General features: G+C 36.1%; 2 protein-coding genes and 4 pseudogenes across 15 annotated transcripts in view; 3 read left to right on the top strand and 3 right to left on the bottom strand.

Annotated features, from left to right (window-relative positions):
* Positions 1 to 4036, top strand: part of LOC125107801 (mucin-19-like) — a 103113-nt gene extending 99077 nt beyond the window's left edge. For all 12 annotated transcript variants that reach the window (XM_047743229.1, XM_047743225.1, XM_047743224.1 and 9 more), the window contains 4 exons: positions 938 to 1048; positions 2018 to 2057; positions 2707 to 2815; positions 3674 to 4036. In XM_047743229.1, coding sequence (XP_047599185.1) covers positions 938 to 1048; positions 2018 to 2057; positions 2707 to 2815; positions 3674 to 3857 — 444 coding nt within the window. In that variant the 3' untranslated portion in view covers positions 3858 to 4036. The remainder of the gene's footprint in view (positions 1 to 937; positions 1049 to 2017; positions 2058 to 2706; positions 2816 to 3673) is intronic.
* Positions 4037 to 97683: 93647 nt separating this feature from the next.
* On the top strand, positions 97684 to 97888 carry LOC125108012 (uncharacterized; annotated as a pseudogene).
* An 11585-nt stretch (positions 97889 to 109473) lies between these two features.
* CNTN1 (contactin 1) lies at positions 109474 to 485429 on the top strand. 3 transcript variants are annotated; one of them, XM_047742600.1, is made up of 26 exons: positions 109476 to 109636; positions 203100 to 203147; positions 239145 to 239243; positions 306632 to 306763; positions 308289 to 308321; positions 318530 to 318662; positions 325794 to 325966; positions 328123 to 328218; positions 336481 to 336687; positions 339860 to 339959; positions 340114 to 340295; positions 344964 to 345088; positions 345758 to 345875; positions 352146 to 352296; positions 357132 to 357259; positions 357576 to 357751; positions 377362 to 377482; positions 404049 to 404207; positions 416790 to 416939; positions 425949 to 426019; positions 430916 to 431150; positions 434008 to 434111; positions 440798 to 440984; positions 443688 to 443800; positions 444814 to 444970; positions 483125 to 485429. In XM_047742600.1, the coding sequence occupies exons 4-26, from the start codon at positions 306703 to 306705 to the stop codon at positions 483199 to 483201; spliced, it is 3057 nt and encodes a 1018-aa protein (XP_047598556.1). In that variant the 5' UTR covers positions 109476 to 109636; positions 203100 to 203147; positions 239145 to 239243; positions 306632 to 306702; the 3' UTR covers positions 483202 to 485429. The 3 variants fall into 3 exon arrangements, with proteins under 3 accessions (XP_047598557.1, XP_047598556.1, XP_047598555.1); XM_047742599.1 differs by lacking the exon at positions 239145 to 239243; XM_047742601.1 differs by lacking the exons at positions 239145 to 239243; positions 404049 to 404207; positions 416790 to 416939; ... (5 more) ...; positions 444814 to 444970; positions 483125 to 485429 and adding an exon at positions 395496 to 396704 and having other exon boundaries at positions 109474 to 109636.
* LOC125108032 (uncharacterized) lies at positions 161067 to 161155 on the bottom strand (annotated as a pseudogene).
* LOC125106929 (elongation factor 1-alpha 1-like) lies at positions 170660 to 174628 on the bottom strand (annotated as a pseudogene).
* Positions 287674 to 287938, bottom strand: LOC125107472 (non-histone chromosomal protein HMG-17-like; annotated as a pseudogene).
* Positions 485430 to 576716: the final 91287 nt, after the last annotated feature.

Here is a 576716-nt window from a genome sequence, read left to right as displayed (position 1 = left end):
ATTTTGATGTCTGATTTGGCATTCTGGAAAGTAATTTAACTTTTTAGAAAAAGTACCAAGAAGTCATAAAACCCAGATAGTTCTCAAATTGATAATACATTTGAACTGGTGATACTAAATATTTAAAAAGTTTAAAATAAAATCTATGAAGTATGTTAAGAAATATATAAAACAGAGCCAATGAGAGTTTTAGCTCAATAACTTATCACACTCAAATTCTTCTCTGGGTTGCTTAATTTTTATTTTCCAAAGATGATAGTGACTTGAGAATCTATGCCAGTTTTTAAACATAAAATATGATGATGTTTAAAGAACAAAAGGAAAGTTTTACCTCTAAACATTTATATGCAAAATAGTTTAAATAATAAAATTCCAGTTTACCAGAAAGTTGATTTTGCCATTTGAAATACAGTTTCCCAAACTGGAGTTTGAATTTTGAACATAAATTATTTTTAAAGCAATCCAGAGAACTTTAAAAATACAGGAACACAAGCAGAAGTAGGAACACAAGCTGAGGCAGAAGTAGGATGTCTTGTGGGATTGTCATTTGTGATAATCTGATAAAACTATTTTGTACAATTTTTTTCTACTTAGATTTCTTGTTTTCCCTCAAACTTGTAGCATAATAATTGGTTAACTGCTCACCATGAAATAACCTTTCTTGAAAATATTTGAAAAATAGGGTAACTGGGTAGATGTGGATCTTCATTTAGGGATCGAGAATCCTGACACCTTCTGTGCTCTCAAGGAGGCACACTGGTTTATTCATGGAAGTTGGAGTCTTTCAATCCACTTTTTCTTAGATATTAATTAATGACCGAAAGTGTCTCTGGAAATTCATTAAACATGAATTTTTTTTAACAGATTTTATTTTCAACCTCAAAAAGAAATCCAGTTGAATAATCACTTTGTTCTCTATTTCCTCCCTGCTTCCCAGATTGGTGCTTCATTTGATGATCCCAGCAACCCATGCATCTCCTACTCCTGCCACAACACTGGTTTTGTTGCAGTGGTCCAAGACTGCCCAAAGCAGACTTGGTGTCCAGAAGTAAGTCATCCTCTTAAGTAATGATCAACAACATCCACTTCTTATAAACACAAGCTGTCTTCTTTCTCATTTGGAAAAGTACGTGTCTGGCCAACAGACATAAATTCCTTGTGGATTCCATTCCAGCTATGTTTCGCACCTTTTATTGCCAAGTATATTTTTCATATCAAAGTTATATTTGCAGGCTCTATAAAACTTAATTTAGTGCTATTCTAGAAGTAAGTTGCTTTGGAAAGCATTTTACCATTTTTAAACAAACCAAAAAAAAAAATCTTTGTTTTTTTCAGGCTTATGGATTCTGGTTAATCATTATCTATAAAAATGTAAATTTGTCATAAAATCACATGTAAATTTACTGTTCAGAACTTTCTTTGTGACACAGTCTTCATTTTTACCTTCCCCTTAATATGCTAAGTTTTAATATTAAATTTTAAATTAATTAATCAGTTAATAATAAATGCTCCCAATTTATGGTTCAATCTTAGCTAATTTTTCTTTCTAAAGATATAATTGATAATATAGCTTAAAGTTTGATTTCAGCTTAAATCCAACACTGGATTTATTGAGTTTTTACTTTGAGATATTGATAGGTATAAGAGTATAATGATGTGTAAGATAAAAGTCCTGCCTATGAGAAACTTACAGTGTTCAGTAGTAATATCATTATTAAGGTATTATTCAATTAAAATAAGGGAGGGAAATTTTTTTTACCCTTTGCATGTTATTTTGAAGAAGAATTTAAATGCTTTTTTCCCTTTCTACTCACTATTATAAAATTTCAGGGTAAATATTCAGACTCATTTTTATTACTATGCTCTTTCATCTATGCTTCCTGGATCTGAGATCATCATGTTTATCTGTTCCCTTTTCCCCTTTGTAATGTCATTCCACTAAGTTAAGAAATGTTATATTATTCATACAAAAATACAGACTTTTTAAGTCTTTTTTCTATTTCTCTTGCCCCTATAGGAAGACCGAGTCTATGATTCAAAAAAATGTTGCTATACATGTAAGTAGCTTTAAGCTCCACATTTAGAGGAAATGTCAACTGTTGACAAAAATTTAGTGTTTGTTTAAAACAAAATGGCAGATCATTAATAGAAAGTCTCCTGTGTTTTTAACATAACAGGTAATCTAACCTATATGTTTAAACTAATAATTGATACTTGTACATAATGTAGTTTCTTTTTCATGTTGGTTGAAACATTCTTCCCAGTTAAAAACAATGATGCTTATAAGAGAGAAATTTAATTTTCAGGAAAAAAATGTAGTTTGCTCTCCTAATATCACCAGGTTGTGTTGTAAATTGATATATTAGATCATAAGGATAATCAAAAAGTAGAAATGGATGTCAAAAACAATCCATTCCCTTCATCTTCCCTTCCCTCCCTCCTCTTTCCTCCTCCTTTCTCCTTGTCCCCTCCCTCCTCCTTCTTCTATGATCGTAATGATAACAATAATAAAAAGATAACATTTATTAAAGACAATTGTTGAATATTAGCCAGGTACCTTGGGCTAGGTTCTGAGGAAGTTAATCCCTTCAACAATGCTGTGAAGTATTTTTTGTTGTTATTCTCTACTTAAGGTTAAGAAAACTGAGACTTAGCAATTGTTAATGTTAAACCTCATTTGTGATTCTGTTGTCCATTTTGTTTTAGGTAAGACTAATTGTAGATCTTCACCTGTGAATGTGACTATTAAGTACAATGGTTGCCAGAAAAGAGTCGAGATGGCAAGGTGTGTAGGGGAATGCAAGAAGACTGTCTGGTAAGTTTTTATCTGAATGCGTACTGTGCATTAATTTTGTAACATTATGGAGGAAATTAAGCTTTTAATTTTACATTTTTTAACATTTAATTTTACATTAAATTAAATTTTACATTAAATTAAATTAAATTTAATTTTATTTATTAATTAATTTTATTTATTATTTATTATTATTTATTTTATTTATTAATTAATTTTATTTATTAATTAAATTAAATTTAAATTTTACATTAAATTAAATTAAAATTACATTTAATTTTAACATTTTTTACATGACAGCTAATGATCAAGACCTGATAAAACAAATATCTGAAACATTAAGATCTGAGAAATAAACATTTTCAATAGCGATGAATTATTTTAAGGCAGTTTTCTAAATAAATCAAATATAATATGTTCATGGCAAATGTATTTATTTTTACACAGTGATTACTCAAAGTACTTGAGCAAGTACTCTTGTTTGAAAATGTGTTTCTAAACCATCACTTGCATGTTAGACATAATATATATATATATTTTTTTTTCCTTCATGGATACTTTCATGTACAGGTTAATATATAGAGAATAATAATTTGGCATGAAGTATATTTAAAAATCTGTTTATATATCTGCACCATAATACTCTAATTATGACCTTATACATTTCCATTTTGGATTTATTTCTTTTGGTCTTACATGCTAATATCACTGATTCACATCAGAAGTTCATTGTGAGGGGGAAATGCAAGATATAGGAAAAGAATAAATTGGTTGGAAGGATTATTAAATCACTTCGACAATTATAATTTGAGCATTGCTGTCAATTTGCCTCAGAAGATATCCCCAAAATACTTATTGCCGAATTTTCTTTTTCTTTAGGTACAATTATACACTCTTTAAGTTGACAAATTCATGCCTTTGCTGCCGAGAAGATAACTATGAGTTCCGAGAAGTTGTTCTTAGCTGTCCTGATGGCAGTACAATACCTTACAGATACAGGCATGTCACAACCTGTTCTTGCTCAGACATATGCCAACAATCTGTAACTCAAGCGGTCAGTTAACACTATTATAACATTTCTGGGTAGAACAGGCTAGGTATTTATTTTATAAATGAACAAAAATGATCAACTGAATAATATAACTAAACATTTGTATCTCACTCAAAAAGTGAATTCTCATTATGAGGCATTTTGTTCTCTTGTTGACTGGATCTGAAAAATAAATACAACTTTGCAAGCAATTATTGAGCATATGTTTTTATTGATAGCCATAAGAATACTATACCTCAAGGGGAAACTGAGTCACATCATGGCTTTCCAATATATTCTTCTCTTCATCTTGTGAGGACATTACCCTGTTTCATCCTTTCCCTTAACAGCCAAGCTTATTGAAACTAAGTTTTTGTTCTCTTTCTTCCCTTTTCTATGCCAGTTACATGATCCCTTTCATTCTATGAAACTTCTCTTCTTAAAACACCAGTGGCCTTATAATTCTTGAAGTAGGGTCTGATGCCATTTTCACTCTTTCTTTCTTGAAACATTTTTCTTGCTGTTTCTGTGACATCATTTTTACTAGTGCTCCTACATTTGTGGACACCTTCACCATTCTTGACATCTCAGTTCTCCAAAGTTACATCCCATTCATCTCATATTGCTCAGGATTCTTGGATGATTTTATACACAAGTAGATGTATTATACACTGAGAATTTCCAATCTGTGTCTCCAACTCCAAGCTCTTCTATGAGTTACAGACACATTGATATAACTCTGAATTTATACCTCTAACCGGATGTTCTATGGATAACACAAAATCGGTAAGACTAAAAGTGAATTAAAGGTTACTCCCCTGAGCCCACTTCTCTCCTTATATTTTATATACATTGAGGGAGTTAGCAAAAATGAGAAGTTGAGGTTCAAAAACACCATGACTGTCATCTTCAATATATTCTACCACTTTGCTGCCACACACATATCTTTCTTCCTATACATATATTTCTGAACATGCCTTGTACAAAATTATTTATATAAATAAAACTGTACAATTATTAACACTTTCCCAACCTAATTTATCATCACCCTTTTATGTACTACTCACCTTTCTATGTAACTTAGACTAGTGGTAAATTTAACATTCATTAAACACTATGCCCAGTGGTAGGGAAAGAAAATTGGCGTGTGAGTATATTGGTAATACCAACAAAAGATGAATAATAGATAAACACAGGTATGTATTACAGGTATCACTCCTATAGTTGGTCCCAAAGCTCTTGACTTTCCTCCATGTCTATCACTTCATTTGAGCTTTTTTTCCTCTCAGAATGTACCAGAGTTTGTCAGTTGGAAAACTTATGAGGGATTTGAGCCCTTGAAAATCCATTCAGATGAGGCTGTAGGAGGTTTTCAATACCTTTTTCTTCAGGGAATGATAAAACACAGAGTCAACATCACACTTACATCTCAGCACTTACTCTGTGACACGACCTCTATTTTCTCTTGATAGTCAGAATTGATCATCCCAGACAATATGATGATAGCCTTTTCTGCTTAGGAAAGCTGCTCTAGAGTCATGAAAGACTCAAAATGGCTAGCAAAGAGTTTCAGCAAATGGAAGAGAATGTAAATGTTGACTTATGGTTCAGCTAATATCACCTCCTGCAATCAGCGCACTAAACTTGCTGGAAAGTTGTGTGGGGGGGGTAGTATCCCTCAGCTGGTGTCAGAGTGGAATTCTCAATAGGCCAATCCTTTAAGACTTACTATCTATGAATAATGAGGAATTACAAAATAATTCATGCAATATGTACCTATTGCCTCTGTTTGCTTTTTTATTTTGAAACAAATTCCTTGGTTGGAAGAAATGCTGTGTAGCATTTCATGGTAGTGAATGAATATTCAATAAGCCTATCTCCACTTTCTGAGACATATTGAACATAAAAGGAAAATAAAAACCAATAGCAGGTTATATCAGAAAAAAAAAAAAGTATTGTCCTCTCCCCAAAAGAAAAGATCAAAGTTACTCACTTGTTGCCAAGCTGCATGACTGGCAGCCATGTTGATGCCATAAGGCATATCACTTTTTTTTCAGCATAGTGGTATTCATATTGGCTTCAGGAAATCAAATTAGGCTTTTGAGCCCATAAATGTCCTCCAACCTGCCTTAACTGCTACCTTATTCGTGAACCTCATTTAGCAACTACTAGGTAGGATGGGAAAGATTTACTGACAACCACAGTTTAAACATACTGTTAATTACCCAATTCTCCCATGGAAGTTTCTGGTAGGGAACCTCTGGTAAGCACACACTTATTTACTTTCAGACATGGACCTATTCTGGGTGATCACATTTTATTCTCATGCTGACTGAATCTTAAAAATAAACTTTGCAAGCAATTTGTGAGCATATATGTTTATTTGATAGCAATAAGAGTTCCACATGTCAAGGAGAAACTGAATATCATGGGTTTCCAATATACTCTTCTATTCTTCATCTCATGAGGTCATTATCTTGTTTTGTTTCTTCCCTTGGTCATATATACAAATTATTTGCTACTTCTCAGGAATTAGTGTAAATCTTGACTTCAAGTCAACATTCTACCAAGCACAATAGCCAATCAGAAATTCCTTTCCCAGTTATGTTGTTGTTGCTGTTTTTTGATCATGTGTGAGAAAAACTATAATACCACACAGCTCACTTCACTGATACTGGGGCTATTGGTAATCTGACCTCAGGGCCATTGATAATCCAGCCTAGAGTCTTATCCTTTGTGTCAGCTGGTCATAAGAAAGTTCCCCCTTCAAGCAAAGGCATAAATTTAAAAAAGATATGGTAGTCAAGCATTAACAATCTGTTGATCTGACTTTTACCTTTGAGACCTTAATGGGGGCAAGGATTCCATTCTGTATATATCACTTGAAATGGTAGTAGATCGCTGCTGGAAATGTCTAACTTTATGGCTATATAAACAAGATAATGCCCAGTCCAGAATGAGTAGCTTTGGTACATGTTACCTGTTATTACCAGAAGACAGTAACAAGCTAGTTTTTGTTGAAAATAAAACAGTTGCTCCAAAAGTGGGTGTGGCCTTGCACCAAAAGCCTCCCGTGTTCATTGCAGCATTATTCCCAAAAGCCTAGATTTGGAAACAACCTAAATGCCTATTGACAGATGAATGGATAAAGAAAATGTGGTATATGTATAGAATAAAATACAAAATATGATTCAGCCTTTAGAAAGAAGAAATCCTGCCCTTTGTGGCAACACTGATAAAACTGGAAGGCATAATGCTAAGATAACTTAGTCAGACAAAGAAATATAATGCATGGTATCACTTGTATATAGAATCTGGAAAAAAAAAAAGGTGGAACTTATCGAAACAGTAGAAAATGGCTGTCAGGTATGGGTAATTAGGGAAATAGAGAGAGGTTGGCAAATGGGTTCAAACTTTTCAGTTATGAGATGAGTAAGATCTGAAGAGTTAATGTATAGCTTGGAGGCAATAGTTGATAACACTGTATTGTGTTATTGAAATATATTAAATGATCAGAACTGAAACGCCTCACCAAAAAGAAAAAAACAGTTAAATTGTAAATATGTAGGTGATTGATGTGTTAATTAACTTGATTGGGGGGATCCTTTCATAATGTATACATATACAAAATCATTGTGTAGACTTTAAATATCTTACGATTTTGTCAATATACCTCCATAAAGCTGAAAATTTTTCAATGTACATATTTAATGTATACAAATCAATGAATTTGGGGGAAAAGTATACACCTATGAATCCATCATACCATGAAGGCAATAAATATATCCATTTTCTTTCTTTTTTTTTTAAGATTTTATTTATTTATTTGACAGAGAGAGATCACAAGTAGGCAGAGAGGCAGGCAGAGAGAGGGAAGCAGGCTCCCTGCTGAGCAGAGAGCCCGATGCGGGGCTCCATCCCAGGACCCTGAGATCATACCTGAGCCAAAGCAGAGGCTTTAACCCACTGAGCCACCCAGGTGCCCCAATATATCCATTTTCAAAGTTTCCTCCTGCCTCCTTTATTATTATCTTATATTTTTGTGTGTGTGTGGTAAGAACACTTAACATAAGGTTTACCCTCTTACTAAATTATTATAGTATATTATTAGTATATTGTTGTTAGCTTAGTTATTAGTTATTTTTAGTATATTGGCAACAGCAGTGAGAAGAGGTCAGATTCTGGATATATTTTGAAGACAGAGCCAAGATTTGTGATGGGTTGGATGTGAGGTGTGAAAGAGGACTCAACAAGAGGAAGTTAATAGGTACTGAATAGTTTTAAAGATTTTATTTATTTATTTCTCAGAGAGAAAGAGAGTACACAAGCAGGCAGAGGCAGAAAGAGAAGCAGGCTCCCTGCTGAGCAAGGAGCCTGATGCGGGACTTGATCCTAGGATCCTGGGATCATGACCTAAGCCAAAGGCAGCAGCTTAACCGACTGAGCCATCCAGGTATCCCAGTACTGAATAGTTTTATCTGCAATGAAATATATATCTTCCAGGTTCTTGCCTGTGGTTATAATTAATTATAACTGATTAATACCAAAAGCTCTGTTTTGAGAAAACTATTCATAGAAGTCTTCAGCCTGGCCTTTCCATGTGCACTAAATTATATCCCTGGGGCAAGCACATGACAAATAAAAGGATAACACCTAGTATATTTCTTCTTATCAGAGATAGAGAAAATAAAACTATTAAATATGCAGGCTCTAGAGCTAGACTTCCTTGGTTCAAATATTGGCTTACCCTGTTCCAATTTTGTAATACATAAATTCTTAATCTCATTTTTTTAAAGATTTTATTTATTTATTTGACAGAGATCACAAGTAGGCAGAGAGGGAGGCAGAGAGAGAGAGAGAGAAGCAGGCTCCCCGCTGAGCAGAAAGCCCGATGTGGGGCTTGATCCCAGGACGCTGGGATCACGACCCGAGCCAAAGGCAGAGGCTTAACCCACTGAGCCACCCAGGCGCCCCGTCTTAATCTCATTTTTAAATAACAGCTTTATTTAGGTACAACTCATATACCATAAAATTCACCCTTTTAAATTTTACAACTTGGCAATTTTTAGTGTATTCACAAAGTCACACACCTATCACCTACACAATTCCAGAACATTTTCATCACTCCGAAAAGAAAGTCTATGTCATTAGCAGCTACTCCCCATTCCCTCCAGCCCCTGGAAGCCACTAACTAATCTGCATTCTATTTCTATTGATTTGCCAATTCGGAACATCTTATATAAATGGAGTCAAACAATATGTGGTCTTTTTTAAAAAATTAAATTCAATTTAGTTAATGTATAGTGTATTAGTTTCAGGGGTAGAATTTAGTGATTCACCAATTGCATATAACAACCAGTGCTCATCAGGTCACATGCCCTCCTTAAAGCCCATCACCAAATACCCCATTCTCCCCCTCCCCCGCCTCCCCTCCAGCAACCCTCAGTTTCTTCCCTAGAGTTAAGAGTCTCTTATGAATATGGTTTGCTTTGTGTCTGCCTTCTTTTATTAGCATAATTTTCCCAATTCATCTAGATTGTAGCGTAGGTCAGTATTTCATTCTTTTTTATGGCTGAATTATATTTATTATTAAGCTATCTGACTTTCAGTTTATCCATTCATTTGGGTTGTTATTTTGGACTGATTTTTTGTTTACTATGAGTAATGCTGCTGTGAACACTCATGCGCAAGTTTTTTCTTTTTTTTTTTAAAGATTTTATTTAGGGGGGAGGAGTCAAGATGGCGGAGAAGTAGCAGGCTCAGACTACTTCAGGTAGCGGGAGATAGCTAGATAGCTTATCTAAAGGTTGCAAACACCTACAAATTCAATGGGAGATCGAAGAGAAGAAGAACAGCAACTCTAGAAACAGAAAATCAACCACTTTCTGAAAGGTAGGACTGGCGGAGAAGTGAATTCAAAGCGACGGGAAGATAGACCACGGGGGGAGGGGCGGGCTCCCGGCAAGCGGCGGAGCAATGGAGCACAAAATCGGGACTTTTAAAAGTCTGTTCCACTGAGGGACATCGCTCCAGAGGCTTAACTGGGGTGAAGCCCACGCAGGGTCAGCGTGGCCTCAGGTCCCGCAGGGTCACAGAAGGATCAGGAGTGTCTGAGTGTCGCAGAGCTTACAGGTATTAGAACGGGGAAGCCGGCTACAGAGACAGAGCCGAGGAGTGAGCTCTAAGCTCGGGGTTACCTTGAACCGGTTGCAGGCTTGGTCAGCTCAGAGCACGGCTGGAGGCCAGGGTGGCGGGAGTAATTGGGCACTGTTCTCTGAGGGCGCACTGAGGAGTGGGGTCCTGGGCTCTCAGCTCCTCCGGGCCGGAGACTGGGAGGCCGCCATCTTCATTCCTGTCCTCCAGAACTGTACGGAAAGCGATCAGGGAACAAAAGCTCCCGAAAGCAAACCCGATTGGATTACTCAGCCCGGCCCCGGGTAAGGGCGGTGCAACTCCGCCTGGGGCAAAGACACTTGAGAATCACTACAACAGGCTCCTCCCCCAGAAGATCAACAAGAAACCCAGCCAGGACCAAGTTCACCTACCAAGGAGTGTAGTTTCAATACCAAGGAGAGCAGTGGAATTCCAGAGGAGGAGAAAGCAAAGCACGGAACTCATGGCTTTCTCCCCATGATTCTTTAGCCTTGCAGTTAATTTAATTTTTTTTTCTTTTTCAATTTTTTTTCTTCTGCTGCTAAATTTTTTTAACTTTTACCCTCTTCTTTTTTAACGTTTTTTAACTAGTTTATCTAATATATATATATATATTTTTCCTTTTTATATTTTTTCTTTATTGGTTTTCTTTGGTTTTTTTTTTTTCTTACTGAACCTCTTTTTTTTTTTTTTTAAAGATTTTATTTATTTATTTGTCAGAGAGAGAGAGAGAGAGAGAGCGAGCACAGGCAGACAGAGTGGCAGGCAGAGGCAGAGAGAGAAGCAGGCTCCCCACAGAACAAGGAGCCTGATGTGGGACTCGATCCCAGGACGCTGGGATCATGACCTGAGCCGAAGGCAGCGGCTTAACCAACTGAGCCACCAGGCGTCCCATTTCTGAACCTCTTTTTATCCCCTTTCTCCCCCCTCACGATTTGGGATCTCTTCTGATTTGGCTAAAGCATATTTTCCTGGGGTTGTTGCCACCCTTTTAGTATTTTACTTGCTCCTTCATATACTCTTATCTGGACAAAATGACAAGGCAGAAAAATTGTCCACAAAAAAAAGAACAAGAGGCAGTACCAAAGGCTAGGGACCTAATCAATACAGACATTGGTAATATGTCAGATCTAGAGTTCAGAATGACGATTCTCAAGGTTCTAGCCGGGCTCGAAAAAGGCATGAAAGATATTAGAGAAACCCTCTCGGGAGATATAAAAGCCCTTTCTGGAGAAATAAAAGAACTAAAATCTAACCAAGTTGAAATTAAAAAAAAAGCTATTAATGAGGTGCAATAAATAATGGAGGCTCTCACTGCTAGGATAAATAAGGCAGAAGAAAGAATTATTGATGTAGAAGACCAAATGACAGAGAATAAAGAAGCTGAGCAAAAGAGGGACAAACAGCTACTGGACCACGAGGGGAGAATTCGAGAGATAAGTGACACCATAAGACGAAACAACATTAGAATAATTGGGATTCCAGAAGAAGAGGAAACAGAGAGGGGGGCAGAAGGTATATTGGAGAGAATTATTGGAGAGAATTTCCCTAAAATGGCAAAGGGAACAAGCATCAAAATCCAGGAGGTTCAGAGAACCCCCCTCAAAATCAATAAGAATAGGTCCACACCCCGTCACCTAATAGTAAAATTTACAAGTCTTAGTGACAAAGAGAAGATCCTGAAAGCAGCCCGGGAAAAGAAGTCTGTAACGTACAATGGTAAATATATTAGATTGGCAGCAGACTTATCCACAGAGACCTGGCAGGCCAGAAAGAGCTGGCATGATATATTCAGAGTACTAAACGAGAAAAACATGCAGCCAAGAATACTATATCCAACTAGGATATCATTGAAAATAGAAGGAGAGATTAAAAGCTTCCAGGACAAACAAAAACTGAAAGAATTTGCAAATACCAAACCAGTTCTACAGGAAATATTGAAAGGGGTCCTCTAAGCAAAGAGAGACCCTAAAAGCAGTAGATCAGAAAGAAACAGAGACAATATACAATAACAGTCACCTTACAGGCAATACAATGGCACTAAATTCATATCTCTCAAGACTACCCTGAATGTTAATGGGCTAAATGCCCAAATCAAAAGACACAGGGTATCAGAATGGATAAAAAAACAAAACCCATCTATATGTTGCCTACAAGAAACTCATCTTAAACCCGAAGACACCTCCAGATTTAAAGTGAGGGGGTGGAAAAGAATTTACCATGCTAATGGACATCAGAAGAAAGCAGGAGTGGCAATCCTTATATCAGATCAATTAGATTTTAAGCCAAAGACTATAATAAGAGATGAGGAAGGACACTATATCATACTCAAAGGAACAGTCCAACAAGAAGATCTAACAATTTTAAATATCTATGCCCCTAAGGTGGGAGCAGCCAACTATATAAAGCAATTAATAACAAAATCAAAGAAACACATTGACAATAATACAATAATAGTAGGGGACTTTAACACTCCCTTCACGGAAATGGACAGATCATCCAAGCAAAAGATCAACAAGGAAATAAAGGCCTTAAATGACACACTGGACCAGATGGACATCACAGATATATTCAGAACATTTCATCCCAAAGCAACAGAATACACATTCTTCTCTAGTGCACATGGAACATTCTCCAGAATAGATCACATCCTCGGTCCTAAATCAGGTCTCAACCATTATCAAAAGATTGGAATCATTCCCTGCATATTTTCAGACCACAATGGTCTGAAGCTAGAAATCAATAACAAGAGGAAATTTGGAAAGAACCCAAATACATGGAGACTGAACAGCATCCTTCTAAAGAATGAATGGGTCAACCAGGAAATTAAAGAAGAATTGAAAAAATTCATGGAAACAAATGATAATGAAAACACAATGGTTCAAAATCTGTTGGCCACAACAAAGGCAGTCCTGAGAGGAAAATATATAGCGGTACAAGCCTTTCTCAAGAAACAAGAAAGGAGGGGCGCCCGGGTGGCTCAGTTGGTTAAGCGGCTGCCTTCGGCTCGGGTCATGATTCCAGGGTCCTGGGATCGAGCCCTGCATTGGGCTCCCTGCTCAGTGGAGAGCCTGCTTCTCTCTCTCCCCCTCTCCCTGCTGCTCTGCTTACTTGTGCTCTCTCTCTAGCTCTCTGTCAAATAAATAAGAAAAAAAAAAAAAAAGAAACAAGAAAGGTCTCAGGTACACAACCTAACCCTACACCTAAAGGAGCTGGAGAAAGAACAAGAAAGAAACCCTAAACCCAGCAGGAGATGAGAAATCATAAAGATCAGAGCAGAAATCAATGAAATAGAAACCAAAAAAACAATAGAACAAATCAACGAAACGAGGAGCTGGTTCTTTGAAAGATTTAATAAGATTGATAAACCCCTGGCCAGACTTATCAAAAAGAAAAGAGAAAGGACCCAAATAAATAAAATCATGAATGAAGGAGGAGAGAACACCAAAGAAATACAGACAATTATAAGAACATACTATGAGCAACTCTACGCCAACAAATTTGACAATCTGGAAGAAATGGATGCATTCCTAGAGACATATAAACTACCACAACTGAACCAGGAAGAAATAGAAAGCCTCAACAGACCCATAACCAGTAAGGAGATTGAAACAGTCATCAAAAATCTCCAAACAAACAAAAGCCCAGGGCCAGACGGCTTCCCGGGGGAATTCTACCAAACATTTAAAGAAGAACTAATTCCTATTCTCCTGAAACTGTTCCAAAAAATAGGAATGGAAGGAAAACTTCCAAACTCATTTTATGAGGCCAGCATCACCTTGATCCCAAAACCAGACAAGGATCCCATCAAAAAAGAGAACTACAGACCAATATCCTTGATGAACACAGATGCAAAAATTCTCGCCAAAATACTAGCCAATAGGATTCAACAGTACATTAAAAGGATTATTCACCACAACCAAGTGGGATTTATTCCAGGGCTGCAAGGCTGGTTCAACATCTGCAAATCAATCAATTTGATAGAACACATTAATAAAAGAAAGAACAAGAACCATATGATACTCTCCATAGAGGCTGAAAAAGCATTTGACAAAGTACAGCATCCCTTCCTGATCAAAACTCTTCAAAGTGTAGGGATAGACGGCACATACCTCAATATTATCAAAGCCATCTATGAAAAACCCACCGCAAATATCATTCTCAATGGAGAAAAACTGAAAGCTTTTCCGCTAAGGTCAGGAACACGGCAGGAATGTCCGTTATCACCACTGCTATTCAACATAGTACTAGAAGTCCTAGCCTCAGCAATCAGACAACAAAAGGAAATTAAAGGCATCCAAATCGACAAGGAAGAAGTCAAACTATCACTCTTTGCAGATGATATGATACTATATGTGGAAAACCCAAAAGACTCCACTCCAAAACTGCTAGAACTTGTACAGGAATTCAGTAAAGTGTCACGATATAAAATCAATGCACAGAAATCAGTTGCATTTCTCTACACCAACAACAAGACAGAAGAAAGAGAAATTAAGGAGTCCATCCCATTTACAATTGCACCCAAAACTATAAGATACCTAGGAATAACCTAACCAAAGAGACTAAGAATCTATACACAGAAAACTATAAAGTACTCATGAAAGAAATTGAGGAAGACACAAAGAAATGGAAAAATGTTCCATGCTCCTGGATTGGAAGAATAATATTGTGAAAATGTCTATGCTACCTAAAGCAATCTACACATTTAATGCAATTCCTATTAAAGTACCATCCATTTTTTTTTTTCAAAGAAATGGAACAAATAATCCTAAAATTCATATGGAACCAGAAAAGGCCTCGAATAGCCAAAGCAATATTGAAAAAGAAAGCCAGAGTTGGTGGCATCACAATTCCGGACTTCAAGCTCTATTACAAAGCTGTCATCATCAAGACAGCATGGTACTGGCACAAAAACAGACACATAGATCAATGGAACAGAATAGAGAGCCCAGAAATAGACCCTCAACTCTATGGTCAACTCATCTTCGACAAAGCAGGAAAGAATGTCCAATGGAAAAAAGACAGCCTCTTCAATAAATGGTTTTTGGAAAATTGGACAGCCACATGCAGGAAAATGAAATTGGATCATTTCCTTACACCACACACGAAAATAGACTCAAAATGGTTGAAGGATCTCAATGTGAGAAAGGAATCCATCAAAATCCTTGAAGAGAACACAGGCAGCAACCTCTTCGACCTCAGCCGCAGCAACATCTACCTAGGAACATCGCCAAAGGCAACGGAAGCAATGGAAAAAATGAACTCTTGGGATTTTATCAAGATCAAAAGCTTTTTGTCAAATAAATAGAATCTTTAAAAAAAAAAAAGATCAAAGCTTTTGCACAGCAAAGGAAACAGTGAACAAAACCAAAAGACAACTGACAGAATGGGAGAAGATATTTGCAAATGACATATCAGATAAAGGGCTAGTGTCCAAAATCTATAAAGAACTTAGCAAACTCAACACCCAAAGAACAAATAATCCAATCAAGAAATGGGCAGAGGACATGAACAGACATTTCTGCAAAGAAGACATCCAGATGGCCAACAGACACATGAAAAAGTGCTCCACATCACTCGGCATCAGGGAAATACAAATCAAAACCACAATGAGATATTACCTCACACCAGTCAGAATGGCTAAAATGAACAAGTCAGGAAATGACAGATGCTGGCAAGGACTGCAGAGGAAGGGGAACCCTCCTACACTGTTGGTGGGAATGCAAGCTGGTGCAACCACTCTGGAAAACAGCATGGAGGTTCCTCAAAATGTTGAAAATAGAACTACCCTATGACCCAGCAATTGCACTGCTGGGTATTTACCCTAAAGATACAAACGTAGTGATCTGAAGGGGCACGTGCACCCGAATGTTTATAGCAGCAATGTCTACAATAGCCAAACTATGGAAAGAACCTAGATGTCCATCTACAGACGAATGGATAAAGAAGAAGTGGTATATATACACAATGGAATACTATGCAGCCATCAAAAGAAATGAATCTTGCCATTTGCGACGACGTGGATGGAACTAGAGGGTATCATGCTTAGCGAAATAAGTCAATCGGAGAAAGACAACTATCATATGATCTCCCTGATATGAGGGAGAGGAGATCCAACATGGGGGGTTAAGGGAGTAGGAGAAGAGTAAATGAAACAAGATGGGATTGGGAGGGAGACAAACCATAAGTGACTCTTAATCTCACAAAACAAACTGAGGGTTGATGGGGGGAAGGGGGGTTGGGAGGGGGGTTGGGATTATGGACATTGGGGAGGGTATGTGCTATGGTGAGTGCTGTGAAGTGTGTAATCCTGGCGATTCACAGACCTGTACCCCTGGGGATAAAAATATATGTTTATAAAAAATAAAATTAAAAAAAAAGATTTTATTTATTTATTTGACAGAGAGAGAGACAGTGAAACAGGAACACAAGCAGGGAGAGTGGGGGAGGGAGAAACAGACTTCCCGCCAAGCAGGGAGCTTGTCATGGAGCTCCATTTGAGTACCCTGGGATGATGACCTGAGCCCAAGGCAGATGCTCAACAACTGAGCCCCCCAGGTGACTCAATGTGCAAGTTTTATGTGGGTATTTATTTTGAGTTTTCTTAGGTATATATCTAGGTAATATGGTAGATCTATGTTTAATCTTTTGAGGAACTGCATCAAAGTCACCAAAGTGACTGCACCATTCTACATTCCCACCAGCAATGTTTCTCTACATCTTTGTTAATATTTGTCATTATCTTTTTAAATTATTACTATTACCATTAACCACCATCCTGGTGGGTTATTTACCTTCTTTTTAAGCCCCAGGTTTCTCATTTGCAAAACAGGGCTTATAAAAATATCTACTTCATAGTTTAGTTTAAGGCTGGAATGAGAAACATGTGTAATATATAAACATCTGCTATCACATTGCCTAGCAAAATATTGTTTTCAATCAGTGCTATTATTCTCTTTCCTCAATACTGCAAAGCAATCTTATGATAGTTCTTGGAACTGACTTACGTACTACTTATTTTATTTCAACTTACAAATAGAAAAATTGAGAAAACAGAAATGGGAATGACATTTCTAAGTATTTAAGACAAAATTATTTATTATCTCTCATTTATATTTTGACAGGAAAATCCGTACCATATGGCAAAATTAAGAGAGAAGAAGTTAAGAGATATGTGATATAAATCAAATAAGCAAAAACCTTATTATATTTTTTTCATTTTAATTGGAAGCATCAGTTTTATGAACTGAATGTATGTTTTCATTCTAAAAATATGTATATTTCTTATTATTGTCCACTTCATTGTCTACAAGCGAATACTAACTAGTAGAAATGGCACCCCAGTGCCATTTTAATCTTCAAACACCATTTTCCACTAAAAGGAACTAGGTCTCCTTACAAAAATGGCTCTTCTTCCTCTGGGCAGTAAATGTGTAAGATGAATCTGAGATATCTTGTCATCTCTGAAATAAAGGAAACTCTATAAAACTCTAAAAAACTTGAGACTGTCAAAAAGACACAGAAGACAACATGAAAGTTCTTACACTTGGCATAGATAAATTACTTCAAGCATCAAAATAGTAATTATTAAAATACATTGAAGCATACCAAACAAATAAAGAAAACATGGGTTTATAATGGTACTTAAAAAACAAAACTCTTTAACCACCTTAGCATAATTGCTAAATATCAATTGTGTTTTCTAAAAATTAATAAAGCAGAAGAATCAAATATTTAGCCAGTTTTGTATGTATATATAAAATAACTGAATAGTTGATGAGCGAAATTTCCTTTTTATACAAACTAATACATGTAGGAAGAAGAAGAGAATTCAAGGCTAGCATGTTGCAACTCCTAACGAAATAACAAATCTAGGCAATGATTATCAGTGACTGCTTAAAACATTATGTAAAAGATTAGGATTGTTTTACAAAAGCTAAAACCCCCCGGTCCACTTTTTGTAATATTAATATTATTAACAACAGAGCAGTCAGACATTATGTTTGCTGCTGCAATGGCCAAAAGCAGCACTAGTTATCAGCTATTCTAGCTGAAAATACTGTCAAAAATTCAGAAATCATGAAATTAAAGTCACCCACTCAATAGATAGTATTTAGTGAAAGTTTATTGTGCATATAAGAACAGGTCACAAACTAGAGCTTTCAGATTGAAAACTGATAAAAAGCTAAAGGAATGATGTTACAAGGATGGCTGATAAAGTGAAAATGGAGAAGTTAACAGTGATTTACAATGATTGGGTTATTACAGGGATGTTTCCAGATGGCAGAGTGGTTAAAAGTGATAATCTCATTCTATTTCTGGAAGAAGACTTAAGTTTCTTTAATGATTATCAGATTCAGTTATAAGAAATCGCCTCAGTTTCACTTATGTTCATGAAATATGCTAGATTTAGTTTTGTTTACTTGACTTAAATAGTTTTGTCTGCTCAGGGAATTTTCAAGTCTGGCCTCCCTTTTGTATTTAACAGTATTGAATGTGAATCCAATCAAGCTTCTAAATCTAAGTACCAGTTATAGAAACATGTTCAATGATACTGTGAAGATATACTGTCAAAACAAGGAATAATGACCCAGTTCTTTTCAGCAAATAGAAGTATAAAGGAGAAAGAAATGTTTTATTAGAAAGGACTTAGGAGGGGCGCCTGGGTGGCTCAGTGGGTTAAAGCCTCTGCCTTTGGCTCAGGTCATGATCCCAGGGTCCTGGGATCAAGCCCCCCATCGGGCTCTCTGCTCTGCGGGGAGCCTGCTTCCCTCTCTCTGCCTGCCTCTCTGCCTACTTGTGATCTCTCTCTCTGTCAAATAAATAAATAAAATCTTAAAAAAAAAAAAGAAAGGACTTATGAATCACATGAATTAGATGCAATGCATGGATATGGTTTGGGTCCTGATTTGAACAAATCAATAATAACAAGACATTTTTGAGACAGGGAAAACAGCACAGATTGTGTAGTAAGTGATATGAAAAAACGGGCATTAATTTCATTGGTTGTGATGATGGTATTATGATTGTATTTTCTACTTTCCTTTTTAATCCTTCTTTTACATATACATGCCTCATTATTTACTTGGTGGACTTATAGGACATCTCAGATTTGCTTTAAAATTTCCATGAGGGGATGTGGGGGGTGGACATTGGGTGTTTCCTATGTCACATGTTGGATGGACTTTGGCAAAAAGGATTCTCTAGAGACAATGAAGCACAAAAGGGATAATGTCAGGCTTTATCGACACAAAGGTTTGAAATAAAATTTGTATTTCAGAGAAATACCCAGACTGTGGTTTCTTCTTTTTAAAGGAAAGTTATACTGAATTCTCAATATTTTATTTCACACTTTTAAATATTACAATTGCTATTTGCAAACTTGAAGGGATGAAAAGACCCACAGTGACATGAAAGAAGTCCACAGCATTTACAGAACATTGACTCTCACAGTGTGACAGCAGCCCACAGTGTGTGTGGCACATCAGCTTGTCATGCCATGGCCTTGATCGTTCTTCAGCACTGTCTGCTGTGGTTAAGTGCCCTGTCTCCCTGTCTGTGCCCTCTTCTACACCCGCATGTCAAAAGTTCTTGCATATTTTAATAAAAATGAGATCTATTTTTAGAGCCAGCTTGAAAATTTCACTGTCTGACATTGCCATCCTAATGTGCATGTTCTATTAACTTACACAGAACAAAAATGTGCAGGCTCCTTATAGGGTTTGAGGCATACAGTTTGAGCACTCAAGTGTGCAACTGTTTTGGTAGATATCCCCAATAATAAAGCTACTTACATATCTTTTTGATTCCCTCCTCCCCAAAATACTGAAAGGGAATGAGCCCCGTGACATGGTTCAAGTTCAAACAATTCCTTTGGAATAGTTACTAGGCTAATTTTAAACATTCATAATACATTGAAGTTAATCTATGGTACAACATAATAGTAGTATAAGCACTTTATGTAGAGGGGTTGGTTTTCTTTGTTTTAATCATACTAAATTAATAGTTTTTTTGGTCAACATGGTCAAATTACTATAATTCCACGTATTTAAACATACCTATTATGTCAGAGAAACTTATTTCTCTATTACTCTAGAATTTTTTGAAGAGAAGCCTAAATTACTGTTATGTACCTGAAGCCTTTAGTAAATAATTCTTTTTTATAAAACATCAATATTATCTCTATTTTTTTTACAATAAAATTATTTGCAAGAACATCCAGTAAAAGGGTAAACACTTACTTATATTGTGGTTTGGACAGCCCTGGTAGATGTGGGAAAGAAAAAAACACTTGGGGTCAGATCCCAATTTTAGGAGTACCCAACTGGAAGTCGAAAACACATGGTTACACTGAGGGTCTGACAGTGGGAGAATCCAATTAAGAGTCAAAGCTAGAGTTTGGGAGGTCAAGATCCCTGCCACACTCACTGTAATCTTTAAAAAGCCATACCGAGGGTCTGGTGTGATATTGTGATTTATAATAAAATGTACATATTTGGGTTTGGACCCCATTCCTGGCACAGAGCTCCCCCAAATTTGGAATTTCCTAAGTGATGAGAGCTATGAAGTTTTCTGTTGTCAGTTTAATGAGCTGACTTTTGGAAAACACTTAAAGTGGGGGTTGGTGGCTAGGAGAAACAATCATGTGATAAGAGAGCTGGAACTTTCATCTTTAAATCAGTAATCCAGCTGGTGGTCATAATTTAACCAGACATAATCAATCTGGACTAGACATGACCTATGTCATGGAAAAATGTGGAAGAAGGGCAGTAGGGCATAAAAGCTGATGTCCTCTGCCAAGGACAGATTATTATACATGTCTATAAGTAAAAATAAAATAGTTTAGATTTCCCAATCTTGTATTTGTGTAGGCTATTTTATTTTCTGACTTTGACCAATTATAATACAAATATGCTGACAAAAGTGTTTAATATCTTACACTGATGAGTGTGCCAAGAATTCATTTTCTGATTTAGATTCACTTGGAAAGGCAGAAAATGTTTGCATAATAAAAGCAATTAAAATAATCAAAGCTCAGGAACATTTTGCTAAGGAGGCTGGATTTCAAGGGCTAAGTGAATACAGTAATAACCTAGACTCCTATCTAAAATAGGATCCAAGTTCATCCTAGATCTCAATCTTGAGTGATTAGTAATCAAATTTGATGTACACAGTCAAAACATGACTGAGGAATTAATTCGCTTGTAAAAAATAATACAACAGTTACTCCCCAGTGTTTTAACTTGAATTTATACTATTTTCAAACTTCAAATAGAGACATTTAAAAGAATTAAAATCAGCTATTGGCAAATAGGTCCTGCCTTTCTGACATTCAGTTTTATAAAAGGACAGGACACCAGCAAATGTACCTTTGAAGGACTTTAGAAACAGTTTTATCTACTGCCCAGACAACCTAAACAATTCTCTGGAGCAAGAGAGTAGCAGGTTTATTTATATCCCATTGACCAAGAAACCAATGTATGTGGTACTACTGAAACCTTAGCCCATTGCAGGGCTAAGAAAAAGGCATTCTTCCGTGGTTCGCACCTTCAGAGCTTTTTCAACATTTTCTAAAATATTTGGTGTGTATTTCTGCAGGGATCTCCCTTCTCATTACCAAAAACTTACTTTGTTTCTTTAAAAACTAACAAAACAAAGACACAAATAGCAATTTAGCAAAGAGCAGTGGTAATTTATAATCCAGGGGTCAAATTTAGTCATAATAGTTGTATAGAAAGAAAAAGCCTAACACTGCACTGAGCACTTTAATGAGTGGAATCAACAGGTAGTTCCCAGAAATCACTTGCAAATAACTGAAGATAGTACAGGATGTATAAATGATTTTACCCTCAATGTTCTGTTTTACATCTTCTATTTTTTTGGTGCAAATTCATTGGCTTACTTCTTTTGGTGTCTGTCCTTTCATGAAGGGATACGCGGGGCTAGATATTCTTCTCTAGTCACAATATGTGAAGGGTTATACCGATACTTTCTTCTTCAGTCTTGTTCTTCCTATTTCCTAGTTACCCGAAATATTTAAACAACCTCTGTTATAAATAATTATGTGAAGTGTTTACATTTTCTTGAACGTACTCTTCCATGTCATCTCTGTCATTTATTTTTTTTTCTTTCCTACTTACCCATGTGGTAAATACCATCTCACCTAGCATTGTCTGTCTGTTCACAAGCTCTTCTCATGAGAATATATAACTTCTGGAAAAGAAAATTTCTATACATCTAAAGATCCTGCTCTATCTGAGCACAATTGACTTAACAAGATGGGTGATTGAAACAACCAGGGGTAATCAGATTCTCTTTCCCAGGAATTTGGATTTGGGACCCTGAGGTTCTGAAAACAGATACTGGGAGAGACAAAACCAGTGATGGTCATGGAAATGGAAAGATCATGAAAAAGTGAGCGTAAGTGACACCAGCAAGCCACACCCACATGCAAACTGAAATAATGATGGAGCATGAACTAAGTCTTAAAGAAGAGAAAAGAGTGGAAAGAAAAAGAATTGAGAAACCTGTTTTCCTGGAGAAAGAGTCAGAGAGAGAACAAATCCATAAATGTGACATTCTTAAGAGGCCAAGCTGTTTGCTTCTGCAGAGAGAGGGATTAATTTCCTTCCATACCTTTTTTATTGAATTCCTTTTCAACTTGAGCTCGTTGGAGTGGGTTTTTATGCTTCTTTTTTTTAGTATTTCTTTTAAAATATTGTATGTATGTATCTGAGAAAGCATGGAGGGAGAGGGAGAAGCAGGCTTCCTGCCAAGCAGGGAGCCTGATACAGGGCTCCATCCCAGTACCCTGAGATCATGACCTTAGTGGAAGGCAGACATTTAACTGACTGAGCCACCCAGGTGCCCCAGGTTTCTGTACTTCTCAACCAAAATCTGTTTTGGGGTTTGTTTGTTTGTTTTTTAGTAAACTGCATTTATTCATTACAAATTAGTTAATGTTAAGATCTAACTTATCTTTCTTTTTTCTTTCTTTTTTTAATTAACATATAATGTATTATTTACTTCAGAGGTACAGGTCTGTGAATCATCAGTCTTATACAATTCACAGCACCCACCATAGCACATACCCTCCTGACGTCCATAACCCAGCCATCCTATCCCTACTCTCCCCACCCCCAGAAACCCTGTTTCTTTCCTGAGATTAAGAGTCACTTACGGTTTTTCTCCCTCCCCAGTCCTTTCTTGTTTCATTTTTTCCCTCTCTACCCCTGACAACCCCCCACCCTGCCTCTCGAATTCCTCATATCAGAGAGATCATATGATAATTGTCATTCTCTGATTGACTTACTTCTATGTCATTGCAAATGGCAGGATTTGGGGTTTCTTGATGGCTGCATAGTATGCTTCTGTATGCATATCACATCTTCTTTAACCATGTACGTCACATCTTCTTTAACCATTCATCTGTTGATGGACATCTGGGCTCTTTCCATAGTTTGACTATTGTGACATTGCTGCTATAAACATTCAGGTGCATGTGCCCCTTTGGATCGCTACATTTGTATCTTTAGGGTAAATACCCAGTAGTGCAATTGCTGGGTCATAGGGTAGAGCTCTATTTTCAACTTTTTGAGGAACCTCCATGCTGTTTTCCAGAGTGGCTGCACCAATTTGCATTCCCACCAACAATATAAGAGAGTTTTCCTTTCTCCACATCCTCACCAACAGCTGTCATTTCCTGACTGGTTAATTTTTGCCATTCTGACTGGTGTGAGGTGATATCTCACTGTGGTTTTGATTTGTATTTCCCAGATGCTGAATGATGTTGAGCATTTTTTCATGTGTCTGTTGGCCATCTAGATGTCTTCTTTGCAGAAATGTCTGTTCATGTCTTCTGCCCATTTCTTGTTTGGATTATTTGTTCTTGAAAAGTTGATTATAGATTTTGGATACTAGCTCTTTATCGGATATGTCATTTGCAAATATCTTCTCCCATTCTGTCTGTTGTCTTTTGGTTTTGTTGACTGTTTCCTCTGCTGTGCAAAAGCTTTTGATCTTGATGAAGTCCCAATAGTTCATTTTTGCCCTTGCTTCTCTTGCCTTTGATGATGTTTCTAAAAAGAAGTTGCTGCAGCTGAGGTCAAAGAGGTTGCTGCCTGTGTTCTCTTCAAGGATTTTGATGGATTCCTGTCTCACATTGAGGCCATTCATCCATTTTGAGTCCATTTTTGTGTGTGGTCTAAGGAAATGGTCCAGTTTCATTCTTCTCCATGTGGCTGTCCAGTGTTCCCAACACCATTTGTCTGTTCTTTTGGTTTTTTTCCATTGGATAATCTTTCTTGCTTTGTCAAAGATTAGTTGATCATAGCATTGGGGATCCATTTCTGGGTTCTCTATTCTGTTCCATTGATCTATGTGTCTGTTTTTGTGCCAATACCATACTACCTTGATGATTACAGCTTTGTAATAGAGCTTGAAGTCTGGAATTCTGACACCACCAGCTTTGGTTTTCTTTTTCAACATTCCTGTGGCTATTTGGGGTCTTTTCTGGTGCCATATAAATTTTAGGATTATTTGTTCCAGTTCTATGAAAAAAATTGATAGTATTTTGACAGGTATTACATTAAATGTATAGATTGCTTTAGGTAGCATAAACATTTTCACAATATTTGTTCTTCCAATCCACGAGCGTGGAAAGTTTTTCCATTTCTTTTTGTCTTCCTCAATTTCTTTTATGAGTACTTTATAGTTTTCTGAGTACAGATTCTTTACCTCTTTGGCTAGGCTTATTCCTAGGTATCTTATGGTTTGGGGTGCAGTTGTAAATGGGATCAACTCCTTAATTTCTCTTACTCCTGTCTTGCTGTTGGTGTATAGAAATGCAACTTATTTCTGTGCATTGATTTTATATCCTGACACTTGACTGAATTCCTGTATGAGTTGTAGCAGTTTGGGAGTGGAGTCTTTGGGGTTTTCCACATAAAGTAATATATCATCTGCAAAAAGTGAGAGTTTGACTTCTTTGCCAAATCAGATGCCTTTTATGAATGAGAGAACAAAATACTAAAAGGGTAGCAATGACCCAGAAAAATATACACTAACCAAATTGGAAGAGACCCAAAACCAGGGTGGGGGAAGAAAGGAGGGGAAAAAAATGATTAGACTGGTGAATAGAACAGAGACACACACTTGATTTGGGGTATATTTTGGTCTGTCAGAAGAAACTTCTTCCTAAAATTTTAAAGAAAGAAGAATATATATATATATATATATATATATATATATATATATATACACATACATACACACACACACACACAGAAAAGGGTAAACACAATGAAGGGATAGAATATGACTGTAAAAATGAAAATTAAATAAGATTCTTAAAAGGAATTGATAAGATAAGAAGTTAGTTGAAAAAAGAAAAAAAAAGAGGAAAGAATGATCAGGCTGGAGTCTAGAACAAAGCCATGTGCTAGAGTTAGGGTATATTTTGATCTATTAGAATAAATTGTATACCAAAATGTCAAAGAAATAAAAACCTATATGTATACAAAAAATACATATAGGTTTACAATGCATGTAGGTTAAATACAATGAAAGGATAGAATATGGCTATAACAATGAAAATTTTAAAAGATTTTTTAAAGGTATTGATAAGATAAAATAGTTTTAAAATGTTAAAATAAGAAACAGGAAAATTTTTTTAAAATAGAATAAGAAAAAATAAATTTTAAAAATTTAACTTTGAAAGACTAAAGAATCATGGGAAAAAAGCCAAGAATTCTATGTGCTGTATTCCTGTAGGTCTGAAGTTTTGCAGTTCTCATTGATCAGTAAACTTGGTCTTGGCTGGGCGTTCCTGCTGATCTTCGAGGGGAGGGGCCTCCTGCAGTGATTCTCAAATGTCTTTGCCCAACGCAGAATTGCACCGCCCTTGCCAGGGGCCAGGCTAAGGAATCTGCTCAGGTTCACTCTTGGGAGCTTTTGTTCCTTGAATGCTTTCCCTACCGGTTTGGAGGACGGGAATGAAAATGGAAGCCTCCCAATCTCTAACCCCATAGGAGCCGAGAGCTCAGGCCCTTCTCCTCAGTGCACCCTCAGAGGAAAGCAGTCAATCCCTCCCATCTCCCTGGTATCTGGCTGCACTCCGTGCTCACCTGGCCTGTGACCAAGAGTTTCTATCTCTGACACATGGTCCTGTTTGGAGTCCCCAAACCCAGCAGATTTCTGCTGAGCACTCCCATGCCACTCCTTCTGTAGGAGGAAGGTGGGGGGGGTCTCCCCAGATCTGCCACTTGTGGGGTCCCTGCTCGAGGAAGATAGTGGCCTGACTATGCCTTGGATCATGGTTTAAGGTAACCCCAAGCTGAGAACCCACTCCTTGGCTCTGTCTTTGCCAGGTTCCCTGCTCTGATACCTGGGAGCTCTGCTGCACTCAGGTATCCCCAGTCTTTCTGTGATCCCACAGGTCCTGAGAACACACTATCCCCGTGAGGGCTCCACCCCCCACTTAGCTTCTGGAGTGATGTCCTTCAGTGGAGCAGACTTCTAAAAGTTCCGATTTTGTGCTCCACTGCCCTACTGCTTGCTGGGAGCCGGCCCTTCCCCCTCAGTCTATCTGCCCATATAACACCTCGAATTCACTTCTCTGCATGTCTTAACTTCCAGAAAGTGGTTTCTTTTCTGTTCCTAAAATTGCTGCTCTTCTTCTCTTCAGTCTCCTGTTGAGTTTGTAGGTGTTCAGAATGGTTTGATAACTATCAAGCTGAACTCCTGGGACCCAATGATATTTAGGTCTCCCAGTCCTCCACCATCTTGCTCCTTCTCCAAAAGCTGATTTTCTAAAAAATATATATATATATGTATATGTGTGTATGTATATATATATGTGTATATGCATATATGTATGTATATATATATACATATATATGTGTATACATACACACATATATACATATATATTTTTTATTGTGGTAAGAACACTTAACATGAGATCTACCCTCTTAAATTTTTAAGTTTACAATACAGTATTGTTGACTATGGATATAATATTGTACAGCAGATCTCTAGAACTTATTCATCTTGTTTAACTAAAACTTTATCCCCATTGATTAGTTTTAATTAGAACACCATCTTTCTACCTTTAGCTCATTTCTATCCTTCTAGTCCACAGCCACCCCTCTCCTAGAATGCCGCTTTGTTCCTTTCCTTTCCCAGTAGGAAGGGTCTCCTCTGTTCAGATGCCTCATATATCCTGTGCAAACTTCTTTTATAACACTCCATAAAACTTTCCTGTATGTACTGTGTCTGTATCCCCCATGTTGGATGGCAAGCTTCTAGACTTGGAGTCTTTCTTTTTTTTTTTTTCCTGAGATATATCTCTGGCACCTAGTACTGTACCAAGTACATAATTGGGTGCTTAACAAATGTTTATGGAATAAGTAAATAAAAGAGTGGATGTATGAGAAAATAAAATGAAAAGTATTAACTGTATGTTTCCTTAAAGCTATTTTCTTATCATTCCCTTTCTTCCTTCTTAAAGTTCTAAACTATGCTAGTTTTTCTAAACTTGAGTCCACAATAGGTACTTTCTTGGTGTCTAATAATAAAACCGTTAAAAATTCAGATTTAGTGGGATTGAGGTTGAGGTAGTACATTTATATTTTTAAGCATGTTTGGGAACTCATGGTTTCAGATAATATGACTTTAGACTGCTTCTGCTTTTCCCCAAATTAACTAACTTCCCATGGCCAAATACCACGAATCCTTTCTACACCCCACTTTGTGGGTGTTACTTTCAACAACTGTCACTGTTACTTCCTCCCATTTAAGAGTTTCTCTGTTTCAGAGCTTTTGGAGGCACATCTACTTTAATGTTCATCTTAGCTTTCTAATTCCCTGTAGTCTTGAGCTTTGGCTTCTCTCCTTAAACGTCAAATGAATATGCCTCAAAAATGGTTCCGCAAAGCAGAGGATACTGGGGGAAAAAGATGCAAAAGACAAAATAGCCCAAGACATAGAATGTTTCAGTCTCAGGCTGTGGGAGGGGAGTTGGATGGTGGTGAGGAAGCTGGAATGGTATCACACTGACCTTGCAGGGCCTTCTGCTCCACTCTTTCTCACTCACTCAGAGTTTGATGGATCTCATGTGGTCATTTACTCCAACCTTCTAGTTTAAATATAAGGAAATAGAACCCTGAGAGGATGGATGACTTGCCCAGTCACAGAGTTGGTGGCAGAGCCAGGCCTGACACAAAGTACATCCCAGTACTCATTCTGAGAAGTCATAACTTTTTCTCTTATTTTACATTTTTACTTCCCCCCTTTATTATTAAAATAATACATGAATATGATAATTTTGGAAAGCTGCTTGGCAGTATCCTCTAGAGCTGAGCACCTGCAACCCTAGGGCCCAGAAATTCCACTCCTCACTACATACCCAATGGAAATGTGCACATATATTTTCAATAGTAGCACCATCATAATTTCATAGCAGTACCAATTCTAAGAGCCCCCAAGTGGAATTTCAAATACCAATCAACATTAAAATGGACAAACTATATTCAGTGACAAAATGGAATACAACAGAGGGCAATGAGATAAAAAGGAAGAAAAAAATCGCAACTACAACACAAATACAAATTTTACACAAAATAATATTAAAGCAAATAACCTGTACACAAAAGAATATATACTTTATCATTCCGTTTTTTTTGAAAAGTGAAAAAAAGGCAAAACATCTATGATGAAAACAGAGAGTAGTCACCCTCAGGTGGTAGTGTTGGGGAATGGGGGAATGACAAGTAGGAGCACATGGGAGTTTCTGGGCTTAAAGGATTATTTTGTTCCTTGATGTGGATGTTAGTTACACAAAGTGTTCACGTTATAAAAATTCACTAAGTTGTAATGTGGGAGGCCACGGTAAGGCTTGAGACAAGGACCAAACCAGGCCCTTACTTGTGCCTCCTGTAAAGTCCGAATAACCTAACAAAAGGTTTAGGATGGAAAAAGTTGAGTAGCACTGAGAAAGGGTCTGTGCTATGTGTTGTGTGCTCGCCTACGTGACTTCCCACACGCTTGCTAAACAAATGAGAACAATTCGGTTGGGGTCATAAGTTCATGGCTGGTCCTTGCTGCCCTAGTACAGCCCATAAATTACTTTCAGGTGTGCTGTATCAATACAGAACAATTGTACTGACATCAGCCATTTGGCATCACGAGGTCTGCTTATAGTTAAGTGTGAAACTTATTATGGGAACTCGTGGTTGTTTAACTAGTCACAGATGTATTGCTTCTCCTATTGTAACATCACTATATATATATATGGCCTTAATGCTTTGAATAAACTTAGCACTGTTGGACACCTCTTCAGTGCTCCTCCTGCCCCCATCTCTTTACTTCTCGAGTTCTTTTCTTCATCCTCTTACCCTCACATTCCTGGTCGATTTGTCGCGCCAGACGTGACATTATAAATTTTCCTGTGGAGGTCACATTTTCATAAATTTTATTGAAATAAAGACAGGATAGCTAATATCTGTAGAAAATTGGGAATGCACAGAAAATATTAAATAAGCTTAAATCATTTATTAATATTTTTGCATTTCCTGTTATATTTTATGCATACACATACTGTCTGCACGTTTATAATCCCAAAAGTACCAAAATCAAGTTTTTTTCATAACTCACATGGCAACAGAATCCTGACCTAAGCTGAACTTATTTAGTAATGAAACTTGACCTCAGCTGACATGAGGTTATTTATAGTCTTAATTTTTCCCAGTTGGAGTAAATATTCATACATTTCCTGCAGAAAGATTAATGTGCTTGAACATGTGATAATGCTTCAGATATCACTGAACCTTTGTAATCTTTGTAATTACCTTTTAAATTGTAACACTTCTGAATTACAAAATACATCTGGTCTTACGGATTTAATATGTGGCTTTATGTACTTTTTTCTAAATATTTCAAAGCTTTTATTCTGACTTTCAGATAATTCAAAGGAGATATATAGATGGAATCTGAAAAAGCATCTAGATTTATTGTGGCTCTGTGTGGTAAAAATAAAGATGCCTTCCCCCATCCCAACCAAAGATGTCTATACCCTAATCCCTAGAACCTGTGGATATGTTAGGTTATGTGGCTAAGGAGAATTAAGGTTGTAGAAAGATTAAGGTTGCTAATCAGCTGACCTTGATATGGAAAGATTATGTTGAAGTTTTTGAGAGGGCCAATGTGATCACAATTGATTCCACTTATAAGAGAAATAATGGAGTCTGGATAGAAAGAAACAGATTGTGGTGAGAGGATTCAACCAAACATTGCTGAATGTCAAGTGGAGGACAAGGACTAAGAGCCAAGGAAAACAAGAAGCCACTTGAAGCTGGAAAAAGCAAGAAAACCAATTCCCTCCTACAAGGACATCCCAGGGAGACTCATTTTGTTCTTCTGACCTCAAGAAATGTAAGATCATGAATTTGTGTTGTTTTAAGCCACTGTTTATGGTAATTTGTAGCAATATGAAATCACACAAGTATGTGTTTATATGTATGTATACACATATGTGTGTATGGTATGTACATGCCATACATTTATACAAAGATACACATATATATGTAGGCATACATGCACCCATATGTGTAGTTGATATATATGCTTTGATGCATTTTTAACCAATATTCAAATCACACAATACCTGGCAGAGCAGAAACTCAATAAGAATTTTAAATATATGGATGACTGAATGAATGATACAAAGGAATTGAGAGTAGAGAAGAGTCAGTGCTTGGCCTATATAACAAATTCAAAACTTCTGTGGCGAGTAACAATGAATGTAGTTGCTAGCTCACAAATTGTAGGTCAGCTAGAGTAACTTTGTTTCACACTGCATGTCAGAAAGGCAGCTTTGCTCTATGTGGCTTTCAGCTTCCTGTTGTGGTGAAGGCAGATGCATAAGTGGTGGTGTGCCCAACCACCCTAGCACATAAGCTACATCAAGTCTGCTAACTCACTAACCAAAGTAGATTGCATGGCCAAGTCCAAACTCAAGAGGTAAGAAGTATATTTACCTTTTGTGAGAAAAATTTTGAAGTTACATCAAAAAGACATGAATATGGGGCACATGGGTGGCTTGGTCCATTAAGTCTTGGACTCTTGGTTTTGGCTAGGATTGTGATCTCAGGGTCATGAGATCAAGCTCTGCATCAAGCCTGTATTGGGTTCTACACTCAGCATGGAGTCTGCTTGATGTTCTCTCCCTCCCACCTCTGCCCTTCACCCCACTTTCTCTCTCTCTCTCTCTCTCTCTCTCTCTCTCTCGAAAAGAAATAAATAAATAAAATCTTATTTTTTTAAGACACAAAAGGGGAGATGAAGAATTGAGACCTAAGATTTAATTTATTATAACTTCTCTTGTTGTTTGTCAAAAAATACTTCTGAAGGCAAATATAAACATTGGGGTATACCAAACTAAATAATACCTTCAAGGACCCAAGAGGGAAAACTATGCACTGTCATGGAAAAGAGAACATTAATGGGATGTGATTATCAAGGAAAGAGGATTTCATCTGATTATTAAGGAATTAGCTAGGATTGAGGATTGTTTTAAACAAGAATTTATAAATATCAGGAAAACATTCCTTTGTTTCTCTATTAAACATATTTTATTTTTTAGAGCAGTTTTAAATCCACAGCAAAATTGAACAGAAAGAACAGAGCATTCCAATATACCTCCTAATTGCCCTGCTCCCTACACCCCACCTCTCTCACTATCAGCATTCTATACCACAATTGTATATTTGTGAAATTGATTGCCATATATTGACATATTATTATCATCCTAAGTCCATAATTTATATTTGGTTTTCTCTTGGTGTTGTACATTCTCTAAGCTTGGACAAATGTATAATGACACATATCCTTCATTATGGTACCTACAGAATAGTTTCACTGCTCTAAAATTCTTCTAGGACCCACTGATTTATTCCCCCCTCCCCAATAGCCCTTAACAACCACATTTTTTTAATTGTCTCCACAGTTTTGCCTTTTCTGGAATGTCATTTAGTTGGAATCATACACTCTTTAACCTTGTCACATTGGCTTCTTTCACTTAGTAGTATGCATTTAAGGTCCTTCTAGGTCTTTGAATGGTTTGATCATTCAGTTCTTTTTAGTACTGGATAATATTCATTGTCTCCATGTACCACAGTTTATTTACTCATTCTCCTACTGAAGGGCATCTTGGTTGCTTCTGGGTTTGGGCAGTTATGAATAAAACTGCTTTAAACATCTATGTTCAGGTTTTTGTGTACACATGTGGTTTCAATTCCTTGGCTAAATACCAAGAAGAATGACTGCTGCATTGTTTGGCAAGAGTATCCTTACTCTTGTGGGAAACTGCCAAACTCTTCCAAAGTGGCTATATCATTTTGCATTCCATTCAACGGTGAAAGAAAGTTCCTATTGCTCCATATCCTCAACAGCATTTGGTGTTGCCAGTCAATCAGTATTAGCTATTTTAATAGGTGTGTAATGGTATCTTGTGTTTTTTGTTTTGTTTTGTTTTTAAGTAGGCTCCACAGCACAGGGCTTAAATTCACCTCCCTGAAATCAAGATCTGAGCTAAAATCAAGAATCAAATGCTTAGCCCATTGAGCCACCCAAGTGCCCCTGTCATTGTTTTTAATTTGCCTTTCTTTCCCTGATGACATGAGATATGGAGCATTCTTACATATGCTTATTTGCCATCTGTATGTCCTCTTTGATGAGGTGTCTGTTTTAGTTCTTTTGCTCATTTTTAATTGGTTTGTTTTATCTTTAAGAATTCTTTGTATATTTTGGATGAATGCTTTATTAGATGTGTCTTTTGCAAATATTTTCTCCCAGCCAGTGGCCTGTCTTCTCATTCTCTTAACATTATCTTTCATAGAACATAAGCTTTTAATTTTAATGAGGTCCAGTACATCAATTATTTTCTTTCATAGATTATGTCTTCAGTATTTTATCTAAAGGTCATCATCTTGCCCAAGGTCATCTAGATTTTCTGTTATCTTCTAGGAATTTTATAGTTTGCATTCTACATTTAGTTCCATCATATACTTTAATTAATTTTTGTCAAGGGCATAAGGTCTGTGTCTCTAATTTTTGCATGTGGATATCCACTTTTCTAGCACCTTTTGTTGAAAAGACTATCTTTTCTCAATTGTATTGCCTTTTATCCTTTCTCAAAGATCAGTCAACTATATTTATGTGGTTCTATTTCTGGGTTTTCTATTCTCTCCAACTGATCTACTTATTCTTTCACCAATATCACACTATCTTAATTACTGTAGCTTTACGGTAATTCTCCATGTTGAGTAGTGACGGTCTTCTAACTTTGTTCTTTTCCTTCAATATTGTGTTGGCTATTATAGCCTTTTGCTTCTCCATATAAACATTAAAATCAGGGGCGCCTGGGTGGCTCAGTGGGTTAAAGCCTCTGCCTTTGGCTCAGGTCATGATCCCAGGGTCTGGGATCGAGCCCCACATTGGGCTCTCTGCTCAGCGGGGAGCCTGCTTCCTCCTCTCTCTCTGCCTGCCTCTCTGCCTACTTGTGATCTCTGTCTGTTAAATAAATAAATAAAATCTTTAAACATTAAAATCTGTTTGTGGCTACTCATAACTTGCCTTGCTGAGATCTGGACTTAGATTATGTTGAATCCATAGATCTAGTTGGGAAGAAGTAATGTCTGGACAATGTAAGTGTTCCCATCCATTAACATGAAATAGCTTTCCTTTTGTTTGCCACTTCTTTAATTTTTTTTCACCAGAATTTTATTATTCTCATATAAATCTTACACATGTTTTGTTAGATTTATCCCTAAATATTTCATTTCTGGGTATGCTACCATAAATGATATTGTGCTTTAAATTTCAAATCCCACTCATTTATTGCTGGTATATAGGAAAGCTATTGACTTGCTTGATGACAACGTGCAACCTTGTTATTGTTGCTTATTGGTTCCAAGAGGGTTTTGTTGTTGTGATTCTTTAGGGCTTTCTACACAGATAATCATGTCATCTGCAAACAAAGTCAGTTTTGTTTCTTCCTTCCTTATCCATACACTGCTTATTTCCCTTTCTTTTTTTATTTTATTACTAAAACTTCTAGTATGATGTTGACAAGGAGTGTGAGGAGGGGCATTCATGTTCTTGTTTTTGTTTTTGGTCTTAGTAGGAAAGCTTTGAGTTCTCCACTGTTAAATATGATGTTAGCTACAGGTGTTTTGTAGATTTTTCTTATCCAACTGAGGACAAAAGGCTTTCTCTTTTTTTTTTTTTTTGCAAGTTTTTATTTAAATTGTAAAGTGTAATATTGGTTTCAGGAGTAGAATTTAGTGATTCATCACTTACATGTAATACCCAGTACCCATCACACTCAGCTGGGTTCTTCATGTGATAGAGTCAAAAGATACACTATGCTTTTAGCTAATGGGATAGAAATTATCAACTTATTCTCATTAACCAAATTTCATGAGATTAACTGTCTCTTAACATGAGCAGTTTTCATGAGAAACCATAATCCCACCACCACTTGGGGAAGATCGTACCAAAATAATGAGTAGAGGTATCCTGAAATATCCTGAAATCCATAAAATACCCCTGCCAGTGCAACTGTGAAACTTGAAAACACTGGCCAAGATTCTGCCTCTGAAAAGTACCTGCTTTAGCTATTTACTAATTTCTTTCTTATATGCTATATACATGTGTACATGATTTGTCTTGTCAGCTTCTCCCTTTGGATATATTACATATGCCAAAAGTGAGATTTCAAATACATATCTTAATTAGAACTTATTTGCTCAGAAGACTTATTAATAAAATATGTTCCTGATGTCTCATAGGCAAGATGGTTTTGGACAGTTCATGTTATCTGTTATATGCTGATGTTATTAGATTAGAAGTTTGGGTTTTGAGGATCCTCACTGATTCCCTCAACAAATACTTATTGAGTGTTCACTATGGCACTATGGTGCCATATTGGTGAAATACCATTACATTTTTTAAAGAAGATTGTAGAGCTTGTATTATGGTGGAATAGACTGCCTTTACTTAAGCAAGCAAACAATTATAATGTAATATGAGCAATAAAGAAAAAGCAGGATATGGACAGAGTTGAGACGGGGTGGAAAAGAAGCTATTTCAGATTGGGCTTTGAAAGAAAGCTCTCTTAGAAATCGATTAATGAATCTAGGCATAAAAAGAATAAGCAAGTATGTTTTATAAATACATAAATGCAGAAAAAATTATGGCTGAAAAATATTCTAGGCAATGAAAACTTGAGTTCTAGGCAGTGAGTTGGGAATGTGGCTGATGTTTAAATTTTAAAGGGGCAATGGTGTCTAAGAGAGCAAATGAAAAAATGGCAGAGAATCAGATTATAAAGGACTTTGACTGCCGTGGGGAGGAGGTGGGATTTTTTTTTTTTTCTAAGTATTATGGAAAACTAAAAGAGGTTAGAAAGCAGGAGACTGACATGACCAGATTTAATTTTTTTAAGTATTTTATTTATTTAAGAGACAGTGTGGGCACATGTACACGAGCAGGAGGGATGGGCAGAGGCAGAGGGAGAGAGAGAATCTCAAGAGACTCCACACTGAGCATGGAGCCAAACAGGGGGCTCAATCTCAGGACTGAGATCATGACCTGAGCCAAAATCAAGAGTCAGGGGTGCCTGGGTGGCTCAGTGCGTTTAAGCCTCTGCCTTTGGCTGGGGTCATGATCTCAGGGTCCTGGGATCGAGCCCCACATTGGGCTCTCTGCTCAACGGGGAGCCTGCTTACTCCTCTCTCTCTGTCTGCCTCTCTGCCTACTTGTGATTTCTGTCTGTCAAACAAATAAAATCTTAAAAAAAAAATCAAGAGTCAATGCTCAACTGACTGAGCCACCCAGACACACACCGCGTCCCCCTGGATTTAAATTTTTTTAAAAAGATTTTATTTATTTATTTGACACAGAGAGAGAGATCACAAGCAGGCAGAGAACCAGGCAGAGAGAGAGGGAAGCAGGCTCCCTGCTGAGCAGAGAGCCCAATGCGGGGCTCAATCCCAGGACCCTGAGATCATGACCCCAGCCAAAGGCAAAGTCTTAACCCACTGAGCCACCCAGGCACCCTCAGATTTAAATTTTAAAAGATTACTAGTGGAGCTTCTGGATGGCTCAGTCGGGTATCTGAGCCTAATTATCAGGGCATGGTTTATATTGGACATGCATGTGGAAATATGTACCATTCAAGTACTACAGATAATCTTTGCAACTATAGTACTGACAGGATCACGTACAGATTGACTCTAGCTAGAGAAATTTTGAGGTTGGATCCTTGGGTCACTCCCACAAGCAAAGGGGGCCCAGATGAAGTGGTTCATGAGAGAGGAGGAAAGCCTGAGTTTTTACCATGTATCTTTACACCATTCACCCTGAGCTTTACTAATCCAATCACTGGAATGTGACTTAATCACTATTTCTCTAAATATTTCTACATTAGGAACCAACATTTACACCAATGGTTATTAATACAATATTGGCAATGAAAGGAAGTTTGAGACATCACCTCAACCATTTCCCTCTTCCACAGAATAACTAACAAATACATAATAAATCTGACTCCTTATAGGTACTCCCCACTAAATTCTAAATCTAAATTGAATAAAAGAGCACATATATTAAATATGTACCTCACTCACTTAGGAGTAAACATAACAAATCACAGATATTCTAAATAAGGTTTATGATTAGTGTGGAAATTCTCTCATGGACACACAGTAATGGGTGCTTAGTGTACATACATATATGCCTGACATGCTACATATTGTAGGGCAGTCAGATACTGTGTTCTGGTAATCTAGAAACATCCTAAACAAAGTATCCAAAAAGGTGGATAACTCAATTATGGGTAATCCCAATTTCATTTCATATCTTGTTTGCTCTTTGTTTTTCTTCTTTCATCATTGCTCATCAATGCTCTTAACAGCATTGGATGTTATTAGAAGCAAACATATAAAATATGGTAAAAACTGAAAAAAAATTAGAAGGTTAAATATATACTAAAAATTGAGGCTAATTGTTTTTTAAGATGTATAATTTTGTCAAATCCCCTTGAAGAAATTAAGAAATAACTTTAATTCAGCCCACTAGAGGAAACTGATATTTTTTAATAGAAGGAAATTTCCAAGAAAGGAATTAATTAGTCATAAGGGCCATTAAATCCCCTAAAATGAACAAAGGATTCTACTGGAAACTATATAAATATTCATAAAAATATTACTTTTACTGACAAGATGTCATTTGCTTTATTAAAATCACCTAATTTGAGTAAAGCATCCTCAGAGATATATGAGAATACAGGGCAGTAGGAATATTAAATATGATAAATTTTTAACACTTCAATCCTCCTCTTTATACTTCTTATTTTTCTTTTTTGTAGCAAACGAGTTTAATGAGTTGCCTTAAAACTTGGAAATTACTGTAATGTGCCCCATCATAGCCTTTGAGGCAATGGCTTATTGGTAATCATCAGTTACATCTGACTGATAGAAAAAGGCTATACTATCTAGGAAACAGCTTGACAAACATAGGATGACAAATTAGCATCCCTAAGTTCTACTTCTAAGTCATTCAAGGAGTTATGAAGCAGAGTACGTAAAACGAGGTTTGGTCTATCTGTCCTGCATGATCTTACATAGACAGTTGGATTTTTAGTCATGGAACCTCAAACTGTCTTGTTGCATTCTGGGTGTAGCGATTATTCGTAGTAGAGTTGCATGGGTAATATGGTATTTTCTTAATTAAAAATAGATGGTCTAAAAATCATCTCAGCTGTGTGAATAAATATTCTCCACAATTAATTTATGTTTCTCAAGAAAAATTTTAGGCACAACATATCCTAAAAATCAACCCTAAGGATATGTCAAAGTTAACATAAAAATCAACATATCCTAAAAATCAACCCTAAGGATATGTCAAAAATTGCATAAAGAAATTTAAAAAAATGTTTCTTCTGAAAATACATCTTTCACTTTAATTACTAGTCTCTGGTACAGTATTTTTCTACTTTTGGAAGTGAGTACTCAGACATTTGAATATCATTAGAATTGATCTACTTTGTTGAAAGATGTATTACTGCAGAGGACCCAAAATCTGTTTCACATACGTCTCCAAAGCAGATATAACTATTCTTAAGATATTGGCAGTTTTCACTGGGCTCAAATAGTGCTGACCTTTTAAATCACACCCAACTAATATTTTGAAATTTCATATTATGTCCTGTTCCTATTTCCAGTGTTTCTGTTAGTTTGGAATGGTATAAGAAAAATACCATACACTGGGTGGCTTCAGCAACAAACATTTATTTCTCAGTTCCGGAGGCTAGGAAGTCCAAGATCAGGCTATTATCCAATTTGATGCATAATGAGGACACTCTTCCTGGTTTGCAGACATTGACCTTTTTGCTGTATCTTCACAAGGCATGGAGTGTGAAGGCTTTGATTTCTTCCTCTTCTTACAAAGGCACTAATCCAATCATTTGGGCTCCACCCTCATAATCTCATCTAAATCTAATTCCTTCCCAAAGGCCCCATCTTCAAATACCATTACCTTAGGGGTTAGAGCATGAATATATAAACTTTGTGGAGGGTGGGGAGGTCACAAACATTCAGTCCATAGCAATCTCTTTTTAAGGACTTAAACCAAAAATAATGCCAACAATAACACCTTTTATTTGTGGAGCACTTGCTCTGAGTCAAGCAATGTTCTAAGGATATTAGATAAGATATTTTATACATAAAAGCTTATCTAATCCTCACATAAACTCTGTGAGGTAGGATACAACTATCACTTCCATTTTATAGATGGAGAAACTGAAGAAAAGTGATATTAAGTAGCTTGCTTGAGATCATTTAGCTGGGAAGTAGAGTTAGTATTAAAATTTGTCTGATTTCAGAGCCTACTCTCTTAACCAGCATGCTACATAGAATTTATTTACATCTTTGTTTTTGTTTAGATTAGCAACTTAAAAAGAAGAGTGCAGGGGCACCTGGGTGGCTCAGTGGGTTAAGCCTCTGCCTTCAGCTCAGGTCATGATCTCAGGGTCCTGGGATCAAGCCCTGCATCGGGATCTCTTCAAGGCGGGGAGCCTGCTTCCCCCTCTCTCTCTGTCCGCCTCTCTGCCTACTTGTGATCGCTCTCTCTCTCTGTCAAATAAATACATAAAACCTTTAAAAAAAAAAAAGAGTGCAGTACATAATACTAGGGAAAGTAATCTCTAATTCTTGCTTAATAACTGATCACTAGCTCTAATAATTTTTTTTTAAAGATTTTATGTATTTATTTGACAGAGACCGTGAGAGAAAGAACACAGGCAGGGGGAGTGGAAGAGGGAGAAGCAAGCTTCCTACTAAGCAGGGTCCGGGGTGTGGGGCTTGATCCCAGGGCTGGATCCCAGGACCCTGGGATCATGACCCGAGCCAAGGCCGATGCCCAATGACTGAGCCACCCAGGTGCCCCAGCGCTAGTAATTCTATCTATTTATTTATTTATTTATTTATTTATTTATTTATTTATTTATTTATTTTCAGTGTAACAGAATTCACTGTTTATGTACCACACCCAGTGCTCCATGGAGCTCTAGTAATTCTTAAACATATAACTACTTCAACAACCAGGGCCCTTGTGCAAATCAGTGACTGTGTTTCAGGGCTCTATGCAGTTACTGATTTCTTTGATTACTGCAAAGTTGGGATAACATGATCATCTTTGTGCACAGCACACAGATAAGTAAATATAAGATACATGTCTAATCTAGATTGGACAATTAAGAACATGGTGGACACCACATTAGAGATGAAGCCCGTGTAGGCCAAATTTCTCTCTAAATTTGAGGAATATTCTGACTAGCATTTCTGACTTAATTCGGGAATTTTTTTTTAAAAGATTTTATTTATTTATTTGACAGACAGATCACAAGTAGGCAGAGAGGCAGGCAGAGAGAGAGGAGGAAGCAGGCTCCCCGCCGAGCAGAGAGCCCGATGCGGGGCTCAATCCCAGGACCCTGAGATCATGACCCGAGCTGAAGGCAGAGGCTTTAACCCGCTGAGCCACCCAGGTGCCCCTAATTCAGGAATTTTTTAACCTTGAAACTCAATTAGGGAGTTTCTATCATGTATTCAGGGTAGTTTATATAATTATGAATTTCCCTGAATAGCCCACCAGCATGTTAGTAGTGACAATTTCATTAAAATTGCCCATATTAAAACAAGAAATAAAGCATATTTGTATGTTTCTTTTATGTCCTTTTTTTAATTTCAAAACCATTGTGATTATTCAGCCTTGGATATTTTAGAGAAATGTCTAAGAAGATCCTCTATACTATTAATTTTCAGTTGCCCATAATAGCGTTCCTTGCTGATTGTCAAAGAGCTTTTCAACAAAATGTTATTATGTTAAAGAAAGTGGCAGTCATCACCAACTGTATCATACAATCACTCCTGAGGCACGGACGTATAATGGTCTTGTGTGATATTACAAAACAAATTAGTTTCAGAGCTAGACTGCTGATCTAATCTGTATCCATGGCATAATCTGATTTTAAAAAGTTAAAATTCTTGTGAAATAAAAATAACATCATGAGAGTATCAGTCATAGGGCACAGAATTTAAGTACATATAAATGTGCAGTTATAGAATTTTTCATCTTAAAGGGAACTTAGGGAACAATCTTGTCAAATTTCCTGGTAATTTACAGGTAAAAATGGATTAACTGATTTACCCAAAAAACAGTTTTCCCCTAATGGTGAAACTACTAGAATTTCATTTTATGTTCATCCTACAGTTACTGAGAGGCTACTATATGTCAGTTTTCTGCTCTGTGGCAGGGGTTCAAAGATGACTAATGTACTAGTGTTGCACTAGTAGGAGAAAAGGAAGGTAAAAGAGTAATTGTATTATGGCATGATTGTTCTATGAGAGCAGACTTCACGCCTATCCCTAATACTGCCCTGCCACCATACTACTGCCTCCTTATCTTCTAAGTCAGGGAAACAGATATACCATTGTTCAAATAACTAATTTTTTACTTGAGTATAATTGACACACAATATTATATTAGTTTCAGGTATACAACATAGTGATTCAACTTTTCTATATAATAAGTGTATTCACCACAACTATAGATGCCATCTATCACCAAAGCACACCATTGTAATATCTAATTCCCTATGCTATGTCTTTTATTCCCATGGTATATGTTTTTTTAAACTTTTTTAAAATTTAAGCTCAATTAATTAACATATAATGTATTATTTGTTTCAGGGGGTACAAGTCTGTGACTCATCAGTCTTATGTACTACCATCACTGCTCATTATAACACATACCCTTCCCAATGTCCATCACCCAGCCACCCCATTCCTCCCATCTCCTCCACTCCAGCAACCCTCGGTTTGTTTCCTGAGATTAAGCATCTCTTATAGTTTGTCTCCCTCTCTGGTTTCATCTTGTTTCATTTTTTTCCTCTCTTCCCCTATGGTCCTCTGCCTTGTTTCTCAAATTCCTCATATCAGTGAGATCATATGATAACTTTATTTCTATGATTGGCTTATTTCAGTTAGCATAATGCCCTCTAGTTCCACCCATGTCATTGCAAATGGAAAGATTTCTATTTTTGATGGCTGCATAATATTCCTCTGTATGTATATCACATCTTCTTTAACTATTCATCTGTTGATGGATATCTGGGCTCTTTCCATAGTTTGGTTATTGTGGATATTGCTGCTATAAACATTGGGGTGCAGGTGGCCCTTTGGATCACTACATTTGTATCTTTGGGGTAAATACCCAGTAGTGCAATTGCTGGGTCATAGGGTAGCTCTATTTTCAACTTTTTAAGGAACCTCCATACTGTTTTCCAGAGTGGCTGTACCCACCAACAGTGTGGAAGGTTCCTCTTTCTCTGTATCCTTGCCAACATTTATTGTTTCCTGACTGGTTAATTTTTGCCATTCTGACTGCTGTGAGGTAGTATCTCACTGTGGTTTTGATTTGTATTTCCCTAATGCCGAGTGGTGTGGAGCAGTTTTTCATGTCTGTTGGCCATTTGTTTAACTTCTTTGGAGAAATATCTGTTCATGTCTTCTGCCCATTTCTTGACTGGATTATTTGTTCTTTGGGTGTTGAGTTTGAAAAGTTCATTATAGATTTTGGATACTAGTCCTTTATCAGGGCTATTTATATGTCATTTGCAAATATCTTCTCCCATTCTGTTGGTTGTATTTTGGTTTTGTCCACGGATTCCTTTGCTGTGCAGAAGCTTTTTATCTTGATGAAATCCCAATAGTTCATTGTTTGCCCTTGTTTCCCTTGCCTTTGGAGACCTGTCTAGCAAGAATTTGAAGAGTCAAGTTCAAAAAGGTTGCTGCCTTTGTTATCCTCTAGGATTTTGATGGATTCCTGTCTCCCATTTAGGTCTTTCATCCATTTGAATCTATTTTTGTGTGTGGTGTAAGGAAATGGCCTAGTTTCATTCTTCTGCACGTGGCTGTCCAATTTTCCCAACACCACTTGTTAAAGAGACTGTCTTTTCTCCATGGTATCTTTCCTGCTTTGTTGAAGATTAGTTAACCATAGAGTTGAGGGTCCTCTTCTGGGTTCTCTATTCTGTTCCATTGACCTATGTGTCTGTTTCTGTGCCATACTATACTGTCTTGATGATTACAGCTTTGTAATAGAGCTTGAAGTCTGGAATTGTGGTGCTTCCAGCTTTGGTTTTCTTTTTCAACATTCCTTTGGCTATTTGGTGTCTTTTCTTGTTCCATACAAATTTTAGGATCATTTGTTTTAGTTCTGTGAGAAAAAGTTGATGGTATTTTGATAGGGATTGCATTGAATGTGTAGATTGCTCTGCATGCCATAGACATTTTAACAATATTTATTCTTCCATCCATGAGCTGGAAGTACAGAATTGTGATACCATCAGCTTTGGTCTTCCTTTTCAACATTCCTCTAGCTGTTCGGGGTCTTCTCTGGCTCCATACAAATTTTAGGATTATTTATTCCAGTTCTGTGAAAAAAATTGATGGTATTTTGAAAGGGAATGCATTGAGCATAGTGTAGATATCTCTAGTAGCATAGATATTTTAACAATATTTGCTCTTCTGTTCCAGCCAAAAACAAACAAAAAACAAAAAGCACTAAATACATGAGGAAGTTCAATAGTTAATTCAAATGTTTAATTTTAATTTGGGGCTTTGGGAGTGCTTGTGGGTTTTGTAGTAGGGGAGGTCTAGCAGGAAAATGATGAAATGGAAAAAAAAAATCTATCACTCAAATTCACCGTGAGGATTCTTGGAGGAACTGTGGCAGCAGTGAGAACTGGTACAATCAAAACACGCTTAATCATGAAAGGAGTATAAATTCGATCAGGTGCCTTAAATAGTAGAAGCATCTGGTGTACATTAACAGTTCCTCTTATAGTCTGTTACTAATGATTTTTATATCTGCATATTCCCTTAGTACACACCACTCTTTAAAATTCAAACAAGTTCATACTTCTAAGGGTAAGATAATAGCTTGGAATCTTCTATAATCCCACATTGTATTTTACATAATTGCTTCCCTTTGAGCACATTATTACCAGTTCTTAATATCTGATCATCAGCTGCCCAAGCCCAAGCATACCAAAGATTGCATATCATTTCCCACAAATGTTAAGTTTATAAAATTAGTTTTGCCAGAAACATCTCTAATGTGAAAGAAATATTTCTCACAGAAAGGGTTGCCACTGGCTTTCTATCTGCCTCAGGCATGTCACTGAACTTCTCCACAGTCAATGTATTTTTCTCTTTTTGGACATATTTCTTAAGTATGAAAAAAATCTCAGGGCTTCTAGAAAAAGTCATTCTGAGAGAGAAGAGCCGTACCCTGGGGAGGATTCTCTTAACGCCCTGATGTCACTGAGAGAAGTTTGATAAAATGTAGTAGAGTATAGAGTATGAAGAAAACTAGAGGAGAAAGTGGACCCCAAGTGATGAAGGGGAATCACCGAGTCATTCAGGATGTAATTTTCTGCTTGTTGTTTATCCTTATAATACCCCTTTGTCTGCATTGTTTCAATCTTAATATTTCTAGGTAGACATATATCCCGAACTCATTTTTTATACTAATAGGTGATATTACACACAAAAAGATGTTAAACTCTCAAAAGGGAAGTCTCAGGAGTAAATGTTTTGATTAATAAGATCAATGTGATTTTAAAAAGGTAAGCAAGGCTATTTTTCATAGAAAGGACTATTTTCAGTTAACAAGATTTAAATCAACATGTAATTTATTAAAGTTAAAAATAAAATAACCTAATTTTCCATTTGCCTTGAAGTTCACTTACAAATCTCATTACGATATCTATGAAGCTAGTAAAATGAGAATAATTTCTTTCAGTTTTTCTTGGATTAGTTTTTGATTAGTAAATTAGAATACAAACCAAAAAATCAGACTCTTAAGTACAGAGAAACCAGTGTTTGCCAGAGAGAAGGTGAATAAGGAAACTGAGTGACACAGATAAAGGAGATTAAGAAGTACAAACTTCCAATTATAAAATAAATAGGATAGATGAAAAATACAGCATAAGGAATACAATCAGTAATAATGTACTAACATTGTATGGTGACTACTTATTGTGGTGAGCACTGAGTAATGTATGAAATTGTTGAATCAATATCTTGTGTACCTGAAACTATAGAAATATTATATAAATAATATAAAATTGCACATTAATTATATTTCAGTTAAAAAATTAAACAGAATTTCCTTAAGCAAGTAATTTCATTAACTAATATTTTTTAGAGATTTTATTTACTTATTTGACAGACAGAGATCACAAGTAGGCAGAGAGGCAGGCATGGCAGGGGAGGGAAGCAGGCTCCCTCCTGAGCAGAGAGCCCAATGTGGGACTTGATCCCAGGATCCTGAGATCATGACTTGAGCCAAAGGCAGAGGCTTAACCCACTGAGCCACTCAGGCATACCTCATTAACTAACTTAATTAATTAAATTTCCTGGCATATACTACCTGCTTTTATGAATAAACCTTATTTAAACTATAAAACATTGCTGAAAGAAACTACAAAACACCACTGAAAGATATTAAAGAATATATAAATAAATTGAGATAGTTCCACATTCATGGATCAGAAGACTAATATTGTGAAGATAGCAAATCTTCCCAAGTTGATCTACAAATACAGGAAAGCTTAGCAAAAATCCAACTGACTCTTTTTGTTAAAATTTAGAAGCCAATTCTAAAATTTATATGGAAGGGCAAAAAATTCCTGAAAAAGAACAGAGTTGGAAGACTTACACTACCCAATTTCAAAAGCAATTACAAAGCTGCAGTAGTTAAGACAATGTGGTAAAGACAAATAAATCAATGAAAGATAATCAAGAGTCCAGAAATGAACATTTACATATATCTGAGTTCAGATACAGGTAGTAAGGCAATTCAATGGGGAAAGAAACTCTTTTCACCAGAGAATGCTGACAAAACTGATTTTTCATATGTAAATTGTGAATTTAGACCCTCACATCATATGTTACACAAAAATTAATTCAAAATGGGCCACAGACCTAACTTTACCAGCTAAAACTCTAAACTCTTAGAAGAAAACATCAAAGTAAATCTTCATTATCTTGGGTTAGGCCAAAATTTCTTAAGAGTGGTACCAAGCACAAGTGATTAAAAAATACAAAACATTTAAAACTTTGTGCTTGAAAAGATACCATTTTAAAAATGAAAACACACAGAAGGAATAAATATTTATAAATCATATATTTGGCAAATGACATATATCCAAAATACATAAATTATTTTTATAATTCAATAAGAAGAGAAATGGCCCAAATTTTAAAATGATGAAAAGATTTGAATGGTTATTTTACCAGAGAAAATTTATGGATAAGCACACAGAAAGATGCTTTCCCAAGTAATCATTAGGGAAATGCAAATTAAAACCACATTGAGGTATCACTTCACACCCACTATGATGATCATCATCAAAAAGAAAGACAATAACAAGTATTAGTGAAGATACAGAGAACCTAGAAGCCTCTTTCATGGCTGGTAGACATGTAAAATGGTAGAGTCTCTTTAGAAAACATCTTTGGCAGTTTCTTTAAAAAGTTAAATATAGATTTACCATATAACTCAACAATTCTACTTCTAGGTGATCATCCAACCAAAATGAAAGCATATGTCCACACAAAGGCTTCTATGTAAATGATCATAGCAACATGTTCATGAAAGTAAGGATGTGGAAACAACCCAAGTATTTATCAACCAGGGAGTGGGTAAACAAAATGTGGTAGATCCATACAATGGAATACTATACAGCAAGAAAAAAGAGAGATGTTCTAGCATAGATGACCCCCAGAACATTATGTAAGTGAAAGTATATAAATGCAAAGATCACATATATCTTTGATTTGACAAATATTATTTGATTCCACTTATACAAAATGTTCAGAGAAAGCAAATCCACAGAAATAGAAAATAGATTAATGGTTGCATGTGGTGTATGATAGGAAATGTATTTGAATAATTCCTCCCAAGATGTCCATGTCTCAATACTCAAAGTCTGTGAATGTGTCACCTTACATGGCAAAAAGAATTTTGCATAGGTCAGTAAGTTAACAATCTTGAGATGGGGAGATTATTCTGGATATCTGGATGGGCCCAATGTGATCACAAGAGTATCTATAAGAGGAAACAGGAATGTCAGAGTTATAGAGATTTGAAGATGTTGTGTTTCTGGACTTGAAAATGGAGAAAGGTCAATAGCAAGGGAATGCTGACAGTCTCTAGAAACTAGAGAAATGATAGATATGGGATTATTCCTGGCAGAAGCTAATAGCCAGGAAACAGATTCTCCCTTCAAGCTTCCAGAAGGGATGCAACCTTGTCAACATCTTGATTTTAGTCTTGCAAGATGCATTTTGAACTTCTGACCTCTAGATCTATAAGATAATAAATTTGTGTTTCTTTAAACCACTAAGTTTGTAGTTATAGTAATTGTTAGTATAGTTAGTATAGTATAGTAATTGTTACAATAATAATAGAAAATAGGGCTCAAGACTCGAGGGGAAAATCTGTTTCTTTGACTTTTCTTGATTCTAGAGGCTGCCTGCATACTTTGGCTCATGGTCCCATATCACTGACTTCTGCTTCTGTGTGCACAGCCTTTTTTCTGATTATATTCCCTCTTTTATCTATAAAAACCCTTGTGAATACATTGGACACACAATAATTTTCTCATCTCAAAATTCTTAAATTTATTACACTTGTGAAGTGTCTTTTACCATGTAAGATAATATATTTCTAGGTCCCAAGATGGAGATATCTTTGAAGGTTATTATTCTGCCTACCACACATAATAAGATGCTAAAAAATGCATACTTGATGCCTATTTCAGATTTTCAAATGCTCTGTAAAGCAAATTAAAAATCCTAAGAAGAATACTTAGATCTTATAAAACTAAAATGAAAGTTAAACTTACAAATACATCAAATCAAGTTTTTGTAATGATTTCAATTGTTCATAAAATCAAATTTATACCTTTCTGCTTGAAATCATTAAAATTAATAAAATTCAAATTTCCCCATATTCAACATTAAAATGTTTGTATTGTAAGTTTTATTTATTTCATCATTTCTAAATTTAAATATAAATCCTCCCAGGGTTGAAAAGATAGCCAACCAACTTGGTTGAACATTCTTTCAGTCTCAGGAAAACTAAAGTTATAGATATAGTTGCTTATCCTTCTGAGAATAAAGATAAAGATATATGAATGGGGGCCATTATGTACAGGAGTTAATGAGCTTTTTTTTAATGGTTCTTTGATATGAAGGTTTATGTTTCTAGGCTTTAGATATACTAGTTTGCAAATATGTGTCCACCATGTTCAAGTGGCCATTTGTCTAATTCTTCCATACATCAACCATTGTTTCCACCTAATATTATTAAGTTTATCTATTAACTGTTTGATTGAAGCCTGCATTATTTTTTTTCTTCCCATTTAATTCACTATTACTCTAAAGTCATTCTAATGGCATCTCTTTAGAATGCTTTCCTGTCCCTTTTTGTTCCTCCTATTATAACAAAAGCCTGCATGCTAGTGGAAACTTGGAGGTTGTGTTGAAGCTTTGCAAATAATACTTCTCTAAACTAGTTCATACCTCTTCTTACTTTGTGAACACAGTCTATCAAACAGAATACAACTTTTTTATTGAAAATATATTATCATATTTAAAAGTGGTTCTGTGCTATTGATATTGATAAGTTGTTCTGGCCTAAACTTCATAGGATATGTGCCAAAATGGTTTTTTTTTTTAAATCTATTATCTCTACTGGAGTATTGTTATTTTTTATTTATTTACTTCAGAGATAGAGAGGACAAGTGGGGAAGGGACAGAGGGAGTGAGAAAGAGAGAGAATCTCAAGTGGACTCCATGCTGAGCTCAACATGGAGCTCAATCCCATAATTCTAAGATCATGATCTGAGCCAAAACCAAGAATCAGACACTCAATCAACTGAATCACCCAGTAACCCCTCTATTGGATTATCTTTATTAAAAGGAATAGAAAATATCCTTGAGAAGTATGATAGTCTTTTCAGCAAGATTAATTGTTATATTAAGCACTGAGGGTTTCTGTGGTTATAGTGTATATGTACAATATATACACATATGTATGATGTATTGTATCACATATATAATATATATGTGATAAAATTATCAATTATATTTGTTTTATCACAACTACTGAATTGTTTACAACTCATAAACAAAAAAAACCCCAAACTTTCTATGTCATTAGAGGACCAAGAACTCCTCCTTGTAAGTTTCAATAGCTTATTTTCTGTTCAACTTAAGGAGAGACCTTAGTATTTTGTACAGATACCTGATAACATCCTAAATTAAGGGTATAGTCTTCCCATATAGAAAGGAGTCTAGTCAGTAGTCCTTGCTTGGTGGGCTGACTGGAAGGCCCTAGGGTCCCTTTAGCTTTCTGCTTTCCTTTCCTTAATATGAAACTCATCCTCATTCTCATGAGTATCCATGACCATACAAAAGCATATATTAGAGTTGTTAATTGTCTAAGAATTGTTAGTGGCAGAAGAAAGTGATTACAATATTATTTTAGTCCCTTTGGTTTGCTGAAACAAAATCATAGAAGCTGGATAGTTTATAAGCAATAGAAATTTATTTCTCACAGTATTGGAGCTAGGGAAGTCTAAGATCAAGGTGCCTGCAAGTTCAGTGTCTGGTAAGAGTCTACTTCAGCATAAATGGCTCATGTGGAGGGAGAGACAAGCTTGCTTTTTTGTTCTCTTTTATAAAAGGACTAATCCTGGGGCACCTGGGTGGCTCAGTGGGTTAAAGCCTCTGCCTTCATCTCAGGTCATGATCCCAGGGTCCTGGAATCGAGCCCCACATCAGGCTCTCTGCTCAGCAGGAAGCCTGCTTCCCTCTCTCCCTTTGCCTGCCTCTCTGCCTATTTGTGATCTCTGTCTGTCAAATAAATAAATAAAATCCTTAAAAGGACTAATCCCAATTACAAGGGGTCCACCTCATGACTTAATCCTTTCCCAAAGTCCCCATTTCCTAATATCATCACAGTGGTGGTTAAAATTCCAATATATGAATGTTGGGGAACATAAACATTCAGACCACAAATATATTAACTAAAAAGACAATAACCTAGAAGTATATACACTTTACACTCTTTAAGATAAAATTATTTTAAAAGAGTCTATACATGTTTGTACAAAGCACTAACATTATATATCAAGAACCACCAATGATTATCTGTATAATTTAAACTATAGACACATTTATTTTCCCACATCTTTATTTTCTATAACACTGCACTATTTTCATAATGCAGATATAAAATAGAAAGCACTTTAAAGGAGGAAATTTTGCTTTTCCCAAAACCTTAACAAAATATACTTCCATTTATATAACCTTGGCCTGAATGGGCTTGTCTGGTCTTGTCTAACTACCCCAAAAAACACAGAGAGGTAATTATTTCTGCCCTAAATTAAGTTGGCGTTTTGATAGTAAATAAGAAGCAGGGGGAGACTGTGTACTAAGTAAAGAAATGCCACTGTCCACCATAGATGCAATGTATGCTTACCTTTGTATTTAATGATTACTCAACTGTAATGTGCCTAAAAGGTTAATTTGTAAATTGGTATATATACCTAGTGGTTACACATTAGTTTATGCATAAACAAGATCAGAGAGTTATGATATAGGAGAAAAAGCATGATTGAATTCAGCCTTAGATTCTAATCGCATCCCCACACATTTTTTTTTATATTGAAAAGAGTAAAACTAATCCCTGTTTTTTGGTGATGCTTTAAAACAACATAGCTATGAAATATGATATATATAAAGAGAGAAAATCAAGGTTTGAATTTGCCAATAACGTCATATGTTTTAGCATCTACAGGGAGCTGATTCTAATTCTCATTACATGGCGTTAGGCATGTTAGAGTTCCAGAGGTAGGAAACTCACACTTCTTACAGAATTAATTCTATTTCTAGAAATGTCTATCAGAAAGCTATTTCCGTTATTGACTCAAATCTCTCTTCTATTTTAGAGCCAACATTCTTAAAAAGTTAAAAACATCTCTTGGGATTTAGGGATGCCTGGGTGGCTCAGTCAGTTAAGTGTCTGCCTTCAGCTCAGGTCAAGATCCCAGGGTTATGGGATCGAGCCCCACATCCAGCTTCACACCAGGCTCCCTGCTTAGCTAGAAACCTGCTTCTCCTTCTCCTTCTGCTGCGCCCCCTGCTTGTGCTCTATCTCTCTGTGTCTCTGTGAAATAAATAAATAAAATGTTTTTTAAAAGAACATCTCTTGGAATTTAAATACACTGTATGAGAAATAGATACTTTTCTATTCATGGTGTTGGATTTGGAGTTGTTATTGTTAAGGTAATTTTTGTTTGTTTCAAAGGCAAATATTTCTTCATATGTTTTCCATTGCAGTTATATTTCTCTTCAACATTTGTTGCCAGTGTGCTTCCAACAAATAACTGCCTTTATAAATTAACTTTGATATTAACTAATTAATGAATATGAATGTGTCCAGTTTTTCCATTTCCTTTCAGGGAAAGCACATCTGGTACTCAGAGGCATTGCTGCAATCTCACACAAAGAGGGTTAGTTGATGAAGCTTCTTGAATATCCCAAGTGCCAGTGAAAGCAACTTGGCTTCCTCTGAATACTCTATTTCATGCCCCAAATACTGTGTGAGTGTCTAAAACTGCACATGCCTTTATGATAGTTTTTTGCTTTCCTGATACACAGGCCAATCTCAAAGCCATTCCTCTATCTTCTTGGTGCATTAACTGGATCCCAGGGTATCTTCCAAGCCTGATGTTTTCATGGAACTAAAAGTCAATAGGCTCATCTGCCCCACCGGAAGTAGCTTTGTCATCTGGCTTTAGGAAATTGGGTCATGTCTTGCTGGTTTAAAGTGAATTGGTAGTAAATCTTTCTTATGTTGCAGCACAAAACACAATCATGAAAAGACTGCCTTTGTAAGGTAGAGAGACACATCTTTGGATTGATCCTTGGCTCATTTTACCCCCATATGCCACCCAGGAAGTTGTCAGTCTAACACCATTTATGGAACATCTATTATATACCAGATGTTTTATATTCATTATCTTTAATACTCACAAGAACCACATGCAAGTTTCTTTCCCCACTTAACAGATGTACTCCTAGGCTTAGAGAGATTCATTGAGATGCCCAAGGATGTGTAGCCCAGCAGAAGTGTGTCTTGGTTCTAAACCTGTGTGGGTTCGTGGCCATACATACCTGGTTTCCATGACCTAACATCAGATTCCAGTTTCTATTCCATTCACTTACACTGTGGTCAAGGAACTTAGTGGTTTTTTTTTAAATTTGCATTTATTATTTGTAGGATTTTTCCCCTGAAATCATAAATAAGCTTTGAATTGGAACAAAACAAAACAGTGCTTGTACTCTAACATTTCCCAAAGCCAGAAAAGAAGAGTCCTTGAAAGGCTTCCTTGGGTTTTCTTTTAGTACATGTTAGCCATTCTGACTTTCAGCTCTTCCTCAATTGCAAAGATTTGTTTACTTACTAGAAAACAGAATGTTTTAAGCCAACTTATCAGTATTCATTTAGGTAGAAGGGAAACTTAACTAACATGCAAATGTGATTTAAAAGAAAAAATTATAATCTGGTTAATATTGCTTAATCATTTCCAGTGATTAAGCTCAGTCAGAAAAGAAAGAAGGCTAAGGCAAGATGTGCCAACACCCAGCTAGTAAAGAAAGGGGTCCAGAAGAGAATTGCTCTTTTGTATAAAATCATGATCTATTACAATTTTTATGGACAGTAAACTCAATGGATATTTGAATCTGACCCTCTCATCTTTATTGCTGTTGGGAGTGCAATAGGAAAACAATTCCTTCACAATTTCCAATAGCAATTCTTCAGTTAAAAGTGTCAAATGAATGTTTTAGAATGCTTAGAATATGAATTTGAGAAGTCATTTTCTGTGGCAAATTGTATGCAAGAAAAAATATTTTTTTCCATGCGGACTCCAGAACAAAGAGCTTTCTTTCTATCCCTTTTTAAATTCATTCTAGTGATAAGATGTAGAAATTGCATGCACTTGGGGTGCGTGGATGGCTCAGTCATTAAGCTTCTGCCTTCAGCTAGGGTCATGATCCCAAGTCCTGGGATCAAGCCCGCATTGGGCTCCCTATTCGGTAGGGAGCCTGCTTTTCCCTCTCCCACTCCACCTGCTTGTGTCTCTCTCTGTCAAATAAATCAATAAAATCTTTAAAAACAAAACAAAACAAAACAAATTACATGCGCTTTCAGAGTAAGTGATATATTAATTTTCAGAGAAGATATATGTGTATTTATACCAACATAGTAAAATGACATGAATTAGAGCAATAAAATAAAGATCAGAAATCACTAATTCCATGCAGGTATTTTCTTTTACTAGCAAATTTCTACTTTCCAAGAAGAGCATATTTCTGAGGATAGAACCTGAGAAACTTTGTCATGAAGATTTTTCATAATACTCTTCCTGTGTAAAAATCTTCAGGTCACCAATCTACCGGAGTAGACTTCAGTTCTGCTTGTCCGGGCCAAAGGCCAGTTCTGCTGTCCACCAAAGTGGACAGTTATCCAGATTCAAGACTGCAAAAGTAAGCAGGAACTGGGCCCACAGATGGAAAATCTAATCCACCTGCAGTGGCTACTGATCAGTCCTTAGACAGAAGCAGACTGGAGGTCAGACCTAGAAGATGGGGAGAGATTACAGATTTTTACAGAGCTGGAGACTTTAAAAAAAAAATGGTTTGGATTCTATACAATCATAGTGGGTTGAGAAAAAAGAAAACAAGTGTGAAGGACATATAACAGGATGTGATTCCTATAGTCCTACTTTTCTCTTGTCCTCTTTCATTAAGTATCTTCCTCCCTTGATGGTATTTTCAGTTATCAGGGACTAAAATAACATCTTTATCTTATGCTTGCTTCATTGGATTCAGAATAAAACCCAAAGTCTTTTCAGTGGTCTAAAGATCCTTCATTGTCTGGGCCTAGCTTCATCTTTCATTACTCTTCCCACCTCACCATACCTCTTGAATATCCTCTATGTACTGATTTTCCAAGTTCTGTCTTATCTCATGCCTTTTACATGTGTCATTCATTGTGTCTAGAATGCACTTATTCCAAATTTCTACATGACTATCTCATTCTCTTCCTTTAGGTCTCAACTTCACTGTTACTATCCTTCCTGATCACTTTTCATAATGCAGGTTCTCGTCTGATATTCCACTAGACCCTTGTTTCCTCTAAAACTGTAATTAAAATTTTCAACTGTTAATTTGTCTATTTCCTTTTTTCCTTGTTACCCTTACTACAATGTAAGCTCCATGTCTTCGTTGTTGACCAACATATCTCAACCTTTGTTAAATGAATGAATTGACCAATGCTCAAAAGCCTTGAGAAGGTACCATTTGAGAAGATGGAATAAGAGAGGCTTCTCTGGTTGGGGCAGTTTCCAAAGGGTTCTGGGTTTCCCATGTTCAGGAAGAGGAGCTCCTCCAGGATTCCTTGTAAGTCCTGCCTTGTCTCAAAGGAATCTGTTTCATCCCTTATATTAGTTTCACATTTTACCTGCTAATTGTTAAAGAAGAAATGGAACCATTGAACATTTCAAGAACTACGAAGGTCAGAGAAGCCTTATGCCAGTTGAAACAAATCCTCTTGGGTCCTCATCAGACCATTTATTGGTTAAGCTGACCTATTATCTTCACAGGGGCTTGAAGTAGAACCAGAAGAGACAGTCCAGTGGCAAAATGGGCTGCCATAGGTGGCAGCAAAGAGTTGTTTCTTCTTGCATTTAAAGATACTAACTTTGTCCCCGTTTAAAGGTATTGGATTGGATATGATTGTTTTCTAGATATATTTAAAGCATTAATGAATTTCCTCACTTGGCAGTTATATCTATTTACTTCAAACACCATCAGTTTGTAGAATCAATGGGGACATTCCATGGCATAAAAGAATATCTCTAGAAAAGAAAAAAATCTTAAATTTGGAAATTTATTGAATTCAAACGATAGGTTTCCTCTTCATAGAAAATTATTTTTTTCTCTAAGGACCTTAGAATAAACACAGACTATATATGAGATAACTGTTATGATATAAATGCTTTCTATTTGAAGATGAATTAATTCACTTGACGCCAATTTTAGTCAAAGAACGTAAGAAGAAGTATGTGTGTTCTATCAGGAGCTCTCAATAGTAATATGCTAACATCTGTGTAATTTTATTAATTGTTTTGATCATTTTTCTCTCCTGTTAGAACAGAACTACTTTGGATCACATAAAAGCTTTTAACATTCTGAACCTGAATTAGCTTTACCAACAGTAGCTATAATCATTTCCCTCTCTCTTCATCACCTAGTCTAGTCACAGAGATCTCACCAAGCCCCAAACACTTCATTCACTTCAGTGCTAGTCTCAGTTCTGGGAATAATCCACCAGTTCTTTCTAACTGACAAGCCCAACTTATTTTTCAAGACTCATAGCAAACCTCACTTCCTATGAAAGCTTTTCTCCCTTTCATTTTCCTTCAGGTAAAAAGACTCTCCATTTTTTAGAGTCTATATATAGTATGGCATTTCATTCAATCATTCATCTAGTAAATAATTATTATTTAATTAGCCATGAACTATACTGGGTGCCAAGAAATACAATGATCATGTCACTGCTGTCATACATACTAGCAAAGTAAGGAGACATTATATAAACAATTAATAGTATGATGAAGGGTATGAAAACATAGGAAAATATGTCTTTTACATATAATAGAGGTGTTCTTGGAGACTGAATCTAAAAATGAGAAGTTAGCCAGCCAAAGAGACAAGCATTCCGGGCATAGGAAAGAACACATGCAAACCCCCTCAGTTAAAAGATGGTATTTGTTAGTTTGAGGAACCAGGAGAAGCCCCATGTGCTAGCGCAGCTCCCTCCCTTTATTTTCCTGTTCCTAGTAAGGTTCACACCCTTCTGTGTTTTGCATGCATAATACCTTAAAGATTAAAATAGAATCTCCAAGTTGCAGAGATTCTAATTGAACATTTTAATAACTTCTTTTTTGTGTGTGTTAATCAACTTTCTGAAGTGTGAGCTATTTTTAGCACCAGTTATACTTGTACCTTTGGGTCCAATTCTAATTCTCTTCACATCCCAGACGATCTCTCTGCAGCAGTCTCTTTGAAATCAATCAGTGCTTTCAGGAGAGAAAGTTATGCAGTGAAGGATAGAACTGGGTCATGGCGAGCATTCTTCCTCACATAATGCTGAATTCTTTTACTTCCAGGTGCAGAGACAGGGTTAGATGATTACTATTTAGAGAGAACAAAAGGGACCATTAGAGTAGACCAAAGAAAGAAAAAAAAAAAAAAAGGCTTACCTCAGAAAGGTTATTTCAGACTGGCTGTGTTGTTGTTTCCAGAATTTTAACTTCACCAACAAATTACACTGAATAAAATTGCTATTAAAAAAAAAATCCCTAGTCTTAAAAATGGCAAGTAGTATCTCATGCAGCCTCATCACACTCACATTTCCCAAGTACAATCGAGAAGGCCAACAGACAACCTACTGCATGACAGATCATCGATGTCCAGGGACTTCAGAAATTTCCATTAATTTTAAGTTTAGTGGCTTTTGTTTGTTTGTTTGTTGTTTAATTTTATTTATTTATTTGAGAGAGAGAGCATGAGAGGGAGGAGGGTCAGAGAGAGAAGCAGACTCCCTGTTGAGCAGGACTACAGGATCATGACCTGAGCTGAAGGCAGACGCTTAACTATCTGAGCCACCCAGGTTGGCAGTTTAATGGGTTTTGGAGTGAGAAATATATAGCGATTTGCCCACTTTTCTTTTTTAAGGAAAAGAAAGCAAACCTACCCATCTGAAAGAAGGTTGCAAGACCTTTCATCCTCCCCCTACTGTCTATCTTTTCATTAGTAGTTTGAGTTCTATATCAGCCAAAAAAAAAAGAAGAAGAAGAAGAAGAAGAAGAAGAAGAAGAAGAAGAAGAAGAAGAAGAAGTAGAAGAAAGAAGAAAAAAAGAAAGAAAGAAATAATTCCTTTGCATATTCATCTTGATTTTGAATTGGTTGGAAGGCTGTTCTTCTGCACTTTTCTTCCTACCCTATCATTCAAATAAAGTGAAGCAGGTTAGGTTGGGATAAACAGGGGTCCTAAGAATCCTAAGAGTCCTGAAGGTTTTAACTGCATGTACTATATTAATTCATTTTAGAAAACCAGTCAGGGGATACAAGAGAATATTTCCACTTCATAAGAAAGTCTGTGAAAGGAACATTTGAGGAATGGTATGAGATTTTGACCTGTAGCTTCTCATTTTTCACAAAGATGTAACATCTTATTCATGCACCTACCAACTCATTGTAGCAATTGCTCTTTATTGCTTCCAGTGCCTTTCTATTGCCTCTGAAAAGGGAGGACACCAAACATTTCAGGGAAAAAATAAATTTCAGAATGATTTTTTAAGTAACAACATACCAGGAAGAATGGTCTCAAAATACAAGAAAAAGAAAAAAATAATTTTAATTTCCAAAGTAAATGCATAAATATAAAAATAGAAGCTTTGAGTATCCTGAGATAAAACTTAAAGAAATGTAATGTTGGACTGGAGAGAAAGTAGAGGTGAGGTCAGTTTCTGATTCTCTTCATTGTACACATCTTCCCCTTTCAAGGCACAGCAGATAGATAATAAAAGCCCTTTAACAACTAAGGCAAAGAGGTTGAAATTGGGGAAAGCAAAATCCTTCCCATGTAGGCATCTGGGAAATGTGTCTTGCCTTTATCCTTTTCAAGGCCAAAGTCTGGGTTGGACTTGATATCTAACTTCAGATGGATTTGACAATTGGAAATCAGGGACGTCCTGTGCTCTACTTCTTATCTGACTTGTTAGGAGAAGAACATTAACACAGAGCACCCGAGTCATAATGGGGTAGGAATGGATGCATGGCTGTTCTAGAAAGGTGAGGCTATTATCCATTTCCTCCTGCTCTCCATGGGCCAAGAGCAGTACAAAAAAGCATCTGAATGATTTCTCTGTCCCCTCGAAAATGATGCAGAGGAAGGCTGAGAAAGTACAGATGGCACTGCAGATGCCTTGGAGTTCGGATAAGAAATATGTAGGGTGAGCTATATTGTCCTATCAAGTGGGGAGCAAGGCAGTATCACAGGTGTCAGCAGCAGATGGCAGAGAGAATGAATGCTGGTCATTCTAGAAAAATATGGATTATACATCTTGGTGAAGGTAAACTAGGGAAGAAAATGGCAATGGATAGATAGTAACTATTCCTTGCAGTCTTAGTCATATGTTAGTACTTTCTCCCCTGGGGAAGGAAAGGGAAAGAGTGAATAAATATTCTTGAATAAACAGAATTAAATTTCTGTTTTAAATTCAATACAGACTGAGTTTAATGAGAACTGGCAAATTACAATGTGTCTTTAGTAAAAACAAAATGGAGTCTTGAAGGCTAAGTTAGTTCAGTTAAGGAAAATCAAAAGAAAGTTCAGTTTTTGCACATCTGAATTTTGTGATTCTGAAGACCCCTTAGATGCAAAAGACATGTAATATCCAGCGTGGAGCAGACCTTCTGAGAATGTATTGCTACAATATTCCAATGGATGATGTTCTTGCCAAAAATGGTCTGTATATTCTGTTTTGACACCAGTGGGTCTCTGCAGTTTTGACCATATTTATTGTTGAAAAGTTCAACGGAAAAAAGACCCTCAATATGGGATTTCTTAGGAGATTAGGAAAACAAGCATTACCCTGAAGAGAAAGAACCCCCCCAAAAGCAAAAAAAACAAAAACAAAAACAAAAACAAAAACAAAGAGATTCTAAGAAACTAGTAATTATAAAAAAACATTGTGGCATCCTGAGTAGCATGAAGGAAACACATAGCCATAATAAAATATGTTGACTCCAGGAGATAAACAATGGATTAAAAAAAAAAATGAAGAGTGTTTGCAAACAAAACAAAATAATGTCCCCCAAATTGCAGTCATTGAATGAATTAAAATATATTTTGCTAGGAGGTAAGGTACCAAATTGGCTCCCAGGAATTGAGAAAACCACTGATACTGGGTATATACTAGAATGGGTATATACTAGAATAGTACTCACTGAATACAGAGAAAAGAACAAGGAACTAAAAGAAAGGCTAGGAGTTGATGGATGTAGAGGATAGAGAGAAGAAAATCAAAGAACCAGGGTTATTCTTCTTTAAAAAAAATTTATTGAGAGATAGAGTGGGGGGAGGGGCAGAGAGAGAATCTAAGCAGACTCCCTGCTGAGCATGGAGCCCAATCCCATGACCCTGAGATCATGACCTGAGCCTAAATCAAGAGTCGGATGCTTAAACAATTGAGCCATCCAGATGCTCCAGAATCAAGGTTATTCTCAAGGACAATATAAGCCAAATACAATAGAAGGGATTGTTAGAGGCAAAATTGAAGATAAAAATTCTGATTCTCATCCTCCCCCTCCCGACCCCAGCAGAGGAGATAAAATGATTTTATAAGTGCCTCGTTCTCTTTAGGTATTTGATTTTTTGTGCTTTAAATAGCTAGAGTGTAAATCGGTTCTTGTTTCCTCCATCTGAATCCTGAAAACAGCACATGCAGCACCATATGCAGGAAATGATTACAGTCAATGGATCCTCATGGTTGGAAATCTGGAGTGGAGTGGATCAAGTTTGGGTTTAAAAGTGAGGAAGAACCAGTAACCACTAGAAAATGGGGCACTGATAACACATGGTATGTAGTGACAAAGTAGCTTTTGAAATGATCACTTTTGGTCTGGAATGAAGTGTCTTACTAAAGGCAAAACTTCAAGGACAAAGTGTCTACTTTTATAGAAATACTGAGTATACTAAAAATCATGAATTTATACTTTAAAAGAGTAAATTTTATGGCATATCAATTATACATCAATTAAGTTGTTATTAAGAAAAATAAATTGGGGTCCCTGGGTAGTTCAGTAGGTTAAACGTCTGCCTTCAACTCAGTCATGATCCCAGGATCCTGGGATCGAGCCCCATGAAGGGCTCCCCACTTGGCAGGAAGTTTTCTTCTCCTTCTCCCTCTGCCTGCCACTCCCCCTGCTTTCTCTGACTCTCTGTAAAATAAAGAAATAAAATCTTAAAAAAAAAAAAGAATGAATGAAAAGAAACTTGGCTCTTGCTACCACAGAATTCAATTTAGTAAAAGAAGCTTTTACTAAATCATAGTAAGAGAAATCCTAATAATGTCATAATTAGTATTTAATTACAGAGTAACAGAGTCAATAAATTGGAAACAAGTTTTTGTGTATCAACAAATTGTGTAGCATTTATCAACACTGGCTCAGAGGCAGAGCCTTAACCATACCTCCCTGAGCTATTTTGTAACCTGCTGAGGGAAACAAAACAAAAAAACAAGAGTTTGCAATAAAGTGTGTGATACGTGCTTAGTATTAAAGTAATGACTTAAAGCACTATGTTTAAAATTCAGACAGAAATGGGGAAGTAGGGCTGCCTGAGTGGCTCAGTGGGTTAAGCCTCTGCCTTCGGCTTAGGTCATGGTCCCAGGGTCCTGGGATCAGACCCCGCACTGGGCTCTCTGCTCAGCAGGGAGCCTGCTTCCTCCTCTCTCTCTCTCTGCCTGCCTCTCTGCCTACTTGTGATCTCTGTCTGTCAAATAAATAAATAAAATCTTTAAAAAAAGAGAAATAGGGAAGTAGATTGTTAACCTCAGAATGATTTTTTTTTTTTTGAGAGAGAGACAGAGTGGGGGAGGGACGAGAGATGAAAGAGGGAGAGAGAGAATCTAAAGTAGGCTCTACACCTAACTTGGAGCCCAACCTGGGGCTCAGTGTCAGAACCCTGAGATGAAGACCTGAGCTGAAATCAAGAGTCAGACACTCAACCAACTGACACTCAGGGGTTCCTAGAATAAAAATATTAATGCTGAAAAGTCTACATTCTGGAGACGTACAAATGAAAAGATCAAACTCTTTACCTTCGAAGCCCAGGAAAGGGGTGTTATGATTTGTGAACTGTCTGAAGAGCTACACTATAAACAGTGTAGTTTATATTTACTACAGAGTTTCTAGTGAAGCAGCTCTTCAGATGGGAGATTTTTTCTCTCTCTCTTTCATTAGCCTGATTCAAATGTCTGAGAAACAGAATCTCCTTTGTCTTCTAAACTGTAGTGGAACCGCTATCTCAGGGGTTTGGCATCTCCCTTCCTTTATAAAACATGCTCAGCAAATGTACCAATTAACTACAGATCGGTAAATTGGTATTACAATTGTGACATCTGTAATGCTTTGTAAGTCAACTGGTTTAATAAAATCCCAAATGTGAGAACTTAAAAATAATTGCATGGGTAAGATTTATACATGTCCCTCAGCCTCTCCTCCAGGCAGTCTAATGCTTATTCTTGGGGCTCAGGGACAAATCGGCCATGGTGGCATTTATGTACAAAACTGATTTGGCTAACCGTGCTGTTAAATGTCCCACTTGCCAAAAGAGAGAACAATACTGTGTATAATATGCTGGCTTATGCCATTGGTATTAGAAAACCTCTGAGGACAGGTTGATCACTCTCAACAACATCGTAGTGATTTATTCCCTCCAGAATAGACACTTATCTACAGACAGACTGAATGCCTCATTCACAATTTCAATATTCCTTATAATGTTGTTTCAAAACAATGGACTTGTTTTCTAGCTGGAAAGGTGGGACAATGTCCTGAAGCCTGGGGAATTTCCTGTTGGTACTATGTCTCCTATTATCTCAAAGAAGATATCCTTTCAAAATAATGAGATAGCAGGGGTGTCTGGGTGGCTCAGTGGGTTAAAACCTCTGCCTTTGGCTCCGGTCATGATCCCAGGGTCCTAGGATCGAGCCCCACATTGGGGTCTCTGCTCAGCAGGGAGCCTGCTTCCTCCTCCTGCCTTCTGCCTACTTGTGATCTCTGTCTGCCAAATAAATAAATAAAATCTTTAAAAAAAAGTAATGAGATAGCATATTGAAGACTCAATTTCAGCACTTTCTGGAAGACAGTACCTTGTGAGGTTAAGGGGCTCTTTTGGAGAATGCATTAGATGATCTTAAGCAGTGATTCATGCCCTAATTGGCCTTGATTTTAAGGAGCATCATTATTTTAAGTACTGTTAAGAAAGAAAATAAAATGTTAACAAGTAAACTATGATTTGCAATCATTGCAAGAATCAGGCCAATGTCAGAGACACAAAACTCTAAAATAGAACAAAAAAGACTTAAAATAGAAAAAGTATAATAAATGGTACTCTCATCCCCACCTCTTCCATAGCCATAATATAAAATTGAGGAACCAAGGAGTGGAAATGAAAGTGATGTGCTAACCTACAGTAGCAATGTCACCTTCAAAAAAAAAAAAAAAAAAAACAACTCTGCCATTTCTTTAAAACCTATTTTGACAGAGATGCCTGAGTGATCAGTAGTTGATCATCTGCCTTTGGCTCAGGTCATGATCCCAGGGTCCCCATTGTGGGGAGAGTCCTTGCTCGGCGGGGAACCTGCTTCTCCCTCCACCTGCCACTCCCTCTGCTATGCTCTCTCTCTCTCTCTAACAAACAAATAAATGAATAATCTTAAAAAAATAAAAACCCATTCTGACAATATAATTATGTAGACTTGTCAAAACTTCATTTCAAGGTTGTTCAAGGAAAGAGACCTAAGCAAACCAATTCAAAGGTTTCTGTCTTACCAGTGCCATTTACAGAAAAGTGTGGTTAGATAAATCAAGCAAAGCCTTTCTGATTATAGATCATTAAACTTCTGACAGCAACAGTTAAATAGTAGATGAGTGAGTAGTTTTCCAGAACAGATCTTAGGCTTATTAAAGCTCATCAGGCAATATGCAATGGTGCCTAAGCACCATTATTAGAAATGCCATTTTTTTCCTCAGAAGGAGGTTAGGAAATGCATACCAGACCAGGTTTAGGCAATATTTTCTTTAAGTTACTGAAGGAAGAAATACTTCTACAAGGAACATAGTGTGGTTGCATTTTAGACTCTTCTTGCAACAAGCAAAACAAAACAAAATTAAGCAACATCAACTGGGGTGGGATTAGAATAACCATGTTTTCCAGTGACTTATCTAATTGTCAAAGGGAAATATGGCTATAGCGTTTTACAATGGAAACAAAGAGGAAAGTGTCTGGGGTCAAGTGATCTCTGAGCTGCCTCTTATATTGGCCAATCTATTAGTAAAACTTAACAGATTATATTGACCAAATCATCATTCAGGCAAGACCATGAAGGAACCAGATATCTCAGAAGAAAGGACTTGAATCAACCTACAGACCAAACAAACCAACCATCCAACAAAACCAACAAACAAAAGTAACCAGCTAAGTGTTGCATGGAAGCAAAAGGGTATGACACAGGTCTTATGACTACTCATAGAAATGACTACTAGTAGAAATACATAATTTCTTTTTGTCTATGTTAGGTATATGTCCAACCTACTAATTAATTTTTTTCTCCTTTTCTCCTCTGTTACTTTTTTTATATGAAATATATCATTGATGTTCAACCTTTAATTGAATTTTTAGGTCTATGCGTAAAAGAACAATCTAAGCTGCTATAGTAATGGGGTCTAAAATAGAGTGGCTTGGGGTTCCTGGGTGGCTCAGTGGGTTAAAGCCTCTGCCTTCGGCTCAGGTCATGGTCCCAGGGTCCTGGGATCAAGCCCCACATCAGGCTCTCTGCTCAGTGGAGAGCCTGCTTCCTCCTCTCTCTGCCTGCCTCTCTGCCTACTTGTGATCTCTGTCTGTCAAATAAATAAATAAAATCTTTTTAAAAAATTTTATTAAAATAGAGTGGCTTAAGAGTTATTTCTCTCTCATATTTTAGTCCAGGTTGTGGTCTAAGGCTGGATGGTAGTTTGAGCCATTGCCATGGGTTGGAACTCCTTTCATTGCTGATTGCCCCTTTCCTAAATGTTGTCCCTACCCATCATGTCAAAAATAGCTCAACATCACATCCATATTCAGCCTGGAGGAAAGAGGAATGAAAACATCATGGGACAACATGTTTAGGATGGCCTTTTGGTATTTTGGCTCAACAGAAGAGGAATGAGTATCACCTAGAGATGAAGATAGTCTTTGATGACACTGATTCTACTCTCCTAGGAAGAGGGTGAATGCATTTATATTTGTATGGCAATGGATATTTTAGTTTGCCTTTGCTGTTAAAGTTTTAAGTACAAGGAGAAATGTTACTCTTCAAAAAGACTGGATTTTGTGGATGTTGTAAAATGCACTCACATTCGTTCCAACTTTCTCCTAATGTACCCTGTTGGAAAATAGAAACTCCATTTTTAAAACTCCTTGAAGCTGAGGTTGAGGGTAAGAATGAGGTTGTGTCTTATTAGATGCGACTGCTTATGATAGGGAAGGCAGAAATGTCCCGTTTTTTTGGGTGTTGTTTCCAGTAGACACAATCAGATACTTGTGGTTTGTTTTTCTTTTGTTTTTTGTTTTTGTTTGTTGTTTGTTTTTTCCCTAAAACAGCATTCCAACCACAGCATTCTAGAGAAGAGGTTGGCATCACTTTCCTTTAAAGGGCCAGACAGTATACCTGATACATTCTGTAGAACAAGAGGCCATACACAAGCACTGTCACAACTACTCAACTCTGCGGTGATGGTGTAGGAAGCCATAGACAAACTGTTAACAGAGGAGTGTGGCTGTATTTGCTGACTGGACTTGGCCTGAGTAAAGTAGTCAGCCAAATTCCTTTCTAGAGCATAGTTTACAGAGGCAGGTAAAGGAGTGTCTGTGGTCCAACTCAGCATTTTGTTCTCTGGTCACTTACTTCCTGGCTGTCATGAGGTAGGTGGGGAAGTAGTGGTTTCTGATTCTCTGGATCACAGCTGTTCTTTGGATCACGGTTTCAGAGATGCCCTCCTTGTGTCTCATATCTCCTACTTTTGCTAAGAACTGTAGTTCCTGGTTTGGTCAGTTCAATGGTATCGATCTGGTAGTCATTATGCCTGCTTTTCCTTCAGTGACTTTTGTAAGCACACAATGCCCTATATTTTAAAGCAATGTCTTCTTAAAACATATTGAGAGTGTGATGTTTCCTGCAACTGACAGCTGTCTGATTCTAGCTTATCTCTACGTATCATTTAGAGACCATAAATCCCAACAGGGAGCATATAACGAGAGAGGTGCGAAGGCTAAGTGCATTCTGGGATTTTGGTTGCCAAAGAATTTTTTTTTTTTCTTAGTAGAAAGCAGGAATAACACTGTGAATAGCATCTGTTGGTAATTAGTCTGAAATCTTGGTGAGGAAAGCATAAGAACTGATGTTAGACTCCTCAAAAATCACACCTGATTATGATTAGGTATCACCAATTTGGCCCATCAAGCTTCCTTTCCATTTGTACTGAAAATCAACCAAGACCCATGTGGGCAATAAGTGGTACAAGAGATATTCCATTTTAGCAGATGGTAGGCCTGAATTGGTGGTTCACTATTCCAAACTAGTAAAGAGATAATAATTGACAGATGTGTTTAAAAATGCTAATGACTAAGAGGTATAGTTGTGAACATTCATTTCCATTAGAAATGGTACATTAGAAATTGTTAGAAGGCATCTGATTGAAGCGGATATGAAATAGGAAAAGCCTGCAGGTAGGAAGTAAAGGCAAGGAAACAAAGGATGATGGCAGAAGTGGAAAGGTATGGGGTATGATAGAAATATCAAGAGCAGTCACAAATTAAAAATCAGCCTTGAAGACAAGAACATAATAAGCTCGCAGAACATAAAATCAGTGAACTATAATAAAAAGACTTCAGTGTTTCTTCAGCAAGCAGAGGAAAAAGACATAGTTGAAAAGTAAGGGAAAAATGTTTTCTAGGAGGAGAGAAAAACAGAGACCCAACCTAAGAAATATTCTGAAGGAAGCTGGACAGAATGAGCAATGACTTCATAGAATCCTCTTCTGCACTGAAGAAGAATCTGGATTTATTGGACAGCATGGGCTCACCAAATTCCAGGTAATAGTAAGGGGAAAAAAACCAACAACAAAGAGAAGACCTATCAAAATTTGCATTTCAAAAGAAAAAAAAGTTAAACATAGACCGAAAAAAAAAAATCATTTCCCTACTCGTTGTCAGTGACACTTCTGTCATATACTACTGTCATATACTACTTCTGTCATATACTACATTGATTGTATGGATGTGCTTACTTCTGGATTCTCTGTTCTATTTCATTGGTCTACTTGTGCAACACAACATTGTCGTATTACTGTAGCTTTATAATAAGTCATGATAACTGGAATTGTAAGTTCTTTATATTCTTCAAGATTTGTGTCTGTGTGTATATTTAAGAGAGGGGCCGGGAAAGGGGAAGGGGATGGGAAGCATGCAGAAGGAGAGTAAGAGAGAGAATCTTTTTTTTTTTTAAGATTTTATTTATTTACTTTAGAGAGAGAAAGAGAGAGAGCATGAGAGGGGAGAGGGTCAGAGGGAGAAGCAGACTCCCGATGCAGGACTCCATCCCAGGACTCCAGTATCATGACCTGAGCTGGAATCCAGCTTGACTCCAGGATCATGATTGAGCTGAAGGCGGTTGCTTAACCAACTGAGCCACCCAGAAGCCCGAGAGAGAGAATCTTAAGCAGGCTCCACACCCAGTACAAAGCATGATGCAGGGCTCAATCTCAGAACCCTGAGCTGAAATCAAGAGTCAGAGGCTTAACCGACTGAGCCACCCAACCCCTGTTTGTGGGTGGGGTTTTAACTTCTTTTTCATTTCATATAAATTTTAGAATTAATTTGTCAACTTCCACATATCTGATGAGAATTTAATTATGATAATACTAGATCTATAAATCAATTTAGGGAGAATTGAAACAATCTATACCATTTACAAATCAACAATGGTGATTCTCCTGAAATATTGTAATTGGGATAGTTACAGTGGCTTAGAGAAATAAGGACTAATTTTAAAAGTGTCTTTTGCAGATTTTTTTTAGCTTGGAAAAAGCTAAAAGCTATATCCTGGGCTCTTAAAAATCAAAAACAGTAACTTTTATCTGACGGAAATAAACATAACAATGCAGTGAAAATATTGCCTGATAAACTATTCTTTTTCTTCAAAAGAACCTGGGACTAGTAGCATTCTAAATAATTATACTGATTTATGGCTGCTACTACTAGCAAATGCTTACACGGAGCTTTGTACTTTAACTATAGTTTTATAAGTGTAAATTTCTGCTACAGTTGCTGAGCTTCCCACAGTGGTATTAATGGAAGTTATTTAAGTACAATTTACAACAAAATAAACAATGTCAAACAAAGGTTATTTTCTCTTGACTGAGAAGTTAAGATAAAATGTAAATACTCATGTGCAAGGACACAAACAAGGTTTTTAAGCAAAATATCCTAGCCACTGGGTAAGGTGATGAGTGGAAGAAGAAATATACTTTAAATATTTAAAAAAATAATGAGGGGACCTGGCTGGCCCAGTCGGTAGAAGATGTGACTCTTGATCTGGGGGTATAAGTTTGAGCCCCATGTTGGGTGTAGAGATTACCTAAAAATAAAATCTTTAAAAAAAGAAAAAGAATTAAACTCTTATAAATGCCCTGATTAAAATGAAATAATATTAGAGATTGTTTATTTCAACTTGACTCCATCTCCCATTCTGCATTGGACAGATGCTGATGGAAACTGTCAAGTTGGAGAATATTACTTGCTAACTTTTTTACTTCAGTAGACACCTAATTTGACTATCATTTCAAATTCCTTAGTGATATTTTGCACACAGTCTGTAGACAGGTTGCTAAATAGGTAGTGATTTATCTTCACTTCTGTCCTTTCAATAGGCTTTCCTACCTCCCCTCCTCTCTCCCACCTCCCATACCTACAGAGTTTTGCATACTGTCACTGTCAGTCTATTTGCCGATGCTTCCTAGAGATTCTAGTAGTTTCCAATAACCGTATTTGCTTCTTTTTTTTTTTAAAGATTTTATTTATTTATTTGACAGAGATCACAAGTAGGCAGAGAGGCAGACAGAGAGAAGAAGGGGGAAGCAGGCTCCCTGCCAAGCAGAGAGCCCAAGGCGAGGCCCGATCCCAGGACCCTGGAATCATGACTGGAGCGAAAGGCCAAGGCTTTAAACCACTGAGCCACCCAGGCGCCCTCTGTATTTGCTTCTACTTCCCACTGTCACTGCTGCATTACATGGTCCAGCCCCTTTCACAGGTATGGCAATGAGGCTGAGTTCAATTATATACAACATTTGTAAGCCTCACCCATAAAATCTCTTTCAGGGTCCCCTTTCTCTTGCTCCTCCCTTCTCTGTGAGCCAGATATGGAAGCCCTCTTGACAGAGTGATTTGATAGAAGGAATCTGGGTGCCTGGAAGACCATGTCAGGCAGGTCAATCTACTTCCCACTGGCTCCACACCAACAAACCTCCACGTTGGACCTAGTTGGGAGTTAACAGTAATTTATTTTGTTAAGTCATGGGATTCAGGATTTGTTTATAGCACAAGTTAGAGTATTTTGAGAAATATGGTGCTATCTTTAAAGACCATTTGTCCATTCCGAACTTACCCTTTAGGGAGGAGTTTGGGAATCTACAGACTGTTGATCGAATCTCCCCATGGCCTGTTTTTATACAGCCTGCCATCTAAAAATGTATTTAATTAAAAAAAAAGAGTTTACTTAAAAAGGGAAAAGGAAGAGGAGGAGGGGGAAGATGAGGAGAAGGAGGACAAGAAGGAGGATGGTGGGAAAAGGGGACACAATGTGACAGAGATAGCATGTGGTATGAAAACCAAAAATATTTACCATCTGGTCTCTTACAGAAAAAGTTTGCCAACCTTTGCTCTAAAATATTGACAGTCCTAAATCCTTTGTAGAAACCTCAGTGTGCCAGGATTGTCCATCATAAGATCACCAGTTTCCATGCCAAGAATGCTGACTCTGCATGCTGCCACAGCTTTCAGCATCCCGGTATCCGAACAGTGCAGGGCTCCCTGCAGAGACAAGCTCAGCGTGGAAGGGGTTGGGGGTGTCCCAATGTAGCCCTGAGCCTTACTTTTCCACCTAGGATGCCAAGGTAGCTCTCTTTGTGTTCAGAGTCTCACAACTCCCCTAGGTAGGGCTAGAAGCTTTGGTCTTAACTCTCCATGGGCTGAAAACCAGTCTCAAATACCTGGGGAAAGAAAGTTCTCACTGTCCCTCTCACGGTTTTAATGTTCTAATTTAAGTTCCCAATGTCTTTTCTCTATCAGAGTAAACCTTGCCCCCACAAAATCTTTCATGAACATAAAGGCAAGAATGGAGAATACTGATACCAGCTATGTATGTAGGGAGTGTGTATCTGACCGTGTGTGTGTGTGTGTGTGTGTGTGTGTGTGTGTGTGGTATGCATAAGGTGTTGTCTATGCTAGCAAGCAGCTGGTTAAAAACATTGTAATATATTTGTATTTATGTAGGGCTCATCATCTAATAAAAAATATTTAAGATTTCAGCTGGCCAGTAAAGAAGATATCTATGCCAGGCATTGCATTTTGGCAGCATGAGCTTCCTGTCCCTGAAACTATAAAAAAAATTGATAATTACTCAGTCAAACATATTTAAGACCATCCTGAAAAGTGACAACTGAGGTACTGGGGATAGGGATACCAAATACCTTGGTTTCTCTTGGCCAAGAAAATTCATGTGTATCTCAGTAGATGGTGGGAGAAATAGTCTTAGTATGTAAAGTGTAGGGATAAACTTTACAATGGCAGAATCTAACCCAGATTGTCCTATGAAACATTATCAGAGTGCCTGGGCAGCTCAGTTGGTTAAGCATCTGCCTTTGGCTCAGGTCATGATCCTGGGGTCCCTGGGATGGAGTCCTGATTGAGCAGGGAGCCTGCATTTCCCGCTCCTTCCCCCTGCTTGTGCTCTCTCTTTTGATGTACTATACAATGGCTAACTAAACATAATAAAATTTTAAAAAGGGAACATTACCAAATCTGGCAACTGAACTATCATAGAATATAAAACACAATTTACAATCAATGAAGAACTTTAAAATCTCTTGGCATTTAAACTAATGTTGGACTAAACCATAGTTTCATTAAAATAAATTTAAAGGAAAAAATTTAGTATAAATAAATGGTTGATTGCCCAAACTATTCCAGACTTCATGACACCTGCTGACCATGCATTTGTTTGGTCTTTGTAGTGTTTGGTTGAAAAATAAAGCTTATCCCTGATATGTAATGATATCCAAGCAATCATGAACTTGTAATGAGGTCTGTTGGGAAAAGTTTTAAGAAGAATTAAGTTTTAAACCCTGAGTTTCAGAGAACATTCAGAACAGGCCAAGTGTTATGTTTTACAGATATTTTAAGATCACATACAAGGACTAGAATAAATCACCTATTTCTCCAAAGTGAATGGACCACCAAATGTGATGGCTACTCTCTCTTCCATGTCTGAGAGAAATATTGCACAGCCAAGGAGACTTTGTGTATTGAAGAACACATGGATGAAAGAAATCCTGTTGCCAAGCTCCCTCCACTGACTTCCAGGGAATTAACACTGACAGGTTTCCTGATGTCAGTCCATCTCCTCCCCTAGGCTTCTTATCCATTTTAATTCCCTGATGGATTGACTGGATAAACAAATCCACACTATGTTGGCATCAGAAACTAATATTTTATGTGCCTTCAACAAATTTAATAACTTTGGCTTTTTGACAAGGTTTGCTTTCTTAGAGAATAGAATGTCAAAACCTTTTGTAAAATCCTACAATTATTCTTACTTGTTTAAGGTTATTTTAAACAGAATGCTTAAAGGTAGAAAAATTGGCACAAACTGTCAGCTTTTAAAAAAGTTATTGATTTAAATGGGAAGCAATGTGGCATACAAGAGCTTTCTCTTTCTGGGGATAATGGTGATGTTTCCTAGCAGGTAAGTTTTAGATTTTATAAAAGAGATTTTTTTTTTAAATTTAATCTTTTCCCAAAGGAAAAGCACTATTTTTTTGGTAGAAAACATATTTTAACATCCTTAAACAGATTTTAATCATTCCTAGAATGGCTGGTTAATTTAAACTTCAGTTCAGAAAAAAAACTAAGGATGAAAGTCTAAAAAAGACTGGCAACAGAGACTAAGCCTTGGACAGGGCTAATATTTCTTGTACATGATCAAAATCTAAAGCCAGCCATATGGCTTCTATAGGAGGGCAGTTTGCCTGAATGAGCATGTCTGTACTCTTGGAATGACACACCATCAGCAGCTTATAAGCCATTGCCATCTTTGTCATAAAGAAAGTGGGAGAAATTTTCCTCTGGTATTTCATTCCCTTGTTTTCCAATCGCTTTCTTTTCCTTCTCTTCAACAACAGAGCCCTCGAATTGAGGTCTCTAGGAAACAGCAATACTTCTGCCAACTCCTGACCCTTATCTTAAAATTCTATAGCTTTGGATCTCATATTTTCTAGTGCTAATTCTGATTTGATCTTAAAACAATATTCCCTAAAATTAAGGTTAATTTCTCTTCCTCCTGTAGTTTATATTATCTACAGATTTTTAGAACTATATTATAAAATCTCATTTATCACTATTTGATATTGCATTTTATTTTTTCCTGTTACTTCATATTATTTGAATAATTGATGGCTTCTCATAAAATTAAGTACAGATCTTTGAGTTTTTAATGTCTGTTTTCTTTTCTGCATATATTTAATGTATAAATTTTGATGAGTTTGGACATATGTGTACACTTGGGACACCATCAGCACAGTGAAGGTACTAAACATGTCCATTGCCTCCAAAAATCTCCTTGTGTTCTTGTTTGTGTGTGTGAGGGGTGTGTTTTGTGGTATGAACACTGAATATGAGACTTATCCTCAATTTTTAAAGTGCACAATAGCGTATTGTTAACTATGGTCACTATTTTGTATAGCAGCCAGATCTCTAGAATGTACTCATCTTGTATAACTAAACTATAAACCTGATAGATCAATAGCTCCTCATTTCCCCCTCCGATTACCTGTTTTTTTTAAAGAGTCTCAATATTCTCCATATTTCCATTCCATGGCTACACGGCTATAAAAACCAACTCCTTGTAGAAGAATTATTTACAAAAATCATTTTGATAAAATGTTAATGTAATACAATTTTATATTTTTACGTATAGTTTAATTTTGTATTCTCCCTGTAAAACAGCAATGCATGATTTCTTAGGAATAGCTATGAAATTACAAGGCTGTATTTTACTCATTGCCTTGAAGAAGGCAAAAGTCACCTACAATATTTTGTTTCACATTTTTTAATTAAAATAACTAAACTGCCTAAACCATGTGTAAGAATATTATAAAATACTTCATTAAGTTTGAGATGGTTCATAATCTTGAATAAAATTATTTGCATCAAGCTAAGTACAGACAATTTGTAGATAATCAGCAAGGAGAATTTGACAATTTATATGAGAGTCAACAACAGAAGCCATTCATCATCTTGTTGCAAGAGGTAATTTCACAACCTTGAGATGTTTCTGAGATGATGGAAGGCCAGGTGGATGAGAAATCTGATGTGGCTGTTAAGAGTTCAAGAATTTTTTGTTCAAGCAAAAATAATATGTGTCTTGTAGATGGGAAGAGAAGACTGAGTCTACTTTCAGAGTAGTTGCCTAAAGGCAGCTAGCTATTTTTTTTCCAGACTTGAGATATTTTGGGATACTTAAAATCTTACATTTATAAAACAATATACAAAAATGTAATAACCATATTACCCCAAAAAGCTCCTGTTATTTCAAAAGAAAGTACCTGATATATTGAGGAAATTCATTCTGACTCCACCCAATTCATGATAATACTTAAAAAAAAAACAGGGTCAATGGGGGACTTTCTGGGATGTCATACTAAATCTCAGGGGCAGAGAGACTATAAAATATGCGTAGTTAAGGAATTTCAAATGCAAGTCAGAATTAAAGCAGTGGGATTCTGTGACAAATAGTAGACTTGTGTTTTCCATAAGTGCATGAATTTATCACACTTTCTACTGATACATGGGAGAAAGGAAAAAACTGTATATTGAAATAAAATGTTCCTTGTCAACGCCTCATGGTAATCAGGTTTAGTGCCTGAAAAAGGAAAGAGAGAAAAGGAGGAAAAGGAGAGAATGGTTTAAGAATGAGGAAAGGAGAGAGGGAGGAAGATGAGAAAAGGAAAGGGGAAAGCAAAGAAAATGAACCATTTTCCGAGGGCTTACTATTCTTAGGCACATGATTTGTGCTTTCAGATATGTCATTTGATCTAATCTTTAAAATAATTTTCTTGATAAATATTATTATCCCATTTATATAGATGTAGAAACTGAGACCCATGAAAAATTAAACTGAAGCCGGGATTCAAATTCATTTTGACTGTTAAGCTCATTCATTTTCCATGCTCTCATAATTCATCCTTTCGAAATCATAAAGATTAATCTTCTTGCATTTAAATGACTAATCATTGCTCAGTGAAGTGGATTTAAGTCCTAGAGATGCTCATTTTCCATTCAAAGCTTAAATCTCCAAAGGGACCTTGGTGTTTTGGCTCCAAACCACGTAGAGTGTGCTTTAACTGTGGAATCCACAATGTGGGAATCAGGGCAGGCAATTCAAGGAGCCTTTGGCATCCATCAAATTGTTAGAATGTACCGATGGAGAAATCCTTCTTTGATGGCTGCTGTTTCCTGAATCACTTTTAAGATACAGAATACTGTTGCTTCTAAGAGGGAAGAATGTCATTGTGGAGAAATACTTTCCTTTATAATTAACCTCTACATTCCTGGACCAGATATAACTAGCTTTGCACCCCAGGATTTCATTGTCTCTTATCTTGCTTTCTTTTTTATTTTGTTCCCTATGTGCAGTTGTATTCCCTCATAAACTCTACTCTCAGTTACTAACCAGACTCTCTTCCTGCCCCACATCCTATATTGAAGGTCATTTTGGTTCCTGCTCTGTCTCTTGCACCTTTCCATTGTGGATGCCACCTTGGCTACTCATCTGGATTTGCCTTTTGCCCCATTTTTACCTCATGCCCCATGTTTTCTGGTTTAAACCACACTGCCCATCCCCCCCACCTTGCAAAAAACCTCCTTGGAAGCAAGGTCTAATATTTTATGTTATTTCTTTCTGCATTTCTGCTAAATTTCTGGGGTCCTCACTAAAGTTGGGATAGTATGAACAATATGTACCTCATGACAGTGCTGGAATATATTGATTTAACCATTCTCTTGCATACTCTTGCCCCCTTTTTCTTCTGCTAACTTTATATTCATTCTCAAGAGAAACCTCATTGTTACCCACTATGTTTCCTTAGTACATTCACTTATTGGCTGCCATATGTGACCATTTCATGTCTTCATTTCTTTATTTCTCTCCTCCAATCATCGGTATCCCCTTTTTTCTTTCCAATCTCAACTGTTGGCTTTTCTTCCTCCACAGAAAATAGAAGAAATCACATGGAAAAATTTCACATCCTTTGCAAACCATCCCTAGAAACCTACTGGTAAATTGCCTTTCTCTCATCACTATGGATGAAATACACACTATCCTATCTAAAGTCAAACCCTTCATTTGGATACTGGATCCCAACATTTCATGCCAATGCTAGTACATTAATTCACCCAATCTCCTCTCTATGGCATCATCAATTTTCCCTTTTAACTGGATCTTTCCCAACATCATACCATTATGCTAAAAAAATCCCTAATCTATGACTTTTTCACTTCGGTCTCATTTTGCAATCCCCTTTCCAATGAAACTTTTTGAAAATGTTGTCTATATTTGTTGTCTCTATTCTTCTCTTTTAATCTTTTTCTGAATCCATGCTAATTAGACTTTCAATTCACTGAAACAATGTTTTTCAAGGTCCCAATGACTTTTCATTTTCAAGTACAATGGTCAATTCTCTGTTCTCATCTCATATTTAATGGAGTTATTCTCATCTAATATTTAATGAAATTAAACATTTCCTCATTCTCACTTTCTTTATGTGGCTTCTGGAATCAATCAATCCCTCTTTCTATCTCCTCCCATGCCCCCATCTCTCTCTCTTTCTTTGTCTCTCCCTTCACCTCCTCACTTTTCTTCATTAGCTATTCCCTCACAATTTCCTTTGCCAGTTCCTACTCATCTCTCCTAACTCCAAATTGGAGGGCTCCATCACTCAGTACTTGGACATCGTCCAACACCCCTTAGGTGATCTCAGATTCATGGCTTTCAACATGTTGTCAGTTTCAAATTTGTATCTCTACCTCAGGTGTCTGGTATCTTCAGATCATATACCCAACTGTTTATTGCTCAGGACAAAACATTACAATTTCTTTTCTCTTCTACCATATTCAATGTATTAATTAATCCTACTTTATGTACATGCAAAATATATCTACAATCTCACTACTTCTTATCCATTCTCCCATTATCACCATTGTCCAAGCCACTGTAATCTTACTTGCTTTGTAATAATAATAATAATAATAAGCTATTAACTAGTCTTTCTATTTCCACACCTGCTTCAGTATTCAGTCTAATTACTCTATAGCAACTAGAATGACCTTTTCAGAAATGTAAGGTCAGGTCCTGTTAACATTACTGATCAACCATCGTATGACTTCCCAACTCAGAGTAACAAACAAAGTATTATAGTGGTTACAGAGCGCTCCTTCCTCTACCCAACATTTCAACTTGTCTCTATCTCTTCTCCCTCACTGTTTACTCTGCTCTAGCCATACCAGATTTGTGACTACTCCTGTAAAAAGCAGTGTCACAAATTCTGCACATAGTTTCTTCCATCTGGAATGCTCTTCTATTAATCGTTTCATGGCTTTATTTATTTACTTATTTATTTTACTTTCTTCAGGTCACTACACTCATGTAACCTCCATCAGAAAAGCCTCCTTGATCCAGTGTTAAAAAGCATCCACACCTCACAAGCATCCCCTTCACTCCTTGCTTAATCACACTGTTCTTTCTTCATGTGTTTTGTTTATTTTTTGTTATTAGCTATCTCCTTTCCCTAGACTGTAAACTCCATGATGGCAGAAGATTGCCCTGTTGCTTGATATGTCCCACATGCCTAGAATAATATCATCTCAGAGAAAATTTCAATAAATATTGTTGCATGAAGAAAGGAACATCACAATAAGATTAACTAATCTGACCTGTTTAGTAAGGAGGTACTTTCTTACAATGAACAATATGCTGTAAATATTAAAATCTTTAAGCAAAAAAAAAAAAAATCACATCTAAGGTGGGTGGGCAACTTACTTAGCTTGTTACAAAATAAAACCTTGTGTTATATGTTGTTGTTTATTTTGGGTTTTTTTTTTCTTTCTTTTTTATCTAAGAGTCAACAGAAATTCAATGAGTTTAGTCTCAGTTATTCTGTTTTTTGAGGAATACTGTCATCCCTCCAAACACAGCTAGAGTTGTTCATGATCTGCCATTATCTGCTGTGGGCCAGGGCTTGGCTTTGGAGCCAGAATAGTCCATTAAATCAAGCAGGTATCCTGTGTAGGTCCACCAAAGGGAAGATGGCATGGGGCAAAATTAAACAGGTAGGTAGTCTAGGAAAGCAAGTCTCACTGGGATGGGGGTATTAAGTAGCAGTATTCTGGCCATGGATGGTACACAGAGAATGCAATTTAGGAATCAGTTTATTAGGAGTTTTTCCAGTGTTAATGACAGGAACCCAACTAAAAATAGCTTTCTCACTAAAGGGAATACATTGGTTCATGTATCAAAAAGTTTGAAAGCACAGAAGTTTCAGTCACAACTAGACACAGGGCCTTAAGTGAAGATATTTGTACTCTGCCTTGCTCTTCATCTCCTGAACATGTTTCATGGTAGGTCAGATGGCTTGACATAAACCCACTTTATATCCCAGAGCCTATCAATCCAAATCAATCCAAATGGGATAGTTTTCTTCTGATAGAAGAAGAAACATTCCAGAGAAGATTCTGCATGGATGGGCTCAAGTCTTGTACTTGTTCCTGAACCCATCAGAATGTCCAGGAAAATGGGGGAGCTTCACCAAGCATGGATCATATTACCGTCCCCATGATTCGTGGCACCAGACTCATATGACCACATAAGATGGATTCCATAAAAGAAAGAGGAACTATTAACAGACTAAGGAGGGAAAGCCATATGGATAACAACAATACACAACAACTACATACATAGGCAATAAAAATTTAGTAATCAGTCAGGTATTTGACATGAAGGAAGCTTTTTTTATGTGAGGGAAGAAAAATGAATTCTTTATACGTGTTAGGAATGCCCAGAGATGATAAAGATATTAGTGAAGAATGGACAGTATGCCACTGTAATATTTATTTTTCCCTAGAGTATGTATCAGTAAAAAGCAATAATTGAAAAACATCAGACTAAAGATAAAAGATAAATTCTCAAAAAACAGATGAATTGTCTACCACTTTTTTTTTTGTCTTTTACATGAATGGCAGGTAAAATATGCTCCCCCAACATGAAATATTAATTTAAAACTAGTCAAACTTAAGATGTCAGAGAAATGTCATAATTATGGATTTTCAGTATAGTTAGTGAAAATATATTTTACAGCTTAAAAATGAAAATAAAATACAGATGCTCTCAGTTATTAATAATGATTTACCATTTACCTACAGCCCAATTTTTAAATGATAATTATAGAACTATCTTCTATATTTCCTGTATAATTCATTATAGTTTATATTTTCTTTGCCTCCTTCTATTTTTACATATTGCCTCTTACAGTTAATTAAGGCATATTTCTCTTCCAGTGTAGGAGACAAAGACATCTGTAGTAGGAAAAGAGAGAGATCAGGTTTGGGGTTATTCACTGGTCGTGTACGCTTTCCTTTGAACTATTGTTTCTATCTAACAGGGAGGGAAAACACATATTGCATGTAGCGTTAATTAGATATGGTTCAGTTTTGGAAGCCAAACTGAATTTCTCTAAATAATGAGGAGCTACTGAAAATAAACATTAATGATAAAGTGTTACTGACCACGAATTCTTATACTTTGTGAATCATTTTGCTTATGTCTTATTCTTTTAAGAATTTAATGTCCCTAAATTCTGCAGTCTTCTGTGTCACTCCTCTCTTTAAAACCAAAATAGTAGACGTTTGCATCTCTCTCTCTTGTTTGATAATTAGGAAATAGTGTCTTTTATTAAGTCTCCTTCCTCAAATATTTCTTGGTAACTTTCAGGAACATTTTCTTGGTCCACAATTGTTTCCTGTATGTCACTTGGCATCTTCCATTCAAGCTGCTTCTCTTAGTTTCTATAGAGATCACTGCCCGTCAGGTTAATATTATTCCTCCAGGACTCTGGAACTTTCTTAACTGTGAGAAAACACCCATCCAATAATTTCTTAAAGTTTACTGCTTCACAAAGTTTTACTCAAAGGCCTGAGAATAGAAAAAGTTACAATGTAGACTGGGGAAAGGAGGCATGGAAATCCACCATTCCGCTTATACCAGATAGTAGACATAATTGTTGCTAGAATCCATGTGCCGTACTCCTCTTCCAGAGATCTGCCATCACTGTCCTGGGCCCCAGACTTGCCATTCAGTTGCAGGGATCAATTTCTCTTCCATGACCATGTTCCTTTCCATTAGGACTTTCTTACTCAGAGTCTGCACACAGAACCTCAAGCAGTATCATGCAGACCATTTAGCACTTCAATACACAAAAATTCCTTTCTAGAATAGGATTGACTTTACAGTTTCACATCTTAAAGGCCTCGTTTAAAAGTCTCTCAGTCCACACTAAGTCACATATGTGATCTTCCTGAAGGGATCAATTGTGCTTCTGTATCAAAAGCAACATGCTTTTGTAGTAGTTTGTCCTGAAAACACTATTTAAGAGGAGAAGTCAGTAAACATACTTTAAGATGATGAATTGCATTTTGGAAATGAAAATATAAAACTTAAACCTCTCTGGGGATGCAGGAGAGTGGAAAGTACTCTCTCATTTTCATGAATACACTTTTGTTCTCTCTAAGAATGATCCTGACTTTCAAATATGCAAATGTATCGCTGTGAGTGTAAGGAGCAAATGACTGCCACAATTGGATCTCCAATCCTTTCTGTGGGCCATTTCTAAAATCGCCATGAATTGGAAGTCTGTGGAGCAGAAACTGAATTACCAGAGTCTATGTTTTCAAAGTGTCTATTTTGCCATAGTTCCACATTGATATAATTATGAAAATATGTGACAATAATGCTTCCTTTCCTGAGAGCTGGAGTAGTCACACTGAATTGAAAGAACAGCATAGTCGAGATGCAACGTCAGAAGATGGCGCTACTCTCCAAGAGAGAGGGGATTCTTCCCCACCCCACCCCACTCCCGCCCTCCCGCCCCGCCCCCAATCATAGTTTGTGTAATTTTGGCTGACCTATATGCAAAAAGCAACAGGTGGCAAGACAACTGATGTGTGCATGAAACTGTGAGATTGAAAAATCTTAATGTCTAACCAGAACGGTGGTTTTACAAAGAAATATTATCATTTACTTTTTTTATTCGATGCACATTTTTGAGTACTTGCCATTTGTAACGTTCTGAATTATGGAGGATATAGACAGGAAATCATGCCTGCAGAAAGCTAACAGTTTATCCACATTGTGCACATACACATACCCATGCATGCACGCAGGACTGTTAAATATGCTAACATGTGGGGCACCTGGGTGGCTCAGTGGGTTAAAGCCTCTGCCTTCAGCTCAGGTCATGATTCCAGCGTCCTGGGATCCAGCCCCACGTTGGGCTCTCTGCTCAGCAGGGAGCCTGCTTCCCTCTCTCTCTCTGCCTGCCTCTCTGCCTACTTGTGATCTCTGTCTGTCAAATAAATAAATAAAATCTTTTAAAAAAAAAGAAAAATAAATAAATAAATATGCTAACATGTGATACGTTCAATAAGGAAAGGCAGAAAATGATTAGGCTGTTCAGAAGACAGCCACTCTGGGCAGAGAATAAAGACAGAGTTAGGAATAGTCAGGGAAACAACTGGACTGGGAAAATGGCACATGCAAGTGTAAGGTGGGGAATGAGACTGGTAAGATGTGTTGAGCTGAACTTGGAGTCCTCTGAGTAACACACGGCCGTGCTCATACATTATTTCAGAATAATGAGGTTCTACCAAAGGCTTTTGAGCCAGGAAGTGAGCGATCAGAGCTGTGCTTCGGAAGTCAACCTGTTTGGTGGTGTGGAGAAGGTAAGGTTGGGACAGAGGAAGATGATGAAAAAAGTCGGGGCAGGGGGCGGAATTGACATGCTAACAGCTGGCTCTTGAAATTGGTCGTACAGCTATTATTAATGCATTTTACATGAGGAAAATAGTTTGACCTTTAAGAGCCTGCATGTAATGTTTATCCGGGCTTATGTAAGTTATTAAGGCAAAACTATTCCAGATGTTTCGCAATGTTTACTACATGAAAGTTTCCTGCTGGTATTTGCAAGTATATTGCAATAATGTGATAAAAGCTTAGAAGTGAGAGAAAAAAGGAATCTGCCCTTTATCTCTCTTGTGTCACACATACGCTTAGTGGTTGCAGGGGGCTGCGTCTAGAGCATCCCTTGGAACCTGCAGAGCCCACCACATTTGGGCAGTGGTCGAGAATGAGGAAGGCATTTATACAGTTTCTTGGGAACATATTTGGTATTATTTCTTTTCTCTCCAAACCCTTTCCATGTTGAATGTTTAACTGATCTTGCCTTTGGAAAATTAAGAGAGTGTAGGGATGGAATTGAAAAGCTGCCTCTGAGAGTTCTTGTAAAAAACAACAATAATGTGGGGCACCTGGGTGGCTCAGTGGGTTAAAGCCTCTGCCTTCGGCTCAGGTCATGATCCCAGGGTCCTGGGATCGAGCCCCACATCGGGCTCTCTGCTCGGCAGGGAGCCTGCTTCCTCCTCTCTCTCTCTCTCTCTCTCTCTCTGCCTGCCTCTCTGCCTACTTGTGATCTCTGTCTGTCAAATAAATAAATAAAATCTTTAAAAAAAAAACAATAATGTTAAAGCTGAGGTTTTTTGTTGTACCAACAAAAGTATGGTAACCTGTCTGGTAAGACATGTTGTGAGCATTAATGCTAATAGGATTAGAAAAAGTTCATCATTCTCCAGCAATTACTCTTCTTTATCCATTCCCCCATTCATCTAATGGAAATTTATGAGTACCAGGCATGCATTAGCGTGCTATGGTCTGAAGAGGTTGTCAAGGACTCCAGCTTAGGGCACAATTGGCAACACAACAGCTAAGGGGACATGGGGACATGAAGGACTATGGTGTGTTCAGGAATGCAAAGTGATTGAGACTGATTAGAAGGCAGAGCCCAAATCATGATATGCTTTGCAAAAATTATTTAAAAACCTGGGATTTACCCTGAGCAAGTGTGATTCTTTTTGATGGCCATTTCATATATTCAAAACCTGAAATATATAAACAACATACTTACAAACAAAATCTACTCTGGTTGGGGTCCTTTTGATCCTCTTCTGAATTTGGGCATGACTCACTCAATATTGACACAATAAAAAAAAAAGACAGTTGCTAGTGCTAGAACTATCTGCTCTGCCAGATTTCCGGGTGGCTGGTTTCAGTTCTAAATGGGAAGTTGGACAAATTGAAGTACTTTACAGTGGAGGACATCTTCTGGTCAGAGCAGCAACATCTGAGAGTGAAATGTGATTGTAAAATACTCAGTGGAAGGAGAGCTAAGAATGTTTCCTTAATTTGCTTCTGTAGAAGAGTTTAACTCCCATAAAGTACTTATAACAGTATTTGGCCCACAGCACTCAACAAACAGTAGCTACTAATATTAATTGTATGAATTAATTTTTAAAGGAAAATTAGAATAGGAAGAAATAAAGAAGATGATAAACATGGACTACTATTTGGAATGCTTGTTAATATAGCTTGAAGGTACCCCAACTGATACGTTCACGACCAACGCTTATGTCATGGGTATATCCTCTGTGCCAGGCATGGAACAGGCTGTGAGGACACGGCAGGGATCAAAGGAGACAAAAAGCCCGCCTTTGAGGAGGTAAAACTCTGGGTGTTTGGCTTAGGCTTTGGAGACTGGAGATAGGGTTCTGTGATCAAACTCCCAATCTGTGGATACCACTGTGGCACTTTTCACTTCCTCCTGCAAGTCTGCTGAAGAGGATTCTGGTGAGGGTCAAGATAATGGTTAGAAGGGACGGCAATAACCGAATGGCTCTCACGGGAATGCAGGAGTCATTACTCTTGGGGCTGCTGCTTCTGGATCAGCACTCATCCTACCCCACAATCCCACGGACTTCTCCCTGTGCCGAGCAGTGTTTCTTTTAGGGTATGCGATTCCGTTTGTGTGACGATGCTGTTCCTGCTTCGTGGTGGGTCCCAGTATAGCTGAGTTCAATTTTGAACTGAATGCTAATCAATTATCAGGTCAATTATGACTTAGAAGCTTTGGAAGCGGTTTTTCAAAGCAGTCTGACCCAATCGGTCATTGCCAAACTGATACTTCCCTGAAGAGAAAAAAAAATCTGTTTTGTCTTTTGTTTAGAATATGTATTAAAAATAAGAGTAGATGATGTTGAGAATGAAGAGTTTCACAGTCTAAAATTATCTTAATTATTGTTTAAACCATATTTTTCCTGTGTAAAACTAAAACTTTACTTTGAAAACTTCTAAAAATTTCACACATACATCTGTGAAAGCTGTTAAATTGATTCTATTTAGCAATGATTCTTTTAACTTTGGTCTTTATTGGTGTCAAAAACTTGCTGTAATGCTGTTTGCTCTACAGAGATTTTCAGTGCATACTTCAACAGTCCATGCACCTAAAAGAACTCTTTTTGTATCTTTTTACCCACAGGAATGTGGGCTCAATTATATTATTGATTCTGAAGTAGTTCTTCTTCTTCTTTTTTTTTTTTTTCTTTTCCCAGGGAGAGAAGGAATGGGAGCAGAGTGGGGAAGGGCAGAGGGAGAGAGAATCTTAAGCAGAATCCCAGCACTGAGTGTAGTAGACCCAAAATCGAGGGTCAAACACAGCCAACTGAGCCACCCAGGCTCCCCACCCTGATGTAGTTCTTAAAGCAGGAGGTATACTCAGGCTTTCTAGATTGAAGTGTGGTGTTTGAAATGGTGTGAATAGATTCAAATAACTCATATATATGCAAGCAGACACACACACACGCTGTCTTCCGCTAATAATTAGGCTAAAGTAAGAATTCCAGCAAAAGAACAGGGAATTCAGAACAATTGGTTTGTGATAACTTAGAATGAAAGTGTTATTTACTTAGAAAATGGCTTCACTAAGTGTAAATTAACCTAAATTAGGCTCTTTTCAGGGAGTTTGTATAAATAGATTGCTATGTCAGTAAAATTATATGTATTACTGTGTACCACTTTCATCAAAATTTTTAACAAAATGTCTCAAGTTATTGTTGATGACTATCCCTAGAGCAATGTGTATTGGATGACAATACAGATAGGAAAATTTTAAAAATAGATGAACAATTGTTTCCAAATATATTCTAGTAAGATATACCTTAAGGGATTTTCTTCTATTTAACACTGTATCATGAACATAGTGACACAAGTTATCTTGCCAAATCTGTTAATTAAACAAAACTGGAAGAGAAAGGTAATACAATCGAGATTATAATACAATTAAGATTCCAGGGAATTGTCCAAGAACTCAGCAGTCCAAAGGGACTGCAACTAACAATTACAATTAAGGAAGATTAAAGTTTAGCATTTGAATAAAATGGTTTTTAATTAAAAAAAAATAAAATATAAGGTGGGAGGTACCTGGTTTCATAGACGTATATGTGAAAAAAATGTCAAGAGAGTTTTAATTAGCTAGCAGTGTAAATATCTCATGACTCTTAAAAATATCATATAGATCAAGAAAGGCAATATAATTTTCATCTTCAGTGGTCATGATACATCTGGGGTATTATGTTTAGTACAGATGGTCCACAACTTACAATGTTTCCTCTTAAACAGTTATTTAAATTTACGATGATGTGAAGGTAATATGCATTCTGTAAAAACTGTACTTGGAATTTTGAATTTAGATCTTTTCCTGGGCTGGTGATAATCAGTACAATACTCTTGTATGATTTGGCCAGTGGCAGTGGGCCACAGCTCCCCGTCAGCGGTGTTTATATGTGCATATGTGCGTATCATGAGGGGAAACAATTGATATCACCACTCTGTACCCATACAACTGTTCTGTTTTTCACTTTCAGCTCAGTATTCAAAAAAATCATGTGAGATATTCAACACTTTACTATAGAATAGAGTTTGTGTTATCTAATTTTGTCCAACTATAGGCTAATGTAAGTGTTCTTCTTCTTCTTTTTTTTTTTTTTTAGATTTTATTTATTTATTACACAGAGAGATAGCAAGAGAGGGAATACAAGCACAGGGGAGCTGGAGAGGGAGAAGCTCCCGCTGAGCAAGGAGCCTGATATGGGGCTCAATCCCAGGACTCTGGGATCACAATTCAAGCTGAAGGCAGACACCCAACAACTGAGCCACACAGGTACCTCCCTAATGTAAGTGTTCTAAGAACATTCAGGGTAGGCTAGGGTAAGATATGATATTCAATATTTAGTAGGTTAGGTGTGTTAAATGCATTTTCAACTTACAATCTTTTCAATTAAATTGTGGGTTTGTTGGGATATAACCCTGTCGTAATTTGAGGAAGATCTGTAGTTGATGTAATACTGTAATGGAAACATTTGCAAACGATGGTATCTCCAAAGGAATGAAAGTGATCCAGAAGGAAGAATGGAAACCATCCAATGTGCGGAAGCATCAAAAGATCTGGGAATTTTATTTATTTTTTTATTTTTAAAGATTTTATTTATTTATTTGACAGAAAGAGAGACAGAGAGAGAGGGAACACAAGCAAGCGGAGTGGGAGAGGGTGAAGCAGGCTTCCGGCTGAACATGGAGTCCGATGCGGGATCGACCCCAGGACCCCGGGATCATGACCTGAGCCAAAGGTAGAGGTTTAACAACTGAGCCACCCAGGTGCCCCAGATCTGGGCATTTTAGATTGTGGAAGAGAGCAAGTGCAAAAGAAATGCCAGTTGTAATAAAATATTACAACATTAGGTCAATGAAAACTTAGATTTATTCTACACTGAAGACAAATCTAGAATCAATAAGTGAAAACTTAAAAAGGTAGTTGACTCAATGTAAAGACTTCTCCATTTATCAGAATTGTAATGGAAGATATCTTAAGGTGAAAAGTCCTTTGTCATGGGAACTTTTCAACTGGAAATTAGATGACCATGTGTTCAAAGCTGTAAAAGAAAGTATTCCTATACCAGGCAGAGATTTGCTTCTTGAACTAGTTGGACTCTTAGGGACACTCCAGATATATTTAAATTTCTAAAATTGTTCAACTAATATTTTAATTTCCAAATTTTGATATATAGTTCTCTGGAAAGATCTCCTTTAGTTAAAAAATATTTATTTTTCATTGGAGGATAATTGACTTTTAAAATCATTTTAAAACTTTAAAACATTAAGCCCACGGAAAATGTAAATACAAAATGGAGGCCAGTACTCTTTGCAACTCTTTCAATGACAGCAAAGTAAATTTTTTCTTTCTTTTTCGTCTTGCAATGGACAAACAAGCTTACATCGAAATTATGAAAAGATTAAGTTATTTCCAAATAAACCCACCAGTTTTTCTTTAACCAACCCTCTGAAGATGCCTTAATTTCAGTCATATGTACATTAAAGTTTCTGATCTCTTCTTGGAAATACCCTCTTTATTTTTTCTTTTCTCTCTTTTTGGAAACTACTTTTTTCTCTCTTATTCTTAGAGAATCAGATTGACGATCAAAACTGCAGCCCTAATTTCTCCCATAGGCCTGTTTCCTGGGAAGATGACTACCCCTATGCCTGGTCATGTGCATCTCTTCTTTACGTTCACTGAGAGAGAGGCTGAAGCCAGATAACTTAAGGTCTTTCAAGCCATGGGGGAAAAAATTAGTTTTTCATTCTGAGAGCTAGAAAGTTATTAGAGAGTTTTTGAGAATAGGGATGGCATGATATGAAAGTATCATTCTGTCCACTGCTGAGTGGTGATATGATGGCAGAGGGCCAACAAGAGGCAGGCAGCCAAGGACAGTTATCAAGCCAGAACCCACTAGCTGTGGCTGAAGTAGTAGTGAGGAGTAGGGGTGGTAAGAAATGCTAGGATTGAGGATATGCTGTATTTTAAAATATATGTCTCATAAAGCATGAAACTGGCAAGAGAGCATCTTTTGCTACATAAAAACTGGAATTTGGTCTTTGAAATTATTATTTTATGGCCCCTCTGATTTGGTAATTACTAACACAAGGGAAAACTTCAAAGGGCAGTGTATTGTACTAGTGAGCATTTCTGCAATAGGCTTGAGAACAGTTGTTAGTCATCAGTTGAGCTTTTCTTCCTCTCTTTCTCTGAGGAAAAGAAAGAAAATGGACTCCTTAACACTAAAGAAGTTACAGAGGCAGATGAAGTTACAAGGGCGTGGTTTTTACATGCCTTTATGTACATGTTTTTGTCTTTATTTTCCCTAGATCATACACGTAAAAAGAATTATCTGCATTAGCCATCTTGTTGGATAAATGACTTGAGAGACTTGTGAATTTTCTTTTTTTTTTGAGACTTGTGAATTTTCTGAAAATGTAAGCACTTTAGCATATAAATGGAAAACCATTAATGAAACAGGATGACATCTCTACCATAAGTCTTTAGATATTATACATAATTACTTGGCAGCAAATCAATATAGCTCCCCTCTTGAGTTGTGGCAAATTTGGCAGTTTTGAATTCCCCCCAATATAATAAGTATACAGTATATAATTTTTTGGTCTAAATCCCTCATTAGAGTTAAAAATTAATGTTCCCAACAGAATAGCGATAACCTCAATTCTTCAAGTACCCGTTTTGTCCAAATATCCCAACCTTTTATTGAGGGTGTTTGGTTGGATCAGTTAGAGGGAGGGTGAGTGCATCTATTAAAGTAACATTTTTCTTGCCTCGAAACCAGTGGCCACACAGAAACTTGGAGTCTACCTGGAGAAACACCTATGTACTAACAATTTGACAGATACCTTTTAAAATATTTAATTTTTTGAGAGGGAAGTGAATATTTGTCTTTAGTTTTCAGGGTTTGGGAAATTATGCAAAATTTATGTAACTGGGATGTTTAGAATAAAGTGGGAAATTACTTGGCTACCATTGGGAATAGTTATAAATAAGAGTTTGTATGTGTGTGCTTACTTACTAGAATGAATGCACAAAGGTTTTCTTTTTTGTTTGGTTTTGGATTTTTTTTTTTTTTTTTTTTTTAAGTATAAGCTGCAAGATTTCACTTGGCACAGCTCCTAGAATGTAAGGGAAATTTAGAAGCAGCCAGAGTTGCCCTCCTTTTCACTTTTGTTGAGATTGATGCCTGAGGCTGGATAGAATACAAATTCGTGCTATTCCATCTTGTAAGTGGGAACATCCTGTTTACTTAGGCACAATGCACATGTTATTGTGTTGATTTGATTCTTTGCATAAATGATGAGAGCAGGAAAGTCAGCATAACAAAAGAGGAAAGAGAAAGCAATTGTTGACTTGCTGAACTTGAGCACTGCTGAACTTGAGTAAGCTGTAGGAAAGCAACATGAAACAATTCAGGTGGAATCCGGAGGCAAATATCTGGATTTGAATCACAACATGGATGCTCATTCGGTTTATGGCCTTGGGTGAGCTATTTGCTCTCTCTGAGTTTCGGCGTTCTCATTCATAAAAATGAGGGTAATGATGCCCATCTTAAAGATTTGTGTTGAAATACTGCCTCAGAAGGAATGAGCACATAGGGCTTGTTCAAAAAAAAGTAGTTGAATCTGAGAACTCTTTGTTCCTTTATTCCAAGTTGCCTGGCTTTGCTGTACTTTCTTATTTTTGAATGTTTGGCTTAAATATTCAGCAATATGCTTCAAAGTAATTTTGAGACAAGACAAAAGAAAGTATATGGAATGAGCTGTAGATTTATTTTTCTCTCTCTTCTTTTCCTAGAGGGCTCTCCTAAAGATTTGGACAGTATACATACTGTTTTATTCCTTTGGTGGTGGCCTATACATTGAAAAATTTCAATTGATTTTATTTAATGATCAATGTTTATTTATTTATTTAAAAGATTTTATTTACTTATTTGACAGACAGAGATCACAAGTAGGCAGAGAAGCAGGCAGAGAGAGAGAGGAGGAAGCAGGCTCCCTGCTAAGCAGAGAGCTCGATGCGGGATTCAATCCCAGGACTCTGGGACCATGACTTGAGCCAAAGGCAGAGGCTTTAACCCACTGAGGCACCCAGGTGCCCCTAATGATCAATGTTTAAAGCTGTTGACTTCGGCTACTTTTGTTCCTATTACCACCTGATGCCTGTTTTAGATACCTTTGTGTTCACTGTCAGATATTTTATAACAGGTTTTTCCCCAGCTTTAAAAAATTTGTTACACAGATATATTTTTGAGGAACATCAAATGTCTGCTGTCTTTTTGAAATAAGTGGAATACTATGATTAAGAACAAATAAAAATAATTATAAAATTGAAGATTTTTTTTCAAATTATTATTATATGTTGATACTTAAAATTTCTAGGGTTTCTAATATTCTGTCCATAAGGTGATGCTGGAGGAGGTCATCAAGAGCATTTGACCACCTGTTGACCCCCCAACCTGGACTTGAACAATCAGAAGCTCCTCACCCTGTTTCCTTTCCTTGGAAAGTGCATTTTGCTCACCATTCCCACAGTAGGGTCAGTTTTAAGTAAAAGAGCACTTCAACTCCCTCCATTTTGACCTTAAACTTTCGAATTGATTATATTGCTTCTTAACTCAAGCAAGGGACACTGTGGGCAAAGCATCCCTTAATGGGAACCAAAATGACCCCTCAAGCAATGAGGAATGCCCTGAACCCACAAGACCCCATGACTCTAGGACAATGATCGATTTGACCTTCACTTCACACTGGCATATGACCACCTACTTTTGTCCTACATTTTCCCTTTACAAACCTGAAGTATTTTTGGTGCTTTGGAGACAGTCTTTGGACCTTAGTCCACTGTCTTCCTGGTGTTGGCCTCATTGAATAAATTCTATTCTTGTTTCACCACCAACAGTCTCTCAGCCTTTGGATTTTGTCAGTGGCAAGTAGCCAGAAACAGTCTGTTCGAGACCCCCCGGGGCCAGATGGAGAAAACTGGACAGCTACAAGCAAAAAAAATGAAACTAGGTTATCATCTTACACCATACACAAAACTCAACTTAAAGACTTGAATGACCGGAAGCCATAAAACTCCTAGATAAAAACGTAAGTGAAAAATATTTTGACTTCAGTCTCAGCAATGATTTTTTGGACCTAACTACAAAAAACAAAAATAAACAAATGAGATTACATCAAACTAAAAAGCTTTTGCTAAGCAAAGGACACCATCAACAAAATGAAAAGACAACCACTGAATGAGAGAAAATATTTGTAAATTATGTATCCAATGAAAGGTTAATATCCAAAATATATAAAGGATACATAGAACTCAATAGCAAAAAAACCATACAATCAAACAATGGGTAGAAGACCTGAATAGATATTTTTCCAAAGAAGATGTACAGTTGGCCAACAGGCACAGGAAAAGATGCTCAACATCTCTAATCATCAGAGGAATGTGAATCAAACCACAATAAGATAACCACTTCATTTTTATTACAATAGTTACTATCCAAAAAAAGAAAAAAAAAAAAAAAAGAAGTGTTGGGAAGGATGTGGGGGAATGGGAACTTTAATGCACTGTTGGTGGGAATGTAAATTGGTGCAACCACTAGAGAAAACAGTATGGAGTTTCCTAAAAAATTTAAAAATGACATGATCCAGTGATTCTAGCACTAGATAGTTATCTGAAGAAACAAAACTCTAATTTGAAAAGATATATGCACTTCCATGCATTATTTATAACCAAGATATGGAAATGACTTAAATAACCACCAATGAATGAATGGATTAAGAAAATGTGGTATATATATCTATAAAATGGAATACTATTCAGCCTTAAATAAAGAATAAAATCTTACCATTTTTAATAACATAGATGGATCTTGATCCTTATGCTAATAAGGCAGAAAAAGAAAGACAAGTACTATACAATTTCAATGACATGTGGAACCAAAAAAACAAGCACACAAAACAAAGTAAAACCCATAGATGCAAAGAACAGAACAGTGGTTGCTAGCAGAGAAGGAGTTTGGGGATGAGTGAAATGGGTTAAGAGGTACAAATTTCCAATTATAAAATAAATAATTCACCGTGATACTCTATACAGCATGGTGGCTGTGGTCAGTAATATTGTAGTACATACTTGATAGTTGCCAAAAGAGTAATTCTAAAAGTTTTCATCACAAGAAAAAAAATTATAATTTTGTATGGTGACAGATGGTAATCAGACTTATTATGGTGATCATGTGCTGTGTATATAAATATAGAGTCATTATATTATACATCAGAAACTACTATAATGCTATATGCCAGTTATACCTCAATAAAACCAAAACCGAAACAAACAGAAATAATTGATACAGTTATGAGTAATATATTTACTAAAATGCCTGTAAGATTTGATTTGATTTCTTTTTCTTTTTTAATGGATTGTGGATATGTAGTCAAGGTATTCTTTTAAAAGTTACTTGGGTTAGGTCTCCCTATACCACTGTCTGATTAAGTAATTCTTCAGGGTTCATTTGTTTTTGATTGCCTAAGGTTTTAATTTTTTCCTTTCATTTTAGTATTTTAATATGGAGAACATTAATATGTTTCTAAAATCAAACTACACAAAAATGTAAACCAGACATGTATCACTCTCAGTGGCATATATTTTCTGGCTCCTGCTCCCCTGTACCCTTGCCAGTAACCACTTGCATTGTTTTTTGGCATCTTTCTTATTTACTTTTGCAAAAGTAAGCACACACATATACACACACAACACATACGCCACTCACAGGAAGTATATCATATACTGATATGCACTGTGCCTTTCTTACAAATATATCCTAAAAATCACCCCATATCTATTTATAGAAGTCTTCCTCATTCTTTTTATAACTTGGTAGTGTGCCACTATGTGGGTGTAGTTTAATAGACCAAGCCTTCAATTTGGGCACTTAGGTAATTTGCAATATTTTGTCATCACAAATAATGTGCAACATATATTTTCATACTGTTCCAAATATACCTTCCTAGAGATGGGATTTCTGATACAGAATGTAAATGCATATATAATTTTGTTAGATATTGCCAAATTCTCCAGAAGAGTTGTACCATTTTGCATTCCCACAGCAATGTATGAGAGTGCCTCTTTCTCCACAGCCTTACCAGCAGAGTGCATTATTAAGTTTTTGAATTTCTACCAATCTATAGTGAGAAATGGTAACTTAGTGAGATTCTAATTTAAATCTCCTTTTTTTTTAATATTTTTTTTAAAGATTTTATTTATTTATTTGACAGAGAGAAATCACAAGTAGGCAGAGAGGCAGGCAGAGAGAGAGGAGGAAGCAGGCTCCCTGCTGAGCAGAAAGCCCGATGTGGGGCTTGAACCCAGGACCTGGGATCATGACCTGAGCCGAAGGCAGCGGCTTAACCCACTGAGCCACCCAGGCGCCCTTAAATCTCCTTTATTATAAATAACTTTGAATGCCATTTCATGTGTTTAAAGATCACATGCTCTTTGTGATTTTATCTATATTCATGTCTTTTGTCACTTTTTCTATAGAGTGTTGAATTTTTTTCTTTACTTAGATTAAAAAAATACTTCTTTATATACTAGGTATAGTATCCCTTTGTCTGTTGATATATGTTGCAAAAAAATTTCTCCTTATTGTTTTAGTTTTTTTTATTTGATATTTCACTTTATCTTTTACAGAAATTATTCTATTGTCCACCAGACAGTTTTGACAAATTTTATTTTTCTAATGAATTATTATTATTGATTTTATCTATCTTTTCATTTTTTATGCAGGTCTGCAAAATTTATTTCTAATTATCTTGTATTACATATATAATATAGTATAGATTTCTCCCTCTGTATCAATAGTTATTTCTTCCATGTACTACTTCTCCTTTTTAATTTTTTTATTTTTTTTTAAGATTTTATTTATTTATTTGACAGACAGAGAGCACAGGTAGGCAGAGGCAGGCAGAGAGAGAGGAAGGGAAGCGGGCTCCCTGCTGAGCAGAGAGCCAGATGTGGGGCTCCATCCCAGCACCCTGGGATCAAGACCTGAGCTGAAGGCAGAGGCTTAAACCCACTGAGCCACCCAGGCACCCCTTCTTTCCCTTTAAAAAAAAAAAAAAAATATTCGTTTAGCTAGCATTTTGTCTACTTTTTTACCCTTTTTAAGATTACAATGTTTTGTTTTGTTTTGTTTTTTTAAAGATTTTATTTATTTATTTGACAGACAGAAATCACAAGCAGGCAGAGAGAGAGGAGGAAGCAGGCTCCCCGCTGAGCAGACAGCCCGATGCGGGGCTCGATCCCAGGACCCTGGGATCATGACCCGAGCCGAAGGCAGAGGCCTCAACCCACTGAGCCACCCAGGTTGATTTAATTAATAATTAATTAATTTAAGACTTTATTTACTTATTTGAGAGAGAGAGTGAGTGAGACAGCAGAGAACACAAGCCAGGAGTGGGCCAGAGGAAGACAGAGGAGAGACTCTTCAAAGAGCAGGGAGCTGGACACAGGACTCCATCCCAGGACCCTGGGATCATGATCTGAGCTGAAGGCAGGTGCTTAAGCAACTGAGCCACCCAGGTGCCCTAAAATTTTGATTTAATATACTAGACTATTTTCTTTTCCCTACCTAATTAATCTCTGTGTTTATCTCTGTTATTTTCTTCATTGTGCTTATTTTGGCTTACTTGTTTTCTACTTTTTAAGTTGAGGATTTATTTAATGTTTATCTATCTCTCTATTGCTATGGAGTGAGAAGCAGCAAATATTTTTTTGTAAAGGGCTTATAAATAGTATCAATTTTAGGTTTTGTGAGCCATATAATCTCTGTCACAGCTCACCAACTCTGCGGTTGCAGTGCAAAAGCAGCCATAAGACATACGTAAATAAATAAGTTGGACTGGGTTTGCAGGTCATACAAAATGGGCATTGAGCTGGGTTTGCCCCAGGGACTAGTTTTCTGACCCCTGATATAGATGTTTAAATTTGAAATTTCCCCGATCATTACTTTAAATATACCCCACAGATTCTATTGTTTTAGTTATCTTTCTTTTTTCAGAAGTTTTGTAACTTGTGATTATATTTCCTCTTCCACTTTAATTTCCACATGAAATTTCTTTTTTAATTTTCAGTTGTTTTGAATTGTGATCAGAGTGTTGCTGTAGTTGCTTCTAATATGGAAATTGCAGATCCTTTCTTTGTGACCTAATATAAGATTAATCTGGGGGGAATATTCTATGTGCATTTGAGAAGAAAACGTATTCCCCATACTGCTGTATAGTGTTTGATATATCCCTCCACATTGTATATTGCTTATTATGTTATTTAGATCTTCTCTAGCCCGAATTTTAAAATTTTGTCTTGAGCTGAAAATAATGCTTCAAAATCTCCTATTTTTAATGTTACTATTGCATTTTATATCTCTTATGGTTTGTTTTTAATAAATAGTTACAGTATTATTTGGTGCATAGAAATAACTTTTATTTCTTCCTTGTGAATTATGGCTTCTAGCATTTTAAAATGCCCTTTTTGTTCTCATTTAATGTTTCTTGGCTTGAATTTTACTTTGATATCAGAAGCACAAGCCCTGCTTCCTTAATGTTCCCAGTTGCCTAGTATGTCTTTGCCCTTGCTTTTATGTTTCAAACTTTTGAGTTACTGTTTTAAGTGTGTCTCTTATACACAGCAGAGCTGAGTTTGCTCTAGGAGCCAATCTGAAAATATTTTCCTCTCGTATGTAAGTGAAGCCTGTTCATATTTATTTTTATGACTGATATGTTGCTTTTGTAATGTTATTTTATAATTACTGTATCTAGTGTATTATATTTACTGTACCCCTTTCTGTATTTACCTCGTTCTGTATTTATTAAGCCTCCTTTCCTTTATTTAACATTTCTTTTGATATTGAAGGAGTTTTGTCTTATGTTTTATTCATGTATACTTATTCATGTATACCTTTTATAGTGCCTTTAATCACCTTATTTCCTACTTAATGTTTCATTCTTCCCACCTATTATATTTACAACAATGCTCTTATTCCATTTTTTCCCATTTTCTCCTTCCATTAGTTGTATTATTTTTTTGACAAAATATATGATGTTTACATACTATTTCCCTTCATACATCAAAACCCACCCTGTATTAGTTCTACAGTTAAGGATGTGAAATGTTCATCTTTGGTCCTTTTGTAGAAGCTTCCCAGTTGTTCTTTGTTTTCCACTGTGCTCATCTTACAGTAGAAGGTTCATGAAGAGCTCCTGGTTACAGTGTATCTTGAGTTGCTTCTCATTCAAAGTTGTTCATTTTTATAGGCTTGACACTTGTTGAATATAAAATCCTTGGCTCAGACTTTTCTTAGATTTTTTGAATGCTGCTACTCTTTGGTCTTGCTCTTGAAAAGTCTGGCAGCAGTGTAATTTTTTAAATTTTTATAATTTAATGTTTTTGTCCAGGAATCCTGATGATCTTGTTTTTGTCTTTAAAGACTAATAGTTTTACTAAGATTTTGAGAATTTATTGTTCTGGGTCAGCTTTCCAGGGTACACAAGGGGCCTTTTCAGTATGTAAATTTAGCTGTGTTTTGAAAGCTTTGTTAGATTACAGTTTTAAATATTACTGCTATTAGACTGTTTTGTTTTTCTTTGGAATCTCTAATTATATGCACACTGGGCATTCCTGGCTTGCCTTCTGTTTCATTTACCATCTCTTCAATCATTTTTATTTCTTTATCTCATTTTATTTTCTTGATTGTTTTTCTTCTTCAATGGCCTCATTAAATTTTCACTTGGATTTATTATACCTTGAGCATTTTGTAATTTATTCTTTTTTAAAAATAGTTTATATCTTTGTTTATATATTTTTTAGCTAACTAAACTCTTATTGCTCTCTTCCTATGAGAGTTTTGTTGTTGTTGTTTTGGGGACCATTTCTATTATTAATTTTTATTTATTTATTTTTGTTAAAGGATTTTATTTATTTATTTGAGAGAGAGATAAGCGGGAGTGGGGGGCGGGGCAGAGAGGGAGAAGCAGATTCCCAGATGAGCAGAGAGCTAGATGCAGCACTAGATCCCAGGACCCTGGGATCATGACCTGAGCCAAAGGCAGGCAGGCAGGCTGAGCCACCCAGGCATTCCTGATTCTTACTTAACAAAAACAAACAAACAAACAAACAAAAAAACAAACAAAAAACAAACCTTTAAATTCTCAATTGAGGATTTAAAATTCTAATTCAAGTGTGGTGTTACAGTTCTCTGCAGGTGTGTGTGTGTGTGTGTGTGTGTGTGTGTGTGTGTGTGTGTGCGCAAGTGTGGTTGAGGAGAATTTTCTCAGCTGGTATCTTTGATTCAGTTTGTGTTTTCTTCTTTCAATAGCAATATATGAAATTTGACTTTTTTTCTATTTCAGAACATCTGATGGACAAGATTCCTTGTTTGAGAGTGACCTCTTTCAGTTTGTCAAACTATAGTCTAATTAAAGGATACTATTGTTTCTTTTGGTGATGGTAGTGGGGCCAAGTTGTTTTAGTTCTTTGTTTCTGTAAGATTGTTACTTCTCTCCCACATCTTTTTACTCTTTTTTTTCCCTTCTTTACTACTACATATTCCCAAGAGGCACTAATTTTCTCTGTTTACCTTTCTCTCCCAGCAATAATTCTCTAATCCTACCACCTTCTCATTTTCAAGTACCTTCCAGATGCTTGGTGCTGTGAATTTCTAGATTCAGACCACTATTTGGATTTTGGTGCTGAATTCTTCTTTTCCTAGGGTGCTTTTCCTGTTTCTCATCTGTGTACTGTTCCCCAAGGAATCTTTTAGCCTCCCTTTGCTTACTCTTCAGACACAACACAGGCAGGCAGCAGCAGTGAGAACTATGGAATTTGGTATTTATTTATTTCTTAAAAGTAATATGAATTTGATATTTTCTCTCTTCTAGCAATGCTGAAGATTTGGGTCACATGTGGCTTTATTTATCTTCCTTATTGTTCTTATGTTCTGGGAGGTAAGGGTTGAAGAGATTTACATTTTGGTAGTCATTATTATCCTCTATACATGAAGTTTTATCTGTAGAGGTGTTTTGAAACTGAAACTGTATTAAAAAAACACATGGCAGGGCGCCTGGGTGGCTCAGTGGGTTAAGCCGCTGCCTTCGGCTCAGGTCATGATCTCAGGGTCCTGGGATCGAGTCCCACATCAGGCTCTCTGCTCAGCAAGAAGCCTGCTTCCCTCTCTCTCTGTCTCTGCCTTCCTCTCCATCTACTTGTGATCTCTATCTGTCAAATAAATAAATAAAATCTTTAAAAAAAAATAAATATCATATTCCTTTAAAAAAAAAATTAAAAAAAAAAAAAAAAACACATGGCAAAGTCTCCATGTGTGCTGTCCTAGCAAGACAAGCCTCTCACTATGCAGGTTTATATTCTGGAAATTTCCATTCCTTTGTAGTGTAGCAATATCATTTTATTCTCCTAGGAATGAATCTTTCTCTGAAAAAGTAGGTTTCAAGGAATGTTTTTCATAAATTTATAACAGAAATAAATTAGAGTTAGAATCTCTGGACTCAGTCTTATGATTGACTGCCTTGTAGGTCTATTTATGGTTTAATAGAGTAGATTTCCAGCTCTTCCTTTCTTCCCTTTGGTATAAAGCTTATGTTTACTCCAAGTTTTGGGAAATTTAGTCTATGTAGGGGGAGTGAAAGTTGGGGGGATATAATCAGAAATTATGAGGCAATTTCAATTATTTGAAGGAATGAGGAAAGACCACCACCGGTAAATAAGACACCAGGTTGTTTGATGTAAAAATGTCAGAAAGCTTCTCTTAGATGTACTGTAGCAATGGAGTACTAAGTCTCTGGAGCCCATGGACTGCTCTAAGTCACAAAACCAAGCAGCCTGCTCTGGAAAGTCCGGATGGACAACCCTACAGGACAGTCCGTCCAGAGGGAATTGTCAGTCTAGACTGTGTGAGTGCTCACCAGCAGTGTTCACAGATCATTATATGGCCTGCCATGGATATTGAAGAAGAGGAAGAAGAAGAAGAAGAAGAAGAAGAAGAAGAAGAAGAAGAAGAAGAAGAAGAAGAAGAAGAAGAAGAAGAAGAAGAAGAAGAAGAAGAAGAAGAAGAAGAAAGAGGAGGAGAAGGAGGAGAAGGAGAAGAAGAGGAGGAGGAAAAAGAAGAGGAGGAGGAGGAGGAGGAAGAAGAAAAAGGAGAAGGAGAAGAAGAAGAGGAAGGAGGGGGAGGAGGAGGAGGATGAAGAGGAGGAATGAGGAAGGGGTGGGGAGGAGGAGGAGAAGGAGGGGAAGAAGAAGAAGAAGAAGTAGTAGTAGAAGGAGAAGAAGAAGAAAGAAGAACTCATCTGCCATAATTGTTGTTTAGTTTTTCTAAAATATTTGTTGAAATGTTTATTGACCAGTACGATGTGCCATGTGCTATTCTAGCAGTGAGGAGATAATAGTTAATAAGACAGACCAGGTCCTTGTCCTCATGGAGCCTACATTCTATAGAGAAAAAAAAAAGATATTCAGACAAACATCTAAATGACAAATATTATGTTTCACAGTGAAGTGCTCTGAAGTAAAAGCAATATTGTGATATGATAGAGAATCTGAGTTGGGGGAAATAGGTTAGGAGTGTTGTCACAGGAATCTTCTCTGAGAGGTAACACTTAAGATTAAAAGCCACAGAAAGCCAATCATATGAAGAGCCAGAAGAGTTTTAGAAAAAAGGAACAGCAAAAACCATGCTTTCAGGGATCATGTCTATGGTTTGTTACTGGAGAAGTTTCTCTGAATGTAGAATCCCTGAAACCATGAGGAGGAGGCGCAGGGCTTTCTCCTCAGCGTGAAGCTGGCTCTCGGTGGTGCTTCCACAACCGTCTATTGCCACTGATGATCCCTCTTCTCCTCCTTCCGAAAGTAAGAGGACATAGTCTGAGTGGAAGAAAAAAAAAGAAAGAAAAAAGGAACAACAGACTGAGTTTGGCACATTTGAAAAACAGAATCAAGGCCAGAGTGTCTGGAAACTTAGTATACAAAGAGTTAAGTGGCTTGAGATGAGGTCAGAGAGGTGGGGAGGAGACAGACTATTTGTAGTGGAAAAACTGGACATTCAAACTGTAATGCAAAGTCTTTGTAAAGTATTTGATGGGTGAGTGATCTAAACTGATTCCTGTTCTTAAATGATTGATTTAACAGTGGGTGATTTAACAAATAGTTAGGAACGAAAGGAAGGAGACCAAGGATCAGGTTATTACCAAAGGTAATGGTAGCTTTGATCATAATGGCAGGACTGTGATACATTAGAATGTGATCTGGAGGATGGTTAATATAAATGATTAATAGATCAAATTACTGAGTGAGGGAAAGGGAAGAATGGAGGATGACATCTACATTTTGGAATTGAGCATCTAGTTGAATGTTGGGAAAATAATCCAAACAAATTGGTATTTATTGTTGCCGATACACCATAGCATGATCACAAAAGGAGGAAGGAGGAATGAAAAAAAAAACTAAACAGGGGACTGGTAGGAAGTTTCTATTTTCTTTTGTTGCACCTGATTGAATTTATGGTTTAATTTCAGAGAGTTGTCAGGATTCAGCTGATGGCTCAAGAGTAGTTGTTCCTACTGTAATATGCCCAGTCATGTCATCACCAAGTCTTCTGTGAGAGGTAGTGGGTAAGATTAGACTTGAAAAATCTTAGAAGTATAATTATAAAAGAGCCAGGAAAAGAGCCCTCTAGAAAAAAGAAACAGCACTGGGGCGCCTGGGTGGCTCAGTCATTAGGCATCTGCCTTTGGCTCAGGTCATGATCCCAGGCTCCCTGCTTGGTGGGAAGCCTGGTTCTCCCTCTCCCACTCCCCCTGCTTGTGTTCCTTCTCTGGCCCTCTCTGTCAAATAAATAAGTAAAATCTTAAATACAAAACCAAAAAAAAAAAAAAAAAGAAGAAGAAGAAGAAGAAGAAGAAGAAGAAGAAGAAGAAGAAGAAGAAGAAGAAGAAGGAGAAGGAGAAGGAGAAGGAGAAGGAGAAGGAGAAGGAGAAGGAGAAGAAGGGGAAGAAAGAAAAGAAAAGAGAAAAGAAAAGGAAGAAAGAAAGAAAGGAAGAAAGAAAGAAAGAAAAAAAAGGGAACAGTGCTGAATTTGGCATTCAAGGTTCAGAATTGAGGCTAATTGTGGCTGAAGCACAGTGAGTGGGGAGCTGAGTGGTTTGAGGTAAGGTTGGAGAAGTAGATAGGAGCCAGATCACTTATAATGGAAAGCGTTGGACATTCAAACTATAATGCAAGGCCATTGGAGAATTTTATTTTATTTCAAGATTGATTTATTTATTTGAGGTGGGGTAGGGGCAGAGGGAGAGAGAGAATCTCAAGCAGACTCCATGGTGAGCATGGAGCTCCACTTAGGGTTCCACATAGGCAGGGCTCGATCCCAGAACCCTGAGATCATGACATGAGCCAAAATCAAGAGTCAGACACTTAATCGACTTAGTCACCTAGGTATCCCTAATAGAGAATTTTAAATTGGGGGGAGATTTAAACAGGAGGAGTTTAAATTGGGGGGAGATTTAAACAGGAGGAGTTTCAGATTTATTTTCAGAGTGGGAGACCATCCCAGAATGGAATAATCCTTGTGTCAACAGCTTTGTATTTCCTATCAATCCTGTTGACTTCTGCAAATATCCTCTCCAAAGAATTGTGCAACACATGAGAAACTCCAGGCTTTCATATCATTTTCAAGCTTACAACCCAAATGAACCACTGCAGTCTTTTTTTCCTTTTGTAACTGACCTGGCCCATGTCCTATTTCTTTGCATTCACATGGGGAATTTGCTACTCAACAAAAGAATTCTTGATAGTATAAGAAATACCCACTTAAGCTAGAAATACCCACTTAAGCTAGAATGACTAATAAAGTTGTAACAGCAATAGCAACACAGAAAAAAATCAGGCATTCAGCTAAACTGAAAAGGTAGGATAAACAGTTTCTAGTCATGTATACCTGATTGACATATATATAAAAAATATATGTATAAACTTTCTTCAGGTGGACAAGGAGCTGAGAGGAATCCAGGTTTTGAGCCAATTTTATTGCAATGTCAAATTGTACAGATTTGTTTTAAATGAATGACTATGCCCATCTAAAGGTTAAAATAAATTTTCTTTTATATATTGCTTCTAATCTGATAATTGGATGGCAGCATCAAGCTCAGATTTACTGTAAGTAGGTAATGCTTTCTTCTTAAACTGTGCTTTGTGTATTCCTTATGTACTGAGGTATTTGTGCTGCATGTTCCTCTGAGTACTGAATACTCAAAGGAAAGGCAATGAGACTATGGGATGGCACTTCTGACCTCCTTTGCTTCAGAAACAAGCAAGATCTCAGAGTCTCCAAATTTGAATTTTACATATCTCTACTTCTTCCGGTAGATTTATAATTTTCCATGGTTTTACCAGCAAGTTTTCATATTTCTCATAATGAACCTTCAACTTAAGACCTCATTAAGGTAAAAAGTGATAGATATTCTTTCCATAGTAACTGGTTAACCTGATCCTCACAAATCTATGCTTTCCCTTTCAAATATGAGTAAACTTAAAAAGTCATGTAATTTCTAACTCTCATGAATGAAACTATATCTATGCTATCCCTTACCCTTTTTCTAGTTAAATTTATTTGTTTTTAAAGATCTAAATCACATGTCACCTTCTCTGAACACTTTTAAGATAACATGTAATAAGAAGGAGAGGGCAGTAACAGATTTTTTAGTTCTCACCAGAATTCCCAACCAACAAAATATAATCCTTGTCTTCAAGGAACTTTTTATTTGTAACAAAGAAAGATATACCAAGGGGTACCTGGGTGGCTTAGATGGTTAAGCATCTGCCTTCGGCTCAGGTCAGGATCCCATGGGCCTGAGATCTACGCCAGTATCAGGCTCCCTGCTCAGTGTAGAGCCTGCTTCTCCCTCTCCCTCCACTTGTCATTCATTCCCTCCACTTGTGCCCTCTGGCTCAGTCTATCTCTCTGTCAAATAAATAAATAAAACTTTTTTTTAAAGAGAAAGATAAACCAAAAAATGCATATAATAAAATGTAACAGTAGAATAATAAATTTGTGTTAAATATAGTACAGAAGTAGTGATGACTATCTGGGTGTGGGTGTGAGAGGAGAGTTTGAGTGTCACAAAAGAAATACCAGCTAGTACTATTTTAGAGGATAAACAAGAGTTTACCTGGTTGAAAACAGTCTGGGTAAGGCAGAGGAGTGAATAGACCCCAGGTTCAGAGAACAGCACATGAAGTCAGAGTCAAGCAAAAGGCATGGCATTATGAGTACTCTGTGTTGTTTGGGTTCCTAACTCTTCAATCCTTTCTTTTTCACAGTCAACAAATATTTAGTGAGTACTTACTGTGCCCCCATGGACTATTTGTTTATCAAATAAGCATTCAGAAATGAACACAAGCGAGTCAATTTAAGCCATACTTAACTCAAATCCCAAAGGGAAAAGAAGGTAGTCATTTTCTACAAGATAGTCAATAAATCAAATGAATGCAGAAAGAATGTATTGTTTTGTAGTTGATAAAAAGCACTATGGAGAAATAAGGAGGAAGAAAAGGAAATGAGAATTCTGCATTGGGAGGATGTCAATTTTAAGTGAGATGATCGGGGTGGGCTGATTGAGAAGGTAACATTTTAATAAAAATCTTAAAAAAATATTCACACAGGAATTGAGGGAGAGTATTTCAGGAAGGGAGAACAGCAAGAATAAAAGCCCTATGATTGAGTGTGCCTCAGTTGGGGAATAGCGAAGAAGCCAATGTAGTTTCCAATCTGTTTTTCATTCTCTTTACGTTAATGCTTTAACCATAACCATATCCCAATCTATACCAAAAGCCTTGCTATTTTATGTTATATCTTTCACACTTCGTTCTAATTAGGAATGTTGTCTTAAGTTCTAAATACTGATAATTCTTCCTGTAAGAATATACCTAAACATAATCTCTATTTTCTTTTTGTCTCCCAGATATGTTAAGGCTCTTTTTTTATAATCTTCCTTTGTAACTTGTACCAAGGTGATTATTTCAGTTTTGGACATTTTGAGTTTGATATGATTTTGAATCATCCAAGTACAGAAATGGACTTATGAGTCTGCAGTGCAGTGTAGACCCAAGGTTGGAGATGGAGACTTATTTAAAAAATATAAGAAGTTGGAACTAAAAGAGTTTATAATATACAGGAGAAAATGTAAAGTGATGAGAATTAAGAATCAACATTATTCTAAATAAAATTAACATTGAGAGAGAGAAGGAGAAAGATTCAGAGAAAGAGAATTTGGGGAAGGAACTTTAGAGTTCTTACAGAACTAGAAAGAAACCCAGGAGAGAATTGAAAATTGATAAGGACATGTGAAGGCTACAGTGGAAAATTTTCAGTTCTCAAGGTCTTGTACTATAATTAGAGGAAAATTCAGGATCAGAGCAATTTTCTGTGAGGGAGATTTGAACTACATTTATAATAAGGGCAAGTCTAGAAAAATGGATGTTGAAAATATAGGAGATATAAACAATAATTGCTGAAAAGGAGACAGGAGGAGAAGGGTTTAAAAAACCCAATATATTTGGTTGTTGCTAAAACTAGTCAGCTTTTATTGGAACATCCATGAAAATTCAGAGAAAATTTATAGTTACAAAAGATTAGTAAACTAATAATATCAAACAATAATTTACCAATTTCTGGGTAGATTTCTTTCCATTGTATCTTCTAGTTTTTTTAGTATGTTATATAATGAGCATTATGATTTGTTAAATTGTGTTTAGTAACCCAGGAAACAGATTCTAGGATGAAGATTTGTGTGTTGATTTCCAATTTACTAGGGGAAATATCCCATTGTAGACAAATTTTCCTTTTTGCCCTTGAACACAACTATGATAGCAGTTTTTAAAATCCTTGTCTCCTAACTATCATATCTGCCTTTACTCTTAAGTATGAATCTCGTTTTCTGTTTTTGTTTTTATTTTTATTTTGAGAAGCAGGCAGTAGTTTGGGGAGGCATGTGTGTATAGTAATTTTAGATTATATCCTGGACACTGCAATGATGCATTGTAGCATTTACGGATTCTGTTGTCTTCTTGAAGAGTATGAATATGTTTCATTTGTTCATTTAGAAGGTGGTTAACTTGGATGTACTCAGATTCTAAAGTCCGTCTCCCCTGTGGCTGGAAGCAGTTGAAATCTCTGTTCAATTCTTGTGCTAGTTTCTTATGGCTACTGTAACAGATTATCACCGCAACAAAACAACTAAATTTATCCTCTCACTTAAATCAACAAAAAGTCTTAAAATAATAAAAAAAAAAATTCTCTTACCGTTCTAGTGTCCAGAATGTCCAAATCAGCATCACTGTGCCATAATCAAGGTGGCCCAGCAAGGGCCCTAGGGAGAATCATTTTCTTGCTTCCTCCAGATTCTGGTAGCTGCAGGGGTTCCTTGGCATATGGCTGCATCACTCTAATTTTCGAGACCAGCATCCTCAAATCTCTCCCTGCTCTGTCTTCACATCACCATCTGCTCTGTGTATGGTAAAAGCTCTCTCTGCCTGCCTTTTATAAGAATACATGTGATCTCATTTAGGACCTAGCTGATAATCCAGGATAATCTCCCAATCTCAAGATCTTTAATCACTTCTGCAGAGATTTTGCCATATAAGGTAACATTCACAGGTTCCAGAGAGTAAGGGACCATTATTTATCCTATTACAATTCTTTTAACTTTATCTGTACTGCTTGGAGTCTGTCCTGTGTATATATATAGTTTAGGAGTCAGTTTAAAATTTGGGTGGAGTTTATACTCTGAACTGACAATTCTCCCTTTCTGGATGTCTCCTTCCTGGGACATTCCTCTCTCTCATTTTCTCTCTTTTGTCATCTGTAACTCTATTTTCTGGTTCTTCAAACCAGAAAACCAGAAAGATTCTTTTTTTTTTTTTTTCAGATTTATTCATCATCTTGGGACCCTATGAAAACCTTTCCTCAAGACCAAAGCTGTATAAAATGGGAAACTCGCACTTTGCAATTTCAATTTTTCATTTATAGATGTCTCTTCAGCTTCTGCCTTCTTTTGGTAATAACCAGATAATAATCTAATGTACTCGAATAGTTTGGTGTCTTTTCTTTTTTTTTTTTCCAGGGCTTATAGGAGTGTGGATGCTTCAACAATAGCTACTTCTTTACTACTGGAAGCTGAATTTCCATATTGTTTTTAAGAGTACAGGGAGAAGGGGCGCCTGGGTGGCTCAGTCAGTTGGGCCTCTGCCTTCATCTCAGGTCATGATCTCAGGGTCCTGGGATCAAGCCCCGCATCGGGCTCCTGGCTCAGTGGGGAGCCAGCTTCCCCTCTCTCTCTGCCTGCTACTCTGCCTACTTGTGATCTCTCTCTCTCTCTCTCTGTCAAATAAATAAATAAAATATTAAAAAAAAAAAGAGTACAGGGAGCATTTACCAAAAATGCAAATTTTGAACTGTAAACAAAGCCTCAACATACTGCCAAAAGTTGAATCTTTTTATTTTTTCTGGGAGAAATAAAAGTAAAATTTGAAACAAAAAAATAAGTAGAAAACCCCTAAGTGAGTATAAATTAAATAATGTACTGCTAAATTATCTTTGGATTGAAAAAGAAAAGCAGAGATTAGAAAAATTTTTAAACTGAATGATAATAAAGATAACATATTCAAACTTGTCAGATACACACAAGCTCTGCTTAGAAAAAATATTAAACCTTTAGAGGCAATATTTTAAAAAGATGAAACATCAATGACATTAATTTCCACTTCAAGAACAGAGAAAAAGAACAGATCCAAACTAAGTAAAGTAAGAGGAAGGAAATAATGGAGTTAAGAGAAGAAATCAATAAAATAGAAAACACAAACATATTACAGAAAAATTTTAAAAGTCCACATTGATATTTGAAATGATTAATAAAATTTCTAAACACTGGAAAAGTAGTAAGGGGAAAACCCCACAATTTATCAACATTGAAAATGCTAACTGGATCATAAACACAGATCTAATAGGTATTAAACATACAAAAAAGGAGATTTTATGAATAACTTTAGGCCAATAAACTTGAAAATTTGGGTGAAGTGGAAAATTCTTTCCTCTGTACCTCTCTCTTTGCTTCTTTTGGTTGTTTTGGGGAGAAGGATGTATATTTAGGTAGATGGCCTTTTATAAAGATGCTGGTACTATATTATTAGCAAATAGCTTTGTGTCATTCTGCCCCTCATTTTATGGCATAGGGAACTGAGGAATATAATGCTATCCCTAGCCTCTCCACTATTTACTAGATCGGAATAGAACTAAGTCTTCTAATGTCTCATCTCATGTCCACTCCAGATGTGAGAGTATTCATCATTTCAAGGATGTACTCAGAAAATGAAATTTTCAGTGTTTATAGGTGGCTGTTAGGAAAGGGAAAGGACATGTTAATTAAGGTTGACAATGGAGTTCATTAATGATAACTGACTGCCTACTCTCCATGAATAACAGAGACCAAGCTACAATTTAACAATTGAATTGAGCATTGTTCCTCCCCATGAGTTTCACAGGTTGAATTTGGAGGACATATTGGCTGCCCAAGGAGTAACATGCCTTTTTGTTATATCACACATTGATTCCTATTATGCAAATGGAGTGACATTAAGGAAAAATAGTGGATTCTACTGTGAAACAATGGAATCTGTGTGAAGATATCCTCACAATATCAGTAATATCAGTGGCTTTTCTATAAATCTCCCCTTTTGGTGTAGAGCAGTCACTGACAAAATAAAAAGAATTCTAATCTTACTAATAATCTCCAAAAATATTGCAGTGGCCCCGGGTGAGTAGCAAACTGCTCTTGTCAACTGTAATTCCAGTATTTACTATTTGAAAACTATCTTCCCTGCCTCTTCTACAAGCCACATGGTATGGTGTGTGTGTGTGTGTGTGTGTGTGTGCATGTGCATGCGTGTGTGTGTGTGTATGTATGTGTGTGTGTACATCCCTTTGCAATCATTCCCTATTGGCTATGTAAAAGCTAGGTCAGTGGGCTGATATGATCTTTGAGATGCTGCATATTGGGTTTAGCCTAACTCTCTTCGTACTAGTGGGCAGAGCCTCTGTTGTCTTTCTGCTCTGTTGAGTTTCATTAGAAATTTTGATTGGAAAGTTCCCTTTTTTGTTATTCTCCCCTTTATTTGCCACCAGAGGCTATGCTAGCAACTGTTCTGGCAAGCTTCGGAGTGAGGAAAGGCGGTTGGAGCAGAGGAGAAAGAAAAGGAATGCATACTGTGGCAAGCTGTAAGGCTGCTGTAGTTTCCTTTCCTCTCACCAAGATGTAATCACTGGTTGGAGGAAATTGGAATGATTCAAGAAAGAGGGCCAGTGCAGGGTGGAAGAAGGAGAGGATGGATGGTAGGAGAAATCAATAATAGGGCCAAGGGAAGTTTAGCCATGTAATAATACCCAATAAATTGTGCTGTGGAACTCTGAGAGTGACTAGGGAATTAGAGCCAACCAGAGAACCAGGCAAAGTTTCCCTACTGTTTCTTTTAGAGATTTGCAAACAGGTTCTATACAAGGCTGTCAAATAGTGAGGATCCAGACTACTGTTTCTGCATTTCTCCTCTTTCGGACTTAGGGACAGTAGTCTGCCTAGCTAGCCACCCATTTCCATCAACTTTCTTTATACCTAAACACCAGCCCCAATTACTCTGATCCCCGTATTATGGGGCAAACCCGCAACTGACAAGCAAACTTATCTCAGCTACTGATCACATCCTGCTTAATTGCCAGTTAAAGTGGCATGCTCTCCTATATTTTTAGAGATGCTGGGAAATGAGTACACTGTTGGATTGGTCTTTAAAATTTCAGAAGGCTGGGTGGATCAGGGAGGAAAAAGGGCAAGAACTCCGCTGGAAGAGATACCCAAGTTATTGTTCACTGCGGTGAAAAAATAATGGAGTAGCACTGAGATCTGGATTCCAGACTCACCCTGGCTTCTAAGTAGGTAAATAATCCTGAGAAAATTATAATAATTGATTCTATCCTTCACAGTGGAAACAGAGTTTCTAAAGTTCTTTAAATTCTCACATTTTATAAATCATATATTCACCTTTAAGTACTGAATGTCTCGTATACACCAACCATTATATACATAACTATTTTTAAATTACCTTTAATTTCAAAGGAATAGATTTCTTTGGCTATTTCAATTTCTTCAATTGTGAAATAGAGCTAATAATGACTCTCCTGCTTACTTAAGAAAAAAGGGAGGATTTTATCTGAAAGTGATTTGAAAAATGTAAAATGCACTGTAGCAGATACTTTTGATACACTTATATATATATGTATTCTGAGAACAGATGTGCAGGTTTTGCTCTCTGAGATAATAACTGGAGAGATGGTCTGTTTTATCTGAAAATATGTGAGGTGACTGATGCCCAGATAGAAATTATAATTATCATGATGCTCCTTTCAAATTATGTGTGTATGTATGTGCACACGTAGTCAAGCATGCAGAGCTATAATTATATCAGTAAATATTATATAATTATATATATATATACTATATTATTATATCAGTAACTAAAGTAACATTGTCTGTTTGGAAAACAAATATGCTCCATGAGAGCTTGCCTACCTTATTCATCACTATATTTATAGTAACAATCTTTGCTGAAAAAAGGAATGAAAGAATGAGGATAGCAGACATTTCTTTAGTATTCTTTTCATTTCCAGTTTCAGCTTTTGTGCTAACCTCAATTTCAGTTCCTTTCCTTGTTACTTCACCTTCTCACTCCTTAAATCTAGGGGAGGGTCTGCTAGAGTTCATTGTTACTCAAAATAATTTAAATTTAGGAGTCAAAAGAATGTTAACATTGGAAATACATATTCCTTACTATAATATTTTACTATCTTCATTGCTTCCTGAGTCCCTCTTTAACACGTTCTATGTCTTATTCTTGTTTAGTTCCCTAGCACCTAACACAGGTTGTGGCACAGAGTAAGTGCTCAGTAAATGCATTAAGTAATGTGTGATTTGTCCAGTTCAGTGGAACAATTTGTGTGGGTCCCTGGAGTGGAGATACAAGACTAATGGCACCTTATGTAGAAATATTTCTGGTTTTGAAACTTGTCATAACATTTTTAGTTATTCCCATTCAGTGGTTAAATGAGATTCCAGCATAGAAGCCCTATGTATTGTTCTCTGTAAATTATCTTTAGGGTCCATTCCCACTTCCAAATATATTAATTTGAATCATCTAGTTTTATAAAGAGAACATTTTATGAAGAGCCTGGCCAATAGTCATGACAACCATAAGCACTAAGTTAAGAGCCTACAATTATTTAACATTTAATAACTATGCCATCTCTCCAACAGTCGTCCAGTGAGCTGTGTCATGCTCAGCACTGGTTAAGATGACTACTTAATTTAGGTGGATGAAGAACTTGGCTATTTGCAGAAACGAGGCAGCCTGCAGTGAGAAGATTGTTTCTTTATATGGCACTAAAATAAGATACTTCCCTTCCTCCAATTCTACTGGTAATCTTTCTATCATTTTCCTCCATTTGAGAAGTATCTTCCTGATTCCACCTGGACAAATGGCAGAGTTGAAAGATGGGAACAAAGTTGTTTTACCCTTGGCCCCTTCACCTAAAAAGCAGGCTTGAGATCATCTAGGGATCACCTTGACTTATATATCCTGTGCAGCTTCAGGGTCTGAGCACAAAAGGAATGAGGAACTAATATCAGTAGAAAAGAAACTGATCACCAGGTAGTCTGGTGATGATTATTTAAAGACTTCTACTACCAAATGAACCGGCCAAGGCAAGTCCATTATGCAGTCTGACCTTACTTTCCTTCCTTTACTCTTTCTGGTGAGGTTATTACTGCAAAGCTTTTCCATTTAAGGCACTGTTCCTACCAGGGGATATTTTGGAGTTTCTCCGCAGCACAGAACAAACAGTTCAACATTTACTCCACAGGAAAACTGGCATACTACATTTAGGCAAAAATGGAAACTTGAAACAACCCAAACCGTCATGTCTTTTTTATTTCTTGTGTTTCTTTTTTTCACTTAAGTGTATGTATTTCTGTATCTTCAATGATTCTGTATTGAAGTTCGTGCTTCTCTATCAAGGCACTGCTCCTGATATTTTCTCCTGTCCAATCTCCCAGAACAGATGGTCCCTTCAGGGAAGCTCTGGAAAGTGCTGGTTGTCTGGTTATGCCCGGCCCTTCCCTCCCTCTTGGGGGTCTCAGATGACAAGTCATCAAACCGGTTTCCCTCCTCTTAGGGGTCCCTGATCCAGTGGCAACAGGGTTTGGTGCCAGGAACTGCAGAGACCCTTTGCGGTTAGGTTTAGCAGCAAACCTCAGTCCGCAGCGAGCCCTGGTCTGGGGTGAGAGTGGCATTCCTCCTATCCAATGAGAGACGCGGGTTTCCCTCCGGTACCCGCCCCCTTTCCCCGCGGCCCCAATGACCGCTCTAAAAGGCCCGGCTTCTGCTGTCAAGTAGCAAGGCAGGGCTCCGCCAAGGCTAGGAGGGGCACCGGGTGTGGAGATGCGCTCCCAGGTGTTTGCAGCGGAAGTGGGAAACCTGTAGGTTATGGTCCAGCTGTGCCGCGCCGAAGGGAGCAGGAGCATAAAACAGGTAGGGGGCAGGACTTTTTCTTCTTTGCAGATAGAAAAAAAGCATGCGTATTTTCATGCTACTGTTGCCTCCCTTCCCCCTTCCCCCCAGCCCCGCCCCGCCCTCGTCACCCCCAAATCTGATGTGGTCGCCGCAGCTCTCGTCGCGAAGTGCGGCTGGAAGGGCTGAGATAGAGGTCGTCTGGGTGCTGGGAAGAAGGGGTACGGGAGCCCTGGTGACGGGCGGGGCATGTCGGCAGTGCCCTACGAGAGGGGACCGAGCCTCCATCCATGTCTCGTCAACTTTCCTCTCGGAGGCTTCGGAGGCCGCCGCGGCCGGTGACGCGCCCAAGGAATGCCATGTCCACCCGCAGGGGAGGGTATGCGGGAGCAGACATGTCAGCAGCCGGGAACCCGCAGGTCTTCTTAAACCGGAGGAGCTTCTGCTCCTCCCCACGCCTGTCCGCACCTACTCCTTTACCCTCGTACCTTGCGTCTAGACTAGCAAGCTCATCCCTGCAAAAACTGGGAATGACGGGGCCGGGGCGGGGGGGGGGGGGGGGGGGCGGGGAGGAAGGCACTTGTTTGTTCCCTGGCTCTTCTGTTAAGAACTGGCTCCCTTCAGGAGTGGGGAGTGGGGAAGAAATCCCGCAACTCTAAGGGCATTTACAGATTAATGATGTCTCCATTGAGAAGACCTGGGCCCTTCTGCCCTATCTGCTGCAGACAGAGGAGGGGAGAGGCAGGGAAGGTTTCGCGTTTGCTCTCCTAGCCTGGTGTTGTCTAATGGGAACCACCTTTTCGCCTAGTTTCTAAAAAACGGGTTTATCCTCGGGGATTCCCAGAGAGTCAAGTAATTGTGCCCGGATGGGCTCCCCGCAGCTGCAAGGCAGCCTCCCTGGGTGACCGCATCTGGGTCGTAGGTGTTGGCCCAATGCCGCTTCCTACCGGAGTCACATTGCTGGAAGCAGTAGGCAGAAGAATTGCAGAGAAATTAGAGACTGCATCACTCTAGGGAACCGAAGACACCCGCTTTGGAAATTATTGAAAAATTGGGGTGATGAGGAAAAAGGAAAGGGGGAGGCTGAAACCTTTTCTTATTTGTTCATGCCAAATCCAGCATGGGCATTTGTATGTGTGCTTGTGTGTGCACATCTCCAAGGTGGAGCTATATATAGCTCCTGCACACCCAGCCCTGTTTGCCTGCTGCTGAGCAGGCTGCCTGGGCCTTCTGAAGCAATCTGGAAGCACTGAGTGGGAGGGGCAAAAGGGAATCGAATTCTCCATTGGGGGAAAAGCCAGAGAAGATGTGTTCAGATTGAGGGAACCCTGCATGGAATAATGTCTCTGTAACGCACATGAATATCAGTATTTCTGGATATTGTTTTGAGTACATTCTTAGAGTGCTATTTGATCTTCATCCATTTCCCCGTATTTTTCAGCCTTGCAGTATATGTATGTACCTTCCCAGCCTGAAATGTAACACACATAGCAAATAAATGCATGTCATATTGGGGATATTTTATTAAAGTCATCAGAGAGTAATGGTTTGTGTATGCCCTATCTTCGTTGATGGGTTGTGAATTTATTTGGGTGGTAACTTAAAGCTAGTAAGTAGCATTTGGAGATTTGGCGGGGTGGGTGGGTGGGGAGCAGGGAGATCCACCCACCTTGCAGTCTCTTAAAACTAAGAGACTTTTAGAACCTTTGAAGGTAGTTTTAATCTATTTCTTTGTACAAATTTTACTTGTGGGCCCAATATTTAAATATGTGCTGCTTTTTCATATCATATCTATTTGCATTACATGGACTTTCTTTTATAGATGTATGTGCATTTATTTTTCCCATTGCCTGAAGTTTTTTAATCCAGATGGTAATTTTTTCATTTTCTTAGATGAAAAAAACTAAGATTTAGAGGGTACAAGAAATTTGCTTAAAGCCTTCTAAAATTCCATTATTTCAACCCTAATATTTCAACAAGCTACTATGAATTATATTATGTAGCAGTTTCTCCTCAAATAGAATCCTTCAGCTTTCCAGTGATTTTTGATATTGATAAAATTTGGTCAATGTTACACCAGTAACAATACCAGTTATTCAGTTATTCAGATGCTCAGTCTTATTTCTTTATTTGATATATATAGCAAATATATATAAAATATATCTTATATATATATATATTTTATATATATATCCTGATTTGTCTTCTAAATTAGGCAAAGAAGCACTTTGCAGAAAAAGACCATGACCTATATTTTTGTATAATCCACCACACTGAACACAGTTCCAATAGGCTTTAAGATTCTGTTATCCTCTCCAAGATAACTTCTCCAAGAGGAGTAATAAAAGACATGAGGTGTTTCTGTTTCCTTCCAAAGAATGATTCAATTTTCCAGTAGGGGTTATGGCTTTGTACATGTTATTCTGTATGTCTCTTATATCTGTGCCCCTTGAGACCAACTAGAGACCAAGTTGAAGGATAGACCATTTATACTTTTCTATATAAAACATGCCATGTATATCTTTATTTAAAAAGAAAGCAACAACATCTATCTATTTCCCATCACCATCTATTTCTATATATAAATTGGCCATGGTTTACATCACAAGAAAGAACCCATTCTAAGTCATCAGTAAGTTAAGTTCAATGATTGTTTTTTTTTAATTGATGTATTATTCATTTTTCTTTCCCTTTGAACTACCATTTTCCATATTCTCCATCTCCTCCTTGAGATTTTACTTTTTGATACTGCAATGATCTGATGTTATAATTTTTCTCTTAACTTCTTCTAAACTTCTCTTCTTCGCCTCCCTCTTACCTCCTCTTCCTGCTTCAGGTTTTCAAGTGAATTCCTCCAATTGATTCAATTTATTCTATTGGAAACAAAATTCTCCTTCTTCATGTCTTTCCTAATCTTTCCTCTATTAGCCATTCCAAATTACTAACCTGGTGGCTGAGAGCACAGGCTTTGGAAGGAAGCCTCTGTGTGTTAATATCTATATATCATTATGCATGTAAGCGAATGTCAGTAAGTCAGCTGGGGGTTATAATAGCACTTACCTCAGAGCTTTTTGTGGTTTTTTCTTTTTCTTTTTCTTTTTTTTTTTTAGTATGAAATAAAATAATCCACGTAACATATTTAAATAGGGCTTAGTTGTATTCCTTACTTATAAGTAATAGCTGGAAATAGTAGATAGTAAAATCTCCCCTCTGCCCTAATACTGGCTTTTAGCAAAGGATACAACAGTTTTCCAGGCTTCTGGCTTGTGATTTTTTTTTCCAGACTTCTATCTCCAAGTGCCCATCATCTATTCAGTAATTAAATTATCCATTTTTATTCTGATCTCTAATTTTCATCATATGTTTTCCCCAATACAAGTGTATGTCATTGCATGTCTTGGATTAGTACAGTAGACAGTTTTTCAAATCTCCCAATGTATGTCTTTCTGCTTTAATCTAACATGCTACATACTACTGATATAATACATTTTTAATTTTCTTTATTTATTTAAAATATTTACTGTGATTTACTTCATATTTTCATATCCACAGTGCTAACTTTGGAGCAAGAACACTTGGGTTAAAATCCTGAGAATAGAATTTACTAGTTAGATAACCGGAAATGAAGCAGGAGGAAGATAGGTCATTATTTCATGATGGTTGTATGAATTACCTATTGTATATAATGGCATTCAGAGATATATACATATAATATTATATTTAAATAACATTTTTATAATTATAAGGAAATATGGGATCTTTCAAGAAAAGGTGAAAGTGAAAGAAAATTCCACCACACAGAGAGATCCATTCTCAACCTTCCAATTTTATTTCTATGAATATACATAGGTATTTTAAACATGCAAATTTGAAATTAGAGTGAATATTCATTTTTATATTTCACTTCCCCCCACTTTGATTTGATAATTTTTACCATGCCATAAACATTAGTTTATTATTGCATTTAATATTATTACTAACCATGTATTTTTTTTAACCGCTGCCACCTATTCTCTCATATAGATAGAGTCCTTAGATTGTTTCCTGTTTTTTTCACATTTATGGAAATGAACATGATTATACATTAGTCTTTGCATTTCTGACCATTTCCTTTAATAGCTTCATAGATATTACTGGGTCATACCTTTAAGTATTTTCAGACTCCTAATGCTTATTTCCAAATTGCTCTAGCAAAAAGTTTAGGCACAAATTAATACTCAGTATAAACCACTTGGGCAATAGTCTCAATATTTGATATTGTGGTTTAAAAATTGACTATTTTGATAATAGAAATTATGTATCTGATTATTCTTTTGAATTGTGTTTCTATGAGTTTTTGATGATATTGAAAAATGTTTTCATATTTACTGGCTCTTTGTATTTCTTAATTTGTGGATTTCACTTGAATCTTTATTGAGTTATGGTTTCTTAACTTACTTAATAGAAAAATCCATTGTATACTGTGAAAATTTTCTTCACTTTTTTTGTCTTTTATCTTTTAATTTTTTTTTTTTTGGACATACAGAAATTTGTAACCTTGCTGTAGTTTAACCTATTAAGTCTATTTATAGTAGCATTTTTCATTGCTTTAATGCTCAAAAAACTTTCTTCACCTGACAAAGAATTGAATATAAAAAACACATATTTGAGGATGCAATTGCTGAACTTCTTTTATTCTTTGAAATGGGATTTGGCTTATGTATATCGTGTATATATCACTGTGTGAAATGGCTCCTGGGGACATATAAAATACCCTCTCAGTCTATTAGGATCCCATTATTATTTATGTGGCTTTCCCATGAAGTGAATAGTATCTTAATTCTTTCTGAGCTACTATTGTCCATTTCAAAAGTGCCACAGGGCAAAACGTACTATGGAAGATATTAATGACCAGGTTACTCAGCCAGAGCAATGCACATTGTTTGCACAATTATCTGAATGACTCCTGCACTAAATCTGCTTTGGATGGGATTATCCAGATGGTCCTTAATTCACTGGGTAATTGTTCACCCCTGTACTTGATTTTGATGATGTGGACCTGACTGTTGTTGCTTTTCCTACACAGTTTTATTTGTTACTAGTCTCTAATACTGAGGGTTAGCCACATTCATTTCTTTTATTGGAAGCAATTTCCTTGGTCCTTAAAGAACACATGTGTTAAGAGTTATGCAGAGCTTTGCAGGAAACCCAGCTCACCAGTTACAAACCCTGATATTTGGCAAGTTACCTAATCTCTTTAAGTCTTTGTTTCTCATGTCGGAAATGAGGATATTCAGAGTTAAGAGTCCTTACATCAGTCGCCCTCTCTTACAGTCTTCTTCTCAAGCACATTCTCCACACCGTAATCAAAGTTCTCTCTCTAAAACCAATGTCATCTAGTGTCTCCTCTACTAAAAATAAGATGCCTGGAGTCCTTTGCATTTCACCTAAAGTTCTATATTAAATGGTCCATGATTAATTCTCTGACTCCATTTTTTATTGCTGTAGTCTCTTATATTTCCAGTCTCTCATAATGCCAATCACACAGAATTGTTTGCATTTCTCCTAATATATCACGTTTTCTCTCCTTTTTCCCTGAACTTCACTTCCCCTCCATATTCTCTTCTCTGCCATAAATGACCTTTCTCCTTTCTGCAATATAACTGAGTTTGCCTAATATCTTCAAGGCTCAGGTGAACTGCCACATTCTCTAGGAGGACTTCCCTAAACTTGAAGGCTGAGTTTGGAGTCCTTATTTAGTGCTTCCATAACAATACATAGGTATCCCATCCATAACACTTGCTATACTAAATTGTAACTAATTGTATACTTGTCTGTTACGCCCACTGTAAACCCATCAGGATAGAGACCTTTTTCCTCTTATGTCCAGTGAAGGCTCTGACATAGAGCTGATAATTAATAAATATTTCTGGAAGAAATGAATAAAGAAAGGTTAAAATTAAACTTTTTTTCAAATTTCAAAGAATAAAGGATTTATATCTCTACCTTGGAAACAAGCAAATAAAAACTAGAAGCCATGTCAATTTTCACTTTATTTTTTAAGAATTAACTTCCTGATTCTATTGGTTTATATGAGATTCATAGAAGAGAGTCCGTTAATAAGCAATTTTTAATGAAAATTTATGGCTAAGACATTGAATAATTCCCAATGCTAGACCATTAGGCAACTCCCTTTTAAATATTTCTACATTTCAGAAAGAGTAAGAAGTGTATAGTTTCAGGATAATGTACATATATACATTTAGCTGTGTTGGAATTAATACTGACAAAATTCATCTCTCTTTTCTGGTGTGATCTCCAGAAGTTTACAAAAGTTTACAAAACATGGTTACATGCATAACTGTGTTTGATTCTTTGCAACAATCATAAAAGTTAGATAGAAAGCATGATTATCCACACCTACAGATAAGGAAACAAGCTCAGAGAAATAAGTAGTTTGCCTGAAATCATGTTAGTGGCAAATCTGGATAAGAAGTAAGGTAATCTTACTTATAGTTGCATGTTTGGTGTGTTAGACTTAGGCAAAACATCTCAGTGAGGCATGCCAGTCACCATTCTGTCCAGGTCAAGAACATTGGTCTTGATAATCTATTGAGACTTATGAACAATCCAGTAAAAATTCACTGCACTAATACCTACATGTAATTTTTACTTTGTTTTTTTAATTATCTAAGATGAAACCCAGTGATAGCAATATTGTGTTAAACATATTTTAAAATCTTGCATTTCATTATTTACATTATATATGTGTATATGTGTGTGTGAGTACATGTTATAACCTTTTTTACTTCAGAGTGTATTTTTTTAAATTTCTGGCATTAAGTACAATACTCTTTCACTCATGTTTTTACTAGAATTATTAAAGTACCTTCCAATATTATCTTAAGTAGACAATATTTACCTTTCCAGTTTGGTTTAGTATATTGTCTGTACAGTCTTAAGGGTTTCTGAGGAGTCAAATATTTTTTCAAAAATAATGTTTAAGAAGACAGTTATGAAAAATAGATGGATACTTACCTACAGCACTGATCTGGCCTAGTTTGAATATTAAAAATACTGAAAAAAATATGTTAACTATAATTTCTCCTCTGTATTATATCTATATTCTCAATTATTGACAACAACCATTTATTGAGCATTCACTGTGATTGGGCATTGTTTTAAATGTGTTTGATGTGATATCTCATAATTTAACCAAATCCAGCAAGTGATTTTATTTATTATTTTTTACTATTTTACAGGTGAGAAAAAGTAGAGCTGTTAAAGAGCTAATGATTACAGAAGCTAGAATTTATCTGCAGGTTATCTAACTCGTGAACCTAAGTTATTAGGCTTAATGCCTTTCCATGACGTCCAGTTTTAGTTTTCTGTGAGTCACATTTTAAATTTTCTTCTTTTTGGTGACTGGTATCTATCCCAAATAAACTTAGTATCCACACAAGAGATCAAAACATTTTAAATTTATACATGTTTTATTTATGGATATCTTATAAACGAAGTGGTCTTCTACTACAGTGATTTACATGGGGCAGTTTCCCAAACATGAATTAAACAATTGCAATGTACTATTTAAAAGTTCATTATTTTACCTTGGAATGAGCATCAGAAATTTTTATGCCTTTCTGCCCTAATTTTGCTTCCTGACACCACAAACCATAAATGGTAATTCTATCTTAAGACATCTAATCTTATAGTATTTAATTGTCATGGTTACTGAAAGTACAGATGTGCTGTTAACAGACAAGATTGCCAGCTAAAATATTATAAATAACATTTATAATATTCCAGTTTGGGATTCAACTTATTTAATATAACAGAAATTTATATCAGATAAAAATTGCCATTGTACAATATTTTTATACATTAAATATATTGTATTTTAATTGAAAAAATTTTAAGATTTTATTTATTTATTTGAGAGATAAATCAAGAGACAAAGAACAGAGGGGGAGGGCACGGGAAGAGGGAGAAGCAGACCCACTGCTGAGCAGGGAGCCTGATGTGGGACTGGGTCCCAGGGCTCTGGGGTCATGGCCTGAGCTGAAGGCAGACACTTAACTGGCTAAGTTACCTAGGAGCCCCTTAATTAAAAATCTTTAAAAATACCTACTCTCTGATTGACTGTATTTTTCTTCTTGTCTGCATATATTTAGAGATCATAACAACTCTTTTGGTACTAGAACATTACTGAGTTTTTCCAAAGAAAGTAATTTTTGAATTTTGATTTATGCACAAGTTGAATGGGGATGAAAGTAAGGCCTCTGCTTTTAGTAAAACATTGTACTGCCTTTATTTTTTCTCTTTTTAATTAAAAAGTAACAGAAATCCAGAAAAGTGCTTAGAAAAGTGTCAGTTCATTGAACTTTAACAAAGTACTTATACCCACGGAATCAACACTCAGTACAGGAGAAAGAACTTGTCTGTATCCAAGAATTCCTCTTCCGGCCCCTCCCAATCACTACTACCTTGCTCTTTCCCAAAGGTAGCCACTATTCTGACATTAAGACCATTGAATAGTTTTGCCTGTTTTTGAAATTAATATAAATCGAATCATATATTATGCACTTTTTTTGCATGCAATTTATTTTGCTCAGCCTTTTGGATAGAAATATCTATGTTCTTGCATATAGTAGTTCATTTTTATTCCTCTATAGAATTTTGTATGAATATTCCAAAATATATATATATCTGTTCCACTTGTTGGACATCTAGGTAGTTTCAGTTTTGTTATTACCAATAGTTCTCCTATGAACATTTGTAATTGTCTGTGTCTTTTGTAGTACATGTATGTGTATCCATTTTTGCTAAGATTGAGGTAAGATTAAAATTGCTGAGTTGTAAGTCATAAGCCAATACTTAGTAGGTATTGTTTGCTTTTCCCAAGTGGTTGAGCCAATTTCCAGTCCAGCCCGTAGCGTATGAGATTTCAAGTCGCTGCTTACTTGCCAACTCTTGGTATTAATAGTGTTTTTAACTTAAAACTATCTAGTGGAGATGGATATCTAAGTATGTTTTTAATGTGCACTTTTTTTATTAATTAGAGGTTGAACACCTTTATATGTTTTGGCCATTTGAATATGCTGTTTTGAAGTGTTATTCAGAAGCTTAGTCCATTTTGCTATTGAATTATCTGTCTTTTTCTTCTTGAGTCAGAGGACGTTCCTTATATATTCTGAATTTGAGCCCTTAGAAAATATTTGCCAGTATCTTCTCCCACTCTATGATTTGCTTTGCTATTCTTTTCATGTTATGTTTTATCAACGGATGTTCTCAGCTTTGATGTAGTCTAGAGTTAGTATTTTTTTTTGTCTTGTTTAATAAATCTTTCCTTACTACAAGTTATGGAGATATTTTTTTGTATTGTGTTCGAGACACTATACTGTTTTACATTTCATCTGGAATTGATTTTTGTGTGTGGCTTGAGTTTTGCTTTCTTACTTTTATGGATAAAAAATTCGTCCAGAGACATTTATTGAAAAAGCTCTCCTTTCCCCACTGTTTGGCAGTGCTACCTCTGTCATAAATCAAGTGTTCCATGTATGGGCAGATTTGTTCTTGGACTTTCTATTCTATTCCACTGGGTTATTTGTCTATTATTATGCCCAGAGACACAGTCTTAATTACTGTGGATTTAAAATATGTTTTAATATTTGCTAGAGTAGCTCCTCCATCTTGGTTATTCTTTGAGTAAGTTTGTCTTGACTGCTAATGACTCTTTGCCTTGCTAGATACATCTGCAATCTGCTTGTTATTACTATAAAATCCTTGTTGGATTTGATTAGAATGACAATCTAGAAGTCAATTTGAGTGTAATTGACACATTAAAAAATTGAGCCTTTTCATTTATGATCATGGTCTAAATATGTATCACTTTTTCTAGATCTTTTAAAATTTCTTTAAATGATGCTTAAAGTTTTCAGTGTGAAAATCTTGCACATCTTTTGCTATATTTATTCCAAGTATTTGATTTTTTATGCCATCATAAGCACTCTAATTTCTAAATTTCATTTTCTAACGCTTTGTTAATAATAAAAAGTGTATAGTCCATTTTATGTTGACCTTTTATAGACTTATAAAGCTCACCTACCAGTATTAATTTTTCTGTTGATTCCTTTTAATTTTCTAGACACTCATTTGTATCTAGAGAATAATGAGCTTATTTCTTCTTATCCATACTTTATAACTTATTAAAATTTTACCTTTTTGTGTTGGCTAGGATCTCTAGTGCAATGTTGAGTAAAAGTGGTGATAACTCACATTTTTTTTTCTCATTCTTTGATCTCATAAGAAAATTTCTCCATACTTCACCATTTCATAGATAACTTTCATCAGGTTAAGGAAATGCCCTCCTATTTCTGTTTGTTTCATAAATTAATAACTTTAAACTTATTTGATGACCATATCATTTTTCTCTTATGCTAGATTAATGCAATGGATAACATTGATTGATTCTCAGATGTTAAACCTGGAATAAATTTCTGGAATAAATTTAACTTGCTCATGATCTGCCTATTACTCATTGTGTATATTACTGGGTTGGGGTTGATAATGTTTTATTTAGAATTTTTTTTAAACTATTTTTTTCAACTTTTATAATTTTATTTGGATACATTTTGTTGTTAGGTTTATGTTGGTTAAACTCCTGAAATGATTTGGAATAGATTGACTCTTTTTATTTTGGTAAGAGTCTGGATGGTTATGTTAATTTCATTCTTTTTAAAATTTATTTTATTTTATTTTTAAAATTTATTTATTTGTCAGAGAGAGAGCACAAGCAGGTAGTGTGGCAGGCAGAGGCAGAGGGAGAAGCAGGCTCCCTGCTGAGCAAGGAGCCCGATGTGGGACTTGATCCCAGGACCCTGGGATTATGACCAGAGTGGAAGGCAGCTGCTTAACCAACTGAGCCACCCAAGCATCCCTGTGTTAATTTCTTTCTTAAATATTTTATAGAATCCACCAGTAAAGCCATTTGGTCCTTTTTTTTTTTTTTGTGGCACAATTTTAAATGAAATAATCATCTTATGAATTATGCATTTATTTTTCTTAATTATTACTTAATCTTTTTTGGTGTGTTCTTTTTTCTAGGACTTATTCATCTAAATTTTCAAATATATTCAATAGTATTTTTCAAAATAATCTCATAGTATTTTTAATAGCTATAAAAATTCTAATAACTTTTCATTCATTTAAATTCAACAACAGCTATTACTGACATTTTATATATGTTTTTAAAATATTTTTATGCATAGACTATGGTTTTATTAATTTTGTTTTATTTTATTTATTTATTTTTAAAGATTTTATTTATTTGACAGAGAGAGAGATCACAAGTAGGCAGAGAGGCAGGCAGAGAGAGAGGGGGAAGCAGGTTCCATGTTGAGCAGAGAGCCTGATGTGGGGCTTGATCCCCAGACCCTAAGATCATGACTTGAGCCCAAGGCAAAGGCTTAATCCACAGAGCCTCCCAGGCTCCCCTATTTATTTATTTTATTTTTATTTTTATTTATTTTTTTTTAAGATTTTATTTATTTATTTGACAGAGAGAAATCACAAGTAAGCAGAGAGGCAGGCAGAGAGAGAGGAGGAAGCAGGCTCCCTGCTGAGCAGAAAACCCGATGTGGGGCTCGAACCCAGGACCTGGGATCATGACCCAAGCCGAAAGCAATGGCTTAACCCACTGAGCCACCCAGGCGCCCCTATTTATTTATTTTAAAGATTATTAGTTTACTTGAGAGAGAGAGTGAGTGAGTGAGAGGGAACATGAGGTAGGGGGAAGTGCAGAGAGGAAGAAGCAGACTCCCTGCTGAGTAGGGACCCTGATGTGGGACTTGATCCTGGGACTCCAGGATCATGACCTGAGCCAAAGGCAGGCACTTAATCAACTGAGCCACCCAGGTGCCCAAAGGCTATAGTTTTTTGTTTTTTAAACACAGATTTTTTAAAAAGATTTATTTATTTATTTATTTGAGAGTTGAAAGAGAGAGAGCATGAGAGGGGAGAAGGTCAGAGGGAGAAGTAGAATCCCCATGATGCTGGGAGCCCCACGCAGGACTGAATCCCAGGACTCCAGAATCATGACCTGAGCTGAAGGCAGTTGCTTAACCAACTGAGCCACCCATGTGCTCCCAAAGGCTATAGTTTTAAATTTATTATTACTACTATCAAAATATAGTATGATGTATACTATATGTAATGTTCTGTTACTTTTTTTCAATCTTGGCCAGCTTTTATTTCCACACATTATAGTCCTCACATATTCTTTTAAGCATTTGCCAAGTATCCCTTTGCAATGGAACCTAATTTATTTATGTCCCATCATTGGATCTTTGGGTTATTTCCAATTTTTTTTTAAGAATGCACATCATTAGGATGCCAGGATGGCTCAGTCGGTTAAGCATCTGCCTTCAGCTCAGGTCATGATCTTGGGTCCTGGGACTGAGCCCTGCATTGGGCTCCTTGCTCAGTAGGGAGCCTACTTCTCCCTCTCCCTCTGCTGCTCCCACTGCTTGTGCACGTGCTCTTTCTCTCTCTCTGTCAAAAAAATAAATAAAATCTTAAAAAAAATGCACAACATAATTCTACATGTACTTTTGCACATTTCTGGAAATATTTCTCTAAAATACATTTCTAGAGTGAAATAGCTGGCAAAAGGAACGTCTTTTACAGATTATTGGTGTTTCCAAATGGTTCTTCCAAGAGATTGTAGTAATCTATAATCCTAGTAACATGAATAAGAATATTTGCTTTTAGAGGCACCTGGGTGGCTCAGTTGGTCTAGCATCTGACTTTGGCTTGGGTCATGATCTCAGGGGTGCTGGGATCAAGCCCCGTTTTGGGCTCCCTGCTCCCTCCTCCAAGTGGGGAGTCTTTTTCTCCCTATTCCTCTGTCCCTCCACCACTGTCTCTCTCTCTCTCTCTAATAACTAAAATCTTAAAAAAAAAAAAAGTAAGAAAGTTTACTTTTGCACATTCTCTCCAGTGCTTAATATTGTCAATTTTTCGGGGTGCCTGGGTGGCTCAGTGGGTTAGGCCTCTGCCTTTGACCCAGGTCATGATCCCAGGGTCCTGGGATCGAGCCCCGCATTGGGCTCTCCACTCAGCAGGGAGCCTGCTTCCTCCCTCTCTCTCTGCCTGCCTCTCTGCCTACTTGTGATCTCTGTCTGTCAAATAAATAAATAAAATCTTTAAAAAAATTGTCAATTTTCAAACACTTGAAAGATGTCTTGCCAAATTAAGCTTAAACTTAAGAAATAATATTAATGAAATAGTTATGTGCTGATGACATCATACTTTTTTTCTGTAGATCAAGTTTTGTTATTTAATACATAAAATATTTTAATTATTGTTGAAATTGTAAAACATTTCAGCTAAAATGGATCTTAAGTTGTTTTTTAAAAAGTCAAGCACTAAGAAACTCCTCCGCTATCATTGTCATTTTAGGGTCATAAACATTCAGTATAATATATAACTGTTTGCTCATGCAGGAAAGAGTATAATACTAGCTATTCAATAGACATAGATTTAAATCAATGTTCTGGCACTTAGTAGATATGAATTCTTGGGGAAATCTACTCAACTTCTGTAACTCTGTGTGGCTTCATTTTCTAAAGCAGAGAAAATAGATAGGAAAGTAAGTTTGCTGTATTTTCTGGCTGATTGTTTTCTAGGTTTGACTTAGGTGATTGGCTTAGGCAGGTGCCTCTTCTCTTTCACATAACTATTTATGACCCTCTCAAAGGTACTTGTTATTCAAGGAAAACAAAAACGTCAGTTTTCTTTCTTTCTTTTTTTTTTTTAAAGATTTATTCCACAAAGAGAGAGAGGGAGCACAAGCAGGGAGTGGGAGAGGGAGAAGCAGGCTCCCTATTGAGCAGAGAGCCTGATGTGGGGCTTGATCCCAAGACTCTGGTATCATGATCTGAGCCGAAGGCAGATGCTTAACCAACTGAGCCACCCAGGTGCCCCAAAATTTCAGTTTTCAAATGTGGCAAATGTTCTGTTTCCCATGAATAATCTACAAAGTAGGTCCTGAAAGAAATAATGTGAATAATACTTTTTCTTCACTGTTTGTTGTACATTGTATTTGTAAGGGGAGGGAGGGAAAGAGGGAAGGGTGGAGAGACAGAGAGAGGGCACACAAGAATGCTCAGAAATACAGATCCACTGTGAGGGAGACATTGCATTGGGGCTTAGAAATAGAGTAGCAGTAAAAAAAAGTCAGACTTTTCCCTGCCTTCAGAGGCTTCTAAGCTAAGTGGGAAAAATAGATAAAAAGATAACCCCAAACTGTGATGACTGCTTTAATACAAGGAGAATCAATGTGTTAGGTGAATGTCTATGTCAGGGACATTTAGCAGAGCATGACTGATTCAAATAACTGAAAGAAATCTAATATGAAAGAGTGTAAACTATAAAATAGTACAATATATGGTTGAAGAGGAGAAAATAGTAGATCAAGAAAGTTCTTTTAAAGAAAATTCTTTGTATCTTAGCCTGGGAGCTATGGTTCCAAGTAAGGCAGTGATTTGATATCTTAAAATTTGTTTTGTTTTATTTTCTTAAAGATTTTATTTATTTTTTTGGTAGAGAGAGACACACCGAGAGAGGGAAGAAAAGCAGGGGGAGTGGGAGAGGGAGAAGCAAGCTTCCCACTGAGCAGAAAGCCCAATGTGAGGCTCAATCCCAGGACCCTGGGATCATGACCCAAGCCGAAGGCAGACGCTTAACGACTGAGCCACCCAGGCACCTCTTAAAATGTTTTTTGAGGATTTAGTGAATTAAAAGAAAGGTATTAGTTCTTAGAGGACTTTGTGATTTCAAAAATGTTAAGGAAACTTACTCTAGATTTGAAGCAGCGTATCAATTCTTATTTTTTTTAAAGATTTTATTTATTTATTTATTTGTCAGAGAGAAAGAGAGAGAGAGGGATCACAGGTAGGCAGAGAGGCAGGCAGAGGTGGAGAGAGAAGAAGGCTCCATGCTGAGCCAGGAGCCTGATGCAGGACTCGATCCCAGGACCCTGGGATTATCACCTGAGCCAAAGGTAGCAGCTTAACCGTCTGAGCCACCCAGGCGTCCACAGCATATCAATTCTTAATAAGAAGTCTTGCTCCAAAATTGGCAGGCCTATACTCTCTAAATCATCTCTTTTAATAAGAGATTATTTTAATTATTATTTGTAATAATAATTTCATTTTTGACTTCATCTTATTATTAGAATGTTATAAAAACTCCCTTTGAATAATTAAGGAAGAAATTAAATAAAAGCACTGAGTCATATATTTTCATCTTAATTTTTTGTAGCCTCTTTGAGAGCTAGATTTCCGCTAAGAAATACCTGTGTTTTTAAAAGTCGCAGACGTCCACAGGTGTACAGAACTTTAGATTTCATCCCCAGCCATGACTGAGAACACCAGAACACCACAATGCATAGTTCATAAACACATCAGTTTCTGGTTTGCATACAATTATATTTGTTATATGGGGATATAAAATAGTCATTTATAACATGACTAAATCACTAAAGAAAGATGTCTAGTAGTCATGAGATTTTTAGAGATATTTGAAACAGGTTTTTTTTTTTTTTCCTGTGTTTGATGTCACTAGACTGCAGATTTTTTCCTTATTTATTTTTACTGTGGTAAAGTGGCTAGCTGTAAGGAGGAAAAATTACCATTACTACTGACCTAAATGATTTTATTAGAGTAAAATGTGCTTGAAGAATGACTCCTTGGCACGTGAAAAGCTTATACTTGTAATAAAAATTCTTATGTTTTTGGATAACCTGCTAAAATTTTATACTGAGAAGTCACAACAAATAACTGATGTTTCATAATTGTACATAATTTCTTATTTGTTTCTTTACTCTCTTTCTCCTTTTAATGCTGTTCTTGTTCAGGTAAGAGTTATTCTGGGATATATTGGCAATACTGGGCCCTTTCTGAATGTCCAAAAATTCTCTAATGTACTTTTCAAAGCCAGTTATTGCAAATAAGTTGATTCATTAGAGGATTAAAATTTAAAGAAGCCTTTCCCCAAGAGGATTTTGTTTCATCCAGAGAATACTTTCCTTCACAATTGCTTACAATGGTTCTTTGATTTGATACTGCCATTTGAGTCTTGATTTATTATTTCTGCTTTATTATTGTCATGGCCCTTCTGTTCAACTGTCATATGCTTATCTGTTCATTTATCCTAAACTGGCTTATATTTGAGATGGAACAAGTGCTGTGGATGATGGATAGTAACGGAGAATTATTTCATTTATACCAGATCATACTTTTTTTTCTTTAAGATTTTATTTATTTGACAGACAGAGATCACAAGCAGGCAGAGAAACAGGCAGAGAGAGAGAGGGGGAAGCAGGCTCCCTGCAGAGCAGAGCAGAGAGCCCATTGAGGGGCTCGATTCCAGGACCCTGGGATCATGACCTGAGCCGAAGGTAGAGGCTTTAACCCACTGAGCCACCCAGGCGCCCCGCAGATCATGCTTTTCTTTAACATTTCTTAATAATGGACTTCAGACAGAATTCTGAGTAAAAGCAACATCTATTTTTTTTTTTTTTTAAGTATCTTTGGTGCTGAACCGAGGTAGGCGGTATTTCTTGTGTCTCCATTTTTATCTAGCAAGTCTCCCATTATCTTTCAGATTACTCTATGCCTCCTCATTCAGGCAGCTTCTCCTAACCTAACTTCCCCCAGTTAGATCAGCACCCTTCTTGTTTATGTCTCCAGTGCACCCTTACAGACTTCTGCCAGAGGCCCCTCATTATCCATACTTGTATCCATGTCTGCCTTTCTTTACTAAATTATACACGTCTTCTCAGGTTTGGTTTTGTTTTGAATTTACAGTGACTAGAACAGTGCCTCACATTTAGGGTTACTCTACAGACCATATATGTCTTTTTTATTTTAGTAAACTAATAAAATATTTTAGAAACATTATAATTTTTTAAAGATTTTATTTATTTATTTGACACAGAGAGAGAAAGAATGAGGGAGTGAGCACAAGCAGGGGGAGCTGCAGAGGGAGAGGGAGAAGCAGGCTCCCCACTGAGCAAGGAGCCCCCGAGGACTCGAACCCAGGACCCTGGATCATGGCCTGAGCTGAAAGCAGATGCTTAACTGAATGAGCCACCCAGGGATCCCTGGAAGTCAGCATTTCTTTTTTCTTTTTTTACTTTTTTTTTTAATTTTATTTTTTTATAAACATATATTTTTATCCCCAGGGGTACAGGTCTGTGAATCACCAGGTTTACACACTTCACAGCACTCACCATAGCACATACCCTCCCCAATATCCATAACCCCACCCCCCCCTCCCACCCCCCCCCCCCCTATCAACCCTCAGTTTGTTTTGTGAGATTAAGAGTCACTTATGGTTTGTCTCCCTCCCAATCCCATCTTGTTACATTTATTCTTCTCCTACCCCCTTAACCCCCCATGTTGCATCTCCTCTCCCTCATATCAGGGAGATCATATGATAGTTGTCTTTCTCCGATTGACTTATTTCGCTAAGCATGATACCTTCTAGTTCCATCCACGTCATCGCAAATGGCAAGATTTCATTACTTTTGATGGCTGCATAGTATTCCATTGTGTATATATACCACTTCTTCTTTATCCATTCATCTGTTGATGGACATCTAGGTTCTTTCCATAGTTTGGCTATTGTAGACATTGCTGCTATAAACATTCGGGTGCACGTGCCCCTTCGGATCACTACGTTCGTATCTTTAGGGTAAATACCCAGCAGTGCAATTGCTGGGTCATAGGGTAGTTCTATTTTCAACATTTTGAGGAACCTCCATGCTGTTTTCCAGAGTGGTTGCACCAGCTTGCATTCCCACCAACAGTGTAGGAGGGTTCCCCTTTCTCCGCATCCTCGCCAGCATCTGTCATTTCCTGACTCGTTAATTTTAGCCATTCTGACTGGTGTGAGGTGATATCTCATGGTGGTTTTGATTTGTATTTCCCTAATGCCGAGTGATATGGAGCACTTTTTCATGTGTCTGTTGGCCATCTGGATGTCTTCTTTGCAGAAATGTCTGTTCATGTCCTCTGCCCATTTCTTGATTGGATTATTTGTTCTTTGGGTGTTGAGTTTGCTAAGTTCTTTATAGATTTTGGACACTAGCCCTTTATCTGATATGTCATTTGCAAATATCTTCTCCCATTCTGTCAGTTGTCTTTTGGTTTTGTTAACTGTTTCCTTTGCTGTGCAAAAGCTTTTGATCTTGATAAAATCCCAAAAGTTCATTTTTGCCCTTGCTTCCCTTGCCTTTGGTGATGTTCCTAGGAAGATGTTGCTGCGGCTAACGTCGAAGAGGTTGCTGCCTGTGTTCTCCTCAAGGATTTTGATGGATTCCTTTCTCACATTGAGATCCTTCATCCATTTTGAGTCTATTTTCATGTGTGGTGTAAGGAAATGATCCAATTTCATTTTCCTGCATGTGGCTGTCCAATTTTCCCAACACCATTTATTGAAGAGGCTGTCTTTTTTCCAGTGGACATTCTTTCCTGCTTTGTCGAAGATAAGTTGGCCATAGAGTTGAGGGTCTATTTCTGGGCTCTCTATTCTGTTCCATTGATCTATGTGTCTGTTTTTGTGCCAGTACCATGCTGTCTTGATGATGACAGCTTTGTAATATAGCTTGAAGTCCGGAATTGTGATGCCACCAACTTTGGCTTTCTTTTTAAATATTCCTTTGGCTATTTGAGGTGTTTTCTGGTTCCATGTGAATTTTAGGATTATTTGTTCCATTTCTTTGAAAAAAATGGATGGTACTTTGATAGGAATTGCATTAAATGTGTAGATTGCTTTAGGTAGCATAGACATTTTCACAATATTTATTCTTCCAATCCAGGAGCATGGAACATTTTTCCATTTCTTTGTGTCTTCCTCAATTTCTTTCATGAGTACTTTATAGTTTTCTGTGTATAGATTCTTAGTCTCTTTGGTTAGGTTTATTCCTAGGTATCTTATAGTTTTGGGTGCAATTGTAAATGGGATGGACTCCTTAATTTCTCTTTCTTCTGTCTTGTTGTTGGTGTAGAGAAATGCAACTGATTTCTGTGCATTGATTTTATATCCTGACACTTTACTGAATTCCTGTACAAGTTCTAGCAGTTTTGGAGTGGGGTCTTTTGGGTTTTCCACATATAGTATCATATCATCTGCAAAGAGTGATAGTTTGACTTCTTCTTTGTCGATTTGGATGCCTTTAATTTCCTTTTGTTGTCTGATTGCTGAGGCTAGGATTTCTAGTACTATGTTGAATAGCAGTGGTGATAACGGACATCCCTGCCGTGTTCCTGACCTTAGCGGAAAAGCTTTCAGTTTTTCTCCATTGAGAATGATATTTGCGGTGGGTTTTTCATAGATGGCTTTGATAATATTGAGGTATGTGCCGTCTATCCCTACACTTTGAAGAGTTTTGATCAGGAAGGGATGCTGTACTTTGTCAAATGCTTTTTCAGCATCTATGGAGAGTATCATATGGTTGTTGTTCTTTCTTTTATTAATGTGTTGTATCACATTGATTGATTTGCGGATGTTAAACCAACCTTGCAGCCCTGGAATAAATCCCACTTGGTCGTGGTGAATAATCCTTTTAATGTACTGTTGAATCCTATTGGCTAGTATTTTGGCGAGAATTTTTGCATCTGTGTTCATCAAGGATATTGGTCTGTAGTTCTCTTTTTTGTTGGGATCCTTGTCTGGTTTTGGGATCAAGGTGATGCTGGCCTCATAAAATGAGTTTGGAAGTTTTCCTTCTATTTCTATTTTTTGGAACAGTTTCAGGAGAATAGGAATTAGTTCTTCTTTAAATGTTTGGTAGAATTCCCCCGGGAAGCCGTCTGGCCCTGGGCTTTTGTTTGTTTGGAGATTTTTGATGACTGTTTCAATCTCCTTACTGGTTATGGGTCTGTTCAGGCTTTCTATTTCTTCCTGGTTCAGTTGTGGTAGTTTATATGTCTCTAGGAATGCATCCATTTCTTCCAGATTGTCAAATTTGTTGGCGTAGAGTTGCTCATAGTATGTTCTTATAATTGTCTGTATTTCTTTGGTGTTCGTTGTGATCTCTCCTCTTTCATTCATGATTTTATTTATTTGGGTCCTTTCTCTTTTCTTTTTGATAAGTCTGGCCAGGGGTTTATCAATCTTATTAATTCTTTCAAAGAACCAGCTCCTCGTTTCGTTGATTTGTTCTATTGTTTTTTTGGTTTCTATTTCATTGATTTCTGCTCTATCTTTATGATTTCTCTTCTCCTTCTGGGTTTAGGGTTTCTTTCTTGTTCTTTCTCCAGCTCCTTTAGGTGTAGGGTTAGGTTGTGTACCTGAGACCTTTCTTGTTTCTTGAGAAAGGCTTGTACCGCTATATATTTTCCTCTCAGGACTGCCTTTGTTGTGGTCCACAGATTCTGAACTGTTGTGTTTTCATTATCATTTGTTTCGATAAATGTTTTCAATTCTTCTTTAATTTCCTGATTGACCCATTCATTCTTTAGAAGGATGCTGTTTAGTCTCCATGTATTTGGGTTCTTTCCAAATTTCCTCTTGTGATTGAGTTCTAGCTTTAGAGCATTGTGGTCTGAAAATATGCAGGGAATGATCCCAATCTTTTGAATCCGGTTGAGAATTGATTTAGGACCAAGAATGTGATCTATTCTGGAGAATGTTCCATGTGCGCTAGAGAAGAATGTGTATTCTGTTGCTTTGGGATGAAATGTTCTGAATATATCTGTGATGTCCATCTGGTCCAGTGTGTCATTTAAGGCCTTTATTTCCTTGTTGATCTTTTGCTTGGATGATCTGTCCATTTCAGTGAGGGGAGTGTTAAAATCCCCTACTATTATTGTATTATTGTCGATGTGTTTCTTTGATTTTGTTATTAATTGGTTTATATAGTTGGCTGCTCCCACATTAGGGGCATAGATATTTAAAATTGTTAGATCTTCTTGTTGGACAGTTCCTTTGAGTATGATATAGTGTCCTTCCTCATCTCTTATTATAGTCTTTGGCTTAAAATCTAATTGATCTGCTATAAGGATTGCTACTCCTGCTTTCTCTGATGTCCATTAGCATGGTAAATTCTTTTCCACCCCCTCACTTTAAACCTGGAGGTGTCTTCGGGTTTAAGATGAGTTTCTTGTAGGCAACATAAAGATGGGTTTTGTTTTTCTATCCATTCTGATACCCTGTGTCTTTTGATTGGGGCATTTAGCCCATTAACATTCAGGGTAAGTATTGAGAGATATGAATTTAGTGCCATTGTATTGCCTGTAAGGTGACTGTTTTTGTATATTGTCTCTGTTTCTTTCTGATCTACTACTTTTAGGGTCTTTCTTTGTTTAGAGGACCCCTTTCAATATTTCCTGTAGAGCTGGTTTGGTGTTTGCAAATTCTTTCAGTTTTTGTTTGTCCTGGAAGCTTTTAACCTCTCCGTCTATTTTCAATGATAGCCTAGCTGGATATAGTATTCTTGGATGCATGTTTTTCTCATTTAGTACTCTGAATATATCATGCCAGCTCTTTCTGGCCTGCCAGGTCTCTGTGGATAAGTCTGCTGCCAATCTAATATTTTTACCATTGTACGTTACAGACTTCTTTTCCCGGGCTGCTTTCAGGATCTTTTCTTTGTCACTAAGACTTGTAAATTTTACTATTAGGTGATGGGGTGTGGACCTATTCTTATTGATTTTGAGGGGGGTTCTCTGAACCTCCTGGATTTTGATGCTTATTCCCTTTGCCATATTGGGGAAATTCTCTCCAATAATTCTCTCCAATATACCTTCTGCTCCCCTCTCTGTTTCCTCTTCTTCTGGAATCCCAATTATTCTAATGTTGTTTCGTCTTATGGTGTCACTTATCTCTCGAATTCTCCCCTCGTGGTCCAGTAGCTGTTTGTCCCTCTTTTGCTCAGCTTCTTTTTATTTATTTATTTATTTATTTGTCAGAGAGAGAGAGGAGAGCGAGCGAGCACAGGCAGACAGAATGGCAGGCAGAGGCAGAGGGAGAAGCAGGCTCCCCGCCAAGAAGGAGCCCGATGTGGGACTCGATCCCAGGACGCTGGGATCATGACCTGAGCCGAAGGCAGCTGCTTAACCAACTGAGCCACCCAGGCGTCCCACTCAGCTTCTTTATTCTCTGTCATTTGGTCTTCTATATTGCTAATTCTTTCTTCTGCCTCATTTATCCTAGCAGTGAGAGCCTCCATTTTTGATTGCACCTCATTAATAGCTTTTTTGATTTCAACTTGGTTAGATTTTAGTTCTTTTATTTCTCCAGAAAGGGCTTTTATATCTCCCGAGAGGGTTGCTTTAATATCTTCCATGCCTTTTTCAAGCCCGGCTAAAACCTTGAGAATCATCATTCTGAACTCTATATCTGACATATTACCAATGTCTGTATTGATTAGGTCCCTAGCCTTTGGTACTGCCTCTTGTTCTTTTTTTTGTGGACAATTTTTCTGCCTTGTCATTTTGTCCAGATAAGAGTATATGAAGGAGCAAGTAAAATACTAAAAGGGTGGCAACAACCCCAGGAAAATATGCTTTAGCCAAATCAGAAGAGATCCCAAATCGTGAGGGGGGAGAAAGGGGATAAAAAGGGGTTCAGAAGAAAAAAAAAAGAAAAAAAAAGAAACTATTAAAAAAAAGAAAGCCGATAAAAAATATAAAAAGGAAAAATATATATATATATATTAGATAAACTATTTAAAAAACGTTAAAAAAAGAAAACGGTAAAAGTTAAAAAAATTTAGCAGAAGAAGAGAAAAAAAATTGAAAAAGAGAAAAAAAAGTTAAATTAACTGCAAGGCTAAAGAATCATGGGGAGAAAGCCATGAGTTCCATGCTTTGCTTTCTTCTCCTCTGGAATTCCGCCGCTCTCCTTGGTATTGAAACTGCACTCCTTGGTAGGTGAACTTGGTCCTGGCTGGGTTTCCCGTTGATCTTCTTGGGGAGGGGCCTGTTGTTTTGATTCTCAAGCTTCTTTGCCCCAGGCGGAGTTGCACCGCCCTTACCCGGGGCCGGGCTGAGTAATTCACTCGGGTTTGCTGGGTTTGATTTCGGGAGCTTTTGTTCCCTGAGCGCTTTACGTAGAGTTCCGGAGGATGGGAATTAAGATGGCAGCCTCCCGGTCTCCGGCCCGGAGGAGCCGAGAGCCCGGGGCCCCACTCCTCAGTGCGCCCCCAGAGAACATCGCCCAATGACTCCCGTCACCCTGGCCTCCGGCCGCGCTCCGAGCTGACCGAGCCTGCGACCGGTTCAAGGCAACCCCGAGTTTAGAGCTCACTCCTCGGCTCTGTCTCTGTAGCCAGCTTCCCTGTTCTAATACCGGTAAGCTCTGCGACACTCAGACACCCCCCATCCTTCTGTGACCCTGTGGGACCTGAGGCCGCGCTGACCCCGCCTGGGCTTCACCCCAGTTAAGCTTCTGGAGCGATGTCCCTCAGCGGAACAGACTTTTAAAAGTCCTGATTTTGTGCTCCGTTGCTCCGCCGCTCGCCGGGAGCCGGCCCCTCCCCCCGTGGTCTATCTTCCCATCGCTTTGGATTCACTTCTCCGCCAATCCTACCTTGCAGAAAGTGGTTGATTTTCTGTTTCTGGAATTGCTGTTCTTCTTCTCTTCAATCTCCCGTTGGATTTATAGGTGTTTGCAATCTTTAGATAAGCTATTTAGCTGATCTCCTGCTACCTGATGTAGTCTCAGCCTGCTACTTCTCCGCCATCTTGACTCCTCCGAAGTCAGCATTCTAACAGCATCTCTGGTACTCCTCAGACTCCATTTGAAAAGTGAAAATTTCAGTCGACCTAGATGGAGCCAGTGCTCATATCCCAAAAATGCATACATATAAACACACACACACACACACAGAGAACAGAGCAGCCCAGACTAAATATAAAAGGTTTGCTTTTAAATACCTTAAGGATTAAGGATCCCTTTTTTTTTTTTTTTTTTTTTTTTTTTTTTTTTTTTTTTTTGATGATCAATCATGGGTGATGGGTTTTTTTCCACTTAAAGCAGTGTTTTATTGGAAGAGGAAGAGAAAGAAATATAAAGAAGGAATGATATTTTGGAATCTTCAGTTTCCTGGGTGACCTTTGGAGGGATAGTTTCTGGGTTGCTAAGATTATTACAATAAGATTTTTGTAGCTTGCCAAATTCTCAAGTTGGTTGGGAACCATGAAAAATTTATTTATAAACTCAGAGCAAAGATCACTTGCTCTAATTCTTATATAAATATTAATAAAACTGATGCATTATTTTATAATAACTTTCCCAGTGACTTTTTATTCCTGAGTGCCTTTCTCCAGTGTAAATTATATTATGTAGTAGGATTTTGAGTTTAATTTGAAGTTTATGTTTTTCTTCCATTTCTTTGGTTTCATATTTGATTTTTTAAAATAAGATTTATTTTACATTTATTTGACAGAGAGAGAGAGAGAGACAAAGCAAAAGAGCACAGGCAGAGGGGGAGTGGCAGAGGGAGAACAAGAAGCAGACTCCCTGCTGAGGAAGGAGCTCAATGCAGTATTCTATCCTACCACCCTGGGATCATGACCCAAGCCGAAGGCAAATGCTTAACCAACTGAACCACCCAGGTGCCCCTGGCTTTATATTTGAGAGAAATAATGGCATATTACTTTTGGTTATGCTTTTATTTTATTATTTTTTTAAGATTTTATTTATTTATTTGACAGACAGAGATCACAAGTAGGCAGAGAGGCAGACAGAGAGAGAGACAGAGGGAAGCAGGCTCCCCGCCGAGCAGAGAGCCCGATGCCTGGCTCCATCCCAGGACCCTGAGATTATGACCTGAGCTGAAGGCAGAGGCTTAACCCACTGAGCCACCCAGGACCCCTATGCTTTTATTTTAGAAATCAGAATTATATCACTAAGATTTTCTATTCACATTTTCCATTAATTATTGGTTTCTGATCAATACTAGAAAATTTCCACTGAAAGTTGTCTGATTTAAGGTGGTAGATATGACTATGACTGCTTATCGATAAAACACTTCTTAAAAAGCAACCAAGATGTTACAACAAATGTTACAACAAATCATGTTTATTCATACTGCCTTCTATTTTTGAAAAGAAAACTGAAGAACGAAGGAATTTCTTTTAGGTTTTTGCTAATATGTAGGTAAGGAGACAATCTTGCTGGACTCGGAAACCATTTTATTTATCTTTTTAGGTTTCTTAGTGTAATTCACACATAACCTAGTTATTTCTGTTTTTGAATTTTAAACCCAGCTTTCCTCCACAACTCCTCTGGAATATATTCTGGAAGATGACACTAAAACATATGTTACTAAAAATATCAATGTAAAGTGGAATGCCTTACACTTAACCAACTGAGCCACCCAGGCATCCCCCCAAAATGACAGTTTCTTAACAATAAATCCAAACCACCAAAAGATCTTAACCAAGAAGGAAAATTCAACAGTGTAATTTCTGTTAAAGGGTCAAGTAGGTGATATTTGAAAGGTACCCATAGGATTTAGGAATGAAGAGGTATTTGGGTAACCTTGTGAATTGCGGTTTTACTGAAATGTTTGGTATAAGAAACAGGTTTCAGAGGTTAAAGAATAAATCGAAGGTGAAGAATAGTAAAGTGGACATAGATGAAAGTTCACAGAAATTTGGCTGTGGGAGAGAAAAGGGAAAAATGACTGCAGTAGCTTGTGGGAGGCCCGAGAACCACTGTGGAAGGATTCTGTTTAATTTTGTCTGTATCATTTCTAAGATGAAAGAGAAGTAAACATGCTTAAATGCTGATGCTGGGAAGCCAGCAGAGAAGTCAAGGTTGAAGATCAAGAAAGAAGTAATAATGGATATAATGATGACCCTAAAAAGGTGGGAAGATGTAATCCAGAACCTAAAAAGAAAAAACATGTAGGCAGAAATTGGCTTTCTTGTTACATTACAATGAATTAAAAAATGGAAGGAGAATGTTACTATAGCTTAGGTCATATATTTAGAAACTACAGACTAGTAATTCTAAAGTAAGAAAGAGGAAAAAATGAAAATAAAAACATAGCTAGGAAAGTTAGTAGAAAAATGTAACTGACAAGTTTGAACATGGGAAAAATACGGAGTTGAGAAGGAAAGATTGGAATTTCAAAAGCATATAAAGATGAGAGCAAATTTTTTTCTCATGTTGTGGAAAATTGAGAGCCAGTACTTAATAAGTAGAGATATTGGAATTAGGAAAGAGAAAAGATCACTCTCTCAGAGGTTGAAAGAAGGGTTACAAGGGTGCCTGGGTGGCTCAGTTGATTAAGAGTCTGCCTTTGGCACAGGTCATCCTCGGATGGAGTCAGCAGGAGCCTACTTCTCTCATTCCCTCTGCCTGCTGCTCCTGCTGCTTGTGCTCTCTTTCCCAATCTCTCTGACAAATAAATAAATCTTAAAAAATTTTTTCATTTTTTTTCCCCCATTCCCATTGTTGATAGAGCTTAGGGTCACAAAAGTTGATGTGCTCAATGGGGTGACTTCCTCTGTGCAGTGGAGTAGTAGTGGGTGTGATCTAAGCCGACCTTACGCATCTGTAGTTTGGCTTAGTTATTACACCCTGTAGTCTGCTGTGAGAAGCACAAATGCTGAGAACCTGCTTGTTCTAAGTGGATGTGGAAACATGTGAGCAGACATGGAGTTAATACAAAGCTTGGAGCCAAGTGCAGTCACCCCGCATCCTAAAGCGTCTGGTTCAGTCAAGTTGTGGACCCGTGAGCAAGAAAAAAACATCTCGTTATAATTTTGGAGTGTTTGTTTTGCAGCATTATTGGTCAATAGCTGATTGATGTATCTCAGTTCCTTGGGGTTTCATGAAACCATCAGCTGGTTTTTCTTTTAAGCCTCAGAAACCTTTGTAAACTTTGTAGTCTTTTCTTCCTTTTCCTTGCTTTTAAGCCTCAGAGTCCCTGAGGCTTTTGCCCTAAACCCATTACCTCAATTTAAATACACTTACCATGAGGTATTATATCCAGTGGGTTTTGATTGCTATCTATATGCTAACTTCTAAATCATTAACTTCAATTTAACCTATATATTAGGCAGATCTTGTCAAAAATGCACTGGCTATCTCCACTTTGTGGTTTCATAAGCTCACTAAATTCCATTTCCTGAACACTGCTTCTCCCCATGATCTATTTCATATTCAATTACAGGGAAGAAACAATTTAAAACAGTTCTGTATTATCGGCACCATTTCAAAAATTAGAATGGGGGTTATGACTTATTGCATTTTTGCTTTATGCCTTTAAATGAATTACTTGTCAAAAAAAAAAAAGAATTGCCTGTCTTAATTGTCAAAACATCTCTGTGCTTTACATATTATTATGTAAAGCAGATGAGGGACATGGAAATCAAATAACCTGTGATCAGTGGCTAGGAAGGGGCTGAACTAGATCAAATACTAATCTGTATGACCCAATGTCCACAGACTATGGATGTACCAAAACCACTGATACAGAAATAACCTGTTTGAATATTCTCCACTGACTGGAAAAGCTCTTTAGAAAAATGTGTACTGCATGAACTTAAATAAGTTTCAGCTAATAAGCAAAAAAAAAAAAAAAAAAAAAAAAAGAATGTCAGAATAAAATTATTGTCTGCTTATTTAAATTCCAAATTTAAGGACCAAATTCTCCAAAGATCTTTTCAAGGTAACAGGTATATATGTATGACCTATTCAACAATAATAGTTACTACTCCCTAAAAAGAAACTTCCTTGCTATTCTTTAATAAACCACCCACATTATTGCTTCAGTGTCTTTGTTAATGCTATTTATTATAAATAGTGGTACCTTGTCTCTGTATTTATTCATTTGAAGCTTAAGGCTTCTATAAATGATTCTCGGATTATTTCCAATGACAATGGTTCCTATTAGTTCCTAAATATTTTTTCTCGAATCAGATCGACAAACATTCATTACAAGTTACCTATAAGGCATTGATCTTAATCATATGGAAGTTTTCACACTATATATAATTAGTACCTACCTCATAGGAATTTTCAACATAGTTGGAATTGTGCAAGTAAAATATTACTAAAAGGTAATTCTTGGGTGCCTGGGTGGCTCAATGGGTGAAGCTTCTGCCTTTGGCTCAGGTCATGGTCTCAGGGTCCTGGGATCGAGCCCTACATTGGGCTCTCTGCTCAACAGGGAGCCTGCTTCCCCCTCCCTCTCTGCCTGCCTCTCTCTCTACTTGTGATCTCTCTCTCCATCAAATAAATAAATAAAATCTTTTAAAAAAGGTAATTCTTCTATATTACTTTAATAGCTTAATATTCCAACTTTTTAAGCTATCTCTTAAACACAAATACGGTCTGGTCAGCCTATTTTGTGTTCATTTCAACATCAAGTACACTCATTGAAGAGTTGTTAAATGAACTGAATCTTCTATTTTTAACCCCATATCCTTGTTTTTTCTTTTACTGCTTTCTGAAAAATATCATTGAAGTGATATAATATCTAGAGAAATATCCCTCTCCCTCAAGTCATGAGTTCATATAATTCATGGAAGTCATTATAGGAATGATTTATTTATTTAGCATAAACTTAAATAAACTTGAGGTTAACCAGAATCAAAGCTGCAATCTCAAGAAGCTTATTTGTCAAGGTCTTCATCATACTTGTTTATATGGTACTAAACTAAAGTATGTGGAACAAAAAGTAGAATTGGTTTATTCAGTGATTTCTATTTCCTTATGCTAATAACCTCTTGATTATGCAATATATTTTCATAGACAGATTTTTTAATTTATGAAATGGCATGACACATGTAAATTGTTTAGCATACTTTTTCACAAAAGAAGCATTTGATAAGGGAAGTGGTGGGGAAATCATGCTGTAAATATTATGTTTTTAAAGTCCTTTCATGTAAAAAAAAAAAAAGTGTCATGCAGGCCGAAGAGAAGAAAGTTAGTACTCAGGGACAGTACTGAGCAGTTATGTACATAAAAAAAATAAATGAAAAAGTAAGTTAAATGTCCAACCAGAAACTCTGTGCTTTGTTGCCCGAGAATCACTGGGAAGTAAAGTCATATGTCTTTCCCATATTTAGTGCTTTAGTTTAATGTATTATTTTAAATGGCAGAATACCCCTCCCCCTGATCCCCTTTTTTTCAGATTACACTCTGCTCTATTTCTCACTGCTTAAGAGGAGCTAGAGGAAGTCAAGTGACCTCCCTGGGGGGTAATTAGGATTCTTCTGACCACTCCATGATCTCTTTCTCTTTGACTACCTAAGTGGTAAGAGATGGAATGATTAATTATGGCCTCATTCTATTCTCTTATTAGAATTTGGGTTACTAACTTAAAAAAAAATTAGACAACCACCTACTAATGTAAATTTATAGTCTATTATAAAAATAATATTGTAATCAATATAAGATTTTAAAATTGTAAGTTTTTATCTTGGATTTTCTACATAGTAGGTCTTCTGTAATTATAAGGATAACTGAAAGTTGACTTAAGCATCTCGTTTATTTAAAAATCTCCAACAATAGACACATTAATGATTTTCAGAATTTCAAGAACTAGATGTTCATCTGAAGCATTACTAAACCCAGGAAGTTCATGCAATTTGCATAACTCATGAAAGTGGAGATTTCCAGAGTGGTCGTATGGGATACTTCTGGAATTAATAGGTTAGGAGGTAGCATTATAAAATCTCACTCAAAGGATCCCATATTATTGAAATATATCTCCTACAACTCTTCATTTCAGACATGATTAAAATGTTTATCAATAATGAAGTTATCTTGCCCATCTTCAGTAGAAAGTGAAAAGATAAGTAGCACATTGAATTGCTAAACCTTTATCATTGAGATGCTATCTTCTATTGTATAGTCTCAGAAATAAATGTTGCTGGACAATATTATTTATTCTTTGCTTTAAGAAATGATACTTTGAATTGGCTTTCCTGCAGACTTTCATTTATTCAATTCTGAACTAGTTACCTTATAAGATGTAATTGTTGTCTACAACTCTATATAATATAAATTATTTTATGAACACATATGTAGGCACTCATCACAGAGCAACCAGAATGCAAGATTTTATTTCAGTGAGCTAAAAGTCAGTATACATTAACTCTCTGCAGCTTGTTCAACTTGAGGCTTTATACTATCCAGCTCCTGGTGATTCTGATTTCTTCAGGACCTGCTCGAACAGAATATAAGCTCTCTGCTCTGCATGCAATCCACTCACTAAAAAAAGGACTACAAATGCTTAGTTTCTTACAAAAAGATAAATATTGATCCTTTTAGCCCAGAACCTCACCAAAATTCTCATGGTCATTCCACAGCTGAATGAACTAATTCCCTCTGGGCGAAAATTATTTTGTAAGCATTTTTTGTGTGTATGTGGAGAAAGGAAAAATGGATGAAGAAAGGAATGAGATGAAAATATATAACATGATTAAATTATGAACTGAATTTTATTTGCTTTAGACATCCTCTAAGTCTGCGATTCTCAAGCATGAATATGTGTCAGATATCACTGGGATAGCTTGTTAAAACAGATGCTCTCCAAGATTCTGGTTCAGTAGTCTGGAGTGGGTTTGGCTAATTCGCATTTTCACAAACTCTCAGGTGGTGCTGATGTTGCCTTTCTGAGAACCACCCTTTGAGTAGTACTATTCTTTTTTTTTTTTTTTTTTAAAGATTTTGTTTATTTATTTGACAGACAGAGTTCACAAGTAGGCAGAGAATCAGGCAGAGAGAGAGGGGAAGGGAAGCAGGCTCCCTGCTGAGCACAGAGCCCAATGTGGGGCTCCATCCCAGGACCCTGGGATCATGACCTGAGCCAAAAGCAGAGGCTTTAACCCACTGAGCCACCCAGGCACCCCTGAGTAGTACTGTTCTAATTACCTTTGGTACCAACCCTTTGTTAACTGATAACACTTTTTTTTTTTTTTTTAACAACTGGTAACACTTTCAGAAAATAATGGCCACATCAACAAAATAATAGCCACATTGATGTGGCTATTATTTTCTGAAAGTGTTACCATTCCATTAGCTAATGGAAGAAAACAGCAAAGCAGCTTAACTTATTGTATAATATGATGTGCATTAGCAGGATTCTTTTTCCTTAATTTAATGTTCCTAACACATGTTTTCCTTACTATCAAAAAATAACACAAATAATCTTCCAGGGCCTGAATTTATGACTTGTCTTAAAGAAAAAAATGACATTCCTGTTGCTTTTAAGAAATAAATCTGGTAGAGTCTCAAGTTTTTATTACAATTGAGTCTGGGGGAAAGCAATGGGACACCCCTGATGCTTTCTCATTACCAAGTAATTTCAAGCTTTTTTTAGTCTACCAGTTAGAGAATATGGGTCTGAATGTAATTTGTCATGATAAGTGACTAGTAAATGTACCCCTGAGATTAAGGATTAAATTCCACAGGTATTTCTAATAGTTCGAAAGTCAGGATGATAAGACTATTTTACAACCTATGCTAGATATTAAAGTCACCTGGGTAACCTTAGCAATACTGATGCATGGGCCCCACCATTCAGATATTCAGATTTAATTGATTTGGTTCCTGTCTTGACGTAGGAAGATGGTTAGAGGAAAATGAGGGAAGTGCAGGCAAAAAAGCCAACTACCATTTCTTGGAACCCACTTTCCAGATGTTAAGCATTCCATAAGATATTTTATCAATATTGCCCCCTAAACTTCATATAAACTCAAAAGATAAGTATTAAGTAAAAACCATTTTTTTTAAAGTCTAAGGAAAGAGATTTGAATATAGCAATAAAATAACTTTCCTATGACAAGAGGTTATTTACTAAGTAGGGGGCTGGCCATTAGAACCCATGTTGAGGTGGCTCCAGTGTCATCCTTCTCCATTTCCTTGTAGAGATACTAGATGCCTTTTTCTTTCTTCTTCTTTCTCTTCTTAACCCACTGAGCCACCCAGGCGCCCCTTCTTCTTTCTCTTCTTTATCTCTAGTTCTACTACTACTACAAATCTAAACAGCTTGGAATAAGAGAAAAACTCTAACATAAATGTTGAAAGATTAGAGTGTAACGTGTTGAGCAATGTTTCCTTTGGAATACAGGCTTAGTATATATGATGAGTAAAAGCTTTACCTATAGGACCTTGCTGTTGGATGTGGGCAAATACAACTGTCTGGATATAGAAAATCTGACTGTATTTCCCAAGCATGTCTGGAATTCATAGGCTTAACCTATAGTGAAAAGAGATCGGTAGATAGCCTAAATTCAGAATCTGGCAACAATTATTAGTGTAATCATAGCTGAAAACCAACTGGGTCTCTTCACAGGGTTATAAGGACAATAAAAATCAATGAAGGATATTCAGGAGGCTAAAATAATGTTAAATTCATTAGGTTAAACTAAAATGAATATTGAACTGTTTTTCATGTAAAGAGCTTAGAACAATGTCATTTGGTATGTAATCATACTCTTCATATTATACATACTATTCTTTTACACATTGGCTTTCCAACTTAAAAATAATTCTTGGTTTAAGTACTTAAGTTTCATCTAGTAAGCTAAATTAATATTTAAAATGAGAGAATTTCTGCTTATCAATTGGGTGTCAACATTAGCAAATACCAAATCATCTTCAAATATACTTCATTTCTCTTGTGTCAAGTCAATTCTACTCTTTCCCTGAAGATGTTCTGTAGCTTCATGAGGAAAATGGTTTCACAGCTCTATATGAAAGCATGGCTTATTTTTCTTGCTTTGGTTTAAATTGAAGCCAGCATTATAGTCCCCATTGGATACAATCACTCCTTTAAGCATGGTGCCTAGTAGGTTGGAGGAATCTCTTTTAGTATTTCTCAAGCAATCTAGGGGCCTCTTATAAAGGAATTGTGCCTATGAATTCTTGTAAAATTAGGTTTATCATAACTGGGTCTGAAATTATTCATTCTTTAATGAGCTTTAAAGCTACTAAGTAAACTGGGGATTTCTTTGGCAATGGGTTACATACCTTGTCTTTCAAGAAGAAACTTTCTAAATTTTTCATTGACTGACTTATGAGAGCAGTAGATTGTTTTAATTTTCTTTCTCTGCTTTTTATGTTTTCATGTGAAATCAGGAGTCTATAATATATTTCCTTTATCCCACCTGATGGATATCTCTTTTTAAAGCAATGCGCATTTTCATTTGAAACCAAGAATATACTGGATGGTTTTAAAGATATTCTTGAGGGGGTGCCTGGGTGGCTCAGTGGGTTAAACCCTCTGCCTTCAGCTCAGGTCATGATCTCAGGGTCCTGGGATCAAGCCCCGCATCGGGCTCTCTGCTCAGTGGGGAGCCTGCTTCCCCCTCTCTCTCTGCCTGCCTCTCTGCCTACTTGTGAACTCTGTCTGTCAAATGAATGAATAAAATCTTTAAAAAAAAAAAAGATATTCTTGAGGATTATGAATGTTTGTTAGTGCCTTCTCTAATGAATTACCCAGGAGGCGACCAGTCGACACTCAGAGTTGGTTTTGGTGGATTCAGTCTTGTCTGTAGTGCCCATTAGTCTGCTTCTCTTCCAGTGGGCAAAAAGAGGCCTCCGGGGCAACGGCTGAAGCCCTGTAAGCACCCCACATGCTGGAGCAGTGAAATTGAATAGATTACTTACGTGGCTCTATAGGGCAGAAATTATCCTCTTTTTACAGATGAAGAAACAGAGGCCAAGTGAGGTTATATACTTAGAGTTATAAAGTATAACTAGTTATAGGCTAACATTTGAACTCATACCTGATAGACTTTGTAGGTATCCTTCAAGGTTTTCTCAGGCTCTACCATATATCTTTATTTTAACAGACTGTTTTATGCATTTTGGGCCCTGGCTGTCCATTGATGAAAATTTAGGATTTCTTTCCATCAAAGCATATTCCAAAGATGTCCCTTAGGTAGATAGCTTCATTGAATTTTATTTCCTTTCACCTTAGCTGGTGTGAAGTGTAAAAGCTTTTAAGGGAAGTTATCTGAGATCTCTACTGTCTGATTACCTGCATATTATTAAAGTTCAAGCCTTTTTAAACATTGGATAATTGAAGTTAATTATATAGTTATTTGTGCCTTGAGGACAGAAGTGTTACTCATTCAGTTGGAAATAATGTGCTCAAGATGGAAAAGCTAAGAGTTGCTGATGCATCTTATGGAATAATGCACATTTATGGATTTTTTCTTAGGAGGACACCTAAATCAGTAACATGTGAACACAATGGAAAGATGAAGTAATAGTCACTTTGATTTAAAATTGAGGATAGTTATATTTTCAGAGTATAGTATTTAGGGAGGCTTTGCACATAGATCTTTTTAGTTATCATGATTTTTTTTTTAACCTCAAGAATTTGCTATGTAATTTCTAAGCTATTTTATAAGCAGCTTCTAAATAGCAGTCCTCCTTAACCTGACCATCTGGAATGTAGAATAGAGTAACTAAATATAACGGCCAAAAGAAAGGAAGTATAGTGGCTTTTATTGAAAAAAAAAGCAATAAACCTTGAATCCGGTGCAGAGCCTTGACATTTTTCATATGAAATTGTGGAAATCACCTTATCTCATTGTGCTTCTGTGGTCAATAAAATAAATCATTCTTATTTGCTTAATGTACTCTTGCATGGTTCAGAGGAAGTACATAATATGCTTTGCTACATAACTCTTTGACAACAAAGGAAGTATTTATTAAGTATTTACCTTGTGTCAATACCATGCTTAAGTTAAAAGAGTAGAATATTGTTAAAGATCTATCCTGTTGGCCTAATACTTTAACATTCAACAATGTGGCTTTTTAAAAATTAACCTACTTATGAATTTATTCTATATAATTTTCATTCTAATGTCTCTAAACTATGTCAGAGTCAAAAAAGAAAAGTTTAGGGGTGCCTTGGGTGGCTCAGTTGGTTAACCTTCACACACCTGGTTTGGGCCCAGGTCATGATCTCAGGGTCGTGAGACTGAGCCTCACCTGTGCTCCATACTCAGCACAGAGTTTGCCTGAGATTCTCTCCCTTTCCCTCTCCTTCCCGTTGTCCCCTCCCTCCCCTTTCCCCTATCCCTGCTCCCACAGTGCATGAGTGCTGGCTCTCTCTCTAAAATAAATAAACAAAATCTTTACAAAAAAGATAAGGTTAGAAGATCATGTTCATTTGCAGTTATTTGGTCTTTTAAATTCTAGCTTTTTTCATTGGCTTTTGAAGCTTTAGTTCAGAGTATGCTTTTTTTTAAATTGTTAAACGCTATACATAGATCTCTAAGTAATGGTTACCCATCTTAAAGGATGTATCTGTGTCTCTGCGTGTGTGTGTGTGTACAGGAAAGTAGAGAAGCATAAAAAATGATTAGAACACACAATCAAATAGTGTTTAGTTTATGCAGCTGTTTATTTTGTGTTTTTGGAAATTGAATTTTATTTGAAATGCAAAGGTAATATGGTTGCCAGATAATTGAATCTTGTTTTCAATCTCTGAAAAATTAACTATAACCAAAATATTTCTTTTGTGTAGTTCAACATTTTTCCTAGTTATGGTTGTATAAAATAGAAAGCGAGGAGAATACAATTTTTTTGCCCTTTGAGAGAACAGTTCACTTTATTAGTTGATCCTCTCTCTCCTTTTTCCAAACCCCAAACATCATAGTTCATAAAAAAGTCCTCATTTATCAGAGTTATCTTTCAGACCATGACACTCATATAAAGGATGTGATATTTTGTATATCAGTCCACCTTTATAGTAATCCTGAGTGCTTAGATTGTCACCCTTCCTATCATATCCTCAGCCAAAGAAGTCAATAAAATAAGCTAGATGGATGACTGCCATAAACACACTCAGGACCAGCTCCTGTTTTTTCTTTCATGTTGGATCTTTTGTCTAAGTTTTAAAATTCTCTGCTATATTAAGGACTCTAAAAAAGTTATCTCAGTCTGCCTGGGTGGCTCAGTCAGTTAAGCGTCTGTTTTTGGCTCAGGTCATGATCCCAGGGTCTTGGGATTGAGCCTGCGTGGAGCTCCTTGCTCAGCAGGGAGCCTATGTCTCCCTCTTCCTCTGCCTGCTGCTCCCCCTGCTTGTGCTCTCTCCCTCTTTCTCTGTCAAATAAATAAATAAAATCTTTTAAAAAAATAAAAAATTAAAAAAATTATCTCATTTTTACTGCAGAGTAATGCCCATTTGACTTTGATACTCAATCTCAGAACTTAACTTTCATTTTTTTAAAAAAAAGATTTTATTTATTTATTTGACAGACAGAGATCACAAGTAGACAGAGAGGCAGGCAGAGAGAGAGAGAGGAGGAAGCAGACTCCCTGCTGAGTAGAGAGCCCCATGTGGGGTTCAATCCCAGGACCCTGGGATCATGACCCAAGCCGAAGGCAGAGGCTTTAACCCACTGAGCCACCCAGGTACCCCTTAATGTTAATTTTTATAATTTCTACCAAAGGATGCTGTTTGGTAAATTGGAGCGTATCACATGAATTTGAGCTATAGAGGACGACAAAACTCTCCATTAACGAAGAAGCTGAAAGAGTGACCCATCATGTACCACAGCTACATGGGTACTATGGCTACCCATCATGTATTACAATGTACAGGTCAACATTTCCTTTCTTATAATTCTGGAATTCAAAAAAGCTCTAAACATGCAGTCTTTATAACTCATTGGTGACAAAGCCTCATCTTGACCTAATTTGGTAACAAAATATATTCTGAACTTATTTGAGGCCATTCACCTTTTTTCTGGTATAAATATTCACAATTTTTCCTCAAGAGATGTTAATGTTTTACATTACATATTGCTACTCTAGAAAAGTATATGTCCTTCCAAAATTCCAAAATATATCTCAATCCAAAACTTTTTTAATGCCATAGGTTTTGAGAAAGGGATTGTAAGTTTCTATTAAGTACTGTCTTCCCCTCAAAGAGTTTGTGGTTTGTTGAGGTGTGTAACGGGAAACATTGCCCTCAAACAATCAACAACTAGTTACTGAAAGTCTACTTGTTGGTAGATACGTACATACATGTATATGTATACACATATAATATAAACTCATAATATAGTTTATATTACATAACCATAATTTATGTAGTGTTAACTTGGCGTTATAGGAGAAAAGTAGTGTTAGTTTAGAATAAGTCTAGTGATGTACAAGGTTTCAGAGAGTAGTATGACTTTTCGCTTTTCTTATCCATTTTTCAGTTTGTTTTTTAATTAAAGAAACCACAGTTGGCAAGGGAGCCTCTGTACACTGAAAGAAAAAGCAGAAAGACAGTAAAACTTTAATGCATGAAAACCCTCCAGCAAATGTGTTTCTCTTTCCATGTAATAGAAAGGGGTTTTGAGGATATATCAGTTTGAAAGCTTTTCAGCAAAGAACCAAATAGAATTTAGTTGACTTTTACTTCTTCCCTTACTAGATATGATTTTAGGTAAGTTAGTTAAAATCTTTAAGCCTGCTCTATTATTTGTAAAATATTAATAGTAAAAGTAGGCATCCTACTGGGTTGCTAGAGGATTGCATTAGGCCGTGCATGTATTGGAAGAGGCCTGGAACATAGGAAGCACGTGGTCAATGCTGCCTATTATGAAGTTGTTCTCATCTAGGCCCAGTGGATGAAGACAATCTTGGGCCATGGAATTCTACGTAATTAACTCTTAGCTATTCAAGAGAGTTATTATCATTGCATATTAGATTTCCTTTTGTTAGGATAAATTGTTCCATCCTCTTTTAAGATTTCCTATCTAATCACCAAAGCAATTATTAGGTGAAGAAGCCATCTTCAGAATCTTTAGGCCTTCATGTTTAGTATTGGAGGCCTCTTTTATTTTTGTTTTTTCATTTTTTTAAAGATTTTATTTATTTATTTGACAAAGAGAGACACAGTGAGAGAGGGAGTGCAAGCAGGGGGAGTGAGAGAAGGAGAAGCAGGCTTCCACCTAGCAGGGAGCCCAATGTGGGACTCCATCCCAAGACCCTGGGATCATGACCTGAGCCAAAGGAAGCAGCTCAATGACTGAGCCACCCCAATATTGAGGCCTCTTGGCTGATTCACATGAGACGTTTCGATACAACTTGGAGAATTTTTCTAGGAAGCGAAGGATATAGGAACTGCGAGGTATCTTATGAAACATTTGATGTGTTTTTTATGGGATTACTCCTGGTGACTCCTAGTTTATGGGTATTAAAGAGGGCACAGATTTCATGGAACACTGGGTGTTATATGCAAACAGTGAAGCATAGAACACTGTATCAAGAACTAATGATGTACTGTATGGTGATCTAATGTAACATAATAAAAAGATTAAAAATTTAAAAAAAAAGCTAAATCATTCAATATAAGGTGAGCACACCCTCTCTCCTATAGGAATCTTATGAAATAAACAACTGGGGGAAATAAACTGGGAGGATGGCAATGGATGAAATTCACAACTACACACTCTGCTATGTTTCTGATAGATATAGTGAAGCCATACTAGAATAAAGGAACTATTAATGTGACCATGAATCTCTGTATATATTAAAAAGACTCATCTGAAAAGGAAGTAGAAGAGTCAATAGCAGGGCCACACTGTGATTTTCATAAATCCTAGGCACTTATACTTTTGTGGGCCCCTTCCTCCATAAAAAAAAATTACAAATTATGTTTTACAACTGTCTTCATATAAAGATGAGTATAATCCCAGCTAGATTTATTATTATATATGCACTATTACTATATTTATCCTTATTTTATTTAAAACAAACTAAAAACATTTTTGTGAACACCTGAAAGTAATAGGGATCCTAGGCATTGTGCCTACAGTGCCTAATGGTTAAAACTGACTTTGAATGCCAGTAGAATTTCAATAATCCTTCCTCTTGCAAAGCAAGTTTGAAGAGATGTTAGCATATTTAGGGGAGGAAGGGAGGACAATCAATGCAAATACCTGGATTTCTAGAAGTGCATTTTACAGGCATACAATGGAAGCATGGCCCAGCCAACTACTGGTTCCTCCAACAAAGAAAAAATAAATAAATTAAACTGCTCTTCAACATAGACTGACAGACCATATCCTAACTTCTATCACCACAAACCATTTCAGACTCCTGGAGCTCCTGCTTAGCAAAATGAAAGTAAAATAATTGAAAGCTACTCTCTTCTTTCATTTGCACTTAGAAGATTTGGAAGTAGATTCACAAGGTTTTTGGCAGAATCCTTCCCAATGTTTAATACTGAAAAAAGCACAAACTGTCCTCCATTAGCAGGAGCAAACAAAAGAATACTTACTTGGATTCAAGACAATGATGTTTGAAAAATAGAGTCGAGCACATTCTTATGCATTGGTTACTACAACACAATAGAAAATTTTAGAATATGTTAGTTTGATATAAAAAAGTCAACTTTTGATTTTGATCAAATAAATTAAATCAGACTTTTGTAATTAAGATGAGAGGATGATCTTAAACTAGAAAAATTGCCAGGAGTGAAAAACACAATTGCCAAATTAAGACCCAAATGAAAATCGAGACCACTGATGGAAGTGCACCAAATCAGCAATGTAAATGACAAGTTCAGGAGATTCTGGAAGTCACAAAAAGTATGAAAAAACCCAAATAACAAAAGATTAGTGACATGTAACCAAACCTGCCTTAAAGTTCCCTTCAGCTTGACTAAGGGTCAGGCTTGTTCCTGACTCTAGATCCCAGATATCCCTTTTCTTGAAGGATTTACTTCAGAAAACTTGTGATTGCAATTTCTTTCTCTGCCCCTGTGAAATGTATATGAATCATTCTTCAGCCTCTAGCCAGTTTTAAAATCCAGGAATGTCTTTTTCAGGACCTGGAGCCATCCTTTGAAATGTCATTATCAAGAAAGCTAGCACTCCCAGAGCCTAGTTTCTGTGGGAGGGTAGAAACTTACATATGCAACAATTAGCATACACAGATGGCCTAATCACACTGACCATCCCTGATAATGTCTGTCCGTACTTTTCTACCAGCTCGCCCCAACTCTTAAAACTTCCGCTTTGTATTTTCAGTGAAAAATTCTTTCAATTTCAAAGTTCAATATTCTTTCCTCTATTGTATTTGTTTTGAATAGTCTTCCTTGCTTATTTAAGTTTGTCCAGTGCAATCTCACTTTTTCTAATCAAGAGGAGATCTTTAGAGATTCAACCAGTGTTTAAGAGGCATTCAGTAATAGTAGTTAAAAAAAAAAAAAGACCAGAACAAACAGAAAAAGCAATCATGTATGACAATGGAAGAAAATTTCATGAATTCAAGGAGATCTTGAGTCAGCAAATTAAAATGACTAAAAAAAAGTACAGGAATAACGACTGAAAAGAAAAACAGATACGGTAATGTAAATGTAAGATATCTTCCATTTCAACGATAATAAAAATTGTTATGACAACAATAAGGAGGAGGAAGATGGCAAACAACCTCTGGATTAGAACATAAGTAATTATACTTTATTTTTTATTTATTATTTTTAATTTTTTTTAGAGGAAGAGTGAGTGTGAGTTGGGTGAGAGGAGGGAAGGGGGGGGGGGAGAGATAGAATCTTAACCAGGCTCCCTGCCCAGTGCAGAGCCTAATATGGGGCTTGATCTCATTCATGACCCTGAGATCATGATCAGAGCTGAAATCAAGAGTCAGATGCTTAAGGTACTGAGCACTTCTATTCTTTATTATTATTGATGTGATTGAATAGTAATAAAAATGTCAAAATACCTTGGAAAAGTAAAAATATTAAAACAATGCAATAATCCCACTCTAGATTTGAGATATTATTATATATGCAGAAACTTAGTAAATGAGTTTTACCAAGACAATAGACACTTTTACTTTTGGATTAATAGTACCAAGAAAAGATGTAAAAAGTTAAAATTAAAAAAAAATTCTGTTGGAATAAAAATATATACCTTCAAAACCACTAGACAAACAATAAAGAAAAATAAGTCAAAATAAACACACAAACAAATCCTAACAATAAAAAGGAAAATAAGGAAACACTTATGAGACTGACGTGCTGCCCACTGCACGAAGAACTTGACAAAAGAAGGAAACACTTAAAAGAAAATCTGTGACATATCTTAATTAATGTGAATGGCTAACAATACTTCTGCAAAGATGAAGTTTCAAAATAAGAAAGAAAAGGAAAAAATCAAAAGCTCTAAGATTGGGACAAAAATACAATTCTAACATACGCTATTTAGAAAAGAAGTTTTAAAGTCATATACAAGACATAAAGGTTTAAACTATATTGAAAAATATGTCATGAAAATACAATAACAATTGAAGAGCAAAGTGACAATACTGAAATATTCAACAGAATTCAAAGCAAAGAGCATAAAATGAATAGAGATTGATTTATTGATAACAAGAAAATTTATGTCACAGATAAGACAGATGTCTACCTGAATGAATCAGAAAACACAAGCAGTTTTTTTTTAAAGATGTTATTTATTTATATACCAGAGAGAGACATAGCACAAGCAGGGGGAGCAGCAGACAGAGGGAGAAGCAGGCTCCCTGCTGAGCAGGGAGCCCTATGTAGGACTCCATCCCAGGACCCTGGGATCAGGACCTGAGTCCAGGGCAAAAGCTTAACTGTCTGAGCCATGCAGGTATCCTGACATGCAATTTTTAAAACACAAAAACTGGTATAAATACAAAGGAAGTCAAATCACAAAGAAGTATGAACATACTAGATTTAAATGATATAACTCATAAGATTAATTTATATACCGAATTTGGTAACTTAGAGGAAAAAAACCTCCCCCCCGCCAATTATCCTTGCATCTGAACAAAATCCTTTCTATATTAGGTCATAGAGAAATTATTTAAAATTATTTAAAAATTAAATTTAAAGAAATTATTTAAAATTATTTAAAAATTAAATTTAAAAATTAAAATTAAATTTAAAATTAAATCTCTCTCTAAAAAATTTTAAAAAAAATTAGGGGGAGACTAGATGGTTCAGTTAAGTATCCAACTCTTGATTTTGGCTCAGATCATGATCCCAGGGTCATGAGATCCAGATTAAGATTTCCTCTCTCTCTCTCTCTCTCTCCCTCCCTCCCTCCCTCTCACCCTCTGGCTCTCCTCTCAACTTCCACACACATGTGTGAGTGTGTGCTTGTGTACATGTGTACATGAGCTCTTTCTTAAAATTAATTAATTAATTAAAAATTACAAGAAGCAAAAGGATATATGCCATATCCTTTATTCATAGTTTAATAAAACAAGGTGTTCTTTTAAACAATGACATGAAAATACCCACTGAATCAGATAGAATTTTCTAGACAAAAGTGATTGCTCAATAGAGTGTAAGGTAGAAAAAGGTATAAGAAAGTGGGGGAATTGGAATAGGATGGGAGTGGGGAGGATGAAAATCTAGCCTCAGTCACTCCCAGTAGCAACTGTGGAGTATGACTCCATGGAAGTATCCGACCTTCAGGCAAGAGAAGCCAGGCTTTGGTACTGCCTTATCCCTAAATAGCTCTTCTTAGTCCCAGACAATATTTCAGAGGAAGAGTATAGCTATGAGTTTATTATAGCTGGGGGACATGTGGACTGACCAATAAAGGAGATCTGAGGTGGGGAAACAGACAGCATCTACAGCAGCTGCACTTTCAGTTAAGATGAATTTGGGCTTAAAGAAGGGAAGAAGTCTGATGAAAGTTGGCTTAAGTAAAGCAAAGGCTTTATTTTTCTCATGAAACAAAAAGTCTAGAAGTTCACAGCTTAGATCTATGCACCAACTCCAGGATATCCTTACCTGTCTCTGTTCTTTTCTCCTTCCCACTATATCCTTAGTATGTGGTTTCTCCTCATGTTCATGATAGCTGCTAAATCTCTGCGCATATGACCACATTCCAGGCAGGAACAAGGAGAAAAGCAGAGGACTAAAGGGCCAAGCCAACCAGTATAGCAAGCTCTGTAAGAAAAAAACAAACTCATAGAGCTTTCCCAAACTATGCATTTTTGGAGAACAGGTATTTGGTTTTGGTAATCATGTTGCAGAAGGAGCTCTGCAAATATTTGTTTAATCAATGATTGAAAAATATTTATACTATAAAAAAGAAAATTTTAAATTACAAATGAGGGGAACTAGGGAAATTGCTAATTAAATTATTTGCTTCACCATATGAAATGGTTAAAGAAATCTTAAGTCTATCGTGCTCAACTTAGGCAATTATTTTTCCTTGATGTAATCAGTATGTGTAGTTTCTGATAAGATCACATTATTAGATGTTATGTCAACTTTATGGTTATTATTGAAAATATCCATTAAATTTTATAAAAATAACTTGATGTGGGAAGTAATGAAAACATCAATGATAAATGGAGATGTATAATCTCAAGAGAAAATTTTCTGCCCCAAAGTTCAGAATAAAATGGTAATATAGCATTTAAAAAAATTTTTTTAAAGATTTTTATTTATTTATTGGACACAGAGAGAGTGAGCTAGAGAGAGAGACAGAGAGCAAGCACAAGCGGGAGAATTGCAGGCTGGGGAGAAGCAGGCTCCCTGCCAAGTAAGAAGCCTGATACAGAAGCTCAGTCCCAGGACCCTGGGATTGTGACCTGAACCAAAGGCAGCTGCTTAACTGATTGAGCCACCCACCTGCCCTGTAACATAGTATAGTGATATATGAAGTTTCATATATATGATATATAGTGACATATGAAGTTTCATATATAGTGATAGTGATATATGAAGTCCTTCTCTAATATAAAAGGGCATACAAGGAAACCATTAACTGTGATGGTCTTTATTGCAAAAGAAGATTGAAATCCACATTTGCTCAGAAATCCCATCAGTGCCTCTATTGAGGAAAAGTCAAAGAAAAGTACTGAAATGTTAATGATTTGCCAACAGGTCTTTTGTTTTGTTTTGTTTTGTTTTTGATTCAAATTTTTGGGTAAACTGGCAAGAGTTAATTCCATAAGAATCCTTTCTTTTAAATGATTTTACTGATGTAAATCTCCTAATTCCGTAGCATTTGATAGTTATCTTAAATATAAAAATGCTAATTTTGGGCTACATGGTGTTAATAAATAGGGCCAGGTATTTTGTATCATTCTTTGCCCTTACTCATAGAGTTGATGTATATTTTCATTAGATAGAGTATTTTTACTAGGAATTTATTCTCCAAGTTATGGATGTGCTAACCTGCAGAGAGACTGGGAACACGCTCGTGCAATCTGTTCATAAAAGAGATGTAGCTCCTGGGTATGAACTTGGGGCTTTGAGTGGATACAGGTAGACCAACATGTATATTTATGAATATTATAAGGAGGTGAATTTGGTCATAATATTTTGTGGCTGAGATCATACTGATTTGTGGTTTTTGAAATACAAAATAATAGTGTTCTTGAAATTCAGTGTTGCCTGGTAACAAAGAGCTTATAAACTCAAATGCGGCTCCATTTATTTTCCGGTATTGTTTTTTCTTGCTCATTAAAAAAAAAAAAAAAAAGTTTAAAAACAAAAGCTAGAATATACCTTCAAAATTTGGATGTCTTATATGCCATAAAACTTAGATTTTTTTTCCCCCAGAAATTGAAATATGTATTTAGCAGCAAAATTTGGCAGCAAAACACAAAGTTTATATTTTCCTATCATGATGTCATTTTCAGAAGTGTTCAGGTAAGGAGATCTTTTTCCCCCCTGAGAGGAAGAAGTCCAAGAGATTTTTATCACAAAGAAACTCAATAAGTTTAAAAAGCAGCATGAATGACTTAGGTTGACTGTGAGGATGCTTTATCCCTAATGATATTTGTTCAGTATTGAACTAGGAAGAGATTGCAGAATATTTTCAATTTGATCACAAAGTATATAATAAATTTTAAATATTTTATATTTGATAAAGACACATTTTTTCTTTGTCCTATCTTTCTGCATTCACTCTTAGTACCACACAGTTCCACTTAATTTGGAATGTTTGTACCTGAAAAACAAAGCACAATCTCTCAGTTGATCTGTGTGTTTGTCAAGAGCACTGATGATTGATTTGATTGCAGCTGTAGCAATCAGAGGAGTGTTCATTTCATGACCAAGTAGCTTGAAAACCTTTCTTTAAAATGAATGCTTCTTGGGCGCCTGGGTAGCTCAGTCAGTTAAGCCCCTGCCTTTAGCTCAGGTCATGATCTCAGGGGTCATGGGATCCAGCCCCACATTGGGCTCTCTGCCCAGCAGAAAGCCTGCTTCTCCCTCTTCTTGTGCTGCTCCCCCTACTTATGCTCTTTCTCTCTCTCTCTGTCAAATAAATAAATAAAATCATGAATAAATAAAATCATAAATAAATAAATAAAATGAATGCTTCTTTTATATTTGGTGATTTTTTCAGTGCTCACCAGGGTCTCTCTTGCCTGGGCTTTTCCTGCAGCCCTCCGTTTGACATTTCCATTAAACCGTAAAAAATTAGTGTTGACTGATTAACATCTCACTTTAAGAGTTCTGCTAAAAGCCATATTCATGAATCAAAGTCAATGTGTACCACTGGTAATTAACTTGACAAAATTCAGCTTTCCTGGCTAATCATCTTCTGGCTGCTTTATGTAATGGCTGTCAATTCAGATCTACAAAACAACTGGAGTCCACTAAAAGGGAGGGGGAAGCATCAGAACTAGTGATTAGGCCATGTTCTCTAACTGAGAACATATTCTAATTAGAATTCTGAAGTATAATGAGGAAACAGAAACATTAAAAAATGTTGACCTGAGATCCCTACATTTATAATTGTATAAAAGCAACCTAAATAGATCAAATGGATGGTAGGGGTTAAATAATGATATTCAATGGAATAAATATCCTAGAGTTTACCATATGAAAGCTACTAAAAAGCAGTAGATCACCTGCGGTAGATCAATGCACGGCATTGTGGTTAAGAATGCTGCCTCTTGGGGCGCCTGGGTGGCTCAGTGGGTTAAGCCTCTGCCTTTAGCTCAGGTCATGATCTCAGGGTCGTGGGACTGAGCCCCACATTGGGCTCTCTGCTCGGCAGGGAGTCTGCTTCCCCCTCTCTCTGCCTGCCTCTTTGCCTACTTGTGATATCTCTCTCTCTCTCTCTCTGTCAAATAAATAAATAAAAAATCTTAAAAAAAAAAAAATGCCACCTCTGCAGTGAGACATGTTCAAATACGCACTTTTTCTAGTCGTGTGATTTTGGGAGAACTAAACTTCCTTATGTCCATATTTTCTCATTAAGAAAATAGAAAAACAGTTTTATAAATGCATATATTTAAGGGTTAAAGCAAATAATAACCTTAATCCATTGCCTGGGATTTAGTAGATGCTACATAATTATCACATAATTCTATTATCAATTATGATCTATCATAATTCTATATCTATTTATGATATTCATATCATTCTATAGAAAAAATCAAGTACACAAATTATTATCATATAATAAGCATTTCAAGAAATATACAAATGAATTCCCCTAAGGTTTCAGAAATAAAGAATGAATATCTGGGTTGGAGAACTTGAAGGAAGAGGAGAAATTGATTTTGCAAATGTTCTTCATAAAGACAGTATAATTTATCAACTAAGGTGAGGATATCTATTTCAGTTAAAGAGTATGAGAAAGATCATGTAGCAGGGAAAGAATGAAGTATAATTGAGGAACAGGAAAGCCATCATTTTACTAGATCATAAACTTATGTAATGAAAAGATTATACTGCAAGGAAAGGCTGGATATTGTAGACTGACTATATTGAAATCATCAAGGGATCGTTCAGAGTTTCAAAGGATACTTCGTTCACTTTTGAGGCTAACATATTCCAACATCAGGAATCTAACAGAACCCAGACTCAACCTTCCGATAAAATCAGAGTTAACTTGTAGTTAGTAATTAAAGCCCTTTATAAACTTTTAGAGTTTAAAACTGTAGCTTTTGTGGAAGTCAATTAATACTGTATTGTTAAGAAGTAGTAAGAATCCTAAAAAGGTATAACAACATGGTTAAAAATGTACATTCATTTCTTTTTTGAAATTTATTTATTTATTTATTTATTTATTGTTTTTAAAGATTTTATTTATTTATTTGAGAGAGAGAGAGAAAGCATGAGAGTGGGTAGGGTCAGAGGGAGAAGCAGACTCCGCTGAGCAGGGACCCTGATGCAGGACTCGATCCTAGGACTCCAGGATCGTGACCTGAGCCAAAGACAGTCGCTTAACCAACTGAGCCACCCAGGTGCCCCTGTACATTAGTTTCATATAAAGACAATAAAATTAAGTAGAATCTTTTAAATATTGCTGAAATCTATCATTGTTTAGCTAAGACTATAGGTCTCGCTCCCAATAAGAAACCACCTGTGGACTTCATCAACTTATACAGCTGCTAGACGGACCCTTGAAGATTCTGATTCCATTAGTTTAGAATGCTGCTTAGGCATCAATAATTTTCAAAGGCACAAGAGAATTCCAATTGTAAGAAGGAGGAGAAAAGACATTTCCTTTCTCTACTCTGAAATCACTGAAACAAAAATAGCAAAAAAATATGTAAACCATGTTTTTGACAAAACTAAGAATATCTGTACTCTTGAATCACAGTTTAAGATGAAGCATTGTCAAATGGAATAAATATCCATCCAGATACAAGAAAATACTGACAGAGGACATATGCAGTTACATTGTATCAGACATAGCTAGCTAAACACGAACATTATTGAGACCATTGGAATATTTGAAAGAGAAAAGGCAACAATCCTTGGTTTGAGCCAACAGAAACAACATGTTGGAACTATTTACCTAAGTTTTGAAGACATGCAAAACAATGTTGTTAAATGTTTAAGATCTCATAATGTGTAGCAGTTGAGTTTTGAAATGTTTAAGAATGATTTTAAAAAATTGGGATATTTCTGTATGTGAAGAGGTAGGTTGTCAGATTTAGAAATAAAAATGCATTCGTATTGCCTATTGCATGAGGTATATTAAAAATTGAGTCATTGTTTGTCTAATGTGCAAGTTCAACCAGGAATCCTGAATTTTATATGGCATCCCCACTGCAGAGGGGATCTAGAAAGGTAAACAGAGATACCAATCACATCTGTAATGTTGGATTTCCTTAAGAAAAAATCTGAAGCAAATATAGTCAAATGCTAGAATATGCAGAGGTTGATGTTTAGTTCAGGGGTATTCATTTTCTAATCTTATTTACTATTGTAAAAATATCTTTAAAGAAAACATAATGGCTGGACAGACCACATTGGTAGTAACACAAATGAAAAGCTATCTTGACATAAACTTATCAATAAATCTGAGATCCATATGAAGTACACATACTACACTATTGAGGGTTAGAAAAGAAGATATGCATAGGCAGAAAAATATGCTATATTTTATTTTTGTATAGGAAGACTGATGATGTAAAGAAACCTGTGCTTTTCAGGGGTGCCTGAGTGGCTCAGTGGGTTAAGCCTCTGCCTTTGGCTCAAGTCATGATCTCTGGGTCCTGGAATTGAGCCCTGTAGCGGACTCTCTGCTCAGCTGGGAGCCTGTTTCCCCATCTCTCTGCCTGCCTCTTTGCCTGCTTGTGATTTCTTTCTCTGTCAAATAAATAAATAAATAAAATCTAAAGAAAAAAAGAGCTGCACTTTTCATGTTAATCAATAAATTTAATCAATTTCCCTAAAAAAAACTCAGTATAAATTTTCGTGAACTAGACAATATAATTGATTTTAAAGTCCGTAAGGATAAATAAACTTGCAAGAACTGCCAGATAAATTTGAGAATGATGATTGATAAAGGGGATAACCCAACCTTGTAATAAAATACATTATAAATAAATGTAATTATGATATTACATTTGAGCTGCTGTGTGTCCTGTCTTAACACATTAGATGGTCATACAAGTAAAATTGTGACTGTCATTGCATAATTTGGATTTACCCTCAATCTACTTTTGAGTCTTTACCAGCATGTTCCTCTTTTTTTTTTCATTTTGCCCTAGTTCAGTTCTCCATTTCATCTGGCAATTATAATAGTTCTTTAATTGCTCTTCATACTTGCAGTATTTTTCAAGTCTTTCCTTCTACCTCAGTGAAAATGATCTATGGCAAATACACGTAATGTGTTAGCTTCCTTACATAAAATAGTTCCGTGCCTCTTAACTCCATACTAAGCAAATGTTAATCCCATTAGCAAGGAATGAAGGACACTCTAGGGCTCAGCTCTGCCTACCTTTTCAGCACTGTCTTCAGCACTCTAATAAGTCTGAAAGCTTCTCCCCATCCCCTCCTGCACACCGGGACATTTTTCTCTGTCTGGAATTTCCTTTCAACTTGCTTCACCTGGCCAATTTTTATTCAACCTAAAAAAGTAATTCAGCTACTGTATCTGACCCTTCCTGGTGGGATGGACAAAGTGTACCACCTCCAGATATCTCCCTGTAAGTGTGAATTTTATAGCTTACAAGCGAATCTCACAAGTAAATCTTGCAATTTTTAAGTTATATGCCAGTCTTTCCCATTGTCCAAAAGTTTGGACAGTTACACTCAGTGCACACCTGGGGACAGCGTTTCATTTATCTTTTTGCACTTAGTTCCCAGCATGTTGTATACATAAGCAATGGTTAATAAATATTGAAGTGTCTTGTCAAATGTCAATTGAAGTCCTTTCAGTAAACTATCACAGACATGTTCAGCTGATATCTCACACAAACAAGCAGGCAAATACATTAAAATTCCTAGAATATTTCTAAATGTCAGTAGTATTTCTCATTTTATAGGCTATATCCTTACATCTATTTGTTTACTTCACTTTAAATCAGCTTTAAAAATTTTGACTTCAGTTAAACTTATAAATTAAATAAATAAATCATAATCCACATTTTTAAAAAAAGATTTTATTTATTTGACAGAGGTCACAAGTAGGCAGAGAGGCAGGCAGAGAGAGGAGGAAGCAGGCTCCCCGCTAAGCAGAGAGCCCAATGCAGGGCTTGATCCCAGCATCCCGGGATCATGACGTGAGCCGAAGGCAGAGGCTTTAACCCACTGAGCCACCCAGGCGCCCGCATTTTTAAATTTTCCAAATGTGATTCAAAGAAAGCCCCCAATGAAAGCCCTCTTTTTTATGGTCCATTCTTCTTTCTCTATATATATGCTCTATAACGTATCATATACTTTGCCACAAAAAGATGTAAGAATGATGAACTAAAAAAATGAATCTAATTAGCAGTAATCTGGCCATTTAGCTTTAATTAAAGGCTATTGAGCAATCCCCTCAATGAGAGACTGAGTTTGATTCCTTTACTGCATTTAAATTTCATTTCAATTGACATATATTGATCACCTATTTGTACCAAGTATTATAAATATCAACTGACTACTTGAGACAACCAGTGCAGGGGCACCTGGATGGTTCAGTCGTTCAGCGTCTGCCTTCAGCTCAGGTCATGATCCCAGGGTCCTGGGATCGAATCCCGCATCCGGCTCTCCGCTCCATGGGAAGCCTGCTTCTCCCTCTCCCACTTCCTCTGCTGTGTTCCCTCTCTCGCTGTGTCTCTCTCTGTCAAATAAATAAAAAAAAAATCTTTTAAAAAAAGAAACAACCAGTGCATTTGCATATTATTTTTATTTTACAGATGACGAAATGTGACATTAAGTGGTGAGGTAAATTTTTCAATGTAATGAAATCAACACTCAGAGAAGCAAAGTAGACTCATTGATTTTACTTCAGACTTATTTTCCTTGGTTACAACTATGATCTTGTTTTCATTTATCTTTTGCGTTAGATATTTATAAATAACTATTAGATTAATTGAATTTTAATGGAAAAATTGAAAATTCTAGCAGTGAATTTGTAATATATTATCATTACTAATTAAACACATTTGAACTTGTTACTTTTTAAATTTACTCAGAATGAATTTCTTTTCTTGTTTTCCCATTTATTTAAAAAGGAAAAAAAAATCTAGATTTCTAAACTTTCCAAGTGTTTTATGTATACTCCCAAAAAATGAAGCAAAACTGTCTACTTATGATAATAGGGCTTTCTCTCAAGTTAGACAAACTGGCCCAATAATATCACATTACAGTGGGAGTTTGGCCTAAAATGTTTAAAATATAACCCGTGTAACCTAGCCACAACTGGAGGAAGCCAATAATGTTCTCCTACTGTTCGAAGATAAAGAGAGCTTCAGGAAAGTTTCATTTATCCTGCTCTTTCACTGTGTAGCAAGGTGACTGCCAAGTTGAGTTTTACAATAGCTTAAATGGGCTAAAACTGAAAGCATTTAGTGGAGTGGTATTTCACCATAATAGCTCCACTGGTCAGTAGCTGAACCAAGAGTTTACACAAAGAAGGAGAAAGGAAAATGCTTTGTCTTTGTTGCAGAGAATGCTATCCAAATCAACCTGCATTTGATTATTTAATTTTTCAGAAATGACAAAATTTTCTTCAAAGGAGTGAAATTTTTTTTTTTTTTTTTTTTTTTTTTTTTTACTCCTTTGCTGCTTTAGAACTCTTCTGTCATTTCTATATCTCATCCCCTTTCAATTAGCAATAATCGCGCCTCGGATAAACCTCATTGGCTACGATACTGCCACTGCGCAAAGCTATCTCATCCCCTTTCATGTTCTTTGCCTTTTATCCCTAGAGGTCTTTCAGGCTTTTGTATTAGTTCTCTTATAAGTCTCCTTGATCTTGAAGGCTATCTAATAAGATTTTACCCTTTCCATGAATATCTGCTGTGTATTATGGTGCTCTGATTATTTTCTGCATCCACCACTTATTGAATGGCTACTATGAGCCAAGCATTGAGTTAAGTATTATCATGTGGTAGATATGCAACTATTATAATTGAATGAGAAAATGATACAATCTCTGACTTTTTAGGAGATTATAATTCAGGAAGGAAGATAGACTAGCCAATAACTGAATTCTTTTAACTTACAGTAGAGAATGTGTCAGCTATGTGAATATAGTGTTACGAAATCCAGAGAGCAGAACAAGGTTATTCTGTAATCTGGTGATAGAGGAGAGGCTTCATGGAAGAATAAGGCTTTTTGTCTGGTTGTAAGGTATTTTGCGGGGGAGGGGATTGGGACAGTTTTCTGAGCAGTTGCACAAAATGATGGGGTTGAGAAATGACCCAGCATGTTCTGAGTTTCATTCTGTTCAGTTTGGCAGGAACACATGGTGTGGAGTAGGGAGTGTCGGGAGATAAGTCTGGACAATTACACTTGCTGTAGACTTTCAAGAAGTTTCTTTGAGATGCTAATAAGTTTGAATTGTTATGTGGACAATGACAGGCAAAACAATATTTGAAAAACAATCATTAGAAGGAGTGGCATAAAGATGGGAGATTGTTGCAGTAGTACAAGGTGCCAGCTCTGCCACTCACAAGCCATGCTATCCCATTACTTACTTTTTGTGCATCAGTTTTGTCTGTAAAATGGTGTTAATGTAGATGATTGGTATAAAGATTAAATACAGTGATATGGACCAAGTTTTTGGAATGTGTGTTCGGAAAAGAAAGAAAAGCACACCAGAGATGCATGCATGGGTAAAGTGAGACTTGAGAAGTTGGGTCACATTCAGGAGGCTTCTAGAGTGGAAGAGCCGGTAGCTGGGGACTTGTTATTCATGATGGGAGACATAGAGAAAGAAGTGAAGTTAGCTGTTAAGGTTTCCAACTTGAAAAACAGGTATGATAACATGAAACCATGTGCAGGAGGCCAGAGGTGATAAAAGAAACTCCCAGAGGTGATAAAAGAAAAGATTTTGTACAAAATCTTTAAAGAAAATGTACATTCAATTCCTGTTAAAAAACTTAAGGCAGGAACTTAGAATAGAGGTACTAAGTGGGAGACTTGAGATTTAGTGGAATAAAAGTGATTGTTAAAGCCTTTGAGGGTGAATGTAGGAAGAAGTAGAAAGAACCTCTGAGGCCCCCCAGTTTTAAGAATGGACAGAGAAGAATTCTCTAATGACAGATTCATGGATTTACTGGGAAGGGAGATGTTTGGGGACAGAGACTCTTACATGGAAGCATAACACACATGTAATATTAGTGGGATATATTTGAAAAGTAAAATCACTTTCTTAGAGAACATTAGAGTTTCTTCTTACAGTCACAACCATGGTTATCATTATATATATATTTTTAACCTTTATTTCTTAAACAAACATTTTTTTAAAAGATTTTATTTATTTATTTATTTATTTATTTATTTATTTATTTAAGAGAGAATGAGAGAGAGAGCATGAGAGGGGGGAGGGTCAGAGGGAGAAGCAGACTCCCTGCCGAGCAGGGAGCCCGATGTGGGACTCAATCCCATGACTCCAGGATCATGACCTGAGCCGAAGGCAGTCACTTAACCAACTGAGCCACCCAGACACCCATTGTTCAGGCAAATATCATAAGACTTAAACCTTTTTCTAAATTTTCCATTTTTTCTTAGGTAGTACTCTGCATGAGTCTGAACGCTGATTGCAAAATGCCTACTCAACAGATGTTATTTATGTTTACAAAGAACGACATGTTTAACTTTTCAACAATTATTATTCACATAACTTAGTTATCATTGACATCTTCAGTCCCTTCACTGTTAACAGTCATTTTCAATCAAGGTATGGGTATTGGCATCAGATGCTTCACTTTTTAAAATGTTGGTCAGTCTATCATTACCAAATGATATTTAATTTTATGACATTTTGAATTATTAAAAATACTGTTTCAAATAGTCTTGAATATTCAAAAATTTTTAAAGAAATTAGTTCTTTATTCATTATTAATTAAGGAAGAAACGGTATGAGTTATGTATATGAGTATAAGCTAAATGTTTTGCATAATTGAGGAAATTAACTGAATGATATAGGTTAATATGAAAACCCATTCTGTCTCTGTTATTTAACTTCCAATTGAAAAAATTCCAAATTCCTTTTGTCTCAATGGGTCTATCTTTTACAAGTGAAATGATCATATACTGCATTTCTGTCTCACTTTTTAAAACTGGTTGACAGCAGTACTAATATTATAATAACATTTCGGGGCCAGGTATTTTGTCATGTTCCTTATTGAGGGTTTTTTATATTGTTTTATCTATTTGCTTAAAAATAGAATGAATGAATGATAACTATGTGCCAGGCATTTTGCTTACCTACCCTTGTCTGCCTTTTTAAACTTTTCACTGTAAACTTCAGCATTGAGGGTTGAGTAGAGAGATGGAAAAAACTATTTGCTGAGCAAAACAGTTTGCTGTTAGATTTCAAAAATATTTTGGTGTGAATTATTATGTTCCCTTTGCAGTTTTAAGTCTTTTGGTGTTTTTATTGATTTATGCTACCTATCTATATTATCATAAAGAGAAATTTGGAGACACTAAGAAAAAAACCTTAGAAATCATTGTCCTGATTTTAGGATTGAATTACTCGACTGACCAGAAAGCCTGGAATCAAGGAATTCAATTTATTTAGGGTTTGGAAAGTCTAGTAATTTAGTTTAATTACGAAAGAGGTAAAATTCTGTACAAAATAATTTTGCAGATGATTTTGGGCAATAAATCTCTGTGTAAAGCAGTTTTTCATAGCACATTAAATAAGAAACCAGGTATTTAATAAAAAGGGTAGAAAGATAATTTTATGTTCTGTTTTCTGTTTCACTTTGGAAATTCTACTTTGCATGTAATGCTTAGCGTGCATTTTACTCTAAACTGTCATTCTATTGATTTAAAAAAAAACAAACAAATATTTGAGCACCTATCATATTCAAGCAACTCTACTGAATTCAAGAACATTAGAGCATTCAGACAAATCTCTTTCCTTAAGGAGTTTATATTCTGGTTAAGGAAACAGATTATATGCTTTTTAGCAGGAGGATTAATTTAGCAATTGAACAAATGTTTACCAAGTATTTCCAATATTGTGAATTAGGGATACAGCTTTAAAGAAGATTATCTCTGCTCTGTTGAGTTTACATTCCATCTGAAGAGTTGGGAAGATGATAACATCAGAAATTAATAAATAAATACAGATGATGATAAATTCTAAGAAGACAACAAAGCAAGGGAATGGATAGAGTAATCATGTGTGAGTGTGTATGTGTGTGTTTATGTGTCCGGGCACACACACGTGTGTATGTTTTGGTGAATCTCTTAGAAGAGGTAGTCACAGAAGGTCTTGTCAGAGAAGTAAGCCATGCAAAGATGTATGAGAAGAATTACATAGACAAAAAGGGATAAAAGTGGAGGGTTCCAGGAGCTTAGTGAGCGAGGGCAGAATGATAAATCCCAGAGCAGAAATGAGGAGACAGGGCAGGCAACTACAGAGGGATGCCTGATGCTTTGTCTTTTCTTCTGAGTATAGGAGCCCAGTAGAAGCTCTCGGCAGTGCTGTGATATGATTTCCTATTTTAAAATATCAGTTTGGCTGCTATATGGAGAATGTATTTTGGAGTGCAGAAGAAAAAAAATACCCCAGTTAGGAGGTTATTGCTGTAAAATGATGGCATAAATAACAATACAAAAATTGTTAGGAAAATAGTTCCAATGACCATTAATGGACTTGATTGTGTTTTGTTATTAAGGAAATATCCCATAATAGGAAGGTGTAATACAGAGAAGGGCGAGTCCATTGCAGGCAATGGAGAACTGTTTTGAAAAAGGAGGTTTGAATTCGTATTACTTCTTTCTAGGCAACCAGTAGTACTAGTTGAATGAAATGGAGTATTCATGAAGGAGAAGATTAGGCTATAAAGCTGTGTAGGCAAGACACCCAGATTGTGGATGGCATAAAATACTTAGGAATTTGTACATCGTTCTGTAGGCAGCTGGAGTCATTATAGATAATTGAAGGGGACAGTGGAATGTACAGTTTGGTAGTGGTTTGTAGTACTTTTTGAGGAGCTACTCTTGGGTGTAAGAGGGTCTTCAGGATTAGCAAAGGTGGAATATAAGGTGAGCATCCGGGCAGAGGCCAGGTTTAGTGTTAATTATTAGGTGAGAGACATTGGAAAGTCTTTCCAAAGTTGAAGGAGAAGGAAGAATGAAAAGTAACTCCAAGGTTTACATAAAAGTTATATATCACTCTTAGTCTCTGCAACAAACTGATGAGATAGGTAATATTCTTACTTTACAGATGAAGAAGCTAAAATACTCAGGGCATAGAAGCTTGCAAAATTCTCACAGCTAGTGGGTGTCAGATGGCATTTTAAACCCAGATAAATTGCAGAATGCTGTTCCCAAAGTGTTCTGAAATAATCTAAGGTTTCTAAAGATTGGCTGTGCATGCATATAGTAATCTATTCTTAAGATATTTATTTTCAGGGGCGCCTGGGTGGCTCAGTGGGTTAAGCCGCTGCCTTCGGCTCAGGTCATGATCTCAGGGTCCTGGGATCGAGCCCCGCATCGGGCTCTCTGCTCCGCAGGGAGCCTGCTTCCTCCTCTCTCTCTCTGCCTGCCTCTCTGCCTGCTTGTGATCTCTCTCTGTCAAATAAATGAATAAAAAAATCTTTAAAAAAAAAAAGATATTTATTTTCATATTTGAATAGCTGTTATACTTGAAAATTGTGCTTTTTTATAAATGTTGTACTCAAGATATTTAAAAAACAATACAAAATGAAAACTGTGTAAATAGAATTGTGGCATTTATTGTCAGTTTAATAACAAAAATGACATTAATATATTGGTTTCTAATGTCTTAATTATTAGATGTTTTATTACAAATATTTCATTACTGATTCAATCAGCTACTTATCTATCTACAAGTCTAAGTGGAAACCACCAAGCATAAGAAAAAAGAGTGGGATAAAGTCAGAGGAATCAATGTAAGAAACAACTTAGCAGAAGAGAAAATGCTTTTCTAATAAACAGTAACTTAAAATTATAGGTGCAACATGTAGTTTTAATCTATCTTTTCTTGCCAAGTTAAAATTACAATATGTTAAGCCTGAAAACAGATAAAACACCTCTTAGATTCTTATACTTGGTCTTATAGCATAGCATTCTTGACATTAATGAATTATTTCAATTTTTTCAGTTGTCACAGGAATGACTAACTTGGTGTTCTGATTTATTAGTGCTAATAAAGAGCACCAGTACTTTATTATTTCTGGATTCTATTCCATTTTGTAAGAACAGTTTAAGAACTAAGCTATATGATAGCTGCATAGAGCTGTCCTTTTTTAGGGATTTGAGGTACATTAACATAAATTAATATTTATTGACTTCACACAGTGAACCAGGTATTGTAGCAAAATAGATATACGGTACATGTAAAATAGACAGCCTATATCTCCATTGTCCACCTTTCAGTTTAACCCACTGCAACTCAGTGATATTTTTACTGAAAAAAAATTTCTTTTAATGATTATGCTCAGTCCTATACATGTGAAATTTTTAGTGAGTGCTTAATATGTGCTGGACTTGTTAGAAACACAAGTCCTTGCTGTCATCCAGCCTACATTTCGCAAAAAGTGACTGTGTGTCAGGTAGTAACTGGTACTATGGAGAGCTTCCGTAAAGCTAGCTAAGGGAGAGAGGAGGGGTGGGGAAGAAGGGACATCAAGGTCTGGGAAGTTGTGGACAAGATGTTCCCTCTTTTATATATTTGGTTGGGGAAGTCTTGAGACTCTCAAGAAGGAAGGAGTGCTATACTGTGTCAAATACTCCTACTAGTTTATTTGAAAGAGAATTGAGGATTGGCCATTAATTTGGTGGTGCAGCAGTCATTGGGACCTTGACAAGAGCTATTGCATAGATCTGAGAGAATATAAGCCTAATTGAACTAGTTTGAGAGGATGGGAGGAACAGGCGGTGAAATAGTATTTATATCTCTATTGAGCCTTGGAGTAAATGCGAGCAGAGAAATAAAATAGTGGTTGGGCGCAGATGATGTGGATCAAAAGAGTTCGTTGTCATTTTCTAAGATGGAAAAAATTTTTAAATCTATTTTGCGTGATATTGGGAATCCCTTGGTAGAAAGAAACAATCAGGGAGGCAGGTGGGGTGAGGACAGATTTTTGAGTATTATCTTTGAGTAGCTAAAAAGGTATGGATAGGTTCCAAGTACACAAGGAGGGATTAGCTCTAGGTAGTAGGAGGACAGTTTATGCATATTAACAGACGAAAATATGTGGTTTAGGGACACAGATGAATGCAAGTTGGTGGGTGTGGTATTGGCAATATTTAGAATTTCTCTTTTGGTTGCATCTTTCTTTTCAAAGAAATAGAAAGCGTAGACATCAGCTGAGAACTAGAAAAAGAGAACCATGCTAGGGAGGGAATGGAGGTACAAAAACTCAGTTTGGGGGAAGAGGATTATAAAGAAAAAAGTTTATTTTGGAGATATTATGTTTGAGGTCCTATGGGTCATTCAAGAAGACAGGATGTGCAATCTTTTTGCTCAGTCAGGAGATGAGGTTCACAAACAATTTTGGATAGTAATGGTAGAGTTACGGTAATTTAAAAACCACGATGTAAAAGATATGGCCAGGGAGAACTGGCAAAGTGAGGAGAGGCGGCCAAGGTCATAAGTAAAGAATTTTATTATTTACTTAGGTAAGGGAAACAATGCCAGCAAAGGAGAAATAAACCAGAAAGGGACAGAGAAAACTAAGATTAAATAGGAATAATAGTGATTAGAATAACATTTATAAGAGTCTTCAGTTTGTAAATGAGTTCCAATAGGAAGAAAACTAAAAAGATACCATTACATTTTGATTGTTAGAAAGTTATTGATTACCTCTGAATTGCTTATGAAGAGTGTTAGGTTTGTGAACTGAAGTTTCAAGATATTTGACCATGAGAGCAAAGGGACACTTAAAAGAGCAAAGGGACACTTTAAGTGAAGTATACCAAGGGAACTTTCATATTTTAATAAAAGTTTACTAAGTATCTCCTTTAGATCAGACACTATTCCAGGTAGCCTTTTTTTTTTTTTTTAAAGATTTTATTTATTTATTTGACAGAGAGAAATCACAAGTAGGCAGAGAGGCAGGCAGAGAGAGAGGAGGAAGCAGGCTCCCTGCTGAGCAGAAAGCCCGACGCGGGGCTCGAACCCAGGACCCGGGATCATGACCTGAGCCGAAGGCAGCGGCTTAACCCACTGAGCCACCCAGGCGCCCCCTATTCCAGGTAGCCTTAAACAAAGTGGACATTATGAACAAAATTGACAAAAATCCCAATCCTTAATATTTTATATTCTAGTTTAGGTTGTCTCTTTAAGCTGTTTCTTTTAGCCTAGGAGGACTTGAACCTTCAGAAGTTTTATTGTCAGGAGAAAGTCAAAGGAGAGAGGAAAAGAAAAGGTGTGGTTCTTGGGCATGGCAGAGCCAAGGGAAGAATGTGGTATCACTTGATATCACAAGAGGAATCCATGACAAAATATCAGACAGGCCTCCTTAATTTTCAGTTTATGGCAGACAAGGATTTTGTACAAAACACTATGGTTCAATGAAAAGAACAATATAATAGATTTCAGAAGATTGTGGTTCTATATGTACAACTTGACTAGCTATATCAGCAAAGGAAAGAGCCTTCAGGAGCTGTAGCTTCCTCATGTGTAGATTAAAGGTATCTCTTCTATGCAAGATGTTATTCCATTGAGCAGATGAGATTATATATCCTCTAAAGAGCCTTATGAATCAAAGAACTTTTTATAAGAAAATGACAATGGCTAGGGCACATCTGCAAAATCTTGTGATCCATATTTTGTGGTTCTTAAAATCCAATTATTTTATAATTATTGTTTGGAGTGAAACTACATCTTTTTATTTCACATTTTTATTTTGTATTTGTAAAAATATGTTTATATTTATAAAATCCCTGATTTTTTTTATGAGCAAGTTAACAAAATATAGAACATATAATTTCTTTTGACCACTGTGTGCTAAGACAAGAACAAAGACTTTAGTATGCCCTGTGTGATCACATGTTTATAATAGATGAGCCTTGGCTTACAATGACTGCTTTGTTTGAGGTTTATTAGCCCATGCCTTAGTGCAATTGAACTTGTCCTAAATTCACTGTTTCAGAGCTACAACGTGTGTAGCACATTCATTGTCCTATGAATGATACTCGTTTACTTGAGTCCAGACAGTAACCTTAGAACTTCTCAGGTCCTTTTCCTTATAAAGTCTAGAAGCTTCTGTTGAAATATTGAAATATGTAAAACAATTAAAATATTTCAAATGGTGGACCCTTTATATGATACAATTTTGAAAAATATCTGCTTTATGTTATCTGTATGGGATCAGGCTTGTCTCCCATCCTACATCTAGCTGCTAGCATTAATGACTGAGAGCCAAGTATAGATTTCAATTTGTGGTTATTTTATTTAATTCCAAATAAGACAATTTTATGGTACGTTAATTTGTTCATATTCTAATCTCTGTTGCCAAGAGTTCCCAATAATTTTGAAGACTATTACTTAATATTTTAAAATATCACAAAAGTTAAAGACAAAAAATTTGAAGTGTATAATGTTTTAAACTCTATAGAGTACCATCTGATTTATAAAAACAATAATACTATGTTTTCCCTTATTCTCTTCTGTATTACTAAATCAAACAAATAAGTAATTAAAATACTAAAGTAAAGAGGGTATCTCATTCAATCCATTTTTTTTTTCTCATTAAACTTTTGTTTTAATCTCAAAATTCTGTGACAGATTTTTGGTCAAGTTTTTTCCATTAAAAATTTCCGATTTTAAAAACTAATTTAAAACTGCCCCCAACCGGGACACCTGGGTGGCTCAGTGGGTTAAAGCCTCCGCCTTCCGCTCAGGTCATGATCCCAGGGTCCTGGGATTGAGCCCCGAATCGGGCTCTCTGCTCAGCGGGGAGCCTGCTTCCTCCTCTCTCTCTGCCTGCCTCTCTGCCTACTTGTGATCTCTGTCTGTCAAATAAACAAATAAAATCCTTAAAAAACAAAACAAAACAAAACTGCTCCCCACCAAAAAGAAGCAAATGGTTCACAAAACATTCTCCGTTTCTTTTGAAGGTTTTACGATGCATTAACCAGTCTTTTACTATTAAATTTCAATGGCCAGTTGACTTGAACAGTTCTGAGACTGTTCTTCCACCCCTAATTAAGAGTTGGATGGCAGGTATTGGTGATAATATTCATTTAGCCTTCTGAGCTTTGTGGGCAGAGTTGGTAATCTTGCCAGTTCTAGCTGCTTTCTTGTCCACTGCTTTGATGACACCCGCAGCAACTGTGTGTCTCATAGTTTCATAAACAGCAAAACAGTCCAGAGGAGGATAGTCAGAAAAGCTGTTAACACACCTGAGCTTGCCAGGAACCATATAAATGATGACAGCATTACCAGATTTCACGAACTTGGGACCATCTTCTGCTTTTTTCCAGAATGATGATCAGTCTTCTCCCTCAGCCCAGCAAACTTGCAAGCAATACGAGCTCTGTGACAATCCAGCTCAGGTGCATAGCCAGCACTTATTTGGCCCGGATGGCTCAGAATAATCACCTGAGCCATGAAGCCAGCTGCCTCCATTGGTGGGCCATTTTTGCTGTCATTGGCCACATTGCTGTGATGAACATCTTTGGCAGATACATTCTTGACACTGAAGCCCACATTGCCCCCATGAAGAGCCTTACTCAAAGCTTCATGGTACATTTCATCAGACTTTAGTTCAGTTGTAACACTGAGTGAAGTAAAGGTGACCACCATCCCAGATTTAAGAACACAAGTCTCCACCTGGAGCACAGGGACAGTATCAATACTACAAATTTTGTAGACGTCCTGGAGCAGCAGACACAAGGGCTTGTCAGTTGGATGCGTTGGTGGCAGAATGCAATCCAGAGCTTCAAGCAGTGTGGTTCCACTGGCATTGTCATCTTCACAGGTGACTTTCTGTCCCTGAACCAAGGCATGTTAGCACTTGGCTCCAGGATGCTGTCAGCTTTCCAATCAGAAATTGGCACAAATGCTACTTTGTTGGGGTTGTGGGCAATTTTCTTAATGTAGGTACTGACTTCCTTAATGATTTCCTGGTATCTCTTCTGGCTGTAGGGTGGCTCAGAGGAATCCATTTTGCTAACACTAACAATTAGTTGGTTCATACCCAGTGTGTAAGCCAGAAGGGCACGCTAACGTTCTGCCCATTCTTAGGGATACCATCTTCAAATTCACCAACACCAGCAACAAAAATTAGAACAGCAGCGTCAACCTGAGATGTGTCTGTTATGTTTTTGATAAAGTCTCCATGTCCTGGGGCATCAGTGATGGTCGTCACATAATGCTTGTTGGTCTTAAATTTCCACAGGGAGATTATCAAGGGTGATACCACTTTCACATTCACTTTCAGTTTATCCCAGACTGAGGCATACTTGAGTGAGCCCTTTCCCATCTCAGCCTCCTTCTCAAATTTTTCAGTAGTTCTTTTGTTGATCCTACCACATTTGTAGATCAGATGACCAGTAGTGGTAGACTTGCTCTAATCTATATGTCCAATGATGTCAATGTTGAAATGAATCTATTCCTTTCCCATTTTCGTTCTGGTTTAGTGGTGGTTTTCATGACACCTGTGTTTGTGGTGGCAAACCCATCGTGAAAGTCAGTCCATTTATTTTATAATTAAAACTGAAGTTCAGAAATATTCTCTGACTGCCCAATCTACATGATTGAAATATAAAGTATGGAATCTCCCCATCACTGTATCATTGCCCTCGGTGGTTTTCATAATTAAGTATCTGCAAATACAGTGGTGGTAGTGGTAGTGAAGACCCTACAATGAGGTAATTTTTCTTGCACAAGGGGCCGCAAACCGTATGCCTATCCTGAGGCTCTAGTGATTCTGACCCATTCCCACTAAAAAAAGTGAAGAGAAGAAAACTTTATCCAAACCTTCTGCTTTGCTTTTCATCCTCTTCATCTTCAATATTTGTTTTTTTAAAGATTTTATTAATTTATTTAACAGAGAGATAGATCACAAGTAGGCAGAGAGGCAGGCAGAGAGGGAGGGAAGTAGGTAGGCTCCCCACTGAGCAGAGAGCTTGATGCAGGGCTCGATCCCAGGACCCTGAAATCATTACCTGAGCCAAAGGCAGAGGTTTAACCTACTGAGCCACCCAGGTGCCCCAATATATGTTGCTTTTTTAACTTTCCAAATTTACTGCTATTAAAAAAGTTAGAAAAGGCTGAAGAAAATTGCAATTACCCATAGCTCCATAACTCAGAATAGCTACTCCTAATACTTTGCTATCTTATCATTTTTGGTATGATTATTCATTATTCATGGTATGTTATTTATAATAATATAAATGGTATATTTATTATAAAATTAGACTGAATATACTGGCATATTATTTATAATTGGTATATTATTAGGTATATTATTTATAATTATATTATAATTTATATTATATTTATATATATTTACATTATATTATATTATAAATATAATTGTTTATAACATAATATATTTATAATACAATTAGGTATAATATTTATAATAAATATGACCATGAATATTTTAGAAAAACAAGGTCATTTATTTTACACTGTGTTGTAGGATATAGCAGTATGCCTGGGCCAATGTCAGATATCCTTACACATTCTTCAAGATTATGATTTTTAATTTCCCTATCACATTCTAACATAAGGCTATATTATAATTTATTTAATCTCCTACTGTTGGGGAATCTATATTATTTTTAATTTTTTGCTGTTATAAAATAACCACATTTTTTAGACTTTGGCATTATATTGCTAAGTTACCTTCAGCAAGTTATCAACTGATATCCCAACTAGTATGAGAATACTTACTTTCTTTCATGTTACTCAATACTGGGAACACTACATATACAGATAAGTAGAAATACAGATACACATGTATGTATATAGACACATATGATAAACTTCAATGCACACATTTAAATATAAGCAAGAATACTGTCATATCTTTTGTTTTATATCATTAAATATAAAGTTAAATATTTTTCATATGTTACTAGCTATCTCTACATTTTCTTTTGAATTTCTCAACCATGTGCAGTTTTCATCACATAAGTTTTCACCACATAAATTTCATAATATGTTCTAATATTTTAAGTATAGCCACAGCTTCATCAGTTCTGTAAATTTAAAAAATTGCTTAGTTAGTCTTACCACTTATTCTTCCAGAAAAGATTTTCTATTTCTTATTTGCTTACTCTTCTAAAGAAATTTATCTGGGAAAAGAGAAGTCACAGCAAGTTTGTACATTGGCAGAAATGAACAATGGGTGTAGAAAGAAACTATTGATTCAAGAAGACAAGGGGAGATTTACCAAAGTGATACCAGCGGGCAAGAGGGATGGAATCTGATGTACAAGTGAAGGTTGTGGTTTTGTACAATAACACTTACATGATGTTTATTCAGTAAGGATGGAATGGGGGAGGAAATGTTCACAGTTTAAGGAGAGAAGAGTAAGTATAAAACCGTAATCTAGGTCAGTGGTAGAGTGAATGGTCTGTTTTAACAGCCCTTTTCAGGATACTCTTCATGAATGTAAGACAAAACCATTCAGCATTATTGTATAGTAAGGACAAGTTGGGGATGAATGACAGGAAACAGGTGGTAAATCCAAGGATTGTAGGTCCTGCAGGGATAGGAAAATCATTGCAGTCAGGGTGCTCACAGTGAGTGAACTGGGAAGAAAGGACGTTTAGTTGTCAGGGAGTGTGGTGCTAGAAACTGAGATTATGGAGGGGTTTTCTTATTGATATGACGAGGAGCTGAGGTAGTGTTGATGACAAGATCACCAAATGAGAAGTAGTCAAAGAATCTAGAGGCCAGAGTGTTGAAGGAGTCATGCATATAGATACTGAAACCACCCCAAACTGAGATGAGATTAGTGTTGCAAGTTTTAACAATAAGCAAAGATTTCTGAAAATTGGGTAGGTGACTATAGTAGGAAGAGGTACTCTATGGTGCCATCTAATATAATATTCTAAACTGAGGGTTGATCTAGAGAGCCTGTGCACTAGATGTTCCCTAGGCCTACACTATTTTCCACCAGGCCCCCCAATAGTTTTTCCTTCTCGTTGATTAGTTGTTTACATGTCACTGCCTTCAAGAGGTTTTGCCCCATCATCCAATCTAAAACACTCCCTAAGGCATGGCTCTACTTTGTATTTTACTTGTTTTATATTTAAAGAGTATTTATAACTAACAACATATCTTGTTTATTTACTTGTTTTTATACACTGGTTCTCTTATAGAATGTAAGTATTTTGAAAACAGTGATTTAGCATGTCTTGTTTGTGGCTGATTTCCCGGATTTATGATTAACTGACACATAGTAGGCAGCCAATAACTCATTGTTGAATGAATGAATGAATGAATATTTATAAGATTAATTATTCTCTCCCACTTTCCTGTGACTTCTTCCAAAATCTAAATATACTTTTTAAAGGAATTTCCCAACTCGAAGCATTCATTTTTCTTATAAGAATTGCTATTCACAAACTTCTCCTCAAGAATGGTGAATTAGGGGGCACCTGGGTGGCTCAGTGGGTTAAAGCCTCTGCCTTCGGCTTAGGTCATGATCCCAGGTCCTGGAATCGAGCCCCGAATCGGGCTCTCTGCTCAGTGGGGAGCCTGCTTCCTCCTCTCTCTCTGCCTGCCTCTCTGCCTACTTGTGATCTGTCTGTCAAATAAATAAATAAAAATCTTAAAAAAAAAAAAGAATGGTGAATTAGTAATGCAGTAGGAAAAAGGTATAAAGTTGTTCTGTTTGCCTAATGTAGTTATTAGTTAGGACTCAAAGATGCTGTCACTCATTACTTCAGAAAATTCTCACCAGTAAGATAATGAACTTGAAGTACAGTTATCTCCTGATTAATTGGTTTCAACTATCACTCTCCTGTTATGCTTAGCCAATGGTAAGCTTCTAAATAGAGTAGTACCCCACAAATGTAAACTTGAATCCCCTCTCCATATGCCTATACCCTTTGCTTACTTATTTTGACAGCAGATTAAAGATAAGTTGAAAATCTATTAGTCAGAAAAAAAGTAAAAATAAAATGATTTAGCTGTATTCAGTGTTTTTTTAATATAAAAACAAATCTTTTTATTTTTGTGCTAAATAGAAAGCAGATAAATTTATGTTCTTATATGTTAGCAATAAGTAGAAATGTTACATGACTAGTTAACATGCTATTTAGTTTATATGTTGAAAACTAGATATAGTATTGTATAGTAGCATGAGCCCTTGGTGTTGTCAAGGATTAATTAAGATAACAAATGTAAATTAGTTTCCCCTTTTTTCTAACAGACCAGATATGAGTTATTCATCTTCTTACACACAATAAAACTATACCTTAATTTGATGCCCAAGGCAAGAAATTTTTTCTACATTGTAGATGGTTATTATGTAGTATGATTCTAATAGTTGCTGCTCTATTTTTATGAAGTACCATTCTGTAATCAGATTGGTGATTTAATGTTTCTAATCATTTACATTTTTAAGCTTCTGATACTATGAATATTTTACAGAGTAGTTGATTTATGTCTGCATACTAAGAATATTTCGACTTTAAAACAAAATGTTCTTTTGGTGTTTTGAGAATTTTAAAAGCAACTTAGAAATCTACCATTTTAAATTCCACCATTTATTGAGCATTGCCAAGTGAAAGGCCCTGTATCAGCCAGTTTGGGCTGCCATAACAAAATACCATTAAAGTAGATAGTTTAAACAATAGAAATTTATTTGTCATGGTTCTGTATGCTGGGAAGTCCAAGATCATGGTTGGGTCCTGTTGAGAACTCTCTTCCTACACTGTAGATGGGCGCTTTCTCATTGTGTTCTCACAACGGCAGAGAGAGAAGAGATCAAACTCTCTAGGGTCTCTTACGAAGGCATTAATTCCATTATGAAGACTCCACTCTTAGGACCTCATCTGAAGCTAATTCCCTCCCAAAGGCCCCATCTTCAAATACAATCACTTTGGGAGTTAGGACTTACATTTGAATTTGGAAAGACCCAGTTCAGCCCAAGCTGACTTTGAGCTAAGAAATACATGCAGCTTTTTTGAAGTTAAAATCAGACCATAATTGCAAGAGGTTACCATAATTTTAGATTTTCTTTGGAATGTGGCCCTTTATAGCATCTACAAAATTGTGTTTTATATAGATTATAAAGCGTGTATGGGCACTCTGCATTATAAAATTTTGCATCCAAGTAGACTATGAGACAAGTTTCTTTTTGTTTTATTTTGTGTATATTATGAAAAATTTCTTATATGTACAAAACTAGACTGAAAAGTCTAACGAATTCTTAAATGAACCCACTACCCACTTCCAATAGTTACCAACTCAAGATGAATGTGTTTTTTTCTATAACCCACGCACTGTACATAACTTGCCTCTGGTCTGGAATCACCATTTTTTTTTTTCCAAGTTCTAGGATTCCTTTAGTATTTCACGTCTTTAATTTTGTTGCTAAGATATCTCTTACGGCTACTGGATTGATTACTGGGTTTTTCATTTGTTTTGTTGAAAGTGTAGGAAAATGTTTTTGTTTTGATTTTGAGCAGGCACATTGCTAGTTCATACTGATTTTTATAATTAAAATTCAAGCTTTCAGAAATTTTAGTTAATTCCTTCCATCTTGCATTGCTATCTCTTTTCTCCCTTGCCAAGAATCCTATATCAGGAAAATCAGGAATGATAAAATTATATTATCCCAAAAATCACACATTTATTTCATCCAACATTATACATACAATAATGTATGCAATAAAAACACTACCACCAATATTATTATTACTGATAACAGGTAATTTTTAAAAATTCATTTTGCCCATAGACTAGCTCACTAGGAATCTGTGTCAAATTACTCTGTGTGTGTGTATTTAATTTGTGTGCGTGTGTGGTAAGAACACAAGATTTAAATCTTTGTAATAAGTTTCTATATGCAATACAAAACTGTTAACTATGGGGACAGTGTTGTAATAGCTGCCTCTAGAACTTATTCATCTTGCATAATTGAGACTTTATGCCTGTTGATTAGCAGTTCCTCATTGGTTCCTCTCAGTGTGGTAATGCCACCAATTGGGTTCACATTTAGATTAATTGGTTTTGCTTTACATTTTAATTTTAGGATCTCCTTTTTAAAAATTGGTTCTGTTTTATGATTAACTGAAATATTTACATGGTTCAATGACAAAAATACAAAAGAAATTACATTTTTTAAAAAATTAGTTTGTTGGGGCCCCTGGGTGACTCAGTTAAGTATCTGCCTATGGCTCCAGTCATGATCCTGGGGTTCTGGGATCAAGCCCCACATCAGGGTCCCTGAACATCAGGGAGTCTGCTTCTCCCTCTACCCTCACCCCATTCATGCTTTCTCTCTCTGTGTCTCTCTCTCAAATAAATAATTACATTCTTAAAAAAATCTAGTTTGTAGTTCATGTCCTGCACTCTCTTCTGTTCATCCACTTATTGATTAAAAAATAGTTTAGGCACCTGGCTGGCTCAGGTGGTTGAGTGTCCAACTCTTAGTTTCAGCTCTGGTCATGATCTCGTGAGTCCTGCCATTGAACCAGGTGTCAGGCTCCATGCTCAGCAGGGAGTCTGCTCGAAGATTCTCTTCTCCTCTCATTCCCCCAACTTGCATGTGCATTTTTTCTGTCTCTTTGTCTAGAATGAATGAATAAATCTTAAAAAAAAAAATAGTTTATGCTTACATTGTGTCTTAAAAATATATGTATATTTTAGTAGATGAATGGCATCATAGGTAGGCCATGTATTTCTATATATCTATATTTATATCTATTTATATTTATATATATATGTAATTAAAAGGTGCTATTGAAATGATAGTCTGATTTTCTTTCTCTAATAAGTGACTTGCTATTGTATATGGCTGCCTGAAAGATTTTTAAAATTTTCTTTAAAGTCTGATAATTTTACTAGGATGTGTTTTGCTGTGGGATGGATTATTTTCCAAGGTATGCAGTATGACCTTTCCAAAATATAGGTTCAATTTTTTTTTCCTTTATTCAGGAAATGTTTTTACACTGTAGCTTTTGATACTTGTTCTGTGTTTTGTTTTTATTTTATAAGGATATAAATGAGCTCCAGTTCAAATTATTCAATTAATAATAACTAATGTAAGTTTTACCACATGGGGTCAGTTTTGGTCAAAATGCTCGTCAGTTGTATTAGAGGTATATTACATAGCATTTCCTTTTTGATCTCATAGTTAAAGGCTAGGGATGTGTTCTGTGACTTGGCTTCCCTGCATTCAGGTTTATGCAAACTGTAAGCTCCAGAACACTGAATTGTTTCTTTGGAAAAATAATAACTCTTGTCAAATAAGTTTAGGAAAAAAAATTGGATTAGTCAAATTAAACAGGTTTATTGGAAATATGCATTATAATCTTCAGAGAAAATTACATGCAGCATTTTACAAATGTATTTGATAGCTAACCTTTCTGCAAATAAACACATTAACATCTCTAAGTGAAATACAATTTGGAAGATGTTGACAATACATTTACTATGAAACTATCAACAGATTTATCAAAACACATTCAAATTTTTAATATTTCCCATTTGTATCAATTCCTAGAAAAATATACTCTATATATTAGTGTAGTAACACTTCCTTTTATTTACGCAGCACTTAATTTTCCATAAGATAGTAGAGTCTATCTTTTTAAAGTATCTTTGACTTAGGGAATTGTGAAAAGTTTTGTTCTTTACTCAATACTCACTAGAGTACTTCTATTCTTTACTTTGCAGTTTTCTTTTCTTCCCCTTGTAAAGTTTTAGTAAACTATTTCTAAATTGTATGATTCAGTAATTTTTTGATTACTGGCTCTCAAGTCGCCATTGGAAAAATGACATTAGAGCATATTTTGTGGGTAGCAGTTCTTCTTCTTCTTCTTTTTTTTTTTTTTTTAAAGATTTTTATTTATTTATTTGACAGAGAGATCACAAGTAGGCAGAGAGGCAGGCAGAGAGAGAGGAGGAAGCAGGCTCCCTGCCGAGCAGAGAGCCCGATGCGGGGCTCGATCCCAGGACTCTGAGATCATGACCTGAGCCGAAGGCAGCGGCTTAACCCACTGAGCCACCCAGGCGCCCCAGCAGTTCTTCTTCTTTTTTTTTTTTTTTTAAGATTTTATTTTATTATTTATTTTGACAGAGAGAGATCACAAGTAGACAGAGAGGCAGGCAGGCGGAGAGAGAGAGAGAGAAGCAGGCTCCCTGTCGAGCAGAGAGCCCGATGCGGGACTCGATCCCAGGACCCTGAGATCATGATCATGACCTGAGCCGAAAGCAGCGGCTCAACCCACTGAGCCACCCAGGCGCCCCCAGCAGTTCTTCTTAATCAGAGAGAAATATAGGGACAGAAGTGGATGTCAGAGGGTGGAAGATGTTGAGTTTGTTTTTGAAGGGGCTAAGGGATCCATGGTAAATATTCAGGTATCATGGCCGGTAGATAACTGAAAACAGGACTGTGGCCTTTAGAACAGAACTTGGGAATGGAAATAGATTTGAGAATCATATGTTACTAGTAATGAAAATCCAGAGTGGGTAACATCTCTCAAGAAAAGTTAGTAGAATAAAGAGAAAGGAGAAATTGATCAAGATAAAAAGAAAAAGACTTTTATATGCTTTATTCAAAATTCTTTTGTTGTACAAAATACACCTATGTTTTATAAAGTTATCTTAAGGAAATCCAATGCAACAATTCAAGAAACTATACATTTTTAATATACCCGGTAAGAGTATTTGAAAATTTACAATTTACTCTGGTTATTACTAGTAGTCAAATAGTACTATGAAGTAAAATTTTTACTCTTCAATTATTCCCTTATAATGGAATTGTCTTATTTTTAGTATCCATTATTTTTATGTTACCTAAAAACTACTTGCAAAGTTCTTAAACCAAGGTAATTTACATATACTTTTCTAATTTTTTTCTTTTTTTTTTGTAAGTGAGAATAAATTTTAAAATGTCTTTTTAAAATTAATTGGCTTTCCTAAGTTAATAAAAATTGAAAGAATAATTAATATTTCTTCAGTTTTTGAATTCATGTTTCTAAAAAGGGAAATTCTTTTTTTTTTTTAATTTTGTTTATTTATTTGACAGAGAGAGAGAGAGACACACAGAGAGCAGGAACACAAGCAGGAATAGTGGGAAAGGGAGAAGCAGGGCTCCCACTAAGCAGGGAGCCCCATGCGGGGCTTGATCCCAGGGCCCTGGGTTCATGACCTGAGCTGAAGGCAGACACTTAACCACTGAGACACCCAGTCTCCCCTAAAAGGGAAAATTCTTTATGTAAGAAAGTATTTCATTGTAATATCTCAATTTATTAGCTTTTACTCCCATAGACTGATAGCAGGAATTTAAAAATTAATTTTATTTCCAGTAATAGTAGAGATTGGTTTTACAATCCTAATTTATATTCTTATTATATTTTGTTATCTTTTAAAATCCTTCATGACATTGGTGTAATAGTTCATAATTTATGGATTATTTATAGTTGTCATATTACTTAATTCTTATAACAATTCTGTGACATGGGTTTTATGGAAAAGGATATTTCTAATCATAATTCAGTGTCCTACAGCTAGTAAGGGTGGAAAGGACCCTTGATCAGCTCCTCCTCCTCTATATCCCATGTTCTTTGACCTTACTTGAGCAATTTCAAAATGGTATCAGATTTTTGTACTCTTCTTACAAGTCCGTTGGGAACACATACTAAGTTAGGAAATTATAGTTTATGGAAAATGACTAGGGCATGACTAATTTCACTCCCCATCCTACCCCTCACTTTAAAAAAAAAAAAAACAAACTAGGTACAAGAGTCTCCTATGAAACTGAAACAAATACTACATTTTTGGGGTCATAACAAAGAAAGGTTATTTTCATCTCTAACAGTTCCTGGCTGGTCACAGTGTTCCATGCCACAGAAAAGCCTGAATAATTTCTTTAAAGAAAGCACTGAAGCCAAGAATTAGCATTCTTTCTGGCTGAACTGCAATTGCACACACGTTGGCCTCTTATTTTTGCAACAGTGTTTCATTAGGTCAGCTGAAAGTTTGCCCCCTCTGTTCTAATGCAAAATGGTAAAGGTAGACAAGGAAGGGGAGAGTGGGGGGCTTCAGTAAGAAATTAGCTCTGTGGTACCTGTAATCTACACTTTTCAAATTTTAAATAATTGAAACCTTCATGCTTATTGCAATCAAGGTCTGCTTATTTTTATTTTATTGTACATAAGCACCAATTTTTCTTAATATATAGTTACTCAAACTCTGGTGGTCTTCCCCAAAGCAGTGTGCTGGGATGATCACTGTGAGCCATTCCTCTAGAAGCAGCATTCCCAAAAGGTCTGAAAGCAGATAGTTGTCTTCCAGTTGTAGTTCATTTTTTTTTTGCAATTTTTTAATTGTAAATTACACAGTTACACTATAGTCTTCTGTATGGAAGTATAAAGAATTTATTATTGTTATTTGTATCTGTGGATTCAAATTCTGTTTTAAAAACCTTATTAGGTGGAATAATTCCATCAAGGTGACATTAGTTGTAATAATATCTTTATCTGAAGCACATGAACAATTTAATTATTACTGAGAAGGGAAAAGGATAACATTATATTAAATTAGACCTCCTTAAAATTCTTTTAGAAATAGCAATTGAATATAAAGTGCATCTCATGAGTGTTCATGGCCAACAAGTAAAATTGTAAGTATGGAAAAACAATACAATTATAGATTTAGTGTTTAATGATATTTATACTGCACTTTATGAGTTGAAATGTAATTACTCTACAATTAACTAATGCAAGACAAAACAAATGGTAAGTGTGAGGGCTTATTTAACTGGATATAGTAGGGGCACCTGGGTGGCTCAGTTGGTTATGCAACTGCCTTCGGCTCAGGTCATGATCCTGAAGCCCCAGAATCAAGTCCCACATCAGGCTCCCTACTCAGTGGGGAGTCTGCTACTCCCTCTGACCTCTCCCCTCTCATGCTCCCTGTCTTTCATTCTCTCTCTCTCTCAAATAAATAAATAAAATCTTTTAAAAAAAAACTAGATATAGTATATAATATCTTTTCTTTATTTAAATTTTTAATATTTCATTCACCAGGGTTTTTGCATTAATTTATATATTTTAGAATATTCAATTAAGATATTACTTATCTTGATTAATGAATTTACGGGTTGCACTTAAATTTTGCCTTTCTGTCCAGTGCCTTTTTATTATCATCATGGGCCTGGCCCCACACCATGTTTAGATATTTTTAGGGCAATAATGAATTGCACTATTTGTGGAAATATACCTCTTTTTTTGCCCATTATCTTAAGTAGTTGTAGGGAAACAAAAGAGAGAGAAGTGTATATTGAGGGGAGAAAATACAAGGGCTTCAGGACTACAATGCTGAGATGTGAGAAAAGTGTTCTTCTAGATTGATTTGCACTCTGGTACACTGCTCTTCAGAGGTCAGGAAACAGAGTATAATCCCATCAAGTTTGAAGAAACCACCTTAGTTATGCCAAGCTTTGTATTTCAATAAATATTACCAAATCCTTCTTTTGATGCAATCAGATTGCTTGAGCACCCCAAAGGATGCCAATGTTACCTGGAGAGAAGGTCCTTTATATAACAAATTGGCAGTCCTCAAAATCCGTGTTATTCTGGAAAGGCAGATTGACCAAGTTGACCATCTGGAAAGAGAATAGCTCTCAAGACCAGTGTTTCATTCAGAATATTTTCAGAGGAAGTAATTAAGATCCTGTTAAGCTTTTTCTAAAGAGCCATTTATGTGTCATATTATTTGGAATTGGAAAAAAAACACAACTAGTACTAGAAGAATTAAATTTATACTAAAATGTATATAAAAATGAAAACAAAAATTTTGTTTCAAAATTATTTAAATATTGTCTTCAGATTTTATTGACTATTCATATGTGTTTATTTTAGAGCTTTGGGCATTGAGACCATGAAAATAATGTTTAAAGATTGTCTTTTATAGTTAATAGTAATTTGCATATTAAGGTTCAAATTGGAATTTTAGAAGTTAGATGCTGCCATAAGGAGTGTGGAAGGCTTAAGAGATAACATATAATTAACAAAAATATAACCACAAGAATTTCTCAAATGTGTGAGTAAAGGAGGATGCTCAGAGACCGTACCAAAAAAGACTGAGACTGGCCTGGCTTGGTTAATGCTTTTTCTATTACTTTTTCTAATCTGAAACACATACTATATGTAAAATAATAAATATGAAATATGAAGCAATTAAATTTTACTTGTGACAGTGAAATAAGCAGAGACAGGTATGTTATGAAACTGTGATGTGGAAATGTCCTTATTAGGATTGCAATTTTAATTAATTGTTTTCCAAATCCATGAGTTGGATCTTACTTCGCTTATCAAGCTAGAAGCTTCAGTACCTTTCCATTTGTTGTTAAAGTATTTTGTGTACTTAGTAGAGAAAACTTCTCTAAGGAAAACCTGGGAAAGAAATCCAATAGGGTCTCATGAAACCCATAGATGTATATGTTATTTCAATAGGAAATCACATTAGGAATAAATCTCATTGTACTATATCTTAAAGAAAAAAAAACAAGAATAAAAAGTGACATCTGTGAAAGCTTGTTAACTTATTTAGAATCACAGAACATATTAGAATTTAGATTAAAACCACTTCTCCATGGATTACAAACCAGATGTTTTTCTTCTACACCAGCCTGACTCTCTGTAGTCTTTTCTTGAGCGGTCAGTATGCACATTTTTTCCCCACACTGGCTTGATGGTAATTTACAGAGCAGCTTAATTTTCAACTGAAGTCAATGTCTAGTGTTATTTCTTTTACTATGCTATTCTTGCAAATATTCTGCTAGACATGGGAAACTATATATTTAAGAGGATATGCCCTAGTATAGGTCGTTCAGAATTAGGAAACCTAAGAACATTTAATCTGTGTTGGTGCAGAACATCCTCAGTTTAGGACTAATTAAGATAATATTAATAAATGAGAAAAATTTATATTGCTATTTTTATGAACACTTGAGCTACAGAGTTAACATACATGATGGGCAACTATGGGCTGTGGTTACTTAAAGCATTATCTGAGAGGAGAATGCCCAATTATAAAATCAAAGTTGGCTTGGGGCAAATGGTGGATTTGTAACATAGCTGACTGAAAATAAAATATAGAATCTGTTGTTATTATTTGATAACACCAATTGCTTAATTATACCAATTGTATAAAGATTTTTAGTTGTTGCAAAAACAATTTAAATGTTCCTTATCCCCTCTGTTTGCCCTCTGGCTGATTATGCAGAGGAATGATAGAAGTGTAGAAATGGTGGTGGTGGTTGGTGGAGGGGAGGCTCCTTTTGAGAGTGACCTCTACAGCACCAGGAAAGTTTATGGTAGTAGTAGGAGAGAAAACAATGAAATTCCTTTGGAAAATAACTAAATGTTTCCTTCTTCATTTGAGGCTTTTCTCCTTTATCTTAGACTATATTGTACATATTCTGTTGGTCTTGTCAACACTTTTGCAGTAATGCTGAGGGAGTAGATTGTTTTCTAAATAAGAAAATATGGGACATACACACAATAATTTGGATGGAAACACATCATAAAAGTCAGAGGAAGACTATCACCTAAGTCTTAAAGCCCTCCTGACTCCTTAACTTCCTCAGGAAATCATGTTTATACATTTACATGTTAAAGTAAACTTGCCTGGCAAGAAACATGAATAGCCAGAAATTAGATTGTTAACTTTGGCTTTACCTCTGACTTTCCATGTAAGCATATTTCTCATATTTCTGTTTTATCTGCAAAATAATATAATGTAGATGTTATATAGAACTGTGAATTACTCAAGATATTCTAGTAGGGTTGTTTCTAAATTGTCTTCAAATATCTGGATTTTAAAGACTGAAATGTTAATATGACTTGGTTATTGGATGTGTGAGGTTGAGAGGGAGGGAGAGGCCAGATGGAGCTCAAGGTTTCTTGCTTGAGCAACAGGATGAAACTTAATGCCAACAACTAAACCAGAAAACCTAAAAAGGGGGTTAATTTGGGGAGAGGTAATGATACAGCTATGAATTCAGTTTTAGATGTGTTAAATTTGATATCTCAATGGACCGTCAGTAAAACTGATCAGCAGGGAATCGCAGTTAAATCTGGAATTCAAAAAAGAGACTTGAACTAGCAAATGTCGAGATTTGGGTTTATCAGCCTAGAGTTGGCCATTAAAACCATGGCAGTGAGTAAAATTTTCCATAGGAAATATGCATAAGAAGAAAATAAAACCCAAGACAGATTTCCAGGAGCGTCTTCATTAATGGATGGGTAAAGGAGCTCACAGAGGAAACCCAAGAATGACAAAATATGGAGAGTATGGTGTGGCTTGAATGAAGAAAGCTTTACCAAATAGAAAGAAGGATAAAAGATAATAAAGCTGCATAAAGGCTAAATAAGATCAGAACTAAAAATATATGTTTTTTGAGTTACTTGTCATTAGGCAATCGACCTTAATGAGAAAAGTTTCATGGCTGGGAGGAAAAAGGGAGCTATCTGCAGTCTTAAGGAGTAGAGGGTATGTGAGATCTTGGAGTCCAATAATGTGATGGGGTAGTGAGGCAGGTGGAAGGGGAGAGTAATATAAGACTGAAATAGAAGGCAAAGTTCAAGCTCCTCCTTTCAGAAGCTAGAAATTTATATTATTATAATATATCCTCCAGACTTTATCTAAATTGACTCCTGTTATATGGAGTGACTTAAATGTAGATGAGGGGCAGAATCCTAAACATTATCTGTGTTTTTGGTTTTTCTCTGTTATTCAAAGTTGTGGACAGGATTGAGAAGAAGCATTGTAAGTCATTGTTCTCCCTCATGGTCTTGCCATCAGATAAACCTCGCATTTCCTGCTTCAGTAGTCCTTCCTTTCTTTGATTTTTTTCTCACTTTCCTTATGTTCTTCTTAGTCAAAACAGGCCAGAATATTTTGTCTTTCTCCCACCCAAGATACAAGGTTCTAAAAGTATTCCTCTTGAGGGATTTTGAATCACAGTTTATTCAAGTTAATTATGTAGTTTAAGAAAAACCTTACAGTGCCAAAATAGATATTTTTATGCCTTAAATGATTCCTCTTCCTTAAGAATATATATGTATATATATAATCTGAGTGATATTCAAAATATTTAACAACAAAACAGATCCTGTATCTATACTTTTATCTGAATCTATGTCTATCAATTTGTATATATGTTGTGTATATGTGTGTGTGTGTGTGTGTGTGTGTGTGTTTATATGGTAGCATAAGCTATTGGAAATTGATCTCTATAGGCAAATGTGCATTACACATTACCCTGTGGCAGTATCAACTCTTTTAAAGATTAGTACAATGTAGCCACTGTTAGGTCCCCCAATGATGGGTCTGTGATTAAAGGAGCGAAGGTCAATCAAATAAAGCGAAGGTCAATCAAAGCTTTATTCCGTGCCAAGCATCAAGAATCAGACCGAACGTTTGGGGCTGCGCCTCTTACACAGAGGGCGACCCATCTCTGTTTCACAGACTAGCTTTTAAGGACAAAGGCCATGTGGTTGGGCCTGGCCATGCACAGGTAGCCAATGAGATTGTAACACACAGAGAAAGTTCCACAGTCATGCCAGGGCACACATAAGTGACCAATTGAATTACAATCTACCCTATAGCAGACATTTGACCTAGCCTATCACCTTGGTCAGAATTGGTGCCCAAAAGGCTCCCAAAGGGCAGGGCCCATACTCGTTGGTAACTAGGGAGACAGTATGTGCCCCCCCCCCCCATTGGATGTCTTCACCTGGCCTGACCCACCCTTGTGTTTAGGGCTTTGTTACCTGGGGCTGGTTTCTGGGACTTGTTTTTAAGTAAGTCCCCTGGGGGAAGGGGAGCGGGGACAGTTTACGGGTTAAACAACAAGGTTATTGTTTAATGGATGGAAGCCCTCTGGCTAAATAGGTCCTTACAGCCACCATATCTCTTGACTCTGATATTAATGTTTATATAAAGTAAAAATTTCACTTCATGAAAATTAATACCTGAATTTAAGAAAACTGAATTCCAGACTTACATGAAACAAACTTCTGATAAAACACTATGTAAATCTGTAGCCTATTTCCTTTTGACAGTGACTGACTTGGCACTTGCTATGTGAGGAAAAAATGGTAGTATGGTTAAGTGTGCTTAATTTTTCCTTTTAAATTCATCCCTTGGAACAGTGGTGATTCAGATATTTTTCCATCCTCTCACATGCAGAAAAGCTATATTTGTTTAAAAGATAAGAATAGGGGTGCCTGGCTGGCTCAGTGGGTTAAAGCCTCTGCCTTCAGCTCAGGTCATGATCCCAGGGTCCTGGGATCGAGCCCCACATTGGGCTCTCTGCTCGGTAGGGAGTCTGCTTCCTCCTCTCTCTCTGCCTGCCTCTCTGCCTACTTGTGATCTCTGTCTGTCAAATGAATAAATAAAACCTTTAAAAATAAATAAATAAATAAATAAATAAATAAATAAAAGATAAGAATATATGTTAAACCTAGAAAATAATTTTATTATACACTTTATTGACTTTCAGAAAATTACGTTAGTGATGGGATTTCACTTGAAAGCCTATTGTAGTAACGCAGGTATTAGCACAGGCCAGGTTTTTAGAGGAGGTGGTGACAGGTAGTCAGATTTCAGCTTTGTTTTTGTAGGTAAAACCAGGGCCAGCTTCACAAGTGTGACATCAGTGCAATCACAAAAAGTCATTTGCTCAGAAAAGCCCATGTTTGGTTTTAGGCTCTGCTGTTATCATCTTGAAATTATTATTCCTGTCTTTATTGAGAGACAATTAACATATAACATTGTGTAAGTTTAAGGTGTCCCATGTAACAATTTGATACACATATATATTTGTGAAATAATGTCCATAATAAAGTTAACAACTCCGTCACTTAAAAAAATGTGCTGTTGTGCATAGTGGGAAGCTACAGAGACAAAACTGAAATGAAAATAAAACAAAAGATGGTTGCTTTATGATAGTCCTCTGGACTCTTAATTAAAAAAAAAAAAGTTCTTTCTGACCTCTTCTCTATTGATGTTGCTGTTCTAAGTACTTTGTGGTGTTAGACACAGATCTCTGTTCTTTTTTTTTTTTTTCCCATTTCTTTTTTTCCCCATTTTATTTTATTTTATTTCTTTTCAGTGTTCCAAAATTCATTGTTTATGCACTATACCCAGTGCTCCATGCAATACATGCCCTCCATAATTCCTACCACCAGGCTCACCCATCCCCCCACCTCTCTCCACTCCAAAACCCTCAGTTTGTTTCTCAGAGTCCACAGTCTCTCATGGTTTGTCTCCCCCTCCAATTTCTCAAGAAACAAATTGTGTCCCAAAGAGAGAGAACAATTACAATTTCAAACAAATTCAAATAATTACTTACCAGCAGATTTTAGGTTACATGATTTATATTTTATATGTAATTGTCAGAAGCATGTGCCTAGTATTGGACACTGGACTCCAGATATGGTCCTGATCAAAGGCAATCTTCATAGCACTTATTTTTTTTAAGATTTTATTTATTTATTTGTTTGTTTGTCAGAGAGAGAGAGCAGGCAGAGTGGCACACAGAGGCAGAGAGAGAAGCAGGCTCCCCGCTGAGCAAGGAGCCCGATATAGGACTTCATCCCAGAACCCTGGTATCAAGACTTGAGCAGAAGGCAAATGCTTAACCAACTGAGCCCCCCAGAGCACTTATTTTTATCAGCACATTTCATATCTCCCTTCCCTAAAATTTAAGATCAATGGGAACAAAGATGTGTTTGATGTGTTCTTGTTGGTTATCACTGTATTTGCAATACTCAGAAGTGTCTGGAACATAGAATGAGCTGAATAAACTTCTGTAAATGATTTTTATTATCTGTAACATAAATTCTTATTCTGTCGTTACTGATGACATTTTATTGTGCATTCTCCTTTCACCTCTCTCCTTAGTGTTGACTCATAGTCAACTTGATCAACTGAGATTTGCATATTTTTGTTTTTTCTTTGCTTGATTTTAAAACCATGACCTCCCTATCCTGTATGAATATAATTGGAAACTAGTAGTTGATACTACTTTACAGAAGGTAGCAAGAGTCTCATGAGCAAAACCACAGAATTGCAAACCAGTAGAACTGTAAGATAAATCACTTGACTGATGTAGTTGGGTTGAGTTGATCAGTGAAAAGAGGTGAGTAGAAAACAACTTGGACATGGGATAATTTCCTTCGAAACTATATCTGAAAGTGAGGATTGTTGATGGAAGTGGGATTACATTTGAAAGGGTTGTTCGAAAGAGTCCAAGGTAGTATGGCTTTGTGTGGTTAGAATGGCACTGTGAGAAGGCAGTAATGGTTATTGTGTCAGGAGAATTTCAAAGACCAGAATTCATTTTTGGATGATTAAGGGAAGAAATGGATCTGTCAGTAGTTTTATTGTCCCTGAGAAAATCTGCAATCTCACAGGATAGCATATAGTGGAACAAGTGATTACAGAAAATGCATTTGAGCTAGTAATAGTCTCCTTTCATGAAGGAAAAAACTAATGGTGATTGTCAGCTCTTGTGAATATTTTTTTTTAAAGATTTTATTTATTTATTTGACAGACAGAGATCACAAGTAGGCAGAGAGGCAGGCAGAGAGAGAGAGGAGGAAGCAGGCTCCCCATGAAGCAGAGAGCCCGATGCGGGGCTCGATCCCAGGACCCTGGGATCATGACCTGAGCGGAAGGCAGAGGCTTTAACCCACTGAGCCACCCAGGCGCCCCTCTTGTGAATATTTTTACAGAAACGAAAAGGTGGTAAAGTCAGTGCTTTGAAAAAGTACTTCACCTCTTCCTACCTAGCTTAATTTCATGAATACTTATAGAAATCACACATTTCACTCCAACTCAACATATAATTTAGTTATTATTTAATTTTTTGTTATAGAAACGTTTAAATTAGATTTATACTTTCCTAGTTTTAAGCTTTTCTTTTTAACCTTTCTTTAGCTTTTTAAAAAATCAATGTTTACTAAAATTTATGAGAAACTGGTTAAGGAAAAGTGAGTCTTATATATTTCTTTCTAATATTTAATAAGAAAGTGGTTATTTTTCTTTGTCTACTATATGAACATTGTCTACTATGGACATTGTCTACTATATGAAGGAGAGATTTATTTTAATAACTTTACATATTATATTTGAAAAAGAGCTAATATTCATTCCTTCATTCAAATGAAGGATTCAATTAAATGGTTTTAACAATATGTATTATAGGGGCGCCTGGGTGGCTCAGTGGGTTGGAGCCTCTGCCTTTGGCTCAGGTCATGGTCCCGGGGTCCTGGGATCGAGCCCCGCGTCCGGCTCTCTGCTCAGCGGGGAGCCTGCTTCCTCCTCTCTCTCTCTCTGCCTGCCTCTCTGCCTACTTGTGATCTCTGTCTGTAAAATGAATAAATAAAATCTTTAAAAAAACCAAAAAAACAAAAAAAAAAACAATATGTATTATAATATTTAGTTATAATTTTATATTATAATTATAATAATTTTATAATTACAATATATATTTCTTTAGGTAGGTTTCCTTCTCTAGATCTTAACTTGGGGAAATTTTTGTTTATTTATTTTTTAATTTTTATTAACTTATAATGTATTATTTGCCCCAGGGGTACAGGTCTGGAATCATCAGGTTTACACATTTCATAGTACATACCTTCCCCAATGTCCATAACCAGCCACCCTATCCCTACCCTCCTACCCCTTTAGCAGCCCTCAGTTTGTTTTGTGAGATTAAGAGTCTCTTATGGTTTGTCTCCCTCCCAATCCCATCTTTTTTTTTTTTTTTAGATTTTTTTAATTTATTTGACAGAGAGAGAGATATCACAAGTAGGCAGAGAGGCAGGCAGAGAGAGAGAGGGGAGGAAGCAGGCTCCCTGCGGAGCAGAGAGCCTGACATGAGGCTCGATCCCAGGACCCTGGGATCATGACCTGACTGGAAGGCAGAGGCTTTAACCCACTGAGCCACCCAGGCGCCCCCTCCCAATCCCATCTTGTTTCATTTTTTCCTTCCCTACCTCCTACAACCCCCAACCCTGCCTCTCAAATTCCTCATATCAGAGAGATTATATGATAATTGTCTTTCTCTGATTGTCTTATTTTGCTCAGTGTAATACCCTCTAGTTCCATTCATGTTGTTGCAAATGGCAAGATTTCATTTCTTTTGATGGCTGCATAGTATTCCATTGTATATATATACCACATCTTCTTTATCCATTCATCTGTTGATGGACATCTAGGTTCTTTCCATGGTTTGGCTATCGTGGACATTGCTGCTATAAATATTCAGGTATACGTGCCCCTTCGGATCACTATTACCTTGGGGTAGTTGTTAGGTGGGAGGTATAATTACTTAGAAACTTGGGCGGTTTAGATTTAGCTCTACAATTTTTTTTTCTGTTACATTTTTAATTAAAATAAGTATATATTACATCTCTGTAATCTGGTATCCTGATGAGGGGTAACATATGTAGGTATGTTATGAATGAACCATGGTTAATCTTCATTTATGTACTGTTTACTTTTTACATATTTGAAGAGCCTTTTCTCTCAATTTAGGTAAAACATGAATATGCTGTAAGTCTGGAAATCATTCAGAAACCAAGTGTGCAAATATCTAAATTCATGAATATCACAAAAGACTACAGAAAGAGATAGTTACATGATGTTTGTTATTTGTAGGCAAGTTTTCATAACCCAAGAATGAGGTTAAACACAAAGAACTAACACAATGGCTACTTTAAATGGTATGAAATTGCTTTGGGAAGTATGACCAAAAACAAGCAAGTGAGCAAATTAAAAAAAAAAAATCTTAGAGGTCAATATGAGGCAAAAATGTGCTATAAGTAATATATTGCTACTTAGTTACTTTATGAGTCAATTATGGATCTAGATAGATTCTTAATGTTAATAAAACAAAAGCTTACTTGATTCATAGAATGTGGCCTATTAATTATCTATTGTAAAGGCTACAAAAGCAACTATTTAGGGCATTTGCCTCATTCTGCATGATGAGCTGTAATCTTATTTCAGCTCATCACACTGATGTTTCTCTATTATTTTGTTTTATATTTCTATTCTTTTTTTTAATAAAGATTTTTATTATTTATTTGACAGAGAGAGAAAGCACAAGTAGGCAGAGAGGCAGGCAGAGAACAGAGGGGTAAGCAGGCTCCCTGCTGAGCAGAGAGCCTAATGCCGGGCTTGATTCCAGGACCCTGAGATCATAACCTGAGCCGAAGGCAGAGGCTTAACCCACTAAGCCACCCAGGCACTGCTATATTTCTATTCTTATGATGAGGTTCTGTGTTCTTGCAACACTCTGAGACAGATAAGACTAAGCATTCTTATGATTATGTCAATTACTGGACATGTGAGATCGAAACCTCTGCAAATATACTACAAATGATTGAATTTACACTTTAAATGGGTCAATATTATGGCATATAAACTATATCTCAATAAAGCTGCTTAAAAAAATAGATAGAACCAGGACAGGATTTTACTTGCAACCACTAGTGATTTGTGACTTGGGACTCTTCGGTCTTCTGTAACATACCATGGTGTCACTTATTTATCCCTCACTTTTATATTTCCCAACTTCAAAAATTTCCAATGAGCTTCCATTCTTTAAAAAAGAAAAAATGAAACAAAACAAATCTTTGTCCTTTCTTCCTCCTTTTCTGCTTCCTTCTAGAGTTTAGATTTTTTTAAAAAAATAGTCTATACACTCTATTTCTACATCTTTCTCCCTGACCCTATTCTAGCCCCTTCCTTTACTACAGGGTTGAGACTTACTTTGCAGAATTCACCTGTTACTCTTGAATTGCCAGCTGAAGTGATTTCTGTACAGTTCTTATCTTCCTGGAACTCTTTGAAGTAGGAGACATTCTTTTTTTTTACTTTTAAAATTTTAAAAAATATTTTATTTATTTATTTCACAGAGAGAGAGAGAGAACGAGCACACAAGCAGGGAGAGGGAAGCAGAGGGAGAAGCAGGTTCCCCCCCTGAGCAGGGAGCCCGACTCAGGGCTTGATCCCAGGACCCTGGAATGATGACCTAAACTGAAGACAGGCATTTAACTGCCTGAGCCCCCCAGATACCCCAGAAGTAGGAGACACTCTTATGAAACTCTTCATTAACACATGTTTTATTTGTTTTTGGCTTCAGTGATCCTGTTTTTAACATATCATATCCCTTTTCTGATCACACGTTTTCTATCTTTTAATTTTTTAAATTAAATTTTTAAAATTTCTATCTTTTAATTTTTTGGCTCATCTTGTAGTTTCCACCTCTCCCAGTCCTAGATTCTTCCCACCTGTATGTTCTCTCATTCTCTTGGCTTTAGCTCTTACATCTCCGTGGAAATGACACCCAAATCCCTAACTCTAGCTTTGACCACTCTCTTAGCTTTGGGGACATATTTTCGGCTCCTTTTTGATTTCTTCATCATTTGTATCCTTTGAACCTTAAAAATAAGTAATCTCCCTTCTTCCTCCAGACACTATCTCCCAATCTTAATCAATAATATATTGATACATCTAGTCAATCATGCTCTAATGTTCAGAGTATCTTTAATTTCTATCTCCTTTTTCATTCTCTATATTTATTATCATGGTAATAAACTATTCCCAGGACTTAAAGGCAGGGAAATGGCTAATGTTACATTTGCAGTATAGGAACACAGAGTTCCTCAAGACCTTTGTAATGTTCCAGGTGGCCATCCTGGCACAGAATTCTTTGGTATAATGTAAACGAACAAGGTCTTTAGAGTCAACCCAGGATTGGAGCTTTCATATATGGCACATTATTGTGAATTACAAAAAGTTGCTTCCAAAATATATATCCTTTCATTAAAAAGAGTCATAATGCTGATTTTGTAAGACAAAATTTACTGTTACCTGTGGAAAATTTCTATAATAAACATACAAATCTATACTGTCTATGCCTTTATATGTTCTAAGGGGCACATAAATTGCATAACCATGAATAGTAGCTCTAGATATATGATACAGTGTTCAAATCCTGGCCTTACAGTTTGGTATCTATATAACCTTGGTAATATACTACATCACCTTAAACTTCATATCCGTGACCTATAAAAGGTGATTTATAACACCATCTCTTTCAGAGAGTTTTTAGCAAGGGTAAGTATGGAAAAATATAATTAGAAACTTCAAATTTACCTGCAGTTGTTCTAAGTCTGCTCCTTCAAAGGTTCACATAGTTATAAGATGCCGGATTGTGAAATTCTTTTCACTAAAGAGGAGATGAAAATACTGTTGGTTTTAACAGCTTACTATAAGCCATTTAAAATTTTGTCTTTGAGGGGTGCCTGGGTGGCTCAGTGAGTAAAGCCTCTGCCTTCGGCTCAGGTCATGATCTCTGGGTCCTAGGATCGAGCCCTGCATCAGGCTCTCTACTCAGCAGGGAGCCTGCTTCCCTCTCTCTCTGACTGCCTCTCTGCCTACTTGTGATTTCTGTCTGTCAAATAAATAAATAAATAATTTAAAAAATTTTGTCTTTGAGAATATTTCATTTGAGGATACTCCAAAAGAACTAAAGGAATAGTTGCCCCATTTTCCCAATCTAAAGGTCTAGCCTAGAACCTAATGTTTATATCTGAATGTTGCTGCTAGCTATTTGGTCAAAACAATGAGAAGGCTTTTAATGCACAATGAGAAAATGTCTGGATTTCACTATTTCCATGTTATGATCATATTTTATTATTCTCCTGTTTCAGAGTTAGCAAACTACAGGCCCTGGGCCATGTCCAGTCCCGGTACAGTTTTTGTAAATAAAGTTTTATTGGGACACAGCCATATACACTCATTTATGTACTGTCTAGGCTGCTTTCCCAATCTACCAACTAATGGTAGAATTGTGTAGTTGTCAGACACCTGTTGGTCCACCAAGCATAAGATATTTAGCATCTGGCCCTTTACATATAAAGTTTTCTGACCCCTGCCTTTTCAATCTTTTTAAAATATTAATTCACTTGAACTCCCACTTTGCTCAATTCTATTCATAGAAAAAAAATCAACAAAGATTATATTGATCTGGAGTATGGTGAGTCTTATTTTTTCTTCCAAATAATCTTTTATTAATGAACAATGAACATTTTATTGAAGCTACTTGCCATGTACTGCCTTAAACACATACAGTTCCTTAGGTTTTATTAAAGACAAAACAAGACAAATGAAAAAACCCTAAGGTAAAACAGCCTGTTAATTTTCACCAGATTTTACTGGCATTACCTAGAAAATGTTTCCTTAAGAAATAAGCTTTTAAGAACTGATATTTTCCACTGTGATGGTGGGGAAAATCCCATTTAATAGTTAGAAGAACCATCTACTTGATGACATAGTGACTCAGTTCCTTGTTGAAAACAAATTTGGATTGGAACTTGGGGAATTCTATTCATACCTATTTTCATTAAAGCTAGTGGTTGAAACCATGCCTTTCACATTGGAAAATAATCCCTATTTTGCAAGATTCCTAATGTAATAATGTATGTTAAAAAGTTGGTAAATAAGTGTTTCTCAATTAATAGTAGCTCTCGCTTTTATTATGAAAATTAAGTTCATTAATTAAAATATATCAAATTAATTCAACTTATCCTTCAGAAATTCTACTTATTACTCAATTTCCCACCTGTTTCTTTTAAATTACTTAATTCCTTCTGTGTGTTACTTCTCATTCTTTAAAATAAATAAAAATTTAACCATCCTCACCTTTTTTCACCTGCCACTTAAAAGAATTCTACCAAGGAGATTTACAATTTAAAAGCTAGTTGTCTGGTGGTGTTTGGATATGTAGACATAGGTGAAGGTATAATTATTTATGAAACACAAAAATATATAGCAACGCTTTAGAAATTTATTATTATTTTCTTTGTCAAGGTTTCCGATGTCCTTAATACCAATAGCTATGGATTGGACCTCAATTATAAGTACATTCTCCAAGAAGTTTGCCATCTCTCAAGACATTCTTTGTAATGTGTTTTATTTTTTTTAAAAAGATTTTATTTATTTATTTGTGAGAGAGAATGCACGAGTAGGGTGAATAGCAAGCAGAGGAAGAGGGAGGAAGCAGGCTCCCCGCCAAGCAAGAAGCCTAATGTGGGGCTCCATCCCAGGACTCAGGGATCATGAACCGAGCCGAAGGCAGACACTTAACTGAGTCGCCCTGGTGCCCCTGTAATGTTTTAGAGTCAAGTCATGAAAGTTAAGTTTTTCCATTATTATTAACGGTGAAGCAGTTAAGAAATTCTTTGGGATCCAATACAGTAGATCCCCAAAGTTAAGTGAAAATGGGTGCAGAAGTGAAATCCCTTTTTAAAAGAAGAAATTGATTTTAAAATGTATCATTTCCATTGATATCAAAACAGAGCTACAATCAAAGTACAACAGGATACAAGCATAGTTTAAAGCAATCTAGTTCTGGTTTCTGCCCCTGTCATTGTTATGAGGGCTCATTTTAACTGGAAATCTAAATCTCCCTAAAGTCATTGTAGTTTTGGAGCAAATATAAGAAGTTTAAAGTTAGAGTTTTGTCTGGATTCCTCAAATCTGGATCATATATCTTTCTCTGAAAAGGCTTCAGATGAAAGTGTAGTCTGCATTTTGTATCCTATTGTAGACCCATAATCTTGTGAAGCTTTAAAGTTACCTACTCTGGGGACTATTGTTTATCAGTATAGGGACATGGATATCAGTACAAGAGATGCTCTGTACTCTTATTATACCAGGAGCTCTGCTCACCAAAATGAATATCATATTCAAGTATACCAGAATTTGAAGTAGGGACACCTGGGTGGCTCAGGGGTTGAGTGTCTGCCTCTGCCTTTGGCTCAGGTCATGATCCCAGGATCCTGGGATCAAGTCCCATATCAGTCTCCCTGCTCAGTGGGAAGTCTGCTTCTCCCTCTGCCTGCTGTTCCCCTTGCTTGTTCTCTCTCTCTCAAGTAAATAAATAAAATAAAATCTTTAAAAAAAAGTATCTAGTAGAATCTCAATATATTAAAAAAGAGAAGAAGAAGAATTTGAAGTAATTGGAAGCTAGTGTGGAGTATTTACATAGAGTAAATATGGCCTGATTTGAAAAACATGGTTTGGGAAAAATTATAGGAAGTTAGGGTTGGACAAGATCATGAGGAGCCACTTAACTCACAGTTTGTGTAAGACGGAACTACTGGAAGGATTTGTTGCATGGACATTCAGTTGGGAAAAGTGATAATGAATCAACTGAATAATTAGGCTTTGAAGTTTAAGGCCACTAGGGATTTGAAATGTTTGAGATGAAAATTCTGAAACATTAGCCAAGAATTTATTTAGTTCTCAATTCTGTGGAAAACTACAATATGATTCTAGGATAACCAACATATAAAGTAGAATTTGAGAAGATTTCTCATATTTATCTTTGTCTTATATTTTCATTGAGAGTGGTGTTTTGTTTCATTTTTTGAGAAAAATAATGACCAATCCTCATTTTAAGGTTCATCTCAAAATTCCATGAATTGAAAGAGAAGGGCTGTAAAGAAAATAAGCACTCTTTTCAAGCTTCTTGTTTTGGTTAGAGGTTCAGGACTCATAGACTAGGAATATGTGATCTACTTCCTGGAATGATTGATCAATCACACTAATGGGTAGACTTTTCTTTTTTTCTTAACATTTTAATTTAAATTACAGTTAGTTAACATACAGTTTAATATCAGTTTCAGGTATAGAACGTAGTGATTCAACACTTCAATGTAATACCCTGTGCTCATCACACGTGTACTCCTTAATCCCCATCACCTATTTAACCCCCCATTGACCTTTGCTCTGGTAATTATCAGTTTGTTCTCTATAATTAATAATCTGTTTCTTGGTTTGCCTCTTTCTTTTTTTTCCCCCTTTGCTCATTTGTTTTGTTCCTTAAATTCCACATATGAGTGAAATTTTCTTTTTTAAAGACTTTTATGCCAGAATAATAAAAGTCACTTTTCTTTATGAAGATGGTGTGACTCATTAAGGGATCAAGCTTGATCTTACACTAGAAAACAATCATATGTTCACTAGTAAGGTTATCTCTGTTATTAAGAGCTGGCTTGTTCATAAACAACTAAAGTTAGGAGCCAAATACATGAAAATAAGTTGGATGTGAAACAAATTCAAGATTCTTAAAATGTAAGTGAACAGAAAAACAAATGGTAACTTTGAGATATAAGCAATGACTGTATTAGGCCTCTTAAGCCAGTACATGAGTAAAGTGTTAAGAACAGGTGAATTCACAACCATATCTGGGACAAAAGCCTCAGATGAGACAAAGGGAGGAAAAATTTCACGTAAGCTACCAGAAGACACACTAAAACTATACTCCCACGGTTGGGTCTCTATCCCATTGTACATCTGTCTTAATCATTCAAAACAGAAAATTTAAATCTCAGTCAGACTGAGCCATTGAATATTGCCCCATTACTTTGTTGGCTATGTGTCAGAGATCCTAGATAAACTCTCCTTTCCTTTCCTGAGGGTGCCACTGGAGACAAGTATATCCCCCTATATAGAAATAACAAGGTAGTTTGAATCTTGTTATTTTATATGGGGTAAGGGGAGGGTTGTCATTGTTATTCCTGCCTCCCATAAAATTTGTCACCAAAGTGAAGTACTAGTACAAGAGAACCCAAAAGCAACATCAATGGGTAAATATAGCAGCATAAAAAGTCATAAATTTAATTATCTGTGTGTGCACATTGTCTTCTCAGTTGTACTCTATTATAGTAAAAAATGGATCTTTATTGATTTGTTTAATGCCTACTTACATTTTGGCTTCTTCATCTGATTTCATATTTTTTTTAGAGAAAATAATAAATTTCCCTTAGAATAGTGGTATAAATGGTGTAATAGTATAATATAAATGGTAGAGTAGTGGTACAAATGATTAAAATAAATGAGTTTTGGAAATTGAATGCTGGCTTTTGTGATCTCCTCTTTCTACTATTTTTCATTAATCATCTCATGAGATTAAATATTCTTTAGAATACTACTTAGGTGCAATTTTGCCTTGTCACTTAAGAAATTATTAATCCTTGAAGTTCAATTTTGTGACAAAACATCTTAATTGATTTACTTTTCAAGCTTGCTGCAATTAACAAAATGTGTCTAATTCTTGAGGAAGAGGTTTATAATGCTTTTGCATGAAAATATTGAAAAATAAAAATATGTCTGGAAAACACTTTTTTCTCCCCAGCACATCACATGGTTTTTCCCCCTTAATTAAAAACAAAACAAAAAAAAACAAAAAAAAGAAAGGGGTTCTAAAATGCCAATTCTGCTTTTTTTAATTGACCAGAGGAAAGCCAGTATTCTCCTCTTCCATCTTATTGAATCTGGTGAATGTTCTCCAGTCCTCATCTGATTTGCACTGTACACTCTTAGTCGGTCTCTCTCCTTCTACACAATGCTTCTTCTTGGCTTCTCTAATGTCATACTCTCTTGGACCTTCCTGGTTTCTTTGTCTTCAAAGACAAAGTCTTTGTCTCCCCCGTTGGTTCATTTTCCACAGCCCATTTCTTAAAAGTCTAGGTTCCTCGGGGTTCTGTCATTATTAGTCTCTCTTCTCATTTTCCTACCCCTTTGCCTTCTGCAATTTAGCCCAGACTTTAGCAGCACAGGCTATTTGTTATTAGTTTTCTATCGCTGTGTAACAAATTACCACAAACTTATGGCTTAAGACAATACTCATTAGTATGTTACAGTTCTGTAGGTCAGAAGTCTGGGTGAATTTCATCTGGGTTCTCTGCTCAGGGTCTCAACAGGCTGAGATCAAGCTGTCAGCTAGGACTGAAGTCTCACCTGAGGTTTGAGGTCCTCTTCTAATCTCACTGGTGTTGGCAGAATTCAGTTTGTGGTTGTAGGACTGAATTCCTCATTTTCTTGATGGCTATTGGCCAAGGCCTATTTTCAACTCTTAGAAGCTGCTCTCAATGCTCTACCATATGGGCCTCTGCCTAGGCCTTCTCACACTTTCAGTCTTAATCTCTGATGTCAGGGAGGGCCCAATCTCCATCAAAGGGGTCAACGGATTAGGCCAGGTCCATGAGGATCTCCCTTTTGATTTTGAATAATTCAGTCAGCTTATTAATGACTAAACCATGGGAAATCTTTCCTATCACATTTACAGGTTCCCCCCACAGAAGAGGGATTGTATAAGGTGTGAACACCAGGAGTTAGACATGTTGGAGGCCATCTTAGAATTCTGCCTACCATACCGTAGTTCTGGCACTTACTAGGTGTGTGAGTTTGGGCAAATTATATAATTTCTTTGTGCCTTGGTTTTCTCATCTTTAAAGTGAGATAATAAACAGTACTCTTTATGGGGTTATTGTAAAGATTAACTGGATTGCAACATATAAAGTGCTTAGAACAGTGACTGATACATAGAGTCTGCAAAAATTTAGTTATCATTAAGCTATTTTTCCCCATCTAGTCCCATTGATGTCATGGGAGTAGATATTATATCTACTCCCATGACATCAATGTTATCGATATTTCTATGACTTCCAAATTTGTATCTCTACTCAAGGTCTCTATTCTGAGCTTTAGACCGTTATAATTTCCTAAGTCATATCTCCACTTGTATATCTAATAAGCAATCTAAATACAATTTGTCAAAACTAAACACATGATTTCACTTGCAAACATGATCCTGTCTAGTAATTCTTATCATAGTAAATAGTGCCCCTTCATGAATTTCCTTACACTTACCAATTTCTTCTTTTCCTACCATGCATTCATGAAAAAAACCTTTTTTGGAGTATTTACTGTGTGCAAAGTATTGTGGGAATGACCATTAAAACATGCATTAAAACTCTGCCCTCCTGTAGCTTACCATCAAGTGAGAGAGGCTGATTATAATCTATCTTCCAAAACTTACTAAAACAAACCAACTTTATCAATTTCTTTTGCAAATAACCTAGTCAAAGCAACTATCCTTCCTTCTTGAACTAGAGCAATAGCCCCTGACTGGGTTCCTATATTCTTCCTCTACTTTCTCTTTCCTCACCAGAGCTACTATCAAGGAGATCTAACTACCTCACTGCTCTGCATAAACCTTGCATTAATCTCCCGTAATGTGTAAGATAAAAACTAACCTTCCTTAACCTGCTATGGCCCTGCCTAACCTCACCAGCTTTACACACACCTACACAACATTCCATTTCTGTGTTTTAATTTTAGAGCCTTCTTCCTTCTTCTCAACAGTGCCACACCCCTTCCTGCATCAGCACCTTGCTCTTGCCAGTCCTTCTAAGTGGAAATTCTCTCCTCTACCTGCTCGGTCTTACCCAGTGATTCTCAGCTCAAATTTTATTCCTCTCCTTATTCCCTCAGACTAATTCAGGATCCCCATTGCACTCAAAGTACCATATGAGCCTTCTTCACGACATTTAATATGGTATACAGTTATGTATTGAGTTATTATCTGATTAATATCTGCTGTCATTCTGGGAGAAGTATGTTTGATTCAAAATCTAAAGGACTAGCTTCAGCTATGTGAATAGGTAGGTTTTACAACTGTTTTGTTTATGAGGAAACATGACATAGTCTGTATTTTAACTGGAAAGTCTATTTTCAGAATGTGTATTTGATGGGACAAGCTTTCTATGTAATTACCTCTGTGTCAGTTTAGACCAAGCTTATCCTAACAGTATTTAGGAGTGAACACACTTATGGCTATGAGGGTTATTAAAGACCCAAACAAAAATTAAAAAAAAAAAAGAACAAAAAAAGGAACAACAACAACAAAAGACCTGAACAAGAATGTGAAAAAGTATTCTATAAACTATCAAACTTAACACACAACTTTTGTTGCTATTACTTTTATTAAAATAACCAAAACATCAGTTTATTTAAAACCCAAGCTAGGTTCGATTTAATCCATTTGATTTTACCCAGGTACTTGGCTTCCTCAATGAAATGTTTAGCTATACCTGTTTTTTTCCCTTAAATTTGTGTTTGTATGAGTATTACTGTGCCATCTACCAATATGTATACATATTATGAGAAATACATGTACACACATACACAGTATATGTATGTTGGATATGGTGTATATACAGGCTTCTCTAAAATAAATTCCAGTTTAGTGTTCAGTATAATAAAGTGGGACCAATTCAGCAGTTCTTACTCTGTTTTATTTAAAATGTTAATTTTTAGTTCAGTTCAGTAATGGTGAATAAGAGGATATTTTGGCTATAAACCATCAATAGGCTTTGCAAACAATAACAAAATTTGAATCCCTTTCAGTTAAAAGTGTTTGCTAATTCTATAAACGTATTTTACAAATATGCTAAAACTTGACTGCAATGGTCAAAGCAACAAACAAAAACTTGTAGAGGATTAAAATGCATCTATTTTTTTTGTAAAAAATGTTAAAAATCATATAAGGTAAAAATATCTTTACCTTCAAGCTAATTAACTGTAATTTCATAATTATTGATTTATAGATATCCAACTGGGATAATTTCTGAAGCTGAATTCAGAGCAATCTTAAGGTAAGCTGTTTACTTAGAGAGTGTGTGTGTGTGTGTGTGTTTTAAAGAATAAAAATAATGATATTGATAATGATATTGGTTCTGTTTTAACTTTCTGTAATATTTCTCAATTTTAAAAAATTAAAGAAAAAAAAGAAAAAAGAAAGAGAGGGAGACATACCATAGGAGACTTTTAACTATAGAGACCAAACTGAGGTTGCTGGAGGCAGAGGATGGAATAATGGGTGATGGGTATTAAAGAGGGCAGTTGTGATGAGCCCTGAATGTTATATGTAAGTGATGAATCACTAAGTTCTACTCCTGAAACCAATATTACACTATATATTAACTAACTAGATTTTAAATAAAAAATTAAAAAATATAAAAACATATGATAAATTGCTTGATGACTTAATAAATGTCCTTTCTGCTAATACCCATATGAGTAAATCACTGTGCAAACATACAAAACAATTAGAGAAAAATTAATACCAAATAGTGTAGTGCTCAATGTGGCTGAGTTAACAGATGTTGGAATGAGTTATCAAATGTGAGCTGAGTAATAGGGACTATCATGGAATTAATAATAATAACAACAATAATAATACTGTTTACTTAGCATTATAGTTTAGGCACTCTACTAAACACTTTATGAAATGCTTTATGTCATACAATCCTCACAAATTCTTGAAGCCAAAGTATTATTATTATTGTCATTATTATAAATCTCATTTTATAATGAGAAACCTAAGGCCTATCTAAAGTCATGTGGTAGTGAGTGGCATGGTTACAAGCTGAGGTCTATCCAACACCAAGTTTTGGTTTCCTCCCACTATATAAAATGCCTAGAGAATGTAAGAGTTAAACAGCATTTTGTGAATTTTGGATTGATAGGACAATAAGGGGATTTTTTGCAGTATTGAGACCATTTAACAAAATTGTGAAAGATGATCTAGGTATACACTATGCTCAAGTGACAAGTTGGAATGAAGAGTATTTGAGGAAAATGTAATAAAAATTGTGCAGCCAGAGCAGATGGAGGTTATAGACCTATTTTGGTGGATAATACTAAGTGATTATTCCAGTTTCATCTATATTGTTCTCTAGTTAAAAAATACTAAGCTGGATTTTTACTGTTGTTGTTGAGTACAATAATCCACAATCTAGTCAGAGTAACAAGTTAAAAAAAAACAATTAGCAATAAAATGCTAGAATTAGGAGGAATCATGGAAAATTATGTAGTCCTTTCAAGGCATGAAATGACAACCTAATCCTCATAGAGGCAGTGGAAATAGAGAGGCATGCTATTACCAGAAGACATGAAAGCAAACAAATATGACAGGTCTTTATGATAGGTTAGATAAAAGAATAAAGGGGAAGGAAGAGCAGAGATGGTTTCAAGTTTATTCTTAGAGCAAAAAAGAAAATTGCAAAACTGATGAAAGGGGAGTATTGTTAGAGAACAGAGTGAGTTTGGTTTTTCTTTTTTGTACCTGAAATATCAATGAGGCCCCACATTCATATATCTATGGACATAAAATGTTACATGAAGAAAAAAGTTGAAGATTGGGCTCTAATTTCATTAGATGTATTTTTAAAAAGACTTTAGAGGGGGTGATAACAATGGAAGGATTACTATAAAAATAGAAGCACATAAGGGTGTTTTTTAAAATTTTCTTTTTCTTTTTTTAAGTTTTTAATTTTAATTCCAGTATAGTTAATATATAGCATTATATTAGTTTCAGATATACAATATATGATTCAAGAATTCTATACAGTACTCAGGACTAACCATGATAAATGTACTCTTAATCCCCATCACCTATTTCACCCATTCCCTGCCCTCACACCTGGTAACCCTTAGTTTGTTCTCTATAGTTAAGAATGTTTCTTGTTTTGTTTTGTTTTATTTTCTATTTTTCCCTTTTTTTTCCATTGCTTGTTTGATTTGTTTCTGAAATTCTGCGTGTGAGTGAAATAATGTGGCATTTATCTTTCTCTGACTGACTGACTTCACTTAGCAACTACTCCATCTACTTCCATCCATGTCCTCGCAAATGATAAGATTGCATTCTTTTTTATGGCTGAATAATATTCCATTATAAAAAAATAATATTCCATTATATATCTTCTTTATCCATTCATCCATCGATGGGCACTTGGGCTGCTTCCATAATTTGTGTATTGTAAATAATGTGTAATAAACATAGGGGTGCATGTATCCCTTTGAATTCATGTTTTTGTGTTTTGGGGGTGAAAAACTAGTAGTGCTATTATTGGATCATTGGGTAGTTCTATTTTTAGCTCTTTCAGGAAACTTCATACTGTTTTCCACAGTGGTTGCTCCAGTTTATATTTCTACCAAAGTGAATGAGGGTTCCTTTTTCTCCACAGTCTTTCTAACACTTGTTATGTCTTTTTGATTATTATGTCTTTTTGATTGTTATGTATTTTTTATTTTCGCCATTCTGACAGGTGTGAAGTGACATCTTACTGTAGTTTTGATTTGTGTTTCCCTGATGATGAATGATGTTGAATATCTTTTCACGTGTCTTTTGGCCATCTATATGTCTTCTTTGGAAAAATGTCTGTTCATGTCTTCTGCCGTTTTATTTGGATTATTTGGGGTTTTTTGTTTTTTTTTTTGGTTTTGAGTTGTGTAAGTTCTTTGTATATTTTGGATACTAGTACTTTTCAGATATGTCATTTGCAAATATCTTCTCCCATTCCATAAGTTGCCTTTTAGTTTTGTTGATTGTTTCCTTTGTTGGCAGAAGCTGTTTATTTAGATGTTGTTCCAATAGCTTGATTTAGCTTTTATTTTCCTTGCCTCAGGAGATATCTAGAAAAAAGTTGCTATGGCTGATGTCAGAGAAATTACTGCCTGGGCTCTCTTCTAGGACTGTTTTGGGTTCAAGTCTCATATTTAGGTCTTTAACCCACTTTGAACTTATTTTTGTGTGTGGTGTAAGGAAGTGGTCCAATTTCATTCTTTTGCATGTAGCTGTCCAGTTTTCCCAATAGTACTTGTTGAAGAGACTTTCTCCCATTGAATATTTTTTCCTCTTTTATCAAAAATTAATTGACCATATAATTATGTTTATTTCTGGGTTTTCTATTCTGTTCCACTGACTATGTGTTTGTTTTTGTGTCTGTTTTGCTTACTACAGATTTGTAATATAACTTAAAGTCTGGAATTGTGATGCCTCCAGTTTTGCTTTTCTTTTTCAGGATTGCTTTGACTATTCAGGGTCTTTTGTGGTTCTATACAAATTTTAGGATTGTTTGTTCTAGTTCTGTGAAGAATGCTTTTGGTATTTTGATAGTGATTACATTAAATGTGTAGGTTGCTTTGGGTATCATAGACATTTTAACAATATTTGGTCTTCTAATCCATGAGCATGGAATGTCTTTCTATTTTTTTCTGTCATTTTCAATTTCTTTCATTAGTGTTTCATAGTTTTGAGAGTAGAAATTGGCTAAATTTATTTCTTAGCATTTTATTTTCTTGGTGCAATTTTAAATGCGATTTTCTTAATTTCTCTTTCTGCTGCTTCTGCTATTAATGTATAGGCCTGCAACAGATTTCTGTACATTGATTTTGTAGCCTGAGATTTTACTGAGTTCATTTTACTGATGTTCTAGTAGTTTTTTGGTGGAGTCTTTAGGGTTTTGTAAATACAGTATTGTGTTATTGACAAAGAGTGAAAGTTTTACTTCTCACTTACCAATTTGGTTGCCTTTTAGGGGCTCATATTTGAAACACCATTTTTAGTTGAACATTTTAAAAATAAAATATATTTATGGAAGCCTGAAAAATGTATGTAAGATGGTGCAACCTGAATAATAGTCTCTCTAAACTTCCAAAACTCTCTAAACTCTCAAAGTTTTTGTTTGTTTGGGATTTATTTCTTTGGCAATATAACCTTAATTTTTTTTTTAAGGAAAGTAAATGCAAATTGCTTTAAACTCACCTCTATAAAACATTTATTTTAAATGCTGAAAACATTGATCTTCTTTTACTGGATATTATCTTGTTAACAATGTTTCAGGTAAAATACAATTTAAAATCACTTTTTATTTCAGAATGAAAACTTCATTCCTTGTGTAATAAAACATGTGAATTAGATGACAAACAGGTAGAGAAAGAAAGAAAGGAAACTCTCCAGTTAGTTCATTTGGAGCAATGTCCCACTAAGGCTGGCTTATAATACTATAATATTTTTTATAACACTATAAGAGTTTTGTCTTAGAATTAGTTTAAAAAGTACAAGTTGAAATGATGTGTACCACAGGATTATAAACTTCTTGCATTTTGCTAAACATTTTCACTCAGATTAAATTCGTCAGATATTTATTCAGTACATAATTCAGTGCTAAATTCTGGACCTACCACACTATTTTTAATAGATACAGTTTTTCTTTTCAAGAGGATCATAGTCTAGTTCAAAAAATGTGTAAACAAGTTATAGCATAGTATAATTCCTTGCTGTAGAAGCACAAAGTATAGGATTACTTCTGATTCAGTAGATCAGGACTGCTCATAAATATCAATAAGGGAATATAGATCTTTATAAACCTAAAAGAAGATATACTTTCTAAATTTAGATTTAAGCTTAATCAGTATTTTTGAAAAATATAAAGTTAGTACAAAGACTAACAGTAGGTTTTAGATTTCTTAGAATTTGATTCTCAAAAGATGTGATTTTTTTTTTCTTCATTTTGAGTCTGGAGGAGGGTCTTCACATAATGTGCTATCAATCTATTTTTAGCAAGTAGGAATTCAAAATTTGAAACATATTGACTCTGATTTGCTATTTATCTTTCTTGACATCAGTACCACAAGAATGTCACTTATTGAGGTGCCTGGGTGGCTCAGTTGGTTAGGTGTCTGCCTTCTGCTCAGGTCTTGATCCCAGAGTCCTGAGATTGAGCATCCCCCAACCCATGGGAGCCCGATGGTGGGTTCCTGCTCCGTGGAGAGTCTCCTTCTCTGTACTTCCTCCCTGCCCTCTTTCTCTCCTTCAAATAAATAAATAAAATCTTTAGGGAAAAAAAGAATGTTACTTGTTAAATATATTAAGAAGTTGATTAGAAAAGCTATCACTTTGTTAACAGTTTTACTTAAGGTAATAAAACCTGTGTTATACAGGCAATGAAATGTATTATTTTAATTTATAAAAATAAATTTAGGTGGGTTTTAAAGACTATGGAGAGAGAGTTCCTTTCCTGGCAGTTGTTGAATGAAAAACTAAAAACATGACTATAAAGCAATTCTTTTTAAATGCCTTTCTGAGGGCGCCTGGGTGGCTCAGTCAGTTGGGCGACTGCCTTCGGCTCATGTCATGGTCCCGGAGTCCCGGGATTGAGTCCCACATCCGGCTCCCAGCTCTGCGGAGAGCCTGCTTCTCCCTCTGACCTTCTCCCCTCTCATGCTCTCACTCTCTCTCAAATAAATAAATAAAATCTTAAAAAAAAAATCTTTAAATGCCTTTCTGAGATGGTAGGAAAATAAAGACTCTAAAGAGGATAAAAATGAAGCAAAAGCAGCAAACCTGAGAAGTAACAAAGGCCAAAGCTGGAGACAGAAGGCGAAGCCTAGGGCTAGCCCAAGTCTAATAGGAGGATGTCTCAGAAAACCAGGATCCTTAAGGACAAAACTCTAAGAGTAAGGGTGTCCAAGAAATAAACCTGCCACTACGAAGGTGTATCAGAAAGCATGCTTATCTAGACTTCGACACTGAGTGAAGTGACACAGATTTGCTCTTTCAATTCAGAACTTTGGGCCAGCCTTCATTGAGGTTTGGTTGTAGAATTCATCTGATCCAACACATTCCATCCATTTATTTAGAATGGATCCAGATTCATAGTAAATGGGAAGGAGCAAAAGAAGTAATTTGCTGTATGAATCTAAATTCAATGTTCTGAAGATAAATTTTGAACTAAATTAGTTAATTCAAAAATTACAAAGCATATAGATAAAAATGGACTTAAAAGAAGGCTGGAAAATGATAGAAAATAAAGTTTTACAAAGGTATATTATACTGGAATGATCAGATTTGGAAAAAAAGAAGTATGTTTAATATTGTATTAATTTTCTATTGTTCTGTAGTGAATTACCATACACTTAGTGTTGTAAAACAACAAGATTTATCACCTTACCCTTCTATAGGTTAGTAATCTAGTAATAGTACAAGTGTCACCAGATACAGTCAAATTGCAGGCAGGATGCATTTCATTCTGGAGACTCCAGAGGAGAATTGGATCAGTTTCCTATTCATTTGGCTTCTGGGCAGAACTCATTCCTTATGGTTGTAGGACTATTTCCTTGCTTTGTTGCTGGCTCTAAGCTGAGGATTTCTTCTAGCTTGCAGTTGGCTACCACATGCCTTGGCTTTGGTTCCTCCCACCCCACCCCACCCCGCTTCAAAGCCGGCAATTGCAGGTTTTCTCACATCATACCTCTCTGACCCCTTCCAGTTCAAGTTAACAGTATCTCTGGTTGTAGAAAATTCTTAAGAACTCTGTGGGTCTTCCATGGATGTCACAAGATTCACTCCATCAGATAAGAGGCTCACCAAGAGATCTTTCCAAAGAAGTTTCCACATTATTTTTGGCTTCTGCTGAGGTGGCTAAGGGGATCTAAGATCTATGATCCCTTCCTTAATCTCTTCAAAGAGTCTTTTTTGCTACTAAACACTCTGATCTTTTGATCTTTTTGAAGAATCTTAGAAAACTAGTCTCTTAATTTTAAATAAAAATTAAATTCAAAATAATCTCTTAATTTTAGCCTCTTTGTAATACAGGTAGGTTAAGAATTTCCAAAATCATCAAGTCCTGGTTTCTTTTTGTTTAACAATTCCTTCATCAATTTATCTCTCTTCTCTCACATTTTACACTAAGGAGAAAGAAAAAATCAGTCTGTACCTTTTTTTCCTTGGAAATCTTTTCAGCTGAATAGTGAGATTCATTGCTTACAAGCCTTGCTTTCCACATAATTGCATGACACAGTCCTGCTAAGTTTTCTGCCACTATTAAAAAAAAAAATCCCTTTTCTTCTGGTTTCCAATAACATGTTCTCATTTCCTTCAGAGCCCTCTTGGACAGTCTTTAACACCCATATTTCTGTTAACAGTCTATTCAAAGAAATCTTGACTTTTTTTCATGTTTCTCAGAATTCTTCTAGTCTATGCCTGCTGCCTGATAGCAAAATCAATTCCAATTTGTAGATATTTGTTACAGCAACAGCTCACTTCTGATACTGAAATCTAGAACAATTTTCCACTGCTGCTAATAAATTGTTACAAACTGAATGGTTTAAAACCACACAAAATTATTATTTTACAATTCTATAGATTAGAACTCCAGTATGGTTAACATGGACTAAAACTAAGAGTGGCAGATTATATCCTTTCTGGATGCTGCAAGGGAGTATCAGTTTCCTGCTTATTCAAATTATTGACTGAGTTCAATTTCTTATGGTTGTTAAGGACTGGAGTCTCCATTTTCTTGCTGACTATAAACTGAAGTTTGCTCTCAGAGCTTAGAGCCTGCTGCATTTCTTGGCTCATGGCCCCATCCTTATCTTTCTAAAGCCAACAACAGTAGTCGAGTTCTTTTTACATTTCATCTCACTATCCCATTCTTCTGCTTTTCTCTTCTGTTTTTAAGAGCTCATGTGATTAGACTGGGCCCATCCAGACAATGCAGGATAATCTCACCATCTCAAGTGAGCTTACCTTGATCACATCTGTGAAGTCCTATTTGCTGTGTTAAGTAACATACTCACAGGTTTGGAAAATTAGGTAATGGCCATCCTGTGGGGGGTGGGGTGGTTGAGTGAGGAGGATGGGGGGGCATTATTCTAACCACCCAAATATATTTAAAGAAAAAAAGTTTGAAAATATGAGCAAGGATCTAGGGAGTGTAAAAATGAGAAGTTTTGGAAAAGAATCTAATAGAAATGAAACATATCACAATCAAAACTACAAACTTAAAGAACAGTTTAGTAGAATTGACCCAGCTAAAGAGATAATTTGTGATCCAAAGAAATAGGCATCAAAGAGAGATACATCATAGGGAGAAAAAAGGTAGAAATTACCAGAGAAAATATGGATGGATCATGGAACAGATGAACAGAATGAAGATATAATGTGTGCAATTAGTGTTCTAAATGGAGAAAATAGAAATAAGGAAATATTTGAAGAAGTAATTGCAGAGAATTTTCTAGAATTGTTGAAAAATACCTAATTGTCATATCCTGGTAGACAAGGAAACTGAAACAGGATAAATTACAAGAAAATTACATCCAAACACAAAAATGAAACTGCAGAATTCCAACAACAAAGAACTGGCAGGAGCTAGAAAAATAAGACTCTGCTCTACTAAAGGCAATTAGGTTAATGGTTGACTTGTAAATATCTCAAATAGAAGCCAGAAGTTTTTGGGATATGGGATCTATCTGAAAGATTCCCTTTCTCTGTGAATAGCTTCTCCCTCATTCTACTCACTTTTCTCTTCCGATTATGTATTATTGTGAAGGTCTTATTTGTATTTTTTCACTCAACTTTTAAATACAATGTGATATTTCTAATATCTAACAAATATGAACATAAGTAAATGTATAATATATTTAACTATCTATTTATTCAGCAAATAACCATTGTCAGTTCTCTGTGTTGTTCAGTATACCCCACATTGTATTCCAGGCATTGGGGATATATTAAAAAAAAACTATTCTTCTGTATTGGTATCTATTTATATCACTCTTTCATCAGTTGTTATTTGTAAGTGTAGTCAACCTTTAATCTTTTTTTTTTTTCATTCACATATAATGTATTATTAGCCCCAGGGGTACAGGTCTGTGAATCATCAGGCTTACACATTTCACAGCACTCACCATAGCACATACCCTCCCCAATGTCATACCTTTAATCTTATTTGTAAGATGACATCTCCCATTTGTTTGTCACTTAAAAACCTTTATATCTCCATAACTTGTATCTTATATGACTTTTTCAACAATTCCATGGACTCTCCTAAATGCTACAGTTTATATAGGACCTGGCAGCTATCATCAAATAAAAGTAATTTGTTTAGCACCAAATTTGTGCTCACTATTCTGTTTGGCACTTTCCAAACACTGGGAAAAGCATTACAGACCTAGTGTATCTTGCAGTGTCATTAAAGCCTATTTATTATAGTAAGTCTTGGCAGACTCTTGTTATTTCTGTTACACAATTGAATTATTTTGGATGTTTAATAAGTTGAGTTCCTCATCAATTATATTAGAATGAATTATAGAATACATATTCAAAGCTATTGCTTTATTTTTCAAGCGTGTAATGTAAGAAATTTCTAATGTAAGAAAATCTCATGACTTTTTATTCCATTTCATCAGAACAAGAATTCCTTATTCAATAAAAGGGAATCCAAGACAGCACAGGGGATTTAGTGTCTGAGATTCAGTGAAGAATAAAATAAAATGACTGTAACTTTTCATAATGAAAACATAAGCTTTATATTCTTTCAGAGTTGCACAATGATATTTATCTGGAGTTTAAGAAAACATTTTACTAATTACTAGTGAATAATAATTTACTAGGTCTTACTAGATATATAGTTTTATCTGAAAAATATATAATTTTCTTGTGATATCTCTTTTGTAGAGATAGAATATTAGTGTCAAACAGAATTGGTTTGAATCCTAGCTTTGCGATACCAGCTACGACTCCTCAGACAAAGCATAAATCTTCTCTGAGCTTTTACTCACCATAAAAAAATAAAAACAACTGGAATTCAACTGCAGTTTTTTTCCTTCCTTCCTTCCTTTCTTTTTTTCTTTCTTTCTTTCTTTCTTTCTTTCTTTCTTTCTTTCTTTCTTTCTTTCTTTTTTTTTATATAACTTTGAATTAGCATGCCTGTATTAGCAGGAAACCAAAGTTTCTATCTTGAAGTCTTCTCTATGTCCACTTTCATTGCCCAAGATTCCCAGAGGACTATTCCTTCAGATATGGGCTACCCTGCTTACTAAATCCCAAGCAGACAGAAGGAAGTCCATCTGTTGCTTTCTGTCAGTACACATGGAGCTACTATGGAAAACTGGTTCCCCAGCACATTCTAACTGATGATTTTGCACTGCTACTGGGATGTCCTGATTAAAATAAATCCCTGCACACTTGTGGGCTTCATAATTCCATCTGTCATCTAGAAGATGCTCATCCATTGTTCCTGTAATGTCCACTGTCATACTGTGGGCCAGGACAGGAGAAAGACTGCCAGCCTCAGCCTTTCCTTGGGATTCTCTAAACCATGGTTCTGAGCTTGGGTTATGGCCATGCTCTCCCTTGCCTCATGGTGATTCCTTTGAGGCTCCTGGTATCCTCTCCTGCCAACAACCTCAACCAAGTACAGAAATCCTTCAAAGAGGTTCTAATAACCTTAAGTCCAAAAGGATCATTCTCTGACCCCAAATTACCTCTTAGAAAATCTGCTCAGCAGGTCATAAAAGGTGCTATTGTTATCTTTCCTTAGGGAAATAGGTGCCTACTAGGTTAGGATAGACAAATTAAATGACTCTCTCTATGTGCTATGGTGGAGCACTGTGAATTGTGTAAGACTGATGAATCACAGATCTGTACCTCTGAAACAAATAATATATTATATGCTAATAAAAGAAATAAAAAAATAAAAGAAGTTCTTTCCAGATGACTTTTTAAGTTCACCAGAGAAGCTTCTCCTCTTTCTTTTAGGTTCTGCCCCATCAGAGTGACACATATGAAGCACTGATCAGTGCCCACTACCTAGTAGACACTTAATACATTTTAATTTCCCCCTTTGTCCTGAATTCTTTTTTTTTTTTTAATTTTGACAGAGAGAGATCACAAATAGACGGAGAGGCAGGCAGAGAGAGAGAGAGAGGGAAGCAGGCTCCCCGCTGAGCAGAGAGCCCGATGCGGGACTCGATCCCAGGACCCTGAGATCATGACCTGAGCCGAAGGCAGCGGCTTAACCCACTGAGCCACCCAGGCGCCCTTTGTCCTGAATTCTTAATTTTAGTCTAAACCTTTATTATTTTCTTTTTCATATATATATGATATATGATATATAATCATATGATATATGATATACATATCATATATATGTATATATATATGTGTGTGTGTGTATATATATATATATATATATATATATATATATCCCAAGTGAGATTATAAAACCTATAAGGTAAGAGAGTTCTGTCTTTTGCATCTTTCAAACCTCCACAGATTATTCAGCATAATGCCCTATAGATAAATATCAGTTGCTATGTAATTATTGATTTAGTGATTACTTTAAGATTGATTTTTCCATATGTAGATAACATAATCTGCTTTTAAAATATCCTGGTATGATTTTCCGCTATCATACTAATATTATTCTGAGCAGAAGATTGGCAAAGAGAGGAGATAAAATTCTAATCTATATATTTGCATTTTGATTACTGAATCACCTATCAGTCAATAATACTTAAATTGCTTAGAAATTTTCATAAACACTTGAAATGATGGGTTTCCTTCTCAGAAATGGTGAGGCAAGAATACATTTGTCTGTATCGCCCAAAACCTAAAGAAACTTAAATTTGAATTTTAGGTCTCCACTGACACCTATAAGAGTATAGTCAAGCCATTTAATGCTCCTCATATGACAAAAGGGATAATGAAAAGATTTTTATGACAATTACAGAAAATATGTCTATAATAGGAGTGCTTTAAGTTAAAGAATTCATTTACTTTGAAAAAATTGGAAAACAAGAGAAATAACTCATAATCTCGCATCTCCGAAATAAGCTTTATTAACGTCTTTAGATATTTTGAAGTCATATATACATAATTTTAACACCCTATTTTTTTCATTGCATCTTATATTGTGTTGAATTTTGAAACTTTCCATGTCACAAATTCTTCAAAAACATTATTTTAAAGTTATACCTTATATAATTTGGCCAATTCTCATGGTTATATGTTATTTTTCTAATGTTTCATTTAGAAATAATGTTTATTGCAATAGCTTTGTACTATTTGCATATTTGTGTATATTTTCCCAGAATATAAGCTATGAAAACTTAATGAGATTCTTACTTTTTATATTTACACCCTTGATATTTTCTACCTTAACATTTCTAGATCCATCTAAACCTGAGATACCTCTACACACCCATGACTTGTATGCAGCTAATATTTTGTAGAGGTTCACACTTGAGTGCTTCCCAAGGCTGTTGTCAGTAGCACATATTTTATCTATTGCATGAATCTACTGTATGCATGACCCACCCAGTACTCAGCTTAATTGTTCTCTCTGCTCCATGGTGCACATTAATCGCATTCATAGATTTCCTAACATTGAACCATCCTTTTACACAAAAGAGAATTAAGTTAAGTCATTTTGGAGCTAGATTTGCTAGGGTTTTATTTATTTAGCGCCTATGACTACATCTATATTTTTTTCCTTTTTGTCCTTTGTTAGATTTGGTGTCAGAGCTGTAGTTTATACAATGGCAATGGTAGCTCAGTCGTCTCCTACTAGGGCAGTGCAAACCTGGGAAAGTTAAAGTTAAATGTAACAAGAAACTGTGATGATATAATGTGATAATATAATAGTAGCTAATATTTTAGATGGCAGAATCAACATTCAAACTCATTACAATTATAACACTGAGCTCAAACCAACAAGGTAAAAAATTTCAGAAATAAATACAAAATTTCCTCTTTTACACTTGAAAATACAATTCTGTAAATTTGGGTGGTAATGATCCGACTGGACACCAGTTGTATGTTTGGGAAGTGTTACACACACTACCACAGGGTGTCAGCTGCTAAGGAAGCTGGCATTACATTTTGTCCAAAAAACAAAATAGGAATGGCATTTTTCTCACCTTGTTTCTGAGGTTCTTTCATAGCTGGAAATAGAGTTCATGAAAAGACTCGTACAACACGTATGATTTCTGCTGTTGAGGCCCACATTTGGTTCGTCTTTGGCACTTGACATCCAGCTGATGCCCTTTGCTGCCTCTAAGGGTCATACGGATCATGATCCTCAAAGAGTCATGGTCAAGCTAGGGAGTCTCCCTAGCAGCTTTTTGAGGAAGACAGTCTTACTGGATAGGAGGCCACATTCCCTTCTTTTGTCAAGTGAGCTGCTATGACCATTACAGTGCTATCCCTTCATTCTGCCAGGTTACCTTTTATAAGATTTGATCCCTAGTGAGAGTTTCCAGTCATGGTCTGTGGACTACTTAACCTAACCCAAAACTCACCATTCTCTCTGTGCATCTCTAATTCCCATAGAAAACTAGAGCGGACTTTGCCCTTTTCTCCCTTATTTGTGCCTCTTGGCCACCTCACAGCAGGTCAGTCCGCAGGCCGTGGCAGCACTGGAAATATCTGGGATTCTGCTGCTCAGTAACCTGTCAGCAGAAGAGCAGAACCAGCATCTCACATTCAAAATCACTTGCAAATCTCAGGGTTTTCTGTCTACCTCTCCTACCCCAGACCACACAACAGAGGAGGAGAGGGCAGTGTGAATGTCTTGTTTCACCATAAATTCTTCTCTCCAACTCTTTTTCTGAATATTCTTTTTAAATTTGTCTGTTAAAAAAATCCCAGAAAACCAGCTTTGCCTGTTTCCCAACAAAAAATGCCCTAACTCAAATTTGAGGGAGGCTGCTTTGCAGCAAATAATGGCTGGTCCTTGATTCTCAGGTAAACTTCCCTCCACGGAATCCCTGCCTTTTTCTTTTAGACACAACTAATGAGAGGCTTTCCACTAGTCTATGGCGGAGGTTAGGAAGGAACATTTTTCTCAAATTTTTGTGTTGTGTTATTACAACACTTTTTTTTTTTAAAGATTTTATTTATTTGGGGCGCCTGGGTGGCTCAGTGGGTTAAGCCGCTGCCTTCGGCTCAGGTCATGATCCCAGGTCCTGGGTTCGAGCCCCACATCAGGCTCTCTGCTCAGCGGGGAGCCTGCTTCCTCCTCTCTCTCTGCCTGCCTCTCTGCCTACTTGTGATCTCTGTCTGTCAAATAAATAAATAAAATCTTAAAAAAAAAAAAAAGATTTTATTTATTTGACAGAGAGAGAGAAATCACAAGTAGGCAGAGAGGCAGGCACAGAGAGAGAGAGGGGAGGAAGCAGGCTCCCTGCGGAGCAGAGAGCCCGATGCGGGGCTTGATCCCAGGAACTTGGGATCTGACCTGAGCAGAAGGCAGAGGCTTTAACCCACTGAGCCACCCAGGCACCCCATTACAACACTTTTTATTACTTGTTGCCATTGGAACTAATTTTCTACCCTTTTGGGGAGCCATATTGGACAAATTTAGAATTATTTGCACACATTGATGCATATGATATATATGTAATTTATCAACTGTTTCCTTTTTACATTTTAATTGAAAAGGTGATCACTTTTGAGATGCCATCAATTATCTTTCATTTTACCTAAATCATGTCATTGTACTACCTCCAGAAATGGTTTATTACCTGTGCAAGTTGTATGTACTACAGTGTTATGGCTTACCTTTATCACCCCTCAATATATCCAGATTCCCACTATTTCATTTATTAATGCTCTCGTGACCAAAGTTGGGTCATTTTCTGTAGCAGGCTGATTAAAAAACATATGGGCACTGTTTTGTTGTTGTTGTTGTTGGTTTGTTTTTCATTTGAAATGGACATTGACTCAATTATCAGATTAATTCAGGGAGAAATTTGATAAGAACTAAGAAACACAAGTAGATTATTTCCTTAAGTATTATTAACATAAATCTGTATTTCATTACTCTAAAGTCTGTAGCATTTATTCACACACACAATCATTCTTTATCTTCGTAAATTGCTTGTGAAATAGGTAGCTTGTGCCGGCTCACAGAGTACCCAAACTATAAGGTAATACAGAAATCACTTTGTTAAGATATACAAGAATTGACTCTGATGGAACACTACATATCAGAAAATGACCTACCTGTATCTCCCCACTGAGCACCGGCAATAGTCGATGAGTCATTATGGGAAGGGGGAGGGTTGTACTGACATGACATAAGGGATAAAACCCCTGAAGATGCAGCCTCATCAACCCTCAGATATTGCAAGTCATTTGCTATGGGATCAGCACTGTTTGGAGTTTCACCGGTGATGCATACGAACATAAAATGTGGTTCTGTTCATCAAAGATCTTATAATCCATAGAAGGGAATAGAATTAACCTGAAGAATTAATTAGAAAAACATTAACAGTTAGGGTGTAACAGCATGCTGACCTCAGGAGTTCAGAGGATGGTGTCCTAAGAGAGTGATTCCTCCAGAAAATAACATGTGAGACAAATTTTTGAAAGAGGAGATACAGCTGGGCTCAGCTCTTAGCTCCTCCAGTCACTCTTTATATTTTGGGGGGCATATTACTTAACCTGTTTGAATTATGCATTGGTTATCATGCTGAAACAAGGAGACCATGTCTACTCACTTCAAAAGCTGTGAGGATTAAATAAGATGTTTTATATAAAGCACTTAGAATGCTTGGCAACGAAGAAAAAAACACATTCAATCACTATTATTTCTCTTTTTCCTCTTTTCTTTGAGATAGCTAAGATCTGGATATGTAAAGGAAGGAACTTGAAGTATTCAAGAAGGCAGAGAAGGGAAATACTGTGAACCAAAACACAAAGTAGGAATGAGCAGCATAAGCACTGACAGCATTGGGGAAACAGGCTTACCTATGAAACTATATTGATTTTATCATTGTCATTTTTGAATTGTCATATTTCTGACTATGAGGTCTTGACCACTTTTTTTGCTTTTTTTTTCTTCAGTTGTAGTTGTTTGTTTTTATTCTCCATAAGCTTTGGCAAAGTTTCTTGCTTATTGATCCTTAGAAAATGTTATTCATTGGTATATTCATTAAGTAAATATTTATGCAGCACCTACTGTGTGAATAGATTCAGGTTGTATAGATAACATGAAACCAGATCATGAAGCATGTTGGACTTGGACATCAAATTTTGATACTGACGGGATCAGAATCAAATCCACTCTAAGGCATACGTCATGCTCAGTGGTACTTTAAATAGCTTGAGCCACACTGTGTCATTCCTTAATGCTTCTCAGTGACCTCCTCTTCCTGGAATAACTCCTCTGTCCTCCATCTTATCCATTTGGAAATATCTACTCTTGTCCCAATGCTCAACCGAATGAAATCTTTCCCGAGCTTCTTCTTCCCTACTTTCTCAGGTTGATTATACTAGTTTCTCCTTTCTGCTTCCTCTGAACTCAGTACTTATTCTTATCATTGCACCTATAATACATTATTGCTTCTGTTCACATCTCTCCTTACTAGGTTAGCAATTTAAATACTGAATGGGAGAGGGGGAAGGAGGAACTTCATGTGGGTAAATTTAGATCATTTCTCTTATACATATCTAATAACTGTTCTGCAATCCAGGATTTTCCCTAGAGGTACGTAAAATGAGAAAAACATTCAGTGTCTTGACAAAAATAAACAATTTAGTTTCATATCTGTATCATTGCACAATGAAGAAATCAGCGGAAATAAATATGCTCTTTGAGCAGCACTTTTTGTGAGTATTTTTTAGCTTTGCCTGTGAGAGACAGCGACATTATTTTTGTATTGCTGAAGTGCTTTGAGAGCAATGCCCCGGTGACAGCATAAACAAAATACAAAGGCCAGTTTGTTTTTATATCTAAATGGGGGATTGTTGGTGAAGAGTTGTGCCAGCCAGTACAGAGTGGAATAGTGTTTTATTCCTCTCAAGATAGATGGATTGCTGAATTGCCTGAGTTCCTGCTGTTTTATACTCTGCCCCTTGAATTTGAAAATGAATAACTGCCTTTTTTTTCTTGAATGGAAAGTGAGAAAATATATAATTTAAATTAAATTGAACTCATAATATTGTCATTAAAAAAATATGTCCACCTGGTATTTTACCCTCATGATATATTGCCAAAAATATTAAATGTCATATCTGTTAAATGTTTTATTTTTTAGTAAATCATGACATTATTTAAAATGGGAATCCACAGTGTGCTAGTGTGTTACACTATTAAAATGTTGTTCCTTCAGAAGAAGTGAATTAAATTTTACATCATTGTTAAAGCCATTATTTGAAAGTTTTTGCTGGGAGATAATTTAATACATTCAACACTCATCTTTTGAGTATCATATGAAAAGTCTCCATGGGGGATAAAAATAAAAAGAAAGCATAGTGCCCATAATCAAGGCGCTCTTAACAAACAGAAAAATTATTTCATGTATAGAGGATTATGACACAGAGGGATACAGGAAAGTTACAATGACTATGAGAACAGGGAAGAGAAAGTACTTCCCATGGAGATGAATAATTGGCTTCACAAATTGATGGAACTTGAAAAATGAGTCTCACAAATGAGGAGGGAGGAATTTGAAGAGAGAAATGAATTAGATCATGGAAATCCCTAACTACCAAGAGAGAATTTTTTTTCCTATAGATAGGAAGGAGTTGTAATGGTTATTTTTTATGGGTCAATTGACTAAGCTGTAGTGCCCAGTTATCTAATCAAATACTAATCTATGTGTTGTTGAGAAGGTGTTTTATAGATGTGGTTAGCATCTAAAATCAGTTAACTTTAAGTAAAGCAGGATCAGTATCCTAATTAGTAATCCTAATGTCAGAGATTTTATCCAATCAGTTGAAGGCCTTAAGAAAAAAACATTGAAGTTTCCCAGAGAAAAAATTCTGCTTTAAGTCTGCAGAATCAACTCCTGCCAAGTTTCTAGCCTTCTGGCCTACCCTAGAGGTTTCTTACTTGCCTGCTGTACACCCACAATCATGTGAGCCAATTCCTTAAAATAAATCTCTTTAAATATACATACTTACACATATTCTATATATTATACATATGATTTTATATGTCATACATACACTGTATGTTGTACATACACACATCTCATACATATGTATGTGTAGGTGTATATATATGTGTATATATATACACACATATATATATTTGGTACTTTTGTTTCTCTGGAGCACCCTGATTAAATCAGGAGTTACTAAAAATTTTAAACAACCTGGGTTTATAGCTTTTGTGGCACTCATTAAGTCTTGTAATTTTAAGCTTTTATTGAACACCAATTTATGCCAGGTTTTTGCTACATGCTATGGAGTAAAACAAAGCATAAAACATAATGCCAGTTTTAGTGCTTTTTCTGTGCTCTTGTGAGGCATGCAGTTGTGCTGGTTTTTTTTCCCCCAAAATTATTTCATTTAGCTGATCAATGCAACATTCCTCTGAGATAGGTATTATTAGTGTGGCTATTATTATATTTTTAATTTGACAGATGAATAAACTGAAATTTTAGCTATTAAATGTGAGGCCCACATCCAAACCCCAGGCTGCAGCACATGAAATATTGTATATTAGGTCACTAAAAGGCATATCTTCTAACATAAGACAATTTGACTGTGGTCAATGATCAGCGAACAGAATAAAACTGTGCTTTTAATTACTCATAAAAGATAACAAACAGTTATGTTTGTTATAGAAAAACTCTTTAAACAGGGGGGCATTCATGAGTTGTAGAAGGAGACTGTTGGCTTAAACAGTAAATGTAGAAAGGCAGCTTAGATGGTGATAATCAGATTGTAGAAAAGTTAAAGCAATCATGGTGTTTTCAAAACCTGACAGCCAACTTCCACCAGATTTTAACAAACTTGTCTCACACTATTACAGTAGTGTTATTCAAAGTTTGATTCCAAGACTCCCAGCATCTGCATGACCCAGTAGCTTGCTAGAAATACAAATTTGGAGGCTTTTCCCCATATTTTATATATCAGAATTTCTCAAAGTGGGACCTGGAGACTGTGTTTTAAAAGAGCTTTCCAAGGGGTACCTGGGTGGCTCAGTGGGTTAAAGCCTCTACCTTTGGCTCGGGTCATGGTCTCAGGGTCCTGGGATAGGCCCCGCGTTGGGCTCTCTGCTCAGCGGGGAGCCTGCTTCCCCCTTTCTCTCTGCCTCCTTGTGATCTCTATCTGTCAAATAAATAAATAAAATAAAAAATAAATAAATAAAAGAGCTTTCCAGACATCCATGTCATGTAAATTACAGCAACAGAGACCATCAAGGAAGAGTCTTGTGATGCCGCGGTGAGCTTCTCCAGGAAAGTAGAATGAAAAAATCAAGCTGGAGTTAATTAGAATTAATAATGGTTGATCAATGTTCTGACTTGGGCTCAGATGCATGATGAGTATCTGAGACAAAAATAAATTCAACAGGGAAAGAATTTAAGTAGGGACATGGAGAAAATGAAGCTCTCCTTCAAGCGAAGATGTGTTTGGACACAAAGTCAGAACAAGTGACATAGCATTAGTGAAAGAGGTCAGGATGATAAACATCAAGAATCAAAGTAGAGGGGCGCCTGGGTGGCTCAGAGGGTTAAGCCTCTGCCTTCGGCTCAGGTCATGATCTCAGGGTCTTGGAATCGAGCCCCACATCGGCCTCCCTGCTCAGCAGGGAGCCTGCTTCCTCCTCTCTCTGTCTGCCTCTCTGCCTACTTGTGATCTCTGTCTGTCAAATAAATAAATAAAATCTTTAAAATTTCATTTAAGAATCAAAGTAGAATGAAAGATTAGGGCAGACTTGGTAAGGCAAGGAGGGGAAAATACTGGGACAAAGGAACAGCTTATTTTAGAGAGAAACTAAAGATGTAAGAATCCATAGTCAAAGGTATGAAGTTGAATATAAACTATTTGGAAGAGGGAAGGCCAGATATATTTGGCCAACCTTATATTTGCCAATTCTGCATCCTAAAGAATCAGGTCTTAATAGCTAGTACAGTTAATTAGTAGCTAATACATTCACAAAATGTGTCACTGATTCATTCATTCATCATTTCAAAAAATATTTTTGGTATCCTCTATATGCCAAATATAGTGATAAATAAGCAGAGATAAAATGTGAGACAAATGTGATCTCTGACATCAGGAGAGTTAGGCATTAAATAAGCAATTATATAAGTAAGTAATTATGATTGCCATACGTGCTATCCAGAAAAAGTGCAGGTATTGTGAGAATGAATCACAAGATACCTAACCTCGCCTGAAAGGAGGAGGGTTAGGAGGATGATTTCCCAGAGGAACATTTCCCAGGGAAGTGCATTTTAAGGTACAACCTCAAAGATGAGATGAAGTTGGTGAAGAGCTGGGGGAAAAACATTCTAGCCCAAGAGAGCAGTCTGTGCAGAATGTGTACATTAAGACAGAACAGGAAGGGGACCAGAGCGATTGGAATGTAGTGAATGAAGGCAGAATAATATGAGATGAGACTAGTGATGAGACAGAGTTGCTATGTCCTGTTGAAGATATAGAATAGCATCCTAGTTGAAGTGGGAAAACCCTGGAGGATTTTAAACCTGTAAATAATAGGATGACAATTTCACTTGAAAAATATCCTTCTAGGGCATTTGATATGGATTATGTAAGGAAATCTGTTTAGGAAGTTACTGTAAAACATCAAGAAAGGGATCATGATGGTTTGGATTAGGTTAATGGTAGTGACGAGAGAAAGGAATAGATATATTCAGTGTATATTTATCAAGTACAGACCAATAAACTAGTGGTCGTAGAAGAAGAAAATATAAAATATCACATCTCGGTTTCTAGTGTACATAGAGACTGGTACCATTAACCAGAAGAGGGAAAATTGGAGGAAATAAATTTTGGGAGAAAAGTCATGAATTCAATTGTGGACTGCCTGAGTTTGAGATGCCTGTTAGTTACCTAAGTGTAAATTTAGAGTATATCATTAGACTGATGGTCTGGAACTCAGAAAAGATATTTTGCCTGAAGATGTAAGTTTGGAATCATTATACATGAGAGGTCAAGTTATTAGAGGGTATAAAAATACCTAGGAGGAGAGAATGAAAGGGGAAGAGATTTGTTATATTTTAATCTTTTAAAGATGATATAAAAATGTTGCGCTGGCAAGGGAGACTGAAAAGGAATGAAGAGAGAAGCAAGAGGCAAAGGCAATAAATTTGTGTCCCAGAAACGAGCTGGAAAAATGTCTGAGTTAGGAATCAGTAAATGTGTGACAGAGAGCCAATGTGTTAAAAAGAATGAAGTACAAGGGACTGACCAATTCTCTATCCTCTATTTTTGTATATTGATTGTACTTTTTTAGTTAATTTTAATTATACTGTCCACACCTACTGATAATTTTTGAAGTCAGAAACTTCAGTGTCATTCTTTTTTTTTTTTTTTTAAGATTTTATTTATTTATTTGACAGAAAGACACAGCCAGAGAAGGAACACAAGTAAGGGGAGTGGGAGAGGGAGAAGCAGGCTTCCCGCTGAGCAGAGAGCCCAATGCGGAGCTTGATCCCAGGGCCCCGGAATCATGACCCGAGCCGAAGGCAGATGCTTCAACCCACTGAGCCACCCAGGTGCCCCCCCTCAGTGTCATTCTTATCTCTCTAACTCCCATATAAAACCTGCATCTTTAGCATCTTTAAAATACTGAAAGAAAAGGGGGGGAAATCCCTATTAATCTAGAATTCTATACCTAGTAAAAAAATCTCTCAAAAATGCAGATTAATACTTTTCTTCAAATAATCTAAAGCTAAAGAGATTTATTGCTATTAGACCTGCACCGTAAATAATGGCTAGGAAGTTCTTCAGGCAGAAGGCAAATGTTACCAGATGGTGTTCACTGGAGCTATTCAGTGCAGAAGCCCAGAATACTAAAGCCCACATTCTATCCACAGTACTTTCGAATCAGCAGCTGAAAACAGTATATGAACATAAACCCAAGTATCATTTTAACCTACTTTCTAACTTTTTATGTATTTATAAATAAACATCAATAAATTAAATTAATGTATGTCTGAGGTTATTGGAGCATTATTAAAAGAAGTCCGTGGGGGCTGGTTGTAGGAGTTACTAGATTTGATAAATCCCATAAAGTACTTGAGAAAATGCCTGGCACAAGTAAATGTCAGTGTTTGTAAGCTATTGTTATTTGATAATGAATATATAATCAAATCTGTTACCTGTAATAAGATCTATAATTTGATGTCTTATAAATAATTGGTATTTGTATACACAATTAAATCTATTGTTGTGTAGTTACTTAATAACCTATGTATAATAAAAATCTATTCCTTAGAATTTAAATTAAGGTTTGTTTTGCCATGCTGGAGTATTAAAATGGGGAAATACTATGCTCAATATTTAAATTACTTTAAATCCCTGCTAAGAAGGTTTTTTTTTCCCTGAGCCTTAAGGAGTTCGTAAAAAACAAACAAACAAACAAACAAAAGCTGTTTTAAATCAACAAACACTTTAAAAATGTGTTTGTGTCATTTTCTGGCAGAAAGTAACCCTTGTGTTACTATGAATGATTTTCCTAGTGGGAGATGGTATTTTCTGACTCATTAAGACCTGACAAAACGAAAGTACTCAGAAAATCTGGTTGAATTTATTGATCAATCAATAAACATTTATTATAAACCTATTTTATGCAAGCCCTGTGCTAGAATATATGACCCAGCAGCATAAAGCATGGTGCTAGCTTTCAGGGAGTGTATGAAGTAATAGTAACTAATAACTTTTAACTCTCACTATGTTAAGGCACCATGCCAGGTAAGTTTGTGGGTTGTTTTTTTTTTTTTCACGTTCTTGCTTTTAATCAGTCCTCACAGTATTCTTATGATGGAAGTATTATCATTGTTACTAATATTTCCACTTTACAAAGATATTGAGATTTTAGGAGGTTAAGTAATTTGATTATGGACAAATAGTAAGTGTAAGACAAATACTAAACACCAGGATGTAAGAAATGAAAACTTATTCTTTCACCTGTTAGATACACTGCCTCTCTGTCTTAATAATTCATTGGGAAGGCAAGGAAGATGTAACTGGAAATATGAATAGAGTTAGGAGAAAAATATCCTTTAATTTTTCTTTTTTTTTTAGACAAAAATCCTACTGTTAAGCATTATTTGTGAAATTATTATATTTAAAAATTATTAAAAGCTTATTTACCAATTGAGGTTTCCTGCCTTTGATGAAGAAGGAAAGTGACAGTTTAATTGTCGAAAGTACATAAATAGATCACACCCTGGAAACCAGAAGTTAGAAAAGTTAAAGACATCAGGACTTTGCAACATCTCTGGAAATCATCTCCACACCAGATTTGAACACATTAGCTTTAAACTGCTGGAAATTTAGGAGACAGTTAGGAAAATTCTTGAAGTGCTGAAGAGAATCTCCCCAGAGAAAGCCAAGTGAAGATAATAGCTAGAGCTATTAGAATTAATAACAGTTAATCAGTGTTCTGTCTTAGACTGAACATAGGTGGGAATATAAGACAACTGAGAATTCAAGTAGGTCAGTGTATAGGTAGGGCTGTGGGGAGAATAAAACTTTTCCACTTAAGAATAAATGAGTTTGGACTCAGAATCAGAGCAGATTGTCTAGCATGGATAACAACAGGTCAAAGTCTACTGACCTGTAGAGGTTTGACAAGCTAAGGAGGCAATATCCTGAGACAGAGACAAGTAGTGATTTTTTGAGGAATGCTTGATACACAACTATTCTTAGCCAAAGGTCTGAAGTTTGGAATTGAACCATTTATTCAAAGGCAGGCAGCTCAGTTCTATCTGGTCAACTCTATCACAGTGACTGATAATTCAAACCTAAAGTATCAGATCTTCTGATACAAGCACGCAGTGTGCCATTGATTCATTTGTCCATGCATTCAGAAATATCATCTATGTGCCAGTCACAGTGATAAAGACCAGACCTATAATAAATGAAAGGCAAATAGACAAATATGGTCTCTGCTGTAGTGAAAATTACATTATAGTGGAAAGTTAGGGATTCAATGAATAATTAATTACAATTTGGATCAGCTGTAAAGGAAAGTTACTGAGTATTTTGAGAATGAACCACAGAAAGAACTACCCCAGTTTGCAAGGGGTTAAATAGAGAATAGAGCCTGAAAGATGAGTCAATTAGCAAAACAAATATTTGAAAAAAATTATTTTGATAATGAATCACAGAAGGAACTATCCCAGTTTGCAAAGGGGTTAAATAAAGGATAGAGCCTGAAAGATGAGTCAATTAGCAAAACAAATATTTGGAAAAAAAAGCATTCCTAACTTAAAGATAGGAAGAAACAGAGTGCTGACCAGTGTGGCTGGAACAGAGTGAAACTAGAGCATTAGTTTGGGGACTATAGGACATTATATGCAATACTGAAGATTTTTACTATTATCTTAATTGTAGTGGAAAAACACTGAACATTTTTATGCCAGTTAAACAATATAATGGCATTTGCATTTTTAAAAGATTCTTTTAGGTATTCTCATATGGTATTTTGTATGGAATAGCAGGCAAAGAGTGGATCTGGAGAGATCACCTATAAAGCTATTTCAGTAGTCTAAGCTAGAGATGATGAGAGCTTGAACTTTGGTTATTGACAGTAAAGACAGAAAAAAGCAGATAAATTCATTATGTAATTAGGAAGTAGAAAAGAGAGTCATAGACGTAGACTTTAGGCATGAATACATGGTGTAGGTGGTGCCATTCACCAAGATAGGAGGGAATGAAGGAAAAAAAAAATATTGAGAATTCAGTTATCTCAGAGTGAGATAACTAAGCGGGAGTATGAAGTTGATATGTCTAGACTTCAGAAAAGAGATCTTGCCTAGAGAAAAAGTTTGAGTTCATGAGCGTATATATGATCTTTCAAGTATACAAAATGATATCTTAGCTTCTGGCATGAGCAGATGAATGGATAAGGGTACCATTACCTAGCATAGAGAGGTAAAAAGGAAAACCAAATTTAGGCAGAAATAAGTTGAGTTCATTTGTGAGCTGCCTGAGTTTGAGACGCTTGTGAGATACCCAAGTATAAACATTAAGCATATGAGGGATGATGGATCTGGAGTTCAGAAAGAGTATCTTAGTTAGAGATACAAGTTTGAATTCATTACATGTAATCTGTTGAGTTATGAGAGTGGATGAGAGTATTTAGCACAAAGTGAGAAAAAGAGATGAGAGGATAAGAGAGGGCAGGATGGGACAAGAGAGAGAAATATTTAGGATTACAGATATTTAAGTGGAAATAAAACAAATGAGCTGTTACGAGAGAGAAATGCCAGAGAAGCAAGGAAGTAACCAGGAGAGTATCTCAGGATTCAAATAAATAAATGTTCTGGCTATTAGAGTTTGGAGAGAACACTGAAAAGTCAAGAAAGAGTAGATGAAGTAGACATAAACAGTTCACTGTCTTCTGTCATTTTATATTTATTCTAACTTTTGGATAATTGGTTTTAGTTGTTGTTGTCAACATCCGCTGATTTTTCAAGGTAGAAATCTTGGTATTGCAAACATTGGTTCTACTATCCCCCACATACTTATCAATTCTACCTCAGAAAACTCTTTGATCTCTTCTTGCCTCTTTATGCTTACAATCAATGTCTCCTTTCAGATTCCATTTATTTTTACCATTTGACTACAGTATACATAAATATTTATTTATTTAAGTAACCTCTACTTCCAATGTGGGTCTTGAACTCTGGACCTGGAGATCAAGAACCACATACTTTACTGACTAAGCCAGCCAAACATCACCTCCCTACTTTTTAGGTGACTACAATATACATTTTAAGCCTCATCTTCTCACACATTGTCCAGTCCTAAAATATCTTTGTCCATGTATTATCAGATCTGTTTCTATTTACTATTTATGCTCTTGATATGGGACACAGTTTCTTGTTCTTTTTCATATCCTGCAGTATTTTTTTGTTGTACACAGTAGGTTGTGTGTGAAAGGACAATAGAGACTAAAGTAATATTTATCACCAGAATAAAGCATGCTCCTTCTTTTAGTCTAGACATCTGAGTCAATGTGATTTAAAGTAGATCTGGAGGGAGGCTTTATTGCCATTTTGGTTAAATCTAATTCACAACTAATTTCAGATGTTTTAAAGGGTAAGAAGAAGACTAACTTTAGTAGCACTTAAGACATGAGTATACAGAGCTCCAACAGAGCTCAGATGTTAGACATTTTCAAAGAGTTAGCTTAAGAAAAACTAAAGATGGTTCTAGTATATCCAAAACCTAGTACCACCCTCTTCTCAAGTTGAAGCTTTCTGCTGCACCCAAATCAAAGCCTATTGCTTTTAAAGATTCTGAGGTAGTCCTATTAGTGTTCCAAATTTGGAGGGATTTGAAGATCCTAAATAAGAGTGACTAGGAGTAGATCTCCCAACATCCTTCTCATATATGGGCAGAATCTCATTATCATTCTATGTTCCTGTATTTTTTTCAAGTGGAATCTGTAATACTTATTTTCTATCTTACTCTCTTAAATCATTGCATTATTTTAAAATTATTGTTATATATTTTTAGGTGGTCACCTTACTAACCTATTCAACTACAGCAAAAATGCACATCTGGGACTGACTGTATATTTGTAATTGCTTTAACATTTAAAAATTCTTTTAATATTTTTGTGGAAGAAGGAAGGACAATCAGATAGTTAAAAACATATTTATAGCTAATGCTACATAACATTTTTCTATGATTTGATGAAGGGATGTTAACCTCAATATTTTTTTCTAAACTCTATTTACCTGGATGACTTGACCACCTCTGAAAATATCCTGACCTTTTTTCCCAGTTCTTTTTTCTTTTAAGATTTTATTTACTTATTTATTTGAGAGAGAGAGAGAGAGAGAGAGAGTAAGAGAACACAAGCAAGAGGAGTGGCAGAAGGAGAGCAAGAAGCAGGCTCCCCGGGACGCCTGGGTGGCTCAGTTGGTTGAGCTGCTGCCTTCGGCTCAGGTCATGATCCCAGGGTCCTGGGATCGAGTCCCACATCGGGCTACTTGCTTGGCAGGGAGCCTGCTTCTCCCTCTGCCTCTGCCTGACACTCTGTCTGCCTCTGCTCCCACGTGCTCTCTCTCTCTAACAAATAAATAAAATCTTTAAAAAAAAAAAAAAAAAAAAAAGAAGCAGGCTCCCCGCTGAGCTGGGAGCCCAGGTGGACTTGATCCCAGGACCCTGGAATCATGACCCAAGCTGAAGGCAGATGTGTAACCGACTGAGCCACCCAGGTGCTCCTTTCCTTTGTTCTTAATAGACGAAAAGTACAAATTTTTAGGATAAATATTCTCAGACATTCCTTTGAGTTCAGTCATTGTTCATTGGCCAAGAGAATTTGCTACAACTCAACTTTTGCCTGTCCATACTGGTAACATTAGTTGAAATTTTGAGGGAATAGTGCTAAAATAAAAATTGGAAAACCGTGTTGTTGGAATTGGTTAAGGTTAATTGCTTTTACAACTTTCTAGACATTGAAATCCAAGCTGAGGTGTGCTGGTAAGTGCTTAACAACTGGCTTTCCAGGGGAAAAGAAAAGGCCTTGGTTTTTCACATTTGCTGATTTTGGTCCTGTAACTATTTTCACCATGGTTGGTTTCAAGCTAGCAAATGATTTTTATTGAATATGGAGTTAGAGGGTGCTCAGTAGCACACTATTATATAGCATTTCCACCATACAGACAGAATAGGTATAAACAATCTCTTAAACATTGATAATAGTAAATTATATGGGAAATGTATTTTTAGTATTTGCCTTTTTAAAATGTAATTTCTTTAAATGTAAATTCATATCATTTAATTATAAATAATAACTGTGTTTAGTAATTGGCTTGAAGGGACGCCTGGGTGGCTCAGTTGGTTGGACGACTGTCTTCGGCTCAGGTCATGATCCCGGGGTTCCAGGATCGAGTCCCACATTGGGCTCCCGGCTCCATGGGGAGTCTGCTTCTCCCTCAGACCTTCTCCTTGCTCATGCTCTCTCTCACTGTCTCTCTCTCCAAAAAAAAAAAAAAAATCTTTAAAAAAAAAAAAGACCATTGAAGCCAACTTTGCTTTGATTAAAAAAAATAATAATAATTGGCTTGAAAAGTTCTTGAAAATTAAAATAGACTTTTAAAAGCTCATATGGGGGACGCCTGGGTGGCTCAGTTGGTTAAGCAGCTGCCTTCGGCTCAGATCATGATCCCAGCGTCCTGGGATCGAGTCCCACATCGGGCTCCTTGCTTGGCGGGGAGCCTGCTTCTCCCTCTGCCTCTGCCTGCCATTCTGTCTGCCTGTGCTTGCTTGCTCTCCTCTCTCTCTGACAAATAAATAAAAAATCTAAAAAATAAAAATAAAATAAAAGCTCATATGGGCTAGCTTCAATAGACCACTGATTCTAAACCTTTTGGGATAAGGACAGTTAAATTCCCAGTACTAAGCTGGATTTTGATCCGTATTCCACATCAATGAATGTTTGTGAAAGAAAGGGCTCAAGTCAATATCAGCTGGATCGGAAGAAAACCAGGTATTTTTTTTTTTTCATTCACACTTGCATGCCTTGAACTCATTTTTCTATCCCCTCCATTTCATAAACCTGTTTTCCTTTGTGTCACTAATTGGGATTATTTTCCAAACATAATTATTACTGGCTTATCTGGGCTCTGTAGCGAAGAGTTTTGCATCTGATAGTTCTGCACTAAGAAGGCAGTCTAGATCATATGTTATCCTTATAAATTTGAACTTGTAGTCCCTACTTTAAATCACTTATCTATTTTTAATTTAAATCATCATGCATTTCAGTAAAGTATCACTTTTTTTCCTTAAGATCCCTACATCCACCTCCTTTTATGAGTGGCTCTTTAATTTCACAGGACAAACATCTGTGATGAAATCTTATCCAGGAAATTACTGTTGCAAATTTAAAGATAAAACTCCTTATGAAAGATGGAGAGGAGAAGGGAGTTGAGGGAAATTGGAAGGGGAGGTGAACCATGAGAGACTATGGACTCTGAAAAACGATCTGAGAATTTTGAAGGGGTGGGGGGTGGGAGGTTGGGGGCACCAGGTGGCGGGTATTGTAGAGGGCACGGATTGCATGGAGCACTGGGTGTGGTGCAAAAATAATGAATACTGTTATGCTGAAAAAAATAAAAAAATTAAAAAAAAAAAACAAAACAAAAAACTCCTTATGAAAAAGCAAAGTTGATTGCCTTATATAATAACGCCTCAAAAACAAATTTTTCACAAAAGGTGGTACATTAATATCCTGCTTTGAGACCTAGCTTTTGGTAGAAAATAAAATGTGTTCTAAAGTATTCATTTCAAAAAGAACTTACACAAAATTGCTTTGTTAAATGAAAGTATAACAGATTTTACATGTTGAAACTGTGGCCAAATACGAATGAGAACATGTGAATAGGAAATGCTTGTGCAAATTTATTTTTGAAATAGTTCTATATCTGTGGAATTCTGCAACACCACAAGTTGGTTGTATAAAAAAAAATCTAATTTATGTTGTTAGCAATCAGAACAGTGGCTTTGGGTGAGTGGTGGGGGATGGAAGGGAGAATATAGGGCCTCTGGGCCTCTAATAATGTATTGTCTGTTGATCAGAGTGCAGGTGGCATAGCTGTGTCAGTTTGTGGAAATTCAGCAAGTTGTATAATTATCTCTGTACACTAAAGTGAAATATTGTATAATTCAATATGTTAAAATATTTGTGCACATATGCACATCCCACATAAATGCACATAATGACCTATATAGGTTATATATTATTATATATATATATATTATATATATTAATAACCTAACATAACCCTATAATCCTGATGTGGTTATTTTAAAAATACATATATTTAGAAGTTTTTAATTATGTGCCTTTTTAGTGGTAGTGAGGCTAAAACTTGTATAAAGTCTGTAAAAGGTGTTTGTACTTTTAAGGCATTATACAATCAAATATGGAAATTAATGTATCATCTATTTTGTTGTTGGCATTTATTCATTCATAAGTTCATACGATAAACCTTTGTTTCCCCATTAAAGCTTATCGAAGAAGTGAATCATGGGTTGAATCATTCTTTTCAAAAGCTTAAAAATCCTAAAAGACCTAAGAAGGTACAGACTTCTGTTCAATAAAAAAAAAATGAGACATAGTGAGGCAGGCCTAAATTATCTTGAGACCAGAAATATATTTGGAGCAAACTGTTTTGCAAATATTTAAATTTGTTACTAGAGAAGACAAGCAGGATATAATTTTTAAACTCTTCCCTAATGTGTATCTAGAGACAGATCAGCATATACCTAGAGCTGTTCAGTGAATTTCATGGGGTAGTACTGGTTGCTGATATCTCTTGACTTGAAGTTAAAAATGCCTTCCTTCAAGAGCATTTAGTCACTTAAAAAGAAAAACTACCATCAACACATGATGGGGATAAAGGAATGCACTTGTGATGAGCCCCAGGTGATGTATGCATGTGTTAAGTCACTATATTGTACACCTGAAACTATTAATACACTATGTTAACTGATTAGAACTTAAATAAAAACTTCAAAAACACAGGCTTCTCTTAAAATAACTAAAAGTAAATTAGGATTAGGTAAGGATTATAATAATTCCTTCATAAACTTAAAAGGCTTTAAATTATATATTTTTAATTATATTGATAACCATTAGTAGGATTCTTAGTATCTTCCTTTTATATAGATATTGATACAATTGGATCATTTTTATGACAACTGGGAAGTCATGGCAGTATACTGATATCTGTAAGCTAACTGATTATTGAGAGAATAGTGGATATTTTAATGGAACTCAGGATTCTAATGTTACAGGGACAATGTATAAGTACCTCAAGTTTTTGACACATATTAGGATACCTATTCCTTATAGCTTTTTTCTTCCTCCTTATGTCACTGAATTTATTTCTTGATGATTAAAGTAAATATATGTTCTAATATACATTAGAAGTTTTCCATTTTGCAATCAATTTATAAATGATGTCAAGATAGCCAGTTGAGACAAGGTTTTCAGTTCATTTTGTTATCTACATCTCGGGGTTTCATCCTCCATCTACTTTTCATTGCACACTTTCAACCCCAAGTCACTTCTTTGACTTCCATACCTTAAATAATTCTGGTCACTCTCCAAACACCTAAGTGTGTTACAGCTACATTATCAAAATGTCTTTTGGAAATTCTGTAAATATCCAATTTTTTACCAACCCCTCCCTTGCTGTGTGCAATATTATAATCTCAACTCACCATCTTCTTTTAATATCAATAGTTCTTTCTTCCTTTGGATAGGAGTGATAGAAGGACACTGAGTTACCAAGTCCTGAAGTCCTCCATGATTCCTCCCAACCTCATCATACTACTTAGTCCTACTGATTCTAATGTTTAAATATCTCTAGAATATTTCCCATATATCCACATCCCTATGTCTGCCTTGTTTAGGTCCTCATCACTTCTGGTGGATTACGAATGGTCTTCTATTAAACATATTTTTTTCATTTGTTTACTGCTCCCAGTCTATCTTTCAGTTACCAAATCTAGTCATATGATTCTCTTGGGGAAATTTTAAAATATCTCTCTCTGTAGAATAGCTTCAGACTCCTTAGCAGTGTAAAAAATGTTCTATAGAATCAGAATTTGAACAGAATTCTTAAAAGTTTTTAAAAGTTTTACATTTCTTATGTAAATCAGATTTTATATAACTTTTCCCTATCCCCTGACAAAATGTCTATTTATCCAAATTCTCATAATACACAGAATTTAGTTTCTCAAGCGTATTATGTGATATCCTGCTTCCCTACAAATACATATTATTCTTGTTACTGAAAATGACTTTTCCTTCAAGCTTTTTCTTCAAGATTGAGCTTTGGGAAGGAATGAATTCATGTTTCTAAAGTTCTTACTGTGTCAAGAACTCTGTTAAGTGACATAAAGGCATTGTAATATTTGAATTTCCTAATAATTCTAGGACATTCATATCATCCCCATTTTAAAGGTGAGGAAATCAAGGCAAAATTTAAACTCTCATCTGGATGACTACAAAAACTATCCTGTAACCATTGTGCTCTAAATTATTTATTTAATTCTCACAGGAAGCTAGAGAAAGATATTTAATTTGATTTCTATATTATGCAGATGATATAAAGCTGATATTCATGGAGTGTGGATAACACACACAAGGTCATATAAATTCAGTGAAGCCTGAATTTATTTTCAAATTTATCAATTAAAAACCATATTAGTTCCATCATACCACTCAGTTTCTTTAAATATCACTTCCATGAATCATTTCCTAAATACACTATGGGCAATTGGTAATGCCAGTATTTTTTCTTACTATCCCTCATCTAGTGGAGTAAAAGTAAGAATTAGTACTTACCTAGAAGTCATTTAGCATAGAGGCATAGTGCCCTTTAGTAATTATCTCATTTTCATATCTTAACATACATCAAATTGATTATATTCATCACTCTGTGTCTATGTGTTTACCTGTTTTCACCACTAAAAAAATGACTACTTTGGAGGCAGCCACTGATCTGTACATATTTATTTTCCTAGCATCTAGCACAATTTCTTTCTTGTAGAAGGTACATAATAAATGTGTTTAATTAAATAAATGTGTTATGATTATGGGATGATTATAGTATTAGTAGGACAGAGTAAGAAAAGAAGAAGGGATGTCTTAAATCTCAGCGAACAAAAGCAGTCTGCTCCTACATCCCTTGAGTTCAGAATAGAAACTTTGGTAGGCTGAATTATTTTCCTAAGGCTACATGGCATTATGTTTTCTTATAATGTATATAAATTATGCATTTTTGCCAAATGGCAGTAGTCAGATAGTCTAGTTACATATCTTAATAGATATCACAAATTTAGCTGACTAAATATGCTTTGATTTATTTACAAATTTGGATTCATTTTATTGACCCCATTGTACATTACAGAGTTTACTTCATATTCTACATGCATTATAAATTCAAAATATTGGAAAAACCTCTTGATCTGCAAAGAGATCAAATTCATCTAAAATCACCATCTCTGTTTTCCATCCATTTGAAAAGATCGGTTAAGTGTGTTTCTTAGGCATAGCCAGACTTTTGGAAAGTAGAAATTGGTTCTTATTATAGTCTTTGGCTTTGTTTTACCCGAGAGTATAATTGACTACTTTTCCCCCAGTTGTTCCCATTCAAGGCTTGCTTGCAGCTTCCTCTCTGATGTTTTAGGGATTTACCACCCCGATAGCTTTTCTTATGCCATATTTTTTGCAGACTTTAGGTCCATGAGGTGTTTTTGTGTGTTTCTCCTGTTTCTCCCCATCTTTAAGACAATTGAATTGGAAAATTCACCAAGTAGATACAAAGTTTCTATCTTCATTTTAGACTTGGGTCTGAGATATTTGTATCAAAGAAAAGATACTGACCTCACTCATTGCAGGATAGATGAATTAAGTTCTTCCTATCCACCTCGTTATGCATTATTCAATCATATCATTTCAGAGAGGTTAAATTTCTAATGTTTATAAGTGTAATTATTTTAGTTTATGTCAACAATGTATATCCTAATTATTGTACTCTATATCCCCACACCTGATAAGTAACATTGTAATGTTTTCAAATTTTCTATTTTTAAATGAGGTGTTATCTTCATGTAAAATTGCTACTGTAGATGATTAAACTGATAAAACTCTTGGCAGGATATTAATCCTTAGCTATAACTTCTGTAATTTTTTAAATGTTTGAGGTCCTCAATCTTCTGTTTAAAGAATAAAGAATATTGGGGCTCCTGGGTGGCTCAGTGGGTTAAAGCCTCTGCCTTCAGCTCAGGTCATGATCCCAGGGTCCTGGGATCGAGCCCCACATCGGGCTCTCTGCTCAGCAGGGAGCCTGCTTCCTCCTCTCTCTCTGTCTGCCTCTCTGCCTACCTGTGATCTCTGTCTGTCAAATAAATAAATAAAATCTTAAAAAAAAAAAAAGAATAAAGAATATTACTCAGGGGGCCACCTGGGTGGCTCAGTGGGTTGAGCCTCTGGCTTCGGCTCAGGTCATGATTTCAGGGTCCTGGGATCGAGCCCCCCATTGGGTTCTCTGCTCAACAGGGAGCCTTCTCCCCTCCCAGCCCCCGCCGCCTGCCTCTCTGCCTACTTGTGATATCTGTCTGTCAAATAAATAAATAAAATCTTAAAAAAAAAGACCATTACTCAGATAAATATTATAAAATAAGGTCTATGTAGCTCACTTGAATTATATTAAGTTAGAGGCAGTATATACAAATGTTCAAATAGAATCTTCCCAGGGTAGAACAAAATATTATAGAATATGAGATATATAAACTTGATCTTAGCCAAAAGGCCGAGAAGCGATGGAATATGAGATGTATAATATACATAGTAATTGAATGGTTAATTTCTCAAACTGCTATTTAGAATATTTAGCATAATCTTGATCAAGTAAATGAAATTATCTTCTCTATGACCTAGAGGCATGCTCTTACAAGCTTTGTAAAGAAGAAATATTTCTCTGAACATCCCTGAACTCCATCCCTGTTGTCATCAGCACTCATCTATTACCCTCACAGGCTGATCTCACTTGCTACTGGTTTATTGACGGGAAGTTACTGTAATCATGCTTCCTCCAAGGCTGAATTGCTCCCTGTACAGTATAACTGTTGGAAACCTTGGCTATACTCTGACAGATTTTCTCTAGTCTAGCCCCAAGCTATGAACTTGAAGGTTTCACTTGGGTCTTATAAATAGTCAGGTGTGACAACATAGAACTATGATAATTGTGTGTGTATGTATGTGGTACCTATATGGATATGAAAAGAAGCTTTGGAAAGACACAACATTAGGTTTCTAAATGACCTTGATAACATCGTATTTAGTCCTCTTTTGGTGGATAAATAAAGCTTAATTAATTTTTACCCTTAAGATACTTTGGGAAATAGACAAGAGTTTATATACATTTGCCTTCTTACATGGCTTTCCCACCTTGGTATTTTTTACAAAAATTATTATGACATTTTAAAATGCTACCTGTGTTATCCCTCTAGCATAATGAGTTGCATATTTTGTTTTAAAGCCCACTTTTTTGAGGCAGTGAAAAAAAAAGTAACAGAAACAAACCATGGTATGTTCTTAGAAGCTTAAATACTAAAAGAAAGGACCCTCAGAATTACTGACACTCCCAGAAAAAAAAAAGGTGCTTACTATCCAAAATACTTAACAATGATGAACATATGATGAACATATGATGTTTAAAAAAATCTCTTCCACATTATTCAAATGAAAAATTAATTAAAATTTCCTAAGAAAGATTGTCCATATGAATCCGGGTAAAAACCTCCTATGATTTGTAGCATACATCTTTCTCTTTATTTATTTATTTTTTTCTTAATTTTCAGTTTAGCCTGTTGATTTTTCAGAAATGGCAGGGAAAAAAAACAACTCCGTATATCTCACTTATAATGTAAAATATTCAGCCTAAATCTTCAGAAGTATGTCTTTTGAATAAAAGAAGACAGATACTACAGTGTTTCTGCCAGAGAGTCCAGTTTAAACATTCTGCAGCATGCAAATGTTATCTCGACTATGTGAGTCTTTTACCCGCGTGGATGTTGCAGGGTTGGAGCCTTCTGCCTGTGATTTAGGTTGTAATTTTATTTGTGGAAATAAACCAATTGCAGAGCTTCAATTGTCTTAGCAATGAGGTGATCAATAGCCCATTACTGGATAGAACAGCGGCTACAGGAAGTGCATTGAAGATTTTAATGCATGAATTATGCATGCGGTGCTCATTCTTTAGTCTCCGAACAGAATGACAGGGTTTGTGAAGTCGCCTCAGATAGTTTCTTGCATTAAGTGACTGCAGTGAAATGCTTAATATTTTCAGGCATAGAAGCAGCATTGACTCGGGCCAGCCGAATTTGGAAGATGTAAATCCCCCAGCTCCCGGCACAGAATGCTTTATTTGAAAGTATTGCTATGTAGGGAGCCAGCTTCACTGTCATCTAACCTGCTCTCCCCAGAAGGTTGGCTGAAGGATGGGAGCGGCTGTGCCTGCCTCTGAGGTCACAGCTTGAAGTCCTTTTAACTTGCTTTCTGCTGCAGGAGAGAGGCGTGTTGTGGTATAACTATCACTGCATCTATTGAAATGGACAATTTGCAATAAATACAATACTCAGAACAACAGACAACTCAGCATATCAGGTAAGTGCAAGGTTTTTCTCTGGGTTAGGTCATTGTAAGTGAGAATGCGCTGAGCTAGGATAACGGTGATGCAGTCGGTATTAGTAAGGTTGACTCAGACCTCGGTATTGCGATGCAGCGTCAGGGTTCTGAATTGTTTTGTTAATTGAAAGGTGATTTTTTTTTTTAAATATTTTTGACAGTGTGGTGCCATAAGGTATTTTATTTGCATGCAAAAGCTTTTCAAGAATGTACCAGAGCTTAGATGTATGTGTCTTGGATAGATAGAGCCTGCAAATTGGGGAGGGGCAGCACTGAGCGTGATCTGAATCAATAAAAGAATTATCATCTTCTGGAGAAGTTTGAGCAGGGCTGTGGTATTCCTTTGGCTCGGATTATTTCCTTTATGTCAACATTTTCAGATTATGGTGAAATATGTTGGTAGACACCCAAAATGTTTAGTCCTTCTCCCAGAAGTAGAGGATAGATAGCACTGAGGTACTCAAATTCAAATACTGTGTTGCATACAAATTGAACAGATGGAATTGAAATAATTTGGAATAGTGTGTCCTTGAAGGAAGACCTTGTTGTCAGAAAGCAGTTTGAATTCTACCTGGAGTGTTTTGTTTTCTTTCCTCCTGTCCAGTGTGACTTACTACAAAAAAAAGAGTGGATAGATGTTATATTCTGAAATTACACCAAAAAAAGTTTGATTTTTTTCTTGATGTTTTAAAAATTAAGTTTAAATAATTGTAGAACCTACTGTATAAAAGCCAAACAAAATTCACAAAAACTCTGAAAAAGTGAAAAGTAGTAATAATAATATACCACTATATTTGCTAGTCTTTGTGAATTAAAGCTGCTTGCTTTTCAATATCATGGCAAATAGCTAATAAATATGTAAATGATATGCAGTATGATATGAATTCCTCAACCTCTCTTTAGGGTAGGAAAATAGCTTTAAGAAACATTTAGTAAGAACCTAGATACAGTAAAATGTTTCAAAGATGATTTTAAACAGTAAATATATACTATTAATATATATATACACTATTAGTATATATACACATATGCATATATGTACATGCTTATGCATACCTATATACACTATAGTATATAATTTGTAAAACATAATATGTGTAATATAACATGTATGTATATGTACTTCCTCAAGTATAATGCTAAGTTTTTAAAAGTGTTTGCTAAATAATTTATCAAGAACCAGTAATAGATAATGATAAGTATGCTTTCTGAAATAGGTATCACTTATTAAAAGAAAAAGGGAAAGAAATATAGAACAATGATAATAAGAGCACAGGAAAACTACTTTTCAAACATTTCACAATGTATTTCAATTCTGCTGCGGTATTATTCTATCGAGTTTCCTTTCAGCTGCCTGGTAGTATGGTGGCACAGAACTCACACTGTAGAACATGTTTGAATCTGCAAAACTGAGCTAGTTTAGGTACAGGAGGAAACTCACACTTTGAGTTTTTCCTGGGGGGCGGGGGAGAGGGTAGGAAGAAGTAACTGCCTATACACATTCAAGTTCTCCTGATGCTGAGTCATGGTGTTCAGTTCTGCTCAAATACCTCCTGGCTGAGGTGGCCCCTTAACAGCCGGTAAAATGGAATTGAAAAGAAAATGGAAAAGAATGGAAGGGGCAGAAATTTAAAGATATTTATTGCTTAGCAGCATACTAAATTCTGAGTAATGAGTATAATGGCAGCTCTACTCGCTGGACTGGATGAAGTGACAGTAGGAGAAGAAAAGCCCCCCATGCTGGATGACAAGATCATAGCAGTAAAATTAATGTACTAACATGGTAAGATTGTATGAACAAAGGGGTCTACATAATACTGCACTTGTTCATCCTCTCTGCCATCGTTCTAGTCTCAAACTTAACCCGAGCCACTTCTCAGTATCACTGAAAATACGTGATGGTGAAGGAGTATTTCCAGGATCATGTGAGGGAAATCTGGAATGAGATGCTCTCAGTTCCCAATTCCCACAGTAGTTGTAATTAATTTTTATAGATTGTCAGTTGGGAGAAACTAACAAGAGATTAATGAGGATATTTGAATATTAACCACAATATATGAGGTGAGACACCAAAATGAAGTTAGATAATGATTATGGCAAAGCATAGTCATATTAGATGCAGTTAGGAAGGAGACTGAAGATCAAAAAGAATATAATAAAAGAAAAGAGGAAATGGAATGAGAAACCCATATAGCAGTGAAATATTAAATACAGGATTTTGAAAGAAAAATGTACTTAATGAATAGTTGATACATATTATTAATGCACCTTAAATCAATTTATAAGAATTCTGAAATATTATGATTCACTAAGATAAAGCTTAGTAATTTAATTTAACATGAATTTTAAAGGTGACTTAATAGAGTGAGAAATCAGTTGAAGAACATTTTAAAATTGTAAGCCATCAATTTTCTTTTTAGTATAAATATTTATATTAATGTTTGCACCTATGTTATAATAAATCTAAGTAGAAACCTATCTATATGTAAAACTCTGTATATCTCTATATGTCCTGTTTTCAGCATTAGCCATAAACTAAGATTATAAAAAAGTTATGAGTCATTTATTGGAAGAGTAAGGAGTAAAAGCATTTGAAGAGAGATAATATGTCCATTTTCCAAACTTGAAACACACATACAAATTGATTAAATCTGAGTTTATATTTTTGTGACAAGGACATCTCCCCTGTATTTTTTTTAAGATTTATTTATTTGAGAGAGAGAAGGTGTGGGGGAAGGGCAGTGAGAGAGGAAGACAGAATCTCAAGCAGGCCTGTTGAGCATGGAGCCCCACACTGGGCTCAGTCTCAGGACTCTGAGATCATGACCTGAGCTGAAACCAAGTTGTTGGATACTTAACTGACTGAGCCACCCAGGCTACATCCCTCTGCTATATTTTTTAGTTAATAGTTCTGATGAGTTATAAGCTTTGTAGATTCACAGAAAGCTTTTCAAATATGAATTTATACCAAAGAATGATACCAAGAAATTACATCTTCTCTTTTCTGTCATAGGAAAAAATAATAAAATTAGTTCCTCCTTAAAATATATTCCCTAAGAAATTAGTTTTTGAAATATTTTCCTTTCAAAAATGCTCCTAAAATTTGATTCTGAGGTTGTTTCATTTTAACACAGCTTCATACATGTTTCAGCAATCTCTTTCCTCTGATTATAAATATAAATTTCATTCTCTTTTTCATTGTTTTTAATCACTTTCCTCTCCTAAGACAACTCAGTATAATGAAGAAATATTTATTTAAGGATCCTCCTGTGTGCTTTTGCTAGGTATTCTGGCTTCCTAGATAAGAAAAAAGATAGGGGGGCAGTGCTTTCCATAGAACAAATAATCCAATGTAGGAAAGAAGTATAATATAGCAGCATTCAAAATATTTGGTATAAGAAGTTTAACAATCATAAGACAAGGAACCATATTCAAAATTTTTGGATGGAATCCAGCAAAAGAATATACATACATAAAGGCACGGAAGCAAAACTTAATACTTTATATTCTAGTGTCAGGACTGAAATAGAGGAATTGGATAGGTATAGTTGAGAATAAATAGGGTGGGAGTAGATAAGAATTTAGACTTGGTTCTATAGTCATCAGACACTCACATATGTTATTTAATCCCTTTGGAGGAAAATTTAAGGCTCAAAAATTTTTGGACCCTTGAATCAGATGAATGCTGAACATTTTTCAGTGATTGTTAGTTTGATATTAATTATTATAATAATCTTGCCTTTTAGTCTGTATTCTCATGCTTTGCTTTGCTGCCCCTGGAAGGACTGCCCCTCCCGAATATAGCCAATTACTAGACAGTGAGCCAATTACCCTTGAATTCACTTTTCAAATGCAACGCAAGCAACCAGGAGCCCACACCTTAAACTTCCTTCTTTATCAGTGTTCTTAGGCTCTGGCCAATTTCTTCTTGCCTTCATCACCCCAGGGACAAGTACCAGACAACTAGGGACAGCTCCAGTGCCCCCCAGAGCTTCCTGAAGTAATTCAAACTAGCCAATTCTAAATCCACTTATTCTGCCTCCTTCCTGAGAAAAGCATCATAAAGGCTTTTGCTCATACTTTTCTCCTTCCTTCTACCTCCTGATTGGCCCTAGATCCCCAAAATTCCCTGTGTGGCCCCAGTCATGGTATGTCCCCTTCTCTTAGGATCTGTGAGTGTAACAACTGCCTTTTCAATGGCAGACATCATCAGATCTATTGGCTTTACCATACCATAATAATAATGAAACCTATATAATAATAAAACCTATATTAAAACAAACATGAGATTGTCTTAATATCTTTAACACCAATTAACATCAATGGAAAGGTTAATAATATTCCCAGTATTTAAAATAAATCAGTCAAGTCTTTTTTAAAAAATCATTACTGTTTTATTGAACTGCTATATTCAGATTTAAGGGTAAATCCTAAGTGAACCTCTTATAAACATAAGCTTAACTCTTTCCTAAGTTGTGGTTAGTAGAGGGAGGGTATATCCTCCAGAAATATGAATGGACAATTAGAAGTTTTCAGTATAATGGCAAGCTACATAGGTCTAAAGTTTAATCATTTTTTCTGAGTCTGTTTTAGCTTGTAGCCTATCTGCTTTATAAAAACAAGCATCTACCTTATCCAGCAACTAAATCAATGTCAAGGGAAAATGCCACCCTATGCTCCTAAAATAACAAGTACTGAAAATGTAATTATCAAATGCTAGTTTTGTTTATATAATGTCTTTGGTATCCAGTAAGCAGCCCACATCCTAATTAAGAAATATTTCTGCTACATTAAGCCTACAAAATAGAACTGAATGGTCTTAAAAATGTGGTGTCCAAGAAAAGGTTGTTGCTAATCAGCAAATGCCAAACATTGGAACAATGAACCAAACACAATTAACCACAAGACTAACAAGAATGGAGCCACACAGAGGTAGTGCTCTGAAGTATATATACCAAAAGACAGCATTGATATCTTTCAGTGGTACACTGTATTGCTTCAAAACACCATCACTGAAAGAAATAGAGAACTGTAAATGACTTTGAAGGGTAGAAAAATTAAAAAATTAAATGCATGTTTGAACTTAATGGTTTTTAACTTCCCTTTCTACACCAAGATTGTGTATGTAATGAATGCAATCACAGTAGCCCTTTAAGACATGAACTTTTGAGAAAGAAATTCAAGGGGAAAATTGAAGATGATTTAGATGGAGAATAGGTTAGAAAAGACACTAGTCATGTTAGCAGATGGAAGGGCAGCAAGGTAGGTGGCTGAGAGGGAATCTGGAGGCAGAACTGTGCCAGAAAGAACATAGGAATTTAAACAGATGGAAGATGATATATTAGTTGGCAAAAAGAAAAGCTGGGTGACAAACAGGAGGATCTCTTGAAGAACTGGATGAGTAGGCAGCCAAGAGGTGAATTGGATGGACCAGTAATAAACAAAATAGGTCAGTATGAGGGCACCCAAGTTCCAGAAGAAATAGGCAAGAATAGTGGAAAACAACTGCAATTTTTGCCTTTATGTGAACCTAGGGAATGAATTTTATTAATGATTTTTTAAAGTGCTTTGAAATTATGATCAATAGTGATGATCGACGGAGGGAAAATTTTAGTAGAAAATTCAAAGGCACATACCACTGAGGAATTTTATTCTGTAAAATTATCATGAGCATGAAATGTATTTTTATTTCCTAATTCACGTTTTCTATATTTGAATTCTGGTCCAGGCTTAGCTAATATTTGAGGATTTGGATGAAAAATAATACTGAGGGGTAATATAAGTAGAGAATAAGAACTTTAACCCCTACCAAAAAGAAAATTTGCCAGTCTATGGAAAATTTGAATATAATTGTATCTTTAGAAAAATTTCTTATATTGTATTATCTATTAAAAGTGGTGATAGCAGTGCCTTAGTAAACATACAGATGATTACAAGTCTTCTAGTCTTTCTTCTGTCTTCAGACTTATCTACCTTTAAGTTACTATATTCTTAGATAATTATGCTTCCAAACATTAAGTAGAATTATTTAACATAGTTAAGTACTTTTTACATGACAATTGTCATCATAAAAAATGTGCCAGGCACAGTAATGTTTGTATGAAGGCGCTGGCTTTATGGGCATAGTTTTAAAAAGGTTTATTTATTTTAGAGAGAGAAAGTAGGCACGCACATGGTGGGGAATGTAGGGGAGAGGGTCAGAGGGAGATATCTTCAAGCAGACTCCCTACTAAGTTTGGAACATGATCCCATGACCCATAAGATCATGACCTGAGCTGAAACCAAGAGTCCAACACTCAGCCCACTGAGCCACCCAGGCACCCCAGCTTTATGGCTATTCTGATTGACCTTCAGATAGATACGTGGGTTCTAAGCAGAAGAGATACTTCTATTTGTACCATATATAAACTTAGATTTAATACCGCTCTTTGTTTTGTTCTCCCATCTAAACTATAAACATATTTTTTTGATACATCAACAATATTTCTTAGGTCAGTCCATTTCTATCTATTTTGCTAGCCAAACCCCTTATGCCAAAATGCCTGAAACTTTGATCTTTATTGCCAGTGTGATCACTTCTAAAATATCTGCATTCTGGAGCACCTGGCTGACTCAGTCGGTAGAGCATTAACTCTTGATGTCAGGGTCATGAGTTCAAGCTCCATGTTGGGCGTAGAGCTAACTTTAAAAAAATAAAATATCTGCATTCCAATTAATCCCACATAACAGAAGCAAGAATGATCTATCATGGTTATCTGGGATGTTTGACTGTTATTTTCAAGTGATGTGTGTAGTTGCAATTTTAATCCTCTGCATTAAACTTTTGAGCACAAGGCTAGCAGCAATAGCTTCCCAAGTTCTAAGTAATTCTCTTGATTTGAGGAACCATATTTGGCAAATGCTACACATATGCCAGACACTGTGCCAGACTTTGGGGATACAGGATGAATAAAACATGAATCTTCCCATCAAAGAGTTTATATTCTAGTGGAATAAACAGATTAATATATACTAAATACTATGGCACAGTTTAATAGAGGGAATGATGTTATATCCATGGATAAAAGATATGTATACTACCCTACATAGTTGTGACTCTCTTGAGGTCATGGAACATACTAATTTGTTAATTCGGGAAATGTTTATTAAGCCCCTTCTCTGCATAATGGCTATGCAAGAGGAAGTTTATTGCCTATTGCCATGGACAAAACAGTCTGTTGAAAAAAAGACTGGAGCAAACAGAAAGTTTATTGGACAAAGATAATTCTTGACAAGATGTAAACCAGGTACAATAAGTGCATATAAATTGGGCTTTAACCAAAAGTAGGAGAAATCATCAAGAATAATTTCTTTGTGGCAGCAATCAAAGGATAGTTACAATGGTTTTTAAATAGTTGTATAATGGTTCATTCAATGTAGTTATAAAATAAATGGTGTTCACTAGAAAATTTAGAGGCTCACACTAAAAAAAGGTGGTTAATGAACACAGCTTGAAAGGATAAAGAAAGCAAGTTTTGTGTTTGATGCTGAGATAATTGCTTTAATGCATATTCTTTTAATCCTTTTTAGAAGACTATGAGATTCTCACTTTAAAGATTAGAAAACTGAGATTGAGTTTATACTGTTACTAAAACTCTAGGTCCAGGATAAGGAAATTAAAATCTCTCTGCTATATCCCCATAAGTTTAGTATTTTTTCTTTTCTTTTTTTTTTTTTGTGGCATTTTGCAAGAAACTTCAAATATCAAAGCACGATAATTCAATGAGATCTTGGACTGCTACGTTCATAGGTTTGTTCATCTATCATTTATTTAACTAAAATGCATATAATGAAAAAAGTGCAAAGTTACAAGTTAATTTTTATTAAGAGATTTGTAATTAGAAGAAAGTCAAGTATGATTTGAAAAATTAACCATCCATAAACATCCTCTAAAAATAAAAGGTCACTTTGCTCAAGTGTGGAAAATTTGACTGATGGATAAGGAACAAAATGACACATGAGGAAATACATTTAACAAGATGTCCAATATATGGACCAGCTTAAATATCATTGAGTAGATCGATGGGTAATGAGTTTTCAACAAATTTATGTTAATAAGTTTATTGTTTCCTCTAAAATGTGAATTAGTGATAAGAATAATGTTATAGTGCTTTTCCCTGAGAGGGTACTTTTAGAAGCTTTTTTCCTTCTTAACCCCTTCAGGAGAAAATATGATATTAACCAGGCAAGTTTCCGACATATAATTGAATAATAGAGTATCAATTTTGTTTTATTTATCATTTCATTGCCAGTGTCTAGAACAATGCCATGAGCAAAGTAGGTGTTCAATAAATATGTGAAAAGTGAATGGTCACATGAATTAATGTTATCATATTTTATTAATTTGAAGACATTATTTTTAAGTCACACCATTAAATTAATAGACTTTGGCAAGCACAGTTATTATTTAAATGTACATACCAAATGTAAAATGAATCCTGTAGTAGGATTTTTTTTAAAACAACAAAAATCTATCTTGATCTAATGTACAGCTGTACCTGGACATCTGAATATCAAGTCAACAATGTTAGTTTCTTTATGAGTGTGGTCTTCAGTCTCAATGAAGACCAACTTTGCTATGCTTGGCAACCAAGATTAGATATCTTTCTGTCTTGTAGCACCCTCTTTCCTATCACCTTGACAAATGAGTATATTTTGTGAGAGTTTTCACAAGGATTATGTTGTAAATGGCAAGTTCAGGTGATTGAGATGAATATACAGTGTGTTGTTTTTGGGGTTTTTTTACATTATTGATTAGAAAATTAATGTAAAGGATTTGGTGATTTAAAATGCAAGTAGATATTCTATCCAGAAAATATTGTGGATATTTTAATAAAGAAAAATCATGTGTTAGGTAGAAGTTATGTTAATAGCAGAAATGAAAATAATTCAACTATTTTAAGTAACGTTCAAAATGCTTTCAGTCTACATAGGCACAATTATCATTCTGTTTTTGTACGTATCTTCAGCATTTAGCACATTGCTTGATATATTGTATATAGTTGGTAAATATTTGTCATCAATTTATGATAAGGTCTTGTTGGCTTGTGTAATCAATTCATACTAGTTATAATCACATAGGTCACAATGAGGCAGTAGCATTGTTAGGAAAGTATTAAAAATGGTGAATATATTGCATATTGTGACCTAGTCATAGCTAAATGACAAATTATATAAAACAATGTGTTCAGGAATAAATGGCCTTCAAGATAAACAGAGATCTAGGCCATAAAGAATGTGTCTTATTGAGTCTGGGGTTGTCTCATGTTATTGAGGATGACTTGAAATAGTACATTGTTTCTTTGAAACTTACTGAAGATGTTAAATTCATGAGGGGAGTAAAAATAATCATAAATAATAATAAAGTTATTTAAAGACATGATTATTTGTGCCAGAATACTCAATTAGAAGAGAGAAAACATGGCCAACTGTGTACATAGATATATTTGGATGAGACCTTTGCAGAGGAGCATGAATGCCAAATATTGTTGATTTTTAAATAAATCACTTTGTAGGAAAAAAGAAAATTCTTTGGCACCATGACTGTTGTGAGGTTATGAAATATCATATAACATACAAATATGATGATTTTCTGTGTTCTTCACTGCAGTAGAATGTGGTCCCCACTCACAGAGATATTAATGCCTTTAAGTGAACCTCTCCTTTCATTTAAATTGAACTTAAACTGATGTTTCATACAGTAGTGAGAAAAATATTTTTGGTAATCCAAGAGAAAGATTTTTTAGAATTTATCTATCGAGTCCCTCATCAAGAATAAAATGAAATCTTAGAGTTGGAAGAAGTCATATAAAAATGTGACTAATCTTTAATTTTTACATGTGGAAGCAGAGTTTCTGATGATTGAGGCTTATTATCTAAGGATCTACTATTTAGGCATACCTACATACAGAAAAGAAGTTTCAAAGCATACTTGTTAGAAATTGAATATTAATATAAAAATTGCAGTAATTTTTTCCTTAATTGTAAGATTCTTGATTGAGATATAATGTTCTTCATATAATTAATTTCTTAGCTTAAGGGAAATTGTTCTTTAATGAACTTTCGCTTCTCTAAATTATCTGTTTTGAGAAATTCTTAAGAGAAGAAAAGAAACTTCGATGAAAGAAAATCATTCCTCTGTGATTCAAAACATGTAAAATTCTTAGATTTTAACTACAGAAGTATAATGTTAGAAGAAACTCATGAGCATGGAACTGGAAATGGGTACTAATTTAGACATGCTTAGTGTCAGTATAAACTTAGTTCTTTAAAAGAGCTAAGTCATGTGTCAATCAACGTGCAAAAAATAAACACTTTGATTATATATATAAAAAAATTTCAGTAGCTTGTAATTTAGGAAGAAACAGAATAAATGTATTAAAGATGAAATGGAGGAGGTTGTATAAATCTCCGTTTCTCATATGGAAGACTGATTAGGATTAAAACAGTACAAAAAAGTATAGATATACAATAGATACTACAGAAGAACTATGATGATTGTACTGCCTAGCAATTGGTAAAATAAAGATAATGAATAACAGAAATTAAATTAGTGAGTTGTCCGAAGATGTTATCATCTGTGTCACAGCAAAATTACTCTGTTTTGTTGACATAATAAACCACTATTTAAAGGGAGAAATGGGTACATCAACATTTATTACATTTATTCATTTCATACTTTGTGCTAGGCAGTGTAAGTGTTCTGCAAATTTATTTAAATGCTGTTGCTGGAATAACAATAAACATGTTTAATTGTGTTAATAAAACTTAATATATTAATTTTGTCTAGGAAATGATATTTTTGACATATGCATCATATATGTGATTATATATTTAAAGATAATTTAGTACTTAGTCTTTATAAATCATTATATAATTGCATGTGAGACCAATTACAAAGAAATATAGCCTTGTATTTGTTTATTATTTACTTAAGAATGGACTGATCAAGTTCAGGTTATAAAGAAAAATAAAAATGCATATGAGTAAAAAATGCATATGAGTAGAATGAAAATTAAATATTTCATCTAGGCTGTAAAGATGATTATATGCAGATTGAGTAAATTGGGGAAACAGAATCATGTGATGACTTTAGAACCTAATCTAAAATGAATTCAGCAAGAGGCACCTGGATGGCTCAGTTCGTTAAGTATCGGCCTTCAGCTCATGATCCCCGGGGATCCTGGGATGGAGTCCCTCAGAGGACTCCCTGCTCAGTGGGGAGCCTGCTTCTCCCTCTCCCTCTGCTCCTCTTCTCCTGTTCTCTTGCTTGCTCTCTCTCTATATGTATCTCAAATAAATAAATAAAATAAAATAAAAATTCAGCAAACAAATCAATGAAAAGTTTCAGTTTGGTGCGCCTGGGTGGCTCAGTGGGTTGGGCCTCTGCCTTCCGCTCAGGTATTGATCTCAGGGTCCTGGGATCTAGCCCTGCATCAGGCTCTCTGCACAGCGGAGAGCCCGCTTCCTCCTCTCTCTCTGCCTGCCTTTCTGCCTACTTGTGATCTCTGTCAAATAAATAAAGAAAAATCTTAAAAAAAAAAAGAAAGAAAAGTTTCAGTTTATAGGTGATAGAAGAAATTACTTTAGCAATGGCATTTCAGTAAACATTAGAGACAAACAGAAAACTCATATAGACAATTGATATGAAAAGAAATAGAGCAAAATTTTCCCTTTTTTTTTTTTTGGTAAGAATGAGTGTGAAATTGGGGAGTGGTACTGGAGATGTAGAAGGAGAGGGAGAGAGAATTCCTAAATCACTCCAGGCCCAGGGCAGAGCCAGAGTTGGGGCTCAATCCCACAATCCCGAAACAGCGGCCTGGAAATCAAGGGTCAGATACTTAACTGACTGAGCCACCCAGGCGCCCTAGAGGAAATCTATCTGAAATTAAAAAAAAAAAAAAGATGGCAGCGTTGGTCGTGGTGGGAGTGGGAGGAGGTCAGAGTATTAAGAACTCAAATGTTTCCATGAAGTCTCCTGCAGACCTAAGTATTCATTTCATTTTTTCCTATGCATCATCACCCATAGAGCAGTTTTTCTTTTCCAGTATCTGTAACAAAGTGACTCAAATTAGCCAGAGCTATTTTTTTTACATGCCTGTTTCAGAGAAAAAAATTGAATTCCCTAATGGTTACTCCTTCTGTCAATTTGTGTCACTTTCAAACATTGTCTGGCCTATTTATGACAACTAAAAATGTGAGCTGAAAAGTATTTGTATTTTATTATTTTCAAAGATCTTTAGAGAAAAGCTGGAAAACAATGAATTTATAATGTGGATAGCATTTGGAACTATATCCTACTAGTTATGAACAGGCACATGCTGAAATAAGGAGCAATAGTGTTAGTTCAGCAGGAAGGAGTGAGTTGTTCCTCTAGAGCTTCTAAACTGTTATACATATATTGTCGTAGGAACAGTAAGCTTTATGCCTACATAGAACAGATTCTAAAGGCCACAATTTGATATCAGAATTAACATAAGAATTTGTGAAGAATACACCTGATATTCATTTAAATCTTTCCTTTAAATTGTTTTTTTTCCCAGTGACATTTCTCTAAATTCAAAATTTCTCTTAGCGTTTAATGCTGGGAAAATGTTTTAATTTAATTAAAATTGCTCTTATTTCTTTTATTCAATATGAGCTATATAATTTATTGCCCTTTATTTTACTTTATATTGACAGTTAAATTTTCTATTCAATTAATAAGTAATATGCCCTAGGCTAGGTTACTTGGTCCCCTTCATGCTGGAGTCTCATTCTTTTATCACTATGTCGAAAGCTTTATTCATAATGTAAGCTGTCACAAATTCCTTTTGGAAGTATTAGTGTATATAATGAACAAACAAATATGTGAATAATTTAAGAGTTAGCTTCTAGACCCTCACCCGTTTTGATGAGTCAAGAGATCAAATGCTATTTTGTATTTATGATAAACACCAATTTGACCACATCCATTTATCTTTAAAAGAAATGCAGATACAATAAAATGGAGAAGTGATATTTCTAAAGCTATCCTGTTTAATGATTTTTTCAAGTCCTTTCAAGAATGTACGCCATATGTCTGGCAGCTGGAACCTAGTCTTTAGGCCTTCTCAAAGATGAAACTCCTACTGAAGTTACACTTTTTGAATGATATATTATAGCTGTATAGTACAGATGGAATGTAAACCATCAACTTTTTTATTCAGAAAAAAAAGGCATTAAGATTATAAAGGAGAAAGATCACTTCTTGCTCCATGAATTGCCTTCTTAGACAAAATAATCCAATATAATATAGAACTGTAATGTGATAGAATTTATAATAGATTCATATTCCTAAGCAATACATAATGAAGTGTCAAAAGAAAACATCCTTGCACAATTAGAAATATCAATAAATATTAGTGGAGTAGTGTCATCAAACTACTGAACTAAGAAGCAGAAAACTTTGAGATTTATCCCTTGAGATTTTAGACAAATGGCTTAAGCCCTTTAAGCTTCAGGTTACTAATCTTTAAAAATGGGGATTAGTAATATCTGACTTCACCAATTCTCAAACTGCTTGTGAAGTACAGATAAAGCATTCATGGAACCATTAATAACTTTTATACCTCTGAAAAAAAGTTATAAAGACTGAAAAAAAGTAAAAAAAAATATTAATATGAACAATGCAACCATCATACCTTGATTAAAAAGGTAAATTTTATATCATGTATAAATAGAAACAAAGAATGAATGAATGAACAAATGAAAGAAAGTCATTCATTCAGGGAAAGTAAAACATGAACAATGCAAAAACTGTATTAATGATTAACCCCAAAACTAACAGTCTTTGAAGATTTTCTGCAAAACTGACCCAAACAATTGTGCTCCAATCTTTCCATCTATTCTCTTGTTCCAAATAATGAAACTTGGTTGGGAAACAGTGGAGAAACATGTGGAGAAACAGAATTAACCAGTGCTAGATATTATTCTAGAATCGCTGGTTTATTCTCCTGTCATCTGAAGAATTTCTACTAGGGAGACTGAGTATCCACAAAATATAGAATGCTAACAACACCTTCTATGGTACTTTTGTAATAATTGTTAATATCTAATATTGATTGGTATTATTAAAATATTTTCAAACAATTTCTTAGCCATGTCACATGCAGCTAAAACAAAATAAACTCAAATTAGGAAAAGCTTCTTTATTTTTTTTTCCCTGTGAGACATAGAATATTACCTTAGTGAGATATATATATGAATCCAGTAAAGAACCACTCAACTAATTAACTCTTGAGAATATGATATTTAAATAATATATTAAATAATACATCTTTAACATTAAAAGAACTGCTTGTAGATTTCTATTTAAATTAAATCGTGTTTTATACATAGGCACCTGACAATTTGTTTATTTTTTCTGAACTCTCTTACTACAGATTATACCTTGCAAATATATCTATATTGTTCATTATGAAATTACCTCATAAAGAAATCTAATTTTGTTCACTTCACATTTTTGAACAGTCAGTTTGCAGTCATTTAGCTTGGATCTTCTAAGGACTGGGCCAAAATTATTATTTTTCTTTTTATTGATTTTTCAGATAAGAGTATGAATTTATTCATTACTTTTCAACTGCTCTGTTAGATGCATTCCAAACAATGTCCTATGGGGGCTACCCAGAAGGAGTGTAGTAAGAGGAGTGAGCAGTTACTGAAAACTTTGTTCCTTTATGTGTCATAAAACAAAATGGAATTGTTAAAGCCTTCAGTCTATTTCTTGATCATGCTTTGTATTTTAGAAAAAGCTTTCAGAAGCTGCAGACAGAGTTTGAGTCAATTATTGTTCCTATTTCAGCTGACATAATCAAAATTATCCAAAATGATGATATCAAAATATGAGCTAGTCTTGAGTGACGTTCATGTCTAGATGAATAAGCATAGATAGCTTTTGTATTCTTCAGCTGTCTCTGAGATTTTGGTTGGTTCAGATACATACCAATTGATTTGAGACTGTTTTTTAAATTATTAATGGGAGTTGTAAATGAGGCTATTTCCTCATCTTTGCAATTATTATCATACTAAACCTAAACCAATTATGAAATATCCAGACTTCATTTTATTCTTTTTCATTTTGAGGATTAAAATACCCCCCTTTTTTGCCATAAGGATGATAAAATGATCAGTGTTAATTATTGTGTCCATTCAGTTCTTTAAAAAAGGACATCTAGATTATTCATGTAGATCACTTTTAGAGTTTAGCACATAAAATGGAAATATTCCTGCTGGGATTCGGTTTGGGATTCTATTGCCATGCATGAAACTTTGATTTGCTACAAAGTCTTTTCCATAGCCTTCGAATAGACTTCTAATACTGGTGGAAATGGGGACTCTTGGGATTGTGTTCTTCATCACAGATATTGACTGAACTCCCCCATGTGCTCAGAGGATCAAAAAGTACTTTAGTAAAAACAGACCTTAGGAGTAGGGATGACTCTGTCTTTATTCTGAGTATTTTTTTTTTCATTTTTTCTTTCTTGTGCTCTTTTTTTTTTTCTAGTACATTAAAAATGAAAGCCCTGGCTAAATATGTGTGTGTATGTATATAGGCTAAATATGGATACATATGTATGTGCTTATATACACGTGTGTGCATGTCCCTGTGTTTTAAATCATATTTCACAAAGGAGTAAATATTTCACGTGAGATATAGAGTCAAAGAGGAAGTTCCATCAACATTTTGGGAGTCTCCTGGGATATCTTTCAACCATTCACATTTTAGGCTCTCTTGGGTTAATCCTGCTATAGAACTATATGCTTATTTTTTTTTAAAGATTTTATTTATTTATTTGACAGAGAGAGATCACAAGTAGACGGAGAGGCAGGCAGAGAGAGAGAGGGAAGCAGGCTTCTTGCTGAGAAGAGAGCCCGATGTGGGACTCGATCCCAGGACCCTGAGATCATGACCTGAGCCGAAGGCAGCGGCTTAACCCACTGAGCCACCCAGGCGCCCTATATGCTTATTTTTGTAAATCAAACATTAATTTGCAAAGTTGTTAAACATCTTATCCTCCCATAATAATTTCTTATTCTTAAGGTTGGTATGAAAGGTATTTCTATTACTATTTTATAAATGAGGAAAGATTCAGAAAATTTGGCTCCATGTCAAATTTCATCACCAGGTTGAGCAGCAATACTTAATTTTAATCTAGACTAACTCTCTCTGGGACCATTGCTCTTTCTGTACATGATATGATTGTGGCTTTGCTTTTAAGCTTTTTACCAGATTCCTTAGATTTCATATTATTTATCCAAAATTATTAATATTTTATGAATTACATCTGCCTTCTTTTTTTAGCAACATATTTTTCCATTCTAAATTGCAAAATTCCCTCAATTTAATGTTATTAAAATTAAGATGTCACAAAAATTAATGCCACAATGACATTTTTATAAAATCTGAAATTAAATTGATAAAACAAGTGTAATAGAACTGAGAAGGCACAGGATTTTTTTGTGTTCCATCCCTATGGTTAGAAAATTTATTATTTTATATATGTCTTTGAATTCTCTTCTACCTGAAAAAAATTCTCTGCTTTTATATGTAAACTTTATGTAAGGATTAAAATCCTATTTCATTATTTCTGTTCTTATAATTGCCTCAAACCAGTGGCAAATCTCCCTTTATTAATTTTCCTAATGTCATAAACGTCTTTTTTGAAGTTCATTTCCTCCTAAGAAGATAATTTTCATTGTATAGTTTTCTGAGTGAATTTTATCTAATATCTATGAGTTTTTCAATGTTCTCACTAAATAGTTACTGAAGTGTTTCAATAACAACCTGGTTTATTGGAGCATCTTTTCTGCATTGTTTTAATGTAAACATTACTTTGTCTTCAAACTTACCTATATTTCATGACATCTCCCCAGTACTTTTTCAACTTAATAAGAAAAAATATATGTGAAAAATTGAGTTTTAGAACTTCTCTATGAACTCTCCTACCTTTGCCTTAACTTGTGCAGGTTTTATTTGTTTGTTTGTTTGTTTTTAACCTGGGATGACAGGACTTGAAAAAAGTGAAAGTTGAAGTTGAAAAAAATTAAACTCTCCAAACCATTGACACTAAGAGTTAAGGGAAATGCAGAGATAGATAGTATTCCAAAGGATTATGTCCATTTAAACTCGAAAGAATGGCTCCATTTTGTGGGGCAAATTAAAGTATAGAATAGGAAACTGAGGCTGGATCTTTGCATGAGTAAAGGTTAGTGGGAAACTCATGGGAGGTCTCAGTCCAAGGCCCACTTTATATTAGACTAATGACATCAAAACTATTTTTAACAATTAGTCAAACAGCTACTCATTTGTTTATTGTCTTGGTATGGTTTCATTCACTCATTCAGCATCTATTGAATGCTTGTCATACGTGAGGTGCTATGTTGGGCATTGGAAGGTCAGTGGTAAACAATAGATATACGATCCATTTTTAGATCGTCAGCTTGTTATAAATACTAGGAAGGAGTTTATAGAAGTATCGAATTTCCTTGTCAGGTGAGGGTGAGTGAGAGCTAATTTGTATGACAGTAGAAAGACTCTTGGTGGAAGTATGGTTTATTTTGCATCCTGAAGGATAAAGATTTATCTAAGAGTACAAGGAAATAATCAGAAAGTAGCCTCTGCTCATCCCATATTTCTAGATTTACATATTTCATCTTGTTCTATGAAAATGTAAATTACTTGTTTATATACCTACAAACCTGGATCATAAATTAGCTAAAGAAATAAGAAAACAAAAAAGACTGTCATACAAACATCTAACTATTTAAAATATGAGGAGTCAAGGAGCCAAAACAGGATGAGTCACAAGAAATCTTTTTTCTTCCAGGGGTGCCTGGGTGGCTCAGTCGGTTAAGCGATTGCCTTTGGCCCAGGCCAGGATCCCGGGGTCCTGGGATCAAGTCCTGCATCAGGATCCCTGCTCAGCAGGGAGTTTGCTTCTCTCTCTCCCTCTAACACTTACTGCTTCTGCTCTTGCCTTCTCTGTCTCTCTCAAATAAATAAATAAAATCTTAAAAAAAGAGAAAGCTTTCAGCTTCCCCTATAATTTATGTTTCTAAATCTGAAGTAATGTGCTATGACCACATAAATTCAGGGGATTTCTAACTTGAATTAGAGGGCCAAGGAATATTTCTGAAACAATGGCCTTCAGAATTGAGGCCTGAGTGATGAGTAGGAGCTAATTAGGAGAAGGGCAGATGGTGGAAGGAGAAGTGGAGGGGGGCAGTGAGGATGAGTCAGAAAGGGAGAAAAACTTGAGTAATGGCCCAGAGGCATGAGGCTGGAAAGTGTTGTAGCTCTGTTTCCATGGAATTGGTGATAAAGACCAACCATGACAAAAGTCGATGGAAAGGTACACAAGGAAAGACAATGAGAAGCCATTGCTTTAGATTAAGTAGAGAAGAGTCTCGAAGGAATTTTTGCATTTAAGAGAGATCACTGTGGCAGCAGTTCTGAAAACATTTCTGAGTAGGGCATGGATGCCAAGAGGGAAGAATATAGAAGGTATTACAGTAACCTCCGTGAGAGAAGATGATGGCCTAAACTAGTAGTTTTCAAACCCTTTTTCTTAAAAATGTCCAAAAGAATTTTTAAAATTGTATATCCCCATATATATTTATGAATCAACATACAAATTCATCAAAATTTTAAATAGCTGCAAACGATGTAGTTTTCAGCATATTGCACATTTTGACATTTTAAATACATCTGTTATATAACTGTTAAATATATCCTTTGGAGTCTGAATAGTATTGAGATTCCATGGTCATTGTTATCCACTTAAAAATATTTGAAATAGCTTCTGTAGAACTTAAAAAAAATTTTTTTTAAAGATTTTATTTATTTATTTGACAGAGATCACAGGTAGGCAGAGAGGCAGGCAGAGAGAGGAGGAAGCAGGCTCCCTGCTATGCAGAGAGCCCAATGCGGGGGCTCGATTGCTCCCAGGACCCTGAGATCATGACCTGAGCCAAAGGCAGAGGCTTTAACCCACTGAGCCACCCAGGCACCCCGAACTTTAAAAATTTTTATGTCATTCTCATTTCTTTTGAATTCATATTTGTATTCCCAAGGAAATTTATCCTATTATTATATAACTTATGCTTGGAAGTATTTAATTCATTATCCTATCATATTTTTAGTTATAAAATAAACTTATAATTTGATTTTTCAAGTTCTTATAGCTGTAAAATTTAAAGATTAATTTTTTTTTTCCTCTAGAATTAGTCAACATGGTTTTTACTAATGCACAATTGACCAAAACTATGTATCTGTATTCAAATTTTGAAAAAATTGTTAGTGACAAAAAATACAACTTTATTAGAAATGCAGTGTTGAATGTGACAGATGGGCTTCTTTTAATTCCTCTACTTTTGGAACAATGTTACTTATTGCCAAAATGAGAGAGAATTTAGTATTAATTCTATTTTGACTTTTCACTCTTTTCACTTTTATAGATGTGAACTAGAGATGAAGAGTCGAGTTATAACAGTGCCATTCAATTCTGAACTCATTCTGATTTTATGTAGGGAATTACATGGTGATCCATTACCAAAATTTATCTTTAGCAATCCATTAATTTTGTGGAATACAAAAAATTGGATTTACCAAATAATTTTCTTTGCCAGTCATTTATTTTCTCAATAGTAACACTAGTACTTCTTAACACCTGACTTCTGGTGTCCTTTTGTTTGGTGCCTCTAGAAGATTTACATGCTGTGTTAATGAACAAAATTCTGGGTGGGTAAGAATTATGTTTTTGGGGCGCCTGGGTGGATCAATTGGTTAAGCTACTGCCTTTTGCTCAGGTCATGATCCCAGAGTCCTGGTATCAAGTCCCATGTCAAGCTTCCCCTGCTCTGCAGGGAGCCTGCTTCTCCCTATCCCTATGCCTCTCCCCCTGCTTGTGCTCTCTCTCTCTGTCAAATAAATAAATAAAATCTTTAAAAAATAGAATTATGTTTTTGTTTTGTACTCTCAAGAATATGAATACACAGTTTAAAGACTACTAACCTAGATTAGGGCAGTAATAGTGGTTGTGGAAAAAAGAGAAAAACAATAGGAACAAATAGAAAGATGAGGTGGAAAAAAAATCAGTAAGTTTTGGTGGTATATTGGATTCAGTGTATATGTAGAATTTCTACAATTTGAGAAGGCAGAGTACATTTAAAATATTCCTGTAGAAGGGTGTCTGGGTGGCTCAGTCATTAAGCATCTGCCTTTAGCTCAGGTCATGATCCCAGGGTCCTGGAATCAAGCCCCACATCAGGGTCCCTGCTCAGCTGGAAGACTGCTTTTCTCTCTTCCACTCCCCCTGGTTGTGTTCCTCTTGCTGTGTCTCCCCTTGTCAAATAAATAAATACATAAAATCTTAAAAAAAAAAATCATTCCTATAGAGCATGGAGGAGAATTGATCAGAGAAACATGAACCAAATTGTCTGATAACCGGAGGTAACAAATTTATAGGTCACTGATCTGCAAAACTGTGCAATTTTTTTTTTTAATGTCATTAGCCACCAGTGTGAAGGTACAGACAAGGCATAGGCTGAGGGCTTTTCATGATAATTTCAGAAAGTTGGTGTTAAGGGATATGGGATGGATGTGAATTATTAAGATGGAAGATTCCAGGTAGAGGAGAACTCAGCTCCATTGACCTACACATCTATTGAGGGCAGTTACAAGAGGGGAAAAAAGCCTTTGTTATGTTGAGCTTAAAAAAAAAAAAAAGAATAGAAGTGATGACTTGGGAAAGTAGCTTCACTTCTCTAGAAAGAATAAAGTAAAAGTATATGCAGAAAAAGGAATATAGAGTTGACCCTAGGACAATGTGGGGGTTGAGGTGCTGACCCCTCTCACTGTCAAAGTCATGTATAACTTTTAACTCCCCTTCCAAAATTAATTAATAACAGCCAAATGTTGACTGGAGGCTTTACCAATAATATAGACAGTTGATTCACGCAGACTTTGCATTTGTATTATATGCTATACTCATTCTAAAGTAAGCAAGAGAAAAGAAAATGTTATTAGGCAAAGCATAAGGAAGAGAAAATCCATTTATAGCAGTATACTGTATTTATGAAAAGTAATTGGCATTAAGTGGACCTGTACAGTTCAAATCTATGTTGTTCAAGAGCCAACTGTACATTTAATTGTAAAGGGAGACCTATCAAAGTATGTTAGGGATGCAGATGAACTTGAGAAAACTGTAGAGGCCGGAGGCCTGGGAGTTGCTCCTAGGGTAACTTTAAGGCAACACATATCCAAGATCATGTAAGAATACATAGTTCCTAAGGAAGACTCCCTTGAGATTTCTTACCATAAGAAATAATCAAGGTGGCACGTTATTTCATTCAGGAGACAAGCTCATAGAACATTCTAATCTAGCTAAGTATTTCATCTTTCTCCAACATTTTTTTAATTGAAGAGGAGTTGAAATAAAATATTAGTTTTAGGTGTACAACATAGTGATTCAACATTTATATATTATGAAGTGATGCCCACAATAAATCTAGCTACCATCTGTCACCAGGCAATGTTGTTACAATATTATTAACTATATTCCCTATGCTGTACATTGCATCTCTGTGCCTTATTTATTTTGTTACTGGAAGTTTGTGCTTTTAAATCCCCTTCCCCCTATTTTGCCTACAGCCCTAGCCCCTCCCCTCTGGTAACCACCAGATTGTTTTTTGCATCTATGAGTCTGTTTACATTTTGTTTTGTTTGCTGTTTTGTTTCTTAGATTCCTCAAATAACTGAAATCATGGTATTTGGCTTCCTCTGACTTGTTTCACTCAGCATAATACCATTTTGGTCCATCCATGTTGTTACAAATGGCAAGAATTCATTCTTTTTTTATATATTTTTTATTTATTTATTTGACAGACAAAGATCACAAGTAGGTAGAGAAGCAGGCAGAGAGAGAGGAGGAAGCAGGCTTCCTGCAGAGCAAAGAGCCCCACACAGGGCTCTATCCCAGGACCCCAGGACCATGACCTGAGCTGAAGGCAGAGGCTTTAACCCATTGAGCCACCCAGACGCCCCAAGAAATCATTCTTTTTTATGACTGATTAATATTCCATTATGTGTATGTGTGTGTGTGTGTGTGTGTGCGCACGCGCGCGTGTGTGTGTGCGTGCATGTATGTATATGTGTATCACATCTTCTTTATCCATTTATCTATTGATAGACACTTAGGTTGCTTCCCTATCTTGACTATTGTAAATAATGCTGCAATGAAGATAGGGATACATGTATTTTTTTTAACTAGAGTTTTTGTTTTCTTCAGATAAATACTCAGAGTAGAATTACTGGATCATGTGGTAGTTCTGTTTTTAATTTTCTGAGGAATCTCCTTACTTCCATAGTGGCTGCACCATTTTTGCATTCCCACTAACAGCTCACAAAGTTTCCCTTTTCTTGCCAGCACTTTCTTATCTTTTTGATACTAGCCATTGTGACAAGTGTGAGGTGATATTTCATTGTGGTTTTGATTTGAATTTCCCTGATGATTAGTGGTGCTGAGCATCTTTTCATGTGTCTATTGGCTATTTATATGTCTTCTTTGGGGAAATATGTATTCAGGCCTTATGCCCATTGTCTTAATTGAATTGTTTCTTTGATATTAAATTATATGATATATATATATATATATATATACACATCATACAACATATATGTATGATATATATATATACACACATGTATGTATATATCATATAATATATAATAATATATATTTCATAAATATATATCATATAATAATAAATATTATATGTATTATCTATATTACTGATTTTATTCAGAGTTTACCAGTTTACCCACACATTTCCTTTTTCTGTTTCAGGATCCAATGCAGAATACCACATTGTATTTATTATTCTTGTTTGCTAAGTATCATAATTTTGGATATTAGCCCCTTACCAGATGATCATTTGCAAATATCTTCTCCCATTCAGTAGATTGCCTTTTTGTTTTGTTGATGGTTTCCAAGGTTTAAAAAATATGTTTAAAGCAACTATAAAATATACATTAGATACACTAAAAATGATATTCTTTCAAAATACATATATACATATATTTCAATAAAAGCTTAGATACCAATTATAATTGGTTACATATATATTGCTTTTTCTAACTTATTTTAGGGAATTCATAGGCAAAAACTTTGTTTGAAGACCACTGAAATGAAGTATTTAAAATTAAGAGCAGAGGTTGAGGGAGGATGATTGTAAATCTAGATGCTGGGTAACATACGATATGATATAATTGCGGTGACAGTCTTAGAGAAAAAAATTAATGACTAATCTATGTAATTTTTCTAAAGAACTGCATGACTGTATGTTCCAAACTTGCTCATTCAATGACCTATTTTAAGAGATTGTTACAGCTGTAGAAAATAATGGAGGGAATGTGGAGAAGTACTACTTCTTTTAGTGGAAAAGAATTTCATACATTTCTTTTTATTACATTATGGCTTGGAGCAATTTGTTCACACTGGAAACGCCATGTGAGTCCTTAGGGAAAGTTGATGGGGAAGCAGGCCTGGGGCTAGAAATATTTATATCTTTAAATCATTCACAGGTAATTAATGATCTGAAAGCCGATGAGGTCACAGAAAGTAGGCAGAACCATGGTATTCCTCTAATAAATACCTGGAGTTGCTTACTGTAGAAAATATAAAATCAGAACTCTGAAGCCTTAAAGCAAAATAGTATAAAACTGATGAATCCAACTATTCCAAATGGGTAAATCTCATGCATTTATATAAAGAACAAAAATGTTAGTCACTACTGAGTTTCAGGTACAAAAGCCTGAGCTCTGTAGATACAGGTCTCTTCAGTTCCTGATGTAATTCATAATCATAAATGATATAGCCAGACTCCCTGCTCCCTGGTTCAAACAGATCCTTTGTGGGTTGTTTTGTTTTGTTTTCCTGTCTTTTGTGGTGGTAACGGAATATTACTTTTTTCTGTTATACCTACAAAACACTGCAAATTTAGTATCTTAAATTTAATCTTAATTTAATCTTAAACCTGATTATCTCAGTTTCTGTGAGTCAGGAGTACCACCAAGCTCAGCTGGGTCCTCAGTTCAAAGACTCATTAGACTTCAGTCAAGTTCAGCTGGCCATCTTTCTTTCTGGAGCTTGGGATTCTCTTCTGGTCGTTGGCAGAATTCAGTTCTTTGCCATTAAAGGACCAAGGTCCCCATTTTATTGCTTACTGTCAGGTCCTAGAGGCCACTTGTGCTTTTCATAGGACCTTACAGCTTGCAAGGCTAGTTTCTTCCCATCACATCTGTGGTTTTGCCATTTGGAATGTGTAGCCTTCAAAGCTACTGTATTGGAAAGAGGTGGCTGGAGAATTTTAAGGGTCAGCCTTAGAAAAATGCCTTCTGCCATTTCTGTCCACATGCCATTGGCTCGGAGCAGTCATAAGGCTCCAACCTTATAAATGCAGAAGAGCAGAAAGATAACACCTTCAGTCTCTGCCAATCATTAAAGTATTTTATAATAATAAAATCAATATGAATCTACTATTTTCCCAAAGCTGCCTTTAATATCCTGGCACTATCAACCAATGCTGGCTTTCTGATCTATTCATTTATTAATGCTTTTATTCAAATAATATGTATTCAATGCATGTGATGTGCTTAGAACAGTAGAAAAACTTAGAAAACAAAGACATACTAGATACAAAATTGTGAATAATCAGAAGGCAATGTACTCCGTATGCTGTTACCAAAACACTAGAGGGGTACAAGGAGGCACAGTGTTTAACTCTGCCCTGGGCAGTCACAGAAGTTCGGATTTTAATTCTCAGAGTCAAAGGGAATGACACATGAATCCTGTTTTGCTAGAAAGAGAAGGAATAATGGCCTTCCAGAGTGAAAAGAATTATACATAGATTTAAAAACAATAAATCAAGCTAAATTTTAGTTATTCCTGCATGGATCAGGTTTTTGACTGTGCTGTATAAACTATCTATACCCAAAAGCAATTCCCTGCATCTAAGTATAATTACCCTGTAAGCCTTACATGAATTTCCCAGGTCACCTTGATTAGAGCCTATGGAAATATAGGTTTTAAAAGGATCAATAGTTAGCAGGTTAGTACTTAAGATCAGTATACTCAGGATTTATTTTCTTCTAATTTATATGATTGTTCTAGACTTTGTTAAGTATTTAAAATATAAAAGTGATGACTGCTTGTTCCCTTATGTAAAGGGAGAGAAGAATAGAGTTGGACTTTCTGGATTCACTTTTTATTTATTTATTATAATGTATTTTTTTTTTTTTGGTGATATCTTTGGTAATACTTTTATGTTTGCTTTAGTATGAATGAAAACACCTTTGAATTATATCTTAGTTTTGGATATTACTATGGGACCTGTTGTAATTTGTAATTTTGCTTTTGTTGAAAACTACTGGAAAAAATATTTGCTTTGAGAAATTAAAAGTTTCATTGATAAAAAGCCACAACTTACTAAGATTTTTTTTAGATTCTATTTCTTCTTGCAATGATGGCTCCTCTTCCTTTTGTTTGTTTTCATGTCTCATGTGATTCCTTTCTCATAGTACATAAGATCTTTATCTCAATAAATGAAAGTAATCATCCCCATGGAAATTGTTTTTATTAAAACTAGGTTGCCATTTGAATGCTAACTTTCTTTAATACAGAAGCCATTAGGATTTTAATTGGGACAGACATTTTCAATTTATAAGTATGTTTCAAAACAAAGCTTATGATTCTGCTTTAAAAAAAAAAGATTTTAGGGGCACCTGGGTGGCTCAGTGGGTTAAGCCGCTGCCTTCGGCTCAGTTCATGATCCCAGGTCCTGGGTTCAAGCCCCGCATCGGGCTTTCTGCTCGGCGGGAAGCCTGCTTCCTCCTCTCTCTCTGCCTGCCTCTCTGCCTACTTGTGATTTCTCTCTGTCAAATAAATAAATAAAATCTTAAAAAAAAAAGATTTTATTTATTTATTTATTGCAAGCAGTGGAGGAAGGGGCAGAGGCAGAGGAAGAAAGGGAATCTCAAGCAGACTTCACACTGAGTGGAGAGATTGACTCTGGGCTCAACCTCAAGACACTGATCATGACCTGAGCTGAAATCAAGAGTGGGATGTTTAATCAACTGCACCACCCAGGCACCCCGCTTGTGGTCCAGTTTATGAAATGGGATTATAAGTATGTCTATTTCTATGATTACTGCTCTTTGAAAGAATGTTAAAAGTTATCTACCCCAACTTCCTCTCATAGTAATGTCTTATTTAGAGCCCCCTGATTAAACACAGGTGCTTACTGACAAATGATTTTTAATCTCTATTATCGTGAGGCTATAGGCTTTAGCAACTATCACTGACATGCTGAACCATGAAAAAATCAATTGGAAAATTGTATTTCCTTTGTGTAGAGTGTGTAACTTATATATGGAAAAGTTAAGGTATCTTTTTAAAACCTTTCCTTTTCTCTCATGTGATAATCTATCTGCTATCGACTGAATGTGTGTTTCCTTTCAAAATTCGTATATTAAAATCTAACACCCAATGTGATGGTATTTGGAGGTGGGGCCTTTGGTAGATGATTAGGTTCCAGTGATGGAGCACTCATGGGGTTAATGCCCATAGAAAAGAGGCCCCAGAAAACTTTCTTCACCCTTCTCCCATGTGAGGACACACTAAAAAGACCTGTATCGGTGAACCAGGAAATGGTCCTTCACTAGATACCAAATCTTCCAGTGCTCCGATATTAGACTTTCCAGCCTCCAGAATTATGAGAAGTATATCTCTATTGTTTAAAAGCTAATTAGTTGGGGCGCCTGGGTGGCTCAGTGGGTTAAAGCCTCTGCCTTTGGCTCAGTTCATGATTCTAGGGTCCTGGGATCGAGTCCCGCATTGGGCTTCTCTGCTCAGCAGGGAGCCTGCTTTCCCCTTCCTCTCTGCCTGCCTCTCTGCCTACTTGTGATCTCTGCTATCAAGTAAATAAATAAAATCTTAAAAAAAATAAAAATAAAAATAATAAAATAATAAAATAAAATAAAAGCTAACTAGTCTATGCTATTGTTATAGCAGCCCAAATGGACAAAGAAACTATCTTTCTCTAAATATTTTAAAACAATTCAACTATTTCAATTTTTCTGTGCTTTGACTCATAAATATGCCAGTACACGTGGAGATATTTCCACATATCAGTCAATCAAAACAGAATATGAGGACCATTTCTAACCACATCTAATTCAAACTCATTTCTTAAAGTTAGGAAGGATAAATCAATATTGAGAAATCTATAATTTAATTCATATAATTAATAGGCCAGGGGTATTCAAGTAGCCAAAAATTGACCTGCATTTTAAAAATTGATGGTTTAAATCTAATTTCTAAAATATATCAAGGTAAAATTCGGGGAGAATGGAAATGTTGTATAAGTGAAAACCCAAGTGTGAAGACTGTGTAACCAACTACATGGAGCATGTCATTACTTTTAGTAGAATTTTTTTTTAAGTCTATCAAATTAAGAAATGTCGATGAAATTATAAATATATTCATGTATTTTTACTGGTTAAACTTTCTGACTTTTCTCTGGTTTGTATTATTTGTTACATGCTTCTAGAGTAAATGTTTTGTTATCCCTTTATCCCCAGCATTAATATCTTCTAAAGGATCCTACTCTCTTTCTTGTTCATTTGTTGTAAGGATTAAGAAAGTTAATTATGGGGATGCCTGGGTGGCTCAGTCGGTTAAGCAGCTGCCTTCAGCTCAGGTCATGATCTGGGGGTCCTGGGATCGAGTCCCACATCAGGCTCCTTGCTCCGCAGGGATCCTGCTTCTCCCTCTGCCTCTACCTGCCACTCTGCCTGCCTGTACTCTCTCTATCTCTCTGACAAATAAATAAAATCTTAAAAAAAAAAAAAGTTAATTATGTAGAAAACTTGGATCATAGTGAATGTTTATTATTAGTACTGGTGAATTCTCAAAAAGATAGTAAGTGAATTATAAAATAATTTATCTAACTGGAATTATGTCATTGGCTGTTTATAATCGGCCGATTAATTTATTCTTTGAGTCTCTTTGCATAAAGCACTATGCTAGGTACTAGGGATCTACCCATACGGATGGCCATATCTGACCTTAAAAAGTTTTATAAGCTATGGCAGAATAAAAAGGTAGTCATTTACTTAATAGAGTTTTTGTTTTAGGTTATTGTGTCTCCCATATATCTTTAGCCGTGTTCCAATTTCACATTTAGTAGGTCACTGTCTTTAGTTAAGTAATTTTGTCTTGAAAACCTCTGTTCAAATCTTAAGATGCCAAGTGGAAATAATAGTCATTGAAACCATCATGATCTGTTATCACAAGAGCACAGGTGAGTACTAGCCAGCATCCCCACAAGTTCTGAAGAATGGAACATAAATCATTATATTTTCATTGGAAATGAGTATACAGGGAAGAGAAAAACAGTGACATAAATTCTTTGGCCATATGAAGAAAAGTTTAAGGCCACTTTTATGATAAAAATTTTACTTTTATTTATTTAATTTATAGTACAGTTTGATATTCATGTTGAGTCTTGGATGTATTACAATTATCTCTGTTACTCTCACGGCCCACATTCCATAGGTTGGAAATCACTGTGCAGTTGGACAATACTGAAAAATGATAGCAGATGTTTAAGTTGACTGGATACCTACCTATATGACAAAGAATCAAAAACCCAGACTGCCTGAAGTACAATGACCGTGACACTTTGTATGTATAAAACCCACAAAAAGGGTAGTATAAAGATGCTGAAAACAAACACTGACCTCTGCAGTAGCATCTCTACTCCTCACCTCCAATCCCTACCAGGGCTGCACTCTACGTCACCCTCTTGGAACTACTTTCATCTCTAAAATTTGTGTACTTTGCTTCTTGTGATGCTTTTGTACATGTTCTTGTCTGTTTTATTTTTATGCTGCCACTGGTTTCCACTGCCTGCATTTCATGCCTTGTAGCCTACACATGTGTTGTTGGTTGTTGTCATTTATTTGTCTGTACATCTCAGTAGATTATAGATTCCATATGGATTGAGATCAAATGCGTTGTCTTTTACCAGCAGCTGGAATCTCACGAACCTCCACTACTAGTTTTATTTTGGAATGCTTAAGAAAAAGTTGCCAAGCGATGCCTGGGTGGCTCAGTCAGTTAAGAGTCTGCCTTCAGCTTGGGTTGTGATCCTGGGGTCCAGGATTGAGTGCTGTGTAGGGCTCCTTGCTCTGTGGGAAGCCTGCTTCTCCCTCTGCCTGCTGCTCCCCTCTGCTTGTACTCTTTCTCTTTCTGAGATAAATAGACAAAATATTTAACAAAAGAAAGAGTTGTCAAATGAATAAAACTCAAACCAATTCACAGTTTTGCTTGAGTTGTAGATCTTGAGATTACTATTTAGAGATTTTACTACTAACGTATCATTGTTTATTTTAGATTCCTCCCAAAAACATTAAGGTCCATATTATGTTAAAAAAAAACCCTTGATTGATTGACTAATTAATCAAAAAGCTTTCTGAGTATTCTATATAATGCATAATTTAAGTGATATTCTATAAGATTTGATCTTGGGACATTCAAATATTGAAAAAATCTAAATAAGAGGATATTAAAATTAAATCTACCATTTCATTGCATTTGCATATACTTACATTATTATAATCAATCAGAATGAACCATAGAAATGTATTTCTGGAAAATATTTTGTATAGTTTCTTAATTAGTGATGTTTATTATTATGCTAAACTATTGAAAAACCTATACTGGTTTTTCATTTCATATTGTTATCATGGTTTTCAAACTAAATAAAAATGAACTGCCACTAATTATTTTGTTCCTTAGGGAAGATACTGGAATGGAAAGGTCATTATCTTGAACTGCAAATACTATTATATACTTTGAAGACAATGGTTATTTTTTTCTCATATAAAATATATATATCCCATTGTAATTATTCAAGGAATATGACAAAAAGAAATTAAAATAAAATGACAACATTATAGACAGAAGGAACTATACAAGGCAGAACGCATTTATTATAGCAAAAATGATTACACTTTGTCTAACATGCTACTTTACTAGAGATTCCTTTCTCAATTCTTAGAGCATAATAGTGTAATATGTACATTAATTTAATTTTCAGTCTAGGAGAATTTGGAATTAGTTTAAGTTCTTAAGGTTGGCCCTCCAATCATCAAATGTCTTTCAACTTCCATTTCTTGGTGTGAGGTAATTATTGTTCCACAATCAATCCAACAGATCATAGATGGGCATTTGTAAAACTAGTATTTCTAGATTCTGGGCATCATTTTTGAAGGGTAGTAAATTAATAAATCAAATTTTTGTCAGTATGTATTGAGAACATACTATGATGGATGCGATAGCAGGGATACAACAGGTGGAAGAATGCCTGAAGTTTTTGAGACACAATTCCTGATCCAAAGAAGCTTATTAGCTGGTTGTATAGATGATACACACACACACGAACATAAGTAAACAGCTTAATATCATTGAGCTTGGTCAGATTATAAGGGGTTGTTCTGAGTCGAATGGATAAAGAGAACTATGACATTCTGGGTTTAGGGATATTTTTGTGTTAGGTTACACAGAACTAGCAAACAAGCAGCTAAGGGTCCAGGTGAGTAGATGCACAACTACTTACTGAGGCACACCTAAAATTTGTGGTCAGTCTCTCAGGGGGAAGTAGTAAAGCAAGGATCCTAGGAAAGCATAAAAGCACAAAGCATAAAGCAAGGTCTCACAATCATTTATAGTCTTGACTGACTAATCTCGACTCATATTTCTACTTGTTACCATAAAAGACAATTCTTTACTAGGAGTAGATTACATACTAGTGGGAAGACCCTGAAGAAGCACTTGGATCTGTCCAAGGGAGGAAAAGAAGCTGGAGGATAAGGACATAGGGGAAGATGTTAAGTGATCTGTTCTGGGAATAGATTAGAGCTAAGATAGGTTGAGTCCTCTGAGCCTTATAAGAAGCCTGGTTGAGATGAACATTTGTTGTCTGATTCTAGGGAGGGAGGAATACAGCTTACCTTTTTAAATTAATTAATTAGCTAATTAATTAGTTAATTTTTGCTTACCTTTTTTTTTTGGAAGATTTTATTTATTTATTTGACAGAGAGGGAAGACAAGCAGAGGGAGTGGGAGAGGGAGAAGCAGGCTTCCCATAGAGCAAAGAGCCCAATGCAGGGATAGATCCCAGGACCCTGAGCCAAAGGCAAACACTTAATTAATGACTGAGCCACCCAGGTGCCCCTTTGCTTACCTTTTTTGAAAAGATTACCCTAGCAATTTTATGAAGAGTACACCATAGGGAAGCCAATTAAGGGAGGGAATTGGATAAGGATCTTAGCAGAAGATATGGGGCAAAATGTTGTATTTAGGATATTCTGAAGCTAGAGTCTGAAGACTTGGAGAGAAAATATCAAAGAAGAGTAGGAGGTAATCAATAATAATCTCTAGTTTTTATGTCTGATCAACTGAGTGAATGATAATTCCATTCTATGAGTGATCCCCAATGAGAGAGGAGTGAGAAGTTAAAATATTTTATGTAAAATTTTAAGGTGATGTTTTACATTTTATATTGCCAAAACAGAATAGAATCAGTTTGGTGAAAATTATTGAGTTTAATGGACTGAGTCGGACCAACTTACATCGTTCTAAAATAATCCGAATGCTCATCCACTATTTTTCTTTGCCTGGGGGTTGTTGTTGATGGTGGATTAACACAGAAATTTCAGGCATTTTTTTTGCCACCCAGGAGGAGCAAAAATTCAGACATAGAAAAAACATGGTTTAATGAGTGACTTCCTATAGATGAAAGGTATTTTTCTTTTTTTGTATTGTGTATTTGTGTTTGTTCTTTGTCCATCACTGATTATGGTCGGATACTTTTTGAGATGGAATAGTGAAAAAGTATTTTCAGTTTGTCTGGGCCCATTTCTTGAAGTTACCTCAGAAATCATCCATTGTGACTCTTTTGTTCTATCTTGAGTATTTCCGGTTATATAGACGTCTTAGTGGTATTGGTGAAATTTATCTGATATTCAGTTGGCAGTTAGGAAATAATAATGGTAATAATAATATAATATAGTTAATGTTATGTGCACTAGGTATTTTATATGCATTGTCTTTTTTTTTTAAGATTTTATTTATTTATTTGACAGACAGAGATCACAAGTAGACAGAGAGGCAGGCAGAGAGAGGAGGAAGCAGGCTCCCCACTGAGCAGAGAGCCCGACGTGGGGCTCGATCCCAGGACCCTGAGATCATGACCCGAGCCCAAAGGCAGCGGCTTAACCCACTGAGCCATTCAGGCGCCCCTATATGCATTGTCTTAATGCATCCTCACAACAACCTTATGAGTCTGCCACTGTTGTCACTTTTTAACAGATGCATAAACTTATTCTGAGAGGGGAGATAAATTTCCAAGTGTTACCTAACACCTAGATTACTAGAATCCTCTAATTTATTAAATGCAACTTTGATAGAACTTTCCTTGGTTAAGCTTCCATTATAATGCATGTACTTTGAAATATGTTGCAAACTCTCTACTTTGGCTTGATTCTAAGAATATTTTTTAAACCAGAACACAGAAAACAGCAATTTGTCCTTGCTGCTAGCAAACATTCATGCTAAATTTTGGTGTTTTAGGTCAAAGGACATATATGATTATATAAATCACTCTATCTTTGTGGATATTTGGCCAAGAATCTCGCTTTAAAAACATAATACAATTTAAAAATATACCAGTATGTTTTTAAATGCTATGTCTGTACAAAACTAAAACCTAAATTTAGTCCTTCCAAATTTTTCTACTCTTCCCTATCCTCTACAAATAGCCAACTGAACCACCCAGGCACCCCAATCTTATTTTTAATTAAACTTTTTATTTTGAGGCAATTTTAAAGTGACATGCAGTTGTGAAAAATAATACAGAGCAGTCCCATTTATCCATTTTCTCCCAGTGATAAGGTCTTGCAAAACCATAATACAATACCACAACCAGGATCAACATTAATATAGTCGAGATACAGAACATTTCTATCACCACAAGGATCCCTCCTCTACCCACATCCATTTCCCTCCCACTGATTCTCTTCTCAAACTCTGGCAACCACTAATCTCTTTTCCATTTCTATAATTTTGTCATTTCAAGAATATTATGTAAATGGACTTCTATGGTATGTAAATTTAGGGGATTGACTTTTTTTCATTTAGCATAATTCTCTGAAGATTCATCTAAGTTGTTGTGTGTATAAATAGTTTGTTCCATTTTATCGCTAGTGGTATTTCATGGTATAGATGTACCACAGTTTGCTTCATAATTCACCTGCAGAAGGATATTTTGACTATTTCCACTTTTTTGGCTATTACATATAAAACTGCTATGAATATTTATTTTTAAGTGTTTGTTTGAACTTGTGTTTGTATTTCTCTGGGACATATGTCCAGGAAGGCAACTGCTGGGTCATATTGTAGTTGCGTGTTTAGTTTTTTAACTTCCTGTATTTTTAGAGCCCTTATAATTTAAGTATCATAGTGCTAGGGTTTATACCAAGGAGTGGCAGTTCTAGGACATACGGCATACGAATTTTCAACTTCAACAGATTTTTGGCAAACTGGCTTATAAAGTCAGTAACAATTTAGTTTCCTAAGTGAGTGTGTTGCTCTTTTCTCACCATCACTTAGTGTTTTAAAAATCTTTAAATGTTTGCAAATTGATGGGTGTTTAAGGACATTTTATTATGGTTTTGTTTTACTTGTTCCTATTTACCAGGGAGATTAATTAACTTTCTAAACATTGATCGACCTTGCACTTTCCATTTTTCAGTTGCCTGGTCAAAATCTCTGCTTACTTTTCTAATTTTTTCCTCTCTCGTCTTTTTCTTTATTGATTAGTGTGGCTTTTTTCAGCATATTCTGGACATAAAACTTTGGTAGTTATGTGAATCAAAAATAGGTTCCCTTGAGTTCTAGATTGATGTTTTACTTTATTTATGGTGTCTTTTGATGAATAAAAAGTTTTTTTTTAATATAGCCAAATTTGTAAACCCTTTCCATTGTAATTTGTGCTTTTATTTTTTGAAGAAATTATGTCTTATCATGATGCCATAAATATATTTCTTTTTTCTTTTTTTTCTAAAAGTTTTGGTCTACAAATTATTTTCTTTACTAAACTTAAAATTAATCTGAGGGCAGAGTCATCGCTGGTTGGATAATCAGTAGTTCCAGCTCCCATTTATTAAATAATCGATCCTCCCCTAGTACTTACAGGGCTATTTCTATCATTTATCTGTTCTCCTTGTATGGTGGGTCTGCTTCTAGACTTTCTATATTGATCCAGTGATTTGTTGTTCCAACCTGCAATTGTTATTAAACTGTCTTAGTTGTAATATTATAATAAATCATGGATCTGCTGAAGTAAGGACCCCACCTATTTCTTTTTTTAAATTGTCTTGATTATTCTTGGTTATTTGCTCTTCAACATAAGTTTTAAAATCATCTTATTAAATTCCCTATCAAACTCTGTTCGTATTTTGACAGGAATTGTATTGGTTTATAGATCAATTTGGGAGCAAACTGAAATCATTAATATATTGAGTTTTCTTATTCTTGGGCATTTAACAATATTTCTTCATTAAATTAGCAATTCTTCAAAGTCTTATAAATTTTGCAATTTTCTTCAGAAGGGTTTCATACTACTTTTGTGAAATTTTTTCCTAAATGTCTAATAGTTTTGTTGCTAATGTAGATATTTTTAAAATCATATTTTAACTGTTTTCTCCTTGTTGTAGGACTGCAACTGATTTTTAGAATTAATCTTATATGAGAAAAATATTTTAATAAAGATTTTAAAAAAGATTTTATTTATTTATTTGACAGAGAGAGAGAGATCACAAGTAGGCAGGCAGAGAGAGAGGGGGAAGCAGGCTACCTGCCAAGCAGAGAGCCCGATGCAGGGCTCCATCTCAGGACCCTGAGATCATGACCTGAGCTGAAGGCAGAGGCTTAACCCACTGAGCCACCTAGGTGCCCTAAGATTTTTATTTATTTATTTGTCAAAGAGAGAAAGAGAGAACACAAGCAGAGGGAGTGGCAGGCAAAGAGAGAAGCAGACTCTCACTGAACAGGGAGCCTGATACCCACCGGGCTTGATTCCAGGACCCTGGGATCATGATCTGAGCTGATGGCAGACTGAGGCTTAACTGACTGAGTCACCCAGGTGTTCCTTATATGAAGAAAATTGCTGTGCTATTAATAGCTTTAATTTGTGATTTGTCTTTTATGTTTTCTGTTTAGGCAATCATATTATCTGTGAAATTTCATAGTGAAATTTTTCTGTCCTTTGTATTAATTTTTCTGACCTTATTATACAGGGTTCAAGTATAATATTGAATAGAAAGAGTAGAAGCAGACATTCTTACTCTTGAATTTTAAGGAAATTATGTTAACAACACCTCTTCCTATGATCGAACTTGAAGGTAAAAATGTCTCTCTCAGGGTAAAAATACATATTTTTTTAGGCTAATGATGATTTTTATTACCAAACTTTAAATTTTGGGTACAAAATTTCTTTCTTTCTTTCTTTTTTAAAGGTTTTATTTTATTTATTTGTCAGAGAGAGAGAGAGAGAGAGCACAAGCAGGGGAAGCAGCAGGCAGAGGGAGAAGCAGACTCCGTGCTGAGCAAGGAGCCAGAATAGGGACTCAATCCCAGGACCCTGGGATCATGACTTGAGTCAAAGGCAGCAGACACAACCAGCAGAGCCACTGAGGCATCACTTGTTATTGATGTGATTGACAATATGAATGTTATTTCTAAGACTTTGGAAAACATGAAATAGCCGCAGTTAAATATTGCTAAAATTATTTCATAAAAACAAACTTATTGTTTAAGGTTTTCTAATCTTTGATGCATATAAGTTTTCTAGGATTGATGCCACTATGCATCCATTTTATTAGCTTTGTTTTTTAGACACAGCATGTGAAAGGGGAAAAAAAAAACCTCAAATGCTTAAGCATTTTTGTAGTCTTCTGGAACCAAATTTTAAAAAGTATATTTTAGTAATTATATGTTCATTGACTTGAAATCAAAGTAACGAAAGTGCTTTGAAAAAAAAAAACACTTTGTAGAGTAAACTGGATATAAAGTTACATTTAAACTTTATAGAATGTCATGGAAATTTTAATCAACTAGTATCGAATGATATTCACATCCTAGAATAATGTGTCTTCTTTACTAGAAGTGGAACTAAACTATCAATGTGGCCACCTTTATTTTCAAAGTTTTTTAATACAGCATAATGCTTTTGTAAGGCAAATATAATTATCATCACAGAAATAAAAAAAAAACTCCAATATAGTTATTAATATATTTTAATGTTTATTTGCATACCAAAATATTTTCTATTCAATATATATGCTGATCATATGTTAGTTATCAGCTTTTCTTTTTTCCCACCTGCTGCAATGAGAGATTTTTCTGCTTCCTCAAGACAGGAGTATAATTGTATAGCTGTAGGATACATATCATTTTCTTCTTTTAACAAATTCTGATAAAAGACCTTTATGATAATATAATTTTCATGAATTTAGTATATTTGTAAAGGAACTGGTAAATCCAATATGATTGCCTCTATCCATTATTGTGTTTAAAATTTAGCTTAGATATATTTGAACTGTGTAAAATGTTTTGAAACCTAAAATTCAAGTGTGCTTTAATTTTCTATCATGATTAGTCATCTGCTTTTGATTTGCTGTAAAAACTGAATTTCACCAAAATAATTGTGGATGTGAGCTTTCTTATTTTGTGACCTTCTTTGAACATCTCGGCATGTTTTCTCTTCAACAGCCTTCACCACTGCCAGCCAATGTGCCATTATGTCTAGCATAACACTTACATTTAATTCTCCCACAGTGGACTCACTGAAGTTCAGGGATTTTTATTTTATTATTTTATTTTTTTATTTATTTCATTTTGTTTTACTTTATTAAATTCAAGTTAGTTAACGTATAGCATATTATTATTTTCAGGACTAGAATTTAGTGATTCATCAGTAGCATATAACACCCACTGCTCATTACATCACGTGCCTTCCTTAATGCCCAGTTGCTCCATTGCCCAGTTACTCCATCCCCCCACTCCATACCCCTCCAGTAACATTGTTTGTTCCTTATAGTTAAAAGTCTCTTATGGTTTTCCTCCCTCTCTGTTTTTATCTTATTTTATTTTTCCTTCACTTCCCCTATATTCATCTGTTTTGTTTCTTAAATTCCACATATGAGTGAAATCATATGGTATTTGTCTTTCTCTGACTGACTTATTTTGCTTAGCATAATATACTTCAGTTCTATTCCTGTCACTGCAAGTGGCAAGATTTTAGTCTTTTTGATGGCTGAGTAATATTCCATTGTGGATATACATATGTATACCACATCTTCATTATCTGTTCATCCATTGATGGACATCTGGGCTCTTTCCATACTTTGGCTATTGTGGACATTGCTACTATAAACATTGGGGTGCATGTGCCCCTTTTGAATCACTATTTTTATATGCTTTGGATAAATACCTAGTAGTGCTATTGCTAGATCAGAGAGTAGTTTTATTTTTAATTTTTTGAAGAGCCTCCATACTGTTTTAGAGAGTGCCTGCATTAGTTTTCATTCCCACCAACAGTGTAAGAGGGTTCCCCTTTCTCTGCATCCTTGCCAACATCTGTTGTTTCCCGTGTTGTTTTAGGCATTCTGACAGGTGTGAGTTAATAACTCATTGTGGTTTTGACTTGTTTTTCCCTGATGCTGAGTGATGTTGAGTATTTTTCTCATGTGTCTGTTGGCCATTTGGATGTCTTCTTTGAAGAAATGTCTGTCCATGTATTCTGCCTATTTCTTAATTGGATTTTTTATTTTTGGGGTGTTGAGTTTAATAAATTCTTTACAAATTTTATATATTAACTCTTTGCCAGATATGTCATTTGCAAATATTTCTCCCATTCCATAGGTTGCCTTTTAGTTTTGTTGACTCTTTCGTTTGCTGTGCAGAAGCTTTTTATCCTGATGAAATCCCAATAGTTCATTTTTGCTTTTGCTTCCCTTGCTTCTGGAAATGTGTCTTTCAAGAAGGTGCTGCGGCCAAGGTCACAGAGGTTGCTGCCTGTGTCCTCCTCTAGGATTTTGATGGATTCCTGTCTCACATTTAGGTCTTTCATCCATTTTGAATTTATTTTTCTGTATGATATAAGAAAGTGGTCTAGTTCCATTCTTCTGCATGTAGCTGTCCAATTTTCCCAACACCATTTGTTGAAGAGGCTGTCTTTTTTCCATTGGATATTCTTTCCTGCTTTGTGGAAGATTAGTTGACCATAGAGTTGAGGGTCCATTTCTGGGCTCTCTATTCTGTTGCATTGATCTACGTGTCTGTTTTTGTGAGAGTACCTACAGCTTTGAAATGTAGCTTGAAGTCTGGAATTGTGATGCCTTCAGCTTTGCTTTTTCAGGATTGCTTTGGCTATTTGGGGTCTTTTGTGGTTCCACACAAATTTCAAGATTGTTTTCTCTAGCTCTTTGAAAAGCGTTGGTGTATTTTGATAAGGATTGCTTGGAATACATAGTTTGCTTTGGGTAGTATAGACATTTTAACAATATTTTTTCTTCCAATCCATGAGTATGGAATATTTTTCCATTTGTGTCCTCTTCAATTTCCTTCATAAGGTTTTTATAGTTTCCAGAGTACAGGCCTTTTACCTCTTTGGTTAGGTTTATTCCTAGGTATCTTACGGGTTTCGATGCAATTGTAAATGGGATTCATTACTTGATTTCTCTTTCTGTTGCTTCATTATCGGTGTATAGAAATGCAACAGACTTCTGTGAATTGATTTTATATCCTGAGACTCTGCTGAATTTCTGTATCAATTCTAGCCATTTTTCAGTGGAGTCTTTTGGGTTTTCTACATAGAGTATCATGTTGTCTGTGAAGAATGAAAGTTTGACTTCTTTGCTGTTTTAGATGCCTCTTTTTTTTTTTTCCTTTTCCTCCTTTCTTTTTCTTTTGGGGGGGTTCTGATTATTGAGCTAGAACTTCCAGTACTATGTTGAACAACAGTGGTAAGAATATACATCCCTTTCATGTTCCTGATCTTAGGGGAAAATGTCTATTTTTCCCCACTGAGGATCATCTTACCTGTGGGTCTTCCCTATATGCCTTTTGGATGTTGAAATATGTTCCTTCTACTCCTACTTTGTTGGGGATTTTTATCAAGAAAAAATGATTTTTTGTCAAATACTTTTTATGCCTCTATTGAGAGGGTCATATGGTTCTTATCCTTTCTTTTATTAATGTGATATATCATGTTGATTTATTTACGGATGTTGAACCACCCTTGTAGCTGAGGAATAAATCCCATGTGGTTGTTGTAAATAATCCTTTTATTTTTTTAAAGATTTTATTTGTTCATTAGAAAGAAAGAGAGTACACAAGTCGGGGGAGAGGCAGAGGAAGAGGGAGAAGCAGACTCCCTGCTGAGCTGGGTGCCCAAAATGGGGCTCGATCCCAGGACCTGGCGATCATGACCTGAGCCAAAGGCAGATCCTCAAGTGTCTGAGCCACACAGACACCCCAGTAATCCTTTTACTATATTGTTGGATTCGATTACCTAGTGTCTTGCTGAGAATTTTTGCATCTGTGAGAATTTTTGCATCTGTGACCTGTAATTCTTGTTTTTAGTGGTGTCTGTCTGGTTTGGGGATCAAGGTAATGCTGGCCTCATAGAATGAGTTTGTAAGTTTTTCTTCTATTTCTGATTTTGGAACAATTTCAGAAGAAGAGATACTATTTCTTATTTAAATGTTTTGTAGTTGGGATGCCTAGGTAGCTTAGTCAGTTAAGTGTCTGCCTTTGGCTCAGGTCATGATCCCAGGGTCCTGGCATCGAGTTCTGCATTGGGGCTATGGAGCAAGAAGCCCGCTTCTCCCTCTGCCTACCATTTCCCCTGCTTGTGCTCTCTCTCTCTCTCTGACAAATACAAAAATAAAATCTTTATTTAAAAAAAAAATGTTTGTGTTTGGTAGAATACTCCTGAGAAGCCATCCAGCCCTCGACTCTTTGCTAGGAGATTTTTGATTACTGCTTCAATTTCTTTGCTAGTTATGAGCCTGTGCAGATTTTCTGTTTCTTCCTGTTTCAGTTTTGGTAGTTTATATATTTCTAGGAATTTATCCATTTCTTCCCAGTTTTCCTAATTTGTTGGCATATAATTGCTCATAAAAATTTTCTTATAATTATATTTCTGCAATGTTGGTTGTGATCTCTTTCATTCATGATTTTATTTATCAGGTCCTTTCTCTTTTCTTTTTGATAAGTTTGGCTAGGAGGTTATCAATCTTGTTAATTATTTCAAAGAACCAGCTACTAGTTTTGTTTATCTGTTCTACCTTTTTTTAAAATTTCTGTATCATTGTTTTTTGTACTACTCCTTATTATTTCCCTTTTTTTTTGCTGGATTTAGACTTTATTTACTGTTCTTTTTCCAGCTCTTTAGGTATAAGGTTAGGTTCAGCATTTGAGAATTTTCTTGCTTCTTGAGGTTGTATTGCCCCTCTTAGGACTACCTTTGTGACATCCCAAAGTTTTCGGACTATTGTGTTTTCATTTTCATTTGCTTCCATATGTTTTTTAAATTCTTCTTTAATTTCCTGGTGACCCACTCATTCTTTAGTAGGATATTCTTTAACCTCCTTGTATTTATGGTCCTCCTTAATATTTTCTTGTGGTTGACTTCAAGTTTCATAATATTGTGGTCTGAAAATATGCATGGTATGATCTCAGTCTTTTTGTACCAGTTGAGTCCTGATTTGTGACCCAGTATGTGATCTCTTCTGGAGAATGTCCCATATGCACTTGAAAAGAATGTCCTTTCTGCTGCTTTCGGATGAAATGCTCTGAATATTTCTGTTTAGTACATCTGGTCCAGTGTGTAATTCAAAGCCCTTATTTCCTTGATCTTCTGTTTAGATGATCTGTCTATTGCTGTGAGTGGAGTGTTAAAGTCCCCTCCTATTATTGTATTATTATCAAAGAGTTTCTTTAATTTTGTTATTAACTGATTTATATATTTGGCTGCTTCCAAATTAGGGTCATAAATACTTAAAATTGTTGGCTCTTCTTGTTAGATAGACCCCTTTATTGTGATATAACTCCTCCTTCATCTCTTATTATAGTGTCTATTTTATAATATCTAGTTTGTCTGATGTAAGGATGGCTACTCCAATTGTCTTTTGATGTCCATTAGCATGATAAATTGTTCTTCACCTCTCCCTCACTTTTAGTCTGGAGGTGTCTTTGGGTCTAAAATGAGTCTCTTTTAGGTAGCATATCAGTGGGTCTTCTTTTTTTTTAATCCATTCTGATGCTCTATGTCTTTTGATTGGAGCATTTAGTCCATTAACATTCAGAGTAATTATTGAAGGATATGAATTTAATGCCATTGTATTACCTGTGAAGTCACTGTTTCCCTATATTGTCTCTCTTTCTTTCTAGTCTTTCTTACTTTTGGCCTCACTTTCTGCTCAAAGACTCCCTGTTAATATTTCTTGCGTGGGAGTTTTAGTGTTTATGAACAACTTCAGTTGTTGTTTGTCTTGGAAACTCTTTATCTCTCCTTCTATTCTGAATGATAACCTTGCTGGGTAAAGTCTTCTTGGATGCATGTTTTTCCCATTTAGTGTGTTGAATATATCATACCAGTCCTGTGTGGCCTGCAAGGTCTCTGTGGACAGGTCTGCTGCTAGCCTTATGTGTCTACCCTTTCAGGTTAAGCACCTTTTCTCCTGAGCTGCTTTCAGAATTCTCTCTTTATCTTTGTATTTTTCAAGTTTCACTATGTTATGTCACGATGTTGACCTGTTTTTGTTGATTTTGAGGGGCATTCTCTCTGCCTCTTGGACTTGAATGCCTGTTTCCTTTCCCAGATTAGGGAAGTTCTTACCTATTATTTGTTAAAATAAACCTTCTGCCCCCTTTTCCTGCTCTTCTTCTTCTGGGATTCCTATGATTCAGATATTATTTCATTGTATGGAATCACAGATTTCCCTAAGTCTACCTTTGTGTTCTAATAACTTTCTTTACTTCTTCTTTTCAGCTTCATTATTTTACATAATTTTTACATTATTTTACATAATTTTTTCTTTTGTACCACTGATTCACTCCTTGGTTTTGTCCATCCTCATTTTTGTGGCTTCCTTGGAACTGCCTCTTGGTTGTAGCATGTTTAATTTTGGCCTGACTAGATTTTAGTTCTTTTATTTCTACAGTAAATGATTCTCTAGAGTATTCTATGCTTTTTCAAGACCAGCTAGTGTCTTTAAAATTGTTGTTCTAAATTCTAGTCATACATCTCACTTATATCTGTATTGATTAAATCCAATGGCTGTGAGCACTGTCTTCTATTTTTTCTTTTGGGTGAATTTCTCCATCTTGTTATTTTGTCCAGAAAAGAAAAGAAGAGAGAAAAAGAAAACAAACAAAAAACCAATAACAATGACAATAATAACAGCAAGAACAAAAAATTAGATCCCAGGTGTGTTTTGGTCTGCTTGTTAAAAAAAAAAAAAACCAGATCCCAAAATAAGAAAGAAAGGAAAAAAATTAATTATGTATAAAATGTATAAAATTAAATTGTATAAAAAATAAAAATTAAAAATGTATAAAAAATAAAAATTTAAAAAACAATAAAAATTGAAAAAAAAGAAAGTGAAGAAAAAATAATAACAAAAAATAAAGAATAAAAGTACAAAGGAGGTTAGATACTATTCTCCCCTAGAGCTAAAGCTTTGTAGCCCTCTATGATCAATAAACTTGGTGCAAGTGAGTTGTTTGTGCTGGTCTCCTGGGGGAAGGACCTGCTCTAGTGGATATGTGCCTCCAGTGTACAGGGAAGCAGGTTTGGTATAAATGGCTCTGGATTCCACTAGGTTGCTCCCTGAAAGCTTTTAACACTGATGGATGGGATGAATATGGCAGTATCCTTCTCTCTGGCCCTGGAGCTGAAAGTTTGTGCCCTCCATTCTTCAGTGAGCCTTCACAGAAGAGCATTCAATCACTCTTGTCTCCCCACTTTCCATCAGAACCCTGTATTAATCCTGCCCGTGTTCCAGCTTTTTTATGTCAGGCACATGACTGAGTTTCAAAATTCCAAATTTTAGGGACTTCTGCAGCATGGACCCCCACCTTTCCTACCAGGGAGTGTCTCACGATGCTTCTGATATTTGTTGAACCCCTCCTAGCAAAGCAGTTGCTCAACCCCACAACAGTTCTCAGTTTATGGCAATACAGAGCAAAAAGCTGGCACCTAGACCCACTGTTACCAGCCATCTTCCATGCTCCTATCCTTGGGAACAGTGCAGCATTTAGACATCACCTATTCTTCTGACCCAGGGGATCCTCAAACCATTGATTTGATAATTATCTAGCTATATTTGGGTGACAAGACAAATATTCCTCTGCCATCTTAACTCTTCTGTCAGGGATATTTAGTAAGCATTTTCTACATCAACTTTTAAAGTTTATACCTTAAGTTTTGCAATTGCTACTGTGCATTCAGTAATTGTTCTAGGTTAACACCCAAAATGGTATATATGGTCAATTACATAGGCTCATAGTGAATTAACAAATGTATCCACAACATCTTGCAGTAATTTTTCAAGTAAAATTTCATATAACATTGGTCTTTGCTCCAGAATTTTTGTGTGTGTGAAAGAATCAAAGTTAGGAACCTAAACATATTTGAAAATGTTTCTTTTCAATGGAAAGAATCATCTTAATCTTCAGGAGTTTGACATGCTTAGTGCACTTTCCAAGTGTTAATTAGATTTGTTTATACTATTTAGCTTCTCGTGAGATGTTTTGGACTAATTTTTGAATTCCATGTAAAATTAATACTATTATGCAAATAAAGTTAACATGACTGGGGAGTCTGAAGGGCAGTGAGGTCAGATCTCCCTGCCTTGGTTTATTAAGAGATTGATTAGTAACTAAGCTGTGCCTTGGGGGTGGATCATGTGCAAGAGCTAAATCAATGTCATGGTTCTTCAAGTTGAGATTTTGAGTATTATGATGACCTCAATTACATATATTAAATCATTTATCAAATATTATACACAGCCCAGTTTGTCCTTTCCCTACAGAATACTCATCAGCATCTCTTTTGGAAGAGTAATTATCTAATCAGTATTTTATTTACTAGTACTCCAGAAGACTTTCCTATATCCCTCCTACAATAAAGCAAAGTCCATTTCTTTGGTATATGTTCTCTAGGATCCCTTAACTTAGTTAAAAAAAAAAATCAGAAAACAACAAAGATCTTGCTGCTTGAAGAAATACAAGACATGTGATTCCCAAGAAGAAATTAATTGAAGCATTTTAAACTGAACCCAAAATGGTCGTCTTTTTCTCTGTCCTTTCTTACATGTTATGCAAAACGAATCAAGTGATAGAGGTTAGGAACAAGAGGAGTAAAATCAGGAAAGAAGTGAGAAGATTAGGATTGAAGAAGGGACTAATATTATCACCACAAAATAGCAAGACATGTGTCGGGAAACAAGGAAGGAAATTGAAAAACTTACTGAAGTCTGGAATAAGAAAATCCTCCCAGTCTTGTTCTTGATTTCCAATGTATAGGAGTAAAATCCAATCTTCTGTAATAAGAAAGGATAAGAAGATCATAGAGATACATAAGTTTTTCACTATAATCAATCCTACATATATTGTGACTTTTAGATTGAGTACAACTTTATTTCATAGTTTGTTGTACACCTACAGATTTGTGGCAAGTAAAAAATAGGTAACTCTTTAGAAGCAAGTAGTTCTTAGTGATAATTATATGCTATATGAAAATAATTAACATTGAGTAAGCTAAATATAAATTACAAAAATATCTATAATAATACTTTGTTTCAGGGAATTTGGTGTTGATTGTTATAAGGAATATATTACTCTATAGAGTATTATAATACAAAGTGTTCTTTTTGGGAGGAGTTTGCTTGGGGTGATAAATATAAACAAAATATTATCAACAGAGAAATATGACAGAGTACCAATAAAGAAAAGGCTATTTAGCTGATACATACTAAGAATACATATTCATTCAGTAACTCTTTATTGAGTATCAAGAAATCTAGTACAAACGAGTTATTAGAGGTTGAAAGATCATTGTGAGTTCAATGATTTAAGAAGTTTTTTTTAGAAAGAGGATTCTCTTTTGCTGAGTTTCTATGGATAGATAGATTTCTTCCTTTCTTCCTAAGTAGAAACAAATAAATTTATTAAGTAAAGCACAGCCATCTTTTCAGTAGTGTTAAATCTCCTGGTTTGAATGTAGGGTACAAACAGATTTTTGTTTAAATGATATAGAAGTGAAAGTTTTTGAAAAGACAGATTTTAGTCACTAGACAGGATATTTGCAATTGGTGTTCTGGGCAAAAAAGAATTTACTCTTAAGCAAGTAAATGACATAGTGAAAGATTGTGCCTCACTTAAAAATTCCTTTGGTGATCATTTTTAGATAACCCAACTATAGCTGACTGAAGAAAGTAATCACTGAAAAGTTTAGTAAGGAGGGCTTTGGGAATATCTCAAGAGTACAGATGATATAAGGAATGGGTTTTTAATCTTCCTCTGAACTCTGTTTTTAATCCTAGGCTCCATATGTTACTTTCCCTCAGTTCTAGGCTTATATCCTCCTAGGATTATGTCCAGGAAAAAAGAGACAAATTTCTGTTGACTCCGAATAATGGTACTATATTTTGTGCTTGAAATTGAGCCAATTATGTGGCTAAAGAATTATACAGATTTATCAGGTGTGGATCACAAATCTATCCCTTAATCATAACTCTTATTGATAAAATAATTCAATAATTTAAATTTATGACTGGCTGGGCATAGAACCTATGTATTATTCCCCATACCCATATAAATAAGAATTGATGAAGGATTGTTTCCCAAAGGAAGGTTTTTTGTATTATGTGGAGAGAAAGAGAGACAGAGTACACCAAGTGCAATGTGGGTTTTGGAAGATAAAAATCAACCCAAACATTTATTTAAGATTGTTATATGACAGCAGTATAGAAATGGATTGGAAGAAAGAAAGCCTGGTCACAGGAAGACCAAATACTATAGCTATAAATTGTATGAATTTGATCTATATAAATTGAAATGGAAAGAGCAAAATTTTTCAAGGTTAACTTGGTAGAACTTGTTGATTAATTAGCTATTGTTGGTGGTGGTGATGATGATAATGATGATGATTATGATGATGATGAGCTTGATGATCCATTAGCTATTTCAGTATTACATATTTTCATAGTTACACATGATTTAGAGTTATACTATGGCCCAGAGGTTCCCAAACTTTTTAAAATTATATCACCCTTAATATCTCAGTCAGTTTTACTCATAGCACCCCTACACCAAAATAAATACCTAACAGATCTATTTAATATGTACTTAAGTCTGAGAAACAATGTGGTTGGGTTTCACTTAAATATTTTTAAGCACCCTATGGGACCTCTATTTTGTAAACCATGGCTATAGCCATTTTCTTACAAAAATGGGTCATTAATAGAGCTATCCTACAACCCAGCAGTTGCACTGCTGGGTATTTATCCTAAAGATACAAATGTAGTGATCCAAAAGGGCACATGCACCTGATTGTTTATAGCAGCAATGTCCACAATAGCCCAACTATGGTAAGAGCCTAGATGTCCATCAACAGATGAATAGATAAAGAAGATGAGGTATATATACACAATGGAATACTATGCAGCCATAAAAAAATGAAACCTTGCCCTTTGCAATGATGTGGATGGAACTAGAGGGTATTATGCTAAGTGAAATAAGTTAGAGCAACACAATTATCATATGATCTCATTGATATGAGGAATTTAAGAAATAAGACAGAGGATCCTAGGGGAAGGGAGGGAAAAATGAAACAAGATGAAACCAGAGAGGAAGATGAATAGTAAGAGACTTAATCTGAGGAAACAAACTGAGGTTTGCTGGAGGGGAGGAAGGTGGGAGGGATGAGGTGGCCAGGTGATGGACACTGGGGAGGGTATGTGCTATGGTGAGTGCTGTGAATTGTGTAAGACTGATGAATCACAGACCTGTACCCCTGGAACAAATAATATATTGTATGTTAATTTAAAAAAAAGGGTAATCAGAAAATCAAAAATAGCTAAGAATTTCACAGTTACTAGTTTGGTAGCATTGTGTATAGATATTACCACATTCATTCATATAGATCTTGTGTAGGTGATTATTATATACCATGTTGTCCAACTTTTCCCCAATTTGAATTCTGATTAATCGGGTCTGATTTGAAAGTAAAATTTGAGGAACCTAATTTCACATATCAGGCATTTGTAGTTGGGGAAAAATGGAACTGTATTCTGTATATTCAGTTTAGACCATTTGCCTCCTTTGTAAAATGTTATTTATTTTTGGATATGTGAAATGATTTTTTTCCCAAGCCAAACTGCATGTAGCTTTTTAAAGATACTTTTCATAAACAATCATGGTATTTTAGGCAGTACATGGGCAGATGATTGTTAACAGCATACAACTCTCAAACTCCCTTCTTCGATGGACTACCAACATTAGAAAGCCGCTATAAAACCCAATGAAGTCTTCATGTGGTGCTCTGAACAGGGAAAAGTTTAGAGTGAGGTTTGATATTTCACATTTAGCATGTTGTTTGACAACTTTTCATAACCTGACTCTGACTTTCAGGAAATGAAATGAAAATGGCAGAATTATCAATCTGAAAATCTACAAGCTAAAAAAGGAACTATTTTGAGAAACACCATCTCAGTAGTGACTCCGTAAAGTCCAGATTGCCTGACGTACTGGGAACCATTTCTTGGGGTCAGGCTCCAGCAGGTCTCTGGGTTTAAGGGAGTCAAGTCTCTGTTGAAGGCAGAGAGAAGAAGACATATAAAAATGAATTTTAGTTTTTCCACATCACCAAAGTGTTTGTGCCAAGGTAGCAAAGGATTCCCTCCTCCTGAGAACCAAGAGGAAGTTTCTCAAAACTAGAAGGGAAAGGTATTTTTCCCTTGTATCAGTCTAGCTTTGAAAATGTTCTATTAGTGACATATGCCATTTCCCCCAAAATAATGAAGTGCTCTGTGTGCTAAAAACATACCTTAAAAAGAAGTAAAGCAAAATTCTGCATTTTTATAAAACTTGATTAAAAACAGTATTTTGAAGTGTACAGTCACCAGAAGTACACAGTTATCAAAAATTCACACACTTCACTTGGCATCTCCAGCACCTTCAGCTCCTTCAGCTTTCTCTGCTTGGTCTGTTGTGGCATCTCTGTTTCCTGCAGGGTTATTCCCATCCTCGCCAGCATCAACTTTCCCCTTTTACCCTTTGGGTGCCTTCTCGCCCTTTTTTGCAGGACTTTGGCTTTGGAGGAGCATGTTTAGCAGATAACCTTGCAGGTCCTCTTGATGGCTCATCCTTCACCTTGGTTTTACCTTCTTTAGCATCCCCTTCAGCCTCACTCTTGGGCATGGTGGCAACAGCAGCAGGACTTAAGCCCTGGACGGGTTGTGCAGCGGTGCATGGGCTTTAGCTGGTCAGGGGACATTCTTGCCCCTTCTTGTTCACACTGCTCTGTAAAATGATTTTTATGGCATTTATAACTTACTGTGAATGATTAGAAAATAATTTTGGGGAGGGAAGAGGAAGATAGGAGATAGGAGCCTTATTACAATTGGCATCAGGTAGTGAGAGAGAAAGGGCACAGGGTCAAGAAAGAGACCTAGAAGTGGAGCAAAAATAACCCGAGATAAATTTGGATCACTTCTCAATTTTCTAAGAATTAACCTTGATTATGATTGGATAAGTAAACAAAAGAGCTAAGTATCAGGCCAGTAGATATACAGACAGATACTTATGGAAAAAGTTGAACAAGCAGGCATTTTGAAATAACTTAAATTCTATTAGTGATTCATTCTGATTACTTAGACATTGGGTTAAATGGGCTAAATAAACCTCATCAGTTTATTTGTGCCTTTTTAAAATTTGATTCTAAGACTGTTACACAGAGGGTGCCTGGGTGGCTCAGTCAGTTAAGTATCTGCCTTCAGCTCTGGTCATGGCCTCAGGGTCCTGAGATGGAGCCTGGCATGGGGCTTCCCTGCACAGCAGGGAGACTTCTACTCTATCTCACTCTGCCTCTGTGCTCTCTCTCAAATAAATAAATAAAATCTTTAATCTCTCAAACAAATAAATAAAATCTTTAATCTCTCAAATAAATAAATAAAATCTTTAAACAAAAAACAATGAAGACATTACAGACAAGAAGAAACACGTCATTAAGAATAATAAAAGTAGGGGCGCCTGGGTGGCTCAGTGGGTTAAGCCGCTGCCTTCGGCTCAGGTCATGATCCCAGGTCCTGGGTTCAAGTCCCACATTGGGCTTTCTGCTCAGCAGGGAGCCTGCTTCCTCCTCTCTCTCTGCCTGCCTCTCTGCCTACTTGTGATTTCTCTCTGTCAAATAAATAAATAAAATCTTAAAAAAAAAAAAAAAGAATAATAAAAGTAGGGGCGCCTGGGTGGCTCAGTGGGTTAAGCCTCTGCCTTCGGCTCAGGTCATGATCCCAGGGTCCTGTCTGTCAAATAAATAAATAAAAATCTTTGGAAAAAAAAAGAAAATAAAAAAAGAATAATAAAAGTAGATAATTATAAAGCTGTGAAGACTGAAAATAGATGGTAAATGTCCTAGATTATTTTTGCTTTCAGATCTCAGAGAATTCTTTATATACTGTCTGGAATGTGTAACACAGAAAACTGAGTGATATAAAAACTATTTATTCCCCTCTTCTATGACCATAGGGACTAGCCCTTTTAAAGGACACATACTTATGTGATTTTTTTCACCTGTTGCTCACCCTTCAGGTCTGTGCCACTTTCATGGTGTGTTACAGTACAATACAAAATAGTATTCAGAAAAAAAAAAATAGTATTCAGCCTTCCATAAGCCCATGTGATATACACACCCTTCTGAAGGAAATATAAATATCAACACACCTGTACATATAAAATCCTTTTTAACAGAGTCATTATTTAGTATAAGTAACATAGTTTATAGTAAAATTCATTTTAAAGGTTTTGACTTTTCATTTTGGATTTGTATGGTATCATTATTTAAACTTTATATTTGACTCATTATAGCAAACTGATGTATAAATTAGTATATTTAAGGTATTCCTGCAGATCATCTTTCATTCCAGATTAGCTGTCACTTACTGCATACTTGCTACAATACTGTGAGGGAAACAAAGACAGTACTGGGAACACTAACAATGCAATGGTTTTCAATTCAAGCCATATGTTACCATCACCTGAGGAGTTTTTAATCATCACTCCAGACAGAATAACTGGGGTTTTCAACCTGGACATGGGTGTGTTTTAAAAGAGTCCAGGTATTTTCATTCAAGGTAGAGAATGACTCATCTAATGAGAAGTCTGATCTTCTAAGTTAGAGGTATTCCTTAGATTCACTTGCTAATTATTTCTGGTCTTGAGAAAATAAGGATGATACAGTTATAGTATCTATTCTTTTTCAGTCCAAATATTTACAATTAAAAGTATTACTGAAATCATATGACTGAAAAAAATGCAAATACATTTCCCCAAACTTAAAGCATAGACATCATAGTGTTCCAAAGCAAATAAGAAAATTCTAGTGATTATAGAATTGATATTCCTTTTCTTCCTTTGCAACTGCCTGCTGGCCCAATTCACACTGTTTATTCACAAGAGAAGAGAGATGTTTTTAAGCATTCTCCACAGATACCAAAAAATCCCTCTGGCTTTAAGGATGCTGCTGTGAAACACGGTTTGAGGATGAAATCCCCTACAAAGCTATCTTCCATCCTGCAACAAAAAAGTGTAGCAATAGCATGTTCTGATGTAGAAAATAGGAAATAATCTATTAAAGCTGTACCCGAGGTAATCTATTATTGGGTTACTTATAGAGCTTAATTTTAAAAATAGTTTTATTTATGTTGCACTGATACTTCTACATATTCTGTTATTTATTTTGGCAAGGATAAAATTGTAAGCCTATAATGATATTTTGTCAAAATAATCACTTTACAAAATACACAAAAACATAAAAATAAAATCATCTTATTTTTGCTTTAATTACTTTATATTAATGTATCCTTAATCACAGGACAATTTGGATTGTAGAAAATATAAAGAAGATAACAGAGATCACCCATAATGCCACACAGAAATAATCTATATTTACCAAATATATTTACCAAATCTATACCAAATAATAATTTGGTATTATTACTTCACAATTTTATTTCTTCTAAATACTCAGTAATGCTACGTAAAAACTTGGGTTTTGTTTTTTTTTAAGTTCTGAAATTCTGTCCTCTAGCAGATAAATTAGTTTAACCCATTTATATTTATTGTAATTTATGGTGAACCTTGATGTATTTCTAAAACTTTGTCTTATAGTTTTACTGCCAATATTTTTTCCCATCTTCTCTATCCCTTCCTACCTTCTATTCAGTTGAGAACCTATTGTGTACCTTTCATTTTTGAGGTTATAATCTATTATATTTAGTCCTGCTTTTTTACATAAAAGTAAAGTTTTTTGTGATTCTGATTATTATGATGCATAATTTTAAGGCCTCCTTGATAATTTATCATTTTACTTAATTAAAATATAAATAACTACAGTTATTTTATTAGAATAGCATTCTTATGGAGAATCACTGTATCAAAATATCTGAGCTTTTTAAAAATCTCTAATACATATTACTAAATTATTTTCTCAAAAGATTGTCTTGGTTACTGCTTCTTGTAGTGATATTAGAAAATATTAATCATTGCATCCATACTGGCAATGAATATTAATTTTAATGCTTTAAAAATTTGATCAAATAAAATATACATAACATTTCTTAAAACTTGCATTTTTTGGTTTATTTTTTTAATCATTAATTTTTTTCTTTCATGTGTTTTATCAATTTATCTATTGTGATCTTAATATTTTTTTTCACATCTGTTGCTCCGAGTTCTGTATAGCTATGTCTGTAATCTTTTTGAAGCTTTTCCCAGTCTATACTTTAACTTTTAAATTCACTAATAATTTTCAGTATATGCAATTTAAAAATTCTCCATTGTGTTTTCTTTTATTCAGAGATTGGGATATGTTTTTTCCTTTTCCTATTAGTTTTTCTTTAGTGGGTTTGATTTTTTACATTTCAACCTTTAATTCATCTGAGTTTATATTGACTGGGTTCAAATCTTAGTTCCTCTTCATAATAACATCCTTATCTTTGGCAAATTGCTTAATCTATGTGCCTCAGTTATGTCATCTCTGAAATGAACACAAAGAAAGAGTCTGTATCACAGGGTAATTGTGAGGGGTAAACAACATAATATATCTAAAGTGTATGGCACATAGTAAATGCCCAGGAAATGTTACCTATTATTGAATCTGTTTATTCTTGGAAGAACATCACACTTTATTTTTGTAAAGATCTTATTTATTTATTTGATAGAGAGAGACCCAGCGAGAGACCGAACATAAGCAGGGGGAGTGGGAGAAGGAGAAGCAGGCTTCCCGCTGAGCAGGGAGCCTGATGTGGTCAGATCCCAGGACCCTGGGATCATGACCTGAGCCAAAGGCAAATGCCTAATGACTGAGCCACCCAGGTGTCCCAAGCATCACACTTTAATTTATGGAGCTTTATTTTGTGGTTTTCTTTCTGCTGGGATTTTTCTCATTTTATTAGTCTTGGGAAAGAATTTGGCACAGTATTCAAGCACCTGAACTCTAGAGCTGAACTGTGTGGGTATAAATCCCAGCATCCAAACTAATTAACTATATGACCTTGGGTAAATTGCTTTACATATTTGTTTTTTCATTTCTCTATCTGTAAAATTGAGATATTTATGTCATTTGGCTCAGAGGTTTACTGTGAGGATTAAATACATGTAAAGTAGTTAGTGATAAGTGTGTTTATATCATGAGCTATTATTTGTTTCAAAATGTTCTTAATGTCATTTTCATCCATTTTTAATCCTCAAATGAAATTGAGACCTAGTCTGTCAAGTTTAGAGAGATCCCATTTCTATTTTGATTGCAAGTATGATGCTTTGGAAAAATTAATAATATTGAATCTTTTTACCAAAGAAAAAGCTGTATTTCTCCAATTTTTTCAATGCTGTTTTTAGATATATCAGTAAATAATTACAGTTTTTAAAAATTTTTTCACACTATTCAGAGTACTACTCGGTAATTGTGTTTAATGTTGTACATAAGGGCTTTATTTTTCTTATTTTTAAGTGTTTATTGTTAATACACAAGAAAGCCATTGTCTGGTTTATATTTATCTTCTGTATTGCTACTTTGCTCTTAATTCTAGTATTTCATTTAAATCCATTTTCTTTCCTATTCTTGTATATAATCACATAATAAGAAAATAATAGTTTTGCCTCCTCTTTCCTAATTGTTTAAAATCTGAGTTTTTACTTCATTTTGTACTATATTGCATAAGCCTCCAGAGTAATGCTGAATTCGTGTACTTAAGAGATATTCGGTGGCTGTTTTCCATGTTTCAGGTTCCATGGAAAGCACTTGATAAACACTTGATAAACCGGGACAGCACAGCCATGGGTGCTGTCCATACAGATCTTTAAAACTAGTTCATAGTCTTCACATAGTATCTATCAAATGTTGTGTATGAGTTTGCATTATTTGGAGGAGATGTTAAACAGCTTTCATTAGATTATCAGAAGGAGTTCATAGCCATAAAAGCCTGAGAATCACTAGTCCCAATTCATGGTGACAAATTTAAGCCTTATTTATATTCTGATTAACTTTACTTCATAATGATTTAAATGTTCTTATTCTCTATTATAGACTTTTTATATTTGAAAGCAGTGTGGTTGTATTATCAATTTCCTTAATGTATTCATATTTTTAAAAGAATCCACATTCAAAAAAAATCAGTTATTACTTTTCCATAGGAATCTGTTAAATAACTACACATTATAAAAAAGATTCTTTATAGATACCTTAGTTTAAATTTTAAAAAACAGTATTTTGAGTGTTAAAAGACAATATTGAAGACACAATTCAAGTTACAACTTAGTCACCCATGGTTTCTAGGAAACAGAGGAATAGATTGGGTCATGGTTTGCAATCTTAACTTGTGATTATTTATTGTAGACTAAAGATTAGGTATTTAAAGAACTGTGCTTAAATGAAAAATAAACAAATATGCTTGTGTATGTTTGTTTATTTGTTCTTTTGCTAGCAATTATTCTTTGTACATTTCTATTTCTTTATTGCTAGGGAAGACAGCAAGTACAATGTCTACAGGAGCACTTTATCGGTTCAGAATACAGAGTAAGAGTCTGGCCAGATGGCTGGCTCTACACAAACAAAACAAAGTTGAACAATGTGAGAGATGCCCACTCTTGTGATCAAAGAACAAGCCTCACTCCCCCAACTGCCTCTCACTTTACCCCACAATAGCATGCCAGTAAGTATATAGTCCTGGAGCAGCGGAGTAGTTGCTTCATGGAACCAGTCATTGCAAATCCTTAAAAAATATTTTGAATGGAGCTATAAAAACTTAAAGCATTGAACATTCCCTTCTCAAGTTATTATCTGTAAGGGTTCAATCTGCTATCTCAGCAAATTCACTTTCCATCTGTTCACGTAATTTATTTACAAATAAACTAGGGAGATTCTTTAAAAAGTTGGTGAGAAGTGGCTAGACTTGTAATTGGAATCACTGACCCTCATTGAATGGATTTTAGCCACAATGTGAAGAGGAAAAGACAAAGATAGTGGATGTCATGAGTGATTTAAAACAAAATGAAATTACCAAGACAGTTAAATATGACAGTACAATTAGAATGTGATTGAGGAAAGGGAACAGGCAACAGGTATATTCTTCCTTCTTTATTCAGTCTCCTCGGTTTATCTCTTCAGGTATGGTACAATATTACATAATTATTATTTTTAGGTCAATGAAATAATTATACTCTCAAGGCATTTGTTAACTTATCGATTCAAGGATTTAAAAAGTGTTCATTCAACATTTCCTGTATAAAGGCATGTGATAGATTCTGGAGCTTTCCCTTTTGAAGCTTATAGACCAATGGGGGCATCATGCATTGATAATTATTTAACCATAAAATGCAATACTTACAATGAAGGAAAGGCACAGGGAACTATGAAAGTGCAATAGGAAAACCATTATTTCACTTGTGGATTGAGAGACAACTTCTCTAAGGAATGTTTAGATTCCACTCTGAGAAATCCATGAGTCAGACATAGAAAAGCATGTGATAGGCAAGCAGGAATTAGACAAAGCAGAACCTTGTGGACCACATTAACACATTTATTATTATTATTATTATTATTATTATTATTATTATTATTTTAAATTTAGTGGGCCGTAAATAGAGGAAGACCATATCATATTCCTAATATTAAAAGGCACTGTAACTTCAGTTTGGGAATATTAAAAAGACCTGGAGATGAATAGTGGCGATGATTACACAACAATGTGAGTATTCTTAATGCTGTGGAACTCTACAGTTAAAAATGGTTAAAATGGTAAATATTGTGATGTACATTTTTTACCACAATAACAAAAGAAATATACTCAGTCTCTCTGAAAATATGCCCTCACGTGGATAATTATATTAACCATCGCAGGGTGTTATGATGGTATTAGGAGAGGGAATTCATGTAAAGAGCTTAGCAGATAACCTGGCAGAGTTGAACTGTTATATGTATATTTCAATGATGAGAAAAATAAAAATGAGCACTGTGCTGTGGATGAAGATGTTAGGATCCAAGTACCATCATATATTATCATTGGCAAGTAGTGTTAACTGCTTAACTTCATTTTCTTGATTTGTTGATTAAGATGAAAAGCAGTTACTTCTAGGTTATTTTGAAGGTAAAATATATGTAAAATATATGTGTCCAGTATCTGGAATGTAGTAGGTGTTCAACAGATAAGTAATTTCCTTTACGGGAGTACTACTTATGGGATATCAGTCCCTAAAACTTCACAAAAATTATCAATAAAAGTCAAATACAAATATATCCATTGTAAATTCTAAGAGTGATAAAGATACTGGACTAATCCTGAAGTCATTTGTAAGGAGAGTGACTACTGGATCATATGCTATAGGTATGTTTAATTTTGTAAGAAATTATCAACCTGTCTTTGGAAGTAGCTCTACCATTTTTGCATTCCCACGAGGACTGAAGATTTCCAGTTGTTCCAGGCTCCTCGCCAGCATTTGGTGTTGCCAATGTTCTGGATTTGAGCCATTCTAATAGATGTGTAGTGATATTTTTTGTTTTGGTTTGCAATTCCCTAGTGACATGTGATGTTGAACATCTTTTCATATGCTTATTTGCCATCTGTATATCTTCATTGACGATGTGTCTATTCAGATCTTTTGCCGTTTTTTTTTTTTTTAAAGATTTTATTTATTTATTTGACAGAGAGATCACAAGCAGGCAGAGAGGCAGGTAGAGAGAGAGGAGGAAGCAGGCTCCCTGCTGAGCAGAGAGCCCGATGCGGGGCTCGATCCCAGGACCCTGGTATCATGACCTGAGCCGAAGGCAGCGGCTTAACCCACTGAGCCACCCAGGCGCCCCCTTTGGCCGTTTTTTAATTGGGTTGTTTTCTTGTTGAGTTTTAAGAATTCTTTGTATATTTTAGATACTAATTCTTTATCAAATATATCTTTTGCAGATATTTTCTCCCATTCTGTGACTTGCCTTTTAGTTCTCTTGATACTTGTCTTTTGCAGAGCAGGAGCTTTTAATTTTAATGAAGTCCAGTTTATCAATTATTTTCTCCATGGAATGTGCCTTTATGCCTTTGATGTTGTATGTACACAATGTCACCTAGGTTTTTCCTATATTACTTTCTAGTTTTGTTGTTTTACATTTTACATTTAGATTTGTGATCTATTTTCTGAAGAGTGTAAAGTCCATGTCTAAAGTCCTATTTTGTTCCAGGAACATTTGTTGAAAAGATGATCTTTGTTCCATTGTACTGCCTTTGCTCCTTTGTCAAAGATCAGTTGACTATATTTAAGTGGATCTATTTCTGAGCTCTCTGTTCTGTTCCATTGATCTATTTTTCTTTTGCCAGTATCACTCTATCTTGTTTACTATAGCATTATAGTAAGTCTTGAAGTCAGGTAGTGTCAGTCCTCTGCCTTTGTTATTCCTCTTTAATATTGTGTTGTTGATTCTGGTTCTGTTCCCTCTCCATCTAAACTTTAAAATTGGTTTGTCAACAACAAAATAACATAAGATAACTTGCTGGGAATTTGATTGGGATTGTATTGAATCTATCGATCAAGTTGGGAAGAACTGGTATCTTGACAATGTTGAATATTCTACCTTTTCAGCTTTGCATGAAAATTTGCTAAGGGTGTCTGGGTGGCTCGGTCAGTTAAGTGTTTGCCTTCGGCTCAGGTCACGATCCCAGGAGCTGGGATTGAGCCTCACGTCGGGCTCACTATCAGCAGTAAGTCCGCTTCTCCCTCTTCCTCTCCCTTTCCCCCAACTCATGCTCTCTCTCTCAAATAAATAAATAAAATCTTAAAAAAAAGAAAATTTGCTAAAATACTTGTTTAATGAAAGAATAAATTGAACTCTTCCATACAGTAGCCATATCTCAAAAGTTTGTCCTCTTTTCGCAGCTTAGTCCTAGTCAAAAAACCAGCTGGCTGATAAAGATGTAACACTGAGAAGTTGCCTCTTTGCATTAGGACTGTCTGAAGTGTTAACTGTCTAATAGTGAATCTTGTGCTTAAAGGCTTCTAAATGAAGGCAGTTACATAGCCTTTCACAGGTGTGGTACTTTTTCTTTTAATTATCATCTTTCTTCTATGACATATCTTCAGTGGGATTAGGTACACATACCCCCACTCACATGCACACACATGTATTTATTGATCACATAGGGTGCAAAATATTTAAACCCCAATAGAAATATGAAAATATGTATGTCATGTTCTTTTTCCTCAATAACTTCTAATCTAGATAGGGGTGAAGAAGAACTAATACAGGGCACCTAGGTGGTTCAGTGGGTTAAAGCTTCTGCCGTCGGCTCAGGTTATGGTCCCGGGGTCCTGGGATTGAGCCCCTCATCGGGCTCTCTGCAAAGCAGGAAGCCTGCTTCCCTTCCTCTCTCTGCCTGCCTCTCTGCCTACCTGTGATGTCTGTCTGTCAAATAAATAAAATCCTAAAAAAATAATAATACAGGTGTCTTGTGTACATTTTTCATGTAATTCTTATAAGTACGTATTAGTATTCCCATTTGCCAATTGCTGATATAACTTGCCAAATGAAATAGTCATATGAAAGAATTCTGACTGCATCTACACTCTTGTATTTTAATCTCATTGCCTTTTGATAATATAAATACCTTAAAATGCTCTTACCATATGCCCAGACCAGACTTTCCAGGATAGTTTTATAATCATGTTCTGCTATACTTACCCTCATAAGCCATCAAGACCTGTCAAAATACCAAATTTTGGCAAAGAAACCACGTCTCCAAAATAATTTTTTTCTCAACCCCTGAAATTGTCTTCAAATATGTTTTCTAATAAAGTGTCCCTATATTCAGTTGAAATTGGCTTTGCATTTGAAAGATAAGCAAGAACCTTATAATAAGGAATCCACGAGTGAGTCAAACAAATCACTCCATGATTTTATTTATTTATTTTTAATGATTTTGTTTACTTATTTGACAGAGAGAGCTCAAGAGAAGGAACACAAACAGACAGAGCAGGCAGAGGGAGAACCAGGCTCCCCACCTAGTAGGGGGCCTGATGCAGTACTCGATCCCAGGACTCTGGGATCACCACCTGAGTCAAAGGCAGACATGTAACTGATTGAGTCACCCAGGGACCCCTCACTTAATGATTTTAGAAAATGGGGAAAACCTCATACGAGTTTACCACAGGATAGACTTTCCTATAAAGATAAATCCTGATCTATGTCTTGAAATATAGAAGAGATGCGTTTTCTCCTCCATAAACTGAGGTTAATAATAATAACTACATGATTTGGTTCATATGAATATTACTTAATACTTAAGCTTCTAGAACAGAGCCTGGCTTGCCAGTTGAGAGATGATAGAGTGTGTTTTTCTGTTAACCATTAAACTAAGAACTATTTAATTAATTTTTAATTTCGATGATATTTCCAGTGATAATTATAGAATATATGATATTATAAAGTATAAAATATACAATATTATAATTATAATTTCTATAACCTAGTATAATATATAGTATAACATATAAAATAAATACTCAATAGATATTTGTTGAATGAATTATGAAATGATGGTGTATCATTGACAAATTTTAAGGCAGAGAGTATAAGAGAGTTAACTTTTTTGAAGATCAAATTAAATTTTGTATTATTCACTTAGCTTCAGATATATGTATACACGTTCATTAAAAAAATAAACTTATGGCGCAGGTAACAGGAATCGGGGATAGATTCAGTGAGAGTGCTCTGATCCTTGTGCCTAACTAGTCTTTAAGTTTCTGAAGTTTGAGAATTTGCCTCCACTTCTATTGCCAGCTGGGGTTCTTCCGGGCTCTTTCATATAGTAGGTGCTCAATAGATACTTTTTATATTTATTTTTATATGTAATTTATATTACATATAAATAGAATGATGTATCCACTCTTATTGGAAACTTAATTAATATTTAATATAAATTTGAGTAAAAAGGGATAAGGCTCTTTGTACAGCTCAAGACCGTGTTGCTGTTGTAAATCTGAAACCTCCACATAAAGGCATCAAAATGTAGGAGTCAGGGAGCTTCCCCAGTAACTCTTCTGTCAATAGAACCATGGAAAGTAGACAAGAACAGAGTGCTCATCAACCAAAGCACTTGGGACTAAAGAGAATGATGATATTTTCTTGCAGAACAATTCAGCAAGGAAAACTCCCTCACTGTTGTGGAAGGAACCAAAAGTTCAGCACTTGGCATTTAAGGTTCCATAATTTGATTACACTCTTCTTCCCACTTATTTTTTCTAATGCTGTCTTCCATGAGTTCATGCTCTGGCCATATTAAACTCTGCAGAGTTGTCTGAATTTAACCTTTACTTTCCTCCTTCATGCTTTTACTATTGCCACTTTCTTCTCCTTGCATAGATCTGCCTATCAAATATCAACCAATGCTTTGCTTTTAGTAATTACTCCATAAATGTATTCAACAGACATTAAATGAGTGCCTTCAATGTGTAAGGCTTTGCATTAGGCAAATATGGTATAGAAAGTGGAATGAGCCAAACTGCTGTTGAGACATTTAAATATAGAAAGTCTCTCATTGTATGTATGTCTTTGATTTACTATTATTATGTTTGCGGCTGCTACAAAATGTCGCAACTTGGTAGGTGCTTCATAAATATGTATGGGGTGAATGAATAATTAAAAATTACCATCCAACTATCTTTCTGATTACATTATTTTACAATCTTCAAAGAAAATGAAACACATTTCTTGGTCTTTGAATAGCATGCAATAAAAACTGATGTCTGATTAAATAGCACAAATATTCTCGCATACCCTCTTACATGTGTTTCAGAAATGAATACTTGTTGAATTGTTTTACTAGAATTGCTTTACTAGAATTTTACTAGAAATGAAGTGCATTTAAAAAATAACTATCTTATGTTGTTTCTAGCTATAGGGGCCTAAATTATTTTGGTAGGAGTCACTCATCAATTTAAGTACTGACACAATACCTATAGCTAGTGACTCTTCTCTCCTATTTAAAAAAATGTAATGTCAAAGGTTATATCCTACTCTTTCCTTCTGTGTGGTATCTCTCTTAAACTGAACAGCGGCTAATAGGAGATATAAGATCATTAGCCTTGTTCTTCAATCATGGGTGGGACTCTTGTCAGAAGACAGTCGGAAGTTTTATATGCCTTTAGACTGGTGGGGTAGAATAAATACCTGCTCTTTTACATGCAAGATATACAGATACCATGTAGCAAGAAGCAGCTGCTGACATCCTGAATCTTTGCAGCTGCATTAGGGAGAATGGCTTCACGTGGAGCTTCAGAAAGCTGAGTGGCAGTAGCAGTGAATCCTTTTTGTTAGACATGACCATCTCTATAAAGGAATAAAGTCGTACAAAGGAGAGATTACAGCCCAGGAGGTCTTTAAAATTCCCAGTGTAAGTTGAGTGAGTGTTTCAATTTGGTATGGTTTCTTCCCAGGTTTTGCTCTTTTGTGAATGTCTAAGAGCAAAAAGCAAGGAAGTTTGAAAGTTCTGTCTTGCTGGCATGGGAATTTTTTTTTTTTCCTGCTGTCAAAGACTTATTAAATTCTGTTCTGGATTGTTAGATATGAATCACAGGGAAGGTATCATGGAACACATTTCTTAGTAGTAGTACAGCTATCTCAGATCAGTTTGAAGTGCCGTTAGGCAACAAGAGAAGTTAACAGCACATTCAGTCATGTCATTGTAGTCCAACAGGTCTCATTTAACAGTAGGAAACCTTCCAGGTATTAGTCAAAGTGATATATCAAAATGCCTCTCTCATTATGGCATGATAAAGTAAATCAGGTGTAGAAATACAGGATATTCAATTCTCACCCAGAGCAAATGGCACAACAAAGTACCATGCAGACATAATTTCAAGAGGTGAGTTGCTGAATGTTGCATACCTTCTGATTTTTAGAGTGTACTGGTTAAAGATGTGGCCCAATGAATTCGGCACACATTTGATTGTTCTCTCTCTCTCTTTTTTTTTTTATTGTTCTCTTGAAGTGTTGGAAATATTTTGACCTTCACTTAATATACTTACTATAATAGTTTTTGAACTTTGTATGCCTATACATCACCTGGGACGCTTGATTAAAATGTAAATACTTGGGTTATTTCCCCAGAGACTCTAACTTTCTTGGGAGTTTCTCAGACTTGTATTTTCTTAACAAGTACATCCAAGTGCTGTTAAAGTAGGTATGCCCTAGCCTGTATTTAGGGAAGCACTAGCCCATTAGCTGAGGTTTCCTTGTTATCTTCAACACCCCTACTCATTATTTGGATACATTCAGTTGCTTTCACTGATCCGTTAGGCAAATCATCGACAACACAGCAATTATCAGTTCTGTTTCCCAGTATCTTTCCAAACTTGTACCAAAACTCATTTGTCATATTTTACCTTTTATTTGATATTCATGTTTTTGTGAATGGTAATTCTTTGCCAAAAGTAGCACTATATTCAAAGTATAATAAAATATGTATTTGCCCTTGATTAATAAATGGATTCTTATTAATACACTGATAGGAAAGAAGTTGAGTGGAATCTCATAAATATATGTTTGAGTTTTAAATCTTGCTTGATAAAACAGCTCCTCCCTTGTTCATTGACTGAATCAGTAATTCTTGGAATTGCAAATACTTAGAAAATCATATTGCCTGATTTGCTCATGATTACTATCTCCATTTTCCATTAGTATCTCAATCTTCTAATTTCAAGCAAAATAATTGGATAGAATTGGCACCAAGTCATTTTCATGGGATGATAGGGGTGGGGGGTAGTTTGGAATCAGCAGGGCCTCTCTGCATTTTCTCAGATTTCAAGAGATACCAACCTTATATACATACACTCCTAAAATGTGGGACAAAATATATGTAGGACTTTCTATTTACTACCTAAAAGTGATGATTTCCTGAAACTACCTCTATGAATAACCGTGACATCGTCAATTATAGTCTTGTATGACATCATTGGCTTAAACTAGCCTGTGAAAAATAATGTGCTATAAATATCACAAGCAGGGGTTCTACTATTTTTAAGTCGCTCTGCATATATTACATGATTTTAAAAATAAATGGGTAATTAGCTTAATTATAAATCTAATTATCTAAAAATGTGAGTAGTCAATTGTTCTATACAATGCATGTTGTGCTGTCAGCACTCAATTAATATCTGTATCTTCAAAGCACTTAAATTTTTTTTTTTTCTCAGTAGCCTCTCAGTCATGTTTCACAATCTGGTGATGTTACATTTATTGAAATGTTTTGAAATCTATTGTATCGCTCCTCCTTTTCCATATACTTCACACAAAATCGAGTGGTGGGCTGTTTCAGGGACTAAGATGGTTGCAGTCTAAAGACTATTGTGCTCTACCCGCTAGTGGAACGATGGATGACTGTTCTGAGAAAGGATACTCTTTCCTTTTCATTTCCAGAAAATGGGGCATTTTCCTTGAGTGTGTGTTCTTACTCTTTGGCTTTGAACAGCAAGTTCTTCAGAAAGTTTTGCTAAGTATATTTGATCATAGCAGGAAGCTGCTAAAATATTGTTCCTGACTTTGCAGGAAAACTGTTGAAGATAATAATAACTTGATGACAGAGTTTAAAGAAGTCAGTATGAGGCTGGAGATGAACGTCTAATGTATGCAGTTATTCAGTGAGAGGGAGATGTGTCACCTATGTTTAAGTTAGATTTCATCTGAAAATTAATTGGAGATATAGAATATCGACATGAAGATGTTTAATGGACTTAACTTTTTTTTATTTTTTTTAAAGATTTTATTTATTTATTTCACAGAGAGAGATCACAAGTAGGCAGAGAGGCAGGCAGAGAGAGAGAGAGAGAGGAGGAAGCAGGTTCTCCGCTGAGCAGAGAGCCCGATGCGGGACTCGATCCCAGGACCCTGAGATCATGACCTGAGCCGAAGGCAGCGGCTTAACCCACTGAGCCACCCAGGCGCCCCTGGACTTAACTTTTAAATATATAATATCCTCTTTCTAAAGGAGTGGTGTCTTTAGTCTTTTAGATTCAAAAGCTAATTTTATTTCTGGAAAATTTAATTTATTCCACTTTAATATTTACTTTTGTTCTGTACATATGTTGTAGGGTTTTTACTTACATACACACGTACATGCACACATGTATCCATAGCCATATATGTGTTAGTATTCACAATCCTGTGAAGAAGGAACTTGGGTTTCCATTATACAGACTGGGTGACTCCTCAGGGAGATTAAGTGACTTGTATAGCAGAAGCAGAATTTCAGAAAATGAGTCTGAGGATAAAATGTCCCCTGCTCTTATAACATAGAGTAGGAGATATTGGTGTCTTTTCACTTAGATTAATCCGCATTCAATTCCAATAAGCTTCATTTAACTGTTTTCTGAAAATAATACTTTATAGCAAATGTTTCTCAGAAATAAAATGAACGCCATAAGTAAATATTCTTTTTGACATGGCTTTTTTTTTGTTTCTGTTTGTTTGTTTGTTTTGTTTATTTATTTGACAGACAGTGATCACAAGCAGGCAGAGAGGCAGGCAGAGAGAGGGGAGGAAGCAGGCTCCCTGCTGAGCAGAGAGCCCTATTGGGGGTTGGGGGCTCCATCCCATGACCCTGGGATCATGACTTGAGCCGAAGGCAGAGGCTTTAACCCACTGAGCCACCCAGGCGCCCTGACATAGCTTTTCATAAACTGTGTTGAGGGTAGATCAGGATGTCTCTTTTTCTTTCTAAAATAGAGATGTGACCATTTGATTATATATGTTAATATTTTATCAGTATTTGTAAAATCTTGTTCTCTGTCAAAGTAAATGATTGTATAATCATCAGTTGAATGAAATATTAGTTGCATTGGCCTTAATTATATAATCCTTTAATTATATAACAGTACTGAATAATTTGCACATAATTGTTGTTGGCTAAATGCTTGCCAATGTATTGTTGAAGCTTTTTAAAATAACATGTGGATTAGCCTATGCCAGAACTAAACATAAGAGCTAGATAGTGTCTGTACAACAGAAAACTGAATATCTGGATATAGACCAAATTACTCAAAGGAGAACACTAGCATTGTCTAAATTAGAAAGGGAGAAGTAGGGAACAAGACAAGTGTGGGAAGAAAGAAGGAAAAGCAAGGAAGGTGCCACATAGTGTGCCACACTATGTTGTCTTATGGTAACATGTTGTTTTAATGTGTGACTAAGACATTTAATAAAGGATGGGGGAGAAAAGAAATTGAATTTCCTTGGAAATTAGGGAAGTGTCAATACATGTCAGGGTTACAGCAGTCACTAGACACCTAGAGATCTGTGATGGTTTGGGGGATGCTGCTGCTGAGTAGAGAAGGCATGGGGCTCTGAAGGCCAGCAAGTTTGGGGAGCTGGCCAGCACAGTGCAGCCTCAGGGACAGGAATGCATCCTTGGTTCCTGCTTTTAAGCATTATGTATTTTCAGCCACTGAGAAGAAAAAGGTCTGCTGCTGTAAGTGGCACGTCTTTGTCAGAGTTGTTTTTTTCATTTGCTGCAGCACTTTCAGGCCTGTGGGGCTGGAGAGTGAGCTGTGAATAATGGAATGGTATGTCCTCCAGAGTGAAGGAAGAAGAGCAGTTTCTTCTGCATTAGCAGGAGTGGGTTCCAGACTCTCTGCTTCTCTCCTCTGCAGCACTGCTTAGGGGATGTGATCAGGGAGTCACAAATGATAAGATACTGGTGACATAATAGAACAAGTCTCTAACAGAAAACAAATGTGTGGACAAGATCTGAAAGATGCTTTTATATTTGGACGCAAGAAACCTATTAAATGAAATAAATTACATGCTGTCAGGCTGATGACTCAGTGTTCTATTGAAATAGGCAATATTTTGGAGTGAAGGAAAAGAAAGCATGGTATGACACAGACAAGCTCAAAATAATGAAAACTTTTCCTTCTGACTCAAGCGTGAATATTCAGATTAGAAGACAGACTTCCGACACACAGTGAAGTACATATTAAAAAATGCTTTAAAATATTGCTAGTTAGACGACTATATTCTAGACTATGTTTATAAGTAACAATAATCCCTAACAAAGAACAAAGCTCCAATGAATGGCATTCCTTGTTATTTATTTTCACCATCCTACCCTTATTTTAAGGAATTAAAGTTAAATTTCGGTTTGTTTATGGCAAATGCTTTGGAATAGTTATTGGGTGGTCCATTCATTCCTTCATTGATTCAGTTCAGTAAATGTATATCGAGAACTTCTATGTGCCAGGCATTATAAATGCAACAATGAACAAGAGACATGTCCCCTGACCTTATGGGCCTATGGCCTTGCAGAATAAAAAATTAATATTTATTAAATAGTTTCATAGTAAATATTTCACATGCACAATGTCATACAACTCTTAGAATAGTCCTATGAAATAGTCGTTCTTTCCGTATTTTACACATGAAGGAAACTAGGGTCAGAGATTGAATAACTTGCCATAAGTTGCAAGCTGAAGAATGGATGAGAAAATTTGAAAGCATAATAACAGAGAGTAGAATGGAGGTTATCAGATGCTGGGATGTGGGAAAAAGAGGAGGTAAAATAGAGAGGACTGTCGGTTGCCAGGGGCTTGGAGGAGGAGATATTGGGCTTAGAGGAGGAAATCTGATGAGTTATTGTATAATAGGTACAGAGGTTCAGTTTCGAAAGATATAAAAACCTATGGTGATGGGTGGTGGTAATGGTGGCTCAACAATATGAATTTACACAATACCAGTGAACTGTACACTTTAAAATGGTTGGGATAGTATAAGTGTTGCCGTTAATGGGGAAACATTTCATGACAAGTACCCAGGGTATTTCTATATATGCCATTTGTGAAAACTTTGACAAAATGAAGAACCACTACAAAAAACCATGATGTTCATTATTTAGTACATTCGTAATTTATTACTAATTGTAATAATATTTGAAAGAAAAACAACCATAATATCTTTAATTGATTCTTCCTACCAGTCCTTCAGTTAAATTTGATCTTCAAATTAAATTGATTGATTTGGAAATGTTTACAACTATGCCATTTGTACAAAAAGTACTGTTAGGCTCAATTGTTAGAGTTTAAAAGTAGAAGACACCAATTGAGTGACTTGCTTATGTTCCTACAGTGTCAACCCTGGAGTCAGGTGATAACCCTCTGATACCAAGTCTACTTGCTTCATAAAACGTGTACTTACAAATATATTTAAGTAAACTAAAACTTATTCTATAAATAAGAAACATAAAATAAAATGAAATCCATAATATTGTTGACCCCAAATGATGAGCATTTACCTTTCCTTTTTTTTTTTCTTTCTATCCTATCCTTTTCCTTTCTCCCCCCCACCCGCTTTTTCTTTTGTTTTTGATGCAGGTGTTTATTATCCAGCTACCCTTAAGCTAAAGCTTTTTTGGAAAATAAAAACAAACCTTTATACATACAAGATGAAAATGTGGTTGCTGGTCAGTCACCTTGTGATACTATCTTTTACAGTCTGTTTATCAGGTAAGAAATATCCTTTGAGAATAACATGGAGGACATTAGGAGAAGGAAAGGAAAAGTGAATTGGGGTAAATCAGAGGGGGAGACAAAGCATAAGAGACTGTGGACTCTGAGAAACAAACTGAGGGCTTTGGAGGAGAAGGGGGTGGGGGGGTGGGGGAACCTGGTGGTGGGTATTAAGGAGGGCACTATTGCATGGAGCACTGGGTGTGGTGCATTAACAATGAATCTTGGAACACTGAAAACATGAAATTAAGATGTAAAAAAAAAAAGGAAATATCCTTTGCGTAGTCTCTGTAAATTATGTCAATGTAATCAATATGTGTGTATTCACTTTATTAAATCTGGTACATTAAGTTAAAATTAATGTTTTTGACATCTGTGTCAGATGTGTAAATATATATTAAAGTCAACCCTGTTTTTCTTTTTATTTTCAAGTAAAATTTCACAAGATTTAATCAGTCTTATGTAGTGGTAAGCTGGTAAATGTTTAAAATGTGGACCTCTGGGAGAGAAAAATAACCCTACTATGTAGCATTCTTCAGTTGCTGGGGAGTAAATATTCCCACTATGACCAACCTTGACAAATTAACATAATTTAATGTGCTATTGGAAAAGATATACAACAGTTCACCATTATATAGTATTTTCACCATATACGTACAGTAAAATGAAGTAACCTCAAAAGCATAAATAAAAGTAGAATGTAGTAAAATAATTAGAAAGTAATGAGTTTTAAACATTTGTTACCTTTGTTTTTAATTTATTTATAAGTTAATATAATTTAATTTTCATTACTGGTTGGTCAGTCTTGTGAAAAACAATTTTAAGATAATCTACAGTGTGTTAAGGACATTGAAGATAACAAAGCAGTTTTGAAAGTTCTCTAGTTTTAGGACAAATACTATAATTCTATCTTTCAAAGACAAGTAAGGATTCAGAAATATTTCTTATAGGGAGAGATGCATTATATTTTTATCTGGAAGCAGCATGTTTTCTAACAATCAATTTTTCTAATACTTTCATCTCAATTACCTTAACTCAGTAAATACTTGTTGAGCTGTTAATTAAGTTCAAGACATAGATGGATCTCATCCTTCATTTATCAGTCCTCATTGATTGTTTCAGTGATGAACCTGCTAGGCATCCTACTGCATTTCTTGTTTATTATTAAGGCAATAAAAATGCTATTTTATTTTGGGGAGTATTTTTTATTATTATGACTTCAGAATTCATAAAATATAATAATTTTCATCAATGCTTGAGAATTTTAATGACATTGCTATAGCCACAGGAATTATCCACACAGTTACATGCATATTTATATATTGACCACAAATTTTGATGCAACTATAAGATGCAAAGACATGAAATAAGTACTTGCAAACATCTGATGATACATCAACTGTAATGGTAAAGGTCCACTAATGTAATTTCATTAACTAGTATCTCAGTTATTTGATTAATGTTTGAAACCACAACTTGAAAGCTGCTTTGGGATTAAAATTGCTTTATCTCTTATTTTTAGAGTTTACGTGGTACAGAAGATATGGTCATGGAGGTAAGTTGATGAAAGGGTAAGGTTTAAAACTAGCTTTTCTCAATTGAAGCGTATTTCACCTTTCTTTTAAGCTATTAACTCTCTAAACTTAAAGGCAAATGGTTAATGTTAGATCACTTGGGGATTTTGTGAGTTGGTTTATCTGGGGTCATAAGACAACTAGTTTGACTGCCCGAATGAACTGAGTGGATATACCACAAACAAATATGCTATTAAAGGATTGTAGCCAATAGAAAATATTCCATGTGGCCTGCATTTTTTTCCTTGCATGCTTTGTAACAATTCTATGCTATTAAATTTTGAAGCAATATTTTAAGTATTGTAAACACCTAACTTACTTTTGAATGTCTCTTGCTTTGCTGACAAGATAGAACTAAAGTTAGTGACCTCAGAACCTTAAGATTCAGTTTAATTAGGACTCCAAAGATGTTGCAGAATTTATTGTTTATGATTTATTAAATATAACAGTTAATTCTGCTCATTTAGATTCTACTTCAACCACTGAACATTTCTTGCCAGAAATAGAGGCAGTATGGGATACTGGAGAAAATAGAGTCTAGAGTAAGAACAGCGGGGATTTGCATATTCAACCTGGTATTCACTAGTGATGTGATCTTGTACAAATTATTCACCTTTTATGAGCCTCGACTTCCCCATATGTAAAAATTACAAGATCCTTGCGAGAACTGAAAAAAAAAAGAATATGATGAGAGTAGTAGTAACATAGAATAGTCATCTATGTTACAGGTACTCAGTGAACATTCTAAGACTAGAAACTTACAAAAGCCACTGCAGGGTAGTAGGAGAATGCAAAATTGAAAAGAATCACTGAGCAACCAGTGCTACAACTTGCGTGCCAAGTCGGGGGTATTCATGCTAGTGTGGGTCAGAAGAACTTCCATTTGTAGGTTGCCATGAGGATTATGGGAAAGGAAAGTCTTAGCATGAATTCCGCCAAAGCCACTTCTGTTTCCACCTATGAGTTATGGATCACTGCACGTACACTATATAAAGATAGGTTCTTTGACTTCAAGAAGCTTACCATATACTAGGAAATAAGATAAGTAGGCAACAAATTTATAAGAAAACATATACTGAGCATTTTAAAAGATTTACTTTGAGCAATTAAGGAATAGTTAATGTTGAGAGTAGTAGGTAAGGGAGTCCTGAAGTATTTCAAAAACTTAGAAATGGAGCTGCTTCCAAATAAAAAAAGTGGAACAAATAAAAGTAAAGAAGTAAGGAAATGTGGGCTGTATTAAGTCAGTAATTCTCCAAGCATTTCAGTAAATGCTTGTTCTACAGGATATTAGTAGGATTTACGTTAAAAGGGACTTTATTGTCAAATAAATTTAGGAAAGGCTAATTCATAAAAGTTTAATAGTTTATTAACTTTAAGTGATAAGTATTTGTACTACTCATTTAGTAAGTGTAATACATGTATTACTTCCTTGGACTGCTGAATAAAGGACCTCAAACTGGGTGGCTTATAACAACAGAAATTGAATTGTATCATAGTTGTGGAAGCTAGAAGTCTATAGCAAGGTGTTAGGAAGTCTTGCTGCCTCGGTAACTGGTAGAAGAAGGCTTCTTCCTTGCCTCTCCCAGCTTTGAGTAGCCTCGGACATTCCTTGGCTTGCAGCAGCCTGATTCCAACATCTACCTCTGTCTTCATATGTATGTTTTCCTCCCATGTCTGCCTCTGTGTCTGAATTTACCTCTTTTTGAAGTTGCCAGTCATATTGGATTAGGGCCCACTTATGACCTCATCTTAACTTGATTACTTCTATAAACATCCTGTTTCCAAATGAGGTCCCATTCTGATTTGCCAAGGATTAGGACTTCAACATATCTTTTTGTGGGGGCACAATTCCAAACAACTATATTACACCAAGAGAAAAGTATTGTGAATCTCTAATGAGAGAAGAGTTTTAAAATATCTAAATATTCCAAAACTTTTTGACCACCCAGCTAATTGTTACTAAGGAAAAAAAAATAAATAAAAAATAAAAAAACTCATGTAGGCTGACTGACATCAAGTTAAATTCATAACTGCTAACTTCAAATGAGCAGCTGGTACTGCCCAGCAAACATACTCCACTTCCCCAGTGAATTCATTTTCTCATTTTCCTAGATCATGTCATAGTTGCTTCCCTCCCTTTAAAACTCCAACAGCTTCTTGCCATCTTGCTTCCTATTACACAAAGGTATGAGAGACAACTTGATAATTTCCACAAGTTGACACTACCACGTTTCCTCTCCTCCTACCTCTATGCCCATACACTCTGTCTTCCTGATTGTTTCATATATGATGTCACCATACTAAACCCTATACTTGTACACTTGTCCTATCCCATCTGATTTATTTAAGTTCATTGCCCCAGCAATTATCCCCTGTGTCTTCTCATCATCAGATTCTCCCTCTACTGGATTATTGCTGTCAACATGCAAACATTCTCCAGTAATCTCTCTCATTTAAAAAATCATTTCTCTGCAAACCCCACACCTTATCGCTAATATCCTTCTTATCTATTCTTCTTTGCATTAGTATTACCAAAAAAAAAAAAAATAGACTGTGCTTTCTGTCTTCAAATTCTGACTCCTATTTTCCTTTGAACCTACTGCAATCAAACTTTCACATCAACATTCAACCAAAATGCCTTGTCCATGTCACTGCGATGTACCTATTGTGAACCCAGTCGTCAACTCTCAGGCTTTTTACTCATCCTATTGGAAATCGTGCTGTAGTTGCAGATATTATGTGTAGACATAACATCTATAGGTAAAAGAGGTGTATGTTTTTCTCATATCTATTTCTTTTTTTTTTTTTAAGATTTTATTTATTTATTTGACAGAGAGAGATCACAAGCAGGCAGAGAGGCAGGTAGAGAGAGAGGAGGAAGCAGGCTCCCCGCTGAGCAGAGAGCCCGATGCGGGGCTTGATCCCAGGACCCTGAGATCATGACCTGAGCCGAAGGCAGCGGCTTAACCCACTGAGCCACCCAGGCGCCCCTCATATCTATTTCTTTTAAAAAGCAAGAGACCTCTTAATAGACCTCTGAACACCTCAATGTCCAGAGTTGGCTTGCAAATTTACCACCAAGCTTGTCATAGGAAGGAGTAATGTAGTGGCATTAATGATTGTCAACCTGTACTTCTGAGTCATGGGAAGGAGGATTTGATCCTTGAGCATATCTGACCTTTATCATCAGGGTGGAAGGGGAGTACTGGCACTGGTGAGTCAAGCAACAGTATCTGCCACATCACGTAACTGAGTGGGAATTGAGGTTTTGGGTTTTTTTTCCCACTTATGAATGGAAGAGTTCTATCTAATATATTATCTTGGATATATAATAATTTTAACTATTACTACATAATAATCATAATAGCCTATGTGACTAGCTTTTAAATAAAATATATGCATTAAAAAATACATGGATTTTTTATTTTAAAAATAAAGTACACCAAGGCTTATTAAAAAAAAAAAATCATCAAACCTTAACTCCACGCTTTTCCATGTCTCTTAAAAATTTCTTCCTTTTTTATTTTTTGGATTGTATGAAATCAACTTGTGTCCTATTGAGATAAAAGAATGAATACAACTAAGTTCCATATAGTGAACATGTAATGTTCAGATATTTAATTAGTAACTAAGTATGTGATAGCAAATATTTATTTTAGATGCTTTTCTCAATTATGATCTTTCTTAATTTAATAATAAGATACAGCTTTCTCAGGACCAATTTTTACCTAGCCTAACCTAAAATGAAAAAAAATCTCTTTAATTCCTTTGTAATTTAGTGATTAAAAACAAGGGGAAGAGATAAATAGCAGTATAATACTTATTCTATGGGAATTAGAGAATGAAATAATCATTAATTGATAGAATGGGATTATCATATGACTCTAATATTTCAAGCAAATATCAAGGAAAATTAAAATTCTGAAGAGAGAGCAGATACAGAATTTCCTGTGTCCTTATAGTACTTTATCCAGATTTTCATATTTTTTCGGTTAGGATCCCTTCAATTACTTAGCATTATTTTCATTCATATAGCATTTTTCTATCTCTAATTATGATTTTATAGCATTCACTAGCTTATCATTATTTTGTGATATAGTCACTGTTATCAATTAAAAGAGACTAGAGATAGCCTAGAAGGTGAAGTGATAAAAGTAGGCCCTTCAACTGGAGCATGCCACATAGTGGGGTATACATGAAGTAGGTGTGGCAAGATGCCTGACAGTTAAAGAAAACACAGTATTTGGAGGCTCTAGCTGTGGACCTTCGGGCAACGAAGTGGCTGCCATCAGATGATAGGCTCTTGGGCAGGTAAAACCATGGAAGGGTAAATGTAGTCAGTCTTTCTGCTAACATGACCCCAGTTTTTGTTCTAACAATTTGATTGCTACAAGTTCTTCAAACCAATTCCTTTGTATTTTAGTTACGGCAAATTACTACAGAATCATGTATTACCCAAGACCCTAAAGGATCTCAACACCTGAGTATTCAACGTCCAAGCTCTAAACATCCTTGTTCCCTTATTAGTGGGGAATGGTTGACAGAGAAGACAGGAGGAAAAATGATCCTTTGAGACAATTTAAATAGTGTCTGACTTAGAGAATTTATTGTGTTTCAAGAGATTTGTAACATTCACCATCCCATAATTATTGTAACATTGTAAATATTGTAAAAATCCCAGTATTAGACTCCGTTCAAATTTTTTGGCTGTTTTTTTTTTCTAATAGTTTTTTTCCTGAGACTCTTCTTATAACACCCTTATGTAGAATAATGTTTTTATAACATAACAGATTGAGATGACATATTACAGAATGAGAAATAGAATTTGTTTCAAAATAGATATAAAATGAATAAAAAATCTCTCAAGTACAAGTCATAATTATACTTTCAATTTTCAAAAATAAAATAGAATAGCAAGATTACAGTGGACCATCTCCACATAGTGAGAGGTGAATAATATCATGATAATTTTAAATAATAAAACTGATTATGTTACTGATGGAACTGAGAATGGCACAGAAAAAAAGCAGTAGTTTTTGCCTATTGTTTACATTTGTAAATTTAACAACAAATAATCCTATACAATTTCATCCTTTCTTGTTAAACTTCATGATCAAATTTAAGAAATGAACTTACGTCTCCAAAAGATTACCATTATGTGGTAGAAAACTGGTGAATTTGCATTAAAAGCAGATCAAAAGAAAGAGTGATTTGAAATGCTGCCTTTAATTAGCTGGAGAAGCCATCTATAATTTTGTGCTCCTTTTTAGAAGAATCTACCCAGTAAGAAAAAGGGCACGTATTTAAAAAGTAATCTTATTTTTCTGAAACATAATACCTATTTTTTGTTTCGTGTGCCCTGTAACCCCATAATACATCCAAAGCACCATAATTTATCACCTAATTACTTCCACAGCTGCAGAAAAAAGCAGTAAGAAGGATATATTTTCTGTTGGCTGAGAGTGTAATGCTTGCATTAATGCATCCTTTTCTGAGCCTTGTATTCTCCCAGAAATTTATTTTCCCCTCACCCGAGTGCCCTAGCTGAGAGAACAGAGTGATAAGCTCAGATACTCTCCAAGGGGGTTATGAGGGTAACATTTAGAGGTTCACTGAGCATACCCATGCAATTCAGATGCTTGTTTTTGAGTCATTTGTCTTTCAAGGGTCCAAATACATTTCCCAAATAAAATATGTAGAGTAATTGCTAAACCATCTAATGGAATACATTGTTTTATTTAGGCCAGACCATTTTACAAAAGCATAAAACACATATTTGTGAAATAAAACCAAAGTACTACTGTAATGTGAAGTGTGTCCTATTCCACTTTTTGACCTAGAGAATGATCCAGGGGAAGTATCTTAAATGCAATGTCTTCTCAATGTGAAAAATAAATCCAGTATTTTGGTGGAAATTAGCTTCATATTTTTATCCCCCGAATGTTTCACTGTCTGTTCCTATAAAGGCCAGATGGAAGTGGAGTATGAAGAAGTATATACATATAATTTATGAAGAGTTCTTGTCATAAGAAACAAAAATAGCATGGGGCACTAATATTCCCCAGTTTGGCATATAAATGTCAACGCAGTTCACCCACAAAGTCTTTACATATGCCCCCAGAGGTATTGCTTGGCAATGAGATATAGTCTCATTATTATTATTATGTGACATTCCATTATTTTCAATAGCAAATTTCATTGCTGTTATCTTTTCTAGAAAAAATTAAATTATTTTTAATGCATATGATTAAGTTGAAGAAGCTACTTAAAACACCCTCAGTCTTATAAAAGCTGACCAACATTTGTCTTAAAAGCATATGCCTTAAAATTAAAAGACACCCCATGAAATGAAATATTTAAGACTATACATTTAATTAAAATATGCAAATCTACTGATCTAATCTCAACCCTTAAGTAGATGTCTGCTTATGTCTTCGTTGAATTTGAAGGTGCAATACAGTACTTTAAATAATGAGGCCAATTTGTATGAACATAACTACTTCAGAGTGATAAAAGTATTTGTTTCGGGGGCTCCTGGGTGGCTCAGTGGGGTAAAGTCTCTGCCTTCGGCTCAGGTCATGAACCAAGGGTCCTGGGATCCAGCCCCAAATCAGGCTCTCTGCTCAGCAGGGGGCCTGCTTCCCTTCCTCTCTCTCTCTCTCTCTCTGCCTGCCTGTCTGCCTACTTGTGATCTCTGTGTCAAATAAATAAGCAAAATCTTTAAAAAAAAAAAAAAAGTATTTGTTTCAAGAAAGCTAATGAAATTATAAGTTGTGAATTTAGGGTTATTACAACTTCTCTAATGGCACTGCCAGAGGGTACTGTGGAAGCAGATGCTAGACAGCCTGGGACTGGCTATTTCTACATTGGAAATACAATAATGTTAAAGAGGTTCTAACTAACACAACCCTGCACCTTTGAGATGAGGACAAATTTTGTGAAATAGTGTGCAATCACTAATAAGTCCCTATTACTAAATAAAACAGGGATTTTGTTAGTTACAAATCTCTCCAATTTGCTGCTTGTGGAATACAAGTTGAAAATAACCCAAAGGAAAACCCCTAAACTTGAACACCTGAGATTCCCTTGAGTGTGTCTTTCACAGAACATAATTTTTTGATTTTAATAAAATCCAGCTTGTTTTTTTTTTCTTTAATGGATCATACTTTATGTATTGTGTCTAAAAACTCATCATCAGGCTTTTTATATAAATACAATGTACTCAGAAGACACTTATGAGGGCGCCTGGGTGGCCCAGTGGTTAAAGCCTCTGCCTTCGGCTCAGGTCATTATCCCAGGGTCCTGGGATCGAGTCCCGAATTCGGGCTCTCTGCTCGGCAGGGAGCCTGCCTCTTCCTCCTCTCTCTCTCTGCCTGACTCTCTGCCTACTTGTGATCTGTCTGTCAAATAAATTTAAAAAAAAAATCTTTAAAAAAAAAAAGAAGACACTTATGAGCTTAAAGCTTCTCTAAATAATATTTATTTTTTACCCTCTAAATATCTGGTCTACTTAAGTTTTTTAAAATTGAAAAATTTCACACTAACATCGTTATTGATCAGGGTTAGAGTTGGAATAGAAGTCATCTTGTCTTCAAGAAGAGAATCTAAATATTTTGATAAAATTGCCCTTCTCTGCTTGTCTTTTTAAACATTTTCATGTGAATTGGGAAGAAACAACAGAATCTCCAGATTAGCAGGTGTTACTAAATTGTTCCAATCAGAAAAGCTGTGCAATTGGGAGAGACTCAAGGAAGAGCTTATAAAGTTGTTCAAATGGGAAGAAAAATGGCATATGATTTTTATCGTAGATAAGTACAAGGTCATTTCCTTCAGAGATTGAAAAATCTAGAGCCGACATCCAAGTGAAAGTCGATAGTTGTCAGTGATTTGGGATTCATTCTTCATTTCCCCTGGTATGCGGTTATATCCTAAAAGGCCAGGAAATATTGGGCATCATCAGGAAAATTATTAGAAGTGAAGCAGAAAACATTGTATGCATTTTTGGCTTTTACAACTTTGAGAAGGATATGGAACTAGACACTGCTCACAGCAGGACGTTCAAAATCGTTAGCAGAGGGCTTCTGTGAACGCCTTGAATTTTTTATCTTATTTATGGTGGTCTTAGGCTTGTGGGCCCTTAGGGCATTGTGTGCTTGTTCCTTTCTTTTTTTAGATGTTGACTCCACATAGAACAAATGGCTTGCATAAAACAACAGTTAGGGGAAGTGCAAGTGCGTTGGTGAAACTAAATCTGTTTCTCCAGTTCCTTTGATTTTGATCCAGCAATTTGCTCTCTGAAATAGGGTGGTGATAGGGAAGGAACTGAGGTCTGTAAATTCTTGAATGGCAATATCAGCAAATTCCAAACTAAAAATGAGGCATCTCACCTTGAAATATTTCAGACAATTTTAGAAAAATCAATGTTTCGTGCGAGAAGAAACTAACTTAAGGATTTAACTGATCACCTGCATGTATACAAATATGGGTTGATACAACACTAATAACACCAGAACAACAAAAGTGAGTAAAACATGGCCTCTTACTTTTAGAAATTTTATGAGTTGATACACATATACATATAAATATACATATACATACATATGTTAAGATAGGCATAAGATACATAAATCAAATTTTGAAAGGATTGGCAAATTCAAAAGAACATTGACACACTCAGTATTTACTGAATGCTGACTGTGAGCCAGGTACACTACTGTCTTATATGCATTGCCTCAAAATAATTCTCACAGTGTCTAATGGGATAGATTTTATTATTATTCTCACTTTGTAAAGGGTGATATTGAGGTCTAGAGAGTTAAATAATTTTTCCAAAGGCATTGTAAGCAGTACTGAGGCAAGATTTAAAAATTTTTTTTTAAGATTTTATTTATTTATTTGACAGACAGAGATTACAAGTAGGCAGAGAGGCAGGCAGAGAGAGAGGAGGAAGCAGGCTCCCTGCTGAGCAGAGACAGCTGTGGGGCTCGATCCCAGGACTCTGAGATCATGACCTGAGCCAAAGGCAGAGACTTTAACCCACTGAGCCACCCAGGCGCCCCCTGAGGCAAGATTTAAATGGTATAATGAAACTGCTCATTAATGGAAGCTGAAACAAAGCTCTCATCTTCAAGGTTGTTGCTGGAGCAGACAAAATGTCTGTGGTGTTTGCCTTAAACTCTCTCCTAAAAAATATTTGGAGGAGTGAACCATAGCTTTTCCTCTAGCAGAGACAGTTTAATGATCTTATTAGGAATATCCTCCTTCCTAGCCACACATGCTAGTATTAATTCATGTGGGACATATGGCTCTTAGCTCTTCTCTGTAAATGCTGCTGCACTGATGTCATATGAGTGATTCTCTTCTCTGCATCCTGCTGTGAAGCATCACTGTTCCCTTCCAGAGAAATAGCTGCTTCCCAACTTGGGGTTTGCTTGTGATATATTCTGAACCAGTTGGTCAGATCCCAATAATTTGTTTATTGACTGTCCTAGATGGTACTGAGTACAGATGCTGGTCACATGTTTAGAAAAAATAAAACAAACAAGAGACTAATTTCCCAGAGCTTCTAGAAATTCATCCATTCTCTTATCAAAAAATCATTAAGCACCTCTTGTGCTCCAGACTGGTTGGCAGCTAGCTGGGAGATTATTGACACAGCCACCTGTTCCAAGCATTTACAGTCTCATGGAACAGACGATTGTACCAAGAATCACAGAAGGTGTGCTAAGTACCCTAAGTTGTGTGAGGAGTTGTGAGAACACAAATGAGGACCAGCTAAAGCGAGGAGGGGTAAGAGGAAGCTTTCTGAAGGAACTAAACATGGCTGAGTCATAAACACTGTTTGAGTTTTAAGAGGAGGAGAAAAATGAGATGGTGATTCCAGAAATGGGAAAAACTATGTTGTGAAGTCTCAGGGACATGAAGGCCTGACTTGTTTGAGGGTCTATAAGTAGTTAAGCATGACAACACCGGGTGCCTTGGGAGAAATAATGAGAGATGGACAGAAAAGAATTTTGAATAAAGCACCTGAATGTTTTCCTCAGGATTATGGAGGCAAATATCTTTATTTCAAATGGAAATGGAGATTTGATGTTTCTAACATTTTCCCAAAACCCTTTTAAATGTATCCAAATTTTCTTTGACTTATAAAAGAGCACATTGTAAAATAATTTTCTTTTTCTTGTAGTTTCAGAGGAAGATAAAGGATTTGGACCAATTTTTGAAGAGCAGCCAATCAATACCATTTATCCAGAGGAATCACCAGAAGGAAAAGTTTCACTAAACTGTAGGGCACGAGCCAGCCCTTTCCCAGTTTACAAGTAATGTACTTCACTGCTCTTTTATTACAATGGAGTATCAAACTAGATTATAGATGAGCATCTGTGACCCTGTACTGATAGAGAAAGCTCTAATATAAGGTTGTTAACAAAATGCAGGAATATTAACAGAAATATTGGCATGTAAGTTATTAAAATAGAGTTGTTTAATGTCCAAATTGATAGTAAGTTTTCTTAAATATGTGTAAATAATCCATTCCCTCTTTCCTGCACAGATAATGCCAATGCCATTTCATATTATCCACTTAAAAATTGTCCGATGGTGATCATGCTATTAAGCATGTATAAGGCTATATGAAAATCATACACAATTTAAATATATACATTTGGGGATAAAATGTTCTTATATGCAGCAATCTGGATAACTCACATATTATAGATAATATTCCTCTATCAATTACATTTAGAGAGCTTACATACATAATTCTAGAAAGCACCACTTTTTTCCAGTGGTCTCAAATCTATATTCCAGGTAATATAGCAAATTTCTTAAAATTAGGTAATCTATGTCAATATATCTCTTTCTAGTTTTTTGTGGGATTTATGGGGTTTTTTTAAATATTACGTTATGTTTGGGAAATTTATGTTATAAAATATAACTTTTAAGGTAACAATGGGTTTTTCTGCTTCAGATGGTTCAGAAAAGTATACTATTTCTAGTCTGATACAAAGAATAAGATTTAAAAATTAACCAAACACCAACGGATTTGAATTTCACTTGTGAAATGGTTCCATGAAGACAATGCAAGTGATTGATAGGGAAATTGGAGCTCTAGTGTGTCAATGTCAGCTAACTTAATTGAAGGTTGTCATTCAACAAGATTGATTTTCATAGTGTTTTTTTCTCAATAGAAAAACAACTTTCTATTGTTATAAGAAGTTATAATAATATATATAAATTTAATCCTAATTGAACTCATTTTCTCTTGAGTTCAAGAGACTCTCATGAGTCTCTGGGCTAAATTACAGAATTACTCTTAAAATAAAATATAAATTTAGATATAAAAACACTGTCCCTTTGAAGTTATTTTTATTGTTTCAGTTTCATGCATGGGAATGCAAAATAAGTAGATATTTTATTAATTATAAGTAACACATTTATTTTGAAAATATTTGTTAGGCTAGACTTATTTCTACCCTGAAGCCACACAGTATGGATATTTATATACATAGTTATGGATATGGGATAGTATAACTAATAGGGTCTGTAGAGGAGATCTAATCTAAGCACATAATTTTATAGGAGAGGAAGCTGAATAGTGAATAAGGAAATTGACTTGCTCCAGAGTTAGTAAATCATAGATCCAGGACTGAAACACCGCACAGGTTTTATGGCTTTAAAGAAACATGTAATTTTTTCAGGTTGTATCTATCTATATAGCTTTTGAGAGATAACATCTCAAAAGCTATTTCATTAGCTAGAACTCAATCACAAGAGGAAATTTGGAAAGAACCCAAATACATGGAAGCTAAACAGCATCCTTCTAAAGAATGAATGGGTCAACTAGGAAATTAAAGAAGAATTGAAAAAATTCATGGAAACAAATGATAATGAAAACATAATGGTTCAAAATCTGTGGGACACAACAAAGGCAGTCCTGAGAGGAAAATATATAGCGGTACAAGCCTTTCTCAAGAAACAAGAAAGGTCTCAGGTACACAACCTAACCCTACACCTAAAGGAGCTGGAGAAAGAACAAGAAAGAAACCCTAAACCCAGCAGGAGAAGAGAAATCATAAAGATCAGAGCAGAAATCAATGAAATAGAAACCAAAAAAACAATAGAACAAATCAACGAAACTAGGAGCTGGTTCTTTGAAAGAATTAATAAGATCAATAAACCCCTGGCCAGACTTATCAAAAAGAAAAGAGAAAGGACCCAAATAAATAAAATCATGGATGAAAGAGGAGAGATCACAACGAACACCAAAGAAATACAGACAATTATAAGAACATACTATGAGCAACACTACGCCAACAAATATGACAATCTGGAAGAAATGGATGCATTCCTAGAGACATATAAACTACCACAACTGAACCAGGAAGAAATATAAAGCCTCAACAGACCCATAACCAGTAAGGAGATTGAAACAGTCATCAAAAATCTCCAAACAAACAAAAGCCCGGGGCCAGATGGCTTCCCAGGGGAATTCTACCAAACATTTAAAGAAGAACTAATTCCTATTCTCCTGAAACTGTTCCAAAAAATAGAAATGGAAGGAAAACTTCCAAACTCATTTTATGAGGCCAGCATCACCTTGATCCCAAAACCAGACAAGGATCCCATCAAAAAAGAGAACTACAGACCAATATCCTTGATGAACACAGATGCAAAAATTCTCGCCAAAATACTAGCCAATAGGATTCAACAGTATGTTAAAAGGATTATTCACCACGACCAAGTGGGATTTATTCCAGGGCTGCAAGGTTGGTTCAACATCCGCAAATCAATCAATGTGATACAACACATTAATAAAAGAAAGAACAACAATCATATGATACTCTCCATAGATGCTGAAAAAGCATTTGACAAAGTACAGCATCCCTTCCTGATCAAAACTCTTCAAAGTGTAGGGATAGAGGGCACATACCTCAATATTATCAAAGCCATCTATGAAAAACCCACCGCAAATATCATTCTCAATGGAGAAAAACTGAAAGCTTTTCCGCTAAGGTCAGGAACACGACAGGGATGTCCGTTATCACCACTGCTATTCAACATAGTACTAGAAGTCCTAGCTTAAGCAATCAGACAACAAAAGGAAATTAAAGGCATCCAAATCGGCAAAGAAGAAGTCAAACTATCACTCTTTGCAGATGATATGATACTCTATGTGGAAAACCCAAAAGACTCCACTCCAAAACTGCTAGAACTTGTACAGGAATTCAGTAAAGTGTCAGGATATAAAATCAATGCACAGAAATCAGTTGCATTTCTCTACACCAACAACAAGACAGAAGAAAGAGAAATTAAGGAGTCAATCCCTTTTACAATTGCACCCAAAACTATAAGATACCTAGGAATAAACCTAACCAAAGAGACTACGAATCTATACACAGAAAACTATAAAGTACTCATGAAAGAAATTGAGGAAGACACAAAGAAATGGAAAAATGTTCCATGCTCCTGGATTGGAAGAATAAATATTGTGAAAATGTCTATGCTACCTAAAGCAATCTACACATTTAATGCAATTCCTATCAAAGTACCATCCATTTTTTTCAAAGAAATGGAACAAATAATCCTAAAATTTATATGGAACCAGAAAAGACCTCGAATAGCCTGAGGAATATTGAAAAAGAAAGCCAAAGTTGGTGGCATCACAATTCCGGACTTCAAGCTCTATTACAAAGCTGTCATCATCAAGACAGCATGGTACTGGCACAACAACAGACACATAGATCAATGGAACAGAATAGAGAGCCCAGAAATAGACCCTCAACTCTATGGTCAACTCATCTTTGACAAAGCAGGAAAGAATGTCCAATGGAAAAAAGACAGCCTCTTCAATAAATGGTGTTGGGAAAATTGGACAGCCACATGCAGAAAAATGAAATTGGATCATTTCCTTACACCACACACGAAAATAGACTCAAAATGGATGAAGGATCTCAATGTGAGAAAGGAATCCATCAAAATCCTCGAGGAGAACACAGGCAGCAACCTCTTCGACGTCAGCCGCAGCAACATCTTCCTAGGAACATCGCCAAAGGCAAGGGAAGCAAGGGCAAAAATGAACTTTTGGGATTTTATCAAGATCAAAAGGTTTTGCACAGCAAAGGAAACATTTAATAAAACCAAAAGACAACTGACAGAATGGGAGAAGATATTTGCAAATGACATATCAGATAAAGGGCTAGTGTCCAAAATCTATAAAGAACTTAGCAAACTCAACACCCAAAGAACAAATAATCCAATCAAGAAATGGGCAGAAGACATGAACAGACATTTCCGCAAAGAAGACATCCAGGTGGCCAACAGACACATGAAAAAGTGCTCCACATCACTCGGCATCAGGGAAATACAAATCAAAACCACAATGAGATATCACCTCACACCAGTCAGAATGGCTAAAATTAACAAGTCAGGAAATGACAGATGCTGGCGAGGATGCGGAGAAAGGGGAACCCTCCTACACTGTTGGTGGGAATGCAAGCTGGTGCAACCACTCTGGAAAACAGCATGGAGGTTCCTCAAAATGTTGAAAATAGAACTACCCTATGACCCAGCAATTGCACTGCTGGGTATTTACCCTAAAGATACAAATGTAGTGATCCGAAGGGGCACGTGCACCCGAATGTTTATCGCAGCAATGTCTATAATAGCCCAACTATGGAAAGAACCTAGATGTCCATCAACAGATGAATGGATAAAGAAGATGTGGTATATATACACAATGGAATACTATGCAGCCATCAAAAGAAATGAAATCTTGCCATTTGAGACGACGTGGATGGAACTAGAGGGTATCATGCTTAGCGAAATAAGTCAATCGGAGAAAGACAACTATCATATGATCTCCCTGATATGAGGGAGAGGAGATGCAACATGGGAGGTTAAGGGGGTAGGAGAAGAGTAAATGAAACAAGATGGAATTGGAAGGGAGACAAACCATAAGTGACTCTTAATCTCACAAAACAAACTGAGGGTTGATGGGGGGAGGGAGGTTGGGAGGGGGAGTGGGATTATGGACATTGGGGAGGGTGTGTGCTATGGTGAGTGCTGTGAAGTGTGTAAACCTGGCGATTCACAGACCTGTACCCCTGGGGATAAAAATATATTATATATGTTTATAAAAAATAAAATAAAAAAAAAAACCTATTTCAGTGATCTTACTTATTTTGTTACACCTTGCCCTTGACATTCATACATGGAAACAGCAGGTCAGAATGGAGGCAACAAAACAGAAGAGACTGTTCTCAGATAGTGTTTTAGAAATGTGTGCTTCTTGCTGTGCCTACCTGACATCTACCCCACAGAATCATTAAGAAGCAAAGTTTTGCATGACTATAATTTTATACACATTAATTAGCAGCTCCATTTTTCCTCTTTTCTCCAGTCCCTGGCAACCATCATTGCATTCTTTGCTTCTACAGTTTGACTCTTTTAGATACCTCATATAAGTGCTCTCATATTAAGTGTTCTTACCAAAATTTAAAATTAAAATAAGAAGGCAAAACTTTGACCAACAAATACATTCACTAACTCCCTCCCATAGGTTGAACCAGCACTGAAGTCCCTAGGATGGTGGCCTATCTACACATTAATGTAGAGAGCTGGAAAGGAGAAGTAGATGCTTAATTCTGTTATGAAGGCAGTCTGCATTTGACAGAGGAAAAAATAAAAAGGGAAAAAATTCAGCTCATGATGCAGCTTGTCTGATGGAAAAGAACATTTGAAGTTTTAAAACTTCACTTAATATTCAGAGCAAGTCATACTAACCTTGGTAATCATGCAATGTGTCATTCACACAGTAGTTTTATATTTATGGCATGTTCAATGATAATTTCTTATTCATGGCAACATCCTGAAAGTTACAACAGGGAACTTTAACTTCTACTTATCAGCCTTGAAGCTTTTATTATCTTGTGTTGACCCTCAAAATAATGAGAATGCTAATAAAATTGCATTTCTTTTTTTAAGATTTTATTTATTTATTTGAGAGAGAGTGAGAGAGAAAGCATGAGACAGGAGAAGGTCAGAGGGAGAAGCAGACTCCCCACGGAGCTGGGATCCCAACACAGGACCTGATCCCAGGACTCTGGGATCATGACCTGAGCTGAAGGCAGTGGCTTAACCAATGGAGCCACCCAGGCACCACTAAAATTGCCCTTAAAACTGTCTGAAAGGAGTAACAACAATGGTATATATTCCTGAAAACAAAGTAAACCAGTGAACTTACCCCAACACAGCAAAATTTCAATCATTATATGACATCAAAGGCAGACTCAAATCCACTAGAGAGGAGATAATGCAATAATAAAATTTTGGAGTCAATATAATGGGGAAAAAACCGTAACAATTGGTATTGCTCAATAGGGAAACCCATTGCCTTGGCAAATGCTAAGCAACTTGACATTGGATTGTTTGAGCAGAGCCAATATTGCCATCAACATGGGGAGGGGGAAGATATACTCATTGGGTTGGAATTTGGTAGGTTTTCAAAATGCAAAAGCATAGTTTTCTGCGTTTGCTTTTAAATTTCCTCCTACATTATAAAAATTAAAACTAAAAATTTTCCAGTAATTTGATTTAATAAAAGATATTCTAAAATCATTAGGCTTCTTTTGGTAAGATTCTGACCCTGATCATAAGTGTGCAAGAGCCATGAGGCCATAGCCCACTATTTTATCATGGCTCTTGCCTATAACATTGCTGAAGACATGAATCCTGATAAGAGAATGAGTATAATACATACATGGTCAGCTTAATTGAAAACTATTTTCTACATTTATCCTTCTTATTATCTCACCAAGAAAGTTCAAGTCCTGTTTTTAGTCAGTTTATTTATAACACAATTCCTCTAAATATACCTGCAACATTATATTGCAGGCATGGAAACAAAAGATCCAATTTATTTTTACAATTTTCAAATTGTGTGATCGACCTCTAGTGGTCAGAGTGTGACATTTACTGAATAGAATCCTCATTTCAATTAGTTTTATTGGAAATTTATTTTGATATTTAGAATCAGGTACTGATATTTTATATTTTACTTTTGCTAGAGTAGTGCTTTTAATATATTATGCAACACATCTAGATATGCATGAATCTAGCTAGTACTTACATAGGTTATCATTTATAATCTATGTATATCTGCTAAGAAAACAATGTAGCAAAATTCAACAAAATATTTGTCCCTTCGATGCCTCATGAATAAAGAGAACACATTTCATGCACTTGAACATTTACCTTTCTGTGCGTGAACTAAATTATAAATCATGAGCCCAGAGACTCAGAATTATAGGGTGTGAAGAAATACCACACTGAGTCATCAATTTAATCATCTGATTTCACATGGAGCTGTACCCATATTATTTTAGAATAATATTAGGCCAGTATTTCAGGCCTATGACCTTTGATATGACATTTGTTTTTCTTTTTCATAGATGGAGAATGAATAATGGGGATATTGATCTGACCAGTGATCGGTACAGCATGGTGGGTGGAAACCTTGTGATCAACAATCCTGACAAACAGAAAGATGCTGGAATATATTACTGCTTAGCATCAAATAACTATGGGATGGTCAGAAGCACGGAAGCAACCCTGAGCTTTGGATGTAAGTAACTGTAACTTTGACGAGGTCCAGTGTTTCTAAGTGAAGTAAAAATTAAATGTTATCATAAGAGTTCAACAAGAAGAAAAAGCAAGATGAAAAGAAAATGAGAGAAAAGGTCCATAGATGGAATGGGTCCTATATGATCAGTGGGCCTTAACTGTGTGGAGAAAAAAATGTCAAGAGAGCAAAGCATCCTGAGGGGTATTGGGAAATAAACTAAGGCCATGTTCTGAAGGGTCTTGAATAACTAGCATCAGTGGAAGTGCTAAGGCATGCATTCTCTCTCTCTCTCTTTCTTTTTCTCTTTTATTATAACATTACAGTTGTGATCTCCAGAGCTTGACTCTATCTGACAGAATCTTATTCCGTAGTATGTAATTTACCTTACTGGGAATAAATTAAATTAATCAAATTACTTTAAGTTTAAATTAAGTTAAAATTTCTCCTTATGAAGGCCATCATAAAAAAAAATATTTTCGGGGCACCTGGGTGTCTCAGTGGGTTCGGTGGATTCCAGGGTTCTGGGATCGAGCCCCATATCGGGCTCTCTGCTCAGCGGGAGCCTGCTTCCCCCTCTCTCTCTCTGCCTGCCTCTCTGCCTCCTTGTGATTTCTGTCTGTCAAATAAATAAATAAAATCTTTAAAATATATATATATATTTTTTTTCAGGGATGCCTGGGTGGCTCAGTTCATTAAGCCACTGACTTTGGCTCAGGTCATGATCCCAGTGTCCTGGGATTGAGTCCCACATTGGGCTCTCTGCTCAGTGGGAGCCTGTTTCTCTCTCTGCTTCTGCCTGCTTGTGTGCTTGTGCTCACTCGCTCTCTCTCTGACAAATAAATAAATAAAAATCTTTAAAAAAATTTTTTTTCAGAAATCTTGTGCTAAACTTAAAGTTAGAAGCTATTCTAGAAGAACATTGTGCATTGAAAGAGGAGTTGGACTAGACGATCTCCTGTATGCAATTTTATAAGTCAGCACTTAAATCTTTTGCAAAATGAATTACAGGATGAAATCGATGTTTTAAGAGAACCCGTGTGGCAGTGATTACCAGCAAGGAGTGAGCAATCAGATTCAATTAATGTGGTGACAATGTGAATGTAAATAAATATACACAATCCTTGAAGAAATAATAGATTACATGGCACTGAAGAAAAAAAAAAAAAGGCCTAAGTATTTTTTAAAGGAAAGTTGAATGAAAGAGCAGAAACATTCTGCTCTCTTTAAAAATGAAATGGGAGCAAGTAAAACCAATTTCAAGGTTGGGAGGAAGCACTGAAATGATGTCTTCACATGCAGAGGTTATGATGACATTAAGTTATTGTTGTTGAAATGTCAGCCAAGTATTTGGGTATGGGGTGGTGTTCAAGCGAAGCATCAGGGTTAGAGATGGAGATCTGAAGAGCTCTCTGCAAAAAGGTAACAATTAGAATGATGACTTTTCAGTGATATAAATATATTGAGAGAAGTAAAAATCTGATTCTATAATTCGAGTACTGATCACAGAGAAGAGATAGGAGGTGAAGCAGGGTTGAGCAGAGTGAGCACCAGTAAAGCAAATGAAGAATCAAATAGTAGAGTATCATGAAACCAAGCAAAAAGTGAATTCTAAATAAATAGACAAGAATAAAGGAAATGAGACTAAGGAAAACTCAGAATTTGAAAAGGAGAAAAAAAATGGTGACATTCACCCAAAAAAAGTCAGATCCTACTTTTCCTTATTCTTTCACCACATCTGAGTCATTCCTCAGGAAGAGAAATACACTTTTCAAATGAGTCTGTTCCTCCACGTCACTCCTCTTTACTTTCTTCTTTGGTAGATTCCTGGTTTTGCCTAACCCCATTGTATTTCCAGATACCCTTACTAAGATTCCTCCTAAACCTAAAGAAAAAGTTGAGGATATTGTAATTTTTAGGGTTGTCAGAATACTTATGCAGGCTGCTACCAATATCCATCAGGGGCGTTTACCACAGAAGTCTTAGAGTACATGCAAATGCCACCATGTGAAAATAGGGACTTGACTTTCATAGGTTCCACCAAACCAGCTGAGAAGTATCACATCCAAAAGGAAGTTAGTAGATGAAAGATAAAATTTAATGAAAATCTTTTTCTATTGACTAGAAAGTGAATATTTTCCTTTTGGCCTTCATATTAGATCTTGACCCTTTCCCACCTGAGGAGCGTCCTGAGGTCAGGGTGAAGGAAGGGAAGGGAATGGTGCTTCTCTGTGATCCTCCGTACCATTTTCCAGGTAAATTTAAATTCCTCTGTGACTATATGCATTTATTCAATGAATGGCTACATTTTAATTTTCTTAACAATAATGGTACATTTATGATGAAATAAGACTCAAGATTTGCCTAAACCTTGTCATGCACTGCCTACAAATGGTTAGAGACACTTCCAGGCTCTTTAGTCACTTGGCCCTAATTCCAAAGATCTGTAATCATTTTGGTTTATAAACAACATATATGTTAGATTGTGTCCTCATTAACATTCCTCTTATACAGGAGAAAATATGATAGATTTTTTACAAATTATTTTTAGAATAGAACAGTGCCAAGGAGTGATATATAATTAGTCCATCATTTCATTAATAATATTACACCTACAATATTCTGTGAATTATAAAAATGCTAGAAAAAGATAAAGATATATTATTAATCTATTTAGGAGCATCTAGCTACAAGAATAATCCAGTTTAGAAAGGGGTTAAATTAAGTGTCATCTGTAGCAAGGTTCAACCTTTGAATATGTTTCCTGTAATTTGATATGGCTAAAATAAAAGCCACTGAAGTGCTAATTAAAAGATAAGCACCTGGGGCGCCTGGGTGGCTCAGTGCTTTAAAGCCTCTGACTTCAGCTCAGGTCATGGTCCTGGGGTTCTGGGATCGAGCCCCGCATCAGGCTCTCTACTCAGCGGGGAGCCTGCTTCCTCCTCTCTCTCTGCCTGCCTCTCTGCCTACTTGTGATCTCTGTCTGTCAGATAAATGGGTGAAATCTTTTAAAAAAATAAAAAAAGATAAGCACCTTATATATGTTCATTAATTTTCACTTGTTTTATCAAATATCACTTATTTATCAAATACCAGTTATTTATCAAATATCACTTATTTTATCAATATGAAATAATATGTAAATACTACTTCTCACAATGAAAAAATAATGTTTTATATTCTTAGAGTTCTAATATTATGTCATAAATTTGACTTTAAAGACCTCCCCCATAAAGAACAGGATGTTACAAATCATTTTGTATGGAATATATTGATGATATATATAGAGAGAGGTGAACATATGTAAATGTATAATGCATATCATAAAATATATGCTTATGTATATAATTATATATACACATCTATATGTATTCTATTCCAAATTATATGTATATAAATTCTGGTTGTTTATATATCAAATGTCAGGAATTTTCTCTCTGATAAAACAGAAGGACTATTCAATGGTAAGTATAGGAGAAGCATAGAATTCAAAATGATGTAACAACATTTCAGTGAGAGAATAGTCTTTTTCTTTGAAGAACTGCTAAAACTATGGGGGAAAGATCACCTCATCTCCACAGCATTTCCCACAAATGAAATAAATGATCATAAATAGCCGATGACCACATTTGACTACATTCAGCACTAGATGGGCTTCATTTCATTGCTCACTCATTCAACAAATTTCTTGCGAGTACTTGTTACACAGTTATGTGTGCTAAGCACTGTCTGTGCTACAAGAATAGCCCAGTGAGTGACACACAAGATCCACCTGTCCTCAGAGATTTGCTACCGGCAGAGACAGCCAATACAAGATACATCGGTAACAGCTATATTATGCCTAGATATTGGTAGGGAAGCCCTAGGAAGAAAAACTTGTGTGGGGAAGGGGGAAGAGTAAGTGTTAAAGGGCTGGTTGAACTTTTATCAAGGACAATGCTGTGAAGGTAACTTTGAATAAAGGCCTGAAGGAAATGAAGACGTTAACAGCGCAGATGTGTGAGGGAAGGACGTAGCAGGCAGATGCAACAAAGGCATGAAATGCAACTACCAAGGAAGACCAAGGAAGCCAGAGGGGCTGGAATAGAGTGCGTAAGACAGAAGGTAATAGGAAATGAAACTGGAGAGTTATAAGAGCTATATCACATAGGACTTTCTATTTCGTAGTAATTACACTGGCTTTAACTTCAGTGAGATTTACTTTGGAGGGCTTTGACAAGAGGAGTCACACGACATTGCTTAAGTTATGGAAAGATGGGTCTGGCTACTGTTTTAATAAAAGACTCTGGAGAAATTCTAAATCTGTAATTCAAAATAGGAGTATAAAAGGAAAAAAGATATAAAGACACTGTGGCTAACAAACTTTTTTTTTTTTTTTAAATGCAGTAAGGAAAATGGGTCATGAGTTTGGGAATTATCAGACCTAGATTAAAAATCCCAATTCTGCTTACCAATTATGAAATTCTAAGCAAAACATTTAACTGCTCTGAGTTTCATCAATGAAATAGAAGTTAGAATATTAGACCTGGGGAGGAGTCAAGATGGCGGAGAAGTAGCAGGCTGAGACTACTTCGGGTAGCGGGAGATCAGCTAAATAGCTTATCTAAAGATTGCAAACACCTACAAATCCAACGGGAGATTGAAGAGAAGAAGAACAGCAATTCCAGAAACAGAAAATCAACCACTTTCTGCAAGGATCTCTTCTGATTTGGCTAAAGCATATCTTCCTGGGGTTGTTGCCACCCTTTTAGTATTTTACTTGCTCCTTCATAAACTCTTATCTGGACAAAATGACAAGGCGGAAAAATTCACAACAAAAAAAAGAACAAGAGGCAATACCAAAGGCTAGGGACCTAATCAATACAGACATTGGTAATATGTCAGATATAGAGTTCAGAATGATGATTCTCAAGGTTCTAGCCGGGCTTGAAAAAGGCATGGAAGATATTAAAGCAACCCTCTCGGGAGATATAAAAGCCCTTTCTGGAGAAATAAAAGAACTAAAATCTAACCAAGTTGAAATCAAAAAAGCTATTAATGAGGTGCAATCAAAAATGGAGGCTCTCACTGCTAGGATAAATGAGGCAGAAGAAAGAATTAGCGATATAGAAGACCAAATGACAGAGAATAAAGAAGCTGAGCAAAAGAGGGACAAACAGCTACTGGACCACGAGGGGAGAATTCGAGAGATAAGTGACACCATAAGACGAAACAACATTAGAATAATTGGGATTCCAGAAGAAGAGGAAACAGAGAGGGGAGCAGAAGGTATATTGGAGAGAATTATTGGAGAGAATTTCCCCAATATGGCAAAGGGAACAAGCATCAAAATCCAGGAGGTTCAGAGAACCCCCCTCAAAATCAATAAGAATAGGTCTATACCCCGTCACCTAATAGTAAAATTGACAAGTCTTAGTGACAAAGAAAAGATCCTGAAAGCAGCCCGGGAAAAGAAGTCTGTAACGTACAATGGTAAAAATATTAGATTGGCAGCAGACTTATCCACAGAGACCTGGCAGGCCAGAAAGAGCTGGCATGATATATTCAGAGTACTAAATGAGAAAAACATGCAGCCAAGAATACTATATCCAGCTAGGCTATCATTGAAAATAGACGGAGAGATTAAAAGCTTCCAGGACAAACAAAAACTGAAAGAATTTGCAAATACCAAACCAGCTCTACAGGAAATATTGAAAGGGGTCCTCTAAGCAAAGAGAGACCCTCAAAGTAGTAGATCAGAAAGAAACAGAGACAATATACAATAACAGTCACCTTACAGGCAATACAATGGCACTAAATTCATATCTCTCAATACTTACCCTGAATGTTAATGGGCTAAATGCCCCAATCAAAAGACACAGGGTATCAGAATGGATAAAAAAACAAAAACCATCTATATGTTGCCTACAAGAAACTCATCTTACACCCGAAGACACCTCCAGGTTTAAAGTGAGGGGGTGGAAAAGAATTTACCATGCTAATGGACATCAGAAGAAAGCAGGAGTGGCAATCCTTATATCAGATCAATTAGATTTTAAGCCAAAGATTATAATAAGAGATGAGGAAGGACACTATATCATACTCAAAGGAACTGTCCAACAAGAAGATCTAACAATTTTAAATATCTATGCCCCTAATGTGGGAGCAGCCAACTATATAAACCAATTAATAACAAAATCAAAGAAACACATCGACAAGAATACAATCATAGTAGGGGATTTTAACACTCCCCTCACTGAAATGGACAGATCATCCAAGCAAAAGATCAACAAGGAAATCAAGGCCTTAAATGACACACTGGACCAGATGGACATCACAGATATATTCAGAACATTTCATCCCAAAGCAACAGAATACACATTCTTCTCTAGTGCACATGGAACGTTCTCCAGAATAGATCACATTCTTGGTCCTAAATCAAGTCTCAACCGGTATCAAAAGATTGGGATCATTCCCTGCATATTTTCAGACCAAAGTGCTCTGAAGCTAGAACTCAATCACAAGAGGAAATTTGGAAAGAACCCAAATACATGGAGACTAAACAGCATCCTTCTAAAGAATGAATGGGTCAACCAGGAAATCAAAGAAGAATTGAAAAAAATTATGGAAACAAATGATAATGAAAACACAACAGTTCAGAATCTGTGGGACACAACAAAGGCAGTCCTGAGAGGAAAATATATAGCGGTACAAGCCTTTCTCAAGAAACAAGAAAGGTCTCAGGTACACAACCTAACCCTACACCTAAAGGAGCTGGAGAAAGAACAAGAAAGAAACCCTAAACCCAGCAGGAGAAGAGAAATCATAAAGATCAGAGCAGAAATCAATGAAATAGAAACCAAAAAAACAATAGAACAAATCAACGAAACTAGGAGCTGGTTCTTTGAAAGAATTAATAAGATTGATAAACCCCTGGCCAGACTTATCAAAAAGAAAAGAGAGAGGACCCAAATAAATAAAATCATGAATGAAAGAGGAGAGATCGCAACGAACACCAAAGAAATACAGACAATTATAAGAACATACTATGAGCAACTCTACGCCAACAAATTTGACAATCTGGAAGAAATGGATGCATTCCTAGAGACATATAAACTACCACAACTGAACCAGGAAGAAATAGAAAGCCTGAACAGACCCATAACCAGTAAGGAGATTGAAACAGTCATCAAAAATCTCCAAACAAACAAAAGCCCAGGGCCAGATGGCTTCCCGGGGGAATTCTACCAAACATTTAAAGAAGAACTAATTCCTATTCTCCTGAAACTGTTCCAAAAAATAGCAATAGAAGGAAAACTTCCAAACTCATTTTATGAGGCCAGCATCACCTTGATCCCAAAACCAGACAAGGATCCCAACAAAAAAGAGAACTACAGACCAATATCCTTGATGAACACAGATGCAAAAATTCTCGCCAAAATACTAGCCAATAGGATTCAACAGTATGTTAAAAGGATTATTCACCACGACCAAGTGGGATTTATTCCAGGGCTGCAAGGCTGGTTCAACATCCGCAAATCAATCAATGTGATACAACACATTAATAAAAGAAAGAACAAGAACCATATGATACTCTCCATAGATGCTGAAAAAGCATTTGAAAAAGTACAGCATCCCTTCCTGATCAAAACTCTTCAAAGTGTAGGGATAGACGGCACATACCTCAATATTATCAAAGCCATCTATGAAAAACCCACCGCAAATATCATTCTCAATGGAGAAAAACTGAAAGCTTTTCTGCTAAGGTCAGGAACACGGCAGGGATGTCCGTTATCATCACTGCTATTCAACATAGTAATAGAAGTCCTAGCCTCAGCAATCAGACAACAAAAGGAAATTAAAGGCATCCAAATCGGCAAAGAAGAAGTCAAACTATCACTCTTCGCAGATGATATGATACTCTATGTGGAAAACCCAAAAGACTCCACTCCAAAACTGCTAGAACTTGTACAGGAATTCAGTAAAGTGTCAGGATATAAAATCAATGCACAGAAATCAGTTGCATTTCTCTACACCAACAACAAGACAGAAGAAAGAGAAATTAAGGAGTCCATCCCATTTACAATTGCACCCAAAACTATAAGATACCTAGGAATAAACCTAACCAAAGAGACTAAGAATCTATACTCAGAAAACTATAAAGTACTCATGAAAGAAATTGAGGAAGACACAAAGAAATGGAAAAATGTTCCATGCTCCTGGATTGGAAGAATAAATATTGTGAAAATGTCTATGCTACCTAAAGCAATCTACACATTTAATGCAATTCCTATCAAAGTACCATCCATTTTTTTCAAAGAAATGGAACAAATAATCCTAAAATTTATATGGAACCAGAAAAGACCTCGAATAGCCAAAGGAATATTGAAAAAGAAAGCCAAAGTTGGTGGCATCACAATTCCGGACTTCAAGCTCTATTACAAAGCTGTCATCATCAAGACAGCATGGTACTGGCACAAAAACAGACACATCGATCAATGGAACAGAATAGAGAGCCCAGAAATGGACCCTCAACTCTATGGTCAACTCATCTTCGACAAAGCAGGAAAGAATGTCCAATGGAACAAAGACAGCCTCTTCAATAAATGGTGTTGGGAAAATTGGACAGCCACATGCAGAAAAATGAAATTGGATCATTTCCTTACACCACACACGAAAATAGACTCAAAATGGATGAAGGATCTCAATGTGAGAAAGGAATCCATCAAAATCCTCGAGGAAAACACAGGCAGCAACCTCTTCGACGTCAGCCGCAGCAACATCTTCCTAGGAACATCACCAAAGGCAAGGGAAGCAAGGGCAAGTACTTGGGATTTTATGAGTACTTGGGATTTTATCAAGATCAAAAGCTTTTGCACAGCAAAGGAAACAGTGAACAAAACCAAAAGACAACTGACAGAATGGGAGAAGATATTTGCAAATGACATATCAGAAAAAGGGCTAGTGTCCAAAATCTATAAAGAACTTAGCAAACTCAACACCCAAAGAACAAATAATCCAATCAAGAAATGGGCAGAGGACATGAACAGACATTTCTGCAAAGAAGACATCCAGATGGCCAACAGACACATGAAAAAGTGCTCCATATCACTCGGCATCAGGGAAATACAAATCAAAACCACCATGAGATATCACCTCACACCAGTCAGAATGGCTAAAATTAACAAGTCAGGAAATGACAGATGCTGGCGAGGATGCGGAGAAAGGGGAACCCTCCTACACTGTTGGTGGGAATGCAAGCTGGTGCAACCACTCTGGAAAACAGCATGGAGGTTCCTCAAAATGTTGAAAATAGAACTACCCTATGACCCTGCAATTGCACTGCTGGGTATTTACCCTAAAGATACAAACATAGTGATCCGAAGGGGCACATGCACCCGAATGTTTATAGCAGCAATGTCTACAATAGCCCAACTATGGAAAGAACCTAGATGTCCATCTACAGACGAATGGATAAAGAAGATGTGGTATATATACACAATGGAATACTATGCAGCCATCAAAAGAAATGAAATCTTGCCATTTGCGACGACGTGGATGGAACTAGAGGGTATCATGCTTAGCGAAATAAGTCAATCAGAGAAAGACAACTATCATATGATCTCCCTGATATGAGGGAGAGGAGATGCAACATGGGGGGTTAAGGGGGTAGGAGAAGAGTAAATGAAACAAGATGGGATTGGGAGGGAGACAAACCATAAGTGACTCTTAATCTCACAAAACAAACTGAGGGTTGATGGGGGGAGGGGGTTGGGAGAGGGGTGGGGTTATGGATATCGGGGAGGGTATGTGCTATGGTGAGTGTTGTGAAGTGTGTAAACCTGGCGATTCGCAGACCTGTACCCCTGGGGATAAAAATATATGTTTATAAAGCTGTAAAAAAAAAAAAAAAAAAAGAAAGAAAGGATGAATCCCCAAGTTTTGTAGCAACATGGATGGGACTGGAAGAGATTATGCTGAGTGAAATAAGTCAAGCAGAGAGAGTCAATTATCATATGGTTTCACTTATTTGTGGAGCATAACAAATAGCATGGAGGACAAGGGGAGATGGAGAGGAGAAGGGAGTTGAGGGAAATTGGAAGGGGAGGTGAACCATGAGAGACTATGGACTCTGAAAAACGATCTGAGAATTTTGAAGGGGTGGGGGGTGGGAGGTTGGGGGCACCAGGTGGTGGGTATTGTAGAGGGCACGGATTGCATGGAGCACTGGGTGTGGTGCAAAAATAATGAATACTGTTATGCTGAAAAAAATAAAAAAATTAAAAAAAAAAGAAGTTAGAATATTAATAGGCCATAAAATAGTTGAGAGAGAAAGATAAATATAATTGCTTAGCACCATGCTTATATTCACTCAAAATATGGTGGCTTTTGGAACATTTGCACTATTTGTCTTGGTCTACTTCCAACATTTATTCTACAATAGCCTAGATTAGATTATGCCCTGGCTTGTTCCTAGAAAACAAAATTTTTGCTTTTGGAGAAGAATTTAATATTTAGAAGACAATGTTTCCTCCCAGATGATCTTAGCTACCGCTGGCTTCTAAATGAATTTCCTGTATTTATCACAATGGATAAACGAAGATTTGTGTCTCAGACAAATGGAAATCTCTACATTGCAAATGTTGAGGCATCAGACAAAGGCAATTATTCCTGCTTTGTATCCAGTCCTTCTATTACAAAGAGCGTGTTCAGCAAATTTATCCCACTCATTCCACTACCTGAACGTAAGTATCTTGTTTGTTACACAGTGTTTTTGCAGGTTGTCTGCTCATGGAGCACTTATAATGATGAAAAGAAATATCCAGTGGAAAGACTAGCTAGCTATTCAGTCAGGGCAAACAGAAGACACCCACTTTGAAAGTCTTGGTCATTCCTTACTTTTTCTGATAGAGATTTACATGACAAAAACCCCCAAGATGGTTGAGTTTGGACTGGTTTCCTCTAGTTCAGAGAATGCATACGGTTCTGACTTATTAGCCAAATATCCATATATTAGTTACAGGGGGAATCACTGGCCTCTGCTTTTTTTCATATCCAAAGTAACTTCATGAAAGAGAACAAAAGATGAGATCATCAGAAACTATAGTGATTACAGAATTGGGGGAAAAATAGCAGTTGTATTCTTTCAATATTTTTAAGGAACTATTTATATGAAGCAAATAAGTATATAAATTGCCTTTCTACTACGAGTAAGTAGCATAGGTTTGTTTTTTATTTGTTTTTTATATTTGTTTTTTATTTCATAATATTCTTTTATTTATACATTTATGTAGATGTTTAATTTCATTTTATTTATTTTTTTATTATTATCTTTTTTTATTATGTTGTTAGCTAACATATAGTACATCATATCTGATGGCCACTGGCGGACCTGAATGGCTTTTAAGATTCCAGTTGAACTACATTCCTTTTTAAATGCATTCTCTTCCTAAGAGAATCAGATTTTAATATATTTGCTTACTTCACATTGTTTTTATCACAGTCCTGCTGTTACCACTCATGTCAGTGGGTTCAGGCTTCTGAAGAAATACTGGATTTTGTTGTTCACAGAGTTAAGTTTGGTTCCTGCCTCCACTCTAAGTAGGGTATTACAGTGGGGAAAATGTCATCATACCACCGTGATTCCATTTTTACCACTCTTCTCGATTGTGGTCACGTGGTTGGAATTCAATAAATATTTTTTGACTTCTGGCTCTTTTGTCTCTCCACAACCTTGGGAGATGCTCTCATCCACTACGTTATAGAATTATAAGGAGTCATCATGTAAAAACTTCCTCAAGTTTCTCTCCTACTCTACCCAAGAAATTCGTCTCTTCTATTTATTTCTTACTATTGTCTCTGTGGAGGAAGAGTTTCTCCTCGCGTTCTAGCTAATTTCTCTAGTTGCACTGGTTCATTTAACATTTAATTGATTTAGGGACTTCCCTTATCACTTATTTTCTGCTTTTTTTCTGAATCTTACTCTCCTCCATACCTTTCCCTCTGTGTATTCCTTTGTATTCAGTACAAACAATCTTGATGACTTCTTATTTGCTAAACCCTAAAGAACGATTTTCAGTTCTGATTCTCTATAAACTTTGACACTGTTGATCTCCTATACCTCTCTTGAACTCTTCTTTCTTTTCCTAATTTTTCCAACTCCTACCATTCCCTTATCTCCCACTTACCTCAGGATCCTTCCCCACATCTTCCTCCTTCTTATACTTCTCTTTAATCTTTTTCCAGATATTCTCACCAACTTAAACCTTTTCAACAGTATCCCTGTGGAGATTACTCCACATTCTTATCTCCAAAAGACTTAATTCTATCTACCTCTGGGATTTGTCATACAGAAGGTTCTCAGGAATGTTAAACTCAAAATGTTCCAGACACATCTGTCATCTCTAAAACTTCTGGTGTTCTTTGTCTCATTTGGTGATACTGTCATGTTTCTAACTCAGGATAGCATTTTTAATCATATACTCTCTTCCCCTCATCTTCCAGACAGCTAATCCAGTGGTCCCCAGGTAGTATTTAAGCACTTGGGAAATTTGCAGAAATTTGGAACCCAGAAACACTGATTCAGCTGGTCTGTAATGTGACCCAGGAATTTGTAGGTTCTGCAAGCATCCCAGGTGATTCTAATGAATTGGATCTTTGATCTACCCTTCAAGAAAACATTGACCCAAAAGGTAGTCTTGCTGATTCTGCCTCTCAAAGTCAACTTGGATCAACTCTTTCCTTTTTGTTCTCACTGCTCAAAGCCCTCACCTGTTTTGCAAGAAGTAATGACCTAGCTTCCCTTAGACTTTCTTCTGTATTTCTCTTCTCCATGCCCCATTCTCTGAAACTTCTGACAAGTCTTTCTACTTAAACCAAAGGCGATATTCATATTACTTCTCTTACCAAAACCCATCAGTGGTTACTCATTGAGAAAATCAGCCTCAAAATGTTTGATGTCACAGTTTCAAGCCTTCTAGATAATAGGTTCAAGTCATCTTCAACTACATATACTTTGACATCACTTGAATTCCTAGGCTTTAAAAAAAATCCCCTTCATACTCCTGGAGCTTTGTCCTAATATACTGTTTCCTCCGCCTGAGCTGGTCTGGTGAAGTCACATGTCCTTCTTGCCTGAAATTCCCATAGCCCCTGAATATTCAGTCGTCTTTCTTAGCTGCCACTCTTTAAGACTATTTATTTTCATTTTGGCTTGTATTTTAGGACATTTAGGACATTTGTCTCTCAGGTATCATACAGTATAAAGTACATATTCACACTGTAATCTTATATATATCTTATATCTTTCCCCTATAAGATTAAGGGAATAATAGACCTTGCAGTAGAGATGTGCTCAATGAACTCAATAAAGGAACTATATTGAAGAGCCCAGTAATGTCTGAATAAGCACTCTTCTTTCCCTTTCTCCTTCCCTCTCTTCAACTCATTTCCTTTTTGCATGTGCCTCCACATGCACATCTTTCTTCTATTCTCCTTCTTTTCTTGCCTGTACTCTTTCTTTTCCACTCTTCTCTCTTCGTTTGTTTCTTCTCCCTCGTTTGCTTTCTTGTTTCTCTTTCCATCCTGAATCCCATGTAGCACCTGGCGCAATGTTTTACACATGTTTGTTGCTCTCTAGAGACATCTTGGGGTTTTTTGGTGTATTGAGTCAGATTAGTTACAGAACTGTCAGAATGAGCCAGTATGATTGGAAGTGCTTGATGAAATTTATGCTATATACATACTGTGCATAAGCAAATCTGTTAATTGTGTTATGATCAGGTATTTCCCAGTACTTATACAGAGAAATGCTTTGCATATTGAAGTAATTCTATAAAAGTCACAGTATCTAAAAAAAAAAACCTCTATTTATTCTGCCTAATCATTAATGGATGGTCGTATTTTTCTTAATATTAGGAACAACAAAACCATATCCTGCTGATATTGTAGTTCAGTTCAAGGACATATATGCACTGATGGGCCAAAATGTGACTTTAGAGTGTTTTGCACTTGGAAAGTAAGTATACTTATACTTTTTATTAATATATATAAAAATATATTAATTTTTGTACCATTTTAGGAAATAAATGATGTAATTATTTAGGCGTATACTAACAAAGTCATTGATTTTGAAATGTGGACACTTAGCTTTTGTTATTTCCTATTTTAAGTCCTGTTCCTGATATCCGTTGGCGGAAGGTCCTAGAACCAATGCCAAGTACTGCTGAGATCAGCACCTCTGGGGCTGTCCTCAAGATCTTCAATATTCAGCTGGAAGATGAAGGCACATATGAATGTGAGGCTGAGAACAACAGAGGAAAGGATAAACACCAGGCAAGAATTTATGTTCAAGGTAGACATGTTGTTTCCATTTTTATACATTGCATCAATATCTTACTTATAGCCATTTCCATACTTGAAAGGTGAGTATATAATGAATAATCGTTTAAAAACAGTGATTTATAGTGCATTATGCAAAAAGAAAATATCTATCTTATGTCTAATTAAGTCTCAAATATGGCTTATACTATTACCATCATACTAACATCAATGGATTGGTAGTGGTGTCCTTAATAATTTTCAAAAAATACAATTAATATAACTTGCATATTCCCTTCATTCTTTTTTTTCCAATACATTTTTATCTGTAGAAGAAACTATGCATTATGAGTTGGTCCAAGCCACTGGCTTGCAAACTTGTATATGTTTCAAAATCACCTGGAGGACTTGTTAAAACACGGATGGTTGGTTCCCAGAGTTTCTGAGTTACAAGTTCTATTTGGGGTCCAAGATTTTTATTTCTAACAAGGTCCTAGGAGATACTAATGCTACCAGACCAGGATCCACAGTCTGAGAACCACCACTCTAAGGAAACTTTTTTTTTTTTTTTGGACACAATTTTCTTGACACAAGTATTTGGCTCAGACATATTGAAATAAACATATTTAGGAGAGTGGAATGTTGTTTTTCAGGGAACACTTGAAACCTTTCAGACTGAAATAATTTCTATAATGTTCCACAATATAAAACTTATAGATCACAATTGAGTAAATGTCCAAGGTTTCAATAAGACCATTCATTTAAAGGTTAAGCATACACTGAGTGTCAACTTAGAGGCACACGCTATGACTGGAACAAGAAGAAGTAGATAAGAGAAACATTCTTTCTGTCCTTGAGGTATTCATACTGTATTCATACTCTATACAAAACCTCCAAATTTATACAAGCATACACAGGAAATGAGATACACTTTCACACACATGCATATGCACACACAAAAACATACATAGTAATAAAGAAAATTGGGAGTGCACTATGGAAATTTACACAGGATATCGATAAGTGGTGAGGGGTACCTTAGCCACACTGAAAAGATGGATGATAGGAAAAATGGGAGATGATGCCTAGCCAAACTGGAATACCAGAATGAGGAGACAGCTTATGGCCGCTGCCCAGGCCTCTGTCTACACAGGGAGGAAATAAGTGCCTCCAGTGGCCTACAAGATGCAACCTCACCACCATTATTTCATAGTATCCAGCAGGATTAGGCTCATCTTGCCTTTTCCCTGTTTGTTTCTTTTGGCATAGAAAGCCATGGCCTCTGGGCCTCCCCCGTCGCCTGGACCTTAATACCAACACAGCTCTGCATGTGTCCTGCTCTGTCTCCATCTCTTCCCCATCCCCAATTTCTGAAACCTTTGCACCATGCTTTCTCCAACACACAGTCTGCATTGACACAATCCCCTATATTCTTCACTTCTACATAACTTCTACTCTGAACTTCTCACTCTAACTAAAACATGGTTCTCCCTTAAAGATACTGCTTCCTCTCAAATAGTCGCTAATTTTTCTTCCACAGCTCTCATCCCCTTTGACTTATAATATAACTACGTTTCTTGTTCCTCATGCCATTTCTAGACTATCTACCTTCTTTCCTTGAAATATCTGATGAAAAATTTATCTGGACCACGCCCCTTGTTTCTTTAAAGTTTTTACTCTTGGCAGGTCTTATAAACTACAACATTACTCTTGACATTCTTCGTGACATCAGAATCAACTTAGACTATGATTTTTTTTTTAGTAGTTTTGCCTTTCAGTTTCATTGAACTCCTCTTCTCTAATGATCTTGTCCCTCAATCTACCTCAGCAGCCCACTCCCACCACCACACTTTAGACCTCATTGTTACCAAAAAGTACAATCCCTTTAGAATCTCAATCTCACATATTTCTTCACTAACCCCAACCTCTTATCTTTCTAGTTCAGTTTCTCTAATACCCTGCGATACCAGGAACTACGATCAATTAATCTACCAATGGTTTAACTTTCCTTCACGTTCCCTGACCCCTACTCATCTCTACTCTAAATCTGATCAATCATTACTATTCCCCTGCACACCATCCCAGTGCACTCACCACTCTCTACTTCGTCTTACTACCTTAATAAAAGGCTAACCCTGGAAAAATCTAGCTCTCTACCTAGCCCGGCCTGAACCCAGGAACTTGAGTATGACTTGAGATTAAACACTAGTACACTGATTAGTTCATTTTAAATTAATGATCATTAGCTTCAAGTGGGTCTTTAGTGTTGCCCAGGAATTATAGTACAGTTCCCAAGGTCCACTTAGGTCCACTTACTCCACTCTTTTGGATAATCTTCTCACACTTTCACAATTTCCTTTCAACCCTTAATACCTCCTCCTCCAACCTTATGCTCAGCTGATAACTTGGCTTCTTCTTTCACAGAGAAAATGAAAGTTCAAATTAGAATTTCCACAAGCTCCCACCCCACATCTACCCAATACTGGCATCTTTAACCCTGTCTCTTATTGCTATGGATTCAGCTGCTGTCTGAGGTCAACACCTCCACTCTGCTTGATTATACCCTCCCACTTACTGTTGTTCCAGCGATTCCCTCTCCTGACAGCAAAAGCAATCTTTTTTCTTCACTGGATCATTTCCATCAGTGTACAGTGGCTTTTGTTCTTCCTTCTTAACTCTGCCTGCTGCTCTGTTTCCCTTCTATTTATCTCCCCAAAGGTAATAGAAATATTGACAGATTTAATCTATACTTTCTAGAAGTGTTGTTTTCCATTTTTCTTCTTTTTTAAAAGCACTCTTATTTAATTTTCATCCCTACTTCTCTGCTGGAATCTTTCTTCCCATGACCCCCGATAACATCATGTTGCTGAAGTGGATGGCACTTCTCAGCTGTATCTTACTTGATCCAACAGCAGCAGTCACCACTGTGGACCATGCACTCCTCCATCATTCACCTTCTGTGTTTGGTATCTGGAACCTACACTTTGCTAATGTCCTTGTATACTGCTTGCATTTTCCTCCTCACTCCATGCCCTCCAAACTTGGGAGCAATCAGAGTTTGCCTCTGAAAGTCTTCTTGATTTAATTCACAACTTTTATTATTTCATTCATCATCCAGGCTTTAATTAGGCTCTATACCCCAAAAATTCTGATCCAGACACCTCCTCTGAACTCCAGACTTGTGCATTAAGTACACCAATAGAATTCACTTGGTACATATAAAATATGCATGGATGGCCTCCTTAAGTGAGGAAAATTCTGGTTAGACTCTTACGTTTGTTAGGTAAAGCTGTCACTCTACCAGGTTTCTAGAGCTTACAAATCTGTTTTTATTCATACATCTTAAGAAAACTGCATTCCAGGTTCTTAACAGAGTTCCAAACTATCTAATATCTAATTCCTTAGAAGAAGCAAGGTGACAGAGCAGATATTTATAAGGGAATATTATTAAAGGAGCTATTATTTCTCCTTTACTAATCAAGGGCACTCACTTTTTCTCTTTTGGTCTAATCAAACACCCAGAAGTTTACATAATTAAATCGTAGATAGAATGTATCAAGTGGATTCAATTATTTAGTCTTCTCATTGTATTTTTCAATGTGATATTTTGTGTCACCTGTTTGAGGCCAAGGCAGGAAAGGTGCTCATATTCCTGGTTTATTGCCAAGATTGTGTCCATAATAAAACCTCTATCAATTAACATAGTAATCATATCAATATTTAATTTTTATAACTATCTACATGTTACAAAAATGTAATGATAAGTGAAAATATACTAAATCAGATTATAGTACTATAAGTATATATATACATATAATGTTGATGGGGTTCAGTGAGATCATAGAAATGTTTTATGTTCTTTTTATTTGTATGCACTACTTTCTATAAGTTATATATGTTATTTTGTCATAAAATGTATATATCAAAGTTTTCTTTTTCAAAGAAAATAAAATACTCCCTCTACTCAGGATTCTCTCCTCCTACCTCCTTCTTTATTTTATGTTAATTTGTTTGCCTGCATTTATTTAAAGAATTTAACTTAAATAACTTCAATGCTTAAAAAAATTATCACATTATTCATTTGCTTGTTCTCCAGAAATGTATTTTCTTTTGGGAAATACCTAGCATTTTTCTTTAGGTACCAGAAAATCAGATCATCGATTGCGCTCAAGCATAGATTTCAGCAATTATACTACTGTATGTAGTTTCTAATATTGAAAGAATACTTAAGTGATCAAGTCATTTTTCTAATCCTACAGTAAGATGTGACAGTGGCTGCTAGATGAAAGTTACATCAAAAGGAGGATACCTGAGGGAATGGAAATAAAATATGATTCTTTATTCGAAGGGGAAGACATAGTGTCATAGTCAATGAAGACATAATTCTTCAAAACCTTAATTGTCATTTTGAAAGATTTAAGTTATAAGAAAAAGATCAATTATTTTATTGTTATTCATGAATTAACTTTTTAACAAACGTGGTTCACAAAGAAAAAATTATGAATTGAATTATAGTTACTTCATGTTATAACAGTGTAGGATAAAGTTTACCTGCAGACCTAGGCTCTAATACTGATTTTATGGCATATGTGATATCTGATGTATTCTCCAGAAGGTCAACTAAATGTAATATTTGTATTCTTGAGATTATTTTGAGTGTTGAGATTTTTATTTGACATTTACAATATTCTTTACTTTTCAGCATTTCCTGAGTGGGTAGAACATATCAATGACACAGAGGTGGATATAGGCAGTGATCTCTACTGGCCTTGTGTGGCCACAGGGAAGCCCATCCCTACGATCCGATGGCTGAAAAATGGATATGCGGTATGTATGTTCAGCTGTTGTGCAGTTCTTAAATCTGTGTTCAGGCAACATTTCCAGGCATCCTGGGATAAATTCAACAGAGTAAGGATACCTGGGCCCTGAGATTTAAAAAAAAAAAAAAAAAAAAAAAAAAAAGTCTCTGAAGAAGGCTAACAAGAAAGTGAGCGTTAAACTATCTTCAGCTTAATCAACTTTCTGCAATCTTATGTCTACCTTCTCTCTCTCTTTCTCTCTCCTTATTTTCGCCTTTGTTCCACATTTTACCCTTCTTCCTACTCATCCATCTCTACTACCTGATATTGTCCTCTTTTTTTGGCCACTGTTTCCCTGACCCCACAGAAACAGAGGTAAGAGGGAAGGTTCTACCTTTAGCCCTGGGGACAAGTAGCAGCAGTGGGGCCTTTCTCTACCTTCCCTCTGTAATCTCCCAGCTGGGCCAGGAGGGAAACAGTGGACTCTCAACTCAGTAGGATGACTAGAACAAGAGCCACTGGGCATGGTAAGTGGGTTTTACTTTCCCATGCCGTGAAAAGCCTACCGTCTTCGACTTAGTCAACAGTGGGGGCAAAATAATGTATCTAAATGAAAAGTCAAACGAGGCCAAACCTAAATAAAACATTTATATTAAAGTTTATCAAGGAAATGTATTCTACTTTGTGTTCTTTTCAGTATCATAAAGGGGAATTGAGACTGTATGATGTGACTTTTGAAAATGCTGGCATGTACCAGTGCATAGCTGAAAACACACATGGAGCCATTTATGCAAACGCGGAGCTGAAGATCTTGGGTTAGTATCCTTCCTAGTTTCTGTTAACTTCCACAAAGAAACCAACGCCTTCAACCATGATCGTAGGGTTTCTGTAGATCATATTTGATTATTTCTTGAATTGCTAAAGTTAAAAACTTTCGAAATAGGGTTTGGGACAGGATGATATTACTGTTTTATATATATATTTTTCTTTCATTAGAGAACAGCAAACAAATTAGAGGAAACATGGAGTGCAATAGTCTCAAAAAATTTTTAAGCAAACTTTACACATGCCAGTTTTTACAAGTCTTGTTTCTCCTATGTCTGGGCTCTTAAATACTGCTTGAAAATCACGTTGCAATGATTGATGCTTCCACAATGCGTATGACCCAGGCTCAGATGGATCTTGAACACTTGCTACTTTTCGTATTCTTTGGATCTCATGGCCTGAAATTGCTATTTAAAATCTTTAATTTTAATTTAGTTTTCCTCAAGCTCTCTACTCCACCCCGACTCCCACTTTGGTATTGCTTTCTTACCCCTCCATGAAAATTGAAACCCTTTGAATAAAATATTTCAATTTCCCACCCCTCATTGAAAAGTATCTAAATCTCTACTACACTTGTCCTTACATATTCTCCATCCAGAGGAATAAGCATTTCCTTTCCAAAAATGGGCGTACCTCCTATGATGGCATTTTAAAGTACTGCATTTTTACAAATTAAAGGTTTGTGCCAACCCCACATCAAGCTAGTCTATTGAGGCTGTATATCCAACAGCATTTGCTTACGTTGTGTCTCTGTGTCACAAGATTTCAAACCTTTTCATTATCATATTTGGTATGTTGATATGATAGCTGGTCTTTGCTATTACTATTGTAATTGTTTTCAGTCGCCATGAACCACACTTGTATAAGATAGTGAAATTAATCAATAAATGTGTGTGTTCTGATTGCCTCACCAACTGGCCTTTCCACCATCTCTCTCCCTCACCTTGGTCCTCCCTGTTCTCTGAGGCACAACAGTGCCTAATTGACTTTAGGCCAATGCCCTCTAAGTGTTCAAGTGAAAGAGACACCTCTCACTCTCACACAAAAGCTAGAAAAGATTAAGCTAGTGAGGAAGGAATATCAAAAGCTTAGAGAGGCTGAAAGCTAGGCCCCTGGTACTAGCCAGTTAGCCAAGCTGTGAATGCAAAGGTATAGTTCTTGGGATTAAAAATGTTACTTCAGGGAACAAATGAATGATAAGAAAGCAGAACAGTCTTATTGCCGATATGGAGAAAATTTAGTGGTCTGAGGAGATCAGACCAGCCACAGCATTCCCTTAAACCAGAGCTTAATCCAAAGCAAGGCTCTAACTCTTTAATTCCATGAAGGCTGAGAGGGGTAAGAAAGCTGTAGGAGAAAAGGCTAACGATCTTGTTAGGGGCTAAGGCAGCTGGTGACTTTAAGTTGAAGCCAGTGCTCATTCGCCATTCTGAAAATCCTAGGTTCCATTAAGAATTATGCTACATTTAATCTGCCTGTGCTCTGAATGTTTTGCTGCCATCCAGTAAAGCCTGGATGACAGCACACCTGTTGACAACAGTTTACTGAGTATTTTAAGCCTTCTGAATGGGGACTCTGCTTAAGATTCTCTTTCCTATTCCCTCTGTCTCTCTCTGCTAGTGCTGGCTCTCTCTCTCTCTCTCTCTCTAAAAGTAAATAAATAAAAAGAAAGCTGAGTCCTTCTTAATTTTAATTTTATAGAAAGTCAGTCACATCCTCAAGTTCCACTTCTAATTCAAGTTCTCTTGCTATTTCTACCAAATCTATAGTTACTTCCTCAAAGTCATCCATGAGGGTTGGAACCAACTTTCAAATTCCTGCCTATGTTCATATTTTGACATCTTCCCATGAATCATGAATGTTCTTAATGGTATTCAGAAGAGTGAATCATTTTCAGAAGTTTTTCAATTTACTTTGCTCAGATGCATTACAAAATTCAACATCTGCGACACCTAGAGCCTTATGAAATGTAGTTCTTAAATAATAAAACTTGAAAGTCAAAATTGCTCCTTGATCCATGGGTTTCAGAATGAATGTTGTGTTAGCAGCCATGAAAAGAACATTAATCTCATGCACGGCTCTGTCAGAGTTCTTGGGTGACCAGGAGCCGTGTCAAGGAGCAGGAATATTTTGAAAGAAAGCATTTTTTTCCCGAGCAGTTTTTCTCAACAGAGGGCTTAAAATACTCAGTAAACTGTGTTGTCAACAGATGTGCTGTCGTCCAGGCTTTGCTGGATGGCAACAAAACATTCAGAGCACAGGAAGATTAAATGTAGCATAATTCTTGGTGAAGATTTTGTGAAGATTATTGAAATGACAACAAAGGAATTAAAATATTACATCAAGTTCGGTTATAAAATAGCAGTAGGATTTGGGAGGATCGACTCCAATTTTGAAAGAAGTTCAATTGTGGGTAAAATGCTGCAGAGAAATCTTTCATGAAAGGAATAATCAATCAATGGGGAAAACTTCAAAGTCATCTTAGTTTAAGAAATGGCCACAGACACCGCAACCTTCAGCAACCACCACCCTGATCAGTCAGCAGCCACCAGCATGGAGGCAAGATTGTCTACCAGCGAAAAGGTGATGACTCGCTGAAAGCTCGTATGATGGTTAACATTTTTTAGCAATAAAGCATTTTTAAATTAAGGTAGGTACGTTGGGTTTTTTTAGACATAATGCCACTGCACACTTAATAGGCTATATAGTATAGTGTAAACATAACTTTTACAGGTACTGGTAAACAACAAAAAAACAAAAAACAAAAACCTCATTTTACTCATTTATTGTGATATTCATTTACGGGAGTGGTCTGGAACCTAACCTGAAATATCTTGAGGGATGCCTGTAATCCCTTTATCTCTGCCCCATCTTCATCTCTTCTCCCTTACGCTGACTTGATACGAACATGTATCTCTTCTCCATGGGCATACATGCGTTCGTATTCCTCATGCTTCTTCTTCATGTTTTATTCTTGAATTCTCTGCACCTTTGTCTTTGGTGACTCCATGCTTTCACACTTCCCAGATGATTTATTCTCAACTGCTGTCATTTTCTCCTCTTTATCCCTTCCTCTGCTCAGTTAGAAATCTTGCTCTCTTGCAGAGTTACTGCTCTGGTTCCATTCTATCCTCTTCCTCCCTTTTTCACTTATTCTATATTATTATTCCTAAATTATTATTATTTTCAAATTTTTAAAAATCCTGGATAATTTCTTCTTCTCCCATTAACTATCAACGATTCCTTAGTTTATATCACTGGCCCAGGTTTTTATCCTCAGCTTTAAGCTCAACATAAAGCTTCCTAATAGAAATCTTCATTGGGTAACCTCACAGATAAGCCACGTTTAGTGAGCCTGAAGCTAAATTCATTCTCTTTTGTCCGCATTCACATGTCCTCCTGAAAAATTCTGTTCTATGGAATTATAGAATACACTGCATCCTTTCTTCCTATTACATCTACCTAATTTCTCAGTGTTACTCCATAAATCTCACATTCTCCTTACTTTCATTACACCTACTTTAATTAAGGTCTTACTGTATTATGTCGCTTTCATTTTATTTAAAGTAGCTGTCATCAGCTTTAGTCCTATGAATCTAGGTAGCCAGGCTTTCTCTTTTACAACCAAAAATATTACCAAAAAGATAAAGCAGTGACTCAGTATGGCCTGTTTTATTATTGCTACACCAAAGGGGAATTCTTTAGAACATTGTTACCACTACAAACTGAGTGATGCTAAAAGAGTATGAAAGGAAATGAGATAATTGCAAGAAAATATTTAAAAAATTACCTTTTAAAAAAAGCTGAGACTGGGGCCCCTGGGTGGATCATTGGGTTAGGCGTCAGACTCTTCATTTCTGCCCAGATCATGATCTCAGGGTCCTGAGATCGTACCCCATGTCAGGCTCTGCACTGAATGTGGAGTCTGCTTGAGATTCTCTTTCCTACTCCCTCTGCCCCTCCCTGATAGTGCTGGCTTGCTCTCTCTCTCTCTCTCTCTCTCTCTCTCTCATTCTCTCTCAAAGTAAATAAATAAAAAGAAAAAGAAAGCTGAGGCCTTCTTAATTTTAATTTTCCCTGCGTCTTATTATAATGTTGACAATCATATTCCATTTCTTCCCTACAAAGTAAAAATTCCTTGCTAATATATTTAGCCTAGTTTATTTGGGTATCAAGCAAACATTCAGGTTTAGGCTTCATGCTGTATTACTTTGGTATGAGGTGCAATAAAATCATTTTGACTCATACGAGATAGGAAGTGACTTTAAATGCTTCCCCCAATATTAACATTCTGTTTTTTATAACAATTTATCATCATACATTACAAAATTACATGAAAATTCAACTGCTTAGGCTGAAAGTTCTCTCCATATTCAAGCACAAAATCTTGTAGTAAGTTAATGACTATTACTGTAGTAATTAAATAAACAGCATTTTTAGCCTGAGAGCAATGTTTCTGGGCATCTTTATATTTGTTTCCATCTATTTTTGTTTACTACCACTAGAAAGAGTGTTTCTCGCTCTCTCTTTTCTTTCGTTATCTAGATAATTCATTTATTCATCTACCAAGTATTTTTTGGGAACTTTCTACAGCAGATACTATTATTTGAATAGGCGCAGTAAAGGATAAAAGAAATAAAAAAATTCATGTTCTCTTCTTAGTTGGGAGGAAAATATTCCCTTATTTTTTACCACTTCTAAAATATGTAAGAATATGGTCTAGATTCTGTCACTATAAATTCAAATATTAGTTAAGTATGAAGTCATTTAAACAACTGTACCAGATCAGGTATTTCATTAAAACTTAACTGGCTCAAGAAAAATTCTCATTTCTAGATGAATTTAGATAAAAAAAAATAATCCCATTAGATTTTCTCTCATATTTGACAGGGAGTATGTCACCCAAAGTATCTTTTGAGACTGTACAAAATACCACACACTGTGTTAGGTGTACAACACAAGTTGGTTGGTTATGTATTGATTTATTGTCAGCAAAACTCAGACTAAAGGAACAATGGGATAAATTAAATCCTTGCCATTAAAAAGTGTGTCCCACAGAGCAGCAGCAGCAAAAGCAACACCTGGGAGCTTGTTAGAAGTGCTGAATCTCAGGTTCATCCCAGGCCTACTTAGTCAACATTTTATCAAGATCATCAGATTATTTTTATGCACAAACAGAATTTGAGAATCACAGACTAGAGGATGAAGTGTCAACATCTGGATGAAGATACACTTGAGCCTAGAAACACCTCCCCAAAGGACACCGTTACATACCGATGATTGGACGTGCAAACATAAATGGACGGGATTCCCCCGGAAGCCTGCTAAAATACAAGGAGGTTGCGAAATGAGGCAGGTGTAGGAGACCTTAAGAAAGATAGAGCGTGTCACCAATGAAGTAATCTTTTATGAGACTCTGTATCCTATTCTTGTAACTATTGCTCTGTGCTTTGATGTAAGGGGAAGCTCTAGTGGTAGCTTGTTTCCTTCAGTGATTTGCACCCATCACTGCCCTAGCTGTTTGCAGGTAGGTCTGAAGGCAGAAATCTTTTTATTTTGGTATCTCAGTGTCTGTACACAGTTGGTGCTCAAAAAATATTGCATGGTGAAGGAGGAATCATTGTTTAATGAAGAGAGCATGCTTACAAATCAGAAGAAAATTGATTCAATTGTGAATCCTACCTGTTACTGCTGTGGTACATTTGGCAAATTATATAATCATAATAGATATCAGTTCTCACATTTGTATACTGGGGACAGTTCACTGAAAGTGTGGTTGAGAGTATTGATTATGATTATGAATTATGTCAGTATTAATAATGGCGCTCAAATTCTTCCAGTATTTCCCTTAACTTCCCTTGTGCAATTGAGTCAAAACAATTAAATTAGATGTTACCCTCAAGGTAAATATATACATAGCTTTTGATTTTAACTAAAATTTATAATCCATTATCACTAAGATTTGTACATTAAAATTGTGAATTTTATAAGTAAAATATACATCAATAATGTTATTAAATCAAAGGAAAATATATTAATACTAGGTATGGAATGTCTATCGGTATATCTGATACTATTTGGTGAGATTAATCTTTTCTGTTGATTATTAATCAAAAGAATAAAAGGTGCGCAAAAATAATGAATACTGTTATGCTGAAAAAATAAAAAAATTAAAAAAAAAAAAAGAATAAAAGGTGCTATAAAAGTATTTTTTTTTCCTTTTTAGTAAAAGAGAAGAATAATAATTTATTTCCTTTTAGCTTTGGCTCCAACTTTTGAAATGAATCCTATGAAGAAGAAGATCTTGGCTGCTAAAGGAGGAAGGGTCATAATTGAATGTAAACCTAAAGCAGCACCTAAACCCAAATTTTCATGGAGTAAAGGGACAGAGTGGCTTGTCAATAGCAGCAGGTCAGTTCAAAAACCAGAAATCTGATTGCAATTTACTGTTCAGCAAAGTTCATTTTAAAGAGGACTTTAAAGAGGACTAATGTAAATGTTGGTTGTTCTAACTTTTCTCCACAGAAACTATCATAATTCTAAGATAAACAGAGGTGCTTACCCTTCACTCTTATTATCTGTTATCATCAGGGTTCAGTTTCTAGGTTTCTGTAATTTATAAGGAATTTAGAAAATTGAGACTCAGAAATTTTTGGTAAATTGCCAAAGGCCTCAGGAAAAAGATGAACATTGGGAAATAAAATATGATCTCTGGGGGTGCCTCGGTGGCTCAGTAGGTTAAAGCCTCTGCCTTCCACTCAGGTCATGATTTCAGGGTCCTGGGATCGAGCCCCACATCAGGCTCTCTGCTCAGCAGGGAGCCTGCTTCCCTCTCTCTCTGGCTGTTTCTCTGCCTACTTGTGATTTCTGTCTGTCAAATAAATAAATAAATAATAAAATCTTGGGACGCCTGGGTGGTTCAGTTGGTTAAGCAGCTGCCTTGGCTCAGGTCATGATCCCAGCATCCTGGGATCGAGTTCCACATCGGGCTCCTTGCTCAGCGGGGAGCCTGCTTCTCCCTCTGCCTCTGCTGCCACTCAGCCTGCCTGTGCTCTCTCTCTCTCTCTCCCTGGCAAATAAATAAATAAAATCTTTAAAAAATAAAAAAAAATAAAATCTTAAGAAAAAAATATGATCTCTGACTTCTCCCCTCATAGCAAAGCCTTCTGCCGGGAATGACCAGCAATCCCTGTACAGATGGATGAAAGATGACTCTGAACTTTGCTGTGAATGAGAGGAGAAGGCACAGGGGTCAAAGCTCAGAAAGACCCCTCGCCGTCTTTGCTTCTGCTTTTACTGATCCTTCTGGATAATCACAAATCCTTATCACTGTTTCTGAAGCACTTGATGTGCGGCTAGGGATTTTACTGAAACTAAGAGGATCTGTTTACAGGAAAGATAAGATATGTTAATCTGCGTGTTCTGCTAAACCTAGCCTAAGAAACAATGCATACATCTCTCAGATCACAGGGCCACTGTTTGGGCTAAGAAAGCCTAAGGAAAGGCAAAACCCTGAGGCATTCTAAGGGCAGAGTGATCACACAGGTCTGGCATTCCAAAGGCCGGTGCCCTTCTCCGGAACCTTCCTTCACCCCCACAGCCTCTGTGTTACATTTAGCAAGCCAGGTATTATGGTTGATTTCATGCTCTACATTAACCCCAACAGCCTTCTGTATCCATTTATATTTGTTTTAATTTTATGCAGTTAGCCTATTAAGTATTTCAATAGGAAAAATTTTAATAGAGGTGACTTCAAGAATAAATCATTCCTTCCCATCTTTTTAAATTAACAGGAATTTCTCATCTTCCTAATAAGTACACCATTACCTGCTTTAAGATAAAGCATAAAACTGAAGTCCCTAACAAGATAAAATATTAAACTACTTCCTAACAAGTAGAATGTTGGTAGTTTTAGGATAAAACATAAAACATAAAACATGTGACTTAAATAGTATTTATTTAAAAGCCACACCAAATGGTTTCTTTAAATTTCCTAGAAGATACGGTAATAGTACTAAAGTGCTAAAGTATGGAGAAAAGAAAGTCAGGATAGGAAATGGGATGTGAAAGTGAGGGAGAAGGAAATATTCCAGGCAGTGATAGAAGCATGTACAAAGGGCCTGGTGCAGAGAATATAAGTGAATATGGTGAAGAATGTAAGACCTAAAATCAGTATGGTTTGTCCTTAGAGGAGAATGGAGAATGGAGAAGAGTTTTAAGGGATGAGACATAATAATCCAGCTCATTAATAATGTTTTTTGCTAGGGGGCTTTAACCTCATCTTTGAGTAATGGAATCGGTCTAAAGGTGTAAATAAAAGAGGAAAATGTAGATTTTGCCTATTAAAGGAATATTCTAGCTCAAGCGTATAAGAGATATTCTTCACAACAATCCAAAAGAGTAGGTAAGATAGGTATTATCATCTCTATTTGGATGTATCTAAAAGCTGGAAAGGTTAAAGTAGCCTTCTGACAGTATATTGATAATCTCCAAACTGAACCTTGAACTTGTGGAATGAACCTGACCCGACACAGTTCTCTTATTAGGAGGATCCCAAGTATGGCTGTGTATTGGACAAAGACAGGTTGGGTTGGGGAGAGGGAGTACGCAGGAACAGGAGTTCTTTCCCTGAACAGACTAACTTTTAAAGGGAATATGCTTGACTAAGTTTTTAAGACATCAGCAACATGATGCTAGAAGAATCAGTGTTAAAGGGAGAATTAATTTGTTTGATCTTCTTTTATTTATTTATTTATTTATTTTTTTAAAAGATTTTTATTTATTTATTTGAGAGAGAGACAGTGAGAGAGAGCATGAGCGAAGAGAAGGTCAGAGGGAGAAGCAGACTCCCCATGGAGCTGGGAGCCCGATGTGGGACTCGATCCCAGGACTCCAGGACCATGACCTGAGCCGAAGGCAGTCGTCCAACCAACTGAGCCACCCAGGCGTCCCTTGTTTGATCTTCTGATGAGACATTAATAATCAGACAATAAGCAATGCAAAGATATGATCAAAAGGTAGTCCCATTTCTGGGTACTTACTCCTGCAACAAAATTGTGGCACAGCATTCCCCCTTAGCCCCACCATTAACTCTCTCCCCTAAATGAAAAAATAAAAAAAATCCTTCTCTGACTCTGATGAGGACCAATGAATGCTAGGAGCCTCTCCAACCAAGGGTTTTCTCAGAACCATGTTTCATGGACTTGTTTTTCCTAAATATCAACATATGTTCAAAAAAGGAAAAGAAAGGTCTAGTTCCTAAAATCTTACTATTTTAATCCTGTCAGAATATTTTTAGTCTTTGAATCAAATTGTATTATTTCTTTACAAAAGAGTCTATAAATCCAGTTTTTGTTCCCTACTTTAATCCATTAATATTCAGGTTATAAAAACCACTTTATTTTTTTAAAGATTTTTATTTATTTATTTGACAGAGAGAGATCACAAGTAGGCAGAGAGGCAGGCAGAGAGAGAGGGGGAAGCAGGCTCCTTGCTGTGCAGAGAGCCCGATGTGGGGCTCGATCCCAGGACCCTGAGATCACGATCTGAGCTGAAGGCAGAGGCTTAACCCATGAGCCACCCAGGCACTCCTATAACTTTATAATAGATATGGTATTTCATGTAAAAATAAAGTTAAATGTTGTAAAATAGCATGCATAAAGAAAAGTTCAACAAATAAATTATTTTTAGAGAAATAAAATATTTCTGTTTAAAACTAATATCCAAGGAGTAACTTGAATAACTGTCTTTTTAAGCCTGACTGCAATCTCATTCTGATTAATGTAATTACAAAAAATGGTTCTGCATTACAAAGTTACTACAAGCACTTGATTGCCTTGTAAAATGGTTTTGCCATGTTTCCAAGCAGTGGAGAGGAAACATAAACCTTGAATTGTAATTAGGTTCTCAATCGTATGATTTTACTTTGGGTTAAATGATACACTTTCTACAACAGAATGTCTTTGTAGTTGTTCATTTGATATTCTATGGTCTATTATCAGTTTTGAAGTGATCTTTATCTGCACCATTTATATGAGAGTATCTCCAAAATTCTTTTCTTCTCTGGAGTTAGTATGCTTTCACAGTTAACAAATAAGATGGAAGGATAGGTAAGTCAGTAAAACCAAAGTATGTCTGATGGAATGCATATTAGGAGAGAAAATCTTGGAAGCTGGATGGGATGGAGGGTGGTAAGACAGCAACAGTGCCTTGTGTGTGCACATGTGTGCATGGATGCATACAATACTAACCAGAATTATCTAGCAATTCTTTGCTGAAGGTGCAAAACCCTGTGAGACTGTCCAGCCTCCACGGGAATCAAAGGACTGTGGCTCTCACTCTGAGTGAAATGGAAAGTTCCTGGAGGGAGTTGAGCTGGAGAGTGCTGTCACTGAGCAGAAGAGTGACATGGTGTAACTTATGTCACTTAGGTCTTCATGTTTGGCTGCTATGTGGAAAAGAGACTATAGACAGGCAAAGGTGAAGCAGGAGGCTAGTTAAAAACTACTGCAGTAGCTGGGACGCCTGGGTGGCTCAGTTGGTTAAGCAGCTGCCTTCGGCTCAGGTCATGATCCCAGCGTCCTGGGATCGAGTCCTGCATCGGGCTCCTGCTTCTCCCTCTGCCTCTGCCTGCCATTCTGTCTGCCTGTGCTCGCTCTCTCTCCCTCGCTCTCTCTGACAAATAAATAAATAAAATCTTTAAAAAAAAAAAAAAAAACTACTGCAGTAGGGCGCCTGGGTGGCTCAGTGGGTTAAGCCTCCTCTGCCTTCGACTCAGGTCATGATCTCAGGGTCCTGGGATCGAGCCCCACATCAGGATCTCTGCTTAGCGGGGAGCCTGCTTCCCCCTCTCTCTCTGCCTGCCTCTCTGCCTACTTGTGATCTCTGTCTGTCAAATAAATAAATAAAATCTTAAAAAAAAAAAAAAAGATTCTCTCTCTAAAAAAAAAAAATAAAATACTGCAATAGACCAAGAAAAAGGTAAAGGTGGCTTTCTAAAACAATTTGTCAATGCTGGGGAAAAAAAATTATTATAAACAAAGGCTAGGATGTTTCTTTCTTTCTTTTTTTTTTTTTTCTTTTTCTTTCTTTTTTTTTTTTTTAGGATGTTTCATCTTAAAAAAAAATCTTATGGTCAAGTAATTTGTGTAAAACAACAACCAAAAGACAGTGTTTGAACTCTTAAGAACACTAAAATGTTTCATTAGATTAATTTTGTGAGGAATGTATTCCTTTCACTTGAATAGAATACTCATTTGGGAAGATGGCAGCTTGGAAATAAATAACATCACAAGGAATGATGGCGGTATCTACACGTGCTTTGCAGAAAATAACAGAGGGAGGGCTAATAACACTGGCACTCTTGTTATTACAGGTAAGAAACCCCTTGATCAATATTATTATTTTCTAGTTTAATAGTGCTGAGTTTCTAAAATACTATAGGACATGATTCACCACTAAGCTTCTAAGACACTTCATGTACTGCTAAGTTTCCATTTCAAAAGCCTGTGGGGCAAATCTCTTGCTTCATGAAATTGTTCCTGGAATTTGAATCTGAAAACATCTTTTTCCCTTTGCTCAGAGAAATAAAAATATATATTGATTTTTATTCTTTTAACAGGCTAGATAATATGGTATCTAATATATTCTTCAATTGTGCTTTCTTCCTTTTTTTTTTTCTAATTGTATAGATCCCACAAGAATTATATTGGCCCCAATTAATGCCGATATTACTGTTGGAGAAAATGCCACCATGCAGTGTGCTGCTTCCTTTGATCCCGCCCTGGATCTCACCTTCATTTGGTCCTTCAATGGCTATGTGATCGATTTTAACAAAGAAAACATTCATTACCAGCGGAATTTTATGGTATGTGTTTAAAGTTTCATCTTATTGACATTCCAGTGACCCTATGTGACTGCAGCTCCTATTACTATAATCATTTATGATACTGAAAAAAGGGCAAAAAAAAGCTTTTCATGGATTTCCTTATATCAATCATAGCACTCCTGAACCTTTTTAAAAATGGCAAGCTATAAGGATTCTGGTAGAGATATAAATCAATAAATATTTATTGAGCTTTAGGTCTATTTTTCCCTTAATTATAATATAATTTTTATGTTGATGTATACTATCCCTCGTTGTATCTGTACTCTAGGTGCTAGTGCCTTCTTATTCATTTTAAATAAGGTAAGAGCATAGGACTTATTCTTTATTATAATGATGACTTTAAGGCATTTCTCTTTTCTTTGAGGTTCAGAAATAGACAAAATACCTATATGGGAGGGTTTGGAGAACTAGTCCATGTGATTTTTAGAATGCTTAAATGGCTGTATTTTATTTTATTTTAAGAATAGGAAAGCGTACATGACACAAGTCCTATAATTAAGCATAGTGCTGTCCTTTATAGAAATAAAGAAAGTAGAGGGAAAAGACTGGGAAGTAGTGCAGGAATATTGACCGATAAGAACATCAGTGGTATAAGGTAAGAATGGCCTAGGTTGCCGTGAATAGTTGACCGTTGAACAACATGCTAGATGCTCTTCTGTGTGGTTTTTTTTTTCATTAAGTACAATACTGTAAATGTATTTTCTCTCCCTTATGGTTTTCTTAATAGCATTTTCTTTTCTCTAGCCTCTTTTATTACAAGAATACAGTGTATGATACATACAACATACAAGATATGTCTTTATTGACTATTTAACTATTATTAAATTTCCAAAAGAATGGCTCTTAGTCGTTAAATATTGGGGGAGTCAAAAGTTGTAAGTGCATTTTCAACTGTGTAGGGAGTCCATGCTCCTAAACTCTGTATTGTTCAAGGGTCAGTTGTATTTAAAAGGCAAATTGAGCACTGTTCCTACCTGCCTGTTCTCTAGAAAGGCCATTGGTTAGGAACCTGAGAGCATATGCTTACTGAAGAAAACTAATTTTAACTTTAGAAGTCAATTATTAGTATAGAAATAAGAGCTTGAATTAACTCAGTAAAATAGTAATATAGTAGAATATTTAGGATATTTAAAGTGCTATGAAATCTGAAGATTGATATATACCTATAATAATCATATCCTTTCAAATTGTCTAGCTCTTTAATTTTTTTTTCTAGAATTAAATGCTTTAAAAGGCAAAACAGGCTTTCAGTCAGGTTGAGTGAGACTGATTTTAACTAGATAGAAACATTTCTTGTTACATTTTTATTAGTTTAATAAAACAACTACCCATGCAGTAATGAATGTTTATCCTTCTACATATTAACTATAAATTCAGTTCCTTTCATTTTAATCTAACAGATATAGCTACAGCTATAAATTTACAGCAAATCTGCTGATTGTCTTTCAGTTTTTTTTTAAAGATTTTATTTATTTATTTGAGATAGAGAGAGAGTGAGAGAGTGAGCATGAGCAGGCGACAGAGGGAGAGGGAAAAGTAGGCTCCCTGCTGAGCAAGGAGCCTGATGCAGGGCTTGACCCCAGGACCCTGGGATCATGATCTGAGCTGAAGGCAGATGCTTAACAACTGAGCCACCCAGGCGCCCCCGTCTTTCAGTTTCTAAACCAAACTTACACTTTAAAAAAATAAAAAATACCATATGATCTCCCTGATATGAGGGAGAGGAGATGCAACATGGGGGGTTGAGGGGGTAGGAGAAGAATAAATGAAACAAGATGGGATTGGGAAGGAGAGAAACCATAAGTGACTCTTAATCTCACAAAACAAACTGAGGGTTGATGGGGGGAGGGCGGCTGGGAGGGGGGGGTGGGGTTATGGATATTGGGGAGGGTATGTGCTATGGTGAGTGCTGTGAAGTGTGTAAACCTGGCGATTCGCAGACCTGTACCCCTGGGGATAAAAATATATGTTTATAAAATTTAAAAAAAAAAGAGAGAGAAAAAAAAATAACAACTGGGAATTGGCAGGGAACTATTTTAACATTATACCCTGTGACATTTTTCCTTATATGTCTGAAAATATTTTGATATGCTTAATCATAAGTGTTCCCCACATTAGTAAAATTGGCACTGGTATCTTTAATAATTTCTTCAAATTGTGTTTTGTTTTACAAGTAAAGCAAATACTACTTAGTTTTTACTCATTTTAAGGAAAGCTGAGCTAAACAAAGATCTTACTTAAAAAACAGACTTTTGAATTTGCTTAGTTTCTTGGTGTTATATATTGAGTAAATTCAAAACTATCACAACCATAGTTCATACAATAGCTACTTAACAGCTGCAGTGAAGTCTATGTAAATAGATTTAGGGGTATAAATTGTCCTAAATTAAGCTGAAACTTCGTATGTGGAGCTTATGTTCTTCAAAATAATCATTACGTTATATTTGTTGATGTAAATAAACATTTCCAAAAAAAAAAGAAATTAAGAAAGGAAGAGAGAGAAAAAGGAAAGGAGGGAAGGAGGGGGAAAAAAAGAAGGAAGAAGAGCCCCATGGTTTAAAAAGAGAGGAAAATAAAGAAATACTGGAATAATAATTAAGAAGTAAATAATAAATTGGATCTTTTTTATTATGTTATGTTAGTCACCATACAGTACATCATTAGTTTTTGATCTAGTGTTCCATGACTCATTGTTGGCCTGTAACACCCAGTGCTCCATGCAATCCGTGCCTCCTTAATACGCATCACCAGGCTCACCCAACCCCAGCCCTTCCCTTCTGAACTGGATCATAAAAAACATAAAAGACTTTGGTGATTACTTACTGGACTCCTTTTGCTGTTGGTAGATCCAGAGGTTCATGTACTTGCCCCTCAGCTAATCCACTGCAGAACCTAACTGCAGGCCCATGCTCTGACCTCCTGAACTCACATTTCAGCTTCGGTCCAAGTAAGATCAGCAGTAGAAAACATGTTCACTGGCTAGATATGTAACTTAATTGACTAAAAATATCAAATGCACATTTGTAGCACATTAGATGGGCAAGTCGATTCAGTTCTCTAAATAGTTAAAAAGAAACCTAGAAAAAAATTTATTTTAAAAAATGTTATTAAACTTAATTCTGTCTTTTGAACCTCAGACCTCAAAAGCCTTCTCTTATATCTTCCTTCTCTTTCAAAGCAAACTTCAAAGTCAGACTTCACTGCTAAATGCACCACATGAAGTTTGAGTGAAAACACTGGATGTGTTTGATCCATCTTTTGGTAGATCATCCTAATGAGTAATAATTGATGTTGGGGTCATTAACAGACCACTCTCAGAAGGAGCAAATCTTCCTACCTCAAGCTTAATGAATCCAAACAATGAGAATGTCAGGCACTGAGGATAGCAAATGCAAAGGAAGGAATATTACTGACTTCATTTGTCTATTATTCAGACTGCATGGACAAATGTGTCAGTACATAATTTTGGGGAACTTCTTAAATAATGTTTTGATATTTTATTTGACCCTGACAACATTTCAATTAGTGAATATCATTTGTTTGTTTAAAAATATTGTACTGAGGGGCACCTGGGTGGCTCAGAGGGTTAAGCCTCTGCCTTCGGCTCAGGTCATGATCTTGGGGTCTTGGGATTGAGCCCTGCATTGGGCTCTCTGCTCAGCAGGGAGCCTGCTTCCTCCTTTCTCTCTGCCTGCCTCTCTGCCTACTTGTGATCTCTCTCTGTCAAATAAATAAATAAAATCTTTAAAAATATTGTACTGAGCATATAGTACAAGCAGGAACAGTGACGGGCAGTAGGGTGAATAAAACACTGAATAAGATAAACACAGACACTGATCCAGAATACAGTAGAGGTCCTGTGTGACTTTAAAATTCAAATGTAAATAATTTGATAGCTATTAAAACTGATATTATTATCATCATTGGTTTTAATAAGTTTAGTTGCTAAAAGTTAATATAAGAAGCTCTAATTAATGAAGAAAAAGTATATAAATCAAACTTTTAAGCCTTTCATTTCAACAAAGTAAGTTTGTGTTTTCCAGTTTAGTTTCAATGATGAATTCTATTCAATGTCAGGTATGCTTTGATTTTAGCTTGCTATTCTGATTTTGACCACCAGGCGGCAACCTTGCATAAGGCTTCAAATATCACAGCGTGGACTTATTGGGACTGGAAGCTTTATGAAATTAAATAGATTTTCCCATAGTTAGGTCTAAGATATGTGATTATAGGTGTCTTTAAAATTTCTAATTTGTACTTTTTCAATTTTATTCATATAATTATCAGGAAAAAACTAACTATATTTTTTGAAGAGGTACATTTCTTTTAAGAATTTATAGTTAGCTCCCCCAAAGTAAATTGTCATTGTATTTAATGGTCCTGCTTCATGAAAAACTCTTTTGAATGAATCACTTAAAAAATATACAGATACTAATTTTAAAGCTATGTGTAAACACTTAATACTAATTATAGAAAAAAGTAAGTTAATTATCTAATTTACCTGTTATGTCATTTATTCTTCCATTTTGTCAAAAAACATTCACTTAATGTTATATTATTATGTAAACAGTTTCAGGAATTGTTTCATTTGAACTTGAACTTATGCATAGGAGGATATTAAGAATATATATAAATAAATATGCATCATAAATTTTAAAATTTGAAGCTGTGATACAATAAGCTTATAAGCAGTTTATCTGGCATTCTTTTAGTCTATCAAAGTTATGGGGCAAATACTAAGAAGGAGTAATTCTTCCTACCTCAGGTAGGTAGGTTTAAAGTCCAACTACAAAATAGCTTATATTTTGATTTTCCAGCTCGATAGGTTTTTACTTTCTTAGAGTCAATACTAAAGACAGAATCATTTAAATTATCAATTTAATTTATAACTCCTTTTATTCTGGAAAGGATTTAGGACTATCCACCAAAAATTACAGATTTGTAATATACCATTTTATGCCTCTCCCACGGTGATGCCTGATCTGCGGAAATTACTTTTTTTCAATGGCCATCTAACTTTTCACATCTCCTTTGAGTCATTTTCTTCCAACTATTTAATAACAATCTCCCTGTCAGAGCCAGTATCTTAGTTAACCAGGAGTTAAACTTTCCAATTCTGATTATTGCCACTATAATATCTTTTTTCCTTTTATCTTGACACACAAATGTTAACATTGTAATTGTGCAAGAAGTTCTTATGTGTCTGTTTTGAATTCATAAATAGCATCTGAATTGTTCAGAGGCTCTGCCACAACCAGTCCTGGGTTCTGGGCTGCATTTTGTCACTTCTTCTGTGAGACTGAGCCAGTGATTATGCCTTTCTAAACTTCAGATTTCCCTCTCTAATATTTTATTAATAATTCACTTACTTCATTCGGGTTGCTTCACTGGGTTTGCGAAACTGCTTGCTTCATAGTATTTGGGTGAGGATTCAATAGAGAATGCTTATAAAGTGCTTGGCACAAGTTCTGGCAGATTGTAAGCAGTTATTATTAATATGGTGTATAATAGAGCAATCATTCCCAATTGAAGTTTCCAGAGGCTATTGCATGCAGGGTTGTTTTTTTTTTTTTGGTTTTTTGTTTTTTTTTTTGTCTTTTTGTGTTTTTTTCTGCTTACAGATCTCAATTTTCTTTAATTCTTGCACTGCTGCTACACTGGGTACCTAATCTTAAACAAAAATTTCCAGTCTTCCCTTGCCAGGGGCAATGGGAGAGGTAATGATAGTCAACATTTATTATTGCTTTCTGTTTGGCCAACATTAGACTAAGTGTTTTTCCTGTGTTTCTCAATTGATCTTCACAGCAGTCCTCTAAAGAACACATGTTATAGTGATTTTTCTTAATTTTCAAAGTGAAAAAATAAAGGTTAGAAAGGTTAAGTAATTTGCCGGAAGTAATAGTACCACTTGTTGGTGACAGGGAAGATTTGAAGCCAAGGTGGTCCAACTGCAGACGCTGGAGGATAGACGCCACTCTAATTCTAGTCCACTGGTTAGCACTCCTGTCTGTGCTGCTTAAATAATCCCCCTCCCATTGTTTGAAGACCCTATTGTTCAAATCCTAATTTATTCTATAATTTTGTTTAATGTACTTTTTACGTTCACTCAAGGTTGTCCAAATTACTTCATTGTCCTTATACTATTAGCTAGTTTTGCAATACATTATAAATCAAGTCTGCATAGGTTCAGGTGGTCTTTAGTTCTAGGAAATTCTTTATGATCTCTTTTAGGTGGGTAGGCGTATGTGTGTGTTTGCAGGTACATGGAAATGCTTTGTTCTGCCTATAGAGAAAACACCATTCAAAACAAAGGAAGACAGATCTCTTACCCTAAGTTTTTCTTTTTAAAATAAAATAGTAATTATATGGAATGCGTCACAAAATTGTGCTTAAATTTGAGACATATATATTTCATATTAGAATATATTAGGAATTTGAACAGAAAGTTTGCTTCTGGACATCCAAAGGGAGAGAGTAGAGGGACAGGATGAGAGAAAGAGTGGAGAGGGAACAATAATACTAAAAATGTTATTGGATCTCTGTTACTGCTGAGTAAGAAGGTGAAGATTGCCTGAAATTGTAGAGTAGAGGTTGGAAAAAAAAAAAAGGAAGGTCAGGCCATAATCCAAGCAAAGGCAAGGATCAAATTGGAGCTTAAGGAAGTAGAACAAAAGACCAGTAGCACAGTCAGATGATGTGAGCCCTAAAATGGTGGTTCTAAACTGGGAGCAAGTTTTCTCCCCAGGAGACTTGGGCCATATGCAGAGACAAGTTTGACTGCCCCCACTATGGGGAGGTGGGGGGAGGGCTATGCATTATGGACATCTGTTTAGCACAAGTGCAGCTAAACATCCTGTGAAGTTGAGGACAATTCTCCACAACAAAGGATTACCTGGTCCACATTGTCAATGGTACCAAGGTTGAGAAACGCTACTCTCAAGGAAGGTGAAAAAGAGACATTCGGGAATAAAGAGACTGGCCACTGAAAGGTTTTAAGCATGATGTGTTAGAAACAAAGAGAAATTATATTGTTTTGAGCAGATGAGAGTACTTAGAACAACAACAAAAAATTCTAAGAGGCTGACTAAAACATTTTCCAAAATAGTGTGAGTAGTAGAGGATGATAGATTTCATGTGTTTTGTGAATTTAAGACTCAAATTGTGGTGGGCTGTGGAAGAGAGAAAGAAACGTGTAAAACATATATAATCCCCTGACATAGTTCTGTGACCACCACAAAACTCACAAAGACATTCTACCTGTTGCCAAATCCTTTCTCTGCTCTTAGGAGTGATTGATTGATAAGCATTAGAACATTCTGATAAGCAGGTAAAACATTCTGTTATACTTCAGTCTGTCAAAACATGTACCTTTACTGACCCTCCTTTCACTAACAAACCTTTACTTACACCTAGCTGTTTGTCTTTTATTTGCTATTTTCTACCACGAAACACGAAGGTAGGTATCTATGCTCACTAGATGTGTCTATATACATGTGTTGACTTCTTTTAGATCATCATACTTCCTATGTGCAGACCATGTCAGCAAGGGCTCTTCTCTAGCATAATACCCAATAGCCTGGTCCTTAGTAAGCATCCGTTGATGTCAGTGCTAGTAAATGGATTAGGACATAGAACAGCAAGTCTTTGTTCTTCAGAAATGAATTGGTTTGGAAGAATCTCCAAGAATTCATTCAAAGTTAAAGTCCCCTTTGTTGTACATAGAACTCCTTACATACTCAAACATCACTGCAGTAATTATTGTGGCAAAATATGGGACATATTTAAAATAAAAAGTGGGAAAAATAAACATGTAATCTTTTAATATCTTAAGAATTTTACAATTTTACATGTGGACTTGGATGTTTTATTTATGATAGCACACTAGAAATACACGATTTCATCATGAGCTGGCATACTCCAAAAAATCTATCTAATTTTTTCACTTTGCTTTTAAGAGTAGAACATTAGCTAAACATCCGGAGTTTTGTTCTGGTTTGGCCTTTAATAGATTATATGATCTTGATCAGGACAGTCATTCTGAGCCTTAGGCTTCTCATATACTATGAGGAAGTTGGGCCACATCAGAAGTTTTAAAATAAAAAGAACAATTTTTTAGCAGCAGAATCCATTCTGCAAAGAGAAGTTAAATCAGAAACCCAGTAGGTAAAAAAGGTGAAGGTGAGGTTGCTCCAAGTAAAGAAAGTGTGTGTGGTGGGGGAGGGGTATATGGGTAGGAGACTACAGTGTCCCGTCCTGAGGCCTCTCGTTTCTTCCTGTTCCACAAAACTTCCCATCTGATCCCTTCCTTTTACAAGTGATCCCTGAAGATCTTCAAAACCCCAAGGCTAATGGGAACCCGTGTAAAAACCATATGAATTAATATCCAAGTTTACTTTCAATTCTAAAATACTGGTTCTAAATCCAAGGCTTTGATGTTTTTGTCCCATCAGTCAGAATGATTACAGAAAATGTTCTTCTTTTGGAACTTTAATTTACAATTGTCCAAATGATCAAAATTGGACTCCTCAGCCATCAAAATAGCCAAATTTAAGAATATTCAACTTTTCCATTGATTCTACAAATACTTGGTGATTTCTTAATAATAATTCTAGACCACTTTCTTAATTTACCTAAGTTTTTATATTTATGATGATATTACTTCATTTTCATAATATTTTTAAGTTGTACCTTTAAAAATGTTTTTCACATTCAGGCAATCTTAATGCTCAGTAATGCTGAAACATTACTTAAAATAACACCAACTTGAATATTAGGTAATATCAGGAAATTAGTGTTAATTACATTACATGTGGAAATGGTTTTGTGATTACATAAGGGAATGGACTTTTTGGGAGATTCTAATATTTGAGGAATGAAGTATGATAATATCGATAATTTGTTTTTCTAGGATTCAATAATAGATGGACATATTGTATATAGAGACAAGGAAGGATAGAGCTAACTAGCTAACTAATTAGATAAAGCAAACTAGGTAAATTTACAAATTTTTAATCTAATGCCTGTTATTCAGGTGACCATACTATTCTACTATTTTTCCTATTTTCTTACATTTAAACCTTTAAATAGATCACAAATTTAATAATTAGATATGTAAAATGATAACATTGTATTCTTTCTGCTATGAGAAGCTACCCATTTTTACCTACCAAACTGTGAACTTAAATCCCATTGTCTGTTTCATGAAATGGCTCTTGAAAACAGTTCAACCTGGTTAAACCAGTAATATGTGTTGACTGTGGAGCCTTCCAGCAGCCACTTCACTGAAAATCTCCAATTCCTTGTCTTTCAAATGGAAACACAGTGATGCCTGGGTGGCTCTGTCAGCTGAGCTTCCCATTCTTGATTTAAGGTCAGGGCATGATCTCAGAGTCATGTAGTCATGGTCAGGGCCATGGGATATGGAGGGCTCCACACCAGGGAGGAGTCTGCTTGAGATTATCTCCCTCTTGTTCTGCCCCTCCCGCCTCTCGCATGCACGCATTCTCTTTACTCTCAAATAAATCTATAAAAAATGCAATAAAAGGGAAACATAAGTAGTATCTCCCTGAGTATTATAAAAGTTGAATAAGAAAATGTAGGTAAAGTAGCTAGCACATTGCCAGACATCTAAAAGACACCTAATCAATTAGAGCAGGTATTCCCAGGAGTTTGGGAGTAGTGGCCACAGCGGCAGCAGCAATAATGTAAGTAGCAGAAGCAGTTTTCATAGTAGTATTAGTAGCAGCAGAAGTAGTCTGTCAACAGCAACAGTATTAGCAGCAGGGGTGGCTGCTGTTAATAGTAGTAATGCATCCTCCTCCCTAAAATAGGATTCAGAGCTAGATCGCAGAGTTGCAGTTAAGAGCAAGTGAGTCTGCACACGTAGAATATTTATTTGTAATAGTCCCTGGTACCTCTGAAACCCTCGCTAAGTATTTGCTGTAAATCGTGTTGGTGATGCTGGTGGTGAAGTTTGTGGTTATTCCTTCTTTAATCCAACAAACCAAAAGTAAAAAAAAAAAAAAATGTTTTTCATAGATAGAACATGTATCAATCATATTTAATAGCTTTTGCTTATAAGTTTCTAGAATATTTTCTTTATAAGATATTCTTTCCTTCAACCTTCTATATCTGGCTCTTGCTTCTGAGCTTCAGTGGAACAAAGGAGATTTTTTTTTTAAGATTTTATTTATTTATTCGACAGAGAGAGATCACTAGTAGGCAGAGAGGCAGGCAGAGAAAGAGAGAGAGAGGAGGAAGTAGGCTCCCCACCAGGGAGAGAGCCCGATGCGGGGCTTGATCCCAGGACCCTGGGATCATGACCTGAGCTGAAGCCAGAGGCCTTAACCCTCTGAGCCACCCAGGTGCCCCCAAAGGAGATGTTTTTGTTGATAGATAGCTATTATGAGCCATGAGCTTTAGCTTGACCTTGTATGTAGCATCTGACATATTTCTTTGCTCATTATGATTCATTCAGTTTGTTAATACAACCTGGTAAGTCAGATTCATTGATACTGCAGGGATGAATTTGTAGAGTTAGTTCATGGGGGAGGGGGAATAAAGGAAGAGGCATTTGGATTTTGGAAGTCTTTTGATTTAAATTTGGGAAATTTCTAAGTGGTAAACCACATCTATACTTTGGAACATCCCTGAGTTGTGCTATCACAATTTCCAGTATGTGATTCAACTCTCCGCACATGAAGGGAAGCGTTTTGTAATTCAGCCAAACTGTGGTTTTTTAGTGAAAATATAGAGAGCATTCGTATCTAATTTGTGGCTAGAATGTGCTGAGGTCTGTGATCTTTACTTGCTTTGTAAGCGTTCTGTCGACCACTGAGAACCTCAGCTTCTCCTGAGGTATGGAAAGAGCTATGGCCATTTATAAAAATTTCAGGAAAGTTTTTATAAGTACACAACTATATTGGAAATAACATAGTAGGTTTTTCCTTTGCTTTCCTTCTTGAGCTATTTTAGTGCCACCTTTACTAAATATAGAGCAAATGAAAATAAGGGTTAAATTGCTTATTATTACTTTACACAAGTAGTCCATCATTACCTACCTAAGTCCTCATGTTTAAAGCAGAACTAACATTTAAAAGTACGTTAGCAGTGAACTTTTAGACTAGTTTAATTAAAAGTTTACAGAGTTTATTTGAAAGATCCAATAAGTATAAATTTAATATAATATTTTAAGACAAAATAATTTGTGTTTTTCATTACATGTGAAAAGTATAAAAATCATGACCACATTATTTCTCTGAGAATAAAATAAGTGAATATGTAAATAGCAATGTGTTTCAAACTGAGAGTCTGGGGGGGAAAAGATACCAATTTTATTAAGAAAAAAGAACATTAGGTGTATAGAATGCAGATATTTTATAAAAGGCAATTACAGTCTCACAACTTGCTTATTTTTATATTCTTTTTCTGCCCTCAATTTTTTTTTTATTATGAGGAGTTGAATTAAAAAAACATTTTAAATTTCTGAGGTGTTTTATTTTTTTAATTTCAGTCTAATCACAGGACTCCTTAAAATAGTGCGAGTTTAGCAACAGGATTATCTTTCACTTAGACATAGGAAGCAACCAAAAAAGTGAGTTCACATAATGAAAGCATATAATAGAACTAAGTGCTTTTTACTTCTATGCAAACATTATTTTCCTCAAATATAACTTATTATCCTTGTCATAATAACTTAAAAAGATTTTACTTAGCGTCTTTCCATTACTGAATATTTAGTGTCACAATGCAGTGCTAATTAAGAAGGTGAAAACACATTAAAGCAGTGTGTTTTAAAAAAATATACAGTGTTTAAATTATTTTATATTTTTTCTCACTAGAAAATTACTCAGAAATATGTGCTAATTAGCCTTTATGACAGTTCAAGAAAAATGTATTATTATCTTCACCATACACACACATTTATTCTCTCCTTGCCTCAAATATTTTTAAAAAATAGTTATAAATAATAAAATAATATCTCTTTACCGCCTCTCTTGGGTGAATTCTATTAAGTAAGGCAGTATGAGGAGTTAGGCCAACTACAAAGGGGCACCATCCCCAAGACCATCTTCAATTCTGAAATGAACTATAAGTTCCAGGGGTTGCCAAAACCACCCTCAGTTTTGATTTGCTGGAAGGGATTTCAGAACTCCCTGGAAGCTATTATATTTATGGTTACAGTTTACTACAGGAAAAAAATACAGATTAAAATCAGCCAGCAGAAGAAGTGTATAGGGCAGAATCCAGGAGAAGTACCAAATACAGAGCTTTCATTGTTCGGTCTCTGTAGAGCCAAGATGCATTATTTTATCAGCTTAGGTGTGTGGCAATGTGTGCAGAGTATTGGCAACCAGGAAAGCTCAAACCTGAGCTTTGTTGTTCAAAGAATTTATTGGAGCTTAATCATGTAGACATGATTAATTGATTGCCCAAATGGTTAATGTCAGTCTCTAGAGTGACTGATACCACATGACCCAAAGCCCCTACCCCAAGTCACTATATGGTTTCAGACCCTAAGTCTAAAACTATACAAGTGTCTTTAAATCATGTTGTTAGACTATCCAGCATGACCCACGATACCCAGGCAAAGAAAGACACTTTAGATTACCTTCCAGAAGCTGAGGAAATAACAGACCTCTCTTGGGGCAAGGTCAAATTCTTTACAACACATATTACAGGTGGCTGGAAAACTTAGAGGTTTTCATTCTTTTATATGTTCACTTTATTTTTTTCTAGAAATTTACACATCATTGCTGAAACTTTTATTTCCTCATGAAATTAGTTCAAAAATAGTTTAAAATTTATTATTATTGGCAGCTTATCTCATGTATATAGATACCAATAGTTGTTCGCAATTCAGTTATTTTATCTTATAACATTGTCATTATCTTACCTGAAAAAATCATACAAAATTACTAAAAGAAATTAATAAAGACATTTTAGATAATAGGTATTTATTAATTCACTAGTGTAATGTTTATTTGCTGAATTCCTCCTGTATGTCCAATATTATAATAAGTAATTTGTATGTAATAATAAATAAAACCTAGGTCCTCCCTCAAAAAATTAGTCTAGTAGAAGACATTATATACACATATAAAACAGGGATACAATGATAAGCAAAGCAGGCATGTTTCCTCCTCACATAAAACTTAGAGTCCTCTAGGAAGACCAACTTTAATCCTATAAGCGGTCAAATATTTTATTGCAGCTGAGATATATTATACGACATAAGGTAAAAGGTGCAGTGACAAAATATAACAACAGAAAATGGAAAGTTTTGCTTGAGGAAATGAGTTGGTATGGATGAGTGAAGAGTGTTTTCTTAAGTGAATGTGATAAGAGTGTAAGAATACGAGGGGATCACATTCCAGAAGAGGGAATACCATGGTTAACCAGAAATGGGAGAGAACAGATACATTTAAGATCCTATAACAGGAATGTTCTCCTGAAGAGCCGAGTAAACGATATGGCACTAGCTGAGTTGGAATATTGAACAGAATCTAGAAAATGGAGCCAGATTGGCTATGTTCCAGGAAGAGGAAAAATTTTAAAGCTTTCAGTAAGTTTTATTTTTACAAAGTGGGTTGATTTGGTCATATTGGCATTTTTAAAAGGTCACCCTGGATGCTAAGTAGAGAAAAGAATAGAGTAGAACAGGGGTGGAGGTTGTGACCAAATAGAGAATAGTAGTTCAGTGAGGGATGTTGGTAGCTTAGAAAAGAAAAGAGACAGGAGTGATGGAAGGAATAGATAAATTCAAGAATTTATGATGGAATTATAAGGAGGTTGAAGAAGAAGAAGAAGAAGAAGGTTGAGAATGTCCTCAAAGTTTCTGGGAAGTATGATGTCATAGATGATTAGAAAGTTGGATAAGTGGGGGCACCTGGGTGGCTCAGTGGGTTAAAGCCTCTGCCTTTGGCTCAGGTCATGGTCCAAGGGTCCTGGGATTGAGCCCCGCATCGGGATCCCTGCTCAGCAGGGAGCCTGCTTCCTCCTCTCTCTCTCTCTCTTTCTCTGCCTGCCTCTCTGCCTACTTGTAATCTGTCTGTCAAACAAATAAATAAAATAAGAAAAAAAAAAAGAAAGTTGGATAAGTGGAAAAAGGTCAAATCCTATCAGAAGTCAAGTAAAATAAGTTGAAGAGGGGTCCAGGACCAGATTAAAATGAATTGAGGAGGAAGAGATAAAGAAATGGAAAAAAATATATATTTAAGAACAGAAAGTCAGGTTTTGAAGAATAGGTATTACCTGATCCAAACAACCATCATAGAATTAAACAGCTTAACATGAGGAAAAAAAAATAATAATAATAATTCTCTGTTTCTAAGAGCAAGAAGAGAAGAGCAGAGAGAAGTAGGAGATGGGAGCTGGTACCAGGAAGGGCCCTGGGAAAGGTAAAAGTCACTGAGAAATCCCTAGTATAAATATGTCCAACAGGAATTTAAGAATAGAAATATTCAGTGAATGGTAATTCTCAATGGTGATTTGCCCTGCCTAGTGGGATACAGCCAATTCCATCATCTTTCATTCAGTAACCTTTACTAGGGAGGACTTTGTCTTATTAGGTTTATGACAAAACAGGGAAAGGGCTGACTTTCTTGTCTGGTACTCCTTGTGTGACAAAGAAATAACTGACCATTGGAACAGAAGGAAGGTACTCTCCTACCCAAGGAATCTGCAGAAATCTTGAAAACCAGATTTTTTAGCCAATCTAGACCTCAAGGTACAGGAAGACCCCCAACTGATATTAAATTGTATAACCTCTAGCTATATTTTTACTAAGACTGGCTAATATCAAGGAACAATACGTGTGGCCGTGGACCAGTTCTTTATATGGAGATGGTAGCATTCTATTACAACCATCTGGATCAGTCTGCTCAGATTATAACTAGCAATTATAGGCATACCTTGTTTTACTGCATTTCACTTTATGGCTCTTTGCAGATAATGTGTTTTTACAAATTGAAGGTTTCTAGCAACCCATTGTTGAGCAAGTCTATTAGCACCATTTTTCCAACAGCATTTGCTCGCTTGGTGTCTCTAGATCATATTTTGGTAATTCCCATAATATTTTAAATTTTCATTATTATTATATTTGTTAGATCTGTGATCTTTGATGTTACTATTGTCATTGCTCTCGGGTGCCAGGAACTGTACCCATATGAAACAGCAAACCTAATAAATGCTGTGTGGGTTCTCACTGCTCCACTGACTGGCTCTCCTGACTTTCTTCCTCTCTTTGGCCCTCCCTATTCCCTGAAATACAACAATATTGAAATCAGGCCAATAACCTTATGATGGCCTCAGAGTGTTCCAGTATAAGAAAGAGTTTCATGTCTCTCACTTTAAATCAAATGCTAGAAATAATTACGCTTAGAGAGGAAGGCATGTTGAAAGCCAAGATAGGCCTGAAGCTCGGACTCTTACACCAGTTAGCCAAGTTATGAGTACAAAGGAAAAGTTCTTGAAGGAAATTAAAATGCTACTCCAGTGAACATAAGAATAATAAGAAAACAAAACAGCCTTATTGCTGGTATGGAGAACGTTTTCATGGTCTGGATAGATCAAACCAGCCAAAACATCCCCTTCAGCCAGAGCCTAATCCAGAGCAAGGCCCTGACTCTATCCCATTCCATGAAGACTTAGAGAGGTGAGGAGGCTGCAGAAGAAAAGTGTGAGGCTTGCAGAGGTTGATCCATGAGGTCTAAGGAAAGAAGTCATCTCCATAGCATAACAGCGCAAGGCGAAGTAGCAGGTGTTGATGGAGAAGCTGTAGCAAGTTACCCAGAAGATCTAGCTGAGATCATTAATGAAGGTGGCCACACGAAACAACGGATTTTTCAAAGTAGACAAACCAATCTTTTATTAGAAGATATTATCTAGGACTTTCAAAGCTATTTAAGTCTACACACACACACACACACACGTCTCCACAACTTCAAAGGACTGCCTGACTTTCTTGTTCAGGGTTAGTGCAGCTGGTGAATTTAAGTCGAAACCAATGTTCATTTACCATTCTGAAAATTCCAGGGCTGTTAAGAGTTATGCAAAATCTACTCTGCCAGTGCTCTATAAATGGAACAGCAAAACCTGGATGATAATACATCTGTTGAAGACATTTTAAAGTATTCAATGTTGTTAAATATTTTAAGCCCACTGTTGAGACCTATTGCTCAGAAAAAAAGTGATTTATTTCAAAATACTGCTGTCCGTTGACAATGCACCTTGTCGCTAAACGGCTCTGATGGAGATGTACAACAAGAGTAAGGTTGTTTTAATGCCTGCTAACAAAACATCCATTCTCTAGCCCATGGATCAAAGAGGAATTTCAACTTTCAAGCCTTATTATTGTTTTAAATTTATTATTGGAATACAACTGACATACAATGTTATATTAGTTTCAGGTGTACAACATAGTAACTCAACACATTCTATACATTACTCAATGTTCACCACAGTGAGTGTAGTCACCATCTGTCACCATACAACATTATTACAATATTATTGTCTATATTCTCTATGCTGTACTTTTCATCTCCATGACTTATTTATTTTGTAACTGGGAATTTGTATCTCTAAATCCCTTTTCTATTTTGCCCATTCCCCCTCCAACCTCCCCTCTGGTAACCACCAGATTGGTCTCTGTATTTAAGAGTCTGTTTCTTTGTTTAATTTTTTCATTCATTTTGTTTTTTAGATTTTATATATCAGTAATTTATATGGTATTTGTCTTTCTCCATGTGACTTATTTCACCTCAAATAATACATTCAAGCTGTAGTAAATAGCAATATTTCCTTCATTTTTATGACTAATTTTTCATTGTGTGTGTATATATATGTGTATCACATGTTCCTTATCCATTCGTCTGTTGATGGACACTTGCATTGCTGTCATATTGTGGCTACGGTAAAGAAAGCTGTGATAAACATGGGGATAAATATGTCTTTTCAAATTAGTGTTTTCACCTCAAGTCCTATTATTTAAGAATTATATTTCATAAGGCTATAGCTGCCATAGATAGTGATTCCTCCAATGGATCTGGGCAAAGAACATTGAAAAATTTCTGGGAAGTATTCCCAGTTTTAGATGCCATTAAGAACATTTGTGATTCATGAGAGGAGTCCAAGATATCAACATGAACAGGAATTTAAAAGAATGTGATTCCAACCTTCATGGATGACTGTGAGGGGTTTAGATTTCAGCAGAGGAAGTAACTGCAAATGTAGTGAAAATAATAGGAGAAATAGAATTGAAAGTGGAGTCTGAAGATGTGTTTGGATTGCTCCTATCTCATGATGAAACGTAAACACATCAAGAGTTGCTTCCTATGGATGAGCAAAGAAAGTAGTTTCTCAAGATGGAATCTGTTCTTGGCGAAGATGCTGTGAAGACTGTTGAAGTGACAACAAAAGATTTAGAATATTACATCCACTCAGTAGATAAAGCAGCAGCCGGGTTTGTGAGGATTGACTCCAATTTTGAAAGTTCAGTTGTGGGTAAAATGCTGTCAAACACCCTCACATGCTACAGAGAACTCCTTCATGAAAAGAAGAGTCAACGAATGGGGCAAGCTTCATTGTTGTCTTATTTTAAGAAATTGCCACAGATACCTCAGCCTTCAACAACCACCATACTCATCAGCCAATAGCCATCAACATCAAGGCAAGGCCCTCCACCAGCAAACGTTTTTGACTTGCTGAAAGCTCATATGATGGTTAACATATTTTAGCAATAAAGTATTTTTAAATTGAGGTATGTACATTGCTTTTTAAAAAAAAAAGCTTTATTTTTATTTGAAAGAGAGAGAGTGAGTACATGAGTGGAAGAGGCAGAGGGAGAGAGAATCCAAAGCAGACTCCAAGCTGAGGGGGAGGCCCATGCGGGTCTTAATCTCATGACCCTGAGATCATGACCTCAGCCAAAACCAAGAGTCAGATGCTTAACTGACTGCACTACCCAGGAGGCCCTGTACATTGCTTTTTTAGGCATAATGCCATTGAACACTTTAATATAGTGTAATGTCATTGCAGACTATAATAATGGTGCAAACATAACTTTTATATGCACTAGGAAATTAAAACAAATTGATTTGACTTGCTCTATTGTGGTGATCAGTAACTGAATCCACAGTATCTTCAAGGTATGCCTATATTCTTAACCACATTAATTTAAAAAAATATGGCAAACCTGAACACTTTGTAAAACCAGCAGGAAATTTAATATATGAAAGGGTCACTGGCAAAACCTGTGGTAAAGCAGAGCATTCATTCCACATGCAGTTGTTAAAAAAATCAAAATTTAAAAATGTATAAGTCTATTATATTACATAAACAATATCTTCATCTATTATGTAAAATATTAACCTAACCATTAATTTTTCATCTTTTAATATAGCTGGATATATGTGATTAAAATAGTAAATCAGTATATTTAGTTGCCAAGAAAACCAAATGTCTACTTAAAAATTGAGTTTTCCAGGGATGCCTGAGTGGTTGTGTTAAGCATCTACTCTTGGTTTTGGCTCAGGTTGTGATCTTGAGGGTCACTGGACTGAGCTTTGCATCAGGCTCCATGATCAGTGGGGAGTCTGCTGGAGATTCTCTCTCCCTCTCCTTTTCCCCTGCCACTCATTCTCAGGTTCTAAAATAAATAAATAATATAAATAAATAAATTTTCCAAATTTTTCTCTAGATAAATAGTTTGGAGGTAATGAGCATGGACTTTGGATGCTCTCACAAACGAGCTCAATGAGCTTAGTTCAATTATTTGGCTATTCTAAGTCTCACTTTTATCTTTAATAAAATGGACAGAATAGGACCTATCTTATAGGACTATTGTCAGAAGAGAATGAGATTATACACACACACACACATACACACACTCACACACACTTGCATAGCCCAGAGCCTGGTTCAGAGTAGGCATTCAATAAATATTAGTTATTTTTAGAAATTGCATTGAGATGGTACCTTATCTCTCACAAACAAGAGTCCCTCAAGCCTTCTTCAAAAATACATGTATTGAACAAACACTGGGAATAGAGCAGGGAACAAAACAAAAATCCCTGCTTACATAGAGCTTACGTTTGACCAAAACAGAAAATGTTAGAATTGTCCATTTTGACAGTTTCTCACACTTTTAGTATCTTTGTAGTATGTCTTGAAATTAATCAATTAGATTGGCTTTGCAAAACCAAATTCTTTCTAGCCATATACTTTATTTATCCTCATTGACATTTTGCATGAAGAGTTTTAGACCTTGCCATTTATCTTTAAGAGCTATCGATGAGATAGTTTTATCCTTTAGTATGTCTCTGTATGACCTTCTGACAATAGAAATAATAGAATGTTAAAGATATTTGGACTGAAAAGGTTCTTAATTAAGTCACTCACTTTATTTTTTGCTTGAGAAACTAAAGACAGACTTGAAGTAACCTAAGTCAGGACAGAATTAACGTGTCTAAAGGAGATGCCTTTTAATGGTGCTCATTTTGCTAGGGGAAAAAATGTACCTCTTGTATCCTAAATGCCATATAATTGATGAAGATTGTAGTGATGTGAATGACTGCTATTTTTGCTAACAGCTGGATTCCAATGGGGAACTGCTTATCCGAAACGCCCAGCTGAAGCATGCTGGTAGATACACGTGTACCGCTCAGACAATTGTGGACAATTCTTCAGCCTCAGCTGACCTTGTTGTTCGAGGTAAGAGTTTCAACATTTTAAAATTATGAAACCAGAGGTATTTGACTTGCCTAACTATTGTATAATCTTCTGGTAACTCTGGTATGAATTCTTATATATTTAGTGTCTTGGTCCTTGAGAACAGCTCCTCCTCCCTGCCCAAGAATGATTTTGTGCCAGACAAGTAGTAAACAACACTGATTTTGTTTGTTTTACTAACTACATATCTTCTAGAAACTTATACCACATACCTCCTACTAAATGTTTGTGCTTTTAAACTTAGTATTTACCAGAAGTTCTCAGTGTCTGCTAATACTTTTCATGTGCTGAGGATAGTGTTGTTTCTTTTTGTACTTTTTTTTTTTTGGCATGGGAAAAACATACTGATGCTATTTACTGTAACTTGAAGTGTTACATATTTATCACTATCATTTTAGAATTAAAAATGTATACATGTATTTTGTTTCTATTTGTTGCTGGTTTTTACACTCAGGCTTTTTTGCTTACATATAATTGAGGTCAAGTTGTAATACCCCCTTATTGGAAGTACAGCCCCCTTGATACTGACCTGTGTTCTGTAGCTGTGTGGCCAGCTGCAAACATCATTCATTGGCTCTTCACTCACTGCCTTCAGAGTAAAGAGCACTCCTTTTAGTTAAGTAGTGAAAAGCTCCATGTATCGACTTCATCCTGTCTAGCTTTAATCTTTTACCATTCCATGTAACCAACTCCACTGTCCAGCCAGTCCACAAAGACATCCTGAGGTTTCTACCTCTGTTCCTTGAATCACAGCATTACTTCCATGTCCTATTGTCATTGTTTATTGCCCAGATCTTTAGCCATCCTTCAAGACTAGGCTCAATTAATGCCAAATTCATGAGTGCTTTCCTGAGGTCCCAAATAGGTGTCCCTTTCTTCGAAATGTTATTAACAGTTCATACTTTCTTTAATGTGTTTTATAGCAATCTGTGCTTATGAGTTACCTTCTCTACTAGATTTGTGAAATTCACATATGCATTTTTTAAGAATCCCTAAGTGAGCTAAAGAATTCTATTCTGTAGTTTCAGAGCTCTATCACTTTGTGTCCTGTTGAAATTTTTATTTTGTTCTTTTTTTAATGTAAAAATTTTTGTTTTTTCACATTTCATCTACTAGAAATATTTATTGGCTTTTATTTATTGCACAGTTTTTCAGCCAGTTTTTGCACAGTTAAATAATTAGTAAATGAGATGATATCTGTGGTTCATCTTCATACCCTTCTTGATCAATATAATTTCATCCAACCTCATATATCTCCTGCAGTTACCTCTAGAGCAGTGGTAATATGGAGTCCTCAAGTGTCCATCTGGGGAAACGCTAAAAAGCCCTTTTTCTAGCTGAACATATTCTCCCACAGGATAATAAAGGTCCAGCTGAAGTTTCTTTATCCAAGTGAACTAGACATTCATTCCATACATACCTTATGCTAAACTGAAGAAAGTTCATTTAAGTTCTATATTTTCATTAAAAGTATTTTATGATCTGGGACATCTGTTATTTTCAAGAGTCATCTTGATTGAGAGGGATTAGTTCACTGTTTTTGGCTAATTAGACTACTAGCTGTTAAGCCATTTTCTGAAATAGCCTACTCATATATTAAATTAAAATTGTTTGCATATTTTAAAAATTCACATTAATGTTACAATAGGGGTTATGTTTAGGGTGCCTGGGTGGCTCATTTGGTTAAGTGCCCAACCCTTGATTTCAGCTGGGGTCATGATCTTGGGGTTGTGAAATAGAATCCCTCTTGTTGGACTCTGCACTGGGTGTGGAGTCTGCTTAAGATTCTTTCTCTCCCTCCCCGCCCCCCCACTTCTCCCTGTCTCTCTCCCTCTCTAAAAACAAAGCAAAACAAAAACAGGCAATATGGGTTATGTTACAATGCTTGTACAGCAGTGTTTTCATGTAATTACAATGTGGTAAATTCCCAGTATTCAGAGGGAAGAGGAAGTTAGACAAACACAGTCAAAGAACATCAATGGTATTACCCACACATACATAGGTAATTACTAGTCATCATAATGCATATTTTTTTTACAGAAGTCAAACCAATAAAAGAAACTATTGGAGGAATTGTATGGAAATATTAAGTGTTTTCTTTAAGCTTTTTACTTCCAGGAAAAATATTTTAAAGCAATGTCACCTGGCAAATGTACTCAGTAGAAATAGTATAACATTTTAAGTCCTTACACTATAGCAGGATATTAAAAAAAAAAAAAAACTATACAGGTAGATGAAAAGTATTACTAAGCCCTGTTAAAAGCCTACAAGTTGTAATCATTCTCCAAACCTTATTTCTAATAATCTAAAAGGTATTTCTTTTATGTCAAGAGAAATTTGCAATTAAAATAGTCAAATACATATGTGCATAGCTTATGTCAAAAAATGTATATAAATTAGACCTTCGAGTATGCTATATATACTTAAGTCATAGGATATAATTTTAAAAATAATTTTCTGTATTTATTATAGTAATTATGAGTAGTACATAAGAAAATATAGCATATCTCAAGTAATATTATTATTGGTCCATTTATCTACTTAATTATGTTTTTTCATCTAGTCCAGGAAATCATAATCTGTTCCTTGGACAGTCTGGGAGTTCATGGACTTCCTAAAATTGTATGCAAAATTTTGTGTGCATGGGGCATTACCCTGAGAAGAGGTTTTATAATTTTCATGAGATTCACAAAGCCAGCAATTGGCCCAAAGGCCAAGAAACTTAACCTTTTTTTTTTCTTTCCGTCATCTAGATCAAGACTCTCTAGAGAGAGAAGCTAGAGGATTATTATTCATTTCATGCTAGTAATAATAAAAAAAAACCCTAATAAGTTCTTTATAGTGAGGTCTAATATCTCATTTAGATTATGAATTGCTTGTGAAAAATTCAATTTTCACTCAACCTTTCAAGAATATATCTGACTTAAAACATATTTAATATGTTACATATTAAACATTAGATATCTATAAGAACTTCCCAGATTTGAAATGAAATAATTCTAGTTTAGATTCAGATGTCGGTGACCTAAACTGCAGATTCTGAAATTAGAGCTATGAGTGGGACAGTGAACAGATTAGAGAGGAAAGTAATTTCCTGATGATCACTGAGAAACTTTTTGGGCAATAAAACTAATTTAGTGCATAAACTATTACGCCCTATGAAATGAGAGTAGAAATACTCAGATACAACTTAGACAATGTGGTTTCTTTTAGCCTATGTTATCTTGAAGGGAATGAATACATAATGAAAATTATTGCTGCTATACATTTGTGTGTGTGTGTGTGTGTGTGTGTGTGTATTAATAATCATGGATTGGCGAGTGTGAGTATGTGTGTAAAGTTTGATAAAAGTGATTTGTATGAGAGAAAAAATGTATTTTAGGCTTATATCTTTCATTATCATTTTAAATTGAGTTTAGAATAGAGGCAGGGAATTAGTTAAATCTGCGTGCTTCTAAACATAAAACTGAAATTAAATATAGGAAAAATATACCCAAAGGAAAATGTAATATTAGATCTGATTTCATGGAGCTTTTTACCCAGAGAAAACTCAACTCCCACCTTTTATCTGTTTAATTTGTGATAGAATTGAGAAATAAGGAACAGAATAGCAAATGTTGTCAACTAAAAACAGTTTACAAAAAATCGTCCAATAATCATTTATAAGTCATTGCATTTGTAGCAGCCATAAATGTTTATGTTTAAAAATCTATAGCACTTCAATTTTTTTACCCACTAATTCAGTCCACAGGTGCTTAAGGATTAGACCATAGAAGTGGTACATATTGTCCATTCCTCCAATAATGTAAACAATAATGTAAACAATTTCAAATCCTGGAGTCATATTGGCCATGTAATTATCACTTTTGATTTCCAAAACTTCCTTTAATGTTATTTCTATCCCTTCATTTTTTATATATTTCTGCTAATCTTTGTACAGTATAGAGATTATTTTTGCAAAATTAATTTTTATTCAAGCAGTATTGTCCTGGAAGCCCTATACATAAAATTCAGGTTGCACTGATTGGAAGAAATCAAAACTATTTACTTTACTGGCCATATACCCATTCACTGTTCTAAAACTCTTTTGCTAAAATCACCACAATTTTTGGATAAATCAATATACGTTCTTCCTCATAGGCAAAAAAACCTACCCTCTTTAAATAGCAAGACTTCAAATCAGCCCCTTCAGGATTCCAACAAATTTAGATAAGTCAAATATGAAATTATGCCAAAATGACAAGCCAAAATGAAAGAGAACCAGGAGTTAGATTGATAAACAACAGCAGTGTTTGAGTTCAGGGTACTATGGATATTCTAATCATTGGAGTAAGAATGAGAATATTCTTGCCCAAATCTTTAAATAAATAAAAGAGGAAGTAGTAAAAATGAATTGGAAATAAGATATTATAAAAATGAGTGTTTGGAAGAAAAAAAAACCAAGAGTAATACCTATAAATGATAAACACAATCATTGAAAATAAAAAAAATCAATAAAAAGGTTAAACAACAATTAGAGACAGATTAGAAAAGGATAAGGGGTCTAGGAGATAGTATATGAGGATATAAACATACTTCATCACAGAGAAACAAAGACAAAATTATGAAAATGAGAGTATTATATTAAGGATCTAATGAGAAAAAACAGTATTTGTCAAATCAGATTACCAGAATAAATATTAGATAAAGTAGGAAAGGGAAAAGTTTTCAAAAAGATGACTATAAATTTTGGAAAATTAGTGAAAATATGGCATCTCATTTTTAAAAATCACAATGAAACACAACAATTAATGAAAATAAAACTGTAGAACATTAAAAACCAATAGAAGTTTATCTAAATTTGTTGGAATCCTGAAGGGACTGATTTGAAGCCTTGCTATTTAGAGAGCAAAGGGAAAAATATTTTTTTGCAAAGGTACAGCAATACACTGACCACAGACTACTCATCATTAGCAATAAAGAGTTACAAAGTTAAAAAAAAAAAAAGTCTAAAAGTAACTGGGCGAGCCAGACTTCACAATGGCCCCCTCTCATCTTACTTTCTGGTATAACAATCCTTGAATAATCCCTTTTTACACTGGGAGTTGCTGTTTTTGCCAACAGAAGTAACACTGCTGAATACTGTTAAAAGTCACATCACTTCTGCTCCCTTGGTTCTTGGAACTCTCAGTCTGGAGGAAGCTAGCTGTCATGTGATGAGGACATTTCAGTAGTTTTCTAGAGAAGCCTACATGAGGAGAAAAGACAACCTACTGATAACCAGCGTCAGTTTCCCAGTCATTCAAGTAAGCCACCTAGAGAGCAGATTTCATGTGACTGTAGCCTTGGCCAAAATCAAGAACTCTCCAGCTAAGGCACTCAAGAATTCTTACTCCACACAAACTGTGAGATAATTTTTATTGTTTTAAGCCACTGGGTTTTGGCCTAATTTGTTATATAGCCGTAGATACTACTACAGTCATGGAATAATGTCTTCAGTATGCTAAAGGGAAGGTACCTGTCCATCCGAAAGTGTTTATCCAGGCAAATTATCATCCATAATGGGGAAAAATAAAGTTATATTTGGACAAACGGTAACAGGGTTTGTCCCTCAAGAAACTGTTATGTATAAAGGAATGTTTAGTGGGTAAAATTCAGGAAGAGAGAAAATAATCCCAGAATTAAGTTCTGAGATGTCAGAAAGCATGGTGAACAAAGAAACTAGTAAACATGTGGGTAAACCTAAGCTAAACTGAGCCAAACCAGACTTCAGGATATGCTGTGGTCTGAATTTGAAGGCTGATGAGAATTATAATTTGCCTTCTGATCAAGTTGGTAGTTACTTTTACTTCAGACTTCTAGTAAAATAACAAGTTAGACATATGTCTCTGTATATGTTTGTATATGCATGTGTGCGTATTTTATATGGTTAAATGTAATGTGTGAAAATGATAATCATAAAATATAGAAGAGTGGCTACCTCTGGGGTTGGAGACAGAAGGGGGGAGGGGAATGTGATTGAGGAAGGAGGGGACCCACAAGAAGCTACATCTTTATAAGTAATATTTCATTTCTTAAGCCAAGTGATAAGAACATAGGTGGCCAATTCTTACTTTTTATAACTTTTCATAAATGTTAATATGTCTTAATTAATTTAATAAATGAGAGTCACAGAGTCATATGCTATCCTCTACTTCCTCACCACCAACCTCAGCAAAGATTCGTGAAAAGTCCTTGTGTAGCCTCTGAGCAGGGTTCCCATACATGGCTGTGCATCAGATTTACCACTGTGATTAAAGACACACAATCTAAGCCCTCTTGGAAGTTTTTCAATTAGCAGCACTGGGATGAGGTTAGCAAATTTGGATTTAGTATTGGCTTGATGGGGGCACCATCACATCTTTTTTTTTAAAGGATTTTTTTTTATTTATTTGACAGACAGAGATCACAAGTAGGCAGACAGGCAGGCAGAGAGAGAGAGAGGAGGAGGAAGCAGGCTCCCTGCTGGGCAGAGAGCCCAGTGTGGGGCTCGATCCCAGGACCCTGGGATCATGCCCTGAGCTGAAGGCAGAGGCTTTAACCCACTGAGCCACCTAGGCACCCCAAATAAACAAGATCTTTAATAAAATTAAAAAAAATAAAGATTGGCTTGATGAACCATGGTGCATCAGCACAGGACACAGAAAATAACTCATTAAAATATGCTGAAATGATTTTTAACAAGGATGCAAAAATAATTCAGTGGAGAAAAGATGGTCTTTCCAATAAATAGTGCTGGAACAATTGAGCATTCATAGGCCAAAAAAAAAGAGAGAGAGAGAGAGAGCCTCGACCTAAACCTCGAACATTATACAAAATCAACTCCAAGTGAATCATGGACTTAAACGTAAAATGTAAAACTATGGAACTTTAAGGAAAAATAATAAAGGTGAAAATTTTCAGCAGCTGGCAGAAAGATAAGAATTTATAAACTTGATACCATAAGCATAATGTATAAGATGAAAAAATGATAAACTGGACCTCATCAAAATTAAAACTTTGCTTTGTGAGTCTCTGCAAAGATGATGAAGAGACAAGCTACAGACTGGAAGGAAGTATTTGCAAACCTCACATTCAACAAGAGATTTATGTATAGAATACATAAAGAATTCCCAAAACTTTAAAACAATCCAATATGACAAATGACAGAAGACATGAGCAGAAATTTCAATGAAGAAGATATACAAACGGGAAATAAACATATAAATGATGTTCAAACATCACTAGGCATTAGGGAAAAGTACCATTTAAAACCACAATGATATAGCATTATACACCTATCAGAATGACTAAAATTTAAAAAAAAAAATAGTGGGCGCCTGGGTGGCTCAGTGGGTTAAGCCGCTGCCTTCGGCTCAGGTCATGATCTCAGGGTCCTGGGATCAAGTCCCACATCGGGCTCTCTGCTCAGCAGGAAGCCTGCTTCCCTCTCTCTCTCTCTCTCTGCCTGCCTCTCCGTCTACTTGTGATCTCTCTCTGTCAAATAAATAAATAAAATCTTTAAAAAAAAAATAGTGATGTGGAGAAAGTGAGTCACTCACACACTACTGATGAAGATGTAAAATGAGACAGCCACTCTGGAAATGAGTGTGGCAGTTTTTAATCCTGTGCTTATCATACAACCCAGTGGTATGATAAAAACCCTGGGCATTTATCTCAGAGATGTAAGAATATCTGTTCACATAAAAATATGTATGCAAATATTCATAGCAGCTATATTCATAATAACCAAAAACTGGAAAAAACCACATGCCCTTCAATAGGTGAATGGTTCAACTGTGGTACATCAGTACCATGGAATACAACTGTGCAATAAAGGATAAATGATCTGTTGATACAACTTAGATGTATCTCTAGGAAATTAGGCTGAGTGAAAAAAAAAAGCCATTCTGAAAGGTTAGATACTATATGATTCCATTTGCATAGCAGTCTTGAAATATAGAGAAAGGAAATAGATTAATAGTTGTCTTGGGTTAGAGAGGGCAGAGGAAGGGAAGAAAAGGTGACCATGAAAGGATACCACAGGGGCTCCTTATGATGAAATTATTCTCTGACTGTGATGGATAAAACTAAAAGTTGCACAGACTAAACAAACATTCAGACACAAACGAAGGCATGTAAAACTAGTGAAATCTGAAAAAGGTTGATGGATTATAGCAAGTAAATTTTCTGGTTGTGCTGTTGTACTTTAGTGATACAAAATGTTATGGTGAGGGATGAGCCAAGGAGATACACGATCTCCCTGTATTATTTTTCACAATTGCATGTGAATCTACAGTTATCTCAAAACAGAAAGTTTTTTTTTAAAAATCACTGAACATATAATACACTAAAAATATTTTTAAAAAGTACTTACAGGCTCTTTTTTTCGAGAATAGTATAATTAAAGAAGAAGCGGAGTACGGCACAGCCAGAGATAATGTTTGAGCAAGTGATGGCCACAAACTAGTTTCTAAGACAGTGGGTTCAGTTAATATCCAGACCTGGAAAAAACCAAGTGGAGCTTGTAGCTTTGGGACCAGAGCTGAATTACTGAAGGCAGCCGAGGGCAGTGTGTGTGTCCTGCTTTTCCCCCCAGAACCCATCTTCACTCTTTTTTCCTATGCATTTCTATCTTTCCTTTAAATAAATACTAAATATATTTTTCTATATGATTATGGAGGACATCAAATTAATATAACATTCCACAATAACCAAATGTTCAAGCCTGGTTTGGTTTGGCCAATCTTTATTTATTTATTTTTTAAAGATTTTGTTTATTTGTCAGAGAGGGAGGGAGAGAGAGCAAGCACAGGCAGACAGAATGGCAGGCAGAGGCAGAGGGAGAAGCAGGCTCCTGCTGAGCAAGGAGCCCGATGCGGGACTCGATCTCAGGACGCTGGAATCATGACCTGAGCCGAAGGCAGCTGCTTAACCAACTGAGCCACCCAGGCGTCCCCAATCTTTATTTTTAATAAGGCCCCAAGATGACTGCAATAAAGTGGTCTCTAACTGTTGTTTAGAATTATTCTAGGGAATCCATGGAACATAGTTTGCAAGTGATATTGTTTTGTTTATTAAAATGTATCTTGGAGATAAATAACTTTAGAAATGTGTTTCATAAGATAGTAAGATCCTCTTTTCCTCTAATGTCCTACATAAACCAAATAGAAGTCAATCAGCTGACAATTAAAAAATTGATTTAATGTTTTGCCAGAAGCAACAGAAAGGAGCTCTGATATAAAGCCCATGAGTGTTATGGGAATGGGAAACAGCCCAGTTGGGGAGAAGAGCTAAGTCCATGAGTTTTTCCCTCCCCTTCATCATCATTTTAGCACAGCTGGACTTAAAGCTTGAGTCCCACAAAGTAAGATAATTAAGCTTCAAAACCTCTACAGTTTGTCACAGAATGACTCAATCTGACTATGTAGCAACAGTAAGAAAAAACAAAAACATAATACAATGAAACATTCCCCAACTAGAGCACTAATATAAAAATTAAGATAACCTTACAAGAGATTATAAATAATGCCATTCTTGGTGTTAGGATATTTAAAGTTGCTTACAGAAGGTTTTAGGGAGAGATTTTTTTTTTTTTCTACCAAGAGAGCGTATATATAAACTCAACTAAAAATAATATTGTTTATTAGTAAAGGAGGTAACTTCAGAATTAACCTTTTAAAATAGATGTGTGTATAATATGGCCAAAAGGATTTAGAACTCAAACAACAGTAAATTGCCTCATATCTAAAAAAACTTTATAATTTAAAACTATTCTAATTCCAAAAAAAGAACCAGTTATTAAACTTCAAATGTTTTTAGGCTTCTTTTTTTTCTTAATAAAAGATTTTATTTAGGGGCACCTGGGTGGCTCAGTGGGTTAAAGCCTCTGCCTTCGGCTCAGGTCATGATCCCAGGGTCCTGGGATCGACCCCCGAATCAGACTCTCTGCCCAGTGGGGAGCCTGCTTCCTCCTTTCTCTCTGCCTGCCTCTCTGCCTACTTGTGATCTGTCTAATAAATAAATAAATAATCTAAAAAAAAAAAGATTTTATTTATTCATTTGACAGAAAGACAGATCACAAGTAGGCAGAGAGAGAAGAAAGGAAGCAGGCTCCCTTCTGAGCAGAGGGCCCCATGAAGGGCTCGATCCCAGGGCCCTGAGATCATGACTTGAGCCGAAAGCAGAGGCTTAACCCACTGAGCCACCCAGGAGCCCTGTTTTTAGGCTTCTTAAAAAAAATCCGAACAAGAGAATTGATATAAATGTCCTTTTTGTTACTGTTATAATAAATGTTTTATGTCTTAGGTCCCATAAAAACATATTTCATGTTGCTTCATCAAGCAAGGTTTGGCACACATGAAGAGCCTTGTATGAATGTTCTTTAACAAAAGACATTTCTGGAGAACTTAAGCTCTTCAGCTAGAAGAGTGTCCTTGAGAGGGAAGGGTTTTCCAGGATTTATTCAGTAGCACTTGTGGGAAAATTTCTGCAGCTTGCCAAACCTAAATTCTCTTTCATGAGTACACTTTTGGACAACATTCAAAAATGGACCATAAAATTAGGTCACAAAAGCAAGAAATTAGGCTTTGACATCCGTGTTTTACCACTTTCTGTGGTATTTCTGCTGCATTATAAATATTCTTGGCATTGCTACCAGCCGTTGGGAAGACCTTCCTAACACCCAGCTGAACAGAATGTTTGCCACTAAAATTGCCAAAATAGAAAATGCAATCAAGACTAGACATTTCAGATGCTTCCTCCCCCTTTTTTTATCTTATATGTCCTATTAAACAAAATTTCTTTATATAAATCTGAAATTTTAAAGAAAAAAGAAAAAAGATTTTCACTATCTGAAAATTGTTTTTGGTCTGATTTTCAAACCCTAACAAATGCTACATGAAATTTGGAAACATTTTGGAAAGAGAGTAGCTGAAATTAGAACAGGTAAAACAAAAGCTGTACAAATCATTGTATCACAAATCAAGTTTGAATTGTTTCTATCAGAAGCTTATATTCATATTGTTTTATGTAGATTCTTATTTAGATGAGTGTGTGTGTGTGTGTGTGTGTGTGAAGCTTTGCACTTTATTCCTAAAGCCAAAATACAGTTGCAGAATGGAAATGGATGTCAGTTAGATGCCATCTTTATTTGATGTAATCCACTGAAGTTTTTCTTACTTGGCCTAATGACATGGCTACCAGACTCTATTTCTTAAAGAGATCATTTTGGTTGATGACTAACCCAGTTTTAAAACCTGTGTTGAATAACTTAACACGGTCAAATAAATAATCTGATGCAAGCTGTCAATATACTTTTTAGTCTGAAAATAATGCTATATTTTAAATCATCGATGGTTGGCCAGTGGTCTTTTCTACAGGAAATGTATTTATTACTCCCACCTGTTGTATATTAGCAGAGTTCATATCCAGAGCATACATCTCTCTGCTGTCCAGACAAAACTGGTTCTGATGCATCCATTTAGAGATCATTGTTCCAGGTTAATTAGTACTCTTTCTTTTAAAAATATGGAATTGATAAACATTTTAAGATAAAAAGTTTTCATTGGTCCTATTATTGTCAAGTCATGCATTAATTGCGTCTTGTGTCCTCCTAACTTCTTCACAATAGCTATACGAAATCTCTGCATTTATGTTCAAATTTGAATATACAATTTTAAATATAGAATTAATCCCAAGAAGTTATCTAGATAATTCCTATCTCTTTGTTTTGTAAAGTTGGAGTCAGAGTGACTTGCTCTGTATTAGCCATGTACTTAGTGATAATCATCTTGGAAACTCTGTCCAGTTTTCTCACTGTATTAGGCTTCTCCCAGAAAATATGAATAAATAAAGTTGATAGTTAATTTCTAAAACTTCTATAGCTAACACTTTAATACACTTAAACTTTCTGTAGTTAATTTCATATATAGTACCAGAAATATTATTAAGTCCATTCTAGAATTGCTGGAACTAAGTAGTAAAACTTACTGCTTGCAGCTTTTGCTCGTCTCTCTTTCCCTTTCCACTGTCTGGCACATGCTAATAGTAGTTACAGTTTTATTTATTTATTTATTTTTTAAATTTTATTTTATTTTTCCATGTTCCAAGAGTCATTGTTTATGTACCAGACCCAGTACTCCAGGCAATTATGTGTCCTCCTTAATACCCAGCACCAGGATCACCCATCCCCCCACCTCTGTCCCCTCCAAAACCCTCAGTTTCTTTCTCAGAGTCCACAGTCTCTCATGATTTATCTCCCCCTCGAATTTACCCCAATTCTTGGTGTTTTTCAAAGTGCTGGAACAAATAATCCTAAAATTTGTATGGAACCAGGAAAGTAGTTACAGTTTTAAAACATTGTGGAAAAAGATAAAGCCATAGACAGTTACTAAAAAGAGATTAAATTACTAATTCCTGGATAATTTAGAGTTTGACTTGTATGGCTAACTCAGAGAACTTGAGTATTAGTGAAAGCAAGAGGAAAGAAAGTCTGCCATCGTGTTAAAATTTGTGGAACTTCTGATGTTAAATCACAATTTAGATTTCCATGGTATCTGGCATAGATATTCCCATTGTGTTTAAAAAGTCCAAAATTCAAATTGTTATTAAATACACAACTGGATTTATATTCAAAATTATTAAGACATGATATGTCAGAATGAATTCAAGAAAGCTTTGAAATTAATCAATTTAGTCATAAAATTAGGAAGAACAGATAAAAAAAAAACTTCCTGTAGTATACGTACCAAGTTAGACAGGCATACCAATACACACACACCTTACCACCCCCCAAATTTCATGGACTTATGTGAAGAGATCCAGAAGAGAGATACATTTATATAGGCAGAAAGATGTGTCCAGATCATCATAGTCAAACCAAAAAGAAGAGTTGAGGTAGTTTTTCAAGTATTTGGGTCAGAAAAACACACATTTACCTCAGATACTTGGATAATTGCCTCTACTTTCCGCTAGCGTGGTCCAAGAAAGTTTGCCACAGAGACAGACTAAAGATTCCATCTCATCAGCCCTCGCAGGACTGAGACAGAAAAATGGCCCTTGCTGCCCACACTGGCTGGAACAATGACTGACTGGGCGCCATCCTGGGGCATCCCAACCCCACTTGGCACTAACCCACAGGGATACAGCTATTAGTAGTGAATCCTACCCAGAAATTGAGCCTTCTCCTTTCCATTGAGATTAACACATTAAAAAAGCTGCTGGGAACAGTTCTCCGTAGCTGTTACAGGCATGCTAATGCTGAAATAATCAGCTGGAATGTGTATCTGTTTTTAACAAATACAGAATTTAAAAAGTAGCTTGATTATTTCAAAGTTAGAACTCATTAGTACTTCTATTTTTTAAAGCTTTAGTAAAAATAACAACTTTTCCAATTACTAGTGAAGTTATAAGGTACACCAATGATTTGAAATTATATTTCTCAATGTAAGTTCAATGTAAATGGATGTAAATTCAAGGTAATTTTCAAATATATCAACAAAGTACGTAATTCATTCAGAATAAGTCGCCTATCTTAAGCTTTGAGATGGGTCCTGAAAATGATCTAGTTTAACAGTTTGTTTCATAAATTCAAAACTTACAACTGTGAGGATAATAAACTGGTAGATGATAAACACGATAAATCATACATTAATGTAAATTTAGATTATTTTTTCTCTTTCCTCACTGGAGTCAGGGAGAGAAGTTTCCTTAGAATATTTCTTCTCCTCTTCTTCAATTAATTGCTTGTGCCTCTCCTTGTCTCATAATCAAACTGGTCAGCTTTGGGTAAACTTGAACTTTACCTTGTCTATGCAGACTGTCTGTATCCATGGCTCCCTTAAAAAATAAGTGGCAAATTTGCTGCTCCTCACTCTGATTCCTGGAGAGAAAGGAAGAGTCTTTTCAGAACTTAATAGCCATGGTAGGCTTTTAGACACTCCACTGCAGTGCTATATTATAGGTTTTATACATCTGGTATATTTACCAGTAATGCCAAATTCATCTACCAGTTATGCCTGTTATATCTGATTACAATAGCAATACAGATAGTGATATCTAAAAGTCTCTATGAGCATAAGTAAATGGCAATTAGTTCATATTTTAAAAGTAATTTCAATTCATATTGGCAAAATATTACACGTTTGCAACTCCAATCTTTCTGCTGTGAAAAGACATGTATTATGAATATAAAATAAAAAATGAAGATACATAATTATATAATTCAATATATAATAGAGGACATAATAAAATATTACAAAGGCATATATTATAAAAATGCATATTACATAACATATGTTGTGTATTTTATACCATATAAAGATAGATAATATTTATTAAAGGCTTATTACTTACCAAGTACCATTTTAAGAGATGGATATAATTATTACCCTCAGTTTACACATAAGAAAATTCAGTCCAAGTGAGGCTAAGTTACTAGCCCAAGGTCATACAGCTACTAAGTAGAAGAACAAGACTTGATCCAAGCAGTCTGACTCCAAATGTAACATCCAAGCTCATTAACAGAGCACAATATAACCGAACACTAATTTAGATATATTTAATGAGATAAAGTAATCAATGTGGAAAAATTAAATAGTAGGCCTCTTTCTTCATTGGAAAAAAATATTTATTCTGTAGAAAGTCACAAATGCACATTTTGATCTCATATTTTTGCCCAGCTGGCCTAATAACAGGGGAAATTATAGTAATTTAAAGTATGCGTATTTTAGCTACTCAACATTGTATAATTTTAATAGCAAAAACAATAAATATAATACATGGTTTTAAAGCTTAATTTTAAAATGTGCTCTTTAGCTTTAAAATTATTTCATTCAAAATGTTTTAATGTTTTACATTATAATGTATTTGCCTATAAGACTTTCGTATAAATTTTATCATGTCATCTTAACAAAATTGCTGTGAGGTAATTACCAGTGTAAGAACTGGTAATCCCACTCCAAAAGTAAATTTAAAAGGGCAAGAGAAATCGTCTTTAGCTCTCATCTTATAAAGCCAGAATGTGGCCAGATACTAGTGCTCCAAATATATTATATTACTTATTTTTCTTCACTACTCCTTCATGTTTGACTTCCAAAAATATAAAAACCAGATCATACAATTTTTATTTTACATCTGTTTCACTGATGGCATATGGTTTATTTTATCAAATGAATTGAATTCCCCATCCAAATCACTGTGATACATTGATGATAATTCTAAGTTAGAGAGTAGAGTAAAATTTTTAAGTATTTGAAACTAGAATTTGAAATCTTCCCATTGGGGTTCATTTTATCAAACAAAAGAAGGCAAAACCACCTTAGCTTCATTGCTGAAAACATGACCAAGGAAAGACTTAATGGTGTAAAATCCCATTTAAGCAGAACAATATTCTTACATATAATTTTTGTGGAATCTGCCATTTCAAGGTTCTGGAACATCCACTTCTTTCTTGATGGTGCTTTTGCAGACTGACTTTCTGTCACCAACATCTGTCTGCCACCAGCCAACCTTACCAGGCCTGTCCTTGAGAGTTTGATTGGGTCACAGGCTTTTTTTCACACTTAAACAAATAAGAATAAAAGAAACTCCAAAAAAAGAGGCTTTACTCTCTAAACCTATGATCAGTTTAAGAAGTTGCAGGGAGGAGATTTTAGTGCTTTTGAATTCCTGTCACAGAGCTCCTTACACTACCATTATCCCTAGGATTCATTAAGACATATTCAAAGAGAAAGGAAGAAATGTGAAGAGTGTTCTCTGACTCTGCAGACTCTCTTGGTATCCTATAAACCCAGCTATACCGTAGCTCGCACCCTCTCCACTTCCTCTTGAAGGTGACTAAGGGATCCCTGTTCTTGTGTGACAGAACCCCCCTGTGTTATCTAAATGTGACTTAGGACATATCATTACACGAGCACAGCCGTGAGTTCTGTCTTTCCTCTGCTACAGCACCTTTCCATTATCACATTTGACTGCACAATACACTCACAAGTCAATACATATTCTGGCATAAATCCCAAGGCTTTTTTTCCCCTAAAAAGCAAAACACTCTTTTAATTTCTCATTACCCAATAGTCATAGTTAGTAATGATTATTCTGTGGACACAAGAGGAGGTGAGGAAGTTGGCTGGGGTTTATGTGTGTTTCCCAGGGTAGCGGGGGAGTGCCAAGTCCTTTGTTGGAAAGTGCAAGTGGGCAAGAGTTAACATATTACAGGGACAACCTCGAATCCACTTCATTTTAGAACAGAAGTCATGGACAGATTTATCTGTAGCAAGCAACTGGTGATACGCCAAGATGTAGTGATCCCTTGTGTGAGGGTCACTCAGTCATCGAGGGTCTGTCATACTGAAGACCACACGTCCAAGCTTCAGCTCCCGACGGTCTGACTGGCTGTCAACAATCAGAGCTTGAGCAGCTCCACACATTCCTGAGAATTTCTCCAGGAGCAAGGGACCATTACTGACAGGAGTATGTCAGATCTGTCTGATGTTGGTTTTAAACAACTTGCAAGAACACGGTCTGATATGTTCTTGTGTGGGCTGATGGATAAGGTGCCTACATCAAGGAATTGAGACTCTATTATGCAACAGTTTGGGGAGACTCACTGTGTAATGTAACTGTGCATTGTACCCTCTTGCCAGACTTAAAACATCAGGTTTCAGAGAAGCAAACTCTGGTAATATAGTAGAAACTAATGAAACTACTTAAAGGTGGAGGGGGTAGGCATGGATGGAATACATCCAAAATTATTAAATTTCACTTCTCATTGAAAACTTAGAAATCTCATGTGTTTAAAGTGACAGGTGAGTTTGGTGACCTAATGACAAAATTTGCGATAAGTAGTCAGCAGAAGCAAGTTTTCATAGATATTGTTTTTCATATTTACATAGCTGTCACCAGGGAGACAATAGTGGTTATAAAGTGGTTTAACTCTAATAATCAAATTATCCTTAGTTACGGTTAGGGGAAAGAGGCACATAGAAATCCTATGGTTTCTCTAATAATGTAGTTATTATATCATCTGTGATTTTCTCTAATAATATGGTTAATATACACAGACAGTCATTAAAAGATCTATATGGTGCAATAGAAAAGGTATGACTTTGGGCATTAGGCAAACATACCTTGGAAAGCCACTTCAGGGACACCTGGGTGGCTCAGTTGGTTAAGCATCTGCTTTCAGTTCTTATGATCCCAGGGTCCTGAGATCGAGTTTCAAATCAGGCTCCCTGCTCAGCAGAGAGCTTACTTCTCCCTCTCCCTCTGCCCCCTGCTTGTGTTCCTTCTCTCGCTGTCTCTCTCTGTCAAATAAATAAACAAACAAAATCTTAAAAAAAAAAAAAAAAAGCTGCTTCACCTACTGATTAAGCTGTGGTCTTAACCTAGTCTGTTCATCACCATAAGCTTCAGATTCCATATTTGTGAAAGAGAATAATGATAGTTAGAATCCACACAATGACCATGGAGACTTTTTTATAAGTATCTTCCTTTACTTCCTCCTCCTGTGCTATTATTGTATATATATGCAAAAAAAATAAATACCATATTACTCATGACACAAGTTCCTGTGATCCCTTTCCTAAACACTGATTAGTTTTTTTGGAATCATTGCTAAATTTACCCTCTGTATTTTTTTCTTAGTTAGAAGCCTTTAAGCATATGTTTTAGTAAGTAGACTTACACTATATGGTGTGAAATTAGAAGTGGTCTAGTGTTTGTTTGTTTAAGGTGGGCGGGGTGGAGGGATCCAGGTAGAGCTCCTGCTGTTTAGAAAGGCAGTCACGTACTGGGGAAGGGAGGTTTGATTGGGCCAGAGCTTGTCACTTTAGCCTTTTTCTTTTGGACTCCCATCTCCAATGTCTAGGAGAAGATGTTTTTCTTTGCTCTTATTCCAACTTACCCATCAAGGACTCATGGCAAATCCCCAAAATACATGGCTTCCTGCCCCTAACTGGGCATCCACACTGTCCCTTCAGCCTGATCTTTCCTCTTGCAGGTAAAAACAGAAAAGATGGAGAGAAAAACATGGTGGATCATTTTCTCCCCGTCTGTGCAAGCCTGCCTCCAACCTGGTGATCGTTGACACTCACCATTTGTGTGAAAGCCTTTTTTTTTTCTTTTTTTAACATATTATACTAGATTTTTACTAATTAACTCAATCTTGTAGCCTCTGCAGCTTTCCCTTCCAATCTAGTTCTTAGAGGATTTTTCCCTTTGAAACTTCTAAACATACTTCTGAGCAGAAAGATATTTAAAAATATAATTATATAGCTTCTCTAATATGAAAAATGGCTAGTGAACTAACCTAGTACATCTTATAATGGCCAAGTGAAATTTCTGTGTTTTCATGTCCTGTTTTTCTTTGAAATTACGTATCTCAGAAATTGGCTCATTATCTGAAAAAAATTATGAAGAACTGGTGAATTATAATACAGGAGTATTGCCATTGAATGGACTGTTTGTTTTAGCGAAGCAGGTAATGAACAGTATTGTCAAATTCACTAAGGAGTCATCTTAATTAGGATACATGCTAAGGGGCATTACTCCAGTAGTCTTTTGTATCCTGGTGCCATATATATATTCTTTTATTAGAATGGATGAAAAGCAGCAATAAACAATTCAAGACTGTCCATGGCTCTGTAGGGTTTTTGGAAGAATTCCTAGGATTGGGAAGTGAAAATGGACAGCATGTGGAGAAAATTGTCATCTCTGTAGCAAGGTTTAAATGAAGATACCAAGCCATTAACAACATGCATGCATATTTAATTTTATTAACTCCTACTGTCAGCCTTCTTGGATCTTTAATTTGGGCAGGAAGTTGGAGACTCTTACTGGAAGGACTTGAGCAGAAGTGAAGGATAAAAAGGAAGTGTATATAATTCTTTCTGGAGCTGCTTAAATTTCATTGTTTGAAAATACTTTCATTTTCCCCCTTTGGGCAAAGAGATATGCTTAAAATTCTTGTTGTTTCACCAGAAATAGTTTTGCTCTTAAACAGGTTTCTATTTAGGTATAGGGTATTATATGAACTTCTCATTTAGTAACTCAAGCAACTCCATCTGTTGTTGGAAGAACTCTCAGGAAAGCTTTGAGGGATATGGATATGACTCTTAAATACATATGTAGTGTTCTTTTTAAAATAATTCATTAGTCATCATAAAGGAATAAATGTCTCTGGCTCAAGATGTTGCTTAATTTCCATCTTTTTAATTTTTTTTTAAAGATTTTATTTATTTATTTGACAGAGAGATCACAAGTATACAGAGAGGCAGGCAGAGAGAGAGAGGGAAGCAGGCTTCTTGCTGAGCAGAGAGCCCGATGCGGGACTCGATCCCATGACCTGAGATCATGACCTGAGCCGAAGGCAGCAGCTTAACCCACTGAGCCACCCAGGCGCCCCTCCATCTTTTTAATTTTTTAAAATTTTCTCATCTCAGTCATTGTCACAGATGGAACTGTCTTAGAGTTTAGACTAGAGATCCAGATTAATTGCCACGTTCCTAAGATATTTAAAATTAATTTTAGATTCTCGTGGACCTATAAATATCATCTTGGAAATATGTGCATGAATCATTATTGTGGGCATCTTCTTCCATAGTTCATAACTGAAAGTATACCACCAAGACCAGACGAGAATATAGTTTTGAAAAGAATTTAAAAATTAGGAAGGAAATCACATGACAAGTATGCCTTTCCTGAAGCCAGGAAAGGGAGAATATTCTTCTTTAAATAAACTGCATTGATGACAAGTAGAGAGTCTACAAATTCATTGCTCTCCCTTTCACCTTATTCTCATTGCTAATAGATCTAAGTTCACTTTTATAAATGTTAGAGGTTAAAAAATTACCATACTATTAAATGGTAGGGATATTTACTTTGCAGCGTCATCCTGGGACAGCTTTAAACATTGACAAAACCACATGACACTGAACTGTATTTCATAACCTTATGGTAGAGCCATTGTCTTAACTAATTTTGAGAATAGAAATAGGTCTATAACAATAAAGGGACTTCAGCTGACACATTCTAGTAGAGAAGAAGTTGCCTGTCCTAATATAACCGATGTTCTTTCAGTAATGCCATTTTAAGATTATTTTGTTTTAAAAGAGGAGATAATTTATTCTGAAAAATTTTTGTTTCCTTAACATTCAAACTCTTCATTAAAATTTGCTATTTTATTAAAAATAAACAATGAACCACAGAATATTTGCACGTGGTGTTTGCGTTAATTACTTACTGGAAAGAGAATGATACTAGATATCTTTCATGCTTGTGGCTGCTCTGGAATGTGAAGGTTTCTATTAAATGTATGTGCCATGTGGAAGGGAGTCCCAAAAAGACCAGAAGCTTTTGGGGCCAGTTGTTTAGAAATCAGGGTTTAAGAGGAAGAAAGTACATTTGTATTTAGTACTGCCTAAACATTAGCATAAACTCAAGTGATGTCTGGGCTGTTGTCATGCCTGCTATGCCTCCTGTTTAATTCTGGAGGCTTTCAAATCTTCTATCCCATTTGACTTATCAGAATGCCAATTACTGACCGAGAAAATATGGTCAGACTATAGCGTGTGAATAATCATTTTGAAAGTATTTTTTTTGGCTATTTTTCCTCTTTTTCATTTAATGTTACTACATTCCTAAAGAAGAAATGACAGAAATGGTAAATAATTGTATTCTTGCTCAGTTTTTCCTCTGATTACTTTACATATGAGTAAGAGCTGAGTGGAAATCACATCTGTATTTTGTTCATATGTAGGTATTTTTTCCTAAAGACTGGTAAAATTCAGGAAAGAGTAACAAATGCCTTTAGGGTGATCAAGAAAAATTGGGGATGTACTAAGTATGAATTTATAGCTGGGTGATGTGTTTATCTTCATTTATTCGAGTTAAGAGATCAAGCCAAGATTTAAAAAGTTATGGCCAATGTATTACCATTTTTGTCATTTTTCTATAGTATACAACTGTGCCTAAGAATTCATATGATTCCCAATAAGAAAGGTCTCCAAAGGAAAGCTCAGTACCATTTTTTAATTTGACTCTGATAATGCCATTTTAAATAATTGTACTGAAGTTATTGAAAAATTGGTCTCATAGAAAATTGGTTGGGTTTACATCCTAGCTTTGTCATTTGCTAGCTGGATGACTATGATCATTTAATCTATCCATGTCTCTGTTTCCTCATCTGTAAAATAGGGAAAATAATGGCACCTACATCATTAGGTTATTGGTGAGAATTATGAAAGATTTGGCAATTACTTCAATATGATAAGGACTAAGAAAAATATTTTTATTAAAATATACAATATAAAATTTTTACTCACTGGGGCACCTGGGTAGTTCAGTCAGTTAAGAATCTGACTTTAGCTCATGCCATGATCCCAGCGTCCTGGTATCAAGCCCTGCATTAGGCTCTCTGCTCAGCAGGGAGCCTGCTTCTCCTTTTCCCTCTGCCTGCTTCTCTCTCCCTCTCTCTCTTTCTCTGACAAATAAATAAATAAAATACTTTTTAAAAATTTATTCACTAACATTTTATGTCATGTAAATTTGTGTTGTTATGAGTTCACACTTGTTTAAAAATTACAGACGAGTCCAAGAAAACAACAGGGTAAACTTGTCAGTGTTCAGGTAGTTCTTTTGAGGTCTTTTGTAGACAGGCACAACTAGGCAGCCAGATCTAACTTTCAAATGGGCTCTTTCTCATTTCATGTGGGTTATGCTGGGAAACCCAGTCTCTTGTCCTGATTCATTCTACACTCTGTTATAGACTAGTTGTGTGATTCTGGTCATGGCCCTTCTAGATTTCAGCATCCTTTGGTAAATGTGTAGATAGTGGCTTAGGTGAGCTCTAAAATGTATGTGATCTATATTACATATTGAAGTGTTTGTGTTATTTGCCTGCAATCAATAATTTTATAGTTAAACCATTGAGAACCTAAAGAAATTTAGGGAAAGCGTATAGATGTTACAAACTGACACTGCATTGAACCATAGATGATAGGGGACCGTTCTGGCTATATCTACAGTCCTTCAGTAGGCTAAAAAAATAAAAGATAGAAACAAATTTCAGTAATTATAGACTCCTGCCTGACTTTGAAGAACCTACAATGTAGAAACAGAACACTAACAAGGACCTTGGTAGACCGTTAATTATACCCTGTAGGTGAGATTTTATGGAGCATTCTCAATCAGCAATCTCTGAGAAGGATATTTTAAGCCAGAGGGAAAAAACATAGTAAGTGAATAACAAGAACAGTAAGAGAGAGGGTAATGTAACTAGCAAAGGAAGAGTATAGTGGCAGCTTCTTTGGGGAGAAGTATAGAAACATAGCTCTTAGAAAGATAGTGATAGAGCACTATGATTATGATAGGAAAAGGAGGTGCAGAGTATCGACACTGAAGTTTGCACTGTTAATTCTAGAAAAGGAGAATTTGGTCAGACTATCTTTACAAAAAACAAAAACAGAAAGTACGCTTTAAATAGCTTTGTTTCTCCTCCCCTAAATCTTTCTCATTTTTCCCTCATTTCCTTCTCTTTCCAGCTTCCTACATTTTTAAAAATTATTTTTATTAACATAGGATGTATTATTTGCCCCAGGGGTACAGGTCTGTGAATCATCAGGCTTACACATTTCATGGCACTCACCATAGCACATACCCTTGCCAATGTCAATGGTAGTGAGAAAAATCAAAAGAAAACTTTTGTCAGCACTAGTCAGAGAAATATCCCTCTGTTTCTCCACACCCCCACCTGCAATTTTTAGTGATTAAAAACAAAAGAATGAGAGAAAATGGAAGGCTAAAATAACTTCTAATGAAATGAATCCAGACATTTAAAATTCATGTCAAATTCCAAAGGTCCTTTTTATCTACCCAATGTCTCTGTTTCATTATAATTAAAATTTGGCATAAATAACATTCTTAGGAACCATTAGCTATCTGTTTGAGGACCACCTAAGAAAAAGGAAACACATATTAATAGAGTAATAATGAAATTAGCTACATGAAACAGTCTATTTGCTTACATTTTTCCTGGCTTCAATTCTTATAGGTTTCTTGGGAGTGTTTGTACCACAGTAGGAGTTTAAACAGAGGGAGAGAGGAGGCAGAAAAAAAGAGAAAGAGAGGGAAAGAGGAGGCAGAGAAAAAGAAAGAGCAAGAAAGAAAGAAGACAAAGAGAGAAAGGCAAAAAGGGAGGGAGGAAAGAATAAGAAACTCTTAGAGTCAGAATGCATATGCATATTGCTTTTTTTTCCCCCGCATTGATGAAGAATAACCAAGGGTGACCAGTTCCTAATGCCTTTTTGTGTGTGTGCTGAGGAACAAGTAGTTGCATTATTTTATTTTCTACCATAACACTTTTTTCTCCATTTTGAACAGAAAAATTGAACAAGCATTATGAGCTACACTGCTTTGAAAATCTTCCTAGAGACAGTACAGGACTGGCCCTGAGTTGAACTACCAGGCTGTGCAAGTGTGTCTGTTTAGTACCACTTCTCTGTTTTTGCTACATCCAGATTTCTTAGTGCAAATGAAGGGACTTCACATTCCCAGTTTTTCCTCATCTTCAACAAATTGATCAGAAAACACTTTATTTTTTAGTGAGAACAAGTGGTAAATGAACAATCAGATAAACAGATCTCTCCCAATTATTAGCAAATACTGATAATTACTCCTGCTAATAGCTCAGATGCCCAGAAATCTCTTGCAGGAATAACAACAATAATACTTTCAGTAGCTAAAGTTTACTGAGAGCTTTCTACCACTACATTCTTTAGAGATACTGTTTCAATCCTAAAAAACAATTCTATATGATCAATTTTTTTAAACATTTTATTTATTTTTTTGAAGATTTTAATTTATTTATTTCACAGAGATTACAAGTAGGCAGAGAGAGAGAGGAGGAAGCAGGCTCCCCGCTGAGCAGAGAGCCTGATGCAGGGCTTGATCCCAGGACTCTGGGATCATGACCTGAGCCGAAGGCAGAGGCTTTAACCCACTGAGCCACCCAGGCGCCGCTATATGATCAATTTTTATTACTCCCATTTTACAGATAAGAAAATGGAAACTTAATATACTTGAAAAACTTGCCCAAGATGAATCAGGCCTCAGAATTTTAAGTCAAGCCTATTTTCAACTCTAATATCTCTGCCATCTATAGTATTTTTCTCTCAGGTATTTTCCAGAAGCTGTTTGGAGTCGATTATTAGATGGATAGGCCTACTCCACATTACTAAGTAACATTGCCACCCCAGGGTATTGAGGATATCAGCAAACACTTTTCCATTTGTTCTCTTATCTCTTTATCCTGTTAGTCAAGGCAAATGGAAGAAGGGAGCTTGTATTGTGGAAGGAGGGAGCGTGTATGTTTAGAGAACTATCTGAAGTTCAATTGTGATAAATTCATTTATATACTCACCAAAATATTTATTAAGAACCCATCAGAGGCCAGGCATATATCAGAGGGAAAAAATGGACAAACGAAATTACAGTGTTTTGTTCAACAATGTGACTCTTCCCTGAATGGATGACTGAGTGAAATTATTATGCATATAGTATTCCAACCAATATGTTCATAACATCAAACTCTAGTCTGACCTTTTAAAATAGTACTCATTTGCCACTCCAAGAACTTCACAGAATAACAGCAGGCAAATAATTTACGCTTGCATGGTTAAAACTTAACCTATGGCACTTTTGTCCTAAACTCCCTTTAACATTTTCTTCATAACTTTGTGCTCAGAAAAAGTATCTGAATGCAAGACTGTCTCTTCCTTTTAAAAATAATTTCCTTTATTTTTCACCTCTATTTTTAAATTTTAATACTCTGAAATATTCAATTTAGTCATTAACTTGGGATGATGCTTTATGTGAAGTAATGAAGTAATGAAAAATGCAGTTTTTTTCTCCCTGAATATTGCATGTGTGCTATATTACTTATGTGTCTATTTTCATTTATTCTGGATGATGTATTTTTTACTTTTAATTAGCATCAAGAAGTATAAGTACACTATTACAAATTATACATTTTTGAAAATTTATTTACCTTTCTATTTATATGTTATATACCTCCAAATAATAAAATTTACTACCATCAATAGGATGTGTCTTGTGTTATTTTAGTATTAGCAGTAATAGATTTGTGTGACTCTACCTACACCTTTTCCCCCTCGGGACCAACCATAAGGCAACTGTCTATACCTTTGCAAAGACCAAAACACAGTTGGAGGGGAAAAAAAGCCATGATGCCATGTAGGCTGAACATCTGATTTGATCGTTAGATAGTAAGGCATTTATTTTTAGCTAAGAGAAAAAAAAAAAACAAATGTCTTATTTAGTACTACATATTCAATATGAAAAACTAAAGACATCATTTTAACAAAGTTGTAATGATATTTAATATGCCTAATTAAGTTGGGGATGGACCCTTTCTGGTGCAAAGAAAACAAGGGATAGTATTTTCTGACATGTCTCTTAAAGGATGTCTCTATTAACTGGGAAACTTCTTTAGCATTGTAAGCAGTGGATGCCACTGTACCACTTAAAGCACTTTTTTTTCTTCTTTGCAAACAAGAAACTGTGATGCCAAGTATAAATATCTCGTATGCCTTTATCATGGCATTTATTGCTTCCAATTATAGTTATTTATTTTCTGGTCCATTTCACCCTTTTCAAGACAAAGAGCTCTTCAAAACCCGAAAGTTATGTCTCATTTTTCTTTTTATTTCTACCATCAGGTACAGCGCTCTCTCATTGAATAATATTGATGCTGAGTTAGGAAACGTCTATGAAAACATATTTTTAACATTGTTTTATGTTCTGCAAGACGTTGTTTTCTGTCCTAAGGCTCTTCAATATATTAGTTGATGGTTCAGAACATTTCTGGTATACCTCTGAGTTGACAATTGTTTTCTATATTTTATAGAACTAGAAATGTTTCTTTTAATATCATTTATCCCTGTTACTATAACTGACATGAAATATATCATTCAAAATGATACATACAATCATTCCCAGATTATATGTATTTTCTACTCCAAGTAAAATAAATTACCTATAACCATCGAGGGATATAAAAAAGCATTTGTTCCATTTGTGGGAGGCACAGTGAAGTATTTGACTAACTATTCTCGTATCTGGACTGAATTGTGCTACCATATCTGATTTATGCGTTCGGTAAGCATTTATTAAACCATACTGTGCCACAATCTATTAGGTCCTGTTAATGCCAATTACATTTTATAAGTCAAAGAGTTTCATGTGTATCCATTTTATGAGCCAAAGTTGTCATATATATCTTGAATAATAATGCCATTTTTAAATGATAGTATTTATCTCTTTACTTAAAAAGAGATACCATGAAATCATTTAGTGAAGACCATAAATACTCTTATTATCACCTCTTATAGCTTATATTTAAAAGGAACGTGGTAACAGTGATCATGTTGTATAAATGTTCTTTAGATTAATTTCAAAGAGGATGCTTTTGTATTCTAATGTGCAATTAATTCACTAATTGCGATTCACTGATTCATTACCAAAATTCTCATTCCAGGCCCTCCAGGCCCTCCAGGCGGTCTACGAATAGAAGATATCCGGGCCACTTCTGTGGCTCTTACGTGGAGCCGTGGTTCAGACAATCATAGTCCTATATCTAAATACACTATTCAGACTAAGACTATTCTTTCGGATGACTGGAAAGATGCGAAGACGGGTGAGTTTCATTTGTCTGATTACTCTGCACAGATTTTTAAATGAATTCTTTTATCAAAAATGAGTATCTGGACTTCTTAAGGATTTCATCCTCTACCTTGAAGTGCTTTTCTATTTTTAAACTTTTTTTTTTAAGTATTCCAGTGTATTAGTAGTGAAGGAAACCACAAGGAATTTAGACGTTTTAAAACTTCAGGGGAAGGGGGCGCCTGGGTGGCTCAGTGGGTTAAAGCCTCTGCCTTCAGCTCAGGTCATGATTCCAGGGTTCTGGGATTGAGCCCTGCCGGGCTCTCTGCTCAGTAGGGAGCCTGCTTCCTCCTCTCTCTCTGCCTGCCTCTCTGCCTACTTGTGATCTCTGTCTGTCTAATAAATAAATAAAATCTTAAAAAAAAAACAACTTCAGGGGAAGAAGCAGCGGGTCTGTATCTATAATGGGAAAGCAAAGAGAGGCCTCCTGGCTTTCTAATTTGAGCTCTGTACAATTCTGATTTATTAGGGGGAAAAAAAACACTTCAGGAAATCTTCTCTTTTTGGCAAATGACATCTATAGCTTATTATTTATTACCCCCTCCTTTTTTTTTTTACAATTATATAAGTATTATAATTCTGCATTTTTAAAAAGCCACCTTGATTATAAATATTAATTTAAGCACCCAGTTCTTATTACCATAACCTTTACTTTCGAAAGCTGATCTTACCTGCTTTAAATCTCCTCAAAATATATCTTCAAGGAAGTTTTGGATTTTATTTTTTTTTATATTAAGATATTCTAAAATTTGATCAGAAAAAAAAACAAATGAGTAAGTGAGTGCCTTCCTGTGTCTGTAATTATTACTATTTTCCTTTGTCATAACTAGCCTATAACATCACACAGCAGTTTATCTTTTATGACATCAAAGAAGATAGGTGATCCTTTTGATAAAATAACCTGCTTCTGTTTGTTATTTTGAGATTATTTTTAAACAAACTTATAGTTCCTTGAGTTTCTTTTAGATATATAATGAAGACATATAAATATGTGCTCAGTTGTCACCAGAGGGGAGAAAAAAAGACAGAAGTGAATAAAATGTTTATGATTTTTATTTTTTAAAAGATTTTATTTATTTATTTGAGAGAGAGAGAGTACAATTAGGCAGAGTCGTAGACAGAGGGAGAGGGAGAAGCAGGCTCCCCACTGAGCAGGGAGCCAGATGTGGGATTTGATCCCAGGATCCTGGAATCAAGACCTTAGCCAAAGGCAGCAGCTTATAACTGACTGAGCCACCCAGGTGCCCCTGTTTATGCTTTTTAAAAAATGAAAAAGGATTAATCCCAGCATATCCCAAAACTGCTCTCATTTTTGCCATGTTTTAAGGTAATGGGGTTTATTTGTATTGATCACTGAAAGGTTTTAATTTAGATTTCATTTTCATGGAAAATGAACCAAATATAAACTTGAAGCCTGTTATGAGGGTTTACATAATATTCCAGTATTAATTGACTCTCTACATAAGTGTATAAAATACACATGAGTTAGAAACAGGTAAACTAGGGGCACCTGGGTGGCTCAGTGGGTTAAAGCCTCTGCCTTCGGCTCAGGTCATGATCCCACGGTCCTGGGATCAAGCCCCACATTGGGCTCTCTGCTCAGCGGGGAGCCTGCTTCCTCCTCTCTCTCTGCCTGCCTCTCTGCCTACTTGTGATCTCTGTCTGTCAAATAAATAAATAAAATCTTTAAAAAAAAAAGAAATAGGTAAAATATTTCTATTATATTATGCTGGTGAGTGTAAGAGTTATCTATAAATATGCTTGGCAAAACAGACCATTTGAAAATTTACCTAAAAAAGCCATTTAGAGGGGCGCCTGGGTGGCTCAGTGGGTTAAAGCCTCTGCCTTCAGCTCAGGTCATGGTCCCAGGGTCCTGGGATAGAGCCCCACATCAGGCTCTCTGCTCAGCAGGGAGCCTGCTTCCTCCTCTCTCTCTGCCTGCCTCTCTGCCTACTTGTGACCTCTGTCTGTCAAATAAATAAATAAAATCTTAAAAAAAAAAAAAGCCATTTAGATGTTTGACAAACCTAAAGGGTGGGCAGTTTCTATTTCTCTGAAGACAATGAAAATGAATGATAATGATGAATCTATAAATAACATTGGATATCTAAACAAAGTGACACTGATTATAGACACTAGAGAACAAAATGTGATAAACACATTTAAAATTCTTCTTTGCTTTGATAAAGGAATAATAATTGTAATCATTTCCATTAATTATGTAATATATGCTTACTGGTAGCTCAATTAAAATATACTTCTCATTAAAATATACATTATATGGCACCTGGGTGGCTCAGTTGGTTAAGTAACTGCCTTCGGCGCAGGTCATGATCCTGGGATCCCAAGATCAAGTCCTACATCAGGCTCCCTGCTCAGCAGAGAACCTGCTTCTCCTTCTAATACTACCAATTCTCATGCTCTTTCTCTCTCTTTCTTTCTAAAATGAATAAATTTTAAAAATCATATATATATATATGTATATATATATATTCCACTGGAAAGTAAGTTCCATGAGGATGAAGTTTTTTTAAGATTTTATTTATTTATTTGACAGAGAGAGACACATCAAGAGAGGGAACACAAGCAGGGGGAATGGGAGAGGAAGAAGCAGGCTTCCTGCTGAGCAGGGATCCCAATGGCTGCAGGGCTCGACCCCAGGACCCTGGGATCAGGACCCAAGCCAAAGGCAGACGCTTAATGACTGAGACACCCAGGTGCCCCGAGGATGGAGATTTTGTTTTATTCACTACACTATCCCTAGCTCCTAGATCAGGGCCATTAATGCTCATTTATTAAACACATATTCACTGAGCCTCCACTGTATGCCAGAACCAGTCCTGGATGCTGGATATACACCTGACCATCCATAAACAAAACAGAGAGAGGAAACACACACACACACACACACACACCAATCCTGCCCTCAAAGCATTTACATTCTAGTAGAAAGATGGTGATGAACAAATAATGAATCACTGAACTCTACCTCTGAAACTAATAATACACTATATGTTAATTGAATTTAAATAAGATAAAATTTAAAAAAAGAAAAGAAGAAAAATAAAACGTGTAGTAAGTCTTTTGGTGATTAGTGCTAAAGAGAAACATTAGAGAAGTAGAATCAGGCTGCAGGACTTGCATTTTAGAAAGGGTGCTTCTGGGGCATCTGGGTGGCTCAGTGGGTTAAGGCCTCTGCCTTTGGCTAAGGTCTCATGATCTCAGGGTCCTGGGATGGAGCCCCCCATCGGGCTCTCTGCTCAGCAGGGAGCCTGCTTCCCCCTCTCTCTCTGCCTACCTCTCTGCCTACTTGTGATCTCTGTCAAATAAATAAATAAAATCTTAAAAAAAAAAAAAGAAAGAAAAAGAAAAGGTGCTTCTGATATTAGTATAGTCATCCCAACTTTGTCATGGCTCCTGTTCACATATTGTATCTTTTTCAGCCTATTTGTATCTTTGAATCTAAAGTATGTTTTCTGTTGAAATGTATAGTTGCACCTTATTTTTTAATCCAGTCTTACAACCACTGCCTTTAGATTGGATTCTTTAATCCATTAACATTTAGAATTATTATTTTTGTAGTTGAATTTATATCTGCCCTTATATTTTTTCAATTTTTAATTTTTAAAAATTTTTATGTAAATTCCAGTTAGTTGACATACAGTATAATATTAGTTTCAGGTGTACAATATAGTGATTCAGCACTTCCATACATCACCTGTGCTCATCATGACAAAGGCACTCCTTAATCCCTACCACCTATTTCACCCATCCCCCCACCTACCTCCCCTGTGGTAACCATCCATTGTATTTTTGCTTACTAAATGTTTTACTTGTTTTTGTTCCTTTATTCCTCCCTAATTGTTTTCTTTTGGATCAAGTGAATATTTTCTAGTGTAAAATTTTAATTTTTAAAATATATATATATAGTTAATGGTTACTATATATATTATACATAAAATTGTATATAAATAAATGAATTTTAAATATATATTTATTTATTTATTTGATGGTTACTCTAGCGCTTGCCAGATACGTCTGAACTTCTTAGAATATAATTCATATTTTAGTAATGTAATTTCAGTGAGATATAGAAATGTTACTCCTAGATAGCTCTTTTGCATCTTATCTCTTTTTTTGTGGTATGTGTCATTTTTATACATATTACATATATATATTATAAACCTGTTACTCTTCTGTTAATGTCTTCTGAAGAAACTACAAGAAGAAAGGAAAACAAGTACATATTTATAGAGGTTGTCATATTAACCTTTTTCTTTACCATTTTTGGTCCTCCTTATTTGTTCCTGTGAATTTGAGTTATCATCTTTACTCTAATATAGCTTTGCTTCCATCTGTTCCCTTAGATATTATCAAATATTCAAATATTCTACATTTCTATATGCTGTAGGCCCCCCAAAAGTTTTTATTTTATACATAAAATGTAATTTTATGTATAAAAATCATGAGGCAGAGTAAAATGATAGTTGATATCAGCCACCAAATTTGGTAGTTCATTATGCAAATAGCAATAGTGGATGATAAGATGTGCAGGGGCTTGTAGGTCCTATAAGGAGTTTTTAAACAAAGGAATAGTAATCTGACTTCTAATTTGAAGGGGAAAAAATCACTCACTAATGTATGGAGAATGGATTTCTGGAGGGCCAAAATTAGAAACATGGAGAACAGTTGGGGCATATGGCAGGTGAAAGATGTCCAGGTGGGAGATGTCACTGGCTGGGACTACTGGCTAGGATAGCAGTGGGAATGGAGAGGAGTGGGTGAATTTGAGATGTATTTTTGAAGGGAAAACAGAACTTTATAACAAATCAGGTATGGAGACTGAGGGAAAGGGCAGAATTGAGGATGATTCATGGGATTTTTGGCTCTAACATCTGGGTAGAATATAGAAGCACTTACTGGAGAAAGAAGAGAGATTAAGTGCAAGTGAGGACTTAGTTCCAGTTTGGAATGGGTTCTCCATTTTTTTATTTCAACTGAATTTCCATCTAGTATAATTTTCCTAAGAAAACTTTTTAAATGTTTCTGAGTGTTCAGGTTTCTGGAGTCGAAAACCGTCAGCCCTTGTATATTAGAAGATTTCTTTCATTTCATATTTGTGATAATTTTTAATATAAGTTCTAAGTTGTTTTTGAGCATTTTAAAAAAATATATTATTTCTTCATCTTTTTGCTTTCGTTGTTTCTAATAAGAAGTCAACTATCATTTTTACCTTCTTTTTTTTTTTTAAGATTTTATTTATTTATTTGACAGAGAGAAATCACAAGTAGGCAGAGAGGCAGGCAGAGAGAGAGGAGGAAGCAGGCTCCCTGCTGAGCAGAGAGCCCGATGCGGGGCTCGAACCCAGGACCTGGGATCATGACCTGAGCCGAAGGCAGTGGCTTAACCCACTGAGCCACCCAGGCGCCCCTCATTTTTACCTTCTATTCCTACATTTATTTAATGTGTCCATTTCTCTAGCTGCTTTCAAGATTTCTTTTCATTTTTGCTTCTCAGCCTGATGAAAATATATTTATCCTGATGGGGGTTTCCTGGCAAGTTGGACCTTTGAATTGATATCTTCTTCAATTTTGGAAATTCTCTGCCATTATATCTTCCAATATTTCTTCTGTCTCATTCTCTTTCTCTTCTTGGTCTCTATTGCCATGCATGTTAGATTGTTTGATGTGTTCCACGGATCATGGCTGTATGTGTATGTGTATTTCTGTTTGGGTAGTGTCTAATGACCTGTTTTCACTTTCATAGATTCTTTTCTCCACTACATTCAGTTTGCTGAAAATCTCATTAAATGATTTTGATTTTGTGTTTCTTTCTCTTTCCAGGATTTTTTTTTGTTTCTAACATAAGGTTCCTTTTAATATTGTTTACATGGTATTCCATAAAAATTTCTTATTTATTTATACAAGTTGTGCATCTTTCCCACTTGATACTTTTACATATTTATAGTAGTTATTCTATAATCCCTGTCTGATCATTTAACACCTGGGCCATCTTTAAGTCTAGCTCATTGATTTTTTTTTCTTTGTTAAAAACGATTCACATTTCTTTGTTTTCTCATGTCCTGATAATGTTTTTATATACATTGTGTAAAGAAGAATAGTAGAGCCTAAATTGGATATTACTTATGCCCAGGAAAATGCATGTCATTTTGTCAATATAATCTGTAGTTGAAGTGATCTGAGCTTTGCGGTTAGATTCAGTTCAGTAGAGGCTGAGTAAATTTGAGAGTAAGATCAAAACCCTCTTACATCTGTAAGTTTTCCAGCCTCACCATCAGACTTCAACTTGCTCTTCTAGCCTGGCTCTCAGGGAGGATTTGTTCTTTCAGCTTCCCTTCTTTTGCCCCAGACAGCTGCTGTCTGATAACTAGTCTAAAACCCAGAGTTCTTGGGGGTGGTAGATGTTCTCAGTTCTCCTGTGTTCAGTCAGACTTCAGCAGACCCAAAGCACTAATCTGTCTCAGGGGAAGCCGATCTGTCTTTGCTGTCCTGCCACTCACCTAGCCACACGTATTCACATGCTTATTCAGTAGAAGGTCTGGAGTGCATGAGGCAGGATCTCCATTTTCCTGCTTTGCTCTGAGACTTGAGCAGATCTGAGATGTCTGTGCCTCAGAGGGAGGTCTCTCTTGGCTCTCTTGTCTTGCCCCCAACATTTTTGAGTACACTTGGTGAAGTCCTACCAGAAAGAATTGGCTCATGCGTACAGATGCTCCTTGATTTGGGGGCTCCCGGGGATTCAATACAGCCATGACAACCTATACTTTGCCTTTAAATATCTGTGAGAAGTTTAAGTGTTTTCTTCTTATTACCTCGTCTCCCCATTGCTCTACCTATGATGAATTTAGTTCATTAGATCTCTTCACAAACTCAGCTGTCTGACAGGCTCTGAAAAATGATTATTTTGTAGATTGTCTTACCTGTTCTTTTTATTAGTTATGTAAGTAAAGTTCTCTTGTGTCAGTATCCTAAGTGGAAGTGAAAAATACTTTTTGCAATAAATGCAATCATGTAGTTCTTTATTTCTAGTGGTGTCCACTATAAATGGAAAGTGTGGAACTAAACTCCATTTTATGAAGGTAATTATTTAAGATGTTCAATAAATATTTTTCAAAGATATCAAGTTTCAGCAGTACAAGGATTACATTTAGAATAATGAGATGAAAGAATAGACTGTATAGCTTTAAAACAATCTACTATAAATATTACTTCTCTTGGAATTTCTAGGGGATAGGCAGCAGAAATTTGATGCCATTCTCAGGGTTCTACAAGATACGCAGATAACATTTAGAATATTGTGTTTGATTATATGCTGCTACATAGAGAAGGAAAATTATAGAATATTTGTTGGTGGCAGGTTATGTGTATGGAAGGGGACTGAACAAAAAGAGAGCTACAAACCATGCTATGAAATCAATCGGGAGACCCAACCTGGGATATGGTCTCTAAACCGAAGAAGAAAAATGTTTTTATTTTTAAAATTCTGTTGTGTGGAAGCCTAGAATTACAAATTAACATCTTAGCACATAAGTATTTCTCTGGACTTTAGATTATTTCCTTAGAATAGACATTTTAAAATAATTACTTATTGTAAACATGCTTAAACCCATGAGCTATACTAAAAAATTACCCTGTGGAAAGGTAGAAAGAGTTTTTAATCCTGCCACAAGTATATGAATATCTCGTCTATCATATCTTTACTTATTATTTAGTATTTTTAAAATTATTTTCCACATTGATAGGTTTAAGAAAATGGGGAAAAACCCCCACTAGGCTCATTGTAGAGTACTTACTTTTTAGAATTACCGATTTTCTTTTTTGCCTTTCTATAGCTTCAGTTTTTGTTGTTCTTATTTCAAATATGAATTTCTGGGTTTTCATGAGGCTACATTCAAATTTTCCTTAGAGAAGAATCAATGAGTCATATCTTCTGGGATGCCAGAAGAGATCCCAGATTCTTTTGCTGCAGAGAACTTTGCCAAATCTATGGCATCTTGCAAAGTTCTGCCAGAAGACCTGTGGGTTGGATCTAGAGATGCTAAGGTAACACACAACCAGTGAGAAGTCTTTAAATGCCCTTTTCTATTCTCAAACACAGAGCTACTTTATCAGTTAGAACCTCTGAGTGGGTTCTGGATAATGTTAAGCACTTGGGTTTTGGATTGAGAGGGAAGAAGCTAAAGGTTCTGATTATATTTTAATTCTAAGGAAATACCAGGATTCACTAGGCAACTTCAAACAATCTAGAACAGGTGGGATTACACTGCCTACAGGTTTTCTTGAAACAATTTGTGGTGTTTTGTTTTGTTTTAGTCCTGAGGTAGTTCTGGCTATTTCTGAAGCTTTTCAAACAGCTAGTCCCTGTGGTCTGAAGGCAAAATGCCATCAGCATGGTTGCCAGGCAACTAAAGCAGTATGAATTATTGGCCTTAGGATATACATGAGGCTTGCTTCTCTTTTCCTCCAAAGAATAGTCAGAATTGTTTTATTCTGAGGCTTATGAACTCAAAGTATTTGAAAATAAATCTATGTGGATTACTGTTTATGGCTAGTTGTTAAAATAAGACCATCTCAAGAGGGTCTTTTGATCTGAGTATTTAAAGTAAGGAGCATGTCTCCTGCTCTATATCCCTTTGATTGAGATTTATACTCATCAGTAAAGCCAAGATTTAAATAACCATCAGGTTGAGCGTCAGTATATTTTTTGTTCGTTTGTTTGACAGAGAGTAGCCTCTGACAGGCTTTCTACAGTTAAGATCTGATTTTCCATATTGAAATTATCTTTAGAAAAAATGTCCTGATGCCAAACTGACCCACTTAAAACTCAGGAACTTGAGACCCCAGTCCTGATTCCTAGCACTTGCCTCTGTGGTGAAAGTACACTCCTCTCTTTCTGACTCTAGGAATAATAAATGGGTTGCAGAGAACTTGGCCCAAGAGAGAAGACACAAAGTCCCTCTGCTCCTGACTGTTCTCCATTTGGCTTAGGCATGAATCTGCTTCCAAAGCAAAGCTGAACTCTGCTCCCAAATTCTCTTTGTGGGTGGTTTTAGAAAAATAAAATATATCCAGTACTTCCTACCAGGGGGGGAAGATGGCATGGAGTAAAAATCCATTTATAAGGATATTTAGTGCCCAAATAAAGCAGATAAAAAATGTATAATTGAGATAAAACTGTAGCAGTGGAGAAGAAAGGATCAACTCACAGAGTGGGAAAGGGATTAAGTGGGTTGAGACAAGGTGTATTTTCTGACAAGATAATTTATGGGCTGAATATAGGCATGAGAGCCGTAGAGTATTGGGTATTTTGTGGTGGGGCAAGGTAAAGGAAGGCCCTCCTTATCTTTCACCAGTAGCCTACATGATTCAAAGATGAAGAAGACTATAAAGTGATTGTGATACACAAGACTGTGCTTCTTGCATTGAGATGTTGGCTAGTCTAAGCATAAATTGTATTTATATTTGTTACAAATATTTAATAAGTAGTACTATTTTCAAAATACTATGCTAGGTATACTAGACCCAGAGAAGTCCAAAACATGTGTAAGAAGTAGAAGAAACATGTGTATGTCCACAGATGAACAAGCAAGTGGGAGGCCGAAGAAATATTTTTTGTGTGGGCTGACCACATCGAGATTGGAGCTGGGAAAAAAGTTAAAGAGAAAGCAAGCTTTTAAATCCTATTCTCTTTGTGTGGTGAAACAAGCCAGATAGAAGAGCCACTTTTGATTCTAGATACAGTTTTCTAAAATGAAAATGTTAATTTTTTTTTTTTTTTTTTTTTTTTTTTTTTGCTAAGTCTGTCCTACTTCTTACATAGGTGGTTTTCTTTAGCGGGTATTATAAATATATACCTAAACATATTTGTTTTGGAAATTTATTTTCTCACAAGTTCTGATGTAAATGTATATTAACAGGAATGATTATAATTGGTTTTGTTCTAAAAAGAGCACTTTCCATGCCTTTAGCAATCCTGGTAGAGAATTCTATCCTAAACTTACCAGTTTCAAATTCTTCCCTAACCATTCAGAAGGTATATTCTAGAAGTCCATCTCTCCACATCCACTTCTTGCTTCCCCTTCTGAGAGAGTTGTTTGCATCCCTGAGCCAACGGTTTCTCACTGGTATTTACCTAATGGTAGTGACTCCAAGGGTTTTTGCTTATTCTTCCTTTCTTCATCTCAGTCATTAACATCAAGAGACTGACAACATCACCAGCAATCCAAAGCCCACCACTAAAGGATCCCTTTTAACTTCTCCTTCTTTACCTTTCACAATTCCTCCAAATATTTTCTGTGGTCAGTTACAACTTTCTAGTCTTTGAACATACCCCTGGTCTTCCATTTATTTGGGGGTATTTTGATACTGGATCCTTACTTGGGCTCCACATCAGTCTATCAGCTGCAGCTTCCACTGTACATCCATTTGGCTCTTCTTGCTTTGACCCAGCCTACACTTGCCCATACCTGTTGACTGCCAAGCTACTTGGAAAAGCCTGAGCTAGCCTTGACCATCATGAAAATACTACACCTTTGTCAAGAGAGACCGTTTGGAGTGCTTCCAGCCTTTCCATTCTTCAGGCATTTAAACAGGGCTGGGATTTTGCAGCATAGGAAAGATGGAGAGATTGGACTGCCTCCTTGAGCCTTCTACCATATGTTTTTACTTAGGCCCTCCAACCTCATATCACAAACTCATAAATAGTTCTGTCAGCTTCTGATTTTAAAACACTATATTAGTTTCCTAGGGCTGCTGTAACAAATTGGTTTCTTAAAACAACAGAAATTTAGTCTTTCATAGTTCTGGAGGCCAGAATCCAGAATCAAGATGTTGGCAAGTCTCTACCCTCTCCAAAGGCTCTAGAGAACATTTCATTCCTTACCTCTCCCAACTTACAGTGGCTCCAGATGTACCTAGGCTTGCAACCACAACACTTCAACTTCTGCCTCTGTGGTCACATTGCAGCCTCCTGTACTATGTATATTTCTTTTCTGTGTTTCTCTTTTAGGACACTTGTCACTGGATTTGGGGCCCACCTAGATAATCCAGCACGATCTTAACCCAAGATCCTTAACACAATTCCAGTCTTAAGCTTGAAAGATTATACAAAGACTGTTTTTCCAATAGGTTACATTTTCAGGTTCAGGTAGTGTGGGCATATATAAAACTTTTTGGTAGACACAATTCAACCCACTACTATAAAAGCTTCTCTTCTCATAAGAGGCTCAAAATTATTTGAAGGTGTCTAGAAGGGAAGAGGGGCCACCCTACCCAGTGTCACAACATCCGGCTACGTTTTTCCCTTTTCTTTACAAAGAGCCCTTTACAAACTAAAACTTTACTTTCGCTCCTACAACTACTTAAAAGAAGTGCCTTGGTATATGAAGTAAGGCAAATTCTGATTTGGTGGGGTGGAAGAAGTAAGAAATAAAGAGGCAGAATCAAAACATGAGAAGGCAAAGCCTAACTTTTAATTAGAAACTCAAAAATATTTGTCAAATATAGAGAACAAGTTCATAACAAAGTAAGAGAATAGATGGCAAGATTAGTGTCCAGGAGAGTTAAATTTATGGTAGGGTGAGGTATGGCATGGTCTGAGCCACACAGGAATTTGTCCAGAGACAGGAACTAGACACTGAGACGCTTAGCAATTGTTGTGGAGATGGGTACAGCATCTTGAAAAGCTATATATTCATGGTCTGCATTGACAGATAAAAATTCCCTAAATAATAAGGTGATGAGTCATAGCCAAGCCTGAAGGAACAAATTTTCCAAATAAGTGATATGCAAGTATTTACATGCATATGTATGTGTAGGTTAGTTATTAAAAACACATGTGGAGTTATTTTAAGAGAGCTTAAAATACTGGATAGTTCTGCCTTCCTTGTATGTTTTATCAACTTTCAAGGCAATAGGCAATCTTGGATCATATCCTACCTATAATTTATAATCTTTTTATTACTTAGCAGCATGAATTCTGAGAAGTACTTAATAAATCTTAATAAACTATCATAACATATATTATCATTGCCCCAAACAATTTGGGTAAAAATGTACAAAACCAACTAAAAAAGGGTATAAGCATATAGGTACATTAGTAGTAAATCATTCACTACCCATATGCAACATCAGTGGCAGTCCACAAAATTTTCAGCTGCCCCAATTGTACTCTTGCTTCAGGAAATCTTTCCAGATTCGACTTTTAGAATACAGCTTCTAGCTATTCAAGGTGGAGCCCAGGGGTTATCAGCAAACGCATGACATAGGAGCTTGAAAGAAGTGCAGAATTTCACTCTTCTGACCCTAGGCCTCTGAAATAGATGATTCATATGCATATCGCTTTTTCTAGTTTATTATTTATTTATGAGCTTTCTGCTTACTCCCTTGAGTTTAACATTTCATCATTTCTAGTTTGTATTTTTGTTTCACCTCAATGGAATAGGTGCCATTTTCTCAGAATAGTAAAATAAAAATGGGGGATTATAAAAGCGGTGTTGTCCAACTAATATTCTCTGTTTAATATTTATTTTATTTAGATCCCCCAATCATTGAAGGAAATATGGAGGCAGCAAGAGCAGTGGATTTAATCCCGTGGATGGAGTATGAATTCCGTGTGGTAGCAACCAATACACTGGGTATAGGAGAGCCCAGTATACCGTCAAACAAAATTAAAACAGATGGTGCCGGTATGTTGAAGAAACTTTTTAAAATTTAAGAGGTTTATAAATACAGTGACAGTTTAATATATAGTCGAATGTATTTTGAAATAAAAAATGCTCTGAGGTAAGTGATTCATCTAAAAATGTGTATATATATATATATATATATATATATATTTCACACAGGTGTGCATACTCTGTGTCAAGATAGTCAAAAATAAAAAAAAGGAAATATGAAGTTTGAGAATATTTTTACATAATTAATGTAAGGAGAGTGGTAAATAGAATTCACTATGTATTCCACTAGGGACCCCTAAAATGAAGTTGGTATTTAGAATATAAACTCTCATGTAAATTCTGAATGTTAACCAGGCAGACTCTTAATGAAGCAGGTCCTGTGATCTAGAAGGTTCACAATTTTGCATGTCACTCAAAAACATTTATAACTGAGTGGCCATGGAATATGGCCAGAGAAGGTACGGTGAGTAGGGAGTTGAGAGAATGGGATGAGAACTTCTCAGATCTCTGCCACTGGGGGAATCATAGCATCTCTAAGAAATAGCTGTAATGTGTTCTTTTAATATGAGGTACGACTGTAAACATGCTCTTTGATCACAGCTCAGCCATGGGTGGTCTTCCAATTTAAATTCACATTTTTATGCTAAATACCAAGTCCACTTAAATAGTCTTTAGTAGGAGAAGTACTCAGCTCTATTTTCATTTTCCCCTGCATTAACAGGCAAAAATATTGTTCTGATTCTAACAATAGCTCTTTTTTTTTTATTATTCCTTGTCTATGAAAAAGAAAATGTTTTGTAGGCTCTCTGAGTTTGTTTTTATTATGCCTTGCCAAAGTTCAGTGCTTTATTTGGGAGAAGAGATTTTAAAAGAATGACAGACTGCTGTTAAAGTTCTACTATGATATCTTAATATCACGAATCCACATTTCTGGCGTCTTCAATTTCTTGACCTAACATCTGAATAGAATGATGAACTCTAATGTCTTCATTTTTAAAGCCAAGTTATTCACCGGACCGCCATTAATAAGCTCTCTTAAAGTTCCGTGTGGTTTACTACATTATTTACCAGGTATAAATGATGATTCTGTAATAAAGGAAGAAAATAAATGCTGAAGTATTGATCCGCACTGAGTATTTTCACACATGTTTCAGTTAATTCTTATAATAATATTTTAATGTAGGTAATACGAGTCAGTGCTCATTAATGGGAAGTAGACTCAGAGATAGTAAATAGTGTTGAATGAATGTAACCACTCATGAGACTTAGTTCAAATCCACATCTGTTTGATATTTGTCATATATTGAGCTTTCTCTCGTACAGGTGGTGTCTCAAGCAGGACTCTAAAATGCCTATTTATATAAAACTTTATATAGCTATATATAGTTACATGTAGTTATTATATATAGATATATATTTTATATTTAGTTATTATATATAGATATATATTTATATATATAACTTTATATAACTATTTATAGTTATATAAAACTTTATATATATGTTCTAGTAAAAGTTTAGATTTCATCCTTAACTATGAAACCAGATATGACTAAATACAAATTTTTGTTTTGTTTTGCTTTGGTATATCCATCCACCAAATGAACACAACTGTGCCTTTTTCTCTACCTCAAAGGAATATCATTAGGATAAGGAGGTAATATAGGTTGAAGCTTTATAAAACACACATACCAGATAGCCAGGATTCTTGTGTTTGGTTTTTATTATTAGTCCCTAGAGCCACTTATGTTTTTAATAGAAACTTCTGTATGATGGACTGAACACAGTTGCCCTTTTTTGAAAGACAAAAATAGAAAGGAACACGGGCATGATCTGACTGGTGGTTTTAACTACAAAATTTCATGCTGAGAGATCTTGCACTTGATTTGATTTAACAAGTATTCATTTTCAAAATAAAATTAATGATTAAGTCTATGCCTAAGTAAACTTATTTCAGTTAAAAAATCATAACATTCTTACAGGCCTTTTTTATGTATTTTTTAAAAGATTTTATTCATTTATTCATGAGAGAGAGAACGAGAGGCAGAGGGAGAAGCAGGCTTCCCACGGAGCAGGAAGCTCCATGTGGGACTCCATCTCAGGACCCTGGGATTACGACCTGAGCAGCAGGCAGACGCTTAACAGACTGAGTCACCCAAGTGCTCTATAGGCCTTTTTAAAATCTCATTGAGTTTGATTAGCTTTCCATGATCTCTCAGCTAACACGATATAGAACTAAGACTTCATCTGAACACATTTTTTGAAGTACAAAACTCTTCATAGGGGAGGGAGAATGCTCGCTCTGGCATTGGTGGTAGATGTAGAACTTCACCTCTCCTCCTCAGGAATTCTGATACAAACATATCTTAATTTTTTAATCTCAGAAAGTGACTGATTTAGGATATATAGTTTATCATCTGAAAAGAATTATTTCAAGATCTTTTTTTCTTTTTTAAATCTCAAAGTAGAAATGATTAAATATGCTTTTAGGAATAACAAAAAAAACTGTGTAAGAGAAAGATTTCAGTCTGATTTTTGAATCTCAGTCTATGAATATAATTTATATTTAATATCATATTTAGAAGATCAGGATCCTTTTGATATAATTATCACCAAAAGTTTGCCTGTAACTCTGAAGACTTTTCAACCTCAGGGTCTTCTTACCCTTAGAAATGCTGGGAAGAACTTGCTTTAGGTATCAAACCTAAAATTTTGGAAGGATTGTTCATTTCAACTAACACATTTTTGGCATCACCTTTTGTAAACATTGCCTTTTATGTTGTATTTGCTCAAATGACATTTTGTAAATGAATTAATTCTCTGGTGAGTTTAGAAAATAACTTCCTTTGAAAGCCTTCAGAGCCAAAACAAACAAACAGACCTACAAAGTGATACCAGTCTTGGTCCCAATGCCACCAGGTACGGCCTTCTAGTGATATCATGAGAGGATTCAGTCCTTTCTATTGTGAAAAAATAACTCCTACAACCTCGAACACATTCATTAATCTTTCATAAGAAAAACTGTAAGGTCTTGTATTAATCAACTTTTATGGTTATCAGTCTTTTAACACTTGCTGTGTATTTTCAAACAGGGTGCTAAGCTTTCTATTTGCATTGCTCCACTTAATTTCCCCAGTAACTTCATGAAACTGGTATTATTATTCCTGATTTTACAGAAAGGGAGGTTAATGTTACAACCTAGCTAATGTGAAACAGAACTGGGTTCACATCCAGGACTTTCTAACTCTGAAAGCTCTGCTCCTAAGCCACTTCTTAAAGGACAGTGTACAGTACTAAAGTTGAGAACTCTTTCAGTAAAATTTTGGTACCTTTGATTAGAGACAGATTATTTAACCTCTCTGAGCCCAGGTTTTCTCATTTCTAAATGGAAATCATTTATTCTATGATTATTTTTTATGATTTAAAAACATGTAAGGAAAGCAGTTAGTTCTATCTTGTGCATAATATTTCCTGAATAAAATTATCATGCTAGTAATTCTCATTTTAAACTTTAATATGCTTGTAAGAAAAGATTGTCTACTCTGCAATTGATCATTTGGCAATATATTTTCCATTTTTTATAAGCCTAGAGAACCGTCATTTCATGTAATTTCTCATCATCTTAGAGGAAGAATTTTATATATTTAATATAATAAAATTCAACAGAATATCTCCTCAAATGCTGTTTTTCTTTTCATCCTGCTTTTTAAAAATTTAATATGCATAAAATTGGACATTTACATTGTTCATTCTTACAAAAGAATAAAAATACTTTTTAAAACAGGGGGATGTTTGTCTTGTCATGTACCATTATAACAACTCTGTAAGAGATGCCAGCATATGTTATGTGGAATAAAGGCTGGTTCCCGTTTGATGGAAAGGTTACCCCTGCACCTCATTATGCTGATTGAAAGACACAACATTATCTAATGCAGCACATGCCCTTATCTGTCCAATTACTTAATGTTAAGTTTGCTTTGCACAGTTGCCCATATTCTTTGGATTCAGACAAGTGCATTATAAAATGGATGGTCCCAAATGAAGAATTAGAAGATGTGTTTGTAATTCATTGGAGCCCATTTAATTTCGACTGTAAGAAAGAGATAACAAAAGCATCCTTCAAAGTAATGTGTCATTCTAAGACATACCCCCATAGCTAATGGATCTGCAGGTGCAGTGGGTGAGTTGATATCCTAAAATGGTGCATTTGGGTTTGTTTTGACAGCTTTGGCATTCACTGATGCCAGATCAACCTAAGAAGGAAAAGAGAAAAAAAATAATACAAGAATCAGCACTTTCATCCTTTGTATAGAGCTTTAATTTCATGACTAATGAAGCTACTCTGCTCTTTTATTTAGTTTTATTTTTAATTTTTAGCTATATTTGATAAAGTGAGAAATGGTGCTAAGAACATATTTTGTAGCTAGCAAGGTACTGTTAAATTTAGTTGCTATCATCAGTAATAAAAGAATAAATCTTTTTTTAAAAGTAGCAAAATGTATAGATTTTTTAGCACGAGGAGGCCTGTGTTAAAACTATAGCTTCTGTACTTGTAAGCAGTGTGACCTGGCTAGCTCAGTCACTTCCTTGGGATTCATTTGCCTTTCCTGTCAAAAGAGGATAATGCAGGGCGCCTGGGTGGCTCAGTGGGTTAACCTTTTGCCTTCAGCTCAGGTAATGATCTCAGGGCCCTGGGATCAAGTCCCTGATTGGGGTCTCTGCCAAGCAGGGAGCCTGCTTCCCCCTGCCTCTCTGCCTGCCTATGATCTCTCTCTGTCAAATAAATAAATAAAATCTTTAAAAAAAAAAAAAGAGGATAAAGCTACTTCTCTGTATACATATTTCCCAGTGCTGATCCAAGTATCCAGTTAGGTGTGGTATGTAAAAATTATTTCTGTGTTCTAGATGAGTCTTTTATTAAGCAGAGCTTCTTCATTCATTCAGCAAACTGTCACAAATTGTGGATACTTAACACATTGTATTGAAACTGGTTGTACATATATACTTGTTACTATAGTAAAGAAAATGCATCTTCAGGCTAGAATCAGATTCTATTTATGTTGTTATCATTAGTGCTACAAAAGTATTTGTAGAAGAAAAAGGGAGGAACAAGAACCGTAACACTAGTTCTGGCAGTTGCAAGTTGATAGAGGAAGACAAGAAAAAGAAGCAGCAATCAAAGCCACGGTGATATCTGCACACTGCGATTCAGAAGAACCCATTATTGATTGTAATTTGTTTTGTTTGAAAACAAAGTTCACATGTGCATTAGATGCTTTTGTTCTTAATACACAGAGAGAAACTAGGAAGTTTTAATTCTTTTGCTTAACTTAAATAGTGCATATTTGGTTTGAGTTCTTCATAATAATCTTGCTGTGCATTGTGATGACTTCAGTTTGTAGCATTCTTTTCTGCCCATCCAGCATTTTCTCCAATGACTTATTTTTAGATTATCATTCTGTTGGGCAGTTAACAAATTTACTCTGTACCACCTGTGTAAAATTCCTGTTTAAGATCAAAGCCTAGATTAATAAACAGCCTGCAATTTCAGCTTGATAAGACCCTAAAGCATTCATATTTTTATGAACTATCCCAGACCCTGTATTGTTTTTACTGACTATGGAAAGGACATCAGTTTAACAGGGTAGATGCATTAGGAGTTAACAATCTGCTCCACCAGCACAACAGGAGATCAATCATAAGAGTTACAAGTAACCACTCTCGTTTGAATATCCAAATATTGTACAGTTCATTTGATTTTGTTAACAGCTAATCAGAAAGAATATATATTTAGAAGTAGAACAAAAGCAGATGTAAAATGTTAACCTGTATTTTAATTCCTTTGGTGTTCTAGATTCTAGAACATTACATTTATAACCATTTGAATCTCTTCCTAAAAAACTTAGTTTTAAATCACAATGAAATTTTGATGCAAATTAAAGTGGAAAGTTACACTCATGGTAACATTATTTCCGTAAAAATGGCTCTACAAGTTAAGCAGTAATTAAGAAGAACTAATTAGTCAACAGTCTATTTTGAGTCAGGGGCCTGTCTTCATATACTCCATGATTTTCACAGTTTAGGATTTGTTGTAAATCAATTTTGGTGTTAAATAAAACACCAAAGCTCAAATAGGTACTTACATGCAAATTATCTAAGCTTCCAAAATCTGAAAGTAAAATTGGCAACATTAGTTTGTTTTTAATAAACTGAAAGATACTTATGACATCAGCTTTTCTTTTTAAATAATTTTTAGTCCTGTGACTGAAACACAGAAGCACTCTTCTAAACCTCTTCAAGGAATCACTTAGACTGAACTCATGGCAGAAGGACAAATGTAAAAACTCACTATTCTTAACCTTTCACAGTAAAAGAATATATTGTTTATTCATGATTAATTCAATAATTTTCTAGTTTTTCCTAAATAGTTTATTAAAATCTTTTAAATGAAAGTTTTGTTTATTCACTCTTAAATTACTTTGGATCCAAAAGTTGAATAAGCTGCCTTGTGCTTAGAGTGATTTACTTCCCTGAAAGGAATCATGATTTGCACAAGCATTCCTGTTCACACAAAGCTGAAGGCAGAAGAAGGGCACCTAGGTGTTCATATTCTTGTCAGATAGGTATGTTCTATTTCAACGCCACCTGTGAAAAAATGTCCCATAGCTGCTAAAGCTACAACTGAACATTCAAAGCTAAATGGAGGACATTAAATCAATAATCAACCCAAGATACAAAACATTCTATTAGAAGGTACAGTAGCTTTATTACTGTCTTTTATCTTAGTACCATGAGCTCAGTGAGTAATCTTAGAAAAGCAAGTCAATCTCGACTTACTTATTGAAGCATGTTAAAAGAGCTTAAAATAAACCTTATGAAATGGAAAAAATGTTCAATCTAACGTAAACATATTCCATTTTTAGCTCTATTCTAAACAAAGAGGCTAACATTGATTATAATAAAAAGGATCACAGTGAAATGTATTGGCAAATAGTACTTGACCTGATGAAAGCAATATTTGATTCAACAAATTACAGTATAATAAATTATTCTAAGGTTATTTTTGAAATTATTTGCCTGTGACCACAATACTTGTACTTAGAGTTAAACACACAAAATTTGATTTATTCATTGATTTTAAAACAGCATTTTCTTTGTTTCTTGTTCCTTGTAGCATGTAGAGTTTTAGCTTCAGAATATGAATTATGGGGCTTAAAGGGTTTCCAAGAGTTATTTTAATATCCCGCCTTCAATATGTATTTTATCTAAAGTGCTACAATTATCTTTTAACACTTCTGTGCACTCAGTTTTTATTTCTAATACTTATGTGGTGACAGTTGAATAGTAGAATAAAATCTCTCAACTATATTAATTCCTAATCAGAAATGGAAATCATCATATGGTCTATAGACATAAAGAAAACCATACATGTTGTTTGTTTCTGTGCAATTAATGTGCATTATTCAACAAAGAATTTACACGGTTAACATAGGGGAAGTTGTGAAGTATTTATCTTTGAATCACAATTATTTGTTGGGATCTGCAGCTTAGTAAACGGATGCGTTGCTTTGAGCCCTCTAAGGAAGGTGTGACTATTTCCCACCAGGAAAGATCTGGGACTCAAGGAATAACGCATCTTTCATATGTTCTTTAAAATGTTGACAGATCTGGGAATGGTACCTCAGACTGCGCCACAGCCGTTCTATGTAAAAACAGACCGTCCGTGTAGCTGAGCAGCTGATCTCTAAGTGCCTCCAGTGCATGACAAACTAGGCTTTGTGTACCTGTTCAATTCCAGTTACATGCAAATCCAAGAAGACACACCATACAATAAGATTCAGGATGCAGGAGCACCTGGGTGGCTCAGTGGGTTGAGCCTTTGCCTTCGGCTCAGGTCATGATCTCAGGGTCTTGGGATCGACCCCTAAATTAGGCTCTCTGCTCGGTGGGGAACCTGCTTGCCCCCCTCTCTCTCTCCCTGCCTCTCTGCCTGATTGTAATCCCTCTCTGTCAAATAAATAATTAAAATAAAAATAAATAAATTGTAAAAGATACAGGATGCAAATCTGGTATGATAGAGTGACTTATCCTAAAGGACTTTCAGGGAGAGAGAATAACTGGGAGAAAAACAAAGAAGAGGCCATTGGACTTAGCAGTTAGAAGCAATTTTGTGATTTTTGAGAGAGTGATTTCAGTAATATAAAGAAAACAGGTTATGGGTTGTTAAAAAGACGTTATGAGTGAAGTACAAAAAAAGCCATGTATCAGTTCTTCTTTGCTGTTCAGTGACAAGTGTTTGATGGCATGGAGGGTAAGTGGAAGGCAATATTACAGATAATTTTTAAAGATGGAGAGACTGCAGAGTCGAATCCAATAGAGTAATTGAAAACTGAAGGATAATGTAAGAAGATAAGAGTGTGGGAGAGTTGGAGTCCCTGAGGGGGCAAGATTCTAGAAGAGATTTAGAGACTGGGTAGTGAGAGTACCAGAAACAGTTTTAAATTTCTAATATTTCCAGATATTTTGGGGTAACATTATCCAAGATTAGTGGATAGACACTCTTTAACAGCTCTTTGTAGATTAAAGCATAAAACTAACACCACAACAGTAAAGTATTAGAAGGTCATAGGGTTTAAAATAAGAGTTGTGAAATATTTTCCCAACAAAGTGGATGTAATCTTTCAAATTCATATTAAATAAAAGGACAGAGGAAAACAACAACAACAACAACAACAACTGTGTGTGGGGGGAGGGCAAATTTACTTTGTTACCTCTTGCTGAAGAAAACCCCTACTTTCCTATGGCACTAAATCAGTGTTTGTCTTGGCAGTAAAATAGATGAGATACGTATTTCAGTTACTATGAGGCATTGTTATTATAATTGGGTGGATCACGTGTACGACTTGTCTTGCCTACTGAAAGAAAAAATTCACGGTTTTTGTAGTGAGTAAGAACTCTAGTGTCAGAAAAAAATTATGCAACCTCGTTTTTCATTGTTTCGTTTGTTTGTTTGTTCAGCACCTAACGTGGCTCCTTCGGATGTCGGAGGCGGGGGCGGAAGCAACAGGGAGCTGACCATAACATGGGTAGTAAGTATGAACACGTGTATATATCAGAGGCTGCTTTACCTACCCTTAATCTCAAGTTGATTTTGTTTCCCGAAATAAATCGAAACAAAAGACATGGCCCAGGATGAACTGTTCTTGTTTTATTTTGTTTTGTTCAAATATAATAAGAAAAATTCTAATGAACCATTAGGGAAATTATCAACAAGCAGAAGAAACTGTGAGTTCCCCAAAGATTTCAATTGTACATTTTTTTTCTTCCTTAAGTGACTGTAAAGAGAAACTGAAGTTTAACTGGAAAGTAATCCACTCTTACTCCACATATGGTTGTTATTTACATTCATTTATTGATTTATATCTTAACTGAGTCAAAAGCTTTCTAGCGAATGAGTGTACACTGACCACTTTTATTCATGGTCAAGATAGAATCAGAGGCCAAAGATATTGGTTGTTTGTTTTCTTTGGATTACCATATCTACCACCTTTTCTTGATTTTATAAGAACTACCTGGAGAAAAGTAGGAATTTTGTGGCTTATATTGGAGTAATATAAAATTGTTATTTTTGGTGAAACAAATTTTTTGCAATGTATTTTAATCTAAGTGAAATGTGAACTTTATTTTTCAAAAGAAAATTACAAAGGAATACCCTTTATAACCATAGATGCAAAACTTAAAAAAATGTTGGCAAATTAAATCCAGCAAAATACTAAAAGAATGATACACTGTGATGAAGTAGAGTTTATCCCAGAAATGCAGAGTTGGTTTCACATTAACAAATCAATGGCAGAATAAAGGAATGAAACCATAGGATCATCTCAACAGATCAACATTCATAATTAAAACATATTCATGATTTCAAAAGTCTAAGTATATAGAAATAGAAGGGAATTTCTTATACCTGATAAAGGCTATTTATGGAAATCTTACAGTTAATAATAATGCTCAGTGGTGACAGGCTTAATGTTTTCCTTCTAAGTTTGGGTATAGGGCAAAGATATCCCCTCTTAATGTTGTAATGGAGGCCCTAGCCAGTGAAATAGGTCAAGAAAATGAAATAAAGAGCACAATGTGTGTTTGTACACAAAATTCTAGGGAATCTATAAGCAACTATTAGAGCTAATAAGCACATTTTAAAATGTTGCAGGATACCTGGTCAATATTCTAAAATTTACTGGTTTGCTGCTAATAAAACTTAAAACCAAAACAAAAAAACAAAGTTGCAAGAATTACACTACATGAATTAAAAACTTTCTAAACCTACATCAATTAAGACTATGCGATACTGGCATAAGGACTGATAAATATCAATGAAATAGTGAGTTCAGAAATAGACTCACACTCAAATAAACAACTAATTTGCAAAAAGGCACCAAAGCAATACAATGGGAGAAAAGAAAAATTTTTCAGTGGAACGTACTAGATAATTGGATGTTCAACTGGGCAAGGTTTATCCAAAAGGAATCTGAATGTTCCTCAGCATTGCTTTTGTCTAATACACTGAAGTGATGAGTTAGTCCTTTTCTATATAACATTAGTAGCGTATTATCAGTGAGTCAAAATACTATTTCCACTATTGTGGTAATATCTCTACCACAGAAGTATTATTTTTTTGTTTTGTAAAAATAATTTTTTAAGTTAGAAAACAACAGATTTTTATTGGTAGCTCCAATGTTAAAATATAAAGTAAACAAAATTACCCATGATCACACAACCCAGAAATCACCCAATTTGACATTTTGGGGCAGTCTTTCTAGTCTTCTATGTATAAAGTCATAAAATTTGTATAATGCATTTTAAAATTTAATATTATTTTACATAAAATTTTGCAAGACTCCTTGAGATTTTATTTTTAAGTTGTATTTTATATATTATAATATATTTTATCATTATTTTTTGTTTGCATGGAATATGACAATATTAATTTTCATTTCAACATATTTCAATGACATCTGTAATTGATTTTCCAAAGACAAATTTTAACTGCAAGCTTTATCCAACTTGCACTTCTAATAGACATCTATTTCTGGAGTATATGCCAAGCTTATAATGACTTCTTCTACGGAAATTGTTCATTTCACAATCCTCTATCCAAAATGTAACTTTACCTAAAGCAAAAAAAAAAAAAAAAGAATAAAATCAATGCCCAAAGCACAAGCAATAATAAATTATCAAAATTATTTTCTTTCTTAAATGACTGTCAGATTTTACCTGGCCTACTATGGCTTAGTAAGCAGTTCCTATGCAAAAATAGATCCTGGATGTTAAGGAATCCATTGGTCTAAAAGATTAAATAAATATTCAGCTATCTAATTCCAGAAATATTTTGAACTCACTGTGGTATGATAACCCAATTTTAATTTATAACATTTTCTCTGGACATTCAAACCCCAAACACTTAGTTAAAACAAAAAAACTTTTGTATGAGCACCTGATTTTATTTTTTTATTTTTTATTTTTTTAGAGAGAAAGAGAGATAGTACACACATGCCTGAGTGTGCAAGAGCAGAGTGGAGGTGGGGGTGGGGAGGGGTAGAGGGAGAGAGAGACTCCACACCCAGCACAGAGCCTATTGCCAGTTCCATCTCATGACCCATGAGATCATGACCTGAACTGAAATCAAGAGTTGGTGGTTCAGCAGACCATCTGAGCCACCCAAACCCTTAGTACCTGTATTTTTTTTTTAATTGGAGTTTGCTTTTGCTCTTGAAACTTACTTTGATCACTAGTGTAATGGGTTATGATAAATCTGTCTCAGAAATCATTCAAGGGACTTGTTATTGAAACATTCAAAATATTTTGTTAATTTTTTATGACCGTAGAGGAGTTCTGTATCAGAGACTAATGTCTGAAAAACACTGCATTTCAACAGGATATTTGAAGTGAGAGATATTGGTGGTGGAGAAAGCTGTGATAGTACAAAGTTGTCTGAATTAGGCAGGTAACATTTACTTAGGTTACATGTTTATATATATCCATGTACCCATTAAATATTTTTAGTGTTTAATTACTGCAGACAGTCAAAGAGCAGAACCTAGGCTCCAAAGGATTTTGAGAAGTACAGAAAAAATAGCAGGTTTTAATCTCTGCAAACAATAAATTGGTTTCTATAAGTGGATATTCAGCAAAAATTGACTCCATTCAGTGCACTGTAGTCATATTTTATTCTTAGCATTTAAGTTACATTCTTAAGTAAGATTTAAGAATAAGATGTTGAATCTCAAGTTATTTGATTTATAAGCTTTAGTGTCAGTATAACATATATAAGTACAGCTCTTAGGAAAAATTAGAATATTTTACTCTTTTATATGTAGCTTGATTTTTTTTTTTTAAACACAGTGGGTATCTTTCAGAATAAGATGGGAAGCTTATCAAAAATTCATGATAGAGGGGCGCCTGGGTGGCTCAGTGGGTTAAGCCGCTGCCTTCTGCTCAGGTCATGATCTCGGAGTCCTGGGATCGAGCCCCGCCTCGGGCTCTCTGCTCTCTCGGGGAGCCTGCTTCCTCCTCTCTCTCTGCCTGCCTCTCTGCCTGCTTGTGATCTCTCTGTCAAAAAAAAAAAAAAAAAAAAAAAATTCATGATAGAAAGTTTATTCTAAAAATTTTTAAATCAAGTCTCTGGGGATACAGCCTGAGAATCATTATTTTTTTCCCCCAGTTTACTGAGCTTTTTGTTTCTTAATTTGAAAAATGTTTTCCACTTTTGTTAGGATGTGAAAACTCTGTAGCTGATTGTGGTATATTGTAAATTGCAAAACTAGGAAAATAACTATCCAATAAGAAAAATGTTTAAATGAGTATAGAAATATTTTCAAATAATGTAAAAACAGTAAGTTTGTACATCCTTGAGATCATGCTTTAGGATTTACAGTTCTAGCCATCATGTTTAACATAAGTATATTCAAGCAGCTGTGGTATATTTACTTCAAGGTTTTTCCTCAAGACAACTTAACTTTGATTTTTTCAGTGAAAAAGTAAATACACAACTTGCATATTTATCTTTTTGACTAAAAAAGATCAAATGATGAGTATTTATTAGAATTAGCTTTGCCATTATTTAAAAATAATGAATTGTTAAAGCTGACATGAACTTCTTTATTGGGCAGTTGGCATGTATAATAATAAGAAAGCCAGAAAATAATGCCAGACAGAGCACTTTCTTCAATATTGTGTCAGACGGGCCCATAGTCAGCCTCCTACAGATGAGGCAGTAGCATCTCTTCCTTCACCATCTCTCTTTTCCTTCTGTCCAGTTTCCACTGTTTGATTATAAGACAGATATTCTGGAGTCTTGTACTCTCTTACCATTGCCTTTCAACTCTAAAGAAATTAATTTACTCATTCTTTAAATATTTCTGAGGCTTTTTCTTAGGTTCTAGGGATAAAGATAAATGAAATTCACAGAAACTCTGCCCTCATGAAACTTACATTCTAATAATAGAGAGAGAAAATGACGTGGATAAATAAGTCAAGGGTACAGTGTCGATCGTGGTAGTGTTAAAGAGGAGAAAATAAATCAGGGAGGTGGGCTAGAGGTATTATGGAAAGAGTCCTGAAATGGCAGATTCTGTGGCCAGGGAAGACCACAAGTAAGGGATCTTTACCTCAATCAGTGAGGGAAGGAGCCTTCTGTTGTATGAAAGAGCATCCTAGGCAGAAGGAATTGAATGTAAAAAGGCTCAGAGGGGAGCCCCCCACCCCGAGATATTCCAAGAAGAGCAACCTTGGTAAGTGAAGTCATTGCTTGTTTGAACATGTTTTTGCCCTGGCATTTTCAGGCAACACTAACTTATGAACATGTTTTTTTAAGTACATTATTACAAAGAACATTCTTCCCTGTGTATTGTTATTATTATTTGCATTGAATTTCCTCCCATTAACTGTATTGTTTAAACCTATTTAATATTTCAATTTCTATGTAGCCTTTATCAAGAGAATACCACTATGGCAACAATTTTGGTTACATAGTGGCATTTAAGCCCTTTGATGGGGAAGAATGGAAAAAAGTTACAGTTACTAATCCAGATACTGGCCGCTATGTCCATAAAGATGAGACCATGCGCCCGTCCACTGCATTTCAAGTTAAAGTTAAGGCCTTTAACAACAAAGGAGATGGACCATACAGCCTCACCGCAGTCATTAATTCAGCACAAGACGGTAAGTAAAAGAAAGACCTTACTAATATGATGAAGGAGGGGAGATTTTTTTTCATAGTACTAGGCATTTAGTAAATGAGTATTACTTCGATCTGGATTAAAATGTCATTCTATCCACTTAAATACAAGAATGCCTCCAAAATCATTTCATCCTTTAGATCATGATAGTTAGGAAATCTCCACTAGAGTTAGACACCTGTTCCTGGCCTCTTGCTTCTAATTTTGAAGTCAGAAATTCTCTATACTTGATTGGAACCTTGGTAAGTCGGCATTCACAACATTTACTGCTTATAAATTACTGAACATATTTTGGGGGGAGTAAAATTGCCCCTTTTTAACCCCAAAGTTGTGTAATTATAGCATTTGTGTAACTTTCTGTCATTATGATAGAGTGCTAAAATTTTATTAAATTTTATTAAAGGAAATCGAAGCATGATTCTATGACAAAGCAGTCAGAAAAGCAGTTGAACTTCTTTCTTGGGAAAGGAAAAATTTGTCTGGAAGACTACTTAGGGGATAAATATATAGATACTGGCTCTCTTTGTTTTTCTAGAAACATTAACTGATCTGAGTATGCTCGTAAAGGACTCTATAGGCCTATGCTAAATATATAGTTTTATATTATACATAATGACATTGATTTCTGATTTCCTATTTAAGCTACTATACTTTTTATTATGATTTTCCTAACTGAAGAAAGATTAGGCCTTCTTATTTTTTTTTAAGATCTCTTTGTTATAACTCCCTAATCATAGGCACTACGTAATTATTATTGGCTAGAAAAGCAAATACGGATTTTATTGGCTTCTAACCTAACACATTTGTCCTTGACCATGTTCTCTTTTCACATATACAGAAGCATAAATGGAAGAGGGTAAATACTTAAAACTATAAGATACCCCTCTGATCTCTTAGAGGAAAAGCACTCTATTTGTTTACCTAGTTTGTACTATTTTTACTTCAAAATAAACAATTAGCTGCCCCATAGAACTCATAAATGTCATAGAGTTACTAGTTTTCATATTTGTTAAAAATTTAGTATGCACAATGCAGCCATCAAAAGAAATGAAATCTTGCCATTTGCAATGATGTGGGTGGAACTAGAGGGTATTATGCTTAGCAAAATAAGTCAGTCAGAGAAAGACAACTATCATATGATCTCCCTGATATGAGGAAGTGGAGATGCAATGTGGTGGGGGTTGGGCAGTAGGAAAAAAATAAATGAAACAAGATGGGATTGGGAGGGAGACAAACCATAAGAGACTCTTAATGTCGCAAAACAAACTGAGGGTGGCCTGGAGGAGGGTGTTAGGGATGGTGTGGGGGTTATAGACATTGGGGAGTGCTGTGAAGTTTGTAAACCTGGCGATTCACAGACCTGTACCCCTGGGGCTAATAATACATTATATGTTTATAAAAAATTTTTAAAAATTAAGAAAATATTTAGTATGAATTCAAGTCATTCCATGATCTTTACTGATAATGCAAACATGAAAGGAACCATAGATATATATATGAATATATATGTGTGTAAGTACATACACACCCTTTTTAAGTTGGTTAACTAAATATATAGAAAGAATAAAAAATAGAAATTATTTAAGTTTATAATCAGTTCAGGACTTTTTAGTACCCAGTAATAAATCTTAGATTCTCTGTGCTTGTTCTGATTCAGCAGAAATATGATAACTTGACACAGTGTTACCAGTTTGAACAATATGAGTACATCTCACAGAGGAAATGAAAGTAAAACAGCATTTTACAAGTTATCTTCTCACCCAATATCAATATTTTATTGCTTTATTTGATGCTAAAGTAGTCAGGCAAAAGGCCATGATTGTCATCTCTTTAGTCATGGCCATCTGCATTTAATTATATTTCTTCCTAAATGTTTCATGGGTCTCATAAAACCTGCATGTGCTGAAACTTGTATAAGTGTTCATCTTTTCTTTTACTGCTAAGAAATCAATCATAGTGCTACACGTTTACCGTGATTCAGAAAGGCAACAGTGTTCTCGTGCAGGACATTTTTAACATAAAAGAGGATTATGGCTTGTTAATAAAAGACAATAAAAATTGATCATTCTTGCTTAAAGATTTCCTTAGTTTCTTTATATAATTTTCAAAAGGGATGTGAATTACTTTTTTTTCACCGAACAGAGGCCTTTTTGATACATACTTGACTTGATGCCCAGTTGGAAGATTAGACTTATAAAAGCTTTCCTGAGCCCAAAAAGCAGTGGATGTCACAACTTGTTTCAAAGGATCTTAAAAAAACAAAACAAAAAGAAACTTACACATAAAAGAGAAAGAAGAAAGTATCCCTAACTAGTATCTTTAGTTCGTGTAAATACAAAGTGAAGGAAAATTGAAAATTGATTGTGATGAACAATGTTTCATAATAAATACTAAATTTCCTATTTTTGATGATTTAACGTTGATAAGCTAAATATAATAATTTAATCTGCATCCATGGGCTTTCTTAAGCAGATTAGTTGGGAGAAAGGCAGAAAAGAATACAGTTCTTACTCACAGATAATTGGAGAAATCCACGAAGCCTTCCATATTTTTTTAAATTATGTGTATATATATATATATATATGTGTGTATAAGTCTATGTTAACATTCATGTGTAGATGTGTGTGTTCATGTATCATTGATAATCATGAAAAAAGTAATATTAGTAAAACCAAAGAAAAGGATAATAAAATTATTGGACTTATTTTATTTTACCAATATGAAAATTACTTGAAAATATTAAAATACAGTTTTAATCCATTCATTCAGCAAATGGTGCTATGTGAATTTTGTTATATAAGCATCTTACATAAAAATATAATGTTCTCATCAAATTTCAGCTCCCAGTGAAGCCCCAACAGAAGTAGGTGTAAAAGTCTTATCATCTTCTGAGATATCTGTTCATTGGGAGCATGTTGTAGAAAAAATAGTGGAAAGCTATCAGGTGAGTTCAATTTTTATCAAACTACATACATTTATTCATAAGTGTATTGGTAAAGGTTTTTAAATAGGTGACAACTTTCAGTGTTCTGTGTCCATTGATTTATGTGGCAACTAATACTATAATCCAATCCTTGTGTTTAATATGTGAGGCATTTATGAACTAATTGTTAAGAATAAGGCAGAGGTTCCTAACTGGCTTATCTAGGAGAGCTGTAGAGTCCCATGCATTCACAAACAGCTGAAATAAAAACTAGGGTAATAACACTCATGGTTAAACAAGATCTTTTCAGACATTCTCATAAAATGCCAGTGAATTTTAAGTTTTTTTTTAAATCAGTTTGGTAATTTATAAAAGCATCCTTACAATGTTTATTCTGTTTATCTCAATAGTTCCATTTCTAAAAGTCCCTATAAAAGAAATAACTATAAAATAGGCCAAACATGTGTCTCATAAAACAGACACATATTTTTATAAGGGATCTTTCATAAGATCACAAATATGTGATCTATAGGTAGAAAATTGGGAACATTCAAAATATCCCAAAGAAAACTTCCCTTGATTTGAGTCTTTAAAAACCAGTAGGAATAGCCAGATAGAGGGGGGAAGATTTGTGTTAAGTAAAGGGGAAAAGGCCTAGAAAACTGAAGCTGCGATCATTGTTGGGGTCTTTAATATGATGCTAGCAAAATTTAGATGTGATTATGCAGAGAAAGTGAAATCATCTCGTATTTTTAAGCACAAAGAGTGAATATTAAGAGAAATTGGCAACATCCTATCTTTGTAGATGAGCAAATGGATACCAGAGAATCAATGACTTGCCTCACCACAAATTGAGTGTCAAAGCAGTATCTAAAACTCAGCTTTTCTGATTTACAGTTCAGGGCTTTATGCCAAACCACAGACTCCTCTCTGTTTCAGGCAGTGAATGGGCAGTGAGGGCCCTTCTGAAGCCACAGGCAGTGAACTGCTGGCCCAATCAGCTAGCCTTCTCAATTCTGGTGCTCTCCCTTCTTCATCTGTCCATGAAATATTAGCTCCTCTAGGGCAGGATTTTGTCTGCTTTCCTCTCAGTGCCAAGAACAGTGCTGGGCCCAGAGTAAACACTGAACAGATACTCACTGGGGGCTGATAGTGATACTCAAATATGATCAAATCTAGTGTTATAATCTGGCCTTCTCAAAGCCATGTTTCTGAGATATGGCCGCAAAACCAACCCAAGGTTTTCAGTTTTAAACATGTAAAATATCAGGAAGCTTTTTTTGTACTGTAGGTTATGATTTGGGTACATTTCAAAGTGTCTTCAGATAATCTTTGCAAGGTGAAGTTATTATGAAAAGAGTGGAATGGTAAGAATGAACTGGAAAGACCCAATATTCATAAGTTATTAATTGATAATTACATTGACAGCTAGTAGTAAAAGAATGGGAAAAATAGAGAAATTCACCAGCTGTTACAAGCCCCTATAATAAACAAGTTCCAGGTTTCTTGGGAGAAGACAACAGATTTTGGAGCTTGAAAGTCATCTTTTAGACCATAACATTTTTTTCTTATTTCATATTATTCCTTTTTAAGTAATAAAAAAGAGAAAAAAGGATTATTTGATATATAACTCACTCATGAATCAAAACAATAAATGTACGTTTCGCTTTTTTAAAAAACCTTGTCTTTGTCTAAGAATTGTGTATTGGCCATTTTATAACTTCCAACAAACAGAGGACAAAGGAAATATGAGGGGGGAAGCAATGATAATAACCAAAATACAGCTTTTTTTTATTGGAAGTAAGCATCAAGTAAGGATTTTCAATTAAATAGCAAAAAATCCTAAGCAGATAATATTTTCTCAAATCGTAATTTTCAAGGAAAAAAATGTATGCCATTGAGGAATTTCGTTCCACAGATAGCTGACATTTTGCAACTCCACAGTAAGTAGAAATTTGTGAGCTCTTTCACCAAGCAGATACAGGTTGATATCTTAGCTCTATCACTGAGGAATTTGGTGCAAAACTTACTTGAAATTTCTGAGCTTTGGTTTTCTTACCTGGAAAGCTGGAAAGAGAGTAATCATGCCTCATAGAACTGTTGTGCGGAATGAAATGAAAGCATTTACTACTTTTCCTTATTCTATGTCGTTGGATATTTGAAGACAGTGGTGATTATGACAGTAATGAAGATGATGATAATATTAATGATAAGAATAATAACATTTGTTGAGCCCTTACTATGCTAAACAGTTAAGCTTATTGTATTGAATCTACATGGTCCTAGGGAATCAACACTACTATTATCCCTGTTTTAAAGATGAAGAATTTGAAGTTTAGAAACATTTGTGTGGGTAATAATTGGCATAATTAGATTCAAACCTAGGTCTTGGCTCTCCAAATAAATTAAAAATATTGGAAGTAAATCACAAAATTATTGTTTCAATTTGTTCTTTCTTAAAAACCTTTTCAGTCTTTGAAACAGAACCTTGAATATCAACGAGACAAGCATGAAAGCTTAAAAGAAAATATCCGTAACATTTATTCTCCTTTAAGAAAATGCCCCTGTAAGGGAGAGGGGTGTTCCTTGACTGAGTATAATGTGGTTATTGTTTCTATTTTAAAATATGATGGGAGAAGCTGGCGGTTTAACAAGATAGATTATTGAGAAAACTAATATCCCAGTGCACTTCCTATAAAAATGTACTCAGGGTCTAAGTTACAAAGAAACAGAGGGAGGGAAAAGTAACACATTAAGAAAATAAAATAAAAAGCTGGAGAAGCCCAGCTCCTATGTGACTGACCCCATCTCAAGGTTAATTTCCTGATATTTCAAGTGAGAACTGTAGGCAATTGAGTTTAAAAATAATCTCTTCCCTTGTGGTTTTAAAATATATCTCAGTAGAGTGTTTAAGTTTTACTCATTTTTTCCTCTCGCCTAGTTAAAGAGCTCCCCACTTCTAACCTTAATACTACTAAGTTTCCCTGCAGTGTAGAGGAACTAGAAGAGTGTAAGTAGTGCTCACCCAGCAGGTAACATTCACTTAACTTTATGAAAACAAGCGAAATACGCTATCAGGAATAGTGAATGGGAAAACTCTTAGCAGCTGAATTAGAGATTAATGCTCATGATTGGTTTCACATTGTCTTAAAAGATTATCAATCCTGGGGTGCCTGGGTGGCTCAGTGGGTTAAGCCGCTGCCTTCGGCTCAGGTCATGATCCCAGGTCCTGGGTTCAAGCCCCACATCGGGCTTTCTGCTCAGCGGGGAGCCTGCTTCCTCCTCTCTCTCTGCCTGCCTCTCTGCCTACTTGTGATTTCTCTCTGTCAAATAAATAAATAAAATCTTTAAAAAATAAAAAAAGATTATCAATCCTGAGTAATCTACTCAGATGATTTTAAAGGTTAATTCATTTTGGTGAGCATAAACTGATACTTAGGAAATGCTTCATTTTCTTATTCTGATGAAGGTGTCTGTCTTCATCTGGATCTCCCCAAAGCACTGTCTGACACACGGGTGTGGGAAAAGGTGATGTTTTGTTGTTGTTATTTGTTTGTTTTAATATGATCCCAGGGAGCAAGTATGAAGAAAAAGCAGAGTGAATAGGAAAAGAGGAAGCTCAGATACAAAGATGATTTATCTTTTTGGCAAACCCTTACAAGAAGCTAATTGAAGCCTACATAGAATTGGTTGGTCCCAGCCCCAGTGGTGAAAATAAAAGACTTTTGAATAGTTCCCAAAAGCTGTAAGGATACCTATTTGAATGATTTATATTATTGAGATTCCTTTCCCATGGAATCCGCTAATAATCAAAATAGTCTGGGATTTGGATAATATAGTTTTTATACAATATATTTTCAGACATTGAGTTGTTTTTTTTTTTTAATGTCAGCATCTCATTAGTCAGCTTGGGTCGTCCTTGCATTTCCAGCACCTAGCCCAATAACTGGTACAAAGTGGGTACCTGATAACTATTTGTTCAACGAGTGAACGAGTAGCATACATCAAATGCAGTCTATGCGCTCAGTGTTGAAAATAAATGATAAATGCCTGTCTTGAAAGAGTTTCTAAGTTAGTAGGAGGAGAGAAAGCCACAGCATGAGGTAGTTTCATAATTGTTTAATAAGCACTATGACAGGTTTACAATAGACAAAGGATGCTGTGGGAATTTTAGAAACATGTAGAGAAAGAGTGAAAATTATAAAATGCCACAACATTAAATGGAAATAAATATACTATATGTTACTGTAACAAATGAAGAGGAATTAGTGGTTTACTATCCATAAAGCAGGACTTGCTGTATGGATGTATGGATGTATATCTTTTCTAGTCATGATAATCCATTTCTACTCATTCATCCAGGCTCTCTTTTGGTCTCCTTAGTGATTAGTCAAAAGAAACACGTGTGTTCTGCTCCATGACTACAGGTTGTACCCTTCACTCTGAGCGATTTTCTCACAGATTATTGTCAGCCTTTCAACACATTGAGAAACTCAGTGAGATGATCAAGATGCAACAGCCCACATTTATTATCTATTTGGAAATGAAGTTCATGACCAGTGGCTATTTCAGGGAAAAAAAGATGATGCCATATATTACGTATATGTATCTACTGTTTATTTTAGTATACTTTGAAAACATTGTAAGCTATATGTAAACATATACTTTAAAGAGGGACAGATTATTAAATCATTTTGTCTCAGATGCTTTCATTTGTAAAGAGTAACTATACTGTGAAAATTTTCAAACTCTCATATTCTAAAATAAGGAAATCTGTTTGGCACACATAATCATTCATTTTTGCTCCCTAGTCACAAAGGCATAGCTAAGTCACTGCTTTAATTTGTTGTGAATTTTATTTGAGACTGACCATACCATCCTTGCTAAAATTAGATGAATAAAGTCATTTCTCATTTCAGATATAGCTGCAAATAGTAAATTAAGGAAAGCTTTGTTCTTTTCTTTCATATTGCCAAAAAATGCCTCATGGAAATTTCAGTGAGAAGGTAGAAAAGTTTTCTCACTTTAATTCCTCGTTTTAGTACAAAGCATCTTCTAGAATTAGTCTTTATTATATGAATCTTGTTTAAAACTTCTTTAAACTGGATAGAAAAGTTGTTAGAGTGGAATAAAGATTTTATTTTATTTTATTTTTTGGAATAAAGATTTTAAAATGTGGTATATAGCTCAGTCAACAAGCATACATACAAAAGTGCATGAACTTCAAGGAGTTCGGTTTTGATTGCTATAATACATTCTAGATTCATTGTGAAGATAATGTACGTGGGTAATACTACTTTAGTGCATGGCATTTCATTAGAATATAAATGTTCATTTTATTCAAGCAATAGAAGAGACCTATGTATTATCTATTTCAAATGCCCACTAAAATATAGTCCACCCTCCTTCTCAGATGACTTTACTCACTGCCTGAATACTTTTAGAACCCAGAAAAATTCCTTCTCGAAGAGGCTCTCGTCCTTAGAAAGTCTTTTGTCTGCAACTGTGATCTGCCTCTAGAGACACTTGGTGCAATTCCACTTCCTTGGTTCTGAGGCCCTCCTTCTGGTCTGATGACCAATGCCAAGGAAATCCTATCAAGACCATTATGAAGAGTATTCTTGACATGAGAAAAATGAATACCAGTAAACAAAATAAAAACATTGTGAAGAAAACCAATTAGCAATTTAGTAATTAGCATTTGTTCTGAAATGTGCTAATTCTACATATAAACCTTACTTTTTTAACAAGTGAATTCAAGCCATCTAGTTCCATTTTATAATGGTTTAATTTGTTTTATGTAAATGAATCATTCAAGATTATATAAATATTAGATATTATTGTCTAAGCATTTTGTTTAATTATGAAATTAAATTTCCATTACTTTATAAACAGGGACTCTAAAATATATTAAATACCAGTATATTTATAAGCAATCCTCTCCTTTTCATCTACACCTTAGAGATACAGATTTCTGACCAATAAAACAGCCTTATTAGAAGGATGAAAATCATAATTTACAACCTTCACTTAAACTTTAAGAGACAAGGAAGGCTATCATTGATATATTGGTAAAAGTGATCAGTTCTAATCACAACATGGATAACATTTTTAAAAATAAATTTATTTTCAGGATAAATAAGTTCCTCAACTAATTATTAAGCATAATTTTTCTTTGATATCTGGCCTCAATATAGGTTCAAAGGAAATAATTTTGCATATATACTTCTAAAATGACCTAGCAGAAAGTTATTACACTGGCCTGTTCCAGGCCACGTAATGACTGTTTTTGTCAAACAAGGTTTATTCCTGTCAAACTGTTTAACAATGACTCATAACAAATTTGGTATCATATAAACAGAAATAAAGCAGGAAATAAATGATAAAAATTATTGTGGAAATACTTCCAAACAGAGACCAGTGTTATATTTTGAAGGTAAATCATATGCAGTTTTTTTTTTTCTTTTCTTATTAGTGTGAGACTATTTCAGGCCATGAGGTGAGCCTTTGATTTGTCTTTGACATCTTTAATAGATCTACATTCTGCGCCTTGCTGTATTTTGACTAATAGAAGTATAAGTAGCAATAAGTAAGACGAGTATATGACACTCAGCCAGCATCACTGGTGTCAGAACCAAATGAAAAGGGTTTTCACAATTGAAATAACTGAATCATGAAAGAATCTCACTCAGTTTAAATGTTTGCAGATTCGGTACTGGGCTGCCCATGACAAAGAAGCAGCGGCACACAGAGTTCAAGTCACCAGCCAAGAGTACTCAGCCAGGCTAGAGAACCTTCTGCCTGACACCCAATACTTTGTGGAAGTCAGAGCCTGCAATAGTGCAGGGTGTGGACCACCCAGTGACATGATTGAGACCTTCACCAAGAAAGCACGTGAGTTTCAACATTTGTGTTTTAGACTTGTCAAAAAATACCAATTGATTCGATCATGGTGCAGATATATCTGAGAGAAACTTACTACCTGGCAGTCTTAGCACATTCAGTTTTCAATTTTATCCTTTACAATCACCTGAGATAAAAACAAACAAACATTGTTAGTTACTGTATATGATAAAAAGATGTGGAGAATGCCTTCATGCATTTAATGTTCTGCTATAGAAATACAGTTACAGAACGTCTCTTCATAAAGACTACCCCCAAACTTTGTATCATTAGATAATTAATTTGTCCTCTCTGTTATTATTTTTTTTCTTTTATGGCTTTTTCTTTTTTTTTTTAATTTTTTATTTTTTCAGCATAACAGTATTCATTATTTTTGCACCACACCCAGTGCTCCATGCAATCCGTGCCCTCTACAATACCCACCACCTGGTGCCCCCAACCTCCCACCCCCCACCCCTTCAAAATTCTCAGATCGTTTTTCAGAGTCCATAGTCTCTCATGGTTCACCTCCCCTTCCAATTTCCCTCAACTCCCTTCTCCTTCTGTTATTATTTTTAACACTGTTTTTATAGAACTGGATTAATAGCATGAGAAAATTGAAATTCTGCTTATTTTCTTTTTTTGTAAGCCTTTGTCATTGCACAGTGCAAATGCAAGTTAAATGTTGTAGCATTCTCTTTGCTCTCTTATTACCATATATTCTCATTGTTTATGTAACATATATACACAAAATATATATATGTAACATATATAAGCAGTATATAACAAGACCGTCTACCCTGCTTAGAATTTCCAGGCATTCTTGCCTCTCTAGCTTCACTTTGATATCTCCTTCTTGAAACCACACTGAATGTACAGAAGAAGAGTTTATATTTGAGGCTCTAGGGAGTTTTGGAATAATTTAAAGACATGAGTACTATTAGGTTTGACAATTTATGAAACCACTTGGGGAAAGGTGACTAAACACGGCGGCAAGATTCCAGAGTCTGATGTCGGTCATGGATTTCAGATCTGTTTTTGCCACTTACTAAATGTGTGACGATAGACAAATTACCTCACACCTTTAAATTTGTTTTCTAATTTGTAAAAGGAGCATTCATTCCTGGGGCATTCGTTCGTATGTTCTTTTTCTATTTATTCACTCATCAGAAGTATACTATGTCCCCATCACTGTTCTAGTGGTTGAGGATACAGAAGGGATCAAGCAAGACCCAGAGCCTCTTCTCATAGGATTTACAATCTAATAGAAGGACAGGGGAAAAAAACCTGACAAATAAGTGTGTATGATAATATCAGATGACAGGGCAACAAAATAAATAAATAGATAATAAAATTGAAAGTGACTTGGATGGGAGCTCAACCCCAATTGAGTGGTCAGCAAAAGCCTCTTTGAGAAGATACTATCTGAGTCATATATATGAGTATATGAGTCATAAGAAGGACCCACTTTGTGTGACGATTGGCAGGAAGAGGACTATTTCAGGTAGAGAAAATAAGTAGTGTAAAACCTTAAGGTGAGAGTAGTTTGGTATGCCTTAAGTGTAGAAAAGCACTGGGGCCAGGGTGTAGACTGGAGGTGAGATGGAGGAAGTGTGCTGAGACTGAGATATTAAAGGTCTCATAGTTGTCAGTCATGTTAGGAGTTAGAGTTTTTTCTAAGTCTCATAAGAGCTATTGGAAGATTTTAAGGCAAAGAGTGATATCTAATTCATATTTTTTAAAAAATAATTCTGGGTTCTGGATGGACAATGGGTGGTGATGGAGTGAGAGTAAAAATAAAAGAGCCAATTGGGGATGATTTTAGATGGTGGTTGGAATTAAGGGATAATGGATAGAGAGAGAAAATTTTCTGCAGAAAGAGTTGACATCTAGGTGCTGGTTTAGATGTTGGAATGGGTGGAATGAAGACTAAATATCAGATTTTTTATTCAGAAACTGGGAATTCAACTGTATCATTTGCCAAAGATAGGAAAGAACCATCGAGAGGAAGATTTGGGAGTACATGGCAAATGTTCCATCTTGATTACATTTGAGGAGCCATTTAGACATTCAAGTAGAGAGAGGCACTTGGACACATTCCTCTAGAAATCAAGAGAAAGATTAGACCCAAGATAAAATTGTAAGTTCTTAAAGCCATGGGACCAGATGCAAGATTTAGAGAAAATTCATAAATAGAGGAGAGAAAGATACCTAGGATTGAGTCCTAGGTCTCGACAACTCTCGATGTCCTGTCAACATCTAGAAATTAGACAAAGGACATGGAGCCAGCACCACATGGTTAATGAGAAGGAGCAGCCAGAGAGGCAGGAGGAAACCCAGATATTAAAAGAACATGAATTTAAGAAAAGAACAAGATTCAGAAAGTGATTAGAAGGCCAACTTTATGGAATCTGAAAAGAATAAAATGTAACATTAGATTTAGCCAACTGGAGGTGATTGATGACCTTGAAAATAGCAGTTACAAAAAGCTGATGAAAAAATAACCCAAATAAGGAATAATGACAAGAGAATAAAAGATAGTTATGTCTCACAGAAGGCCATGGGTACATTAATGAGCCCAAGGATATAAAGTGCTTAGTTTAGTGCATGGCAAAATTAGCTCTTGTTGTCTCATCATTTTCACTGACGTGAAGCAGTTTGCAAAACTGAAGTCAGATACGGTGGCTGTCACTTGCATATTATTACTTTCCACAGCTCCAAGTCAGCCGCCAAGGATCATCAGTTCCGTAAGGTCTGGTTCCCGCTACATAATCACCTGGGATCACGTGGTTGCACTATCAAATGAATCGACAGTGACAGGATATAAGGTATGTAAAAGATTGCTGGATTTTTCCCCACATGGGCTTTATTCTTACAAAGAGTGATTGATATTTGGACTTGACTGACGTTTGTTGCACCAAAACCCATTAAGCTTTCTTATTCTAGCTGTACAGTAGAATCAAATGACATAGTACCATGTTAAATTTTGAAATGCAAAAGATCTTGAGTGACTCTTGCAAAAATGCTATGTCAAGTGCACAAGATAGGTAGAATAATTGCTTTAAGGAATAGAGTTGTTAAATTGATCAGTGCATAAAGAGGAGGAAGAATCCATTTTTGTTTGAAAATGATTAAGATGGGGCGCCTGGGTGGCTCAGTGGGTTAAGCCGCTGCCTTCGGCTCAGGTCATGATCTCAGGGTCCTGGGATCGAGTCCCGCATCGGGCTCTTTGCTCAGCAGGGAGCCTGCTTCCCTCTCTCTCTCCCTCTCCGCCTGCCTCTTTGTCTACTTGTGATTTCTCTCTGTCAAATAAATAAATAAAATCTTTAAAAGAAAAAAAATGATTAAGATAGTGTTGCCTAATGCACAGCAAACTGATAATATTAAGTTATGTTCCATAAATGAACATAAAAAGGAAAAAAGATTATTTCCATATGTTCTCTATATCATACACCTTTTATTGGATGCTAACTTTTAGGAATAATGTGAAAAAATTAAATTGTGAGACAATGTTTTAAGATGACTTCAATATGTTGAAAGAGCCCTCATTTTACACCTATTCCATAAGAAAAAACAGATATTTTTCCCTCTCTTTATTTTAGGACATTTAAAAAAAGTCAAAGGCTTAAGGAACTTTCCCTTGGATCACCCTAAAAAATAGGTGAAATCAACTTTTGTGAATTAAAAATAACATGAATTTTCCAGCTAGTGTTACACATAGCTTCCTAGAATTTTTTTTATTATTAATAAAAGTCTAAAGAATTTTTATTATGGTTTTAGTGTTTTGGCATTGGCTCATTAGTCAACTTTATTAAACATACATATTTTGGCACTTTTTCAGGTACTCTATAGACCTGATGGCCAGCACGATGGCAAGCTGTATTCCACTCATAAACACTCCATAGAAGTCCCCATCCCCAGGGATGGAGAGTATGTTGTAGAGGTCCGTGCACACAGTGACGGAGGAGATGGAGTAGTGTCTCAAGTCAAAATTTCAGGTAAGCCAGTCATTTGAGACACATTTCCATTAAGTACTTGTAAGTTTTTAGGCAACGTAGACTCTTGAGAGTAAGGTAGGATTGATATGCACACCAATGTCAGTGTTTTCCTAGGTAAACTTGAAACATTAAAAATGTCCTGAAACTTGGTATTTCTTCCCTTATGAGACACAAGAGTAACTTTGCAACATACCTTATGCTTTTTGATTATTATCTGGATGACAAAGTATTATTAAAATACCATGATGCAGGTATGGTAATAGCAGTGTATGGTAACAGATGGTAGCTACACTTATGGTGAGCATAGCATAACCCATACACTTGTTGAATCACCATGTAGTATACTTGTAACATTGTATGTCAACTATACTTCAATTTAAAAAGTACCATAATGGGGGCGCCTGGGTGACTCAGTTGGATAGTCATCTACCTTTGGCTCGGGTCATGATCTCAGGGTCCTGGAATCGAGCCCCACATCAGCTTTCCTGCTCAGCGGGGAGTCTGCTTCTCCCTCTCCCTCTGACGCTCTCCCCATGCTCCTGCTCTCCATTTCTCTCTCTCTCAAATAAGTAAATTTTTTAAAAAATATCATAATGCATTATAGTTTTACATAATACTAGACCATTAGGTAATAATACCCAAACTTCTCTTATAACAAAAAGAAATTCATGGACTACTATTAATGCTCATCTAACTTCTTTTCTTTGTCCTACACATATTAATATAGTAATAAAATAGAAAGACAATAGATGGTAGCTCCCTTCTTTACCATCTCTCTCTGTGTCTCAGCATATGTGTTCTTTTTCTGCAAACTTTATTTTTCACAGCATTGGTTAAATCCAAAATAAATACTTGAGGCAGTGACTTCCTCTCTTTTTGGGAGTTGTAGAACTCTATTATTTAAATTTGATACTTTTTCTCATCCTACATGATATAGTTAAACTATAATGAATTAAAATTGATGTTAATTTGAGAGTTTTATGAGACTCTGAAATACTCGAGATGCTGAATTAAAGACAAAAATAACAGATTTAGAAAACAATGCTAATTTATAGCCAAATAGATGAATATATTAAATATTTAACTAATAATTAATTCTTTAATGCTAAAATTTTTAGTCTGACCACAACTGCACAAAGAAACTATAGAATTAACATTAGGAAATGTCAAATATTTGGTGAATAGCACCATTCTAGAATTTTTAAATTTAAGTTTGGATTTATTTGTAAATTGTTTAAATAGATTTTCTCATAAATTTATCTTACTTTTTTTTGATTTAGACATTATTATTATGTCTTGTTAGAAAATTTGGAAATTACCAAAATTTGAAAAGAAATAAATCAGTCATATTCTAAATATTCTAAATAAGCTACAATTAATGGTCAGTGGAATTTGCTTCTAGTTCTCTTATATACATGTATAATTTGATTTTTTTCTATTGAATATATCATGTTATATCCCACTTTCATGAATCATGTTACATGAACAGTCCCCATGTCATTCAAAATTTTGTAAATTTCATTTAAAATTATACAGACTATTCTCTCAAACAAATGTACAATATTTACCTACCCATTTCAGTTTTCACTATAATAAAACATTATTTTGAATACACTTTTTTATAAATTAATCTTCCATTTGCACCACTCAGATGTTAGTCTCGTTCTTTTTAGCCATTACTAATTTGGTAGGAGAAAATGGCATCTTTATGTTTTTAAAACAATTTCTACATTCTGAACTTTGATAACACACACTTGCAGTAGTTTCACACTTACTCAGGCTCTTCCACTAAAGGAAATCGGAGGGAAATGTGGACATTAATTCAATGGCAGTGAGGTGCAAAATAACCCAGTAAATTGCTTTTGAAAACAAACCTTTCCTGTCAAGAAGTCTGTCATTGACCACTGTTGCTCTCTTGATTTCCTTGCTCTTCATTTATCATCCCTACTATGGAGCAGAACCCAGTTTCTGGGATTTAGACTCAGAAGTTTGTAGCTGGAGATGCCAAATCTGTGACAGGAGCATCAGCATCAGTATAACTAATGACATGCCAGTTAATGTGGAACAATAGACTCTCCTGGGGTAGAGGGAGCCCTGGTTTCATTTGCCAGTTTCTGTGGTATAACAATTTCCATCATATCTGATTTCAAACTTCCCACATGATGTCTCTCACTGTGGAGCTAAGAACAGATGCTGGGTAACACAACATTAATGCAGTAATGGTGTGCTGTAAGCATAACCTTAAGAGCATTGATAACATTAAAATGCAGTAAAATAGTTAGGAAGTGATGAGTTTTTGAATTTCCTGCCTTTGTTTTAAACTTCCTCATTAATTAATAATTTTATATAATTTCAATTTCAGTAACAGTGGTTTTTAACAACTTGTTCATAAATTTCCTTAAAAAAATTAGCAATTGGGTGTTGGGAGGTAGAAGGGACCACCTGCAGCACCACAGTTATCCTCTGACATCCCAGTGGAAATAGCCCACGTACAGAAGGCACAGAGTATGCTTGTTTTAGAAACCTCAAATATACTCAAAATAGTTCCCTTTTTTGCCAACTAATGGACAACATTCTTATTAAGACAGAATTTTTTTTAAAATTTTTATTAACATATAATGTATTATTAGCCCCAGGGGTACAGATCTGTGAATCATCAGGCTTACACACTTCACAGCACATACCCTCCCCAATGTCCATAACCCAACCACCCTCTCCCTATCCCCTTCCCCCTGGCAACACTCAGTTTTGTGAGATTCAGAGTCTCTTATGGTTTGTCTCCCTCCCAATCCCATCTTGTTTCATTTATTCTTTTCCTACCCCTCAAGCCCCCCATGTTGCCTCTCAACTTCCTCATATCAGGGAGATCATATGATAATTGTCTTTCTCTGATTGACTTATTTCACTGAGGATAATACCCTCTAGTTCTATCCATGTCATTGCAAATGGCAAGATTTCATTTCTTTTGGTGGCTACATAGTATTCCATTGTATATATATATACCACATCTTCTCTATCCATTCATCTGTTGATGGACGTCTAGGTTCTTTCCATAGTTTGGCTATTGTGGACATTGCTGCTATAAACATTTGGGTGCACATGCCCCTTTGGATCACTACATTTCTATCTTTAGGATAAATACCCAATAATGCGATTGCTGGGTCATAGGGTAATTCAATTTTCAACTTTTTGAGGAACCTCCATGCTGTTTCCCAGAGTGGCTGCACCAGCTTGCATTCCCACCAACAGTGTAGGAGGGTTCCCCTTTCTCTGCAACCTCTCCAACATCTGTCGTTTCCTGAGTTGTTAATTTTAGCCATTCTGACTGGTGTGAGGTGGTATCTCATTGTGGTTTTGATTTGTATTTCCCTGATGCTGTGTGATGTGGAGTACTTTTTCATGTGTCTATTGGCCATCTGGATGTCTTCTTTGCAGAAATGTCTGTTCAAAGACAGAATTTCTGTTACTTATTTCTTATTCTAACCATGACTGTGCAAAGAAACTATACAATTAACATTAGGAAAGGTCACATGTTAGGGGGATAGTACCATTCTAAAATTTTCTTAACAGGTTTATTTGCAAATTGTTTAAATTATTTTTAATGAGAGAGACGTAAATGCAAACAAATTTTAGGCTCTCGTAAATTTAAAAGACTTAATACTTCCCTTTGTTTCCATTTTCATAACTAAATATGTAGCCAGGAAGAGAGTACATTGCTAAATTTTAATGTTAATAAGCATCATGCTGTTCATTTATTTGCTCATTTATTTATTTATTCAATAAATGTACATTAAATGCCTAAATTTCCACATCCCTCCTACTCCACATTGCTATTACCCCTTGCTGGCCCTACTGTGATTCTAATGATTCTCTTGGCTTCTAGTTTTGGCCTCCTACAATCTATTCACTGTGCAGCAGCCAAAGGGATCTTGTTATACATCAATCAAAGCATGCAATTCTCCTCTTAGAAAGACATCCCATAAGATAAAATCTAATTTCCTTAACATGGCCTAGAGTGCTCTATAGTAATTTTGCCTAACTCTCTTATCTCAATTAAGTCATTTCATATTTGTTCCATTGACCTTCCTTCTCTTCTTGAACATACACCAATGTTATCCTTACCTTTAACTATTTGTACTTGTTCTTGCTGCTGCCTAGAATTTTCTGAATCTTGGCATAGCAGATTCCTTCTTGTCATTTTTGATTCTGCTCCTTTGAAGTCACCTCCTCAGAGAAGATATTTATGAACACAAATTTTAAAAAGCCCCCTATTCTATATCACTCTTTTATTTTATTCATAATATTTCTAACTATTCAAAATTATCTTATTTATTAATTTATGTTGCTTATTGTCTATCTCCACCCTTACTTGAACTTGAACAGAAGCTCCATGGGAACAAGCTCTTGTCTGACTTCTTTAACCTTTGAATCTCCAGTACCTAGTGGACATATTTGGCACACAATAGTATTTAAACAAATAATTGTTAAATGAATTTATGATTTCTGCACGGAATAAAGTTTAGTTATAAGAAAAGTTTGGGTAACTTAAATTACAGTTTATATGTCTAGAATGTTGATATACTTCCCCATTAGGCACATGGTTTGTGTTATGCCACGTGCTAATCCACAATTTGATTCTTACAAAGCTTGAAACTTCATATGAGAGATAGTCTAGAAAATTATTAGACGTGGTAACTTGCCTCTCCATCCCTCTCTGACCTGAACACTATTACTACTGTCTTAGTATAGCATTCGGTATCAGATGTTTACAGTTCACATCTAGGCAAATGTAACACCACAAATGTTTCATCAGAAATATACTATCTAAGAAATTCTGTATTGTCTTCTAAGAATCTTTTGTTTTTATTCATTAATATGAGCCAAATTAAGAAAGTACAAATAACTACAAAATATTTTGAATATCAGTTTTAATAAGCTAGTTTACCTTATTACATATTCACTACAAATTTTAGAATTTAGACTATCAAGGATCTATGATCATAACTAAATATCCACAAAGAAGCAGGCAGTTCATTATTTGTATGCATGTGCATATTTTGAGTTTTTATTTTTCTTTCTAGTTTTAAACAGACAACCGATATCTTGGTCAAATCAAGGAAGACTTTTAAGGGCATTTTAGAGGCCAAACTTCTTTCTTAGGGCAAGTCATAATCATTTGAAAACTTAAAGGTGGTAGGAGTAACATGATCAGATGTTTGCAGTTGAAAAATCACTTTGGTGATTGTGGAAAATATATATAGCATGGAAAAAGATGTAAGGAGATGAATTACAAGGTTATTATTATAGGATGATTAAAAGATAGTGATGGTCTAGACTGGAAAGAGGGCAGTGGTGAAGTCTCGGGTGGGTCCTAAAAGAAGAATACATCTTTTCCATTTGATTTAAAGTTGCTATATATTCATTGTGTCAATTTTGTAGCTTCTAATAAATCTGTAATTTATTCCGATGTTACCATACATGATGTAATTTCATCATTTAACCTACTACTTTTGGTAACTCCAGGTTATTAAGTTAGACTATATAACCAAAGCCACTGACTTAAACACTGATGAAAAACACATTTTATGTTTTTACTCTGTCCTCTTCTTCCCAGTAGCAGGAGAGAAAGGGCTAGGAAGCGATTTGCTAGGTGCAAGCTTAGATGTTTACTCGGTTACTCACAGGCTCCCTTCCCTAGTACCTAAGTAAGTAATACAGTATAAAAGGACCAAGAAGATAGTTAGGATGCTTGGATTTAATTCATACATTATAACATCAAGATGCTATATTGACATCATCACATTTGCAGATACTTCCTCTGTAAGCATTTCAAAAACTGAAATTATTTTGAGCATCTAATCTTATATACTAACTCATTCTTATAAGTCCATCATCATAATTTAAAAAAACATATATTTGTGATTATGGCACAATCAAATATTATTATTTAGGAAATGTTAACTCTCCAACTATTTTGAAGTAATCAAATAGTTTGTTTTCTTTTGCTATGTTCTGTGTGGGAGAGTTCAAGTGGATGAATTCAGCCTGGTATTTCTAGGCTGACAAACAGCTTACATTTAAAATTATCTCTAGGGGCACTTGGGTGGCTCAGTCAGTTAAGTATCCAGCTCTTGATTTCTGCTCAGGTCATAATCTCAGAGTTGTAAGATTGAGCTTCACAGTGGGCTCTCCTTTGGGCATGGAGCCTGCTGAAGATTCTCTCTTCTCTGCCCCTCTCCACCCTCCCTGTCTCCCTTTCTAAAATAATAAAGATAATAAAATAAAATTACCTCTAATATATATATGTGTATATATATATATATATTCCTTTCATTAACTTTGAGGTATGACTATCCACTTAAAATCTTTTCCAACATTAGGGGCGCCTAGGTGGCTCATTGGGTTAAGCCTCTGCCTTCAGTCCAGGTCATGATCTCAGGGTCCTGGGATCGAGCCCCACATTGGGCTCTCTGCTCAGCAGGGAGCCTGTTTCCCTTCCTCTCCCTCGGCCTGCCTCTGTGCCTACTTGTGATCTCTCTCTGTGTGTCAAATAAATAAACAAAAAGCCTTTAAAAAAAAATCTTTTCCAACATTAATGCTGTATGTAACACTTCCAGTTTTATAACAAGCATGGAAATAGAGGAGAAATTATCTGAACAAAATAATATTTTGTGCATCTCTGAGTTTGACTTAAAGATAGCACCTCTGCATCTAAACTAACTTGGGTTTTCCTAGATCTTTTCCGAGGTTTCTTTTAGTTACTAGTAAATTAACACAACAGTCCCAACATATTGTCTTCATCTATTTAGACTCGGAAACAATTAGATTGGGAAATTTCTCAGTGGAATACATTATAAGAATAGAAAGAAAAATTAAAAATAATCCTCCAAGATTTCCTTACTACCAAAATAATTTTAGTTTATGAAATGCAATCTTAGTCTATGAAGCTGTACCTTAGTATTAGAATGTACAAATAATTAATTACAAATAATAATTGGGAAAATCGGCAAGCCCTCCTGAAGCTTGCATTCTAGGGAATATCAGGAAAATAAAGAACTAACATCAAATAATAAAATCTCTTTATGCCTAGGTTTAAGGATTAAAGAAAAAAAATAAGTGGCTAATATAGAGAATAAAAGAAGTAGACTGATTTGACTAGAATGATCAGGTCAAACCTCTAAGTAGGTAATGTCTGAGCTGAAATTTAAAGGAAAGGAACCTGCCTTACCACAAAAGTAGCAGCGATGATAGTCATAGGAACAGGGAGTGCAGGAAAGAGCCCATCATGTTCAAGAATCTGAAAGGAGGCCAGGGCGACTAGTATATAGTGGTACAGGATGCATTGGAGATAGCAGAGAGGGGGGAAAACCATGAAAGTCCTGGCCCTGATTGCATCTCAGACTCATTTCATTCTATTCTCCTCTCATTCGACTTTCTCCCTAACCCCATCCTTGAAGAATTGCATTGGAACTCTGTACTTCATTCTGTGGGAAAGCATCAGCATTCTTTCAGGGATGAGTGATGCAACCTAATTGAAAATCATTTTTGGTGTAGTGTAGACAATACACTGGTGTGGGGAAAAGGGGAGTTGGTAAGAAGAGAGCAAGTCGGGGACACCTGGGTGGCTCAGTTGGTTAAGCAGCTGCCTTCGGCTCAGGTCATGATCCCAGCGTCCTGGGATCGAGTCCCACATCGGGCTCCTTGCTTGGCGGGGAGCCTGCTTCTCCCTCTGCCTCTGCCTGCCATTCTGTCTGCCTGTGCTCGCTCGCTTCTCTCCTCTCTCTGACAAATAAATAAATATTAAAAAAAAAAAAAAGAAGAGAGCAAGTCGGAGAACCTATCAAATGAGCAGGTTCCTTCCAGAAAGGATCCATTATGGAATAATTTAAGTTTTTTACTGCTCTGAGGTGCAAAGTAAATTACCAGACCTTTTCAAGGACAAAAGACTAAGAATGGATAGGGAGACATTTTATACACTTCTGAGAGAAAAATATACATTGTGGAATGTTTCTTATACAAATTATGAAAATATGTAAGATTTAGTAATAAAATGATTGGGAAAGCAAACTAATAAAGTTGCTGGAGAAAATTGTCTAGATCATTTTGTTTGACTCCTTTCCAAGGTTGGACTTCCCTGCAGGACATTCATGGCGTATGTTCTCTCAACCTCAGTTTAAACACTGTCTGTGATGGGGAGTGAATTCACCATTTTGCTAGTAGCCCTTAGGTTTATCAAAAGTAAATATATTATGGATCACGGGCCAATTCTGGAGTGATTGAACTAGTTTTTGATAAAATCTAGCTCATAGGATCAACCGATAGCTTTCTCTAAAGTTCTTCCTTTTCTCTTCTCTTTCAGTGAAAGATGATTCATTCAGGAAAGATGAAACATATCTAGATAGTTTAGTCAAGTATTGAATTAGATTCTTAAAAGAGAAAACAAAACCTTTTTTAAGCTTTGCTAGAGTGAATGTCTGCTGGCTTTGACAAAAACTAGAAATTGCAGTGGGAAAGAAACCCCCCTTGTGGTCCATCTACCTGCAGCTCCCACGTGGAGGGACCACAGGAGAAGCCCTGAGGGCACTGGCACCCCCAGTACCTGGACACCCATAGGCTCAGAGCCCTGCCTCCCACTTCAAGAGCAGCAGTGGCTTCTGCATTTCCAAGCCTTTCTAGCTCCCTACCCTGACTCTCAATGGCAAGAGCATCTAGGAAATAGTTTTTACCCTTTTACCTCAGAGACAGAAAAAAGAACAGTGAAAGCTCAAGAAATGTTGCTGAAATTCCCAGAAGAAATGTAGCATACTTTCTCCAAAAATAAGTATGTTACAAGAAGTTTTCAAAATTAACAAGAAAACCCAGCCAAACCTGGATTTTTAGAAATGTTAAAAGAAGTTGAAGAAAATTAGTAAAATGGCTCTTCACTTTCAAATTGATTTCATGATACAGAAATTCAGATTATTAGAAATACCATTAAAGTTACAGGACAAGAAAACCTGTAACTCTTGAAGCTGTATCACAAAAATATCTGAAAGGGAGATTTACCCAAGATACAGAAAATAATGATTAATACTCTTGATCACCAATAATCACAGATAACAATGTGGCTACTATAGTTACTCTCCACATTTTCTTTTTCAGGGTTATGACAACATCATGAAGGACAACAGTATATAAAATCTTTTACTCAGAATTTCCAATTTTTTAAGAAAAGTTTCCTAGAAGTAAAATTACTGGATTACAAGGCAGAACCTTTCAAAGACTTGGCACATATTTGATAATTGCCAAATTGGTATCCAAACAGCAATGCCCATATTTTATCATTAAAGAATTTTTAACATTGTGGTATTCAAAAATTCTTTGTTAATTAGGCAAATATACTCTCTCATAATTTTTATTATTTTAATTACTATTGAGATGAGTATATTAATATATTTAATAACTACTAATATGTTCATGTCTTGAAGTTCTGCTTATGGTCTTTTCTCTGTTTAATATTGGTAATTTTCCTTAACATTTTATGATCAATTTATAAAGCAAGGCTATTAACATTGCCATGCCATATTTGCAGCAAATTTTTTTCAAGTTTTCATTTCAATGTTATTGATGCTAGATCAACATAGTTCATTTTTATGCAAAATAATGAATTCTCATTACAAAACACTTCTTATATTTATTGCACATAAACAAGTCATAGGATAATAGATATAATTTAAGTCCACTTATATGAAGTCCCAAAGCAGAAAATAATGAGGCAATGTTTCAAGGGGTATATATATGGCATGTTTTCTGTTCTCTGACATGAAAGACATATTCTTTTCAAAAAGGAGAGTAATTAACACAAAATTCCATACAGTATTCCCTTGATAGAAGGGCAAAGGGCAATCAGAAAAAGGCTCATAAGGTGGTGACAATGTTATTCCTTTATTTGGCTGCTAAGTAGGCTGGTGTTCTATAGTAGTGGTTGTTGATTTATATAATAGTTTTTAAGGTACTAATTTATATAACTTATTTCAAGGTTGTAAAAGTTAAAAGGGGGGTTGAAGAAGCTGAGGAGTAAGAAAGTTTATAGAATTTGGTACTTTACAGCTGTGTATTAGCGTGCTAGGGCTACCATAATGAAGTACCACAGATTGGGTGGTCAAACAATAGAATTTACTTTCTCACATTTCTGGAGGTTAGAAGTCTGAGATCAAGATGTCAGTAAAGTTGGCTTCTTCTGAGGCCTTTTTCCTTGGATTATAGATGGCCATCTTCTCCCTATCCTCACTCTGTGTGTGTTTGTGTCCAGATTTTTTCTTCCTGTAATAACAACAGTCACATTGGATTAGAGCTGACCCTAATGACCTTATTTTAATTTAATTACCTCTTTAATGACTATCTCTAAATACAGTCACATTCTAAGGTACTGGGGTTTGGGCTTCCACATGAGAATTTTGAAGGGACTAAATTCAGCCCGTAACAAAGTTATTGGTCATTTCAAGAGGAAAACTTCATCAAAGAGTGTGGGTAGAAGTCCTATTTTTCTAAGCCAACCTCATAGAGTTTACATTCTAAAGAGAGGAGGCAAGATCAATTACTCAATATATAACAACAGATAGTGATAATATCTAAAGAAGAAAGTAAAGCAAAGGGTGGTAAGTAAGTAGTGATGGAAGAGAACAGGGGCTATGTTTTCAATTAAAGTGGGAGGAATGGCTTGCTCTGATGGGATGACACTGGAAAAGAGAATCAAATGAAGTGAGTGATTGGTCCATGCAAGTGCTCTTGTTAGGACAAGTGCTCCTATTAGAACAATACAAAGCCCTATTCTAGGGGTATGTTTGGATGTTCAAGGAACAGCAAGGAGACCAGGGATTGAGCAAGGCAGGGGGAGAGTAGAGAAAATTAGGGTAGAGAAATAGATGGAACCTGAATCATCACAAGGTTTATAGATCATGGCTAAAGACTTTGGATTTTAGTCTAAATGTGATGAGAAGCCATTGAAGCATTTTAAGATGGGAAATGGCATGATCAGATTTATATTTTATAAGTCTTAATTTATCTGTTCATTGGAAAGAAGTAGTAACCTCATGAATGGTGGGGGAAGAAAAACCTCTATGAATTTCTAGAAACAGGGAGAGTAGTTAGAAGCCAAAGGTGACAGTCCAAGCAGGAGATGAAGTCAGCTTTGACTAGTATGGTCAAAGTGGAAGGGAGAATTATAGTCAGGATTTGTTTGGAACAAGACCCAACAATATTTTCTGATAATTTGATAGTGAAAGAGGACTTGGCATAATTCAAAGAATTTAGATTAACCAACAGAATCATCTTACTGAAATGGCCAACAGAATCATCTATTTTAACAGAATCACCTACTAAAAATAGATGATTGGAGAAAATAAGAAGGAGTTCAAATGTTGACGTGCTAGTTCATGCTACGTCCATTAGTCATCCAGGTGGAGATAGATTTAAAAAAAGAAGAATCCTCATCTAGCGAAACTGAAACCAGCTGAGGTCAGATAACAAATTTGTCAGAAAACCAAGTAGCATAATTATGTAACTATCTGCAATTCATACCAGCCTGGATATAGAGATAGCAGATGGTTGTTGATGTTGCCCCAGGTTGGCAGCTTATGTGGTTAATATAGGAGATCAAGGAAAACAAGTATTCTTTACTTCCAGTTAAAGAATAGTTAAAATAGCTGAGTGGAGAGTTTGTATCTAATAAAATGTTTTCAGCTGTCAGTAACAAACCCTCAACTCAAAATTGCTTAAGGAATAGGTGGCCTGGGCACCTGGGTGGCTCAGTGGGTTATAAGCCTCTGCCTTCAGCCCAGGTCATGATCCCAGGGTCCTGGGATCGAGTCCCGCATCGGGCTCTCTGCTCCTCGGGGAGTCTGCTTCCCTCTCTCTCTGCCTGCCTCTCTGCCTACTTGTGATCTCTGTCAAATAAATAAATTAATTAATTTAAAAAAAAAAAAGAAATAGGTGGCCTTTAGGCCTTAGTGAAGTCAACATCTCAAAAACTTCCTCCAAGCCCCTGCATCTCCACCTGAGATGTCTCAGAATCAAGTTCATTTAAGGCTGATCCTCTCTGTGGTTCTAATATGGCTACAGCAGAGCTAGGAGTTATTGCATGCAGACCTTATAATGTCCAAGGAAGAAAGGGTCTGTCTCTGTTCAAGCTCCATCTTAAAATGAAGGACCTTTACTAGAGACTCTCAGAAAATCTTTTCTGTGTTGTTTAGAATTGGGTTTACTAAACTAGTAAAATGTCATTTCTATAGTTGGTCAAAGTGATTAAGATTTATTTTAGGTCTGGAGTTGGTAAAACTTTCTTTGGGGAGTGAACACCTGAGCAAAAACTGGAGAGTGTATTGGCAAGGAAAGAGAAAACAATTTCTACTTCATATCAAAAGTTATGTAACAAGGTGAATAATAAGGTAAATAAATAAATAAATAAATGGGAAAATGAAGAAGGGGAAACTAAGTCAAAGAACAGCTTCATAAAAGTACAGAAGAGGGATGAAAAGTTACAGGAAAGACACAGAGTTACCTTCAAGAGCAGACAATTGAAGCAGGGTTTTTTTAATTGAATAAGGAATGGTAATCAATGTGGATTTTGAGATTAAAACAGGATTAATAATGTTGAACCAATTACCAAGGATTATATCAAGTTGAGAGAACGCTGATCCAAAGTCAGTAAACACAGGTTTATCATTAAACATATATATTTAAAAAGAAAACAAAAACAACAACAAAAAAAACATATATAGTTAACACTACCACTGTTAAAGAATATTTAAATGGATAAAGAGAAATGTTTAAGGAACAGTTTAAGTAATTACTATCATGGGAAAATTGTAAATGTTTTTGCTTTGTTTTGTATTTTCGGTTAGATGCTCCATAATACCCAAATCTTTCCCTCAAAGGCTGCATTTGGTGATGTTTTCTAAATTAAGAGGGTAGAATCTGGAAAGAGTATTGTTAATGGAACCTAGCATGAAAAGGGATTCCTATATAAAGTAAGTGCTCTAGAAAAGAAGAGTTAAAAATTAAAGGAATTCATCTATCATTTTTTTCTTCAAATTTTTATTTAAATTCTAATTAGTTAATGTACAGTTCAATATTGGCTTCAGGAGTAGAATCAGTGATTCATCACTTACAACACCCAATGCTCATCTTAACAAGTGGCTTCCTAATACCTATCACTCATCTAGCCCATCCCCCACCCAGACTCAGTGATAGAGAACAAACTGAGGGTTCATGGAAAAAAGAATTTATCATTTTTGAAGGATGTAATTACATGGAAGAAGTTTCAGAAAATGAACTGATGGTTCTAAGAGAGATACCTTCATTCAAAGAAAAGGTCTATTTTTCTGAATTTTGGATATGAACAAAATTCTGGTTTTACTAAATAGTAATCTATTTTTTCATCTTGTTGACAGAATTCCAACCTTTGTGAAATAGAGTTATAAAGTTTCAACAAATTTTATGATGGGTCATAATATTGTGCATCAATAACTTGATAATGAGAAAATGAATAATCTTATGTAATGGCATATCTTATATGTATACCTTTAACCATTAGTAAGCTCAATTTTGCACATTTGAATGTTGATACATTAGTGGCATAAAAATTACATTAAGATATCTATTCTCTACACACAAATGGAAAGAAATATTCTATAATCCTAAGGAAGGAATATTAGGACAGATGCACGTCCCCTTAAATCATGGGATATTGTTTTACATTTTCTCCTTAAATAAAAGAACAAATAAATGAATTAAAATAATTATATTATCTTTAATGATATACACATCAACCATCAAAACGTAATTTCAATTTAATTTTCCTTTAGAACATTATAGGCTATATTGAAATTTGAAAACCTCTCGGGTAAATATAAAGATAATTATGCTGAGAAAGAGAGTTGAGTTTTAAATTTTTGCTCTGAAGGTTTGATATTTGCCCACAGTAACACAAATTTTAAAAGTATTTAGAAAAAGTGAGAATGTCATTGTTAAAACTAAATCCTTCGAAATCTCTCACAAATAGAACTGGAAACCTTTAATGCTATAATAAGAAGGAATATAAAATACTTAACCTGGAAAGTGATATATCAACATATTAAAATGGTCCATTTGATACTACCTTAGGGACCCGCTTTAGTGATTTTTGAAAGGAATGTTTAGGTCTCAAAGTACTTCCCAAAGTTAGGTAAAGCTAGAAGCCAGGCCCCTTGGTAAATTATTCACAGTATGAGAGCAATGCAATGAAGCAAAAGACTTTCCAGAGGCACTTTTTACAGTCACCTTCTACAAAATGAGCCAGACCAAGAAGAATTAAATCATTTAGAACATGTTCCAAAAGTAGGAACTTCTCCACCAAGTTCTTTCTTCAATAACCTACCAGTTCAGGCCTGTATAGTTGACTCTCAGCTCTAAAGCAAATCACCAGCCTTAGTCACCTGGCCATAAGAAGCAGGAAGACTGTTACAGAGGACTAGCTCTTGGAGACCCTTAGCCCATATGTGATGCTTCAAAGTCTAGATGTGCCCGAAAGTTGTGAATTCTTTGGATATCAACATCGGTGTACATAGAGGATCCTTCCAATGCCCTGGCCTCTTAGCTCCTCTGTTTTGATGATCTTGTCACCTGTTGATGATCACAGCCCAGAGAGGGGTTCACAGACTTGAATGTGAATTAGAACTTGAGTGGTCCCTGAAGTTGGAATGAGAAAAAAAAAATGGTAATTTTCACTAATTTCTAAATCAAATTCATTATTCCTTCAAATTTGAATTTAAGCAATAAATCACTATCACCAATAACATCCACAGATATTCTCATAATATCTCAGCTGTTACCATAGCACTTCTTCAAAAATATGGCATTAGGCCTGATCTTAGTTCTTGTTTTTAATGTGCTAATAAGCACATTGCTTTAATGTGTTAATAAACATATATTTACCTCCTTGATATTTTTTATAAGTGTATTTCAATATATTTGGTTTTCCTTTAATTCTATATAATTCTATATATTACATTTTATGTATATGAAAGCATTATTTGCAACTTTCTCAGAGATTTACAGTCTGCCAAAGTGTTTATGAACAGATAGATGAACAAATTTTTAATAAACAAAGAGGCTTAGCATCCTTACAATTCTTGATATGACTAATAACTGCAAAAAAATAAAATTTTAAATTTAAACATTTATTTTCTGACCACTCTTATTTTTCTAGTTTATTGCTTCAGATCTCCTCCCAGCTCTACCATTTCTTCTACCCTCTCCCACCCAGACCTTCCATTCCCCCTATTGCTTGTTATCCTTCATTCCACTCCTGTCCTCAGTTTTCTCCTTAAATAGCTTAGGTCCACAGCCCATAGTTAAAACCACTTCCTTATCTATACTTAGCCTCATTCTCCTTTTATGCTCCTCACATGGCCAGGTCCAAACTCTGATTAAGTACAGATTTCTGTTTTACTATGTGCATGAATACAAGCAGAATTTTATGTGCTCCTGCCAAGATTTCTCTATGCATCCCCATCTCCATCCCTAATATTTACCCATTCCCCAACACTATTTGCCTAGAGACCCTCAGGCACAATCATGCCCAGAAGTCTCATTTATGGCACTAACCGAAGGAAGTCCGGGAATCCCTGATTAATACAGTTCTGGGTGTTCCATTTTCTAACTCCATTTCTATCAATACTTAACTCAAAAACCTTCCCACTCTGCCCTCTGAATTCATTGCCAGACATCAGCAAAATCTACAATAATGTCCATCTCTTCACTGAATGTTTCCTTCCCTTTCTTTTTTTAAATATTTTATTACTTATTTGAGAGAGATAGAGAGAGACAGCACAAGTGTGGTGGAAGGGCAGAGGGAGAAGCAGATTCCATGCTGAGCAGGGAGCATGACGTGGGGCTCAATCCCAAAACCCTGGGATCATGACCTAAGCTGAAGGTAAACACTTAACTGACTAAGCCACCGAGACACCCTTCCTTCCCCTTCTTAATTCATCTGAAACCTTGCTCTATTGCTTCTCCTGCAGTTTGTTCAGAACCCCTGGACACTGGACATGGTGGTAGGGTAGTTGTCCTTCTAGCTTCTTATTGCCTCCATAGTATTCTGCTTCTTTCTTGCCCCAAAAAGCCCTGCTTAGAATCTCCTATCATCGGCCTCTCTCATTCATTTCCCTTTTTAAAGTTCTCTACCAATCTTCTAGATCATTTCTACTCATTCCTTGAGAAGTTAAGAGCCCAGGTGACTATCGGTGTCTCCACAACTACTTCTGTCTATATTTTGTTGACATCAATACACATATAGATGACCCTTACATTAATCACCCTGTCCTCTCAGTTCCTTGAAACACTGCTCATTTATGTTTTCCTTCCTATGGTTCTATTTTAACCTTATTATTGCTGTTTTTTTTTAAGATTTTATTTATTTATTTGACAGAGATCACAAGTAGGCAGAGAGGCAGGCAGAGAGAAAGAGAAGGAAGCAGGCTCCCCACTGAGCAGAGAGCCTGATGCGGGGCTCCATCACAGGACCCTGGGATCATGACCTGAGCCGGAGGCAGAGACTTTAACCCACTGAGCAACCAGGTGCCCCATTATTGCTCTTTCTATAATATCAAAGACTCTAGTCTCTGACAACCACCTGTCTTTTCTCTCATTATTTTTTAAAGCATTTTTTTTTAAAGATTTTATTTATTTGTCAGAGAGAGAGGGAGAGAGAGCGAGCACAGGCAGACAGAATGGCAGGCAGAGGCAGAAGGAGAAGCAGGCTCCCTGCTGAGCAAGGAGCCCGATGCGGGACTCGATCCCAGGACACTGGGATCATGACCTGAGCCGAAGGCAGCTACTTAACCAACTGAGCCACCCAGGCATCCCTCTCTCATTATTTTTTTAGTACTCCAATTCCTAAAACTTTTTTGACCCACGAGAAACCATTGATGTTACTACTATTTCTATTTCTTTCTTGATTTCTTCATACCTAACTTAAATCTCACAGCCACATATTATTACTCCTGTACATAGAACCCCCCATTTTATTTGCTTCTCTTACTTCATTGCACTCATTTGGATATACCATGGATTAAGCCCAACTGTCCACGTACATCTGTGCCTACACTCTCAAAGCTAAAGGTGGGTAGAGAAAAATACCCAGCATTAAGATTGGTTCTACCACCTTGAATTCATGGCCACTCACTTCCAGGAGGACTGCAGTGCTGCTGGACCATTCCACTAGGTTTTCCTAACACCTTTTCACTTTTCTCTTCTGACAGCTATTTTGCTCTTCTCCTTCCTTAAATTTCCAACGTATCATTCCTATCGTCCTTCTTTCGTCACTAACTTGCTTCTGTTTTCTGAGAAAATTAAAGAAATCAGAAGCAGCCAACACCTAAATATGTACCTCCTAATAACCTGGATGAACTCCATGTTCCTTTTTTTTTTTTTTAAGATTTTATTTATTTATTCGACAGACAGAGATCACAAGTAGGCAGAGAGGCAGGCAGAGAGAGAGGTGGAAGCAGGCTCCCTGCTGAGCAGAGAGCCTGATGCAGGGCTTGATCCTAGGACCTTGAGACCATCACCTGAGCTGAAGGCAGAGGCTTAACCCACTGAGATACCCAGGCACCCCTGAACTCCATGTTCTTATCTAAGAGCCACTCTCCACATGTGACCCAGATTCCAACACTTCTAGTTAATTCAAGAGTTTTGCCTCAACCATTCTTTCTTTTTTCTGTTTCATCATCATTTTCCTTTTTTCTATTTGACTTTTTTTTTTAATTTGCCTCACTATACAAATATTCAGCAATAGTGCCCATCTTTAAGGGAAAAAAAAAAATGGAATATCTCTCCTTGTAGCTATTGTGTGTTTCTATGATTTTCTTAACGCAAAATGTAATAATTTGTTCATCTTCACCATTTCAAATTCTGTCTTGAATTTGCTTCAATCAGGTTTTCATCCCAACACTCTATCAAAAAGGTCTTGTCAAGGTCACCGATGTCTTTCATGTTTTCATTCCAGGAGTAAGTCCTTATGTAATCTCTTAGCAGCATCAATACGGTTGATCACTTTCTCCTCCTTGGCTTGCTGGGCACCAGTTTCTCTTGATTTTCCTCCTTCCTCACAAGCTGCTATCCTCAGTTTCCTTACTGGTTCCTGATCATCTTTCAAACTTTTGAACTTAAAATGTCCCAGGATTCAGTACTTCAGTAGCTTTATCTCTCTTAGTCCCTTAGTAATTTTATACAGTTTCAAGGCTTTAAATGCTGAAAGCTCTCAAATAGAAGTCTCTAATTTACTCAACTGCCTAATCACTAGCCACTATCTCCAGGTAGATATCTAAAGTAAACCTCTCTCTGCCCCACTGTATTGCCTTTTCCTATATTTTTACCCATCTCGACAAAATATCTCCAATCATCCTTGAAGTCATTTCATCAAGAAATCCTATTGGTTTTACCACTAAAATAGATCTAGAAACCTCCAGGTCTACTGCCACCATCATGGTTCAGTGATCATGCTTTCTCTCCAGGATTATTGTACTAGACATGTCTGTTCTCTGCTTTGTGCTTAGCTAGCAACCTATAATTTATTCCCAATAGAATGACCGTAGTGATCATTTTCACATATGCCAGCTCTTACCTATGTAAAAACAGTGACTTTACATCTTAGAATGGAACTAGGTCATGTTCATATTTGTAATTTATCTGACCTGTGTGAAACTTGGCCATTACCATTAACTCCCTAGCTCATGAAACATAAATCTATTTCTGTGAGATTCTTAATTGGTTTTCCAATACCCTGCAAAAATTGACTCCTCTAATCAAGATGCCAATAATATCCCAATATATTTGTATATATCTGTATTACTTATAAGCATTGATTACTTAACAAAGGTATAGTCTATTCTTTATCTATCGGATGGGATTTAATGTCTACCCTTTATGTGAGTAATAAGTAATGAATAAACTGTTACTACCCATTACTGTGGATAGTAAATGATAAATAGGTTCTTACTATTGCTGTGAGTGATAAATGAATACAGCAAAATGTATACAAATACAGCAAAATGAATAAATGTATACAAATACAAATAAATACAAATAAATGTATACAAATACAGCAAAATGAATACAGCAAAACCTGGGAGAGTCGGAGAGAGAGAAGCAGGCTTCCTTCTTAGTAGGGAGCCCAATATGGGGCTCAATCCCAGGACCCTGGTTTCATGACCTGAGCTAAGGGCAGACACTTAACGACTGAACCACCTGGGCGCCCCTCAACCTTTTCCTATTACTGCCTCTCTAATAAGCCCCTTTTTTCCTAGAAACTGTTGCCACTCATGATATTTTAATACCACAGCTATCCTGCATACCTGTTTATGTAGAGTAGTCCCTTAGAGATGCAAAAACCATTGTAATATCTCAGGTCTTTTCACCCCACAAGATTGTTTTCATCTCCATAGGGACCATATTGTCCCTGTGGATAATGCATGCTCTATGGAGATGCCTCCTTCCCTCCATTCCCAAGAGATGCAGTCATTTTTGGAATTCATCAATCCAAAATTTTAGTAAATTGTGGTTTTTTTTTTAAGACATTGTTTTGCACCTTTGTAGGATTAATTTTTATTGAATTGTACTTTAGTATTTTGCTATTGGCTTACACTGAGGAACATTATAGAAAAAAAAACAAAAACAAAAAGCAATTACACAAAATCTACTATGGTATTGTAGAGGATATGTTTTGCTGTGCTAAAGAGTATGTCCTCCTTTTAGGGAAACGTAATTAAAAATGTTCTCAGGTAGGGCTGAACCTAGAGAAGTGAGTACCTGGGCCAGGCAAATAAATAAATATTTAAATAAGATAACTTAATATTTAACATTAAATTAGTAATCTTGAAAACTTTATACAGTATATAATGGAGAGGATGAGATCTAATTAAAGGAAGGATGTGAAAGAGGATTACTGTTGTCTAAATTCTAGAAAAATTCATCTCTTCAACATCACTCCCCCTCCCTGACATCCACAACACACACTCAAAAAAGAAAAATACATACTGTTAAATAATCCATTCTCTTCTGTAGGCAACTTAGATATTACTTATTAGAGCATATTTATTAGAAATTTTATGTTCTATCCCTACACACTCTAAATATCAATATCTTCCTTCAGTATAATCCATGAAAAGGTCTTGGAGTGGGGGAGGGGAGAAGAAAACCAACCACTCTGGTAAATATAATTTCCTAATTTGTTGTATTTCCAGTACTGTGTTAGCATCCATGATGGAGTGCTATCCCAGGTACCTGCCTAGCTGGACTGTCCTTTAACCTGTGTTCATCCTCTGGTTTCAGGACCAGAAGTAGAAGAGCTTTTCTTGAGCACATCGCCTGTTTTTTAATCTTTTGGATAACAAACTTAATGACAGATCTAGTTCTCTGTTGCCTGGCCAAAGCTTAGAACCATATTTCTGACATAACTTCTAGCAAAGTATATAGACCATTGTATATTTTAGTTAAAGATATATAACTATATCTTACCTTAATATAGCTTATAATTAAGTGCTTTTTAGATAGCTCCTTCTAAATATTCATAATATTAGTAGTAGCATTAGTGCATGTTGTTGCTATTTTGGTATCATTACCTCTTAGCTTAGTCTAATTTTTCCGTAACTTATTTTCCTTCTTCTCAATTTCCTTATTTTTCCTTCACCATAATTTATGTATCTTCATAAACTATCTTAAACCTTTTTAGAATGAGGTAGCTTATAACTTGTAAGTAAATATTTTTATTTTATTCTCCAAAAAACCTGACAAAGGAATTTGACTCAATATTTATGTTCTCAGCTAAACTAGCAAAAAAAAGTTATCTAAATAAATAATGATGTGTTAAAATGTCTCAAAAACTGAGATCATAAATGACTTAAGAGCATGTATTGACCTTCAAGAACTATAAAACACAGGTATAAAATTTCTAACATATACATTATGATTAAAATAAAAGTAAAAAGAATTCTTTAAATGTAGAAAGTAATAAAATAATAAAAATTATTATATTTTTATTATTTATAATAAAATAATAAAAATAAAAATTTTTATTATTTTATTACTATTTAGAAAGAAATAAAAATAAATAAAGTAATAAATATATAAATAAAGTAATACATAAAAATTAAAAATAATAAAATAAAAATATTCTAAAATGTGATAACAAATAAAATCTAGAGAAAATGTTAAAAATGAAAAATTGATACAATTAAAAAGTGCTTATATATTTAGCATGATAATTTTCATGGTAATTGGAGAACTGGCAATATGATTCTAAGATTACCAAGAAATTATGATCCAAGGAGGAACCTAAAACATAAGGCAAACCAATTTAATAGAGAAAGACTGAAAACAGGAAAAATGGTGCCACCATATATGAAATATATAGCCACCATAATTGATATATATATTCTTTCAAATACCTCAAGTAATGTAGTAACTTTGTATATTCTGAGGTTTTGGAGAGAGCTTTGGTTTTTATAAATGAAAGGACATTCTGTCTTTTTATATAGTCATTATAAGTGGCTGCCTAAACCCCCAAACATATAAATATACTGTCATGGGTACCATGGGTATACTGATACCCAACATGGATTTGATATAGAGAATAAAGTCCTACACAGATAAAATTTATTTAGCTTCTGTCTCTTGTTTTCACTCAATATATTTTTCTGCCAATAACACAGAGTTGGTCTTTTAGAAGATTGCTTATTTCTGGGAATACTGGTTATTTTGTGATTTTGTTAATTACTTTGCCCTTTGTGAGGATGATTTTAATGATTGAAATCTTTTTTTTTCAAAAAATGCAGAATCTTTTTTTGCCATATACTATTTTTTATGTCTTTCTTTAAAAATCATTACAAAAAAGATAGTATCTCATATCTGTTGAGTTACCACTTTCATAGAACTTTAAGTTCAGGTAAAGAAATAAGGTAATAATTTAACTTAGAATTTTCTTATTCAGATTTTTATCATTTTTTGCTCAATTTTCAAATGAACGTAATTTATCACTAAGGTAAGAGCCCCAATAACTCTATTGTCTTATTACTCTCTAATTCTTTAAGGAATGTTTTCTATATCAACCATTAAACATATTCGAGATTTTTAAAAATCAATATATTATGACCAAATAAAGGAAATAAAAAAGAAAGAATTCTATATTTCAGTTTTATATATTAATTCCCTTTCCAGAGAGTGGGGAAAAGTTACATTGTGTTTTCAAAGAAAATAAAATGCAAATTAGGATGCTTTTTTATTATAGTGTGGTTATTTTAAGTTATTTACTATTTTAAAATCTCTTTACTGTTCTTCCTGCAAGATTTATTTTACTAAAATTGAAGATTAAGAAAGTGAGTTATAAATTATAATTTATAAGTAATAAATGCCAGAAGTTACAGCATTGATATTAACAGAAAAATAAAATATATATATTACAGACAATATTAAACTCAGAATTTTAAGTATTTCTTTTTTTTTTATTTTTAAAGTCTTTTTTTTTATTTTTATTTTTTTTATTTTATAAACATATATTTTTATCCCCAGGGGTACAGGTCTGCGAATCGCCAGGTTTACACACTTCACAGCACTCACCATAGCACATACCCTCCCCAATATCCATAACCCCACCCCCCCTCCCAACCCCCCTCCCCCCATCAACCCTCAGTTTGTTTTGTGAGATTAAGAGTCACTTATGGTTTCTCTCCCTCCCAATCCCATCTTGTTTCATTTATTCTTCTCCTACCCCCTCAACCCCCCATGTTGCATCTCTTCTCCCTCATATCAGGGAGATCATATGATAGTTGTCTTTCTCCGATTGACTTATTTCGCTAAGCATGATACCCTCTAGTTCCATCCACGTCGTCACAAATGGCAAGATTTCATTTCTTTTGATGGCTGCATAGTATTCCATTGTGTATATATACCACATCTTCTTTATCCATTCGTCTGTTGATGGACATCTAGGTTCTTTCCATAGTTTGGCTATTGTAGACATTGCTGCTATAAACATTCGGGTGCACGTGCCCCTTCGGATCACTACATTTGTATCTTTAGGGTAAATACCCAGCAGTGCAATTGCTGGGTCATAGGGTAGTTCTATTTTCAACCTTTTGAGGAACCTCCATGCTGTTTTCCAGAGTGGTTGCACCAGCTTGCATTCCCACCAACAGTGTAGGAGGGTTCCCCTTTCTCCGCATCCTCGCCAGCATCTGTCATTTCCTGACTTGTTAATTTTAGCCATTCTGACTGGTGTGAGGTGATATCTCATGGTGGTTTTGATTTGTATTTCCCTGATGCCGAGTGATATGGAGCACTTTTTCATGTGTCTGTTGGCCATCTGGATGTCTTCTTTGCAGAAATGTCTGTTCATGTCCTCTGCCCATTTCTGGATTGGAAGAATTATAAGTATTTCTTAAGGCATATTTGATTGTAAGCATTTTTCTATAAATTAAGAATTGCTGTTAATGTCTAGTATTTTAGATTATATATACTTTCAGAACATGAGACAAAGCTAGACAAAAGATGGAAAAATCACAGTGAGGCTATGATCAGAGACAGTCTCTGTTTTGGCAAGGAAAGAAATAGTTATTCTCTCCTTACTTTATTTGAACAAACTTTCTGTCTTTATAATCAACCTATTGATATATATGCAATAGTACTTAATAATAGCACATAGCAGTTACTCAATTATTTTATTTAATCAGCAGCAGCTACCAATGAATGCTACAAGCTAGTACATGAATAATTTGCTTCACACAGTATGATGTCTTCACATTATGTTATTATCAATTACCATGTTATATTTAAAAAACTCATTTTTTAGTTTCTAGATGTACTTAAGTATATTTATACAATTTAGAGCGTGTCAAACCATGGGATGCTTTTCACAAATTTGATAAATTCCTATTTATGTGTGTTAATTTAAAAATACTTGGTCTTTATTGTTTATTACATTTTCTATACAGATATGTTGTATAGTCAGTGAACAGTATGTCTTTTATGGCTTGTCTTCAGCCATTTTTATTAAATACATGCAACATTACAAGTTTTAAAACCAAATATTAGGCATTATTTCATGTAGCAAATGTTTCTGTTGTGGCTATTTTCCCGAGTTAATAACTTCTCTGACATTTGAGCAACTATCTTTGAAATATAGCCCAGCAGAATGTGCCTTTGATGAATCTTATTATATCAGTGGGAATTTTCCAGGCTTAAAAGGAGGTTCCAGGGGCACCTTGGTGGCTCAGAGGGTTAAGCCTCTGCCTTGGCTCAGGTCATGATCCCGGGGTCCTGGGATCGAGTCCCGCATCCGGCTCTCTGCTCAGCAGGGAGCCTGCGTCCCTCTCTCTCTCTCTCTGCCTGCTTCTCTGCCTACTTGGGATTTCTGTCTGTCAAGTAAATAAAATCTTAAAAAAAAAAAAAAAAAGGAGGTTCCAGTCCAAGGAAACAAATGTTGGCCCTGAGAACACATAAAAATGGTATCCTCTTCAGTGCATTCTGGGATGTGACATTCAAAAAGGATGGTAAGGTAGAAATAGTTGGAGTATAGGTTATATTCAGACTAAGAAAAAGGGGCAGATTGAATATGTGGGGTTTATTTTTTTCATGTTTTACTTTTTCTTGTGTTTAAATAAGAGGTGTTGAGGTCCTGAATTCCTAAGGCAGAGGCAGTAGAAAGAGCGGAGCAGAGAGTTTCTAGAGTTGTACTGGAGATAGAATTAATTGTACTTGGTCACCAGGTTGATATATTGCAAACTGAGGGCAAAAGGGTTTTACAAATGACTCTGTGTTTTCTATTATAAGTAATAAATGCATAGCAACATCATTGACTGAGCTAAGTAATTCAGAAATTCAGAAGGATAAGCACATTTTATAAGAATAATGACAATGATGGAACAGTGAGAATATATAGAGAGAGAAGTGTTTCTGTGACAAACTCTGAAGAACTCTAACATAGAAAAACCAGGTCAGGTAAAAAAGTAAGACATACTACTTCAAAGCAAATCATAAGTCTCAGACTTATTTCTAGATTTTATATTATTCGTCTCAATACCTAGAAAATTAATTATGTGTTACTCCAAACATATTAGTATATTATCAACCAATGTCTAAAAGTCCCTCTGTGTAAAATATGCTGTCAAGAGGCTTAAAGACACAAGGCACAAGTCTTAAGGGAAGAAAGACAGTAATAATTCCAAAAATTTTATAATGAAATGACTAGAAGAAAATTGACACTACTGGTAGGAATACAGACAGATGTTGAAAGAATTTCAATTTCCACTCACTGTGTGGGAATTTGGCTTGTTCAATAGAAACAAAATGGTTTCTTAAAGAATTTCCCAGAATTCCTGGTGGTTAGCAAGGAGTAACTACTCTGCTGATTTTTAAAATAAACTCCCTGCGGAAGTGATGAAAGCCTATCTTTTTTCCTCCCATTTTTTTGAACTTAAAGAATTTGAAAAGAACTTAAAATTTCAGAGTTTAGCACTTGAAAGTAAGACTGAGAATGAGCTTTCCAGAAAGAGAAAGGATTCTGAAAAATGTATTAACAAAATGAAAATTCCATGCAGATACCATCCAAAGTGACTGGATTATTTTATATATTCTGGATGAGAAGCTAAATAAGCACAAATAGAAATCTTATCATCAGTGGTGAGTTTCAGCCAAAAACTCCTTGTATGTTTCAGACTGTTAAAACAGCTGAGAATTGCTTCTCCTGTGGAAGTGCTAAAAGAAGACTCGGCTGGTTGTAATCCTTGTAATAGTTGAAGAGAGTCAATGAATTTGGACAGTTTCTTAGAAGAGCTTGATGTGCATGTGGAAAACAGAGAGGCACCAATTAGTCCTTGCTGATAGATGGATGACATTGAATCCTGCAGTGAGGCCCCAAGGTTGGACCAACAAGTGAGTTCAGGTTCATATTAGGGCAGAAAATCTTAAATACCAAAGTACTAACTCAAATAGGTGAGTTGCTTATTTGTCATAGCCCCAAAGCAAAGATGAATCAATAAAGATCAAACAGACGTTGGTCACAGTTTTACCTTGGGAAAGCTTCCAGGGTAGTTGTATCTCTGAATCACCACGTGAAACCAGTGGAGAACTAGGATCCTTGACCATTTTTGCTGTGGAGCTGTTTAGGTATTGGTGGTGATCGCCAACTCTCAGTTCATTATATTACATTAGGGAGGTTGGATCACTCTACTCTCTAGCCACAGTAAGAGATAGTCATGAAGCATCCAGGGGATGGGGAAAACAGCAGTGGAGTTAGAATCAGGTGTCAGTTCACTATCCAATTTTACTTTTACTAAGTGGGCAATTCTGAGTCTTAGGTCAATTATCTGTAGATGTGGATGGTGATTGCATACTTCAACTGTGTATTCTATGAATTAAGCAAACTAACCTGTTACAAACTTCCCTAAACCAAGTTGGCTCATAGTAAACTATAAAAAATAAAAACAATCCTTTGAATGGCTATTTGTTGATGATATGTTATAGGCTAGACTATCCAGAAAATGTAGGTATCAGTGAAATAATTTTAAATAAATCTCCTTTTTATTCTCATACTATCTGTATATTTAAATTTTGGAGTTTTCCTCATTGTTTGATGATTTCATTGAAAAGAAAAGCAGAGCTAAAATTTAAATAGAAATTAATCTGCACCTATCCTTTAATAAAACTAGCCAGGTAAAATGGAAATTATCCCCAGGCAGGCCAACCACTTGACTGACTGCTACTAATTAGGGACCCACAAAGGAGTTACATGAGACTGAACACAGCTCCCATTTGGGGGCTCATAGTCCCAACTGACAGAGTGTGTTCTGTGTTATCCTCATAGTGCTCATCTTTTTGAAGGACCTGCTGTCATAAGCAAATGTAAAAGACTGTATACCTAGCCTTTCCTACAACTGGGGAATGATTTGTTGCACAAATACCAGGGCTGAAATAGGCATACAAATGTGTTTCTCCTAGAAGTATGTCATATTTTCCATAATTTTAGGGATGCCTATACAAAGTGACACTGTGCATGAATAGTCATGACATCCTGCCACATGATATGAGTAAGACTTTTGGGTTCCATTGTCACATGTAAAAAAAATTACTGTGTCTCACCCTGACCTTGAACATGAGTACTAAAATCAGCAGATCACTTACTCAAATTTATGTAAAAGAGGAACTGAGAAGAACTCTGGGGGCTTTATGGAAAGACATATCTGCCTGCTTCCCTTAGTTTGGATTTTGACTGGATACAATTATAAGTTTAAGGAAAATAGACTGTCGTGTACCAGTAGGTTTTACTCTTACTCTTTATTGTCAATAAGCCAAAATGCTAGCTGGTCTTCCAAAAGCATAAAGAGCAGAGCTATAGAATAAGCAACTGTTTCTGTGGGGCCTTCCTTTCCCTGTAAGTAAACCAATAGGCATGTTTCTGTAGCTCCTGAAAATGTCTGGGAAGTTTTAGCCACAGATGTCCTCAAGGGGTTCCCCCAAGCCTACCATTGAAGAGGAACCATCAGCCTTGGCAAGGGGCACACACAAATTCTTACACTTTCTGACTCTACTTTCTGTCCTTTTATCTCAAAAACTGATTAAGGAAAGGTCAGGGCAGAGGAGGAGACAACTTAGTATTTGTTTTGATGAGTATGGCAAAATAAAAGAGCCATTTAAAGTCCCCAGTCTCAGGGCACCTGGGTGACTTAGTCGGTTAACCAGCCAATTCTTGATTTCTACTCAGGTCATGACCCTGGGGTCATTGCTCTGTGCTCACGGGGGAGTCAGCTTGAGATTTTCTACTCTCTGTCTCCTTTTGCCCTCCCCCTGCTCACACTCTCTCTTTATCTCTCAAATAAATAAATGAATCTTTAAAAAAAAATAAAGTCCCCAGTCTCTCTAACTTTAATCAAGTTTGAGAAAAACTGATTCTTATAATAGTTTAACACATTTCATAACACCAGGGCTACCCATGCAAGAATGTTCTATTAGCTATTTCCAAAGACAAACATAAAGATCATCTAACAAGCTGACTCTGGTTGTGAATTAATCACAAATAAAGACTTGAAATGCTATTTGTTAAAGGTTTTATACAAATTGAAAAAAAAAATAAACCCATGAAATCCATTATACACATGTTGCACATTTGGTAGAATGGGACCGAAATACTGAGGTCTTGGTCTCCTCTGTCTCATCCCAGGCTCAGTATATTCTCATGAAAAATTCATGAGGGGAACCTGGGTGGCTCAGTAGGTTAAGCGTTAGACTCTTGATTTCAGCTCAGGTCATGATCTCAAGGTCATGAGATCTAACCCACATCTGGCTCCACACTCAGCACAGAGTCTGCTTGACATTCTCTCTCTCTTCCTCTGCTCTTCCCCCACTCTCTAAATTAATTAATTAATTAAAAAATTCATGAAAAAAGAATTGTTTTAATGAACAAATTATATTTCATATTTCAAATTTACAATTATCAGATGACTTTTACTATGCATTTTTAGCATTTTTTTTCACTTAATTAGCACAAATACCCTGCCATGTATTACACTTCCTATTTTGCAAATAAGGAACTGGAGACTCTGAGCACTTAAGTACTTTGTGCGGGCAAATAAATTCAAATATATTCAAATATATTCAAATGGAGCACTGAGGGCAAATATATTCCAATAGAATTCTTTCTAATGCAGAGTCTCATGCTCTGGTGAAAACATCACCTTGCATTTCTAAAGAAGTAGGTAAGCTAATTTAAAAGATCCTCATAGTCTCATCTTGCTCCAAAATTATTTTGTTATTTGAACATATCTTTGTTGATCAATAGGCAGTTAGAAGTTACTCTTACATTTCCCAGCAAAGAATTGGTCATTGCTGTATTGGATATGTGTGTTTCTCTCTCAAAGAGGAAATGCATCCTGGCAATCTAACATTCTGAACTGGAAAGGGCCAGAGTCAACAGTAAGGAAAGAATACACTGGCAGGATAAGCTGCCAGCAAACCATGTACCCGTGCCAAAAAAAAAAAAAAAATCTTATTTTGCTTGGCATCTGGGTTTAAAATTGCCAAACAAGTAGGAGCAGCAAGATTAGTAGGTTGCATGAGTTTGAAAAAACCCATCAAAGCCACTATCACTTACATGATCAAACTTTTAATGTGTCTTTATAAACTAATATCAACTTTGATTACTATAAATGAGGGGAAATATGTCAAATATGTTTGCAAATTTTATGGCTCATTGCTTGATATTCTTAAATATATTATGGTTTGCTTAGAATCATAGGCTCATGACCATAGTTAGGAACCTTAGGACTTATAACATTGAACCCTATCATTTTCCAGAAGGAAAATCCACATCCTTGACAAGTAAAATAGCCAAAGATCACACCAACCTCAGAGCCACATCTTGAGTCCAAATATTATTTTGCCTAAAGTTATGCAACTAGCTATTGACAGAAGTAAGCCTTGGGCTGTCTTTCTCCTTCTCCACGTAACTTAGTATTTACCAGTCCAAAGGGACATAAATAAAATTATCTAAAGCAAAATAAGTAAGCCGATATACACAGATACTATAAAAAAATAGATATCTAAAGGAAAGAAAATGATGAAAAAAATGTGGAAAAATTCTGTTTTGTTTTATTTTCTGATTTCTCTTTCATTTTCTTTCCCAGAAACTCTTAAAACCAACTAGGGTAAATATCCATTACTTCTTTTTGTCAAAGGCAGGTAGTTAATGCTTAAATAATTGATTTAAATTGAGACATGTCTTGACATTTTCCTCCAGAGACCTATTTGAAGCAAACCCAACTAAGTACCTTTCTAAAAAGCCACTTCCTCTAATTTTAATAAGCACTAGACAATTTATTAAAATGATTTTGGTAGACGGCCTTAAGGAAATTTTAACATTAGCCTCACTAAATTGCAGGAATTTTATTGCAAATTTTATGCCAGTTTCCAGGCAAGTAAAACTTTCCTGCTCTATAAGTATTTCAGTGGTATAGCTCAGCTCTATTCTACATTTTCATTATTGATAGTGTTTAAACCAGATGAAGAATAGGGTGGGAGCCTATTCCCACCCTATTGGGATGCTGGGATAAGGGTGGTGGGATAAGGGAATCAGGAAAAGGAAGAAGAAGGAAAAATAGGGTGGAATTTCAAGAAATAAATCAACCAAAACAAAAATTTTCATAAAATCCCAATCAATGTTCAAGACAAATTTTGAAATGATTTGCTTTTGCCTCAGTGGCTTCATATTGCTCAGGTGTTCAGTCCTACAAGAAAATTCAGTCCTTAAATTTTGTGTTAATTATCTTTGTAAGAGGGGCGCCTGGGTGGCTCAGTGGGTTAAGCCTCTGCCTTCAGCTCAGGTCATGATCCGAGGGTCCTGGGATCAAGCCCCGAATCGGGCTCTCTGCTCCACAGGAAGCCGGCCTCCACCTCTCTCTCTCTGCCTGCCTCTCTGCCTACTTGTGATCTCTGTCTGTCAAATAAATAAATAAATAAAAATCTTAAAAAAAAAATTATCTTTGTAAGAAAACTCATCTAGACTTTAAGTTATATTTCCTTATCTCAAAGTCAGAAACAGCTCTTCCTCCTTTAACCTTTGTTTTCACCCATTTCTGCCACAAATTTAAAAAAAAAAGCATCACTTTCCAACCTTATATGATAATCCAGTGGAGAGACAGATACTATTAAATAGTTAGCTACAGGGTATATAGTTAGTGAAAGATAGATGAAGAATTCCCAGTTGGTTAGGCGAACCAAAAACAAAATGCTTCACCGCTACTTAACCAGACTAAATCCTTATGATTGATTGAATTTGTAAAATGACAAACTCCTTCTAGGTCTTCCTGTACAAATAAATTAAGGTCAGAAGTGGTGATCTTACATAGACCCAGCCATAGTGGTTTATTAAATTTCTTAGATCATTCTTCATGTAATTATCACTGCTGCTGAAATTCCAGATCTTAAAGTAAATATAACCATATGTATTTGTGTACTCCAACCCACAAAAAAAAAAAAAAAGCTTCCAGGCTTACAGTGTCTAATGCTGCACCTATCCTGAGCGGCTTTCAATGATTACTCATAAAAATGGCTCCTGTACTGTCACTAGTTTACAAAAATAAATGATCCTTAAGTCTTCAGTAGCTAAATAGATCACTTGCTTTTCTTATCTTGATTGGCCTCAAGCAATTAGAAAAATATGTGAAAGTTGAGGAAGGCAATTTAGAGAGGGGAGCAATTGGCTGAAACATATTTTTCCCATTACCACAAAACACGTTTTCTAAAATTATGTACAGAATATTACTCTTGTGGCATGTTTTTTGACAAAAAGATTATGTAGTCAACAAATGGAGAAGATAAGGATTATTCTATTTTGCTTTTGGTGACTCTGTGTGCATTTGAAGTTTTTAGTTGAGGTGTATTGTTTTTGTCAGAACTCTTGCTTTACTTCTTGATCCCCATAGCGCTTTCTATGGCTCTGCTTTACTTCTTGATCCCCACAATATTGGGGTAAGTAGTAAACCTCCTGAGATCAGAAGGAACATTGACATTTAAGTCTCCTTGCTTCCCTGGCTAGTTCTATCACAGAAATGCACTAATTCAGCCACAGTAATTGGTCTAGGGGAGGGTATGTGACCCAGGCTATGCAAATCTGAATCTTTCTTTGATTCTCAAATTCCTCATACCAGTGAGATCATGTGATAATTGTCTTTCTCTGATTGACTTATTTCGCTTAGCACAATACCTTCTAGTTCCATCCACATCATTGCAAATGGCAAGATTTTGGGGTTTTTGATGGAGATATATATGTGTGTGTGTGTGTATATATATATATATATATATATATATATATATATATATATATATATATATGCCACATCTTCTTTATCCATTCATCTGTTGAAGGATATCCAGGCTCTTTCCATAGTTTGATTATGTGGACATTGCTGCTATAAACATCGGGGTGCACGTGGCCCTTCAGATCACTACATTTGTATCTTTAGGGTAAATACCCAGTAGTGCAATTGCTGGGTCAGCATTGGAGTGGGTATGTGCTACGGTGAGAAAAAAAATTAATTAGTTAAAAACAAACAAACAAAAAAAATGAAAGGTAAATATTTTAACTAAGACAAACAGCACATCAAACCATAAAAAAAAAAAAAGAATTGTTCTTTTAAAGTTTTCTCACTACAGTTTGGCTAAAAAGGTGTCATCTTTTTGCTCTTGAGAATATAAGGCTGTGAGCTTGGAGCTCTTGTCTAGCTTGAGGAGAAATCTGTCTCAGAATTTGAGACAATATGCAAAGGAAGAAGAGATGAAAGTCAGAAACATGGAAGACACAGGGGTTCACATCTGTGGTTGTAGTTGTTCCAAAGCAGTATGACACTGGCTTTTTAGTTGGGTTCCTGTTACTTGAAACCAAAGATCCAAACTACAGTGCCACAGAGGAGATAACACTTGAGCTAGACCACTGCAAGAAAGTTCAATATGCCCAGTCTTGATAGGTGGAAGGACATTCTAGGATATTTGTGCTCTAAAAGGACATGTGTGTGATTAGGGAATAGCAAGTGGACATGTATCTCAAATGTAAGTTATATGCAAGGGACACCTGCTTTTTGTATTATTTTGCTTTGCCTTCCACTGATTTGCTTTTCAAAAAATACAATGCAAGATATCGATACCAAGAAATAAGCATCAAATTTAGTATGAATTACTAAAATAGGAATAAATAATATAATATAATAATTATATATAATAATCACATATAATATAATTATATATAATAATATAGAATAATGTAATATTTATAATATATATCATATATATAATAATAATAAATAGGAGTTCTATTAGCCATGCATTTTCTGCTTTACATAAGGCAGCTGTTTTCAAACTGTGATAAGTAGACCCCCACATGTTGTATGGAGTGACGGGCTTGAGGAAGTAAAGTTACCAGCATGAACGTGGAGGAGGGAAAGCTGGTAGTCTGCTCCAGAGGGTACAAATAAATAAGGTCAGAAATGCTAATCTTCCATAGACCCAGCCATAGTGGTTTATTAAATTTCTTAGCTCATCCTTTATGTAATTATCACTGCTGCTGAAATTCCACATCTTTGAAAAAGGCATCCCTTTCCTTTCTACTTCAATAATGAACTTCTACATACGATTGTTTCTTTTTTTTTCTTTTTTCTTTTTTTAAGATTTTTAAAATTTATTTGACACACACACACACACACACACACAGACAGCAACAGAGGGAACGCAAGCAGGGGGAGTGGGAGAGGGAGAAGCAGGATTCCCACTGAGCAGAGAGCTCAATGCGGGGTTCAAGCTCAGGACCCTGGGATCATGACCTGAGATGAAGGCAGATGCTTAACAACTGAGCCACCCAGGCGCCCCACATATGATTGTTTCTAAAGAAAGGTTATGCTGCTAAAAAATACTTAAGAACTATTGGTAGGCATCTTCTCAGTTCTCAGAATACAGCCATGAGACATATTATTATCCTCATTTTATAGCTAAAGGAACTAAGGCTTTAAAAGATTAAATAACATGCTCAAGATTGCCTAGCAATGAAAGGCAGAGGCAGGATTCGGACTTTGCTTGGTCCCAGAGGCCTTACTGTTATCTGCCACACACTACTGTTCCCAGTACACTCACGGCTCCTACCAGGACAGTGACCTGCTCACTGATCCTCAAGTTTGCCTCTTCATGCTGTGAAAACCAGAACAGCTGAAGACCAAGCCCAAACCTGCAGTCCGATAGGTAGTCAGACTCCCTGTAACTGACTGGATACAGCCAGAAACAGGCCAGAGCAGTTGTGGAACACACCACTCAAGTGGGAAAGAGAACCTTCTTGATGTAAGGTTTAAGTTCCTGCTCAGACTTCAGAAGGGCTTTTAAGGGAAATAGTGATCAGTTGTGTATCTGCTCTTTCTGAGGCTGACAGAAGGAGGAGAAGCAGGGATTAACTAAGGTTGGGGGCTGTCATGAAGGGAGGGTGATTGAGCAACTGAGTATTCCCAGTAATAGATGGCATCTCTGGTGACGCATCACTAGCCACTCAATGAGGGGGTCGTTACAGCGTTTTATAGCTGTGGCGTAACCTTATCTCCAGTTAAGCTTACAGCTGGCATTATCTATATTTGTCACACCAACCTGAATAAAGACATGTGGTTTTGTTCTTCCATCCAAGCTGACTTTTCACTCTCAGTCCCAGATAGACTTAAACTCTTTCACTTCTCTAAGCTTGCTGCTATCCCACAGTTCTGTTGAACTCAACACATTTCAACAGCAAACATCTACTGACACGTACCTAATACACTGAGTGTATATTAAGCAAGACTCTAGGCAGTGGGGAATCAACCATCTTGCCTTCCCAAAGCCCAGGGCAAATTATAAGAATGAAAGACAAATTGGAGGATCTCTGGACAGAACAGTAAAATAAGTGCCTTTTAAGTATATATATATATATATATATATATATATATATATATATATTTTTTTTACTTTTACGTCATCTCTACACCTAATGTGAGGCTCGAACTCACAACCCTGAGATCAAGAGTCACATGCTCTACTGACTGAGCCAGCCAAGCACCCCAATAAATGCTTTTTTGATATGTGGGTTTTTTTTTTTAAGATTTTCTTTTTTTTTTTGAGAGAGAGAGTGAGAGAGAGAAGCAGACCCCCTGCTGAGCAGGAAGCCTGATGCGGGGCTCCATCCCAGGACCTGAAGATCACGATTTGAGCTGAAGGCAGACGCTTAACTGACTGAGCCATCCAGGAGCCCCTGATACGTGATTTTAATATCATCTCTCCAATGGGGGAAAAAAGTGATTTCCTGAGGAAAAGCATTAATGGGAATGGGCAACCCCTTTCCTTTCCCCAGGTGCCTAAAAGTTAGAGAGATTATGCAACAGAGAGGACATAAAATGTAAAGAAATACCAAGGGTTCCACTACAGGTCAGGTGTTCTCCTTTGCTTTCTTCCTTAAAACTTAACCCTTATTCTGCCCTTTTACTATCTCTCCCATCTTCTGCTCTTCATCAGAAAAGGTTCAGGGCTTAAAGCTGAAATAATTATTTATAACATTATGGGTCAAGTACTCACTATATACTGTACTTGGTATTTGTCAACACAGCTGAAAATACAATTTGGATATATTCCTTGTCGTAAAGTTGTTCAGAACCTAGAGATATTAACAACTGTGAAAACAAAAAGTGACACCACAAGAAGGAATTTCTCTGTCTTATAGCGTCATCAGCAGTAGCAATTTGGATTGGACCATGGTGTCCAAATTTAAGCAACAGAAAAGAGATTTGTGGGGCACTTGGGTGGCTCAGTGGGTTAAGCCTCTGCCTTCGGCTCAAGTCATGGCCCCAAGGTCCTGGGATCGAGCCCCGAATCAAGCTCTCTGCTCAGCGGGGAGCCTGTGTCCCTTCCTCTCTCTCTGCCTGCTTCTCTGTCTACTTGTGATCTCTCTCTCTGTCAAATAAATAAATAAAATCTTTTTTAAAAAGAGAGAAAAATTTGTATTAAAAAGTGATTAGAATGGTTCTCTACTTATCATAAAACTTGCAAAGATTGTTAAGCACTATTTAACTTTTAATTAGGATTTCCCTTCTCAATATATAACTCTCTCCAGCAGAAATCCTTCCTGAAGGAAATAATAAATCAGGGTAGTTGAGGTTAAAAAAAAATCACGAAAATTCAATGCAAAAGCTATAGTACTCTAAATAGGCATTACCTTTGTTCTGATTGAGAAAAATGATTCAAGATTGATGACTTGTTCATGTTTGACATGCAGTAAATATGTGAGAGCAAAATATGTTTACTGCATACCACATAATTACTGACATTATACTTGATAGCAGTATTATGATATACATTTTGTTAGATATAAAACCAATATATATTGAAAATGCTTCAAGAATATAGGGATCCCACATTTAAAATGACTTTAAATAGTAATTCAGTCAGGTCTCTAATTTGGGCTTGGAATGTGAAAGAGAATTGAAGATGAAGACCACAATTACATAAGCTTGAGCCATTAGAGAAATTAAATATAACACACATAAACATGAAGAGTTTATTTAAAATAAATCAAATATCCTGATGTTGAAGCCACAAATTATGAAATTGGGTTTGGTTTTCATACTAACACCAAAACTTCAAAATGGCATCCACAATTGACTAAACTTCTTTCTGCAGCCACAGTTTGTATGAGCCAACCCACACATTCAGGCAAGTACATGAACGTGTATCCGCCCCTGATATAATTTGTGGTCAGAGGACAGAGCAACGCACAAACCCTGCAGTCATTCTCAGACAAAAGTCGTCAGGACAGATCATTTAACTTAGGTCAAACATTGAAAACTATTCTTTTTCTGTGCTATTGAGGTTTATTATTGGTCACCTTATCGGAATAAAATAACATGTGGGCTGTGGCATATTTTAAAAATATCTATGTAGAAAAAGAGAATGAAAAAATGCTATGTGAATACAAAGGACTCTTTTTGAAAGAACTTAGGTGCTGTGCTTTCTAGTAGGTCATTAATTTTCTTTCTGTGCCTTTGTAAGTGTGGAGTGGTGTGTCCTTACGCATTTCTAGAACTGGTCCTTTTCCAAAGCGGTCTACACAAAGTGCCAAAAAGATAAGAGTCTGGCGTTGGAGCCTGGTGGATAGGCAATGGAATCCTGGCTCTGCCCTCTACTGGCCATTGACTTTAAGCGAGTCATCTTACCCGAATCGGAGTTATGTATTCTATAAAATCAGAATAGTAAGACCCACCATCATTGGTTGTTGGGTTGGTGTCATAATGTATATGAAAGTCCAGCAGAGTGTCTGTCTCATGCCTATAGAATGGTAAGTAGTAGCTTCCATAGTCGCTATAGGTGTTACCATTGCTCTTCCTCACATTCTTAGGCAGCAGTGCTATTCGTGCTCTATCAGCAGCTACTTGAGGGCCATTTATATTGCCCTTGTTGCTCTGCTTTCACTTTTCCACCCTCACTGTGCTGCTTATTTCTTTATCTGGTTCTGATCATATTTCTCTTATGTTTCCATGCAGCACTCAGAGCTGCTGACAGGGCACTAGTGAGATACCAGCGTGCGAATAGATATGATCGTCTTTCCCCCGTGGGGAACATGAATGTGCTTTTAATGACTTGAGATGCAAGAGAAATGCCCTGACTCTTCCCAGTATAAGAGGAACATTCCAAAGGGCTCTTGGGGGCCACTGTTAACATGGTAGATAATAAGGTTTTAAGGTTTCAAATTAACTTCTACAACTTGACACAGATCTACTATATTTACGAGCTGTTGATTGTATTTTTTAGCTCAGCATTCATTTCAGCAGTGCGTCCGTTAAAGGAAGCCTAAGAGATGTGCGGAGTGGAAAGGAAGAGTGTGCCTTCTTGATCCCATTTTTTAGCCTTTTCTCAAGAATTCCAGTGTGGGCAAGACCTGCACCCATAAACTTTACCACAGGAGGAGCCCTTCTAGCTGTAATTAGCCCAAGATGTAATATAAGTCCATAGTACATTACATCATATTTTAATTTTAATTCATAACACAATATCTCAGGGCAATTTTTCCTTAGATAAAAATTTGAATAGATTATTTACTATTATCAAGAATATATTCCTCAAATCATTGTGTGTAAGCATCTAAATGTCTTAAAACCATTGGATATTAAATTTTGCAAAATCTATCCGTTATACCCATGATATTTTTATCCCAGGTAACATTATTAGTATCTTTAGCACATCTTTTTATCTTATTTTTTAACACCTTACATATGTGGGGTTTTTTTTTCCATTTGTTTGTTGACTTATTTACATATGTTTCTTGACAACACCTTCTGGCAGGAAAACATAAACACTTGTGATTTTATCAGAAATGATTTATAGGAGCGTGTTATAGAAACAGCCACTTGCTTTCATGCATGAAATTCTTGATCAAATGTTTTTGTTTTCTTTAAATCACTGATGTACAGAGATTTTTTTTTTTTTAAAGGAACCATTTGTTTTTCAGGCCTGCATACTCTGGCTTTCTCCAAGCAGGGTAAATGAGAAATAGCGCCATTCTCAATGAAATAATATGCACGTTTTTGGTTTACTCTGCAGGCGTGTCTGCCCTATCACCAAGTCTTCTCGGCTTCCTGCTGCCTGCCCTTGGCATCGTTGTGTACTTGGCAATCTGAATGTGGTGTGACAGCTGCTGTTCCCGGCCCAGCTCAGAGGACATCTCCATCCCTATGATGACTACAGTTCCTTCCAATTCCTGTGGCTCTGCCCAAAGCCAAATAAATTACACTTTAACAAACTATCCAACTGATTTACAACACACGTCATGACTGAGGCATTCAGGAACCCTTTCATCCAAAAGAATAAACTTTTAAATGGATATAAAATAATTTTTAACTCGTTCCAATATGCCTTATAAACCACTTAACCTGATTCTGTGACAGTTGCATGATTTAATCCAATGGGACAAGTTACAGTGTTCAATTCAATACTATAGGCTGTAGAGTGAAAGTAAAAATCACCGTACACAGGTGCTTTAAACTTAATAACAAGTTGTGAAATATAATAGAGGTTGAAATGTTGATTGTATGTGGTAAATGTTAAGAGTAATACAGTCTCTTGTACTATTCTCTGTTTCGGGTCCTGCATATTTTTGAATGGCCCCTATCATTCATGACATTCTGAGTTGTCTTAACAAAAGATAGAGTATAACTGAAACATTTTGACATAAATTCCATGACCAAATCATTTTACTGGATGAGTTAAAAGATTCTGAATATTGAAAACCAATTCTAGAACTTGTTATCAGTATTCTTATTTTGGAAGAAAGTAATTTTCTAAATATTTGTCTTTCAGAATCAGTAATACTTTTAAGTTAGTTGTTTAGTAGTAAAGTTAACATACCATATGAAGATTTTTCTTTACTTTGATATTATGTTCTGAAGTTATTTTATGCTTTTCTTGTCAATTTCAAACCTCAAAAATCACAGCTCTTATCTAGAGAATCATCCTATTGCTGTATTTATTCATACGTGGGATGATGAATTTTGAAAAGTAGAGTGCTTCCATTTTTTAATTGAGATATGACAGTCTTTACACAGCTAAGAATAAACGACAGTTAAGTGAATATCAGTGTGATCTAATAATATTCTTTTTTTTGTGCTTTTTTTGTGCTTTTTTTTTGTGCTTCATTTCTAAATAAAACCTTGCATTATTAAAGATCTCAAGAAATCACCTGGAGGTAGGGAAAAAAACCACAATATACCTTATTTTTTAAAATTTAGTTTTAAGCTCATTTCCCACTTCAATGCAATACTGAAAACTGGCTAAAAATACCAAATCAATATATTGCTAATGGTACCTTGAAAGTATGTATACTGCAAGGCCAGGAGGAGACAAGTAATGTGTCTGTCCAATGGTGTCTCCCAAGCGTTGGTGCTTCAGGTTTTTATAAGTTGTGAAAAGGAAGACGCACATTTCTTCATTCTCCATGGTATGCAAGCAAATGTATTTGAGTGTGGATGTGAAAGAAATGGAGTAATAAAGGATTAGCTGGCTCATGAAATAGTGCAATGTCTGACGATTCAGGAGGTGTAATCCTATTTTATTAGCACAACCTTGCTAGCTAATTAGAGATAGAGTTTATCTTTTTAGAAAGGATACCTTATAGGTTCATAAAAAAATATTTACAGGAAGCAAAATAGATCTATTACTACTTTACCCCCCCTTTCTTTAATTTGTATAATTTTTGTACTATATATCTATGTGTAAATGTTTAGAGTTTTCATTATGAAAATATCAATAAATATTTCATTAGTTTACATTCAACTCTTTGTTATAAAATGAAACTTTTTAAAAATAAGTGAAATGGATGATTTCCCAGTGGAAGTATGTCAACAGTCTTAAAATCATTACCAGATTTCATAAAATACCTAATTATTTGAAAAGGAAACAAAATCTCTTCATACTTTAGGGAAACGAATACGCTGTAAGCCTTCTGTACAAATGTTTGTGTTTTCATTGTTACACTTTGGGGTTTTCCTTTTGCAATGTGACCCATGTTGGGCATTTTTATATAATCGACAACAACTAAATCTTTTGCCAAATGCATGCTTGGCTTTTATTTTCTAATGTAGTGCAATAAAGAGCAAACCTGGCTAGATTTTGCATGAAATGGTTCTGAAAGGTAAGAAGAAAACAGACTTTGGAGGTTGGTTGTTTAATTTTAAATTCATGACGGAAATAAGGTAGATTAAAATCTCTCATACACTGATAACTCAAGCTTTTCATTTCCTCATACAATTGTACAAATTTGACTGGGACCATCAGTTTTCAACTGTTGTCAAACTAATGTATCATCTGCTTAAGACGCAAGATTCTTGATTAAACTTTATATAGATATAGATATATCTGTTGTTTCTTTGTAATTCAGGAAAGGTGGTAGTAATTTTATTTGATACTGATAAATATTGAATTGATTTTTTAGTTATTTTTTATCATTTTTTCAATGGAGTAGTATAGGACTGTGCTTTGTCCTTTTTATGAATGAAAACAAATTATAAAGAAATAAATGTCTTACTGTTACCCAAGAAATAATAACTGTCCTTTCAATTTACCTAAAGTTGAAAATTCATTTTTAGAAGGTTTCTTTATAAGTTCAATAGCAGAGAATAAATATTACTTCTTAAGCAACAGTTAATTGTTTGAAAGATTCTGCAAAAAATATACACACAGATGTAAAGAGACACACACATGAGCTTTCCTGTGTGCACATGTGAACACACACTGGTGTTATTTCATTGAAATGATTATCTGGTGGAAAACTTCAATTTTGAAGATCTCAGTAAATATCATTCAATCTAATGCTAGACACTAGAACAAACTGCTAAATGCTCAAGAAGCAGGAAAAGGAGAAAGAGAAGGAGAAGCAGAAGCAGCAGCAGCTAGTTCAACCTTGAAGGAGCTGGTCTTCTAATAGAAGAATTCACATAAAAGCATGACTCTACAGACAGGTCTGGTACAGGTAAAGCCTTCTCCGAATCCTGATTCAGACGAAGCCCAAACTTCTGAATCCCAGGGCTCCCTGTGTTCTGCCTTAACAATCTTCCATGATCTGATTATGATTTATCTTTGGCATTCCAACCTCCCTTCCTGTTTCATGAAACTTGCTTCCACCTTGGATCCTGGTTTCCCTTTTAGACCCTGACTCTGTTTCTTGACCCTAAGTATTAGATTACTTCCATTCTAATATTTTGCTTTTGGTATTTGACCTTGGATCGACCCTAGCTCTAATTCCATGGGCTTTGAGAGATCAAAGCTTCTTTCTGTGAGAGTGTTTTCCATGTTAGTGGTTCTCAAACCTGGTTTCCCATCAGGATCACCTGGAGAATTTGAAAAAATAAAATAGAGTCTCAGGGTCCCAGTCCAGACTTACCAAATCAGAATTTGGAAAGTGAGGAACAGGAATCTGTATCATTTTAGGTTGTTCAGGAGGAGTGTCTGGTAGGGAGCCAGATTTGAGAATCAAAGACTTTTATGATTACTACAAGCTATATTAACTGATATTTTTAACCAAGTCAACAAGAGCAACATCATGTGTACATACTTTAAGGATCTCTTAAGGAAAAAAAATACATTTTCTTGGCCTCTCTGAAATGCTAATTTACCGATGACTTATCCTTTAGTTACATATCTTAAGTATCAAAATGCTATATACACTTTTAGTCTAATAAAAATATCCCAATTTATTTATATCTGAAATCCAAGCAGCAGACTGAAATGTATTTTAGATTTCTTCTCCAAAGGAATGTGGATTTCCTTTGCTCTTTTTTTTTCATGTCACTTGGTGACTTAATTAAATTTTAATACTTAATTTCCTGAGTCTATAATCTTCTGAAGGTTGTTAATAAAAAGATTGATGAAAGGTGTCCCCTCCACAACTTGAACTTTTTGTTTTTTTAGAATAGAAACAAAGTGGTTTTGGATGAGATGACTTAAAAATTAGTTGATGGGAGGCCAAGATTACTTTTCTACCTTTTTATAATATCTTAAAAACAGGTTTCACTTTTTAGTTACTAATAACAAATTTGATACGTGGGGTAACATATAACAGTGCCTATGATGCTATTACGAATTTGGTTGTAGAATTGAGTCAAGCTCATCCTAAGGCAAAATTGTGAGATGAAGAACTGGGCCTTCACTTATCCTATCTCCTCAGTAAGGCCCCTTTGTTTTGATAGAAGCTGCCTTGAAAAGAGTGCTGAATACCTCATTAGTTTAGTTATAATAGTTTCGTAGGGCTGTCATAACAAATGACCACGATTACATGGCTTCAAACAACAGAAATCTATGCTGTCACACTTCTGGAAGCTAGAAGTCTGAAATCAAGATGCTGGCACGGTTGGCTCTGAGGGAGAATCTGCTCTGTGCCTCTCTCCTGGTTTCTCACTGTTGCAGGCAATCCTTGGCATTCCTTGGCTTACAGCTGCATCTCACCATCTCTGCTTCCATTCATTGTCAACTGGAGTTCTCCTTGAGTGACTTTGTGTCCGGATTTCTTTCTTCTTCTAAGGATGTTAGCCATGGGATTTCTTTCTTCTTCTAAGGATGTTAGCCATAAGTAAATAAGGATGTTAGTCAGATGAGGCCACCCTAATCCAGCGTGGCCTCATCTGAACTCGATGACATCTGCAAAGTCCCTATTTCCAAGTAAGACCACAGCCACAGATTCCAGGTGGATATAAATCTTAGGAGTGTGTTATGCAACCCTGTATTCTTCTCCTTCCCCCTTTTTAAAACCTGTATATGCTCCACTCACACTAATGAGGATATGACTGAAATACTGCCGTAAGCATACTTCCAGAAAACATTCGTGTTGACAACATACAACAAAGTAAGTTAATCTCAAATGCATGGTTTTAAGTGAAAGAAGTCACCTTCAAAAGGTGTGTGTGATTCCATCTATATGACATTCTGGGAAAAGTGAAACTCCAGAGACAGAGAACAGGTCCGTAGTTGCCAGGCAGCAAGAGTAGGGAGAGAATCTGACTACTTAGGAATAACATCAGGGAACTCTTTGGGGTGATGGAAAGAGTGGGAGGGACCCAAATCTATGCATTTGTCAAAACTCATAGAACTCTACAGCATATAAGTTTTACCGTATGGACATTTTTTTAAAACTTTCAAAAATGCAGTTGTGAAAGGATTGTGGCCATTGGATAGACTTGTGGTCAAATTCTAACTCTATCTGTTATTACTTGTGAGACTTTGGACAAGTAATGTGGTATTTGGAGGTAAAGTTTCCTCTTCCATAAAATGAGGATAACACTCCTCAGACATTCGTAATTCTTTCAATTCAACTGATAGACACTCAACTCAAATAAACAGAAGGGGGCAAAAGGAATTTATTGGCTCAAATAGTGGGACCTACAAGATGGACTTGCTATAAGGACTTAAATAATGTTCCCAGGGAACACTCTCCATCTGTTGATTCTTCATCACTGCATATGCTTCTAATCTTGGGGCAGGAATTCTGGGTGCTGACCATTTACACCCTCCATGTCAGTGGTCCAAAAGGAATAGCAACTCTTTCTGACATTTCCAAATCTAATTAAAGACTCAGACTCTCCCTGGGAGTTTGGTGTATTTTATTTAGCCATCTTGGGCCTCCTGACTACCCTTCTGGATCACTGGAAGTTGGCAAATACACGGTGATACAAGGAGGGGGACCAGGACCATGTGTGGTGAAGAAAGGTCAGCAGGTGCCACCACCAGAAGAGTGTTGGATAGTAAAAATGTTTTCCATTCCACTTCCTCCTCTTAAAGTTCTAGTCAATTTATACAAATTTAAAAAGATAATAGGGGTCATCTGCGTGGCTCAGTGGGTTAAAGCCTCTGCCTTTGGTTCCGGTTGTGATCCCACGGTCCTGGGATTGAACCCTGCATCTTGCTCTCTGCTTAGCAGGGAGCCTGCTTCTTCCTCTCTCTCTGCCTACCTGTGATCTCTGTCAAATAAATAAATAAAATCTTTAAAAAAAAAAGATAATAGACTTAAAATACCCAACATATAATTAACGCCCAACAAATCATAACTCTCTCTTCCCACCATTACTTTTCTTTTTTAAAAAAATTTTTTAAATTAACATATAATGTATTATTAGCCCCAGGGGTACAGGTCTGTGAATTGCCAGGTTTACACACTTCACAGCACTCACCATAGCACATACCCTCCCCAATGTCCATAACCCCAACACCCTCTCCCTATCCCCTTCCCCTGGCAACCCTCAGTTTGTTTTGTGAGATTAAGAGTCTCTTATGGTTTGTCTCCTTCCCAATCCCATCTTGTTTCATTTATTCCTTTCCCACCCCCCAAACCCCCCACATTGCATCTCCACTTCCTTATATCAGGGAGATCATATGACAGTTGTCTTTCTCCGATTGACTTATTTCGCTAAGCATAATACCCTCTAGTTCTATCCACGTCGTTGCAAATGGCAAGATTTCTTTTTTTTTGATGGCTGCATAGTATTCCATTGTGTATATATACCACCTCTTCTTTATCCATTCATCTGTTGATGGACATCTAGGTTCTTTCCATAGTTTGGCTATTGTGGACATTGCTGCTATAAACATTCGGGTGCATGTGCCCCTTCAGATCACTACATTTGTATCTTTAGGGTAAATACCCAGTAGGGCAATTGCTGGGTCATAGGGTAGCTCTATTTTCAACTTTTTGAGGAACCTCCATGCTGTTTTCCAGAGTGGTTGCATCAGCTGGCATTCCCACCAACAATGTAGGAGGGTTCCCCTTTCTCTGCATCCTCGCCAGCATCTGTCATTTTCTGACTTGTTAATTTTAGCCATTCTGACTGGTGTGAGGTGATATCTCATTGTGGTTTTGATTTGTATTTCCCTGATGCTGAGTGATATGGAGCACTTTTTCATGTGTTTGTTGGCCGCCTGGATGTCTTCTTTGCAGAAATGTCTGTTCATGTCCTCTGCCCATTTCTTGATTGGATTATTTGTTCTTTGGGGGTTGAGTTTGATAAGTTCTTTATAGATTTTGGACACTAGCCTTTTATTGGATATGTCATTTGCAAATATTTTCTCCCATTCTGTCTGTTGTCTTCTGGTTTTGTTGACTGTTTCCTTTGCTGTGCAAAAGCTTTTGATCTTGATGAAATCCCAATAGTTCATTTTTGCCCTTGCTTCCCTTGCCTTTGGCGATGCTCCTAGGAAGAAGTTGCTGTGGCTGAGGTCGAAGAGGTTGCTGCCTGTGTTCTCCTCAAGGATTTGGATGGATTCCTTTCTCACATTGAGGATCTTCATCCATTTTGAGTCTATTTTCATGTGTGGTGTAAGGAAATGGTCCAACTTCATTTTTCTGCATGTGGCTGTCCAATTTTCCCAACACCTTTGTTGAAGAGACTGTCTTTTTTCCATTGGACATTCTTTCCTGCTTTATTAAAGATTGGTTGACCATAGAGTTGAGGGTCTATTTCTGGACTCTCTATTCTATTCCATTGATCTATGTGTCTGTTTTTGTGTCAGTACCATACTGTCTTGAGCTTGAAGTCCGGAATTGTGATGCCACCAACTTTGGCTTTCTTTTTCAATATTCCTCTGGCTATTTGAGGTCTTTTCTGGTTCCATATAAATTTTAGGATTATTTGTTCCATTTCTTTGAAAAAAAATGGATGGGATTTCGAGAGGGATTGCATTAAATGTATAGATTGCTTTAGGTAGCATAGACATTTTCATGATATTTGTTCTTCCAATCCAGGACCATGGAACATTTTTCCATTTCATTGTGTCTTCCTCAATTTCTTTCATGAGTACTTTATAGTTTTCTGAGTATAGATTCTTTGCCTCTTTGGTTAGGTTTATTCCTAGGTATCTTACGGTTTGGGGTGCAATTGTAAATGGGATTGACTCCTTAATTTCTCTTTCTTCTGTCTTGTTGTTGGTGTAGAGAAATGCAACTGATTTCTGTCCATTGATTTTATATCCTGACACTTTACTGAATTCCTGTACAAGTTCTAGCAGATCTGGAGTGGAGTCTTTTGGGTTTTCCACATACAGTATCATATCATCTGCAAAGAATGATAGTTTGACTTCTTCTTTGCTGATTTGGATGCCTTTAATTTCTTTTTGTTGTCTGATTGCTGAGACTAGGACCACCATTACTTTTCAATGGGTACATGCAGTTTAGAAAGAGGGCTTCTAAAACTCCTAGATCGGGGAACTGCATAGCTCTCCTTATAATGAGCACAGAGTTTTGCACGCACGGTCCGCTCAAAGTTACTTCCTCCCTGATCAGGTGGAGCTGATTTTGCGGAACTGAGTGTCATAGCCAAGTGTAAAAAAAAATAGGAGAAATGGACCGTGGGCACAGAAATCTTCCTTTTTTTACATTTTAAATGTATACCATTCCTAATGATGAAAGTAAAGGTCACCATTACTAAGTGGTCTCACACTTTTTTTCATTATTGCTAAGAAAGAATGATGTGTATAGTTACAGACTCCCAAGGGATTTCAGAATTCATTGGGAAAGTTTATCCACACAGGCAATCAATCCAATTCATCAATGGGAAGGGGCATGCACTAATTAAGTACTAAAGACACCCACAGAATTTTAAATGAACTATGGTATTTATTGCTACTATAATGCTATAGAAATACACCCACAATCCTTCAGTGGCATATAGCAATAAATATTAATTGTTCACACATCTGGGTCAGCAGAGGGTCAGGTATGTGGCTTTGCTACTGTGAACTGGGTTTTCTCACCTGCTTGAGGCTGGCTCTCACCTGTTAGAGATTACCTATCATTGGGGACTTGCGGGCAAGTTGGTGCTGCCCCACTTTTCCCTCATCCTTGAGTCATCCAGTTCTTACGTGAGGAAGTTAGCAAAAGGACATAGAAAAATCTGGGTGAGAAAGGGTGGTGGCCCGAAATCCTCTTGTGGTGGAGAAAAAAAAAAAAAAGTGGACAGATTTTAAAGGGACTTAATTGACCAAATTAAGAGAACTCATGAGTCAATTGGATATGGTGAATAAAAGAAGTGTAAAAAGTTAAGTGGCATTTACTGGTTTCAGGTTTAGCTGTTTTTCTTACAAATTAAATCAATGCTTTCAAATAGTTTTAGAAATGATTGTGAGTGCTTTTAGGTATTTGCATTGGATTTTCCTAACAGCATTTATATTATGATTATACTGCTTAAACCCATGACTAGCAAAAATAATAAAATGTCTGGAAGAGGACAGATTAATGCATGACATAGGCTGTTGAAGTAAAGTAAAAGTATGAAATATCTTCATAAAGCTAAAATGACTTCCTTAAGAAGCAGAACTAAATCAGAGTGCTCAAAAGTTTCTCTACTTTTTTGTGGTTTATAGATGTTAAGACTTCAGACCCCTTTTGAGAACATGGTGAAATGGATATTTTTTAATGGGATAAATTAACATCTCCCTCCTCAATCTGCTGTGCTCAAAAAACATTGATCAACTGATTAACTGCTTATGTATTTGCTACTTCCAGAGTCAAATATTGGGAAGACAACTGCTGGTACCATTTGATTTGAGAATTGCCTAAAGGACCATCTGTCTGACAGATTTTAGATTTTTACATTATTATCTCTATTGGCCTTGTATCCTGAAACTCGAGGAAAGCACAGTTGAAACCAAACAAGTCAACCAAACAATCACAAGTTATCCAGGGGAACTATAATCATTATTAAAATGTACCTGAATATACACAACATAAAATTAGTTATAAACTTCTTGTCCTTATAACTCATACCAAAGCCAGCTTAAAATTAGACCAAGCTGCAAGGCTATCAATATTGAAATTAATCACTGATTTAATATGATCATGGATGTTGCTTTGCCAAAATTAATTTGCTGCTCGCAGCCTTGTACCAGATGACTGAATTCTCCTATCGCATCTCAATCCTAATTACTGTGAAACCTTTTGGTCAGTGATGCTGACATTTGGGTATCATCACTTAGTGCACACTCATCACTTACCATGGAGTGCACGTCTGTTTATTTCTTATTAGCCAGCGACAATAAAATAGTGCTACTTGACACCAATACAACATGAACTCCAGGACCAAAATGATGGAAATCATTAAGCTCTTCAGGGGTCATTGAGAAGATCAGAAGACGTTTATGTTATTTTTTTTTTAAAGATTTTATTTATTTGACAGAGAGATCACAAGCAGGCAGAGAGGCAGGCAGAGAGAGAGGAGGAAGCAGGTTCCCTGCTGAGCAGAGAGCCCGATGTGGGGCTCCATCCCAGGACTCTGAGATCATGACCTGAGCCGAAGGCAGTGGCTTAACCCACTGAGCCACCCAGGCGCCCCCGTTTATGTTATTTTTAAGATACCATCCAAAGGTAATCATCAAGTGATCAAGAGTTTTAAATTGTCCTTGAGAATTCTCAAAATTTGTAAGAAGCAGCTTCTTTGAACAGGCTTAGGTCGAGAAATAGTGGCTTAAGACTCGAGAGGCAAGAGTTAAATGCAAATATTATGTGTCAAGAATAGCACACCACGTTTTTTTACACCCTAACTTGAAATAATCTGAGAAGCTTACAGCTTTAAAGAAATGGAAAGACAATCCTCTTTGGCTGGAGTTACGGGGTTAGGAAATAGTCATACATAAAGTTTTTGTAGTCGTGATAAGAAGTATTAGAAGGCACTAGGTAACAGTCCAAAGTGGCCCTCATACAGAAGAAAGAATGAAATGATTAAAATGGGTCTGATGAAGGGCATAAAGGAAAAAGGAAAACTTGAATACTTAAAATATTTTGTTTGTGACACGCGTAAATATTATAGATGCAGCTCTATTCTATTCACTTCAGCTCTGCTCCTGTGGAATTAAAATACTCAGGACAGTAAAGAGGCAGATTGCTAAAATAAACAGTTTCTGTCTCTAGAGAGATTATTTACCCTACTAACTGAGCAAACCAGCTCTCAAAAAAGATTGACTGATTGGCATTTTTGGCATAAGAGATACTATTGATTCTACATATTCATGACTTTCTCTCATTTGAGCAGAAATGCCGATTTTTTTCTTTAAATAATTCTATTTTGGAATGTATATTTTAGAAATCGCTAATCGGTTATGAAATGGAATATTCCGAGCAGTTCAGTTTGCGAAGGATTTTACCATTTGAAACATCTTGGGAAACACAGGAGCTCAGTGAAAAAAAATAGTTTTCTAGGAGTCTTAAATCATAAATTTGAGTGTCAGATCTAGTGATGATGAGTTGGCTACATGAGTCTTATGGGTTTAACCTTTATTCACTGTAGTAAGAAGGAGTTGGCACAAATAATCACTAGCTCAACCACTCTGTCATTAAATGATGCAGATGAAGAAATTTTTTCCAATCTGCATCCTAAAATCTGAAATATTAATATTAAAATGAGAAATACATTATTTCTCCCTTTAATTATTCAGTTGGATTTCACATATATCATATAAAGAGTATTTCCATCTCATCCTAGAGAACGTGCTTGATCCTAACAGCCTGTGTGCTAAGCCCTAATTGACAAACAAGTTAGTTCTGGGCTTCAATTACAGAACGGAAGAAAAATACACACTATTTTTATAATACTGTTTTTATTAACCAAGTTTAAAAAAAAAATCATTCTGATCTCTCTTATTGCCACCTCCCAAGGAAATAATCTATCCCCAGGATTTACAATGAATGTATTTTTCTGTTTATTTAGCATAATCAAACACTCCTCAGCCAGAGAAATTGTACCTCAAGGCTACTGCAGAACTGTACAAAAATCTCATTTCATTTATGATCAAAAAAGAATGTGACCTTTCCAAGCCCCTAAAATAGTTTCTCACTAAGAATCTGATTGAGTTTCTTGTTTTTTCTTCCTTTCTCTTCCCTTACTACTTCTTCTTTTTTTTTTTTTTAACTTCCAATTAATCTAACAATGTTTGATCAGGGATGACTCTTCAAGACAAGCAGAGCCAACCTGGTAAGATCTCCTTTTCTTCCTGTGACACTATCTGTCTCCAGGCATTCAGGAAAATTTGGTTTGGGTGACCACACTAGAGAGGCATAAAATGCCAGGTGGGTGGACAAACCCCAAATCAGAGTTGCTTCACATGTTTGTACCCAAAGTAGCAAAAGGAAGCTCTCTGATCTCCAGCCTGGTCCATCTGCTTCCAACAAGTTGTCCTTCGGGTTTGGTTCCTGAGTAGCTAATCCTTTTTGCTCATTCTTTAGAATCTGCTATGGAAAATGTCATCTTGTTAATTATTCCTTGGATTGCTTTCATTCACCCAAATCTTCTGATAATACTTTTAAAGAATTTAGGTTTCTGGAGAGTTCCTATGGGATTTCTATAATTGTAAATAAGTGATTTAAATATACAGTCACTTAAAAAAAACTAAACCAGAAAATCCTGCAATTGCTATTTATAAAGGAAATTTTAAAGATGGGAGATTAGACTCTCCTGATTTATGAAGCAGACCCATAAAATCAGAAGAGAATGGAGAGGTAAGTAACGGAAGCCATACACTTCTCATGAGCTGAAGGACACTTAGTGCCACCCTTGAATACTGGAATGCAGACCATTTTAAAGCCATTAAAATATATTTTCTCATTAATTTTTTAAAGACTCTACCAGATTTGGTTGGATTTTTAGTCATTATCTATGAGAAGTTGATTCAAAAGTTTTAGGACAGATACGAAGTTACATACAGACTTATTTTAGTTTTCAGAGTGAATTTCTACCACAACCAGTGCTATCCAGGAAATAAACACTTGTAGGCCACATGTAATGTAATAGCTCATTAGATGATTTCTAATGCATAATCTCTTAGGTGGTAAAATTGATATTGCTTTATTCCTTTTGATAACAATAAGTTTCCTGTGGCTGCTATAACAAATTACCCAAGCTTGGAGGCTTAAAAAAAAAACAGAAATTTATTCCCTCGAGTTGTGGAGGCCAGAAGTCCTAAATCAGTATCAGTGAACTGAAATCACAGCCCTGCCAGGGCTGTCCTCTCTCTGATGGTTCTAAGAGAGAATTGTTCCTTGCCTTTCCAGTTTGGTAGCTGATTTGTATTCCTTGGCTTTTGTCCTTATCATTCCAGTCTCTGCCTCCAATTGTTACATCACCTTTCCTCTTCTGTTTGTAGTCAAATCTCCTTCTACCTCCATCTTGTAAGGATACATGTGATTGTATTGAAGGCCCACTTTGCCATATAAATTAACATATACAAATGCAAATTTGGATTACAGAGTTTAGGATCTGAGATTTTGGGGGGCCATTATTCAGGTTACTACAAAAACCACTTATGCTTCAATTTATGCTTCTCTTCTTGGAGTGATAACTCCAATAAATAAATCACCAGAACAACTTGGGTTTAATACAGTTAACACTTTGTGTTAGTATTTGGAATAACAAAACCTTTAAAAGGTTATACCATACTATAAATTATTTGGTAAGCTTTTAAACTGTTTTGAAAAGATGTTTCCTAGAGATGCGGTTTTGCAAAATTATTTGTTAACATTTATTTTACTCCTGAACCAGTATATTTATACCCTAACTTTTCCCAGGTAATCAACCTCAGAACTATTTTATTCTCACTTTTTCCTAGTTCTCCTGAACATAGGAGAAATAAAATACAAAACTTTCTTCTTTGTTAAGGATATAAAAAGTGCCTTGAATCTGAATATAAATATTAAGAGGAGATATGGGGGGGGGGGAACAGAAAGACTGAAGTGAGAATTGATTGAATTTAGCAAAGAAACAGAAGACAATGACAAAAATCATATCATAGATGAAGAATAAATTACAACATAGGGTGAAGGTAGAACCGAGTCTACTAAAAATTATGAATAAGTAAAAGTAATTGAAGGAAAGCAGAATAACCAAGAGCGTGCAAATGAGATGAAGAAAAAAATAAAAGGCATCAAAAGAAAAGTACTGTCAGTGAAGTGGTTAAAATGGAAAACAAAGAATATTCAACATACATACAGCTGGTGTCTCTGTAGAAGAAAATTAAAACCATATAATAGAATTAATATATAAACTATAACACAGTTTTCAGAAATAAAAGAAAATCTAAATCTTTGCATTGAAAACACACAGCAGGTACAGAAAATGGACTAGGAATGATGAACTCCAAGACATAATCTGGTAAAAAATACTAAACTTTATAGGTGAAGAAAACGATCCTCACACTTTCTCTTAAGGAATTAACGTACAAAGAAAAGAGGATTAGACTAGCATCAGTCTTCTCCAAAACAACATACAAAGTAAGACAACAGCCACATTTCAAGAAATGTTAAAAAAGAAAATACTTTCACTGTCATTTAGATTAAATATTTCAAACTTGTGATTTCTTTGAACTATGAGTTACTTAAAAATGCTTTGTTCAACTTCCAAACTTGTAAAGTTTTTAAGTATCTTTTTAAAATTGATATTAACTTATGATTGCAGTGGTCTCTGTTGATTTCAGTCCTCAAATTTATTGAGACTTATTTGACAACCTAGCATTGGTCCATCTTGGTGAATATTCCATGTGCATTTGACATAAACATGTATTCTGCTGTTTCATTGTAGCATGCTCTGTAACTGTCACTGAACAAGTTGATTGATAGTCTTGTTCTAGTCTCCTACCTTCCTGCCAAACTTCTTTCTTGCTCTATGATTTACTAAGAGAGAAATGTTGAAATATTTTATTATAATTATGAATTTAGATACTTCTTCTAATTCTAACAGTTTTTGTCTGTATATTTTGAAGCACAGTTATTGGGTGCATACAATTAAGATTGTTATATATTTTTGATAACTGGATCCTTTTAGTTTTATAAAATATCCTTTATTTTTTTTTAAGATTTTATTTATTTATCCGACAGAGAGAGATCACAAGCAGGCAGAGAGGCAGGCAGAGAGAGGAGGAAGCAGGCTCCCTGCTGAGCAGAGAGCCCAATGCGGGGCTCGATCCCACCCTGAGATCATGACCTGAGCTGAAGGCAGCAGCTTAACCCACTGAGCCACCCAGGCACCCCATAAAATATCCTTTAATATCTCTGGACATATTCCTTGTTTAAAGTTTATGTTTTCTCATACTTAATATGGCTACCTCAGTTTTTTTGATTAGTGTTTGCATAGTATACCTTCTTGAATCATTTTATTTATTTATTTTTACCAATTTACATCTTTATATTTAAAGTGCATTTCCTGTATGTAATACATAGTTTCTACGGTTCCTCCTAATTTCTATTTTTATGACTTACCACGGCTGTTCTCATCTCTCCACTTTTGCTTACCGAAATCTTCACTAGGCAAATAATTTTGTTCTTGCAATTCACAAACTGAGTAACAGGATTATCTGATCTTCATCTCTTTTGAGTCTCTGGCCACAGGCTGAAAGAATGGCTAAACAAGGACATATGGTCTTTCCTTTCTGTTTTCACCTAAAACAGCTCAGAATAAGGTTTGTCTCTTTCTTGTACATATCCTCTGAAAAACCCAAGAGGTGGCCAACACTTGGCTTCATTCTGACATTTTCCTACTCAGTAGCATAAAACTTAGCCACTTTACTTAAGATGCTATAGGAGGCAGTTTAAGGAGCTATTTGCTGGGGCGCCTGGGTGGCTCAGTGGGTTAAGCCGCTGCCTTCGGCTCAGGTCATGATCTCAGGGTCCTGGGATTGAGTCCCGCATCGGGCTCTTTGCTCAGCAGGGAGCCTGCTTCCCTCTCTCTCTCTCTGCCTGCCTCTCCATCTACTTGTGATCTCTCTCTGTCAAATAAATAAATAAAATCTTTAAAAAAAAAAAAAAAAGGAGCTATTTGCTAACGCCTAACAGGTCTCTCAGTCTTCTAACTTGGGCTTTTCAGTTTGGTTTCTCAAAATAAGACTAGCTTTAGCCACAGATACCTTTGGTTTAAACAATGTAGAATATACTCTTTCTCCTGAAAAGTCTGGCGTTTAGCAGTGGAGGGCTCGTTTGGTAAGTTTTGTTCCACAAAGTTTTCAAGAATTTAGGCCACTTCCAGTTTATCAGTCTGCTATCCTTAAGGTGTGGCCCTTCATGTCTAGGTCTAAGAGAGTTCTAGGAAGTAAAATGGATAAAGGAGCAAAAAAGAAGAGGACTAGAGTTCCAGCTCTCCTTTTGTTTGTTTGTCTCTTCGTTTAAGAGGTAGAGCATGCGGGCACGTGGGGGGGAGGTAAGAGGGGAATCTTAAGCTGGCTCCCGGCCCAGTGCAAGAGGGAGCAGGGCTCAAGCTCACGACCCTGAGATCATGACCAGAGCCAAAAATTAAAAGTCAGACACTTAACTGACTGAGCCACCTAGGTGGCCCCCAGCTGTTTTTGTTTTTTGTTTTTTGTTTTTAAAGATTTTATTTACTTATTTGATAGACAGAGATCACAAGTAGGCAGAGAGGCAGGCAGAGAGAGAGAGGGGAAAGCAGGATCCCCACCGAGCGGAAAGCCCAATGTGGGGCTCGATCCCAGGACCCTGAGACCATGACCCAAGCCGAAGGCAGAGGCTTAACCCACTGAGCCACCCAGGTGCCCCCTCCCAGCTGTTTTTAATGAAGCTTCCTGAAATCTACCAGATGATAAAAATGCTTCTTCTTCCTAGAGAAGCTGGTAAATGTCTTTTTTCCTTAGAGGGCCATGTACCCTAAAATGAAGGCAGAGCTTTACTGTTTTATCTGAACTTTTACTGCCTTACCCAAGCCCAAAGTTGGCCTGCATCTAATGTTTGTTTGGCCTGCATTGTTAAACTTTTCACTACTTGTCAATTTCTTGTAAAATATTGGATATAAGGCTTTTCTTGAAAATGTGACAGATCTGGAAACAATGGGTCATAAGCTACATGGAAATAATCAGCTAGAGTTGAAAACATCCTCCCTTTGTAAAGAACATCAGCTAGTAAGGTTGCTACCAACCCATACTCTTAACTACTAACCAGTTTCCTGTCCCTGAAGGCATTTGATGAGTATCCTCATTGTACATATTTCCCCCAGGCTGCCCATTACCTTATACTAAGGAAAGCTACTTCATAAAGATCTTGACTTACTACAAGCAACTTTAAACATTTAGTTTTTTAATATGCCAAAATCTTTAATTTAAAGTTTAATCTTAACTTTTACTAAAACATATTTAGATTATTTCTAAATTTACATTTCTTATAATCTTATACATGCTTTTTATAGTGTGTACATATTCTTTTTATTTTTTATATGCACTATTACATAACACACACACAGAGTAGTTACTCCTTATGGTGTGTCCTTAAATCCAATTAGATAATCCAAGTAAGGCACTTAAGAGAGTGTCTGAACATACAGTAAATGCTAAGTAAAGGAAGACCTGAACAATCAAGTCTCAGAAATCACAGAAACTATGACATCACTAGCTATCTAGGTTGGAATGATCATATTTAATAGTTTCCAAGCTATGCATTTTTTCATAATTTAACATCTTTATTTTTTTTTAAAGATTTTATTTATTTATTTGACAGAGAGAGATCACAAGCAGGCAGAGAGGCAGGCAGAGAGAAGGCGGAAGCAGGCTCTCTCTGCTCGATGCGGGGCTCGATCCCAGGACCTGAGATCATGACCTGAGCAGAAGGCAGAGGCTCAACCTACTGAGCCACCCGGGCGCCCCATAATTTAACATCTTTAAAATGGAGTCTCATGATTGTGGTTGGGCAGAGGTATTTTTTTTTTTAAAGATTTTATTTATTATTTATTTGACAGAGAGAGAGATCACAAGTAGACAGGCAGGCAGAGAGAGAGAGAGAGAGAGAGAGGGAAGCAGGCTCCCTGCTGAGCAGAGAGCCCGATGTGGGACTCGATCCCAGGACCCTGAGATCATGACCTGAGCTGAAGGCAGCGGCTTAACCCACTGAACCACCCAGGCGCCCCTGGGCAGAGGTATTTTTAAAGTAGATGACCTTGTCTGAGCCTGTGAAAGCTTGACTGTGATGTTAATATTGTCCTCACAACAGTTAAGTAATGAGCATGGTTGGCACCACACATATTTGGTTTAATAACATTTACAATTATCTTGATTATACTATGTTATTCATCTAAAATTTACTGTGTATGCAAAAAGGCATGATAGCAGCAGCAGTGCCTAAGTTTTGTATTAGTGAAGTTAATATTCATTGTTGAAGAAAACACTCTAAGTACCATATTTGCAGAACGGATATCAGTCACTGGGAAGAAAATACCTGAGACTAAAAAGGGCTCCATCAATTACCCTCTTTTAGCCCAGAGACTCAAGAACCCTGAGAACTCTGAGCCAAAAAGTGATTTACAAGAAGGTTCTGAGTCAAAAGTGGTCATAAAGTGATTTAAGTACACTTTAGTCAATTTATTTTACTTAAATTTTTCTTTGTAAGTGCAGGAGTGATATGTGACCAAGATGTATTTGTAACTACATGTAAAGGAGCTCATTTACTAAATCTAAAAAATTCTAAGTGGAAAGAAAACATTAGCTATGAATCAGGTACCTGTTTAAAAGTGATGTATCTTGAGTGGCTGGCATTGTAGACTGAGGAAATCTAGAAATGGACTACTTTCTTAGCACTCCAATTATTTTAGGTCCTGATGTACTTTTTTTTTTTTTTTTTTTTTTGGTCCTGATGTACTTTTAATCAGGATTCTAATTCCAAGAATGGCCCTGACCTGCCTTACTTAAGTCACATGCTAATTCTTTGCCCTGGGAAAGGGTGGGTACCTCAGTAGTTTCAACAAAATTTAATCCAATAAAAATGGGATAGATTCCCAAAGGAATATCAGAATTTTATTTATATTATATGTATACTTATGATTTATATTTAATAATATGCATTATTAATATTTATAACTATAATACTGACAAGATGTTTTAATGAAGAAGTCACTTAAATTAACCAACAGTTCTGCAAATATTCATTTCTCAAACTCTTCATCAACATTGGATATGACCAAACTTTTCTCAATCTGGTGAAATCAAAAAGATAACTGGCAGTTGTTTTCATTTGCATTCCACTGCTTCAGAGTTAAGATAATCATCCTTTCCCTGTTTTTGGTTACTTGCATTTTCTCTTTGCAGATGTTAAAAATTTTCCCTATTTTGCTATTGTGTTTTGTCATTTCCTTATAGACAAGATAGAATATTCTGTCTCTTTCTCTTCTATGTTGTCACATATCTATTTTTAGTCCATTATTTCCTTTTAAACGTTGCTTACAGGGTGCTTTTTCATATAGATAATTGCAATTGTGTTTTTGCCAAGCATATAGATCTCCCAACCTATAAAGGAATGGCTGTTAAGCTCAGTAGAATAGGTTCTTTTGAAAGTGGCCAGTATAATTAAGCTTAGTGCAGCTAGAGAATGGAGGCAGATACTCCAATATGCTGAGGAACAATTCACTGGGCTGAGTCAGAGATTTCACCTAAGACCTCCACGGAGGAGCGGGTCCCCTCCAAGACTTTCAGTCTTCAGCTCCGTCCTCACTTAGGCCTTGTTGGAGATAATAGTTCACAGAAGACCTCCTCCACTGGGTGATTATTGATCCTTGGGGACCCCAAAATTTCAAGAACACATGAATCCCACCAAGGTTAAACAACCCATGTGCCCTTGCAAACACCCTTATCTCATACTGACTTTACTCCACGATTTCCATGACATCTTTGGAAAAAGAGGATCATAAATATGCAGAACATTGGCCTTTAAGAAATCTTGATTTTTTTTCTTTTTGTGCTAAATTTCTACCTCAGCAATAAGGTGAGAATTATATAAATGCAATATTTATGCCAACTACTATTTATTAAATATTCAAAAATACCAAGAGAGACAGAAAATGTGTACATAAAACTTCATAATGATGAAAATAAAAGCAGTATTCATTCAACCAAATATTTTGACCCAGTAATTGAGAATATTAATTTTTAATACACTCTGAATTTATTTTTTTGTATTTTATAAATGGTTTGTTTAATCTATAAACATTAAGAAAATACTTAACTTCAGAAATATGTAGAAAGGTTTATTTCCATTCATACAACATAAAAATTTCTCTTTATCCTTTATGGTTCAAGAAGAGGGTCTGTTTGCAAGCACATATGATAAAACTTGGTAAAGCTATGGAACCAAACACTTGAAATGATGCAGAAGAAAGGGAATCACTCTGAACCAAAATGTATAAAGCATAGTTAGTTGCAGTGTCCATCTCATCACAAGGTCATGGAATGTTTGCAGAAAACAGTCCCAAGTTCACCCAATAATCCATTTTAAGTGCTGTTGAATAAGATTTGTGTGTGGTACTGGAAACCACAAATACTATTATTTTTGAAAAGCAATTAATATAAATCAGTGGTATTACATGGGTATCAACTGAGTAACTCATTAATATAAATGCTTTTTCCCCAGTTATGGGAAGGGGTTTTGATTATTCTTAGGCAGAGGAAATTAAATTAAGTAAACTCTAATATCTAGGGCCTTGACATTTTGCTTAGTAAGCAAGAGATATTTTAAACTAATCCATGAGATTGGTTGGCTCAATGCCATTATTAGCTCGGATCCTGGGTTGCTGAAGGGAAAAGTTTGTCCAAAGAAAAAGTCGTCCTTCCTGGTACAGTAAAGGTAGTTGATGCAGGTACCATTTAAATTCCCAGAATCAGAAAAAGTGACCCAATATTTCTGAGAATGAAATCCCAAAATATCCAATAAAAATTTTTGAAAGCTCTGTAAAATGCCTCATAAACAGATCTAAGTAATAAAAAAAGGTTTTGTATTTATGTTGAATTAGAACTTACATGATTCTTTGTTGTTAAACTAACTCTATAAATTAAATCTATGCCTAATACTTGTTCATTCAAAGACTAAGATTTGAAGATTAGTCCAGATCTTTGTTAGCCCTGAGACCAGAGCTCTGTCTACAATGACATCATCATTTGGAAGTTGACTTTCACTTCTACTCAAGTTATTTTTTTATTTTGTTCTCTGTTCTCACATTAGTTAAGTCACTGGATAATGCAGAATTTATCTTGCTTTTTTTTTTTTTTTGACAAGGTGACTTTAAAAACTGACCTAGAGACCCAAAGATAAATAATTCAAATGTTTTAGAGAAATATCTCAAAAAAACTTTCCTCATGGAACAAATTAGATTTAGACTAGACCTGTCCTTTAGAACACTCTGAGACAATGGAAGTAGTCTGTGTCTGCACTGTACAAAAGGATATCCACCAGTCATTCACTTGAAGTGGGGCCAGTCCAAAGAGAAACTGAATTCTGTTTTATTTAATTTAAAAAATTTCAAATTAAAATAGTCTCATGTGACTAGCGGCTACTATGTTGGACATCACAGCTCGAAGCTATAGACTACCTACTAGGTAGCCTATAGCTCGAAGCTATAGACTACCTAATAGCCAAAGGGCCATTAATTATTTGGCAAATATTAAGGAAGGAGAAAGAGTGAAACTGATTGAAGCAATTCAGCTCCCCAGAGTCAGAAAGAATAAAGACACTGCATTAGGAGCTCCCCAAATGGATGACTAGTTGGTCATTTTATGTCTTACCTGTGGATGTTTTTTGAGGTCAAATATTCTGCTAATGAATAATCCAGTCTCATTATTAAATGTGATAAGCTACCTTCCATAAAAGTGATTATAGCACTTCTTACTTTCTCAAACAAAATAGTATGTTAATCATCTTAGACAGAGGTGTTTATTTATAAGGTTACCACCATCAACGTAGTACATATAGGCATGCCCTGTCATGAGTCTTGTTGGGAGATGAGTTTCCCAGAAGTACTTTCAGGCATTTGCTTGCTATTATGCAATTCTTTTGTTAACATAGAATAGAAAACACTTTCATAATTTGTACTTTGTTACCCTTAAATATAATAACACATATATTTATTTGATTATAAAACTTGCATGTTTAAAAGACACCCAAGCCATTTGGCATAAAAAATAAAGTTTAAAAAAAAACACCTAACTCTTCCATCACCTAGAAATAATGATTATTAAATTTTCAGCGACCTGAATTCTAGACATTTCTTTATTCATACATATACATGGCAGTACAGATAACTTGATTGAGACCAAAATAATAATATTAAAATGGAACTGCCCTTATTTCTTTTATTTTCAAAATTATTACATTCTTTTTATTCTAATTTTTTTGAACTAAATTGAAAAGAAAGAAAAAAAGGAAGGAAGAAAGAAAGAAGGAAAGAAAGAAAGAGAAAGAAACTAAATGGATTGTTGAAGGTTTGGTATTGTTTCTTCATCAAAAAAGATACTATGATCTAAAATGTTCTTCTAAACGAAATTTAAAATAGTCATGAAAACTTACACGTGTTATATCATTTAAAAAACTAAATAGCTCAGGGGGTTCCTGGGTGCTGCAGTCAGTTAAGCAGTTGACTCTAGGTTTTGGCTCAGGTCCTGATCTCAGGGTTTTGAGAGAGAGCTTGGAATTGGGCTCCTTGTTCAGCACCAAGTCCGCTAAGGTTTATCTCTCCCTCTGCCTCTGCTCTTCCCCACTCTCTCTTTAAAATAAATAATAGGGGCGCCTGGGTGGCTCAGTGGGTTAAAGCCTCTGCCTTCCGCGCAGATCATGATCCCAGGGTCCTGGGATCAAGCCCTGCATCGGGCTCTCTGCTCCTCTCTCTCTCTCTCTGCCTGCTTCTCTGCCTACTTGTGATCTCTGTCTGTCAAATAAATAAATAAAAATCTTAAAATAAAATAAAATAAAATAAAACAAAATAAATAATAAACCTTTAAAGATTTTATTTATTTATTTGACAGAGAGAGATCACAAGTGGACAGAGAGGCAGGCAGAGAGAGAGAGGGAAGCAGGGTCCCCGCTGAGCAGAAAGCCCTATGTGGGACTCGATCCTAGGACCCTGAGATCATGACCTGAGCCGAAGGCAGCAGCTCAACCCACTGAGCCACCCAAGCACCCTAAAAAAACTAAATATCTCAGTTGCAGGCAGTAGTAACTGAGTGCTTATATAAAGATGAGGAAATGAACATTCAAATTATTTCTCCCACCACCAGTCTCCTGTTCTTCCATAGAGCTAACCACTTAACATGCTTGCGGTTTTGTTTGTTTTGTTTTTATTACATTATGAAGATTTATATCATTTATACTCTATTCTGTAACTATTTCAATTCCTAAAAAAACCTTTCAAACTCCATACATCCAACAACCAGCTCTCTAGGACCTGAAAACCTTCTCCTACCGCAATCTTATCCATCTTGGTTATGGGTAACTCTGCAATTCCAGTCGCTTAGCCCACGGAACTTGGAGTCTTTCTAAGCCCTCTGTTTTTCACTCAGTGCACAACCAGACTACGAACAAATCTTGAGAGCTCCACCTTCTAAACATGTCCAGGACTTGCTGTATACAACTGTATACAGTTGTAGGACTTAAGTCCCTGTTTACTTGCTGAATATCAGCTGGAGACAGCTGCTTGCCTTCCTTGCCATGTGCCCCCCTCCATCTGCAAGCCAGAAATGTTGCACTAAATTCTTTTCATGCTACACATCTCTGACTTTTTTTATTCTGCAATCAGTTTGAAAAAAAAATGCTATTTTTAAAGGTTGATATGATTAAGTCTGACCTACCTGGATAATTTCCCCCTTTAAAGATCAACTGATTTGGAAACTTACTTATGTCTGCAAAAGCTCTTCACAACAGTGCCTAGACTGGTGTTTAACTGAATAACTGGAAGCAGGTTTGTGCCTAGCAGAGGCTGGGAATCCCGGGAGCCATCTTGGAATTATACCTTCCACAGATTCCAGTAAAGAGTAAGATTCTTTCCTTCTCACAAGATGGGTTTGAAAGATCAGTCTCCCTGAACTGCTGCAAGTTTGAGAAACTTATCTCATAACTGGGTAAACAGTTATTGATTTACAATATATATGTATTTTTTTTTACCTGAAAGCTGTAGGCCTCTCCCTTTTAGGTAGTACACTGCTCTTTTTCCTTCATGTTTCCCAGTCATCTTTTGATTCACAGGCTTTAATTTTCCAGTCATTGGGTTTTCTTTCAAGAAGGAACGGATCCTGAATGCCATATTCTTTGAGGGTTTAAAGCATGTTTGAAGAACACTTGCTCATTAAACAGAAAAACGGCTGGACATGATATTCTTTCCATCAAGACATATTAAACATGATCTGTTATCTCCTGATACTGACTACCATTGGAGAGCAGCTTGGTCTCTCCTTTCAAGCCTGAAAAATTATTTATCTTTGATGTTCCAACTTAGAAATATCTTGATATTTCCATCTTTTATGTAAACTTTTAAGAAATGAATTCAGGTCCTATATCAAAGAATTTTTTATATCTTCAAATACATTTTATTTAGAGGTTTTCTGCTTAAAAAAAAACAATTATCCTTTGGAAACCTATTTATCTACTTTGTTTTCAAGACATTCAATGTTTTCCTTAGATCATTAATTGGGTTTTTCCTTTCTGTTTTCTCTTCCTTTCCTCAAGTTCAGCATGAAGCCCTAAAGGTACTGAGCCTGTGTTATGCCTGAGTTTTTGGATCCGAGAGACCACCAAGGAGCCAAGCACCGATGCAATCACACGAGGGTTTATTTGACAAGCTTAAGCCTGGGCCCAAGTATACCGGACACAGCGGAGTAGGGACTTGGACCCCGAGCCAGATTATAGTCAGAATTTTTAAAGGCAGAGTAGGGGTGGACTCGGCGGTGGGTGAGGACAAATGGGGTGTTCAGAAGGGCTATCAGTGTAAAGAAAACTGTCAGGATATTGAAGGCCTGGTTACTATCAAGCCAAGGCCATTTTTTCACCAGCATGAAGACAATTGGGAGTTTCCTAGAGAAATGTCACATTCTTGCTATCAAGTGTCCTTGTATTTTGGGCTCTGTTATTAGGAACTGGCCAACCTGGCCTTGTATTCTGGCCTCTATTATTAGGAACTAACTGACCACATTTCACTGGTTTCACAGACTTGCTTCTAAGTAAGTTTCTCGGGGCGGGGGCAGGGTCAGTTTAAGTTTTACTGCACAAACAACAAAATGGCTTTTAACCAAGATGGAGTTGCTCTGGCTAAATAGGTCCTTACAGCCTGGATGGTATTTCTCTATCTCTGCAAGGATGCAACGATGGTAAGTATGAACTTCGGCATTCAAGTGTTTTCCATTGGTTTTCCTCCAGGCTGCCTACTTTCCTCCTGACTACACTTCTCTTCAAAGTGCAGCATGTAAGGAAGAATTCTCAGTTTTCTCAGACTTCTGATACTACACTTGAGGGGTGGCAATCTACATAAGTTTAGAAACTGTACCAAGTCATGGGAGAGCATTTTGTTAATTTTAATTACATTTTGAAAAATAATAGTCAATTGTACCCTTCCACTGGGCAGGGTTTTTTTTTCTCTAATTTTGTGTTTTGTTTGTTGGTTTGTTTGCATTTTTGCTTTTTGCTTTTTACCTTTATTATGATGTATAAGGAATGGGGAACACCCAGCACATAATTATACAACTCCTTGATTTATTGCCACATGAATAATTTCCCCCCAAGACAGATGATTTTCAGGAGCCAGAAGTACTCTTCCTCCTCGTTTTGATTACTATCCCTTGCTCTTTCCAAAGGATAACCAGTATACTGACTCCTAACATAATAGTTTACCCTGCCCTGCTTTTAAACATTATATGAATAAGATAATAGGATATGTACTTTCTCTACTTTCTTTTATTTTTTTTTACTTTTTAATTTTTTTATAAACATATAATGTATTTTTAGCCCCAGGAGTACAGGTCTGTGAATCGCCAGGTTTACAAACTTCACAGCACTCACCATAGCACATACCCTTCCCAATGTCCATAACCCCACCACCCTCTCCTGACCCCTCTCCCCCTAGCAACCCTCAGTTTGTTTTGTGAGATTAAGAATCTCTGATGGTTTTTCTCCCTCCTGATCCCATCTTGTTTCATTTATTCCTTTCCTACCCCCCAAACCCCCCACATTGCATCTCCACTTCCTCATATCAGGGAGATCATATGATAGTTGTCTTTCTCTGATTGACTTATTTCACTAAGCATAATACCCTCTAGTTACATCCACGTCATCACAAATGGCAAGATTTCATTTTCTTTGATGGCTGCATAGTATTCCATTGTATATATATACCACCTCTTCTTTATCCATTCATCTGTTGATGGACATCTAGGTTCTTTCCATAGTTTGGCTATTGTGGACATGCTGCTATAAACATTTGGGTGCATGTGCCCCTTCAGATCACTACATTTGTATCTTTAGGGTAAATACCCAGTAGGGCAATTGCTGGGTCGTAGGGTAGCTCTATTTTCAACTTTTTGAGGAATCTCCATGCTGTTTTCCAGAGTGGTTGCACCAGCTTGCATTCCCACCAACAGTGTAGGAGGGTTCCCCTTTCTTCACATCCTCGCCAGCATCTGTCATTTCCTGACTTGTTAATTTTAGCCATTCTGACTGGTGTGAGGTGGTATCTCATTGTGGTTTTGATTTGTATTTCCCTGATGCTGAGTGATGTGGAGCATTTTTTCATGTGTCTGTTGGCCATCTGGATGTCTTCTTTGCAGAAATGTCTGTTCGTGTCCTCTGCCCATTTCTTGATTGGATTATTTGTTCTTTGGGTGTTGAGTTCACTAAGTTCTTTATAGATTTTGGATACTAGCCCTTTATCAGATATGTCATTTGGAAATATCTTCTCCCATTTTGTCAGTTGTCTTTTGGTTTTGTTAACTGTTCCCTTTGCTGTGCAAAAGCTTTTGATTTTGATGAAACCCCAATAGTTCATTTTTGCCCCTGCTTCCCTTGCCTTTGGCAATGTTCCTAGGAAGAAGTTGCTGCAGCTGAGGTTGAAGAGGTTGCTGCCTGTGTTCTCCTCAAGGATTTGGATGGATTCCTTTCTCACATTGAGGTCCTTCATCCATTTTGAGTCTATTTTTGTGTGTGGTATAAGGAAATGGTCCAGTTTCATTTTCTGCATGTGGCTGTCCAATTTTCCCAACACCATTTATTGAAGAGGCTGTCTTTTTTCCATTGGACATTCTTTCCTGCTTTGTCGAAGATGAGTTGACCATAGAGTCGAGGGTCTATTTCTGGGCTCTCTATTCTGTTCCATTGATCTATGTGTCTATTTTTGTGCCAGTACCATGCTGTCTTGATGATGACAGCTTTGTAATAGAGCTTGAAGTCTGGAATTGTGATGCCACCAACTTTGGCTTTCTTTTTCAATATTCCTTTGGCTATTTGAGGACTTTTCTTGTTCCATATAAATTTTAGGATTATTTGTTCCATTTCTTTGAAAAAAATGGATGGTATTTTGATAGGAATTGCATTAAATGTGTAGATTGCTTTAGGTACCATAGACATTTTCACAATATTTTTTCTTCCAATCCAGGAGCATGGAACATTTTTCCATTTCTTTGTGTCTTCCTCAATTTCTTTCATGAGTACTTTATAGTTTTCTGAGTATAGATTCTTAACCTCTTCAGTTAGGTTTATTCCTAAGTATCTTATAGTTTTGGGTGCAATTGTAAATGGGATGGACTCCTTAATTTCTCTTTCTTCTGTCTTGTTGTTGGTGTAAAGAAATGCAACTGATTTCTGTGCATTGATTTTATATCCTGACACTTTACTGAATTCCTGTACAAGTTCTAGCAGTTTTGGAGTGGAGTCTTTTGGGTTTTCCACATATAGCATAATATCATCTGCAAAGAGTGATAGTTTGACTTCTTCTTTGCTGATTTGGATGCCTTTAATTTCTTTTTGTTGTCTGATTGCTGAGGCAATCAGTACTTCTAGTACAATGTTGAATAGCAGTGGTGATAATGGACATCTCTGCCATGTTCCTGACCTTAGCGGAAAAGCTTTCAGTTTTTCTCCATTGAGAATGATATTTGCGGTGGGTTTTTCATACCTGGCTTTGATAATATTGAGGTATGTGCCTTCTATATCTACACTTTGAAGAGTTTTGATCAGGAAGGGATGCTGTACTTTATCAAATGCCTTTTCAGCATCTGTTGAGAATATCATATGGTTCTTGTTCTTTCTTTTATTAATGTATTGTATCACATTGATTGATTTGTCGATGTTGAACCAACCTTGCAGTCCAGGAATAAATCCCACTGGGTCGTGGTGAATAATCCTTTTAATGTACTATTGGATCCTATTGGCTAGTATTTTGGTAAGAATTTTCGCATCTGTGTTCATCTGTAATTCTGTAATTCTGTAATTCTCTTTTTTGATAGGATCCTTGTCTGGTTTGGGGATCAAGGTAATGCTAGCCTCATAAAATGAGTTTGGAAGTTTTCCTTTCATTTCTATTTTTTGGAACAGTTCAGGAGAATAGGAATTAATTCTTCTTTAAATGTTTGTTAGAATTCCCCTGGGAAGCTGTCTGGCCCTGGGCTTTTGTTTGTTTGGAGATTTTTGATGACTCTTTCAATCTCCTTACAGGTTATGGGTCTGTTCAGGTTTTCTATTTCTTCCTGGTTCAGTTGTGGTAGTTTATATGTCTCTAGGAATGCATCCATTTCTTCCAGGTTGTCAAATTTGTTGGCGTAGAGTTGCTCATAGTATGTTCTTATAATTGTTTATATTTCTTTGGTGTTGGTTGTGATCTCTCCTCTTTCATTCATGGTTTTATTTATTTGGGTCCTTTCTCTTTTCTTTTTGATAAGTCTGGCCAGAGGTTTATCAATCTTATTAATACTTTCAAAGAACCAGCTCCTAGTTTTGTTGATTTATTCTAATTTTTTTTTGTTTTTTTGTTTCTATTTCATTGATTTCTGCTCTGATCTTTATTTCTCTTCTCCTGCTGGGTATAGGCTTTCTTTGTTGTTCTTTCTCCAGCTCCTTTAGGTGTAGGGTTAGGTTGTGTATTTGAGACATTTCTTGTTTCTTGAGAAAGGCTTGTATCGCTATATATTTTCCTCTAAGGAATGCCCTTGCTGTGTCCCACAGATTTTGAACAGTTGTGTTTTTATTATCATTTGTTTCCATGAATTTTTTCAATTCTTCTTTAATTTCCTGGTTGACCCATTCATTCTTTAGGAAGATGCTGTTTAGTCTCCATGTATTTGGGTTCTTTCCAAATTTCCTCTTGTGATTGTGTTCTAGCTTCAGAGCATTGTTGTCTGAAAATATGCAGGGAATAATCCCAATCTTTTGATACTGGTTGAGACCTGATTTATGACCCAGGATGTGATCTATTCTGGAGAATGTTCCATGTGCACTACAGAAGTATGTGTATTCTGTTGCTTTGGGATGGAATCTTCTGAATATATCTGTGATGTCTATCTGGTCCAGTGTGTCATTTAAGGCCTTTATTTCCTTGTTGATCTTTGGCTTGGATGATCTGTCCATTTCAGTGAGGGGAGTGTTAAAGTCCCCTACTATTACTGTATTATTGTCAATGAGTTCCTTTGATTTTGTTACTAATTGGTTTATATAGTTGGCTGCTCCCATGTTAGGGGCATAGATATTTAAAATTGTTAGATCTTCTTGTTGGACAGACCCTTTGAGTATGATATAGTGTCCTTCTTCATCTCTTATTATAGTCTTTGGCTTAAAATCTAATTGATCTGATATAAGGATTGCCACCCCAGCTTTCTTCTGATGTCCATTAGCATGGTAAATTGTTTTCCACCCCCTCACTTTAAATCTGGAGGTGTCTTTGGGTCTAAAATGAGTTTCTTGTAGGCAGCATATTGATGGGTTTTATTTTTTATCCATTCTGATACCCTGTGTCTTTTGATTGGGGCATTTAGCCCATTTACATTCAGGGTAACTATTGAGAGATATGAATTTAGTGCCATTGTATTGCCTGTAAGGTGACTGTTCCTGTATATTGTCTCTGTTCCTTTCTGATCTACTACTTTTAGGGTCTCCCTTTGCTTAGAGGACGCCTTTCAATATTTCCTGTAAAGCTGGTTTGGTGTTTGCAAATTCTTTCAGTTTTGGTTTGTCCTGGAAGCTTTTTATCTCTCCTTCTATTTTCAATGATAGTCTAGCTGGATATAGTATTCTTGGTTGCATGTTTTTCTCGTTTAGTGCTCTGAATATATCATGCCAGTTCTTTCTGGCCTGCCAGGTCTCTGTGGATAAGTCTGCTGCCAATCTGATATTTTTACCATTGTATGTTACAGACTGCTTTCAGGATTTTCTCTTTGTCGTTAAGACTTGTAAATTTTACTATTAGGTGACGGGGTATGGACCTATTCTTATTGATTTTGAGGGGGGTTCTCTGCACCTCCTGGATTTTGATGCTTGTTCCCTTTGCCATATTAGCGAAATATTCTCTACAATAATTCTCTCTAATATACCTTCTGCTCCCCTTTCTCTTTCTTTTTCTTCTGAAATTCCAGTTATTCTAATGTTGTTTCATCTTATGGTGTCACTTATCTCTCGAATTTTCCCCTCATGGTCCAGTGTTTGTTTGTCTCTCTTTTGCTCAGCTTCTTTATTCTCTGTCATTTGGTCTTCTATATCACTAATTCTTTCTTCTGCCTCATTTATCCTAGCAGTAAGAGCCTCCATTTTTTTTATTGCACCTCATTAATAGCTTTTTTTAGTTCAACTTGGTTAGAGTTTAGTTCTTTTATTTCTCCAAAAAGGGGTTTTATCTCTCCAGAGAGGGTTTCTCTAATATCTTCCATGCTTTTTTTGAGCCTGACTAGAACCTTGAGAATCTTCATTCTGAACTCTATATCTGACATATTACCAATGTCCATATTGATTAGATCCCTAGCCTTTGGTACTGCCTCTTGTTTTTTTTTGTTTGTTTGTTTTTGTTTTTTTGTGGTGAGTTTTTCTGCCTTGTCATTTTGTTCAGATAAGAATCTATGAAGGAGCAAATAAAATACTAAAAGGGTGGCAAAGACCCCAGGAAAATGTGCTTTAACCAAATCAGAAGAGACCCCAAATCATAGGAGGGAGAAAGGGGATAAAAAGGCGTTCAGAAAAAATAAAAAAATAAAAAAGGAAAACAAATAAGGAAAAAAATATAAAAAAGAATATATATATATAATATATATATATATATATTAGACTGGTGACTAGAACAGGGTCACCCACTTGATTTTGGGAGTATTTTTGTCTCTTAGAAGAAACTACCTCCCAGAATTTTAAAGAATGAAAAACATATATAAGGGTAAACACAATGAAGGGATGGAATATGTCTATAAAGATGAAAAAAATTTTTTTTAATTTCTAAAAAAGGAGTTGATAAAGTAAGTTGGTTGGGAGAATAAAGAAAAAGAAAGTGGAGAGAATTTGCTCAGGCTGGAGATTACAACAAGCCCGGAGCTAGATTGAGGGTATATTTTGATCTATTAGAAGAAGTTGTACCCCAAATTTTTTAGAAGAAAAAACCCTATGTGTATACAAAAAATAAAGTTAGATACAATGGAGGATAAAATATGACTATAATAATGAAGGTTCAAAAAAGATTTTTTTTTATGAAAGGTATTGTTAAGATAAACTAGTTTAAAAAAAGTTAAAAGAGGAAAGGGTAAAAGTTAAAAAAAAATTAAGCAGAAGAGACAAAAATAAAATAAAATAAATTAATTAACTGCAAGAATAAAGAATCATGGGGAGAAAGCCATGAATTCTATGCTTTGCTTTCTCCTCCTCTGGAATTCCGCTGTTCTCCTTGGTAAATGAATTTGGTCTTGATGGATTTCTTGTTGATCTTCTGGAGGAGGGGACTGTTGTAGTGATTCTCTATTGAGTGTCTTTGCCCCGGGCAGAATTGCACCGCCCTTACCAGGGGCTGGGCTGAGTAATCAGCTCGGGTTTGCTTTCAGGAGCTTTTCTTCCCTGAATGCTTTCCGTAGAGTTCTGGAGGATGTGAATGAAGATGGCGGCCTCCCAGTCTCCGGCCCGGAGGAGCCGAGAGCTCCGGGGCCCCACTCCTCAGTGCGCCCTCAGAGAAAAGTGCTCAATCACTACCGTCTCCCTGGCCTCCAGCTGCACTCCAAGCTCACCCAGCCTGTGACTGGTTCAAGGTAACCCCGAGCTTAGAGCTCACTCCTCGCCTCTGTCTCTATAACCAGCTTCCCCGTTCTAATACCTGCAAGCTCTGCTACACTCAGACACCCGCGATCCCTCTGCGACCCCACGGGACTTGGGGCCACGCTGACCCCGCGTGGGCTTCACCCCAGTTTAGCCTCTGGAGCGATGTCCCTCAGTGGAGCTGACTTTTAAAAGTCCTGATTTTGTGCTTCATTGCTTGGCCGCTTGCCGGGAGCCAGACCCTCCCCTCACCGTCTATCTTCCTGTTGCTTTGGTTTCACTTCTCCGCCAGTCCTACCTTTCAGAAAGTGGTCGATTTTCTGTTTCTAGAATTGTTGCTCTTCTTCTCTTCGATCTCCTGTTGGATTTGTAGGTGTTCACAATGGTTTGATAAACTATCTAGCTGATCTCCTGCTACCTGATGTCATCTCAGCCTGCCACTTCTCTGCCATCTTGACTCCTCCCCCTCTCTGCTTTCTTTTAGACAGCATAACATTTCATAGCACCATAAAGCAACATAGCATTTGTGAAATTCACCCTCTTGCTGCATATAAGTATAGTTTGTTTTATTTTATATGACATTCAATAGTTTGTGTTTGAATGGACCATCATTTAGCCATGTTACTATTGATAAACAATGGAATTGTTCTTAGTTTTGGCCCACTACAAATAATACACCTGTAGAAATTATTGGACGTGGCCCTCTGTACATTTTTTGTACACTTTTACATGTGAAAACTTCTTCCACTTAGGAGTAGAATGAGTCACATGATATTCATATGCTCAACTTCATAAACAATGCCAAATGGGTTTCCAATGTGGTTATAACCAAAGTACACTTACACGGACAATGTGTGAAAAGTACTGTCACTCCACTACTTGTTGACACTTAGAATTGCCACTCTTTATTTCTAGCCATCTGGTGGGTGTTTAGAAAACTCATCTGCAAATATAAGTTTTATTTTCCGGATTTGGACGGAATGATGTTGGGCACAGCTCTAAACTATCTGTTGTCAAGCTGGCATCACTGCCAAGATATTTTCTGCATCACAGAGAAGCCAAATTACATTTCCAAGAACTTCCTCTCAGTTTGATTCTGAGTCAGAGTCTGACATTGAGGAGCAGTTCTAGGAAGGGAAAGAAAGGTCATATTCTCTAGAAGAGGTTGTGGCTAGCCTGACAGACAGCTATGTATTGTCAGTAGTTTCTTGGTTGGTTCTTTGATCACCATGCACTTTCCAGATGCAGCCTGAGACATGGTGGGAGCTTCTCTGAGCTTTACTCCCCCAGCTGTTTACAAGTTTGTAGAAGTTTCTGATTCTCTGTATAAAAGCCCTTCATACCTAAAATACACAACGTGACTTCTAGTTTCCTATGCAGAGCCTTGGTATTACCAATAGCCTTTCACATGTTTATTGACCCTTGAGATTCTTTTGTGACATATGTGTTCTGGTCTTTGCCCTTTTTTCCCATGCTGGACTGTTTATCATCATTAATTGGTAGGAGATTTTTATCTTACTTTTAGATGGTGTTATAGATGATATAAATACTTCTCCCACTCCACAGCTTGTTTTTTTTTTTTAAGATTTTATTTATTTATTTGACAGACAGATCACAAGTAGGCAGAGAGGCAGGCAGAGACAGAGAGCAGGGAACAGGCTCCCCGCTGAGCAGAGAGCCTGATGCGGGGCTCAATCCCAGGACCCCGGGATCATGACCTGAGCCGAAGGCAGAGGCTTTAACCCACTGAGCCACCCAGGTGCCCCCAGCTTGTTTTTTTTTTTTTTTTTAACTTTCCTACATGCTGTATTTTGATAAAGAGTACTTAACTTTGAAGTAGTTTAATGAATTTATGATCGAAACTTTTGCTTTATTTTTAAAAAGCTGTTTTTTAATCAGTACTCATGAAGATATTCTCCTGTTATCTTTATCATTGTTTTAATTTTCATATTTATGTCTAAAAGCTAAAAATCTATCTGGAAAAATTTTTTAATAGGGCATGATGAAATCCCTCCCCCCCCACCACCCATATAGTTGTGCAATTGTTTCAACACTCTTTATCAGAAAGACCATTTCTCTAAATTGCGTAAATCAGGTAACTATATCTATGTGGGTCTCACTCTGGGTTGTATATTCTAGCGTTTTGACCTATTTGACTATTCTTTAGTCATGTTTTTCTAGAAGATTTTCCTGATTCCCTCAGGGCTAAGGATTCTCCTTTCTAGGCTATAGATATTGGAGAAAATCTCTATAATTCCTGCCTGTATATTACTCTATAACCTTAAAATTATTTAGGCATCATTCCCATCTCCTAATAAGAGGACAGAGATCCAATTTAATCACTTTAAATAATCAACACTTAGGGCAAATGTTTTTTATACATGCGTATTTATAGAAAAAGGGAGCTGACATTTTAGCCTGGTATGATATTGGTCTACACTATTTTCCTCTAAGCCAGGAAAATATAAACTTTTCTTGATGATTTTAAAGGATTCAGGGACACATTTTAGAGCAACATTAAAAACAAGTGGTGATTCTATGGGGAAATGGCTCTTCTCTGGTGCCCTGGTGATCTTACATGACTACCATAGTCCTTGTGGTTAACCTTGACCATGGTCTAACCCAAGCCTTATTGGAGAGTCCTCTGGCTCCCTATGAAGCAAGGAGAGGTAAGCCTTGTAAGAAATTTCCATGAGGCAGTTTCTCATCCCAGTCTTTGTGGAGGAGTACCACAAAGCTGATTCCCATCCATCTCCCTCTTTTCATTGAGTGTAGGACTGTCTAACTCACCTCATCCATTAGAGTATAGCTTCAGGCTTCTATGTAAGTGTATAAAACTGTGTAGTTGTAGTTGAGAGGCTAACGGAGTGACCCTTCACCTGTGTCCTCTGTCATCTGACCTTCTGGTTTAATGTCATAATGTGGGGCTAGGGACATGGGGAGCTAGCTCCTTGCTGATCTTACTTTGCTTTTGTATAAGTTGTAAACTGAATCTGTTTGAGACTGTTGACTCCTTACTGGCCAAATCTATGGAAAGGTGGCAAGACAACCTAGTAATTGCAGTACTCATACTTGTGGTCCTCTTACCACCATGCTGTGCTTTGGGGAATGTTTGAGCACTTGATAGATGCTTAAAATGTCAGCTGGTTAGCAAACACTCCTGCAAATTCTGCCATCTACCAACAAAAATACTTAAAAATATGCTGTTACGGATTAAAAACTCTTCTATAACATTAAAAAAAGAACCTACAATCTGTAGGTTCTACAATATGTACCAGGTTCATTTACAGGGAGTCATGCTTCATATCTCCTTCATGGCATGGTTGTGTTTCACACAGAGGAGATCTGTGCCAGGTTCTTTTCTCTCAGGACATTGGCAGGCTGTGTTTCTTCTTCCTGCTCTCCAACCTGCTCTCACCTGACAATCGCATATATGCTCATCACATATTTAACTCCTTTTCACCCTTCAGTCCTCAAAGAATCATCCTCTGAACTACTATCTGTATAACACTCAATTTTCTAAACTTACTTCAGACTTTCCCTTCATCAAATTTACCACAATTTATCTTTAAAGTTAAAAGAGAAAGCCAGAGGAATAGAAAAATGGATGTTGATTATTCACGCTTATCTCCCTAAACTGTTAGGTTCATGAATGCAAAGATCATAGTTTCTGTTTATTTATTTGTTTGGTCTTTCTCACCACTCTATTTCCATCCCTTAGCTCAAGGCATATAGAGGAGCTTAATAAATATTTGTTGAATAAAGAAAAAAAATGGTGGAGTGATAAACTAGAAAAGTAAGACACAATCTTTGTTTTCTTAGGTGCTAATTCTTGAGTGCTATATTCCTCCCATCCCTTAAATTTTCCCTTTTCCTGCAATATCAAGTCAGAGATTTAAAATCCTAAAAGTATTTGATAGAAAGTCTGTGGTGGAGTGGAGTGGTAGGGACTGAGTTGTGGGTTTGGTGGAGAGAAGTGATGTCATTGAAGGGAGACTGGTAGGAAGGAAGGAGATTGGCAATGTCACATTGCAACTTTGGAAATAGAATCCTCATAAGTATCTTATGCAGAAAGAGTAGATGTCGGACATATCTGGAAATGTTTTAAAGAGTGGCTAGTTTTTAAAAATACATTTTTTTTCCTTTGGTTTCATGTCAAAGTAACAGGTTGAGTAATTACAATTTGTTCCCAGTTCAGTCCTCAGATCTGAATTAGATATTGGTTTTGGAGGTTGGAACTTCACACATCAAGAAGCAATATATCTGAGTAGTTGTGATCATCACCTAAGGGATAAAAGAGCCCACACAAACCAAATAGAGCAAATCACTGACTGTAGTTATTTGCCTACATCATGTTTTTGGATGATCTCTATGAAGCCAAAAATGAGTTTAAAAATATTACAGACATATAATGACCTTGCAAAAGGACAAAAGGACCAATATCCTAAAGATTCAGAGTACTACCAATTTTTTTAAACCAGATTGACACCCTAATTTAAGAGAAAATGACCCTGACCAAGGAGCAGAAACAATGATAAAAGTGGGTATGGATGCTGAAATTACAGATGAGAGAATATAGTGGTGATAGATATAACTGGGATGAAGGAAAATTTATAAACAAAACAAATTAACTAAAAACCTAAGTAACAATGATGATCAGTGGCTAAAAGACAACAAGCTCTCAGGGTGATAGAAGAAAAAGACAGATGAACTCAAGTAACACAGTTATTCCTGAGAAAGCTACAAAAACTATTAGAAAATAATCCCAAATCTGCCATGCAAAATTTCTAAAGGCGACATTCCTCCAGGAAGGGTAATATAAGTCATTCCAAGGGAAAAAGAAATTATCTTGAGGTACATGGTTGGAAGGAGAAGTATTTGTGGCACACAAGCATCACCATAAAAAATTACAATTATTTTTATTTAAACATGAAGATGGAGAAGACTAAGCTCATATAGTGGATACCGGAGGGTCGAGAGGGGAAAAAATAAGACTGTGGACCTAACTCACTCAGGTCATAGGATCTCAAACCAGGGGAATTTATTAATACGTGGGTTTCAAAAATGCCTCCTTTTTTTTTTCTTTTACCCACTCTGCTTTTGATCTTCTAATTGACATTCTCTCCCACTACCAATAAAAAAAAGCCATCTTGTGAACATGTTTAAAAAAGATGTTTTAAATGCTCCAGATGTAGTTTGGCAGAATTAAGGAAACGGAAGCTGTCTAGCATAAGAAAAATAAAGAATAAAAATTTAAAAATGGAAAACCATTTTATAAGAACTTATAGAAATATTATGGACTGTGTGTACCTTTAAAGAAACAAATTTTTAAACTGTATTCTGAACACTTGCAGAGGAGATTTACTAAGAATTAATTTAATAAACTTCTCTTTAAGAAATGACTTATTGGCAGTTCCTGTAAAAGTCTAAATAAGTCATAGAAAACAATTATGGGATAAAGGGATAAAGACAGCTGTTCTGTATAAAGCCCAACACAAACAAAATAGTATGTTATGTGGAATTTCACCCACCAAATTACAGCAATATGACCATATTAATATATTAAATAACATAGATTCACTTCATTATGTTTTAAAGGTAAGTCATGTCAGTTCATTGACCATAAATCTTTGGGGATTTTCCCTGGACAAAACATTGGAAATTGTAGGAGAATGACATGATCTCACCACCCAATAGAACAACAACAATCATTTTGTTATAATCCCATCTAATAATTTTTCATACATTACTCAACTTGTTTGCAATCATTGTACACATGTAATTTTATATTTTAACATTGTATACTGAATACTGTATAATGAGCTTCATGTGGCAACATAGTCTTCCTAATTATTTTGTTATATAATATCACATTGTATAGAGATGGGTCCTAATTTTTTCATCCTTTTTCTTCATTTTAACATTGAATTGCCTCTTACATAAAACACAAATCACGTACACTGTTTTTACTTTATTATTTCTTAAAATGATTTTCATGCATATTATTACCATATCAAAATATATGAAATATCAGTCTTGATCTATAGTGCCCAATTAAACTAAAGCATGTTTTGCCACTATGGTGGAGAGGATCTAGATATTGGACTTTGGAAACCGCTAACTCTTGTTAAGAAATGGCAAAGCATTTGGTCAAAATGTTGCCTAGTGTACTTTGGAAGGTAGGTCAAGTTCCAGTCAAGAAGTAAATAAGTGGGGGGGAAATCAAAGTTTGGTTGTGTGTTGCCTATTTCTTGATACTTCTAGTAAACAATTTTTTAATTTTTTTTTAATTTTTTAGATTTTATTTATTTATTTGACAGAGCGAGACATACGGAGAGAGGGAACACAAGCAGGGGGAGTGGGAAAGGGAGAAACCAGGCTTCCTGCCGAGCAGGGAGCCTGTTGTGGGACTCAATCCCAGGACCCTGGGATCATGATCTGAGCTGAAGGCAGACACTTAATGACTGAGTCACCCAGGCGCCCCCAAAATTTTATTTTTAAAAAATTCTGCAGTACGGTTGCCTGAGTGGCTCAGTCGAACTCCACGTTGGGTCCCCCTCTGCCCTTCCCAACACCCCCTCATTCTTGCGTGAGCGCACATGCTCTCTCTCAAAAGGAAAAAAAAAAGAGAGAGATCTGCAGTAAAGTCATGTTAAAATAAATTAACCTGCAAGGCAGAAACAAAAGGTAACACAGCTTTGTTAAGAAAGATAAAAACTGTGTGTGGACTGCAGTCTAAAGTGACTGAGAATCCAGGAATTTGAAATCTTGTTGCATAAAAAAGTCAATTATATCTATGCACGAATTGAAGTGGTTAAGCACTGGAACCCCACCTTACAAACTGTGAGACTGCCCATAAAGACAGCATTCAGGGATTGCCTACTACTTCCACTCATGATTTCAGAGTTGGTGGGGTATGGGGAAGAGAAGAAGATCCAGAAACCAAAACACCATGGTCTGGGTCTAAATAAGAAGTTTAGCCTGGCTACCTCCATCTTAGTTCAGGCTCCTGTAACAAAGTACTATAGACTGGGAGGGTGATAAACAACCGAAATTTATTTCTGGAGGCTGAAAGTCCAAGATGAGGATCCATTATGCTCAGGTTCTGGTGAGAGCCCTCCTAGGGTTGTGGACTGCTGACCCCTCATTGTCCTCACCTTGCAAGAGCAGAGAGAGGATGCAGGCCCTTGAAAGATCCTTACAGGGCACTAACCCCTTTCATGAAGGTTCAACCTTTCTCATCTAATACCAACTTCCTACTTCCCAAAGGCCCCACCCTCTAATACCAGCACATTGGAGATAAGGTTTCAACATTTGAATTTTGGGGAGAGACAGACATTTAGTCCATAATATTCTATCCCTGGTCCCCCAAACCCATGTCCTTCCCACATGCAAATACACTCATTCCATCCTAACAACCCCCAAAAGGTTTGAGTCATTCCAGCATTAACTCTAAAGTCTGAAGTTCAAAAATCTCATTTAAATCAGACAAGGATGAGACTTGAAGTACATTCACCCTGAGGCAAAATTCCTCTCCAGCTATGAACCTGTAAAACCAAACAGGTTATGTTCTTCCAAAATACCATGGTGGGACTGGCATAGGATGGATATTCTTGAGAAAGCAGGAAGGGGAGATAGGTCTCAAGCAAGCCCCAAACCTATCAGGGCAAACTATATTAGACCTAATTAGACCGATTAGAAATCATAGTCTTGGGCCTGATGCTCTGCTTTCCAGGCCCACTGGGGTGAATGTCCCATCCTAGCAGCTTTGCACCCCTGAGGCTCTGTCATGTGGCCCTGCCCCCAAAATAGTGTCCCTATTTTGAAATCAAAGGAAGGAGCCTTGCTGGTCTTCTAATTATCTTTAAGGTCGGTCGTTTTTCAATCATCTTAAAGAATAGTGCAAGTTCAGAGGGAAGAGCTCTATGAACTTGCTCTATGAAATCCAAAGAGTCCAACAGCCTTCCTTCATACACTCCTGTCTCCCTCTGTAGTTCAAACCAGCAGTTTGCTGCTGGAGTGGCTGATTAAGTCCATTGTGCACCACCCCACCCCCCCCCACCCTCGTGCCTACTAATCTTATCAAAGAGATGCTTGGCCACACCTTTAGTGTTCTTTTCCGAACATACTTTCTCATTTTGGGCAAAAGGAGTAAGCTGAGAATTACAAACCTTTTAGGTCTGTTTTCTTCATGCTTAACAATTCCATATGGAAGCCATTTCTTTCTTCTTGCATTTTACTCTAAGTAGTCAGAAGCCAAATTGCACCTGCAACACTTTTAGAAATTTCTTCATCTAAATATCCAATTTCGTCACTTGCTAGTGCTACCTTCCACGGAACACAGACACATGAACACAGTTCTGCCAAGTTCTATACCACTTCATAACCAGGATCTCCTTTCCTCCAGTTTCCAATAGCCTGGTCCTTATGTCTGTCTGAGATCTCCTGAACATGGTCTTCACCATCCATATTGCTGCCAATATTCTGTTTGGCTTACTTAGAGATTCTCTGAGAAGAGAGAGGCTTTCTCTGCCGTACTCCTCTTTTCTTTCCAAATCTCCCTTACAGCTTTGTTCATGGCAATGTCGGCTTTTTCTAGCATGAGCCTCAGAGCTCTCCTAGCCTCTGCCCCCACAGATTTAGGTATCTGTTACAACGCCACCCCTGCTTCTTGGTGCCAGTGCCTGTCTTCGTTCAGGCTGCTGTCACAAAGCACCGCTGACTGGGCGGCTTACACACAACAGAACTGTATTTCTCCCAGGTCTGGATGCCGGAAGGCCCAGCTCAGGGGGCCCGCACGCTCCTGTTCTGGTGAGAGCCCTCTTTGGGGAGGCAGACTGCCGACTTCTCACTCTATCCTCACATGGCAAGAACCCAGAGAGGAGCAAGCTCTCTCCTGAGCCCCACAGGACATTAATCCCACTCAGGAGGGCTGCATGGCTTCAGCTAATCCTAATTACCTCATGAAGGCCCCACGGCCTAATAACCATCACAAGAGCGGCAACGCTTCAACATATGAATTTGAGAGGGGAAAACAGGTTCATTCTGTCACACCCCCACATAGAACTGACCGGAATATTCTCTAAATGTCTTTAAATAGCATACCATATGCTCCCTTGTTTGTGCCCCGCTTATTACTTTCATCAGTCTCTGCTCTCTCTGTTCTCCACTCCTCTACAGAAGCATGAGACCCCCATTTCCCAGTGAGTGTAGCTTTAATGACAGCTGTAGAGCTAACTCGCCATGACTGTCACTCCCCTTCTCCTCCTGCCCTGACTGAACTTCTACTCATCTTGGCATCCATAGGAGTGTCTCTCACAGTGCTATAAATAAAACAATAAAATTGTGGTAAGATGAAATTGAAACAATTAGAGAAACGCACCTCCTGGTGGTTCATGATGGTAGAGAGGATGCTTTTGTCTAAGAGGGACTGTTCCATATTTTCCCTGTTCACTTAGGACCGAATTCATATTTTTATTTAGGTAATGTATATACAACCATGGAAGGAACCCTCCATCACTCCCCCTGCAATACTTCAGACCATTACATGAAACATGTTAGCAGGATGTAAAACATGCCCCAAATTCCACTACCAACAAATTATTGAAAAACCAATTGAACTGAAACCTCATTAATAACTGGCTTACTCTTATGCTTGCCCAGACATTCCATTTTTCTCATTTTTCCCACATTTTTGTTATTCTAAGGTGTTGCCAAGATAACAAGGAGTGAACCTTAGAAAGGCCCCTTTCCTCAGGGCAACCCCAGAACCATCAGGAAATGTCCTCATAGGCAGATGAATGGCACAGCATAAAAGGCTCAGACTGACAAATTTTATCCCATTGCAGATATAGGTCCATCCCGTGTCTTAAAATGACATTGTGCCTTTTACAGAACAGCAAGCCAAATGTGATCATATTCACAAAACAAATGGCTGAAGAGCATGTGGAATGCTGAACAAATAATAAACCAAAACGTAAATGAAACTGGGCGTTCTGCCCAGAAAACAGAATCTGTGTGCAAACAGCACAGATTCAAGCCAAATTTTAGACCCTCTGAGAGGTCATTCAACTGTGCTTGTATCCAAGCATAGAGCCAAAGAGGAAATGAGGGAATTTTCTATCAGTACACAGTGGGAAGATGCAAGGTGTAGAAATCATACATCTGCTTCAGGAAAGACTGAACAAAAGGACGGAGATTCAACGGAGCTTTATTCCTAATTTGACGGGTTGTCATCCAGCTAGGAATAGCCACCAGTATCCAACAGCAAGTCCTAGGAATCATTTTGTGGTTGAGCTCCATATTTTGTAATATCCTTTGGTTCATCGAAGGCTACTTTTTGTAGCAGTGTGAGACCTCAAAGGCTAGAATTGGTATTAAATGACATGTATCTTATTTCAGATTATGTAATGGACAAACCACTTTCTTCTGGTCCCAACTGTATTTTTTTAAATTTTTATTTTTTTAAATTTAATTCTAGTCCCAGCTTTACAACACAGTTAACCATTTCACAAAGTCAGCAGTATGAAACCCTCTGTCAATAGCAGGTGTCTCGTTCTAGTTAGCAAGGAAGAGGAAGTGCATTCCAGGCAAAATAGCACTCAGTGGGGCTGTGGGTCCTTAGTGTAGTGCTAACAAGTAGGCCACAGCTGTGAGACAAGTGGTGCATTTCTCTGGCTGGTCCAATAAACTTTACAGATTTTTTTTTTTTTTAATACAAAGAGAGAGAGAGCAAGATAGCACATGCAGGAGGAGCGGCAGAGGGAGAGGGAGAGGCAGATTCTCCCCTGAGCAAGGAGTCCACTAAGGGCTCAATCCCAAGATCCCGACCCAAGCCTAAGTCAGATACTCAACTGGCTGAGCGACCCAGGCGCCTCTTTGCAGATCTTTTTATTGCTTCCATTAGTCTGTAACTATTAGTTCAGAATAACCATCTTTTCCTTTTGACAGCTTCCCAACTCATTTATCCACGGGCAGCTAATACCTTGCTATAATTATTACCTGAAAATTAGGGGAAACAATCTTCTACATGATTTGAGGTCCCATGGCCTCATTTTCTCTTCATTCTGATCCATCATGTCCAAATCTCTCAGTTTCCATGTACCTGCTGAAAATTCCACAAAAATTCACTGTAAGAAGCTGAGAATTTCGACGTCCTTTATTATGTACCCTTGCTCAAAATAATCTAAATTTATTTTCCATTGAATTCTGGTCAGGACAATCTCTTCCATTTCTGGAGAATATGCTCAACCAGGTCTACCTCTTCCCTGAGCTCATTCTCTTTCTCCTGAAATGCACATTCTATTGTGCACAGGGAGTTTTGCTTTTCCCATGCAGAGTTGATTCCTCAAAATGCAACCAGACTGATAAATTAATAGATTGGGAGGGAATCTGGAAAGGGATCCAGAGTCTGAAAATACAACAAAGCCACTTCTATAGAACATTCAAATTCACATACTTGCCCAGTATCTCCCTCAACAAAAGCCTATGAGATTTAGGATCGTACCTCCAAAATTACAGTGAATATTAGTGGAGATAAACTTTACTTGAGTCAAATTTGTAGGCTTAAGTCACCACCATAAAGGAAAGAATTTAGAATAATAAATTGTCCCTTTTGAGTTTTATGATAGGATGTTCAATAAGTTTCCTTTGAGTGTTAAGATACGATTGAAATATATTAGTGATCCATAGCTTCAGTGGATTAGTGATCCACAGCTCTAAAATCAGAGACGTGGCTTCCTGAAATTCGAACTATCCATCTGTTTCAGTGTAAACTACGTGGTATGTGCATAGTATGCATTATTTATATTTAGCATGCACATTTTTTAGGACTGAAAACAAGTCATACCACACCTAGAAAGCGTGTGAACACAGAATACAACGCTCATGGAAAGGTCTGCATCTCACTAATATTTTTTATCAAAAGTTGCTTCTATAAGGTTACAATACCATCACCCTTATCATGCACGGTGCACTAAGCCATTCTTTTTTTTATGTTACTTGGTTACAGAAACATGAAATTCATGTAAAGCCAAATAGTATCTTTAAGAATAAAGCTGCCACATCTACTACGCTTTTTCTGTTAATGAGAAAGACATGTTGCTTTCAAGTCTCCTGTAATCGCGTCTTTTGGAAATAGATATGGCTGGATCTATTCTCAGAGAAATTATCGGTTCTAAAGAGCTAGAATTGAGGGACTATGTTTATTATTTGTATTTTATTTTGCTGCTAATCTAGTAAGTAAAATGACACCGTGCTTCCAAATACTGAATCCATTCTGTAATTATGCAGAATACTATCTAGGACATTGTATTTCCCACCTCTTTCAAAAACAAATGTAGGCCTGATTTCTAGAGAAATCCACAGAGGAGATGAGGAATAGGGGTTTCTGCACTGAAAGGACTGCCATGCCACTCCTGACAGTTTCCAGTGTCCCAACACTAATCTGATCTATTTTAAAGGGCTATGGCACGAAGTCAGACTAGAAAGAGTTCTCAACCGAAATGTCAGATGCCGTGTGACTTTAAACTTGGGGAATTCCTTTCCTAGAGAAAATAATCTGAGCAGCACTTCAGCTTGGGCTGAAGTGGATGACATGTGAAAATTTGCAAAAGCAAGGATGAAAATATAGTGTGAAGGAAAGGACTAGATGGCAGAGGTGAGGGAGCAGGACCTTGGAGGGTGCGGTCTCCCTGCAGCTCCCCATTTCCTGGCGAGAAGCACCATTGGGGAAGCCAGAAGCTTCATCAGATTCTGAAGTAAATGGAACAGCCAGCAGTCTCCAGTTTCCTAGTTGTTGCCTCCTACAAAGAACTTTTGTTACCATTTGAGGAACAAAAAGCACATTTATATCCATCAACTTCCATTGCTCAAACCTCCCTGCATTGTATCTGTTGACTACATATTTACAGATTCAGCAGGATGGGTGTGAATGCTGTGAAGTGGCCGCAAAGTATAACCAACAGCAGTGCTGTAGCATAAGGGCACACTAACCTGAGCCCTCTACCTATCCATGCCGAGAATGCCAAAATGAAGACCATTTTACAACCCCTGCACCTGGAGTCTGTATTAAATTTCTGGTGAACCTTTATATAAATTTCACTTTAATTGAATACCAAAACCGTGAAATGAAGTCCCCCTGAATGTACTATGTGAACTCAGGCAAGTTAGATGCTTTGATATGATATAGTTATATATTATCAAAAGAAGCTTAGAGCTATCCGATTTCTGTGTTTATGCTCCAGTTAGTCATTATGAAATTTAGTGTTCACATAACTTTCCCAAAGGAATTGGTTTCTCTGCATGGCACTGTGATAGGCCTGGCACCATTGAAAAAAAAATAGTGGTAGTTTTACCTGTGATTTATGGATCTGGGTGAGCCATTTGATATATATGGCATTAATCGAGCTGGATGGAATCCAGAGCAGTCAAACACTCATCTTCCCATCTCTGCACAGAAGTGGGGAATTTGGACCTGCCAGAAACATTATTTATTAGCACATTACATGCTTCATGCTCTGAAATACTCACAAGACTATCAGCACGTTCTGCTGAAACCTTTGAATGTCCCTATCAACTTTTCTTCATTCCTTTTACACGATCTCTCTGTGTCTTTCTTCTCTCTCTCACATGTGCTACACAGGGTTGGTACTTCTTGTCTCCTTTTGCAGTACTTTTGTTTTTATACATTTGAATGCTCAAGAAAGTTCAGGATCTTGTGATCATGTTTACTTTCTTTTGTTGGTAAAAAAAAGTTTGAATAAATAAGTTCCTCCTCAACACTTTCTCTTCCCTACTGGGCTCAGTTTCCTGCTCTTCAATCTCTTAACTCTAGGGGGAGAAGAAAATATGATTTAGCCAGTCCCTGTTATGTGGCTGGCACTGTCTTAGGTGTTTTACCTATTGTCTCATGCAATCCACATAATCCTTCCAAAAAAAGTACTCATTTTAGTCCTTTCTCTGTTCAAACCTCACCTTGTCAAGTAAGCCTTAGAGATCAAGGCCTAATCTACATAAACCTATCTAAATAAGAACTGCTCCTATCATCCCAGTCCCTTTTCCTAAGTTATTTTTCTTAACACTTATTACCAATCCCATCATAGAGATTTGGTTTGATTGTTTTGTCCCGTTCCCCACGTCCCCCCGCCCCGCCCCTCCATAGCAGAACATCATGAGAGTAACCATTTTGCTTTCCTTTTTTTTCCCCCCAGTTCTATCTTCTTCACTTAGGAGAGTAGCTGACCTGTAATAGGTGCACATAAACATCTGTAGAATGTACAATTAGATAAGAGATTGACCTCATGGTAAAGAGCCAAGATTCTGTCATCCTATGGTCTGGGCTCAGCATCTCAGACGGCTAAGATAGGGTAGCTGTCAAGTGTGGTCTTAGTGTCAGGCTGTTTGGCTCGGACCCCAGCTTTCCCATTCATTAGCTTTGTGACTTTGGATGAGCTACTTAATTGACAGGGCCTCTACTAATACTGGAGGTAATAATAACAACCAGTTTGTGGGGTTGTGTGAGAGTTGAATTAATAAATACTATGTGCTTAGAAAAGCACCTGGCATTCATGTTAAAGGTTATTATAACCTCAGTTCACAGATGAAGAAATGAAGGAGGCTTACAACACATTAGGTGGGAAGTGGGACTTCCAACAAAACTGCTTCCAGTGCCACAGATGATTATTTTTAGAAGACAGTTTTTTTCTCTAAGCTGCATTTCTTCTCCTTGTCTTCTTCATTTTCTTTATACTCTTAATAACATTCTTATTAAAAATAATCATTGAAATTTGAGTATGGCTTAGATGGGAATATTTTAGGTTGCAAATAAAGTGTACTTCTCTAAGGACACCACTGTGGGAAAAGATAAAAAAATAAAGATTAAAAAAAAATACACTTGGATATATAAAAGGAATAATAAATTCTAATCCCATTTTCCCCTAAAATCTTTGAATACTGAATCTTCTATCTACAGACATAGCTCTGAATTGTGTATTTAAAAAATAATTGTGTATTAAAAAAATACCATGACATGGTATGCTATCTGAGTACCACAAATATACACCCTTTTATAGTGTTAATAAGGCCCCTGGATTACTAATTTTGTGAATTTTGTCTTAGTCCTTTCTTTAGCTTCATAGGTTTTTCTAAATGTGTAGCGGGATCTACCTTTTAATCGAATCTGAGTCATCTCTCTGACGCCTATAGCAGCTTTGGACCCAGCTTTTTTTCTCTTGTCCAGATAATTTTTTTCTCAGAAATTGACTGGGAAGTTCAACAGAGAAAGTATGTAAGTGTGGTTGTTCTGACTCCAGTAAGATGGAGTCCTGCTGAGCCCAGCTCCCCCAGCCCCTGCCCCCACTCCACCCACCCCACCAACCAGCCCTCAGAAGCCCTGGGAGGACTCCACTGAAGATCTCCATTTCAAAAGAAATGCAGGGAAGGCTAGTTTCTTATATAGTAACTTGTCCTTAAAGGAGATTTTAAAAAGCGAAGTAACATTTAAACTGACAATTTTAGAAGCTTCAGATGAGCTTCAAATCAGAATTAATTTTCTCTTTGTTCCCCCTTCTCTCCCTCTAAGCTTGATTTATTACTGTCATTTGCCTTTTTAAAGAAACTCTCAGTGATTTCTAATTTATTCCAATTACGAAAGCCTTATCTCAAAACTCATCTCTGTCTTCTCACTTACCTTTAAACTGTGACCAGCAATCAAGCGGACCGGTAGCCTGGGTTGATTCTCACTGGAGTGTACATCTGCCTTTTTCCTTCCACCACACATGCCCCCCCTGCCCCAGCGTCATGGCCCCTGGTTGTGTAAGAGGTCCTGTGGGGAATATGCAGGGGCTGAAAGCTGCTCTGGTCTGAGCCCGCCAAGGAGATCAGCCACCCCCAGCTACATGCATACACTTGTGTACACACAAGCATGCACACACACACACACACACACACACACACACGTGCATGCACACAGAAGAGACAGTCCAGGAACCACTTCATGGACAAGGAGAGGGGAGGTCTTGGGGCAAAGTGACTTCCAGGGCCTTAGGGTACCCAAGCAAGGCACTCAGAACCCCCAGCCAAGCCACTTGCCAGCACCCACCGCTGAATGAGAGTCCCCTCAAATCAGGGATTCCACCCCCTTGGAAAATAATCATATGTGAGAGTGCAGTTAGGAACCCTTTCCTTGATAGGGAGGGCAGGACAACTTAGATGTTACCCTAATTATGAATAAACATCCATTATGCACAGTTTCAATAGGGTGGAAGTTTATTTAAAACAGGTCAAGAGATTGAATTTTTTTCTTTCTTTTCTCTCTTTCTTTTTCCACACCACTTGCACTCTAAAATGTGTCTCTGCCACAAATAACTTAAAATTATTTCTGGTGAGCATAGGACAATGTATAGAGTTGTAGAATCACTATGTTGTACACCTGAAACTAATATAACCTTGTGTCAACTATATGTCAATAAAAAAAATACCTAAATAAAAATAAAAGCATTCACTTTAGTTTGGTTTTTTTTCTGATAATCTCTAAATGTGCAAAAAGTATTTCACCTGTTTCAGGTGTACAACTGTGTATTTTGTTTTCCCAAGACTGGCTATTAACTGGGTGTGTTTGTCTAATAGCATTTCCAAGTAGAACAGAAAGTAATCAATGGCTGATATTGAGAAGATGGGGAAGTAGTTTATGGCCCTTGACTACATATCATATATGTGAATATTTTAAGTGTCCTTTAGTGAACAATCTCCTCTTAAATATGTCTGATTTCTAACCTGATACTTGATTTGTAATATTAATTTGCTAGCAAATACTTTAAAGAGTAAAATGCTAAGGTTTGTTAAAAACTAGTTGAGCCACAATCATAAATTACTACAAATTGTATGACAGTTGTGTTGTATTTACATTGCTAAGATTTAAACACTATGAAAGACATTATTTAGCACTGATAGCAATAATTTTAATTCTGTAAAACGGAAGTGAGAAAAGACAAATACAAAGCAGCTCTACATATCCTTTCAGAGGTGTTTCATTTTCTTTCCCAAAAAAATCTTACTCTTCAGTAAAGGGCACAATCCTCCATAGACCCCCTCCCTCCCCTCTAGATAGAGGCTCACTGACTGGTTTTTGTGGATAAGAGGGTGATAAAGGACGAGTGGGGAGAATTTAACTTAATAAATACTCTGTATACTTTGTGTTTGAAAGAATTAAACCAGCTGCAGTCACTAGCTTTGTTGGCCATTGGAACGACAAAGCTCCTTAGGTGACCAACAGCTATAAGGCTATCCTATCCAGGTCTCCCTTTGATTTGGATTAGAGCTGATTAATAGCATTTTTTAAAAAACAAATCCAGTTTCATTTGCTGCTTGGTTTCACTTCAGGTCTTTCTGCCTCCACCTCATCCATCATTAAGCCTGGGTTGCCTGCTGGGACAGCAGTTCCCCAAAGGGTTCTAGTATGGCACACCACGTGAAACTTCCTACTCTATGCTCTTAAGGAATGTCTTTGGTCCAACCTCCTTGCTAAGAGTTGCTGTATACCAACTGTACTCTGTTAGCTATTCTCTCAATAAATACAGTGTCATTAAAATGGAAACAGTGCCTGTCATATGTTGGATACTTAATGTGCTCAGCACAGTGCCTAGCATTTTAGACTCCCCAGCTTATCCCTATGACACAGATGCTGAAACAGACAGAGGTAAGGTCATTTTTAGTATTAGCTAATCAGTGTCAAAAGTGAGATTCAAATCTAGATCTGGTTCTAAAGCCTCACATGGTGAGAGAGGAAAAAAGTGTTAACTGGATAGGGAGGAAAACACAATCCAATTCTTTTGAAGTACCCAAGGATGAATTTCTCAAATGACGTTGATGTTAGAATTGATTCTTGGAGGATGAATAGGTATTGGGATATTAAAAAAAACAAACAAACAAACAAAAAAAAAACATGTTGGCTTTGAAGAAGAACATCAAAGTTAGAGCTCAAAAAAGTCACATTTTGCTTAGCATTCTAATAAGAATGAATTGTATTCTAGATTTAGATATAGGGTAAACATAGGAGTATTTTATTTTATTTTATTTTTAAAGATTTTATTTATTTATTTGACAGAGATCACAAGTAGGCAGAGAGGCAGGCAGAGAGAGAGAGAGGAGGAAGCAGGCTTCCTGCCAAGCAGAGAGCCCGATGCGAGACTCGATCCCAGCACCCTGAGATCATGACCTGAACCGAAGGCAGAGGCCTAACCCACTGAGCCACCCAGACGCCCAACACAGGAGTATTTTAAGCAGAGAATTTCCATTAACCTGAAATTTTATCAAGGTTACTATAAAGTTAGAATATTAAGGCGCCTTGAAGACTGGCTGAATTCTGGATCTCAATTTTGGGAATCCCCTTTTCTTCTAGAAAATAAATAACAATTATTTTTAAAATAATTATAATTTTCAAAAACCTCTCTGGTGTTTGTTTTTCCTTTGATCGTATTTTTTTCCTTTAGAGTTAGGTAGAAAGTTAAAAGGAATTGGAAAAGCAACAAGCTTCTGAATGAAAGCATCAGTAGAATATTCGTAAGTGAGTTCTAAGAAGTACCGAGGTTATAATTAGAAGAACTGGGTTTAGATTCTGACTCCACTAATTAGGAAAATTCTTTATTCTTTGTAAAAATTGGGATATTTTTTTCTATGTATCTCACAGAAATAATGTGAGCTTCAAATGATAATGTCCATGAAAGTGCTTTGTGAATTATGCAAGCACCAGAGAAGCAGTGAGCCTGAGCTTCCAGTGTATGAACAAGTTTGAGGTAGAGGTCTCTTGTTTGCCTCAGTGGGAGAGCCTTAACGTTTTAGTGTGGTTTATAGCATGGTGATTGTCATGCTTAACCCTCATCGGAATAGGCAAAATAAGAATCACTACTCTTTTTTTTTTTTTTAAGATTTTATTTATTTATTTGACAGAGAGAGAGATCACAAGTAGACAGAGAGGCAGGCAGAGAGAGAGGAGGAAGCAGGCTCCCTGCTGAGCAGAGAGCCCGATGCGGGGCTCGATCCCAGGACCCTGAGATCATGACCTGAGCCGAAGGCAGCGGCTTAACCCACTGAGCCACCCAGGCGCCCCAAGAATCACTACTCTTGTGAGTGTCATGATCAGGGAAGTATCTCCCTTAGAGATGGCCGAAAAGACATTACTGAGATAGGAAAGAACTCATGAAGTAGAGGTATGGCAAGGGAAGTTCTACCAGCTCCCCGGCCCCCAGGCTCTTGTATATGGCTATCAGTCTTCTACCAGTCTGCCAAGGGCCTCCAGTTGATACTGGGACCCCAATGTGATCCAAAAGATTTTCCAATATAAAGCTTTGCCTTTGGAATTTCCTTCTCTTTTAAATGTGGCAGAGTAGAAGACAGACACTTTTATAATGAATAGGGCAAGTACTATAACTACATAATTTTAATTTCTTTGGAGCTATTAATTCCATCCTGTGTGTTAGTGACTGAATTGTGTACCCCTAATTTACATCTTGAAGCCCTAAACCCCAATGTAACTATATTTGGAAAATAGGTCTTTAAAGGAGTACCTGAGATGAAATATGGGTCATAAGGATGGAGCCCTAATCTGGCTAGACTGGTGTTCTTATAAGGGGAAGAAACACCAGAGCTCTTTCTCTCCTTGTCTACACCCCCCAGAGAAAGACTAGGTGAGGACACAAGAAGCCAGCTGTTTTTGTACCCAGAAACTCATATCCCATATTCCCCCTAAACTGGCCTATTTTTCCCCAGCTATATTAATTGATCTACTCATATATCCTTCAAAGGAATGACACTGTTCTTTGCCTTTACTTGCAATTCCCTAGAATGCCTTTACCATCATACTTGTTTTGACAAATGCTAGTCAGCCTTCAAACCTTAGCTTATGTATCTGCCTTCAGGACCCTCCTCTTCATCTATGTGTCTGACTGAGTTGATGTTCCACTGTGTTTCTGTTGCACTAAAGTGTACTTTTATCAAAGCATGATTATGTTTTGCTATAGATCAGAATTGTCTTACTCATCCCCAGTAAGCTCTCTAAAGGGAGTAAAGAGTAAGCTCTCCAAGGATTCTCATCCCAGCAGTTAACACTTAGCCTTTTAGTAGGTTGCTCAGTAAATATGTTTTTGTTTTTGTTTTTTGTTTTTTAATTTATTGACAGAGATCACAAGTAGGCAGGGAGGCAGGCAGGGTGGGGGGAAGAAGGCTCCCCACTAAGCAGAGAGCCTGATGCGGGGCTCGATCCCGGGACCCTGGGATCATGACCTGAGCCGAAGGCAGAGGCTTTAACCCACTGAGCCGCCCAGGAGACCCGGTAAATATGTTTTGATCTATCTAGTGGATTACAAGAAAGAGACATAAGGAATTAAAGAAATGAAGAGAAAACAGATGGAAGGGAAAAACGGTAGCCTCAGTTGAGAATAGCTTGAGCACAACAGCATTAACTATGGAAAATTAGAAGAAAGAATGGAAATTTGAATGTGTGAATATGACAGTTTGTAGAGATCAAGTCATCACACCTAAAGCTTCATGTGGATGCAAAGTATACAAAAGGATATACTACCAGTCACAGAGAAAGGGCTCAGGATGTATTGGCTTTAAAAAAAATGAGTGGATAGATGTTTAATAGGTAACTAGATAAAAAGTGAAGGAATGAGCAGTAGAGTACAAGGTAAAGAAGGTTAGAATGTACTGCGGATAAATCTAAGAGCAGAGAGATAAAGCAATAATGACAGAATGTGGCTGATACTCCATATGATGAACTTGCAAATGTGACTCCCAGTGGTGAGTTTCTTAAGCATTCTAAGACCAGCACGTGACCCTCTGAGTAATCACCTATTTCACTCATCTTTAATAATAACGATAACTTCAATTTGAATGGATTTCTTTTTTGTGAAAGACATTCATATGCATAACTCTATTTAATTGTATAATAAGTATGAGAGACACGTAAGGCAGTTCAGGCTATCATTTCACAAATGAGGAAGCAGAGGATAGCCTAAGTCATCTGCCCACTAGAACTTTCCAGCCCATATTGGAGCTAGAGCAGATCCTTGGATCATGGCAGCTACCCACTTACTCTGTAGAAAAAGACCACTTCAGGTGTTTGCCTTGACTAGCCCTGAGTTAAAGACCTGTTAGTCAGATTTACCCAGCTCATAGCTCCAGTCACATGCATTTCGAATTAAATCACACTGTTTCTTAAACATTGTCTATATCATGCACTTTAACTTTTTTATATACAGTGCTTTTAAAATGTCATAATTTTCCATGTAACTTTATGCTACATTTCTGTAATTTTGTGGTAATATTCCCGTATTAAAATATTATACCTCATAATCCTGTCCCAGGGAGGTTTTATTTGCACAAATCTCGCCTGACAAGGTTTTGTGAAGACTGCCCATCTAAGGGAGTGAGGTGATACTGGTTTTATTTTTATTATTATTTTTTTCTGGTTCCCCACTTAAACCAAGACAATGGGGAAGAATTTACAAATAAAAATAATATAATATATAATATGTCATTTCTCCCCGACCTACCTTCGATTTTGAGGCTCTTTCTTGTGGCTGCCAGTGTCTGTCTTTTTAAAGAGGAGGTTCAGAGAAAGAAATCAATGTGCTTACCTGGTCACCTACAACACATTTGTACCTCCATCAACTCCAGTCTCATCCAGCTACACACATAAATTTAAGATTAGAATTCCTTCTTCTCATTTGCTGCCAGTATTTTCTCTTTAAATATCAGAAGAAACTATTTGCTGATCTTTCAAAATACCCAAAATATGCCTCCATTTAGTAGAGGAAATAATTCTACATCTAGCATCTTACTGTATTAAAAGGTCTATTTTAAGGATATTTCATTCAGAAAATCCCTACCAAAAAAAGTGAAAACAATGTTCTTCAAGTTTGGGGGAAAATGTGGAAGTTGGAGCAACAAGAAAAAAATGTGAAAGCTTACCTCAAAGGGCTTTTGTGAAAGTTAATGAGCTAGTGTTTATAAAACATGATGGGAATCTGTCTTGAAAGGAACACTGCAATCAAAATGTTTTAATATTATCATATATGCTCATATTACAAAGATTTAAAATTACAGGTTGAAGGGTGTGCAATGGAAAATTTACTGCTTGGTTTAAAAAGTTCCCAATTAATACTCTACCAGTTGGGGTCCACACTGAAGGCGCCTAGCTTAATTCACATAACACGCTGTTAGACCAGTAAGGAGAGAACAAATCCCGGTTTCCACTTCTCTTATTTTTGTCTTTTAGACTAAATAATCTCTAAATATTTTAGATGAAATACATTATTCTGTTTTGCCACCTCCCTATGGCATTGGAACAGGAACATTCATAAATATTGACACCATGACTCTTGTGAGAAGGAATTCCATTTATTAAACTTTGGCTCCTACAACTTAATTTCTGTTTGCCTAACACAAAGATGATAATGCACCACAGAAAGTCATCACACCACATAACTTCATAATGAGAATGGCTGTGAAGTTTCAGCCTCAGAGAGAGACACAGAATTATAACGATTTCTAAGTAAAATAAAGTTTGACTCAAGTCATTAAGAGAAGATTTGGAGAGTAAGATAGAGGGAAGAAAGGAAAGAGGAGACAGGGAGAAGAATGGTAACATTTTCTGTTTGCTTACTATATACATCTTTACAAGCCTTTTCTCACAGATAAGGTGATTTAATCAGTGGTGAGTGCTGTGCTTTTCTGTACCCTTATTCCTTTCTTCAGGGAAGCATCTTTTCTATCTGCACGTGTTGCTGGTGGGTCTGTCAATCATGTTGCCTCACCCATTCCTAGAGATGTATCTAAGACCGCCCTTCACCCACAGTTCCCTGGTCCTCGGGATATAGTGATTAGTATATGCGTAGGCATGTGACCCAGGCTGAGGTAATTAGAGTCTTTCTGGAAACTACAAGAGAGAATCTCAGCTCCTTTTGGGTTGTAAGATATAAGAGTACAAGGTGGTGGCTCCCAGCATCCCTCTCTGTGTACACAGAAAAAACTGCTTGAGATTTAAGCCCATAGAAAAACCCATGTAATATTGTTTTAGTCCCTGTTTCTAGCTCTGCTTGGACTTTGCAGTTACATGAGTCAGTGTGTTTTCTTTTCTTTTTTAATTGGGCTAATTTTTGTTGAATTTCTTTCAAACCAACAGATTTGCCTAAAACAATCTTTAGATGAATTTTTCTCAATTAATCCTCTCAAAAACCTAATTTTACAAATGAGAGGCTTAGGAAGGTTGAGTAAATTATCCTAGTTCACACGTAGGAAGTGTCACAGCCAGATTCAAAGCCATACAGTCTGACTGGGGTTCCCTTAAACACGATGCCAAAGGCATTAAAAGACTGGACCATGTGGGACTGGTAATGTAGATCACACTCTTTTTCCTTTTTCTTTGTTTGTTTTTTTAAATATTTTATTTGTTTATTTTAATTAACATATCTTTATTTCTTTTTATTCTAAAATATCTTTCATTAAATTTCAAATGAAAGTTTGTCCATTGTCAGCAGTAAAAACTGACCGTCAGCCTCTATGAGAGCATTATTGCATATATAACGTGATAATTTATAACTATTTCCACTGAAAAGAACACATAAAACAATGATACATAATTCTCAATTTATATTACTGATTTCATATAATTTTATAAATTGATCACATTTCTGACATTTTTTTCTCTCAGATGTTTTGGGGAGATATTGAAAGAGAATTGCCAGGCCGGAAAAGACGTCTGTGTCCCCAGTATGCCCCTTTCTTCTCTCAGTAAATCCAGCTTATTCTTTCTCTTTCTGGCTCATGAAGTCTTTGTTCCAATGTCATGCTCCCCAAATCTTTTCATGCCTAAATCAAAAACTTCCTTTTCTTCACCCTCTTTTATATATCGTCCTTGGTTCTACTGTTCCATTCACTGCTACCAAACTTACTTAGAATTTAATTTTCTGCCTGCCTACTTGCTCTGCCACAGCGTAGAAATTGTGCTAACTAGGGCCTTGCACCCTGCCCATCCATGGATATGCAAAAATTATGCCATGACCTATAGCTTTAAAGTGCAATATGTTTAGTTGGGAAGACAGGGTGTTAACAAAACTCTGTAGCAAAGCCATTAGTCTTATGATTAGGTATATACAGCTTACAGAGGGGTCCCAGATATAGGAGCAACTAACACAAATAAGACTCAGTGAGAATGTTAGAAATCAGTCATCAAGGACAGACAAGGGCTGTAGGGACAAAGTTGGAAAGGAAGCAGTGGTGTCAAGCAGCGGCAAACCAGACACATAAAACAAGAGATGTAAAGACATGAGGCATGAAGGAATTCAGCTTGGGTTGCAAAGATAATTTTGAAATGTCTATCTGGTTCACAATGGACCCTTTAACAAAATCTCCCTCCTTTGACAGTTCTGTCCATACTAGTCGGTCCCCCAGAAGCCATATTTATGAAGGATGCCCGTAACTGCACTCCTGATTATGGCTCCATAGACCAGAGTGCTTACCTGATTCAAGGTGAACGAACAAGCATCCCATCCGCTGGCTTAGAATTTGACTGAAGAGAAAAAGAAAGAAATAGAACAAGGGATTTCTAGCCTTTAGATTTATATTTGGGAGTTTCTCTGGTGAACCTGCTGTATGGAAGAAAGAAGCAAAGAAAGCCATGAAGAGAGCAATGGAACACACTGAACAGAGGGAGTCCTGACTCATTCACTGATGCGTCAAAATGCATTACAGGATTACAGCATGGAAGATACGGTGACGGTTCAGGGACCTGAAGGGCAAGGACTAAATATGCAAGCTATATTCATGAAGCCAAAAGCTTAACGCAAAGGGTAGATAACACAAGTAAACAACAGCAGATAGGGATTAAACTGCAGTGCAGTAAATCAAAGGGACACAGTAAAGGGTATCTTGGGGACTAATTTGGATTGGGGTTCGGAGAAGGCCTCTATAAGGAGATAGCAACTAAGCTAAGATCTTAGTGACAAGAAAAAATGGTGGAGATATGGGAGGAAACTTTAAAGCTGAACTTGAAGAGGGAAAACATTACATAACAGCATGTCAAAGACTCAGAGAGGTCAGGATGATTGGAGCTCAGTGAGAGAAAGCAAGACCAGTAAGAGGCCACATAGAGATGGAAGCCGGGGCCAGATGAAGGAGGACCTTTTCGAGGTTAAAGATTTGGAATTTTATTTTAAATTCAATCATAAGTCACTAAAGATTGTTAATTAAGCCAATGATAGTCTCTGATTTAAGGAATGAAAAATCCCTTTCACTTGCAAAACAGATTGTAGTGAGAAAAGGAGGAAGCAAGGAAACCAGGGCACTAATAACCTGAAATACCTCAAGAGGAGAAGAAAAGCTTCTACTACCAGGCTGGTAATAATGTTAATGTAAGAAATAAAACATTTGGAGATAGGGAGAAGACTTGCTAATGATGATGGAGGAAGAAAAAGAAAACAAGAATGATTTCTAGGTTCGGGGATTAAGTAATTAAGTCAATGAAGAAGCAATTTTCTGAGATGGATATGACTGTAAGAAAAATAAGTGTGGGGTTTGGTGGGGTGAATTTAGAGCTTCTGTTTTGATGATTCTGAACTTGAGATGCCTGTTGGACATCCACGTGGATATGGCTTGTGGGCAGTTAGATATTTGAGTCTGCAGTCCAGGAGAGCCACCTGGGGTGAAGATATAAATTTGGTGTTAATTATTGTGCAGGTGGTGTTATATTTTAAGCTGCAAGATACTACCTAGACAAAAGCATAGGTAGAAGAATTCAGTTAAAGATTAGGAGAAGGAGAAAAGTCGGGAAAAAAAAAAAACTGAGAAAGAATGACAGTATAGTAGAAGGAAAACACCAGAGTGTGACATTTCAGAAGCCACCAGAAGATAGGGTTTCAAGGAGGAAGGAGTATTTAACAACGTTGAATAGTTTGGGAAATTGAGCAAGATGAGGATACAGGTAAGGCCGTTGGGTTTGGTGAGGAGGGAGACTTGGATACATTGCCAGGATCAGTGCCAGGATGGTGATAGAGACAGGAACCTTACTGGGGCAAGTTGAGGCAAAAATAAGACATGATTTGAATGAATGAAGGAATTAGACTGGTATAATTCTTTCAAGTTTCTGTTGTTAAGAAGACCAGAAACAGACTGGAGGAGCTAAAGGCTCAAATTCCTACAATGTGATCCTGTGTCTGTGAGAATGAAACAATGAAACACTACAGACAGTGAGACTAATGCAGCCAGAGAGAGAGGAGATAGTCAGAGGTGTGGCGTGGGAGTTGGGTTCCTGACACAGGGCTAGGAGATGGGAGTGAGAAGGGAAGGAGGGGAAGAGTGAGACCAGGTTGAGTGGGGACACCTCATCTATTAGCAGGACAATCAGCACAGGGTGCTGGGACAAATGCTAGGGGAGTGGTAGATTTGGGTATAGAAAAGTGTGGGAGATCATGCCTGATCCTAGTTTCTCCTTGAGGACATTACCTAAGAGTAAGGAAAGAAGGTGGAGTATTGGAGCCCTAAGAAAGAAAGGCAGTTTGAAATCATTTTTTTCAGAGAATAGGGAGCAAACATTTTAGAGTAGTTTGTAGGATTCTTGGCCAAGATGAATCCTCATGAACATAAGCTGAGACCCGCTGCTACAGTTGTGGTTTTTCCAGCAACATTAATTTGCTCGAGTATTGACAGGGAAAAGGCTGGGATTTACCTGACTTGGAGTCTTCCTGAGCAGGAATCAAAGGAAGGAGGGAGCTATAGAATTATTGAGAAGATATTATTTGTTTGTTTGTTTGTTTAGAAAGTGTTTTAGTTACTGGCTGGAAAATCTAAGTTGTATAACCCTGAACAATGAGAATTAGAGGGATATGGTTGATACAGAAAAAAAAAAGCAGCGAAGAATAAGAGGTCTCAAAGAGGGCAAAGAATTACTAGAGTAAAAGAACTAGAATAAGTAAGCTAAATGGGTAGGAGGCGGTGGTTGTTCTCAAGATTACTACAGAAGTTGTGGCAACATTTGAGTATTTAATGATTATAAATGTCAAAGGTAAGACCACGGGTGTTGGTAAACAAGATGAGGTGCGAGAGCAAAAAAAAAAAAAAAAATAAGTGAGACCAAAAAATTAAGAAGCAAAGGTAAGAGAGAGAATACCAGCAGATCCAGAGTCAGCAGGAACTGTCCCAGAGGAACTGGTGAAGAAGAAAGGGAGCAAAACTAAAGTCCTGAATGGAAGGGGAGAGGCCAGAGGTCAGCACAGGACCCTCAGCAGTAGGTGCAACAATTGAGGAAGTCTGTTGGCATAAACTTCAAGGGCCTGACGTATTTAATGAGAAGGGTGCGGACAGTTGGAAGCAGCATTGGGGAGCAAGAAAGATACACACAGAACCTTCCCCTTTGCTGAGCCTTGAGGTCTGTGGAGGGAAAGGAAGACAAACACTTTCCACTCCTGAGCTTTGCCTGGTGTTCGGAGCTATAGGAGATGGCCAGCTTTCCTTGAGGATAAGAAAGGAAAAGGAACGTTCAGGAAAAAAATATTACCAAAGGGCGCAAGGGAAGAGATCTGGAGGGTGGAGATGGATGACAGGTTGGGTCCCATCAGCCTCTGTGGCATTAGACTGTGAGCCACGTTAGAAATATGTTTTACATCCAAGTCCCAGCACACGTACATGGCAGGCACACAGGTGACTGAAAGCAGAGTTTCACAAAACCAAAACTCTCTCACTTACTACAGGTGAGGCACTCTGACCAGTCGTAATCTCCTTATACACAAGAAAATGCTGTTTTGGACCCACTAAATCACTCTTGCCAGTGTTTGGACACTTGTCAACTCTCCAGCCTTTGAATCAACTGGATGGGCTCCTGCTTTGCCTTTCTCAGAGGTTCCCCTGTTGTCTTCAGAAGTGGCTCAGTCATTCTCCCATCTTCTTTCTTATTTATCTGCTTTGTGACACCAATAACCTGTAATTCCCCTGCTTTCTGTCCAGTCAAAATTGTCCACAGCCTCTCTGAAATGTGAGCTTCTCAGAGGCAGTGGCTCTGATGTCCTGCCTGTCTTTTGACCACCAGCACAGTACCTAGTGCCTGCCTCCCACTCTCTGTGGGAGGAGTGAACGGGTGGATTATTGAGAATATCAGTTTCATGTGTTCTAGGCTGGAAAATAGCCAAGCTGTCTCCAGTGGGAAGTTTTAGACCTCTGCTATGCTCATAATAATGCTCATAATATGCTCATAAATAAATACCCTGTACGTGGTGCCCAACAAGTATTTCTTTATCTTTTAGCTTCGTCTCCATGTCAAACAATAAAATGAACAAGAAAACACTGCTAGGTCTTCACCCTTTGTCTCTCCAGACTCACCTTCTTCCCCTTTCCACCCTGTTAGGGGACCCTTTGTTGATGGCTTGTCCTCAGGCTTCCCCTTGGTCCTGGCCCAGAAAAGCATGCATAGGAGATCCGGAACCAGGAGGAATGGAAGCCATGTGTTGGTTCACCTGACTCTCTCTCTGACTCTGTCCCTTTGTGCAGGTTGAAGGCACTATGCTCCTCCCTGGAAAGCTTCCTGGAGTTTGGGGGATTGTTGCGTAGAGGCCTAGAGGTGGTGGTGTTCCTCTCCCCAACCCCAGCCACCATACCTTGCTCCATTCTCCCAATGTGGCCCACACCTTTCTAAGTACTTTCTTCAGGAAACTGTCCCAATCACCTCATGGGAATATACCATTTGTTTCTACCTGGACCCTGACTGAAAGAGAATTGTTTCATATTTAAAGTATTATAGCACCGGGCACCTGGGCAGCTCAGTCTGTTGGGCATCTGCCTTTAGCTTGGGTGATGATCTTGGAGTCCCAGTACGAGCCCCACATCAGGCTCCCTGCTCAGCAGGGAGTCTGCTTCTTCCTCTGCCCCTCACCCTGCTTGTGTGCTCAATCTCTCTCTCACTCTCTCAAATAATACATTAAATATTTAAAAAAATAAAGTAGTGCAGTACCTAGGTGCCTCTGGGTTTAAAAGTCATGTCAAGGATATTTCTGAACAAGTCTGTACATGCCTCAGAAGATATATCCTCCACTCCCCACCTCTACTCTAAACTCACCAAATTAAGAGGGTATCATGCAGCTGCAGGCAAACATTGCACTATCCCCATGCCGGGGTCTTTCCTTCAACCAAAAAAATATGAGAGACTATGGACTCTGAAAAACGATCTGAGAATTTTGAAGGGGTGGGGGGGTGGGAGGTTGGGGGCACCAGGTGGTGGGTATTGTAGAGGGCACGGATTGCATGGAGCACTGGGTGTGGTGCAAAAATAATGAATACTGTTATGCTGAAAAAATTTAAAAAAAAAATATATTCGCCAGCCATCTACATGTGCCAGACTATGCTCAGCATGAAGACACAGTCAAATAGGTCGCAGTGCCTGCTGTCAATGAGCTTAAAACTTTCTTGTGAAATCCTAACCTCTACTTGGCATTCAAAGCAAAATAAGGGTTGAGGGCCATATATTTATTAGTTTTTTAATTTTTTATTATGTTATGTTAGTCACCATACAGTACATCATTAGTTTTTGAACAACCAAATATATTATGATTAAAATGTCTCAATTTGGTAATTAGGAGATATTTAGTGTTTTTACAGATAAAAAAATTATAAATACTAGTTCTTTTTGAAGCATGCACCTAACAGTTATTTGATATAAAATTGAAAATCAGAAAGAATATATGCGTAAAAATATCAATTTTTTCCTTTGAGATTCTAAAGAGTAGAACACAGATATAAATCCATAGGCAATTACTTAGGTAATCTAGGACAAAATATTGTTGAATTAGGTAAGGGACTGTTCAGTGTAACATGGTTTTCAGTGCAACAGCATAACATCAAATATGAAACACTTGCACTTCTAATTTAAGATCTACTAAATGATTAAAATGGTTGGTATGCGTTCTGGGTAAATTGTGTAGCCTCTAAAGATATATTGAAGTCCTAGCCCCAGGCACCTGTGAATGTGCACTGATTTGGAAATACAGGGTGTTCGCAGGTGTAATCAAGTTCAGTTGAGGTCATCCCAAGTTAGGCTGAGTCCTAAATTTGGTTGGTTACTTTGTAAAAAAAAAAAAAATAGAGAGAAATTTGGACACAGACACACACCCACAGAGGAAAAGGTCATGTGATAATCATGGAGGGAGAAAATAGAGTGACAGCTATGAGCCATGGCTGGCCAAGGATGACCCCTGCCACGAGGAGCTAGGAAGAAGCAGGCAGGATTCTTCCCAAGAGCTTTTGGAGAGAGCACAGCCCTGCTGACAGGACTTCTAGCCTCCAAGACTGAGAGAATAAATTTCAGTCTAAAAAGACACACTGGGTATTTACCCCGAAATGCAAATGTAGTGATCTGAAGGGGCACGTGGACCCCAATGTTTATAGCAGCAATGTCCACAATAGCCAAACTAGGGAAAGAGCCTAGCTGTCCACTGACAAATGAATGGATAAAGAAGATGGGATACACACACACACACACACACACACACACACACACACACACACACAAACAATGGAATATTAGGCAGCCATCAAAAAAGAAATCTTGCCATTTGCAATGATATGAATGGAACTAGAGGGTATTAGGCTAAGCGAAATAGGTCAATCAGAGAAAGACAATTATCCTATGATCTCACTGATATGTGGAATTTAAGACAAGGAGAGGGCTATAGGAGAAGAGACAAAAATATGAACAAGATGAAACCAAGGAAGGAGACAAATCATAAGAGAATTCTTAATCTTAGGAAATAAACCAAGGGTTGCCGAAGGGGAGGAGGGTGGGAGGGATGGGGTGGCTGGGTGATGGATATTGGACACCGGGGAGGGTATGTGTTATGGTGAGCGCTGTGAATTGTGTAAGACTGAGGATTCACAGACCTGTACCCTTGAAACAAATAATACATTATATGTTAATTTAAAAAATAATAATAAATAAAAATAAATAAAGGAACACAGTTTCTGGTACTGTGCTGCAGTGGCCTTAGGAAACTAATACAGTTATATAAGGTTTCACAGATGACCAGATTTTCTCATTCATGGATAAAGAAGGCCAAGTACATGAATACTATCAAAACAAACCAAATATATACAATTACAAGCAAAGCATAAATGGATCATGAGGCCATCCATAGAAGCCTGCTAGAGTAGCGACACTAAAGACTTCTGCAAGGTCCAGGACAAAACACTGATTTGACTTTCAGGAGCAATTTGATGCTTGCTCTGCTATCATAAGGAACATACAATTTATCTTCAAACTGGGTTATTTTAATTTATGTTAAACAGAGAGGAAATAACATTTAGAGTTTCTATGATATGCCAGGCCCAGTAAAAGTCACTTTATTTTTAGCATGTAATCTAATCCTTGCAATGACTCTGAATCAGAAGTGTAGCATGTTCATTTTCCAAATAAGGAAATGATAAAGAGGTTGTCTAAGTTGTGAGCCTGAGATCACAGAGTAGTAAGTAGCAGAGATGGAATTTGAACCTATGTCTAAGGGGCAGATCTAGGTTTTGTGCGCCATACAGTTTATACAATGTGTAGGGACAAGGGTTAAGCAAAAGAAAACAAAACCATTAATCAGAATGCCTGCTTCAGGCAAATAAGCGGCCCCAGAATGTAAGCAATGTTTGGTCACTTCTTGTCTGGGGACCTCTGATTTCGACGCATTTTCTTCCAGGTATTTGATAAGTAGTAAAAGTCCGTTAGTGAAAAACTATAAACTACAATTCATTATTTTTTTTAAATCACTCAAAATTCTACCACCCAGAGTTAACTACTGTTAACTATAAATTTTGTACATCCTCCCAGAGATCTTTCTATACATATGCCTTTATGGTCTGATTTTTTTTTCCTACTTAGTATATTATTGATGTTTAAAATATAAACCAGACTTAAAATCACCATATTTCCCTCATTCATAACCATCTAATGGCTTCCATATTCATTGGGATTACTTTCATTTGTATCTAAATAACATGAGTTCTTAATTAAAAAAAAAAAAGAAATACTGCTGGGAAACTTATAATTAATAATAGGAACCCCCATCACAGCATTATCAAATCCCACACCCTAAATACAATGCTTTTAAATTCTTTAGCTCTTTCTTCTGCATTTTCTCTAAAGTTTAAATAAGATATTCATACAAGCTCTATCTCAGATATTATCTAATGACCTTCTTATAAGGAATAGATGAATTTAGTATTTGAACATTCCCCTTTCCCAGTTTTCTCTTTTTACTCTCTCAACCTCTTAGGTTGACTTGATATTCAGGATTTAACTTATGACAGTTATGTTAATGTTATTTCCTATGGAGTCAAGAGACACACCTCTTCTTTCTTGTGCCCCAGCACTTTTGCTTCTGGAGTTAAAAATTGTCTGCTTATTTTTGTTATTCCCTTCTGATCAGTTCTTCAGAAATTGTCCAACAGAACTCTCAAACCCTGTAAGTGCTACATTCCTCATGGTCCTACATGAAATGATCTTCCAGTCCCAGTTTGTTGTTGTTGTTGTTGTTTAAACAAAGATATTTCCTTCTGAAATTCAAATACACTGCTGTCCTAAAGCACAGCTGCCCTGAGAAACCCCTGGGCTTTTCACCTTTTTTTTTTTTTTTAATTTTGTTTATTTATTTGAAAGAAAGAAAGAGAGAGAACAAGCAGAGGGAGAAGCAGGCTCCCCTCTGAGCAGGGAGCCCAATGGGTCAGGGCTCTATCCCACAACCCTGAGATCATGACCTGAGGGAAAGGCAGACTCTTAACCAACTGACTCACCCAGGCACCTCTGGGCTTCTCCCACATATCCATGGCTGTTCCCTTTACCCCAGCCTACAACAGAGAACAAGTGTTTCTCTATTCACTCACTGATTTTGGTGGGATGCCTCCTTACAGTAGCTTCCAAAGAATGCACATGTGGAAGATAAATTCTTTGAGAATCTCCATACTCTGAAAAGTCTTCATCCTACCCCCACAGGTATTTATAGACTTCTAGCTGAGAAATAATTTTCCCTCAGCATTTTGAAAGCATTATTCTACGATCTTTAAGCTTCTGGTATTGTGGTGAGTCCAAAGCCATGCTAATTCCCAATCCTGTCTAGGTAACCAGTTTTTATTCCCTTTCTGGAAGCTTTTAGAGTCACTGTTTTTTCTCTCCTTTCCTAAAATTCTTCATGGTGCCCCTAGTGTCATTGTTTTTCATTCATTGCACTTTCAATGATATCTCCAGGCTCACATTTGTTCCATCCTAGGAAATTTTCTTGTATTATTTCTTTCATAAAAGTTTCTCTTCCCTGCTTTCTCTTTTTGGAGACCTTTTTTAAATTTTGTTAAAGCTGTGGAACTTCCTGATTTAATATCTGATCGTCTTCTTTCCAACCATTTTCCATGTCTCTTCCATTTCTTGTCCTTTCTGATTAGTTCTGCTTTATTTTCCAACACCTCCATTGACATTTTATTTCTGCTATCCTATTTTTAGCCATGCTCTAGCTTGTTTCTGCGTGTTCCCTTCTCTTTCAAGGCCCCTTTTTAGGCATCATGCTCTTGTTTCAAGTATACAAAGTATTTTATCCTTCTGACCATATCTGTAGTGGATGATTTTCCTGTTTCCTGCTTTGTTCATGTTTCTTCTAATATTCTCTTTTTCTCTTTGTGTCACTTTCTACATTTTATATGAAAATCTACTTGCAAATGTCTAGAAAACTTGCCTATCTACTCAAAACATTTAAAAGGTGACACTAAGAAATTAATTGAAAGTTCTATGTGTATGAGGATAAAACTCATCAAGGATAGATTTCTCAGTGATTGAGTTGTGTGCAGGCTATTACCACCATAAGTTGGGAGAGTAAGGAGGTAAGCAGCTATAGTTGTATGAATGTTGAACTACACTGTTCTTAAAGCTTCACCATTATTTTTCAACTTTTACTCAATTTTTCTGTTTCAGTATGAGTTGAACTTTCTACTTAAATACTGCAAATGGATCTCAGATGTGCTGTGAGATATTGATTTCCTAAGCCCTTGAATGGCCAGATGAACCCTGGGTGGGGCCATGGCAGGATAACCATACTTTCCAGTAGACCCAACAGTCTTGGTTGACAGCAGTTGCCTTATCATAGTTAAATAGCACCCCCTTTCTCTTTTAAATGTGTCCTGATTTGGATGATAAATTTTATGATCACTAGCCTGTCACTCAAACAAAACAGCAGCAAGGAGCCTTGCTCAGGGTCTCTCAAGGATGGCATGTGTGTCCTTTAAGCTCTACAGGTGGTACTATGATGAGCAAATCCAGAACTAGCAGATGTACGGGGTTGCACCTCATCCCCTTGACATATCCTTCAGGAGCCTGTTGCAGACTGATCATCATAGACAAGAATTCCAAGGAGCTGATAGAGGGGTTTGTATTCTATTATTCAAAGAGCCTCCTGGTAGGAACTAGGGAACAGGAATGTTGGGTAGGAGTTCCCAAAGGTAGCCTGACTTTTTATTTCCATTTATTGAATATTTTTTTTGCAGTTTATTTACTTGTATGTATGTAATTATGTACAATGCCTTTGTAGTTCTCTCAAGCTAACTACAGAGAGACTGCCTTAGCAATGCATACATGTTCTAGAAATTAGAGCTTCTTCATTTTCTTGAATTAATTTATATGACAACATTAAATTAGAAATGAACTTCATTCAAAATATTATGAGCAACTTTAACATTTCATTTTAGAACAAGGTTAGCAAGGGGAATAAGTAATGTTTGACTGCTTGCCAAAATATTACAGTAAAAAAAAACACGATATCCTAAGTTCTTTTTAACATTGAAGAGTCACTCTGTTCTGACAAACCAAATTAGTCGTCCATCATACTATCCCATGGTATGAAAGAACACTATCAGAATATGTGTTGTTAGTCTATATAAGGCTAAACAGCTAGTTTCCTATTGCCCATATTTAGTGTTCAACTTTACTTTTTAATAGGAGAAAAAATATTTCTAACTTTAAGAGGTTTTTTTCTCTATTATGATACATCAAAATAGTAACTAAATCAATATTTTCAAATACCATTTTTTAAAGATTATAATGTTGAGTGCTTTCAGAATGTTCTAGATGGTATGAAAACTTCTCTCTCTCTCTCTTTTCCCTATCCAACTTTTCCATAGATTGAAGATTGATGATGCTTTTTATTCAACAAATCCACTCATTCTGGTCATTGTTTCCTTTTTTCAAATGGTACCAATGACTTACTTCTTGCTAATCCAGTGTTAATTTCCTATCTCCCTCAAGCTATCTTGATATTGTTAACTACTTATTCACTATTCTTTGTGTCTAAGATGAAGAATTTTCTTCCATCTGTCAAGCTCAATTACTGTACTTTACATATGATTCCATCTTTGGTTCTTGGTTTCTGCCTCTACAGGCAGTTCAAGCTTCTGCAAGTTCATGATTTCAGGTTCTATTTGAGTGCCAATGGCTGCAAAATGCAGACTACCTAATATCATTTTTCATTACATTAAACTTTTGTGTTCTAAACAATTGGTGGGGTATGCTGTTGCCTTTTTATGTGCCTATTTAGCTAGGTGTGTATGGAAATCAGTTTGTAGGGACAAGAAGGACCATTGAAATGCCTTCCTTTTGCGCATCCCCTCAAAATTTACCTTCTCTACAATATTATTTTCTGATCATTCTAAATCACACAGTTCTTATTCTCAGATTCCCTATAGCATTTCATTTTTAGCCATTGAGCTTTTGCTTTTTGTCTTAAATCTGCTCACTTTCTTTACCCAATCATATTGTAAATTCATGGGTAGCAAAAATTGTATCCTCTACCATTATATCCCCTTGAGTGTCCTTCACTGGGCAATGTGTAGGTACTCATTAAATACTCATTGAGAACTTTTTAATCATATTGGTGGGATTTTCCCCATACTTTGGATTCAATTCAAACATCACTTAATACATATCCTTTCTTAGTAAAAAAATTACAAACTAAGACTTTTTTAATCTGGTTACTGGCCTTTAATTATGCTAACTGCCACTATTAAGTTGCATGCCTGAGCCAAAGAAAATACTGACTGTTGGTTATTTTCTGACTTGTGATTGATGAAATGTTATTAAGTAACATTAGGTCATATTCTTTGTCAGAATGTGACTTGGTATTTGGCAGCTACACCATCAATTAGCAGTATTGCTGATAACCTCTATTTTATATAGCAAGTAATTTGTTTTTCCATACTAGCTGGGAGAAGGAGAGAAAGAAATGATAGTCACTCACTGCCACAAGTCATCTGCAGTAAGAATACTAGATTAAAAAAAATTATTCTTTAACGCTTTTTTAAAAAAATTTTTTTAAATATCTATGTTGTTAAGTACATTTTTAGGCATGCATACATGGCCATCTTGGTAGGATTTCTGATCTATCATTAAGTAGTAATTTATTTTTATTGCCAACTTTTAATCTAGCTATTTGATGCCTCATTTCTTACCTAAAACTTTTGAATCAGAGTCAAATATCCATGTCTCCATACCAAGGTTCCAGGAGCATTCACATTGCCAAACCAGAATTGCTAACTTAGCTTCTTTTCCCCTCTTTTCTGAAACACATTCTACTGAAGTAAATTCAGACCTCAATGTTTTTGCCCCAAGTACTAAAAAAAGGGGAAAAGTATTTATTTAGTATCTACTATGTGCCAAGTAATATGGTGGGTATTTCTCAGAAATTAATAAATGAAAAACATAGGCCCTGATTAACTCATACCAAAACAATATGTAGCTCATTAGGTACCAATTGAGTTTTCAATCTTCAGTCTTTTTCATTCCCAACTTTAATTTCCAACTATTCCTCTACCACTAACACAGACATAGTTTTCTGTGTATATGTGATTGGATCATAATTGATATTGCTATTCTAGGGCATATATTCAACAATAACTTTTATGACCATGTACTAGTAAAAGGCCATACTCTGTAATGTAGATTGATTGATACTATATTGGCATAGAAGTAACTGAAATAATCTAAGAGGGTAAACTATTTTTGAATGTTCTGAATAACTTATAATTAATATGCAATCAGTAAGAAGAGTCATCTACTTTGGAATTAGACTGTTAAAATCATCTGCATTAGAGGCATAAGCCCAGTTCTGTTTTTCCTCTAAAGTTAAGAATTTTAGATGTTTTCCACTTATCCAACATCATTTTTATATTTACCAAAACTGTCAGTTGGCATGGGGAAATATAAATTCAACACAGATTTAGATAGAAAGAACATATAGATAGATAGAAAGAACATATCCTAAGCTTCAAAAATAAACATACATATAGAAGTATGCGGGAAGAAGGAAGAGCTTTTTAAATGGAAACTGAAGCAAACTGGGTAAATAATAAACTCCATAAGTTCTTATCTAAAGAGTCACTATTTTTAAAATCCCTAAACTAACTCATCAGAAAAAAAAAGGGGGGTTAAGGTTTAAAGTCAGATTTATAAAATCTAACATGCTGCTATAATTAATTTAATGCTTTCTATAGAAGTGAACATATTTTACAGATACAGTTGAGCATTACATTTTTAAAGATTTTACTTATTTATTTGACAGACAGAGATCACACGTGGGCAGAGAGGCAGGCAGAGAGAGAGGGGGAAGCAGGCTTCCTGCTGAGCAGAAACCTCAATGCAGAGCTCCATCCCAGGACCTTGAGATCATGACCTGAGGTGAAGGTAGAGGCTTCAACCCACTGAGCCACCCAGGCGCCCCACAGTTGGTCATTATTATCATTAACTTTTACTTCTTAGTATACAAGTAGCCAAGTAATAAATATTATCCAATTATTCTAAGACTCAACCCTATCAGTAGCCCCATTTTGGTATGCCTATAGAGGTGTGTGTATTTTTAGTGGTAATCCAGGCATAGATCCAATGCATGCTCGTACATGAATTTACAGAATATAATGGTATCCATAAAGAGAAATGAGTATAATGTGTAATGAAAACCAAGGCATTCCATTTAATTTTGAAAAAAAAGTGCACTTTTCTTAATTACATCTGCATTCAAATTCTAAATTAAAGTTGAACATTAAACCACTATTTGAGAACAACAGTGGAAAACCAGACCCAGGCAGTAACATTTAAAAATAACATGGACATGTTTTTATGCATTTATTTCCAAACAAGCCCTGTATGCAAGTAAACCTATCTTTGGCTTAATAATTTTAATTTGTTCCTGAAACTCTTCTGCTAGGTGAAAAGTTATTAAATGAAGAAACATTCCCATTAATCCTAATGGGAAAAATTAGTGGATATCCCATCCCACACAAGTTACTCAAACAGTTCTTATAGATAGTATAATGTGTCAGTTGAATGAAAATAAATTTATACAAATTTAAAAATATTTGAATGTAAATAATACATTTTGTACATAAACAGTAAGGTAATTGAAGTTTATTTTATTCACCAAAGAAAGGAATACTTGGTGGTGGTTTAAGTTTGGTGGAATTCGTGGAAAAGGGTTTCAGAGGAGTCATCCTTCAGAAGATGATAGCAACTCAAGTAACTGACTTCTCTCAGCAGGTCTTCAATATAAATGTCATGTGCTTGATAACAACCCTAAGGCCTTTTGAAATACATGGAAATAGCATGCAGTCAAACAAACTGAAAAGTTGTAGAGGATGGTCTCTCTTCATCTCCTTTGCTGGTGTACATTTGCAAAGTAAAACTTTTTAGGTTCATCCAAATATGACATACAATCCAAGTTTGATCCAAATGACAGTCTTTGTTTTATGTGAAATGGTGAACATAACATATTATAACATATGTAATATATGTTTGAGAGAAAAAGAAAAAGCATATATGGAATTATTGTCCAGAAAGTGTTATAACTTTTCAAAAGCCATTGGTAAAAAAAAAAAAAAAATGGTGAAACTGAACATCCCTTCTATAGAATAAAATTATATAATTATGCCATGCTCAGAAGAAGCATACAGCAATTCGGATGAAAGGTGATGGGGCTCAAATCAGACGGGCAACTGTGGCAATAATGAGAAATGGCTGATTATGAATATATTTGTATGCTATGCACAACAGGATTTCTGAAGTATTTAAAATGAGTATGAGAGAGAGAGAGATCAAAAATGACTATATGATTTTTAGCCTGAGCAATTAGAAGGATGAAATTAAAGTTTAGGAGTAGAGCAGATTTAGGTGAGAAAATAAGGAACTCAGTTCTAATACAAGCTTGAAAAATCCATCAGATATCCAACTGGAGATCTTGGAGATGGAGGGAGAGACAGACTGTGGCTGTCTTTGGCAGGTAACTGGTACTTAAAGGAATGAGATCTGGAGCACTCCCCCACTGAAATTAGGAAGAAAAGAAGAAACCAACACAGGAGAGGCTGCAAAGGGTGACTCTCCTGTTGGAAAGAAAATTAGGTTAGTACGTGGTGCTGGGAGCCATGACACACTGAATCAAATGCTGCTGATAAACCAAAAAAAGGAGATGAAGAATGAGAGTTGGTCTTTGGATTTACCAACGTGGAGGTCTTTGACAACCTTTGAAAGTACCATTCCTATGGAGATTAATAAAGTCTTACTAATTTATCTTTAGTAATTGATTAGTGGTAAGTTCAATTTGTTCTTCTGGAGTTTGGTGAGTTAGCCTAATTGTTTCAAATAGAATAAGCAAGATCCTTATTTAAGTAACTTGAGATATCAAATTTTACTGCTTTAGCACCAATATTGAAATAGTTTTTTCCTCTATTTCAACTAATGATTGTTCATCTCCTATACACATTGCTCACTTTTTAATATATAAAATTAAATGAGATATATTTTATCTTACCCTCAGAAGATTTATAACAGATGAGATACTTCACGATAATAAGCAGTATAGAAACAGACAGGTTTGGTTTCAAATCCCAGCCTCAACTGTCTTCAAGAATCCATGTTATATTGTCAATATAAGAGTGTGAAATATGGGTAGTAAATGTGACCTGGTGGTAAATATCCTCATCTAGAATAAATGAGAAAAATTTTTATTAAGATATTTAGCACAGTGCTAACGTCTAATAAATGGAAAATGTTAATATCATAACTTCCCTAAAGCCTTTTAGTCACCAGTAGTGACAACACATTCCATTATAAGATAATTTTTAAAATAATAAAACACCATTATGAAATACAATTCAGATTTTTCTTGAATTGACATTGGCATACTGAAACTATAACACAGTTATAGAACATATATAATGTCAGATCATGAATTTAACAAAATATTTTTCCTAGTTCTTTGTCATGATTAATACTTCACATATCTAAAGTTATCTGTATTTAACTTTACTCCAAAAAACATTTTTTACTTATTTAGTAAAGAAATAAAAACTCCTATTTATAAGGCTAGCTTTCTCATTGTGTAATTTCTTCAATTAGACCGAAATACTTATTTCTCTATAATTTCCTTCACTCTGCTATTTTACATCTGATAGATACTTGAAATTTTATTTCTGCTACATAAAATATCATGGTCACTGGGTTGATTTTCTTGGTTTTAATAAACACATTAAATATTTATTAAGATGTGATTTATTTAGGGATGTTTGCAAGGTTGATTAAAAACATAATTTTAAAATGGAATTTTAGAAATGGAGAAAATTAATGACTGTTATAAAATTAAATTAGTCTACTATAACATAGGAAGTGATGACTCCTTTTAAAACGTAAAGGGAAACAGGGGCACCTGGGTGGTTCAATTGGTTGAGCTACCAACTTTTGATTTCAGTTCAGGTCATGATCTCAGGGTCCTAAGATCGAGCCCCATGTAGGGCTCCATGCTCAGAGAGGAGTCCACTTCAGGATTCTCTCTCTTCCTGTGCCCTTCCCCTCTGTTTTCTCTCTCTCAAATAAGTAAATACATCTTAAAAAAAGACGGTGGCAAGGGGAGCACCTGTGTGGTTCAGTGGGTTAAAGCCTCTGCCTTCGGCTCAGGTCATGATCCCAGGGTTCTGGGATCGAGTCCCGCATTGGGCTCTCTGCTCAGCAGGGAGCCTGCTCCCTCCTCTCTCTGCCTGCTTCTCTGCCTGTGATCTCTGTCTGTCAAATACATAAAATCTTAAAAAAAAAAAAAAAGGCGGGGGGAAGGAATCAGTGTGATCAGATGTAGCAGGTGGAAAAAGATGCAAAACGCAAAGGTCATGGATGGAGAAAGGAAGGTTCATGCTGGAGCTGGAGAATAGAACAAAGGAATGTATTTCCAAATAGATAATGATATTGATATTTTGTTTTTATTATCATCAGTTATGGAAATTTAAGTACTATTTAATGCCAACACAGAAAAATTGTGCTATTAATTAGTGTACACCTCAAAGCAATCTATTTGAAAAAAAGGTGGTAGTAAGATCTCCCCTCAAAGGGTTCTTTATTGTAAATCTACTTCAAACAGTGTTTTTAGATTAGGCTCTAAACTCAGGCTGAATACTGCCAACCATAATAAATACAGAACAATTAACTTTGAGAAATTTTATGAGTCAAAAAAATCTATCCTGTTAAAACTATTCTAGTGTATTATTTTCTGAATGTTAAGATATGTAAAATATGTTTACCCAAAAAGGCTTAAATGCACATTTTAATGTGACTATTTAACCAATTTCTTTCTCTGTTAAATTTCCATAATTCATTTAGACATTGAAAAAAACTAAGGAAACATTAATTTGAAGAAGTGCATACCTACAGTTTATCCGTAGAGTAAAACCTATGGAGACTTAGACACTAAAGTTCATCAGAGAGTAGGCTTTAACATACACATGAAAACAGAATTTTCAGAAAAGCCAGAATTAATTTTTGACAATTTGTTGGATAGAATTAAATCAAGTGGGATTACTAACAGCTAGCAAGGAATGTTGATGTGAAGTTTGGTCATATGCATTTTCTTGTGATTAATATTTTGTTACACATTGCTTTTCATTTTCAAATTTTTTGATCATTTACTGTTTAGATGATTTCCTTGCAACTTTCTCAAGACTGCCGCTAACTTTATCAGCAGTTATTCCAGAGATCTGTGCCAACCGGGGCTCCAACTGATTGTACAAGGTAATAGAGTAAGTGTGTAGTCAATAAGGTGTCAATGGTAGCATTTATCGGATTAGTGGAGGACAGTTAAAATTGGAGGTGGAGAAAGACATAAATGGAAGTTAATAAAAGATGAAAGACTATGGACAAGGTAGGATTCCATCCTTGGCTACTTCACCGTCTTTAACCCTTTGTTCCCACTTTGCCAACATTGCTGAGAATGCAGACAATAGGATTAGGCCAAATAAGTAGAGGCATTAGAGTTGAAGGTTGGGGTGAAGAATAAAAGAAGGAATCAATTTTCTATAAGGTATATTGGTAACCCAAATCCTACCTACATATATCCCTGTTATTTAAAAGGAGTTGGAAGACTGATTTTCCTACTAAAATGTTTTTTAATTTCTTTTATTCATTCAATAAATATTTTTAGATCATCTACCATATGTTAGATATTATTTTGGGCATCAGAGTTACAACAGAGAGCAAAAAGTAGACAAAAATCTCCATCTTCATGCAAGCTTTTATAGAGTGAGTTAAATTAAGAAAATGTATATTTTATTAAACAAAAGTTAATTATTTTCTCACTGAAATTTTCTATCCTATTGAGTTGACTTTTTTTACATAGCACTTATTTTAGAGAAGAACCTGGATGTTGAGGAAGAGGTTTTCAAAATATTATGGTGAGGGGTGCCTGGGTGGCTCAGTTGGTTAAGCAACTGCCTTCAGCTCAGGTCATGTTCCCGGAGTCCCGGGATCAAGTCCCACATTGGGCTCCCTGCTCGGCAGGGAGTCTGCTTCTCCCTCTGACTTTCTCCCCTCTCATGCTCTCTCTAACTGTTTCTCTCTCAAATAAATGAATAAGAACTTTAAAAAAAATAAATAAAGTGAAATATATGGTGAGAAAAAGAAGAGCTTTATTTGTTCAGTTGACCTTTATGTAGGGTCCATGGGTATTATAAAGTGTAATTGAAAATATATTTTGTGTTTAATCTCAAGTTTGAAAAGAAATTTAAGAAGTAAAAAGCAACAATTCTTGTTGCTAACCTTTTCAAAACTAAGAAGGACAACAGCTAAATAGTTTAAATGTAGAAAAAATCTATACGAATCTTCAAATTAGTTGACCAAGGTTCTTATTCTAGCCTGTGACTTTGGACAATTCATTTAAACTTCTGAGACTCAGGTTTTTCATCTGTACAGTACTGATAATAATATCTGTTCTTCCTCAAGGAGTTGATGTGAGAGAAGATCAAAGACATAAAGGAAGTGAATATGTTTTTATTAACACTGATGTCCAGAGAAATTAAAAAAAAATCATTGTTCTCAATCTATAAAAGGCTATTGAGTATAATGTAATGAGAGCAATTTATTCATTTTGAATCACACATTAAATGTTTTTGTTTTTTAAGCTTTTTTCACTTGCTCATTTCTTATTTCTAATGTGACCCCTGTGTAGACAAAAGACTGAAAAACAAGAGCCAAAATGAGATCAAATTAATTGTCGTTCAGACATATTGATTTTTAGCTTCCTTTTCTATTTTGCTTTTCAGACGACATGTGGGATCATTTCCTCTGAATTTTAGGAAGACATCTTGAGCCTATGTCAAGCAGTAACACTTATTGTAATTCTCTTCACAGATCCTTTAGGATGCTTGGCTTAGCCTTGGGGTGAGCCAATTGCATTCTAATGGAATGATATTTAAACTCCATTTCAAAGTCCTAATTCTAAGAATTAAAGTAAACACTCTGGAAATCCTTTGATGTACTTTTTTTTTTCCCTCCCTCATATTTCTTTCTTTGTGTTTATAGCTGGCTTCCTCTTAATACTTCACGCTTCACTTTTCCCTCCTGTTAATGATATTAGATGAATAGTAAAGACCTTTCTTTTATTCTTATAGATATAATTTTTCAAAATTAATTATAATTAAATGGATTTACTGGAAGGCATGAAATCAATCATTTTAACAGAAAGCCACTAGACAAAAATTCTATGGTAGTGGAAAAGTTTTCTGTGGACATCTAGGGAATTTCTTTCTTTCTTTTTAAAAGATTTTTTAAATTAATTTATTTATTTATTTATTTATTTATTAGAGAGACAGATAGAGCACAAGTAGGGGGAGGGGCAGAGGGAGATGGGGAAGCAGGGACCCGATCCCAGGAACCTGGAATCATGACCTGAGCCAAAGGCAAATGCTTAACCAACAGAGCCACCCAGGTTCCCCACTTGGGGAATTTCTGACAATACACAGCTTATGCAAACTATTCATTCTCCTGAATTTCATTTTAATAAAATTTACTTTAGTGCTTAATAGTAATAGTGGTTTCAGCATTTAATTGCTCAAAACTTTGTCTTTGTTAGCAATTTAATATCTTGTAAACAGCATGAGATTGATAAGTTAGCTGAGGAAAATCCTTAAGTTTTACTTTGTTATTGATTTTCTGTATCTTTTTTTTTTTTTTTTTTTTAATGACAAAATTTGGAGTGCCTGTGTGGCTTATTTGGTTAAGTGTTTGACTCCTGATTTCATCTCAGGTCATGATCTCACGGTCATGAGATCAAGCCCTGCATTGGGCTCCACACTGGGCATGGAGCCTGCTTAAGATTCTCTCTCTCTCTCTCCCTTTTCCTCTATCTCACCTTCACTCAGGCTTTCTCTTTCTCTCTCAAAAAAAAAAAAAAAAAAAGAAGAAGAAGAAGAAGCTTTTATTTTTCTGAGATGGGTTGTTAACACAACAAAATTGTGAAGTAGATAAAATTACTCTTCAGTGAAGCCTAAAACTCTCCAAAAGCAACCTCCACCCCTCCTTGTGGAATCTGCTCCATTTTGTTTAGAAAAATCCAAATTGGTTAGGCCAGCTTTCTGAGTATGAATCCTGCTCTATGCCAGCTGAGTGATCTTGTCCATCTGTAAAAAGGGATTAATGGTAAAACTTACCTGTTACAATGGCCTTAAGGATTAAATGATTTAAATAAGCATAAAGCACTTAGGAAAAGCCTGATACAGGGTAAGTGTCATAACCCATTATCACAGTAAGCATTAGTAGTAGGGCCTTCAGGCTCAGGCAACCAGAATCCCTCCCCATGGCTTTCCAGCTTGCCGGCTCTCCCTAGGGGCACTCACTCTCCACTCTTCTAAGTTCCCTGCTTTATTCTGCCAGATAAATAGGCAATGACTAACGTGATCAAGTGATTGTCCAGGGATGAAAATGATAGATAAAAGCCAACTAGGAAAGAATGAGCGCTATAGGACCTGAGAAACCTGGGTTTAAGTCCCAGATTGCCCCTTAGGAGTGACATGACTTAAGGTCAGTTAGTGCTTTCAATGGAAAAATTAAGAGAAACGTTGTTATCAAGTACCGGGATAGGTGATCACCAGAAGCTGATCCACTCTGGGGGACTAGAACACATTTATTATAGGGATTAGACCTTGTGTGATTGTGGCAGCTGGCTGGGCAGTCGGTTTAAGTGTGTTGCTCCTGTGTCTGGAGTTGTGCCTGTGTGGGCAAGGCCAAGAGCAAAGGGAAGAGGGACATGAAGTGTGGGGAGCAAGGACAAAAAAGGAGCCTAGGGAGATGAGCTGGAGTCCATGAAGCCACCCTGGGCCCTGCTTCTGCCTGTCGCTAGCACTGGTATCCATGTTTCACTGTCTCTATGCCTCTACCTTTGATGATGTTCAGCAGCGGCCAGAGTGGTGCCTGAAACTAGCCCAGAACCGGGGACCCCAGTACAGGATGGGGTGAGAACTGCTGAAGCTGTGGATCCTGAGCTGTTGCTGTGAACAAGCTGAGCCAGCAGATCCAGGACACCGTGAGGGAGCTGCACCAGCCTGGGAGCCTGCAGGAGACTTCCCAGCAGAAGTATGGCCGCCTTCCAACGTTTGCACAAGTTACACTCGTGGCCCAGCCTAATGCAGACCCATGCAGGGAAAGGAATTCTCAAAACAGTAATCCAGCCTAGCTAAATTGACACACGATAAAGCCACCACACCGGGGTCAGTGTTAAAGCTGTATACACCCCGTCTTAGAGATGCATGAGATTGTAGCTCCTCCATGTTCTACAGTCGACTTCCTGCTCCTGAGCCTGGATCACACAATGCTGAAAGGAGGAAGGACGTAAGCCTGTCCATGGAAAGTACCATCCTTTGGTATAGACTGTCTTGGGTGGGGGGTGGGGGTGGTAAAATGAATGTCTTTTAAGTAAATGCTTTTGTTTAGTAAGAGTTTCTTCATCAACCCATCCCCACCCTGGGACTGTTCCTTTCACTCCTCCTTCTACCAAAGATGGCATCTCTGTCTGAGATCAAGTTTATGAGGTCAAGTTAAAATAGAGCAGGGTATAGGCCTCAGATTCATAGGTACCCACTGGGTATGGTGCTGGTACCTGCCACTGAAACCTGAGTCTGTGGCTCTTGAGGCCCAATTTTAGCACAGTTAAAGCCTTGTAGGGTGACCAACTCATTCTGGGTTTTTCAGGGTTGTCCCAGTTTTAAAACCGAAAGTGCTCTGTCCCAGGCAAGCCCAAATGATTGGCCATCCTTGGGCTTGATGTTCCTCCCTCTGGCTCTGCTCTTTTTAGTGTTAAAAATAGAACAGTTCCTGCTCAGTCCACCCCACCCCATGTCTGCCCTACAGTTTCTGTCCCAGGGTTGCCTACTCTGCTCTGCAGCAGCTACTATTATCTCTCTACTCATCTAATTTTCTGTGAACTCCCACTTGGAGCTCCTGACAACCTCTAACTCCATTTCATACTGCACAGAATCAGAGGAAAAATATGGAGAGGATGTTGCCGTTTCAAGTCCTGAGGATTTATTTCCAAGGGAGTTTGAAAATATTCCCACTCTCTTTTCACCTTAGATGATACGTGTTTCCCTAGACAATGAACCACATGGCAGGGCTTAAATGACGGAAGTCAGATTTAGATTAGGACAAAACTACTTAATGTTTGTAAATATTATGCTTCTTTACAAATATGCCTTTCCGCTCCTCTTTTTCTTTCCTTGGGATGTTTACTGGAGAGTTCTGTTGTTGTTGCTCTGGTAAAATAAAAAAAGAGAAAGGTATAATAATCCTTAGATTACCTGTTTGATAAGGAACACTTTTTGAGAAGAGAGGCTTTTATAATAGTGCTTTTTAAATGACAAAACAAAAACTACACACTTTGCAGGTGTATGACCATCCATGTCTTTTTGAGAATGTTTTACTGTTGTCAAGCCCAGAGTTTGGGTGTCATCAGAAGTAATATAAGAGGTCCAGGTAAACCATTGCAAAAGAGAGGAAAGGTGTATTTTAGTAATACCTTGCCCTTATATGTCATTTTTCCCATTGTAAAGGGTGTCCACATCTCTTGTCACAACTCAGTAATAACTAATATTTACATAAGAAGAACAATTAGCCAGGCACTTTACATTACACTAACTCAACTAATATCCTTCTCACAAACCTCTGTGTTACGTATGAACAAAATAAGGCACATGGAAGTAAAGTGACCTGCCCCAGGACACAGTTAGGAAATGGCCGAACCATGATTTAAAAAGAAGTGGTATATGGGGCACCTGGGTGCCTTAGTGGTTAAGCCTTTGCCTTCAGCTCAGGTCATGATCTCAGGATTCTGGGATCGAGTCCCGTGTTGGGCTCTCTGCTCTGCGGGGAGCCTGCTTCCTCCTCTCTCTCTCTCTCTCTCTCTCTGCCTGCCTCTCTGCCCACTTGTGATCTCTCTCTGTCAAATAAATAAAATCTTTAAAAAAAAAAAAAAAGAAGAAGTGGTATAGGGCACCTGGGTGGCTCAGTCAGTTAAGTCTCTGCTTTCGGTTCAGGTAATAATCCCAGGGTCCTGGGATTGAGTCCCACATTGTGGGAGGAGGGTGTCTGCTTAGCAGGGAGTGTGCTTCTCCTTCTACCCCTGGCCCCTGCTTGTGATCTCTCTCTCTCTCTCTCTTACACACACACACACACACACACACACACACACTCTCAAATAAATAAATACAATCTTTTAAAAAAGGAAAAAAAAAAGAGGTGGTGGGGCACCTGGGTGGCTCAGTGGGTTAAGCCGCTGCCTTCGACTCAGGTCATGATCCCAGGGTCCTGGGATCGAGCCCCACATCGGGCTCTCTGCTCAGCAGGGAGCCTGCTTCCCCCTCTCTCTCTGCCTGCCTCTCTGCCTACTTGTGATCTCTGTCAAATAAATAAATAAAATCTTTTTTTTTAAGATTTTATTTATTTATTTGACAGAGAGAAATCACAAGTAAGCAGAGAGGCAGGCAGAGAGAGAGGAGGAAGCAGGCTCCCTGCTGAGCAGAGAGCCCGATGTGGGGCTCAAACCCAGGACCTGGGATCATGACCTGAGCCGAAGGCAGCGGCTTTAACCCACTGAGCCACCCAGGTGCCCCAAATAAATAAAATCTTAAAAAAAAAAAAAGAGGTGGTATAATGTTTGAGTGGTGGCTTGCAAAAAATATATATCCATACCTAACACCCAGAAGCTTTCCAAATATGACCTTATTTGGAAAATAAAGGGGGATGGTTTGCAGAGGTACTTAAACTAAGGATCTTGAGATGAGGGGAAGTGGGTGGGGGGGGCAAATGGGTGATGGGCATTAAGGAGGGCGCTTGTGATGAGCAATGGGTGTTGTATGTAAGTGATGAATTGCTAGATTCTATTCCTGAAACTAATACTATACTATATGTTAACTAACTAGAATTTAAATAAAAACTTGAAACATAAAAAAGTACATTAAAAAACCCCAACTCTGATAGACAATATAATGTTGAAAAAATAAAAATAATAATATTACCCATATATATGATATTGATGAATGTTTTGAAAACCATAATTGTTTTTATACTATGATTTTTAAATTTGTTTAATATCGGGCGCCTGGGTGGCTCAGTGGGTTAAGCCGCTGCCTTCGGCTCAGGTCATGATCTTGGAGTCCTGGGATCGAGTCCCGCATCGGGCTCTCTGCTCAGCAGGGAGCCTGCTTCCTCCTGTCTCTCTGCCTGCCTCTCTGCCTACTTGTGTTCTCTCTCTCTCTGTCAAATAAATAAATAAAATCTTTAAAAAAAATAAATAAATTTGTTTAATATCATATTATTAAAAGATGAAAAATTCCCTAGAAATTAGGCCCAAAATTATAAAAAGAAATTAGGTCCAAAGTTATTTACTCTATAGAGTTAAATACTTGAAATAAGTTTACTGCTCTGATCATTTTTAAATGTTCCACTTTACTTTGCTGATATATTTCAAATAAATGATTTTCATAACACCACACATACACACACACACACACACACACGCCTCTTGAGATGAGGCTATCTGGATTGTGCAGGTGGGCCCTAATTCCAATGACAAGTGTCCTTTTAAGAAACACACAGAGGAGAGACAGAGAAGAGGAGGAGGCAATGGAGGCAGAAGTTGGCATGATAGAGCCACAGCCCAGGATTGCCTGAAGTTACCGCATCTGGGAGAGCCAAGGAAGAAAACTGCCCTAGAGACTTCAGACTTCAGATCCTGCCGACACTTTGATTTCAGACTTCCTGTCTTCAGAACTGTGAAAAAATACACTTCTGTTGTAAATCAGCCAGTTTATGGTAGTTTCTTGGGACAGTCCTAGGACACTAATACAGGTGGTCTGGCTCTCAGTCTGTGTTCTCAATCCCTGAGGTATACTGAGTCACAAATGGGCTGTCCCCTGGCATTTGAAACACCTATTAGTCTTGCCCAGGATATTTGCTTCTCCATATTTGCTTGACCACCCTTTCCCATCATACTGTAGGGTAAACTTGGTGATAAATCACGTGACCACATATGTGTAGGTGTATTAGATTCTTTTTTATTGTGTAGCCTACATAAAATTTTGGATAAAAATTAAACTTATCAAAGTGATTCTTATATCCTCAAAGAAGGTAATATTTTTCCACAACAGGGAATGTGAAATTCACTATGAACACACAGATGTAATAGACAGACCTTTGCACATACAAACACACATTGGCATCTAGACATTGGTATCCCCTCTCAGTCACAAATTAACCTTTGTTAATTCATTAGGTATATATTATTCCCTTGTTGCTCCTCTATTTAGCATGTCTTTGACTTAATGAAATCAACCTTTTATTTCTTAGTTATTTTTATGTCTTTCCTGTAAATGCTCTTTGCTCATTTCTTTATTATGAATTTAATAATTTTCTTAAAGATATAACCTGCATACTTATTACTTACTTTTGCTTTATTTTATTATTAATATCCAGAAGTTTTAAAAGTAATGTAGCCAAACCTATGAGATTTTTCTCTAGTTTTTTTCAGAGTGATTTCCAGAAATTTCAATATTTAGTTATTTAATACAAGGGGGACTTACCCAAGCAAATGGAGATTGGTCAAAAGTTGAATGGCTTCTGTTGCAAATATGCAAGTGATTTTCCTAACATCATTTACCGAATACACGCGTACCTTGGAGATACTGCGAGTTTGGTTCCAGATCACTGTAATAAAGTGAGTATCATGATAATGAAAGTCAAATAATTTTTTTTATTTCCCAGTGCATATAAAAGTTATGTCTACAATATACTGTAGTCCATTAAGTGAGCAATAGCATTGTTTCTAAAAAAAAATCTACACACCTTTTATTTGAAAATGCGTTATTGCAAAAAAATGCTAAGCACGATCTGAGCTTCCAGCGAGTCATAATAAAAAAGTTTGAAATACAGGAGAATTATCAAAATTGATGCAGAGATATGAGATGAGCAAATGCTGTTGGGAAAATGGCACCAATAGACTTGTTCGGTGCAGGGTTGCCACAGACTTTCAATCAGTAGAGAATAAGCTATCTGTGAAGCACAGTAAAATGATGTATGCCCATACTTCTTTCCCAATACCTGTGCTGGATACTAGGGTTAGATAATTTAGGAAGTCTTGGTTCACTGTTAACTCTTACATTATTTGTGTGGAACCCAATTCTCTACCTTGGCAATTCTCTCTCCTTTCACCCTTCCCCCCAAATCCTCCAGGGTCTACATTGGATCTTAGAGGCTTGGGGTATCTCTACAGCCTGGAGGGATACTCTGTATGTCTGTGTTCTTTCTTTCTTTCTCAGCTTCTCTTAATGTTTTTTGTGTGCCTTTTATTTAGCTATACTAACCCATAGTAGAAAAATTAACAAAGAGAAATAATTTCTATAATTTTTAGGATCTCTCTCTGGCTATGAAAAATAGAACTGGTAAATAGCTATTGAAACTATCCTCTCATAGCAAATGTGCAGCAGACTTAATAGAGGACAAAGTCAGGTAGAGAGCCTATTTGCTTTTCCTGGTTTTAATTTAAGTATGGATTAAATCAATCAATTTAATACCTAAATGTCTCTGTAGTCATTATATGAATCTACTGTAAGTAGGTATAATTAATGCAGTCATCTTTGGGAAATATGCTTTGGTGATATGCAGGCATGCAAATTGAATTAGAACTACTATGAAAAGATTAAAAGAGAAGTTGTTAAATGGATATGCATGAAGTGAGGCTTCCCTGTGGTTTTTTTCTTTCCTCTTCCAAGACTCCCCTCCCCTTCGCTCCACTCCATTCCCCTTCTCTTCATTTCTTGCCTTCCATATTCTATTTTGTGGTTTTTTTCTTTCCTCTTCCAAGACTCCCCTCCCCTTCGCTCCACTCCATTCCCCTTCTCTTCATTTCTTGTCTTCCATATTCTATTTTTCTTTTCTTTTCTTTTTCTCTTCTATTTTCATTGGAAACAGAGAATTGAATTAATCATAATCCTTGGTTCGTGATACAATATCATCATTAATTTGTGCAATTCCCTTTGTCTTCTTTTCCCTTCTTCCTCCTTCGTGTTTCTGTCTTTGTTTTTATTTCCACTCCCCTCTGCCATTTCTTTCCTTCCATAGTCACCTGATCTAATGCATTTAATAAATGTTTTTGAATACACACACACACACACACACATTATACACTTGAAAAATGTATGTTATTTTATGAACATATGTGGTTTTATTTAAAAAATGGTATTCTGGGGCGCCTGGGTGGCTCAGTGGGTTAAGCCTTTGCTTTTGGCTCAGGTCATGATCTCAGGGTCCTAGGATCGAGTCCCACATCGGGCTCTCTGCTCAGCGGGGAGCCTGCTTCCCCCTGTCTCTCTGCCTACCTCTCTGCCTATTTGTGATTTCTGTGTGTGTCAAATAAATAAATAAAATCTTTTTTAAAAAGTGGTATTCTGCTACAGATAAGCTTATGGTTATTTTTCACCTCTATGTGTGGCCATGCTATATGCTATAGGTATATGTAGATCATTGCTTTTGTCCACTGTAGACCCCACAGGTGATTCTACCACACTTTCCTTCTCTCTCCTGGAGATGAACACCTAGGTTTCCCATAAGCCCCTGGTCCCCAGACAAAGCTGCACCAAACCTCCAGGATCAACCTGTGGAAGAGGCTCCCAGGAGAGAGGTTTTGCTGGGGCATAAGTGCTGCCAGATTGTTGTCCAGATTTGTAGCTTGTATTTCTTCGTATTTTGGCATGACTCACATTAATTTGAAAACCTGGTCTTGTGCCAACATTCAGGGGCAGGTTAAATTTTATAACAGTGAGAAAACCAAAAAGAAATCTAATGGTTGAGGCACTTTAATCTACAATGTTCTTTTAGACTATTTGACTGAAAAACAGCAGTTTTGAGAAATAGTGCATGCAGTATTTAGTTTTATCCTTATTTATTGATGTCGGTCAGATTTTAGGGAAAACATTTTATTTAATTTTTTTTAAGATTTTTATTCATTTATTTGTCAGAAAGAGAGAGAGAGAAAGCACACAAGCAGGCAGAGAGGCAGGCCGAGGCGGAGAGAGAGGCAGGCTCCCTGCTGAGCAAGGAGCCCGATGCGACTCGATCCCAGGACCCTGGGATCATGACCTGAGCCGAAGGCAGCAGCTTAACCCACTGAGCCACCCAGGCGTCCCATTTTATTTAATTTTTTAAAGGTTTTGTTTATTTATTTGACACAGAGAGAGAGCACAAGCAGCAGGGAGCAGCAAAAAGAGGGAGAATCAGGCTCCTGCTGAGGAAGAACCTCCCCTCCCCCATGCAGGACTTGATCCCAGGACCCTGGGATCATGACCTGAGCCGAAGGCAGAGGCTTAACCCACTGAGCCACCCAGGTGCCCCTCCTAGGAAAAACATTTTAAAAGAATTTTATTTCATAGCATTTTAACAGAGTTTACATATTATATGATTTATAGAATAACTCAAAATTTTAGGATTGTATTACATTTTACATTTACAAAACCCCTAAGATAAGTTAAGTCTCCTTAGAGTAAAACAAGAGCTGTCATTTATTAAATACTTCCTATGTGTCAGAGAAATAAGCATTATTTTATTATTCTTCACACAATCACTGTGAGGAGTCATTATTTTTCTCATTTCACAGGTACAAAAATTAATAATCAGAAAGGTGAAATCATTCCCCACAAGATTGCCTAGCTGGTATATAAGGGAGCTATGATTTAGTTCAGGGACTACATTAACTATGAAGTCTTAGTCTTCACCAGGGACTTCCAAAAAAAAAAAAAAGATGATGTAGTGGATAGCATAAAGACAGTTTGTTTGGATAAGTGGTTAAGAACAGAGTCTCTAAAGCTGAATGTCTAAGTATGAATCCCAGTGTTGCCTCTTAAGAACCCCATAACCTTGAGAAAGTCACAAACTCTCTAGGTCTCAGTTTCCTTGTCTGTAAAACAAAGATGATGACAATAATAATACCTACCTCCTAGAGTTGTTTTGATTTATAAATGACTAAAATACATTTAAAGCTTAACACAGCTTCTGGAACACAGTAAGCAGTCAATTTATTACAACCTGTTCTTTTTCCAAAGAGGACTGATTTTGTTCAGACATTTGTTTCTGTCAGAGCCCTGTTCACCCTGGAGAAGCTGAGTACATCCCAGTTTCAGGTGTGGGTCCTGGTCAGTCTGCGCAATCAACATAATGACACGACCTTTGCTGGTGACTGGCTGTGGAATGCTCTGATGTACAATTATGGACAATGAGACTCAAGATTTTAGGGGTGATGGGGGTAGGGTTGGGAGAAAGATTCTGGGGAGGCTCTTTGCTTTCTTTTCTGGAAGAAACTACCTCCATGAGCACTCAAGAGAGCACTGAAAAGTAGTGACACCCATCCTTCAGCCATGAGGAGAACCAGACTTCAAAGCCAGCCAGGGTCATATTGGGCACAACCTGAGTCACTGAGGACATCCTGAAGCCACTGGATGAACCCAAGCCTAACCCAGCTCTAGACCCCAACCTATTGTTTAGATCAGCAGGAGTTGGATTTTTGGTGGGGTACACTGCTGAAAGTTGTATTCATGTGTCTGTAAACAGACCATGTAAAATATCATCCCTTTTCCTAGCTCTGAGATTTTAGTGATTAGGAGAATGAACCACTTTGTTTTTCCTGAGTTTAGTGAGGGAGAATTCAGTTGCCATAGGAAAATAAAGTTAAGTTGGAATGACAGATGTTTAGATTTCCTAGGAAAGTCTGAATAGATGATAAAGATTCTTGGAAATAGAAGAGGGATTACCCAGGAGGCCATTGTGAAAACAGCTGAAAATGGGTTAAAAAGATAAGCATCTGTGATCCAAATTTTTTTAAAAATAAAGGAACCGAGTCAGAAAGGATTGAGGGAAAACAATCCAACAGGCTTATAACTTGGATGGTGATTACGCATCTGATGGGAGGAAGCAACATGGAGCTAGGAGATGGACAGGCACATGGTGGAACTAATCAACCTCTCTATTACAATCAGAAACTTGAAGAATGACTCTGCAAATGAATACTTTAATCATGACCTTAACTATGAACCAAAACTGCTCATAATTTAAACTATCATATTTGTTTAACATTAAATAAACATTTGCTGAATACGGCATATTGAGAATGCAAAGTTGCGTAAAAAATTGCTCTTCGTAAAAAATATATTTTAGCACAGCATGTATCAAATAAAGGTAAATGATATCACAAAACTGGTGAATAAGATTCGCAACATAAATGGAAGATTGTTCATGGGGGTTTCAATAAAAACAGATGGAAAACTCCAGAAGGAAAAAAGGTTTCCTTAGCTCATGTTCAAAGTTGCACTCAATGATACACTCTTCTCTCTAGGCATATAACAAGAGATACAGATTTATTTAATGGATGTGGTAGGATATGTACGAAACAAAGACTTATTTTTTCTCTTCTCAAAATAAGAGTGACAATTGATAACCTACGTTTTAAAATCCTCATGTGAAGAGTAACATATGCTCTTCTTTCCTCAACTTTCAAAGATAGATGATCATAAACAGAACTTAACAATGTTATACAGTCTGATAAAAATTAGTATCCTTAATAGATAAGTCTCCTATGTCAATTATAAAAGACAAAAAACAAAAAAGCCTCAAGTATTATAAAAATGTGAAGAGTTAATACCATGAAGGAACACCTGCAGACAATAAACATTAAAAACATTCAACTCCACTAGTAAACAAAGAAATGCAGATTAAAAAAAATTTTTTTTTTGAGGGAAGACATTCAGTTTGGGTGTGGTGGGACATGTATACTCACACCCAACTATCTATGTATAATTTGATAAAATCTTTCTGGAGTGTAAAAACGAGGGCAAACAATACTAATGGTGCTTCAAGTTTCTATATCACATTTATTACACAATCTCACAACCATCCAATGAGGGAGGAGTCCTCATTATTCTCATTTTACAGATGATAAGAAACTAAGTGAGGGAAAGGTTAACTAAACTTGTCAAGACTATGTAACTAGTTGGTGACAATGCTGGGATTTGCTTTACCCTAATAAAGAATAGGATACTCTGAATTTGGGACCTTAGAATTTAACCTTGCTTCACATATCATACTATAGTATATGATCATATTGTAATATAATTATGGATGGTTATTAAGACATTTTAGAACATACATAGATATTTTGACTAATAATTTGGGAGATTTCACTAAGCAACAAATTGATCTAATGAACTTACCATATTCACAACTTTGTTGAAATCTGGAAATTTTGGGAAATATCTGGAAGATATTAAAATTATGCAAAATCTTTATTGAAGAACTAAGCACAAAATAAGGTCCCAAACAAAATATATAGTAATTAATTTACTAAGCCAGGACTCAAGGAATTAAGGCAATTGGTCTATTATACAGAAAACTCTCAGCTATTTGGAAAAAAAAGAAAAGAAACCTCTCAGCTATTTGAGATCAGTTATGTAGGACAAAATGATCTAAAAATACAACCCCGTTGGCATTACAAAGAATAATTAATGTCAATTATTCTCATTCTTATCAATTACTCTAATATGATTCTAGAATTTTCCTCTTTTTTAAAATTTTTTTTATTTGACAGAGAGAGATCACAAGTAGGCAGAGAGGCAGGCAGAGAGAGAGGAAGAAGCAGGCTTCTGAGCAGAGAGCCCGATGCGGGGCTCGATCCCAGGACCCTGAGATCATGACCTGAGCCGAAGGCAGAGGCTTAACCCAATGAGCCACCCAGGGGCCCCCCTAGAATTTTCCTCTCTAGAGAAAGGAAAACAAACAAACAAAAAAAATTAGTAGCCCTTAAACAACAGAATTCAAATAGGCACAATTATAGCTTCCATTCACATATCAGGTTTAATAGTACATTTTATCCTAAAACAATTCCATAGTAGATGTGGGGTAGGGGGGTTGGAAAGTCTTTGCAGAGTAGTGTTTACGAGTCTTTAATGAGGCATGTTTTGGTTTAATCCCAGGTTCGGCCACTTTCTATTTGTGTAAACTTGGACAAATTGTGGGGATAATAATAGTATCTACCCAAAATGATCATTGGAGAATTGAATGAGATTTTACATGTAAGAAGTATACTGCTGTCACATGGTAAAGAGCTATTACATATTAGCTATTATAGCCATTCTTGATACCTTCCCTCTGTCAGTGACTGTGATCCACAAAGAGCACAAAATCAAGCTTAATTAAATGCAGGATTTAATATGCCTTCCTGTACAAAGCGTCTCTCATAACAGGCCTCTCTTAAGTAGGATAGTAATGTTACCTTAAGCAATGCCTCAGGGACTTTAGGAGATCAGTCTGTAGTTGATTTGAAGGTTGCCACAATTTTTTTTTTCCCCAAAGATTTTATTTATTTATTCAGCAGACAGAGATCACAAGGAGGCAGAGAGGCAGGCGGGGGGTGGGGTGGGGGTGGGAAGCAGGCTCCTGCTGAGCAGAGAGCCCGATGCAGGGCTCGATCCCAGGACCCCGGAATCATGACCCAAGCCGAAGGCAGAGGCACCAACCCACTGAGCCACCCAGGCACCCCAGGTTGCCACAATTTTTAATTTAATATCTCACTTTAACTTGGTTTTCTTCAGGGTCTTCCTTGTGCTTTGTCTGATAATTCACCCCCACAGAGACTGTATAATTACTGTAAATCACTTACTGTATATTGGTGTACACCATAGTTTTGTTCACATCATTTCATTCCTCTTAAAAATAGCATTTGGGGGGTACCTGGGTGGCTCAGTGGATTAAAGCCTCTGCCTTCTGCTCAGTCATGATCCCAGGGTCCTGGGATCGAGCCCCACATAGGACTCTGCTCCGCGGGGAGCCTGCTTCCTCCGAGTCTCTCTCTCTGCCTGCCTCTCTGCTACTTGTGATCTATGTCAAATAGATAAATAAAAATCTTAAAAAAAAATAGCATTTGGTATGGTCATGCTGCCCCTTCCAACTCTTCATTTTGCCAAAAATCACTGAAAAGCAAAATAATAGCAAATAACTCCTAATGGATTACATGTCAACAGACAGGGATGATTAAGGATTGACATTGCTCTATGTTCCCTGGGTTTAAATGTATATTTTCCAAAGAGTAAAATTCATAGCCAAAAGTGTCTTTCCCTGGCATTTTATCATTTTATCTTGTAAAAATAGTTGTCTTGTTTTAATAAGCTTTCAAATACAATTGACCCTTGAATAACACAGGTTTGAACTGCATGGATCCACTTATATGTGGATTTTTTTACAGGACTATAAATGTATTTTCTCTTCCTTATAATTTTCTTAATAACATTTTCCTTTCTCTTTCTTACATATTATAAGAATATCACATATGAAATCTGTGTTAATCGACTATTTATGTGATCAGTAAGGCTTCCTGCCAACAGTGGGCTGTTAGTAGTTAAGTTTTTGAAAGTCAAAAGTTATATGTGAATTTTCGCTGTACGGGGGTTGGAATCTCTAACTCCTGTGTTGTTCAAGGGTTAATTCAGCATCTCTTACTGTTTTTACCACGTTCAGAATTTTTAAATAGTCTCAAGTTGACTCTGTTATTATCTGATGCTTTATGAACACATTTATTTTTGCCACTAGTTTCAGTTCTGATCTTGGATTACAACACAAAAATATATCATGATAAGAACAAAAATGAATGTTAACTTCAATCACACACAGAAATGTATTCCACAGTCACTATTTTGATGTGAACTAGCTAGATTTTTTTTTTGTCTCTTCTACCAAAGGAATCTTATTTCACTATAGCTTAAATTTAGGTCACCTTGAAAAATGTATATGATTATAGATTATAATACTAATTCATGATAAATGACCAGGGATTCATGGAAAAGAATATATAAATGATGAGATTTCAAGTTCTTATAAGAGAAGATTTAAAAATTATCGTCATGTTAAAAGCACCAACTTATTCTATATGAACATGTACGGAATAAAAATTATTTATTCAAGAATTTCTTTGAATTTCTTCAAAGTTTCCCTAAATTTCTTCCTGATTTTATGATTCCTAATCAAATGCATTAGACAACATGAAAAAAATTACATTTGAATTGCTGTGAGTATTATCTTTGCATGGGGTGGGGGAAAAATGATCTCTTTCTCCTTTTTCACTTCTCCAATCATCATTTCTGAGTTTTGGAATATAGCATTTCAATATCAGATCTGTTAGCATTTGATTTAACAATCAGTAGCTCTCAGATTCCCTGTTCATCTTGGAAGTAGGGATGACTCAGAGCTAGTTGGAACGCTGCCTCCTCTCACTGGAAACACCCGCAGGCATATTCTAGTTTCATTATTGCTAGGAATTGGCCCAAGGAATACAGCAAGTTAGTTTTTTTTTTTTAATCTGTTTTCATGAACATATGACAGAGTTTTGAAGCAAAAACTAGTTTTTGCACTGAAATTACCCAACCAAATACTACTTAAAAGTATTTTGTAATGCTAATGGAATGGTCATTGGCCTGGAGATGAGTAAAGGTTATGTATTGTCTTTCCCTTGTCTGTGGGTTGGCAAATTATATACTCAGGTCCAGTCTGAATCAAAGGTGACAGGGCTGGTTTTGGCCCCAACCTGCAGGACAGCTAGAAGTCGGACTTGCCCAACAAGAAGGAAGACAGTGGCCTGCCTTTCAGCTTTTCCTTGTGTTGCTAGTCAACATGCAACTTTCACTAGCCAGAGATTAAAAGAAAATTAACATCAGTGAAAACATAAGGATCTGCTTTGCTGAAATATTTGGGCATATTTTAAGCTTCACGTGCTTTTTTTTCCTCCCCTCAGCTAATGAACTCAATCTAATTAGGCTCCATGTTCCTTGCTCACCCAAACTTTTCCAAGATATCACAATTTTCTTAATATATAGAATAACCTTTTATAATCTAGGTTGAAATCATAGGGTTTGGCTCAAGAGCTGTCCCTGATTTATCACACACAACATTTTCAGATGGGAAGAGTCTATGAGGTTCACCTGGGCATGTCCATTCCCTCAGTGTTGGATTTCTGTAATATTTTTCTCCTGGTACCTCACTATTTTGGAAGTGCTGAAGGTTGCATTTTCTCACGTAAAAGATTTTCCTAAGTTCCCTTTTGGCCTACTTCATTACTTGGCCTCATTTCACATGTTCTCATTTTTTAAATGTGTTATTCTCTGTGGACAAGGTTTTTGACATCCCTTTTCCCTGTAACAATCAAAAGGTTATGCATTCTGGAATTACTCATACCATTATCTGCTCATGTTCCTTACTTTTGCAACGAGAGTTGCATGGATGGACCAAGAACATTGTATAACTATTTTTATTTTTTTTTCCTTTTCAAGGAATGGCAAGCCTCCTTTTCCTCATACCTCAAGAGGATATTTTTTAGATTCCATCTCTTTACTCGTTTTTTAAAATGTTCTCATTGCCATTAGGTTTATTGTGAAACAATAAATGTCAAGTCCTAGCTATAAGTTATAGCTTTTTCAATAACTAAAAAAAGGTAGATCGATGCTGTCCAGGATTATATGAACAAATTCTATAACATTCTGCTTCACCTGGTCTATGTCATTCACAAGAATATGTTCACACTGTTAACGTTAAATGATTTCTTAATTATTCAGGAATTTACCTGACAAAAGATAGGCCAAAGGGTAGGAGGAAATTTGGAGCATTATGGTAAATGTTACTTTATTACATATCAGCATGTATAAAATATGAAACATGGCATCTTATATTTTTAAAAATATTTTATTTATTTATTTGGCAGAGAGAGAGATCACAAATAGGCAGAGCAGCAGGTAGAGAGAGAGGGAGAAGCAGGCTCCCCACTGAGCAGAGAGCCCCACGAGGGACTCGATTCCAGGACCCTGAGATCATGACCTGAGCTGAAGGCAGAGGCTCAACCCACTGAGCCACCCAGGTGCCCCCTGGCATCTTATTTTTAAGCAAATTTAAAAGCATATCAAATATCTGGCAAGCCACTCCAGGATCCTCACTCATTATTGAACTGCTCTAATAAAATCTCATCTTTCAACTAGAAAGAAGACTCAGAAGGTTCTTAGTAGCCTCTATTATTAGCCTTTGCTAATTCTTCAATTAGCACCAGGGATATAAAGGACAAAATCTGGAGCCTTTTTCATGCTTTTTAACTGATACCTTTGGTGCTGTACAGAAGTACATAGCTTTCTGGAAACAATGCTCAGCTGGCAGCAATGAATCATTAATGATTAATTTAGGAAGCCCAGCTTAACCATATGGAAGTAGCTTCAGGATAATGGTAGTAAGTGATGGGCATCCAGGTGATAGGGCTTCTTTGCATCCCTAAGTTTCTGAAGATGGTGAAGGAAGCTGAGGAAGGAGGGCTTGGAGGAACCCCTTGCTGCATGTTTTCTGGAGGGTCTGGCATGCTACATACCTTAAAGAGTCAAATGGAAGAAGGGGTAGTTTTGATCTAAACTGTATATTCACGGTAAATAAGATACTGTTATTTTGCTCCTTTCGTTCATGATCTTTTCCTTTAATTCTCCTTTCCAGGTGGCCAAATGATCACATTCCCATTCCCAGTGACAAAATACCTGTGGAATTAGAAGATGGGTGGTGTGGTGACTGAACCTGGAGTCAGACTGCCCAGTAACAGAATCCTGGCGTCCTCACCTGGTAGGAGACCTTGAAAGGCGGTTCAAGTTCTAAGAGGAAGGTGTCCTAGGGCGAGCACCTGGCCTTTTCCCCATCTTCGCTGTCAGTCATCATCCCGACTGGCTACACTCACCTGATCTCTTGATCGCAATTGGGAAGCCTGGCTCTGTAGA

This window comes from Lutra lutra, chromosome 8, assembly GCF_902655055.1.
Source record: "Lutra lutra chromosome 8, mLutLut1.2, whole genome shotgun sequence".
In the NCBI taxonomy this organism is placed as follows: domain Eukaryota; kingdom Metazoa; phylum Chordata; class Mammalia; order Carnivora; family Mustelidae; genus Lutra; species Lutra lutra.
The sequence above is the reverse complement of the archived record's forward strand: the minus strand, read 5'-3'. Positions and strand labels throughout refer to the sequence as shown.

Coding starts and splice junctions, on each gene's coding strand:
- CNTN1 (XM_047742599.1), top strand. CDS start 306,703: ATGAAAATGTGGTTGCTGGTCAGTCACCTTGTGATACTATCTTTTACA. Junction 357,752..377,361: donor ATTACCAGCGGAATTTTATG/GTATGTGTTTAA, acceptor TTTTGCTAACAG/CTGGATTCCAATGGGGAACT. Junction 426,020..430,915: donor AGCTGACCATAACATGGGTA/GTAAGTATGAAC, acceptor ATTTCTATGTAG/CCTTTATCAAGAGAATACCA.